This window comes from Scyliorhinus torazame, chromosome 2 (assembly GCF_047496885.1).
Source record: "Scyliorhinus torazame isolate Kashiwa2021f chromosome 2, sScyTor2.1, whole genome shotgun sequence".
Taxonomy (NCBI): Eukaryota; Metazoa; Chordata; class Chondrichthyes; order Carcharhiniformes; family Scyliorhinidae; genus Scyliorhinus; species Scyliorhinus torazame.
In genome coordinates, this window is record NC_092708.1 from 152464712 (window position 1) to 153041427 (window position 576716).

General features: G+C 47.6%; 2 protein-coding genes across 6 annotated transcripts; one reads left to right on the forward strand and one right to left on the reverse strand.

The window, feature by feature from the left end:
- Positions 1-13472: 13472 nt before the first annotated feature.
- On the forward strand, positions 13473-449480 carry myo1b (myosin IB). 5 transcript variants are annotated; one of them, XM_072478525.1, is made up of 31 exons: positions 13473-13647; positions 29880-30021; positions 72777-72892; positions 154525-154619; positions 209779-209883; positions 218456-218502; positions 219472-219535; positions 282673-282771; positions 297291-297394; positions 311570-311717; positions 313353-313471; positions 323018-323104; positions 327015-327080; positions 340842-340946; positions 353746-353808; positions 360453-360653; positions 361356-361582; positions 362472-362672; positions 366884-366977; positions 367666-367815; positions 375690-375758; positions 378401-378487; positions 378775-378861; positions 391696-391782; positions 394507-394581; positions 397490-397624; positions 399111-399217; positions 412037-412169; positions 420561-420713; positions 438667-438794; positions 448070-449480. In XM_072478525.1, the coding sequence occupies exons 2-31, from the start codon at positions 29887-29889 to the stop codon at positions 448191-448193; spliced, it is 3411 nt and encodes a 1136-aa protein (XP_072334626.1). In that variant the 5' UTR covers positions 13473-13647; positions 29880-29886; the 3' UTR covers positions 448194-449480. The 5 variants fall into 5 exon arrangements, with proteins under 5 accessions (XP_072334626.1, XP_072334647.1, XP_072334654.1 ...); XM_072478536.1 differs by lacking the exon at positions 13473-13647 and adding an exon at positions 18215-18234; XM_072478546.1 differs by lacking the exon at positions 378775-378861.
- LOC140392828 (calmodulin-1) lies at positions 245480-246658 on the reverse strand. Its single transcript, XM_072478510.1, has one exon. It carries the CDS (start codon positions 246582-246584, stop codon positions 246135-246137), a length of 450 nt encoding a protein of 149 aa, XP_072334611.1. The 5' UTR covers positions 246585-246658; the 3' UTR covers positions 245480-246134.
- Positions 449481-576716: the final 127236 nt, after the last annotated feature.

A 576716-nucleotide genomic window follows, 5' to 3' on the forward strand; every position in this document is an offset into this window, starting at 1 on the left:
CCCCAATCAATAGCACCTTATCCTGCAAACCAAAGGGTGGCAAACCGGGAAAGGATGGCACCTGCTTCCTCACAAATTCTAGAACCTGTAAGTATCTAAATCCGTTCTCACTGGGCAGCTCATTTTCCTCCTCCAGGTCCTCTAAACTCTCAAAGCTGTCCCCCACAAACAGGTCCTTAAACCGCTCGATCCCTGTCTGCTGCCACCCCCGAAGACTCACATCCATCCCCCCCGGTGTAAACCTGTGATTGTCACAGATCGATGCCCACACTGAGGCACTTTCCAACCTCACATGCTGCCACCATTGCCCCCATACCCTCAGGGTCGCCACCATCACTGAGCTCATGGAGTACCTGGCTGGCGAGAATGGCAGAGGTGCCGTCAACAGTGCTCCTAAACTCATTCCCCTACAAGATGCTGCCTCCATCCACCCCCAAGCTGACCCCTCCCCACTACCCACTTCCTCACCATAGCAATGTCTGCTGCCCAATAATAATTCATTATATTTGGAAAGGCCAGCCCACTTCTCCCCTCCCCTTGCCCCAGCTCCAACAGCACCTTCTTAATCCACGGGGTTTACCCCACCCACATAAACCCCGAGACCAAAGTGTTGACCTTCTTAAAAAAAATTTTGGGATGAAGATCGGGAGGTTCTGAAAGACCAACAAGCGCCTCGGTACAACCGGCATTTTCATTGTCTGTACCCACCCCGCCAGCGACAACGGCAACACATTCCACCTCTTAAAATTCCCTTCATCTGTTCCACCAAGCGAGCCAGGTTCAACTTATGCAGCTGCTCCCATCCCCACGCCACCTGGATACCCAAATATCTGAGACTCGCCCCCACCACCTTGAACGGCATCTCTCCCAACCTCCTCTCCTGCTCCTTGGCCTCAATCAGGAACTCTTCCCCATATTTAGCTTGTATCCGGAGAACAGGCCAAACTCCAGGATACTCATGATTCCCCCAATGCACCTCAATGGGTCTGAGATATACAGCAACTGGTCATCTGCATACAGCGAGACCCTGTGATCAACTACCCCCCCCCCCCCACCGCCCCTCCATCTCCCCCCCCTTCCCCCCCCTCGCACAGTCCCTCTCCAACTCCTCGACGCTCTAAGCGCCATTGCCAGTGGCTCTATTGCCAAGGCAAAGAGCATCGGGGCGGGTGGGCACCCCTGCCTTGTCCCATGGTGTAGCCCGAGGTACCCTGAGATTCATCTGCACCCTCTCTACCGGTTACAATAATCGGACCCAGTCCACAAACCCCTGTCCGAACCCAAACTGGCTGCCGTCCTAACAATTCCCACAGATTCTCCACTCCACCTGATCAAAATTCTTCTCTGCATCCATTACCATTACCACCTCCAAATCCTGTCCCTCCGGGGGCACCATTATCACATTTAGTAATTCCCTAACATTTGCCGACAATTGCCTTCCCTTTACAAACCCCGTTTGATCTTCCCCTATTGCCCCCGGCATACAGCCCTCGATATGTGAGGCTAGGATGTTCGCCAGCAACGTAGCGTTTACATTTAATAGCGATATCAGATGGTAGGACCTACACAGCTCCTGATCTTTATCCTTCGTCAGTATTAGGGATATGCGATCAATGTAGGGGGGAGCTCCCCTTTTTCCCTCGCCTCATTATATGCCCTCACCAGCAGAGGCCCCAGGTCCCCCCCAAATTTCTTATAAATTTTCACAGGCAACCCTTCTGAGCACGGAGCCTGCCCTGCCTGTATTGCCCCAATACTCTCCATCACCTCTACAAGTCCAATGGGGACCCCCAGCCCCACCAGTTCCTCCTCCACCTTGGGGAACTCCAACCTGTCTAGAATTACTGCATTCCCACCCCCCCGACCCGGGCCTCTGATTCATAAAATCTTCTGTAAAACTCCTCAAATACCCCATTCACCCACATCAGATCCAGTACCACTCTTCCCATCCCGTTCTTCACCCTTCCACTCTCCCTTGCTGCCTCCTGCTTCCTAAGTTGGTGGGCCAGCTTTCTACTAGCCTTCTCCCCAAACTCATACACTGCCCCTCTGGCCCTTCTCAGCTGCTCCACTGCCTTCCCCATGGACACCAGCCCAAACTCCATCTGGAACTTCTGCCTCTCCTGCAGCAAGCCTGCCTCCAGTGCCTCTGAGTATCTCCTGTCCACCCACAGAATCTTGCCTTCAGCGCCTCCTACTGCCTTCAGCGCCTCCCATAGCGTAGCGGCCGAGACTTCCCCTGTATCATTCCATTCCACATACCCCTGGATGGCAACCCTCATCCATTCGCACACCTCCTCATCCACTAACAATCCCACATCCAGCCTCACTGCACGCTCTGTGCCCCCCCCCCCACTCCAATCCACTCGCAAATCTACCCAGTGCGGCACGTGATCAGAAACGACAATCGCTGAGTACCCCGGGTCGACAACCCCCGCCAGCAGCATCTTGTCCGCCACGAAAATATCAATCTGGGAATACATCCAGTGCACATGGGAGAAGTACAAGAGCTCCTTTGCCCTCGGCCTCCCTAACCTCCACGGGTCCACCCCCACTATGTGCTCCATGAACCCCGTCAGTCCCTTCGCTACGCTGACACCCTTCCCGACCTCGGGCTCGACTGGTCCAGACCTGGTTCAATGACCGTGATCAACCAGTGCGAGTCCAGGTCCGGAATCTTCGCCAGCACCTGCATCGTAAACTTCACATCATCCCAGATTGGGGCATACATTTAACCAAAACCATGAACACACCCCCCCCCCAACTTCTCACTTAATATTACGAACCTTCCCCCCCCCGTGTCTGCCACAATGTTCCCTATCTCGAACGTCACCCGCTTGTTTACCAGCACCACTAACCCCCCTCGTCTTCATGTCCAACCCAGTGTGAAAGACCTGTCCTACCTACCCTTTCCTTAACCTTGGCTAATCCCCAATCTTCAGGTGTGTTTCTTGTAAAAAGGCCACTTCCGCCTTCAAGCTCCTCAAGTGAGCAAACACACTTGACCGTTTGACTGGTTTATTCAGCCCTCTCATATTCCATGTGACCAGCCTGGTCGGCAGCCTGCCGATCAACAAATCAATTTTTGGGCCAGCCCACAGCCCATGTCATATGACTCCCGCCTCCCCAGGCCCACCCTCAGATGCCCACCATCATCACTCCTTTTCTTGCTGCTCCACAGCAGCCACACCTTTATCAGTAGCCCCCCTCCCCACCCTCCCCTCCCCCAAACAAAACAACAACCCCATCCCCCTCCTCTACGCAAACCACCTGGCCACCCCCCACTGCGCTCCCATGCTTAGCTAGCCTGGTAGTCGCTGCCCAAGGCTCCTAAGCCTCCTACCCTGCCCACTGATTCCCCCCCCCCCCCCCCGCCACATGCAAACTTCCATGGAATAAACAACAAAGAAACAGAAAAAAGGTGCACTCACCCTGACAGTCCCCCCAAGCATCCTGCCATCAAACCAAAAAACATTTCACAGGAGAAAAGTTCTCCAACAACCATCAACTGAAAAGACAGAAAAAGTAAACGTATCCTCACACCTCCTCCAAAGTTCAGTGTCCTTCTCCTGCCAGTGCATTGTCTCTTAAAAATTCCATCGCCTCCTCTGGTGTCCCGCAATAATGTTCTTGGCTGTTAAAAGTCACCCAGAGGTGGGCCGGGTACAGCATCACGAACTTCACCCCCTTTTTAAAGAGGACAGCCTTCAGCTGATTAAACCCGGCTCTCCTCTTCGTCAGGTCCGTGCCCAGGTCCTGGTACACCCGAAGCTCATTCCCGTCCCAGGTGCACCTCCTTGTCTGTCTCGCCCATCTCAATATCTTCTCCTTATCCGGGAATCAGTGCAGACGCACCACCATCGCCCTCGGTGGCTCTCCTCCACCTTCCGAATAGCCTGGCCCTGGGACTCCAGCCTCTGTTCCACACGGTCAATTCCTGCTTTTGGATTAGATTGGATTTATTCATTGTCACATATACCAAGGTACAGTGAAAAGTATTGTGCTGTGTACAGTTCAGACATATCATTCCGTACATGAAAAGAAAAGAAATAGGCCAAACATAAAATACAAAATGTAAATACATAGACACAGGCATCGGGCGAAGCATACAGGAGTGTAGTATTACTCGGTAGAGAAGATGTGTGAAGAGATCAGATTAGTCCATGAAAGTGTAATTTGGGAGTCTGGTAACAGCGGGAAAGAAGCTGCTTTTGAATCTGTTTGTGCGTGTTCTCAGATTTTTGTATCTCCTGCCTGATGGAAGAAGTTGGAAGAGTGAATAAGCTGGATGGGAGCGGTCTTTGATTATGCTGGCTGCTTTCCCCAGGCAGCGGGAGGTGTAGATGGAGTCAATGGATGGGAGGCAGGTTCGTGTGATGGACTGGGCCGTGTTCACGACTCTCTGCAGTTTCTTCTGGTCTTGGGCCAAGCAGTTGCCATACCAGGCTGTGATGCAGCCCGATAGGATGCTTTCTATGGTGCATCTGTAAAAATTGGTAAGAGTCAATGCGGACATGCCGAATTTCCTTAGTTTCCTGAGGAAGTATAGGCGCTGTTGTGCTTTCTTGGTGGTAGCGTAGACGAACCTCCCGCTGCCTGGGGAAAGCGGGCAGCATAATCAAAGACCCCTCCCACCCGGCTTACTCACTTTTCCAACTTCTGCCATCGGGCAGGAGATACAAAAACCTAAGAAAAAACACGGACAGAATCAAAAACAGCTTCTTCCCACTGTTACCAGACTCCTAAACAACCCTCTTATGGACTGACCTGATTAATATTACGCTCCTGTATGCTTCACCTGATGCCGGTGTCTATGTATTTACATTGTGGACCCTGTGTTGCCCTTTTATGTATTTTCTTTTTCTTTTATTTTCTTTTCATGTACTAAAAGTACTGTTTGAGCCACTCACAAAAAAATACTTTTCACTATACCTCGGTACACGTGACAATAAACAAATCCAAGTCCAAGAATATGCACAGATGGTGACCTAGCCAGGAATTGAACCTGGGACCCTGGTGCTGTGAAGCAACAGTGCTAACCACTGTGCTACCGTGCTGCCCCCGGAATGTACTCCGACACGGCATGCTCTTTTAAAATGTAATTTCTGATCCTTATTTAAAGAAACAAATGAAATCTTCTTAACAGTATCCTAGCAGTATGTGAGATGCTCCCACAATAATTTCCAGTAGGTGGCGCTTTTACTCCAGAAAAAGACTTTACCAAAAGTTAAATTATATTGTGTTTACACCATATTTTCATTTTAAGGTATAAATGGTATATTATTCATATTTGGAATGAAATTTTATATCTTGATGAATCTAAAGAGATCCAAACATTCAGATGACAACCTGATGGTATTTCATTTGAACACTGTAGAATTGTTCCATTATCGTTATGGTATTTATGGTTCAGATCAATACTACATATGGGGTGATGGGATTTTCCAGGCCCGTTTGCCGTAGGTGAAAATCCCGTTATGGTTGCTAACTCTTGTGAGAGGGCCATAACGGGATTTGCGCTGGACAAATTTCAGAATGAGATCTTCCACACTCCCCCTCTGGGGACATAATCAGGTTTACAGCCAGCAAGGGGGTGACCTGATTACCATCCATTTGAATGAATTTATATATAATGCCATATCTTCCGGGGATGTCATATTTTCACCCACCGGCAGGATGTCATGCCAGCGCGAATCACTGCTGCTTTCCAGCAGTTGAGATGACCATGCCGGTGTAGCCCTCGTGTGATCTGGAACATGGTAGGGCAATGGCACTGCTCATTGGCACTCTGGCAGTGCTAACATGGAACTGTGGTACTACCAACCTGGTGCCTTGGCACTGGCACCATGGCATTGGCACTGCCAGGATGGTGGGACCAGAGACAGAGACAGGGGGCAGCGTAAGGGGGCAGGGCCTCCAGGAAACCCAATTGGTTGGGGTGGAAGGGGTTCACATTAAGCCCCAATGCCGGCAATGGTGGTGGGGAGGGGCCACGGAAGCCACAATGCCAGCGATGGTGGTGGTGGTAGTGGTGGTGGTGGGGGGGGGGGGGGAGAGAGAAAGACTTTGTTTCCACATTGTGATCGGGGCCTCCTGTCGCACAAGAGTGATGACGTAAAACATGGGCCCCTGCTTTTTTTTGACAAAGCGTCAGAAGTTCTGGAGAGAAAACCTCATTTTTCTGGGAGAAACACGCCGGTTTTCAGACAAAACCTGACACTTTGCCACTTTTGGGGGAAATTCCACCATAACCTAAGCAGATTTTTTATTTTAATTAAGGGAGGATACTATTTTTTTCATGCTGAATATATTATTTTTGCTGGTTTTCCATGCTAAGTTCACTATCCTTTCTTGACAACCCTACTTCTTCTTAAGATATACATAATACAGGTACCACTCATCTTCTAGTTTCTCAGCATAGTGGGTAGAATGTACGAATGTCAAGAAACTAATTTTTAGTCATGGGAGGGCATTCTAACTGAGCCTGACCTTATCTCTCCTATGTCCACGTAACAACACCTTGATTTCTGTTGAAGGGCCTCTTCCAAAACCTTAATTGCCCACTTTCCAGCTGCTGACAGACTTGCCGTACACTCACAGCACTTCCTGCTTTTATTAACATTCTATATCCTCTCTCCTGTATCCCATTAATTATCCAGTTAACAGGGGCAACACAGTGGCGCAGTGCTTAGCACTGCTGCCTCACACCACCGTGGTCCCAAGTGCGATCCGGCTCTGGGTCACTGTGGAGTTTGCACATTCTCCCCGTGTTTGTGTGGGTCTCACCCCCACAACTCAAAGATGTGCAGGGTAGGTGGATTGGCCATGCTAAATTGCCAAAAAAAAAATTATCCAGTTTGTAAATACTTTAATTAAAAAAATCCAGCCACACATATGATCCAAAATCCATCTAAAGGTGGTGAAAATGCTATTTTCAAAAATTAAAGTCAATGTATTGCAGAGTGCATTGGCAACTTTTGGAATTAATACCTGGATGTTTTAAATATGCCACTGAAACAAAAATGAAATTTAGGTGGGAACCTCCAAATGTGCTGCTGCTGTCAGGTTACAACTAGTTTGTATACAAACACCTGGTGCCATTTAACTGTTTTAGAAGTATGTTTTATTTGATTCAATTACAACGCCATCCATTAGGATAGTATTTGGGTGTCTTTACCCAAATACTTTCCTAGTAGATGGGGTTCTAATTGAGAACATCAGAAAACAGAATACAAAAATGAGTGCAAGAATCCCAGCCACAATCACACTCCTGAAAGACCTATATTACATTCCAAGTACCAAGTTTGACTTCCAGCACCTGAGTGGTGCACAAGGCAGATTCCCCCACAACAGGTATTTTTCCTTTAGCTTGAGGGGTGCCACTCCTCATCAAACCTGGTTGACGAGGGGTCTCTCCCGCTTTTACCACTTGCCATTGGCGAGTTGGAAAGCTTTGCCAGGTTGACGCATTCAATCTGTTTGGCTGCATTATGAACGTTCCTTCTTTGCCCATCAGGTCCTGGGGTAGGAATCAAACCCAGAACTTCTGGCTCTTGTTATAAACATTAATTTGGTGACCTCAGGATAACTCAATGACATCTGAACGCTTTCGCCCTAGCACAGTGTTAGTTGACTTTTTTTCTCTCAGTAACATCCAAGAGTGAATACACCTTGTGTGTTCACCTTGAGTGAAAGATATTTGTTTGCGTTGTTCACTTGAGATGAAAGTTGCTGATAAACTCTCCGTGTCCATGTGACACTGCTGAGACATACTGCTAACAAAGGTCAAATCTGGTGAACCTTCAGCATTTTCATCGCAATGGGCCAATTTCAGTTTTAATGAACAGTGCACTGGATAACAAAAGCACAATTCAAGACATGAGCCCACCACAGTTAGTGGGATGGATTCTGCTGACCTGCACAATTACTGAACAAGTGATTTGGTTTGTAAACATGTAGATTTCAAATTCTACTAAACACTGAACATTATCTGCACCATTTTAAGTAGTTAAAAAAAAGTTAGAAAGTGCAGAGTGAAATGCAAAAGGAAATTAGAAATGCAAAGAGAGGGCATGAAAAAATATTGGCAAGTAAAATGAAGGAATACAAAGATGTTTTATAAATACATAAAGATCATGAAGATAACTAGGGAATAAAATAGGGTCAGAGACCCAAAAAAGCAACTTGTGTGTGGTGGCACAAGATGAGGGCATGGTTTTTAACAAATATTATGCAAACATTTTCATAAAAGAGTGGGGTAAAACAGGCATTGTAGTTAAGGGAATGTGAAAATTGAATCAGATAAATATAATAAGGGAGGAAAGTGTTAGATTGCTTAAAAGTGGATAAACCTCCATGACCAGCTGAGATGTATTGAAGATTGTTCAGGGTAGCAAAGGAAGAAATAGCAGAGGCATTGGCAATCATTTTACAATCCTCTCTGCCTACAGCTGTGGTGCCAGAGTACTGCAGGACTTTTAACTTTGTACCATTGTTTAAAAAGAGAGGAAAGGATAGAACAAGTAATTGCAGCCCGACAGCCTGGCTGCCTAGCCTCAGTAGTGGGCAACTTTTTGGAAAACATTTTGAGAGATGATTTGAGAGATGAGAGTGGACAGTCGGCATGAATTTGTTAAAGGAAGGTCATGTCTGATTAATTAGATTTTTTTAATGAGGTATCAAGAAGAATTGATGAAGGTAGCATGTTTGATGGAGACTAAATAGATTTTAGCAAGGCTTTTGACAAGGTCTCACATAACAGACTGGTCTGTAAATTGAAAGTTTATAAGATCCAAGGCAAAGTCTTGGATGACCTCTTATCTCAACACCATCTTCTCGCATTCTGCCTATATCCCCTGATATCATTGGTATTGTTTTGAACATAATCAAGGACTGAGCCTTCACAGCCCTCTGGGGTAGAGGATTCCAAAGATTTGCCACTGTCTGTGAAGAAAGTCCTCCTAATCTTGGCCTAACTAATCTACCACTTGTTCTGAGACTGTGTCCCATGGTCCTAGACCTGCCTCACCCCTGCATCCACCCTTTTGAGCTCTGTAAGAATTAGTATATTTCAATGAGATTACTTCTCATTCTTCTAAACTCCAGAGAATGTAGGCCCAGTCTCTTCAACCTCTCCTCTTAGGACAATCCCACCATCCCAGGAATTAGTCTGGTGAACCCAAATTGCACTCCCTCTATGGCCATTATGTCTTTTCTTAGGTAGGGAGACCAAAACTGCACACAACACACCAGGGGTGCAATTCAACCAAAGAATTTCGAAGTGTCATTTTTGGATGGGTTTGGCTGGGTATTTCCCATCGGGACCGGTATTCACGCACACTTAGTCAGCTTTTTGGTCTTGGGGAGTTTCTCCCGGTCCTCACTTCGAAGTTATTTCAGCAGTGGGAACTTGAACTCACCGGCAAGACCGGCTCCTCAGAGATCGGGCTGCCACTTTGAAAAAGTGCCCCGATCTCGAAGTGAGCTTGACGGTCCCACTCACGGGCATTGTCACCCCCTGCAGACATGGGCATTACCCCTACCCCAAGTGAGAACACCCCGCTATGGGTTTGCTGAGAGCCCTGCCCTTTTCAGGCTCCCCCACCCTCCCATTTTGGGCACCCGCTTTCAGGATCCCTCCCCTAATTCCCCAACATTTATGAGGCCCCTTCATACCCCCCTGAGGTCCTGACCATTAGCACTGTCAACCTGGCACCCAGACACCCTGACAATGCCAGTCTGGAACCCAGAGTGTTTCACTGGCACCCTGGTAGTACGTACTGGGCACCCTGGCCGTGCGCCGCCCAGGTGCCGGGGAGTGTCAGGGTACTGCCCCTCCCTCTCCCTGACCACTGGGGGGCGGGCTCCAATGGCTTTTGAGACCCCCAAGTAGCCATTACAACTGCTCTCTGCTTGTAGAGACTGGTACTAATTAGAGCCAGATTGAGGCCTCGCTGGTGCAGTTGGTGATCCCCAGGCACCGGGTGAATGCGGCATCGGAATATTTAAATGATGTAATGGCTCATTTAAATATTATTACCTGCTGGGCGCGATCTAGATCATGCTGGGCGTAATGAGTTGGGTGACTCACGATCTGCCTGGCGCCCGGCGCGCCCGGCATGAAGCACAATTTGGACCTCTCCTGGGATACACCCATCATGCCTAGCTCCAAGACTGGTGCAATTCAGAGGCTGAATTGTGCCCCAGGTGTGGTCTCACCAAGTGTTATACAACAGTGACAAAACCTCTTTACTCCTGTACTCAAATGCCCTTGCAATAAAGGTTGTCATACTATTTGCCTTTCTAATTGTTTGTTGCACCTGCATGTTAGCTTTCGGTGACTTCTGAACAAGAACTCCTGGGTCCCTTTGGAGATATCATATATTCACATATATATAAAGTACATATATACCACATATATCTGTTAGAAAAATATCAATGATTTAGACTTACCTGTAGAGGGTATGATTAAGAAGATTGCAGACAACACATAAATTGGCAGATGGGATTTAATCCAGAGAATTCAATCATGTATTTGGGAAGAACAACAAAGAAAGAAAGTTCTGAATAAATGATAGGATTCTGAAAAGTGTAGAGGAACAGGGAACCTTTGGAGTGCAACAGATTCTTGACAATAGCAGGACAGGTAGATAAAGTGATCAAGAGACATCCTGGGTACTTTCTTTTATTGCTCAAGCCCTGGGGTATAAGAGCCGGGTGGCTATGCTAAACTCTATAAAACACAAAATAGACAGCTGCTGCAAACTGCACACAATTCTACCTACCACATCACAGGAAAGATGTAATTACTACCTAATGGTTGTAAATTGGGAGAGGCGAGTGTGCAGCGGGACCTGGGTGTCCTTGTGCACCATTCGCTGAAGGTAAGCATGCAGGTGCAGCAGGCGGTAAAGAAGGCTAATGGTATGTTGGCCTTCATTGCAAGAGGTTTCGAGTATAGAAGCAGGGATGTGTTGCTGCAATTGTACAGGGCCTTGGTGAGGCCATACCTGGAGTATTGTGTGCAGTTTTGGTCTCCTTCTCTGAGGAAGGATGTTCTTGCTCTCTCTCTCTCTCGAGTGCAGCGAAGGTTTACCAGACTGATTCCAGGGATGGCGGGACTGTCATATGAGGAGAGATTGACTAGGTTGGGATTGTTCCCGCTTGAGTTCAGAAGAATGAGGGGGGATCTTATAGAGCCGTATAAAATTCTAACAGGACTGAACAGGGTAGATGCAGGGAAGATGTTACCAATGACAGGTGTGTCCAGAACCAGGGCTCATAGCCTGAGGATTCTGGGTAAACCATTTCGGACAGACATAAGGAGACACTTCTTCACACAAAGAGTGGTGAGCCTGTGGAATTCATTACCATAGGAAGTAGTTGATGCTAAAACTTTGAATATATTCAAGAGGCGGCTGGATATAGCACTTGGGGAGAATGGGATCAAAGGCTATGGGGAGAAAGCAGAATTAGGCTATTGAGTTGGATGATCAGCCATGATCGTGATGAATGGCGGAGCAGGCTCGAAGGGCAAAAAGGCCTCCTACTGCTCCTATCTTCTATGTATCTATGTGATTAGAGAGGACACAAGGGAGATGGCTGGTTTGTTGCCAGGAATGGAGAATTTTGGCTAAGAGGAAAGATTGGATAGTGCAGGAATGGCACAGTGGTTAGCACTGCTGCCTCACAGCACCAGGGACCCAGGTTTAATTCCAGCCTTGGATGACTGTCTGTGTGGAGTTTGCATGTTCTCCCCGTTCTGTGCGGGTTTCCTTCGGGTGCTCCGGTTTCCTCCCACAGTCCAAAGATGTGCAGGTTAGGTGGATTGCCATGCTAAATTACCCCTTAGTGTCCAAAGATGTACAGGTTAGGTGGGATTACGGGGATGGGGGAGTAGGCCTGGGTGGGGTGCTCTTTCACAGGGTCGGTGCAGATTGAAGGGGCCAAATGGCCTCCTTCTGCACTGTTGGAATTCTATTCTAATTTGTGCACAGCAAGATCCCACAAATAACACTATTGATAATGAGCAGTTTAATCAACGATGATAATTGACGGATGAAAATTACCCAGGACACCGGGGATTACCCCACTGCTTGTCTTCAATGTAGTGCCATGGGATCAGCACCTCTGGCAGCATAGCACAGGGGTGGCATGGTAGTGCAGTCGTTAACACAATTGCTTCACAGCGCCAGGGTCCCAGGTTCGATTCGCGGCTTAGGTCACTGTGCGGAGTCTGCACATTCTCCCTTTCTGTGTGGGTTTCCTCCAGGTGCTCCGGTTTCCACCCACAGTCCAAAGATGTGCAGGTTAGGTGGGTTAGCCATGCCAAATTGCCCTGTGTGTCCAAAAAGGATAGGTGGGATTATGGGGATAGGGTGGAGGTGTGGAGTTAGGGAGAGTGCTCTTTCCTTGGGCCAGTGCAGACTCGATGGGCCGAATGGCCTCCTTGTGCACTGTAAATTCTATGTCAATTGTGGAATTTGAAAATACAAAGGGAAAATGTACTCAGCAGGTAAAGCATCATTTTGGGTGGCATGGTACCACAGTGGTTAACACAGTTGCTTCACAGCTCCAGGTTCAATTCCCAGTTTGGGTCACTGTCTGTGTGGAGTTTCCACTTTCTCCCCGTGTGTGCGTGGGTTTCCTCCGGGTGCTCCGGTTTCCTCCCACAGTCCAAAGATGTGCTGGTTAGGTGCATTGGCCATGCTAAATTGCCCTTAGTGTCCAAAAAGTTTAGGTGGGGTTATTGGGTTGTGAGGTTAGGGTGGAGGTGTGGCCTTAGGTAGGGTGCTCTTTCCAAGGGCTGGCGGGACTCAATGGGCCGAATGGCCTCCTTCTGCACTGTAAATTCTATGAAATTCACTCCCTATCAGTCCAGATATTTTGTGCTCAGCCTCTGGAGAGGGATTCATAGTATTTTGGGATGAGAGGATGCTACCACAGAGCCATAGAATCCCCCCTCCCTGTAACCCAACCTGGACTGTGGAAGTTAACCGGAGGAAACCCACTCAGACACGGGGAGAATGTGCAAACTCCACACAGACACCCAGGGCCAGAATTGAACCTGGGGTCCCTGGCACTGTGAGGCACCAGTGCTAACCACTGTGCCACCCACGATTTGGCCATGGCTGACAAAATCTCCTCAGGCAATCCATCCACAATGTAACTGCCTTTTGGAAAGAGAAAGGGGAAATCCCAGCTTTGACATTTCTTCCTTTGTCCCCGCTTTCGTTGGCAGTTGGTGTCCCGCTCTGTTTCCTTGACCCTCTGCTCTTTTTATGTCTCCTCTCTGCTCCCTTCCTCCCTGTTCATGCCCACCCACCCCCCAAACCAACAGACTGTGTATGACCGCCCTCACCTGGAGCAGTGCTAAAAACTGCTTCGAGGAGGCGGGGAAAGCAGAGGGTGATTTGCATGGATGGAGCCTGAGAGCTGAGTGAGACACACCCCGCCCGAGGTTGGGATTGACACAGAGTGAGAGAGAGAGAGAGAGGCAGGGTTAGACAGGGAGGGAGGGAGCAGAGCAGCAGCAGGCACTGTGACACTAAAGCCCGCTCCCCAGCCATTGTCCTCTCACTGTGGCAGCGCCGTGTCTACAAAGGGAAGGAAAAGTGCTCGGATTTATAACACACGCTCACAGAGAAGGTAACGCGCGCTTTTCTCTCTCACACTATTCCAAACTTTAAAATGTAGCGGGCTTTTCCTTGGAATCTCTTACGGGTGGAATAGAAAGGCGAGACCACATGTTTAAAACGGAGAAAAGCCGCTAGTTTCAACTCAACTTCAGGGTGTCCAGTGGAATAAATGAGCTGGTTTGTTGGAGGATCCAGTTTGTGAGATGTTGCAATCTATTTAATCAATAAAAAGATCCCTTTGAACCAGACAAAGGGAAATAGCAGCAATCTGATTTATCTCCTGTGTGTGTGTCGTTTGGGGGTTCACTCCAGTGTGTGTGTGTTCCTGTGTTGCTGAAGAGTTTGTTGGTGTTTAGTAAATTGGAAGGATGTTACTGTTTCTGCACCATGCAGTCTAGAGGCGAGTGGATGGATAGTGAGATGTCAGGGTCGCTACCAGCAAGTACAGGAGTGTAAAAACGCTCTCTCAAAGGACAATCCCCCTTTAGCTTTAGAGCCGCTGTTAATATTGTTGTTCATTGACTATTGGGTGAAATCATCAACAGTTCCTCAGCGAGGCGGCTAAATATGTGTGTGTGCCCGCCGCTACAATAATGTGATTCAGATGTGATTGAAACCAGGTGATTATTTTCCCCCTCTCTGGTTTCCCCGCTCACTCCTCCTCCCTTCATCTTGCTGAGGTTTATGGTGTTGGATATTCAGATGAGCGGAAACTGCCATGTTTTTCTTTGCTCACCCACCCCCTGTCCAGCCTTCCACTTATTATTTTTCGCCATCCTGTCCTGGTGGTCTGTGAGGGGGGTCTGTACATTTGTGCCGGATTCGGCGCTGCTTTGGTAACACGGGAAGGCACTGGTTTCATGCTGTGGATGTCCCTGGTGTGCCATTCTGTCCCAGCACTCTGGTTGGTTTATCTTGTGTGAATGGTTCTGCCGGCATTGCGAGCTGTGTGGCCATCTGATCAGGCGACATGGAGGAGTCATCTCACCTTGTTTCCCCAGCTTCTCCTCTCTTGCCTGTGCAGACAGGGTGCTTTGAAAGCTCTCACTGTCGCTCTCTCACCACTCGCCCAAGTGAGCGATGAGGCTTGAAGTGTCATTGTAATTGGTTCCTTGCTAATCTACAACCAGTTTAAAAAGCCACGAATTGAAAAGAAAGTAACCCTCCCCAAAGAAACAAACCGTGTTTTCGGTCCGGGCGACACGGAAGTACAGTGTCTGCATTTTTAGGAGTGTTAAGGCAGCAGGTAAAGGTCAGACAGAAACGCCTGGTTGACTCCTGCACACTGTGTACTGTTAGGCTAGGCCAGGCCAGTGATGAACAATCCTGGGTACGCAAACATGTCTCTTGGCTTTCTCAGAAGTTATGTTACATGTCACAGTGTGGGGTCCAGGTAAATTGCCACTCCCTGTGCATGTGTCCAATCAGCAAAATGTTTTGCCAAATCCATTTAAAGAGACACAGTTGTTAGAATTCAGAAAGCTAAGTGATGAAGGATAGAACCGCAGCTAATCTTTACACACTTTTACAGTATAAGCAATCATAGTTTTACATTACAATCAAGCACCACTTAACCCGACCACAATTTTAGTTTGTATTGCCTATATTTATTTTTTTATTTACAGTGCAGAAGGAGGCCATTCAGTCCATCGGGGAGGGACAGTAGTACAGTGGTTAGCGCAATTGCTTCACAGCTCCAGGGTCCCAGCTTCGATTCCTGGCTTGGGTCACTGTGCGGAGTCTGCACGTTCTCCCCGTGTCTGCGTGGGTTTTCTCCGGGTGCTCCGGTTTCCTCCCACAGGCCAAAGATGTGCAGGTGAGGTGGATTGGCCATGATAAATTGCCCTTCGGTCAGATTGGGTTACGGGGATATGGTGGAGGTATGGACATAAGTGGGGTGCTCTTTCCAAGGGCAGGTGCAGACTCGATGGGCCGAATGGCCACCTTTTGCACTGTAAATTCTATGAGTCTTTTTTTTGATAAACAATTTTATTGAGGCATTTTGGCATAGTAAACAACAACAATACAAAACAGTGTGCAAAGAACAATCAACATAATGCAAAAACCAGCTCCTCTCCTACAAGGACCTGCCTAACTACCCCCCTAATCTACGTTGCCCTAACACCCCCCCCCCCCCCCCCCCTGACGATTAATTTTCCGCGAAGAAGTCGATAAATAGTTGCCACCTCTGGGCGAACCTTGACAGTGAGCCTCTCGGAGCGAACTTAATTTTCTCCAGACCGAGGAAGCTCACCATATCCGATAGCCAGGCCTCCGACTTCGGGGACTTTGAGTCCCTCCATGCCAGCAGAATTCGTCGCAGGGCTACCAGGGAAGCAAAGGCCAAAATGTCAGCCTCACTCTCCTGGACTCGCGGGTCCTCCGAAACCCCCAAAATTGCCACCTCTGGACTCATCACCACCCTTTTTTTTTAGTACCCGAGACATAATGTCCGCGAATCCTTACCAGTACCCCCTGAGTTTTGGACATGCCCAGAACATGTGGACATGGTTCGCTGGTCCTCCCGAACATCTGGCGCACCTGTCCTCTAACCCAAAGAATTTACTCATCCGGGCCACTGTCATGTGGGCCCGGTGGACGACCTTAAATTGAATCAGGCTGAGCCTAGCGCATGTCACGGTCGCGTTAACCCTGATCAATGCCTCCGCCCATAAGCCCTCTTCTTTCTCACCTCCGAGCTCCTCTTCCCACTTAAGCTTCAGCTCCTCGGTCTGCGACTCCTCTGCCCCCATAATAAGTTATTTGTATATATCTGAGACCCTCCCTTCACCCACCCATCCACTGGACACTACCCTGTCCTGGATCCCCCTAAGTGGCAGATGTGGGAAGGACGGAATCTGTCTGCGTAGAAGGTCCCGCACCTGCAAGTACATAAAATCATTCCCTCTCGCCAGCCCAAATTTCTCCATAGTGCCCTCATGCTCGGGAAGCTCCCTTCCAAGAACAGATTCCCCCATCATCTCAATCCCAGCCCTCCGCCACGCTTGGAACCCACCATCCATATTCCCCAGATCAAACCAGTGATTGTCGCAAATTGGGGACCAAACTGATGCTCTCAATTCCCCCACATGCCTTCTCCATTGGCCCCAGATCCGCAAGGTCGCCACCACTATAGGACTGGTGGAGGATCGTGCTGGCGGGAGCGGCAGGGGCGCCGTAACCAGGGCTACCAAACTGTTGCCCCTGCACGAAGCGGCCTCCATCCGCCCCCAAACCGACCACACACCCACCATCCACTTCCTTATCATAGCTATGTTGGCCGCCCAGTAGTAATTACTACAGTTTGGCAGCGCCAGTCCCCCTTCCCCTCGGTTCCTCTCGGGCATCACCCTCTTCACCCGCGGGGACTTTCCCACCCACACAAATCACATAATCATTTTATTGTCCTTCTTAAAAAAGGACCGCGGAATGATAATGGGGAGACACTGGAATACGAACAGGAATCTCGGGAGGATCGTAATTTTAACCGTCTGCACTCTCCCCGCTGGTGTCAGTGGGAGCACATCCCACCTCCGGAACTCGACCCTCATTTGCTCCACCAACCGAGATAAGTTCAACTTGTGCAACCGACCCCAGTCCCGCGCCACCTGTAGCCCTAAGTATCTAAAACTGTCCCCTACTAACCTAAACGGCAGCTCCCTCAGCCGACCCTCCTGGCCTTTTGCCTGGACTGCAAACAACTCACTTTTTGCCATGTTCAGTTTATACCCCGAGAACAGGCCGAATTCCCTCAGGATTCCCATGATTGCATCCATCCCAGCCACTGGATCCATGATGTATAAGAGCAGGTCGTTGGCATACAACAAAACTCTGTGTTCCACCACCCCCCCCCTGTCCGTACCAGCCCCTTCCTACCCCTCAAAGCTCTCAGGGCAATTGCCAGCGGCTCTATTGCTAGGGCAAACAGCAGTGGGGAGAGGGGGCACCCCTGCCTCGTCCCTCGGTACAGTCTAAAATAGTCAGATGCGTCCTATTCGTCCTTACACTGGCCTCCAGAGTCTGGTACAGCAGTCTAACCCAGTCAATAAAGCCCTCCCTGAACCCAAATCATCCCAGCACTTAATTCTATGAGTCTATGAGTATGCACTGACCTGCCGAAAGAGCACCCTACCTAGGCCTACTCCCCCACGCTATCCCTGTAACCTCACCTAACCTGCACATCTTTGGACACTAAAGGGCCATTTTAGCATGGCCAATCAGACTAATCTGCACATCTTTGGACTGTGGGAGGAAACTTGTTCAGACACAGGAATCCCAAGGCTGGAATCAATCCCCGGTGCTAACCACTGTGCCACCAGGCTGCTAGGGGCACAAATGCCTCCCCAGTTAATGCTCACTACCTGCATGCAATTTAAAAACATTTAATATACATTTAACACTTTTGCTAGTGATCACTGTGTTAGATAAACTTTACTTTTGGTTTAAAAACAAAGGTATAAACCACATAACCACCTAAAATGGCATTACTTGCAGATTATTCCATCTTGATAAAAATGACATGGGGACAAGATGAGCACTTGAAACGCAATAGCATACAAGGCTACAGACCAAGTGCTGGAAAATTGGATTAGAATAGGTAGGTGCTTGATGGCTGGTGCAGAGACGATGGGCCGAAGGGCTTCTTTCTATGCTGTAAAACTCCATAACCCTATGTCTATGACAAGGACCTCAACCAATGTCATTAAAACAGGTCATTATAACATTGTTGTTAGTTGGAGCAAATTGGTTGTTGTGTTTAGTAAATTAAAAACAGTGACTACATTTGAAATATACTTAATTGTTTGCAAAGTGTTATGGGACAACCTGTTGTAATGGAAGTCTCTGGTTTTATCTCTCCCTTTTACCTCTCTTGGGTAATCAAATGTTTTTTGCATATTTATTGTGACACATAGGTATTTTGTGTGGCTAACCTTTTGCCTCCCTAACTGTGATTCCTTTTTAAAGTTCTCTTTAAATCTCCATGCACCATTCCCAGTTGCTAATGGGATTCAGAAGTGACTTTCTTGCCTGACCTGCATCAATGTCACTTTGAAGCTGGCCACAAAGTGTGGGTAGGTCAGGCTAACATTTCCCTCCGTCCTCTTTGGGAAAAGCGCCTACTCCTCCCACAAGAGAGTGGCTGAAGTACGAAACTCAGTCTGTGCAGGGTGATGTTTGACGCTGCATTCTACCCCTCAATGGCTCAGTATCTTGGTCCATCAGTTACATGTGTCCATGTCATGATAGAGCCAGAGACATTTCTACTTTACAGGATTACCTTTGATGCTTCAGAATTATAAAATTATTAAATACATCAAATTTATTAATATTTATTCTCTCTATCAACATTTTCTGGATTAATTGATAAATTTCTCTCTTCTTCTCCCCATAAGTTGTTTCCAGGCAACGATTAATGATTCAAGCAACTTATTCCCAGACATCTGCCACAAGTTTACTGTTAGATGTTAGTAGGTATGCAACAGTAGTCTGGGTGACTCACCAATGTGCCTTTTCTTGGCTCTGGAGAAACAGCTGGTGTGCATTTGTTACTTCTCCCCTAAAGTCATTTCTGAGATTCAGAGCTCATTATGTGGGGAAAGTAGAACACAAACCCATGTCCTCCATGTTGTGACACAGCACATTGTGAGATGGTTCAGTGTTTGAGCCCTGGAATGTATTTAATCATCTTCTGCATTTCTGTTCTTTAACTTGGAAGCTTGTTTGATCCAACATGTCTTTGGAAAGTAATTGTTAAGGAAGTGCCTAATCTTTTCCCATTTTAAAAGCCAGTCTTATTCTTCCATGTTTATTTCTTATCAACATGTATTATAAGTATTTTATCAACATTGATTGGTGCCTAATTGTCTCATGCTTTATTGTATAGTCCAAGTATAACAGTGTAGGAGCACCACATTAATGGAAATTCCACTGAGAAAATAGTATAGTCACTGCTGAATTGGGATGGTCACCTGATATGAATGGCAGTCTCGCTAAGTAACCTCTATAGGATTTAAAAGATTTAACATCTAACCTGTAGGGGTAGTAGGGAGAAAGCAGAGTCTCTGTGGTCAAGTAGGCTCAAGGCATGACCTGGCAATGGGAGATGAACGGGAACAGATTTGATCAAAACTGAAGTAGGGCACTAGTCAGGCAGTCTGGTTCATTGATGGCACAGTGAGTGGCAGATCTATTGCTGTTTAGATTCTTCCTGCTGGACTCTATACAAACATCAGAAAATGAAACCACTTGTTATGTGGACATTTTCAGTAGTTTTATTTGGAGACAGTTGAGTATGAGGTTAGATTTCCTCACGGTGAGACCAAAATAAAATTATCATCAAATAACCCATCTACCAGGTCTTTTCAACAATAGTAATCTGGCTTTCTAAGTGAAACTTAAATATACATTCACATACTATGCAGAGGGAGTTGTATGTCACTATGGAGAAGCAAAATACAATGTTTTTTAGTCATAATCAAATTATTAGGCAACCAATGCAATTAGAGGTCAAGTAGTCTTATTGTAACTTGTGTCTATAAACCTTTTTTTGTTGGAAATGCTTTTTAATGGGGTGTTTCTGATGGGTGGAAACACAATTTATTAATGAAATTGACTCACTGTTTCATCATACTAGTAATTGAATGGTGCTTAACATAGTTTTTGCAGTCTAATGGATAAGTATTAATGTCAAGCTCTATGTAATTTAAACGGTCTATTAATGCATATGAAAAATGAAATGAAAATCGCTTATTGTCACAAGTAGGTTTCAATGAAGTTACTGTGAAAAGCCCCTCGTCGCCACATTCCGGCGCCTGTTCGGGGAGAATGGTACAGGAATTGAACTGTGCTGCTGGCCTGCCTTGGTCTGCTTTAAAAGCCAGCGATTTAGCCCAGTGAGCCAAACCAGCCAACTTACCAAGCCAGTGAACATACATTGTAGGTATGGTTGCACGCAGGTCTATATCTAATATATATATATATATATAACTCAATTTTCCATGCAACCAGTGGCTTATAACAAGGTCCTACAGTATTTAGAGTTAACATAAAGGCTCTGCAGATTGTTGAACAATAATTAGTGGAACATAATGACTTTCAGTATCAGAGAAAACCTGTGCAGGTAATCATTTCAAATTGCAGCATCTCTAGAGAAAACCCTTTAGTTCCAAATTGTGTTGGTTCACTTCCTCTACAAATGCAGATTTAAGCACTGGTTAAGGGGCATGATTAGAGATCAGATAAGTATAAGTTGAAATGTTCAGTTGTTAAATGGGGCACAAATGCTCCTGTGATACTTGGTTCAGGGGGTGCAGAATGTTGTCTTTGGAGGGTAGCCAACTAGTGCTGAACAGTGGAGCTGTATGAATGTTTGCAGCTTTGCTTGATTACTTTGGGGAAATGAAGTGTAAGACCTTTCCTGAGAACATTAAATGGGTGGAACTTGTGATTGAGATTGCACATGATCTGGTTTGATATTTTTTTAATGTTGGGCTCTAAGATTTATTATATCTACCTTAACCATTATCTTGTTATGAAATTTTTAAAAAAGCTCCTCTGGGTCAGTTAACTTGTTTCTACTGAGAGATAAATACCAAGCACTGCATTGTGTGAACTCTTCAACATCTGAGCAATTGAATAGTTGAGCTAGGTTTTGTCTTCAGTTTGTCATGTGGTGCAGTTCTAATTTCAGTCCTGACACCATTAGTGGCTAGGTAATCCACCACCACAAGTGCAAATCTGATCTCATGATTACTGGTTGTTATCTTTTATTTTTAAACAGCTGGCTTGTGTGTTGTTGATGAGAGTGAAATAAGGATATTGCGTTCTGTCACCTGAGAAATGATTGTGAATTACTGGAAATTATAGGTTAAGCACAGAAAGCAAATGTTATGTAATATTGCAGGAACGTGAAACCAAAACAGAAAATGGTGGACATGTGTACCAGCTCCATTAGCATCCATAAAGAGAAACAACAAGTTAATGTTTTTTTCCTTCATCAGTATTGGAAACAGAGAAAGTGAGATTGTCAATGGAGGGGTGGTGGAAAGGGAAGGAAGAAAGAAGATGGGTTGAATGTCTCTACAGGTTTTTCTGAAAAGCAGGAAAGTGGTGAAATCTGATGGATGAAGCGTGAGGGTTATCTCAATGGATAATTGAAAGGCATTAAAAGAACAGAACACATTCTCCCCGTGTTTGCGTGGGTTTCGCCCCACAACCCAAAGGTGTGCAAGGTAGGTGGATTGAACATGCTAAATTGCCCCTTAATTGGAAAAGAAAAATTAATTGGGTACTCTAAATTTATAAAAAGAGAAAAAAAGAACAGAAGAGTGTGAAATAAGATGATGAAAACCATGGGAGTGAGAGTTGGTGATATGAAAGAAAAAAATTGCAATGCAAGAAAACAAAAAGACTACAAACAGAAAATTGACTTGCCAGCAGCCAAAAAGAGGAAAGGCAGGCAATGTTCTGAAAGTTGTCCCACCCCTACTGCTAGACTGTTTTATCACAGAGTTTGCACCCTCAATGCCAAACAGTTTCCACTTCATCCTTCCAGTATTGATGGAACCTCATTACCTCAAGGAAGATTAGCTATGATCTGAAGTGCTAAACACAGCTTTCAGACCAGATGATGGTCGGATGGTTCGGAGATTGTTTAGATTCACAGCTTCATTTGATTGACACTTGGGTGGAATTTGGCAGGGAATTCTTTGGGAGCTATCTTTCAGCTCGGCACGCCGCTTCTAGTGTTTCCCGCTAGAAGTCACACTGCCATAAAATGGATTTGTCCAAAAACAGTAAGATAAAAACGGGAATTGGAAGGGAAATGAGTCAGAAATCTGCAGGAAGGTTAAGATCACACTTGTGGATAGAAAAGAAGTATTCAGCAAAGGGGTTGAAGGTGTTCTCCAGCTTTTATTAATATCAGAAGTGCACCAATATATAGTGGAAGCTGATGACTAGAGCTCTCAGAAATAAGTGTGTTAGAAGCAAGGCACATTATTGATGGTTTCATTCCAACTGGGCACATCATTGCTGTGGAATGCCATGAATTTTGCATTGAAATGTCAGAGCTCAGCGCATTCCCCGTTGTTGGGTGTGGAGTGTTTTTGCAACAATGCACAAATGTGTCAGCATTACTTCACATAGCATGAAATTAGTGGTGTCAATACCTGTAAGTTACATTTTTATTTAAAATATTGAAATATGTCACGTTTAATATTTGAATAATTATATATTTACTTGTGGTTAGAAATTAAATGAATAGGTCTGTGATAATAAAATGATTTTGATTGAATTAGTGAGTGCACAATTATGATAGTGTAGCTAGTATAGATTTATTTCTTTCACTCTTTCAGTCTCCTACTGCAGAATACTGTTGTGATATTTAGCCAAATGCTGACATATATTTATGGCATTAATGTATTACCTGATGATTCATATATGTTGTTTGACAATTGCGATTAGAGGCATGTTTTGCACTTACCTGTGTAACATGTGGAGAATACACCCAACTAAAAAATGTAATCACATTTGCGCTAGTCCTTTAATTTTCTCAGTGATCAAGCAATCTGTTCAAATAATTTGGCACAGCCATAGGAAAACATTGGGTGGAGTGTAAGAAGCACTAGACCAGAACCTGGAGTGAGGTATCTACTGTAGCATAAACAATCCTATAATGTCAGTCCCTTAATACAGCAACTTTACTGAAGTAGTATATCTCATGACTAAAATTATAACAATTTTTCTTCATCTCAATTATTTACTTTAACAGAAAATATTTGTGTTCTTGTTGATTTCCACAGTAGATTTGTAATTCCTGTCCTGGGGTAGCATTGCACCAATGCATTTTATTTCCCCCACTCCATTAACCAGCCTTTTAACGGGTGGTTATTTGCCTCTGGTCAAGCATTTGAATTTGGTATCGAAAGAAACTGAAACCCATCCCATCATGAAAATATCAATCTCCTCGGCACCAGAAAAAGGGAGCAGCCCCAAGTCGTGGTCCACATACGTACCAACGACATAGGTAGGAAAGGGGATAGGGATGTAAGGAAGGAATTCAGGGAGCTAGGGTGGAAACCTAGATCTAGGACAAACAGAGTTATTATCTCTGGGTTGTTACCCGTGCCACGTGCTAGCGAGACGAGGAATAGGGAGAGAGAGCAGTTGAACACGTGGCTACAGGGATGGTGCAGGAGGGAGGGTTTCAGATTCCTGGATAATTGGGGCTCATTCTGGGGTAGGTGGGACCTCTACAAACGGGATGGTCTACACCTGGACCAGAGGGGTACCAATATCCTGGAGGGGAAATTTGCTAATTTCGGGAGGGTTTAAACTAGTTCAGCAGGGGATTGGGAACCTGAATTGTATCTCCAGTATACAGGAGGTTGAGTAGTGAGGTCATGAGTAAGGTTTCAGAGTTGCAGGAGTGTACCGGCAGGCAGGAAGGTGGTTTAAAGTGTGTCTACTTCAATGCCAGGAGCATCCGGAATAAGGTGGGTGAACTTGCGGCATGGGTTGGTACCTGGGACTTCGATGCTGTGGCCATTTCGGAGACATGGATAGAGCAGAGACAGGAATGGTTGTTGCAGGTGCCAGGGTTTAGATATTCCAGTAAGCTCATGGAAGGTGGTAAAAGAGGGGGAGGGGTGGCATTATTAGTCAAGGACAGTATTACGGTGGCAGAAAGGATGTTTGATGAGGGCTCGTCTACTGAGGTAGTATGGGCTGAGTTAGAAGCAGGAAAGGAGAGGTCACCCTGTTAGGCCTCCAAAAAGTTCCAGAGATGTAGAGGAAAGGATTGCAAAGATGATTCTGGGTAGGAGCGAAAGTAACAGGGTAGTTGTTATGGGGGACTTTAACTTTCCAAATATTGACTGGAAACGCTATAGTTCGAGTACTTTTAGATGGGTCCGTTTTGTCCAATGTGTGCAGGAGGGTTTCCTGACACAGTATGTAGATAGGCCAACGAGAGGCAAAGCCATATTGGATTTGGTACTGGGTAATGAACCAGGACAGGTGTTAGATTTGGAGGTAGGTGAGCTCTTTTGTAATAGTGACCACAATTCGATTACGTTTACTTTAGTGATGGAAAGGGATAGGTATATACCACAGGGCAAGAATTATAGCTGGGGAAAGGCAATTATGATGCGATGAGGTAAGACTTAGGATGCATCGGATGGAGAGGAAAACTGCAGGGGATGGGCACAATGGAAGTGTGGAGTTTGTTCAAGGAACAGCTACATACTTGATAAGTATGTACCTGTCAGGCAGGGAGGAAGTGGTCGAGCGAGATAACCGTGGTTTACTGAAGCAGTCAAAACACTTGTCAAGAGGAAGAAGGAGGCTTATGTAAAGATGATACATGAAGGTTCAGTTAGGGCGCTCGAGAGTTATAAGTTAGCTAGGAAGGACCTAAAGAGAGAGCTAAGAAGAGCCAGGAGGGGACATGAGAAGTCTTTGGCAGGTAGGATCAAGGATAACCCTAATGCTTTCTATAGATATGTCAGGAATAAAAGAATGACGAAGGTAAGAGTAGGGCCAGTCAAGGACAGTAGCTGTGCGTGGAGTCCAAGGAGATAGGAGAGGTGCTAAATGAATATTTTTCGTCAGTATTCACACAGGAAAAAGACAATGTTGTCGAGGAGAATACGGAGATCCAGGCTACTAGACTAGAAAGGCTTGAGGTTCATAAGGAGGAGGTGTTAGCAATTCTGGAAAGTGTGAAAATAGATAAGTCCCCTGGGCCGGATGGGATTTATCCTAGGATTCTCTGGGAAGCTAGGGAGGAGATTGCTGAGCCTTTGGCTTTGATCTTTAAGTCATCTTTGTCTACAGGAATAGAGCCAGAAGACTGGAGGATAGCAAATGTTGTCCCCTTGTTCAAGAAGGGGAGGAGAGACAACCCCGGTAACTGTAGACCAGTGAGCCTTACTTCTGTTGTGGACAAAGTCTTGGAAAGGTTTATAAGAGATAGGATGTATAATCATCTGGAAAGGAATAATTTGATTAGAGATAGTCAACACGGTTTTGTGAAGGGTAGGTCATGCATCACAACCTTATTGAGTTCTTTGAGAAGGTGACCAAACAGGTGGATGAGGGTAAAGCAGTTGATGTGGTGTATATGGATTTCAGTAAAGCGTTTGATAAGGTTCCCCACGGTAGGCTATTGCAGAAAATTCGGAGGCATGGGATTCAGGGTGATTTAGCAGTTTGGATCAGAAATTGGCTAGTTGGAAGAAGACAAAGGGTGGTGGTTGATGGGAAATGTTCAGCCTGGAGTCCAGTTACTAGTGGTGTACCACAAGGATCTGTTTTGGGGCCACTGCTGTTTGTCATTTTTATAAATGACCTGGAGGAGGGCGTAGAAGGATGGGTGAATAAATTTGCAGATGACACGAAAGTCGGTGGAGTTGTGGACAGTGCGGAAGGATGTTGCAAGTTACAGAGGGACATAGATAAGGTGCAGAGCTGGGCTGACAGATGGCAAATGATGTTTAATGCAGAAAAGTGTGAGGTGATTCATTTTGGAAGGAATAACAGGAAGACAGAATACTGAGCTACTGGTAAGATTCTTGGTAGTGTGGATGAGCAGAGAGATCTCGGTGTCCATGTACATAGATCCCTGAAAGTTTGCACCCAGGTTGAGAGGGTTGTTAAGAAGCCGTATGGTGTGTTAGCTTTTATTGGTAGAGGGATTGAGTTTCGGAGCCATGAGGTCATGTTGCAGCTGTACAAAACTCTGGTGCGGCCGCATTTGGAGTATTGCGTGCAATTCTGGTCGCCGCATTATAGGAAGGATGTGGAAGCATTGGAAAGGGTGCAGAGGAGATTTACCAGAATGTTGCCTGGTATGGAGGGAAGATCTTATGAGGAAAGACTGAGGGACTTGAGGCTGTTTTCGTTAGAGAGAAGAAGGTTAAGAGGTGACTTAATTGAGGCATACAAGATGATCAGAGGAGTAGATAGGGTGGACAGCGAGAGCCTTTTTCCTCGGATGATGATGTCTAGCGCAAGGGTACATAGCTTTAAATTGAGGGGAGATAGATATAAGACAGATGTCAGAGGTAGGTTCTTTACTAAGAGAGTAGTAAGGGCGTGGAATGCCCTGCCTGCAACAGTAGTGGACTCGCCAACACTAAGGGCATTCAAATGGTCATTGGATAGACAGAAGGACGATAAGGGAATAGTGTAGATGGGCTTTAGAGTGGTTTCACAGGTCGGCGCAACATCGAGGGCCGAAGGGCCTGTACTGCGCTGTAGTGTCTATGTTCTATGTTCTATCATTATTTCAAAATATTATATAGTTAAATGATATGAAACATTATAAAGTGAATATTTTAAGTGTTTCCATCGGTTGTTTCATTTATATAGGAACATAGGACTCAGGAGCAGGAGTAGACCATTTGGGACTTCAAACCTACTCTGCTGTTTGATAAGGTCATGGCTGATATGGTTATGGTCTCAGCTCCACCTTTGTCTGGCACCCATAACTGTTGATGCCCTTGTCAATCAAAAATCTATCTAACTCGGACTTGAATAAATTCAATGACCCAGCCTCCACTACTTTCTGGTGATGATAATTCCAGACTAATGGCCTTCTGAGAGGAAACAAAAATCTCCTCATCTGTCTTAAAAGGTAGACCTCTTATTTTTAAACTATTTCCCCTAGTTTTAATCTCCCTACTAAGAGGGAACATTCTCCAGTATCCACCCTATAAAGTCCCTTCAGGATCTTGTATGTCTCAATAAGATCTTCTCTCATTCTTCCAAACTGCACTGGGTATAGGCCTAACCTGTTCAACCTTTCTTCGTAGAAGCACTTCATTCCAAAAATGAGTTGAGTGAACCCTCTCCGAACTGTTTCGAAACTGTAAGATCTTTCTTTTTCAAATAAGGAGACCAAGACTGCACACAGTACTTCAGATGTGGCCTCACCAAGGCCCTGTACAGCTGCAGTAAAATTTTCCTACTTCTATATTCCATTCCTTTTGCATTAATGCCAACATTCCATTTGCCTTCCTACTGACTTGCTGTACCTGCATAATAACTTTGTGATTCATGTGCAGGACACCCAAATCCGACTGTTCCACCAAGTTCTGTAATCATTTTCCATTTAAATAATATACTGCTTTTCTATTCTTCCTGCCAAAATGAAGAAGTTCATATTTACATTCTTGCAGTATTCATTATAAATTTTCTGCTTGGTTGTCATGGACATGGTATTTCCACAGGGGCAGAGTGAAATCAATGTTCCCCTTTGTGTATCACCATCAAACACACAAAATTTCAAGAGGAGTAATCATTTCCCTTTCTGCCTCATTATGTGATGAGTTATGGTGTTCTCTGGGTACGGCAGTTTTCACAGGGGCACTGCACAATCCGCAGGCCCCGTGATCCATCTCTCACACACACACTAAATTTATCTTCAGGAACTGGAACATTGATGATGAAACTGAAGCAGGATTCATGGGCTTGATTGTGAGGACAGACATTTGCAAAAGGAACTTCTTGCAGTCATTTCTAATACTACATAACTGACTTTATGAATATGTTTGGTGCTTATCTTTTTCAGATTGTATAATTTTTTAATCGCTGGGAATTGTCTCTCAGCTGCTCATGCTTCTTCACTGTAACATTGTCCAATGTGTGGTGGAAGCCACAAAAATAGGCAAGTGGGGTTTCTGCTGCCCCTTTGACAAAGTGACAGCAGTAAAATGAGAAAATTCCAACTAATGAACGTTTTTAATATCAGAAATGCCATTTTTAACTGTGATGCCTGATTCACTAAAGAAGGAAACTAGTAACGCAAAGTACAGTGCAAAAAAAAACTATTTCTGCAATACAGATGGCTTGTTATAGGATGATTCTGATGCTGGGTTTTAAAGTGTTGCTAATTAGAAAATGTTCTATTTGTCCAATTACTGAGTGCAATTACTTCATATTCAGTCTATGGGACATAACAACCAATCAGCAGAGTTGATTTAACAGATAGTAGTAGTTGTTTGAGCCAATTGTGATTTTTTTTGTGACATTGGATATCTTTTGAAGTATGCTGTGTGTTATGAGTGTAATGTTTATTGTTCCAGACCTGTGTAGCTCTTAAAATATAAGGTTGAAACAAAATAAAATATTAATCATGTTTAATATGACCTTCAAAAATATGTGACAATGATGGTTGACAATATGCCTCCACAGATTGTTGGAACAAAGTGGGTTATTATTTACAAATAATCTGAAGCTAGTTTGAATATAAACTCTTGATAATATTGGCACTGCTATGGAATATTTAGGATAATTGGTTAGAAATGAGTGATTTCCACATCAATACATAGTATATTGTCTGCTTTATTTACACACACTCACACACACACACAGTACAGCTTCATTCGCCTTATGTTGTAGCTGTGGAAATAACAAAATCTTTCTAGTTGTGCTGCAATAAGAAATTAAACATTATTTCCCCAAAAATTATTTCTCCAAATTGCAATGTAAAATCTCATCCGCATACATTCATTTAAGCAATGAAGGGTGAAATATATCAAGACATCAGTACTTTTGTTTTACCGTGAGTAAGAAAAGTTTGTGACTTAGAATGCAGCAGCCATATTGGGGACAAATCTCCCAAATCTCTCTGACAGGAGCCAGTTTGGCTATAAGAACATAAGAAGTATGGGCATTTGTGCCTCCTCCACCATTCAATATGATCTTAGATGATTTGCTGCCTTAATTCCACTTTCGCACCCGATCCCCATATTGCTTAATTTTTGTTTATTTGAAATCTTTATATCAGTAATGGTGTCGGGCCTGTGAGAGAGGAATGTGGATCAGTTGAAAAAACTGTTTTTGTCGATCTTTATAAGAGTAAATTTTCAAATTCTAACTTATTTTCTATAATGGTGGCCGGTAGCACAGTGGTTAGCACTGCTGCTTCACAGCGCCAGGGTCCAAGGTTAGATTCCCGCTTGGGTCACTGTCTGTGCGGAGTCTGCATGTTCTCCCCGTGTCTGAGTGGGTTTCCTCTGGATGCTCCAGTTTCCTCCCACAAGTCCCGAAAAACGTGCTTGTTAGGTGAATTGGACATTCTGAATTCTCCTTCAGTGTGCCCGAACATGCGCTGGAATGTGGCTACTAGGGGATTTTCACACTAAGTTCATTGCAGTGTTAATGTAAGCCTGCTTGTGACACTAATAAAGATTATTTAAAAAAAAAATCAATAACTTATTTTCTATTTTATTTCAGGGGGAAAATGACTAAATTGGAGGTGAAAACGTCCCTCCTGGACAACATGATAGGGGTGGGAGACAGTGTGCTTTTAGAAACTCTCACAGAAGACACATTTTTAGAAAATCTCAAAAAACGTTTTGATCATGGTGAAATATATGTAAGTACCATTAAGGTATATTCAGTGCAAAACAAAATCTATTTTTTATGGGTTTCGAGATAATGTATGTTTTCTAAACTCTCCTGATGAAAGCCAAAGGCATGGGCTGTACTTAGGAAAATTTCCATTTCACAGAATATTTGTATTTATCTCTTTGGCTTGTGACTCGATATAACCTTGCTTAGCATTAGAAATGGCATATGAGGTACAAGTTGTTCACATTTACAACTTAAGTTGTGAGCAGGCAACTGATTGGGAGTCCTTGATTGCTTATTAGTTTTCCTAGATGTTAAAGACCGCACTTTGTTGCTGTGAATGATTCCAAGTAGCAGAAGAATGACACCAACCCGTCTGTCACTAAGTATGTCAATACAAGTTAAGAGCCACCTGTGTGAATCACATCAAGAAACTGGAGATAGCAGGGTGGATCTGGTTGTTTTCTGTTAACTTGAACAATAAAAGGTAAAGGCTAGTATTGCAATCTTAGCTTCTGAGCACTAACTTGCAGTTCTCCTGCCATCAAGGGCCCTCCACATAGTAACTGACCCAACCTTATTGAATCCAATAAAATATTGTCATTGGATCAATGGTTCATTCTCTTGCTCTTCCATCTTGGCTGACAAGCTTCAGCCAGCCCAAAACACTTCACAGCCAGCAAATTACTTTTGAAATATAGCCACATTTTTGAGTAGGCAGCAATTAGCAGGAATAAAGAGTCCACAAACACCAATGAGGCAAATGGTCATTTGGCGATTTTGATTCAGGAATTGATGTTGGTAAAGCCAGGTCCTTCCATTATACTAACCTTGATTGTTTTTGTAATACATCAAACTCATTCTTCAATTCTGAGGTCGCACTGATAACTAGACTTTATATGCTCTGACAAGCAAAATTTTACAGTTCCACCTATGGATCAAGAAATTTTGAGAAGTACTTCCTGATTATGAATAAACTGTAGTTTAGTGTAAAGGATTGCACTTAAACAACTGTCTCGGTACAAACTTATTCATGTGAGAAAACAGCCTTGTATTGAAGGGGGGAGGAAGAGGGGAGAATGGATGTGTATTCATACAGAAGGCTAAGAATAATTGTAATTTGCTATAATTAAGAACTAAAGATAGATTATAAAGTCATAATAAATTATGTGCTGCCAATGCTTTTTTGCCATCAGTCAGCTTCAGGTCATAACTGAGTTGTAGTAAATCGGTATTCCCAGACAATAGGATCAAGGGTAGTCCACTTAACCCTTCATTCTGCACTTCAATAGATCATGGGGGATCTGTGACCTAATTCCATATGTGGACTTTGTCTCATATCTCTTAATATCTTTGGTTAACAATCTTGGGTTGAATCTGCGGCGGCACGTGGCACAGTGGTCAGCACTGCTGTCTACGGCACTGAGGACCCGGGTTCAAATCCGGCCCTGGGTCACTGTCCATGTGGAGTTTGCACATTCTCCCCGTGTCTACATGGGTTTCACCTCCACAACCTAAGGATGTGCAGGTTAGGTGAATTGGCCATGTTAAATTGCCCCTTAATTAGAAAAAAAAAAAAATTTAGACTATTCTCCCTAGTCCTTGACTCTTCAGCCAGTTGAAATGTTCTCTCTCTATCTACCCAACTGTTCACCTTTTAAACTTGAAAACTGCAATCAAATCATTACTTAACCTTCTAATATAACCCCAGTTTGGATAATCTCTCCTCCTGATTTATCCCTTGGAGTCCCAGGTATCGTTCTGGTAAAACCCACACTGCACTCCGTCCAAGGTCAATATTTACTTTCTATGGGTTGTGCCCAGAACTGCTCTCAATACTCTTGACAAAGAATCATACGGACTCTCCACAGATGCTGCCAGACCTGTTGAATTTGTCCAGCATTTTCTGTTTGTATTTCTGCTCTCAATGCTCTGTGTGGTGTGATCATGGCTTTGCGTGACTGAATCATTTTTTTTTGTTAGTTTTTATAAATTTAGTGCACCCAATTCATTTTTTTTCCAATTAAGGGGCAATTTAGTGTGGCCAATCCACCTATCCTGCACATCTTTTGGGTTGTGGGGGCGAAACCCACGCAAACACGGGGAGAATGTGCAAACTCCACACAGACAGTGACCCAGAGCCAGGATCGAACCTGGGACCTCAGCGCCGTGAGGCAGCAATGCTGACCACTGTGCCACCGTGCTGCCCTGCGTGACTGAATCATTAAAAAAATATATATATATTTATTAAAGTTTTTTAACACAATTTTTCTCCCTTACAAACAATAACCCCCCCCCCCCGTAACAAAAAAAACAAAACAAAAAACGAGAAATCGTGCAGAGCAAGATATATACATGGCAAAATGATATATTTACACAGCTTTGTACATTGGCCCTCACCCGTACGTGCCAGTTTCCCCAACCCTTCACGTTATCTCTTGCTCATCCACCCTCCCAGGCAGTCCCCCCTTTCTCCCCCCCCCACCCCCCCCTCCCAGGACGCCCCCTCCCCCCCCCCTCCAAGGTTGCTGCTGCTGCTGACCGACCTTCCTCTAACGCTCCGCGAGATAGTCTAGGAACGGTTGCCACCGCCTGTAGAACCCCTGCGCAGACCCTCTCAAGGCGAACTTAATCCTCTCCAACTTTATGAACCCAGCCATAGCATTTGTCCAGGCCTCCAGGCTGGGGGGCTTCGCCTCCTTCCACATTAGCAAGATCCTTTGCCGGGCTACTAGGGACGCAAAGGCCAGAATGCCGGCCTCTTTCGCCTCCTGCACTCCCGGTTCGTCCACTACTCCAAATATTGCTAGCTCCCAGCTTGGCTTGACCCGGACTTTCACCACCTGAGATATTGCTCCCGCCACTCCTCTCCAGAACCCCTCCTGCGTGACTGAATCATGACTACTCCTTGTACTCTAGTCCTCTAGACATCCAATCCAGAATTCCATTCACCTTTTTGATTGTTTTCTGTACCTGTTCGTGACATTTTCAATGTTACGAGATCCTGTGGCAAAGTGGTTTGCACAGCTGCCTCACAGCACAAGGGACCAGAGTTCAATTTCCACCATGGGTGACTGTGTGGAGTTTGCACTTTCTCGCTGTGTCTGCGTGGGTTTTCTCCGGGTGCTCCGGTTTCCTCCCACAGTCCAAGGATGTGCAGGTTAGGTGGATTGGCCATTATAAATTGCCCCTTAGTGTCCAGGGTTGTGCAGGTTAGGTCACGAGGATAGGATGGAGAGGATCAGTGCAGACTCGATGGGCTGAATGGCCTCCTTCTGCATTGTAAGGATTCTATGATCCTCAGCCTCTTTGGGCCTCCAGTGAATTCCCACATGTCTCCCTAGCAGTTGGGTTGTTTGCTTTTGCTGTTATGAGTTCTGTGGTCTTTGAAAGCATTCTTTTGAAAACTGCGCAACTGAGATGCCAATAACCCGTCCTTTCTCTATAGATACTAACTAAACTGCCAAATCTTTCTAATGTGTTTTGTTTTCATTTCTGATCTCCACCACTTGCAGTTTTGTTTCTTACTTTGTCGGATTATATAGCCATTGCTGTTAATGGTGGAGTGATAGATTTAACAGAATTTTGCAGTATTCTCAACTTTATGATGTTGGGAAAAGGCTGCAGCAAAATATAAAATGACAAAAAAGCTGTCACACTGCAGAATAGAATGCTATTGAATACCAATGACGAGGATCTGTCTTCAATATAATTGAGTGCAGCAATGGGTCAGTGAATAGTACTTACTAATTTGGAATCTATTGCATATGAATAGTGATGAATAGCTTCAATTGCAGTGGATGAATGCGCTCTGAACAGCAGACTTGGTGAGGTGCAAAATATTCAGTTTAGCATGATTGATGCCCTTCCACTTAATTGTGTGAAGGCTTGAAATAGGAAACTGTTGGATCTTTAAAGCAGTTAAAACCTTTTACATTTGCTTAGATCCCAGAATTTGTACTGTGTTATGCTCAGGAATAAAAATGGAAAATGCTGTAAATGCACAGCAGGTCAGTCAGCAGTTTTTGTTTAAAAAAAAGAAGGACCACATATGATCTATTCTCTTTGCAAATGCTGACTGATCTATTTTGTTTTTCTACCATTTTCAGTCTTTATTTTGAGATTTATTGCAATGCTTTTGTTCTTCTTGTTTTAATGTTCTTTTAAGCTGCACATTTTCAGAATTACCACTGGACAGCTGGTAGGGTCCATTTGTCAGATGAGTAGATTTGTCAGTCTAATAAGCTGAAACCTCCATGCATTGATGTGAGATTTCTCGGAATTAACAAAAAAGGTTTGTTTTTAACAGAAATTGAAATGGACAGAAAGACTGTTTTACAAGATGATTCGAGAGGAGCTTTGACGTTGAACCATAACTGATACCATGTTGATACATGGTTATTTCTTTCCTGCATCACCATAGAATTAGAATTCCTATAGTGCAGAAGGAGCCTATTCGGCCCATCACGTCTGCACCAACCCTCTGAAAGAACACCCTACCTAAGCCCACCCTAGCCTACGCATCTGTGGAAACCATAAGGGGCAATTTAGCATAGCCAATCCACCTAACCAACACATCTTTGGAATGTGGAAGAAATCCGGAGCACCGGAGGAAACCCACGCAGACACTGGGAGAAAGTGCAAACTCCATACAAACAGTCATCCAAGTCCGGAATTGAACCCGGGACCCTGGCACTGTGAGTCAACAGTGCTAACCAGTGTGCCACCATGCCGCCCACAAATTGCTGCTCACAAATTGGAGGGTGTGTGTTATTATTCAGTTAGTGGCTTTGTTGGACAGTTTTGAATTGACAATTCAAGGCTGTGTCTTCCCAGGATTTCTTCTCTCATTATATGAGAAGTCAGTTCAGCCTGTCTGAGGTAGATAAAAACATGAGAAAGGAGCAGGAGAAGATCATATGGCCTGTAGACTGGACTCTACCATTCAATATGATCATGGATGATTTTTGGTTTCAAGGCCTCTTTCCTGCCTGCTCTGCCATATTCTTTGATTCCCTGAGAGGTCAAAAATCTATTTCTGGCTAAAAATATATTAAAATGTTGTCATATCCACAATCTTTAGGGTAGAGAATTCCAAAGATTTACAACCCTTTGAGTGAAGACATTTCTCACCTCAGTGCTTTCACCATTCTCAGAATGGTTCAGAGTCAAGAAGGTTGTTAGACAGGGTGAAATGAAAATGAAAATCGCTTATTGTCACAAGTAGGCTTCAAATGAAAAGCCCCTAGTCGCCAGATTCCGGCGCCTGTTTGGGGAGGCTGGTATGGGAATTGAACAGTACTGCTGGCCTGCCTTGATCTGCTTTCAAAGCCAGCGATATAGCCCTGTGCTAAACCAGCCCCTGTATGTGTGGGTGTGTCCTGTATGTGAGAAGGTGTGTCCTATCATCACATTTATTCTACATTCTAGCAGAAACATAGCCTGGCGAATATTAACCAGGAAACTCACATTTTGATGTGAGCAGGAGCAAAGTGTTTGGAAAATGAGGTATACAGGACAAAACACCTGGGAGACTCAGGGTGGCATTGATGGAATAAGGACTTGGCCGAGCATCTCTATGAGACAGGCAGTCAGGGAAGCAAATTGAATCATAGAATTTACAGTGCAAAAGGAGGCCATTTGGCCCATCGAGTCTGCACTGGCCCTTGGAAAGAGCACCCTACTTAAGTCCACTCCTCCACACTATTCCCATAACCCAGTAACCCCTCCTAACCTTTTGACACAAAGGGGGCAATTTAGCATGGCCAATCCACCTAACCCATATTTTGGACTGTGGGAGAAAACCAGAGCACCCGGAGGAAACCCACGCAGACACGGGGAGAATGTGCAAACTCCACACAGACAGTCACCCAAGACCAGAATTGAACCTCGGTCCCTGGAGCTTTGAGGCAGCAATGCTAACCACTGTGCCAACCAAATAGAAATCAGTGGAGAATGGTTGTTCATAATCTGGCCAGACCTCTGAATGTGGATGAATGAAAGACAGACAGACAGATGGTCCTAATGATTGGCCCCTTAACCTGAAACTCTGCCCTCTTATTCTTGATTTTCTCGCCAGGGGATACAACCTCCCATATCTATCCTGTCAAGCCCCTTTATAACTTTTTCAGGGCGATTGCCTCTCATTCTTCTAAACTCCAGAGAATATAGGCTCAATTTATCCAACCTGTCATCCCAGGGACCAAACAAGTGAGCCTTCACTGAACTGCCTCCAATGCAAATATATCCTTCCTTAAATATGAAGACCTAAACTGCCGTATTCTAGGTGTGGTCTCCCATCACCCTATAAAATTGTAGCAAAACATTTTTATTGTTGTCCCTCATTTCCCTTGCCTATGTGCCATTTGTCTTCCTAATTGCTTGCTGGGTATCTGTATGTATAGTTTTTGTGTTACTTGTGTGAGTATATCAAACTCTGTCTGAACATCGGCATTTTCAAGCTTCATGTTGTAAAAATAAATTCTGCTTTTGTATTCTTCTAACTAAAGTGAATACCCACACACTTCTCCGCATAGTACTCCATCTGTCATCATGTTGCCCACTCATTTGATCTGTCTGTATCTGTTTGCAGTCTTTGCTTGTCCTCCTCACAGATTGTGTTTCCACTGAGGTTTGCATTGTGTAGTTGGAAATAGAGAGAACATCAAAATGATGCTCTTGTAAACTGGAGAAAGTGAATCGATGTTCCATTTTTATATAACTTTTAAAGAAAAATCTCACTACAAACCAAGACCAAAGTGATTTCACTGTAGTGAAGATGTAATTTCTTCCAACATTACTCTGTTCATATGGCATAGTGGTAGAACATAGAACCTTACAGCGCAGTACAGGCCCTTCGGCCCTCGATGTTGCGCCAACCTGTGAAACCACTCTAAAGCCCATCTACACTATTCCCTTATTGTCCATATGTCTATCCAATGACCATTTGAATGTCCTTAGTGTTGGCGAGTCCACTACTGTTGCAGGCAATGCATTCCACGCCCTTACTACTCTCTGAGTAAAGAACCTACCCCTGACATCTGTCTTATATCTATCTCCCCTCAATTTAAAGCTATGTCCCCTTGTGCTAGACATCACCATCCGAGGAAAAAGGCTCTCACTGTCCACCCTATCCAATCCTCTGATCATCTTGTATGCCTCAATTAAGTCACCTCTTAACCTTCTTCTCTCTAACGAAAACAGCCTCAAGTCCCTCAGCCTTTCCTCATAAGATCTTCCCTCCATATCAGGCAACATTCTGGTAAATCTCCTCTGCACCCTTTCCAATGCTTCCACATCCTTCCTATAATGCGGCGACCAGAATTGCACGCAATACTCCAAATGCGGCCGCACCAGTGTTTTGTATAGCTGCAACATGACCTCATGGCTCCTAAACTCAATCCCTCTACCAATAAAAGCTAACACACCATACACCTTCTTAACAACCCTCTCAACCTGGGTGGCAACTTTCAGGGATCTATGTACATGGGCACCGAGATCTCTCTGCTCATCTACACAGCCAAGTATTGTGGTATTTTCACTGAACTAGTAATCCAGAGACAGGGTAATGTTCTGGGGACCTCGGTTCGAATCCCATCATTGCAAATGTTGAAATTTGAATTCAGTTTAAAAAGTCTGGAATTAAAAGTGAATGATGTGCATGAAACTGTTGTTGATTGTCATAAAAACCCACCTGGTTCCCAAATTCATACCCTTTTAGCTAAGGAAATCTACCATCCTTACCTGGTTTGGCCTATGTATGACTCCAGATCCACAGTAAGGTGGTTGATTCAACTGCCCTCTGAAATGACCAAGCAAGCCACTCAGGCCAGGGCAATTAGGGATGGGCAATAAATGCTGGCCTAGAATGCAACGCCCACATCCCAAGAATGAATTTTAAAACATTTGAAGGAAGTGCATGAGGGAGATTTGGGCACATGTTCTATATCCGTTTTCCAAATGTTAGTTTAAAATTATTTGTAGGAATGTGCCTGAACTTCCAAATGCCTTATTGGTTTATGAACAATGTTGGCTGGGCCCTCTCTCTAACACCGCTCTGGCTGTAGTCACACCAGTTGGACTGCAGCATTTTAAGATGGTCACCAGGAAACCATCATCTTCTTGAGGGCAATTAGAGATCGGCAATAAATGCTGCCCTTACCAGCTATGCTCACATTGCAAGAAAGAATAAAATAAAATATTGGACAATAGTTTAGCTTGGTGTAGTATTCAAAATCAATTCCCCAAAGTTCTATTTAGAGCCTCAAAATTTATACATTGACATTTAGGATGTCGTGTAGAATATCTGCAAAGTCAGATTTTTATTGCTTTTGAGTGTTCGTACTCATCAGATACTAATGCTGGAAAATATTAACTTTGGAGATTCAGTGACAGCATCAACCACTCCCTTTACAGTAAGAACCAACATACCTTATTCCTAAACTGAGTAAAGCACTGTCTCATAAGCATGCACCAGTCATTTGATTTGAATGTTGAAATGTGTGTGAGCTTGTGCTGTGGTTCTACACCTACTCTGAACTTTAATCAGGCTCCACATTTCAGCCAGCAGAATGAATAAAACAAAGCCATCAGGCTGGATTAGATTTGAACCCAGGTCCCAGAGTTGAAAGGATAATGCACTTGAGTGCACCAACCTATTGCACATTACATTTTCTGATCGGTGGTGGTTTTGAAGAAATATGTGTACAAAAGTTTTGGCATTCTAATATTTTTGTGATAGATTCCACAATTCTGCTTTCAATGAATAAAAACAAAATTTTGTAGATGCTGGAAATCTAAAAAAGAACCAAGTGTTGGAATTACTAGACTGTTCTGGCAGAATCTGTAGGGAGATGTTCTGAAGAAGAATCATATTCTTTTAAAAATGTTTTTATTAAGGATTTTTCATATTATACAAAACAAAGGTAAGCGTGAACATACACCAAAAACAAACATCTATACATTAGTCGTTTTGCATTATTTACATTGGTTGTCTTTTGTTATTTACAACAGTTCCAGCTTATTGTTTTGCATTTTCCAGTAGGCGCTTAGTTTTCACTGGGTCCTCAGCTTTCCTCTTCCCCTTTTCTTCCTGACCCCTTTCCCCTTCTAGTCATCTAACTTGCCCTCTTCCCTCATCTGTTCTTTAATCCTGTTCCTGTTGGGCTGGCATGACGCTGTGTATTGCCCTCTCCTGACGCCCGGATGGCAAATTTAATTTTCTCCACCTGCAGAAATTCCGACAGGTCGGACAGCCAGTCTGCAGCTTTTGGTGGTGTTGCTGATCGGCAGCCAAGCAGGATTCTCCAGCGGGCGATTAGGGAAGCAAAGGCAGGGGCGTCGGCCCACCTCCCCATAAAGAGATGGGCTGTTTTGATACCACTCTCGGGCATTGCTCCACCCTCATCTCCACCACCTTGGACATCGCCTTGAAGAAAACTGTCCAGTACCTGACTAGTCTGGGGCAAAACACACACACAAATGGCATGATCAGTTTTTGTTATGCGTTGAAGAAGGCCTTGAGGGTGTAGATTGGTATGGATTTGAACAGGAACCTGGGCAATACGTTCATCTTGATCATCTGCACTCTCCCTGCCAGGGAGAGTGGGGGTTTGCCCCACCTCGGCAGGTCCTTTTTTCCTCCTTCACCAGGCTGGTCAGCTTCCATTTGTAGATCTGTGTCCAGTCATGGGCGATTTGGATCTTCAGGTAGAGGAATTTGTGTCAGGACTGTTTAAATGGCAGTCCCTCCAGCTCTGCCCCTCCCCCTTACGGGTTCACCGGGAAGATTTCACTTTTGCTCAGTTTGCGTTTGTAGCCCGAGAAGGCTCCAAACTCTTTCAAGAGTGTCATGATTCCCTCCATGCTGCTTTGTGAATCTGAGATGTAGAGGAGAAGGTCAACGGTATAGATCGAAACTCTATGCTCTCTGTCTCCTCTCTGGATCCCCTTCCAATTATTTGCCGCCTTGAGCGTGATCGCTAGTGGTTCGATCACTAGGGTGATCAGCAGCGGGGACAACGGGCATCCATGTCTTGTGCCTCTATGCAGCTGGAAGTACTTCGAGCTGGTGGTATTTGTCCATAAGCTCGCTGTGGGAGCGCTGTACAGGAGTTTCACCCAGGCGTGAACCCTGCTCCAAGTTCAAAGCACTCCAGTGCCTCAATGAGGTTTCCATTCAACTCTGTCGAAGGCCTTTTCTGCATCCCGGGAGATGATCACCTCAGGTGTTCTCTCCCTGGGTGGCGCATGATCACGTTCAGCAGGCACCTGATATTCGATGTTAGCTGTCTACCTTTGACAAAGTTTGTTTGGTCTTCTGCTACCACCTCTGGTACGCAGTCCTCCAGTCTCCTGGCTAGGATCTTGGCCAGTATTTTCACGCCCACATTTAGGTGAAATGGGTCTGTAGGACCAGCATTCTGTTGGGCCTTTGTCTTTTTTGTGTTTCAGTGAGATTGAGGCTTGTGCTAGTGCCAGGGAGCCCCTTGTCAATGACTCTATGAAACTCTCCCGCAGGAGCGGGTCCAGTGCTGTTTCACCAAGTTTTTGTAGAAGACTGCCACAAATCCGTCTGGTCCTAGCGCCTTCCCCACCTGAATGGAGTTGATTCATTCCATGACTTCTCTCAGTTCTAGTGGTGCTTCCAAGCCCTGTTTTCTATCTTCCCCCACGACTAGCATGTCTAGTGCATTGAGGAACTGTTTCATACCCAAGTCTCCTGCTGGGGACTCGGCGGTGTACAGCCCCAATATAAGGTCTCGAATGCCTCGTTGACCTTTACCAGCTCCGCTACTTGATTGCCTTTGTTGTCTCTAATCTCTGCTCTTTCCCTCATGGCTGCCTGATTTCTCAGCTGGTGAACCAGCAGGCAGCTAGCCTTGTCTCCGTGTTCATACAGGGTCCCCTGTGCCTGGCTAAGTTGGTGCACTGCTTTCCTCGTGGAGAGCAGGTAAAAGTCCATTTGTAGCCTTTTCCTCTCCGCCTCAGCGTATTGCCGGTCTACCTCCAGTATGGAGTCGACTAGTTGTTGCCTAGCCACACTCTCTTCCCTACCTCTACGTGCCTTGCAGGCAATAATTTCACCCCTGATCACAGCCTTCAGCACTTCCCAGAACGTGGAGGGTGAGATCTCCCCATTCTGGTTACTAATAAGATACTTGTCTATGGTCTGTGATATTTTCTCGCAGAATGTCTTAGTGGTCAGGTGGACCATGCCCAACCTCCATGGGGTTCGTTGGGTGTAGCCCGTCTCCAACCTCACATCCGCGTAATGTGTTGCGTGGTTGCAAATTACTATTGCGTTCTTATTAGCCCTTGAAGCACCACTACAAACAAATCCATTTGTTAATATATATTGAAGCAGAACTCCTTCTCCCCTGGGTGGGTGAACCACCATGGGCCCACTGCCCCCATCTGTTCCATGAATATGCCGAGTTCTTTCGCCATGTTGGAGGTCTTCTCCGTTTTGGGGTCTACCTGGCTGTCCGTAGGTCCTGTACACAGTTATAAATTCCACATTGTCCCAGTTGGGCATGTACACATTCACCAGGACTATCGGTGCCCCGTTCAGGACACCCCTGACCATGACATACCGTCCCCTGAGTCCGTAACTATCCTCTTCGTGGTAATCATCGTAGAAGAGTCATATTCAACTTGAAACATAACTCTTTCTCTCTTCACAGATTCTCCCAGACCTGCTGAGTATTTTCAACACTTTGTTTTTATCTCTGCCTGAAGCAATATTGTTGTCTTTGGAGTTAGCGAGATTTGCTTAAAGAAGTTGTTTCATCAGTACTGCTCAAGACAATAATAAGTTAAGATATCTATCTGCAGCACCACAACATCTTCCTTAGCTTCATATAAGTTGGATGCAGAACATTCCTGTAGAAGCAAGAGGTAATGCACTTCCTGAATTGTGGGCATGAGTAAACCTCACCCAAACATCAGAAAATGAAGCATCAAATTGTGATTTTCAAACAATCTTCCTTTCCACATTGGTAATTTTTCCATGTTATCTTAACTGTCTTTCTGAACATTTCTTTTTAATGTGGCTCAGTTTACACCCATTTTTAGACTTTGCTCTCCCTCGCTCTTTTCCTACAGTGTAAGACAGCTTATCAGAGAAATAGAACAGCAGAAGTGGTACTAACTTGGTACTACCATGCCCTTTAGCATCTTAATTTAATTGTTAACTACAACCATTCCAAAAGTCTCAGTCATCATTTTGGTTCAGTTCCTCGCTAAACTTGAAATGTATGCCCAGTTGCAGTTCTGACTAACCTGTGAGTACAATCTTTGACTTTCATTTCTGTAATGTCACGCCCTGAAATACCTTCCTTACTTCATTCCTTTCCTCACTATGGTGTTCAATTGTGAGACAACATTTATTATTTTAATAATAAATCCTACATTCCAACTTCCTCACTTCTATTTGCTTTACATTCCCACTTGGGTTTTAGTACTCTATCTCTTTATGAAATGAAAAATGGTCACTTTATATGGTCTACTTGGTATCCGATGATAAATAAAATACTGAATTGGCTTAGAAACCAATGTATTAGCTTGCCTCACTAAGTATCTGTACACATCCATCTCAATAGCTGCAAATTTGGAGCCCTTCTAGGGTGTTCATTCAATATCGGCTGAAACTCTAAAAGGGTACAGAGGGAGTGCTGCATCATCTAGGATGCCAAGCTTCAGGTGAGATAGCAAAGTGACATCCTGTTTGCCTGATCTCATAGTGGGTGTTAATGATAGCATTACACTATTCAAACAATATTAAAAATACTTGTTAATACCATCCATTAATTAATACTAAAATGTATTAACTGATGACACGCCTCTTGTGTTTGGACTTCCATGCCTTACGAATGAATCCACCAAACACCTCGACTTGTCCAAACCAGAATCTTTTATTGAGTCTTGTATGGTAAGATAGCAATCTGATACAGCACGTTATCATGGAGTCTGCTAACTACTCCTCTGGAATCTGCACCGAGCACCAACCATTCACTTGTATGTCTTATTACCCTCTCAAGATGGTCTCCCCTTATATGGGAGTCACTGGTCACATGACCTTGGCCTTGAGACCACATGGGGTGTCTGCACCGCCACCTGCTGGATGGAGGTCACACACCATCCATCTAGAATATAGCCCATAGGCATATCATCACACCGTTGCAGTTTGTTCACCATCAGTGACTACAAGGCTTGTTTAAGTGAATAGTTACTATAGGCTGGAATTTTCCAGCCGTTCTTGCTGGCAGAATCTTTCGGTCCAGTCAACGGCGCACTCTCGCTGCAAATTTCCGAGTAGTTGGGGGTGCATTCAACGGAAGTCCCGTTGGACAGTAGCGGGGCAAGTCAATGGCGGGCCATCTTCGATGCCGCAAAACACGGCACCGGGAATATCCCGCCCTATAGTTCAAAATTAATTGTGCCAAATGTTTTGATATAACATGTCACAAAATTGCAGGTATTGATTGTTCTTTTAAAATTTAATGTTAAATCTTCATTTTGTTTTCAAGCCCCCTCGCACCCCACCTCCTTTATTTTTCACTCTCTCTGTAGCCGAGAAGTCTTGAGATTTCTGCACTTCTTCAAGTCTGGCCTTCTCTGTTTCCTTGATTTTGAATTGCTCCACCGCTTGAATGTGGTTTTGGCCCTAGCTCTGGAATTCCCTCTCACGCTTTCTGCCCCTCTACCTCTCTCTTCCTTTTTGAGATGTTCCTTAAATGGTCTCTCATTGATCAAGCTCTTTGTCTTCTGGTTTCTTCTGTGCCTTGGTGTCAAAGCATGTTTCTATTGACACAATTCTTGTTGAGGATGGTTTATCACATTAAATGCGCTGTATATAAATCACTTCAGCACCTTTGACCAAGGAGGAGAGAAAATTAGATCTGGGAAGAGAACTATATATTTTTAGTTAATCTGCTCAAAAATAGCTGTACAAGTGATCACCAATCACTTGATAGAGCAATGAGCACTGACAAGTTTAAAAAAATGTCTCTCTTGGTTTGATAACAATTGTTGTGGATAATAATTGAGCAGCTACAATTAAAATGGTGGCCTAAACGGATATCGAGTACTTGTCCTCAGTAACTTCAAAGGAAACTTGTGTGCAATATCAGAGTGGAATTGTGATCATTGGTAGACTATTAGTTATTGATTTTAGTTTTATTTGTGTAGAGAGAACCCTGGGTTACAAAAACAAAGAGAGAGAAAAAGAAAACATGTATTTCAGTCAAGTGGGAGTTGGGCCAAGTGTTCTGATGCTGTTGTGACCCTGAGCATGTTTGTTCAGCAATCTTGGGAATGATTAGTGGTTGGTACTGGGATCCAATCATTGCAGTGTACAAAGGTTACATGGAGAAAAAGGAACAATATGGCAGTAACCGATGTATGTTAAAGTGGATATTTTAATGGCTGCAGTGTGACCTTCAATGTTGGCCTTTCAAATATGACCCTCCCTCACAAATATAATAATAAAAATCCTTATTATTGTCACAAGTAGAATCCCGGTCCTGGGTCATTGTCCGTGTGGAGTTTGCACGGGACTCGTGGCGCAGTGGTTAGCACTGGGACTACGGCGCTGAAGACCCGCTTTCGAATCCCAGCCCTGGGTCACTGTGTGGAGTTTGCATATTCTCCCTGTGTCTGCGTGGGTTTCACCCCGCACAACCCAAAGATGTGCTGGTTAGGTGAATTGGTCATGCTAAATTGTCCCTTAATTGGAAAGAAAAATGAATTGGGTACTCGAAATTTTTTAAAAAAAATAAAGAACACTGCAATGAAGTTACTGTGAAAATCCTCTCATCGCCACACTCCAGCGCCTGTTCGGGTACACTGAAGGAAAATTCAGAATGTCCATTTCACCTAACAAGCACCAGCCAGTGGTGCCGGACAAAACTGTACAACCTCCTCAGGGCAGACCTTACCCCCCCACCCCCCCCAACAAACTGGAGGGCGGCTGGATCCCTACCCTGCACCACATGCTGGTACCCATACCGGTTGCCATGGTCGGGTGCCCTGGCCACTGAGGCTACCAGCTACCCATCCCTGGGTTACATGCGCCAGACTGTCTAACACTGTCATTTTCCATTTGCCCCTCCCCCAGGAGAAGGCCACCCATAACTGCCGGGAGCGGGAGAAGACTAGAGGGGGCCGCCAGACCTGTGGCCCCTGACCATGGCAGAGCAGAGGGCCCTGGACATGGTCGGTGACCTGGAGGAAAGGGAGGTGGAGATTGGTTGCGGGCGAGGAAGTGAGACCCCGCTGAGTTGCGGTTCCCTGTGACACATGTGTCAACTACCCTCACCTCACACGACCCCCACCCCCATTAACTCCAGCCCATGGTCTAATCATGCATCTTGTCTTGTGTGGATTCACTGGTGTGCTTCTTGCAAATAGACAGAGCATATGTGTGCTGAATGAATTAATCTAATTAGTAAGGTCGCTGCAGTTGCCTTGGGGTTCCTTGGCTAAGAGAGGGGAAAAAACAGTAAAGATTGATGCTCCAGTGATGTTAGAATGTGTATGTGTTTGAAAATTGGATGAGGAAAACATTAGCACTGATGTCCCATTCCCCACAGTTCTTGGTTCACAAATGAAACATTTTGTTACCTGAGATACAGTGAGGAGTTTGGCACCCATGGAACAATGGAATCAGTGTATCCTGTTAATCAACACATAGAGATATTAGTTTTTGCTTAGTTTCCAAATAAAAGAAAATTTAACAAATACTTATTAAGAGAGAACAGAAAATGAGAGTGATTTTTGAGAGATTTATTTCTCACACAGATGAAGCATTTCATGACTGGAGGTTACAGTTTGCATTAATCGGGTCCAAATGGACTAAATAATGGAAAGTTATCACCAGGATCTTCAGGAAAAACCTTCAGTGATGTGATTTAATTAGAAACGGGTGTTTCTGTTTAGTTGTAGGGTAAGTGAATTGGGGCATTTCCTGTGTCCAAAATTTGAAGTAGTAATGAAATTATACACAAGATAAATTGATAGAAATAAACTTAATGGTGGGTATCCGGCTGTTTGTTCAATATATGCAAAAATATGTCCAAATGCCGGTCACAACTGCCATTTGAAATGGAATTCCCCAAGAAACTTGCTTAACTGTATTACTGCAATTTGTGAGAGCCACTGGATGGGTGGATTACCTTGCCCTGCCAAATAATATCTGATATTTCACCTTGACATTTGGCCAATTACAAATATGGGAGAGGGGCGGGGTTGGTGATGGGAGATGGAAGGGAATCCAGTGGGTGCAAGGCAGTTTTAAAAGAAGAAAATTAATTTGAAGAAATGCATTGTTCTGATGATTAAGTTAACAGGTTTGTTTGTTCATTGTGATGTCGCAGGACTATATAGCCCTTTTTGCCAGTTCTTCTTTAAGCAATATTACTATAGCAAATATAGGCATTCATATAGCTAATAATGCACTGCTCAGAAAGTGACCATTGCTGCCACACTGGGAGGATGTCTCACAAAGTTAGTCAATCAAGTCGCATCTAAGTTTGTTGTCAGTGGAGATATGAGACATTAACACCATCTATATACAGAGTAGTTCTAATATTTTAGCTCCTATTTGTGTTTCTTTTATAGTCCTTCCATGGCTTCGCCCCTCCCTATCGCTGTAATTTCTTCCAGTCTAACAAGTCTTGGAGATCTACATGAATCTAATTCTGAGCACCCCCCATTATTGGCTGTGTCTTTTGTTGTCTGGGCCCTACATGTCTTTGCCTTGCTTTCCTCCTTTAAGATGTTACTTAAAACTTACCTCTTAGACCAAACATTTGGTTATTTGATCGGATCTCAAACAACGATGACTCAGAGTACAGGAGGAGGACAGAGAACCTAGTGGCGTGCTGTAACGACAACAATTTCTCCGTCAACATCAGCAAAACTAAGGAGCTGGTCATTGACTTCAGGGCCGAGATTCTCCCCTACCCGGCGGGGGGTCCTGGCAGGATGGAGTGGCGGGAACCACTCCAGTGTCGGGCCGCCCCAAAGGTGCGGATTTCTCCACACCTTTAGGGGCCAAGCCCTCACCGTGAGGGGCTAGGCCCGCGTCGGAGTGGTTTCCGCTCCACTGGCTGGCGTGGAAGGCCTTTGGCGCCACGCCAGCCGGGGCCGAAAGGACTTCGGCCGGCGGAAGTCCGCGCATGCGCAGGAGCATCAGCGGCTGCTGACATCCCCGCGCATGCGCAGGGGGGGGTCTCATCCGCGTCGGCCATGGTGAAGGCTCACGTGACAATAAACCCAAATCGAAATGTGGCTCAGTGTCAAATTATTGAAACCCTTTTTGTTTTACTCAGAGTGATTAGGACATGCGACATACTCGTTGTTTGACTGCCTGTCAAGAATCATCCAATTGGATCACAAAGTGTCTATTTGCTTTTCAATTGAAATGGGAAGGTGATGCATGACAGGTGTAGGCATGTTGGGTGAAAGGTGATATGTGTGTGAGGATGGGGTCATTGGAGGGAGGAGGCCATGTGACTACACTTTCAGCAATATGACCACAGTTGACTAACCTAATACCAGCTGCAGTTTAACTTCAGATGATGCAGTTTCTTAAAACATGAAAATGAGACTTTTAATGTTCCAAGGCTGGTGATCAGGTTACCTTTGGGCCTTTAATCACAGCAAACAACTGACCATATAACAAGTCTTTACCAATGTTAAATAATAATTTGGAGGGCAGCACGGTGGCACAGTGGGTTAGCCCTGATGCCTCACGGCGCCGAGGTCCCAGGTTCGATCCCGGCTCTGGGTCACTGTCCTTGTGGAGTTTGCACATTCTCCCCGTGCTTGCGTGGGTTTCGCCCCCATAACCCAAAGATGTGCAGAGTAGGTGGATTGGCCACGCTAAATTGCTCCTTAATTGGAAGAAATGAATTGGGTATTCTAAATTTAGAAATATAAATAATAATTTGGATGCATCTGAGCATCTAAACGCACAAGTTCAGGTTTACATATTGCATAGGCAGAGCAGTATAAGTAGACATGCGTAACTTGATACTATCTGTTTGGGCAATCCTGAAAGCAGTTACTTGTATTAAACCAGTTTAATTAAACATGGTAATGACCCTATTTTAATTAGGTGGTATCTGTACAAACTGGACAGGTTACACCTGGGCAGGACTGGAACTGATGTCCTAAGAGGGCTATTTGCTAGAGCAGTTGGGGAGGGTTGAAACTACTATGCCAGGGGGATGAGAACCTAGGCAAGGAGTCAGAGAAAGAGGGAGCAAGGACAAGAGCAAAAGGTAGAAAAGTGATAGGTGGAGAAACCAAGGGCAAAATTCAAACAGGGCAAAGGAGAAGAACATTGGGAGCAAGACAAACAATGTGAAAAAGACAAACTTAAAGGCTCTGTGCCTTGATGCACGGAGAATTTGCAATAAAGTGGATGAACTAATTGTGCAGATAGATATAAATAGGTCTGATATAATTGGGTTTACGGACACATGGCTGCAGGGTGACCAGTGATGGACCTGAATGTCCCAGGGTTTTCAGTATTCCGGAAGGACAGGCATAAAAGAAAAGGTGGTGGCATGGCACTGCTGGTTAAAGAGGAAATTAACACAGTAGTGAGAAAGGATATTAGCTCTGACAATGTGGAACCTGTATGGGTAGAGTTGAGAAATACCAAGGGGCAGAAAACATTAGTGGGTATCCCAAACTGCAGTGGTGAGGTTGAGAATGGCATTAAACACAAAATTAGAGATGCATGTAATAAGGGAATATCGGTAATCATTGGAGATTTTAATCTCCACATAGATTGGGCAAATCAAGTTAGCCACAATGGCTTAGAGGAGGGATTCCTGGAGTGTATATGGGATGGTTTTCTTGACCAACTATGTGGAGGAACCAACTAGAGAACAGGCCATCTTAGACTGGGTACTGTGCAATGAGAAGGGAACCATTGCCAATCTGGCTGTACGAGACCCCTTGGGGATGAGCAACCATAACATGATAGAATTTTTTTATCAAGATGGAGAGTGAAGTAGTTGATTCGGAGGCTAGGGTGCTGAATATTAATAAAGGGAACTATGAAGATATGAGGCATGAGTTGGCCTTGATAGATTGGGGAGAGTTACTTAAAGGGATGACAGTGGATAGGCAATGGCAAGCATTCAAGGAACGCATGGAGGAATTACAGCAACTGTTCATTCCTGTCTGGCATAAAAGCAAAGGAGGCAAGAGGGCCAATCCATAGTTTATAAAGGAAATTAGAAATATATCTGATCCAAGGATTGGCCAAGAAAAATAGTAGGGATTGATTAAGAAGCGTAAAGTACAGTCCGAAAGGAGCTCGCAGGGAACATAAAGACTGTCACTAAGAGTTTCTATAGATGTGTGATGAGAAAGAGATTGATAAAGAAAAATGTAGGCCCCATACAGACAGAAACAGGGGAATGCATAATAAGGGACAAAGAAATGGCTGAGCAATTGAATACATACTTTGGTTCTGTCTCCACAAAAGAGGACACAAATCAGATACCAGAAATGTTGGAGAAAGAAGGGTTTAGTCAGAGGGAAGAACTGAGGGAGATCAACATTAGTAGAGAAATGGTGCTGGGAAAACTGATGGGATTGAAGGCGGATAAATCCCCAAGGCCTGAGAATCTGCATCCCAGAGTGCTTAAGGAGGTGGCTCTGGAAATAGTGGATGCATTGGTGGTCATCTTCCGGGATTCTATAGACTCTGGAACTTTCGCTGCAGATTGGAGGGTAGCTCACGCCACTCCAATATTCAACAAAAGAGGTAGAGAGAAAGCAGGGAATTATAGACCAGTAAGCCTAACATCGGTTAGGGGAAAATGCTTGAATCCGTTATCAAGGACTTTATAGCGGAACATTTAGAAAACAGTGACAGGATCAGTCTGAGTCAGCATGGATTTATGAACGGGAAATCATGCTTGCCAAATCTGTTGGAATTCTTTGAAGATGTAAGCAGTATAATTGACAAGAGGGAGATAGTCGATGTGGTATATTTGGACTTTCAGAAGACGTTTGACAAAGTTCCGAATCAGAGATTATTGTTCAAAATTAAAGCACATGGGATTGGGGGAAATGTATTGAGGTGGATAGAAAACTGATTGGCAGAGAGAAAACAAAGAGTAGGGATTAATGGGTCCTTTTCAAATTGGCAGGCAATAACTAGTGGAGTACCACATGGATTGGTGCTGGGGCCCCAGTTATTCACAATATATATCAGTGATTTGGATGAGGGAACAAAATGTTACATCTCAAAGTTTGCAGAAGATACCAAGTTGGGTGGGAGGGTGAACTGTGACGAAGATGCAGAGCATGATCTGGACAGATTGGGTGAGTGGGCAAACCAATGGCAGATGCAGTATGATTTGGATAAGTGAGAGATTATTTACTTTAGAAGCAAAAACAGGAAGGCAGATTACTACCTGAACGGTTGTAAATTGGGAGAGAGGAGTGTGCAGCGGGACCTGGGTATTCTTGCGCACCAGTCGCTGAAGGTAAGCATACAGGTGCAGCAGGCAGTAAAGAAGGCTAATGGTATGTTGGCCCTCATTGCGAGAGGTTTCGAGTATAGAAGCAGGGATGTGTTGCTGCAATTGTACAGGGCCTTGGTGAGGCCACACTTGGAGTATTGTGTGCAGTTTTGGTCTCCTCTGAGGAAGGATGTTCTTGCTCTCGAGCGAGTGCAGCGAAAGTTTACCAGACTGATTCCAGGGTTGGCGAGACTGTCATATGAGGAGAGATTGACTAGGTTGGGATTGTTCTCGCTGGAGTTCAGAAGAATGAGAGGGGATCTCATAGAGACTTGTAAAATTTTAACGGGACTAGACAGGGTAGATGCAGGGAAGATGTTACCAATGATGGGAGTGTCCAGAACCAGGGGTCACAGTCTTGAGGATTCAGGCTAAATCATTTCGGACAGATATAAGGCGACATAAGGAGTGGTGAGCCTGTGGAATTCATTACCACAGGAAGTAGTTGATGCTAAAACATAGACTATATTCAAGAGTCGGCTACATACAGCACTTGGAGAGAATGGGATCAAAGGCTATGGGGAGAAAGCAGGATTAGGCTATTGAGTTGGATGATCAGCCATGATCGTGATGAATGGGGGAGCAGACCAAAAGGCCTTCTCCTGCTCCTATCTTCTATGTATCTATGTAAATGCTCTTTCTTATTCATGCAAGCTCTGGCAGCTATTGCAAATAATTCCAAAATGCCAAATTACTTGCGTTATTGTGTTGAGTCCGGAATTCCCTCTGAATCTTCCTTTTCAATCAATATACGCTCTTTCCATTGGCAAAATGCTACCAAAATTAGTATTTGTTTTCAATGTGATGGGTTTGTCAACAGGACATCGTAAGGGTCCAGTGACCTTCCAGATATACCACATATAAAATAAAGAACAACTAGAGTCAGCATTAAGATTGCCCAAAATGGTGAGGCCAATCCCACTGTCTAAATGAAAGAGATGATCTTGCAACTGGTTTTACAGTTCGGAAATAACGTAGTTATAATTCTGAGAGTTTAGCTCAGTTGGCTGGACAGCTGGTTTGTGATGCAGAGCAAAATCAACAGTGCAGATTTAATTCCTGTTCTGGCTGAGGTCATTCATGAAGGCCCTGCCTTCTCAACCTTGCCTTCGCCTGAGGCGTGATGATCCTCCGGTTAAATCACCACCAGCCAGCTCGCCCTGCCAAGGAGGAAAACAGCCTATGGTCATCTGGGACTACGGCAACTACTTTACTTACATTGATGCACAGGGTCTTTGATTTGTTATGCAAATATATCTTCCCATTTAATTTGTAAGTAATAGGAATTTCAGTTGGTCTGTAGAATGCTTCAATTGTTTTTTTATTAAGGGGCAATTTAGCGTAGCCAATCCACCTACCCTGCACACCTTTTGGGTTGTGGGGATGAAACCCATGCAAACACGGGGAGAATGTGCAAACTCCACACGGATAGTGACCCAGAGCCAGGATCGAACGTGAGACCTCGGCCCGTGAGGCAGCAGTGCTAACCACTGTGCCACCGTGCTGCCCCGTGCTTCAATTGTTTTGATCTATGAAGTCATGGTTGTATTGAAACTTACTATTTATGATGTTTTGGGGACAGAACTATGTTGTGCTATCAACAGGAAGGCTTATTTGATCATAACACCAAAAAAAAAGAAAATATTAAGGGTGAAACATCCAGTAGATACTCAAAACATCCCACAAGTACAAATTTGTTCTTCCTTACTGAATTAATCCACAGAATAGCGTTTATAGCGGTGACAACATTGAGACACACCTTGCCTTAAGAAGTCGCCTTTTTTCACATTTCCATTTGTATAAAATTTATGCGATGATATTTCAGTCCTATCATGATGGAAGTAGCAGAGGCTTGTAAGAATAGCCTGGGGGTGAAATGTACTTTGATTTTTCTTTCCCTTTGTGCAAGCCTGCCTCAAAGCCTGTGAACACTTTTGGGGAAATCACATGGCAAAGATTGTGACATTTTAATACTTCCCAGCTGGAGGACCAAAATTTACCTGAAAATCTTATGATAATATCGATTTGTTACTTTTGAGTACTGACAATGGGCAGCAATGAAGTAAGCGGGGGTTGGAGTGTGTAGCCATGAAAGAGATTGAATTTGATACATAGAATATACAGTGCAGAAGGATGCCATTTGGCCCATCAAGTAGTGCCCGACTGATGCAAAAAGAAAACAGGCTATGGCTCCGTGGCGTATTGCTGGCAACTCCGCGCTTTGATGATCAGGGTGCCAATTTTAAAGGCTGTGCCAGAGCACAAAAAGCACACTTATAAACATTCTTCACCCAGGTGCACCCCTGACTCTCTCCAAATAATTCGACATCTCTCCTGTAGTGATGATACCAAAATTGAATAGAGTTCTTCATTCACATACAGCCTCATCAAAATAAAGCTTCAACATAAGCCACACACTTCACTATACAGTCCTATGTTTTTTAATAGCACCCGTCAAAGTCTAAACCTATGCCACTTAGAAGGACAAGCACCGCATGATGTATGAGTATGCACATCACCACCTGCAATTTCCCCTCCAAGTCACACACCATCCTTCATTGTCGCTGGGTCAAAATCCTGCATCGTCCCTCATAACACGTACCAATACCACATCGTCTGCAGCAGTTCAAGGAGGCATCTGGTTTGAGAGATATTTAGCACAAAGGAAGATGGTTGTGGTTGTTGGAGGCCAATCCTATCTCTGGCCTGGGGCATTGGTGCAGGAGTTCCTCTTGGTAGGTCCAACTATCTTCAGCTGCTTCATCAATGATCTTCTCTCCATCATACAATTAGAAGTAGCAATGATCGCTAATTAGTGTATGCTGTTTTGTACCATTCGTAACTTCTATGATGCTCAAATAGTCCATTCATGCATGCAGCAACACCTGGACAACATTGCAGCTTGAGCTGCTAAGTGGCAAGTAATATGCATGCCACAAAAGTTCCAGGCAATGATCATCTCCAACAAGAAAGAATCTAACTATCTGCCTTGACATTCAACGGAATTGCCATCACTGAGTCCTCCACCATCAATATCCCGGAGACATACTATGGACCAGAAACTTAAATGGACCAGCTACTTAAGTAATCTCACTACAAGAGCAGGGCAGAGCTGGAAATGTGTTTGCCTGTAACTCCCTTGCAGATCCGTCAAAACCTGTCCACCATCTGCAAGGCAGAAGTCAGGAATGTGATGGAATACTTTCCACTTGCATGCATGACTGCAGCTCCAACAAAAGAAGCTTAACATCATGCAAAGTTGGGAGTTTTGTTTTAAAGTTGTTTCACAGCAGGCATGATATTGGGTTGCAAGACTCGATTGGTGCCATTTTGGAGTTGTCACTCCTCTCCGACCCTCCCGATTGCTGGCCACCTTCCTGGATGCTGCCCCTCTCGCTAGCCAACTATTCCAGTCACCGACTCTCCCTCTCCCTGCTGACCTTTGCGACCCTGTAACGTAAAACTGCTCTTCCTGACCCTCGCTGCTCATCCCCTGGGTCTTCACTTATAGCATGGGTTCAGCAGAAAGAAGTGGGGAGCGGGAGGGTCAACCGGCAACCAGGAAGGATGGCTAGTTTTTGGGAGGGTCGGGGAGCATGATGGTCTGGGAAGGGGCTAGGCCGATAACAGAAGGTTTAGCGAGCAGGAGAGGCAATGTGAGTGTGACAATTAGAAAGTGTTTGCCTATTTCTTTTATATTTTAAAGATTTTTATTTTATTAGTTATTTCATTTACAAACATAGGAATTCAGTAATTTACGGTATTTCAACTTACATTTGTGTTTTTCTTTGAGAGGAAAGGTCCTAAAGAACCTTCCTACAATTTTGACATTGGTTATAATGGGAAAATCTGATTCACTTAACATTCTTTCACTAAAGTTTAACTGAAGTTGCACTTTCAGAATTGTAGCTATACCGTTAAGCAACCCCCACCCTCCAGCAATCTGAAGCAAATTCTTTGAATGCATCGCCCGTTCCAGGGCAGTTCTCAACTCGCAGTTTGGTTGATTGGAAGAGCTCATCGATCATTGTGTCATTTATTTCAAAGAATCCATTGCTGACAGGATTTTCAGCTGCAGTATTCATGAACACAATTTTCATATTTTCACACATGTCTCTACATTTATCACTAACAAAGTATCTCCCCCTACCCCTGCAATTGTTGGTCCGAAATTTAGCCGGTGCACCAAGTTCAATCCATATCCATTTTTCCATGACTTTATCTACAATTATTCTTTTATCCTTACCATACACTTCTGTAGAAAGACTGAATCTGGTTGTCATAACTATAAAATGTAAAATGAACATGTTTCTGTCTTTGTCCCAAATCTTTAGTAGTCACCATGAATATAAAGTCTTGTGCCAATGGGAAATTTACAATGGGACATGGTGGTGCCCTCTGATTTTTGCATATGCCATAGTTTGCAGTAGTTTCTCTGATTTCTCTTCTGTGCTTATCAATTGTACCCAATTCCTTCAGTAAGATTTGTAATGTGATTTTTAAGATTATTTGTTTTTTCTCGCTCATTCTTACCACCTGATGCCATTAACACTTCAACATTTTGATTACAAATGTCAGGTTTTGTTAAGAGGACACAATTGATTGGGTAAAATGCAGCTCCACTGACTTTCTGAAAAACATCGCATCACCATGTTCTGTGCCCAATTTTCTTTGAGTTCTCCATGGGAAGCTTGCTCAGCAGTAAGGGAATCTCGCTGGAGGCTACATCAATAGCAACTCCAGCTCTTTTACATGAAATCACTGTTCTCATTGGTGACCTCAATTGATTGTCATCCCTGAACCTGAAACAAGTAGAACTTTCATATTCCAACTTTATTTTTAACGAACATATAGGGTGGGATTTTCAATCGGCCTATGCCGAAATCGGAAAAGGTGATAGGGTGGAGAATCGGTTTTGAAGCTGCAATTGTGGTGGGCGGTGGGTTCATCCCAAACAGCAATTCTTTGGTGTCTGAACAGCAACGTCAGTGTGTTCCACTCTGCACATATTGTAAACGCCAGTAGCGGGCCTGACCTGGTATTCTCCGGGGCCTCTGCGATGTTCCGCCTCCACCGGGGGAGAATTCCCGATGATGAGGTTTACTTGTGCTTTTTAAAATTGGGAAAGGGGCGCCGTGGCTGATGAAGGAGAGAGAAGAGGTAGGACACGGAGAGGCACAACCGTGGGCTGCCGGTCCTGACACTGGCTGGCTGGGGTGACGGGGGGATGGGTCACAGCAACTCGCCACAGGACTGGGGCGCTGTCCAGGCACGGACCATCATTGCTGCGGCCTGCAAGGAAGCTGTCATATTCAAACACACACATCATGATGGACACACCAACAGACAAATCAGAACACACAACACCACAACCAATCACACACAAAGACAGGAACCATATAAAAGCACGAACACAACACCTGGTGGACAGTAGGTCTGGGGACAAGGACACGGACACGACCTGTTTTAACATTACAAACAGGGAATCCCCACGTGCAGAGTATCAAGACAAAACTGTACATAGAAAGTTTAAATAAAATAGCGTTGTACCATATACAACTGTGTTGGCTCATCTGTGTGTCAGAACGCCCAACACCACATGGTACAGGAGTGGATCGATACCTGCCAACTAACCTGCCATTCTGGACATGGACCGCACTGACAAACCGCAGCCGTTGCAAGTCGCGGGGAACCTAGGTACCGATTGGAAGCTCTTCAGGCAGCGATTTGACCTGTACATCCGAGCCAACAAGAAACAAAGTGCCTCGGATGAAACGAAGATTGCAATGCTCCTCTTCTACGCAGGTCAGCACGCCCTCGACGTCTTCAACTCACTGGTGTTCGAAGAAGGGGAAAACCAATCCAAGTATGACACGGTCATCCTCAAACTGGACCAGCACTTTAATGTTGAAGTGAATGAAAGTTCTGAAAGATACCTCTTTCAGCAACGCCTGCAAGGTAAGGAGGAGCTTTTTCAACCCTTTTTGACGCACCTCTGAATTCTAGCGCAGTCCTGCGGTTACGGCAGCACCACAGAGTCCATGATCAGGGACCAGATTGTTTTTGGCGTTGCCTCCAGTGGCCTACGCCAGCAGCTTCTTAAAATAAAAGGCCTCACCTTAGCGTCTGCTGTGGAAGCCTGTGTCCTCCACGAGAATGCAACTAGCCGTTTTGCCCGATTTCAGGCGTCCGAATTGGCACGGAGGGGGTCCCCTGCCGTCGAATCGGCAAGCCAGGCCGCCCACGACGCCGAACGCATCCAGGCCATCGATTACTTCCCGACCCGCGGCCCCGACGACAGCGGCCGCTTCCCGCGCTTTTCGCGGTCTCCCGCGCTGGTGCGCGCCAAAAATAACGGCCACATCGAGGGACGCACTGCGCAGGCGCGCCCACCGCAAGATCGCACTGCGCATGCGCAGTGGCGCAACGAACGCCGTGATGTCATGACGTGCGGCAATTGTGGAGCTGTACACTTAAAAGGGCAATGTCCTGCTAAAAACTGACAGTGCCTCAGATGTGGCAAGATGGGCCACTATGCTGCCCACTGTCGTGCGGCTCAACCCATGGATCCTGCACATCCCCGACAATCTCGCAGACAAGTCAGGACCGTCCAGCCCACGCATCAAGACTTCCAGTTAAGTGATGCAGATGACCAGGATGCTTTCCGCGTTTCCGTCAACGATGTCAACAAGGTCAATGGCATCAATCCAGCCGATGAGTGGTGTGCCACCCTGACGGTCAACCGATCGCGCGTCACCTTCCGTCTGGACACCGGCACATCCGCCAACCTGATTGCATATTCTGAATTCCAGGCCATGAAGGTCAAACCACCCATCACACCATCCCGGCTCAAGATGGTTGATTATAACGGGAACGTCATCCCGTCCATAGGATCTTGCCAGCTACAGATAACTCACAAGATGCACACGGCCACACTCCCCTTCGAAGTTGTCGGCTCATCAAAAGACTTGTTACTGGGCGCACAGGCGTGTAAGGTCCTTCACCTGGTACAGCGCATTATGTCTCTCTCTCCAGGTGAGATATCCGACTTCCCGGATGCTGAGTTCCATGCAAATCTCCATTCCCTCCTTGCTCACAACCAGGAGGTTTTTGAAGGCATGGGGACATTGCCATACACGTACAAGATTAGACTCAGACCGGACGCCATCCCTGTCGTTCACGCACCTCGCAGGGTTCCTGCGCCACTCAAAGACCGCCTCAAGTTGCAGCTGCAGGCTCTTCAGGACCAAGGGGTCCTATCCAGGGTCACGGAGCCCACGCCATGGGTCAGCTCCATGGTCTGTGTAAAGAAGCCCTCTGGCGAGCTCCGCATATGTATAGATCCTAAAGATCTGAATAACAACATCATGCGGGAACACTATCCCATCCCGAAACGAGAGGAACTCACCAGCGAGATGGCGCAAGCCAAAATATTTACCAAATTGGATGCGTCCAAAGGATTTTGGCAGATCCAATTGGACCCGGCCAGCCGAAGGCTATGCACGTTCAACACCCCTTTTGGCAGATTCTGCTACAACCGGATGCCATTCGGCATCATTTCAGCATCTGAAGTTTTCCACCGCATTATGGAGCAGATGATGGAAGGCATCGAAGGGGTACGTGTATATGTGGACGATATCATCATTTGGTCCACCACTCCGCAGGAACACATGCATCGTCTACGACGCGTCTTCACCCGCATACGACAAAATGGCCTGCGTCTCAATCGCGCCAAGTGTGCCTTCGGCCAGACTGAGCTGAAACTCCTCGGGGACCACATCTCACGATCAGGGGTCCGTCCCGATGCAGACAAAGTTAGCGCCATCACAGCCATGCCACGGCCGGCTGACAAGAAGGCTGTCCTAAGATTCTTGAGCATGGTCAACTTCCTTGGGAAGTTCATTCCCAACCTGGCTTCTCATACAACGAATATGTGCCATCTCGTAAAAAAATCAACAGAATTCCACTGGCAACAATCACATCAGCTGAAATGGGAGGAGCTCAAGCACAAACTGGTCACGGCACCAGTGTTGGCGTTCTTTGACATGGCTCGCCCTACAAAGATCTCAACGGATGCCAGCCAATCTGGTATTGGAGCGGTACTCCTGCAAAAAGACAGCACGTCGTCATGGGCCCCGGTTGCATATGCCTCACGAGCCATGACCCCTACCGAACAGCGCTACGCGCAAATAGAAAAAGAATGCCTGGGCTTGTTAACTGGACTGGACAAGTTCCACGACTATGTGTATGGTCTTCCACGATTTACGGTTGAAACTGACCACCGCCCCCTGGTCAGCATCATTAACAAAGACCTGAACGACATGACCCCTTGCCTCCAGCGCATCTTACTTAAACTCAGGAGGTATGATTTCGAACTGATCTACACTCCAGGGAAGGATCTCATTGTGGCAGACACGCTCTCCCGAGCAGTGAGCACACCACCAGATGCGGAGGGGTTCGTGCGTCAAATTGAGGCACACGTGACTCTGACAGCAGCAAATCTGCCAGCTGATGACCCAAGTCTGGCCCACATACGTGCAGAGACGGCGACTGACCCCCTTCTACAGCGAGTGATGCGCCACATGGAGGAAGGGTGGCTCAAAGGGCAGTGCCCCCAGTTTTATAATGTGCGAGATGACCTTACCATCATAGACGGGGTCCTTATGAAATTCGACAGGATTGTTATTCCGCACAGCATGCGCCAGATGATTCTTAATCAACTACACGAAGGCCACTTGGGCGTCGAAAAATGCAGACGAAGGGCCCGAGAGGCGGTATATTGGCCGGTTATTAATGAAGACATAGCCAACATGGTGCTCAATTGCACAACCTGTCAGAGGTTTCAGCCGGCGCAACCTTCGGAGACGCTTCTACCACACGAGTTGGTGACGTCCCCCTGGGCGAAGGTGGGTGTTGACCTACTTCACGCGCTCGGTAGAGATTACATCATTATTATAGATTACTTCTCAAACTACCCGGAAGTCATGCCTCTACATGATCTGACGTCGTCCGCAGTCATTGGGGCCTGCAAGGAAACATTTGCTCGCCATGACATTCCAAGGACTGTCATGTCAGACAATGGACCCTGTTTCGCCAGCCGTGAATGGTCGTCCTTTTCCGCAGCATATGGTTTCACTCATGTGACATCCAGCCCTCTACATCCACAGTCGAATGGGAAGGCAGAGAAGGGCGTCCACATTGCCAAGCGGCTCCTGTGCAAGGCGGCTGCTGCCGGATCGGACTTTAACCTCGCCTTGCTGGCCTATCGATCGGCTCCGCTTTCCACGGGTCTCTCGCCAGCGCAGCTCCTAATGGGTCGCTCCCTCAGGACGACGGTACCATCCATCCTGGCACCAACAACGGACCATGAGACGGTTCTTCACAACATGCAAATGCAGCATGATCGCCAGAAAAGTCAGTACGACACACGAGCGACGGACCTGCCCCCCCGTCCTCCGGTGACAAAGTACGCGTCCATCAACCGTATGGTGGCTGGTCAGCACCGGCCGAAGTCCTCCGACGTGTGGCTCCCCGCTCGTTCCTTTTTCGCATGCCGGATGGTTCAGTGCGTCGCCGCAATCGGCGCGCCCTTCGCCGACTTCCATGCTCGCAGCCACACAGTACACACACGCCAGATCCTCAACAGTCTTCCGAGGATGACTTCGTGGAGCTGCCGCAGATCACGCCCTCTCCATCGCCACCCATGGCCACGCTTGCACATCAGCCGGTGGTTCTTGACCCACCCTTGAGGCGGTCAACCCAAACTCGTCGCAAGCCCATTAGACTGGACTTATAACACCGTTCATATGTTCAAAAAGTTACACACTTCTGTATTATAACCTGTTGTTTATCGTTCCAGATATCGTCTGACTGGACCACTGTTCAAGTTTTTTTTTCTCGTTCGCATTCATGTTCTGTTACGGTACAACCTTGTTGATGTGACGCACCCGACATCGCCCCATGTAAATAGTTACGTCATATGCACATGCTGTACACAACACACCCACACTCTTAGATGCACTCACGACACGATTATATTTATTACCACGTAGGCACATATCTTTGTAAAAAGGGGGGATGTCATGATATTCAAACACACACATCATGATAGACACACCAACAGACAAATCAGAACACACAACACCACAACCAATCACACACAAAGACAGGAACCATATAAAAGCACGAACACGACACCTGGTGGACAGTAGGTCTGGGGACAAGGACACGGACACGACAAGTTTTAACATCACAAACAGGGAATCCCCACGTGCAGAGTATCAAGACAAAACTGTACATAGAAAGTTTCAATAAAATAGCGTTGTACCATATACAACTGTGTTGGCTCATCTGTGTGTCAGAACGCCCAACACCACAGAAGCCATCTTGTTGCACACCCCACTGACCACCCACCTTGGCCCTGGATCTACAGAATGCCAACAACTGTATGCATGCCCCCACCGCAACACCCCCAACCCACCCACCAGAATATCACCCCCCCCCCCCCCAAACGAACCGGCTGCCGGCGGGGCATCACGTGGCCCACCCAAGCACACAGTAGCCGCTACAGTGGTGTGCCGGATAGGGGCTGTGGAGCGTACCGCTGGCAAGGGCAGTGGCAGCCAACAGTACTCCTGGCAGCAGAGATGGGCACCAAGGCCAGAGGTCCCCACGGTGCCAGACACTGTGGGGGAAGGGGAAGATATGGGTCAGGGTCCGCAGTGCCATACAGGACCACTGTTTAGCCTGGTAGACTTGGTTGGGCACGGGGGGTACCACCATGATAACATGTCGGCCTTTCATCCCCTGCAGACAGTGTATATTGGAATACAACCAGCAATGGTGGTCTTCTTCCCAGTCGCCGCAGCCCTCGAGATGTACTGCGGCTGTATGAACTGGAGCTGCTTGAGGAGGAGGACCATGTAGCAGCGGAGCCTGCCCCAGAAGAACAGGAGGCAGCCACTGAGGATGGAGAGCTGGCCACCCAACAGGCTGAGAAGGGGGTGGGAGGGAGGTATAGCATGAGGCCTCGCATGTACCGGCACCGCCTGTAATTGGGAGACCTGCTGGACCGGGCATGCCGTCGAAGACTCCAGCTGAGCAGCAGGACAGTGCGACATATCTGCCAGGTGATGGTGCACTTGGCCCTGCGGGGAAATGAGGGAGGACACCCGTTCCCTGTTGCCGTCAAGGTGACGGTCTTTCTGACCTTCGATACCACGGGGTCCTTTCAGACGCTGAGTGAGGACTTGTCCGGGATCTCTCAGAGCTCGGTGCATCCGCGTCGTCACGGAGGCCCTACATGCCCAGTCGGCACAATACATCCAATTCAATGTGGACTGAGCCGACCAGGATGGCGGGCGGCGGAGTTCACCACCATCGCCAAGATGCCCCGGGTCCAGGGGGTGATCGAAGGGATGTATGTTGCCCTACGAGCACCTGTATATGCCAGGCCGATCGTCACAAACCGAAAGGGGTTCTACTCAATGAACGTGCAGCTGGTGTGTGACCATTCGTTGCGCATCATGCACATCTGCACCCGATACTAGGGCAGTGTGGCTGGTGGGGTTGACTCCTGGGTGACAAGGCTTGTCCACTATGGTCGTAGCTGATGACACCTATCCAGAAGCCATAGACAGATGCACCATCTCCTGCTCCTGTACACGGCTGGACCGCTCCAACTGCACCTGCAGGTGCTGGATGCTCGCCGAAAACCCCTCATGTAGTCCCTGGCTCTGCTACTGCATCTCCACAATCGATGGGACCGTCCATTGCAGAAGCCTGAAACCCTTCTGGACTGCAGCTAGTCTCTGGGGTCAGCCCTCAGTGGCTGCTTCCTGTTCCTCTGATCAACTGCCACCTGGGGCATTTCTACTTCCACCTGCTGTACCAAAGCACGTGTGTGCTGCGCACCAGATAGTGCCCCAGGAGCCTCTTCACTAAAGTGCCTAGCCAAAGTGAGTGTCTCTGGAATGGTGGAGTGTGTTGGAGACAGAAAACACAGTATTAAACAGTCCAACAAAGAACAAAGAAATGTACAGCACAGGAACAGGCCCTTCGGCCCTCCAAGCCCGTGCTGACCATGCTGCCCGACTAAACTACAATCTTCTACACTTCCTGGGTCCATATCCCTCTATTCCCATCCTATTCATGTATTTGTCAAGATGCCCCTTAAATGTCACTATCGTCGCTGCTTCCACCACCTCCTCCGGTAGCGAGTTCCAGGCACCCACTACCCTCTGCGTAAAAAACTTGCCTCGTACATCTACTCAAAACCTTGCCCCTCTCACCTTAAACCTATGCCCCCTAGTAATTGATCCCTCTACCCCGGGGAAAAGCCTCTGACTATCCACTCTGTCTATGCCCCTCATAATTTTGTAGACCTCGATCAGGTCGCTCCTCAACCTCCGTCGTTCCAGTGAGAACAAACCGAGTTTATTCAATCGCTCCTCATAGCTAATGCCCTCCATACCAGGCAACATTCTGGTAAATCTCTTCTGCATCCTCTCTAAAGCCTCCACATCCTTCTGGTAGTGTGGCGACCAGAATTGAACACTATACTCCAAGTGTGGCCTAACTAAGGTTCTATACAGCTGCAACATGACTTGCCAATTCTTATAATCAATGCCCCGGCCAATGAAGGCAAGTATGCCTTCTTGACTACCTTCTCCACCTGTGTTGCCCCTTTCAGTGACCTGTGGACCTGTACTCCTGGATCTCTTTGACTTTCAATACTCTTGAGGGTTCTACCATTCACTGTATATTCCCTACCTGCATTAGACCTTCCAAAATCATTACCTCACATTTGTCTGGGTTAAACTCCATCTGCCATCTCTCCGCCCAAGTCTCCAAACAATCTAAATCCTGCTGTATCCTCTGACAGTCCTCATCGCTATCCGCAATTCCACCAACCTTTGTGTCGTCTGCAAACTTACTAATCAGACCAGTTACATTTTCCTCCAAATCATTTATATATACTACAAACAGCAAAGGTCCCAGCACTGATCCCTGTGGAACACCACTGGTCACAGCCCTCCAATTAGAAAAGCATCCTTCCATTGCTACTCTTTGCCTTCTATGACCTAGCCAGTTCTGTATCCACCTTGCCAGCTCACCCCTGATCCCGTGTGACTTCACCTTTTGTACTAGTCTACCATGAGGGACCTTGTCAAAGGCCTTACTGAAGTCCATATAGACAACATCCACTGCCCGACCTGCATCAATCATCTTAGTGACCTCCTCAAAAAACTATCAAGTTAGTGAGACACGACCTCCCCTTCACAAAACCATGCTGCCTCTCACTAATACGTCCATTTGCTTCCAAATGGGAGTAGATCCTGTCTCGAAGAATTCTCTCCAGTAATTTCCCTACTACTGAAGTATTCTCACCGGCCTGCAGTTCCCTGGATTATCCTTGCTACCCTTCTTAAACAGAGGAACAACATTGGCTATTCTCCAGTCCTCCGGGACATCACCTGAAGACAGTGAGGATCCAAAGATTTCTGTCAAGGCCTCAGCAATTTCCTCTCCAGCCTCCTTCAGTATTCTGGGGTAGATCCCATCAGGCCCTGGGGACTTATCTACCTTAATATTTTTTAAGACACCCAACACCTCGTCTTTTTGGATCTCAATGTGACCCAGGCTATCTACACACCCTTCTCCAGACTCAACATCTACCAATTTCTTCTCTTTGTTGAATACAGATGCAAAGTATTCATTTAGTACCGCGCCCATTTCCTCTGGCTCCACACATAGATTCCCTTGCCTATCCTTCAGTGGGCCAACCCTTTCCCTGGCTACCCTCTTGCTTTTTATGTACGTGTAAAAGCCTTGGGATTTTCCTTAACCCTATTTGCCAATGACTTTTCGTGACCCCTTCTAGCCCTCCTGACTCCTTGCTTAAGTTCCTTCCTACTTTCCTTATATTCCACACAGGCTTCGTCTGTTCCCAGCCTTTTAGCCCTGACAAATGCCTCCTTTTTCTTTTTGACGAGGCCTACAATATCTCTTGTTATCCAAGGTTCCCGAAAATTGCCATATTTATCCTTCTTCCTGACAGGAACATGCCGGTCCTGAATTCCTTTCAACTGACACTTGAAAGCCTCCCACATGTCAGATGTTGATTTGCCCTCAAACATCCGCCCCCAATCTAGGTTCTTCAGTTCCCGCCTAATATTGGTATAATTAGCCTTCCCCCAATTTAGCACATTCATCCTAGGACCACTCTTATTCCTTGTCCACCAGCACTTTAAAACTTACTGAATTGTGGTCACTGTTCCCGAAATGCTCCCCTACTGAAACATCTACCACCTGGCCGTGCTCATTCCCCAATACCAGGTCCAGTACCGCCCCTTCCCTAGTTGGACTGTCCACATATTGTTTTAAGAAGCCCTCCTGGATGCTCCTTACAAACTCTGCCCCGTCTAAGCCCCTGGCACTAAGTGAGTCCCAGTCAATATTGGGGAAGTTGAAGTCTCCCATCACCACAACCCTGTTGTTTTTACTCTTTTCCAAAATCTGTCTACCTATCTGCTCCTCCATCTCCCGCTGGCTTTTGGGAGGCCTGTAGTAAATCCCCAACATTGTGACTGCACCCTTCTTATTCCTGATCTCTACCCATATAGCCTCACTGCCCTCTGAGGTGTCCTCCCATAGTACAGCTGTGATATTCTCCCTAACCAGTAGCGCAACTCCGCCACCCTTTTTACATCCCCCTCTATCCCGCCTGAAACATCTAAATCCTGGAACGTTTAGCTGCCAATCCTGCTCTTCCCCCAACCAGGTCTCTGTAATGGCAACAACATCATAGTTCCAAGTACTAATTCAAGCTCTAAGTTCATCTGCCTTACCCGTAATACTTCTTGCATTAAAACATATGCACTTCAGGCCACCAGACCCGCTGTGTTCAGCAACTTCTCCCTGTCTGCTCTGCCTCAGAGCCATACTGGCCCTATTCCCTAGTTCTCCCTCAATGCTTTCACCTTCTGACCTATTGCTCCGGTGCACACCTCCCTGCCATACTAGTTTAAACCCTCCCCTGTGACACTGGCAAACCTCGCGGCCAGGATATTTATGCCTCTCCAGTTTAGATGCAGCCCGTCCTTCTTATATAGGCCACACCTGCCCCGGAAGAGCTCCCAGTGGTCCAGATAACGGAAACCCTCCCTCCTACACCAGCTGTTTAGCCACGTGTTTAGCTGCTCTATCTTCCTATTTCTAGCCTCACTGGCACGTGGCACAGGGAGTAATCCCGAGATTACAACCCTCGAGGTCCTGTCTTTTAACTTTCTGCCTAGCTCCCTGAACTCCTGCTGCAGGACCTCATGCCCCTTCCTGCCTATGTCGTTAGTACCAATATGTACAACGACCTCTGCCTGTAGTCCAGGGGGGGTGGGCAGCAGGTGGCTTCAGTGGCCAACGCGCCCAGCCATGGTGACCGGTATGGGTGCCGGTATGTGACCTGGGGTAGGTGTTCGGCTGCCCTCTGGGTGGGGGAGGGGGGGTCGGGGTTTAGGGTTACAGGTGTATGGGATGGTGCTGACCACCTCTGTCGCCTGCGCCCAAACCCGGTGAACGGCGGCGGATGGAAGCCGCCACCTCCCCATCCCGGGGTACAGGGTCGCTTGCCTCTCCTCCACGGCATCCAGCAGGGTCTCCAGTTCCGCATCGGTGAATCTCGGGACTGTGCGTCTTACTGTCATCTTGTTGGCTGGGATGGTGTGTGGGGAGTGAAGTGTGTATATGTGGCTGCAGCTTGTAGCCTCCTGAGTGCCAATCCCGGACTGGCAAATCTGGCACCGTTTCCCATTGGAATCGATTGTGTTCCACGTGGCGCTGGGACTAGCCCCCTAAAGGTCGTTGAATCAGTCCATCTGCGGCACCATTTTTGTTGTCGTAGAACTTGATGAATCCTGCCCCAGCATCAACACTTAGTCTCAGGAACGGAGAATGCGGCCAATAAAATTTAGCATAGTACATTGCATGACGAAGTTGAGATTGCATAGGTACAAAACCAAATCCACATCTTCCAATGCTGCGTGTTATTCATTCTGTTTTCAAATACAGTTTTTATTTTTTTTGGTATAAATTTAGAGTACCCAATTCATTTTTTCCAATTAAGGGGCAAATTTAGCTTGTTCAATCCACCTTCCTTGCACACCTTTGGGTTGTGGGGGCGAAACCCACGCAAACATGGGGAGAATGTGCAAACTCCACACGGACAGTGACCCAGAGCCGGGATCGAACCTGGGACCTCGGCGCCGTGAGGCAGCAGTGTTACTCACCGCGCCATCGTACTGCCCCCGTTTTCAAATACAATTAATATTTTTTTAAAATCTTTTTATTGGCATTTTCAGAATTTATAAACAGTTATGTACATTGTTGGCTGTGTTTATTTACTGTATTATACAGAAAGGTTTGTCTTGTCCTTCCCTTAATTTCCCCTATTTGCATTCTGCCACCCTTTGGCTCGCCGTGTGGTTCCCCCCCCCTCCCCCTTGTGTCCCTTTTTTGGTGAGGTTGTGTTCCCACCCTTTCTTTTGTTCCCCGTCAACTTCGGCTGTGTTTCCCCTATGATTGGGGGGGGGGGTGTTGTCCCCTCCCTCCCTCCCTCCCATGTTGTCCCTTTTGTGTCCCTCAAGCCTTTTCTCCTCTCTCTTTCCCCCCCCCCCCCCCCCCGGGTTGCACGCTCCTATGGTTCCCCCCATCTTTATTTTTTAAATACAGTTAATATTTGCAATATTCATTACATGTCAACCATAAAACCTTTGGGTTTAATCCAGCTTGTAGTCCCGCACTGTACTGTAGCTGAAAGGCCTCAGACGGTGGCCAATCCCTATTGTGCCTCCACTACAGCTGCCCCAAACTTTATTGTGGACCTCAGCATGTATTCCTGGACCTTAGAATGTGACAACCCACAACACTCAGTTGTGGACAACTCTTTGCAGTGAAGCCCAGCAAGTTTCAGGCTGACTGAAGAGTCTTTTGCTGGCTTGATGGGCCTCCAGCCGCAATTGATGTTTATCTCCATGTTCATCCCTGGGAACAGCTTGTATGCTTCAGACCTCCTCAGAGAATTAATCCCATACACCATGTGCAGCAAAGTCACTTGTATAATTACCACTTCTACAGTTTTCCCCTCAGCCTCTGCTTACCATAGAAACATATGTAGAACTGGCAGTAAGAGCATATGTTTTTGTTAAAAAGGCTATCAGCAGCTGCTGTAACTGCAGTGTATCTGGGAAACTTCAGCAGTTTTGCTGAAGAATGCTTTTGAAATGAGCTTTGAAAAGGATGCATCTTGTCCTGATTAAGACAGTGATATTTTTAAGAATAAACTGAGTGGTGTTGCACTAAGGCTATCAGTAGACATTGTGCATTTTTGAGGTTGCCTCGCTGTGGGAGGTGAGGGGCACAGTAACATGACAGGTTTAAGGAGCTGCTTTTTCACCCGTACCTGGATTTCAATAAACCTCAGATGGGCAAGTTGAGAATTCCTCTACTCCGGTGTGAAATATGTTTGGCCGTTCTCAATGCTTCCCTCAGTAGGTGTGGATCCGCACCACTAAATTGCCCAGAAAAATAATTTGGTAGTTCTATTAAAGAAGCCACAGGATGGCTGGTGCAGAAAATGTTAGGTTATTGCATTAGGAGCAGCTTTTCTGAGGTTGCTGTTGAGGGAAGTTGTGAGTGCAGAACAGAGCGAGTATTCCAATACTCTGGCAGGAAAACAGTAATCTAAAGGGAACAGGGCAGTGACCAAGAGAAATGTTGTGGCAGAAAATGCAACCTTATTAATATGTAAGTTGATATATTAATGTTGACTAAGTCAATATGAGATGCTTAAATATGTGAAAAAATACTACAAACATTTTGTTGTGTATATGATTTTATAAACCAGGTGTTAAAGAAAAAGGACATTGTATTTGGAAAAAAATAATTCAATACTTAAGTGATATATTTTGGCTTTCTCATTGCTTTTTTTAATCTTTTCAAAATGCTGATCAGAGGTGAAAAGACCATGGTAGATCTCAGACACTCTCTTCAGCCTGGATGACATGAAAGATGAGGAAAGTCAGGGATATGCAGTATCGATTTACCTCTCAATACCCGAGTGGTTTACATCCATGGTTCAGAAGAATGCCAATTCATGTGAAAACTGTGTTGAATTTGCTGCAGATGGGGTATCATTTGAACTTTGGCTTTGAGGTGAATTGCAGTTTTGTGAGAAGGCATGCTTAAAAGGTAGTGAAGTGGAGTTTGGTATTTTGAGGAGGACATAACACCACGCACATTTGTCCAAGGGCTGCCATTTTGCAATTGTAATTGGCCATAACACAAAATGGTAGTCCTTGGATACAAGGCTACAATGTTCCAATTGTACATTCCTGAATGCTTAAACACTACATATTTGGTATGGAGAGATAATGAGAAGGAATAATACCACCATTGCCAGTGACTTGCTGCTTGTCTACCTTTTAGATTTTGTTGGTCCGTCATTTGTAGACTTCTTCCTCACTGTAGTGTTTTCTATGTGCTCATCAGGTCGGCACCTAAAAAAATCTGAATATAGGTTGCCAACTTTCTCTTTGTTTTAATGAATAAGCATATCACAAATATGCCCAAACCCTAATTATCATTTAGAATACAAATGCTTATCATTTGGCCTTGGACAAATATATAATTTAGTGAATGTGTGAGATAGGGAGGGGCCACTACTGCTAATGGACTTTAAAACACCATGGGCCAGGATTTTCAGCAGAGGTGATCATTCGGGATAAATTGGAGAAGAAAGTGAAATCTGAAACATTGTATCTGTGCACAGTAACTGTTAACTTTGGCTATTGTGGTGAATGGAGGATTTTAGGAATATTGGCTTTTAAATATTGGGGCAATGTAAGGGTTAAAAGCCTGATATTATAGTGTGTTTTACTGCAGTGGTCATGTTTTTAAAAAGGATTTTGTTTTGAAGGGCCTGGCAGCTTTTAGGAGCCAGAAGGTGATATTGACCAGAGGAATGTGTTTTTCAGTCTGGGCTAATGCACTGTTGTATGGCAGGGGAAAGTCCCTGGGACGTTAATGTGCTTTCAGCCTGGAGAGTTGAGTTGCTTTGCAGCTTGGGGAGATGATGCCGTTGCTGGGTGGAGTTTTTTTTAATTTTAATTTTTTAAATTTTTTAATTCTGCTCTTTTTTCACATTTTCTCCCACATTTACACCCATCAACAATAAACAATAATCAGCAAGCTATGTCAATCCCCATAATAACAACGATCCCATCCGCCCACCAACCCCCAAACCATAACCCGCATGTTTACATAAACAAATGACAAAAAGGAATCAGGGATTACCCGTAGTCACCCTTAATCTACACAACCCACCCCACCCACCCCCCCAACCAACGCCATCCAGCCTCTGAGAGAGTACCGTACATGATACCCCAGGGTTGTGCACCCCCCCCCCCCCCCAAAGTCTCCAGCTCCTCCCGCCCACTGCCTCTTGTAAAACTCCTCCTCCCAACCTCGGTTCCCTCCCCCCAACTTTCCACCCCGGCTAGACCACTCGGACCCTGTTCTGCCAGGCTCCGATGGCCGCCGCCCCCCCCCCCCCCCACCTCACTCCCGTTCATTGGCCGGCTTAAACCGGCCAGCGTGGAGGCCCCCGCCCGGGTCCCTTTCCCCCTTGCCCGGCCCAAAGATCCCCTTTTAGCACACAAACCCCGCATATCCACCTACACCCCAAAGAGCCCTCATTTCGAGTGAAAGTCCCGTCCAAATGTCCAAATATATACAACATTGGCTCCTTTAGCCTCTACACCCGCGCGCAGTGATACAAAAAGGAAGAAAATACAGTCATGAGGTTACATCGGCACATGGCCATTCCTCAATTTGTCAGTTCTGCCACAGTCCCTCTGCCTTCGCAAACTCCTACGCTGCTTCCGCCGTTCCAAAATAAAAGTCCCTGAGCTTATAAGTCACCCTCAGCTTCGCTGGATATACAATGCCGCACTGCACCTTGCTAATGTACAGTGCCCTCTTCACCCGGTTGAAGGCAGCCCGCCTCCTCGCCAGCTCCACGGTAAAGTCCTGGTATACACGTATACCAGCTCCAGCCCACTGCACCACCCGCTTCTGCTTGGCCCACCTCAGGACCTTCTCCTTCACCCTGTACCTACGGAAGCACAGAGTCACTGCCCTTGGCGGCTCACTTGCCTTTGGTACAGGCCTCCACGACCGATGACCCCGATCCAGTTAATATCGGGAGGGATCCTCCCCCTCCCCCAATAGTATTGCCAGCATCGCGGCAAAATACTCAGTCGGCTTCGGTCCTTCAACTCCTTCGGGCAGCCCCACAATTCACAAATTCTGTCACCTGGATCTGTTTTCCAGGTCTTCCATTTTTCCTCGAAGATCCTTGTTAGTGTCAATCACCTTCCACATCTCCTTCCCCATCGAGGCAAGTTCATCACCGTGCTGCAATAACGTCTCCTCCACTTCCTTCAGCGCTTCCCCTTGCTCTCGCTCCTCAGCCACTGCACTCGCCACCGCCGTCATCACCGGGGAAACCGCCTCCTCCACCAGTGCACTCAAAACCTCCCTCATCTCCTTTCTCACCGTCTCCATGCATTTCGCAATCTGCGCCAACTGCCTTTCGAATTCCGCAGCCATCACCGTAGTTATTTCTTCAGCCATAAGCACTGCGGCCTCCCCTGGTGCTCCAGCCTCCATTTTCTTTGCTGACCCCGCGGTGACCTTTCCACTCCCCAACGGACTTTCAGCCGCTTTTTTCACGGCCGTTCTTTTGGTGTTTTTTGACATCCTTCTTCTCTGTGCGCTGTCTCCTGACTTTTACTGCCGTGGCTGGCCCTAGGACCGGGCGTTACTCCCCGACAATGCCGTTCCCGAACGGGAGCCCTCCAACGCGCGGCTGCCTCCCGCCCGCCGTCACCGGAAGTCTTGCTGGGTGGAGTTAAGGGATGCTGAGATATTTTGCAAAAGCTTTGAAGATGAATTGAAGTCTGATCTGTCTGACAGAGTCCACAATTCTCTCACAGTAGGATAGTTGTAAAAAGAGTAATAAATATTTAAAGCAGAGCAGTATTGTCTGAGGACAAGGAAGACACTGAAACAAGCCAGATGGACCCACTTTTTGAAAATATTTAGCCAGAGCCTGAAGGAGTTCTAACAAGAGCCACATCTGTGCTGTAAAGCAAGTATTATTCTATGCCATGCTGATATTAAGATGGATTGAGAGCTGTATGTTTTATGTTGTTTAATAGGGAATTGAATAATAGTGTTTAAGGGATAATTGTAAGCTGTTCAGGTGTGAAGTTAAAGAGTTTAATATTGTATTCCTAATAAAGATCTGTTTTAAAAATGCCAAATCCCTATTTCTTCATGCAGTCATTCATGGAGTGAATCATTCTTTCTGCACAGTCTTACAAAATAAACTAAAATATTGGGGTTTCAGTCCAGTATCCTCGCCACTGTTGGGGTCTGGTCTGGGATCGTAAACACTATTGAGTCTTTTTTATTTCTTCAACATTCTGCAGGTCCAGATTCTAGTACAATATTGAAGGAATAGATCTTGAGAACCAAAGGTACAGAGAATATTTAGTGAATGCTGACTTGCTAGAGGCGAGAGACCTAACAATGTGCAAGCTGCTGCTCCTTCATTCTTACAGGATATATCAAGTTCATCAAAATCTGCTATGTTGGTGCACACCCTGATGGCTCTGGGGATTTATTTGTTGTGTGATAACTTTTAATATGATGAATTATTTTTCTTCAGCTCACTTTTGGTGTCTGCCACTACCTTGAACTTCCCCAAACAATTTAAGAGTGCAAATCTGGGCAGCACTGCTGCCTCACGGCGCCGAGGTCCCAGGTTCGGTCCCGGCTCTGGGTCACTGTCCGTATGGAGTTTGCACATTCTCCCTGTGTTTGCGTGGGTTTCGCCCCCACAACCCAAAGATGTGCAGGGTAGGTGGAGTGACCACGCTAAATTGCTCCTTATTTGGAAAAATGAATTGGGTACTCTAAATTTTTTAAAAAAGAGTGCAAATGAATAGCTAAGTCCTACCAATCATCAGAGCACTTGATTGTCGATGATTCATTTTTTAAAATCCTTGACAGTTTCCTGCTTTCCAGCATGAAACCCATAATTTAGAACTGCTAAGGTACAAATTCAGTGCATTTTAATTGTGTAATTTTTGTTTCTCTCCTCTTCTAGACTTATATTGGAAATGTAGTCATATCTGTAAATCCATACAGACACTTGCCCATCTATACCCCTGAGAAAGTTGAAGAATATCGCAACAGAAATTTCTATGAGCTCAGTCCTCACATGTAAGTAAAGCAAAGCTAAACAAACTTCAGCTGACTCAAATCAAAGGACAACGAATGGATCTCTCTGTTTACCTTGGATGAAAGGAAAAAAAAAGGATGTGAATATTTTATTCTTTTGTATTTTATTAAGCCTGGTCTTCCTAGTTTTGTTGTAATTTGTTTAGTATATTGCAAGCATCTGCCAAACTATTCCAACATTGACAAATTCTTCGATTCTTCATTTGAACCCTGAAAGGCTTCGGTCTAAATATGGCATTTTCTTTTCGCTTTGTACTTGACCCCATCTGTCCCTGCAACATCTGCTAATGCATTTTGTAACATAAACAGAGAAGAAGATTGCTCTTTGAGCATTTATGTTCGTATGTATAGATCTGGGAAAAGTGGGCCTTTTTGTGGTTATATGTCAAATTGCTGTCTGGAACAGATATGATTTCAGTGAAAGTAAAAGTTTAAAATAAAATTGATATCGCTTTTAGATTTGATGAAAATTATTTCAGTTCCTGATAAAATGGTTCACAATTTGTCTTTGGAAAGTGACCCTTGCCTACCAAGGCAGAACAGGATGTTTTATTTAAGAAAATAGATATTTTCTTCCATGATGTATACAAGGGAGTATTTTGAAACTATTCATAATTTTGGTACTTTCAAAATATTTCCATAATACTTGTGTAAGCATCAAAGGGGCATTTAATTACCAGATAAAACCCTGTTTATAAACATTGGCGATGGCTATATTAGATGGACAGACTTTCCTTTTAAAGTTATTTCACAGGAGCTACAAATCACAAACTATTTTCACTGATGTGACGTATAAAAACTCCACCGACATGGTTGTTATGAAGGTTTGATGTCTGCCAAGGTACCTACCAGCCGTAACATCCCCCCCTCAGAATATCTCGCTTCCACATGACCTGACACCCTACTATCATGAACGGTACAGGCTTGGAAGGCAGAAGGGCCTGTTCCTGTGCTGTTTTGTTCTTTGTACTCCTTAATCAAGCAGCCCCTCTTAATTTAAGGAAATTGTCTTTTCACTTAGTGTGTTTGTTTAATTCCATTTATTTCAATTTTAAATACTGAATTCACTGTTCATCAAGATGGTGAACCAAACATTCCAGGGACATCCCAAAGCTCAATAATTGATCTGTTCTGATTCGCTGCTCTCACCTGATCTCATTGGGCCGTTACAACTGGGCTCAGCACCCACCCTCAGCAAAATAATCCTGATTTTGGTCCTATAAGTCTCATTGCAAATCACACATGTCAACAAGTCAGAATCAGAATGAGTCACAGGCTCCGATAGGTGAGTTTACGATCAATTACCGTCTAGATTGGCAAATCATAGAATCCCTACAGTGCAGAAGGAGGTCATTCGGCCCATGGAGTCTGCACTGACACTCCAAAAAAGAACCCTACCGAAGCCCACCTCCCGCAACCCCACCTAACCGTTGGACACTAAGGAGCAATTTTGCAGATCCAATTCACCTGACATGCACATCTTTGGACTGTGGGAGGAAACCGGAGCACCCGGAGGAAACCCATGCAGACAAGGGGAGAACGAGCAAACGCCACACAGATAGTCACCCGAGGTTGGAATTGAACCCAGGTCCCTAGCGCTGTGAGGTAGCAGTGCTAACCACTGTGTCCCTGTGTACTACTTTCGATTTAGTTTTTGCCATTCACCATGCAATCTTCCTGTCTTTCTGGAGTTTGCACATTCTCCCCGTGTCTGTATGGGTTTTGCCCCGCAATCCAAAGATGTGCAGGTTAGGTGGAATGGCCATGCTAATTTGCCCCTTAATTGGCAAAAAACAATTGGTTTTCTAAATTTATATTTTTTTAAAATCACCATGCAATCTCCTCTACATCGATGGGAGAAAAAACAGATAGTGTGACTGCTTTGTTGAACACCCCTGTTCAGTTTGGAAGCATGACCCTGAGCTTCCTGTTGGTTGTCATTTTACCTTTCCACCTTGTTCCCTCTCTGTCCTTGGCCTGCTACAATGTTCCAATGAAGCTCAGCACAAGCTTGGGGAACAGCACTCCTCTTTCATCTCTGTTCTCTACAGCCTTCTGGGTTTAATTTTGAGTTCAACAACTTTAGATCATGATCTCTGCCTCGATTTTGTTTCATTTACTGGTTCAGTTTTTTGCTTCTATATTCCTTCACTTTGCTTTTGGAGGGCTGCTATGCACTCATTGCGCCTCACCTGGATACATCTTTGTTACTATACCCATTCCTACTCCCTTTCGGTTTTCCCTGTGAAAGCTTTTGTTATTTAATCTCGTCTGTCACAGATCCCTTTTGTTCTTCTTTCCCCCACCCCGGCCCCCTTTTCTCAAAACCTGTTATGTTTCTATATTGCTCAGTTCTGATGAAGAATCATCGACCTGAGATGTTGACTGTTTCTCTCCATAGATGCTACTTGATTTGCTAAGTACTTCCCAGCATTTTCCGTTTTTATTCCATATTTATAGCATCTGCGATATTTTGCTTTTGTTGATGTTTCTGCCCTGCTAGTAGTGTGCAGGCCACGTTTGTTAACAGGCTCAATTCTTTAAATTGGTTTCTTTACAATTGTGATGAATGATATCTGTATACACATGTACCTTTAATGCGTAGGCCCCTTTAAGACCGGGTTTGGAACCCGGGGGGACTCCGCCTCTGGCTCCGCCCCCAGGAAGTTGTATATAAGGTTACGTTCAGTAGGCAGTGTGCAGTGAGCACACTTCTCGGCAGCTGTCTGGTTCTCTGGTAATTAAAGCCTTTGTATTATCAAACTCCTCTCCTGAGTCGTAATTGAGGGTATCTCAACAATCCAAAAAACAGGTTTGTCATTCAACATAGTTAAAGCCAATAATCTGCTAACTGTTAGCAATTCTGTCCACAATGAGTATGATTGAGGAGGAGTTCAGAACTAGTCTCATTCATTAGTATTGTAATGTCTGTTTGCATTCTAGTCTTCAATTTATTGCTGCCATTTTAATTTGTTTAACATCCCATTCTTAAAGTTACAAAGCCAGTGGGCATGGTAAGCCCTTACTCCATCTCATTGATTGCTCCAAGTGCTAACTGATGCTCAGCACCTGAAACACTGCAACCATTTTAATCTTTATTGTGGTATGACCGACATCCATTTGAACACCTAAACAAACTAATTGAATAGTTTTTGCAATATGGGCGTTATGTAAATATTTGAAATGATGAAAGCTGCTTTAAAGTTAATCACCTGGTATTTCCATGGGGGTTAGGTTTGCAGAATCGCTGGCAAAAAAGCAGAAAGTCTTAAAAATGAGTGCCTGTACCATTTCTCCAGAGTCTCCACTGAAGTTATGCCAGGAAAATGGGAGAGCCTTCTGGCCATTTGGGACCAATGATTTATTTTTTGGTTTCAGCCACTTTAGTTCTAGATTGTAATAGTACTTCACTTTTAAAACAAATTGTCACCCAATTTCTGCCTCTTCTGAATTTAACTATCTTGCCTGATTATGAATAAACAATCCATTGCTAGTCTGCTTGATATTAAAATGCTAATAAGAGTAGTTTGATGCTTGTGATGAACGGTTACAGCCTTATCATCATGTAAGGTGATGTCCCCTTTAAGACTGGGCTTGGAACGCTGGGGACTCCGCCTCTAGCTCCGCCCATCTGTGAGCCATATATAAAGGGCTGCCTCATGGGCTGTGTAGCAGTCAGCACTTGTCTCAGCTCTAACATAGTTCTTAGTCTAATAAAGCTTTCTTTACAGTTTAATCTCTAAGCTTCGTTATTGAGGGTACCTCAATGCTGTCTGCCGAGAAAAGGCAATTGGGTTGGCTAACTGTCAAGATTATATGAAATGATTTGTCACGAATGGGAAAATTAAAGTGGAGACAATTAAATAGAGCTGAATCGAGGCAAATAGGATACGAAAAGCTGAATGTATGGCAGCGATTGTGGTTATATTTCTAATCAAAGAATTTCTAGCAATGTGTTAAGTAATGGGAGCTATATTGTGCTCAAGATCTTCCTTCCTGCCCAAGATTTTTCTCTTGCTGTAGTGTCAGAATAGGTCGTTAGTTATATAAATGGGCCTCTTCATTCTATGGATAGTTTTTAGTAGCGATGTATTTTCTCTCTTGTTTCATTTCAACTTACAATAACCTTCTGGTTAATGCAGATAGCATGTATGTTTATGCATTATATTATTATGTTTATAGATTACCTGTTTACCAAGGTAGAGCTTAGTTATTGCTGGATCTAATTTGTTTGTAAATCTGTCGGTGAGCTCAGTTGGCTGGATGGCTGGTTCGTGATGTGGAGCGTTGCCAACAGCATGAGTTTAATTGCCATACCTGCTGAGGTTATTCATGAAGGGCCCCACCTTCTCAACCTTGCCCCTCACTTGAGGTATGGTGACCCTCGGGTTAAATCACCACCAGTCAGCTCTCAAAGGGGAGAGCTGCCTATGGGAAGGGATAATGGATGTGACAACCTGTGAAACCGCTCAGTAACATAACCACACATAACTATTGGCAAAGTCTGGAGGGGAAATGGACATGATGTGTAGAGGGCGTGAACTCTGAGATTAAATTGATTGTTAGCAAATCTATGCAACAATAGCAAGTTTATTTTTAAGTACTGCCTGCTTGTTATAAAACAACTTTTTAGATTTTAAGGTGGGATGGCAAAAGTTGATGAATAATTTTCATTGAGGGAAACTTCTTATTTTAGTGATCCTCATAGACTTGTATGACTTTATTATTATAAGTTGCATTGAATGATATCCTAGCTGTGGTGTATCTTGATGGCCCAGAACTCCTCTGTAAAGCTAATGAGCAGTGGGGGAAGTTGGGAGCACCTATCTGGACAGAAAATGCAAAAATGAAATATTAAAAATTCCACTAGTGCACAAGAAATGGATCAGAATTAGTAGAGAGAGAACCTCAGAAAAGGAACTGGAAACAGTTGTAGATTTGACAGTTTTAGTTGCCAGACTAACAATGAAAGAAAAAAAAATGGGATATGTGACCAACAGGGTACATAAGCATTAAGACAGTGGTTCCCAACTTGTGGTCCATGAACCACTGGTGGTCCGCGAGAGTACTGCAGGTGGTCTGTGGAAAGAAAATGACACCATTACATGCACCTCGTATGTATTATGATCAATGTCAAATTATTATTCGCAATGTAATTTGGTTCATAAACATCCTTGTGTAATATAATCTGCAATGTATTTGTGAGTGTGCATCATAAACTATTAGAAATAGCTGTATTTTTAATACGCATTGATATAAATTTGACTCCCTATGGCTTTGTTAAAAGTAATGTTTAAAACGGCCGGCATAATTGTGGTCTGCATAAAAGAAAAAGGTTGGGAACCGATGCATAAGCCTTTAAAATGTATTTATTCTTAGACCATTTTTGATGACACTTCTGATCACTTTACATAATGACGCAAGTACAAGGTACAGATGGAGAGAAGAGCAACAAGAATAAAGGAGGGGAACAAAGATGAGGAAAGTTTTAAAACTTGACCATTTCCCGACAGAATTGTAGGAGGAGTTATTTTTAAATAGAGCATTCACACGAGTTCAATAAATGTGACTCTTGTTTCCCAGGAGGCTGTAAATAATCTGCTTATCAGACTTGTCTTGGTAATTGAACAATAACTCACACCCAGCGGGCAGCATGCTATGGCCCTGTCGCAGTGGGGGAAGGCCAGAAAACCAGCTACATTGGCTTGTGCGAGACCGGACGATCTCGCTGGCAGAAGGGCTGTAAAAGTCCTCAAATTGTGTTGCTATGTCTTTGGACCTCTTTCTGGCTAGTAGATGTAAGTAAGATACAATACTGTTGATAACAGTAAGCAACAGTAAGATTCAGCCCCATGGCTGAAATGGAAAGCCACTTGGAGTATTTAAGATAATGGGAGCAATTTTGGATTCCCTCTTTCCGAATAGAGTTAGAGTTCCATGTTCTGTTCGCAACCCAGCAGTTCATAGTAGGAAGAACTTCCTTGGTGAAATTTACAAGCTGTTAAGGTTTTGATTACGTACATTGAAGAGCTCCGGCCACTGCCAGTTGAGAGGTGCCTGTGCAAGACAATAGGCTGAGGGTGCATGAGTGTTTCCAGTTCAGATGGGCATGTGAAATGCTTTTGGGAGAGGAATGAGTGGAGCTCATGGAGCAAGGCATGTTGACCTCTTGAGTGCTGTGAAGGAGAATGCTGCGCAGGTCAGTATGTGGAACTTGGCACCTGATGCCACTCGCCTGACATGCACTCTTTGTCCAGAATCCTCTTGCCACACTGTCCCCAGGTAGGAGGAAATGCATCCAGGTTGATGACTTCTTTGACCACATTCATCCACATCTGCTTGTTTGGAGAGGTTGACCTCTTCCTCCACTACTCAGGGGAGCTCACCTCACTGCAGCGCCTCATGTGGGATGAGCGAAAGGCCCGCCTTGGTGCTGTAAGAAACAGGATATATAAAAAAAACACACACCCTCACCCCTCCACACACACACCCCATGCCACCTCATGCCCTCCATGCTACCTACTGACCCACTGTCCATCTCATTTCCCCTCTTGCCCTCCATGCCACCTCATGCTCCTCCAATGACCCTATGGCCGTTGTATAGATCCGATGACAACCAATGTCTCTACACACCACTCTTTGCCCTTGCACCTTTCATGCCAACTCACCCAGTATCCACCATGGGCAGAACTCAGGAGCCATGCTGAGATAAAAAGTGTCTACTTAAAAATATACCCTTGTTGATTTTAAAACTCATTCACTATATTTCACTTCATTTAGTCCAGCAGAAGAACAAACATTTGTATTTGTAGTCCCACTTCAAAGTCTTTATATGAATTTACAGGCTCCCCACTGTGATAATGATGGGTTGTGAAATCAGTTATACAGCACCAATCCTGTAAAAATAGCTCTCCGGTTTATGTCAACAGACATAGTGAAATAGCAAGCACTGATTCTTTCCACATTGCAGGTTATTCAATTATTTAAAGGGCAGGAGATTTAAGTACCTTGCAAGTCCTTTTGACAATTCCAATAGCTTGGAGGTTGAAATGAGCTTATCCACTTTTTATGCACATTCATGTTCACTTTTTTTTTTGATAAACAATTTTATTGAGGCATTTTGGCATAGTAAACAACAACAATACAAAACATTGTGCAAAGAACAATCAACTTAGTGCAAAAACCAGCTCTCCTCCCACAAGGACCTGTCTAACTAACCCCCTAATCTATGTTGCCCAAACCCCCCTCTCCCTCTCCCCCCTGCTGATGGTTAATTTTCCGCAAAGAAGTCGATAAATGGTTGCCACCTCCGGACGAACCCTGATAGTGACCTTCTCAGAGCGAACTTAATTTTCTCCAGACCGAGGAAGCTCGCCATATCCAATAGCCAGGCCTCTGACTTTGGGGGCCTTGAGTCCCTCCATGCCAGCAGAATTCATCGCTGGGCTACCAGGGAAACAAAGGCCAAAACATCAGCCTCTCTCTCTTCCTGGACTCCCGGGTCCTCCGAAACCCCAACAATTGCCACCTCTGGATTCATCACCACCCTTGTTTTCAGTACCCGGGACATAACGTTCGCGAATCCCTGCCAGTACCCCCTCAGTTTTGGACATGCCCAGAACATTTGGACATGGTTCGCTGGTCCTCCCACACATCTGGCGCACCTGTCCTCCAGTCCAAAGAACTTACTCATCCAGGCCACTGTCATGTGGGCCCGGTGGACGATCTTGAATTGAATCAGGCTGAGCCTAGCGCATGTTGTGGTCGCGTTAACCCTACTCAACGCCTCCGCCCATAAGCCCTCTTCTCTCTCCCCTCCGAACTCCTCTTCCCACTTAAGCTTCAGCTCCTTGGTCTGCGTCTCCTCTGCCCCCATTAGTTCTTTACATATATCCGAGACCCTCCCCTCCCCCACCCATCCACTGGACACTACCCTGTCCTGGATCCCCCTAAGTGGCAGGCATGGGAAGGATGGAATCTGTCTGCGTAGAAAGTCCCGCACCTGCAAGTACCTGAAATCATTCCCTCTCGCCAGCCCAAATTTCTCCTCCAGCACCCTCATGCTCGGGAAGCTCCCTTCTAAGAACAGATCCCCCATCCTCTCAATCCCAGCCCTCCGCCATGTTCGGAACCCACCGTCCATATTCCCTGGGGCAAACCGGTGATTGTCGCAAATTGGGGACCAAACTGATACTCTCACGTCCCCCACGTGCCTTCTCCATTGGCCCCAGACCTGCAAAGTCGCCACCACTATAGGGCTGGTGGAATACCGTGCCGGCGGGAGCGGCAGGGGTGCCGTAACAAGGGCTGCCAAACTGGTCCCCCTGCACGAAGCGGCCTCCACACGTCCCCAAACCGACCCCGCACCCACCATCCACTTCCTTATCATAGCTATGTTGGCCGCTCAGTAGTAATTACTAAAGTTTGGCAGCGCCAGCCCCCCTTCCTCTCGGTTCCTCTCGGGCATCACCCTCTTCACCCACTGGGACTTTCCCTCCCACACAAATCACATAATCATTTTATTGACCTTCTTAAAAAAGGACCACGGAATGAAAATGGGGAGACACTGGTATACGAATAGGAATCTCGGGAGGATCGTCATTTTAACCGTCTGCACTCTCCCCGCTAATGTCAATGGGAGCCATCCCACCTCCGGAACTCGACCCTCATTTGCTCCACCAACCGAGATAAGTTCAACTTGTGCAACCATCCCCAGTCCCGCGCCACCTGTATCCCTAAGTATCTAAAACTGTCCCCTACTAACCTGAACGGCAGCTCCCTCAGCCGACCCTGTTGGCCCCTTGCCTGGACTGCAAACAACTCACTTTTTGCAATGTTCAATTTATACCCCGAGAACCGGCCGAATTCCCTCAGGATTCCCATGATTTCATCCATCCCAACCACTGGATCCGTGATGTATAAGAGCAGGTCGTTGGCGTATTATGAAATGCTGGCGCAAACAGCAGTGTGGAGATGGGGCACCCCTGTCTTGCCCCTCGGTACAGTCTAAAATAGTCAGATGTCGTCCTATTCGTCCTTACACTAGCCTCCGGAGCGTGGTACAGCAGTCTAACCCAGTCAATAAAGTCCTCCCCGAACTCAAATCGTCGCAGCACCTCCCATAAATAGTCCCACTCAACCCGGTCGAAAGCCTTCTCGGCATCCATTGCCACAACTACCTCTACCTCCTTACTCTCCGGGGGCATCATGATCACATTCAGTAGCCTTCTTAGGTTGTCCACCAACTGCCTGCCCTTGACGAACCCGGTTTGGTCTTCCATAATAACATCCGGCACACAGTCCTCAATCCTAGCAGCCAAGAGCTTGGCCAGTAATTTTGCATCTACATTGAGCATAGAGATCGGCCTATAGGACCCACATGCCTCTAGGTCTTTGTCCCGTTTCAGTATCAGGGCCTGTGACATCGTCGGGGGTAAAACCCCTCTGTCTCTTGCCTCATTTAAAAATTTAAAACCCTAACCAGCACCGGCCCCACTATCTCAGAGAACTTTTTATAGAACTCCACCGGATACCCATCCGGCCCCGGGGCTTTACCCGATTGCATGGCCCTCAAGCCCACCAATATTTCTTCGGTCCTAATCGGGACCCCCAGCCCGTCTACAAACCCCCTACCCACTTTTGGGAAGGACAATCCATCCAGAAAGCGCCTCATCCCCTCCGGCCCCGCGGGGGGTTCCGAGGTATAAAGCTTGCTGTAGAAATCCCTGAACACCTTGTTCAGCCCTGCCGGATCTCCTACCAAGCCCCCCTCACATTTCCTCACCCTCTCTCACACCGCCTCGTCCGCCAACAGACCAACCTCTAGCCTCCATTGAGGGCACTGAAAGCTTTCCTTTCAGACCTGCAGATCAACCCAATGTGGAGCATGGTCCGAAATAGCGATCGCTGAATATTCTACGTCCATCACCCTCGCCAGCAAATCCCTGCTCATAATGAAAAAAATCAATTCGCGAATACACCTTATGAACATGTGAATAGAACGAAAACTCCTTCCCCGTCGGCCGACTAGCCCTCCATGGTTCAACCCCCCCCATTTGCTCCATGAACCCCCTCAGTTCCTTTGCCATTGCCTGCACCCTACCCGTATTTGAACAAAACCCGTCCAGGAGTCAAGGACAGTGTTAAAATCACCTCCCATAATCAGCCTTTGCGAGTCCAGGTCAGGTATCTTCCCCAGCAGACTCTTAATAAAATCCACATCATCCCAATTTGGAGCATATACATTAACCAAAACTACCCTCGAGCTTGCCACTCACCATGACAAATCTGCCTCCCCATCCAAGATTGTGCTATCCACCTCGAATTGCACTCGTTTGTTAACCAAAATCCCGACCCCCCCCTGGTTTTAGTATCCAACCCCGAGTGGAAGACCTGGCTAATCCAGCCCTTCCTCAATCTGACCTGGTCAGCTACTTTCAGATGAGTCTCCTGAAGCATAATTACACCCGCCTTTAGCGCCCTCAGATGCGCGAACACACGTGCCCTCTTTACTGGCCCGTTTAACCCTCTAACGTTCCAGGTGATCAGCCTGGTTGGGGTCACCGTGCACTCCCCCTCGCCGATCAGCCATCTCCTTTCTTGGGCCGCCTCTAGCCCCTGTGTCGCGCTTCCCCTGGCCCGCCTCCTGGCAGCCCCCGCCTCCGACCGCTTCCATGTTACCAAACCCAAGTACCTCCCTCGTCAGCAGATCAACTACCCACCCCCCCCCCCAGCAATAACACCCTGTAACCTAACCCCTGCCATAAACCAGCTGTATACACCCACCCCCCCCAAACCTGGCTTCCGTAGACCAGCTCACCCAGCTAGCCTGGTGACTCTCGACACCGGCGCCAACAAGTCTCCCACTTATTGTTTCCTCTGACCACCCACCTCCCTCACCCCCCCGCCCATTGACACCACTTCCCCAAACCAGCCATCCTCGAGCAATTGCTCTGGAAAAAAACCAAGGAACAAAGAAAACCCCGACGCTAGTGCAAATCAAGTAATACAAAATAAGTAATAGGCACTTCCAACCACCCCGATCAGAATATAAAAAGCCCCCAGCACAGACTACCTTAACTTCCCTCTTCTCCAGCAAAAACTCGAATATAGAAGAAAAAAACAAGAAAAACATGTAAACATCACTTCGTAACTTTTTAACTTGGGTCCAAAAGTCCTCAGTTCGGCACCAGCCCTTCTCTCTTGGCAAAGTCCATCGCGTCCTCGGGCTCCTCAAAATAATGGTGCTGTCCCTCGTGTGACCCAAAGGTGCGCCAGGTACAGCAGCCCAAACTTCACCTACTTCTTAAACAAAATCTCTTTGACTTGCCTGTAGCCTGACCTCCTTCTGGCCACCTCCACGCTCAGGTCCTGGTAGATGCGCAAGACACTATTGTTCCAATTGCAGCCACTCCCTTAGCCCCCTCCGGGAGACCAACGATTCTTAAATTCTGCCTATTTTCCAGGTCCTCCACCTTTTCCAGAAGCCTTTCTTGTTGGTCTTTCAGCCTCCCCATCTCCACCTCCACCACCGTTTGGTGATCCTCCTGCTCCTCCAGAGCCTTCTCCAGCTTCTGGATCGTCCAATCCTGGGCATCCAACCTGTGCTCCAAGCGCTCGATTGATTTCTGGATCGGGTCTAAACTGTCCCGTTTCAGCGCGGTGAAGCCCTCTTGGATGACCTTCAGCAGATGCTCCGTTGTTGGCTGGGCTGCCTGCACCGGGGTCCGGACATCGGCCATATTGTCCTCAGCAGCAGCTTCTACACTGCCCTTGTTTGTTCACTTCTTCAACTGTTTACAATTCTTTTTGCTTCTTAATTCCATACACCTATATCTGGAGTCAGTGCCTGAGTGCCCAAGCCTTCAGATCCAGCGATCAAAAGCACAAAAAAGTCAGGGGAAAAGGTCTAAAAGTCCGACCGGAGCGAGAGCCACCAAATGTGCGACTTACTCCCGCATAGCCGCCACCGGAAGTCCATGTTCACTTTTAACAATATCAAAGGACACTTGACCATCACCTAAAGGTGTCCTGGGACCCCAACCAAAAGGGTGCGTTACCTCTCCAAAACCTTACCTGTCCAAATAAATCCAACCAGTTTAAGCTTTCTCCTATTAGACCTAATGCACAAGTTGCATTTCCCACTTCCTCCTTGCGCAATCAGATCAGACTGAATGCAGCTGCAGTTTAACATGTGCAGCTGCCTCCATGAACGTTGGGGTGACATGGTGGCACAATGGGTTAGCCCTGCTGTCGCACAGCGTCAGGGACCCGGATTCGATTCTGATCTCGAGCGACTGTCTGTGTGTAGTTTGCACGTTCTCTCCGTGTCTGCGTGGGTTTCCTCCGGGTGCTCCGCTTTCCTCCCACAGTCCAAAGATGTGTAGGTTAGGTGGATTGGCCATGCTAAATTGCTCCTCAGTGTCTAAAGGCTTGGTGGAGTTATGGAGATAGGGCAGGTGATTGGACCTAGGTATGATGCTCTTTCAGAGGGTCGGAGTAGACTTGATGGGCCGAATGGCTTCCTTCTGCACTGTAAGGATTCTATGTCTAAAGTTCCACCCACCTCTGTCCTTCCCCTGCCTTCCCGAGAATCCCAGGGGCTTTGGGATTCAGGCCTCCGGGCCATTTTCGCAAAGCCAGAGAGTTGCTCCATCTGTACTGAAATCCGGGCCCAAACTCTGCTCCAGTCATATATGAATGAAGCAAAAATACTCTTGCTGCATCATTTGCAGGAACCTCTTCTATAATGAAATTGGAGATGCTAATTTATTTTAATAATAGCTCATTACTATTAATGCACGTTACACAGGTTTTGGTTCATTTTTGGGTTTATTCCACTCTTTTCTGAATGATGCTTTCCATCTGCTCATGAAAACAAATTGAGCAGGTTAATTGTGACAACCAGTTGCTTCATTCTGTTCATTTTCAGTGCATCTTGCAACCTTTAGATTATCTTATGTTGCATAGCAAGGTATGGGTGATGTGAAATAAGCATCACTGCCCTTGTTTGGGTACTTTATGGAGTGAGTAGCTGAATAGAATAGAAATATATTGCAGCAGTGGTGTGTAAGCCACTAAAGCAATGAGGAAAGATACTTTTCTGGCTGTGGATTGCATTAATTGTTTCAGGTGGGCTCCTTTTTAATCGAACAATAAATTGAAAATTCACACAACACGATTTGCTGTGCAAGGGTTGTTCCGTTACTCTCCCAGATCATGGTGGGATGGCATCCAAGAACAAAACTTGAGAACTGCCAAGAATAAGTTTTGGATTCATTAACTTCTCATAAAAGGATTACATAAACAGAAACCACTTGACAGTGACCATTACCCAAAGGGACTGCAGTCTTTTTCCTGTTAAATGCATTTCACTGCCCGATGCCAGAAATTACAGCACTGTAGTCGGAACATATTTGTGAATGACCGGATCATTTACATTCTTGCTAAATTGCAGTCCTATACATATCAGTTTAATTAACTTCAAATACGATGATTTATTCTCCAGTGGCATTCTGCTGATTTTATGAATAAATTGATTCAAGTTGCATGATCCTCTCTACCTTTTCTACTGGAGAACTGTCTACTGTTCCAAGTTCTTCCTCATTCAGCATTCACGTATGTGTACTTCCATCAGGAGTTGGTGGATATGATCAGGTGAGAGAAACTGTTCGTTTTTTTTTTTTTTTGCTCACCTTAACCCAGCAGTGCTGTTGGCCAATCGTGGTCCCCTGTTACTGCCCAGAACCTAGTTCAGCTGCGTCGGTCGACCTCAGACCTTTATCCGCTTACCCACCACTTGAAGCTGTCAAGTTATCAGGGCAGTCCTTCAATAAGTCCTGAACAGAAAACATGGCTCCACAAGGCATTTTATTCTTTCCAATTCAGGCAATTAATCATATGGTAGGATAGTTTGCCAATTCTAGCAATTGAACCAATACACAAAACAGAAAATGACCAAATTGGCCTCTGATGTTTAGAACTATGATTGTCATGGCCATGGATACGGACACGAGGAGAAGCATTGTATAGATATCAGAGATCATAATTATGCTGATACTGGGCTAATAAAACTACCTGTTTACGCTTCAAAGATTCAACCATAAATTAGTTTTAACCTATATTTATTAAGTGTCTGTCTATATAAAATACCTCTCCTTAATTGCAACATTCCATTATGCAAAGAAGTAGATTTGTTCATTCTGATATAAATGTCTGGCACCAGAGAGTGATGTAGCAATCTATTAATGGGGGCAAACAGTGCTGATGGTAAATGAGATTACAGCCTTGAAATCATTCCAAAGTTGTCATTATTTTAATTCCCTGCCCGTTGCATCTTTCCTTTTGTTTTAGTTTTCAAATATATATTAATTCCTCCTAAACTCTCTTTGTTCTTTTGGTGATACTATTCGGCTTCTATCCTTTAGTTACTATTAGAGGCAGTTTTTCCCAATACACATAACTGTATTCAGAATTTTGGGGTTTGGAGGAAATCTCCTAACTTATCTTCTCTCCTCATAGCTAAAGCCTGCCATTCTTGTGACCATTTGTGTGATTCTCTGCATTCCTTCAACAATGAAGAGTCTTACCACATTCCTTTGATGCTCAGCAGCAATACCATCATTGAATTTCCCAAATTGAATATCAATCTCCTCGGGGAGGAGGAGGGATCATCATTACCAGAAAAATAACCATGTGAATACTGTAGCTACAAGAGCAGGTCAGAGATTGGGTATTCTGTGGCAAATGATTCGCCTGCTGACTCCCAAAGCTTTTCCACATCTACAGGACATGAGTGTGCAGCTCCAATTATACTCGAGACGTTCATTATCATCCAGGATAAAACAGCTTGCTTTCTTGCCCCACCCCCCGCCGGTGCACAGTAGCAGCAGTGTACACCTCTACAAAATGCATTGCAGCAACTCATCAAGGCTTCCTTAATAATACTTTGCAAACCCTTGAAACTATCACTGGGAAGGACAAGGGCAGCAGGTGCATGGAAACGCTACCATCTACAGGTTTGTTCCTCATCAAGTCCTATACCATGCTGACTTGGAAATACATTACCATTCCTTCATTGTCACTGGGCCAAAATCCGGGAATTCCCCACAAATCAGCACTCAAAGTATCTTCATCACACGGACAGCGGTGATTCATGAAGACAGCTCACGCCACATTCTGCAAGGGAGATAGGGATGAGCATTTAAAGCAATATAAACTAATTGGTAAGAATCAACAACAGGTTCGAAAGGGTAGTCCTACCATTGTGTAAACAGGGTCAAAACATCTAAATGTGGTTTGTTTACATTTTAGTAAAACTTTTCATAAGATATCTTTTAGAAAAGTAGGCAAGAAAACCAGCACACAGAGTAATAGTAGATGAGTAAGGATGGATAGGATCATGTCAGGTGACAGCGAACAATGAGATTGTAATGATGGTGAAACAGATTTTTCATCTTTAGCTGTAAAACTGACCGTAACTTCGGGTGCCTGTACATGTGCAGTTAGACATGGACATACAGGTAACTATAGGCCAGTTGGCTTAACATCTGTCGTTTGGAAAATGTTAGAGTGAATTATAAAGCATGTAATAGCAGAGCATTAAGAAATGCATAATATAATCAAACAGAGTCCGCAAGGCTTCATGAAGGAGAAATCATGTCTGACAAATATATTAGAATGCTTTGAGGTGATAATGAGCAGGATAGATAAAAGGGAACCAGTGGATGTAATTGTCCATGGCAAGATGAAAGACTTGCTACAGTACTGTTTGTGGAAACTTGCTGTGATCAATTAACTGTAAAATGTCTTACATTACAAAAGTAACCAAGCTCAAGGCCCTTCATTGGTGGTAAAGCAACATCCTGAGATCATGAAAAGCAAGACATTTATTTCTATAAGCAGAGGGATTATAGGATTCGTAGAAAATACAGTTTGAATGAAGTAATGAGCCTGAGAGTCAGAGATTCCTCAGCTCAGAACATCAAGGAAATGTTTGGCCAGAAGCAAGGGAGGCTAAATTGTAAGAAGTGATTCTGCCCCTGGTCAGTTCTGGAATCTTTACGACAGAAAAAATGTAGCTGAGCTGAGAAATGTCCAAAGAGTTACTGATTTGGAATGAGAGAATGAGACATATGATGATTGACTCAAACAAACTGGAACTCGTCTCCCTGGAAAAGATGAGATTCACTCGGAGATAGGATGGAGGTTTTAAAATGAAATCCGGCAGAGGGGGTGAAGAGCCGTAGTTTGAAGCACCTCTTTTCAAATGGATTAATAATCACGGACCCTCCTATCTGATTTGAGGAAGATGCGCTAGGTGAACTTGTCTCTTGCCACCCTGCTTTGCGTTTTAATATGTAGAACTTAAATTTAAATACACTCCTCTTGAACCTCTAGCTGGTGCCTGACATCACCCTTGGTGACAGTGAATCCATCTGAAGATCTTTGTGCCACACTCTTCCATGTGTGCTTCTCTCCAAGCTGAGACAACCAACTCACTCGGTGCCGTACGTTTGCAGGCCATGATCTGCTCCTACCTCCGGTTCGCACCAAGCCCACCTCTAACCACCAGTATCTGCATTCTCTTGACCAGGGTGCTCCTGACCACCATGCCCCGGATGGCTGCCCACTTTGCCCATCTGGTTATTCTTAGTAAGCACTTCCATGTTTTCTTCGTGGGCACCTGGAATGTTCTCACTGTAGCCAGGGTTCCATGGACCCCAGCCGGAGATCTACTAAAATGGAGCATTAGTCGTGATGATTTGATTTAGAGTGAGGAAGGAAAAAGGAACACGGAAGTAAGATGAAAGAAAGAAAATTCTGGAAGAAAGCATTCCTTCGGTGTCTCTTTGTGTCTCTTCAGCGCTGTGAATTAGCAATCCACTTTCAGGATAGTTTACTCTGCCATTTCACCCCTCACCCCGAGGTTGGCTGACCACTGGGTAGGGTTGCCAACTCTGGTCGAATTGTATTCCTGGAGGTATTGTCACACACCCATCCCAATCAAACAGTCTTTCTGCTCACCTGCAACAGTATAAAGAAAATGGAAAGAACACATTGTTACTTACCCCTGCCCATGATTTTTGTTCCCCTTGGTTTCTTATAGCAGTTCCCAGGAGATTAATCTTTTAATTCCCAGAGATTCCAGGGGAATCCTGGCGGGTTTGGCATTGTGCCCGTGTTAGCTAGAACTTGTGCTGCTTTCGTGGCAGGTTTGGTGCATGCAGCTCACCAGATTTATTCTAAATCGAAGATGAATTTAGAACTGCCCTGTAGCGCTCTCACGATGTGTGCGTTCAGCACACCAACCATTTTGCACCTGAACATAGAACATAGAACATAGAAAATACAGCACAGAACAGGCCCTTCGGCCCACGATGTTGTGCCGAACCTTTGTCCTAGATTAATCATAGATTATCATTGAATTTACAGTGCAGAAGGAGGCCATTCGGCCCCCCGAGTCTGCACCAGCTCTTGGAAAGAGCACCCTACCCAAACTCAACACCTCCACCCAACACCAAGGGCAATTTGGACATTAAGGGCAATTTATCATTGGCCAATTCACCTAACCCGCACATCTTTGGACTGTGGGAGGAAACCGGAGCACCCGGAGGAAACCCACGCAGACACGGGGAGGACGTGCAGACTCCGCACAGACAATGACCCAAGCCGGAATCGAACCTGGGACCATGGATCTGTGAAGCAATTGTGCTATCCACAATGCTACCGTGCTGCCCTTTAGAACAAATAAATCTACACTATATCATTTTCCCGTAATCCATGTACCTATCCAACAGCTGCTTGAAGGTCCCTAATGTTTCCGACTCAACTACTTCCACAGGCAGTGCATTCCATGCCCCCACTACTCTCTGGGTAAAGAACCTACCTCTGATATCCCTCCTATATCTTCCACCTTTCACCTTAAATTTATGTCCCCTTGTAATGGTGTGTTCCACCTGGGGAAAAAGTCTCTGACTGTCTACTCTATCTATTCCCCTGATCATCTTGTAAACCTCTATCAAGTCGCCCCTCATCCTTCTCCGCTCTAATGAGAAAAGGCCTAGCACCCTCAACCTTTCCTCGTAAGACCTACTCTCCATTCCAGGCAACATCCTGGTAAATCTTCTTTGCACCTTTTCCAGAGCTTCCACATCCTTCCTAAAATGAGGCGTCCAGAACCGTACACCGTACTCCAAATGTGGCCTTACCAAAGTTTTGTACAGCTGCATCATCACCTCACGGCTCTTAAATTCAATCCCTCTGTTAATGAATGCGAGCACACCATAGGCCTTCTTCACAGCTCTATCCACTTGAGTGGCAACTTTCAAAGATGTATGAACATAGACCCCAAGGTCTCTCTGCTCCTCCACAATGCCAAGAACTCTACCGTTAACCCTGTATTCCGCATTCATATTTGTCCTTCCAAAATGGACAACCTCACACTTTTCAGGGTTAAACTCCATCTGCCACTTCTCAGCCCAGCTCTGCATCCTATCTATGTCTCTTTGCAGCCGACAACAGCCCTCCTTACTATCCACAACTCCACCAATCTTCGTATCGTCTGCAAATTTACTGACCCACCCTTCAACTCCCTCATCCAAGTCATTAATGAAAATCACAAACAGCAGAGGACCCAGAGCACAAACAGCAGAGGACCCAGAGGACCTGTTTATTATTTAGGCACAAATCATGTCTGCACACACTTTTTAATGGAGCTTGTTTAAAACAGCTAAAAGCATTTGAAAATATAAAAGGTAAATTTAATTTCTGCTTTGGTACTGCTGGTGTCCTCTTGACTCATTGGTGGCTGCGTATCTAGGCTTGGGGGAATGGTTTCTTTGTGCTGGAGGTGTGCAGATGTAGAAGATTTCCCTTTTAAATTGCTGCGTTGCTAACACCAAAATAAAATAGTCCTCCAAGGTGCTCCTAAGAATGCGCAGAAGGCAGGATGTGAAGCAATATTAATACACATTGTTTGAGTAGTAACATTGAATAAGTCGATAAGGGAGCAGGTCGGTGACTTTGATTCACAGATGAGTCATCTGAACATTAATGACTCGTGGTTTGAATCAATTTAACAGTGACAAAGGATGTTTTTGCATTATCAGCTCTGTTGGTTGACCAGCCACCAATAGTGCCACAGAACAAAAGGAAATTTCATCAAAAATACGCAGCTGGCTGCTGCTGCTTTTGATACAGAATTAGCCGACTAAAAGCTGCATTAAACTAGACGAGTTTCTATTTTTGTCACAATGTTAGTGTGGAGTGTTATTTAACTCTGGAATTGTCTATTTAATGTAAGCTGCCAGAAACTGTGACTGACAAAATGAAATAACATAAAATGCTCTACAAATTTCTATTTTTCTAAAAGTATTAATTATGCGCTATTAGCAAAATATTATTGCAACTTAATTTAGCAGCATCAACTGTGAAGTCTGTGATTTCTCAGTAATTGCCAAATTGACCAGATGCGCAGGGATTATACAACATGGAGCAATATCTAGTTTGCCTGAAGTGAACTTTGTTGCAGAATGTAATTAGTGTCTTACACTTACTGATGGAAGCCGTAGGTATTGATTTTCCCCCCCAATGCAGTTAAGTTGGAGAAAGAATTGGGGGGTGGGCCATAGTTTGACATGTAAGATATAAGGCTGGGGCGGGGTGGGGGGGGGGGGGGTGTGTGTGTAGGGGGCCATAGTCTGACATGGAAGATGTGAGTGGCCATGGGAGGTGGATGGGTTATAAGTAGGCATGGGTGCTTGGCATGGGGGGAATTGGGTAAGACATTTAGAACTTGCCTTTCAAAGGTTTTTCTCTTCCAAACTTCTCGACATTTCTGAGGTGCTGTGAATGACTCTTTAAAAACCTGGCCTTAAGTCCATGAAAATTGCGGAGGTGGACTTCCGGTGGCGGCTATGAGGGAATAAGTCGCATACTTGGTGGCTCCCGCTCTGGCCGGACTTTTGGACCTTTCTCCCCGACTTTTTTGTGGTTTTGAGTTTTGGCTTTGAAGGCACTGATAATTTGACTCTGGATCCACGCATTCGTGGATGGAACGGAGAACCCCAAGGGACCGAAAAGGAAGAAATAAAAAGATAAGCAAGGGCTGGGGGGAGGCTGCGGCTGAAGATTACATGGCTGATGTCTGGACCCCTGCTGCGACGGCCCAGCCATTGACTGAGGAGCTGATGCAGGTCATCCAAGAGGGCTTTGCCAGACAGAAATGGGACTGTCTTGACCCGATTAAGGAGTCAATCGATCGGTTGGAGCGCAGGCTGGATGCTCCGGATCGGACAATTCAGAAGCAGGAGAAGGCACTGGTGGACCAGGAGGAGCACCAAACGGTGGTCAAGCTGGAGGTGGGGATGCTGAAGGATCAGCAAAAGAGGCTGCTGGAGAAGGTGGAAGATCCGGAGAACAGAACTCGCCGGCAGAACTTGAGAAATGTTGGTCTCCCTGAAGGGGCTGATGCTATCGCACTTGTGGCTAGTATGTTTCAGAAGCTTCTGGGGGAGGGGGCTTTTCCCCGACCGCTGGAGGTGGACAGGGCGTACAGGGCGATGGCGAGCAAGCCGCGGCCGGTGGACTCCCCAAGGTCGATGGTGGTCCGGTTCCATTGATTTTTGGACAAGGAGTGTGTTCTCCAGTGGGCCAAGCGTACGCGGAGCTGCAAATGGGGCAATAGCATTTTGCGTGTCTATCAGGACCGGAGTGTGGAGGTGGCCAGAAGGAGGGCAGGCTTCAATCAAGTGAAGGCGATCCTGTATAAGAGGAAGCTGAAGTTTGGGCTGCTATACCCGGCGCGTCTTTGGTTACGCACGAGGACCAGCACCAATATTTTGAGTCGCCCGAAGACGCGATGGACTTTGCCAAGAAGAAGGGGCTGGTGCTGAACTGAGTCCTTTTTGGTTTTAAGTTGTAATTTTTCTGAGTGATGTGTATATGTTTTGAATGTTGTTTTACTTCTGCTTTTAAGTTTGAGTGAAGATAGGGGAAGTAAAAGTTATTCGGTTCTATGGGTTTTCGGTGTTTTGGTGGGGGTGGCTGGAGGGGGCTTTTTACTACTTTGTTTTGCACTATTGTGGGGGATCTTTGTGGGTTTTTCGTTTTGGGTTGTCTCCTTTGGTAATTGGGAGATTGTCTGGGGTTGGTTTGATGAGGGAAGTGATTTCAATGGGCGCGGGGGGGGGGCTGGGGGTGGAGGGAACAATAGGTGGGAGACTTCTTGGTGCCGGAGGCGAGGCCCACCAGGCTAGCTGGGTGAGCTAGTCAACGGAAGCACAGAGGGGGATGTGTATATGTTCAATATATGGCAGGGGCTAGGTTATGGAGTGGTGTTGCTGGGTTGGGGGGGGGGGGGGGGGGAGTTATTCTGCTGTCGAGGGAGGGACTTAGGTTTCGGGACAGAGAGGAGGTCAGGGGTGGGGTTTGCCTGGAGGCGGGCCGATAGAGGCGCGGTGCCATGGGCTGGAGGCGGGCCCAGGAAAGGGGATGGCTGATCGGCGGAGGGGGGGGGGGGGCGCTGTGCCCCCCAACTAGGCTGATCTCCTGCAATGTTAGAGAGTTGAATGGGCCAGTCAAGAGGGCACGGGTGTTCACGCATCTGAGCGTTCTGAAGGCGGACGTGGTGATGTTGCAGGAGACACACCTGAAAGTGGTGGATCAAGTTAGGCTTAGGAAGGGCTGGGTCAGTCAGGTCTTTCATCCGGGGCTGGACACCAAGACTAGAGATGTGGCAATTTTAATCAATAAGCGGGTGCAATTTCAGGTGGGCAGTATAGTTTTGGACGGGGCGGGGGGCTGTTATGTCACGGTGAGCAGCAAGCTGGAGGGGAGGAAGGTAGTCTTGGTTAACGTGTACATGCCAAACTGGGACGATGTAGAATTCATAAAGAGGGTACTGGGGAAGATACCTGACCTGGACTCGCACAAGCTGGTGATGGGAGGGGATTTTAATACGGTCATCGACCCCGGCCTGGACCGGTCGTGTTCAAAAAAGGGGAGGCTGTCAGCAATGGCAAAGGAACTGTTAGGGTTCATGGAGCAAATGGAGGGGGTGGACCCATGGAGGTTTAGGCAGTCGACGGGGAGGAAGTTTTCTTTTTATTTGCATGTTCAAACGGTTTATTCCCGGATTGATTTTTTTCATTTTGAGCAGGGATTTGCTGGCGGGGGTGGTGGACACGGGGTATTCGGCCATCACTATTTCGGATCATGCCCCACACTGGGTGGAACTACAGGTTAGTGAGGAGAGCTTCCAGCGCCCGCAATGGAGATTGGATGTGGGCTTGTTGGCAGATGAGGCGGTGTGCGAGAGGCTGAGGATGTGCATGCAGAACTACCTGCAGGTCAACGACACAGGGGGAAGTCTCTGCGGCGGTGGTCTGGGAGGTGCTGAAAGCAGTGATGAGAGGGAAACTGATTTTGATCCGGGCTCGTAGGCACAGGACGGATAGGGCAGAGACGGACCGGCTGGTTAAGGAGATCCTACAGAGAGATAGGAGGTAAGCAGCGACCTCGGGGGTAGAGCTTTTAAGGGAACGTCGGAGGCTGCAGGCTGAGTTTGGGGTGTTGGCTACAGGCAAGGCAGTGGAGCAGCTTAGAAAGGCGAGGGGTGCGTTTTACGAACGTGAGGAGAAGGCCAGCAGAATGTTGGCACAGCAGCTTAGGAAGAGGGAGGCGGCCAGGGAAATAGAGAGGGTGGTTGATGGGGATGGGAATTTGGTAGGGGACTCGGCTGGGCTCAACAGGGCGTTTAGGGACTTTTACAGTAGACTCTATCGCTTGGAACCCCCCGCGGGGCCCGAGGGGATGAAACGCTTTTTGGACGGACTGACCTTCCCCAGGGTGGGCAGGGAGCTGGTGGATGGTCCTGGGGGCCCCGATTAGGGCCGAAGAAATAGGGGAGGGCTTGAAGGCAATGCAGTTGGGTAAAGCCCCGAGGCCGGACGGGTACCCAGTGGAATTCTACAAGAAATTCTTGGGGATATTAGGGCCGTTGTTGGTCAAGGTATTTAATGAGGCGAGGGGTAGAGGGGTGCTGCCCCCGACGATGTCACAGGCCACTATTTCGTTAATATTGAAGCGGGACAAAACCCCGGAGCTATGCGGGTCATATAGCCCGGTCTCCCTGCTTAATGTGGACACCAAGCTGCTGGCCAAGGTTTTGGCCTCCAGGATTGAAGATTGTGTCCCGGAGGTGATTATGGAGGATCAAACCGGGTTTGTCAAGGGCAGGCAGTTGGTGGCCAACATAAGAAGGTTGCTCAATGTGATCACAATGCCCCCGGAGAGTAGGGAGGTTGAGGTAGTTGTGGCAATGGATGCAGGGAAGGCGTTCAACCGGGTGGAATGGGACTATATGGGAGGTGTTGGGGCGATTTGGGTTCCGTAGGGGTTTTATCGACTCGGTTAGGCTGTTGTACCATGTCCCGGACGACCTGCTCTTCTATGTAGCAGATCCAGGGGCAGGGATGGGTGAAATCATGGCGACTCTGGGGGAATTTGGCCGGTTTTCAGGATATAAACTGAATATGACAAAGGGCGAGATTTTTGTCGTCCAGGCAAGGGGACAGGAGTCTCGGCTGGGGGAGTTACCGTTGACGTTAGTGGGGGACAGTTTTAGGTACTTAGGGATACAAGTGGCGCGCGACTGGGGCCGGTTACACAAGTTGAACTTGTCCCAGTTGGTTGAGCAGATGAGGGGTGAGTTTCGGAGATGGGATGCGCTACCGCTGTCGCTGGCTGGGAGGGTGCAGACGGTTAAGATGACGGTCCTACCAAGATTTGTATTTGTATTCCAATGCCTCACAATTTTCATCCCGTGGTCCTTTTTTAAGAGGGTTAACAAAATCATTCTGGGCTTTGTCTGGGCGGGTAAGTCCCCGCGAGTGAAGAAGGTGATGCTCGAGAGGAATCGGGCGGGGGAGGGCGGGCTTGCCCTGCCAAACTTCAGTAATTACTACTGGGCGGCCAACATTGCTATGATTAGGAAATGGGTGGTGGAGGCAGGGTCGGCTTGGGAGCGGATGGAGGCAGTTTCATGTCGGGGCACCAGCTTGGGGGCGCTGATAACGGCACCTCTGCCGTTCCCACCGGTGAGGTACTCCACCAGCCCCGTGGTGGTGGCGGCCTTGAGGATCTGGGGTCAATGGAGGAGATACGTTGGAGCAGTGAGAGCATCGGTCTGGCCCCCAATATGTGACAACCACCGGTTTGTTCCAGGGAGCTCGGATTGGGAGTTCGAGTATGGCGAAGGGTGGGAATTGAGAGGACGGGGGACCTGTTCCTGGAAGGGAGCTTCCCTATTTTGAGGGCGCTGGAGGAGAAGTTCAGGTTGGTAAGAGGGAACAAATTCAGATATTTGCAGGTGTGGGACTTCCTGCGCAGGCAGGTATCATCCTTCCCACTCCTGCCACTAAGGGGAATCCAGGATAGGGTAGTGTCTAGGGGATGGGCGGGAGAGGGGGGTATCTCGGACATTTATAAAGAACTTATGGGGGCGGAGGAGACGCAGACCGAGGAGTTGAGGCGTAAGTGGGAGGAGGAGCTTGGGGGTGAGATGGAGGATGGCTTATGGGCGGACGCGTTGAGCAGAGTCAATGCGACAGCTACATGCGCAAGGCTCAGCTTGATCCAATTCAAGGTGGTCCATCGGGCCCACATGACAGTGGCCCGGATGAGCAGATTCTTTGGAGTAGAGGTCAGGTGTGTAAAATGTGCGGTAGGACCAGCAAACCATGTCCACATGTTCTGGGCATGTCCAAAACTTAGGGGATATTGGCAGGGATTTGAGGACGTCATGTCCAGAGTATTGAAAACAAGGGTGGCAATGAGTCCAGAGGTGGCGATTTTTGGGGTGTCGGAAGATCCGGGAGTCCACGAGGAGAACGAGGCAGATGTTCTGACCTTTGCCTCCCTGGTAGCCCGGAGATGGATATTATTAGCTTGGAGGGACTCAAAGCCCCTGAAGTCGGAGACCTGGTTAACCGACATGGCGAGCTTTCTCGCCTTGAGAGGGTCACTGTTAGGATTCGCCCGGAGGTGGCAACCAGTCATTGACTTCTTCGCGGAGAATTAATAGTCAGCGGGGGGGGGGGGGGGGGGGGGGCGCGGGCTAGGGTAGCGTAGAATAGGGGGTTAAATAGGCGGGTCTTGGAAGATGGGAGTCGGTGTTTGTACTATGTTTATTGATCTTTGTACATTGTTTTTATACTGTTGCTGTTTGTAATGCCAAAAATACCTCATTAAAATTGTTTGTTTAAAAAAAAAAAGAAAATTGCGGAGGTCTCTGACCTGCCGATCCCTGTAATGGAGTCAGCCAGGTCAGGAGTGCAGAGTGCCGGCTCGCAACTTGGAACAGTCTGCAGCCTTAAACTGCACTGCTGAAAACTGGAAAATTTGGGAATGGGGTCAGGAATCCTGGAATTGGGTTCCGGCCACCAGTTTCACCCCTCAGTGTAGTCTCCATGATGCATGAAAATCCGGCCCTATGTCGATAAATGTGGCACACTTGAAGCTTTCATTAAAAGATCAAGGCTCTGGGACCAAGTTTGATTACAATCAATTTAAAAATATCTGAAAAGACTTTAGTGGCGGCATGTAGGTGGAGGTCACATGTTTGGTGGCTCCTGCCAGAGCTGTCTTTTTTTGCCTTTTTGACCAGTTTTTGGTGACGATATCATAGAATTTACAGTGCTGAAGGAGGCCATTTGGCCCATCGAGTCTGCACCGGCCCTTGGAAAGAGAACGCCTACTTAAGCCCACACCTCCACCCTATCCCCATAACCCCACCTAACCTTTTTGGATACGAGGCCAATCCATCTAACCTGCACATCTTTGGACTGTGGGAGGAAACCGGAGCGCCCGGACGAAACCCACACAGACACTGGGAGAACGTACAGACTTCACACAGACAGTGTCCCAAGCCTGGAATCGAACCTGGGACTCTGGAACTGTGAAGCAACAGTGCTAACCACTGTGCTACCATGTCGCCCATATTTGTTCGTGAGGAGCTGTGGGAAGGTTTGCGGCATTTATGGAATGTCAAAAACATGAAAGAAGAATCCAGGGAAGGAAGCAGCGATTGAAAGTCCACCGCCGAGTGTGATGAGTGGTGCAGCAGGAGGAAAGGTGGTGGGAGAGAGCCAGTTGGGTAGGCCCGCATCCATCACGTTGGAAAAGATGATGGAAGTGATGGCTGGGGAGTTTGAATGGCTGTTTTCGAAGCATTTCGAAAAGCATCAGATGGTGATGATGGCCTCGCTGAAGGGTGGGGTGGGGTGGGTGGGGGCGGTGGGCGGGGGGACGGTGAGACCCTTGCCCTGGTGAGAGAGGAGCTGGTGAGAACTTTGACAGTGCGGGAGCAATGGGAAAAATGAAAGGAATGGAGGAGGCCCTGTCACGGCATAGTGACCATTTCACCTCAGTGGATGAGGAGCTGCGGAGGGTGGCAGAGATCAGCAGAGGTCTGAGAGCCAAGGTAGAAGATCCGAAGAACAGATGAAGGAGGTCACAAAGGCTTAACCTGAGCATCGTGGGTGTGCCTGAAGGGGTGGAGGTCCAGAGGTCTACAGAATATTTTGCTGGTGTGACAGCGAAGCTGATGGGGGAAGGGAAGGGGCTCGCCCAGTACGGGTTGGGCAGGGCCCTCCGGTCGCTCCGGCCAAAACCAAGGATGACTGAGCCAATGAGGGCGATGATCATTGTTTCTGTAATATTCAGATGAAGGAGAGAGTGCTGAGATAGGCGCAGCGGAGGCGCGAGGTGGAGTGGGAAGGCAAGGGTATATGCATATACCAGAAATTGACAACGGAAATGGCGAGGAGGCGGGCGGCCTTCGGACAGGCCAAGACGGCGTTGTACAAGCACAACGTGCGGTTGGTGTGGTCTATCCCGTTGAAGCTGAGGGTCACACACAATGGCAGACTATTATTTTGAGGCAGAGGCGTAGACATTTGTGAAGGCAGAAGGCCTGGGGTTGGACTAAATTGCACTTTCAACAGTTTTTGACTTGAGTTTTTCTTTGATGTTGGGTTCTTTTCTTGTCTGGGTGTTATGGTTAACTCTGGGTCTTTTTTATGTATTGGGGATTGGAGGGATGAGGTGGGTTTTGAGGGTGATGTGGTTTTGTTTGTCGATGTGTGGGAGGGAGCTCTGGCAGGGGCTGCCATGCTAGCATACTGATGGTAGTAATGTTGGCTAGTGAAGGGTAGCGAGGTGGGAAGGATGGGCCGCGGCCGTTGCAACCTGGTGGGCAGGTGTTATAACCTGCCTACTGACGATTGGCTGGGGACTAATGATTATCCCACAATCCTATGGGAGTATGAACTTCCCCAATGAGGGGGGCGGAGAAACTCCTACTATAAATAAGCTGGCCAGTCCAGGAACCAGGAGGAAGGAGAAGGTAGCAAGGGAAGTTACTGCTACTGCTATGTATATATTGTTATAGTAAATAAACTTTATTATTTTGTATCCTTAAAACTCGTGCTGGATTCTTCGGGGCCCTTACAAAACTGGCGACGAAGGTAAAAGTGAATAGCTGTCTACACTGCTGAAGCCACCTCCCTGGATTTTTGTTGGATACAGGTTGGAAGTTGTTTTCTATTATACCATGCCTCTGTACGGACGTTTGGATGTTTTTGATGCTGCGCTGGAAAGCTGGAACCAGTACACGCAACGGATGCGTTACTATTTCCGGGCAAACAATATCACTGAAAACGAGCGCCAGGTGGTCATATTGCTCACCGCCTGCGGACCGCATACGTTTGGGGTGATTAGGAGCCTTGCGTACCCAGCTGCGCCGGACACCAAAACGTTTGACGAACTTGTGAATATAGTGGGGCAACACTTTAACCCAACCCCGTCCACGATAGTCCAGCGTTACCGGTTTAATACCGCTGAGAGGACCCCTGGAGAATCCCTTGCCGATTTTTTTATCCAGGCTACGCGGGATTGCGGAATACTGTGACTATGGTGAGACCTTGTCAGAAATGTTACGCGACCGTTTGGTTTGCGGTATTAACAATGCGGCCACCCAGAGAAAGTTGTTAGCAGAGCCAACATTGACTTTTCAACAGGCAATACAAATAGTCTTGTCCCGAGAGAGCGCAGAGCGAGGAGTACAGGAACTACAGGGAATGGAAGTGCATGCCTTGGGGCGAAACCCTTTCCGCCCAAAAACGTCCCCCCGCACTCCTGCGGTACCTTGGGCGAGGCAACGACCAGACCGACGCCAGTGGCCATCGGACATTCCTCCCCGAAGGGAGCCTTCTCCAGAGCCAATGGATGAGGAGCCATGTCCGTGTCAGACTTGTAGGCGCCGACCCCGTCGCGGACGGCGGTCCTGGGGACGCCAGAGGCGCCGTCGTTCCGACCGAAACTGGGACCAGCCCAGGGGCCGTAACTGGGACCAGCCCAGAGGCCGTACCTTCCATGTGGATGAACCTGCGGCGACCACTCCTGAGGACGTGGAGACGGAGGACGACTGCCTGCAGCTGCATTGTGTGGCAGCCCCCCGTGTGGCCCCCATTAAGGTGACGGTACGGGTCAATGGCCACCCGCTGGAGATGGAGTTGGATACTGGCGCAGCGGTCTCCGTGATCGCCCAGAGGACATTCGACCGCATCAAGCAGGGTATACAGACCCTTACACTAACTGACTCACAGGCCAGGTTGGCCACCTACACGGGGGAACCACTGGACATTGCAGGAACTACAATGACCCCTGTTGTCTATGGACGCCAGGAGCGGCGTTTCCCACTTATCGTAGTGCGTGGCCATGGGCCCAGCCTGTTGGGTCGGGACTGGTTGCGCCATTTGCGGTTGCAATGGCAGCACATCCTCCAAACAGTTTCTGGAGGGTTGACTGAGGTGCTAGGACGATACCCAGAGGTATTCCAGCCTGGTCTGGGGAAAATAAAAGGGGCCGTAGCCCGTATCCAAGTTGAACCAGGAGCCACACCGCGCTATTTCCGGGCGCGCCCAGTGCCTTACGCTTTGCCCGAGAAGGTAGAAGGGGAGCTCACTCGTTTGGAGAGTTTGGGTATTATCAGGCCTGTCCGTTTTGCTGACTGGGCAGCACCAATTGTGCCAGTAATGAAGCCAGATGCCACAGTTCGCTTGTGTGGCGACTATAAACTTACAGTGAATACTGTTTCCCGACTCGACCGATACCCAATGCCTCGCATAGAGGATCTCTACGCGAAACTTGCAGGCGGACTCTCATTCACAAAATTAGATATGAGTCACGCCTACCTGCAGTTGGAGCTGGACCCTGCCTCCCGACCATATGCAACAATTAACACACACCGGGGCCTGTATGAATATACACGGTTGCCCTTTGGAGTATCCTCTGCCTGCGCAATTTTTCAACGTGTTATGGAGGGCATTTTGAGAGGTTTACCACGTGTGGCTGTCTACCTAGATGACGTGTTGATTACAGGGACGTCGGAGCAAGAGCATTTGGAAAATCTGGAGGCTGTCCTTAAACGCCTTTCGGAGGCTGGAGTCCGTTTACGTCACACAAAGTGCGTATTTCAGGCAAAAGAAGTAGTCTACCTAGGTTATCGGGTGGACCGCGAGGGTCTGCACCCCGTCGCAGAGAAGGTGCGTGCAATTCAACATGCCCCCACCCCGACTGACACTTCGCATCTTCGTTCTTTTCTCGGTCTCGTAAACTATTACGGGAAGTTCCTCCCCAATCTGGCAACTACGCTGGCCCCCTTACACATGCTGCTAAAGAAAAATCACACCTGGGTTTGGGGTCAGCCGCAAGAAACCGCTTTCCGGCGGGTAAAGCAACAATTGTCGTCGTCTGGGTTACTAACCCACTATGATCCGGGAAAGCCGTTGCTCGTCACATGTGATGCATCCCCGTATGGTATTGGGGCTGTCCTGTCCCACAAGATGGAGAACGGGGCCGAGCGACCGATAGCTTTCGCCTCCCGCACATTGACTGCAGCGGAGAAGAAGTACGCGCAGATCGAGAAGGAGGGCCTGGCAGTGGTTTTCGCGGTGAAACGCTTCCACCAGTATGTGTACGGCCGCCATTTCACTATCGTGACTGATCATAAGCCCCTGCTGGGACTCTTCAGAGAGGATAAGCCGATACCGCCCATTGCTTCTGCACGGATCCAGCGCTGGGCTTTGTTGCTTGCTGCATATGAGTATTCTCTGGAGCACAAACCAGGTACGCAGATAGCAAATGCCGACGCACTGAGCCGATTGCCTTTATCGACCGGCCCCATGTCGACCCCCACGACCGGTGAGGTGGTCGCAACCCTAAATTTTATGGACACCTTGCCTGTCACGGCATCACAGATCCGTGAGTGGACCCAGACGGAGCCAGTCCTGTCAAAGGTTCGGCACATAGTCCTGTATGGTGGGCAGCATAGACAGCTCCCAGGCGAGTTACGGGCATTTTCCTCCAAGCTGTCAGAGTTCAGCGTGGAAGACGGCATCCTCTTGTGGGGGACGCGTGTGGTTGTCCCGGAAAAAGGCCAGGAGCTGATATTATCAGACTTGCACAATGGGCATCCGGGCGTGACCAAGATGAAAATGTTGGCCCGGAGTTATGTCTGGTGGCCAGGCCTCGACACCGACATTGAGAAGGTGGCCCAAAACTGCTCCATTTGCCAGGAGCATCAGAAGCTTCCGCCGGCCGCGCCCCTACATCACTGGGAATGGCCAGGGCGGCCTTGGGCACGCTTACATGCAGATTTCGCAGGCCCTTTTCAGGGATCCATGTTCCTTCTACTAATTGACGCCCAGTCCAAATGGCTGGAGGTGCATAAGATGCAGGGGACAACGTCCTGCGCAACAATTGAAAAAATGCGTTTATCATTTAGCACGCATGGCCTCCCCGAGGTGCTGGTCACGGATAATGGCACTCCATTCACGAGTGAAGAGTTTGCTAGGTTTACAAAGATGAACGGCATCCGCCATATCCGCACTGCCCCTTACCACCCGGCTTCAAATGGGTTGGCAGAGCGTGCAGTGCAAACATTCAAAAGAGGCCTAAAGAAGCAGTCTTCCGGATCAATGGACACGAGACTGGCTCGGTTTTTGTTTACGTACAGGACCACCCCCCATACAGTGTCTGGGGTAGCTCCCGCAGAACTCCTAATGGGCCGGAGACTTCGCACCCGCCTTAGTATGGTCTTCCCGGACATTGGCGCAAAAGTACGCCGCACACAAGAACGGCAGGGACCGGGATTGTCTCAGCATCGTCCGATTCGGCAGTTTGCGCCCGGTGACCCAGTATTCGTGCGGAATTTTGCTGGTGGTGCCCAATGGGTTCCTGGGGTAATCTTTCGCCAAACGGGCCCTATATCGTACCAAGTGCAAGCCCAGGGTCGTAACCAGCGAAAACATATAGACCACGTCCGGTCCAGAAGATCATCCCCGCAAAAGATTCCCCGCCCCCCGAGCTCAGTTCAACAGCGGCAAAGACCAGAAACAAGGGAAGGTAGTCCTCCAAATCTTCCACTGGTGCCTCACTCAAAGCCTGCGCAGGTCATGACGGGACCGAATGGGGACAGAGACGCTGACATGACGGAGGCAGCAGACTCTGACTCCGAGATGGAGACACAGGATGAATCAGAGGGGGAATCCTCGGGTCCACAGGCCGTGGATGTACAACCGCGCCGTTCATCACGGAAGCGCCGGTCTCCGTCTCGTTATACGCCGCCTGATCCAGCGCCGCGTGCAAATGGCGTCCGGCCTGCGGCCAAACGAGTTCGACGCCTCCCTTCGCCAGGGCCTACGGTGGATTCCTTGGACTTTGGGGGGGAGGGATGTTATAACCTGCCTACTGACGATTGGCTGGGGACTAATGATTATCCCACAATCCTATGGGAGTATGAACTTCCCCAATGAGGGGGGCGGAGAAACTCCTACTATAAATACGCTGGCCAGTCCAGGAACCAGGAGGAAGGAGAAGGTAGCAAGGGAAGTTACTGCTACTGCTATGTATATATTGTTATAGTAAATAAACTTTATTATTTTGTATCCTTAAAACTCATGCTGGATTCTTCGGGGCCCTTACAAAAGCAGGTTTTGATGGTCCTGGGAGGTGTGAATGGTGGGGGGATAGGGATGATACTGGGTGAGGTATTTTCGAGAGGAAGTGGTAGAGGGGTTGCTGGGAAGGGGGGGTTGCTGGGAAGGGGGGGTGGATGGGGTGAGGGGGGACAGACCCTGGTCAGAGTGGTGGGGGAGAATGTGCAAGAGTTAGAGGGCCTAGTGAAGAGATTGTGAGTTTTCTCACATCTAAAGGGCCTGAAAGTGGATGTGGTGCTGCCATAGGAGACCCATCTGAGAGTAAAGGACCAGATGAGGCTGAGGAATGGCTGTCTGAGCCAGGTGTTCCAATTATGCTTCGATAGGGCACGGGAGGTGGCTATACTGGTGGCTAAGCAGGATGGGGGCGGGGCAAAGGTGTTAACTGGGTTAATGAAGGAGATGGGGAGTGGATCTACGGATTTTTTTGCATCCGCAGGATAGGGTGTATTCATTCTTCTCCCCGGTACAAAAGGTGTATCCGAGGATCCACATTTTTGTGGTGGGGAAAGCGCTGCTGGCTGGGGTAAAGAAGGTGGAGAATTCAGCGATAGTGATATTGGATCATGAGCCGCATTGGGTGGCTGTGGTCTTGGAGAAGGGGCCGCCCCAGAGGCCAGCGTGGAGCTTGTTGGCGGACCCAAACTTTTGCATTAAGATGGGGGAGGGTGAAGGAGGGGTATGTGGAGTTTAACCGAACTGGGGAGGTCTAGCCATTGGTGGTTTGGGAGACATTGAAAACGGTAGTGAGGGGTGAGGTCATCGCATTTAAGGCAATAGGGAGGCGTGGGAGGAGCGGGAGCAGCTGATAGAGGAGATTTTGGAAGATGAATGGAAGATATGCGGAGGATCTGGACCAGGGGCTATTGGTGAGCAGGAAGGACTTGCAGGCAAAGTGTGACCTTCTGTCCATGGGGAGGGCGGTTCAGCAGTTGAGACGAACATGGGGGTGGTTTATGAGTATGGTGATAAGGCCAGTCAATTGCTGATGAGCCAGCTCCGTCGGCAGGCAGTGGCGAGGGAGATTGTATGGATTAGGAATGAACGTGAGGGGTTGTGGTTGCTCCGGAGCAGGTGACGTTGATGTTTGAAGACCTTTATAGGGGGTTATATAAGTCGGAGCCGCTGGAGGATGAGTTGGAGATGAGGGAGGTTTTGGAGTGACGAGTATCTGGAGGTGGAGGGCTGATTTGTGGAGCGATTTGGGTTTCAGGAAGTGAGGGTATCAATAGGGAAGATGCAGTCAGGTGAGGTGTCGGGGCTGGATGGGTTCCTGGTGTGTTTTATAAAAAGTTTAAGGACAAGTTGGCGCCACTGATGGTAGAAATGTTTGAGGATGCAATGGCAAAGAGGGGGCTGCCGGAGACTGAGGCAGGCATCTATTTCATTGTTACTCAAAAAGGAGAAGGATCCGGTGGAATGTGGGTCGTGTAGGCCCATTTCTCTACTGAATGTGGATGCCAAGATATTGGCAAAGATGCTGGTGGTGAGGCTGGGGAAGTGTCCTCCAAAGGTGGTGGGGGAGGATCAGATGGTGCTCGTCAAAGGCAGACAGCTCTCGTTGAATGTGCGGCGGCTGCTGAATGTGATGTTCTCTCCAGCAGAGGGGAGGGTGTTAGAGGTGGTGGATGCGCTGGATGCGGAGAAAACATTGAACAAAGTGGAGTGGAATTATCTGTTTGCGGTACTGGAGAAGTTTGGGATTGGGCTTAAGTTTGTGGCTTAGGTAGAGTTGTTTTACAAGGATATGACAGCCTGTGTGCGGTCTAATAAGATGCAGTCGGAGTACTCCCCACTATTCCGGGAATGAGGCAGAGGTGCCCCATTTCCCCCCTCTCTTGTTCGCATTGGCAATTGAGCTCTTGGCAGTTGCATGGAGGGGTTTGAGTTAATGGAGGGGGATAGTGAGGGTGGTGGGTGGAGCATAGGATGCCTCTGTACGCAGATTACTTATTGCTGTATATTGCGGACCCTGGCTCATTGGTAAGGGATATAATGGGGTTGCTAGGGAAATTTGGGGTGTTTTCGTGGTATAAATTAGGGAAGAGTGAATATTTTGTTGTGCATCCTTCACATGGAGGAACAGGAGTGGAAGGATTGCCAGTTAGGATAGCAAAAACTTACTTCAGGTAATTGGAGTTGCAGGTACCACTGGACTGGGCGCGACTCCATGAGCTAAACTTCATGAGCCTGGTAGGGAAGGCGAAGGAGGATTTGGGAAGATGGGGTAATCTCCCCTTGTCATTGGCTGGTCGGGCAATAAAAATGAAATTTCGCCACACGTTTTGTTTTTGTTCCAGAGTCTACCAGTCTTTTTACCAAAGGCATGTTTTTGAGGGAAATTAGGCTGGTCTTTTCATTTGTGTGGGCAGGGAAAGTTGCAAGAATAAGGAAGGCGGTGCTCCAAAAAGGGCGGCAGTCTCTTCCGAATCTGTTGTACTATTACTGAGCAGTGAATGCTGGAGGAAGGAGACAGAAGCTTTGTAGGTGCGATTGGAGGCGGGGTCCTGTTAGAGGTCGGAGTTGCAGGCTCTGGCAATGGTACCACTGCTGCTAGCCCCGGGGAAGTATTCAGGGAATCCGGTAGTGGTAGTCACGCTGAGAATCTGGGGCAATTTCGACAGCACTTCAAGTTGAGGACAGGGTCGAGGGTGATGCCCATAAGAAGGAATCATGGGTTTGAGCCAGGGAGGATGGATGCGATGTTCCGGGATTGGGAGAAGAGAGCGGTGAAAGAGATGAAGGATCTGTTTCTGGAGGGGACATTTGCACATTTGGGGGAGTTGGGGGTAAAGTATGGGCCGCAGTATCAGGAGGACGTTAGATATATACGGTGCTGAATTTCACAAGAAAGGCTTTCCTAAGTTTCCGGTGGCACCGTCCTCCTCGTTGCTGGAGCAGGTGCTGTTGGAGAGTGGGTCCATCTCAGCGATATATCGTAGGTTTATGGAGGAGGACAATGAGTCTATGGAAGGGATTAAGGCCAAGTGGAAGGAAGAACATGTTGCTATGATCTGCTTCTGCCCGAAGTTGCAGAGATATTGGAGGTCATTTTTTAGCATCATGGCCGAGGTTCTGCATATGAAATTGGAGCCGGGTCCTCTAGAGGCCATATTCGGGGTGTCAGACCTGCCGGAGTTGCAGACAGGAGACGTTTTAGCCCTCACCTTGTTGATTGATCACCATTGTTAAAACTTAAGGAAATTATACCTTGATCAGTGAGGAAAGTGGGCTTCAGCAAGAACATGGGGCTGGGTTCTCCGCCGTCGGGATAGTCCGTTTTGTCGGCAGCCCGGAGGTTTCCCGACGGCCTGGGGCTGCCCCATAATGGGAAACGCCATTGACCATCCAGTGAAAGGGAGCATCCCGCCGATGTGCTGAACCAAAAATCTGGCGCGGCAGGCTGGAGAATCCAGCACATGATATTCTTTTTTTTTTAATTTTAGAGGCCACAATTATTGTTTTTTCAATTAAGGGGTAATTTAGCGTGGCCAAACCACCTAGCCTGCACATTTTTGACAGTGATCCAGGGCCGGGATTCGAACCCGGGTTCTCAGCGTCGCAGTCCCAATGCTAGCCGCTGCGCCACATGCCGCCCTTAGCCCATTATATTGTGTGGAGTCCAAGAGCGCTCTTAATCTCCGTTGCCATCTTATAAAGAATTGTGCTCAACTCATTATCTCAAGATGATTTGGAAGGGACTTTGTTGAACTCCCCAGTTGAATGTCACTGCTCAATAGTTCAGGTTTTAGTGATATTTCCTGGAACTCGAACATCTGGCTTCTGTTACTTGTCTGTTGGGGTTAGCTGAGAATTGAATATCGGGCTTTGAATTTTCCTAGTGTAAACAGTTATGTTGCGATTTATATGCAAGTATTGTGTGAGATATCCTGCAGCCTTGTCTGTATATTTACTGCTGCGATGCTTGATGGTGAATTGACTAAAGAAGTTCTGTTTATATTTTGAAAACAGTAAAAATTCTTCACTTGCTTATATATTTTCCCTCCTCCACCTGGAGTTCTCCCACAGGGCAACAATCTAGCTGGAGGGCATACAAACTGACCTTGGGCCTCAATAGTCTCATTGCTCAGCGAGCCACTAAGGGAGGGACATGTCGACCAGAGCGATTCATGCACAACTTTTGTTTTTTTAAATTTCCGCCTCCCTTGCTGTAGCAAAATGCCAAGCCCCTTGGAAATTTCCCAAGACCATGTGGCTCAGATCAGGGCCTTGACGTATGGGATGTCTAAAGTTGAGAGTCAGAGTCCTACCACTCCTTGGCACAGTATGTTGCTGCACAAATTCCAAATATCCTAATAAGGCAATTTAGAAAGTCTCAAAACATGCTGAGCATTTAAGTATGGAATATAGTCACATTGTCAACTATTTGAGCAATTAATGACTTCCCTTCCTTTCCCTACCCTGCTCCTCCACCCTGCCATCTCAATGCATAGCACTTATGCTTTTGGATTGGATGACATTGACATGTCGAGTGTTCTATTTGCTACAGCTGAATTAGCAATTGCTTTACAAAGGCAGCTCAATATAAGCCCTATATACATCCGAGAAGGTCCTGCCCCCTCTGTCCATTCCACTATCCATCCACAAAGGTATAACAATGTTTGGAGAATTTCAGAGACTTCCAGAAATTCTTCTGCATAACCCTTCACTAGTCTGAGGTTCCACTGAGGTCTCTCCCATCTGCTTCTGGTGGGTATCCCCCCCCTAGTTGAATCTGACTCTGTCAATCTGAGCATTTTGTGCTCCCATTCTGAGTGTCCACATGTAACATGCTCCAGCTGACTCGCAGGAGCCCACTGCCATTTCATGCTCAATTAACCATTGATTGGCAGTGGGTGGGGCCTCTGTCCGCCTTTGGTAGAAAGTCCAACCTTGGAAAGCTGTTGGCCAATCAGATTGCTTGACAGCTCTCTAACACCTCCAAGCAATGCGCTACAGTGGCAATAAGAGGCACTGCTGTGCTAAGCCCTGAATTAGGACCCAGGACAATTCTCAAAGTAAGTCCCAAGGATCCCGAGGGACGGGATGATTGGGGATGCCCTGGGGTCCGCACAGGGGTAATTGGGGGGGGGGGGGGGGATGTCAGGGTGGGAGAGAGAGCTGGAGCTTCCTGGGCCCAGAAAGGAGGGTGCCCCAAATCTGATGGGGACTTCAGATTGAGGCGCCCAACCCCCAATTCCCAACAAGGATGGAGAATAGTTGGAAAATTGCCCGTTCTGCCTCTGCGACGACCTAAAAATCGCATGGGCCGCATAATATTCTGTGCAGTAGGGCAGATAATCACCTCCACTGGCTCATTAATTGTTGGCAGGCTGCTTCTGATCCGCGCCTGCGCCCGCTGACCTAAATATCACGTGAGTGTGGGATGACATTGGTATGCATGCCCAATGTCATCACATGCTACTTAAGTGTTTCCAGGTCAGGCAAGTGTCCTCCTGGGACACTCAAAATTCTGTCCATTGAACCTTGCAACACAAAGGTGACCATTCGATCCATCATGTCTGTACTGGCTGGTTAAAAGAATTACCCAACTGGTTTCACTCTACTGCTCATTTTCAATGACTCTGCAGTGTTTATCCATTAAAGTATATGCCCAACTCTCTTTTGTAAGTGACTAGTGAAGTTTTTGTACCAGCCTTTCAGTCAGTCTAATCAAAACTATATGAACTAACCAAATAGCAAAAATATGCCCTCTGCTTCCCTTGCTCCATTAGTCCTGAAAAATGTCTCCTTGTCAAATGGTATTTCAATTCCCTTGAGGAAAATGTATTGCTTAGTTATACGAATCTGCCTAAATTTCTGCTCTGAACTGTTCTCATTGCGAAACCTAACTCTCAATCTCCTGCTTACATAAGTAGATGTAACCATCTCCATTTGCATGAAAACTTATCCTTCACCAATGGGACACTTAAATCGGCCAAAAAAAAGCTAGTTGATCATACAAACCCTGTGATCTCTGTTTCAACGTAAAACCTGCGAGAAATCTCGGCTGCACAATTCACCTCCTTGACGCCTGTTTTTTCAGTGCTTTTGTTTTCAAAATGGCGTTTGCAGCACTTACACACACTTCTATTACGAGATGTGCTGGATCCCTGTTTTGGTGAGGGCGTTGGCTTTTTCATTTCATTCATTTTTTATTTCATTTTGTGGCCAATGAGCATCCATGGGAAATGTGCATAGCCACCAGATTGTGCTGCCAAGTAGCATGTGACACCGTGTTTAATACCAGTGCTGCAATATTGGAAAGTAACTACATTTACTCTGGTTGGTTTGTATGGTTTGGCTAACTGAAATGAGAAAGGCACAACGGTAGGGCTGTGGTGAGGGAAGGAGGGAACGTAAGGGGGGTGCATGCTTACACCATCTGCAGCTTTAAATCAGAAGAGAATTTATTGAATGTACACAGTGAATATTACTTGTATCACAATTGTATTGAAGCACCACGGAGTGCAACTTGATCTAGGTAGACAACTTAAATACATTTGTGCCATTTATAATGGCTGTTTTGAATTGTCTGCAATATTTTTTTGACTGTATTGAAGCACCTTGGAGTGCAACATGGGGTAGGTAGAGAACCTGAATATTATTGCACTTTGTGTGATGATCATTTTGAAATTATTCGAATGTTCTTTCAGATATTTTACAAATAAAGCATATTTTTCCAAAAAAAAGAAGAGATTGTGGGCACGGTTTAACCACCGCGTTGCACCCGGCAAGAATCTCGGCGCTGCGGTTAAATAGCAGGAAAAGCCAAAATCGAGATTCGTCCTGGGCACTATTCAGTTTGCCATTTAACCGGCCCGCTTCTGATGGCTAGTTCCTGATCCTGCCCACATATGGCGAGCATATCCTTAACCCCAATTTGCATTCATTTCAATCTCATTAGCGAGATTGACGTAGAATATAACGGCGTCCCAGACTTAACCAGCTCCCCAACGAGAAATCACACGGGGGGGGGGGGGGGGGGGGGGGGAGGAGAAGAGAGTGAGCGGGTGGGGGGAGCAGAGGGCAATCAGCGTGGGGTGCAGGCAGGCCCCCTGTGAAGATTAATGTGACAGAGGCTTCACATATATCAAGTGTAACATATTTAAATTGTGAACATTCGACATTTCCATTCCCCGAGTTACACATGCCCACTCAGTGCTCCTCAACCTTGGTCTTCGTCTAGGTGTCGTGGAGGCAGCCTGCTGCTTTTTGCGCCCTGTGGCCTTTGAGGCGTTAGCGGAAGTACTCTGGAAGGCCTGGAGCCGGAGGGCTCTGGCCGACTTACTGGTGTCACTGGCTTCGCCATGCCACCCTGCTTTGCCAGCTGCCCGGTGTCAGGAGGGGGTATTCAGAAGAACTGCAGACTGATGGTGGTCTCCTCGGTGCTCTCCTCCAAGGGGTCTCTTAGGCGGCAGGGGGTGGGTCAATTCTGGATGGACTGGCACCATCATGGAGATCCTGCGAGAGGATGGAAATGTGGTCAGTGAGAGGAAAGGATCATTTTGTCTGATGTGAACAACTCACTTGAGGTAGGTCATCTGGATGAAGGGGCGGTGGATCGTCAGGTCTGTGGCACAGGCCAATCTCACTGTCAGTGACAGCTCTCTCCTCAGACAACCCCCTGATTTCCAGGGCTCATTCCTCATAGGGGGTGAGCACTCGGATCACTGGTGCCCCCCGCTTTGGCCCTTTCCCGCTTATTATGGGCTACCTGCTCTTGTGGGGACCCAGGGGGCTTTGTGGGTCACAGGCTTGATGGATCATGGGGGCTATAGCAGGTGACATGTGTGGTTACCACAATTTGACATGAAGGGGTTGTGCTGGTGGGTGCTTGGAGGTGCTGAGGAACAGGCACGAAGGTGGTGGGGTGCGGTGAGGTATCAGCCAGTGATTTGTGGGGGGAGGGAGTGAGAAGGGGTGGAAACTTGCGGGGTGGTAGGCAGAACTGATGCCAGGATGGAGGTGGTAACTTACCCTCACAGCTCGGTGGAGGTCATTGGTCTTCTTCCGATATTGGACGCTGGTCCTCTTTGTCATGTTGCCACACTGACAACCGCTGCCGTTGCCTCCCAGGTGGCATTGATGGCCTTGCTACTGCCCTCCACCCCTTCGGGGGAACAGGATGCCCTGTCTCTCATCGACTGCCAAGAAGCCAGGCCAGGTCAGTGAGGAGCAATCTGCGCACTGCCATGTTTGTGTGTTGACTGGGAGTGAGTGGTGAGGGAGCGTTTAAAAGCTGCTCCCCCATGTTAATGCGATGCTGAGGCATGAGTCTAGTGAATTAGATGGTGAGACAGCCAGTAATGACGAGAGGCTCGTGGGGGCTTATTTCCAGCACAAAGTGCCATTAAATACGGGTTGCGATCTTGCCAATGCGGCCGATGAGAAACACCCCACCAATCACACCCAGAATTACAGTTATAAATGTTTCCGTTAAATTGTGCCTTGTAGGATGTGAGAAGATGGTTTAGGTACGAGGATACCATCATCATCTATGGTTTCTGCACAACACTGACCATGACTTCAGCGATGGCTAACTTCTACTACTTTTGGTTATGTGCCACCTTGTCCTGTTGAGAAAGGGAAATGGGTAAGTGGGTGTTGTACAATCTGTTTGGGTGAAGTGGCTGTTGTGGTGGAATAGCTAGCAGTTGGTGCAAGCTCTGAGACTTGCAATAATACGAAGTGTGTGAGGATGAGGTGAAGCCGTGAATGTTACCGATGAGTCATAATTGATGGAAATTGTTGGTAGATGAATGTTGGAGATGTGCACAATGTCTGAGGCACATGGTGCAATTGGTGGAATATTGTATTTGAATATACATCCACTGATCTTGATCATGTTTGTCAGGTCATTAATCTCTTTGTGATGTGGCGACCAAGTCCTTGGCGCTTGATCCATGGTATTGACCTGCACAGCTATCTGCTTCCATTGTCTTTGCAAAGTTTGTCTGGAGAGCCTTCTGGCTCCCTGAAAATGAAAATGAAAATTGTTTATTGTCACAAGTAGGCTTCAAATAAAATTACTGCGTAAAGCACATTTCTCCTCCTCCACCAATGCACCCAATGCAGCATTGGAAAACCTTGGCGCATGCCCTGTTGCACCATACTTCACTCCCTTCCCGGCTCAAACTCTCCCCCACAAATGGTTCCAGCATCTGCTCCAGCCAGAAAATGAACCTCCCCTTTAAGAGGTATAGGCTGGCTTTAAATACTGTGCCCCACACAAACATGGGCACTCTTCAGAGGTGTGCAGCCACTCAACAGTGGGCTTAGTGCTGGCTGCATGCAGTGACAATGTAAATTAGCAGGCCGCATGAAGTTGGTATTCTGCCTGCATTGGAAGCAAGAGGCACAGGTTATTCATGCATAAGACCATAGACGTAGTGGGCTATTCAGCCCATCGAGTCTGGTCTGCCATTCAATGAGACTGATATTTAATAATTGTCAACTCCACGTTTCTGCCTTATTCCCATATCCCATACTGATTAAAAATCTGCCTATCACAGCCTTGAACATGCTTAATGACCCAGCCTCTACATCACGATTCCCACGCCTGTTTTGGGGAGCTATAGAACAAAGTCCACCTTGTGTCTTATTTTTATATCAGTGTTGTGCAAATCCCTTTTTCAAGGCTTTCCGTGAAATATTGTACTTTAAGGATGACATGGCAAATTTGGTTCCAACAGAATTACTGCATGAACATTAATAAATAATTTCCTGCTTTGTATTTAAGGGTGGTTATTATTATCCTGGTGATTTGGGGTACAGAATCCCTAAAGTGCAGAAGGAGGCCATTCGGCCCATCGAGTCTGCATCGGCCCTTGGAAAGAGCACCCTACTTAAGCCCACGCCTCCACCCTATCCCCTTAATCCAGTAACCCCACCTAACCTTTAGGGCGCTACGGGGCAAATCCACCTAACCTGCACATCTTTGGAATGGAAGGAAACCCACGCAGACACACGGACAGTTACCCAAGGCTGAAATTGAACTCAGGACCCTGGTTCTGTGAGACAGCAGTGCTAACCACTGTGCTACCGTGCTGCCCTTAATATGTTCAGACTGAAAGATATGTTGCTTTGTCTCACGTTTAACATGAACATATTTGGTAGAATTTGCTTTCTTATACATGCTATTGCACAAACCTGCCATTTTTATTCTTGTTCAATTTTCGGGTCTACGGTTAACATAGGTCCCAACATTCTCTGCCTCTCCAACCATCCCTTAGCTGGCTCACCTGTTGAATGAACAGCAGTTTATCCGTTCCTAATTTTGGCCGCTGCTCTGAGGCTGTGCTAATGGGATGGGTGTAGAGAAGGCGGATTTGAACATGACGGGTGAATCTACTGGCCATGTTGCGCCCGAACGGTGGTGAGTTGCAGCCGGTAGATGCCAGGAGATCCCTCTTCTGGGATCTACCCAGCTTGCCACGCCTCGCAAGATCCAATGTGATCTCACGAGACGTCACAATCTGAACCCTGCCCATTGTGGGTGGGATCACTATCTGGCAAGGTAGCGTATGGGAGCAAGCCCGCTAGTCTCTCTAATATGCACTCGCCTGATCTACCGAGGCCTTGGGAATCTCAACCCTTCGCCTTAGAGACCTCAGGTGAGCAACAGTCACTGCTAGTGCCCACAAATGGGGACCAGATTGAACAGCACTGTGGGAGGGTTGGAGGCCCCCAGATGGCTGTCCTCTGGGCAGGGTGGCACCCTGGCACTGCTGGTGCCACTTGGACACCTTGTCACTGCCAGCCTGGCACTCTGGTGTCCAGGTGGCACTGCCAGATGGCAGGGGAACTGTCATAGTGGCAATGTGAAGGTGCCAGGTTGGCATTTTGCCCATGCCAGGGATCGGGCCCAGGGATGCCCTGCCCATTTGAGGTGGGGGGGGGGGGGGGATTGGTCTGAGGACCCCCTTATTGGTGAGTTGGGGCTTTGGAGGTGGTGGGGGGCGGGGGGGGGGGAGAGGTGTCGAGGAGTTCTGGCGAGCGGAGCTGTTCAGTGCAGGAAATGGGACAAAGTGCGGCCTCAGCGTGGTGTTTCCCATTAAGACCCCGATTAAAACAAAGTCCCGATAGATAGCGTGGTGTTTCTCAGGGCAGTGAGCACCAGGAAATACCCAGTTAAACACTCTCATCATGGGACTTTGTTGCAATCTGGTTAGATTGCCCCCAACCTGTGAGTTCTTTGCTTGCTTATTGTCTATCAAACTCTACTATATAACAGAAAGTACTTGAAAACTGTGTTTTGATAAAGACGCATGTGTTGGTTGACATGGCCCATAATAGGTTGCCAGTAATCTTGTGGGAGAATAAATAAAATAAATTAAAACACAATAACATTCCTGGTAAACCTGCAGGGCCATTGTGAAAACTTGATTTGTACATTTGTTTAACATTTGACAGGGAACCTCTGTCTGTGGCAGTTCGTGGTACAGTTCTAACAGATGCACTCTTATGTGTTATAAGTGTGAAAGGGCTGGTTTTGAGCGAACAGCACTAGCTGAACTGAGGGTTTGGATCTCTTTTTCAACGATGATGCTTAAAACATTGATTTTGAGTTTGCACATTATACCAGATTACAAGTACTTGAATGTGCATTTTAAGGCAATTTTTCATTCTGATTGTGTTGCTGATGTTTTTCCGCTTTGCTGGGCAGTTGCTGATATTGGAATTGAATTGCAGACTTGCTCTTTGCCAGCTATTAATTGTCCTATGTTTTGAAATCCTGTCAACTATCATATGCAGTGCCTAAGATTGCAATTGTAATAAGTGGCTTAATGGTCTCTATGAAATATTAAATGCTCTTCCATCTGCTAGGCTTATTTTCTTTATATGTTATATTGATGATGCTGAAGTGTTTGTAGTGAAAAGTATGTCAAGTATTTAATCCTATTAAAAGCACCATATAGATTTTTTTCATGCAAACATTCCCATATCGACCATAGGAAGCTTCTACATTCACAATATTAAAACATTCATTTTAAAACTCCGATTATATTTTACAGAGAGATATATACTGCTACAGTTGACAGCAACAGCTATTGTTACAAATGTAAGGCTTTATAAGATGGTTATGTTTTAAACTGTCTTCTTTAATTCAGGGAAAAATTGAGTTATGGAGAGGGGCTTGTAATTTCATACCAATTCTGCCAAGTAACAAGCTCCCATAACCTGGTTGCCCCGGGGACAGGGGCCCAGGTCAAACTTATTCAAAGTCAAGTGCTTGATTTAATACCTGAACGCCAAGGAAAAGGCAGCTGGCCTTACTGCTGCCAGATAAGTACACTCAAAGTTCGTAGAGAGATGCTGCTGTGGGTACAAAACAGGGAAGCTAATACTGTGTGATGAAAACATTGGTGAGAAGTGATCTGCCGTTTGAACTGGACCTTTTGACGAGATGTAAAGACCAAGAAGTCAACTGGTGCTGGAAGCCAATTTGGTTGTGCGTGGGAGGATTGAGGACTTATAAAAGGTCTCAGGAAGACATGCTCCAGTGTAGTAGAGATGACAACCTGTTGAAGTATCGGGAGGAATTTGGGTCTTCAAGATTACATTTCAGCTGAGAATGTGGCATATAAAAGTGGTTTGGCTGTGTTAAGAAGAAATCTACCTTTTCTGTACAAAGAACAAAGAAATGTACAGCACAGGAACAGGCCCTTCGGCCCTCCAAGCCCGTGCCGACCATGCTGCCCGACTAAACTACAATCTTCTACACTTCCTGGGTCCGTATCCCTCTATTCCCATCCTATTCATGTATTTGTCAAGATGCCCCTTAAATGTCACTATCGTCCCTGCTTCCACCACCTCCTCCGGTAGCAAGTTACAGGCACCCACTACCCTCTGCGTAAAAAACTTGCCTCGTACATCTACTCTAAACCTTGCCCCTCTCACCTTAAGCCTATGCCCCCTAGTAATTGACCCCTCTACCCTGGGGAAAAGCCTCTGACTATCCACTCTGTCTATGCCCCTCATAATTTTGTATACCTCTTATCAGGTCTCCCCTCAACCTCCTTCGTTCCAGTGAGAACAAACCGAGTTTATTCAACCGCTCCTCATAGCTAATGCCCTCCATACCAGGCAACATTCTGGTAAATTTCTTCTGCACCCTCTCTAAAGCCTCCACATCCTTCTGGTAGTGTGGCGACCAGAATTGAACACTACACTCCAAGTGTGGCCTAACTAAGGTTCTATACAGCTGCAACATGACTTGCCAATTCTTATACTCAATGCCCCGGCCAATGAAGGCAAGCATGCCGTATGCCTTCTTGACTACCTTCTCCACCTGTGTTGCCCCTTTCAATGACCTGTGGACCTGTACTCCTAGATCTCTTTGACTTTCAATACTCTTGAGGGTTCTACCATTCACTGTATATTCCCTACCCGCATTAGACCTTCCAAAATGCATTACCTCACATTTGTCCGGATTCCCCACTAACTAATGTTCAGATTCTGCTGATTTTAGTCTGTTTACTACAGTCACCGTCTTAAAATGTGAAAACTTGTTATGCGATTCCTTTGTGTTGTCACAGGGAAATTTGTATTTTAGTTATCGGTCTCTATAGGGATTGTAACACCATTGACTGCTGCATTAATAACATTTAATATGTCAGTGGTTTACTTCGGCTGAATCTAGTCATGTTTGCTCCTGTGTTTCTCTTTTTTTCTCTGGCCTAGTTTTAAACATTACTCAAAATATAAAACATCAGCATGGATGAAAGGAGTAAGAAAGAAGATGAGACATATTCAGCCAAGTTGTACTTGGGTGGTGCTGAATTAACATTTTAAGTGTCTGCAGATGGCAGGAGAATGGGGAGAAATGAGGGAGAGAAGGAACTTCACACATTGAGGTTACTGGAAAGGATCAGTTAATGTTTATATTTTAACTTCCTACAGCTGGTGTTCTCTGATCTTCAAGAGTTGATTGTCAATACTTCAGTGAAGTAAAAAATAAAATTCTGGAAATACTCATCAGATCATAAGAATAAAGCAGGATTAGACCATTCTCTCCTCAAGACTGCCCCGCCTTTCAGTAGGATCATGGCTGATCGGATTGTGACCTTAATGGCACTTCCTTGCTAACAGTATTGAATATATTCAATTGCCCAGCCTCCACTGCCTTCGATGGAAGAGTATAACACTTTGAGAGAAGAAATTGCTCCTCATCTCCATTGTAAGCAGGAGATCCATAAGACCACAAGACGTAGGAGCAGAAGTAGGCCATTCAGCCCATTGAATCTGCTCTGCCATTCAATGAGATCATGGTTGATCTGATATACTTTCCAACTCTCCTTTCCTGCCTTATGCCCAAAACCCTAAATTCCCTTTCTGATTAAAGGAGTTCCAAACAGAATGCAGTTATCCAGGTGTGGTCTCACCAATACCCTGCCCAGCTGTAGCAAGACTTCCTTACATTTGTACTCCACCCCCGTTCAATAAAGGCCAACCATCAGTGTTCCTTTCTAATTACTTGCTGTACCAGCATACTAACTTTTTGTGATTCACATACAAGGATACCCAGATCCCACAGCAGTCGGCAGTCTTTCTCTATTTAAATAATATCCTGCTTTTCTATTCTCTATGTCAAAGTGGACAACTTCACATTTTCTCATCATCTTCACCTTCTCATCTTAGTCTTAAATGGAGATCCATTTTCAAACTATTATCCTAGTTCTAGTTTTCCCCCAGAAGGGGAAACATCCTGTCAGCATCTACTCTATCCAGTTCCCTTAGAATCTTTTGTTTCAATAGAAGCATCACTCAGTCTTCCAAACTCCAAGTATAGGCCAATCCTGCTTAAACTGTCTTCATAAGATAACCCCTTCATCCTAGAGAGTAGTTAACCTTCTCTGAACTGCTCTCAATGTAGATATATGTACCTCCTTAAATAAGGAGAGCAAAACTGCACACAATACTCTTAGTGTATGGACTCATCAATGCTCTGTACAATTGTAGCAAGACTTCACCACTTTTATACTCCATCTCGCTTGCAATAAAGGCCAACATGTTGTTTGCCTTCCTAATTACTTGCTGTACCTGCATGCAAACTTTGTGATTCACATTTCAGGACATCCATCTCAGGAGAACGAAACCGAGTTAATGTTTCAGGTTGATTACCTTTTGTCAATACGTTCTGTGGATGATTTATTTCAATAGTATTTTAAGGAAAATATCACTTTGTGCAATCGAAACCAAAAAAGTGCCCTCTGGCTGGATGTATCAGATGGATCTTCTTGTCAAAAAAGTGAACTTTTATCCTTCCTATACAATTCAAACACACTTACATGGAGAAATATACTGGCTACTCTGTTCACACCCAGTTAGTCACAGAGTGCATGGGCAAGATTTAAAGTTGCCATTTGCTCTAACATTGGCCCAGTTGAAGCTTTTTTAACTGAAGCAGCCATTGATGTCCCTGTGTATAGTATTATTGATTGGCAAGCTCCAATTTTCCATTAACTTGAGAATGTTTTTGAAGTAATTTATTGCAGCACAAAACTTAAAATACACAACCTTTGAATCCGTGTCCCTGTGCAAAAATAAGTAATGCTTGGCCTCAAAGGAGAGCAGAAATAAGATATTGGAGTTGCTCTGCTCTGATTAATTGTAACACACGGAAATATTTAATGTGCCAGTTTCTCTTTTCTCTTTTTGAATACTGCATAGCTATCCCTGAGTGTCCCCATCTCTGTCCCAGCAGAAATATGTGCTGATTTCTCTCTAATGCTCTTGTAGAGATTATAGGCTTTAAGTTTAACAGTTAACAGAACTGGTCCTGGCTTTCATTTAACACATGGTCAAGCTCCTTTGAATGACGAAAATATCACAAAGAGTCGAGCTAAAATAGATCCAGTATTCATTTACAATTTACAGAGTGCTCATGATCATAGGCTACAGGATGTAAGGCAACTGTTTTCATACACCGACACCACAGATAGCCCAGTTTAGCATCAAACTGCTATGACTATTTTGTTCATGAGGAAAACTTTTATTTGATTTTGAACATTTCTCTGGAACACAACCAGCACCGACTAAATTAAAGAACCTACTCCAAAACTACAGGCTTACAAAAAGATTTCTCCCTTTGTAACGGAACTTCTGTTTTTAAACCCTAGTTCCTTTTAGGAGCTCCTTTTGTTTGCTATCTGCTTGTAGTGATGTTGATTAAAGTATTGATTCGTACACAATTGAAAATTATGTCAAGTGATTGCCCAACATGTGGCAATATTAATTGAGGAAATTATTAACGACGATGCAAGTTTCTTGAAAGCAATTTGTGAAAATGCACATCCTGTGATTTCAAATGACTTCAAGGGGTGAAATCTTCCACACCTGGGGAGGAGCGCTTGAAGATGAAATTAGGAGGACAATTTGATTTTGTGGCATGGGTCAGTGGCCCAATATGTTCTCACCACTAGCCTCACTTAACAAAGTGGGGGTGAAACCGGCAACAGTTAGTCGCCCAACATCATGGTGGCACAGTGGTTAGCACTGCTGCCTCACAGCACCCAGGTTCAATTCTGACCTTGGGTGCCCATCTGTGTGGAATTTGCATGTTCTCCCCGTGACTGTGTGGGTTTCGTCCAGGTGTTCTGGTTTCCTCCCAAAGATATGCAGGTTAGGTGGATTGGCTGTGCTAAATTGCCCCTTTGTGCCCAAAAGGTTAGGTAGTGGCGGGGATCGGGTGAGGGCTTGGGCCTGGGTAGGGATGCTCTTTCAGAGGGTCGGTGCAGACCCGATGTGCCGATAGGCCTCCTTCTGCACTGTAGGGATTCTATGATCAGAGGTTAGACAATCTACACATTTTTAAGGGCCTCCTCAAGGACAGAGGCCTAAGCTTGGTCAGTGCCTGGGTGACTTTTCGGAAGCAGGCCAAGGATACCCTTTCCAGTTCTCTCCCTCTTCCCTGCGAGATCTGTGGGGATCAGCGCATCTTATGTGTGGCCAAAAGTCACGCTGTTAAAGTTTTCCTCTGCACAGTGGTGCCCTGACAGCAATGGCTAGTTTATTTTATAAAAGTAGTAGGGCGCAATCTAGCCAAATTGCAACAGAGTCCTGCGTCAAGCACGTTTAGCCGGGCACCAGCCACTCTGCCCAGCGGGAACACTCACCGAAGTGGAAGAACCAACTGACTGGGTCAGTTCTATGGTTTGTGTGAAGAAAGCCAATGGCGACCTAAGAATCTGTATCGATCCCAAGGATCTGAATCAGAATATAAAGCGGGAACACTACCCGATTCTGAAAAGGGAGCAAATTACCAGTGAAATGTCAGATGCCAAGATCTTTACCGCATCCATGGGTTTCTGGCAATTAAAATTAGATGATGCAATTTAAAACAATCTGCACATTTAATACACGATACGGGAGATACTGGGCGAGATTCTCCACTCCCGCGCCGGTTGGGAGATTCGCCTGGGCCGCCAAAATTTCCCGGGACGCCGGTCCAACGCCCTCCCGCGATTCTCCCAAGCGGCGGGAACGGCCCGGTCGAGTTCCGCAGGCCGGAGAATCGCCGGAGACACCCAAAATGCGATTCTCCGGCACCCCCGCTATTCTCAGGCCCGGATGGGCCAAGCGGCCAGGCCAAAACGGCGGGTTCCCCCCGGCACCGTCCACACCTGGTCGCTGCCGTCGGGAACAGCGCGCGAACGCTGGGGGGGGGCGAGGGGGGATCCTGCACCGGGGGGTACCTCAAATGTGGGGTGGCCCGCGATCGGTGCCCACCGATCGTCGGGCCGTCCTCTCTGAAGGAGGACCTCCTTCCTTCCGCGGCCCCGCAAGATCCGTCCGCCATCTTCTTGCGGGGCGGACTTAGAGAGGACGGCAACCACGCATGCGCGGATTGGCGCCGGCCAACCCGCGCATGTGCGGACGACGCCAGTCATGCGGCGCCGGCCGTATCATCTATGCAGCGCCGCCTTTACGCGGGCGACAAGGCCTGGCGCGCGTAGATGACGCGGCCCCGATCCTAGCCCATTGTCAGGGCCTGAATCGGTCGGGATTGGGGCCGTTTCCCGCCGTCGTGAACTTCGACGACGTTCACGACGGCGCGGCCACTTCGGCGCGGGAGTGGAGAATCCCGCCCACTGTTTCAACAGAATGCCTTTTGGGATTATTTCTGCTTCCGAAATTCTTCCTCGGGCTATGGAACAGATGGCCGAAGGTATCACAGGTGTACGTGGATAACATCATCATTTCGTCATCAAATGAAGAGGAACATAATGCACGACTTCTGCAAGTCGTGAAGTGTATTGAAAAGTTTGGTCTCAAACTGAACAGAGCCAATGCCAATTTGGCATCACCAGACTACTTTTCTTGGGTGATCAACTATTAGCTCAAGACATCTAGCCAGACACGGAAAAGATTGCAGCCATTACCAGCATGTCATGTCCAAAAGACAAGAAGGCAGTCCAAAGGATGCTAGGTGTTGTCAACTTTTTGGGAAAATTCATGTCAAACTTGGCATCACGGCACTGACAGCTTATCTGAAGAATGTGACGTTCAATTGGTCTGATGAGCACAACGGAAAGTGATCTAATCTGAAAAGAGCACTCACTACAGCACCTGTTCTGTCGTTCTTCAATCCCAAAAGCAGGTCGAAGAACTTGACAGATGACAGCAAAGATGGCATAGGCGATGGCTATTACAACAGACATTGAAGGGCTATGGCAACCAGTTGCATATGCCTCGAGAGCAATGACACCAACTGTGCAGCGCAAGGCGCAAATTGAAAAGGAGTGTTTGGGTCAACTCATGGGTATGGACAAATTCCATAACTACATGTATGGGTTACCCATATTCACAGTTGAAACCGATCATTCATTTCTATGTTCTATCGATAAGGGAATATTGTAGATGGGCTTTAGAGTGGTTTCACAGGTCGGCGCAACATCGAGGGCCGAAGGGCCTGTACTGTGCTGTAATGTTCTATGTTCTATCGTGCTCTCTTCTGAATTATTAAAAAAGAATTTAAACAACATGCCTCCACGACTACAGAGAATGGTCATGAAACTTCAAAGGTACGATTTTGAGCTAGTCTACATGCCAGGAAAGGAGAGAGTGCATCAGCTACAACTATCACATGCAACCGATGATTCACGGATGACCGATATCGTACAGATCATTGAAGCTCAAGGAACCCTTATTGAAGAGAACCTACCTGTGTCTGATGACGAGTGAAAATTGATCAAAGAAGTAACAAGTAAGGACGAAACTATCCAACGAGTGCTAAAATACATGTGGGATGGTTAGCCCAAAGGAACTTGTTCCAACTACCAAAACATAGGAACAGATTTAAGCAATGTCAATGGGTTCCTGTCGTATTGTATTACTGACTTCTTTATGACAAATGATCCTCAGTAAGGTGCATGAAGGCCATCTGGGGATGGAAAAATGTAAAAGAAGAGCTTGTGAGTCTGTGCACTGGGCGGGAATCAACAATGATATTAGCAACCCAGTTGCACAATGTGAAATGTGTCAGAAGAACCAGTCCCATCAACAAGGAAGCACTGACTATGCACTAAATCGTCACTACTCTGTGGCCGAAAGTCGGCATTGATCTGTTTTTCTTTCAAGGCAATGAATACCTTTTGTTCATTGACTAATGTTTGAATTATCCAGAGGTAATCAAGCTACCCAACTCAAGTTCAAAGGCAGCCATCAAGGCTACGAAAAAATATTCGCTAGGCTTGGCATCCCATTCACCGTAATGAGTGACAATAGACCTTGTTTTGATAGCAGCGAATGGACTTAGTTTTCCAAACAGTATGACTTCCAGCATATACCCTCCAGCCCGCTTCATCTACAGTCCAATGGAAAGGCTGAGAAGGGAGTACATATTGCCAAGAAGTTACTGAAGAAAGCTTGGGATTCAAACAGCGACCCAAATTTAGCTTTGTTAAGCTACAGAGCGACACCACTTGCAATAGGATACTCACCAGCACAGTTGCTGATAATGGAAAGATACGTACCAAGTTACCCTGCCTTACTACAACGAATCCTGAAAACGAAGACACAATCCAGAAGATCACTCAGAACAAACGTAAACAACAGAAGTCTATGATAGAACAGCAAAAAATCTATCACCGCCTGAGCAAGGTGATACTGTCAAGAGTACAACTTCCGAATGGCTGGTCAAGCATGGCGCATGTCATACGCCAGGCAGCTCCACATTCCTATGTAGTGGTAATGGCAGAGGGTTCTAATATTAAGGAGAAACTGCAGAGTAAGGTGAAGACGACTCAACCCACATTTCCAAAAATCCCAATAGATACAGAGCTATTCAAAGCAACTCCAGCAGTATGTCAGGAAGATGGCATTCCAGCAGCGAACACAACGACAGCATCATTGAAACAAACACAACTGTAAAAGAAAATTGCTCTGAGAAGATCTTCATGTCTCAGAAAAAAACAGACAGACTTAATTTGTGAAACTAAAAAAATCGTTAACTGATGGACAATAGCATAGTGAAACCATGTATAGCCTCAACAAGCATCATGTATTGTAAATATGTTTAAATGCATATCCAAACAACTACAAAGAAAGGGGGATGTGACAGTGTGCATTGTAAGAATAATGAAGGGTTAACAATGTACTGTAACTACATCCAACCACTAGATGGTGATCAAGCGCACATACATAGACCACGTGATGCTCTTCATTCGGGAAACAGGTTGTTAGGCGAGTTAGAGAATAGTCGTGTTCTCCGGAGCTCTGTAAGTAGAATCATAGTTTTAGGCAATCTGTAATCTTTTATATCTTAGCAAGCAAGTCAAATCTATTTAGTTGTAGTATAAATAAATTAGCATTGTTGAAAACATAACTTGATGTTCTTTGTGAGACACTACACTTCAAAGCCATCCTCATTCAAAAATCAAAGAACATCACGTCCATTTCTCTCTCTCTCTCCATCTCTCTCTCTCTCCATCTCCTTCTATCTCTCTCTCTCTCCGGCGCTCTCTCTCTGGCTCTCACTTTGTGGTTTCAGACATGAAACTTGTCGCTTGATTTTGAACAGGTTTTGTTTTGGGTCACATGGGCCTGTCTCCTGGATGAGTTTGTATGATCTCCATCCCCCATGTCCAGGACATTGTGTTTTACCTTGAGCTAAAAGACACATTTTAAAACTGTCTTGTAAAGTGCTGCATTCATAACACGGCATAAACTTTCAGTTCACATTCTGGAAGAAGTGGAAAATGAGAAGTGCCAATTAGAAAATCCAGCTGGTGAACACCTCTGGCACCTGGGAGTGCTTCAGTATGCAGGCATTGAGATTGCTGCCACGATAGCGAGCGCACACCTGCATGATGTGGTCACATAGGAGATCGGTGTTAATAGAATGGTGTCCTTCCTGTTAACAAATGCTCCTGGCTGTCCGGAAGGCACTTCAATAGTCACACTTGTGCGGTCTATTACGTCTTGGGCCTTTGGAAATCACATGAGGACAGAAGTGGTTCGAGTGTATTGGAAGTAAACAAAAGTAATCAACACTGTAATTACATATTTGTGATTTGTTTTGTGTGAATATGAAATCTGAAGTCTGAGGATTAATTTTACCATCGCCAAGCCAGGACTGCTGCTGGCTGTCCTGCTCGTGTGCAAATATCGGCATGATGACGTTGAGTCGTGAACCCGGTATCAACACACTAGTTTAGCACCACATGGAAGTCAGGCAGGTGGTTACATTGACTGCCTGTCTACCATATTTAAAAAAGAACAGTTAACGGTCGATTGAGCTTGTTAATAATCCAATAAACCTGAATTATAAATTGCCCATCCCACAATGTGATATGTACAAAGAAAACTTGATTGATTGGACTTACATTTTTAATGACGAGTGTTGTAAAGACAGGACTCTAAGGCCTTTAGCAGAGCAGGGCTCGGTGATCTTGCTGATATTGTTACTTTGCTTCTCATTCAGTTTCAAACTGCATTAGGACAGTCCCTGAGGAAAGGAACAAACAGGAAATGCTGCAAAATTGTGCCCTACGACATGTTGCTGTACACCATTGTCCCTATGGTCATTGTACATTAAGTGGAAAGATTCCTCTCCATTAAGGAGGAGAAGCAGGAGAATGGTTGGCAAAGGACAGGAGCGTCATGAGGTACAGCACGATGGGCAACCTTCTGCGGAGAAAGGGGCTGTGGAGGGGAGGCAACTGTCACGGACAAGCAGACGAAGGACAAGGCACAATCCTGCCAATAGAGTCTACTGGAGTAGGCTTGTACACTTGCAAGTAGCCAGTGAGAGTGCCTAAGAAGACCTGGGTTGTCCAGAGAGATGGTCAGGTCAATCTGTGTCGAGTTGGCTGGGGAAATTGCATCCCACAAAGATCACACTGGCCCTAAATTTTCTTTGCAACCAGTTTCTTCCTGGGTCATTAGGAGGCTTGTGTAGGATGTAGCAACCAGTGGTGCATCACTGCAACAAAGTGTTCACAGTTGCCATGTGTAGTGCCCATGAGCTTATTTCCTTTAGCAAGAACAATGCTAGTAAGGCTGAAAGAAGTTTGATAGCACTACCAGATTTCCCAAGGTCCAAGACACAATAGGTTGCAGACATGTGTTTAAGTGCCCTCCACACAGCCATGAGCATCGATTATTAGGAAAGAATTCCGCCCATATGCGACCACAGGGATGGATAATGCAAATCTGTGCTTGTTAACCTGGCAGCAATCATGATATATACATACAAAGGCACTCCCAAGGTGCCAGGGACGTTCACCAGCCCAGCACAATTGGATGGCTGGCTTCTGGGGAATACTCTCAACAGAGATGGCTGATGACACCAGTGATAAATCCACTCATGGAGCCTGATGCAAGGTATAACGAAAGCCATGCATCCATTACAGCCCTTTGAGCAGATCCTCAGTGTGCTCAAAATACACTTAAGATGTTTGGACAGATCAGGTAGCATTCTGCATTATGCACCTCTGAGCGCCTCACTCATGGTTGGTATCTATGTGCATAACTTGCACAATTGGCCTCCAGAGATGGGAGATCCTGGCAGTGGAGGATCTGATTGCGAGAACCCCGTTCTCTGCTGATGAGTCTGATGAGGAGTGCGAACATGCCAACCAGCTTTGGGATGGTCAGGATACCCAGGAAATGCGAGATTCTCCAATACTGAGAAAATTCCAGTAACAATGAATCATATAATCATGCTAGCTGAGCTGCTCATTGGCCTTTGGTTGGGGACCCGATGGATTTTGTGTTTCCAAATTTGGCAGGGAAGTTGGATACATGCCAGGACTCCGAGAAGAGTCAGATGTCAGAGCAGAGAGGTGACAGGTCATCCTGGGTGGGTGACCTGGTTTTGGTCCAAAATTTCAATGCTGATGCACCTTAGAAATACAGGTTGAGGCCCAGTGGGGGCTGGTGTCTTATGTAACGATGTTAACGGGAAGACCTATCAAAAAGCATGTCAACCACCTGTGGAGTCGAGGAGAGGCCACCCTGATGTGGAGTTGACAAGTCTAGCGAGCATCGTGAATACTCCTGCAACTCGGTCTAGCCAAGGGGAGCATATGGAGATCCTGGAGGACCCAGAGGTCTATGGACTGAATGACTTTTTGATGGACTTTCCTTCCTCAATTGTCTCTGTTTACCATTGTAACTTTTGACATAGTTTTGGGGTAGTGTGTGAAGGACTTAAGCGGGGAAAGATGTGGTAGCGTGGCCCCATTAAGGAGGCAGGCTCACGGGGCTGGAAGACCTGGAGGAAGTGTATGAATTGTCCAGGGGGAATGGCATTAGATACCTGAAGGTTCGGGATTTTGTAAGGAAAGAGGTGCCATCCTTTCCTGGGCTGCCACCGCAGGGGTTGCAGGATAAGGTGCCGTCGGAGGACGAAATAAGGGAGGGGAAGGTGTTGGATGTTTATTAGGAGTTGACGGAATGGGAAGGAACTCTGGTAGGGGACATTAAGCATAAGTGGGAGGAGGTGCTGGGAAGGGAGGTGGGGGCCGAGATGTGGGCAGAGGCCCTGCGGAGGGTGAACGTGTCCTCGTCATGTGTGAGGCTAAGCCTCATCCAGTTTAAAGTGGTGCATGGGCTCATATGATGGTAGCAAGGATGTGCATGTTCTTTGTGGAGGTAGAGGACAGGTGCGGGTGGTGTGTGGGGGGCCTGCAAACCATGTCCACATATTCTGGACGTGTCCAAGACTGAGGGGGTTCTGGCAGTGGGTGAGCGACCTGTCCGAATTCCTGAGGCTGGAAAAGGTTAAGTTTGCTTTGAGGGGGGTCGGCAGAGGGGTTCACCCAGAGGTGGAAGCCGTTTAACGTTTAGAGGTTAGAGGTTAGACGGGTCAGCCGGGGAGGGGGGGGGGTGATTAAAATGGGGAAGGCGGGAAGTGATGTGAGATAGGGTTGGCGTCAGGCGGGCAGGTGGGGTGTGGTTGTTTTTTACTGAATTGTGTTCTGATTCTTTTTGTCTGTGAAAATGCATGGAATAAAAATATTTTCAAACGGGAGGTGTGCTCCACGGGCCACGTTACCTGTTCGGGTCAATCGCTATGGAACACGTGGACCCTGGCCAATGGGGAGTTTGCGCGGGGCCCTGGGAGCAGGACCCCGGGCAGTGTGGACCAGGGAGCTGAAGTGTAAAGACTTGTTGTACAGTGTTCTGTGCCTGTTATCTAAGTGCCTTTGCCGTTCATAAATAAACCCCTTTGTTTATTACTGGAAGCCTCCTCCTGGATGTATGTGTGGGAGGCGGTGGCATAGAGATATTGTCGCTGGACTAGTAAACCAGAGGCCAGAGTGATACTCTGGGGACCCAGGTTCAAATCCCGCCACTGCAGATGGTGAAATTTGAATTTGATAAAAATCTGGAATTAAACGTCTAATGATGATCATGAAACCGTTGTCGATTGTCGTAAAAACCCACCTCATTCACTAATTTCCTTTAGGGAAGGAAAGCTGCTGTCCTTACCCAGTATGGCCTACATGTGACGCCAAACTCTCAGCAACGTGATTGGCTCTTAACTGCCCCCTTAAGGGCAATTAGGGATAGGCAATAAGTGCTGGCACAGCCAGCGATGCCCATGTCCCATGAATGAATAATTCAAAATGTCTCTAATATAACTCATATTAGTGATAGTATATGATATTGGCCATAATGCCCGATTGAGTCAGATTGCCACTCCATTTGAAAAGTTCCAAGCTGAAAATCCAGCTGTCTCAGCTGGGCGAGACAATGCAGTGTGCCTACCTAGTGCCGAGAGCTGTAATACTGAAGGTAAGTAAGCCACACCCTCTTTTTGCAACACTAATTGTCATAACCAGGTAGGTTTAAAAGTCCAGCCAAGTTTTAACATCTTTGATAAGGTAAGTGGGTAGGTTTGGGGGTGGAATCATCCTATTTGGGCAGCTGGTGGTGGTGGAGACCTGTGGAGGGGATGCAGGGGAGGAGGGGGTGAGGTGGAGAAGAGAGTCCCCCACACTGGAGGGGGCGGAGGGGAACCCCTTGGGAGGGTCAGTTTGAGTCTGTGCCATAGTTTTTTTTCTTTTTGTAAAGTAAATTTAGAATATCCAATTATTATTTTTCCCAATTTAGTGGGGCCAATCCAAACCTTTGGCTTGTGGGGGTGAAACCCATGCAGGCATGGGGAGAATGTGCAAACTCCACATGGACACTGACCCAGGGCCAGGATCGAATCCGGGTCCTCAGCGCCGTGAGGCAGCAGTGCTAACCAAGAGTCTGTACCATTGTTAATCAAGAAGTTAGAAGTCATTTTAACTCTTCTGTTTCTGGGTAACTATAACTATTGTTGTAACACAATCGGAATCAGTTGAAATTTGTGATTTAAATTTAGGTTTTGGATATTTCCCAGTGCAGGGCAATCGTTCATCGGAATTTTACACTTCCCAGGCAAATGCCATGCAACATATCCCCAAAACGACACCCTGGAGCTAGGACGTTACGACGCAATAAAGATTTTAATTTTCTTCCTTGAACTTAAAAAATAGCATCTTTCCTGACCTCGAGCAGGTACAGCCAACAAGGTCCTTCTAAGTATAGTTACTGTTATAATGGAGGGAATGGGGCAGACTGTTTACACGCATCAAACTCCCAAGAAGAGCAATATGATCGTGACCTGATCTGCTTTTAGGAGTTTGTTCAAATCACTTCAAACGCTCCTGCCTCAATGTTGTTCCCGGCCTCAATATTTCTCCTTTTTGGCAATTTCAGGTCTTTGACCTCCTAAACGGAGGTGGGAAAACATCTAACAAAAACAGAAAATGCTGCAAACATTCAGCAGGTCAAGCAGCATCGGTGGAGTTAACAGTTCAGATTGATGACCTTTTCACCAGAACTGCTGTGAAGTTATCAACCTGAAATGTTAACTCTGTTTCTCTTGCCACAGAAATGGCAGTAGCTTAAATGTTTCCAGCGTGTATTGCTTGCACCTGCCTCAAAATCCAGTCCTATTCTCTTTTTTGCAAACAACAAACTAAAACTAATTGAAGTGACAATGACTATTTGAGTGATCCAATGTCTGAATATTGGAAACTTGGATCATAAGAACAGAAGTAGGCCATTTAACCCATTGAGCCTGCTCCACCATTTAATACGATCATGGCTGTTTGGACGCTTCAATGCCTTTTACGTCCACTATCCCCATAACCCTTTATGTTATGGTTAACCAGAAATTTATCAATCTCTGCTTGAAACTTCCTCAGTGACTGAGCTTCCACAGCCCTCTGAGGCAGAGAATTCCAAAGATTCACAACCTAATGTGTAAAGAGATTTCTTCTCATCTCTGTTCCACGTGGCATCTCCCTTATTTTGAATTTGCGCTCCCAGGTTCTAGACTCCCCAACCAAGGGAAACATCTTACCTGCATCTACCCTGTCTATTCCCTTTACATATTTTCTAGGTTTAAATGAAATAATCTCTCATTCCAGAGAATACAGGCCCAGTTTACTCAATCTCTCTTCATAAGACAATCCCGCCATCCCCGGAACAAGTCTGATGAACCATCAGCCTTCTGTTAACTTACAATATTCGGTAATGTAAAAAAAACCGTAGATATTGCAACTTTAAAGCAATGCAAAAACATCCACTATGCATTCAACCATAACATTTTAGAATGACTTGAGTTTTGCAAGAATTCAATTGAATTGACTGAATTTTGGCAATAAATATGATTTAAAAGTTGGCTGACCCCATCTTATTTTAAATGGATTGACCTTTGGTGTTCAAGTAATGTTAATCATGAAAGTCTGGGCCAATGCATTACTGTTCGTTGTGCTTTGGGCTTAACTTTAACTTATTTCAGGAACTGGCATGCAAGAACCTGCAGTTCCGGAATATTCTGAGGCTCTGTCACATACTTGTCTTGGTCCCTACATGCTTCAATGACTAATGAATGCAAACAGTTGCACAAGCTCGATACAGGTGATACTGGATAAAGTCAAATCTCTGATCTTATTTTGTATTTAGTAATGTCACTGCACCCTGACTCCCACTGGGAATCAACCCCTCTGACCCAGCTCCGCACCTTCTCCACATTCATTTTACACTGATGCTTGTTCAGTTCAGATGATGGGCAGGTGTGTGCCAGCTCGCTCCAGCCATCATTAAAAGAACTTCCCTTATTCTGATGGAGCAGTCATGGGCCAATAGTTCTGAATGCAGAATAGCCCTGTATTTCTGGATATCTTTTGATTCTACTCCAGCAGGAGAAAGCAAGAGACCAGCTTGAAAATCCCAAGGAGACAGTGATGGGAAATATATTTATTCAATATAAAGTAGGAAAAGATGGTCAGAAAATCGGGGGAAGGCATACATCAATGCTACAATGATGTATTTTTGGCATAGTGTAGAGAATCTTGGCAGCCATTTTGTGCACATCCATAATGTGGGCTGGTTTAGCACAGTGGGCTAAATAGCTGGCTTGTAAATCAGACCAAGGCCAGCAGCGCGGGTTCAATTTCAGTACCAGTATTCCCGAACAGGCGCTGGAATGTGGCGACTAGGGGCTTTTCACAGTAACTTCATTTGAAGCCTACTTGTGACAAGAAGCGATTTTCATTTAATTTCATAATGACATTTGTTATTCAATGCCTCTGGACTAAATCTTTAATCGTTGTCTTCAAATCCATCCATGCCCTTGCCTTGCTCCATCTTTAATTTTTGCAAGCCCTACAACCCTCTGGAAAGGCGAGTTGTTCTTGCTGTTGACATTGGTTTCCAGTCTTACACCTTGTGTTAGAGTGCACCTTCATCAAGCCATTGCATTATTACACAGGCTACTTTATGACCATTATTGATACACAATGTGAGTCTCAATTTCAGAAATATCCACTAATAGCGAGCAACAACAGCTACTTCCGTTTATATAGCAACTCTCCTGTTACATGCCCCAAAGTGTTTCACAGGAGCTCCTCAAACAGAATTTGTCATTGAGGCTCATGAGGTGATATTAGGCCAGGTGGTCAGGTAGGGTTTAAGGAGTGTTTTTAAAGGAGGAGAGAGAGGTTGAGAGACTGAGAGGTTTTAGTTGTGTAGTAAAAGAGTCTGGCACACACTGGCTTAATGTGAAACTGGATGCAGTACTGTCCACACAACCCAGGCTTAAGGTCAATGTGATGTTGAGCAGAGATGTGTGAAGATGTAGACATGGAGATAGCTCCTGTACCCTTTTAATGTGGATGGTTACCAGTAGTTTTTTTAAAATTCATTCATGGAATGTGGGCTGGGCCAGCATTTATTGCCCATCCCAAATTGTCCTTGAACTGAGTGGCTTGCCAGGCCATTTCAGAGTACATTAAGAGTCAACTGCATTGCTGTGGGTCTGGAGTCGCATGTAGGTTAGGACGACAGATTGCCTTCCCCAAAGGACATTAGTGAACCAGATGGGTTTTTATGACTATCGACGATGGTTTCATGGTCATCATTAGACTTTTAATTCCAGATTTTTATTGAATTCAAATTTCACCATCTGCCCTGGTGGGATTCGAACCTAGTTCCCCAGGACATTATCCTGGGTGCCTGAATTACCAGTCCAGTACCACTGCGCCACTGCCTCCAATAAGTCAATGAAGACTTGCTGTTAACCTATTGAAGACTACAACAACTTCAAGAGATGCCATTCTGTAACTAACATCCTACCAACAGTAGGGAATCCCAGAACATGGGGCCCAGGCAGCTGAAGGCATAGCTGCTAATTATGGGGCAAATAAAAACACGGAAGCGTGAGATGCCAGAATTAAAGAAGTTCCAAGGCCTTGGAATCAGAAGGTTGGAAGAAGTTGCTGAGATGGGGAGAGCAAGGCCATTTAAGATTTGAAAATCAGAATGAACATTTTTAGATCTAGGTATCGCCAGGTCAGGAACCAATGCAGTTCAGCAAACAATATTTGGCAATGTTTGGCAACGTTGGGCAGCACGGTAGCATTGTGGATAGCACAATTGCTTCACAGCTCCAGGGTCCCAGGTTCGATTCCGGCTTGGGTCACTGTCTGTGCGGAGTCTGCACATCCTCCCCGTGTGTGCGTGGGTTTCCTCTGGGTGCTCCGGTTTCCTCCCACAGTCCAAAGATGTGCAGGTTAGGTGGATTGGACATGATAAATTGCCCTTCATGTCCAAAATTGCCCTTAGTGTTGGGTGGGGTTACTGGGTTATGGGGATAGGGTGGAGGTGTTGACCTTGGGTAGGGTGCTCTTTCCAAGAGCCAGTGCAGACTCGATGGGCCGAATGGCCTCCTTCTGCACTGTAAATTCTATGAATGTGTTGATGGGTAAATGGGATTTTATTATGAATTAAGCTGGCAGCAGTGTTTTGGATGAGCTTGCATTAACGAAGGGTGGCTGATGGAAGGCTGGCAGGAGAATATTGGAACAAATGTGTTTAGAGGTAACAAAGGAATGGATGAGAGTTTCAGTAGCACATGGGCACAGCCAGGAGTGGAAATGGGGGATGTGATGGAGGTGGAAGTAGATGGTTTTGATGAAGGAATGGCTATGTCTTTGGAAGATCTCCTTCATGTCAAATAGGTCACTGTGCTTGTGAACCACTGGTTCAGCCTCAAACAGTGGACTAGATGAGGGATGGAGACGATAGCTAAGAAATTGAATTGTTGGCAGAAACCAAAGACAATGACATTGGCCTTCCTAATATTTAGTTGGAGGAACCTGGTGTTTAACTGGTACAGGATGGCTGACAATCTGCGTGACTCATCAGAGACAGTGGAGAGACCGAAAGGGATGGTGGTGAGGTGGTGCGGAGTTTCGTCAGCATACATATGGAACTTGACATTACGTTTTCAGATAATGGGGTGAATTCTCCGTTGGCGGGATTCTCCATTCCACCAGCAGCGCACCCCAGCCTGCGGCTTTCCCGGCGGCGTGAGGTGGCCAAAATGGGAAATCCCATTGGCCAGCGACAGGAATGGAGAATCCCACTGCCAGCGATGGCCCGCCACTGAGAAATATGCTGCTGTGGAGGCAGAGAATTCACCTCAATGTTTCTGAGAGGCAGAATGTAAACGAGAATTAGTAGTGGGCCAAGGATACATTATCTGGGAAGTCCAGGGGGGAAGGAATGAGAAGAGAAGGCATTGCAGGTGATTCTAAGGCTTTGCTGGATGGATAAAAATGGAACTAGGCAAGGACAATCCCACTCAGCTAGATGATGGGAGGATGATAGTGTTGTCAGCTCAGCTGCAGAAAGATCTTAAAACACGATAAGGAATATTTTGGTGTGATCACATAGCATGCTATTTGTGCCTTTGTCAAGAGCCGTTTCCGTGCTCTGACAGGAAGAAAACTGATTGAAGAGGTTCAAACATCGAGAAATAAGGAAGATAAATTGAGGGAAGTAATGCATATAAGTTTCAGGTTTCTGAGTATCCATTGCTCAGGCCTGAAGATAACATTAAAATACACGCACACCTTATTGATTGGTCCGGCGTAGAAATCATGAAGTAGTGATTTTTCACAATACTATCAGACTCATTAAAACGTGAGAGTTAAAAATGATCGTTTGAAACTTGATCATGTTTACCTTTGTTAGTTGATCAAGACCATAAATTAGATTTAGAAGGTTTGAGGAGGGGAATGGTATCTCACCACAGCAATGGGAGGGAAGCAGTGTGTGTTTACTCCATATATGTCCCACATTGTAACAGTGTGAATAGGGCACTAATTAAATCAGAGAGTGGGTATGTCAATGTGAATAAATTTATTAAGTGAAGGTAAGCACTCCTTTCCTGTAAACTGAGATGTTAATCTACACTGCAGCCCGAATGCATACATGACAATAGCGCATGAATGTGCCACTGTCTTCAGTTTAATTTTAGGAATGAGTGTTTCAGAATGCCTTCCTATAATGTTGCTGCTTACTGCCTTGTATTGTTATACTGCAACCTTAGGAATCCATCCTGTTTATGCCGTGGGGCAGATTCCACAGGATCAATGTAATTATCAAACTTTGAGAGCTGAGTTTTTCACTTTTTGCTGCAGACTTCCCTCTGTTCATCCAGCACTCTGCTGCCCATGTGTTAACTCCCAACAAATCCAATTTGCCTATCACCTTTGTGCGCATTGGCCTTCGATGGCAACTGATCAGGCAGCATCTTGATTTTAAAATTCTCGTCTTATTATCAAATCCCTCAATGGTCTTGCACCTTCCCCTGTGCCCATCCCTGTAATCTTCTCCAGCCCCTTATCTCTCTCAGGTAGTTCTCTCATCACTCTGGCCTCATGAGTTTTCCCATTTCTAATTGCTCCACCACCGGAGGCCATGCCTTCAGTTGCCTAGGCCCCAAACTCTGGAATTCCTTGCCTAAACCGCTCTGCCTCACTACAATGCTTTCCACCCCTCAGGCACTCCTTAAAACACCCTTTGAGCAAGCTTTTAGTCCCCTGATTGTATATCACCTGATGTAGTCTGGTGACTGAATTTGTTTTATTATGTGCAGCATCTTGGGTTGTTTTATTATATTAAAGGTGCAATATAAATATGTTGTCTTATTTGAAGTTTGTGGAAGAAAGCCACAGAGGCCAGCAGATAGGAACCTGAGTGCTGCTTTGTTATCTGCATCTCAATGCCAGGACTCTGCAGATGTGAGTCCACTGAACTTAAAATGTGCCAACTTTCAGTTTCTGGATTCCAGTTTGGAAATATACTGGGCAACCAGCTCAAGAACTGGATGGCCTAGTCCAGACCAGCCAGACGGGAACAGGCCCAACCCCAAGGCCGTATATTAGGTTACCCCCCCTGGTATGTGCACCAAGTACCGACTGCGGAAAATGCTGCAGGATTCAATTAAGGAAATTTACGATAACTTAGGGCTACCACCTGTCCAATTTAGGTCAGATTTTTTATTTTTGAGTGGGCTATCTGGTGATTTTGAAAATGAAATAAATAGCATACATTAAGTTAAAGTCTGTTTTTCTACTCCTTTGTCTAATATGTGTGGCGGCATTATTAAGATTTTTGATCAACCTTCATCGGGAGCAAAGAAAATTTCAGAGTTCTGACCATGATCTCATCCACTGTCCTGCCCCAGGTCTGATTTTTAAGTGACAAAAATGCACTAACTCTCTGCATCAGATCAGAGGTCAGACTCCTGCTTGGAGGCACAGTCCAATCTATTTGGATTGGAGTTTACAGTGGATTTGGAAAAACGTAATTGACATAAAAAATGAAAGTTCTGGAAATACTCAGCAGGTCTGGCAACGTCTTTAGAACAAGAAACAGTTGTCATTTCAAGTCTGTGACCTTTTAGCAGCAATTGGAAACATAGGGTGGAATTCTCCCATTTTGAGATTAGGTGCTTTGGCGGGTGGAATGTTTCCTGTTGCAGCAGCCGGCAGGAAAATATGCAGAGTGTCTGGCCCCAACCTCCTTAATTATGCACCCTAGGTGTTTTGCGCCATATTCCATGGCACGGCAGGTCTGGAGGATGTGTTCTCTGCCGTCCTATCCAGGCAGCATATTGAAGAGGAGGTGCCTAACGTCATTGACCAGCTTTTGCAGAAAAAAGGTGGGCCTCCTGAAATTGAAGACGGATCTTCGGGAAAATTCTGAAGCTGGTAGATGGACCCCCTCCAGGACACTGAATCTCTGACCCACTGCTGTGGTGTTCCAGGGTTGCGGGCTGCCTCCATCCAGAACTCCGGAGGCAGCCACAGGCAGGATCCTGGTGAGTCCTGACATCTGCATGCCATGTTCCAAACATATTTCACGCTGGTGAGTTTTCCTGCCAAAATCGTGGAGAATCTGAAACGAGTGGTCGGGCCTCCACCTGCATCCCATGAAAGTGAGGTTCCCTCTAGCTTCTGGCAGGTTTTCCGACCAGCCCTGACGGGCACCAGTGGACGATTGTGCTGCAAATTCACGCCAGTGTGAAACAAAATTTTGGTCCTCCCGCCATATTCTCCCCCCATGCCCACCATCAGTCCATCGGTGGGGGCTTGGGTTAAATCCGCCCACAAGTCTGTTTCTCCCTCCACACATGCGGTCGGCCGACCTGCCGAGATTTTCCCAACGTTTTCTGTTTTTATTTCAGGTTTCCAGCATCTGCAGTATTACCCTTTTGAACGCAGTAACTGAATATATTGATAGTAAAAATTCAAAGACCAAAAAGTTGAGAATGGGATCTCATTTGTTAAATTCAGTTGCATAAAACGCCCAGGCTGGTGTTTGAGCCAAGAGAAGATTTGGTTCTTTCACCTATTTTAAGTACATTTATGTCAGGGGTGCTTTCAGACAATGGGCATGATTTTTACCCTTTATCGAAACCAATGCTTTCATCTCCATTTAAAGTCCGGCAATAAAATTGCAAAGAGGTTTGACTTTTGAAACCTGAACTACCAGCCAATCCTAAGCCGCCTTCAATAAAGATCCGTTAACTTTCCTCAAGTAGCTAACAAGCCAGTGAATCAGTGTAAATGTCAAAGTTCAATACTCTAGCTGCCATGGAATTCACATGTGGCTAGGAAAAGTGATTTGTTTTTGGAAGAAATTCCCAGCCCAGCTACATGATCTGACATGTGCTTAGGTCTGACGTAGCCGTCCTGTCTTTTCTCCAAAGACTGCCATGAGTGCAATGGTTCAAGTTACCTCCTGTAAAATCCGATGGTTATAGATGTGCTAATTATTTAATGAAAATGTTTAAGGCTTTGGTTCAATTTATTTTTATTACAGCTTTTGAAAGGTGTTGGATAATTATTTGATTAGAAAAGAAATTACAGAGCTTTGGGGAAAAGGTGGAGGGGTGGGACTTTTGCATCATGTAAAAAACAAATGTCAGTAGATATCAATACTGATACTGTTGATTTTTTTAGCGTGCTTTGATAAATATGTTAGTTTGCTTGTTAAGCAATTATTATGTTGTTTTGTGTAAGGTCTGCAATGTGTCTTCAGTAGGCTGGGATCAAAGATTGTGCTGTCTTGTTTCCTCCTTAGCTCATGGGAGTTGCTTGCTGAGGTCAAATGAGTCCCTCACTAGAGCCTGAACATCAACCATTGATCAGCATCGATCTGTGTTGAGAGTGAGCAGAAGAAAATTCTGTGCCATTCTGAGTGATTAGACAGCTAGGAATCTATACTCATGGTGTCTTTCGTATCACCGTGTGTAGTTGGGTGTTTTGACGGTCATTCAGCTGATCAATGGTACTGTACGACCATTTGACTGAGTCTGTTATATGATGCCTCCTACATGAGACGTTTATTGGGAGAATAGTTCATTAAACTGCTTTGGCCAAAGGAAAGAAGGGTGCTGAGCGCTGTTAGAAATAACAAAACGTATTGCAAAAGATTAATCTTCATTGTTTAACGAGGGGCTTCATGGGATTAGAGTTAGGATCTGTCACTTTTAGAGGAGAAATGGCAACACTGAAAGGGAGAGGAATCCTGTGTACTGATATTCTTCATTGTATTTCAAAAAGCAGAATGAATGCTGTTGATGTCATTTTAATCTCTAACAAGTAAAATCAGTGTTGGGACCGCAATTGTTTACAATTTACATCGATGATTTGGAGTTGGGGACCAAGTGTAATGTGTCAGTTCGCAGGTGACACTAAGATGAGTGGCAGAGCAAAGTGTGCAGAGGACACTGAAAGTCTGCAGAGGGATATAGATAGTTTAAGTGAGTGGGCAAGAACCTGGCAGATGGAGTACAATGTTGGTAAATGTGAGGTCATACATTTTGCTAGGAATAACAGCAAAATGGACTATTATTTAAATGGTAAAAAATTGCAGCATGTTGCTGTGCAGAGGGACCTGGGTGTCCTTGTGCATGAATTGCAAAAAGTTGGTTTGCAGGTGCTGCAGATAATTAAGAAGGCAAATGGAATTGTGTCCTTCATTGCGAGAGGGATAGAGTTTAAAACAGGGAAGTTATGTTGAAGCTGTATAGGGTGCTGGTGAGGCCACACCCGAAGTACTGTGTACAGTTTTGGTCTCCTTACGTGAGAAAGGATGTACTGGCACTGGAGGGTGTGCAGAGGAGATTCACTCGGTTGATTCCACAGATGAGAGGATTGGTTTATGAGGAGAGACTGAATAGACTGGAACTATACTCATTGGAATTTAGAAGAATGAGGGGGGATTTTATGGAAACATATAAAATTATGAAGGGAATAGGTAAGATAGAAGCAGGGAGGTTGTTTTCATTGGCGGGTGAACTCGGGGGCATCGCCTCAAATTAAGGGGGAGCAGATTTCGGACTGGGTTGAGGAGGAACTTCTTCACCCAAAGGGATGTGGATCTGTGGAATTCCCTGTCCAGTGAAGCAGTTGAAGCAACCTCATTGAATGTTTTTAAGGCAAAGATAGATTTTTGATCAGTAAAGGAATAAAAGGTTATGGTGAGCGAGCGGGTAAGTGGAGTTGAGTCCACAAAAAGATCAGTCATGATCTTGTTAAATGGCGGAGCAAGCTCGAGGGGCCAGATGGCCTACTCCTGCCCCTAGTTCTTATGTTATTATAAAGTGAGGTAGATTTTAGGATTTGTTCCAAAAGTGGCATGTGTATATACAAGAAACTATTTAATTATACTTTGCATTTGTCAGTAAGGCTATTTACTACTGATACATGGGATTCAGTTTTGTATATGTGAGAAACAGCCAGGGAAGAAGGAAGGGAATCCACAAGTCATGGTGGTATGTGTGGCTTTGGTGTGTATTACAGTCTCCAAGTGAGTGATTGGGGCAGATATTTAGTTGCATACACAAGATCAAACTTGGGGAATGAAATTGCTCATTTGCGTTTTTCACTAGCTGCAAGGGAACAGAGTAGCAGAGTAAAAGTAAATAACTGATATAAACTTGCACTAACTTACTCTGGCAGTATGAGAGACTTGACCATTGAAATAATGTAAGTGCATTGATATATTCTGTGCACTCGCATCACATTGTGGAACAAATGTTATTATCTCTAATCTTGATTTCAATTAATGCCTAGTGCAACAATATAAGAATGGAAACTAAGTGTGCATTGTCGCGACTGTAATGTGATCTTGCCATGGGCTTCCACACAGTAAACCAGTAATACCAGACCGTTTGACTGTTTTAGTAACTATCTATTTGAATATTTCCCTATAAGGTTATAATACCTGTGCTTACGGGTAAATAAATGTTCTCCAACTGAAACTTCGAATGTAACCAGGCATTGACTTTTGTATCCAGGACCCTCCTGTTAACAAAGTTTCAGTTGACAAGGTCATGCTTTGAAGAGATGCCGAACCAACATCTGGCATAACTTTTTGAGATAATGGAGGAGATATCCTCTGATGGTTTCCCTGATCTCCGTGCATACCTTTGGGGGAAACTCTGGAGTAATGATTTAAATGGCAGCTTTAACTGGTTATGCTGCTTTTCCACGGATCAGCTGATCTGAAGTTACAGTGGGGCGGTCTGAAAACGCCACCAAAATTCAACGTGAATGGTTGCATTTTAATGTAAAGGTGTTTGCAGAAGGTCCACTGTTAAGAGGCTAAATTCACGGATTCATTCCCAGCAGGGAGTCCAGATTAAATAATCTGTGTTATGGTTTAGCCACACTTTGGTGGGATTGGTGAATTTACCTTGTATGTACTGGACAGTCAATTGATCCGTAATTAATTTCCCCAAAAAGCTTCTTAATTCTGCTCACAAAATGTATATCCATGAGATTCAGCATTCTAAATTGCATTCCCAAGAAGCTCCACATCAAGCAGAATTACTACATAATGGCTACCAGTCATCAGGTTCTGTAACTTGTGCCAAAATGCTACTTTAGTGCTATTAATAAATATTTTAATGGCTTTGCCATAATAAAGGTTGCAAAAATAATGATATGATAGGTGGCAGAGCAGATGGTCAGGAGACAGATTTAAAAAGGTTTAAGATCTTTAAAGTAACTGGGTAGGTGGCAGAAACAATGTCACGTGGATAAGTGTAAAATAATGGTGGACGGGAACGTGGAGTGTTTCCCGCTGCGGAGTTACACAAGAACACATGCCAAATCTTCCGGCCTCGACCTAGTTAATTATGCACCCGGGGGTTTCGTGCCATATTCCATGGTGGGCAGGCCTGATAGCACTTAGTCTGCCTTCCTCTGGGGCGCCATATTGAAAAGGCACCCAATATCATAGACCCACTATTGAAGAAAGAAGGTGGACCTCCTGAGAAAGAAGATTGATTTCCAGGAACATTCTGGGTGCGATCTTCCAGCTGTTCACGCCGATGGAATATTCCGGCCCCACACCGACGCTAGGGCTTCCCGGCAACGAGGAATGTAGTTACCGGGAAATCCCGTTGACAACAGCGGGGTTGGTAAATCTTGCTGGTGGACCGCCTGCATCCTGCAAAACACGCGGCGGGTTGTTTGGTAAATCCCGCCCTCTGAGGCTGGAAAATGGACGACCTCCAGGTCTCCAAATCTGTGAGGTCTACCTGCCGATGCTGCCCTAACCACTGCTGTGGTGTAACAGGGCCCAGTGTTGCCAGCGGCTTTCATCCTGAACTCCGGAGGCAGCCCCAGACATTTTTCGGGTGCATCCCGACATCTGCACACCACACCGGGGCAGGTGTGACCTGTATAAGAAGGACGGGTTGCATCTAAACCGGAGAGGCATAAATATCCTGGCCGCGAGGTTTGCTAGTGTCACACAGGAGGGTTTAAACTAGTATGGCAGGGGGGTGGGCACGGGAGCAATAGGCCAGAGCATTGAGGGAGAACTAGGGAATAGGGACAGTGTGGCTCTGAGGCAGAGCAGACAGGGAGAAGTTGCTGAACACAGCGGGTCTGGTGGCCTGAAGTGCATATGTTTTAATGCAAGAAGTATTACGGGTAAGGCAGATGAACTTAGAGCTTGGATTAGTACTTGGAACTATGATGTTGTTGCCATTACAGAGACCTGGTTGAGGGAAGGGCAGGATTGGCAGCTAAACGTTCCAGGATTGAGATGTTTCAGGCGGGATAGAGGGGGATGTAAAAGGGGAGGCGGAGTTGCGCTACTGGTTCGGGAGAATATCACAGCTGTCCTGCGAGAGGACACCTCAGAGGGCAGTGAGGCTATATGGGTAGAGATCAGGAATAAGAAGGGTGCAGTCACAATGTTGGGTGTTTACTACAGGCCTCCCAACAGCCAGCGGGAGATAGAGGAGCAGATAGGTAGACAGATTTTGGAAAAGAGTAAAAACAACAGGGTTGTGGTGATGGGAGACTTCAACTTCCCCAATATTGACTGGGACTCACTTAGTGCCAGGGGCTTAGACGGGGCGGAGTTTGTAAGGAGCATCCAGGAGGGCTTCTTAAAACAATATGTAGACAGTCCAACTAGGGAAGGGGCGGTACTGGACCTGGTATTGGGGAATGAGCCCGGCCAGGTGGTAGATGTTTCAGTAGGGGAGCATTTCGGTAACAGTGACCACAATTCAGTAAGTTTTAAAGTACTGGTGGACAAGGACAAGAGTGGTCCTAGGATGAATGTGCTAAATTGGGGGAAGGCTAATTATAACAATATTCGGCGGGAACTGAAGAACATAGATTGGGGGCGGATGTTTGAGGGCAAATCAACATCTGACATGTGGGAGGCTTTCAAGTGGCAATTGAAAGGAATTCAGGACCGGCATGTTCCTGTGAGGAAGAAGGATAAATACAGCAATTTTCGGGAACCTTGGATGACGAGAGATATTGTAGGCCTCGTCAAAAAGAAAAAGGAGGCATTTGTCAGGGCTAAAAGGCTGGGGACAGACGAAGCCTGCGAGGAATATAAGGAAAGTAGGAAGGAACTTAAGCAAGGAGTCAGGAGGGCTAGAAGGGGTCATAGAATTTTTTTTACAGTGCAGAAGGAGGCCATTCGGCCCATCGAGTCTGCACCGGCTCTTGGAAAGAGCACCCTACCCAAGGTCAACACCGCCACCCTATCCCCATAACCCAGTAACTCCATCCAACACTAAGGGCAATTTTGGACACTAAGGGCAATTTATCATGGCCAATCCACCTAACCCGCACATCTTTGGACTGTGGGAGGAAACCGGAGCACCCGGAGGAAACCCACGCACACACGGGGAGGATGTGCAGACTCCACACAGACAGTGATCCAAGCCAGAATCGAACCTGGGACCCTGGAGCTGTGAAGCAATTGTGCTATCCACAAGGCTACCATGCTGCCCCTGGGCAGTGGGTCACGAAAAGTCATTGGCAAATAGGGTTAAGGAAAATCCCAAGGCTTTTTACACGTACATAAAAAGCAAGAGGGTAGCCAGGGAAAGGGTTGGCCCACTGAAGGATAGGCAAGGGAATCTATGTGTGGAGCCAGAGGAAATGGGCGAGGTACTAAATGAATACTTTGCATCAGTATTCACCAAAGAGAAGAAATTGGTAGATGTTGAGTCTGGAGAAGGGTGTGTAGATAGCCTGGGTCACATTGAGATCCAAAAAGACGAGGTGTTGGGTGTCTTAAAAAATATTAAGGTAGATAAGTCCCCAGGGCCTGATGGGATCTACCCCAGAATACTGAAGGAGGCTGGAGAGGAAATTGCTGAGGCCACAGAAATCTTCGGATCCTCGCTGTCTTCAGGGGATGTCCCGGAGGACTGGAGAATAGCCAATGTTGTCCCTCTGTTTAAGAAGGGTAGCAAGGATAATCCCGGGAACTACAGGCCGGTGAGCCTTACTTCAGTGGTAGGGAAATTACTGGAGAGAATTCTTCGAGACAGGATCTACTCCCATTTGGAAGCAAATGGACGTATTAGTGAGAGGCAGCACGGTTTTGTGAAGGGAAGGTCGTGTCTTACTAACTTGATAGAGTTTTTCGAGGAGGTCACTAAGATGATTGATGCAGGTAGGGCAGTGGATGTTGTCTATATGGACTTCAGTAAGGCCTTTGACAAGGTCCCTCATGGTAGACTAGTACAAAAGGTGAAGTCACATGGGATCAGGGGTGAGCTGGCAAGGTGGATACAGAACTGGCTAGGCCATAGAAGGCAGAGAGTAGCAATGGAAGGATGCTTTTCTAATTGGAGGGCTGTGACCAGTGGTGTTCCACAGGGATCAGTGCTGGGACCTTTGCTCTTTGCAGTATATATAAATGATTTGGAGGAAAATGTAACTGGTCTGATTAGTAAGTTTGCAGACGACACAAAGGTTGGTGGAATTGCGGATAGCGATGAGGACTGTCGGAGGATACAGCAGGATTTCGATTGTTTGGAGACTTGGGCGGAGAGATGGCAGATGGAGTTTAATCCGGAGAAATGTGAGGTAATGCATTTTGGAAGGTCTAATGCAGGTAGGGAATATACAGTGAATGGTAGAACCCTCGAGTATTGAAAGTCAAAGAGATCTAGGAGTACAGGTCCACAGGTCATTGAAAGGGGCAACACAGGTGGAGAAGGTAGTCAAGAAGGCATACGGCATGCTTGCCTTCATTGGCCGGGGCATTGAGTATAAGAATTGGCAAGTCATGTTGCAGCTGTATAGAACCTTAGTTAGGCCACACTTGGAGTATAGTGTTCAATTCTGGTCGCCACACTACCAGAAGGATGTGGAGGCTTTAGAGAGGGTGCAGAAGAGATTTACCAGAATGTTGCCTGGTATGGAGGGCATTAGCGATGAGCGGTTGAATAAACTCGGTTTGTTCTCACTGGAACGAAGGAGGTTGAGGGGAGACCTGATAGAGGTATACAAAATTATGAGGGGCATAGACAGAGTGGATAGTCAGAGGCTTTTCCCCAGGGTAGAGGGGTCAATTACTAGGGGGCATAGGTTTAAGGTGAGAGGGGCAAGGTTTAGAGTAGATGTACGAGGCAAGTTTTTTACGCAGAGGGTAGTGGGTGCCTGGAACTCGCTACCGGAGGAGGTGGTGGAAGTAGGGACGATAGTGACATTTAAGGGGCATCTGGACAAATACATGAATAGGATGGGAATAGAGGGATACGGACCCAGGAAGTGTAGAAGATTGTAGTTTAGTCGGGCAGCATGGTCGGCACGGGCTTGGAGGGCCGAAGGGCCTGTTCCTGTGCTGTACATTTCTTTGTTCTTTGTTTTCCTAATGTGTTTCACACTTGTGTGCTTTTCCACTGGTGCGATGAAGAATCGGGCATGAGTGGTCGGGCCTTCATCGGCGGGAGGCGATCTGCCATGATGGGCACCAGTGGAAGATCCCATGGGAAATTCAGGCCAGTGTAAAACCGATTTTTGGGGATTCTGCCAAATTCTTCCTCTGCATCACAAAGTAATGCAGCCTAGATTTACCAAAACGAGACCCATGCACTTAAAATCCACGTGAGGAGAGGTTAAAAAAACTGGGGTTGCATTTCTGTAATTTAGAGGGGTAAGTGATGATCTGATGGGTATACAGGAGAGCAGGTCGGGAAGAGAGAGACAAACTAGTTCTCAGGGGAGTCTAAGGCTAAAAGGCATGGTCTAAAAATTAGAACCAGGATCTTTCGGGAGTGAAATTAGGAAACGTTTCCATGAGCAAAGGGTGGTAGAAGCTTGGAACTCTCTTCCACAAACTGCAACTGTTGCTAGACCAATTGTTAATTTTGAGATTGTGGGCAAAGGTGGGGGTATATGGAGTTAGGTTAGCTATAAGCCATCATCTCGTGGAAAGATAGAAAAGGAGCGAAGAACTAATCGGCCTATCCTATTCTTCTGCTCCTACATTCTGAGATGAACATGATTTTGGCCATTTACCCAGAACCCGTTTTCAGCCCTTTCACCACAGCATCTGGTTGTGTTTTTCCCAACAATTCACTAATCTGACATGGGGGGAGTGGTCACTTTGTGGTTCTACACCTCTCTGGCTGAAAGACACACTTAAATCTCTCTCACCAAAATTAGAGAATTGTGCTGGTTTAGGTCATGGTACCACCCGCATCAATATTGGTTTAGCACAAGGCTAAAGAGCTGGCTTTGAAAGCAGACCAAGGCAGGCCAGCAGCACGGTTCAATTCCCGTACCAGCCTCCCCGAACAGGCGCCGGAATGTGGTGACTAGGGGCTTTTCACAGTAACTTCATTTGAAGCCTACTTGTGACAATAAGCGATTTTCATTTCATTTTCATTTAAATTACCAGTGGAAAAAATGTAATGTTAGAGTCTTTCAATAACCGAATGGAAAGCTTTCCTTTTATTTACAGCTATAAAAGTTGTTTTCAGTCAACATCTGAGCTGTGTGTTAGTCAGATAGGTGTTTCAATTTTCTTCTTTGCCCTGTGGTGCTACTTGTATTTTCCCTGGTCAGACTTTGTTCCCGCACACACACACCCAGCTGCCACCATAATAAATCCCTCTTTATTTACATGCTAATAGCCTGGTAAATTCTTCATATCCCACCTCAAATATATTTGTTTTCTGGTTCCAAATCAGTCTCTGTACCTGCTCCTGTTCTGCATTTTTTAGTCCTTCCCTGCAACAAGAGGAAAACAAAGATGGGACTATTACAGCCAGTGTTGGTGGAGTAAGAAGCTTCTGCTAACTCAATGATAACAATGTTTAAGCAGGACTTTTTTCAATCCTGTCCTGGAGATTGCTGCAGTTCATCTCAAAATAACACCCTTTTACCTTATCTTTTGTAACTGAAAACAATGATGAACATTAACAGCTGTGTAGGTTGGATAAAAGGCTGGGATTTATGTAGCACCTTTCATAACCGTGGGCCATCTGAAATCACTTTACAACCAATAAAGTAAATTAAAAGTGGAGTCGCTGTCATAATGTAGGAAATCCGCAGCCAATTTGCACATAGCCTGTGATAATGGCCAGACAATTTGTTTTGATATGGGTTGACAGATAACTGTCGGCCACGTCACTGTGGGGAGATTTTCCTTGTTTTTCAAATTGGGATCTTTCACATTCACCTGAGTGCAGATTTGGTTTAACACCTCACTTGAAAGACGGCACCTTTGACAGTGTAAGACTTCAGTATTGCACTGAAAAGCACTCTGAGTTAAGACTCTGAAGTGGAGGGCAGCACGGTGGTGCAGTGGTTAGCACTGCTGCCTACGGCGCTGAGGATCCGGGTTCGATGCCGGCCCTGGGTCACTGTCCGTGTGGAGTTTGCACATTCTCCCCGTGTGTGCGTGGGTCTCACCCCCTCAACCCAAAGATGTGCAGGTTAGGTGAATTAACTGTGCTAAATTGCCCCTTAATTGAAAAAAAAAAATTGGGTACTCTAAATTTATATTTTAAAACGTCTCTGGAGTGGAACTCGAACCCACAACCTTCTGACTTGGAGCTGAGATTGCTGTCACTGAGTCATCTGTTAGAGAAAATAAGTGACCCCCAATGGTGCAACAGATTAAATTATCAGCAAAGTATGGTACGTTGTGGATACTGGGATACAAACAGCATCCACAGTTCCAACCATGCCAGCTGGTTCCTGGCCCTTTGAGAGTCGGGGAGGAGTTATAGAGGAGAATTCAGGCCTTCCACACAGCTGGAGACAATCATCATGTGTCACCTGACTGCACTAATTGATTTTCTTATCACCTGACTAATGATCAGTCATTTTGGAGGCCTGTGTCCAAGTTGTCTGCAAGTCCTTTTGGTGAGGAGAAGAGACTTTAAAATAGATTATCTAGGGAGAAGACTATATTTTAAAATGAGGTCCTTGTGCTGTCCTAGCCACCAGTGCTAGTTAACTTGAGAAACACTAGTACTATAGAAATGGGTTACAAAAAAATGCTACATAAATCAACATTGCTAAACCAAGGCTACTTCTGCATTTTCTATTTATTTTGCTGAGACTGACGAGTGTAATTAATGTTCTTGGACCTTCTCATGGGAGCTGGATTATTTGTGGGATATTTGGTTGTTCTGTATAGAAACAGACTCCTTGTTGACAGTGGGGACTTATTATTAAACCCATGTAGTGGTTTGAAAAAACATCAGGGAATGAGGCTGTAAATATACAACGGTATACAGCAATTAAATAGTGGATCTTATTCAGGGGCAGGCTGTTCAAATCTCCCCCACCCCCCTTTGTAGTTGCTGATGTACAACATTTCTGACGGTTAGGAATGTGGGATTCAAATACTTTGTTGACATATGTTAGGGAATGCAGAAAAATAGCAAAATGCTACAGCTGTCTATGGTGCTCAGCATTTCTGTGATACTATTTTGCTTCTTTTTTTCTTTTTGACTTGATGGCTGTGACTTCCCAGCATCTGAACTGGATCAGACTCCGCCATTTTGATGCTCTCCATCTGCTCCCATTTCCTGCAGGTAGAGACCGACAACATGCAATGTGCCTGCCTATTTGAAGCAAAATGGCGATTCGCCGTCTGTTATGTCCCCTGTCACTCGAGCGGTAGTGATACTGGTTACCAGGGAGGCATGTCCATTCCTTGTGCCACTGCTCCTAGAGACGGCAATAGCTCCACCTGACTTTTTAAAATTTGTCTAAAGGCTGTTAGTTAAAACATTCCACTGGAACTAATGCCTGCCATCACCAGTGTGCTGGGGAAGGCCTTTGTGGCATTTTGCAGTCATGGCCTCTTGTGGATTATTCAGGGGGATTAGAGATGTTGATGAATTCCAATATTGGTTTATTCCGTGGCCATTACTTCACATCACGTACTGTGGGCAGCACGGTAGCACAGTGGTTAGCACTGTTGCTTCACAGCTCCAGGGTCCCAGGTTCGATTCTCGGCTTGGATCACTGTCGGTGCGGAGTCTGCACGTTCTCCCCGTGTTTGCGTGGGTTTCCTCTGGGCGCTCCGGTTTCGTCCCACAAGTTCCGAAAGACCTTCGGCGGGATTCTCCACTCCCGCGCCGAAGTGGCCGCGCCGTCGTGAACGCCGTCGAGGTTCACGACGGCGCGAAACGGCCCCGATCCCGACCGATTCAGGCCCTGACAATGGGCCAGGATCAGGGCCGCGTCATCTACACGCACCAGGCTTTGTCGCCGCGTAAAGGCGGCGCCGCATAGATGACGCGGCCGGCGCCAACCCGCGCATGCGTGGTTGCCGTCCTCTCCGAGTCTGCCCCGCAAGAAGATGTCTGACGGATCTTGCGGGGCCGCCGAAGGAAGGAGGTCCTCCTTCAGAGAGGACGGCCCGACGATCGGTGGGCACCGATCGCAGGCCACCCCACATTTGAGGTACCCCCCCGGTGCAGGATCCCCCCTCGCCCCCCTCCCCCCCCCCGGCAGGCCGCCCCCCCCCCCCCAGCGTTCACGTACCGTTCACGATGGCAGCGACCAGGTGTGGACGGCGCCGGGGGGAACCCGCCGTTTTGGCCTGGCCGCTCGGCCCATCCGGGCCTGAGAATAGCGGGGGTTCCGGCGAATCGCCATTTTGGGTGTCTCCGGCGATTCTCCGGCCTGCGGTCCGCGAATCTCAACCGGGCCGTTCCCGCCGCTTGGGAGAATCGTGGGAGGGCGTCGGACCGGCGTCCGGGGAAATTTTGGCGGCCCAGGCGATTCTCCCAACCGGCGCGGGAGTGGAGAATCTCGCCCGTGCTGTTAGGTAATTTGGACACTGAATTCTCCCTCTGTGTAGCCGAACAGGCATCAGAATATGGCAACTAAGGGCTTTTCACAGTAACTTCATTGCAGTGTTAATGTAAGCCTACTTGTGACAATAAAGATTACTTTACTTTACTTTAAAAAGTCAGAAGTTGACCTATCACAACACACTTTTTACACAATTTCATAATGTGCAAATTTTAACCGTCTGAAAAGTGTTAATACCACATGTACAGACATGTAGGAAATTAAGATTTGGAATAGTCCTGAGAGTCATTGAGATAGATATTAGAAGATATTAGAAGTCCTGTAGAGTGCACTCACCCGTTTCTAGCTCAGCCGCACACTCCGGTCTCTCCGGAACAATGTTTCTCTGATTCCTGCTAACCTTTTATTCCAGTTCCTGGCCTCTCCATCTGCTGCTCCCTTCTTTCTATAATGAGTGTTTAGAATGATTACTTTTAGCAGTAGCATACTAAAAACACTCATGACTGTAAGAAAAAAGTTTTCATTTCCATCCTATAGATTATATAGAAGATAAACCTTGGTCTCCCATTCCCTGAATATGTTGTCCACACTGGTCGCAGTGAGTGAAGCAGGGAATGCCAATTGATTAAGTCCCACTATCTGGGAAGGTGCATTGAATTTCTACAGCTGCCCACTGACATGGAAAATTGGGCTTCAATTCTATGAGGTGTCGAGCCTTCCGGTTAAGGCTAACAAATCAGCACGGCTGATGCTGGGGCCAAACGAGGGACGAATGATATTGGTGACTAGCCTTGCTTCCCACCGTCACAAAAAGCGATGAGGGTCCTGGGAGTGAGATGTCCTTTGATCATGCACGTGTGCAATTGGAGGGGAACCGATGGGCTGTTTTTTTGGAAAGTTGGTTTTATTTCAAATTAGGAAGTTAGCTGAATAAAATGAAAATACTGCGGATGCTGGAATCTGAAACCAAAACCAAAAATGCTGGAAAAGCTCAGCAGGTCTGGCAGCATCTATGGAGAGAGAAAATAGAGTTAATGTTTCAAGTGTGTATGACTCGTCTTTAGACTTATTTTTGGAAATTTGTTGCATATTTTCAGGGTGGCAAATATGGTATTCTTTAGGTTAATTTCAGTTAGTACTTGCGGTGATTGTGGATGCTACAAGAGACAGAGCATCTGCTGCCATGTCATTGTGTATCTTGGAAGGATAATGGTAACTTTGTGTGGCAGTCATGGTGACTTTGTGCGGCAGTCTTTTCTAGTTTCTTCCAGTAAGTAAGTCTACCCACAAAATTCTCAGTAAGACAGTGATTTAGCTCTTTTTAAATGCAGGATTCTACATTCCCAGTAATCAATTAGTTGTAACTGCTGACATTTTGCACTGAGTAATAGAAATTGCTGCTTATTTGTAACTTAATGTTTGACTCTTTGGGTTGTATGTTTGGAGCACCCCTGGAGCTAGGTGAGGGGGAAACTGTCTAAAGCAATGGCGCCAGGCAGCGTGCCAATTTCAAGACATGATCACTGGTGTAGGACGAAGGTGGGAGAGAAATCCCGCTGTCCTCCCAGTGAGGCCTATTAAGACTTGCAAAGCTTGGGAAGAGCTTGTCAAGACTGGAACTTCAAACTATTAAAGGGGCTGGTGGGTTACCCGCACCTTCAGAAACCAACAAACTGAAGGCAGGCAAGAGACAAGTCAGTCATAGCTACACCAGGGCATCACCCCAGCCCATACAATGGTCAGTGGGGTAAAGGGAGACTGAGCATAGGCAAAGGTGGTACACATGGTCTGCACAGATGGCAAGGAGAGGGGACACTCTGTGCCCAGGCTTTGAACAGGGTTGGCAGCAGCAGAAGAGCAGGGGGCAATGCTGCCAAGGACAATTAGGCAGCTATCTGCTGAGAAGAAGGCTCAAGCTGACAGATTTTGGGCCCAGTGGAGATAAGGGGCAACATCTCCTGTAGGAAGGGTAGAATCCCAGGCCTCTGGAGGTCACAGGAGAGGTAAGAGGAAGACAATGGAGACCAAACCTTCAACACAGGATTTGGTAGAAGATAGAGCTATCTGGAGATAACCACTGCTTTGTTCACCAATACTAGCCTCTTGGTCATCACTCCATCATTGGTGCTCATACTTTCAAGTTGCCGAGGCCCTGAGCTATGGAATTGCATTCCTACATTTTCCCACAGCTCTACCTCTTTGGCAACTTTTAAGTAATTCCTTAAAAACTCCTGTTTTGACCAAGCTTTTAGTCTGCCCTATACCTCCTTCAGTGCCACATGTCACATTTGTTTTGCCAAAATATTTCTGTGAAGCTCCTTGTGTTGCTCTACTACAGTGTTTTTCAAACTTTTTTTCCGGCGACCCATTTTTACCAACCGTCCAAGCTTCGGGACCAACCCAGCCGACCTTCGCTAACCAGGCTGGCCGATCTTCGCGACCCACGCCGGCCGACCTTCGCGATCCACGCCGGTCGACCTTCGCGATCCACGCCGGCCGACCTTCGCGACCCACGCCGGCCGACCTTCGCGACCCACGCCGGCCGACCTTCGCGACCCACGCCGGCCGACCTTCGCGACCCACGCCGGCCGACCTTCTCGACCCACGCCGGCCGTCCTTCGCGACCCACGCCGGCCGTCCTTTGCGACCCACGCCGGCCGACCTTCTCGACCCACGCCGGCCGTCCTTCGCGACCCACGCCGGCCGTCCTTTGCGACCCACGCCGGCCGTCCTTTGCGACCCACGCCGGCCGTCCTTCGCAACCCACGCCGGCCGTCCTTCGCAACCCACGCCGGCCGTCCTTTGCGACCCACGCCGGCCGTCCTTTGCGACCCACGCCGGCCGTCCTTTGCGACCCACGCCGGCCGTCCTTCGCAACCCACGCCGGCCGTCCTTCGCGGCCCACGCCGGCTACCTTCGCGGCCTATGCCGGCCGACCTGTGCGACCCACCATTTTCTCTGACCTTGTTTGCTGCTGACGAAAATGGAGGAAATGGTTTTGGGTCCCTTTGGCCCTCGTACACACTCCTCCAATGGAACCTGTTGGATGAAGATGAAGCCTTCCGGTGTTGGAAAGTATGGAGTCTCCATCGGTCCAAAGATCTGCATTTTGTTTCCTGTAAAATTTTATCAACTAAAACCCCCCCGAACTTGTAAAAAAAATAAAAATAAAATGAATAAAATAAATTAATAAAATGAATAAACCGCACCCCCAGAATGTGTAAAACAAAAAGCTGCAAACCGTTCTTAAAAAAAAAAAAGCGGCCGCACTGCGCATGTGCGCCGATGATCTGGCATGCATGCGCAGTGCGGCCGCATTATTTTTACATGTTCGCGGCCATTTTGAAGACCGTTTGCAACCGGTGTTATTACAGCCGGCTGCTGCGGCTGTTGCGCACAGATTTGCGCGATCGGGAGTGTCGCGAGGGATGGCTCCGCGACGCTCCCGACACCCACCCGCGGGTCGTGCCCCCGAGTTTGACAATGCCTGCTCTACTATATTAAGGCCGTTATATCTATTGAAGTTTTTGTTGGTTGAGGTTGCTCACTGCGGAACAGGGCTTACCATTTTTCCCTCGCCTCTGCCAAAAAGTTTGAAGCATTTTTAAAGATTTCAATTTTTACAACAAATGTATTATTTCCACAGCTACGCTTTAGCAGATGAAGCCTATAGATCTCTACGTGACCAGGACAAGGATCAATGCATACTTATCACTGGAGAAAGTGGCGCTGGAAAAACAGGTATCAATACGTTTTATCTTGTTAAATACTACAAAGTTTTGGCAGAGTTGGTTTACTAAGACAAATGGCAATGTAGCAGCCCATAAATTGATTCTGATTGGTGGCATTGTTCAGTCCCATCAGCTGTGAATTTGTGTTGACCCAGTGTAGGTGTTTTAGAGACGACAACGGCAGCGAAATCCGTCCGGGAGAAGCAAGTGACAACACCAACACCAGACCCATTTGCGTATTGCCCTCTGTAATTGTTTCTCCGGCACCCAAATGTATATCTACCTCCCAGTCCCCCCCCCCAAACAGATGCCTACTTATGTGTTATAAATAATATTGCCAATTGTACAGAGTTGCTGCTGTTGACCTGGTGCATAATACGTTACCAGTTACTTTATTTTATTTATTTATTTAAAAAAAAATTTTTTTGGGGGGGGATATGTTTGAGTGTGCCCTTTTCTTCTATATTATATATATATATATATATATATCTTATTCTGTGTAAGTAATGGTAAATATCCTTTGTTCAAAAAACAAATAAAAAACATTTATAAAAGAAAAGTGTAGGTGTTTTAAACGATGAATAGGTCTGGTAGGATAAATTTATCACTTTAAAGTTTTTACTAATGGGGGAGACCAAAATTGGGTATCCAAATATAAGAGAGTCATTAATAAAGCCAATCAGTATACAGGAAATATGGGAGGGATCTACCAATTACGTTGTACTTGAAAAGCAGCATGCGCAACGCGGCCGGTAGATGCCAGGAGATCCCACTTATGGGATCTCCTCGGCGCGCCAGGCCTTCTGAGATCTAATGCGATCTTGCGAGACGTCGCAATGTGAATCCCACCCATTGTAGGTGGGACCACTTTCTGGCAAATCTGTATATTAGAGTGAGACAGCGAGTCTCACTCTAAGATGAGTTCCTGAGATGTAACCAAGCCATGGGAACTAACTCTCTTGCCTTGGAGAGCGTTGACCAGTACTGATCTCCACAAATGGGGACCAGACTGAGCAGCACTCGTGGGAGTCTCCCAAGGGTTTGGAGGCCCTCAGGTGCATGCCCTCTAGGCAGGGTGGTAACCCTGGCACTGCTGGTGCCACCTGGGCACCCTGGCAGTGCCACATGAATGCCAGCCTGGCACTGCAAAGGTGTTCAGGTGGCACTGGTGTGGCACTGCCAAACTGGCATTTTTTGCACGGTGGTGATTGGTCTGGGGTGTGACGTGTTCAGGGGGGGTTCAGGGACCTCCTTATAGTGAGTTGGGGCTTGGGGGGGGGGGGGGGGATAGGGTGGAGGGTTCAGGGGTCATGCTGGGGCATGAGAGATTGGGATGCTCAATAAAAATGGCGTCCCAATCTTTCGCTGCTCTGAGTTCTGGCAAGCAGCACTCCGCAGTGCAGAAAACGAGGCTAAGTGCGACCTTGTCGGGGAGTTTCTCGCTGAGGCCCCTGATCTGCTAGGATGGGCGTTCGATAGCGCCAGGAAACGCCCGGCTAATTTCACATGCTGCGGGACTCCGTCCCATTTGGGTATATCACCCCAAAATCTTTTTGTAATATGAAACCTGCTACTACATGAACCAGCTGAGGTGAACACAAAAATCCTTTTGAAGGGAAGATGGCTAGGTACATGAGTGAGAATAGAAGGATATGATGATAAGGTTCGATGAAGTAAGATGGCAAGAGATTTGTGTGGAGAATAATCACCCTGGGCAAAATGCTTTGAGCCATTCACAAATTCCACGCCCCACCCATTCCCCACAACCCCCATCCCTTCCCCACAACCCCCATGTATCATTCAGCCTCACATTGCTTTTGATAGGACATAAAGATTTGGTAGAAAGTTATGGGTGGTGCTCAGTACAAAATCTGAATATAGGCTCTCCATAATTAAGTGCATGCTGTGTAAATATTTATTTTTGGGTGTTTAAACTTTTTACTTGAGCCCCACCCAGCCAGTAAGCAAGGCTGGGCTGGGGAGGGATCAATCAAGGTTGCTTCTCTTTGAGGTTGTGGCAGTGGCATGTGGATGGTTTTGTTTTTAATTTCCTCTCCCCAACCTCTTTCAAAGACTGGTGCCTGTCGTCTACTTAGTGTCTCCCTATAGCAGGGTGGCTGAGATCACTGGCAAGTTTTTTTTGAGGTATTAGCAGGGGATGGGGTGCACCTTGGAATAAAAGTTACTTTTTGAGTGTTTTTCATAAAGGTTCTGTGCACCCATTTAAATGTTAAAAACATGTTGAGGGTTGAAACACGGTAGTTTATTTGAAGTAAAAACAGAAAATGCCAAAAGTATTCAGCAGGTCAGGCAGCAAGTGTGGAGAGGGAAAGAGAAAAAAGGTCAATCAATGGCTTTTCAGGGCAGCACGGTGGCCCAGTGGTTAGCATTGCTGCCTCATGGCGCCGAGGTCCCATGTTCGATCCCAGCTCTGGGTCACTGTCCTTGTCGAGTTTGCACATTCTCCCCTTGTCTGCATGGGTTTCCCCCCCTCAACCCAAAGATGTGCAGGGTAGGTGGATTGGCACGCTAAATTGCTCCTTAGTTGGAAAATATTAACTGGGTACTCTAAATTTGAAAAAAAAAAATCAATGGTCTTTCATCGGAACTGGGAAAAGTTTGAAACTTTAAGCAAGATTGTGTGTGGATGTGGGGGGGGGGGGGGGGGGGTGGTGGTTGTGTGTGTGGTGGATGGGGGGGGAGATTGTGTGTGTGGTGGATGGTGGGGGAGATTGTGTGTGTGGTGGATGGGGGGAGGGGGGAGATTGTGTGTGTGTGTGGTGGATGAGGGGTTTGTGTGTGTGATGGATGAGAGGGTTGTGTGTGTGTGGTGGATGAGGGGGTTGTGTGTGTGCGTGGATGGGGAGGGTGTGTGTGTGTGGTGGATTGGGGTAGTTGTGTGTGTGTAGGGGGGTGTGTGTGTAGGGGGGGTTGTGTGTGTGTGTGTGTAGGGGGTGGTGTGTGTGTGTGTGTAGGGGGGGTTGTGTGTGTGTGTGTGTGTGTGTGTGTAGGGGCGTTGTGTGTGTGTGTAGGGGGGTTGTGTGTGTGTGTGTGTGTGTGGAGGGGAGGTTGTGATTGTGTGTGGAGGGGGTGTTTGTGTGTGTGTAGGGGAGGTTGTGCGTGCGCGCACCTGTGAAGATGGGGGGGTTGTGCGTGAGTGCGCACGTGTGGGTGGATGGGGGGGTTGTGTGTGTGTGGAGGGGGGTTGTGTGTTTTTGTTTGTGTGGGGGGTAGTGTGTTTTTGTGGTGGGTTGTGTGTTTGTGCGGGGGAGGATTGTGTGTTTGTGTGGAGGGTGGTTGTGTGTGTGGGGAGGGTTATGTGTGTGTGGAGGGGGGATTGTGTGTGTATGGAGGGGGGGTTGTGTGTGTGTATGGAGGGGGGGTTGTGTGTGTGTTTGGAGGGGGGGTTGTGTGTGCGTGGAGGGGGTGGTGTGTGTGTGTTTGGAGGGGAGGAGTGTTTGTGTGTGTGTGGAGGGGGGGTTGTGTGTGTGTGGAGGGGGGGTTGTGTGTGTGTGTGGAGGGGGGGTTGTATGTGTGTGGACGGGGGGCTGTGTGTGTGTGGAGAGGGGGGTTGTGTATGTGTGGAGGGGGGGTGGTGTGTGTGTGTGTTTGGAGGGGGGGTGGAGTTGTGTTTGTGTGTGTGGAGGGGTGGTGGTGTGTGTGTAGAGCAGGGGTTGTGCGTGTGTGTGGAGGGGGGTTGTGCGTGTGTGTGGAGGGGGGGTTTTGCTTCCAGGATGATCAGATCTCATGGAGGAAATTAAGGGAGAGCCTGCAAGGAGGGCCCTCCAGAACAGAAGGAGGATCGGGGCTTTAGTGCTGCCATAGCTATTGGAGCAAACAAACAGGGAGGGGAATGATAGGTACTGCACATGCATGACATTTAAAGGCCTGAGTTATGGGACAAACGACATTCCGGGACAATGTACTTGGATACAGGGATGATCCCATAAAATAAGGGCCAGTTGGTCACCCTATTTTCATGCACAGCAGGCTCCAGGCCATTACCACATGCTACAATACAAACGTTCTTTCTCATGTCTCCTAGCCATCTCTTTCCCAAGATATTAAATCTGTAGTCCTTGTGCTATCAGCTAATGAGAAGAGTTTCTTTTCTTGTCTACCTTATCTTTTTAAAAAATAATTTGAAGTACCCAATTCATTTTTTTTCAAATAATGGGGAAATTTAGCATGGCCAATCCGCCGACCATGCACATCTTTGGGTTGTGGGGATGAGACCCAGGCAGACATGGGGAGAATGTGCAAACTCCACTTGGACAGTGACCCGGGTCCTCGGCACCATGAGGCAGCAGTGCTAACCACTGTGTCACCGTGCCGCCCTTTGTCTATCTTATCTAAACCTATCAGAATCTTGTACATCTCTATCAAATATCCCCTCAATCTGCTTTGCTCTCTGCCCCAACTTTTCCAAAATTCCTAGCAACGAAAGTCCCTATCCCCATAGCCATTCTGGTGAATCTCCTCTGCACCCTCATGAGTTCCCTCACATTTTCCTACAGTGTAGTGACCAGAACTGGGCACAATACTCAAGTTATGGCCTAACCCAGAGCTTTATATAGGTTCAGCATAACTTCCCTGCCTTTGTACTCAACACCTCTATATATGAAGTCCAAGATCCCATGTGCTTTGCTCAATATGGTCTGCTACCTTCAATGATCGATGCACATGCATCCCCAGGTCCGTCATGACAATGATGTTGGTGGCACAGGGTCAAAGGGTGGGTTAATGTGGCAAATAAAGAAACAAAAGATGTGTCGAGAGGATGTGTGAATGGCAGAGTGCTGAACAGTTGCCGTTCAAAAGCGAATAGAAGGAAAAAGCAGGAGTAAAACTGAACCCGCAAAGGAAAAGCAAACAGAATAGGAGTAGAGATTGCGGTCTGAACTGTTGAACAGTGAGACAGGAGGGCTGCAAAGTGCCTAATAGTTGAAAGATGAGGCGCTGTTCCTCAAGCTTATGTCGAACTTCATTGGAACACAGCAGTAGGTCGACGATGGTCAGGTCAGTGTGAGAACAAGGTGTAGAATTAAAATGACTGGCAACCTGAAGCTCCCTTCATGGCCTTGGCCATCACTGTAATCCCCTGTAGACCTACAACCTTCTGAGCTATCTGTGCTCTACCAATTCTGGCCTCTTGAGCAGCCCCAATTTTAATAACTCCCTATTATTCAATTGGAGAGTATGGAGTGACGCACTGCATAGAGTAAACGGGGGTAACGGTTTGGTTGGGTGACCTGTACGACTTCCTATGGTTAGAGAAGATGAGCCTGATACATATGACACAGGCGAGAATGAGTGGGTTCGTTCAGGGGATAGCAGATGAGTGTGAGAGGTGTGGGCGGGGGCCAGCGCATCACGCGCACATGTTTTGGGGTTGCAAAAAATTGGGAAGATTCTGGGCAGGAGTGTTCGCGGTCTTAGCCAGGACAGTGGAGGAGGAGGTGGACGATATTTGGGGTTTCAGAGAAGCCGGAGCTTATGGAGAGGAGGAAGGCCGATGTCGTGGCCTTCACATTTCTGATTGCATGACGGCGAATTTTGCTGGAGTGGGGGTCGGCATCGCCCCCGGGGGTAACGGTTTGGTTGGGTGACCTGTACGACTCCCTATGGTTAGAGAAGATGAAGTATGAGTTAATTGGCTCTTCAGGGGGGGGGTTTGAGAAAAGTTGGGGGATGTTTATGATCGTGTTTGAGGGGCTGTTCGTTGCAGGGGGTGAGGGGAGAGGGGGGCACGGTAGCATAGTGGTTATCACTATGGCTTCACAGCGCCAGGGTCCCAGGTTCGATTCCCGGCTTGGGTCACTGTCTGTGCAGAGTCTACACATTCTCCCCGTGTCTGCGTGGGTTTCCTCCGGGTGCTCCAGTTTCCTCCCACAGTGCAAAGATGTGCAGGGTTAGGTGGATGCTAAATTACCCTTGGTGTCCAAAAAAGGTTATGTGGGGTTATGGGGATGGGGTGGAGGTGTGGGCTTAGGTGGGGTGCTCTTTCCAAGGGCTGGTGCAGACTCGATGGGCCGAATGGTCTCCTTCTGCACTGTAAATTCTATGAAAAAAAAGGGGGGAAATCTGTGCAGACTCTACAGTTGATTGTTGGGAAGATTGATTTCCGGGGTGTTTATTTGCTGTAACCTGTTTTGATACATGTTTGCAATAAAATATATATTTTTTAAACTCCCCATTATTGATAGCTGTGCCGTCAATTGCCTTGACTCCAAGCTTTCAAATTCCTCCCTAAAGCGTTCTGCCTCTTTACTACTCTTTTCTCCTTTTTTGATGGTTTCTACAAGCCTATCTGTTCAATCAAGCTGAAGCTCTGATAAAAGCAAATTACTGTGGATGCTGGAATCTGAAACCAAAGAACAAAATGCTGGAAAACCTCAGTAGGGAGAGAAAATAGCTAACATTTTGAGTCCAGATGAGCCTTTGTCAAAGCTGTAATATCGTTTTGAGGCTCAGTGTAAAATTTTGCATGGTAATCTTTTTGTGAAGTCCCTTGGATGTTTTACTAAGTATAAATTGTTAATATAGAACTACAGGATTCTCTTGAATGCTTCAGAAAGCAAGAAAGGGATTCAGCTTAAAGTTATTTCTATGTCAGCATAGCGCACATAATATAGAAATTAGCTGATTAAAAGGTTTTTGTATGCATTTTCATTGAAGTTCCATGCACTAAGTACATAACTTCTCAAATGCTATCCTGTCATTAAGGTAGATTGGTCAAGGTCACTGATTTACAGTGCTTAAGTAAGCCGAATTGCATTTTTATTCCATGAGATTCTGAACTTTTTTAAACCAGAGTTTTGGGGATCATATTCCGAAGTCCATAGATTTTCCCATGAAAATCACAAATTGTGGTCTTGGAAATGATAAACATTGGTTATAGTGGGCGTGTTGACAAGGTTCAGTTCTGTGTTCCAAAGAGGTAGATTTTTCAATTTTCCTCTCACATTCCCTCATTCCGTTTTCCAACATGCCAGTTCCCCCCACCCACACCCCTCCCCCACTCCAACCCATTCTAATTCACCATCCTCCTCTGTCAGACTCCTGTTGCTTCCTCTATCCTAAATGTCATTAGTTAAGGAGATAATTGTTTGGCCTATCATTCACTAAGTTCCCAGGAGTCCTGCTGTCCTTGCACTGTTATTCGTATACACCACCAGTGAATTACATTTGAGTCTGCCACAATACCTGTTACTCCAGCAATAATTGACTCATTGATTCTTAGCCGGCCGATAGTTCCACTGGTTAGCAGCCATGTCTTTAGTTGTTGAGGTCCTGAGCTCTGAAATTCCATCTCTCCTCCCTCTCTCCATTTAAGATGTTCTTTAACGGCTACCTCCTGGTCTATGCTTTGGTCTCCGGTCGTGATGTCTCCCTTTGTGGCATTGTGTCAGTTTCTTTTGGTTGGAGAGAATGCACAAACCTCCCAAGAACCCATCCATCGGGTCCTGCGCGTGAAAGGCTCCGCAGATTGCGTGTTGGACTTATCAGCCGTCTCGGAACTCATCAAACAGGTCATCCTCAATCCCAGGGACTGTCTAAGAAGGATAATGATCCTGCTCCTGTGAAGTGCCTGAAGCCACGTTAAAGGTGTTCTATGAATTAAAGTTGCTGATGGGTGCCCTCTGGTATTATTTTGTCCTAGTGGCCATTATTCACAAGTGGACCTTGATGGGTGGGTGTCAGCAAACTCTTCAGCAATGGGTGCCAGCACAACCAAGCCAGATCTGACCGTGTTCCAAGTGCTTGCACCTCCAGCATGAATAAGGGCAGCAGGTAGCACAGTGGTTAGCACTGTTGCGTCACAGCGCCAGGGACCTGGGTTCGATTCCCGGCTTGGGTCACTATCTGTACGGAGTCTGCACGTTCTCCCCGTGTCTGCGTGGGTTTCCTCCGGTTTTCTCCCACAGTCCAGTGATGTACAGGTTAGGTGGATTGGCCATGCCAAATTGTCCTTAAGTGTTCAAAAAGCTTAGGTGGGGTTACTGGGTTACGGGGATAGAATGGAGGTGTAGGCTTAAGTAGGGTGCTCTTTCCAAGGGCCGGTGCAGACTCGATGGGTTGAATGGCCTCTTTCTGTACTGTAAATTCTATGATTCTATGTATCAGAGTCGAGGATGGAAAGCCTGTTCCATTTCACCCAAGCCAAGGACACTGAGATTTAATACAATCATAGTCTATTGCTGTCCCGCCTGAGATTAGGTAACATAGTAGAGATCATGGTTCACATCTGGACCTATCCTGTTCTTTTGTGGTTTACCACCTCACTGTCTTAACTAGCTGAGTCACCAAGTTAGTTGATTTTTCCTCAAACAAGTTGTGTGATAGATTTTCTTTGCAGCTGAATTCTTACTGCCGATGTAGAAAGGAATGGGTTGATGGGAAGTGTTTTATTTTTAGCTCAGGCGCCCAGCTGGAATTGAAGTGCTTCTCAATTTGCATCAACTTTTAGGATAGAGTTTGTGAGAATTTGAGGGAACTTTATTACCAGATGTTCATTATTTGGAAAGTTTTTTTCCCCTTGTGTAAGAATCCTTTTCTTGTCTAATTGTTAAATGTTCAGCGCTTTCCCAAGTTTATTGAATGAAAAGAAAGGCTACAGCGCTGGAAGGTAGTGTGCTTTTTTTGTTTCAAAAGTCCACAAACATAAGAAATATTCGGGTTCATAGAAAGCCAGCTGGATATCATCTCCAGATGACCAGAGACTGACTGTAAATGAAACATTTTTACAATTCCGGGAGAATAGATGATTCCTAAGAACTGGAGTCCAAAGAGTGGCTCCTAGGATATATAAATTTTTATACCGGAAGCTTTCTAACCTTACAGATTATGGCAATAATCTTCAGATTATTAGTAGCATCTTGTGATACTCTTGTATTCTGGTCAGAGTTTAATAATTTTCAGTAGCAACCCAAAGAGAATCAAAAATGCGAAGTTGTTAGCAGCATTGAATTAGCAGCTTTGGCTAAATTTCAAATTCATGCTCCTCATTGGCCACTTAGAATTGATCCTTATGGGGCAGCTGAAACTCACTCACAAGTGAGTGAAATAAAAAGGCTACTTGTGGTGAATATATTTTAAGTCAATTTCCGGATGCGTAATTGTTCCTGGGAACATTGTGAGTGTGGTAAACCACGTTATTGTGTTCATTGTATTATATTCACTGTGCTGCGTTATACATGCCTGGGCTTGTCCAGGCTGGCTCCGCCTGTGGCTCCTCCCCTCGGGGCTTCTGTATAATAGTGGCAAGTCTCCGCCTCCAGAGCCAGTTCGGGTTCAGGGGCAGGAGGCTTGCTGTTTAGTGTATTTAAGCCTCAGCTATGTTTATCACTCATCGTCTATTATTGACTGATCGCTTGCACCTGGACCCACAAGCAGCTGACGCTGCAGAGACTTTTGAATACTGACTAAGCTGCTTCGAGGCCTACCTCGTATCTTTCAATGAAGAAGCAGGTCCTCCAGAAGAAGCAGGGTCTCCACGCATGGGTGAGCCCAAGAGTCTTTAACCTCATCAGGGACGCCCCCTCCTACGCGGAGGCGATAACGCTGCTAAAAGGACATTATGTAAAATCCGTCAACCAGGTATATGCTAGGCACCTCCTCTCCACGAGACGCCAATGCCCTGGGGAATCACTCGTGGAATTTCTGAAGCGCCTTGCTGTCGAAACTGTGACTGCCGGGCGATATCGGCTACCCAACATGCGGAGCCGCTGATAAGAATGCCTATGTCGCGGGCATGCACTCGAACTATATCCGCCAGCGTTTATTAGAAGGGGGGACACTCAGCCTCCCAGAGACAGTCCAGCTCTCCAACTCACTGGAGGTGGCATCCCAGAACTTGTGGGGCCTACACCTCCGACTGCGCGGCACACTCGTGGGTGCAGCCATCAACCGACCCGGGCCCAACGCCTGCCTGCGCCGCGCAGCGGCCTGCCAATGCCGGAGGTCCGAAGTGCTACTTCTGCTGCCAGGGTACTCACTCCCGACAACGCTGCCCGGCACGGAACGCTACTTGTAACGGCTGTGGGAAGATGGGCCACTTCGCAAAAGCCTGCCAGGCCCGACACCCCCCCCCCCCCCCCCCTAAATCTTCTAGGCCCAACAGCGTGCCTGCTGCTGGTCGGGGCCACCCCCAGCTGCCGCACCATCCGCCATGTGCGACCCGTGGGCGCCACCATCTTTAATCTCAGCCAACACGTGCGATCCACAGGGGACGCCATCTTGGACGCCATCTTGCACCTCGCCCACCACGGGCCGCCATCTTGGATGCCATCTTGCCCCTCGCCCGCCACGTGCGACTCATGGGGGCCGCCATCTTGGGACCCCTCTGCTGCCTCCTGGGAACCCAGCGCGCCCGACTGTATGCTGGCCGCCGCTACCGCTGACTGGTCCGCCGACAGTCTTCCAACGCTCACCTCCGTCACACTGGACATTTCCCGACCTCGCGAAATCTACAATGGCCGTCCGGATCAACGGGCTCGAGACGGCCTGCCTTTTCGATCCGGGAGCACGGACAGCTTCATACACCCAGATATGGTAAGGCGCTGCTCCCTCCCCATCCTACCCGCGACCCAGAACATCTCCCTGGCTTCCTGATCCCATGCAATGGAGATCCCGGGGGTACTGTGTCGCGACCCTCACTGTGCAAGGCGTAGAGTACACCAACTTTAGGCTCTATGTCCTCCCCCATCTCTGCGCTGCCCTATTACTGGGGCTCAACTTCCAGTGCCACCTCCAGAGCCTTACCCTAAAGTTCAACGGACCACTGCCCCCCCTCACCATCTGTAGCCTCGCGACACTTAAGGTCGCCCCACCCTCCCTCTTCGCAAACCTCACCCTGGACTGTAGGCCCGTCGCTACCAGAAGCAGACGCTGCAGTGCCCAGGGCAGGGCCTTCATCAGGTCGGAGGTCCAGCGGCTCCTGCGAGAGGGGATCATTGAGGCTAGTAACAGCCCCTGGAGAGTCCAGGTGGTGGTCGTCAAGACTGGGGAGAAGCACCGGATCGTCATCGATTATAGCCATGCAATCAACCGGTACACACAGCTCGATGCATACCCCTTCCCCCGCATATCTGACATGGTCAATCAGATTGCGCAGTATCAAGTCTTCTCTACAGTCGACTTGAAGTCTGCATACCACCAGCTCCCTATCTGCCCGGAGGACCACCAATACACTGCCTTCGAGGCAGACGGCTGCCTCTATCACTTCCTCAGGGTTCCATTTGGCGTCACCAACGGGGTCTCGGTCTTCCAAAGGGAAAAGGACCGAATGGTTGACAAGTACGGGCTGCGGGCCACGTTCCCGTATCTAGACATCATCATGATCTGCGGCCGTGACCAGCAGGACCATGACCAGAACCTCTGGAGCTTCCTCCACACCGCGAAACTTCTGAACCTCACTTATAATAGAGAGAAATGTGTCTTTCGCACAACCCGCCTGGCCATCCTCGGCTACGTCGTGGAACACGGAGTCCTAGGGCCGACCCCGACCGCATGCATCCCCTCATGGAACTCCCCCTTCCCCACTGCCCCAAGGCCCTAAAGAGATGCCTGGGGTTCTTCTCTTACTATGCCCAGTGGGTCCCCAACTACGCGGACAAGGCCCGCCCACTGATCAAGTCCACCACGTTTCCCCTGGAGACTGAGGCTCGACTGGCCTTCAATCGCATCAAATCAGACATCGCCAAAACCGCGATGCACGCTGTGGACGAGTCCATCCCTTTCCAAGTGGAGAGCGATGCGTCGGACTTTGCTCTGGCAGCTACACTCAACCAGGCAGGCAGGCCCGTGGCTTTCTTTTCCAGTACCCTCCATGCCTCCAAAATTCGACACTCCTCCGTCAAAAAAGAGGCCCAAGCCATAGTAGAAGCTGTGTGACATTGGAGGCATTACCTGGCCGGCAGGCGATTCACTCTCCTCACTGACCAACGGTCGGTTGCCTTCATGTTTAACAATATGCAGCGGGGCAAAATCAAGAACGACAAGATCCTGAGGTGGAGGATTGAGCTCTCCACCTACAGCTATGACATCTTGTATCGGCCCGGGAAGCTCAATGAACCCCCAGATGGCCTCTCCCGCGGTACATGTGCCAGCACACAAGTAGACCGACTCAGGGCCCTCCACAACGACCTCTGTCACCTGGGGGTCACCCGCTTTTTCCACTTTATCAAGGCTCGCGACCTGCCCTACTCCATCAAGGAGGTCAGGTCCATGACCAGGGACTGCCAGGTCTGCGCGGAGTGCAAGCTGCACTTCTATCGACCAGACAGAGCACATCTGGTAAAGGCCTCCCGCCCTTTTGAGCGCCTCAGCATAGACTTCAAAGGGCCCCTACCCTCCACTGACCATAACATGTACATCGTTGATGAGTACTCCAGATTCTCCTTCGCCATCCCCTGCTCTGACATGACCTCTGCCTCTGTTGCCAAAGCCCTGCACAGCCTTTTCGCCCTGTTCGGGTTCCCCGCCTATATCCACAGTCATCGGGGCTCCTCCTTCATGAGCAACGAGTTGCGTCAGTTCCTGCTCAGCAAAGGCATCACCTCCAGCAGGATGACCAGCTATAGCCCCCAGGGAAACGAACAGGTGGAGAGGGAGAACGCGACGGTCTGGAAGACTGTCCTACTGGCCCTATGGTCGAAAAGTCTCCCAGTCTCCCGCTGGCAGGAGGTCCTCCCCGATGTGCTCCACTCCATCTGGTCGCTTCTATGTACGGCCACTAACCAGGCTCCTCATGAGCGTATGTTTGCCTTCCCCAGGAAGTCCACCTCCGGGGTCTCGCTTCCGTCCTGGCTGACTGTCCCGGGACCCGTTCTTCTCCGCAAGCATGCGAGGAGTCATAAAACTGATCCCCTTGTCGAGAAGGTCCTGCTGCTCCATGCGAACCCCCAATATACCTACGTGACACACCAGGATGAGCGGCAGGACACGGTCTCCCTTCAGGATTTGGCCCCCGCAGACTCCCCGGCGACAATCACCACCACACCCCACCCTACACCATCTCCCCCCCACCTCCCTCACGAACTGACTCCCGCAGGCCCACCGAGGACAAGCACCACCACCCCCGCCCATACATCCCCCCCCCCCTTTCGCCGACTCAACATCTGGGTGAAGAAAATGACAACACTCTCCCGGACGCGCAGGTCTTGACGTCGGCGCCAACGCCACAGCCGGGACTGAGGCGGTCATAGCGAAAGGTCAAGGCCCCCGACAGACTTGACCTTTAACACCACTTCACCCCCACCGGACTTTTTTTAAACAGGGGGTGAATGTGGTAAACCACATTATTGTGTTCATTGTATTATATTCACTGTGCTGTGTTGTACATGCCTGGGCTTGTACAGGATGGCCCCGTCTGTGGCTCCTACCCTCGGGGCTTCTGTATAAAAGTGGCAAGTCTCCGCCTCCGGACCTTGTTCGGGTCCAGAGTCAGGAGGCTTGCTGTTTAGTGTCTTAAAGCCTCAGTTACGTTTATCACTCGTCGTCTATTATTGATGGTGTATCAGCGAGGCCAACTATAAATTTGTATTCTTTTACCTTCTGGTGGCATGATGGCACAGTGGTCAGCACTGCTGCCTCTCAGCGCCAGGGATCTGGGTTCAATTCCCGCATTGGGTGACTGTGTGAAGTTTGTTCATTCTCCCTGTGGGCTTCCTCCTGGTGCTCTGGTTTCCTCCCGCAGTCCAAAGATATGCAGGTTAGGTGGATTGGCCATGCTAAATTCCACCTTAGTGTTCAAAGATGTGCAGGTTAGTTGGGGTTATGGGGATAGGGTGGGGGAATGGGCCTAGGTAGGGTGCTCTTTCAGAGGGTCGGTGCAGACCTGATGGCCGAATGGCCTCCTTCTGCACTGTAGGGTTTCTAATTCTAATTCTAATCTTCTTCGGAAGGATTTCCACCTGAAACAAAGAGAACCATTTACATAGAATCACATAGAATTTGGAGCAAATGCAAACATTTACGATTCACAGAAGCCTCCTCCCATCCCTCTTCTTCTGACCCCATCAGTATATCCATCCATTCGCTCCTCCGACTTGTGTTTGTCTATCTTCTCCTCAAATGTATCTACGCCATTCACCTCAACTACATTTTGAAAAATTCATTAATGGGATGTGGGTGTCACTGCCTCAGCCTACATTTACTGCCCATCCCTAATCGCTATCGAGAAGGTGGTGGAGAGCTGCCTTCTTGGACCGCTGCAGCCCATGTGGTGTAGGTACACCCACAGTGCTCTTTAAGGAGGGAGTTCCAGGATTTTGCCCCAGCGCCAGTGAAGGAACTACTTGTCATAGTGAGCGCCACATTCTTACCACTCTTTGGGCCACACAACTTCTTGTGTATTCAGCTTCTTTTATGTTTTCCCTGCTAAGATCCTTTGCTTAGGACTTCCGGTTGCGGCGATGACCAGCTAAGCCACACGTTTCGGCGGCTCCAGCTCCAACGGACCTTCGGGCTCTTTTAAGAGCCCCAACGGGAAATTTTCGCGCGACGAAACCCGGTGTGGGGTGAGTGAATAGGGAGTCCCCCCCAACGAAAGAGGAAAATATCGGCGGTGGCGGCTGCAGCGCGAGGAATCCTCGAAGATAGGAACAGAAAGGAAAAAGAAACAAGATGGCGGCGGAGAAAGCCCAGGCGACATGGGGGCCCGGTCAAGACAAATTTTTAAGACGGTGTGTGGAGCTACTAAAGAAGGAGGTGCTGACCCCAATGCTACAGGCAATTGAGGGGCTTAAGGAAGCACAAAGGACCCAGGAGACTGAGCTCCGCGTGGTGGAGCAGAAGGTGACGGATAACGAGGACGAGATCCTGGGCCTGCCGGTCAAAACACAGACGCACGAGGCGCTCCACAAAAAGTGCATTGAAAGGATTGAGGCCCTAGAAAACAGAGCGCGAAGGAAGAACCTTCGGATACTGGGTCTCCCTGAGGGAGTGGAAGGAGCGGACTGCGGGGCTTACGTGAGCACGATGCTAAGCTCGCTGATGGGAGCTGAGGCCCCTTCGGGCCCCTTAGAAGTGGAGGGGGCTCATCGGGTCCCGGCGAGGAGACCAAAAGCGGGAGAACCACCCAGGGCGACAATCGTGCGATTTCACCGCTTTAATGATTTAATGAGAAGTGGTTCTGAGATGGGCCAAAAAGGTACGAAGTAGTAAGTGGGAGAATGCAGTGGTACGGGTGTACCAGGATTGGAGTGCGGAGGTGGCGAGAAGGAGGGCGAGTTTTAATCGAGCCAAGGAGGTGTTACACAAAAAGAAGGTGAAGTTCGGGATGCTGCAGCCGGCACGACTATGGGTCACGTACCAGGAGAGACATCACTACTTCGAAATGGCGGAAGAAGCATGGACCTTTATTAAAGAGGAGAAATTGGATTGGAACTGAGGGACTGATATTCCAGGGAAATGTTACTGTCGATGTATATAGAGAAGTAAATTGGGAAGGGGGGTGACACTAAGAAATGTGGGCGCCGGTGGGGGGGGAAAGAAGGGACATAGGCGGATGAGGAGGAATGGGAGTGGGGTGGGAAAGGGAGCTGCGCCACAAGGGGCGGGCCAGCTACAGAGGTGTTCCCGCGCCAGAAAGATAATGGCGGGAAGATAGGCGCAAGGTTGATGGGAGTTCCCCACACGGGGGGGTCAAGGAGTGAGCAGGAGAAGCCGGGGTCAGTTGAAGTCAGCTGACTTGCGGAAGTAACATGGGGGGAGCAATCACGCTAGAGGGGGATCTAGCGGGGGGGGGAGAGGATAACTGGGTTGCTGCTGCAGAAATCAAAGAGGAACTGGCTAAAGAAAGGGTGGTCGGGGCTGGAATGCGACACCTGGGGAACAAGTGGGAGCGCGGAATCGGGACGTGGGACTGGCCTAGCGAAGGTGATGGCTAGTCGACACAGGAAGGGGGCAGGTAGTCCCCTAGTTAGGCTGATCACGTGGAACGTGAGAGGCCTAAATGGACCGATTAAAAGGGCCCGAGTGCTCGCGCACTTGGAAGGACTGAGGGCAGACATGGCTATGCTCCAGGAGACGCACCTGAAGGTGGCGGACCGAGTTAGGTTAAGGAAAGGATGGGTGGGACAGGTGTTCCATTCAGGACTAGATGCAAAGAATAGAGGGGTGGCCATACTGGTGGGGAAACGGGTAGCATTCGAAGCAAGGAGCATTGTAGCAGATAGTGGAGGCAGATATGTAATGGTGAGTGGCAGGCTGGAGGGAATGGAGGTTGTGTTGGTTAACGTATATGCCCCAAATTGGGACGATGCGGGATTTATGAGGCGGATGCTGGGACGTATACCGGACCTGGAGGTAGGAAACTTGATATTGGGAGGAGACTTCAACACCGTGCTGGACCCAGGGTTAGATAGATCCAGATCTAAGACTGGAAGAAGGCCGGCAGCGGCCAAGGTGCTTAAGGGGTTTATGGACCAAATGGGGGGAGTGGATCCATGGCGATTTCTTAGACCGAGGGCCAGGGAGTTCTCCTTCTTCTCCCATGTTCATAAAGTGTACTCCCGGATAGATTTTTTTGTTTTGGGTAGGTCGTTGATCTCTAGGGTGGAAGAAGCTGAGTATTCAGCCATAGCTATTTCGGATCATGCCCCTCATTGGGTGGACCTGGAACTAGGAGAAGAGAGGGAGCAGCGAGCACTCTGGCGATTAGATGTGGGATTGTTGGCGGATGAGGGAGTCTGTGGAAGAGTGCGGGGATGTATCGCGAGGTACCTGGAGGCCAATGACGACGGGGAGGTCCGAGTGGGAGTGGTATGGGAAGCACTAAAGGCGGTGGTCAGATGAGAGCTGATCTCCATCAGGGCCCACAAAGGGAAAACAGAGGCCAAGGAAAGGGAAAGACTACTGGGGGAGATCTTAAGGGTGGACAGGGAATTTGCGGAGATCCCGGAGGAGGGACTGTACAGGGAGAGATGACAACTCCTGACGGAGTTCGACCTTCTGACCACCAGGAGGGCGGAGGTGCTGTGGAGGAAGGCACAGGGGGTGAGGTATGAGTATGGGGAAAAGGCTAGTCGCCTGTTGGCCCATCAGCTGCGAAAGAGGACAGCGGCGAGGGAGATAGGTGGAATTAAAGACGAAAAGGGAGCTACGGTGCGGAGAGCAGGGAAGATAAACGGGGTGTTTAAGATCTTTTACGAAAGACTTTATAGGTCCCAACCCCCGGAGGGAAAAGAGGAGTTGCGGCAGTTCCTGGACCAATTAAGGTTCCCGAGGGTGGAGGAGCAGGAGGCGGAAGGCCTGGGGGCACCAATTGGGGTGGACGAGGTTATCAAGGGGCTGGGGAACATGCAGGCAGGGAAGGCTCCGGGACCAGATGGGTTCCCGGTGGAATTTTACAGAAAATATGTGGACCTGCTGGCCCCGCTGTTGGTGAGGACCTTTAATGAGGCCAGGGAAGGAGGGACTCTACCCCCGACAATGTCGGAGGCGACGATATCGTTAATTTTGAAGCGGGATAAAGATCCGCTGCAGTGCGGGTCCTATAGGCCTATTTCACTATTAAATGTGGACGCCAAATTGCTAGCAAAGGTGCTGGCAACGAGGATAGAGGACTGTGTCCCGGGGGTGGTGCACGAAGACCAGACAGGGTTCGTAAAGGGGAGACAACTAAATGTCAACGTGCGACGGCTATTAGGGGTGATAATGATGCCCCCAGTAGAGGGGGAGGCAGAGATAGTGGCGGCAATGGATGCAGAGAAGGCATTTGACAGGGTGGAGTGGGAGTACCTATGGGAGGTGCTAAGGAGGTTCGGGTTCGGGAACGGGTTTATTAGCTGGGTCAAACTCCTTTATGGGGCCCCAATGGCAAGTGTGGTCACGGGTCGGCAAAGATCGGAGTATTTTCGACTATACAGGGGAACAAGACAGGGATGCCCGCTGTCTCCATTGCTGTTCGCGTTGGCAATTGAACCACTGGCCATGGCGCTGAGAGACTCCAGAAAATGGAGAGGGGTGATTAGAGGGGAAGAAGAACACCGAGTGTCGCTCTACGCGGATGACCTACTGTTGTATGTGACGGACCCAGTGAGGGGGGTGACAGAGGTCATGCAGATATTGAGGGAGTTCGGAGATTTCTCGGGATATAGGCTTAACATGGGGAAGAGTGAACTCTTCGTGATACACCCTGGGGACCAGAGTAGAGGGATAGAAGGCCTGCCTCTAAGGAAAGTGGAAAGAAACTTCCGATACCTGGGGATTCAGATCGCCAGGAGCTGGGGAACCTTGCACAGACTTAATCTGACACGATTGGTAGAACAAATGGAAGAGGACTTCAAGAGGTGGGACATGCAGCCACTGTCATTGGCGGGCAGAGTGCAGGCAATTAAGATGATGGTCCTCCCGAGGTTCCTATTTGTATTCCAATGTCTCCCTATACTAATCACTAAGGCCTTCTTTAAAAAAATAGACAGGAGCATCACGAGCTTCGTGTGGGCAGGGAAAGTCCCGAGGGTAAGGAGGGGGTTCTTACAACGTAGCAGAGACAGAGGAGGACTGGCGCTGCCGAATTTGGGCGACTACTATTGGGCCGCCAATGTGGCGATGATCCGTAAGTGGATGATGGGGGTAGAGGGAGCGGCGTGGAAAAGATTGGAGAGAAAGTCCTGTAAAGGGACGAGTCTAGAGGCGCTGGTGACGGCGCCGCTACCTCTCTCACCAAAAAAGTTTACCACGAACCCAGTGGTGGCGGCAACATTAAATATCTGGGGACAATGGAGGCGACAGAGAGGTGTGCTGGGAGCCCTGGTGGGGTCCCCAATCAGGAACAACCATAGGTTTGCCCCAGGGAGGATGGATGGAGGATTCCAGAGCTGGCACCAGTTAGGAATTAGGAGGGTGGGAGATTTATTTATAGATGGGACATTTGCGAGCTTGGGAGCGTTGGAGGAAAAGTATAAGCTGCCCCGGGGAAACTTTTTTAGGTATATGCAGGTGAGGGCGTTCACAAGACAACAGGTGAGGGAATTTTCATTGCTCCCGACACAGGGGATCCAGGATAGAGTGCTTTCGGGGGTGTGGGTCGGGGAGGGCAAGGTGTCAGAGATATACCGTGAGATGAGAGAAGATGGGGAGGAGCTGGTGGGCGAACTAAAAGGAAAGTGGGAAGAAGAGCTCGGGGAGGAGATAGAGGAGGGTATGTGGGCTGATGCCCTAAGCAGGGTAAATTCCTCTTCCTCGTGCGCCAGGCTTAGCCTGATTCAATTTAAGGTGCTACATAGAGCACACATAACGGGAGAAAGGTTGAGCAGGTTCTTCGGAGTGGAGGACAAGTGTGGGAGGTGTGGCGGAAGCCCGGCAAACCACACACATATGCTTTGGTCGTGCCCGGCACTGGAGGGGTATTGGAGGGGAGTGACGGGAGTGATTTCAAAGGTGGTGAAGGTCCGGGTCAAACCAGGCTGGGGGTTAGCTTTATTTGGAGTTGCGGATGAGCCGGGAGAGCAGGAGGCGAAAGAGGCCGATGTTGTGGCCTTTGCGTCCCTAGTAGCCCGGCGTAGGATTTTACTCATGTGGAAGGAAGCGAAACCCCCCGGACTGGAGGCCTGGATAAACGATATGGCGGGGTTCATAAAACTGGAGCAGATGAAGTTTGCGCTGAGAGGATCGGCTCAAGGGTTCACCACGCGGTGGCAGCCATTCCTCGACTACCTAGGGGAACGTTAGAGGGAAGATAGATGACCTGCAGCAGCAACCCAGGGGGGAGGGGGGGGGGAAAGTATTATTTTATGTTAATTGATTAGTTTACCATGTTGGTTAGTTACTTGTTATTAGACTGTGGTTATTATGATACATGTACTGTTTAATTTTTTTTTCTTATGTTTAATGTGTAGGGGGAAAAAATTGTGATCGAAAAATTTTCAATAAAATATATTTTTTAAAAAAAAAGATCATTTGCTTCGGCAAAGTGCATGGTTACCTAAGGTACAGGGTGGTTGAAAGAGATTTGACTATTGAAATAATGGCTCAAAGGCCTATAAGTATGCAGAAGGAAGTCGGCAAAGAAATTCAAATGGAAACATCTGAATTTTGCATTGCTGAGCAGTTGACAAATGGTAATTGGTAACCCGGAATCAGGTCATTTTCCTCACCCTATTGTGCCTGAACTTGGAGATTGACACATGTACTTTTACTACAAACAGGAACCCCTGCACAAAGCTAATATTCCGGGAGTAATAAAATTTGCATGCTTGAATACATACATCTTACTCAAATTTAGAACCAGTTACAAGGGGACTTCCTGCCTTGTGCAGGAAATGGTGGAAACAAACATCATCATCTCAGCTCACTTGCCTCTCAACAAAAGGCTGCAGTGGAATGACCTAATTGTCAACCCCCAGACGGGTTCACACAGTTTCCTGTCTGCTAATATTATTCAGCTCAACAAAAATTGAGCATCATGATTAGTGTGTTGGCACAATCAAAGTAGTAACTTTTTGCTCTGTGCCAAAAAGAAACCGGCATTTATTGAGTTTATTTGTCCTGCTCTACGACAGAAAAAAGTGGTACACTTATGACAAGTTTGAAAGAAATTAATTTGATTTTTGTGTTACGAAATGTAGTAGAAAATGCTGTTTTTCAGTTGTGTATAAAGAAAAAAAAAATCAATGTCACTGTCCTCATCGTCCAAATCACTCCTTCCAGGTGAAGCAGCCATTTATGTATACTTCTTTTGATTGGGTCTGTTGTATTCACCGCTCACAATGTCGTTGTCTCTACAGTGAGGAGACCAAATGCAGACCGGGTGTTTGCTTTGCAGAACAGACCCATTCAGTCAAAAGAGAAAATACTGTAAAATCTCAGCAGGTCTGGCAGCATCTCTAAGGAGAGAAAAGAGCTACGTTTCGGGTTCAGATGATCCTTTATAAAAGCACCTTTTAGCTTTGACAAAGGGTCATCTGGACTTGAAACGTTAGCTCTTTTCTCTCCTTACAGATGCTGCCAGACCTGCTGAGATTTTACAGCATTTTCTCTTTTGGTTTCAGAGTCCAGCATCCACAGTAATTTGGTTTTAGACCCATTCAGTCTGCAAGCATGGAACTGACCTTCCGGTCACTTGCCAATTCAGTTCAGCACATTGCTCTCACGCTCATGTTTCTCACCTTAGATTGCTGCAATGTTCGAGTGAAGCCCAAATGTAAGCTTGACAATCAGCACCTCATTTTTCATTTATACTCAACATTGAGTTCAACAATGTCACACCATGAATTTTGTATAATTTTACCCGCTGTGTCAGTCTGTATCTGCTTTTCATGCTTTGCTTTCAGACAACACTGACCCTTATTCTGCTATTAACACCTTCTCTGGATGAATGCTTTGTTCCTTGACAATCATGATTACCACTCTATTTGCATTTTGTTCCATAATATCTTTGTCATTTAATCTCCCTTGCTCTTGAACCTATCCCTGGCCTTTCCTTTTTGCTCCACCTGACTCTCCCACCCTGAATTTTCAACAGTATCTCCACATCACAAATGCTGCCAGACCTGTTGAGTTTTTCCAGCATTTTATTCCAGCATCCGCAGTATCTTGCTTTTATGTTAACCGACTGTTTCTATCACCATTACACAATCCATCTGCTGGTGCCACCATAGTGACACCAAGTGCTGGTGTGCAAGAAAAACCTTGGGTCCATCTTGACCTGATTCGGGTTGTTTGTGCAATTTGCAGGGTGGTAAATTGTCCCGTATTTTATAGGATTGTATTTGGGCTGTTTGTCTCACGTCCAGTCTTTCTGGGGCGGCTTTTGTCCCATAATTTTGTGGCAGTGATGTAGGAGACTGCTTGGAGCCTCCTCTTGCGACTGTCTTTGTCTCTGTGACTACTTTGTGTAGGTACGCTGGTTTGTTCCATTGGCCATTAGAGAAGGAGTGCGGGGAATGGGACTGCAGACAACAGCAGATAATTGGGATTGCTTCTTAACTGACCAATAGTGGGAGGCCCCACCACCTCTGTTCCCAAACCTGACCAGCCCCCCTGCTCCCACATCTTTTCGCAAAGAGAAAATCGAGGGTGATCTGATAGAAGTCTTTAAAATTTGTAGGAGTTTGATAGGGTCGAGGGGAGAAGGTAAATCCACTTGTGGATGAGTCCAAAAGCAAGGATCATAAGGTAGTCCCTTCTAATCCAATAAGGAATTCACGAGAAACTTGTTTGCCCAGACTGCATAGAGTATGGAACTTTCTGCCAGAAGGAGTAATTGAAGTGAATAGCAGAGATAGTTTTAAGCAGAGTTTAGGAAGTGCATAATGGAGGGAGGTTTAGAAGGATATTCAATTCATTATGCCCGAATACCCTTATGGACATTGCTACATTTTAAAGTGCAACACGTTCTAATGCTGGTACTGTGATTTCTGCCCAGCGACAAAGGACCTGCTGCGAGTGTGTTGAAAGCTTCCCAACTCAGTTCAAATGTCAGTGACGAGCAGTTAATGAGTCGGTCAGTTTTTAATTCGGAGAAAATTGTCCCAGATAGTGGACAGGGAGAGATGCCAAGAAGTGTCCCAGAGAGAGGCACAAGTGAGAGGGTTCAGGGACACCTCAGGTAAGGGACAAAGACCGGAGACGCAAACAGGTGCCAGTTAAGTGATGAAAAAAGGAAGGAGTCAGAGCAAAGCTTCGAAGCAGCAAGTGTGTTGTGAGCTGGTTGAGCAACTAGGACTCAGGAGGTCCAGGAGCTGTGTAGTGGCTCTTGTGTTGCGGAAAAGGTATGGGTAAGAAGAAACTCAGAGCCACAATAAGTTAGTGTGTGCAGACCAGAAAGTGGTGCAGAAGGATGATCTCTCCGAAAAGACATCTTGCAAAAAGCTTGATGAGAATTTAAGTGAAAGGAGCTCATGCATTTGCTCTGAAGTTAAAGCAATAGTGAGCTTAGATTTCAGTTTTAGGTGTCTTCAGGGAGAGATCCCAACTGAAGAAAACATTTATTGAATGCTCAGAAGTCTGCCAGAAGAAAACTGTTTGAAGTTGAGTTAAACCAAGCAAGAAACCTTAGTGTTGTGACAGTGGTAAATCTTCACTGAGCTTTTGTGTCTATAAGGGCTGCTGGGATAAAAGGAAAAGTGTGAGTTTGGATATTTTCTGGTGTCTCTGTTGAAATCTTTCAATCTTTTTGTCTAGTGTAATATAGTTCATTTTTCTTGTTCAATCAATGCTTCATTCTTTTTGTTAAATGTGCATCATTCTCCTGTGAATTTGTTCAGTATCTGTCCTCCACCGTTTAAACAAAGGTAAGAGTTCAGGCGTATCAAGCAAGATTCCGCTCCAGGATCTGACTTAAAATCGTAGAATCCCTTGTCCAGCTGGGATAATGGCAATGTGATGGTATTTTGAGATTAATTTAAGGTGGGGGGAGGTTTGTGTTGAGTGTAAACAATGGCAGAGGACAGTGAGCTGAATGACACATTCCTGTGATGTACATTGTCACAAATATATAAATGGACATCCAAGAAGAATTGAGAGGTGACAGACTGCACAGTGAAAAAGGTGGATTTCGAGGAAGCTTTTGAAGGGGAAGAGAGAGAGAGAGAGAGCGAGATTTGGCAAGTGTATTCTTGAATTTGGAGCTGAGATAGTAATTACAGGTGAAGCATTAGGGGAGGGTGCAAAGCAGGTGAGAATATGAAAGGTAGGTAAACCGTGGTTTTTGCCCCTGTACTGCGATCTGCATCACCCTCTGTAGCCACTCTCTCTGGTTGACAACCTCCATTTTTGATTATATTCTGAACTGAATTTACAATCCCATATGTTGTTCAGCACTAAAGCCACCTACTTTCACTTCTGGCCACTTCTGCTCTTGCCTCAGCCCATATGCTGCTGAAGCTTCATTCATACCTTTGTGTAGTAGAGCAGTATTAACCAAATAATTGCTCTCCTGGTTGAAAGTTATCTAACTGCACCAATCCACACACTCGCTGGGATTTTCCAGCCCCACCTGGCCCGGGACTGGAAGTCCCTTTGGCTTGTCTGTTGAATTCTCCGTCCCACTCGTGACGATGTCTGCAGCAGGCGGGTTTGGAAGATTTAGGCCTCAATCCCCTCCCTAACCATCTGTGCCATTCTTTGCCATGCTCTCCTCTTGCCTTCCCATCTCCCACCCCACCAAAATTCATCTGAAGCCTATTGCGGCACGGTAGCACAGTGGGTAGCACTGTTGCTTCACAGCTCTAGGGTCCCAGGTTTGATTGCCGGCTTGGGTCACTATCTGTGTCGTGTCTGCACTTTCTCCCTGTGTCTGCGTGGGTTTCCTTCGGGCGCTCCAGTTTCCTCCCACAAGTTCCGAAAGACATGCATGTTAGGTGAATTGGACATTCTGAATTCTCCCTCTGTGTACCCGAACAAGCGCCGGAATGTGGCGGCTAGGGGCTTTTCACAGTAACTTCATTGCATGTAATGTAATGTAAGCCTACTTGTGACAATGAAGATTTTTTAAAAAATTCCTCCGAGTTCAAACTGGCCCTCTTCCCCTTTCCTCCTACTTGCTGCTGCAGGGATGAAATGCTGCAAGGGATGATTGTCTTGCAAACAATCTTTAATCTGGAAATTTCCTACCCAGGATTGCATTTCCTTCCGAATACAACAGAAGGTCATGGCGGATGGGGGAGGCAAGCTAATTTTGAGTGTAATAGGGAGTCAAAAGGCATGTGTGAGTGCTACACCCATATGGGTAGTGGAATGTAAAATTATACATTCAGCTAATTTCGGGAATGAGCTGAAATCATTAGGTCTGTATTGCTTTGCACTATGAGAAAGACATTGAGGAAGTTTTGACTTCACTTATGATGTTTTATTGATTGAGTTTCATATTCACAGGAATGCAGCTAGTGGTATTCACTTCGTACGGATTAAAGTTAACTGTTCCTGTAGCTGAAGAACTCTTGTGACCCCCCCATTTACACTGGAATGTCTCTGATAAATCAGAGCAATTCTAACATGAAAACCAATGAGAAATGTGTTCTTCACTTGAACTTGTGCCCAAAATGGAAATATCTCCGAGAGAACCTCATTATTATGTTTGGGAGCAGTTTATGAAAATTACACAAATTGAGATTCTTCACTGATTGGCTTTCATATTAAATTCATAGGTACCCAGGTAGATCTGTTTGCTTCAATTTATCAGTAACAGTATAAACTGAATGAGGAGTAACAAGGAAGAACGAGGGAAATCAAGAACCAATGGTGGACTGAGAAAGGTAAGGAGCTGCAACTCCTCACCGACGAGCACGATACCCGGGGTTTCTTCGGTACCACCAAAGCATTATATACACACAACACGCTAGGCTTCAAACTGGTGCGGAGTAAGGACGGGCCCTTTTCAGAGACCGAGAAAACATCAGCCTTCGATGCAGAGAACTCCTAAACTGTGATGCAATCATAGATGAGAATGTATCCAAGGAAATCCCACCCCCTCCAGCTCCCCATCAAAGTTGATCTTGAACTCCCATTAAGTGTGGATGAAGTCGAAGCCACCATTAAACACATGGAAGAATGGAAAAGCTGCAGGAGTGGTCGAGATTCCAAAGGAGATTTTCAAACTTGGAGGAGAATCACCCATCATCTCCATCAGGTGTTGCTGAAAATCTGGAGCGGAGAAAAAATCCCTGCCAACCTCAGGAATGCCGTCATCACCACCATCTTCAAGAAAGGAGATAAAGCGAACTGTGGGAAATACTTAAGAGTCTCCCTACTCTCCATCGCTGGGAAGATCATGACCCGAATCCTCACTAGCCGCCTTCTCTCCGACTCTGAAGAAATTCTTCTGGAATGCCTGTGTGGCGTCCGACCAAACCGTGAAACAATGGACATGATTTTCACTGCTCGGTAACTTCAAGAGAAATGCCAGGAGCAACATCAAACACTCGACATGCCCTTCATCGATCTGACTAAGGCTTTTGACTCCGTTAATTGGGAAGTGCTATGGAGGATCCTGTGAATGGCTGGCTGTCTTGAGAAATTCATCAACATGACAAGGTGTTGGCGAAAGTCCTAACCGATGGAACTAAGCCAAAAATGTTTGCGGTCAAGACTGGAAGGACCTGTCATCACCCCAACGCTTTCCTCCATCTTCATCGTCACCAACCTTAACCTGTCAAGATCAAGCTTCCCAGTGGAGTGGACATTGTCTACAGGATGGATGGAAAACCTTTCAACCTCAACTGATTGAAATCCACGAAGAAAACAACACTGACATTGCTCGTGGAACTTCAGTATGTGGATGACATCGCCATATCCGCACTCTCAGAAGAGAATCTCCAATCCATGCTTGGCACCTTCACGGAAGCATACCGACGAATTGGCCTCGGCCTCAACCTCAAGAAGACTTGAGTCCTTTACTAACCCACCCCAGGGCAAGATATGGGGCTGGATTCTCCAAAAATCGGGCTATGTTCCCACGCTGGCGTTAAAACGCTGGCGTTTCACTCCCCAGTTTCCTGCAAAAAATAAAAGGCTATTCACACCTGCAGGGGGCTAGCAGGGACCCGGAGAGCTTCATGTAGCTTTGGCTGCAGATACTGACCCCCGCACTTCCGGTTCCGAGTCCGCGCATGCGTACGGTGGTGGCCTCCAGTGGCTGCGCCAAGCGCCATGGTGGACTTGGACCGTGGACCACGACCAACAAACAAGGTCCCCCGATCGGCTGCACACCGCTGCACCAGACCGGCCCGATTGCTGCCTCGGCCACCCATAAGGCCCACCCCCCCCCCCAGTGCTCGATTTCCCCATCTCTCTTCCCCCCCCCCTCCCAACCACCTCACCAGGGTGGCTGCAGACTGAGCCCGCAGCCGCCACGCGATAGTCCCGACCGCCCATACCACATTAATTCCACGCCGTCGGGAACTCCACAGATCGGGAGCGGAGTATCGCTGGGTGGGCCTCTGGCAATGGCCCCCCAGCCGAGCGGACACGCGATTCTCCGGGCACAGAGAATCGTCGGAGCGGCGCCGGACCCGATTCAGTCGGGAACTTTGATTCTCCGCCCACGCGCCAAACGCGATTTCGCTGCGGAGAATCCAGCCCATGGTCTCTCCCTCCATCAAGATCAATGGGGAAACCCTCCCAAATACGGAATATTTCCCCTACCTGGGGAGTCACAAATGCTGACATCGATGCTGAGATCCAATATGGTATCCAATCCACGAGCGCCTCTTGGATGCTTAAAGGTGAGTCTTTAATGATTATGACATTTGTGCTAACACCAAGATCCTCATGTACAAGGCAGTCATTCTCTCAATTCTTCTATATAGCTCTGAAACATGGACTATGTTTAGATACCAACTCAAAGCCCTGGAGAGGTACCATCAATGCTGTCTGAGATGGATTTTCCCCATCTGTTGGGAGGAAAGGAATACTAACATCAGTGTCTTTGCAGGAGCCTAGAGCACGAGCATAGAGGCCATGATCATCTGCAACCAACTCTGGTGGGCTGGCCACATGTTTAGGATGCCAGAATCCCAATTGCCAAAGTAAAATAATCTTTTCCCAGCTCAAGGAAGGTTTATGAACAAGAGGTCAAAGGAAGCACTTCAAAGACACTCTGAAGGCTTACCTCAAGAAATGCGACATAGACGTCAACACTAGGGAGACCTTTGCTCAGAAGAGACTTACTTGGAGGAACCTCCTGATTGAAGGGATACAATTTGTCGAAAACACCCAACGGCAAGAGGAGGTCTGGAAAAGGAGCACGAGAAAGGAATACCAGCGATCTCGAATCCAAGGACCAATCCCACCTCCAAGAAACACCTGTCAAGTGTGTGGTCAGAGATGTGGCTCTAGGATCACGCTTGTCAGCCATGCAAATACCCACAGAACCCATGGGCAGTGACATGGAGTTTCTTTGGTGGACAATGATGCTCGTTAGTGAGTGATCACCGAAGAAACCGAAGGTCACGAGTTCTTCAGCTGCAAAGACAACTGCTAAAATGAAGCAACAGACTGTTACATATACAAATTTTAAAGGGACTAGGGTGCATAATAAGTCATTGAAGGTGGCAGGACAGGTTGCCAGAGCAGTTAATAAAGCAAAAAAAAAAGAAAAATTAAAAAAAAATGGAGTATTCCAGTTTGTATTAATAAGTGGTGTAGAGTATAAGAGCAGGGAAGCAATGTTAAACTTGTATAAAACACTAGTTCAGCCTCAAGTGGAGTATTGTGTGAGCACCACACTTTAGGGAAGATACAAAGGCCTTGGAGAGAGTGAAGAAAAAAAATCACGAGAACCGTTCTAGGGATGAGAATTTTCAGTTATTTAGATTCGAGAAGTTGGGACTGTTTCCTTTGAGAAGAGAGGGTTGAGAGGAAATTTGATCGAGGCATATAAAATCATGGGGGGTTCGGGACAGAGTTGATAGGGAGAAAAGTTCCCTGTGGGAAGGATTGAGAAGGAGAAGGCATAGATTTCTGCAAATAAGGCACAGGAGACATGAGGGGGAACCTTTTCATGCAGCGAGTGGTTAAGATCTCGAATGCAATGCCTGAGAGTGTGGTGGAGGCTGATTCAAACAAGGCAGACAGGAGGGAATTGAATTAATATGTGAAAAGAAAGTATGTGTAGGGTTATGCGGAGAAGACAGGAATGTGGCACGAGGAGAATTGCTAATTCAGAGATCCAGCACAGACCTGAGGGGCCAAACGGCCTCCTGTGCTGTAAGAATCTATAAATTGATGATTGCTGGATTGAAGGATGAGGTATTTACGTTTATGTGGTATTGGAAGGATAACATAAATCCATAATGAAGAGAAATAAAGTAAAAGTTGAGGAGATTGCAATGAAGTCACTTTTTCTCCATAGACATGATCATACTCCATCAGCTTGTGAGGGTTCTGTTGTTTGTAATGTTTAATGTGATCCATTCTTAGACACAGTGCAAACCTAATTTTAATACTGGCTACCTGCCACATATGTGGGGTTGGGGGTGTAGTGGAGTGGTGGGTGAATGAGATTGGTGTTAAGTGAGGAACACATGACTGTACTTGGCACATGAACTTCTCTGTTGTTTGCTACATTCATCCATGTTTATAGAATCATAGAATGTACAGTGCAGAAGGAGGCCATTCGACCCATCGAGTCTGCACCGGCCCTTGGAAAAAGCACCCCACTTAAAGCCCACGCTGAGTAACCCCACCTAACCTTTTTGGACACTAAGAGCAATTTATCATGGCCAATCCACCTAACCTGCACACCTTTGGACTGTGGGCGGAAACCGGAGCAGCCGGAGGAAACCCACACAGACACAGGGAGAACATGTAGACTCCGCACAGACAGTGACCCAAGCCGGGAATCGAACCTGGGACCCTGGAGCTGTGAAGCAACTGTGCTAACCACTGTGCTGCAACGCCACCCCTTTAGGTACTATTTGGTGGTTTAGAATGTCTTTCTTTCGAAACAGTTTTTTTGAGTGCTGAAGACGAATTCTCGCACCAAAGGATTTTATGCATGAAGCACTCTTCCAATATCTATTTCCTGGCACTAATTTACTTTGCACCATTTAATCTGCAGAGTATGCTTTCCACTTGCTGATTACAGTTATTAACTGCTCTGCAAAGTCCATTACCAGCCATGTGTCATTGGCAATCTCGTACAGCTTTCTGCTGCTGTTTGAAGTACATGGGGAATGTAGAATGTTAACATCGGGTTTATTCAATTTGGAGAGTTTATAAAGAGTAGGCTTTTGCCAACAATTAAAGAGGAGGAGCTTTTGTGTTAATGAGTATCTTCGCTGAGAAGCAAATTTATATTAAAATGGTTGGCGCTGCAGCATGGTGGTTAGCACTGCTGCCTCATGGCGCTGAGTACCCGTGTTCAATCCCGGCCCCCGGGTGGCATTTGCACATTCTCCCTGTGTCTGCGTGGGTCTCAGTCCCACAACCCCAAAAGATGTGTAGGGTAGGTGAATTGGCCACGCTAAATTGCTCCTTAATTGGAATAAAGAATTGGGTATTTAAAACATTTTTAAAAAATGATTGACGCTGATGAATGGAACAAATCTCATGGCTCAACATTTTATTAAACCTGCAGTATCATATTCTTTGAATATTTCAAAATGTAAAGCTCAACCACCAGTTATTTTCAGACAGGTGCCAATTTCAGATAAATCCTGAAGTGAATAGAGATGCACACATTTCCAAGTGTGCAAGATTATGCTAGATTGGGGCGCAGAATGCGTGGATGCAGAGGAGAAATCAGGGCAACAGGGAAATCTGAGTGAAATATGGGCGGTGCCATTAAGCACTGAGTTGATGTGACTAGATATTTCAACATTGTTAAAAGGTTTTATCTCTACTGTTATGCCACCCTGGCTTAGTGCACGGTCAATTCCAGCTCCATGTGCCCCAGAGCCACAACACAAGTGAATTAACCAATAATTCTAAGAAAAATGCCGTTGACTGCCCAATAATTAAAGTCACCAGGTTACCTAGTTGAAACACCATTACTGTCTATTTATAACCAGAAGGAATATGAAATATACAGTAAACACAATGGCAGCACGGTGGCTCAGTGGTTAGCACTGCAGTCTCACGGCGCCGAGGTCCCAGGTTCGATTCCGGCTCTGGGTCACTGTCCGTGTGGAGTTTGCACATTCTCCCTGTGTTTGCGTGGGTTTCGCCCACACAACACAAAGATGTGCAAGGTAGGTGGATTGAACACGCTAAATTGCCCCTTAATTGGAAAAAATGAATTGGGTACTCTAAATTTATTTTTAAAAAAATATACAGTAAACACTGCTTAATGTTGAGCTAATACCTGACTCCCCTTTAAGTGCCCCAACCTTTACCCACAAACACAAGACAGACAAACACAAGGGGGGGGGGGGGGGGGAAGAGAGGTGGAAAAGTCATAAGGATGAAGTTTAATATATCAGAGTCCTTCCTTCAGATGATAATCCTTCAGTGCACTCTCTTCACAGATGAATGTGGTTTGATGTCTCTGTAATACAGCATGTAATGATCTTCTTCGCAGTACAGTAGTATATGTTCCTCACAGCTTTTCCAGGAGAGGCCTCTGGCTTCACATCAGCCTGTTCTTGGAGAGAGTTATCAACTTCTGATCTCCTCTTGCACATCAGCCTCTTTCTTGCAGAGAGAGTTATCAGATTCTGGTCTCTGCTTCAAAGTAGCCTTTTTTGGAGAGAGAGTGGTCTCTTGCATGGAATTTCTCGAGAGATTTCATCAGATCTTTGAGAGAGGAGTTTGAACTCCTCCATCCATGCTTCAGAACCAAAGTGAAACTAACTCCAGCCTTTTGACACTGAGAAACATGTAATGGAACCAGAAACAATTAGCACTGGGCAGGGCACAGACATTTGAGCTAATTCATTGGTCACCAGCCAAGTCCATAAAGTTGGTCATCACCAATGACAGTCTAAAACAGCACAGCCTTCTGGAATCTGCTTGTTTGAATTAAAGGCTGCGTACAGGCTGCATTAAGGTCACAGGTCCATTAATTATCCTTGGATCAAAATGTTAATAGCAAAATAAAAGAAAAGAGAAATAAGGGAATAAACAGGTAACAAACAGGATGGACCCTTATACTATATATTTTCTGTTTTAATTTGTATTATGTGCTTGAAATTAATGAAGACAATTGAATGCAACAGCAGGAGTTCAAAATCAGAGGAATGTTGTACTTCAGCTTTGATCAGCAGGAGTTAAATTAAAGAGAAATATTCAAATCTACATGAATCCATTCCCTGCCCCAGTCTAGTTGAATATGAGAAAGATATGAGCGACGTGTGTCACTCATCAGCTCCAATAGCTTTTAATATCAATTGACTTCTCCACGCAGGATGCTCATCGACACAACAATTCTGCTCTTCAATTTTGGATACAATAGAAGTGTCACTTCTGAAGCAAAAACAAATATGAAGGGTAGGAAAGGCTCTTCATTTACAGGCAATCTCACAGGGCTTTGAGTTGGGAGAGGAGAGTGCGGAGTGGGGAGAGGGTTTGGAGTAGACCAACACATCCAATATTTGCCTCCTGGTTTATAACATTCAACTTTTGCTTGTTCTTTTAAGGGAAGGGAGCAAGATTGTCTAACTGCTGCATGCAACAATCTATGGTCACCATCCAATGCCAGTCAAAACAAATCGGTGCAGCTGCTGCATACTGATTTCCTTGCTGCAATTACATCCCCCCGCTCCATCTAACGTAACCGTGTCCATTTGGAAATGTGTGCATCTCTGGTTCACGTGTAGGCTTTCTTTGAATGAGGCACCTGTTGGCTATTAACTCGAGATTGTGCTATACATTTTGAAACATTTAAAGAGGAATACTCCAGGTTTAATAGGCTAAAGAGCATGTGATTTGTATCACTCGTCACAAGACTGAAGAAGAGGAGTGGCAGTATTTGTCTAAAACCTTGTATCCTGTTGCACTATTTATAAATTGCCTTGTCATAAATGCAAGTGGAATCGAGCTGCTTTTCATTGGCACAATGCAACCTTTTCAAGAGTATTTTCAACTACATCTCCAGGCCAAATGTTCAGAATAGCATAAACTTTGTTAAAATGATCTGCTGATTATGGTGTGACCTGCTTGCCTGTCTGGGAGTAGTTTAATTTTTTTCTTAATCACTGTAGTTCTGTTTTCTGCAGACGTTCTTGATTTAACAACTTTCCCCTCTAATTTACTCAGAAATCTAATCTAAACCCAGACTGAAAGTCTGTAAAAAGAGTTTTGAAGTAAATAGCTAGTGCTTGGGCAGAGATGGTCACTCAGCTCCCCTGAAGCTTGTGATACTTTTTCTTGTGCAGACACCAACACAACTGTTGCCTAAATGGAAGTGATTAGTTGTGCAATACTTTAAATGTTTGTTGCAGCTTAAATGAATGACCTCCACGTATTGGAGTGAGGTTTAATGAGTTATTTTGACGTGAAATCAAACATTGCCTAAATTTGAGGGCAGGGCTTAAATTGTTGCCATCGTTTTTAGTTGAAATTGAGAGGATGTTGATTGACAGGGTGGGCAATAAGGAATATTTTCTGTCAAAAAGTGAAGGTTTTGAAGTAGTAGTGAAAGGCTTTCTGTTTTATTAGCAGAATGCATTCTTGGGTCGAGTGCTCGGTTTATAAATTCATATAAATTATGTACCCATTTTCGTTGTGTGCCCATAATCAGAAAAGTATGCACTATGATTTTAACTCTTACCAACTACATTTTTTACTGTGTCCCATTATAAAAGTTTACTTTCCAGCCCAAACAATTTTAACTCTCTCCAAATATATTTTTTACTGTGGCCCGATACAAAAGTTTGTTTTTGAACTCAAACAAGCCCTTCTTCCATTTGAATTGAAACCTGAGCTTACCTGCAAAGTTATCTGTAATTATGGGTAACTCGGCGAATAATGGTATACGCAAAGCAAGCTGTATGAATCAGCAAAGTAATTCTTAACGTCCCCTCTGAAATTGGCTGAAAATAACATTTTACCCAGCCTGTGATTCAGGCTGATAATTGCAAATCACTTTTTTTTTAAATTGAGGAACAGGTACAAGATGGGGAAGCAAAATGGATAAATTGACTGAGTGAATATAGTACTTCAAATCGTTTTAAAACTAAAGTTCTGGTTAGATAGTAATTTTCATAACCTTGGTCCATACATCCAAGAAGAAAAACTCTTTCATATAAAAAAGATGAATTTGATTGTCTACAGCCCATAGAAAAAGAGAGCAAGAAGGTAACTGAAGAATAAATCTACCGACAAAAAGCAAACCACTGTGCATTCTGAAATAGAAAGAGAAAATGCTGAAAGCACTCAGTAGAGAGAGAAGCAATATTTCAATCTGGTAGCTTTAAACCTACCGACCTAAGTAGAAACTTATTTTTACTTTGATCCTGTGATAAAATATGATGCTCAGCGTACAGTTAATCAAAGCTAACCACTATGCAGCACATGTTACAGTGAAAGGCACCAACATCGAGCCAGGCTTTTCACCAATAATGAGTGGTGGCTCTAACATCTGACTGAGACAATGAGATGGATTTTTGGGAGTCATGGAAATTCCGGGGACCTTTAAAACTGGTGGGCGGGTCCCAGATCCTAAACTCCTGCCCTCTCTCCCCATTTCAACAGTTCATGCTTGGGAAGGTCTTGAGGGAAGTGGAGAGCGCTGGGCAGGATGTGATTCCCAACATATTATAGAGCCATAGAGGTTTATAGCACAGAAAAGACCCTTTGCTCCTTTGCTTCTGCGCACACAATATTCTAGCGATTGCCTAACCAATATTTTATACAGTTCCAGCATAACCTCTCTGCTCTTAAACTTATGCCTCGGCTAAAAAAAGCAAGTATACCATGTGTCTGGCTTCCCAATTATTGGGATTATGTCCCCATGCCGGCATCAAAACGGTAGTGTTTTATGCCAGAGAAACTTGGATCAAAGGGACACGAATTCCAAGCCCTGCAGGGGGCTAGCAGGAACCTGGAGAAGATCTTGCAGCTTTTGCTGCAGATATGGGCCCCCGCACTTCCGGGTTGGAGGCCACGCCATGCTCCATGGTGGACTTGGACCGCGGAGCTAGACCCACAAAGGACCCCCCCCCCCCCCTCGATCGGCTGTGCACCCGACCCTCAAACCCCCGCACAAGCACTCCCTGGCCGCCTATAAGGTCCCCCCTGGCCTCCGATCAGCCCGCCCCCGAGCAGGGTGGCCGCGGACTGAGTCCGCAGCCACCACGCGAGTATCCCGACCGTCTGGAACACATTAGTTCCCAACGTCGGGACTTCAAACGGTCAGGGGCAGAGAATGGCTGAGCGGGCCTCTGGCAATGGCCCCAGGTAGGTCGCAGATGGCGCGCCATACTCCCCGGGTATGCTGCTTTTCGGGCATGGATTCTCCGCCCCCATGCCAGCCGCAATTTTGGCGCGAGGATGTGGAGAATCCAGTCCCATATGTCTTAACCACTTTATCCACCAGCCCTGCTACCTCAAAAGGACGGGTGTACATGCAAACTAAGGTTCTTTGGTGATTCCCAGGGTCCTCCTGTTCATCATGTATTTCCTTGCCTTGTATGTTCTGCCCAAGTGCATCATCTCACACCTATCTGGATTGAATTCCATTTTCCACTGATCAGCCCATCTATAACCTCCTGTAATCTAAGGTTGTCCTCCTCACTAGTTACGAGACACCAATTTTCTATTATCCACAAATGTACTGATCAAGGTTCAAGTCTAAATCATTTTAATAAATCTCAAACAGCAAGGGCCCCAACACTGATTCCTGTGGGACCCCACTGGACACAGACTTCCAGTCAGAAAAACTAACCTCAACCATCACCCTCTGCTTCCTGCCACTCAGTAAATTCTGGATTCAATTTGTAAAATTTCCTTGGATCCCATGGGCTCTTACCTTTGCTATCAATCTCTCATGATGGGACCTTATTAAAGGGATTGCTGAAGTTCAAGTAGACTAATAATGCATTGCCCTCTACACATCTGGTCACCTTCAAAAGTACAATCAAGTTGGTCAGACATGACTTCCCCTTATTTAATAAGTCCATTTAAACTTGGTGTTGCGTTCAAACAGACCCTATTTTCGCTGGTGTGAGGACATTGTTGCACAGTGTGGGTGTTATAAGTCATTGGAGAGACCATAAATGCTTATGAAGGAGAGATAAGGTCTGTAGAACTGGTAATCTGTCAAGTTGCTTAAATGGCCAGCCCTTTAAAAGTAAAAAAAAACCTGCCACTATCTGAGAGTTAGAAAAAATCTGTTCTAGCAGTTTCAAAAGTTGTTGACATCACCTCAAGTACTATTATAACATTATTAATACTTGACTGCATTTAACAACTTATCATTATTACTGTGTAGGTTGATAGTTCAAATAAGTTATCAAAGGATTAACTGTGTTTGTGGGCCTGTGAGTATGTTTGTTTTAAAAGGGATAAGTACTTGAGAGGACTTAAATATCGTGAATGGGTTTCATGAATGGGAGTGTTTTTTATATAATACACTCTATAATAGGTATTTAGAACTTTGTTTTATTTGATCTCAGCGTGGCCCCTGAGGTTTGTTTATGGCGGATACTGAGTGAGCTGGCCTAGTGAGTAAAGGCAAAGAGTGCAGGGTGGAGGGCACGGATTGGCATGAGTTGGCACTAAGTTGTCATAGGGGCTATAAGGGGCAGGGAATAAGTGGGAGTCTTGAGTTGACAGTAAAGCCATGATTTTCACTGAGTCAGGGTAACTCGGGAACCCTTTAAAAATAGCAGCTGGGCTTCATGACCTAATTCCCAGAGTTTTCGATTTTTAGGAGTGTCTTTTGAGAGTGCGGCTGGTTTGACTTGTGAGCCTGCAATCTTGCACTCCCAACCTGCCGATTTCGTTGTAGGGATAGGCATCTCCTAGTCCTCTGCAATTTTAGTTCAGTCGGACCAGCTTCTCAAAGAACTATGATTCATGGTATGTTCAGCAAGACATGAACCTGGCAAGTCAATATGATACAGAACTCTGTACATTGGATTCCTCCCGTACATATCAGTTTTCCGGATCATTCATGTATTTTCTTGCTCAAATGCCCCCCCGAAACCCCCCCCCCCCCCCAAAAAGAAAGATATCCCCCCACCCCCCCCCTGGGTTGCTGCTGCTGCTGTCTGACCTTCATCTAACGCTCCGCGAGATAGTCTAGGAATGGTTGCCACCCCCTTAGAACCCCTGCGCAGACCCTCTCAAGGCAAACTTTATCCTCTCCAACTTGATAAACCCTGCCATATCATTTATCCAGGCTTCCACGCTGGGGGGCTTTGCCTCTTTCCACATTAAGAAGATCCTTCGCCGGGCTACTAGGGACGCAAAGGCCAGAATGCCGGCCTCTTTCGCCTCCTGCACTCCCGGCTCGTCCGCTACTCCAAATAGTGCTAGCCCCCAGCTTGGCTTGACCCGGACTTTCACCACCTTAGATACTGTTCTCGCAACTCCCCTCCAGAACCCCTCCAGTGCTGGGCATGACCAAAACATATGGACATGGTTCGCCGGGCTTCCTGAGCACCTCCCACATCTGTCCTCCACCCCAAAGAACCTACTCAGCCTCGCCCCCGTCATGTGCGCTCTGTGAACTACCTTAAACTGTATCAGGCTGAGCCTGGCACACGAGGAAGAGGAATTAACCCTACTTAGGGCATCAGCCCACAGCCCCTCCTCAATCTCCTCCCCCAGCTCCTCTTCCCATTTACCCTTCAGCTCCTCGACCAAAAGCTCCCCCTCTTCTTTCACCTCCTGGTATATCGCCGACACCTTGCCCTCTCTGACCCATACACCCGAAATCACCCTATCTTGAATCCCCTGTGCCAGGAGCAGCGGGAATTCCCTCACCTGCCGCCTCACAAACACCCTTACTTGCATGTACCTGAAAGCGTTTCCCGGGGGTAGCCCAAACTTCTCCTCCAACGCCCCTAAGCTCGCAAACGTCCCATCAATGAACAGGTCCCCCATTCTTTTAATCCCTGCCCTATGTCAGCTCTGAAACTCCCCGTCCATCCTTCCCGGGACAAACCGATGGTTGTCTCTGATCGGGGACCACACCGAGGCTCCCATCGCACCCCTGTGTCGTCTCCACTGCCCCCAGATCTTTAGCGTTGCCGCCACCACCGGGCTCGTGGTGTACCTTGTTGACGAGAGCGGCAGCGATGCCGTCACCAGCGCCCCCAGGCTCGTTCCTTTGCAGGACGCCATCTTCAACCTCTTCCATGCCGCCCCCTCTCCCTCCATCACCCACTTACGGATCATCGCCACGTTGGCTGCCCAGTAGTACCCACCCAGATTCGGCAACGCCAGCCCTCCTCTATCTCTACTACGCTCCAGGAACCCCCTCCTTACCCTCGGGGTCTTACTCGCCCACACAAAACCCATAATGCTCCTGCCTACCCTCTTAAAAAAGGCCTTGGTGATCACAATTGGAAGGCATTGAAATACAAAAAGAAACCTCGGAAGGACCACCATTTTAATCGACTGTACCCTGCCCGCTAGCGAGAGTGGCAACATGTCCCACCGTTTAAAGTCCTCCTCCATCTGCTCCACCAGCCTCGTCAAATTAAGTTTGTGCAGGGCCCCCCAGCTCCTAGCACCACAAAGAGCTCGCTCTTCCCTACATTGAGCTTATAGCCCGCGAATTCCCCAAACTCCCTTAGGATCTGCATGACCCCCACCATCCCCTCCACTGGGTCCGCCACATACAGCAACAGGTCGTCTGCATACAGCGACACTTGATGTTCCTCTCCCCCTCGCACCACCCCACTCCATTTCCCAAACTCCCTTAATGCCATGGCCAAAGGTTCAATTGCTAGTGCAAACAACAAGGGGAACAGGGGGCACCCCTGCCTCGTTCCTCGATACAGCCGAAAATAGTCCGACCTCCGCCGATTCGTAATCACACTTGCCACCGGGGCTCTATATAGGAGTTTAATCCAACTGATAAACCCCTCTCCAAACCCAAACCTCCGCAACACTTCCCAGAGATATTCCCACTCTACTCGGTCAAAGGCCTTCTCCGCGTCCATAGCTGCCACTATCTCCGCCTCTCCCTCCACCGATGGCATCATTATCACATTTAGGAGCCTTCGCACATTGGTATTTAGCTGCCTACCCTTTACGAATCCCGTCTGGTCCTCGTGAATCACCCCCGGGACACAGTCCTCAATCCTCGTAGCCAACATTTTTGCCAGCAACTTAACATCTACGTTGAGGAGCGAGATCGGTCTATACGACCCGCATTGCAGTGGGTCCTTATCCCGCTTCAGGATCAAAGAGATCATCGCCTCCGACATTGTCGGGGCAGGGTTCCCCCCTCCCTTGCTTCATTGAAGGCCCTTACCAGCAACGGGGCTAACAGGTCTACATACTTCCTATAGAACTCCACCGGGAACGCATCTGGCCCCCGGGCCTTCCCTGCCTGCATGCTCCCCAGTCCTTTAACGAGCTCCTCCACCCCAATTGGCGCCCCCAAACCAGCCACCTCCTGCTCCACCCTCGGGAACCTCAGTTGGTCCAAGAATCGTCGCATCTCCTCTTTTCCCCCTGGGGGCTTGGACCTATACAGCTCCTCGTAAAAGGCCTTGAATGCCTCATTCACTTTCACCGCACTCCGCACCGTAGTTCCCCTGCCATCCTTGACTCCACCTATTTCCCTCGCTGCCACCCTCTTACGGAGCTGATGTGCCAGCATCCGACTCGCCTTCTCCCCATATTCATACATCGCCCCCTGTGCCTTCCTCCACTGTGCCTCTGCCTTCCCCGTGGTCAACAGGTTGAACTCCGTCTGGAGACTTTGTCTCTCCCTGAGTAGTCCCTCATCAGGAGCCTCTGCATATCTCCTGTCCACCCTTAAAATCTCCCCCACTAACCTCTCACTTTCCCTGCCCTCTCTCTTCTCCCTATGAACCCTGATGGAAATTAACTCTCCCCTGACCACCGTCTTCAGCGCCTCCCATACTACTCCCACCTGCACCTCCCCGTTGTCGTTGGCCTCCAGATACCTTTCGATGCACCCTCCCACACACTTCCTCGTCTGCCAGCAGTCCCACATCCAACCGCCACAACGGGCGTTGGTCCCTCTCCTCCCCCAGCTCTAGCTCCACCCAATGCGGGGCGTGGTCTGAAATGGCTATGGCCGAATACTCTGTTCCCTCCACTTTCGGGATCAATGCCCTGCCCAGAACAAAAAAATCTATCCGGGAGTAGGCCTTATGTACATGGGAGAAAAAAGAAAATACTCTGGCCAAAGGCCTGGCAAATCTCCACGGATCTACTCCCCCCATCTGATCCATAAACCCCCTGAGCACCTTGGCCGCTGCCGGCCTTTTCCCCGTCCTAGATCTGGAACGATCTAATGCTGGGTCCAACACCGTGTTGAAATCCCCACCAATTATCAAGCTCCCTACCTCCAAGTCCAGAATACGCCCCAACATCCGTTTCATGAATCCAGCATCGTCCCAGTTCGGGGCGTATACATTTACCAATACCACCTCCGTCCCCTGCAACCTACCGCTCACCATCACGTATCGGCCTCCATTGTCCGCTACTATGTTTTTGGCCTCAAACGACACCCGCTTCCCCACCAGTATTGCCACCCCTCTATTCTTCGCATCCAGCCCCGAATGGAACACCTGTCCTACCCATCCCTTCCTTAACCTGACCTGATCTGCCACCTTCAGATGTGTCTCCTGAAGCATGACCACGTCTGCCTTCAGTCCCTTTAAGTGCGCGAACACTCGGGCCCTCTTAACCGGCCCATTTAGGCCTCTCGCAGCATTCCAAGTGATCAGCCGGATTGGGGGGCCACCCCCCCCCCCCCAAGTGATCAGCCGGATTCCCGAGTCTCACCTCCCTCCAGCACCGACGCCCACATTCCCCCCTATCTCATCCAAAGAGAAAATAACTCTTTCCCCCATCCCCATCCATCATCCCACCCGTGAAACATTCTTTACCCATATTTACAACCCTGTATACAATCAACATCTCCCCCACAACCACAGCCCCTCAGTTCGAGTCCAATTTTTCCGTTTGGATAAAGGTCCAAGCCTCTTCTGGCGTTTCAAAATAGTGGTGTCGGTCCTGATAAGTGACCCACAGTCGCGCAGGCTGCAGCATTCCGAATCTCACTCTTTTTTTTATGCAGCACCGCCTTGGCCCGGTTGAAGCCAGCTCTCCTCTTTGCCACCTCCGCACTCCAGTCCTGGTAGACTCGGATCACCGCATTCTCCCATCTACTGCTCCGCACCTTCTTGGCCCATCTCAGGACACTCTCTTTGTCCGCGAAGTGATGGAATCTCGCCACTATCGCCCTTGGCGGCTCGCCAGCCTTGGGTCTCCTCACCAGGACCCGGTGAGCCCCTTCTAGCTCCAGGGGGCTCGGAGAGACCTCCGTACCCATCAGCGAATGGAGCATCGTGCTCACATACGCCCCGGCATCAGCCCCCTCCACTCCTTCGGGGAGACCCAAAATCTGGAGATTCTTCCTCCTCGACCTGTTCTCCAGGACCTCGAGTCTCTCGGCCCACCTCTTGTGCACCGCCTCGTGCGCCTCCATCTTTACCGCCAGGCCCAGGATCTCGTCCTCATTCTCATTAGTTTTATCCCTCACCTCACGGAGCTCCACCGCCTGGGCCTTCTGGGCCCTCGATCGCCAACAGCATTGGCGCCAGCACCTCCTTTTTAAGCTCTTCCACGCAGCGCATGAGGAACTCCTACTTGTCCGGTCCCCATGCTGCTCGATCTCCGTCCTCCGCCATCTTAGTTTTTCCCCTTTGTTTTTGCCGCTGCTCCAAAGCCTCTTTCTCCGTCGCTCCACCGCCAATCCCCGCCATACGACGTAAGGGGGGACCTTACTTCACCTTCCCACACGGTATTCAATCAAAAAATTTCCGTTGGGGCTCCTCCGGAGAGCCCAAAAGTCTGTTATCGCGGGAGCTGCCGAAATGTGCGGCTTAGCTCTGCATCGCCGCAACCGGAAGCCCTATTCGGCCAATTTCATAATGTTTGTTTATACAGGGCAGCATGGTGACGCAGTGGGTTAGCCCTGCTGCCTCACGGCGCTGAGGCACCAGGTTCGATCCCAGCTCTGGGTCACTGTCCGTGTGGAATTTGCACATTCTCCCCGTGTTTGCGTGGGTTTCGCCCCCACAACCCAAAGATGTGCAAGGTAGGTGGATTGAACACGCTAAATTGGCCCTTAATTGGAAAAAGAATAATTGGGTAAACTAAATTAATTTAAAAAAAAAAAAAATGTTTGTTTATACAAGGTTAAGAAGTTTCAATGATGTGGAGTTTCAAGTGCATGCAGTTTCTATTATTTATACTTAAAAGTTTCTGGATGATGACACTTCTATTGGGCTGTAGGAAATAGATGTTTTTTTACCAAAGTGGGAAGTTATCAATTAATTAGTTTTTTTAAAAGTGTTTTTACACAACCTATTATCATTACAGTGGGTAATTACTTCTACACCGTGTAGATTGCATGGATACGCATTAAAGTGCCATAGCCTGGCATGGGTGGGGGGCATAAGGAACTCTAGGGAGTGGGTGAGAGCATACCTCGTCATAGGGGTCATGAGGGAATATAGAGGGATGGGGGGGGGGGGCATGAAGTGGCATGGATGGGGCGTGGGGGAGTGAGGGTTAGAGGCCCTTTCTCTTATTATAACTGGCACGAAGTCCCACAACACCGAGGTGGGTCTTTTATAAACAGTGGCCTCTCCATCCAGTAGCCCCTATGGCTTCCTCCGAATGTTTTCCTGGGTCAGCTGGCATGGCTGGAACCCTCACTTTGTCACCCCCACACAATGACAATCCTTTCCCTTTGGGCACTTTCTTCGGCAGTTGGCATGAGCTGGGGAATTTTCACGATTGCCTCACTTCCCCTCCTCCCCAAGGATGAAATCCAGCCTGAAGTTGGCATCAGGGGTTATAAAGCGCTATGGGGAAAGGTTGGAAGCATGCGTTGGCATGATGTGTATGGGAAGTCCTGGGGGTGTGGTGGGAATTTCTCTGAGCAAACATCAGGCCCAATGCACCCATCTCCAAGACATAGCTGAACTGCTGATCTGGTAGACGGAGCTTGGGAAACTGGAAATAATGTGCACAACATGCATAGGCACTATTCACCCAGGTGAACAATATTAGAAATTTCTGTCACCATGGGGTACTTGGCATCCACTACAAGTTCTTATGCAGTCGGGCTAGCTTGATAGGTCTGCATAAATAATCATATTATTTTTGTCGACATGCACTCAGTAAGGAGATGAGTCATTTCCTTTTGGGAACTACAGCTGGCCTTTGTGAAGTGTTCCCAGAAATATTTTCCCACCAGCCAGACATAGAAGACACTTGTTAGAATACTAACAAGCTATATATTCTCAATTAATTAATCTATGGTGTAAATATACATGATCATCACCAAAATAGCATGTAGCTATGAGTGTTTTAGGAGTCAGAACATTTAAGTAAATCTGTGCAGCCACACACCTGGGTGGCAAGATAAGGATTTGCACTCTTGAATGAGTTTTTCATTGGAGTTTTTCATTGAAATTATCAACAGGAGGAGAGTTACCTAGCCAATGTTCAATCACTATTGCCACTTTTGAGTCAAAGTCAAAACAAATGTGTTAAGTGATCGTTACAATTTTGTACAGAATTATGGAGGAATCTAATTGTTGCATTTTGAACTTCTTCCCAATACTTGTGTTCTTGGGAAAAAAGCATTTTTCCATTAGCAGTCCTGTGCTTCCCAGGAACCAAAATTGAACTATTGTGTGTGACATCAAGGATAGAATGCCAGTCGATTAACAATGACCTTTACTTATGTGCGAAGCACCAGAGTCCACGTGTGCTCCCACAATCTCTCCCATATAGTCCAGAGGGCAGTAAATAACACATTATCCAACTGTTTCTTTCAGGATAATAGTTGAATTTATTTTGAAATGAGATCATTACACAGAACCAGAAACATGCAGCAGCAAACATGTATTATAATATTTGAATTGACATATAAACCAGGAAATATTGGGGACTTGCAAGAAGGGTACAACAATAATAAGAGGTGATTTTAATATGCGCATAGACTGGAGGAATCAAATTGGCAAAGGTAGCCTGGAGGCAGAGTTCATTGAATGTATTAGAGCTTGTTTCCTGGAACAGTACGTTGGGGAACCAAACAGGGAGGAGGCTACTCTAGATTTGGTATTCTGTAATGAGGAGGGATTAATTAATTACCTCATAGTTAAAGATCCATGAAGGAGCAGTGACTATAGTATAGTGAAATCCAAGATTTAGTTTGGGGTTGAGAAAGTGGAGTCCCACACTCGTGTTCTGGAATTAAACAAAGGAAATTACATCGTCTTGAGGACAGATTTGACCCGTATAGACTGGGCAGGGAGGCTAAAAGGTGGGACAGCTGATGAGCAGTGGCAATTGTTTAAGGAGATACTCAATTCCTCACAACTAAAATATATCCCCGTGAGGAAGAAAAATGGGAAGAGTGGTTAAAAAACACCCATGGCTAAACAAGGAGGTCAAGGACATTATAAAGACAAAAACTGGGGGCAGCATGGTGGCACAGTGGTTAGCACTGCAGTCTCATGACTCCTAGGTCCAAGGTTCGAATCTGGCTCTGGGTCACTGTCCGTGTGGAGTTTGCACATTCTCACCGTGTTTGCGTGGGTTTCGCCCCCACAACATAAAGATGTGCAGGCTAGGTGAATTGAACATGCTAAGGGAGGGAGGATGAGGGAGAGTGTGCAGGTGGGAGGGGGGTGAGGGAGAGTGTGCAAGTGGGAGGGGGGATGAGGGAGAGTGTGCAAGTGGGAGGGGGGATGAGGGAGAGTGTGCAGGTGGGAGGGGGGATGAGGGAGAGTGTGCAGGTGGGAGGGGGGATGAGGGAGAGTGTGCAAGTGGGAGGGGGGATGAGGGAGAGTGTGCAGGTGGGAGGGGGGATGAGGGAGAGTGTGCAGGTGGGAGGGGGGATGAGGGAGAGTGTGCAGGTGGGAGGGGGAATAAGGGAGAGTGTGCAGGCGGGAGGGGGGATGAGGGAGAGTGTGCAGGTGGGAGGGGGAATGAGGGAGAGTGTGCAGGTGGGAGGGGGGATGAGGGAGAGTGTGCAGGTGGGAGGGGGGGGTGAGGAAGCGGCGTGCAGGTGGGAGGGGGGATGAGGGAGAGTGTGCAGGTGGGAGGGGGGATGAGGGAGTGTACAGGTGGGAGGAGGGGTGAGGGAGAGTGTGGATGGTATCGTCCATCCGCGGATGCAACATGTCAGCCGCCCTGATATGGCAGGACGGTGACGAGGACACGGCCGCAGGTTGCCGTGTGGCTGATGGGCACAGGCGACTGGCACACTGGCGAGGAGTATGGTGTGAACTGACCGTTGGACGCAGACAGTGACCAGGTATTAGGCTGGCTGCGTATCTGCAGCGCGACCATCCCACCGGGGCACACAGGGATCCCATGCAACCCGGCTGACAAGGTGTGGAAGAACCTCCGTGTAACATGTCGTTTCTCTGCCCCCCACCACCCTCCTGCAGGTCACCATGTATGCCAACCAGACAGCGATGTTCACTGCCGTGGTTGGAGCCGCAGCTCTGGAGTTTGCCATGCGGCAGCGTAGAGTCAGACTGCCCACAGTGGCTGCAGATGCAGCAGTTGCCGGTGCAGCAGAGGGGATGGCCGCGGAGTGGCCTGTCATCGACACGCAGGCCGCAGACGCTCAGGACCCGAATGTACAAGGGGATGCCGAGGGGAACATTGACCCCTTGACGGCGAGGAATGCAGAGGAACTGCTTGGGGGGGAGCAGGAGGAGGAGGAACAGGAGGATCCACTGATGGTGGTGCCAGGGCGCCACAGGCGGCCAGCAAGGCCGAGGGTGTACCGTGACAGATGTCGTTCGAGGCCCTACCGGACATCACATGCAGGAGGAGACTACGGTTCAGCAGGGAGACAGTCGCACATATAAGCCAGCTCGTGGCGCACCTCGCACCACGTGGAATGGAAGGAGGAAACGCGATACCAGTCTCTGTCAAGGTGACGGTGGCCCTAAACTTCTATGCAACGGGTTCCTTCCAGGCACCGAGTGGGGACCTCTCTGGGATATCACAGGCATCGGTCCACAGGTGCATCAGGGCCATCACCGATGCCTTGTACGCCATCGCGGACAGGTACATAAAATTCCCCGAGGACCGAGCACAGCAGGAAGCACGGGCACGTGGATTCGCCAAGGTGGCCGGGATACCGATGGTCCAGGGTGTCATCGATGGTGTGCACGTCCCCATGCGCCCGCCTGCAGACAACAGGGAAGTGTTCATGAACAGAAAGGGCGCATACTCCATGAACAGTCAGGGGGTGTGCGACCCCCACATGAAGATCATGCACGTGTGTGCAAGGTTCCCCGGGAGTGTGCATGCCACCTACATTCTGGCACAGTCATTCATCCCCGCAATGTTCGAAGGATGCCCCCCCCCGGCTGAACGGCTGGTTGCTGGGCGACAGGGGCTATCCGTTGAGGTCATGGCTGATGACGCCAATACGGAGGCCTCAGACCAACGCAGAGAGCCTATACAACGAGGCCCATGCAGCAACCAGGATTGTGGTGGAGCGGTGCTTCGGCCTGCTGTAGATGCGATTCAGATGCCTGGACCGCTCCGGAGGGGCCCTGCAGTACCGGCCCGACAGGGTCGGTCGCATGGTTGTGGTCTGCTGTGCGATGCACAACATGGCCATGCAGAGGGGAGATGACCTGGTGGAGGAGTCGGAGGGAGGACCCGACGGCACCGGAGCTAACGCAAACGAGGGGGATGGGGAAGAGGAGGATGCGGAAGATGATGGCGCGCATCAGGGTGGAGGGAGGGGCGCAGGACACAGACACTGCCCTGGTGCTGGTTACATCCAGGAGGCTGCACGACGGCACCGTCGCAGACAGCGCGCACGCGACGCGTTGGTGGCCGCACGGCTCACGCACTGTGGGGGTGGGATTCGCTGAACACTGCCACTTGCACCGTCACTCCTGCACACGGGCACCACACAGCAACCCACCCCGCACACGCGCACTGCGTTCACGGCACCAATTCCACATCACCTTACCATTGCGGCACTACGGGATTGCACAACAGTGATGATTGGGTAAGCGGGTGTGATCAGTGCCATGTTGAATGATGACGGCCCGCTCTGCGATGAGCTGTGTGCTCGGATTCGCCAGCCGAGGTCTGACTCGTGGCTATAGCTGAACCATGCACTCCGGTGGTCACAGCCTTCATGACGGATATTTCACCTCATGCCCGTGTGGGGTGGCTGGCGTCGGTGTGCCGAGGACAACGGTGTCCGATCATGGGAGGCAGGGGGGAAAGGGTCAGCACACCCGGAACAGACCTTGAACTGCTCGTATACCACTACGCCACTCGGGCACCCTCATGAGCCCCCTGGCACCGGACATAGCACAGAGTCTTACAAGTCAAATTCAACAGTGAGTTTATTTGTGTGATTAACATAGGTGCCCTACCCCCTACAACTAAACTGTGCCCTGCACCCGTGCCAACTTCTTACGTGCCTAACTTCTTTGCCTTACGGGCCCTACCACTACGCCTAGGTGTGTTCCCAGATGGTACAGCAGGAGTGGAGGCGGACTGCTGAGAATCACGCCCTTCGACATGGCTCCCCGTCGGCACGTGTTCCCTGGGGCGGCCCGGCTTCGATGGGCCAGGCTGCTCGCTGGGCGTGCTGGATGCCGTTGTGCCACCCTGACCTGCCCACTGCCCACCAGATGCGCCAGGGACGGAACGGGGGGAGGCCGGGTGTTCCGAGACGTCCCTTGATGGAGCTAATGGGACGGGCCCCCAGGTCGCACCACCGACACCTGGCGCTGCCAGTCCTGGAGGCCTGCAGCGGGATCGACCACGGTCAGAATATTCGCCGAGACGGAGCCCAGGGTGTGCGACATTCCTGCCAAGGACTGTGCGATCTCAACCTGTGAGTGTGCCACGCCATCCATCACGTGCGCCAGGCGGTCAATGCTCTCCGCGACTGACTGCTGGGACTGTGCCATCGCTTGCTGGGACCGGGCCACGGCTTGGTGAGATTCGGCCCGGTCCTGCGTCCCATACTGAGAGGTTTGCCCTCCTGTCCGACCGACTGCCAACCTCTGGCGTGCGTCCCTGGGTGCGCTTGACGTTGGCGATGTTCCGCTGTCTCTTGGCCGAGACGTCCTTGGACGTTCGGCGGCTGGCCCTGGGGAACATAAAGATTCTGGGTTCGTTAGACACGGTGGCCTGGGTGTATGTTGGTGGTGGGTGTACAGTGTGAGGGGGGGGAGGGGAGCAAGGGTGCAGTGGCACGAGTGTGAGGGGGGAGGGGATTGAGTCTGCAGTGGGCAATGTGTGAGGGAGACGATGACGGGTTGGGGGGGGTGGGGGGGTGAGGACATGCAGGGCTGTCTCACTTGCTTCTGCGCCTCCGACCTGGCATGTCGCGACCTCCCGGGTGGCGGATCCCCCAGCGATCTCCAGGGCCCTCTGCTCGTGAATGTTTAGGGGGTGCAGCACAAGAGAACCCCCTCCGGTTCTCGTACGCTCACGCTTGTTGTGAACTGTCTTGTCCTGGGGGGGGGGGGGATGTTGGATAAAGCATCACAATTAGGCGGATATCATCAGGGCGTGCAGATATAAACTACATTTTTTGCTGGTTCAGGAGACAGCACGCCATGGCATCGCTCCGGGGGGGGGGGGTCCCGGGGCTCATGTGGGTCGAGTATATCGTTGGGCACCCTGACCCCATCAAACCACCCCTGATGCCCCAGCCCCCCCCAAACCCCCTGGCCCCCCACCACCGCCCCTGATGCCCCAACCCCCCCTGACCCCCCCCCAACCCCCCACCACCCCACTTCACCCCGCCTCGTGCCAGGGGGGGCGGGCCTGGGGACACCCTCATGGCACGTACCCTCGCAGCCCGAGTGAGGTCGTGCAGTTTCTTCCGACACTGCTCCCCGTCCAGGGGGTCTGCCCCACAGCACTCACAGCGGTGCCAACCGCGCCTCACCGTGCTGGATGGCTGGCAATGCCCACGTCTTGGGCAGAGGGTGTCCCTTCTGTGCTCGACCTCATCCAGCAAGGTGTCCAGGTCCGTGTCACAGAACCTCGGTGCGGCTCATCGGGGCTCAGCCATTTCTTCCTCTCTCTTCTCCTCCGGGTCCTCTGTGCGCGGATCGTGCCATTTATGACGCAGCGCCGCGTCATTCGGGCGTCGCGCGGTGACGATGCGGCTTTCGCGACACGTCCCCCCGAGTTTCTCGCGGCCCCGATCCTAGCCCATTTTCGGGCCCTGAATCAGTCGGGATCGGGGCCGTTTCGCGCCGCCGTGAACCTTGACGGCGTTCATGACGACGTGGGCACTTAGTCGCGGGAGTGGAGAATCGCGCCCAGTATATCTGGACTTTCAGAAGGCGTTTGATAAGGTGCCGCACAGAAAGTTAATTCACAAGATGAGATCACATGGGATTAGAGGTAATTTATTAGCTTGGATAGAAGACTGGCTGACGGACAGGAGACAGAGAGTCGGGATAAATGGGTATTTTTCTGGATGGCAAGATGTAATTAGTGGAGTGCCATAGGGTTTGGTCCTTGGGGCCTCAGCTATTTACAATCTATATTAATGACTTGGATACAGAGATAGAAGATTCTACAGCCAAATTCACAAATGACACAAAAATAGATGGAATAGCAAGTTGTAATGAGGAAATAAGAACCTTACAAATGGATATAGATAGGTTAGGAGGGTGGCAGATGGAGATTAATGGGGATAAGTGTGAGGTCATGCATTTTGGTGAAAAAAATGGGAAGGCAACTTATTATCTAAATGGGGAGAAACTTTGGGGTGATTCGATGCAGAGGGATCTGGATGTCCTCGTGCATGAGTCACAGAAAACGAGCATGCAGGTGCAGCAGATAATAAGGAGAGCAAATGGAATGTTGGCATTTATAGCAAAAGGAATTGAGTATAAAGGAAGGAAGTGTTGTTGCAACTGTACACGACATTGGTGAGACCACACCTGGAGCATTGTGGACAGTTTTGGTCCCCTTATTTGTGGAAAGATGTAGTGGCATTGGAGGTTCACTAGATTGATTCCAGAGATGAGGGGTTTGTCGTAAGAGAGATTGAACAGTTTAGGCCGATACTTGTCATAATATACACCAGTATATCATGGTGCAGACACACACTGATGGACACACAGTGGGACCAATCAACATACACAACACCGCAGCCAATCACCAGTGAGAGCACACGCACTATAAGGACAGGAGGCATCAGAGTTCCCGCTCATTCAAGTAGCAGCTAGCTAGGAGCACAGAGCTCACAGCCTGCAACACAGACATTCACCATGTGCTGAGTGCATCAACTGGTTAGGACAAGGCAAAGGTCTTTAGTTAAAGCTAGTATCGTATTTACCCACAGTTCAAGTATGTTTAAATAGTTATGTATGTGATCAAGGACACCCAACACATCAATACTCTCTAGAGTTTAGAAGAATGAAGGGAGATCTCATTGAGGTATACAAGATGCTAAAAGGTATGGATAAAGTAGATGTGGAGCTGATGCTTCCTCTTGTGAGGCATTCTAAAATGAGAGGTCACATTAGAATAAGAGGTATCAAATTTAAAACACATTTGAGAAAAAACTACTTCTCCCAAAGGGTTGTGAATCTGTGGAATTTGCTACCCCCAGAGTGTGGTGTTTGCAGGGACAGTGAGTAAATTTATGGAGGAATTAGACAGATTTTTAATTGGTCATGGGTTGAAGGGTTATGGAGAATGGGCAGGACGGTGATTTCGAGGCCACGATGGGATCAGCCATGATCATTGAGGGTGTTAGGCTGGGGAAGCTAACTTGCCTACACCTGCTCCTAGGTCATGTGTTCTAGGGAGGAGATGCTCTGGCTGATTTCACAATCCAGCTCTTGGTCTGTAACATTGTAGATAGCAGATGAGGAACATATCAGCCAAGATAGAATGGCGGAGCAGACTAGTTGGGCGGATTGGTCTAATTCTGCTCCCATATCTTACAAACTTATGTATGTTTTTTCACAAAAAATAGTCCTGTACCGTGACTTCTTTCAGTAACTTTTGAACAGAATCACTGATGAATCTTGGCATAGCAAAAGACTTCTCCCAGTCCGTATTCTATATGCCACATGTAAAAACAGGCACTCAGAATGGAGGCCTAAAAATTTTAGGAATACTCTCTAAGCGTCTTCCTTTCTCTTATTTGAAATGAAACCCCTTTGAAGAGCAGATTCTATGTGAGTTGTTAGATAGTTGGGGTGGTTACAGGTGAGAGGACTGTCATCATTTTGATGTATTGCTCAGTGGAAGCTCTCATTTGAATATACACGTCGATTAACTGATGATTGCTTGCAATAATGCTACTAAAGGGAGTTGGTGGACGCTAAATGACACCTTTGAAAGTGAGATCTCACTGGTCATTTTTTTGTAATATTGCTTAAATACTGCCACTTTACGAACTTTACCCCAGTCAACACAGCAAACTGGATTCAATTTTAAAATGCATTATTCTGGACTATTGCGTATCGTACTAAACATATATATGTGACTGGCTTGTTTGAGGATGACTGAGCTCTGCTTCTGATGCAACTAATTTAATATCGTTTTTTGAGTTTGAAATATATATAGCACATGGGGTAAGAGGTGCATGAAACAGATAGGAAATGAAAGTTGACGTGCTGTGCATATCCTATCAGAGAAAGATAAATTAGTGTAAATGTGTGACCGTTCCTCTGAATGATTACAGGTGGTCACACCCAAATGCTAACCTTGCTATCTTTTTCAAATGCTGAATGTACATTTCCTTTTTGGGGCAATTTAGCATGACCATTCCACCTTCCCTGCACATCTTTGGGTTGTGGGGGCGAAACCCATGCAAACACAGGGAGAATGTGCAAACTCCACACAGACAATTACCCAGGGCCGGAATCGAACCTGGGACCTCGGCGCCGTGAGGCAGCAGTGCGAACCACTGCGCCACCGTGCTGTCCTCTGAATGTACAATTCTTTTTTTTAAAATTTAGAGTGCCCAATGCATTTTTTTTACCAATGAAGGGGCAATTTAGCGTGGCCAATCCACCTACCCTGCACATCTTTTGGGTTGTGGGGGTGAAACCCACACAGACACGGGGAGAATGTGCAAACTCCACATGGACAGTGACCCAGAGCCGGGATCGAACCTGGGACCTCGGTGCCGTGAGGCAGCAGTGCTAACCCACTGTGCCACCGTGCTGCCCTGAATGTACAATTCAAATGCATTTTGCTTCAATTCAGATTTGGAGCATTTCCATTTAGTGACTGAAATTAAAAAGGCACTGAAAATCGATAGAGCTCATAATCTTGCATTTTAACAGTTATCTTATAGTTATCATTGAAACCAATCCTGAAGTTTTGCTTTGTCAGTTGATTTCGAATTGTTTCTCATGTGCACAGATCAGGGTGGACCTTTGAAATATAAACATTCATTGGAATATTGGACTTCAATCAATGTTAACTGTCACAGAAATGTTACACATTGCTGAAGCCTTTTCTCATTTTAGCACATAGCTTTTCCTTAAAAATATCTTTTGCGGGGCGGCACGGTGGTGCAGTGGGTTAGCACTGCCGGCTCATGGCGCCGAGGTCCCAGGTTCAATCCCGGCCCTGGGTCAATGTCCGTGTGGAATGTCAGACCTGCCGGAGTTGCAGTCAGGAGACGTTTGGGGCTGGTTTAGCACATTGGGCTAAATCGCTGGCTTTGAAAGCAGACCAAGGCAGGCCAGCAGCACGGTTCAATTCCCGTACCAGCCTCCCTGAACAGGCGCCGGAATGTGGCGACTAGGGGCTTTTCACAGTAACTTCATTTGAAGCCCACTTGTGACAATAAGCGATTTTCACTTTCACATTCTCCCCGTGTTTGCGTGGGTTTCGCCCCCACAACCCAAAGATGTGCAGGCTAGGTGGATTGGCCGTGCTAAATTGCCACTTAATTGGTAAAATAAAGTTTTGCTTTCCTTTTTCATGCTCATTACAGCATCTTGTATGTCTCGTCTAGTTGCTGAGAAAATTAATGTTTTGGAACTTCTAAACAAGCTGAAGCAAGTGTCTGCTGTGGCTGGTAACAATTGTTCTCATTCAAACTGAAAAGAAAAATGGCTGAATTTTCCTATACCAGCATTGCCACCAGCAATGTCAGACAAAGGACTTTTGAGCAATGTCAGAGTTCCGCCCTCATTCCCACTGCAGGAGGCTGATGTACATCAGGGCAGAGTCACAGCTCTGCTAATCACCTTCTATCCTTGACTACAAATGTAACGAGGAGAGATGACACCAGGTCACATTGCAATGGAGCTAAAAGCAATTTACAAATTTCAGGAAAATAGTTCAAATAAATTAGGAACTGTTGTGTAAAGAGAAAATGATCACACTTGCCGCTACCACCAATTTTATTATGTATTCTTTGAAGACATTTGCTCACTCTGGCGCACTTATTCTGGCCACATTAAAGTATCTTGTCCAAACGATTGTTCCATCTGTTTGCGCCTACAGAATGTGGCTGATAACTTTGAGCCTACAATGAGTTTGAAATTGGACCTCATTTTATGACCAGCCCAATTTCAGGGACCAATGTCCTGTGTCCAAAGGAAGCCTGAAAAAATATCTAGCCTGCAAAGGGTCAGGCCATTTTTCAGGAATCCATGCAGGTTGCCTCAGACAGATATTTAAGCCCATTATTAATATAAGGCGTGATTCTCCGATCGCGGGACAGTGTGTCCAGGGGGCCAGCACGGCGCTGGAGCGTTTCACGCCGCTCCAGCCTCACTTCCTGGCACGCACTGGGGGCGGTGCCAACCCGCGCACGCGCAGTGGTGACACGCCAACCCGCGCATGCGCGGTGGCCTTACTGAACGCTCCGGCCCCGATGCAACATGGCGCGGTGGTTCTGGGGCCGGACGCACAACAAAGTAGGCCCGGGGGGGGGGAAGAGGCCGTCCCGCCAATCAGTGGGCCCCAATCGCGGGCCAGACCCCATCGGAGGCTCCCTCCAACCCTTCACGCAGAGTTCCCGCCGGCAGCGACCAGGTGTGGCCGGCGCCGGCGGGACTCTGCTTTTTCCGCTCGGCCACTCGACTCAGCCGGGCTGGATAATCGGCAGCCCGGCCGCATACAGCGGCCCGCGACCGGCGCCGCGCCAAACGGTCCAGCGCAAATGGCGCCGCTTCTCCGCACCTCGGAGAATCGCACGCCGGCGCCGGGGCGGCGTGGCGCGGTTGCGGCGATTCTCCGGCCTGTCGAGAATCACGCCCACAAATCTTTGTTTGAAGGAAGGTGGTGGTGTAGTGGTATTATCACTGGGCTCTTAATCCAGAGTCCCAGGACAATGCTCTGGGGACGTTGGTTCGAACCTCACCATGACAGATAGTAAAACTGGAATTCAATAAAAATCTGGAATTGAAAATCTAATGATGACCATGAAACCATTACCAATTGTCGTAAAAGCCCTTAGGGTTCCTCCATTGGGAGGAAATCATCATCCTTATCAGGTCTGGCCTACATGTGACTCCAGATCAATGTGGTTGACTCTTAAATCCCCTCTGAACTGGGCAATTAGGATGAGCAATAAATTCTGACCCTGCCAGTGACACCCACATCCCCAAAAACAATGGCCCACTTAAAAGAATAGGGGGCCGGATTCTCTGATCCTGAGGCTAAGTGTTGACGCCGTCGTAAACAGCATTGCGTTTTCCAACGGCATCAACAGGCCCCCAGGAGCAGCTATTCCGAGCCCTACAGGAGGCCTGCACGGCACTGGAGCAACCTACGCCACTCCAGCTGCCGATACTGGCCTCAAATGGGCACCGCAGGTCTGCGCATGCGTGCTATGACCGGCGCAAATGCGCACCGCAAGTGGCGTGATTGCGCGCATGCGCGGTGGCGTCCTTCTCCGCGCCGGCCTGAAGCAACATGGCGTAGACCTCCAGTGGCCGCCGCGGAGCAAAGAGGCCCCCAGCCCGCCGATCGGTAGGCCCCGACCGCGGGCCAGGCCACAGCGGAGGCCCCCCCTGGGGTCGGGACCCCCTCCCCACCAGACCGCACCTGAAAGGATGCACGCCGAGGTCCCGCTGGTAAGACCACACGTGGACGGCGCCGGTGGGACTTGGATTTTGTTTTGCGGCCGCTCGGCCCATCCAAGACTGAGAATCGCTGGGGCGGGAGGGGGGGGGGGGGGTGTTGCATAGTGCGGCCCCCGACCGGCGCCGAGCCGTCCGCAGCAGCGGCAGTGGCGCCGATTCTCCGCTCACCGGAGAATCGGCGGACCGGAGTCGTGCGATTCGCCTCCGGCCCGGCGTGGGCTCAGAGAATCCTGCCCAGGATATCTCAGAGCAGGTGCGGGATCTGCTGCATTCCATGTGTTAGGTTACACTGGATACCATGTCTAATATTCTGCACTAAAATGGCTGTGCAAACTTTCCAGTTGGTCAGATGGCTGATTATTAGCAATTATATTCCTGGTGTTTCAGGTATGAAGGATTTTTCTTTGTATTTTCCTATTATTTTGAATATAAGTTAGATGTATTGGATTGACTGAATTTAGGGGGGAAAACAATTGTAACTTTACTAACAATACCTTTCCATGTATTCTATCCTTCCAGAGGCCAGTAAATTAGTTATGTCCTATGTTGCTGCTGTTTGTGGCAAGGGAGCGGAGGTCAATCAAGTTAAGGAGCAGCTGCTGCAGTCAAACCCTGTGCTTGAGGGTAAGTTTTAGTACGTCACCTTGCTAATTAAAAGGTAGTGCTGTTTGTGTGTTAACTAAAGCAATTCAATTGTTAAAGCCCAAATTTGTTTTAACATTCAGTTCCTTTCTTTTAAGGTAGTGCATGTATGATTGATCTTGTTGAGGTTAATACACTGGAAAGGCTCTGGATTGTTATTGGACTAAAGCTGAAGTCCATTCATGAGAACCCAGTCACCATTATGTGGTGCTGGAGACATCTTCCCTGAGATTACTCTGGCTCATCCATGGTCTGTAATGATTATGAAAGAGTCCTGCATACTAATTAGGGTCGTTTGTGGTCTGGAGGTGGTTCACCACATTGAATCACATGCAAGGGAAGTGATCAATTGGGAAGCAAGGTTCACTGGATAATAATCTGGAGGATCATAACTATAACTTCAAAAAAAAGTTCTTCCCCTACGAACCACCCACAGCCCTAGAAAACTGAGACAAATTGTAGACACCAACTGTTGCCCTTGCTATGATCAGTTGAATTTGCATAAACATTAGATTAAATTATAGGGCTATATGGCTCAATACATTGGATGATGCATTTACTCATTGAAGTATCAAAAAAGCTTAAAATATATGCAAGTGCATCTATTTGTGTGTACATGCACACACATTCACATGAATGTATTTAGTATTTTCTGCATTCTGTTTGGTTATGCTTACCTCCCCAAACCGCATTAGCAACCTGCCTTCACTGCAGTGAACATGCAATCTGATATTCTGCAGTACACTGGTATAGAACATAGAACATAGAACATAGAAAATACAGCACAGAACAGGCCCTTCGGCCCACGATGTTGTGCCGAACCTTTGTCCTAGATTAATCATAGATTATCATTGAATTTACAGTGCAGAAGGAGGCCACTCGGCCCTTTGAGTCTGCACCGGCTCTTGGAAAGAGCACCCTACCCAAACTCAACACCTCCACCCAACACCAAGGGCAATTTGGACATTAAGGGCAATTTATCATTGGCCAATTCACCTAACCCGCACATCTTTGGACTGTGGGAGGAAACCGGAGCACCCGGAGGGAACCCACGCAGACACGGGGAGGACGTGCAGACTCCGCACAGACAGTGACCCAAGCCGGAATCGAACCTGGGACCCTGGAGCTGTGAAGCAATTGTGCTATCCACAATGCTACCGTGCTGCCCTTGAGAACAAATAAATCTACACTATATCATTTTACCTTAATCCATGTACCTATCCAATAGCTGCTTGAAGGTCCCTAATGTTCCCGACTCAACTACTTCCACAGGCAGTGCATTCCATGCCCCCACTACTCTCTGGGTAAAGAACCTACCTCTGATATCCCTCCTATATCTTCCACCTTTCACCTTAAATTTATGTCCCCTTGTTATTGACTCTCAGTCCAGTACATCCATATTTATTCCCTGTTAGTGCCTGATACCTGCAGGTCACCTCTTGTCCAGGCAGATAGGAATACTAACCGGGATTCTCCAATCCAGCGGCCAAGTTCTGATGCCGGCGTGGAAAGCGGCGAGAACCACTCTGGTATCAATGGTCCTCGATTGTCAGGTATTCACACCTTCCTAGGGGGCTAGGTCGGAGCCGGAGTGATCGCCGCTGCTCCAGCCGGCGCGAGTCCACGCATGCGTGCTACGGCCGGTACGAGTCCGCGCATGTGCGTGGATTCCCGTCTCCGTGCCGGCCCCCGGGCAACATGGCGGAGCCCTACAGGGGCCCGGCGGGGAGGAACATAGGCCCCCACGGAACTAGTCTGCCCGCCGATCGGTGGGCCCTGATCGCGGACCAAGCCATCGTGGAGGCCCTCCCCGGGGTCGGATCCCCCCGCCCCCCTCACCAGGACAGCCCCCGCAGCCAGAACTCCGAGGTCCCGCCGAGTGGGACCAGAGTAACCCACGCCAGCGGGACTCAGCCAAACTCGGCGGGTACTCAGCCCGTAGAGGCCCGGAGAATCGCCGGGGGGGGGGGGGGGGTGCTTTCAACGGCCCCTGACCGGCGTGGCGGCAATCCCGCAGGCCCGCGAGAATCAGCGGCAGAGAATCGGCGCGCTGGCCTTGGGGTGACGTCGCACGATTATTATAATGTGGCAACATTATTTCACACACCCTACAAGATATGCTTTACAATATATGTCAAAGGCTGAGCATTATATAGGATGCCAGTTTTAACAATTTTGAACTGTAGAGGACCCATCTCTAGAATGCCCGGAGTGGGAATGCTGATTTAGAGCACCACCGCATTGTGAAGTGTAATAAACATTAATGTTTAAGCATTTCTCCCATGTCACCTGGTTATTACTGAACAAAACACTTTGGGTCAAGGAGTAGCAATGCACGGACTTCCGGTGGCGGCTATGAGGGAGTAAAGTCGCACACTTGGTGGCTCCCGCTCCGGTCGGACCTTTGGACTTTTTCCCCCAACTTTTTTGCGCTTTTAAGCGCTGGATTGGAAAGCAATAGCACCCAGGCACTGAATCCATACAGAGGTGTAATGGAACTAAGAAATAGGATCGCAAACAGCTGAAGAAGTGGACAAGCAAGGGCAACGGGGAGGCTGTGAGGGAAACCAATATGGCCGATGTCCAGACCCGGGCACCGCCAGCTCAGCCGCCAATGGAGCACCTGTTGCAGGTTATACAGGAGAACTTCCTAGCACTGAAAAGTGATCATTTGGAACCGCTCCAGAAATTGTTTGACCGAATGGAGAAAAGGCTGGATGCCCAGGCTGAGAAGATCCAGGAGCTGGAGAAGACTGTGGAGGAGCAGGCGGACTTTCAAATGGTGGAGGACATGGAGATTCGAAGATTGAGAGACCAACAAAAAATGCTCCTGGAAAAGCTGGAGGACCTGGAGAACAGGTCTCGCCGGCAGAATTTAAGAATCGTTTGCCTTCCGGAGGGGGCCAAGGGGCCGGATGCTACCGCGTATGTGGCAGATATGTTCCAGAAGCTGCTGGGGAACGAGGTGTTCCCTCGCCCGCCGGAGGTGGACATGGCACATAGAGCGCAGGTGAGGCAGCCGCGGCGAGGGGGTCCCTCACGAGTGATGGTGGTCCGGTTCCACAGGTTCCTGGATAAGAAGCGGGTTCTTCAATGGGCCAAGAGCACACGGAGCTGCAACTGGGACAATAGCACCCTGCGCGTTTACCAAGACCTGAGCGCAGAGGTGGCCAGAAGGAGGGCAGGCTACAGGCAAGTTAAAGAGATATTATATAAGAAGCAGGTGAAATTTGGCCTGCTCTATCCGGCGTGACTGTGGGTTACGCACAAGGGCCAGCACCATTATTTCGAGGAACCCGAGGAAGCAATGGACTTTGCAAAGAGGCAAGGGCTGGTCCCAAGCTGAGGACTCTTGGACTCGTGTTGGAACTTTTAATTCTTTCTCTCTTGTTTCTGAGAGATGCCTGCATGTTTTGTTTCATGATTTTGTATCTTGGTTTTTATGTGTTTTTTGTCTTTTTTCTCTTCGTGTCTCTTTTTCGCTTTTGTATTTGAGTTTTGTTGGAAAAAGAGAATAGTTAGAATGGTTCGGATATGGGGGGTGTATTTCGGGGAATTTTTGGGATCTCTTTCTGCGTTCAGATAGGAATGGTTGACAGTGCTTGCTATTTAGTTTTGTATGACTTAAATTGCATTATTGTTGGGGCTGTCTCTGTCCTGTTTAGAGTATTTGTTCAAGCAGGGCTGATTTGGGGATGTGGTGTGGATGGGCTGGGGGGAGGGGTGCCAGGGAACAATAGGTGAGAGACTCGCTGGCGTCGGAGTTGGGAGCCACCAGGCTAGCTGGGTGGGCTAGTCAACGGAAGCCAGGTTAGGGGTGTTCATTTAGCTAGTTTATGTCAGGGGTTAGGTTATAGGGTGGTATTGCTGGGGGAGGGGAGGGGGGAGTAGGTCTGCTGACGATGTTGGAAATTGGGCATGGTAACAGTGAGGAGGTCAGGGGTGGAGGCGGCCAGGAGACGGGCCAGAGGAAGCGCGACACATGGCTGGGGGCTGGCCAAAGAAAGGAAATGGCTGATCGGCAAAGGGGGGGGGGGGAGCGAGGTACCCCCCGACCAGGCTGAACACTGGAATGTTAGAGGGCTAAACGGCCAGTCAAGAGAGCGCGTGTGTTCGCACCTTTACAGGTTTTGAAGGCGGGCGTAGTCATGTTACAGGAGACTCATCTGAAAGTGGCTGATTAAGGAAGAGCTGGATTAGTCAGGTCTTCCATTTGGGGCTCGACACTAAGACCAGGGGGGTTGCGATCTTGATCAACAAGCAGGTCCAATTTGAGGTGGAGGGCACAGTTGTGGATAGGGGTGGCAGATTTGTTATGGTTAGGGGTAAGCTCGAGGGGGTGAGAGTAGTCCTGGTCAACGCATTAGCCCCTAATTGTAGATTTAGATTTACAATTAAATCTAAATCTACAATTTTAGATTGTAGATTTTGTTAAGAGGGTGCTGAAGGGCAGCACGGTGGCGCAGTAGGTTAGCACTGCAGCCTCACGGCTCTGAGATCCCAGGTTCGATCCCGGCTCTGGGTCACAGTCCGTGTGGAGTTTGCACATTCTCCCCGTGTTTGCGTGGGTTTCGTCCCCACAACCCAAAAATGTGCAGGCTAGGTGGATTGGCCACGCTAAATTGCTGTTTAATTGGAAAAAATGAATTGGGTACTCTAAAAAATTTTTAAAAAGAGGATGCTGGGGAAGATCCCTGACTTGGACTGACACAAACTGATCATGGGTGGGGACTTTAACGCAGTTCTTGATCCTGGCCTGGACCGGTTGTGTTCAAAAACGGGTAGGGTGCCTGTGATGGTAAAGGAACTGAGAGGGTTCATGAAGCAAATGGGGGGAGCCGACCCATGGAGATTTAGCCTGCCGTCGGCAAAGGAGTTTTCGTTCTATTCTCGCGTCCACAAGGTGTATTCCCGAATCGATTTCTTTATCATGAGCAGGGACTTGCTGACCGGGATGATGGGTGCAAAATATTCGGCAATTACCATCTCGGACCATGCTCCGCACTGGGTTGATCTGCAGATTTGCAAAGATAGCTTTCAGTGCCCACAATGGAGGCTGGAAGTTGGGCTGCTGGCGGACGAGGCAGTGTGTGAGAGGCTGAGGAAATGCATGCATAATTACCTACAGATAAATGATACTGGAGAAGTCTCAGCAGCGGTGCTCTGGGAGGTGCTGAAAGCAGTGGTGAGAGGGAGCTGATTTCAATCCGAGCCCATAGGGACAGGACAGACAGGGCAGAAACGGACCGACTGGTTAAGGAAATTTTGCGGACGGACAGGAGCTATGCGGAGTCCCCGAGGCCAGAGTTACTTCGGAAACGACAGAGGTTGCAGACCGAGTTTGGGGTGTTGTCTACAGGGAAGGCCGTAGAGCAGCTTAGAAGTGCAAAGGGCGCAATATACGAGCATGGGGAGAAGGCCAGCAGAATGCTTGCACAACAGCTGAGAAAGAGAGAAGCGGCTAGGGAAATAGGAAAGGTAGTTGACGGGGAGGGACACCTGGTGCGGGACCGGTAGGACTGAACAAGGTGTTTAGGGACTTCTGTAGCAAGCTGTACACCTCGGAACCCCCCATGGGACCGGAGGGAATGAGGTGCTTTTTGGACGGACTGACCTTCCCAAGAGTAGGTGGGGGGTTGGTAGACGGGCTGGGGGCCCCGATCAGGACCGAAGAAGTACTGGGGGGCCTGAAGGTCATGAAGTGGGGTAAAGCCCTGGGGCCAGACAGATACCCAGTGGAGTTTTATAAAAAGTTCTCCGAGATAGTGGGGCCGGTGCTGGTCAGGGTGTTCAACGAGGCAAGAGACAGAGGGGCCTTACCCCCGGCGATGTCGCAGGCCACTATCTTGCTTATACTGAAACGGGATAAAGACCCGGAGGCATGTGGGTCCTATAGGCCGATCTCTTTGATTAACGCAGACGCTAAGTTACTGGCCAAGATCTTGGTGTCTCGAATTGAGGACTGTGTACCGGACGTGATTGTGGAGGACCAAACCGGGTTCGTAAAGGGCAGGCAACTGGCGGCCAATCTAAGGAGGCTGCTCAATGTGATTATGAGGCCCCCGGAGAGCGGGGAGGCAGAAGTAGTGGTAGCAATGGATGCCGAAAAGGCTTTCGACCGGGTTGAGTGGGACTATTTTTGGGAGGTGCTGGGACATTTCGGGTTCGGGGTGGGTTTCATTGACAGGGTTAGGCTGCTATATCAGGCCCCTAGGCTAGTGTGAGGACGAACAGGACGACATCTGACTACTTCAGACTGCACCGCGGGACTAGACAGGGATGCCCCCTCTCCCCACTGCTTTTTGCGCTGGCTATAGAGCCGCTGGCAATTGCTCTGAGAGCTTCAAGGGACTGGAAAGGGCCGGTCCGGGGGGGAATGGAACATAAAGTCTTGTTATACGCGGATGACCTGCTGTTATACATGCCAGACCCAATGGCGGGGATGGACGGAATCATGGAAACCCTGAGGGAATTTGGTCGGTTCTCAGGATATAAATTGAACATGGCAAAGAGCGAGATGTGGGTAGTGCAGGCGAGAGGTCAGGGTAGTAGGCTGAGGGGGCTGCCGTTCAGGCTGGTAGGAGAAAGCTTCAGATATTTATGGATACAAGGAGCACGAGACTGGGGTAAGTTGCATAAGCTAATCTTGTCCTGGTTGGTGGAGCAAGTGAGGGATGAGTTCCGGAGATGTGATGTGCTCCCGCTGTCATTGGCGGGGAGAGTGCAGACGGTGAAGATGTCGATTCTCCTGAGATTCTTGTTCACATTCCAGTGTCTCCCCATTTTCATTCCGCGGTCCTTCTTTAAGAGGCTAGATAAAATTATCCTGGGATTTGTTTGGCGGGAAAGTTCCCACGGGTGAGGAAGGCGATGCACGAGAGGAACCGAGGGGATGGGGGGCTGGGGTTGCCGAACTTTAGCAACTACTACTGGGCAGCTAACATAGCCATGGTAAGGAAATGGATGGTGGATACGGGGTCGGTTTGGGAGCGGATGGAGGCTGCTTTGTGCAGGGGCACCAGTTTGGCAACCTTGGTTAAGGCACCTCTGCTGCTCCCGCTGGCACGATACTCCACCAGCCCTATAGTGGTGGCGGCTCTACGGATCTGGGGCCAGTGGAGGATGAATATGGGGGAAGTGAAAGCATCGGTTTGGTCCCCAACCTGCGGTAACCACTGATTTGTCCCGGGGAATATGGATGGTGGGTTCCAATTATGGCGGAGGGTGGGGATTGCGAGGATGGGCGATCTGTTCCTGGAAGGGAGCTTCCTGAGCATGAGGGTGTTGGAGGAGATGTTTGGGTTGACGAGAGGGAATGATTTCAAGTATTTGCAGGTACGGGATTTCGTACGCAGATTGGTACCATCCTTCCCACGCCTCCCACCAAGGTGAATCCAGGACCGGATAGTTTCCAGAGGAGAGGTGGGAGAGGGGAGAGTCTCGACATTTATAAAGAACTAATTGGAGCAGAGGAGGCACAGACCGAAGAACTGAAGCTTAAGTGGGAGGAGGAGCTCGGGGGGAGATGGAGGACGGCATATGGGCAGATGCTTTGAGTAGAGTAAACACAACCGCAACATGCGCCAGGTTCAGTCTGATCCAGTGCAAGGTCGTACATCGGGCCCACATGATGGTGGCCCGGATGAGCAAATTCTTTGGGCTGGAGGACAGATGTGCTGGAGGACCAGCGAACCATGAACACATGTTCTGGGCGTGTCCTAAACTAAGGGGGTACTGGCAGGGAATCGCGGGCGTCATGTCCCGGGTATTGAAAACTAGGGTAGCAGTGAGTCCTGAGATGACAATTTTTGGGGTGTTGGAGGACCCGGGAGTCCAGGAGGAGAAAGAGGCTGACGGCTTGGCCTTTGCTTCCCTGGTAACCTGGCGATGAATACTGTTGGCATGGAGGGACTCAAAGTCCCCAATGTCTGAAGTACGGCTTTCGGACATGGCGAGCTTTCTCGGGCTGGAGAAAATTGAGTTTGCCTTGAGAGGATCGCTGTCAGGGTTCGCCCGGAGGTGGCAGCCATTCGTTGACTTCTTCGTGGAGAATTAATCGTCAGCAGGGAAGGGGGTGTGGGGGGTGGGGGGGGGGGGTGGGTGGGTGTGGTTAGGGTAGCGTAGGATAGGGGGTTGCTTAAGCAGGTTCGTGCAAGAGGGGAGCCGATGCTTACATTATGTCTTATTTGCTTTTTGTACACCACGGTATAATGTTGCTGTTTTATATGCCAAAAATACCTCAATAAAATTGTTTATTGAAAAAAAAAGTAGCAATGCACCGTGCAGTGTCCTGTGTGACTGTGTAACTGAAAGAGTGTCTGCTTCTCATTGGTTTGTTCACGGGTAAAATGCTCATCCTGACCCTTGAAGTGGAAATGATTATTTTTGAGGTTCATCCAGTTTTTATTTGCCTTTTGTGGCTCTGAATTGTTTAAGAACGTGGAGTGCAATTCCTGCTGATAAAATAGGAAAGGATTGAATTTATTATTTTTAAATTGACACATACAATTCCAGTTAATGCATTCTTCTTCCTTATTAATTTTCCCCCCACCAGCCTTTGGAAATGCCAAAACTATGAGGAATGACAATTCTTCCAGATTCGTAAGTATTTGGTTTGGCATTTCAGATTTGCTTCTAAGTTGGCTTTTATATGAGAAAACTACAATTCAGGCGTATTTAAATTAAAAATAAAATAAAATCTTGGGTGAATTCTCCACCTTCCCAGCGCATGATCCTCTGCGGCGCGCCCTCGCTGGCAGTGGGATTCGCTGTTCCACCACCGTCCAATGGGTTTTCCCATTGTGGCCACCCTATGCCGCGGGCAAACCTGCGGGTGTAGGTGCGCTGTCGGTGGAACAGAGAATTTCGCCGGCGGAGAATTCACCCTCTTGTTTCTGTTTCTCAACAAAAGATTGAGCAGAAGGTGAACCTCCAAATAAAATGTAGCTCTGCAGTGTGTTCCTGTGAGATCTGCTGCATGCGAGGTGGTGTTCATAAAAGTGCAAGGCTGTGTCACATCATGTCACATTGTCCCCTTCACCTTTTGGTTGCTGTCGCATGTGGGACATGAAAATTCCTTGCAAACTTTGATGGCATTGTTCGATACAGCGCTGATGTATTTCAATAGGCCTGGGTTCAAACCACCAGCTTTTGTTATCTGTTGCCTCCTGGGGATTTCTCAAACACTCTTGTTACCAATCCATGGCTTTGTCATAAGCTTTTCTGACTGATACAGGGCTGAGTCAAAGGTTAAGAGGCAAAAGTCACCAAGTTACTGCACTGTCACAGATTCTGAGACCCTGCAGTGAAATGTGAACCTCTTTCAAATTACATGGACACCTGCAAGTAGAGGTTAAAAACCTGTCCACTGTTTTTCTTTTGTTCAAGAGAAAATGTCCCAATAATGGAATGGAAAAGTTCAGTTTAAGATATTATTTGCCATATTTGGAAGAAAACTGTAAATTGTAGTAGTTTCTTCGTCTTCCGATGAGGAACTGGTTATTGCTTATTTGATTGTCTCTCTTGCATCCATTTCATAACCTATTTCAATGCAGTGTTTCAATTTCACAGGGAAAGTATATGGATATTGAGTTTGACTTCAAAGGTGACCCCCTTGGTGGTGTTATTAGCAACTGTAAGTATGGCACAGCAGTAAATAGGATGATTTGCAAAGCCAAGGCAGAAGAAATGTATTTATTACGCAGACTATGTTGATTCCCCAGGGCGGGTAGCACCGTAGACCACTGCCTGCACACCCACACGATTTACTCAATGATATCAATGTGGAGTACAGGTAGTGGGCTGGAGCCCTGGCTGGCCCTGGGAATCAAGGTATGTCTGTTCAACTAGAGTCTGCACTACGGGTACTAATACTTGATTAAAAATTTGAGGTGCTTTTAAACAGATGGAATTCAGGTGCTATGTTGTGCAGAGTTTTGATTTGCAATTAAAAACTGACGTTGCTCATTACTTTTCATTGTCTGTCTCAAGTGTTCAGCTGTGGGCATCACTTGATGAACAATCTGTAATGAAGCATGGGATCACAGTTATGAGTTTTAGGAATGTAGTTCACACTCCGGTATTACTATCACTGAGAGAAGAATTTATTTTATTTGTCCAATTCTGTTCCCTCCTCTATGTGGGATCCGTAACCACGCTGAAACTTGAAGAGATTTGGATCAATTTAATTTGTGTAATGGTGATTGCTGATTTGATTGTGCAAATGTTGTTGGTGCACTTTGCTCTGTGATGTCTCCTGCAACTGTGGCACTGAAATTATGTTGAAAAACCCACTGTCGCATACCAATCATAATTCTAGCCCAAGGTCATCTATCTGGCACTGCCTTCCGTCTATCCTTAGCTTCCAGAGGTGGTGCTTTCTTGAGGCGGAGGTTCAGCGCAAAGAAATTTAATGGTTTGCCCTTTGTTTCATGAAGTCTTTTCCAACCTCTTGTATAATTACAGATTTGTCAGTAGCTGTCAAAGTGATCGCAACCCTTAATTTTGATGCTTCCAGGGCAGCACGGTGGCACAGTGGTTAGCACAGCTGCCTCACTGCCCCGAGGTCCTAGGTTTGATTCCGGCTCTGAGTCACTGTCCGTGTGGAATTTGCACATTCCCCCCTGTGTTTGCGTGGGTTTCGTCCCCACAACCCAAAGGTGTGCAGGGTAGGTGGATTGGCCATGCTAAATTGCCACTTAATTGGAAAAAATTAATTGGGTCCTCTAAATTTTTTTTTTTTTAAACAGCTTCTTCCCCGCTGTTACCAGACTCCTAAACGACCCTCTTCTGGACTGACCTCATAAACACTACACCCCTGTATGCTTCACCCGATGCCGGTGTTATATAGTTACATTGTGTACCTTTTGTTGCCCTATTATGTATTTTCTTTTATTTCTTTTTGTTTTCATGTACTTAATGATCTGCTGAGCTACTTGCCGAAAAATACTTTTCACTGTACCTTGGTACACGTGACAATAAACAAAATCCAATCCAATTTAGTTTTGTGCCTGTTGTCTGTGGGAGGGCAAATGTGGAGATACAAATGTATGAAAATTGCAGGCAGGAACAGACCAGCTGGTCTATCAAGCCTGCCGCATAATCATTACTTAAGGAGGATTGTGTCTGGACACTTGTTCTACTCCTCTTTCCTGCCCCTAAACAGCCATGTGATCTCCTGGAAGAGGCACAAATCCAGGGAAAAAGACCCCAGAGCCAAAAACATAAGTACATAGGAATTAGGAGCAGATTCAACCCCTGTGGCTCTGCCATTCAATCAGATCATGGCTGATCTCTTTTGGTCTCAAATCCACCTCCCCACCTGTTTCCCATATCCCTTTAACCTGTTTTTTTTGATCAGAAATAAGGGAGAAAAACTCTGGGAAATTCCTTTCTGACTTCCTCAGGCAATCAAAACCAATCCAGATGATGGTGTTCATCATACCTTGAAAACAGAAGTGGAATTTAGTCTGCTCCTTTAGTTAAAAGGTTTATTCTTGACAGCTACTGAAAATTTTGTCATTAAACCAGAGGCAGCACTTCATGAAACAAAGGGACAACCATTCAATTTCTTCTTGTTGAACTTCCGCCTCAAGAAAGCACCATCTGTGGAAGCTGTGTGTCTGTTCATCCACTTTTATGTAATGTGATTTCTGCTCCAGCCAAAATCCAGTCCAGTTCCCTCTTGAAGGAGTGCAGAGAGTCAGTGCACGCGGTACAAGTCTGAAACACATTTCAGAGGCTCACTGCTCTCCGAGAAAAGAAAAATCGCCGAGCGTTTAGCTGATTTCATTGAGCACCTTTCTGGAGGTGCAGCAAAAGTGGCAATTTTCTCCTTGGTATAGTGGCCATGCATGATTAGAGATCTGGCTCACAGTCTCGGTACTCCTCACCAAGCCTTGCATTTTCCCTGAGTGCAACTGAATTCTGTGAGTGATCTTACTCTGAATATAGATTTCTTTTCAAACCAGGTGGTGAGGGGTCAGAATTACTTTTTTAAAAAAAATTTAGAGTTCCAATTATTTTTTCCCAATTAAAAGGCAAATTAGTGTGGCCAATTCACCTACCCTGCACACCTTTTTGGGGTGTGTGGGTGAGACCCATGCAGACAGGGAGAGAATGTGCAAACTCCATACGGACAGTAATCCGGGGCCAGGATCGAACCCGGGTGCTCAGCACCTTCAGGCAGCAGTGCTACTCACTGTGCCACTGTGCCACCCTACGTGTCAGAATTTCTACCATTGAAACAGGAGCATGAACCATGCAGGCCCTCATGTGTCAGGCGCCTATTCTGCCTCTGACATCGCATGTGACTGACCCCCACCTCTGCACTGATAATGTACCTTGTGCTACTTCCCACCTAAACTGTCACAGCATATATTAATGCTTGGCAGTGGCTCTCAGAGCTGTGTAAGTTGTTGTGAAGTGCTCGCTTCCTGGGGATTATTGGGTGTGACCTTGTGGTGTTCATCCAGATCGAGAGAAACAGTAGAGGAGTTTAGTTTGTCCTTTTAGTTGAAAGGTTTATTTTTGGAGGAGGGTATGGTGTGAGACAGGAATGTGAATTCTCCAGAAATTCACCTGAAACAAGCACAGGAAGAGTTTTATTCTCAAAGAAGATGGAATATTATTTGGAATCAAAAATATGACTGTATTCCACAAACCTGCCATAAATAAGGATCTCCAGACAGTTGTTACACTGCATTTCACAATAACTTGCATTAATCTAGCATATTTAACATTGTAAAAAACCCAAAACACCTTGTTGAAGTTTGATGTTTGCCAGTGAGGTGAATTTTACAGGGGTTGAGGGATGTGGTGTGTATTTCTTATTTTGCCTCCACCCCCGTAGAAAAGTCAGTAAGCAACTTGTCGATTTTAAAATCCGTCTCCCCCACAGTGATAATATGTTAGAAGTTGCCTTAATAAACTAAGAGTGGAACTTCCACCCCTCGCGGAATTAAATCCTGCTCTCAAGATATGCTGACCAATTGATTGGGCGGTAGCTGGGTAGTCCCAGCAGCGTCCGAGAACAGTAGTGGCTGCTGTTGGGAGTCCTGAGAAGAAGATCATGGATGCCAGACTTGAAGGTAAACCTGAGGGATTTGGTCAGGACAGGATCGGGGATCCTAGTGCGGGGGTGTGGATTAAGGTGTTGGGTTCTAAAGGCCTGAGGGGTGGGAAATCAGAAAGATGGGGTACCACCCTGTTGGTGTAGTCTCAATGGGCACAAGAGCACCCCCAAAGGAGGTACCCCCACTTCTTTCCTGCCTTTTAGCCCAAGTGGTGTTCCGCCTTCCTGAACCACACATTATTGTGTTGGAGGTGGAATGAAGTCCTTAATGGCCATTAATTACCTAGTTAAGGGACTTATTAAAATGAAGGGTGGGCGGTCTACTTGATGCCTCACCCACCCACTGTAATATGGGGATCGCTGGAGGGTGGACAGGAATGTGGTGGACTAGGCACCAATTTTATTCTACATACCAGCTGTAAAATTCCCCCCAATGCTAGGGGCAGCACGGTAGCATAGTGGTTAGCACACTTACTTCACAGCTCCAGGGTCCCAGGTTCGATTCCCGGCTGGGTCACTGTCTGTGTGGAGTCTGCACGTTCTCCCTGTGTCTGTGTGGGTTTCCTCCGGGTGCTCCGGTTTCCTCCCAATGTTACTTTAGATATCCCACATGTAGGTTCTTTTAATACTGGTAAAATATATGTTACGTTTTGATGAATAGGACAGGTTATTTACTGTTTACAAATATTTACCTATTTGGATAGGACCCAAATGTTTTCATGTTATTGGAGTTCTCTGGTTCCCAGTGTCCTGTGTCAATGAGCTATAAACCCACATGCAGAACACATCGTGCTGACTGGACATTCTTAGTTCAATTAAGTGAAAAGATGTTTTCAACAGATATAACCAGCATAATTGGGAGACATTTATAAATCAGATCAGCTGGAAAGTAAAATTTGTACATGTGTGATTATCATAGATAATAATATTACAGTGATGCGACTTGTCGCATAAAAAACTATTTTTAGTTTTACCATTGTACCTACTAGCATGTTCACACAATGCATGTACCGTGTTGGATTTTTACGATAGAAACTCATGAAGCTATTCAATCAACTCCTGAAATACTCTAATTGTAGCAAGTGTTTAAAAACACACATTTGATTGTAACCTGCTGAGAACAGTCTAGACTAGTATAAACTGTAATCATTCCATTCATATCAGGTAACTATCCCCTAATTAGCGTGTCTGTGTTACACTGAAGTCCTGTTTGAATTGTATTTTTTTTTTGGCCCAGTGTTTTATATTATCTTAGAGATTCTTTGGTGAACTTGTGACAGTGTCAGAAGAAACCCAATGTATAATCGGTCTGTTTTAAAAGGAAGATTGATATTGTACCATGTAACACTGGCAATCATAGAATGGTGCAACACAGAAGTAGGCCATTTGACCTATTGTGCAGGCTGTTTGAACAAGCTACCTGATTAATCCCACTCTCGCAATGATCCCTTTAAAATGTTTTGTTTAGCACAGCCAGTTTCTCCCCCCACCCCAGTGTGTGGTCCCTTTAAGCTTATTTCCACTCGTGAACATTAGCTAGCATGGAATGAGACCTGCACGGAAGTACCTTGCAGTTTTGCAGCAACTCCTGAACCTTCCCCATTGCCCTGTAACTTTTTTCTCTGCTTCACATATTTATCCAATTCTCTTTTTCAAAGTTATTATTGAATCTGCCTCCACCAAACTTGGAGTGCGCTCCAGGTCATCGGAACTCCCAACCCAATATCTTTGTTCCCGTGTCACCTCTGGTTCTTTTACCAACTACCTTAAATTGGTGCCTTTCATGATTTTGAACATCTCTAACAAATCTCCCCACCTTCTCTAATTTTACAGAGAACAACTCCAGCTTCTCCACAGAACTGAAGTAGTTCCTCATCGCTGGTAGTGTTTCAGGAAATCTCCTCTGCAGCCTCTCTAAATCCATGACGTCCTTCCTAAAGTGCGCTGCCCTGAATTGTAAAGCAGTACTCCAGTTGTGGCCTGACTAGTATTTTGTATAGGTTTAGAATAAAATCAAGCAATAATTCATACAGGTGGGGCAGACAGAATGAAGGAGACCAGCCTACTAATATCACCCTGCCCCCCCAAGATGGGTACCCCCACTTTGTACCTCCACCAGCCTCCAAAACATGAACCCATCCCCCCTCCCCTTGTTAGGGTCCAGAATCCTGGATCGGTCCAGCATCCATGATCTTCTCGGGACTTCTATGTAGAAAAAAAAGAGTCCTCTGTCTCCATTCACCCAAGGAATGGGTTGGTTGGTGGTGTGGGCGGGGGGGGGAGGGGGGGAAGAAAGAGTGCAAAATTGGGCGGGATAGCTGGGAGTGCCAAGCCCGTTGTGTTCCACCCCCGCTGTTTTACAGTTAATGCTGTGTGTTTGCACAGAGCAGATAAGCCTTGCAAGCCACTTTCTACTTTGGGTGCTCAAATGCCATTGGGTTATACAAATGGAGACGGCTGTGTGTTTGTGAGATCCAGATGAATGGCTGCACAGATAACCTAGATATGATTATATTAATGTTAAACATTTTCAAAACCCCACTCTGAAATATGGAGTTTTACACAGTTTAGCTATTTGGAGAGGCTTCTGTGGCAGACAGTCAAAGTTTAAAAAAGAAAAATTTAGAGTACCCAATTATTTTTTTCCAATTCATGGGTAATTTAGCGTGGCCAATCCACCTAACTTGCATATCTTTGGGTTGTCGGGGTGAGACCCACCTGACACGGGGTCAATGTGCAAACTCCACACGGACAGTGACCCGAGGCTAGGGTTGAACCCGGGTCCTCAGCGCCGTAGGCAGCAGTGCTTTACCACTGCTCCGCCGTGCCGCCCAGGTAGACAGTCAATGTTAACCATGCAGAAATGTTCATGTTGAATGGCAGAGAGGTTAATGTGACTCCCAGTTAGTGGGTGCGATTCTCCGATCGCGGGACAGAGTGTCCGCGCCATCGTGAACGCCGTCGCGTTTCACGACGGCGCGAAACGGGCACAGGCAGTAACGATTATGTCCCCCACAGGGGGCCAGCATGTCGCTGGAGCGGTTCACGCCGCTCCAACCTTTCTTCCTGGCGCGCACTGAGGGCGGCGCCAACCCGTGCAAGCGCGGTGGCCTTACTGAACGCTCCAGCCCCGACGCAACATGGCGCGGGGGTTCTGGGGCCGAGCGCGCAACAAAGTAAGCCCGGGGGGGTGGTGTGGGGGGAGAGGCCAGACTCCATCAGAGGCCCCCCCCCGGGGATGAAGCCCCCCTCCACAGGCTGCCCCCGACCCTTCGCGCAGAGTTCCCGCCGGCAGCGACCAGGTGTGGACGGCGCCGGCGGGACACTTCTTTTTCCACGCGGCCGCTCGGACCATCCGGGCCGGAGAATCGGCGGCCCCGCTGTGTACAGTGGCCCGTGACCGGCGCCGCGCCTAACGCGCCAGTGCAAATGGCACCGTTTCTCGGAGAATCGCGCGCCAGCGTCGGAGCGACGTGGCGCGGTTGTGGCGATTCACCGGCCCAGCGCAGGGCTTGGAGAATCGCCCCAGTGTACTTTAACATGATGTTGGCTTTGTGGGCTGGAGATAATACTGGATTCTCCCCAGGTTATTGCCTGGTTTTTACGTAGTGTGACATTTGGGTGGTTGGATAGAAGATCACCTTTCAAACTTTGGAGAATTTGAGAAATGTATTTTAATTTCTTCTGGAATTTTTTGTGTCAGAGTGAGTTTTGTTTCATTTTGATTGTGCTGTGTGTTTGTGTTTCATGCTGATAGGCTACTACTGTTGTTCGGCAAATGCTGACATGGGGGAGAGCTAACTTTGACTGTTTGGTGAGTGGGAGTGGGTTGCGAGGTAGCATATTTAAGTTTCTCTCCGAAAATATTTTTACAGTTTGCTAGTTTTGAAGTGTTCCACTCAGACATTGAGTTTTCAAAACAAAAGGGTTTGCTGACTCCAAAGCCTTGGTAACAACAATAATGCCTGTTTTGACATTTGCACCATCATCGGTTCAAAACCTCATCCATGTTTTCGTTATCTGCAGGTTTCTGGTGCCTCCCTGGTCATGCTCCATAAATATGTGCTTGTTGAAAACCTTTCTATATATGTCCTATAAACCCAAAGCAAGTCTCACCCAGTGCTCTTGTGTTTGTTGGGCCTAAGTTAATTCCTGGTGCAGTAATGCCTCAATTGTAAAATTCTAACCTTAACTTTCAAATTCCTCCATGCCTCAGCCCTCCTCATCTCTCTAAGTGACTTTAGCCATACAACCCTCCAAGAACAATGCCCTCTTCCAACTCTGCCCTCTTGTGCATCCTACACGCTTGTGCTTTCAGCTGTCCAGTTCTTAAGCTATGAACATAGTGTGGCCTTCAATTGTTGAATTGCAAAGTCTTTCAAATGAAGATTAGGAAAACTTTGGGCACAGAATTCAGAAGCCACGATTAATAACAGCTGGGCTGGCCGGCGCATCATTCAAAGCTGAGCTCATTGTTTGACCATTTAAGTTGAGCTGAGGTAACTGTTTACTCTGGATATCCTTTTTAATTAGCTTTTTTATACAATTAAATGTGCTGCAAATAATGCAAGCGAGCCAGCAAAAGCACAATTCTATTGGCTACCATGTAATGATATTAGCCCAGCAATTTTAGTCAGCTGAGGCAGCTCCTCCAAGATAAACTATTTTAGCCAATCATGTGTGACTAAGTTGAATAGCAGGAAACAGTGTGTACTCCTCCACCCCCCTCACTTGTTGCCACATTTGATCTCTGAGAATAAGGCAGAATATTGCTTCAGCTGTATTGCTGTACCGGAAATTCTAATAGCTGCAGTAGCTTGACATCCAGTGAGCAGCTGAGCCATGAAGACCAGGAAGAACCCAGGCTGGACTCTGAAGTGTTATTACTGATCCCAGCTGGGGTGGTGGTTGGGGACTTTGGTGTTTAGGAAGGGTAAGATTGGCTGTTCTTGCCAGGCTCGACTGCATGAAGAGCAGGAAGGAATATGGGCAGCACGGTAGCACAGTGGTTAGCACTGTTGCTTCACAGCGCCAGGGACCTGGTTCTATTCCCGGTTTGGGTCACTGTGAGGATTATGCACATTCTCCCTGTATCTGTCTGGGTTTTCTTCGGGTGCTCCCGAAGGACTTGCTGTTAGGTGAATTGGACATTCTGAATTCTCCCTCAGTGTACGTGAACAGGCGCCGGAGTGCGGCGACTCGGGGATTTTCACAGTAACTTCATTGCAGTGTTAATGTAAGCCTAATTGTGACAATAATAAAGACTATTATTATCAGGTGGGGTTATGGGTGGGCTCACCTTTGATGCCACTCCTGTCATTTGAAAAGAGAGAATTTATACAATAGCTGCCATGCGCTCATGAATTCATCTGGTGTTTAGCACAGTGGGCTAAACAGCTGGCTTGTAATGCAGAACAAGGCCAGCAGCGCGGGTTCAATTCCCACACCGGCCTCCCCGAACAGGCGCCGGAATGTGGCGACTAGGGGCTTTTCACAGTAGCTTCATTGACGCCTACTTGTGACAATAAATGATTAATATTATTTAGGTTCAGTAGATGACTCAGCAAGTGTAGCCACTGTTTGGCCAACTGCAGCAACCACACAGCTCCCTCTCACTAGCAATAAAAAGATAATACAGCAGTTAATGTGCATGGGCTGTTTTGACTGGATTTGACGGATAAATAGCTGTAATTCTTTTGGTAGTACTCCTGCCGCTCAGTCGGAAGGTTGTGGTCTCACATCAGGTACTTGAGCGCAAAATCTAGGCTGACCCTTCAGTTGTGAGCTGCTGTTTTTTGGATTAGACATTGATCCAAGGCCTGATTGTTCTTGCAAATGGCCACAAAATATTGAATGGAATTATTTTGAAGAACAGCCAAAAAGTGATCTGATCAATATTTATCCCTTAACCAGCATCAGCAAAAGAGCTGATAGGCTCATGATCACATTGTAGTTTGTGAATAAATTGACTGCTTGTGTTTCTTAGATTACAAAGAGTGTCTACACTTCAAAAAAGGTACTTTGAACTGTAAAGTGCTGAGGGGGGGGGGGTTGTCCTGTCTTCCACAATGTTGAACAGGAAAATGAGGGGAGGATATTTTGAGGGGAGTTATAAAAGGTAGAATTGGTTTGATAACATACTACTTATCGCTGCTTTTGTGAAATTCATTGTGAAGATAGAATCAAGGGACACGGAAATCTGAATGCAATCAGCAGCCCAGAGCTGGATTTTCAGGATCTCTGATTCCTAATTGTGCCCATTCTGAAAGGGGGGAGGTCAAACTTGAGCTGGGTTTATGGTAACTTCCTATAACACCGTCGTGAATAAATTCTAAGCAGCAAAAGCAGGCATGAATTGAGGGAGTTTGAGCGAGTGATTTGCAATCTGCCTGAGTTTATCAAGGGATTGTTTGCAAGCAAGTTCTCATGTGCAGTTTTGCGCCCAGCTTACTCATGCAGCTGTGAAACTGAAAGCAACGTTGCACTGCTGGGAGAAATCGAGGCCTGAGAGCACCAACTCCCCAGCAAAGAAACTGCCTTGCTCATCATTTGGCATCAACCTGAGCAGGAAGATATTGCTGCCCCGCAGTATAACGCTGCATCCAGAGGCAACACTTCCAACAATACAATGCTTTCCCTATGCTGTATTGAAGTACCAGCCTAGATTATATGCTGGAAGTCTTAGAGTGAGACTTGACCTGACTTAGTGGTGAGAGTGCGAGCACTGAACAGTGTTGACATTTACTGATAGTCAATGGCATGGCTCATGAATGAATTGGGTGAGGCACCTGAGTTTGTATGGAGTCACACCCAGCATGTATTGAATCTCCTTGGGGAATGAGGAAGGAGGAAATTGGCAAAATAATTGAAAGAAACGCATTCATTCATTGTCATCTTACAGTTCAGGCACTTGGAAGGGTGTGCAACTGTCGGATTTGAGTTATGCTGCTTACTCTGCTTGGGCATTAAAGTGATATTGTATCCACATAGTTGCTTCAGAGAACTTCAAATGTTAGCAGAGCTCCCTTCAACTGTCTCATTTTTTAGTTCAGCTGGCTGGTTGGTTAGTGTGTGATCCTGAATGACCCCAATAGTGTGGGTTTGATCCCTGTACCAGCTATTGTAATTCACGGAGGCCCTATCTCCATGCCCTGTCCCCTGCTTGCAGAGTGGTGTCTGAGTTTATCAAGGGATTGTTTGCAAGCAAGTTCTCATGTGCAGTTTTGCGCCCAGCTTACTCATGCAGCTGTGAAACTGAAAGCAGCGTTGCACTGCTGGGAGAAATCGAGGCCTGAGAGCACCAGCTCTCCAGCAAAGAAACTGCCTTACCATTTAAGGAATTGCTAAGTACTCCACAGCTTCATCCAGATGGAATGATGGGGACCAGAGGGTGCATACAAAAAAATAAGACTTGCACATATGGTAAGGAAGCAATTCATGTCAAAGGCCCTGAGGGTAGGTAGTAATCAGAATGGAATGGCAGAAGGCCGAGGCCTGGTGGGGGGAAAAGTCCTACCAGAAAATCCATCTTGTGTTTCTTTTAAAATTGACCTAATTAAAACCATTATACAGGGCAGTGTCAATGAAATGCTTAGAAATAAGCTTTTGAGTTTCGAACATTACAGGACATTTGAATGATTTTTCTATTATCTCACAGGAAAGTAATTGCTCTCATGCATGCATTATAACGTACTTTTTAAAAAATAAATATATTTTATTAAAGTTTTTCGATCAAACAAAAATTTCCCATTTTACAACTTTGTAATAATATATACATTGATCGTTTAAAAAAAATAAATAATATGCTAACTAACGGCAACTGCCAACAACAAAATAAGAAACAACAGAAATAGTAACTAAAATAGTAACTTCGTAACATCTAATATAAATACCTAATATATAAACACACACATAAAACCCCTGAGGACCCAAATGAGCCCCCCTCCCTCCCCGCCCCCCCCCCCTCCCCCCTGGGTTGCTGCTGCTACCTTTCCTATTTTCCCTTATCGCTCTGCGAGATAGTCGAGGAACGGTTGCCACCACCTGGTGAACCCTTGAGCCGAACCTCTTAGTGCGTACTTTATCCGCTCCAATTTTATGAACCCTGCCATGTCATTGATCCAGTCCTCCACACCCGGGGGCTTAGCTTCTTTCCACATAAGTAGAATCCTTCGCCGGGCTACTAGGGACGCAAAGGCCAAAACATCGGCCTCTCTCGCCTCCTGCACTCCCGGCTCATCTGCAACCCCAAATATAGCCAACCCCCAGCCTGGTTCGACCCGGACCCCCACCACCTTTGAAATCACTTTTGCTACACCCACCCAGAACCCATGCAATACCGGACAGGACCAAAACATGTGGGTGTGGTCGCCGGGCTTCCCGCGCATCTCCCGCACCTCTCCTCCACTCCAAAAAATCTACTCAGCCTTGCTCCAGTCATATGCTGTAGAACCTTGAATTGTATCAGGCTGAGCCTGGCACACGAGGACGAAGAGTTTACCCTACTTAGGGCATCTGCCCACAGCCCCTCCTCAATCTCTTCCCCCAGCTCCTCCTCCCATTTTTCCTTCAGCTCCTCTACCATCGTCTCCCCCTCGTCTCTCATTTCCCTATATATATCTGACACCCTACCATCACCCACCCATGCCCCCGAAATCACTCTGTCCTGGATCTCTTGCGCCGGGAGCTGCGGAAATTCCCTCACCTGTTGCCTCACAAATGCCCTCACTTGCATGTAGCGAAATGCATTCCCAGGTGGCAACCCATATTTTTCTGTCAGTGCTCCCAGACTCACGAACGTCCCGTCTAAGAACAAGTCCTTCAATTTCGCAATTCCTGCTCGCTGCCAAGATTTAAATCCCCCATCTATCCTTCCCGGGACGAACCTATGGTTGTTCCTTATCGGGGACCACACTGAGGCACCCGTCACTCCCTTATGTCGTCTCCACTGCCCCCAAATTTTCAGAGTTGCCACCACCACTGGGTTTGTGGTGTATTTTTTCGGGGAGAACGGTAATGGCGCCGTCGCCAGTGCTTTTAGACTAGTTCCCCTACAGGACGCCATCTTCAGTCTTTTCCATGCCGTTCCTTCCCCTTCCCTCATCCACTTACATATCATTGACACATTGGCGGCCCAATAATAATCACTTAGACTCGGCAGTGCCAGTCCCCTCTGTCCCTACTGCGCTGCAGGAACCCCCTCTTTACTCTTGGGGTCTTTCCAGCCCACACAAAGCTCATAATACTCTTATCCACCTTCTTAAAAAAGGCCTTTGTAATCAGTACAGGGAGGCACTGGAACACAAAAAGAAACCTCGGAAGGACCACCATTTTAACCGCCTGCACCCTGCCCGCCAATGACAGGGGCACCATGTCCCACCTCCTAAAGTCCTCTTCCATCTGCTCTACCAGTCGTGCCAAGTTAAGCTTATGCAAGGTTCCCCAGTTCCTGGCCACCTGGATCCCTAAATACCGGAAATCCCTTGTTATCCTCCTCAACGGTAAATTGTCTATTCCCCTGCCCTGTTCCCCGAGGTGCATCACAAACAGTTCACTCTTCCCCATATTCAATTTATATCCTGAAAATTCTCCAAACTCCCTGAGTGTCTGCATTATCTCAGGCATCCCCTCCACTGGGTCCGCGACATACAACAACAAATCATCCGTGTATAATGACACCCAATGCTCTTCTCCTCCTCTAAGTACCCCCCTCCACTTCCTAGAGCCCCTCAGCGCTATGGCCAGTGGCTCAGTTGCCAATGCAAACAGTAACGGGGACAGGGGACATCCCTGTCTTGTACCCCTATATAGTCGGAAGTGGTCAGATCGTTGCCTATTTGTAATCACACTTGCCACCGGGGCCCTGTACAGGAGCTGAACCCATCTAATGAACCCCTCATCCAAATCCAAATCTCCTCAGTACTTCCCACAGGTAGTCCCACTCCACTCTATCAAATGCTTTCTCTGCATCCATCGCCACCACTATCTCCGCCTCCCCCTCCGGTGGGGGCATCATCATCACCCCCAACAGCCTCCGTATATTAGCATTCAATTGCCTCCCTTTAACAAACCCCGTTTGATCATCATGCACCACCCCAGGGACACAGTCCTCTATCCTCGTCGCCATCACCTTGGCCAAAAGCTTGGCATCTACGTTCAAGAGGGAAATAGGCCTGTATGACCCGCACTGCAGCGGGTCTTTGTCTCTTTTCAGGATCAGCGATATCGTCGCCTCCAACATCGTCGGGGGTAGTGTCCCCCTTTCCCTGGCCTCATTAAAGGTTCTCGTCAGAAGTGGGGCAAGCAGGTCCACGTATTTCCTATAGAACTCCACCGGGAACCCATCCGGTCCCGGGGCCTTCCCTGCCTGCATGTTCCCAATTCCTTTTACCACCTCCTCCACCTCAATCTGCGCTCCCAGTCCTGTCATCTCCTGTTCCTCAACCTTCGGGAACTCCAGCTGGTCTAGGAAACGCATCATTCCCTCTTTCCCTTCCGGGGGTTAAGCCTTATATAGCTTCTCGTAAAATACCTTAAACACCCCGTTCACCCTCTCCGCTCCCCATTCCATCTTTCCCTCCTCGTCTCTAACCCCTCCGATCTCTCTCGCCGCCCCCCTCTTCCTAAGTTGTTGGGCCAGCAGCCGGCTCGCCTTCTCTCCATATTCATACTGCACTCCCTGTGCCTTCCTCCATTGTGTCTCCGCCTTACCCGTGGTCAACAAGTCAAAGTCCGTGTGCAATCTCCGTCTTTCCCTGTATAGCCCTTCATCTGGAGCCTCCGCATATTGCCTATATACCCTCAAAATCTCCCTCAACAATCTCTCCCTTTCTTTACCCTCTTGTTTCCCCTTATGGGCCCTTATGGAGATCAGCTCCCCTCTAACCACCGCCTTCAGCGCCTCCCAGACCACTCCCACCTAGACCTCTCCGTCATCATTAATCTCTAGGTACCTTTCAATACATCCCCTCACCCTTACACATACCCCCTCGTCCGCCAACAGTCCCATATCTAATCTCCAGAGTGGGCGCTGTTCCTTTTCCTCTCCTACTTCCAGATCTACCCAATGTGGGGCATGATCTGAAATGGCTATAGCCGAATACTCCGTTCGTGCCACCTTCTGGATCAGCGCCCTTCCCAGGACAAAGAAGTCTATCCGGGAGTACACTTTGTGGACATGGGAGAAGAAGGAAAACTCTTTACTCCTTGGCCTAGTAAATCTCCAGGGATCCACTCCTCCCATCTGCTCCATAAAGCCCTTAAGCACCTTGGCCGCTGCCGGCCTCCTCCCGGTCCTAGATCTGGACCGGTCCAGCCCTGGGTCCAGCACCGTGTTGAAGCCCCCCCCCCCCCATTAACAACTTTCCCATCTCCAGGTCTGGGATGCGCCCCAACATACGCTTCATAAAGTTCATGTCATCCCAGTTCGGGGCATATACATTCACCAGCACCACCGCCTCACCTTGCAGTCTGCCACTCACCATCACGTATCTACCCCCACTGTCCGCCACTATAGTCTTCGCCTCAAACAATACCCGTTTCCCCACCAGTATTGCCACCCCTCTATTTTTTGCATCCAAGCCCGAGTGGAATACCTGTCCCACCCATCCTTTTCTTAATCTGACCTGATCCACCAGTTTCAGGTGCGTCTCCTGAAGCATGACCACGTCTGCCTTTAGCTTCTTTAGGTGCGCAAGTACCCTTGCCCTCTTAATCGGCCCATTCAACCCTCTCACGTTCCACGTGATCAACCGGGTTGGGGGGCTCTTTACCCCCCCCCCCCCCCCCCCTCGTCGACTAGCCATCCCCTTTTTTAGACCAGCTCCTCACCCGGTTCCCACGCACCCGCTTATCCCCCCGACAGTGCCCTCCCATCCCGTAACAGCTCCCACTTCCCCTTAGCAGCAGCAACCCAGTTACCCCCCCCCCCCCCCCCACCCCCCGCTATATCCCTCTCTAGCTTAGTTGCTCCCCCCATATTGCTTCCGGAAGTCAGCAAACTCTGGCTGACCTTGGCTTCCCCCGTTTATCCTTAGCCTCCCATTATGTGAGGCCCCCTCCTTCCTGCGCCCCCTTTTCCCGCCACAATTTCCATAGCGCGGGAACAAAGCCCGCGCTTCCCTCTCGGCCCCGCCCCTGATGGCGCAGCTCCCTCTCTCCTTCCCCCTCCCCTTCCCCACCGGCGCCCACATTTCTTCGTGTCCCCCGCCCCTTCGAGGGGAAAGAAAATTTTCCCCCATCTGATTCACAGTCCCCTACCACCACCTCACTACTTCATTTCAAACACTCTTTCTCCAATCTAGTCCAACTTCGCCTCTTCAATAAATGTCCACGCCTCTTCTGCCGTCTCGAAGTAGTGGTGTTTACCCTGGTATGTAACCCACAGTCTTGCCTGCTGCAACATTCCGAACTTCACTTTCCTCTTGTGGAGCACCGCCTTGGCCCGATTGAAACTCGTTCTCCTTCTCGCCACCTCCGCACTCCAATCCTGATACACGCGGATCACCGCGTTCTCCCACCTGCTGCTCCGTGTCTTTTTCGCCCATCTCAGGACCATCTCCCTGTCCTTGTCACGGTGGAACCTCACCACTATTGCTCGAGGTATTTCTCCTGCCTTTGGTCTTCTCACGAGGACTCGATACGCTCCCTCCACTTCCAGGGGGCCCGTCGGGGCCTCAGCTCCCATTAAGGTATGAAGCATCGTGCTCACATACGCCCCAACGTCGGCTCCCTCTGCCCCTTCGGGAAGACCCAAGATTCTTAAGTTCTTCCTCCTCGAGCTATTTTCCAGGGCTTCCAGTCTCTCCATACACCTCTTATGCAGTGCCTCGTGCGTCTCCGTCTTCACCACCAAGCCCTGTATCTCGTCCTCATTTTCGGCAGCTTTTGCCTTCACTCCACGGAGCTCCATCTCTTGGGTCTTCTGCGCCTCCTTTAACCCCTCAATCGCCTGCAGCATCGACTCCAGCACCTCCTTCTTGAGCTCCTCCACACATCGCCGGAGGAACTCCTGCTGTTCCAGGCCCCATACCAACTGGCCTCCCTCCACCGACATCTTGCTTCTCACTTCCCTTCTTTGCTGCTGCTCCAGAGGATCCTCCGCAATCTGGCCACTATTATCTCTTCTGTCCATTCACATCCGGGGGGACTCCCTTCTATGTCGCCTCACAGTGGGTTTAGCCTTCGAAAATTGTCGTTGGGACTCCCGATAAGAGCCCAAAAGTCTGTTAAAACGCCCTTTGAGGTGCCGAAACGTGCGACTTAGCTGGTCATCGCCGCACCCGGAAGTCATTATAACGTACTTTGTCAGCATTTTCTTTGCTGTGGACTATTCTATCTGTAGTTTTTGTGATATTTGAAATATTGTATGTCCCTATTGTTGAATTACCACTTCATTTTGTATGCATATCCTTCAAGAGCAGCATATTTTGTACTTTATATTGGTAAGGCACCAGATATACATTTCTTTTATAAGTATAAAATCTGGCATTAACTTGGTACTGTAGAACCAGCTTTCTCAGACACTGGTGCTGTTGTCTTATTGCTTTCTGTCAGACCTTGGGAAATTCAGGACTGTTTTCCCGTTCCGATGTAGTAGCTACGTTTGACAAGAGTCAATTCTGCTTCTAGCTCCCTTTCTCCAAGCCAGGACAGAGGCAGGAACTCGAATGCTTGGAGGATATTGGTTCCAAACACTGGGAACCACAGTTTCATTCATACCCAGTGCAAAAGTTCAAAAATCCTGAACAGTTCAGTGTCTTACTTTTAACCTACCAGTGCAACTAAAATCCATTTTTTAAAGCATATTTGGAATGAAGAAAAGCAGGGGAGTTATTCCTCAATCAACATCAGAAAACAGATTATCTGATCAATATCACATTGTTGTTTATGGGATCTTGCTGTGCACAAATTGACTCCTGTGTATCCTACAGCAGTGATTACATTTCAGAAGAACGTTACTGGCTGTAAAGCACTTTGAGACATCTGGTGGTTGTGAAGGACACCATATAAATGCGAGTCTTCCTCTTCGTGCAATCTCAGGTCTGTTCATTATATCAATGGTTCACCAACTGGGGTCCACGATCCCTTGGTATCTGCAAATACTTTCCGGGGGGTTTGCATAATACTGTAAATAGGAACCTTTGCTACGCTGGGGTGGTTAGACGCACACAGCTGGCTGCCCAGTTACTGGCAATGTCCCAATGGCAGTGATGCTGTACATCAGGCATCATGTCAATGCATACAGGCTGGTAAATAGCAGAGGTGGTGGATAAAAATCTTGTACCGTTCCAGCAGCTATGTGATGAGTAGGAGGACAATGAAGAATTATGCTTGACATGGGTGACTGTGTTTCCGACAGGAACCACCAAGCCTAATCCTAATCCTAGATTAGGACGGTGGTGCTACCTCACAACGCTAGGGACTTGGGTTCACTCTGGCCTTGGGTGACTGTCTGTGTGGAGTTTACACGCTCTCCCCGTGACTGCCTGAGTTTCCTCCAGGTGCTCCGGTTTCCACCCACCGTCTACAGTGCAGGTTAGGTGGATTTGCCATGCTAAATTGCCCCTTAGTGTCCAAAAGATTAGGTGGGGTTACTGGGATAGGGTAGTGGCATGGGATAAGAAGGGTGCACTTTCGAAGGGTCAGTGCAGACTCGATGGGCTGAATGGCCTTATGGGCTCGATTCAACCAAATGGGAACAAAGTCCCTTGTGAGCACGTTTAGCTGCATGTTCCCTGGCACTCGCACTGCCGAGAAACACGTGGCTATTCAATCCGCCTCTCATTGTATAAGCGACCGAGACTACACACAGCATATTTTGCACAGTGGGGAGCCCCACTCGCTGGAACTCCCCAGTGTAGCGAGAGATCAAAATGACGTCCCGATCTCCAAGGACCTTGAAGGTTGTCACTAATGTGGCACTGCCAGGGTGCCAGTCTGGCAGTACCAGGGTACCCAGATGGCACCAGCAGTGCCATGGCACCACCCTGCCCAAAGGGCAAGCAACTAGGAGCCTCCGATCTCCTGGGAGACCCCCATGAGTGCCGTTCCGTCTTGTCCCTGTTTGTGGGACCAGTGCTGAACGACGATCGCCCGAGGTCGCAAAGGGGAAGGGGATGAATCCCAAAGCCTCAGGTACCTTGAGAGTCTACACATTAGAGTGAGGCTAATATGCAAATGTAGTAAAAATTGATTTACATCGCAACGTTACGAGGCATTGCGAGTTGGGCAGATCCCGGGAGCGAGGTGTCCTGGCTTTTATCGCTCATACTGCACCATGGCGAGTTGCTTTTCCAGCGGACGCCCTTTGATTCTAAAAGAGCTGGAAGGTGTCATGCATGGATGGATTCAGCAAGCATGTTGATGAACCTGTAAAGTTGCCTTTCAGCTGAAGGAAAGATAAAAGTCAGTGAAGTGTTGGGTGTTCTGGATCACATACAGGTCACCAACACTTGAAATAGTGCAACACTATTTTATTGAATCATTAACTGTTTAAACATACTTAGACTGTGGGATAATATGATACTAGTTTAACTAAAGACCTCTGCCTTGTCCTAACCAGTCGATGCACTCAGCACATGGTGAATGTCTGTGTTGCAGGCTGTGAGCTCTGTCCTCCTAGCTAGATGCAACTCGAATGAGCGGGAACTCTGATGCTCCCTGTCTTTATAGTGCGTGTGCTTTCACTGTGATTGGCTGCGGTGTTTGTGTATGTTGATTGGTCCCACTGTGTGTCCATCAGTGTGTGTCTGCACCATGATATACTGGTGCACATTATGACATCCCCCCTTTTATATAAAAATGTACCTGCGTGGCAATAAATAGTGTATAGTGAATGTTCCTGACTACGTGTGTGCGAAATATTTACAGGACTATGTACATAAAAACTAAGCTATTTACATGGGAAGGTGCCTATAGCAGAAAAAAACAGTGTGTCACAAGAATAACGAGATGAACACTATACAAACCACTTGAACGATTAAACGGAAGAACAGAACAAATCAGAAAGTCCATAAGTCCACAAAGTTCACGAATTAAGTCTCTGAGGTGGGCGACGAATTCTGGTTGACCGCCTCAAGGGTGAGTCGGGAGCCGCCGGCTGAGGAGCGGGCTGGACTGCGTCAGAGTCAGGGGGACGTAAAGTGACTGGAATCTCTGCATAGTCCAGGTCAGGGTCAACAGGAGGGCATGGCAATGGTGGAGGATCACGTAGTGAGCGCGGAACGAGACGAAGGGCATGTCGATTGCGGCGCAGAATGGAGCCATCCGGAAGATGAACCAGGAACGAGCGGGGAGCCACCTGCCAAAGAACCACAGCAGTTGCAGACCAGCCACCATCCGGAAGATGGATGCGGATATTGTCATCTGGAGCCAGAGCAGGGAGATCAGCTGCACGGAAGTCATGAGCCGCCTTGTGCTGTGCACGAGACAGTTGCATTCGTTGAAGGACTGGGGTGTGGTCGAGGTCTGGGACATGAATGGCCGGCACCGTCGTCCTCAGGGTGTGCCCCATGAGCAGCTGGGCTGGCGACTGGACAGTGGGGCCGAGCGATAGGCCAGCAGGGCGAGGTAGAAGTCGGATCCCGCATCAGCAGCCTTGCAAAGGAGTCGTTTGACTATGTGGACGCCCTTCTCCGCTTTGCCGTTGGATTGGGGGTACAGGGGACTGGATGTCACATACACAAAGTTGTACCTCCTGGCAAAGTTGGACCATTCCTGGCTGGCGAAGCAGGGCCAATGTCCGACATCACAGTGAATGGGATGCCGTGTCGAGCAAAGGTGTCCTTACAGGCACGGATGACTGCAGACGATGTGATGTGTAAACGTACCACCTCCGGGTAGTTTGAAAAGTAGTCTACAATCAGGATATAGTCCCTGCCCAGCGCGTGGAATAGGTCAATGCCGACCTTGGACCAAGGGGACGTGACCAACTCATGGGGCTGCAGGATCTCACGTGGTTGGGCTGGCTGGGAGCGCTGACAAGTGGGGCAGTTGAGCACTGTGTTGGCGATGTCGTCATTAATGCCGGGCCAGTACACTGCCTCTCGGGCCCGTCGGCGGCACTTCTCCACGCTAAGATGGCCCTCGTGTAGCTGTTCCAAGACGAGCTGGTGCATGCTGTGCGAGATGACAATGCGGTCCAGTTTCAGGAGAACACCATCGATTACCGCCAGATCATCTCTGATGTTGTAGAACTGTGGGCATTGGCCCTTGAGCCACCCGTCTGTTAGGTGGTGCATGACACGCTGTAGCAAAGGGTCAGCCGCTGTCTCGCGGCGAATTTGGACGAGGCGTTCATCCGTGGCAGGTAGATTGGAGGCTACGAAGACCACATGGGCGTCAAGCTGGCAGACGAATCCCGCTGGGTCACATGGAGTGTTGACTGCCCTGGAGAGAGCGTCGGCAATGATTAGGTCTTTGCCCGGGGTGTATACCAGCTGGAAGTCGTATCGCCGGAGCTTGAGCAGAATACGCTGGAGGCGAGGCGTCATGTCGTTCAAGTCTTTCTGTATTATATTGACCAGCGGGCGATGGTCGGTCTCGACGGTGAATTGGGGAAGGCATTACACATAATCATGAAACTTGACGACACCGGTCAACAGGCCCAGGCACTCCTTTTCTATCTGCGCGTAGCGTTGTTCCGTGGGGGTCATGCGCGTGACGCCTATGCAACGGGGGCCCATGATGAGGCCTCATCGTGTTGCAGGAGCACTGCCCCAATGCCAGATTGACTGGCATCGGTCGAAATTTTTGTCTCTTTCACTGGATCAAAAAAGGCTAAGACCGGGGCCGTGGTGAGTTTTGTTTTGAGTTCTCTCCATTCGCGCCCGCGGGCAGGAAGCCATTGGAAGTCTGTCGTCTTCCTGACCAGGTTCCTGAGAGCCGTGGTGAGAGGCGAGGTTAGGGATGAACTTCCCTAGGAGGTTGACCATGCCCTGAAATCGGACGACCACCTTCTTGTCCTCTAGAGTTTTCATGGCTGTGATAGCAGCCACCTTATCCGCATCCGGCCGCTCACCCAACTGGGAGGTGTGGTCCCCTAGGAACTTGAGTTCTGCCTGACCAAAGGAGCATTTGGCTATGTTGAGGCATAGGCCCTGCTCCCGTATGCTTTTGAACACGCGCTGGAGGCGACTGACATGCTCCTGCGGGGTGGTGGACCAAATGATTATGTCGTCGACATAGACGCGAACACCTTCAATGCCTTCCATCATTTGTTCCATGATCCTGTGAAACACTTCTGAAGCAGATATGATCCCAAACGGCATCCTGTTGTAACAATATCTGCCAAAGTGGGTGTTAAAGGTACACAGTTTCCTGCTGGATTTGTCGAGCTGGATTTGCCAGAATCCTTTTGAGGCGAAAAGTTTGGTGAAGAGCTTGGCGCGAGCCATCTCGCATGTGATCTCTTCACGCTTGAATTGGATAATGCTCCTTCATGATATTGCGATTCAGATCCTTGGGATCAATGCAAATTCTCAGCTCGCCGGAAGGCTTTTTTACGCACACCATGGAACTGACCCAGTCGGTTGGTTCCGTAACACTTGAGATCACTCCTTGGTCTTGGAGGTCCTGCAGCTGCTGCTTGAGACGGTCCTTGAGGGGTGCTGGGACTCTCCGAGGAGCATGCACCACAGGCGTGGCGTTCTGTTTGAGTAGGATTTTGTAAGTATATGGGAGCATGCCCATGCCTTCGAAGACGTCGCGGTGCTGGTCGATGATGGCGTCGAGTTGCGCCCTGAAGTCAGCGTCCTGGAAGGCAAGCGTGTCATCAGGAAAGAGAGAGTGAACTCTTTGAACGAGGTTCAACAGCTTGCACGCCTGTGCGCCAAGCAGCTAGTCCTTCGCGGAGCCCACAATCTCGAAAGGAAGGATGGCTTTCCGTGACTTGTGCGTCACTTCAAGTTGGCACTAGCCGGTAGCAGGAATGATGTTGCCATTGTAGTCCAATAGCTGGCAGGCCGATGGAAGGATGGCTGGTTTGACACGAAGGCTTTGGAAAGCAGACCACGCCATGAGATAAGCGGAGGCACCAGTGTCCAGGCGGAATCGTATTTGGGACCGGTTGACCGTCAGGGTGACACACCACTCGTCGTCTGGATCGATGCTGTATGCCGACAGCGGCTGGTGTCTTTGCTTCGGGGACAGCCTGTTTTTCGTTACGACACCGACTCGAAAAGGTGCCTTCGGGTCCTCGGTGTCACTGCTGTGTGGGAGGTCCGCATCGGACTCGGTGACCGTGGGTTGAATTGCCCGAACATTCCTGCGAGGCTGGCGGAAGCGATGGGAGTTGGCAGGCTGAGCTGCTCGACAGCAGGCAGCATAGTGGCCAAGTCTGCCACATCGTAGGCATTGTCGAGATTTTGCAGGGCATTGCCGCTTTAAATGGGTGGAGCCACAGTTGCCGCACGTCGTGACGTTAGCACGTTCACAGCGCCACATCGCATGCGCGGTGTGGTCGTGCGTGGTGCGCGCCTGCGCATTACTTTCCTCAACGTCGCCGTCCCCTCGTTTGGTGCATACAAGCGCGGGAGGCCGCGAAAAGCGCACAAAATGGCCGCCCTCATCCAGGCTGAGGCCCTGGAGGTGCTCAGTCACTTGGACCTGTTCCGCCTCGTGAGGACCTTGCCGCGCCGTTTCAGCTTCTTGTATATGGGAATACCGACTCGTGGCGTTTTCATGTAAGACACAGGTCTCAATGGCGGTCGCTTTACTTTGAAGAGCTGCTGACGTAGGGGGTCCGACTGAACCTCGAAAACGATCTGGTCGCGTATCATGGAGTCGGAGGTGGGCCCGTAGCTGCAAGATTGCGCAAGGATGTGGAGGTACGTGAGAAAGGATTGGAAAGGTTCATCCTTACCCTGCAAACGCTGCTGGAACAGGTAGCATTCGAAACTTTCATTCACCTCTACGCTGCAGTGAGTGTCAAACTTGAGGAGGACTGTCTTGAACTTCGTCTTATCTTCATCATCTGCGAAGGTGAGAGAGTTGAAACTGTGGATGGCATGGTCTACGGCCGTGGAGAGGAGAAGAGCAATCTTTCTGGTGTCCGAGGCGCCCTCCCTGTCCGTGGCTTCGAGGACGAGCTGGAAGCGCTGTTTGAAAGTCTTGCAGTTGGCCCCGAGGTTGCCGGCGATGCGGAGCGGCGGCGGTGGACTGATGTTGTCCATGCTGCAGGATGACGGAATGCTGGCGAAAGGCAGCAGGTAGGTCTAAGAAGTGCTAGTATCCCATCACTCCAGGTATCATGTTGTGTTGGGTGTTCTGGATCACATACAGGTGACCAACACTTGAAATAGTGCAACACTATTTTATTGAATCATTAGCTGTTTAAACATACTTAGACTGTGGGTTAATACGATACTAGCTTTAACTATGGCCATGATAAATTGCCTAGTTTTCAAAAAAGGTTAACTGGGATTACTGAGTTACGGGGATAGGGTCGAGGTTTAGGGTGCTCTTTCCAAGAGCCGGTGCAGACTCGATGGGCCGAATGGCCTCCTTGTGCACTGTAAATTCTATGATTTATTTCTGTATATCTCAACACTAGGTGGCATCATTGAGTAGTCTTATAAAAGGCTGCGTCCCTAAGCATTCTGGGAGAAGCTCAGAGAGAAGGATAGTGCGAGGTTGGGATAGAGTGTTGGTTGTATTCGAGAGACACACGGATTAATGTAACATAGATTTAATACTGTTTTTTAAAATAAATTTAGAGTACCCAATTCATTTTTTTCCAATTAACGGGCAATTTAGCGTGGCCAATCCACCTACCCTGCACATCTTTGGGGTGCCAAACCCACATAGACATGGGAAGAATGTGCAAACTCCACACGGACAGTGACCCAGAGCCGGGATCGAACCTGGGACCTCGGTGCCGTGAGGCAGCAGGGCTAACCCACTGCGCCACCGTGCTGCCTGATTTAATACTGTTATTTTGTTAGCTATTACTTACTGGAGTGTGTGAACCATTTAAAGTAGTGTAAAGTCAACTAGCTTTGTTTTAAATACATAGCTTGATGTTCTTTGTAAACACTACGACTTTTAGCTATCTTGGAGAACTATACAAGGAACATCACACTGAGGAATAGAATCATAGAGGTTTACAGCATGAAAACAGGCCCTTCGGCCTAACTTGTCCATGCTGCCCAGTTTTTACCACTAAGCTAGTCCCAGTTGCCTGCATTTGGCCCATAACCCTCCATACCCAGCTTTCCCATATAACTGTTTAAATACTTTTTAAAAGACAAAATTGTACCCCCTCTATTACTGCCTCTGGCAGCTCTTTCCAGACACTCACCACCCTCTGTGTAAAAAAAATTGCTCCTCTGGACCCTTTTGTATCTCTCCCTTCTCACCTTGAACCTATGTCCTCTAGTTTTAAACTCCCCGACCTTTGAGAAAAGATGTTGACTAGTTACCTTTTCTATGCCACTCATTATTTTATAGACTTCTATAAGATCGCTCCTAAGCCTCCTATGCTCACCCGCAATGCACTACCTGCCCAGCCCTCAGCGTGTGATTGCAATGCACTTACCTCTCTTTGATGTGGTTGATATTTGTAATCATTGGGGTTTCAGAACTTACACTCATTCATCCACAAAGTGAAATGAATGAATCAAGGCTGCAGCTGGTTTTTGGAAGCTGTCAATCACAGCCCACTACTAGAAAGGAATGAGTGGCTTGTAGCTTATGGAGCAGATGGGTTGAAACACAGGTCACAGCACTGGAAGCTTTGTACGGTCACAGATGCAGCAAAGGCTACCATGGTCCTTCGATTGGGTATGTTCTGGAGTCAAGTCACCTTTCACTTTTCCGGATGTGTTGTTAGCTTGACCAAGTTGGCAATTGTGGTCATCGATGAGTGTAAGTATCTGGCTGCTGCAGAGCCACCAGGTGGCTAATGTGTGAGAGTGCAGCCCAACTCACAATCATTGATTTTCAGTATTGATTACTGCTTTGGTATGCTATTGTGATCATGACAGATTCAATGTGGAAGCCAATCATTTACTGTGCCATCTACAGGCTATCTAATGCTGCAGGCACTTTTACAATTGTTATCTTTCCAATGACCTTGCCTGACTGACAGGAATTTTCAATCCCTTTTGTAATGGAGTGCTGGGGCCAACACTTCCTTAACTGTCACTGGGTCAAAATCCTTGTACTCCCTCCTTAATAGCTATTGGGGGTGTACCTATATCACATGGACTGCAGTCATTCAACAGGGCGGCTCCACACCATCTTCTCAAGAGCAGTTCGGAAAGGGCAATAAATACTAGCCTGGCCTGCAACGCCCACAGCCCGTGAAAGAATAAAACATGCAATAGATGTTGCATATATTTCTAAAGACATTTTGAAAACTCTTTATATATTTGAGCAGTGAAATAGATTTTGTTTTTGAAGTGCCATCTCCCTTTCCTTTTGGTTTTATTATTAAAGATACCATGGGTAATGTTCCAGAATGCTCGCATTTGCTGATATCTCATTCAAGTGAAAATAATGCATGAATTATTTTTGGGGGGTAAATTGTAGTTTTATTGGAAAAAAATATACAACTTGGAATGGATTTCAGGCATGTCAGTGCCAAAGCAGATTTCAGAAAGAACTAAGTGGCTAAACAAAATTTTGAAAGAGCACAGTAAGAAAACAAGAATGCTTCCTTGTATGGAACAGCAAATACAAAAGGGTTTAGTGTACGAGTACCTGGATGATACACCCGTTTTGCTATAGTGCAATGCTGAGAAATTTTAGGCTTTCTGTCCTTACTCTATGCAGAGTGATAACTCTGCATTTAAACAGCAATGCAACACATGCTGATACCAGCCATTTCCTCACAGCACCATACCCAGATGATCCCTCATTAAACCACAAGTCCTTATGTAGCTTTGAATGTGTAGAAGAGCTTGGATGCACTTCAAGATAAAGCCACATGCAACTTTTGTTACACCAAAGTCTTGTCTCAAATGTGAAAGAAAACAATGACCAGAAGATATTGTTGAAGGGAAGGAAAATAACATGGACTTACTCTACCCACTATACATGCACATGTTATAGACAGTTGGGGCAGGAGAGAAACATTACAGAAATTACAAACAAAGAAAAGGCAAATAAACAATGCTTATTTTTTTTACAAGAAAATTAAAAGGTTTTCTGTACAAGATCTTCACTTTGCAGTCATCATTTGCACAAACTCTTCATAGTTCACTTGACCATCACCATCAATATCTGCTTCTCTGATCATTTCATCAACTTCTTCATCTGTCAATTTTTCTCCAAGGTTTGTCATTACATGACGAAGTTCTGCAGCACTAATGTAACCATTACCATCCTTATCAAACACTCTGAATGCTTCTCTGATTTCTTCCTCACTATCTGTATCTTTCATTTTTCTTGCCATCATTGTCAGGAATTCTGGAAAGTCAATTGTTCCATTTCCATCAGCATCAACCTCATTGATCATATCCTGTAGTTCTGCCTCAGTTGGGTTCTGTCCTAGTGATCTCATAACTGTCCCAAGTTCTTTTGTTGTTATGGTACCATCCCCATCTTTGTCAAAGAGTGAAAAGGCCTCTTTGAATTCAGCAATTTGCTCCTCTGTTAGTTGATCAGCCATTTCTGCACCGTTGTGGACTGGTTGCCGATTGCCCCACTCGCGGCTGAACTCCTCTCCGCCCTCACCGCCACTCAAAATAATGCAGGTATGAGTCTAGATAGTGACCGCTTTTGGAAAGGGGCCACGGAGAGATATTCAGTGAAAACAGGCTTAGGCTTGGCAACAAAGTTCATTCCGCCACCTCCCCCACATCACCCGCACTGCCCCTTCCCAACATGGTAGAATAGCTTGCAAACACTGTCTTACTTTACACGTCATTGAATGTTCACCAGTGTGAGGTAATGCTGGGCTGTTGGCACCTGCTTCATTTTGTCTGAAAAATGAATTGACTTCATTGACCATGTTGGTGACAACTGGCACTCAAAGTAAAATCCCTTGATCTCAGTTCATAACGTTATCAGTTGAAGTATTCTGCCAAACATGCCACAGTTTGCTTAGATGGTATTTTTCTAACATGTATTTCTTCCTTGTCTTACGGCTGGAGAAGAACAGTTGAATATTTCTTATGTAATTGAAACTGAGGAGTCCATTTTTTTGTTAGTTGGCACAAGTACACGAAGGTAATAGATGGTTCTTTATCATTATAAGATAAAAATGCCTTGCTCATTTGGGTCACTTGTCTACTTGAGTTTTTTGGGCATTTCATCAAGATGTTTGTATGCACGTCGAACCCTGTGAACATGCATCGGTCTACAAACCAGAAAAAGCCACATACTTTGAGCTTTTAATCTGATCCGAAGTGCACCTTGTCTTCCCTTATCACACAAAGCCCATAACATTGATGCATGATGGCCAGGATCAAAGCTGATTGATACCTCAAAACTTAATCTTCTAAACTACATGGAGCATTTTCAAACATCTTCGTGCTTCTTTAACTAGAATCATCCTGCCTTGTAATTGACTTGCAGAGTAATCTGTCAAATGAAAAATGTAAGGATTTGAATACTCACTTGACAGATCGAAAATCCTAAGAGCTATCCATGAGCAGCACATCTCATCATTAAATGTGCAAGTGCATTCTTCTACCATGGGATGAATACTTATACCTCATCGTGTCCTGCAACTCTAGTTGGCACTGCAGATTTGGCAGCAACTTCATCCCTTTTTGCAATTCAACCAGGATTGACTGTGAACCCCAAATTTATTGGTATTTCTGAGCTTATCTATTAGTAAAATATTAAAAACTGTGGGGAAAACTCTCATTCTGGAGTTGAGGACCTGAAGCCCAAATGATTTTGGATCCTGACCCCATGGGTGACAGTGATGCAATGACATTTTCAAGTGGCAGCCACTAATTGGTACAGACCAAGTGTATAAGAGATGAGAGCTAGACACGGTGGGATCATTTAAAAGGCAAATAGCAGCAAGACCAGGTTTGCTGTTACCTTTGGAACTGGATGAGCAGGGAGAGTAGAGAGGGAGAGCAGTGGTGGATTGGGCAGCTGTCTGCAGGATGTCCCATGTTTCCCAGGTGCCTCCTTTGAGGGCTTTATTAAGCCCAAGGAGAGCAGAGCTGTACTGTTTCCTCTATTCAAACGAAGAACTCCAATGAGCCAAAGACCACACAGGCATGGCTAGAAGGGGCCAAGGATGCCAGCAGACTCATGTTCCTTGCAAGAGTCCAAACATTTTTGCCCCTCAGTTTGAGTGATGGCAACTCTGAGCCACATGTATGACCAACTGAGTTTCACTTCTTTTATGCCATTTTTCAGCACTGCAGTCATGAGCAACGGTAGCTCCTTGTTGTGTTCCTGACAGTTATGCTCAGACGTGTCGGAGACCCCATGCTGGCCATATGAAAATTGCTGTATATTACAAAAGGATGCAGTGTGTAAATGTCATACTATATATTAAACTGCCTCCCACACCTAAATTTGTCTCCTGGGTGACTGGAAATTCAGCCTTGTGTGTCCATTGTGCACTTCCTGTTTGTTATGCTTACTTCCTTTTGTCACGCTTTTTTGCATCACACTTTCCAGTATCACACTTTCCACTGTAACATTGAATTGATTGGGTAAAGCAGCGGTAACTCTGAACTGAAGAAATATGGAGCATCAAAGTAAGGAACCTGGTGAAGAATTGCCAATGAGAAGTTGCTAATCATCCTAGAAACAGCAATCCTAACAATCAATTGGAAGAGCCTAGCACTAACTAAAATGTTTAAAAAGATGATAGTAAAGTCGCAAAAATTATTCAAACCATTTTTGGAAACATTTTATTTCCTTTAATCGTTCTTTGAATATCTTAAAAATCAGCACTGGAATTTTTCACAGTAACCTGATTATACGAACATTCGAATTAGGAGCAGGAGTAGGCCACTTGGCCCTTTGTACCTGCCCTGCCATTCAATACGATCATGACTGAAATGATTGTAACATCTGCCACATATTCCTGCTTGCCCCCATTAGCGTTTCACGCCTTTGTTAATCAAGAGTCTACCTAGCTTTGCCTTAAAAACATTAGAAGACTCTGCTTCCACCACCTTTTGAGGAAGAGAGATCAAAAGACTGACATCCCCCAAGAGAAAACAATTCACCTCATCTCTCTTTTAAATGAGCAATCCCTTTTAGTTAGTGACCCCTAGATTTTCCCACAAGAACAAACATCCTCTCCACACCCACCCTGTCGAGATTCCTCAGGATCTTGTATGTTTCAATCAAGTCACCTCTGACTCTTCTAATCTCCAGCGGATTCAAGGCTAATCTGTCCAACCTTTCCTCATTAGACAACTGGCTCATTCCAGGAATTAGTCCAGTAAAACCTTCTCTGAACAGCTTCTAATGCATTTCCATCTTTCCTTGCATAAGGAGACCAATGCTCCAGATGTGGCCTCACCAGTGCTCTGCACAACTGAAGCATAACTTCCTTAATTTTGTAATCAATTCCCCCCCACAATAAACAATAATATTCCTAATTAATTGCTATATCTGCATACCAGCCTTTTGTGATTCATGCACTAGGACACCCAGATCCTGGGTGATCATGCAAATTAGTCAAATAAAGTTATTCTGCTGTCTAGAATGTTTGCAGATGATGTGGCTAAATCAATAAGCTGTGCCAATGCATTTAAACATCTTTGGTGTTCATGCATGTGAAAGCTGTCAGGGTGCTCAGGTGGCTTCAGCAGTGTCAGGGTACCACCCTGTCCCGAGGCTAACCTCCCGGGGGCTTCCGATCACCTGGGAGACATCACCACCCCACCCCCTCCCTTCAAAGTACCTGGTCCACGTTTGTGGAGACCAGTGCTAAATGGTGCCCGGCCGGGTTTTCCAAGCAAGGGAATTTGATCCCCTGCCCCGAGTAGATCCGGCATAGACATACTCAAGTGAGGCTAACTACTTACTTGAATATGCAAATCTGGATCTCGCCCATTGTGGGTAGGATCCAGATCGCGATGCCGCACAAAATGCCATTTGACCTCCCAAGACGCCATGAGCTCGGTAAATCTTACGAGAGGCGTCTTGTGAGGTTTACCGGCTGTGTCGTGTGTCGAGTAAGGGCATGGCCGTTAGATCGCAGGCTATTAGTAAGGGCGTGGCCGTTAGATCGCAGGCTATTAGTAAGGGCGTGGCCGTTAAATCGTGGGCTATGCTTCAAAAACAACATATTTTGTTTGCAACATTTGAAACATGAATGGTAAAGATAAGTTGCACTGGTGGCACTATGTTTCTACACACATGTTGCTTCTTGTCCTCCTCTGATGAATATTCTTTGGATATTTCTGCAGATTGGCATTGTTGCCTGAGGGTTCTGAGCCTGATAACCCATCGCAGGTGCGATGAAACAAGATTGCTTTCTCTTTGAGCATTTTACTTGTCTAAAGGTATATGATTACAGACAGATTGCCTGTTGTAAACAGGTCATAATGTATTAATTTAAAGCTCCCAGTTATAATAATTGATACTTTCTTGCAGCCGCGCCTACTTACAGGTTACTTAGGCTTTATGTAGGGCTCTCATCCAAGCAGACACTTTATAACCTCACATCATAAACAAATTCGAACAAGGTTAACACAGACCATATGGCCAAATATATGTGCTTCTTATTCAAAAAATGAATAAAAATGAAATATCTGTGACAATGATTTGTTTAGGTTTCTCATTAGATGTTTTTCCACTTGGTGACTGAGGTTATAAGCTTAACGCAGTGTGATTTAAAAAAAAAACCCAACCATTTATCATCAAATTGCTCTTCTACCGCAACCACTGGCATGAAAATTACTTGCAGCAATGTTAACCTAAACAAAGTGGCTGTGGCATATCAGCATTTGTGATTAGTGGAAATTGTTGCTTTGTGTTCAAAGAACACAAACAGCCAAAATATTTTTTCTCTGGTGGTATTGTGTCTCCTTTAAATACTGCCCATTATACTATTATTTGGGTTTGGACTGACTAAGAAGCCAGTGTGTGGATTACTTTACGAAACAGGGAGATGGTGAATGAATGGGGAACTGTGCCACAAAAGTCATCGGGAATCTTTCCCAGAAGTAAAAGTACAATGTGTATTTAAATAAAAATTTTACTGGATCAAATTTGAATTATTTGCTAACGTTTGCAAAACATCAAAGAGCATATGGACTTCATACTTTTATTATTATGAGCATTGTCGACTGGAGGAAAAGGCTCCATGGGCTTTATTTAAATATATTGGCAGTGTGATGGCCTTCACAGAGAAGGTCAAAGCAGTTTTATTGGAACTATCCGCAATGCCTGCTTGATGTGCAAATTGACAGTGCGAACGTTATGCTAATTTAGCGGTGTAATACAAGAACGCAAAAGCAGAGCACAAGGAACAGGATCACGATTAGCCACACAGCCTCCTGAGCCTGCTCCACCATTCATAAAATCATAGAATTAACAGTGCAGAAGGAGGCCATTCAGCCCAAGATGCCTTTGTTTGCTTTTCTAAAGAGTTATACATCGAGTCTGCACCGGCCCTTGGAAAGAGCACCCCATTCAAGCCCACACCTCCACCCTATCCCCCTAACCCCACCTAACCTTTTTTTTTTTGGACACCAAGGGCAATTTGTCATGGCCAATCCACCTAACCTGCACATCTTTGGACTGTGGGAGGAAACCGGAGCACCCGGAGGAAATCCACGCAGACACAAGGAGAACGTACAGACTCCGCACAGACAGTGACCCAAGCCGGGAATCAAACCTGGAGCTGTGAAGTAACAGTGCTAACCACTGCGCTGCCATGCCACCCTGGTTGTAGCTGATCTTCTATCTCAGCTCCATTGTTTTTGCTTTATCTCCATACTCTCTTGATCCCCTTCTGAAGTATTTATTGACTCGGTGATGAAATATTGTTTGAATGAGATGCCTTTACTTTAGGAAGCAGCCTCTCCTTTCTAGAAGCTCCTGATTTATGCTTGTGTCGAGTTCCGAGGCGGTCGTATGCCCTCCTGTCTTTGCCTAACTGTTCAGCCTTCATGATTGAGCTAAGATGCAGAGCATCAGTACTCTAGGCAGGATCCTGCACTTTACCAGCATCTACGCAGATACGCTTCAAGTTGGTGATCAAAAAAAAACCTAGTTGATTTCCTTAACCTAGGCTGAGATGATTTGCAGCCATCCTGTAGCCATTGTCTTTAGTAAAATCAGTTAACTCAGCACATAGTGGGAATCTAAATTCAAAAGAAGAGTGACTGGTTGGATAACTCTTTAGAAAAGCAAACAAAGGCATCTTGGGCTGAATGGCCCCTCCTGTGCTACAAGATTCTCTTATTCTAAGTTGCTGGTCTGTGTGGCTCAAAACCACACTAGACATTGAGTTACAAAGAAACTTTGGAAAACTTCAGAAAGATGCCCACATGTCTGGTCATGGCCTGCTACAGTGTTCTTTTTTTAAAAATATATATTTTATTCAAAATTTTTTGGCCAAACAAAACAATACAAAGGTTTTCCTTTTTTTTGACAATAAAACAGTATAAATAACAGTGGCCATTTTAATAAATAAATAATATATAAACTAAATGGCAACTGCCATATCAAAAATAATAACTCTCCAAAAATAAAATCGAGCAATCCAATATACATAACCTGGTACAAATATCTATACACAAACATCCCTGAGGACCCGCCCGGCCCCCCCCCCCCCCGGGTTGCTGCTGCTACCTTCCCATTTCCTTTATCGTTCTGCGAGGTAGTCAATGAACGGTTGCCACCGCCTGGTGAACCCTTGAGCCGAACCCCTTAGTGCGAACTTTATCCGTTCTAGTTTTATAAACCCTGCCATGTCATTTATCCAGGTCTCCACGCCTGGGGGTTTGGCTTCCTTCCACGTAAGCAATATCCTTCGCCGGGCTACTAGGGACGCAAAGGCCAAGACATCAGCCTCTTTCGCCTCCTGCACTCCCGGCTCTTCTGCAACCCCAAATATAGCCAACTCCCAGCCTGGCTCGACCCGGACCCCCACCACCTTCGAAAGCACCTTTGCCACCCCCACCCAGAACCCCTGCAGTGTCGGACATGACCAAAACATGTGGGTGTGGTTTGCTGGGCTTCTCGAGCATCTCCCACACCTATCCTCTACCCCGAAGAATTTACTGAGCCTTGCTCCGGTCATATGCGCCCTGTGCAAAGCCTTGAATTGTATCAGGCTTAGCCTGGCGCACGAGGACGAAGAGTTTACCCTACGTAGGGCATCTGCCCACAGCCCCTCTTCAATCTCTTCCCCCAGCTCTTCTTCCCATTTTCCCTTCAGCTCATCCACCATGATCTCCCCCTCGTCCCTCATTTCCCTGTATATATCCGACACCCTACCATCCCCCACCCATGTCCCTGAGATCACTCTATCCTGAAACTCCTGCATCGGGAGCTGCGGGAATTCCCTCACCTGTTGCCTCGCAAAAGCCCTCAGTTGCATGTACCGAAATGCATTCCCTTGGGGCAACCCATATTTTTCCGTCAGCGCTCCCAGACTCGCAAACGTCCCGTCTACGAACAGATCTCTCAGTTGCACAACCCCAGCTCTCTGCCATGCTCCAAATCCCCCATCCATTCTCCCCGGGACAAACCTATGGTTATTTCTTATCAGGGACCGCACCGAGGCTCCCGTCCTTCCCCTATGTCGTCTCCACTGCCCCCAAATTTTGAGTGTTGCCACCACCACTGGACTTGTGGTGTATTTCTTCGGGGAGAACAGCAACGGCGCCGTCACCATTGCTTGTAGGCTGGTTCCCTTGCAGGACGCCGTCTCCAATCTCTTCCACACCGCTCCCTCCCCTTCTCCCATCCACTTACACACCATTGAGATATTGGCGGCCCAGTAGTATTCACTTAGGCTCGGTAGTACCAGCCCCCCCCTATCCCTGCTACGCTGCAAGAACCCCCTCCTCACTCTCGGGGTCTTCCCGGCCCACACAAAACTCATGACACTTTTCTCAATTCTCTTGAAAAAAGCCTTCGTGACCATCACTGGAAGGCACTGAAACACAAAGAGGAATCTCGGGAGGACTACAATTTTGACCGCCTGCACCCTACCCACCAGTGACAGGGGCACCATGTCCCATCTCTTAAAATCCTCCTCCATCTGTTCCACCAATTTGTTAAATTAAGCCGGCGTAAGGTTCCCCAACTCCTGGCTATCTGAATCCCTAAGTACCGGAAATCTCTTGTTACCTTCCTCAGCGGTAAGTCATCTATTCCCCTGCTCTGCTCCCTCGGATGCACCACAAACAACTCACTCTTACCCATATTCAATTTGTACCCCGAAAATTCCCCAAACTCCCTGAGTGTCTGCATTATCTCAGGCATCCCTTCCACTGGGTCCGCAACATACAGCAGTAAATCATCTGCATACAATGATACCCGGTGTTCTTCTCCTCCCCTGAGCACTCCCCTCCACTTCCTGGAGCCCCTCAGTACTATGGCCAAGGGCTCAATCGCCAGTGCAAACAGTAACGGAGACAGGGGACACCCCTGCCTCGTCCCTCTATGAAGACGGAAGTAATCAGACCTCTGTCTGTTCGTGGCCACGCTCGCCACCGGGGCCCTATACAGCAGCTGTACCCATCCAATATACCCTTCTCCAAAACCAAATCTCCTCAGCACCTCCCACAGATAATCCCACTCCACTCTATCGAATGCTTTCTCGGCGTCCATCGCCACCACTATCTCCGCCTCGCCCTCTGGTGGGGGCATCATCATTACCCCTAGCAGCCTCCGTATGTTCGTGTTCAGCTGTCTCCCCTTAACAAACCCAGTTTGATCCTCGTGGACCACCCCCGGGACACAGTCCTCTATCCTCCTCGCCATCACCTTGGCCAGGAGCTTAGCATCTACATTTAAAAGGGAAATGGGCCCGTAGGACCCACACTGCAGCGGGTCTTTTTCCTTCTTCAAAAGGAGCGATATCGTTGCCTCCGACATAGTCAGGGGCAGCTGCCCCCTTTTCCTAGCCTCATTAAAGGTTCTCGTCAAAAGCGGGGCCAGTAAGTCCATATACTTCCTATAAAATTCCACCGGGAATCCGTCCGGTCCCGTCGCCTTCCCCGCCTGCATGCTCCCAATCCCTTTTACCACCTCCTCCATCTCAATCTGTGCTCCCAGTCCCGCCCTCTCCTGCTCCTCCACCTTAGGGAAGTCCAGCTGATCCAAGAAACACATCATTCCCTCCTTCCCTTCCGGGGGCTGAGCCTTATATAACCTCTCATAAAATGCCTTGAACACCCCGTTCACTCTCTCCGCTCCCCGTTCCATCTCTCCCTCCTCATCTCTCACCCCACCTATCTCCCTCGCTGCTCCCCTCTTTCTCAATTGGTGGGCCAGTAGCCGACTCGCCTTCTCTCCATACTCATACTGTACACCCTGTGCCCTCCTCCACTGTGCCTCTGCCTTACCCGTGGTCAGCAGGTCAAATTCCACATGCAGCCTTTGTCTTTCCCTGTACAGTCCCTCCTCCGGTGCCTCCGCATATTGCCTGTCCACCCTCAAAAGTTCTTTCAGCAATCGCTCCCTTTCTTTACCCTCTTGCTTCCCTTTATGTGCCCTTATGGATATCAGTTCCCCTCTAACCACCGCCTTCAACGCCTCCCAGACCACTCCCACCTGAACCTCTCCATTGTCATTAAGCTCCAAGTACCTTTCGATGCACCCCCTCACCCTTAAACATACCCCCTCATCCGCCAATAAGCCCATATCCATTCTCCAGAGTGGGTGCTGTTCTTTTTCCTCTCCTACCTCCAGGTCTACCCAATGTGGAGCGTGGTCCGAAATAGCTATGGCCGTATATTCCGTCCCTGTCACCTTCGGAATCAGTGCCCTTCCCAAGACAAAAAAGTCTATCCGTGAGTATACTTTGTGGACATGGGAGCAAAATGAGAACTCCTTACTCCTAGGCCTACTAAATCTCCAGGGGTCTACCCCTCCCATCTGCTCCATGAAGTCCTTGAGCACCCTGGCCGCTGCCGGCCTCCTCCCGGTCCTGGACCTCGATCGGTCCAGCCCTGGATCAAGCACCGTATTGAAGTCTCCCCCCATTACCAACTTTCCCGCCTCCAGGTCCGGGATACGTCCCAACATACGCCTCATATAATTTGCATCATCCCAGTTCGGAGCATATACGTTCACCAGAACCACCGCCTCCCCTTGCAATCTGCCACTCACCATCACATATCTACCCCCCACTATCTGCCGCTATGGTCTTTGCTTCAAACAGTACCCGTTTCCCCACTAAGATAGCCACGCCCCTGTTCTTCGCATCCAAACCCGAATGAAACACCTGCCCCACCCATCCTTTACGTAGCCTGACCTGGTCTATCAGTTTCAGATGCGTCTCCTGCAACATAACCACATCTGCCTTTAATTTCTTTAGGTGTGCGAGTACCCGTGCCCTTTTAATCGGCCCGTTCAGCCCTCTCACGTTCCACGTGATCAGCCGGGTTGGGGGGCTCTTTACCACCCCCCTTGTCGACTAGCCATCCCCTTTTTTAACCCAGCTCCTCACCCGGTTCCCACGTACCCGTGTATCCCCCCGATGGCGCCCTCCCGCCTCGACCACCCCATCCCATAACAGCTCCCCCTTCTCCTTAGCAGCAGCAACCCAGTTAACCCCCCCCCCCTCCGCTAGATCCCTTTCTAGCGTAGTTGCACCCCCCATGTTGCTCCCAGAAGTCAGCGAACTCTGGCTGACCTCGGCTTCCCCCCTTGTCCTCTGCCCCCACTGTGCGAGGCCCCCTCCTTCCTGCGTCCCTGTTCCCGCCATAATTACCGTAGTGCGGGAACAAAGCCCGTGTTTCCCACTCGGCCCCGCCCCTAATGGCCGGCGCCCACAGTTCCTCATACTCCCCCCGCCCCCCCCCCCCCCCCCCCCCAACATGGGGAAGAGAGAAAAGTTACAGGATCGCAAGATTAACAAATTGAAAAATCATCTCTCCCCCCCCTTCCACCCCCTTTTTCCTCGCCCCACATAATCACCCCACCACTTTGTCCCAAAAGTTCTTTCCCTCGCCAAACTATTCCAGCTTCTCGTCCACAATGAATGTCCACGCCTCTTCTGCCGTTTCAAAGTAGTGGTGCTTCCCTTGGTGTGTGACCCACAATCTCGCCGGTTGTAACATTCCAAACTGGATCTTTTTGTGAAGCACCGCCTTAGCCCGATTAAAACTTGCCCTCCTTCTCGCCACCTCCGCACTCCAATCCTGGTATACGCGGATCACCGCGTTCTCCCACCTACAGCTCCGAGTTTTCTTCGCTCATCTGAGGACCGTCTCTCTGTCATTATAGCGGAGAAACCTCACCACTATAGCTCGAGGTATTTCTTCAGCCCTCGGTCTTCGCGCCAAGACTCGATAAGCTCCCTCCACCTCCAAAGGGCCCGTCGGGGCCTCCGATCCCATTAGCGAGTGAAGCATCGTGCTCACATATGTCCCGACATCCGCCCCTTCTGCGCCTTCGGGAAGACCCAGAACCCTTAAATTCTTCCTCCTCGAATTATTCTCCAGTACTTCCAGCCTTTCCACCACCAGGCCCTAATTGGTCTTCTGCGACTCCTTTCGCCCTTCAATCGCCTGTAATATCGGGGCCAACAGCTCCTTCTTCAACTCCTTTTTCAGCTCTTCCACACAGCGCCGCAGGAACTCTTGTTGGTCCGGGCCCCATAACAAACGGCCACCTTCCGACGCCATCTTGCTTTGAGCTTGCCTTCCTTGCCGCTGCTCCAGAGGATCCTCCGCAATCCGGCCGCTATCCTCTCCCTTATCCATGCGTGTCCGGGGGGATTCCCTTCTGGTTTACCGCACAGTGTTTTTGGCCGTTTAAATTGCCGTTGGGGCTCCTATTAAGAGCCCAAAAGTCCGTTCCACCGGGAGCTGCCGAAACGTGCGACTTAGCTGGTCATCGCCGCACCCGGAAGTCTGCTACAGTGTTCTAATGAAGCCCAACACAAACTGGAGGAACAGCACCTCATCTTCCAGTTAGGCACTTTACAGCTTTCTGGGCTCAACATTGAATTCAAGAACTTCAGACCATGAACTCTGTCCTCCATTTTGTTTTTTTCCCCACACTTGCCCTCGTGGCCAGTCTGCATCTTGTTCTTATGTTTTGCTTTCCGTGAGCACTGACCTTCTGCTAGTAATATATTCTGCTATTTGACCTTTATGCCACTATTCGCACCTGCCTTAGACTTTGACACTATCATTACCACTCCCTTTGTCTCATGTCCATGACATCTTGGTCAAACCTTGTTTTGCTCCTACCCTTCCCCGACTTTCTACTTTGCACCACCCCACTCTCTTCAACACCCACCACATTTCTACCTCTCTTCAGCTCTGACGAAGAGTCATACAGACTCAAAACATTGGGCGTGATCGAACGGCCTTGTCACGCCCGACTCGGTGATGCAACAAGGCCATTAAATCTCTCAAGAGGCCACTCTCGCGATTTGCGGCGTTCAAAGTCACGTGACATCTAACGAGATCTCGCGAGACATCGTGATCTGCACCTCACCCTCACTGGATGAGATTCAGATTAACATATTTAATGAGATATTAAGATCACTTAAATATGACCACACCCGATTCTCCCGAGGCCAGGGAATGAACTCCCATGCCTGGGAGTCCTCGCCATGCCACCGTTTAGCATTGGTCTACACAAACATGGACCACGCATAACAGCACCTGGGGAGTCTCCCAGGAAATTGGAAGCCCCTGGGTGGTCGGGCTCTGAGCAGGGTGGTACCCTGGTACTCCAACTGGCATCTTGGCACTGCCAACCTGGAACCCTGGCAGTGCCACCCAATCACCCTGGCAGGTGCCACCTGTTATGGTGCCCAAGCCAGGAATCAGGCCTTGGGGGTGCCCTTAAGAGGTGGGGGGCTCAATGACCCCCTAAGAAGTAAGTTGGTGCAGTGCAGGGGTCCGGAGGCCGCGGTGAGTCTTTTGAGAGGGTCGATAAATCGGGGCGGCATTTAAAAATAGCACCCCGATCTCTTGCTGCACAAGTGCAGGAAATGAGGCAAGTACAGCCTCGGCAACAGAGTCCCATTTCATAGCGGGTTCATTTTCTGTGCTGCAGGCACCAAGAAAGACCCCTTTATATGTGCCCAAAACGGGACTGTGTTTTTGCACATTAAATTGCGTCCATTTTCCACAAATGCTGAAAGATCTGCTGAGTTTTCCCACCATTTTCTGTTGTTATTTAAGAAAGATGTTATTTTCTAAGATAAGACACCACTTGCAGCTTCATGCCAACTTTAGACTCCAAAGTTGCTTTAACTAATTGCTACCTGAAATATTTTAAAATCCTACTCTTCTTCAATATGACATGGCTATTTTGTAACCTACTAGCAGAAAAGTTTAGGGCTTTTAAATTTAGATGCAATCTCCTGATTATTCCAAGTCACGTGTTTCTAATTACAAATCAGGTTTGAATTATTGATTGTATTCTTTTCTCACATCTGGAGAGTCAAACATTGTGAACTCTTAAGATTATTATACAGAATAGAGTTGTGTAAAGTGTAAGAATTTAATCAGAAATAAATTCTAAAAGGTTTGTACTGATTAGACCAGGAGTGTGGCAACATTTTGTCCGGTTGGACTTCAGGAGATATGGAGAATTTGAATAAGTTCCATGTTCACATCAGAAAATCATGCCTAGAAGAAACATGGATTGGAGACACACAGCTACGTTGTTAGATCCTTCTCTCAAACTTGCATTATCTTCATGTGATTTCCTCATCGTAAATGTTGGATAAGAACGTGACCCTATAGATTGACCATCCCAAAATTAAAGGAAACTCTGATGGCTTATTTTACCTTTTATAACCACAAAACTATTTGTCTTCGCATTTAATGCACTGTTGTATGTAAACATAAGTAACATTATCTAAGCACTTGATTCATCAATGTTGTGGGCGGATGTGAGAATCAAATTTATGCTGCAGTTTATTATTAGTATCGATGAAAGGAATGTCTAATTAAAAATGGATGGGGTTTACGTTAAGAAAGGCTTTCTTCATTACCACTTTGGAGTTTGGCATTCTTCAAAAGTAACAGGGCACCAAGAAAACAAAAAGCTCTGTAAGCCAGCACTATTGAAGTGGGTGATTGCATTTCTGCCACCACTGTAATAGTGCTAGTATTTCCCCGACACAAATGTTTATTGTAAATGCTAACAACTTGATGTAAATGTATTATTAAAGACGATAACAATACAGAATGGGCAAGCAGACTGAGGCAGATATATGGTGTACGCCTGTTCAGAACAGTTTGACTTGGTATTTTATTACTCTGTGAAGGACATTAGCAATGTTTTATTTGCAGTGTTCCTTAAGAGTACAGTTGGCAATATTCAGGGAGTTGCGTGTTTTGCTTAAATAGTAATTTACCAACTAGTTTTTAGCCAAGATTGTTTTTTGAATGGGTGAGATTGCGTTTTGACAATACATGGTTCTGCAAAGAAATCAACTTTAATTTGCTTGGTTGGGATAGTTTATACGGAGCAGAGTACGAATGAAGGCATTATCGGCAACCATCTGTAGCTGGTAATGTCTGACTGCTGTGTATTTCTGCTACACTCTATCATGTTGATGCAATGCCCCAATTTCTTTACAATAGTATCAGCCCTGATTTTTGTAGCAGTGCAGTCATAATTATTTGTATTTATACAGCAACATTCAAGAAGGAAAAACATCCCAAGCTACTTCACTGAGGCATAAACAGGCAAAAACGGACACTGGGCGAAGGAGACATTGTGAAGCGTGACCAATTGCTTTTTTAATGAGATGCATCTTAAAGGATGAGACTGACGTGAAGAGGCAGAGGGATTTAGGGAGGGAACTATAGAGCATGCAACCTAGATAGCTGAGAAGAGAATTGTTAGGCTGAAGGGAAGGGGAGGTGCAAAATCGGCCAGAGTCCTGCTGCCTGTAAGTTCTTGGAAGGTTTCCCCCTCTGCATTGTCGTTTGCCACAGGCAAATTTCCAAGCTGTGCACTCACTTCAGTCCTGATAGGGAATATAGGGATAAATCCATCTATTGTCCATCCCTAATTACCCTGAGAGAGTTTGATTCAACTGACTGGTCACAGAAGGCAGTTAAGAGCCAATCATGCTGGTGTGGGACAGGAACCTGATCTCGGTCAAACTGGTTAGGGTAGCTCATGGTCCCTCATTAAGATTAATGAATAAATTGAGTTTTATGATTGTTGAATGGTTTCTCGGTCAATTTTATTGATATCAGCTTCTTAATCTCCAATTTCTTTAATTTTTTGAAGCTGTCGTGGTGACAGAACTCTCATTCTCTGGATTATTAGTCCAGGCCAGATTTAGGTTTGCGTAGAGCATTAAAACCAGAATAAACCTGTAAACCAAATGGTTTATTTCTATGCTGTATAATTCTTCGTAGGTCTGTAGATTACTAGTCCACTATGCTATACTCCCAACAGTGCAGTTAGAGAGGGAGTTCCAGGATTTTGACCCAATGACATCAAAGGAGTGATGATATACTTCCAAGTCAGGATGGTTTGTGGCTTGAAGGGGAATTTGCAGGTAGTGAATTTCTCATGCACCTGCTGCCCTTGTTGTTCCATGTGGTAGATGTTTCAAGTTTGGAAAGTACTGTTGAAAGAGACTTGGTGAGTTGCTGAGGTGCATCTTCTTGATGGTACACAATGTTGCCACGGTGTGTTGTTGGTGGAAGGAATAAATGTTTACGTTGGTGGACATGGTGCCAATCAAGCGGGCTGATTTGTCCTGGATCGTGTCGAGCTTCTTGAGTTTTATTGGAGCTGTACTCATCCAGGGAAATGGAGGGTACTCCATTACACTCCTGACTTGTGCCTTGTCGATGTTGGGTAGACTTACGTGGATCAAGAGGTGAGTTACTCACTGAATAGTTCTGAACATCTGCCCTGCTCTTGTAACCGCAGTTTCTTTAGTAGCTAGTCCCCCAGCTTGTTAATAGTGAAGGATTTAGTGATGTTATTACCATTGAATGTCAAGGAGAGATGGTTAGAGACTCTCTTGTTGGAAATTGTAATTTCCTGGCACTTGTGTGGAACAAATGGTACTTGCCACTTATCAGTCCAAACTTGAATGTTGTCCAGTTCTTGCTGAACCTGAGCACGGTCTGCTTCGGTATCTGAAGAATTGTGAATGGCGCTGAATACTGTGTAATCATCAGCGAACATCCTTGCTTCTGACAGCTAAAGATGGTTGGGTTGGACAGTACCCCGAGGAACTCTTAACAGTGAGATCCCGGTGACTTCAACATACAGCTTCTCTTAAATTTGATTAGTATTTAAAAAGTATTTTAATTTAAACCTGGCAAACAATGAATGTCTTCATCAGTAGATGAGTATTATGGACCTGGGCCAGGAAGAACATAGGAAATAGAAGTAGGTGTAGGCCATTCAGCTCTTCAAGTCTATTTTGCCATTCAAAGAGATCATGCCTGATCTACTTCAACACCATTTTCCTGCAATATTCCTATATCCCTTGTTGTTCAACAGCATTTTCCTGCACTATTCCTGTATCCCTTGTTGTTTTTAATCTGTAGAAATCTATCCATCTCAGTCTTTAATATACACAACAATTAAGCCTCCACAGCCCGAGGAGACATAGAATTACAAAGATTCACCACCCTCTTGAGTCCTAAATGACTTTATTCTAAGACTGTTATCCCTTGAAGTCAACACAAACCCCCCTCCCCCGGCCCAAAAAGGGAAACATCCTTCCTGCATCTACCCTGTCGAGACCTAAACAATTTTGTATGTTTGAATGTGATCATCTCTCGTTCTTCTAAACTCCAGACACCATCAGAGAACAATTTCCAATCTCAGTTCACTCGATGCCGGGTCCAGCTGTACTGGGATGGTGAATTAGCACTTTGTAAGCTGTTTGCTATTCTTTCTATCCATCTATAGAATCCCTGCAATTAAGAAGGAGGCCATTCGGTCCATCGAGTCTGCACTGACGCTCCGAAAGAGCAGCCCACTCACCCGCCCCATCCCTGCAACCCCAGTTAACCTGCACATCTTTGGGCACTAAGGGGCAATTTAACATGGCCAATCCACCTAACCTGCACATTTTTGGACCGTGGGTGGAAACCCATGCAGACACGGGAAGAACGTGAAGACTTCACACAGTCACCCAATGTCGGAATCTAACCCATGTCTCTGGCGCTGTAAGGCAGCAGTGCTAACCACTGTGCTACCGTGCTGCCCTTTATATAAGAAAAGACGGATATCTAACACACTGTCCTAGTATTTTTGAGGTGATATTGTGGTGGCGGAACAATGTCAGAGGTGCCACAAAGCAGCGGAGCATTTTCCATTTTGACTTGCATAAACAATGCTTTTGAATCTTGTGGCCATTGCCAATCCAAATTGAAGAAACTACCCTGTCCTAGAGAGAGAGAGATAGCAACTTAAACCAATAAAAAACACAATGTTTCCGATCACTGCAAATGTTCATTGTTGGTGACATGGAGAGGAATTGTCTAACAAACTGGAATCTGCAAGGTGGGAAAACTCTTTGTTCAGCCACCTTGAATGACCCAATCTGAGTATTAGGGGAACCTGAAGCTGAGGCATCACTCTTCTCTTAGGGAATGAAGAGATAAAGAAAGCTAGGAAAGTGGACAATCGTAATCAATGGCAGAGCAGGCTTGAGAAGCCGTATGGTCTACTCCTGCTCCTATTTCTTATGTCTTTTCCAAGTGCAAAACACTGTCACATAATCTCAAGAATGTTGCACTGCTCACCTCTAAGATTACAGTCCCATGCCTGAAACTGTCTTTGAATATTTGTTTGCCTAATGAGATCCACAAAGACTAAAATATTAAGTTGCTTGGGTTTTTGAAAAACAAGTTATTGTGACTACCCTGCTTCTGAGGAATTATACACAGTGTCTCATGAGAACATAGCCAGGTGGTGGTTTACCTGATTCAAAACAATGCAACTATGAACATGCCACAGATAATGAAACATTAACATTCTTCAGCTGCATGCTGAGGGCAGCCAGGGAAGTGGGCTGTTGACAATGTATTTCTCCTACCAAGGTCGTATTCTTGGCAAATGAAAAATGGCAATGCAAAGCTCAGTGTGTAGGCAACCCATTGCTATGGAAGTGGATTACTTTGTTTTTTACTTCACACGGCTACAATTGCATTTCTTCATTTGTAGTCTGACTTTTTTCTCTCTCTCTCGCTCAGGAGACGTTGCCTAATGCTTGGCTGTGGTTCCAGACCTATGCATTACTCAAGTGGCATTTAAGCTGAGAGCGTGATTTCTGAGATCAGACCAATACTGATCAAAGGGACATTGCAATCAAGTCCAAACCCCTCAATTGTTCACCATCCACGTTTTCCAGCAAGTGGGTACAGTGAGCTCAGCCACTAATCTATGGTTTTCATGGAAATATGGATGAAATTACAAAATGTGATTCTAAATACACCAATTTAAAATCCCTGTATACAGGTGTAATAAGAAGAAATCTGCCAAATTCAGTCCCCTCCACCTTCTTTCTTAAATTCCTAGCTCTAGACATGGAGCAGGATCCAAGTCAATATTTAAACGGGCGTCCCTTCCATCAAACATCACTATAAAGTGGCAATGTTGGCTAGTTTACTGTCAAAAGTATACTGATGTACTGGAGATGGTTCAGATCCACGTAATGAACATGATTTGGTGTTGGATAGTTGATTAGCAATGAAATTGATGAGAATAAGTAGTACAGTTGAAGGCAATGGAGTGGAACTCCTGATGTGTTGGGATCTTGGAAATGTCATGGCATGGAAGAATGATGTATAAAACTTTGGTTAGACCACAACTGGAGCATTGTGCGCAGTTCCGGTCGCCTCAGCATAGGAAGGATGTGATTGCACTGGAGAGGGTGCAGAGGCAATTCGCCAGGATGTTGCCCGTGTTGGAACATTTGAGCTATAAAGAGAGGCTGGATAGGCTCAGGTTGTTTTCTTTAGACCAGAGAAGGCTGGAGGGAGCTGATTGAGGTGCATAAGATTATGAAGGGCATGGACAGGGTGGAATGGAAGCAGTCGTTTCCCTTGGTTGAAGGGTGAATAGAGAGCAAACATAATTTTAAGGTGAGGGGCAGAAGATTTTGAGGGGATTTGAAGAAAGCTTTTTCAGCCAGAGTGTGTTGGGAGTCTGGAATGCGCTGCCTGGGAGGCAATAGAGGTGGGAAACTTATATTGTCATAATATTCAAGGCTATGGGCCAAGTGCTGGAAAGTGGGATTAGTGTAATTTAAAAAAAAAAAATGTTTTATTCAGACATTTTCGTGATTAGTGTAGACTTAGTTTAGTTTTGTCAGTTCAGACTGGATGGGCTGAAGGCCCTCTTCTGTGCTGCTGTATGTCTCTAATGAAAGGTTTGTTACGTAATCTAGATATTTTCTTTATTTACTGTTTTTACTTTGCCAAAACTCCCCTCAGAAGATTAAATGAGTTAAGTGGTTCACTCTGACTTATGGGAAAAAAAATAGATTGATTGGCCTTTTTCTTACTCTATGCTTTCTTGTAATCCTATCACAGCATTTTGTGTTTATTTTGGCATACCCTGCATTTTGTGTTCAGTGGCAAAGTAAGAAAAGCCTAGTATTTATATATTGCCTTTCTTGCCCGCAAGATGTTTCAAAGTGCTTTGCAGCCAATGAAGTGTTGTTGAGGTACATTAATTGCCCTAATGTAGGAAACCCAACAGCCAATTTATGTACCGCAAGGTCTATCGGATAACAATTTGATAATGAGCAAGATGATCTGTTCTGTGATGTTGATTGATCAAGGGATAAATATTGTCCAGAACACCGGTTCTTTAAAATAGTGCCACAAGGTTTTGTGCATCCTGAACAGCATACCCTCTGGGAAAAGTGTTGACTGACTGATGACTTCTGAATTTCCTCATATATGCATGTGAGGATTCCAAAGTTGTTGACAGTTTTAGTGGAATATTGATGGCGAAAGCTGAAAATTTTGTTACATCACTATGAAATCTGAGACTCATTGGTAAACTTCAATGACTCCATGTAGTTCATTCTTGTCGTCTGCAAAATCTTCAAAACTCTGTGGACCTCATGGCAGGCTTCACTCGATAGTGTGATAGCTTTTTCACAGTGTTTTATACCATCCAGTCCTGGTATCATGTAATGTTCTTGTCGGATGGCCTGATTTATATTACAAAGAACACTTGTAGCTAAAGCTATAACGATTTATTAACATTAACTGTAGGTCAAATATATACAGACAACCAGATGAATCATAGTATGAACATGCATAAGCAACCTCTCTCTTGCTCCAGTCAGTCTGAGGTCAGCTGACTCTAACATTCACTTGTATACTAATGAGACTTCTAGTGGTCAGTCGGTGAATTGCAACACAACCATGATATCACTACAAGTGAGGGAGGAGGTCATGGCCAGGTTGTGGGTGGGGGGGTGGGGGGGGGGGGCGGTGGGGGGATTGCGACATGGCAGAGTTGGAGGCTGAAGGTGGTCATGGGAGGAGAGGGGGGCCATCTTAGATGGGCCTGGTTCAGGACGGTATTAAGTGAGGCAAAACTGTGGGGGAGTATAGCGAACGGTAGAGGGGATTGGAGGCACAAGCCTCTAGTAAGAGTTGTGACATGGAATGTCAGGGGTCTAAATGGGCCGGTTAAGAGGTCCTGGGTTTTTGTGCACCTGAGGGATTTGAAAGCAGAGGTGATTTTTCTGCAGGAGACGCATCTGCAGGTGAAGGATCAGGTTAGGTTGAGGAAGGGATGGGTGGGACAAGTATTTCACTCGGGGTTCGATTCCAAGTTGGCCGTTGTGTTGAACAAGAGGATGGGGTTTGTGGGGGCCAGGGAAGTGCGGTATGCAGGAGAAGGTATGATAGTGAGTGGGGTGCTGGAGGGGGGCGTCAGTGGTGCTAGTCAATGTATATGTGCCTAATTGGGTTGATGCTGGATTTGTAAAGGGGTTATTGGGAGTGATCCAGAACTTGGATAAGCACCAACTGATTTTAATTGCGTGATGGAGCCGAAGGTGAACAGGGCGAGCCCCCAAGTCAATGGGAAGGTTGAGGATGGCGAAGGAGCTGGGAGGGTTTATGGAACGGATGGGAATGGGGCTTTTTACAGTAACTTCATTGAAGCCTACTTGTGACAAGTGATTATTATTGGAATGGCCGATCCGTGGAGATTCAGGAACCCGGTGGGGGAGGGTGTACTCCTTCTCACACGTGTATAAGGTGTACTCTAGAATCTATTTCTTTGTGGTGAGTCAGGCAGTGGTGGTGGGGTGATGTATGCGGGTATTGTGATCTCGGATCATGCACCGCATTGACTGGAGGTGAGGCTTGGCTCGGGGCAGGTGCAGAGGCCGGGGTGAAGGCTAGACCCGGGTCTCTTGGCAGATAAGGGTTTTTGCAAAAAGGTGAGGCTGGTGATTGGGGATACTGTGTAGCTTAATCAGAAAAGGGAGGTGTCAGCAGCCACCTTCTGGGAGGCATTGAAGGCAATGGTTTGAGGAAGATTATTGTGCTCAAGGCACACAGGGATAGGAGGAGGGAAGAGCATGCATGGATGGCTTCTGGACAAGATAATTGAGGTGGACAGGAGATACCCGTGGTGGTGGTGGGTGGGGTACTAAGGAGCTGTTGGCGGAGAGGAAGTTGTTGCTGGGGGCAGTTTGATAGGTTGACGACGAGTAAGGTGGTGGGGCAGCTGCGGAGGACGAGGGGGGTGCAGTATGAGTACAGAGAGAAGGAGAGCCGCATGTTGGTCCACCAGCTGCGGAGGCAGGCGGTGTCCTGGGAAGTTCTATGGGTACGGGCAGGGAAGGGGGAGGTGGTGTTGGAGCTGGGACAATAAACAAGGTGTTTGGGGGTTTAATGAGATGTTGTATAGCGCTGAGCCACTGGAGAGGAAGGGAATATGGGACGGTTTTTGGAAGGGTTGGAGGAAGAGAAGAGGGAGGTGTTGGAGGAGCCACTGGGGCTGAGGAAGGTGATTGATAGTATCAGAGAAATGCAGCCGGGGAAGGCCCCGGGGCCAGATGGCTTCCTGGCGGAGTTTTATATGGCATTTGTGGCAGAGATGGCACCTCACTTGTTGGAGATATTTAGGTAGGCATTGGAGAGTGGAGGCTTGCCAGAGACACTGACATAGGCGTCGATTACACTGATTCTGAAGAAGGAGAAGGATCCGCTGGAGTGTGGGTCTACAGGCCCATTTTGTTGTTGAATACAGACGTGAAAGTACTGGCGAAGGTGTGTGTGGGGAGGATGGAGGGGTGTGTGCCAGGCATGGTTTCTGAGCATCAAACGCGTTTTGTAAAGGTTTTTAAAAAATAAATTTAAAGTGGCCAATTCATGTTTTCCAATTAAGGGACAATTTAGTGTGTCCAATCCACCTACCTTTCACATCTTTCTGTTGTGGGGGTGAAAACCATGCAAACACAGGGAGAAAGTGCAAACTCCACAAGGACAGTGACCCAGATCCGGGATCGAACCTGGGACCTGGTGCCATGAGACTGCAGTGCTAAACACTGCGCCACCGTGCTGCCCCGTTTTGTAAAGGGTTGGTAGCTCTCTAGCAACATCAGGAGTTTGTTAAATGTGGTTATGACTCCGTCAGGGGAAAGGGCGCCAGAGTTTATTGTTTCTATCGATGCCTTTGATCGGGTGGAGTTGGAGGTACTTATTTGAAATTCTGGGAAGATTTGGGTTTTGGCCGAGGTTTGTGGCATGGGCGTGTGGCATGGGTGTGTCTGCTGTTATGTTTCCCCGGTGGCAAGTGTGCGCATGAACGAGATGAGTTCACCAGGTTTTGGATCGCACAGGGGAACGAGACAAGGGTGCCCGCTGTCACCATTGCTTTTTGCGCTGGCGATTGAACCCTTGGTGATTGCCCTTTGGAGGTCTGCGGAGTGTCAAGGGATTGTAAGGGGGAGTAGGGAGAACCGGGTGTCAGGTTGGATGACCGGTTGTTTATGTAATTTAAAAAAAAAAAAATTTAGATTACCCAATTTTTTTCTAATTAAGGGACAATCTAGCATGGCTAATCCACCTACCCTGCACATCTTTGGGTAGTGGGGGTAAAACCCACGCAGACACGGGGAGAATGTGCAAACTCCACACAGAAAGTGACCCGAGGCCGGGTTCATATCTGGTCCTCGGTGCCGTGATGCAGCAGTGCTAACCACTGCGCCACCATGCCACCCAGTTGCTAATGTCAGACACACTGGAGAGCATGGGGAGAATCATAGGCCTGCTGGAGAGGTTTGGCGCCTTCTTCGGGGTATAAGTTGAATGTTGGCAAGAGCGAGCTGTTCCCGGTGAATGCTGCAGTGCGGGAGGCCAATTTGGTAGCTCGAGAGAGAGGTTGGGTATTTGGGGATTAAGGTGATGCGAGCGTGAGCTACAATGCACAGGTAGAATCTGACAGCATCAGTGGAGGCGGTTAAGGGGGATTTTAAGAGGTGGGATACGTTGCATTTGACACTGGCCGGGAGGGTGCAGGTGGTTAAGATGAATGTGCTTAATGGTAGTTGGGAGTGGGCGCAGTGGGTCAGGATGAAAGAGGTGTACTGTACTGTAAAGGATCCAGTCTGAGGGCCATGTCCGCTGCCATCAGTTTCGGGGAAGTACACGGGGGAGCCCAGTGGTGTAATTGACAGTCGGGGTGTGGAACCAGCTGAGGAGGCATTTTAAGATGGAGAGGATATCGGCACTGACGCCACTTTTTTGGAAACACAGGTTTAAGCTGGGGAAGGTGGACAGGATATATGGGAAATGGAGGGAGGCGGAGCTGGAGAGGATTAGAGACTTGTTCTCGGAAGGGGAGTTTTTGGGTCTGGATGAGCAGCGGGAGAGATTTGAGTTACCGAGGGGCAGTGAGTTTAGATATATGTAGGTGTGGGAATTTGCACTTAAAGAATGGAGGGTGTTTCCCAAGCAGTCAGAGTACACACTGTTGGAGCAACCGCTGCCCCAGATTATTTAGGGGAGGACAGGATTGGAGATTTACACGGGTGATTGGGGGAGCAGGGCGGGGCACAATGAAATGAAATGAAAGTGGGGAGGATCAAGAATAAATGTGAAGAGTTAGGGTGGGGAAATAGGCCGAGGCTATGCAGTGGGTGAACTCAACCTCCTCCTGCGTGAGGATGAGCTTGATTCAGTTCAAGGTGGTGCACGGGGTACACATGACTCGGGCGAGGATGAGTGGGTTCTTCCAGGGGATGGCCGATGGGTGTGAGAAGTTGGGGGCCGGCGAACAATGTTCACATGTAAGGGGAATAATTGTACAAACTTTGGTCTGTGATTATATGGAGTGTGTATTTTATATTTTGCTGTTGTTACACGTGTTTGGAATAAAGTACATTTTTTTTAAAAAAAGACTACAACAAACGAATTGTGAAAAATAAGGGGCGGGATTCTCCGACCCCCCGACGGCGTGAATTCCGCACGACGCCGGCTGCCAAATTCGCCGGTGCCGGTTTTCGGGCAGGGGCGGGGATCACGTTGCGCCGGTCGGGTGCCGATGGCAGGGGCCACCCCCGGCAATTCATCGGGCCCCGATGGGCCTAGCGACTACCCGTTTTCGGCCAGTCGCGCCGGCGGCTAGCGGAGTCCTCGGGGCGGCGCGGGGGGATCCGGCCCCGGGGGGGGCCCCATGATGGCCTGGCCCGCGATCGGGGCCCACTAATCTGCAGGCGGGTCTGTGCCGTGGGGCACTCTTTCCCTCCGCTCCGGCCTCTGTAAGGCTCCATCATGGCCGGCGCGGAGAAGAAACCCCCTGCCCATGCGTAGGAAACAAGCCGGCGGTTCTGCGCATGCACCAGAACATGCTGCTGGTTCTGCGCATGCGCCAACTCACGGCGGCCCTTCGGTGCCAGTTGGCACGGCGCCAACCCCGCATCCGCTGGCCTATCCCCCGGAAGTGCGGAGGATTCCACAACTTCCGGGCGGCCTGACGCCGGAATCATTGGCACCGGCGTTGGGCAGTCCCGCCAATTGTGGGCGAATCCCAGCCAAGATGTCAGGTGCTTTAAGGTTGATTTTAACTTGCGGCAATGGTTGAAAATGGGGAGTATTCTTTTGCCAATTGGCAAAAGAAGCAATGGCAATATGAGGAAAAGCTTTTTCAAGCAATGAGTAGTTAGGATCTGGAATGCACTTCCAAGAGTGTGGTGATGGCAGATTCAATCGGAGCTTTTGAAAGAAAATCATCTTGCAATATCCCGGGACTTGTGCGGTGGGAATGATTATCTTCCCTGTGGTTCTCATAGAGTATGCGCTCCCTTGTTGAGGGGCGGGGTAACTCCATTCAACTGTTTGTAAAAGGGCCAGCATGGTGGCGCAGTGCCGAGGTCCCAGGTTCGACCCCGGCTCTGGGTCACTGTCCATGTGGAGGTTGCACATTCTCACTGTGTTTGTGTGGGTTTCACCTCCAAACCCCAAAGATGTACAGGGTAGGTGGATTGGCCACGCTAAATTGCCCCTTAATTGGAAAAAATGAATTGGGTACTCTAAATTTATTAATAAAAAACTGTGTATAAAAGATCGGCGAGTAAGGCACCGACCTAGGAGAGACTCAGTAAGGCTCTACCAGGAGTTGTATATAATATAATTGTAAATAAATCAAAGTTTGTTATTCTTACTCGGTGTGGATGCCCCATGTCTTTAGTAAACTGGCAACGAGGATGGGATTGGTCCATTATTATAGCAGATCCATTCCAAATTTGGTGACCGTCCTGGCCCCTTCATTTGCTCCTTAAGAAGCACCAGCCTTGGGTGTGGATCAAGGCTCATGATGAGATGCTTAAAAAAGTGAAACGGGGTTGTCCTCTTCGGGGGTGTTGACATATTTTGATCCTTCAAAGCCATTATTCATCATGTGATGCAGATTCAATGGTTCAGCCACCTCCTGCCGATCGTCCACCTTAGCGTTCCTGCCACCCACTACCTTCCCTTTGAGGTAAACGCCACGTGATCAGGCACTTCGGGGGTCAATCTTTCACTGGAGCCAAAAACAGTCCGACGTTCTCCGCCTACTCCTTCTCCTCAACCTCATTGGTCGTTGAGAGGGTCTTCGGACTTTCAGGAGGAGGAATGTAATATCCACATGGGATGCACAGGGTGAGAATGTCTATTTTCCCCGTGGTTCTCGCGGAGTGCGAGCTCCTAAGGGGGGAGCTCTATTCAACTGTGTGTAAAAAGTCAGCCAGTAAGGCACCGACCGAGGAGAGACTCAGTAGGGATCTACCTGAAGTTGTATATAACGTAATTGTAAATAAGACAAAGTTTATTATTCATATTCGGTGTGGACTCTCCGTGTCCTTAGTAAACATTTGAAGAAGAAACATTTGTAGTGCTATGTGGAAAAGGTGGGGGAGTGGCAACACATGAATTACTATTGCCGCGAGCTATTGCAGATATGATGGGCTGAATGGCCTCCTTCTGTGCTCCTACTATCTTTTGCTCCTATGATTCTGCAATTTTAAGATTCTATGTATCGGAGCAAGCGGGTGTTCGTTACACATACCTTTAGAGGAAAAACAGGCAGTATGACTGGCCATTACTCTTCCTGGTGATGGAAGTTGAATTTGCTCCTTTATCACATCTAGTTTATGCCATTCCTGACTTAATACTAGCATGAGTGCGCCAATGCTCATGTTCAGTTCCCCAGCATTTTGAGGGAAAAATATGTTTTTTTACATTCTCTGGATGAGTACAATGAACTTCTCTAATTAGGTCCTTTATGCTTCAGTACCTTTGTCACCCCTACTCTACAGGCTGGGTAAAGCACATAACTTTGCCTTTGGACATCCCAACCTGCCGCTGCCCTCCACCCCCAACACAAGGTTATAAATGAGATCATGACTAGGTATGCAGGAAATTCACTGGCACAAAACCCTGTGCTACTCTTCCAGAGCCTGTCAAAGTGGAGAATTTGTGGTTGGTGCTTGTAAATAGTTTGTTAGATTTGAGTGTCTAGCTGTAAACCAGGACTTGCATAAGTGTCTTAAGTGTAGAAATACTCAGGTTTTAAAGTAAAAACACTGACCCCAATATTGGCGGCGGGGTGGAGTGGGGGAGGAGGTGCGGGGGGGGGGTTGCTGGTCGGGGTATGTGGGGTTAGTGGGAGGGGACTGGGGGGAAGATTACATAAGGGCGTACTTGGAGTCATTGGGGGAAGATTATGGTTGGTACAAAGATTGCAGAGGGAGAGATTATTGAGGGGTGAGTGGGTGGAGGGGGAGTAAGGTGGAGATGACAGGAAGTCAGCAATTGTGGAGGTAGAAGCAGGATAGCTTGTTGGGTCAGGGGAAGCACTCTTGCCCTTCCCGGCCTCCAAAGCAGTGCTGTTAAGGCACTTGCATTATGGATCCAGCCTTCTTGAAAGCTATTACCAACCAACCAGCCCCACATCCTCCCTCTGTCAAAACCCAAAGTAAGAGGGCTTGAAATTGGTGAAACTTTAACTTCTCACCTGACTGAAAACCAACAGTTCTTGTGGTTTAAAATCACTCCCATTTCTCTTTTTCCAAAAATAAGGGCAAAAAACATGTTTATTCATTTCTAAGTCAGAATATTATCTTATTAAATGGGCTCAGAACAGTGCAAGATGCGATAGACCACTTAATTCACAGTACGCTTCCAAAGGACGTTTTAATGCCAATAATTCAACTGTTAACTCTCTCGAAGTTAATAAGCTAACAGCAATTTGCATTTTGATCAGCTTTATTTTGATATTAAACAGAATTGTTGAAAACATGCAATGTGTGCAGTTGCACTAGCCAGTTTTATATAATAGAAAAAAGAAACTAGCCACATTCACATGTCACCCTTTCAATCCAACAAATTACAAGAAAAGGTGCTGACAACACTTGTTGTGCATGGTTAATATTTCATGAAGTCTATTGTGTAACATCTTGTTTCACCTTCAGTGTTCAATAGGCAGTTTAATGGCCTTAAATAATGGAGCATTAAATAATGTGAGATATGTGTCATTTTTGCCCTGCGCGAAGGTTAGTACCAGGTTAAAAATAAATCTTCGCCTGGGTTACTTCAGGTTTAATCCCTTTATTTGTAAATCATGTAATTTAGGATCTAAATGTCATACATTAAATTAGAAGCTAAACTGAAAATAGGAAACTTAAATCTACTGTTTCAGAATGAATTGGCATTTCTTGACAAGTACTTGTGGTTTTAATAATTTGAATGTAGTTTATAAACAACTTAACGTTGCATGGTTTCATCTGCCACATATACTAATGCCATATTATGACTTCTTGAGTCACAGAAGTATTTTTGCTATCACTAGCAAATATATCTTGCAGACTAAATGAAAGGCTGCTCATATATATGTCTCATGTTTTGGTTTGTTTATTGCACACACCATCCATTTTAGTACTTTATGTACTCGTTAATGACCATGTTTTTAATTTGAAGAAAGCACAGATGATAGTTCATTCCTACCTCATTTGCATTATTTGATCAATAGCACTAGTAGGGTGTGAGGAATGTTTTGCCTATGACTAGGGTGTACAAATTGAGAGCCTTCAGCTGTATGTACCAAACACACCAAAGACATGATTATGTAATGGGTGAGATTCTCCATTTGGGAGACTATGGGCACGATTCTCTGGAAAGATTTCTAAGCGTGGTAGTGAGCGGGAACTGCCGCGAGCTTCCCAACGCTCAGCCCAACGAGGCCGGCATCATAATGCAACGTAAATTGGTCCACCTAATGATTCACCAGGGGTTACAGGCTGCAAATGAAGGCTCGCCAGCCGATTTGTCGGGTCCGCGTTGGCCAGTCCCCCCCACTAAAAATGTCGAGCATCACTTAAACAGCTCTTGCATTGCCAACCCCACCTAGCTCACAGCCATAACGCTGAGACGACCAGCCCTAAGGTTTGGAGACGAGGACCTGGGGAGGCTTCTAGATGCGGTGGAGGCCAGAAGGGCCTGTTCCACCAAGGGTCCTGGAGGGTGTGCCACAGGGCAGCCAGTGTGCTTATGATGAGGTGGCAGTGGCTGTCAGTTCGGGCAGCGTGATCAGGAGGACAGGCCACCAGTGCCATAAGGTCAACGACCTACACTTGGCCGCACCGTGAATTGACCCCCCTCCCCCCGCCCAACCCCCACCACGGTGAACCAAACGTGCGGCTAACAATGCCCGATGTGTCTCCGCAGGAGAAGTTGCCCCACAGTCGTCGGGAGAGGGCCCAGATTGACGGTGGGGTGCCGGACTTAAGAATCCTCACCACCTTTGAGGATCGGACCCTGGAGGTGATGGGATTGGCCGGGGACGTGAAGGTTGGCGCACGCAGCCCCCAAGAAAATAGGCTTCTATCAGGCAACCCCCCAGATAACAGACCCCTGTCAGGCAACCCCCCCAGATAACAGAACCCTGTCAGGCAACCTCCCCAGATAACAGACCCCTGTCAGGCAACCCCCCCAGATAACAGACCCCTGTCAGGCAACCCCCCCAGATAACAGACCCCTGTCAGGCAACCCCCCAGATAACAGACCCCTGTCAGGCAACCCCCCCAGATAACAGTACCCTGTCAGGCAACCTCCCCAGATAACAGACCCCTGTCAGGCAACCCCCCCAGATAACAGACCCCTGTCAGGCAACCCCCCCAGATAACAGACCCCTGTCAGGCAACCCCCCAGATAACAGACCCCTGTCAGGCAACCCCCCCCAGATAACAGACCCCTGTCAGGCAACCCCCCAGATAACAGACCCCTGTCAGGCAACCCCCCCCAGATAACAGACCCCTGTCAGGCAACCCCCCAGATAACAGACCCCTGTCATGCAACCCCCCAGATAACAGACCCCTGTCAGGCAACCCCCCCAGATAACAGACCCCTGTCAGGCAACCCCCCAGATAACAGACCCCTGTCAGGCAACCCCCCCAGATAACAGACCCCTGTCAGGCAACCCCCCAGATAACAGACCCTTGACAGGCAGCCCTCTGAACACAAGACCCCTGTCAGGCAGCCCCCCAGAAAACAGATACCTGTCAGGCAGCCCCCCACCAGAAAACAGACCCTTGTCAGGCAGCCCCCTGAACACAAGATACCTGTCAGCCAGCCCCCCCAGAAAACAGACACCTGTCAGGCAGCCCCCCAGAAAACAGACACCTGTCAGGCAGCCCCCCAGAAAACAGACACCTGTCAGGCAGCCCTCCCAGAAAACAGCCCCCTGTCAGGCAGCCCTCCCAGAAAACAGACACCTGTCAGGCAGCCCTCCAGAAAACAGCCCCCTGTCAGACTGCCCCCCAGAAAACAGACACCTGTCAGACAGCCCACAAAAAACAGACACCTGTCAGGCATCCCTCCCAGAAAACAGACACCTGTCAGGCAGCCCTCCAGAAAACAGACACCTGTCAGGCAGCCCTCCCAGAAAACAGACACCTGTCAGGCAGCCCTCCCAGAAAACAGCCACCTGTCAGACAGCCCCATAGAAAACAGACACCTGTCAGACAGCCCCCCCAGATAACAGACACCTGACAGGCAGCCCTCCCAGAAAACAGCCACCTGTCAGACAGCCCCCTAGAAAACAGACACCCGTCAGGCAGCCCCCCAGAAAACAGACACCTGTCAGACTGCCCCCAGAAAAAGGACACCTGTCAGGCAGCCCTCCCGGAAAACAGCCCCCTGTCAGGCAGCCCCCCCAGAAAACAGACTCCCGTCAGGCAGCCCTCCCAGAAAACAGCCCCCTGTCAGGCAGCCCTCCCAGAAAACAGCCACCTGTCAGACAGCCCCCTAGAAAACAGACACCTGTCAGACAGCCCTCCCAGAAAACAGACACCTGTCAGGCAGCCCCCAGAAAACAGACACCTGTCAGGCAGCCATCCCAGAAAACAGCCCCCTGTCAGGCAGCCCTCCCAGAAAACAGCCACCTGTCAGACAGCCCCCTAGAAAACAGACACCTGTCAGACAGCCCCCCAGAAAACAGACACCGGTCAGACAGCCCCCCAGTAAACAGACACCTGTCAGGCAGCCGTCCCAGAAAACAGACAGCCCCCCAGAAAACCGACACCTGTCAGACAGCCTCCCAGAAAGCAGACACCTGTCAGGCAGCCCCCTAGAAAACAGACACCTGTCAGACAGCCCCCTGGAAAACAGACACCTGTCAGCCAGCCCCCCCAGAAAACAGACACCTGTCAGGCAGCCCTCCCAGAAAACAGACACCTGTCAGGCAGCCCTCCAGAAAACAGCCCCCTGTCAGACTGCCCCCCAGAAAACAGACACCTGTCAGACAGCCCACAAAAAACAGACACCTGTCAGGCATCCCTCCCAGAAAACAGACACCTGTCAGGCAGCCCTCCAGAAAACAGACACCTGTCAGGCAGCCCTCCCAGAAAACAGACACCTGTCAGGCAGCCCTCCCAGAAAACAGCCACCTGTCAGACAGCCCCATAGAAAACAGACACCTGTCAGACAGCCCCCCAGATAACAGACACCTGTCAGGCAGCCCTCCCAGAAAACAGCCACCTGTCAGACAGCCCCCTAGAAAACAGACACCCGTCAGGCAGCCCCCCAGAAAACAGACACCTGTCAGACTGCCCCCAGAAAAAGGACACCTGTCAGGCAGCCCTCCCGGAAAACAGCCCCCTGTCAGGCAGCCCCCCCAGAAAACAGACTCCCGTCAGGCAGCCCTCCCAGAAAACAGCCCCCTGTCAGGCAGCCCTCCCAGAAAACAGACACCTGTCAGGCAGCCCCCAGAAAACAGACACCTGTCAGGCAGCCATCCCAGAAAACAGCCCCCTGTCAGGCAGCCCTCCCAGAAAACAGCCACCTGTCAGACAGCCCCCTAGAAAACAGACACCTGTCAGACAGCCCCCCAGAAAACAGACACCGGTCAGACAGCCCCCCAGTAAACAGACACCTGTCAGGCAGCCGTCCCAGAAAACAGACAGCCCCCCAGAAAACCGACACCTGTCAGACAGCCTCCCAGAAAGCAGACACCTGTCAGGCAGCCCCCTAGAAAACAGACACCTGTCAGACAGCCCCCCAGAAAACAGACACCTGTCAGACAGCCCCCCAGAAAACAGACACCTGTCAGACAGCCTCCCAGAAAGCAGACACCTGTCAGGCAGCCCCCTAGAAAACAGACACCTGTCAGACAGCCCCCCAGAAAACAGACACCTGTCAGACAGCCCCCCAGAAAACAGACACCTGTCAGACAGCCTCCCAGAAAGCAGACACCTGTCAGGCAGCCCCCTAGAAAACAGACACCTGTCAGACAGCCCCCCAGAAAACAGACACCTGTCAGACAGCCCCCAGAAAACAGACACCTGTCAGACAGCCCCCCAGAAAACAGACACCTGTCAGACAGCCCCCAGAAAACAGACACCTGTCAGGCAGCCCCCCAGAAAACAGACACCTGTCAGACAGCCCTCAGAAAACAGACACCTGTCAGACAGCCCCCCAGAAAACCGACACCTGTCAGACAGCCTCCCAGAAAGCAGACACCTGTCAGGCAGCCCCCCAGAAAACAGACACCTGTCAGACAGCCCCCCAGAAAACAGACACCTGTCAGACAGCTCCCAGAAAACAGACACCTGTCAGGCAGCCCTCGCAGAAAACAGCCCCCTGTCAGACAGCCCCCCCAGAAAACAGACACCTGTCAGGCAGCCCACCCAGAAACAGACACGTGTCAGGCAGCCCTCCCAGAAAACAGCCCCCTGTCAGGCAGCCCTCCCAGAAAACAGCCCCCTGTCAGGCAGCCCTCCCAGAAAACAGCCCCCTGTCAGACAGCCCCCCAGAAACATACACCTGTCAGGCAGTCCCCAGAAAACAGACCCCTGCCAGGCACCCCCCTGAAAACAGACCCCTGTCAGGCTGTCCCCAGAACACAGACCCCTGTCAGGAGAGCAGTCCAGACAGTGGCAGTGAATAAAATTATTGTTGTTACTTGGGCAATACACCTGGTGGCCTCAGACACTGGAAGTACCATTGGCGCGATTCTCCGACCCCCCACCGGGTTGGAGAATCGCCGGGGGCTGGCATGAATCCCGCCCCCGCCGTGTCCCGAATTCTCCACCACCAGAGATTCGGCGGGGGCGGGAATCGCGCCGCGCCAGTCGGCGGGGCCCGCAATGGGCCGAAGTCCCCCAGCTGTCAACCCTCTCCTCCAGCGTGGATTGAACCACCTTTTGAACGGCGGGACAAGGCGATCGCGGGCAGGCTCCAGGGTCCTAGGGGGGGCGCAGGGCGATCTGGCCCCGGGGGGGTGCCCCCCGGTGGCCTGGTCCGCGATCGGGGCCCACCGATCCACGGGCGGGCTTGTGCCGTGGGGGCACTCTTTTTCGTCTGCCTTCGCCATGGTCTTCACCTGCGCATGGGCGGGGATGACGTCAGCAGCCGCTGATGCCCCCGCGCATGCGTCGCCCATCAAAGACCTTTCGCCGCCGGCTGGCGTGGCGCCAAAGGTCTTTCCCGCCAGCCGGCGGAGCGGAAACCACTCCGACGCAGGCTTAGCCCCTCAAGATGAGGGCTTGGCCCCTAACTTCCGCACCTTTGGGGCGGCCCGACGCCGGAATGCATCCCGCCACTCCATTACGCCGGAACCCCCAGCCCCGCCGGGTAGGGGAGAATCCCGCCCCATGTGTCAATTCTGGAAAGAGAAACCAGTTAGCTGTGTTTAAACCCCACAAATTCTTAACCTGCAAGCCATTCATTTATTTCCCTTACTAGACTGTGATTGACAGCTTCCACAGAGCTGTCAGCTTTGCTTCATTCCTTCTGGATTGAGTTACTCTGATGTGCTCTAAGTGCAATGTTTTTAAACATCAACACTTCAGAGTTAAATGCAGTCAATTTCCAGCTGACCACTTCAAAATCATCCAAGCGTGAGGGGGGAATGATTGGAACACAAGCGTGAAGGGGGATTCTCTTTATTTAGGGAGTCTCGGCGGGGGGGCATGGTGGGTGTTTTCTGATGGGTGTCGGTGGGCAGGTCTTGCATTGAAGGGGGGAAGGTGGCCCTTGGATGGAGTTTGGGGAAACTCCATGTCGTAATCCTTGCTCCTGTGATTCCTGACCCAGACGACTGGAGAATCGTGCTGACCTGGAAAACATTGTACCTGGCCTGCTAAATGGATGCAAATGGGCAAACCTTGATCCCAATGGCAGCAGGGAGCCGGAGCTTTGGAAAGTGCGCCGATCTGTTTTCTCCCTGACCGTCGATTCTCCGCCACATCAGCAACTCTCTACTGGCGGTGGATGGCAGAGAATCACCAGCACAGTACCTCCTTCTAATAACAGCTTTCCAATTAAAGGAACTGCGTACCACAGTCTGAACTTATGCACAGTGGAACAATAATGTTTTGCAGTTATACAAGTCCAATCTATGTGCACTGTCAAAAGAGAATTCAGGGCAGCAATCTGCTTCTCAGTTTGAACTGCTGCGTATTATTTTTGAATTTTGAGTAAGATGAACTGTATATTCCTGTCCCTGAAATAGCTTTTTTATTTTCTAGACGGAGATATACAGGAACATATTCAATAATCTCGTTCTTGGGACTGCCATTGTAGCCGACCCCACAAGATCTTAGACCAGATGGACTTGGGTCATAATTTCCTGTCCATAAGTTTTTGCTCTGCTTTCCAACCGTGTACAAACTGGCCAGATGGCTGACTGGTTCTCCACTGGCATTTTGAAGTGGTTGGGAGGGCGGGAGAGATTCAAGTTAGAGTGGCAAGAGTCAGTACCTCTCTCACACTTTTCTTTCTATGGGAACAGGTTTGGTTAACTCGACCGTCTCCTGCAGCAAATCTGACTGAAGTGGTATGAAGGATTGGGCCGCTCGTCGTTACAGTGCTCAGACTGTGGCTGTTAATTCTTCTCGCTTCTTTAAGAATGTTGTTTTTGCATGTATAGAAGCAGAAAATGCTGGAAATACTCAGCTGTTCAGGCAGAATCTTTGGAAAGAGAAACAGAGTTAGTGTTTCAGGTCTGACCCTCCTACAGTACCGCAAACAATCCTTAAGCAAGTACAGAGACAGAGAAAATAGGGAGTGGTGGGAAAGAATAAAAGGGAAGAACTGTGATAGGGTGGAAGGCAGGAGAGATTAAAGTACCAAAGAGATGTTGGTGAAAAACAAAAGGAGATAGTAATAGGACAAATAAAGAGTCAAAAGATGGGTCCCGAGGATCGGTAAATGGCAATAGCAGAATGACAGCAACAACTGATGTCTGAAAACGTGGAGTGGTGGATCTGAAGTTTTTAAATTCAAATATTGACTCTGGTCAGCTGTAAAGTGCTTAATCATTTGTGCTTAATTTACTTCATATGCGACCAAAACTTTTCATGTTTTTATACTCTTCGTGTTTTCCGATCACAACTTTTCATGCAAAATTTCATCCGAGTGATTATAATTAGGTTCCTGGACTGGAGTCATTTTATTTGCACGCGTGTGATTTCCATTTTTGGTTAGCATGCATCACAGTCTCTGAATTATTTCCAGATGTATAAGGGGCTGTACTTAAAAGGCCCACATAATGGCGAGAAGTTTTGATAAAGCATGTGAGAGTGGGTGAAGGGGTTGTGGGGTTTATGGTAAAGTGGATGCAAACTTTCCTCTTTGCTTCAACCAAAAAGCCTGTGGAGGAAAAGCGAAGGTAGGAGAGACTCAGAACAATGAGGTGGAGAGACAAGAAGAGAGAAGCCAAAGTTAGGTTTCTGGCAGAAAGGTTTGGCAGAACAAATCAAGTGAATGGGTTCACGAGACCACACTGGGGTAATGAAGGGCTTTGTTCATCTCCCTGCACCCACCAGTCTGTCCCGGCCAGTTGCCCAATCATTTTCACTCCTGCTAACCAGACCAAATTTAATTCTTGCTCTTTGATTGCACTACTGCTGTGCGTCAGACCCAGCATTAGCTCTCCATTCCATTCTCACCTCGTTCCATCTCCACTGGGTTTGAGAATGCTACGTCAGGTAATCCTAAACTGTAGCCCTCAATGTTCGTTCTATTTGAACATCGGCCTTCACATCATGGACTTGGGGTTCAGGGAGTGGTGTCAGCAGATAGCAGTGCTACACGCCTTCCTCGCTGCCTTCACTCTCACAGAATTGACCCACAAAAGTTGCCTCTATGTGAATTTGAAAGAGACAGGCAAATGGACCGAAATAGGTGGACTGCAAAAGAGTTGATCAAGATCCAGGGTGAGAAGCCTTACAATGTTATGTTCTTTCCTTAATCTGAATTTAACTGTTTTTTGTGGTGGGTCAATTGGCAATGGATGGAGTGGGGTCATAAAATACATTTTTAGCACTCATTCTTTATGGATCCTAATGTTTCCATTTAAGAAAGATTGTGTTAGGAAATGTTTTCCTTCACTCACTTCATCCTAATGGTCAGCTGGAACACATCATGCACTTTATGTTCACAGTAGGTCATGAATAGCTAACATCCTACCAAAATAATATTTGTTTTAATTCTCGGTCTCTATTGGCAACTCTACATAGTTGGTTTACACGGATGGAGATCTGTTATTGCATTTCATAGATGTGTTTTTAATGGAATTTCAGAGAAATGACCTAAATGTATTTTAAACATGTTGCACTATTTGAACTATTTTTTTTAAAGAAAATCTCCTTTTTGCCCCCCCTCTATAAGATCTCCTGGAGAAATCACGTGTTGTCAAGCAGCCCAGAGGTGAACGGAATTTCCACGTCTTCTATCAGCTGTTATCGGGGGGCTCTGAAGCTTTGTTGAGTAAGTGCACTTTTGAAAATAGATGTTCTTGAGTTATATCTGTACACTATAGATCGGTACAGTGTGTATACTTCAAGGTAATACGCAGAAGATTTGTTTCATTGATCATAACAGCTTATATATATAGTGCATTTAACAATAAGGTAACAATGATCCAAGGGTTTATTGTGGGGTGACTGAGAGGTATATTGAGGTAGTTCTAGAGCTTAAGGTCTAGCCAGCTGAAGACACAGCTGTCAATGACTTCTGCTGTGAAGTGGAGATGCCGGCGTTGGACTGGGGTGAGCACAGTACGAAGTCTTACAACACCAGGTTAAAGTCCAACAGGTTTGTTTCGATGTCACTAGCTTTCAGAACGCTGCTCCTTCCTCAGGTGAATGAAGAGGTATGTTCCAGAAACACATATATAGACAAATTCAAAGATGCCAAACAATGCTAGGAATGCGACCATTAGCAGGTGATTAAATTTTTACAGATCCAGAGATGGGGTAACCCCAGGTTAAAGAGGTGTGAATTATATTAAGCCAGGACAGTTGGTAGGATTTTGCAGGCCAGATGGTGGGGGATGAATGTAATGCGACATGAATCCCAGGTCCTGGTTGAGGCCGCACTCATGTGTGCGGAACTTGGCTATAAGTTTCTGCTCGGCGATTCTGCGTTGTCGCGCGTCCTGAAGGCCGCCTTGGAGAATGCTTACCCGGAGATCAGAGGCTGAATGCCCTTGACTGCTGAAGTGTTCCCCGACTGGAAGGGAACATTCCTGCCTGGTGATTGTTGCGCGATGTCTGTTCATTCTGAATATACAAGTCATGGGAACAGTGATTAAACAATAAGTCCAAATCATTTGTGTGAGTCCATAAACCATCAATCATCATGGTCAAATGTCTCTCTTGGTTATGAATGCCATCAACGTCCCTGTGCCACAGGAACCAAGAAGTGGTCAAATCACTTCGCTGTCTGATTTGGAGTCCCTTTCTTTTTCGATGTTTGTGATGGTGCTGTTGGATGGCATCTTGTAGCTGATAAGGTGTTGACGTTGAAGAGGCACCATCAACAGTATCATTCGAGGTCATGGATGTGCCATATGTTGAAGCTGGATAAGACTGTACATACTGATTCTGGCCACGTGCTGTGCTGGAAGGGTGATCCTGCTGAGAACCGTTGAAGTTTATCGAATTGGAAACAGAATTGCTGCTCGCATAAATACCTGGTGATGGTGTGAAACTAGAATCTTGCATCTGATAGGAATATGCCGTCTGGCCAGGCTGGGATGCAGCAAATCCTGGGCTGGAACTAAGGCATCCAGTCTGTAGTGCAGATTGCGCTTGCGGTAGTCCTCCTTCGGTCTTGATTCCATTAGTGGGCAATCCGTAGAGCTGGCCTATTTGAGAATATGCTGCACAGACTGCTTGCTGCTGCATGCCTGAATACTGGGTTTGTCCAACATGAGCTGTCATTGGCTGCACTGCTGGTGTGGAAAAAATGTGTGGATATAGCTGTGGTGAATATTGGTGTATTCCTCTTGGACTGTAGCCGCTGCTTGTTATTACTGACGCAGTGTAATTGTTAAGTGATCCATCTCCTCTCGTTGTGGCATCTGCTGTCACCCTGAGCGTGCCATCACTGAGGTTGCGGCATACCTGTCTGGAGTAAAATCCGGCTTACGTGAATCAGAGTTGCCGTTTGGTTGCTCCCCATCTGGAGTCTGGTCTGTTTTAACTGAGTCAGTGTTGGTTTGTTGATGCTCCCCATCCGGAGTCTTAGCAGGTTCACTGGAGTCAGCTGAGATTTCTTGATGCTGCACGTCTGGAGTCGGAACATGTAGGAATGCATTAACTTGTGGAGCGGTTCGAGCGAATGAGGGTGGAAGTATCGTGGTGTCACCGGAGTCACAAGTGGTCTCACAGTGATCATCGAGTGAGTGCCTCTGTACAGACTCGCTGAGGTCTGTCACTTTGCACATCTTGCATGGGAAGTGGGATGCTGTCGTCACTCATCTCACATACCGTGGGTAGATCCTCAGTAGCTGCTTGTTGTTCACTTGGATTGGGTAAATTGTCAGAGTCTTCATCTGGTGGCGCAAGCAATGTGGGTGGACTGTCATTGTCTTGCTGTTGTCCTTCATTTGGGCTTGGACTGTCATTGTCGCTTTGTTCTTTACTGTAGCATGATAGACCCGTCATGGTCGTCCTGCTGTGCACTGGAGTGTGGTAGACTGTCATAGTCTTCTTGCTGTTTACTTGAGCATGGCAGACTTGCATCGTCTGCTGCTAGTTGGTCAGAGGAGGTTGCTAGACCCTCATGGTCTTGTTCCTGCAAGGACTGCGTGTTGGAGTCTTGCATTGCTGCAATTGTGGAGTCTGTCCACGAGCTCGCTGTGGAGGCTTGTGACACTGGAGTCACTTCTTGTTCATGCGAGGACTGCGGTGTGGAGTCTTGCGTGTCTTCTTTCGTAGAGTCTGCAACCCTGAGCGGTGCGTGGACCACGTTCTGTGTGGCAGCAGGCCGCTCTCTGTGGGCTTGTACCACTCTCTGTCTCTTGGTTTCAGGCTGCAGCATCATCCTGCACTCACGAGTTGGGATGTCATATCTGCTGGGCTGAAGATCCTCAAATCCGAAGAACGAATCCGCGTCTGATTCAATACGGGGGTCTTCAATGTGCAACACGTCTAGTTGCGGTTCGGATTTGGTACTGGGGTAGCCTCCCAAGGTGAAAGGTTTGTCTGTGTCGTAGTCTTCTAGGACCATATCATCACGGTTTGTGCGGAGCTGGCATTGGGCTCGCGAGGTCCAGAGAAAATGTAAAGGTCGGTATCGAAGTATTCAAGGTCGGAATCATTGGTTTGGGCGTAGGTAACTGCTTGTTGCAGGGTTCTTCGGAGGTTAATTTCATTCCCTGGTTCAATTTGAGGCATTGTGCTGTCATTCCAGGTGAAGGAAGATTGTTTTACGGCTTTAAAAGATTTTTTCTTTCATTTGGGACGTTTCCTCTTTAAATGGGCGTGGTCCGGGGCCTCTGACATCATGACGCACGTGATGTAGCATGTAGGAAGCGATTGTGCATGCACAGATCGCTGTTCCTTTACCGATGGCCGTTTTCATGATTGCGCGTGCGCGGCGTCTCGCGCATGCGCAAACGGACCTTCCTGTTCTGTGCACTTCTCGCGCAACTGTTCAAGTGCAGTCCCTTTAGAAAGATGGCCGCCAATCAAAACCGTTCTCTGCTCCGGGATCTCGGCATCGTGGTGAGTACTGGCGCTTCTCTTACCTTTTCTTGCTGGTTGGAATGTGTTTTCCTCACAGTATTTGCCGAATTTGTCCAGGACTGCTTGGAAGTCGCTCCTGTTTTGCCACTTAGAGAACTTGAATTTTTAAAAGATTTCTTCTGCTCTGGCACCGGTGATGGTGAGGAGAAGCTCTGTCTTTTCAGCATCGGCCATGTCTTCTAGTTCAGCTGCCACCAGGAAGATTTCAAACTTTTGCCGGAATGCCCGCCAGTTTTCGCGGAGACCGCCGTGGCACTGGAGCTGCTGCGGAATCCGGATTTCGAACATCTTGCCTGGGTATTGTTGCTGGTTGTCACTGTACGCTGAGGTATGGCTATCTGGATTGAAACAGTTCACTCCTGGAATCATGATTTGTTATGTTGTAGGTGTAACATAAGCGGCTTCCTTGTGGTGCACTTGACAAAGGAAGGTTCAGACGTGGAGATAACTTCAACACGTTTATTAAACTATTTACACTTCTATTACTCGGGTTCAACATTACTGCTAATCCTACTATAGCTACCCAGACTGACTAACCAGTTGCTGCAATCCACGTGGTGGGTGTAATATTGAATCAACCCTGTGTCTCTACTCACTGACTGTCTCCATTGGAAAGAGGCAGATCATGTGTGTGGCGTCCTTTATATATGGGTTGGTTTAATGTGGTCGTGTCACCTCCGTGTGTATCGTGAATGTCCATTGGTCGTATCCTATCTAACTCATCTTTTGGTTGAGTGTGTGTGATTTCTTTGGTGCTCCCTCTAGTGTCTAGCTAGCCTACATGCATCTACATTGATGTACATCACCACAAAACCATGCTCCTCTTTGATCTTCAGATGGTGCTCTAAGTTGGCTGGACGTTGGAGGATTGGCTGTTCCATTTGTCTGCCTGTACCAGTTTGATGTCTGACTCACTTCGAAGTAAATTTGATGATTTTGGGAGAAAAGTTGCTGCTCTAGAAAAATTGAAAAGGCCTCAATGTTATTTGTCCCTGTGTGTAGATAGGCACAATGGAGAAGATTTGTGACACCAGGGGCTGGATTCTCCACCGGTGGGACGCTCCGTTTTGCCGGCAGCCTAGGAGTTTCCCGACAGCGTGGGGCTGACCCACAATGGGAAACCCCATTGACCAGCTGGCGTAACAGAGCATCCTACCGGCGTGCTGAACCAGAAATGTGACGCGGCGAAGAATCCAGCCCCTTGTCTCTGAGGAAATCAGTGACAGTGTTGGGGATATCAATAGATTGGAAACTGACTAACATTGTACTCGTATTTGGATAGAATGCCAAAATAGGCAAGAGGGCCACATACCCATAGCTACATATTAGTCTCAGTTACATTCTATAGGCATAGACTAGTTGGGCTGAATGACTTGTTTCAGTGCTGCAAGCATTATGTAATGCAGTATAAGAGAATGGAACCAATCACCAGAGTACACTTGAGGACTATCGGTACAACAACAACCCTAGTTAACAGCAGTTAGCATGGACTCAGAAGGGGGATATTTCACCTCACCAACCTTCTTGATTTCTCTGATGCCCATGTGGACAGTTGTAAACATATGATGCAGTGTGATTAGACTTCCAAAACAAAAGTTTCTTGCAAAAAGCTGCTCGTTGAGCTCGGAGCTGCAGAAATTCAGGGTAAAGCTTCAGAAAGGTCAAGACATTGCCAGAAGGTTGAAAACAGATACTAAAATAGAAACAAATTACCGCGGATGCTGGAAACTGAAACAAAACAGAAAATGCTGGACAATCTCAGCAGGTCTGACAGCATCTGTGGAGAGAGAACGGAGCTAACATTTCGAGTCTGGAGTCATCCAAACGTTACCTCCATTCTCTCTTCACAGATGCTGTCAGACCTACTGAGATTGTTCAGCAGTTTCTGTTTTTTTAAACAACAGATACTGTTGGATGAATAATTCTTGAGCTGGAGGGAAGTTTTGGATGGGCTTCCCATGTCTCACCACTGTAATTGCTACAGTTTCTAATTTACATCAATGCCTTTGATTCCGCGCCTGAATGCAAATTGGTCGAATTTGCACATGAGGCAGTCAAATTGAAATGACAAAAACAATTGTCGCCATGGACAGAACAATGTCAAGTGAAATTTAATGCTGAAAAATGCAAAATACTCTACATAGCAGCTATAAATCGGTTATGTGTATTCCGGTTTATTTGAAGATCATGGAGACATTGACCCTAATTTTCTATTGAAATGTGTGGAGAATGCTGTTCGGCACCCCAATGAATTTCTGAGAAACAGTCTGTTGAGTGCAAGGCTCCAAACCATATGCGGAGTTTCAAAAACCACCAATAAACAGAAAATCCAGGATTTATATCTCCTTTTCTTTGCCCCAAATTGCCTGCCCTGCCATCTTTCATGCACAACGAATCTACCAAAGTCTTTCTGCTGCTCTATTCCATATAGAAAACACAATTTAAGGCCTATTTCCTTCCCTTTTTAAAACTTTAGCCATGGGAGTAGTCATCTCTAACAAAGCCAACATTTATTGCCCATCCCTAATTATCTTTGAGAAGGTAGTGGTGACCTGCCTCCCTGGACTGCCACATCCCAAGTGGTGTAGGTAGATCCACAGTGCTGTTTGGTAGTTAGTTGCAGCATGTTAACCCAACGACAGTGAAGGAAAGGCCATATAATTCCAAGTCAGGGTGGTGTCCCACTTTCACCCTGATTTGTTTTTGTGCATATTTTCATGTGACAATGAAGGGCTGATCTTTGTATTGGTAAACTGGCTGCTCCAGACTGACTGGGTGTCATTCCACCAGCATGCCAATATCTAATGTCATTTTCAAGGTTTTTAATTTCAGAAGTGGCATTTGTTCTATTCTTTGAAGCCAGGAAGTGTAGGGTAGAACTGGAGCCTAATTATATCCCACATTTATTTACAGTGTTACACAAACCAACCGTTGATGACTTTAATTTTGAAGCTATTTATACCCATGCTTTGCTCCTTAACTACTACCATTACCACTCCCGTTGCCTTTTGTCCCATGATGTCTTGGTTATTTGATCCTCCCTGCCCTTGAACCAATCCCTGCCCTTTCCTTTTTGCTCCACCTAACCCTCCCCCTTTTTCAGCAGCAGAAAACGCATCACATTTCTGCCTTTCAGTTCCGAAGCAGCCATACTGGAGTCGAAATGTTAACTCTGTTTCTCCCTATACGATGCTGCTAGATCTGCTGAGTTTTCCAGCACTTGTGTCCTTATTTCAGATCTCCAGCATCTGCAATATTTAAGGTCAATCCAAATCCAGCTTTCAATGGAGTGTATATTATTCTGTAATAAACAATCATCTACATAATATTCAACAAGCATACAATTTTCAGTATGGCCCTTGTAGGGGCCGGTTTAGCACAATGGGCTACACAGCTGGCTTGTAATGCTGAATAATGCAAGCAGGACTAGAGGCTTTTCACAGTAACTTCATTGAAGCCTACTTGTGACAATAAGCGATTATTATTATAAAAAAGAATATCACTTTAAATGTTTGACAATTAGGCTCCCATTTCCATAACTTATACATGAGCCAGTGTTTCAGCAGCCATAGTACTTTTAATAACCATTTTTATTTTCTCAGCTTCTCAAGCCAAATTCAACATTTCCTATTGTTATCCAAAATATTATGTAACCAGCTACACAAGAAACAGCTCTTAACTTTGTGGTTAATCTCCTATTCATTATGCCCTTAAGGTATGGTAACATATGCACACATTCCTCCAGATTGTTTTGCTGATCTGTTGTCCTTAAAACATTCTCAACCGTAGGCTAGCATTTGTCCTAGTCTGATTGTGCCAACATTCCAACCAACCAATTAAGCTCATAATTGCTCTGTCTCTTCTTGAGATATAACAACTTTCTGTGGTGAACTAACATGATGAACCAGGATGGGAGCAACACCCTGCAAGTACAATTGTTGGATGCTATTTAACGTGAAAAAGAATAGTATCCAGATTTTGGGTGGTGTTTCTTGGCACCTGCAGAGCCGAGAACAACCTTGCTATTGCTATCTAACGGGACTCTGCTATTTCTTTTGGCCTCGGCGAGGAACACCTGCCGAGGCCACACTTGCCTCTTTTCTGGAATTGATGGGCTCAGCTTACCAGTGCAAGAAAGGTATTTGTGGGTCAGGACACCACTTTTAACTGCTGCCCCGATCTTTCGACTGCCTCTGCTCCCCACGGTGACCTACGGACTCTTTCCTCCTCCCTCCCCCACATCCCACCTCTTTAGGATAGGGCACCCCCGGGCCCGATCTCAGGTTTGGGCAACCTGACACACTGGCAGTGTCACCTGGGCACGGGTGCTTGGGTAGCACTGCCTGGGTGGCGGTGCCTGGATGCCAGCAGGAGTGCCAGCATACCCACCCTGCTCACAGCCTGACCACCTAGGGACTTCCAATGGCCTGGGAGATGGCTCCCTAGGTGCCATTATGCCTGGTCCACATTTGTGTGGACCAGTGCTAAACGGTGCCATGGCAAGGTCTCCCAGGCGAAGCCATTAATTCCTGGGCCTTGGGAGAATACATTGCGGACATATTTAAATGAGCCTAAATATGTTAATCTGGACCACGCCCAGTGAGGGAGAGATCCAGATTGCGATGTCTTGTGAGATTTCACATCACCAAGTCGTGCACGACGAGGCCAAATAATCGTGCCCGTTGATTTCAAGTTATTCCAGACTTCCTTTGCGTAATGTACAAACCAATACATTTAAAAGTCCCACAAGTCTGATTCCAAAATTAAAATTCTAATCTTAATAAATCATCAGCATTCCTCATGAGGGTGCCTGAGAGAGCACGTGTAGCAAGCAATTGGGAATTAGGAATTAGCAATTGGAAGGCAAATGGTATGTTGACCTAAATTGCAAGAAGATTTGAGTTCATAAGCAGAGATTTCTTCCTGCTTTGGTGAGACCACACCTTGGTGTTGTGGGCAGTTTTGGTCTCCCTACCTAAGAAAGGATATATTTGCCTTCGAGGAAGTGTAGCGGAAATTCACTAGGCTGATACTTGAGTTGGTGGGACTGCCTATAAGGAGAGATTGGTCCGAATGGGGCTGTATTCATCAGAATTTAGAAGGATGAGAGGAGATCTGATCGAAACATAAAATTTTAACAGGGCTGAACAGGCTAGATGCAGGGAGGATGTTTTCCCTGGTTGGAGAATCTAGAACCGGGACACAGTATCAGGATATGGGGTAGGCCATTCAGGACTGAGATGAGAAAAAATGTCTTCACTCAAATAGTAGTGAACGTGTAGCATTCTCTACTGTAGAAACTATGGAGGCCAAGTCATTGAATGTATTCAAAAAGCAATAGGTAATGCTTTGGATTTTAATGGCATCAAGGGGTATGGGGAGAAAGTGGGAATATGGCATTGAGGTTGAGGATCAGTCAGGTTCAGATTGAATGGCAGAGCAGGCTTGAAGGTCCAAATGGCCCATCTATTTTCAGCGAAACAGGTGTCACCAGGTCTTGCCATACCCTGGAATATTGTTTAGGCCATAAGCACATTTGCTTATTTTCCATAGTTTTCCTTCTGTATCTGCCACATCATTGGGTGGTTTCAGGAATACTTCTCTCTGGGAAGTTTTGTCCTGCGGAAATGTGGCATTTATTTCAAATGACCCATATTGCCTTGAATATGTAGCCTGAAATTAGATTACTCTTCCAGTTATGGGACAGCCACTCTAACACCTGTAGCACCCAGTTGCTCCGCAAAACTTCTAACTAACAGTCTCGCTCTAGCCTTATAGGTTTCATCAGCTAGCAATGACTTTGCTGGTTGCCCCTTATCTGGCACCTCAGAATAAACTCAAAACTCTCCCCAGCTATCCAACTGCCTTATTTTGGCTTGTCTCTCATGCCTTCATGATCAGCAACTAATACATCCTGATGATCAGGATTTCTGCTTCAAGCTCAATTACCCAAGTATGCACTCTGGTCAATTTGTCTGTGTTAACTATATTGTATGCTCAAGATCGCTTACATAGCTACTACGAGCCCTTGATCTTAGCACATTTTGTTTGTCACGGCCTTCTTAGAATCATAGAATCATTACAGTGCAAAGGGAGGCCATTCGGTCATAGAGTCTGCACCTGAAAGAGCACCCTAACTAGGCCCAACCCTCACCCTACCCCCGTACCCCAGTAACCCCACCTAACCTTTTGGACACTATGGGGCAATTTGTCATGGCCAATCCACCTAACCTGCACGTCTTTGGACTGTGGGAGGAAACCAGAGCACCCAGAGAAAGTCCACGCAGACACTGGGAGAACGTGCAAACTCCACACAAGACAGTCACCCAAGGCTGCAATTGAACCCGGGTCCTTGGTGCTGTGAGGCAGCAGTGCTGACCACTGTGCCACCATGCCGCCCCAAAACACCATGGTGTTCTTCAAAAAACACACAAGCATTTGAGGTACAAAATGCCTCAGCTGTTCAGTCGAGATTCTGTAATTAATTTGATTAATCATGGAGTTGCAGATTAACAGTTTGATTGGCAAATTTTAGAAATATTTTCACAATATTTTATCTGATCATTCTCTATGGCCCTCTTTTTTTTATAGTATACTAAATCTCTTGAATCGAATTTTATCTCAGATGATCTAATATGATGCCACAATCCTCCACAGATTTTCTCAGAGACCTCAGCCATGATGGCAACATATCTCCCTCCATGCAGCACTTCAAATCTGCAAGGGAAACTAATTGTTGTACCTTCTAGAGGACTAGCACAAAGGGCAGAAGGCATTTTGAGATTTCATCCATAATTTATCAGGACTATATTCTCCAACCATCCGGTGTGAATTTTTTGCTTTGAGCAGTCCGGGTGGTTGACAACTTGCATTCTTGTTGCTCAGCTAAAATCTTAAGCATCGATCAGAACACAATTCCTCACAAATACTGTTGCTAAAGGGACTGTCATCTGAGGTGTTCATGATACTCAGATTTTTATACATTTGTTTAAATTCATTGGCAAATTATCAGTCAGAAATCTTTATGGTGCCCCTATCCAGATTATACTGTCTACTGTAACTCCTTTTTACCTTACTGTAGAGATATTAACTCTTCAGCCATGTTGTCAAAATATAGAATTAAAATATTTCTCTTTACCCCATACCTTTGGACCAATGATAGCTTTCTTGTTTCAGCCTCATGCCAGTGGAAAGGATGCGGCAGTGTCCATTGATATCTTTTATAGATTTCACAATTATTCCCAATCACCTCCATTAGCCTCATAGTTTTTTTCTCAACCATATCTGCATTTATCAGCAAGATTTTTAACCTTTGACAGCTAGGAAGAGAAAATTGTCTATAAATTTAAGACAGTTTGTTATTTTTTTCTCTCTTGTCTTTATCACCTGATGCTATTAATTCTTGTGTGACACTTTGATGAGAAACATTAGGCTTTGTTTAAGGTTTACAATACTGTCCTGCCTGCATTAACAGATCAACTGATTTTCCAAAATAACTGCCTGATCACGCTCTGTCAAGTATTGTTTGCACCTTTTTCATAGATTAACTCAAACGGTATAGGTCTCTCACTAGAGTACATCAGGGATTATAGAATATCTATTTAACATGAAATGAGTAACATCGTTAGTAACCTCAAGGTGTTGTCATCATCAAAACCTGAAGCAAGTTGTACTTTTATATTCCTTAATCTTGTGTGATCCTCATTACTAGGTGATTGCAGATAATATTTATCTTCATCCTGTTCCTCAGAATTCTATGTCATATCAAGGACCCTGCCTCTCTGCTTTGGCTACTTCGAAACACACCTGAAAGACTGACTAACGGTTCCTTGGCCATTACTGGGATTCATTTATGCATTATTGTTGCAATTTTGCAATGGCCAGATTTGCTAAAAGTGATTGCATCCTCATTCTACATTTCTTCAATCCTTCTGTTGTATTGACTGTGACAATTATCTGGACCCTTTCTAAATTATACAATCATTAAATCCACTATTCTTTGTGTCACTGAGAAATGTCTCATTTGTTCCAGGAAGCTTGAAGGAAATTTTTTTTTTTCCAAGAAGCAGACATCTGACCAATTGGGCCTCGCTCTTCTTACAATCCAGACACCACAGTTTCAGTCTGTTGCTATTTATAGCACAGTCAATGGTCACCAACTTCTTACTATTAAACACACAATGAATATATAGTTGACAGTATTGGCTATATAAGACTATCAAGCGGCACTTTCTCAGCTAGAACTGAGAACCTGTCCACATGAGGCATTTTAGCATAATCCAGTAACTCAAAAGCTGATACAAGTCCAGGGATTTCCAAATAGACCTTTTCCAACCTTTTCTGACATCTGTCTAAGCTTACGTTATATTCTTCCTCTGAATGACCATTTGTTTTCCGAAATCAATCAAAATCTGGCCACGATCATTCTTCTTATAGTTTTCATCTAGGAACCCTATTAGAAGGTCCAAACTTTCATCATTTATCTAATGATAGGCACCCCACTCACAAAATACATTACCTCTGATTTTACTTCTTCTCGGAAGCAACAGTGTGATGGGCATATCTTGTTTTCTCTTTGGTGAGTCATAATCCATGTACGCATTTCCACTCTATTCTTCCATTGGTCTTCTGGTTAGAACTCAGAATGTCAGAGGGTAATCGAATCGCAAAATTTACACTTGCACTTGGCCATTTTCCACAATGGCCATGAGAATTTTAGCTTTCGAAAAGTATTTCTTCATTGCCAACCTTCACCTTCACCAACCAATCTCCGCTACCATGTTCTATTCCTTGAAACCAGTTGGTGAAGTATTGAAGTGGAACCTAAGCTTTATGCACATTTATTAGTATAGATTCACAGTGATATATATTACAAGCATACATCGTACAAACCAGATACCACAGTTTCAGTCTGTTGCTATTTATAGAAGCACAGTCAATGTCCACCAACTTCTTACTAATAAACACACAATGAATATATAACTGACAGCATTGATAATATAATACATCCCAACTCTATCAAGTGGTACTTTCTCAGTAATAGCCTGCTCACGGACACTCAGTTTGGGTTCCGCCAGGGTCACTCAGCTCCTGACCTTGTTACAGCCTTGGTTCAAAGAAGAGCTGAATGCCAGAGGTGAGAGTGGCAGCCCTTGACATCAAGGCAGCATTTGACTGAGTATGGCATCAAGGAACCCTAGCTAAACTGGAGTCAGTGGGAATCGGGGGTGAAAACTCTCCGCTGGTTGAGTCATACCTGGCACAAAGGAAGATGGTTGGAGGTCAATCATCTTAACTCCAGGACATCACTGCAGGAATTCCTCAGGGTATTTGTTCTCCATTCTTAGTGTCCTAGGCCCAACCATCTTCAGCTGCTTAATCAATGATCTTCCTTCCATCATAAGGTCAAAAGTTGGGGTGTTCGCAGATGACTGCACAATGATCACCATTCGCAACTCCTCAGATAATGAAGCAGTCCATGTCCAAATGCAGCCTGGACAATATCCAGGCTTAGGCTGACAAGTGGCAAGTTACATTCGTGCCACACAAGTGCCAGGCAATGACCATCACCTAAAAGGGAGAATCTAACCATCACCCCTTGACATTCAATGACAGTACCATCACTGAATCCCCCACAATCAACATCCTGGGGGTTACCATTGATCAGAAACTGAACTGGACTAGCCATATTAATACTGTGGCTACCAGGGCAGGTCAAAAGGCTAGATCGAAATCCTACGGCGAAGAACTCACCTTCTGACCCCGCAAAGCCTGTTTACAAGGCACAAGTCAGGAGTGTAATGGAATATTCTCCATTTGCCTGGATGAGTACAGCTCCAACAGAACTCATGAAGCTCAAAACCATCCAGGACAAAGCAGTCTGCTTGATTGCTCCCCCTTCCACAAACATTCAAACCCTCCACCGAACAGTGGCAGCAGTGTGTACCATCTACAAGATGCACTGCAGTAACCCACCAATGTTCCTTAGGCAGCACCTTCTAAACCTACGACCACTACCACCTAGAAGGAAAACAGCAGCAGGCCGGGACCCCCACTACCTGCAGGTTCCCCTCCAAGTCACTCACCACCACAACTGGACATACAAAGAACAAAGAATAATACAGTACAGGAACAGGCCCTTCGGCCCTCCAAGCCTGTATCGGTCATGATACCCACCCTTGGCCTAAACCCTCAGCACTTCCTTGTGTCTTATCCCTCTATACCCATCCTATCCATGTGTTTGTCGAGATGCCTTTTGAACGCAAGGCATCTGCTTCCACAACCTCCACTGACAACGTGTTCCAGGCATTCACCACCCTCTGCCTAAAAAACCTGCCTCACACATCTCTAAACTTTGCCCCATGGATTTTAAACCTATGCCCCCTGGTGACTGACCCCTCCACCCTGGGAAAGTGTGCCTGCCCACCCACTCTATCCATGCCCCTAATAATCTTGTAGACCTCTATCAGATCATTCCTCAACCTCCGCCTTTCTAATGAAAACAGTCCGTGTCTATTCAGCCTCTCCACAGAGCTAACACCCCCCAGACCATGCAACCTCCTGGTACACCTCCTCTGCACCCTCTCCAAAGCCTCCACATCCTTCTGGTGGTGTGGCGACCAGAATTGTGCGCAATATTCCAAGTGCAGCCTTACCAAGGTTCTAAACAACTGTAGCATGACTTATCAGTTTGTATGCTCGATGCCCTGTCCAATGAAGGCAAGAATTCCATATTCTTTCATGACTACCTTGGCCACTTGTGTTACCACCTTCAAAATTCTGTGGACCTGCACACCCAGATCTCTCTGACTGGGAAATTGAATATTAAAGTGAGTGACTCGCTTTAATATGCAGATTTGCCTAAAAGTGATCTCACCTACAATGGGTGGGATTTGCATCACAGTGGGGTATCCCGGCTCCTATCGGCCATGCTGTGGTGTGGGTGGCGCGCTGCTTTTCAGGCGTAATATGGCTGTTCGATCGTGCCCTACATTTTAAAAAATCATTACAGCTGCCAGGTTGCTCTGCTATATTAGTGTAAAATGTAAAAGTCACCTCCTTAATCATAGGGAACAACAGATCTTCTTCAAAAAGAGATCAGTGACCCTGAACCCAAATGAATATCTAAAGCAACCCAAAATTGGTGTCGACATGCAATATCCAAATGACAGAAAAGAGGCACTGTGATAAAGTAAATGCTTTGAAAGATTGGTATTTTATTGATCCTGTATTATATTAACGTTTCTCTTCCAGAACAATTGAAGCTTGAACGGGAATTCAATCAATACAACTACTTGGGTCTGGATTCAGCCAAAGTGAATGGGGTCGATGATGCTGCTAATTTCAGAACAGTCAAAGTAAGATGTTTGGGAGTGTGGGTAAATTCCAAAGTTTAATGGATTAATGAAATGAATGAAAATGAAATGACTGAAAATCGCTTATTGTCACAAGTAGGCTTCAAATGAAGTTACTGTGAAAAGCCCCGAGTCACCACATTCCGGCGCCTTTTCGGGGAGGCTGTTCGGGGAGGATTGAAACATTATAACCATTGTAACATGCTTTCAGTGGAATAATAATAGTAATAATAATAACCTTTTATTGTCACAAGTATGAAGTAATCGTGAAAAGCCCCTAGTCGCCACATTCCGGCGCCTGTTCGAGTCAGCTCGTACGGGAATTGAACCCGGGCTGCTGGCCTTGTTCTGCATCACAAACCATCCTACTAGGCAATAGTCCCACTGAGGGATTCAGATAAGCTGTGAGAACAAAGTCTTGCAATTCTTCCTTTAATTCTCTTAGCTATCTCTATTTAAATGACATGGTCTTTTGTAACATTGAACACAATGAGGGAGATTTTTTGCGCAACACACCACGTGCTTTGCGGCAGCGAAGGCAGCCTACTATTCGCCAATGGCGGGATCTTCTGGTCCTGCTGTTGTTAGCAGGGTTTCCTGTTGAATGCATGCCTCGCTGACAAGAAACCAACGGCGGGGGTACGCCGTGGTGGGGGTACATCGTTGGTGGGACCGGAAGATACCGCGCGATGTGAACAGCTGGAAAATTCTGTTGGTGAATATGGTCACTCATTTACCTGACTCTGCTGCCATTATCTTACTGTTACTCTTTCTCCCTCGCTCCTCTCTTGCTTCTTTCCCCATAAATCTTTCTTCCCTCTTGCGTCTTTGTCATTTTAATTTTCTCTCCTTTGAGGTGAGAGTTGGAACACGTCTGGCGTATTGTAGCCAGGAAAGGAACCATCAACAACTCCCAGCAATGTAGGAGAAGGAGGCCTGTGGGGACTCCCTTCCCATCACAGCCTCTAGCCACTCACCTGCCCCTCCTGTTGCACCCCTATACCTTCATCTTTCCACTACCATTTCCCTATCTTGGTCCCTCCCACACTCCTAATGTTACCCCAACTTCTTTTTTTTAATTTTAAAATGTATTTATTCATGGAATGTGGGCGTCGCTGGCTGGGCCAACACTAATTGCCATTCCTGAGGGTATTTAAGAGTCAATCACATTGCTGTCTGAGGTCACATGTAGGCCAGACCAGGTCAGATTTCCTACCCTAAAGGACATTAGTGGACCAGATGGGTTTTTACAACAATCAACAATAGTGTCACCTTTAGACTTTTTAATTTCAGATTTTTAATGAATTCAAATTTAGCATCTGTCATGGCGGGATTCGAACCTGGGTCCCCAAAGACTCTGGGACACTAGTCCAGTGACAATACCACGACAACCACTGCCTCCCCCAGTAGTCTGATGGACTAGTTGGCCTACTTTCTCTCCCTCCTCTTGCGCCACTGTTACACACGTCACTATTAATCGTCATTCACTAACTGCTCCCCTCACTCCTCCTTGTTTACTCCAAGGATGCATAGGAAACACGGAGGCTCCCCTCACCCAAAACAGTCTCCTTTTCTTTCCCATTGTCACTTTCTATCTGACTCCCTCAGAGACTTTATTTGTTTTTAAAATACAACTTTTCATTTCATGAAAGCACAATTACTTGGGAATTGTTGCAATGCTAGTAGTGGCCCAGTCTTTTTGGGCTCAAATCGCCAAACCAACTTCATAGTCAGGTTTGAGGCCCAATATCTGGACAGCTGTAGGCCTCACTATTCAGGCACTGGGCTGAGGGAATGAACCCAGCACCCTCTGTGCACTGCATCTAAATTTCTGCACTCTCTCATGATTAGCGAATCACAGGTGGGATAGTTAGTGAGCTTCAAAGTGAAACATCTTTTTGAAAATTGAAGTAATTAAATGGAAAATACAGTTCTCCCTTTTTTCCTTCCTTTCCCCCTGATCCCTCTGACATTTAAAAAAAAAAAAATTGAAATAAATTTAGAGTACTCAATTCATTTTTTCCAATTAAGGGGCAATTTAGCATGGCCAATCCACCTAGCCTGCACATTTTTGGGTTGTGGGGGCAAAACCCACGCAAACGCAGGGAGAATGTGCAAACTCCACACAGACATTGACCCAGAGCCAGGATCAAACTTGGGACCTCGGCGCCGTGGGGCTGCAGGACTAACCCACTGCAACACCGTGCTGCCCCGTCTCTCTCTGACTTGAATGCATGTGTGTGCCTCTGTTCTTTTCAGCTGAATGCATTTTCTGGTGTTGTTAGGGCATGAAACCAAACCTACGTGAGGTGTATGGTCAGTGCACTGTTACTAACTGAGCAATGTATCAGATGTCTATTCCTCATGTCTTACGGTATTGGTTGGGAAGGGGGTTGAAGTAGACAGAGGCTGAATCCATTTTGATGATCAAACCTCTTTTTAACATGTACAGCAAGCTGCTAGTGCGGCTGGACAGTTTGGCGAATCAGCGGAAGGAGAAATCTGGATACTCAATCTTTCTAATTAAAGGGGACGCATTGACCCAGGTGAGGTAGCTCACTGAGGTTCTTGCAGTGGATAGTGTCATGATATACACCAGTCTATCATGGTGCAGATACACATACACTGATGGACACACAGCAAGACCAATCAACACACACAACACCGCACCCAATCACCAGTTAGAGCACACTCACTATAAAGACAGGGGGCATCAGAGTTCCCGCTCATTCGGGATGCAGCCTCCTACAAGGACAGAGCTTACAGCTTGCAGCACAGATCTTCACCATGTTCTGAGTGCATAGGCTGGTTCGGACAGATACAGGTCTTTCGTTTAATCTAACATTGTGTTAACCCACAGTGAAAGTATGTTCAACAGTTTCTAACTTAATAAAATAGTGCTGCACATTTTAAGTGTTGGTGGCCTGTATGTGTTCCACGGATCCAGAGCACCCAACACATCATGATACCAGGAGTTGAGGGATGTTAGAACTTCTTAGACCTACCTGCAAGTATCTGCCTTCCACCAGCATACCGTCACCCTGCAAAATGGACAGCGTCCGCCCGCCGCTGCCGCTCCGCATCACCGGTAACCTGGGGGCCAACTAGAAGATATTCAAACAACACTTCCAGCTCTACCTGGAAGCCACAGACCGGGAAGATGCCTCGGACACCAAGAAGATTGATCCCTTCCAATCCACGGCCGGGGAACATGACATTCACATTTTCAATTCTCTCACCTTTGCTGATGATGAAGATAAATCAAAATTCAAGATGGCCCTCCTCAAGTTTGACACTCACTGCAACATAGAGGTGAATGAAAGTTTCGAGCGCTATGTATTCCAACAGCGTTTGCAGGGTAAGGATGAACCTTTCCAGTCCTTTCTCACCCACCTCCGCATCCTTGTGCAGTCCTGTAATTAAGGGCCCACCTCCGACTCCATGATATGCGACCAGATCGTTTTTGGTGTTCAGTCGGACCTCCCTACGCCAGCAGCTCCTCAAGGTAAAGCAGCTCACCCTAGCGACCGCCATCGAGACCTGCGTGCCACACGAACATGCCACTAGTCGGTATTCCCACATCCAAGCAGCTGAAACGGTGCGGCCAGGTCCCCAGGAGGCAGAATGGATCCAAGCAATCGAGCAACTCCAGGGCCTCAGCCTGGATGAGGGCGGCCATTTTGCGCGTTTTCCGCGGACTCCCACGCTTGTGCGCGCCGACCGAGGGGACGGCGACGTCGATGAACGTACTGCGCAGGCGCGCACCACGTATGGCCGCACCGCGCATGCGCGGTGGCGCAGCGAACGTACTGACATTATAACGTGCGGCAACTGTGGCTCCGCCCACTTAAAGCCGCAATGCCCTGCCAAATCCCGACAATGCCTGAGATGTGGCAAACTTGGACACTATGCTGCTTTATGCAGAGCAGCTCAGCCTGCCAATTCGTATCGCTCCGGCTAGACTCGCAGGAATGTCCGGGCCATTCAACCCACGGTCACCGAGTCCGATGCGGACCTACTACCCGATATTGACACCGAGGGCCCGAAGACGCCTTTTCGAATCGGTATTGTTAAAAAAAAACAGGGTGTCCCCGAAGCAAAGAATCCAGCCTCTATCGGTATACAGCATCCATCTAGACGATGAGTGGTGTGCCACCCTTAAAGTCAACCGGTCCTAGCTTTCTTTGATCCAGCAAAAGAGACCAAAATTTCGACCGATTCCAGTCAATCTGGCATTGGGGCAGTGCTCCTTCAACATGATGAGGTCTCATCGTGGGCCCTCGTGGCATAGACGTCACGTGCGATGATCCCCACGGAGCAGCGCTACGCGCAGATAGAAAAGGAGTGCCTGGGCCTTCTGACCAGTGTGGTTAAGTTTCACGATTATGTCTATGGACTTCCTCAATTCACTGTCGAGACCGACCATCGCCCGCTGGCCAATATAAAGATTTGAACGACATGACACCTCGCCTCCAGCGTATTCTTCTCAAGCTCTGGCGATATGACTTCCAACTGGTATACATCCCAGGGAAAGACCTCATCATTGCTGATGCTCTCTCCAGGGCAGTCAACGCTCCATGTGACCCAGCGGGATTTGTCTGCCAGGTTGACGCCCATGTGGCATTCGCGGCCTCCAATCTACCTGCCACGGATGAACGCCTCGTCCAAATTCGCCGCGAGACGGCGGCTGACCCCTTGCTACAGTGTGTCATGCGCCACCTAACAGACGGGTGGCTCAAGGGCCTATGCCCTCAGTTCTATGATATCAGAGATGAAATGGCGGTAGTAGACAGGGTTCTTCTAAAACTGGATCGCATTGTCATCCCGCATAGCATGCGCCAACCTGTCCTGGAACAACTACACGAGGGCCACCTTGGCGTGGAAAAGTGCCGCCCACGGGCCCGAGAGGCAGTGTACTGGCCCGGCATTAATGAGGACATAGCCAACACAGTGCTCAACTGCCCCACTTGTCAGCGCTTCCAGCCGGCCCAACCACGTGAGATCCTGCAGCCCCATGAGTTGGTCACGTCACCATGGACCAAGGTGGGCATCGACCTGTTCCACGCGCTGGGTAGAGATTATGTCCTGATCGTGGACTACTTTTCGAATTACCCTACAACATCATCTTGTCTGCCGTCATTCGTGCATGTAAAGAAACATTTGCTCGACATGGCATCCCGCTCACGGACTGGTTCGGACAGGCATAGGTCTTTAGTTTAATGTAACATCGTGTTAACCCACAGTGAAAGCATGTTCAACAGTTTCTAACTTAATAAAATAGTGTTGCACTATTTTAAGTGTTGGTGGCCCATTGTGTTCCATGGATCCAGAGCACCCAACACATCAGATAGGACGAACTTGTTGGGGTTGGCAGGGCCTCAATAGTTCTGGCCTCAAGCCATCATTACAGGTGGACCTACTTAGTCTGGTCCTGTGCACCTCAAGTTTAAATGCATGCTCTGTTGTCACTTGCTGGAATATATTTCCATAGCTGCCGTATCGCCATGCGTTCAAATCATCTACTGAATACAGCAGTGAAAACAAAATTAATTAACCCAGTTAGTTCTTTAGGCTGCGGGTTTACAGTGAACTCGCTTTTACTTTGAATGCAATCATTTAAAAAATGCTGAATTGCTTGATCAGCCAGCAGCAGGCCCTGTAGGCAAACTGGTTTCGACTCGCTCGACTTATAGTAATGAAGGCGCTTGGAAATTTTAACACGTCCAACTTGATCGTTCAAGGAAAACCTGTTGTGATGCCAAAAATGCAGGTCTCAGGTAGTCACACACATGGGAGCATTTTTACTTGCCTTGAGTTTGATAACTTTAGCTTCTGAATCACTGAACCTGAGAAGATTTTGTTTTAGAAAATGAGTGCATAGTTTATCCCCCACCATTTGTACTAGTTACAGCTGACAGTGCAGTGTGAAATGTTGATGAAAATAGACTGCTCAAACCGCTTGAACAATAGTTGTGGGTATTCACAGATCTAAACTAAAGTAAGTTGAGTAAGGTCATGTCTGACAGATCCAGTACAGCAAAACTAATGATCGTTTGCCATTTTAACTAAGATTGTTGTGTATTGAGTTCTGTTCAGTTGACAGTATTGACCATCTGTGGGCAGGCTATAAGATTTCAAAGGAATATCCATTCCAAAAATAAATTGAGAGAAGGCCCACTTGTCCTTGTAAAATAAACACTTTTGTTGAAGTGCTCAGGAAGCCACTGTGGGAAAATAATTGAAATCCTATCCATCATCCTTAAATGGCACAGCCTTTATGGGTACTCATGATGTGGAGATGCTGGCGTTGGACTGGGGTGAGCACAGTAAGAAGTCATATAACACCAGGTTAAAGTCCAACAAGTTTGTTTCAAATCACTAGCTTTCGGAGCGCAGCTCCTTCCTCAGGTGAATGGATACTGATCACCACCATATCCTCTCAAAATGCATTGTTTGAGCTCAAAGGAACTAATTTAAAAAAGAAATAGATAGCAACAGCAATCATGTTCTCTTATTTTATTTCAGTAATTTTAGGGGCAGCATGGTAGCACAGTGGTTAGCACCATGGCTTCACAGCACTAGCGTCCCAGCTTTGATTCCCAACTGGGTCACTGTCTGTGTGGAGTCTTCACATTCTCCCCATGTCTGCTTGGGTTTTCTCCGCGTGCTCCAGTTTCCTCCCACAATTCCCGAAAGATGTGGGCTGGGATTCTCCGAAATCCCGGCAAAGTGTTGCGCCGGCGTCAAAACCAGCGCGAGTGACGCCAGGGTCAACGGGCCTTCAGGCCCAGGCATTCTCGTCATCTTCAGGGGCTAGAACGGCGGTGGAGTGCTATGCACTGCTCCGGCGCCGAAGGGCCGGCGCGGATCCATGCATGTGCACCACGGCTACATGGCGGAGCCCTACAGGGGCCCGGCGCGGAGAAACATAGGCCCTCCCCCCCGGAACGAGCGCGCCCGCCGATCGGTGGTCCCTGATCGCAGGCCTGGCCACCGTGGAGGCCCTCCCGCAATCGGTTCCCCCTGCCCCCCCACCAGGATGGGCCCTGCAGCCAGAACGACGAGGTCCCACCGGGTGGGACCAAATGCAAACCCCGCCGGCGGGAGTCGGCGGGCACTCGGCCCGTCGAGCGTGGAGAATCACCGCGGTGGCCGCTTTCAATGGCCCCCAACCGGCGCCGCAGCAACCGCACCAGCACGATTGCCGCCGATTCTCCGGTCGCCGGATATTTCCGGCCGTGCTGTTAGGTGAATTGGATATTCTGAATTCCCCCTCTGTGTACCTGAACAGGCGCCGGAATGTGGCGACTCAGGAATTTTCACAGTTATTTCATTGCGGAGTTAATGTAAGCCAAATTGTGACAATAAAGATTATTATTATTATTCTCCACAAAATCTTCTCCACATTTTCCTTGCCTGAAGGCATCAACTCATTGTTGATTTCCACACAAAGACACTTCAATTAGTTAATAGTGATCAGAGCAGCAATAACAGCTAGTTGAAGATGGGAGCTTTGTCCGACATTTTGGTCAGGCCAAATTGCTGCCGTATTTGGTTCCAGGACTGGAGGGTAGCTATCACCACTGGGCTGCTGGAGTGTTTTTGGGTGGGGATGGGAGTGCCGCCGTGGCAAGGGCCCGGAGGGAGGTCGCCTTGAGGCCTCCTCCGCGCGCACCCACTCGCCTTCTGGCTCCTTGATCCATCCCCTTATTTGCTCGGCCGTTGCCACCCAGTGGTAGAATTGTAGGTTTGGGAGGGCTAGCCCCCCCCTGGATTTTGTTTTTTGTACAACCTTCTTTGGGATCCTAGCATTCTTCCCCCTCCATACGAACTCCATGATTAATTTGTTCAGTGCTTTGAAAAAGGCCTTGGGGATGTAGATTGGGATAGACCCAAGTAGGAAGAGGTAACTTGGCAGTACGTTCATTTTGATCGTTGGAGAGTGGGAGTGTGTTCCATCTTTGCAGGTCTTTTTTTACTTCCTCTGTCAGACTGGTGAGGTTCCATTTGTGGATCCCTTTCCAGTCATGGGCTATTTGGGCTATTTGGATCCCCAGGTAGCGGAATGTGCGTTGGGTTTGTTTAAACGGCAGTCCCATTAGTGCTGCCCCCCCCTACTTGTGGGTGTACCGGGACGATCTCGCTTTTGCTCATGTTGAGTTTGTAGCCCGAGAAGACGCCAAACTCTTTCAGGAGCGCGATGATTCCACCCATGCTGCTTTGTGGGTCCGAAATGTAGAGGAGCAGGTCATCTGCATAGAGTGAGACTCTGTGCTTTCTGCCGCCCCTTCGGATCCCCTCCAGCTTTTTGCTACTCTGAGAGCAATTGCTAATGGCTCGCTAGAGCAAACAGCAGCGGGGACAGTGCGCATCCTTGTCTGGTGCCCCTGTGCAGCTGGAAGTATCGGGATTTGGTGTTGTTTGTCTGTACGCTCGCCAAGGGGACGTTGTATAGGAGCTTTACCCAGGAGGTGAACCCTGTTCCAAGCCCGAACCGCTCCAGTACCTCTATGAGGTACTTCCATTCGACCCTGTTGAAGGCCTTTTCTGCATCCAGAGAGACGATTACCTCTGGTGTTTTCTCCCCGGAGGGGGTCATTATCACGTTCAGCAGGCGCCTGATGTTCGATGTTAGCTGTCTACCTTTAACAAAGCCCGTCTGGTCCTCTGCAACCACCTCTGGTACGCAGTCTTTTAGCCTTTTGGCCAGTATTTTGGCATCTGTGTTTAGCAGTGAGAGGGTCTGTATGACCCACATTCCGTTGGGTCTTTATCTTTCTTAGGTATCAGTGAGATTGAGGCCTGCGCTAGCGTGGGTGGCAGTGTGCCCCTAGCTAGCAAGTCTGTGAACATCTCCCGCAGGTGTGGGGCCAGTGCTGTCGGAAATATTTTGTAGAAGTCCGCCGGGAACCCGTCTGGTCCCGGCACCTTCCCCGTCTGCATGGAGCTAATGTTGTCCATGATCTTTAGCGCTTCCCAGAACGGGGAGGGTGAGACCTCCCCATTCTGGTTGTTCTCCGTGTACTCTGCTATGGCCCGTGATATCTTTTCATTGAAGGCCTTGTCAGCTAGTAGGGCAGTGTCCAACATCCATGTAATATGGAGCGTGGTCGGATATCACAATTGTGGAGTATTCCACTTTGTCTATCCGTGGAAGCACCGTTTTCCCCACCACGAAGAAGCCAATTCTGGTGTATACATAGTGTACTGGGGAGAAGAGGGAGAACTCCTCCTCCCCTGGGTGGGTGAACCTCCAGGGGTCCACCGCTCCCATCTGTTCCATAAAGCGACCAAATCCCTTTGCCATGTTTGAAGTTTTCCCCATTTTGGGGCTTGATCTGTCAGTCATTGGATCCTGTACACAGTTAAAGTCCCCCCACCATGATTAGTCGGTGCATCGCTATGTCGGGGATTTCTGCCATGGTCTTTTTGATGAAGCTCGCATCGTCCCAGTTGGGTACGTACACGTTAACTAGTACTACTGGTGCCCCATCCAGGGCCCTGCTGACTATGACGTACCGTCCCCCTGGGTCTGTAACCGTCTTTGTTGCCCTGAACATCGTCGGCTTGCTGATCAGAATTTCCACCCCCCCGGCTCTCGTCCCGTCGCAGGAATGATAGGCCTGCCCCACCCAGCCCTTAGTGGAGACAGGACAGAGGGACACTGACAGTTAGGGACCTATATATGGATGGCAGGATCACAGCACTGGACGAACTGACGAGCTAGCCAGGGGGAGCAAGCTAAGGTACCTGCAACTCAAAAACTTCCTATGAAAGGAGACAAGGACGTACCCACAACCGCCACGACAGACATTACTGGAAGAGTTACTGGGCGCAAGCATCCTGGATAGAGGAAACTGTAGTGACATGTGTGAACGACTGGTAGAAAGGGCCGCCACCGTACTGGATGTAACGAGAAAGAAATGGGAGGAAGACCTGGGGATTGAAATAGGGTGGGGACTCTGGAGCGAAGCACTGCATAGGGTCAACTCCACCTCCATGTGCGCAAGGCTCAACCTGAAGCAACTAAAAGTGGTACATGGAGCCCACTTAACAAGAACTCGAATGAGTAGGTTCTTCCTGGAGGTGGAGGATAGATGTGAACGGTGCCAAGGAGACCCAGCCAACCACGCCCACATGTTCTGGTCTTGCCCAAAATTTGCTGGATACTGGACAGCCTTCTTTGAGGCAATGTCCAAAGTGGTGGGCGTGAGGGTAGAGCCATGCCCAAAAGTGGCGGTCTTCGGGGTATCAGACCAGCCAGATCTATTCCTGGGGAGGAGGGCGGACGCCCTTGCCTTTGCCTCCCTGATCGCACGCCGTAGAATCCTGTTCGGCTGGCGGTCAGCCGCACCACCCAAAGCTGCAGATTGGCTGTCCGACCTCTCGGAATCTCTCCAAATGGAGAAAATCAAATTTGCCATCCGAGGGTCAGACGATGGTTTCCACAGAACGTGGGAGCCATTCACCCAATTGTTCCGGGACCTGTTTGTGGCCAACGAACAAGCAGAAGAATAGCCAAGTAGCCAAGAATCAGGGGAACGTAGCCAAGGTGCGAGAGGGAGGAATAGACCCAGGGGGCGGGGAACAGCTAAACCTAAGAAAAAAGAAAGTCGAACCACAGGAGAAGGGAAGGGTGCAGAAAGTGGGGTGGGCAGGGAAGAGGGAGGAGACGGGGGACAATAGAGGGGAACCAGAGAGGTGGGGGGGGGGGGACAAGGGAATGATAGCTGGAAGGAGAGCATGGGAAACGACAACAAACTCGGCAAATACAGTGACAGAGCAAGGAAAATACGGGCGAAAGACGGGACGAACGTCCCAAGCGGAGGTGAACATGCGACGCCAATGGCAGCAAAAACTGTCTGGGAGAAGCAAGTAACAACACCAACACCAGATCGATGCTCGTATTGCCCTCTCTGTATTGGACATAACTACTGTAGTTGTTTCTCCGGCACCCAAATGTATATGTTCCTCCTGAGTCAGGTGCCTACTTACTTGTTAAACATAATATTGTTAACTGTACAGAGTTGCTGTTGTTGAGCTAGTGCACAATATCGTACCAGTTTATATATATAATATATGTGTGTGTATATATATATATATATATATATTTCAATCTGTGTACATAACTGTAAAATAATGCGTTCAAAAACCCAATAAAAATCATTTATAAAAAAAAACAGCCAGTTTTCCACTCACGAACCGGACTGCAGCTGTACAAGATAGCGACCCAGACCACCTTCTCAAGTGCAAGTAGATGATGGGCAATAAATACCAGCTTTACCAGTGATGCCAATGTCCTATGAATGAATGCGGCAATTTAGCATGGTCCATCCATCGAACATGCACATTTGGATTGTGGGAGGAGACCGGAGCACCCAAAAGGAACCCACTCAGACACTGGGTGAGAGCGAAAATTCTACACAGAGAGTCTCCCGATGTCCCAATCCTGCCCACCATGATGGATTGGGAATCCCACTGGAGGCTGGCGTGAAACCGATTTGCATCCTGGAAGGCCAGACTGAAGGTCCGCCTCCTTTCTTCAAGAGATCCAACTCCTTTCTTCAGGAGGTCCACCTCAGTTCTTCAGGAGGTCCACCTCCGTTCTTCAACTGTGGGTCAGTGATGTTGGGCGCCTGTTAAATATGGCACACAGGTACGATGGTAGGACACGTGCCACCAAACCCACCGTGTCACAGATATTGGCATAAAACCCCTGGATACATAATTAATAAAGCTGGGGATGGATTCTCCATTTCTGAGACTAAGTGTGGACACCAGCGGAGCACGTGTCGACTTTCAGAACAGGAAAACCAGCACTAAATCCTCACCGATTCCGGTACAGGTGAGGTGCTAGGACCGCAGAATGGGCGGGTTCCGGGCCGCGCATGCGCACGGCAGACAACCTGCACTGGTCGCGCCGTAAAACATGGTGCTGGCCGTGTGCGAACCCAACCCGCCAACCGTCAGCCATGTGAGTTAATTTCAATAAATAAGGGACCTAACCGTTGCCTAACCAGAAATAAGCCCCAAAAATATGAACTCCATGCAATGTTCTACTGCTTTATAAAATATACTCTAGAGATTTGTTTGATTTAATCTTGGTTTGTTTACAGCACCTTTCGGATTCAGGGGCGAAATTTTCCGGTATCGGCGGGATGTCCGCCGACCGGCACCAAAAATGGCGTAAATCAGTCGGACATCGCGCCGCCCCAAAGGTGCGGAATCCTCCGCATCTTGACCGGCCGAGTTCCAACCTTGAGGGGCTAGGCCCGCGCCGGACTGATTTCCGCCCCGCCAGCTGGCGCGGAAATGACATTGCCGGGCGGCGCATGTGCAGGAGCGTTAGCGGATCGGTGGGCCCCGATCGCGGGCCAGGCCACTGTGGGGGCACCCCCCGGCGCCAGATCGCCCCGCGCCCCCCCCAGGACCCAGGAGCCCGCCCACGCCGCCTTGTCCCGCCGGTAAGGTAGGTGGTTTAATCCACGCCGGCGGGACAGGCATTCTAGCAGCAGGACTTCGGCCCATCCGAGCCGGAGAATCGCGGGGGGCGGCCCGCCAACTGGCGCGGTGTGATTCCCGCCCCCGCCGAATCTCCGATGCCGGAGAATTCAGCAACCGGCGTGGGCGGGATTCACGCCAGCCCCCGGCGATTCTCCGACCCGGCGGGGGGGGTCGGAGAATCTCGCCCAGAGCTGTATGGTCTGAACTTTCACAGTGCTAAGCCTTGCTCTTCAATCTCTACCTTCAGTTGGTCTCATTAATGGCACTTCCATATTCTCCTTATTCCTGGCTTCTTATTTGATCTCCCCTTAAAATCATTCCAAATTTTAAAAATTATTTTCAGGAGTGATGGATTATTTTCTGTGGCACACTCTGATGTTGTTCCCAGCAGTAATAGGGATTTCTGTTTTATGCTGCATTGACTAGAAAATGGGTAAATTTAGAATGGGGTGTTGCAGGGCTCTGTGCCCCAAGCTGACTGTTGAGGTTGCAGGGGAGGACAGCAAGAACAAGTTTGTGTCTGTCCATAGATGTGATTCCTCGATTGGACACAACTCGTGAAACAATCAAGGTTGTGCTCAGAATTACACTGAAAACCAATTTAAAATTATCAGTCGGGATCACAGTGTGTCTCACGCAGATTAGAAGCCACATACATTCACACACAGGACCCTATCCTTTGCAGACAGAAGGAGCACACCCATGTATTGTGCCTTGCTCAACTAAACAATCTTGGGGAGAGCCATTGCTTGGTTCATTCCCCATGGCAATGCGTTGACCAAACATAGTCGACCTGCCTGTTTGAATTTGAACAAAAGCTTGGCAGTTAACTGCTTCCAGCTGCAGTCTCCATGGCAATGCCTCTACCAATCAGAGTCCACTTGCCAACCAATCAGTAATCTCTTCTCGTGCAGTATTAATTGTTGTTCGCTTTACTGTTGGTTATCTTGCAAATTTGTCCTTGTGAGTAAGACAAAAAGCTTAGACAGCGTATCTCTTTTTCGAGCAATACTCAAGTTCTGTCAGTCCAAATGATTATTTGTATACCTGAGACAGAAGTGTTTATAATCGGGTAATGGAATGATATGTAGTTAAATGATGGAATGGAATCTGTCAATGGGAATCACAGCAGTTCTACATAATGGTACTTTTTTTTAAGTCACAAAATGCTGGAAGATAGCATAAATAATGCTTCCTTCATACTGCAATAGGATGCGGGTTAGGAAGTGATGCCTGAGATCTGCATCCTTTCATTCTTTCTCTGTTGCTTGCTCATGACCTTCTGATGTCCAAAGATGTATTGACCAGCAGCAGGGAACATTGTTACCAGGTGCACAGCAAATTTGTTCTCACCAGGCATTTAGGACAATTTTAAATGCGTTGGGAATTTAACATCTGGAAGCTAAATACAAAGATTGCATTCGTCCCAAGAGACCATCTAAATTTTACATCTGTTTTGGCACAGTAAATTGCAGGGAATCACAAACATCAGGACAAACTCCAAGATGTCCCGGCACAATGAATCATTTTATATCTTCATTTACAGGTGTGAGAAAATGCATTCCAGTTTTCACTGAGGCTGAAGCAAGCTATTTATAACCCTCCTTCTGACACGTCTTTGAGTTTACACTTCTAAGAACTCTCCTGCTCTCTGCACTTTCTCCCCTCCTGCAGAATGCCATGCAGATTGTTGGTTTCATGGACGATGAAGTAGAGTTAGTTCTGGAGGTGGTGGCTGCAGTGCTCAAGCTGGGAAACATTGAATTCAAGCCAGAGTCTCGAATGAATGGCTTAGACGAGAGCCGAATCCAAGACAAAAACGGTAGGAAAAATGGTGCCACCTTCCCACCAGAATGTGCAATGTTCTTGTCAATTTTTATCTTCCCTCAGTATCATACCATTGGAAAAGTCAAAGCTCCTTCTTAACACTGAGAGCATTCAATGAACGGCATGACACTAGGATTTTTCGGAGGAACAAAGGGACCTTGGACTGACGGGAGGACAGGTTAATAGGGTGATGAAAAAGATACATGGGACACTTGCATTTATCAATCGAGGCATAGATTACAAAAGCAAGAAGGTCATGTTGGAGTTTTATATAACTTTGGCGAGGCCATATTATAGGAAGGATGTGATTGCACTGGAGGGGGTGCAGAGGATATTCACCAGGATGTTGCCTGGGATGGAACATTTAAGTTATTAAGAGAGGTTGGACAGGCTTGGGTTGTTTTCGTAGGAGAGAAGACTGAGGGGTGACTTGATCGAGGTGTACAGGATTATGAGGGGCTTGGACAGGGTGGTTAGGGAGCAGCTGTTCCACTTAGTTGAAAGATCAGTCATGAGGGGACACAAGTTCAAGGTGAGAGGCAAGAGGTTGAGGGGGGATGTCCCCCCCCTTCCTGATGCTGGAACTCTTGTTCAGGTTTTGAACAAGGGACACCCCAGCCTCAAACCCTGCAAGCTAGTGCCAGGGTTTGCTTGTTGTGCTCCCCACATGGCAAACCCCCTGCCCGCCACTGAGTTAATACCGGCAGTTGAGGCAATTAAGTGGCCAATTAATGGGCCACTTAATTGCCTCAACTGCCGGTGAGGGCTTCCTGTTCATCCATGGGTCTTCCTGCCACCCATTTAATTGAGGTTGAGGCTGGGAGGCGATAGATCCACCGTCACCCTCTTCCTGATTAAATGTCCCCCACCCCCACCCCCAAAACTCGGCAAGCAAGGGTACAGGATCTTGCCTGTAGTATTGGATTAATAGGATTCTAGTCCTAGTTGCCCTTCAAATCCTAGTTGTCCTTCAGGGGCTGGTTTAGCACACTGGGCTAAATCGCTGGCTTTTAAAGCAGACCAAGGCAGGCCAGCAGTAGGGTTCAATTCCCGTACCAGCCTCCCCGAACAGGCGCCGGAATGTGGCGACTAGGGGCTTTTCACAGTAACTTCATTGGAAGCATACTTGTGACAATAAGCGATTTTCATTTTCATTTTTCATTTTCAAATTTGCCTGTTTGTATTGATTAGGTTTTGACAGTCTGGGATTGAGCCACAAGATTCAGGACCACATTTCAATGGATGGAAAATGATATCTGGCACAGTCCTTTCCGCAGAGGCACAAAATCACAGAGAACCATACATTCCAGAACATTCCCCCTCCAGCTGAGAGTGGAAGTTGAGTGGGAAGATTCAGTCTGGGTTGATGTGTCATGGGATCATTGTCACAAAAGCAAATTAGGCAAAATTGCCAAGAATTGTTCCAACATCTGGACGTGGGACAGAGAGGTTGGGGATCTGTTTGGGCACAGGGACCTTAAAGAGGAAAATATTAAGAAAAATACTTTTAATAAGGAATGTTTGAGCCGGTGTGGCTCAATAAAGACTTGTTAATAAATTTGTAAATTAACCCTCAGCTTGTTGAATTTCTCCAGTCAGTGATTCTCATGCTTGGTACTTGTCTTTACAGAGCTGAAGGAAATTTGTGAGTTACTTGGCCAGGATCAGGCTGTGCTGGAAAGAGCCTTTAGCTTCCGAACTGTGGAGGCAAAACAAGAGAAGGTTTCAACGACATTAAATGTGGCCCAGGTAAATGTGCCAGAGTCTCTCAATGTGCACGGTAATGACAGCTAAGCTACATTTTTGTTTGTTACGGCTGCCTGCATTTATGTGGCATATTTTTAATGTGGAAGACATCTTGGAAGCATTATCAGAAACATATGGACACAAGGCAAAGCAGGCGATGAGGAGAGGATAGCAAAACCTTAGTCAAAAAGCAGGGTGTAGAGAGAACAAAGAACAATACAGCACAGAAACAAGCCCTTTGGCCCTCCAAGCCTGTTCCGGTCATGATACCAACCTTTGCCAAAACCCTCAGCACTTCCTTGTGCCATATCCCTTTATACCCAGAGGTAAAGGAAATTTCCAGACCATGGGACCTAGGTAGATAGAGGCACTGCAGGCAGTTGTGTTGTGAAGGGAGGCAGATGCACATGATGGTAGAGTCAAACAACAGAGAATGCTAGCTGGGTTGTTGGGTCAGAGGGAATTTCAGCAATAGGCAGGAGCAAGGCCATGAAGATATCGAAGATGGGAATTTTCAGTTCGGGATGTTTGGGGACAGGAGCCAATGTAGGTTGGCAAGGAGACGCGTGAAGGGTGACGCAAAACTTGCTGTGGGATGGCAAACTAGCAACAGAGTTTTGGATGATCTATGGGTTACAGAATAGAGAGGATTGGAGGTCATCAAGGAAGAATACTGGAATAGTCAAAGAAGGATAGTGCACCACATTCATAGTAATAGGTGATGCCTCTTATGGCCTCTTATAGGTATGTCAGGAATAAGCGAATGACTAGGGAAAGAGTAGGACCAGTCAAGGACAGGGATGGGAAATTGTGTGTGGAGTCTGAAGAGATAGGCGAGATACTAAATGAATATTTTTCGTCAGTATTCACTCAGGAAAAAGATAATGTTGTGGAGGAGAATGCTGAGCCCCAGGCTAATAGAATAGATGGCATTGAGGTACGTAGGGAAGAGGTGTTGGCAATTCTGGACAGGCTGAAAATAGATAAGTCCCCGGGACCTGATGGGATTTATCCTAGGATTCTCTGGGAGGCCAGGGAAGAGATTGCTGGACCTTTGGCTTTGATTTTTATGTCATCATTGGCTACAGGAATAGTGCCAGAGGACTGGAGGACAGCAAATGTGGTCCCTTTGTTCAAAAAGGGGAGCAGAGACAACCCCGGCAACTATAGACCGGTGAGCCTCACGTCTGTAGTGGGTAAAGTCTTGGAGGGGATTATAAGAGACAAGATTTATAATCATCTAGATAGGAATAATATGATCAGGGATAGTCAGCATGGCTTTGTGAAGAGTAGGTCATGTCTCACAAACCTTATTGAGTTCTTTGAGAAGGTGACTGAACAGGTAGACGAGGGTAGAGCAGTTGATGTGGTGTATATGGATTTCAGCAAAGCGTTTGATAAGGTTCCCCACGGTAAGCTATTGCAAAAAATACGGAGGCTGGGGATTGAGGGTGATTTAGAGATGTGGATCAGAAATTGGCTAGCTGAAAGAAGACAGAGGGTGGTGGTTGATGGGAAATGTTCAGAATGGAGTACAGTCACAAGTGGAGTACCACAAGGATCTGTTCTGGGGCCGTTGCTGTTTGTCATTTTTATCAATGACCTAGAGGAAGGCGCAGAAGGGTGGGTGAGTAAATTTGCAGACGATACTAAAGTCGGTGGTGTTGTCGATAGTGTGGAAGGATGTAGCAGGTTACAGAGGGATATAGATAAGCTGCAGAGCTGGGCTGAGAGGTGGCAAATGGAGTTTAATGTAGAGAAGTGTGAGGTGATTCACTTTGGAAGGAATAACAGGAATGTGGAATATTTGGCTAATGGTAAAGTTTTTGAAAGCGTGGATGAGCAGAGGGATCTAGGTGTCCATGTACAGAGATCTCTGAAAGTAGCCACCCAGGTTGATAGGGTTGTGAAGAACGCCTATGGAGTGTTGGCCTTTATTGGTAGAGGGATTGAGTTCTGGAGTCGGGAGGTCATGTTGCAGCTGTACAGAACTCTGGTACGGCCGCATTTGGAGTATTGCGTACAGTTCTGGTCACCGCATTATAGGAAGGACGTGGAGGCTTTGGAGCGGGTGCAGAGGAGATTTACCAGGATGTTGCCTGGTATGGAGGGAAAATCTTATGAGGAAAGGCTGATGGACTTGAGGTTGTTTTCGTTAGAGAGAAGAAGGTTAAGAGGAGACTTAATAGATGCATACAAAATGATCAGGGGGCTGGATAGGGTGGACAGTGAGAGCCTTCTCCCGCGGATGGATATGGCTGGCACGAGGGGACATAACTTTAAACTGAGGGGTAATAGATATAGGACAGAGGTCAGAGGTAGGTTCTTTACGCAAAGAGTAGTGAGGCCGTGGAATGCCCTACCTGCTACAGTAGTGAACTCGCCAACATTGAGGGCATTTAAAAGTTTATTGGATAAACATATGGATGATAATGGCATAGTGTAGGTTAGATGGCTTTTGTTTCGGTGCAACATCGTGGGCCGAAGGGCCTGTACTGCGCTGTATTGTTCTATGTTCTATGTTCTATGGCTGAATAGCTCTGTTTCAGCCCTGCGAGGGTGCAAAAAGCTGATCAGAAAAACTTAAACATGAAGTTGAACAAATGCAGGATAGAAGCATAGAATTTACAGTGCAGAAGGAGACCATTCAGCCCATCGAGTCTGCACTGGCCCTTGGAAAAAGCACCCGGCTTAAGCCGACATCTTCACCCTATCCCGTAACCCAACAACCCCACCTAACCTAAGGGCAATTGATCATGGCCAATCCACCTAACCTGCACATCTTTGGACTGTGGGAGGAAACCGGAGCACCTGGAGGAAACCCACGTACACACGGAGAGAACGTGCAGACTCCGCACAGACAGTGACCCAAGCCAGAATCGAACCTGGGACCCTGGAACTGTGAAGCAACTGTGCTAACCACTGTGCTGCCGTGGCACCCCCATGTGGATATGGATTTAGGAGGCAAAATTGTGACACCAGGATTTTGGAGTGGGAAGGGAGACTGAATATAGACCAAAAGGTCAGGTTTGGGATTTTTGAGGCGCACTGTTTTGTAAGAGAGACAGACGTGGCTGAGGAGAGGGAACCATTAACAATGTTAATGAGCATAAGGGCAAGGAAATTAAGCTGACCGACCAGCAGTTTTGAGGGAATGAAGAAGCAATAGACTGGTGGCATGGGCAAGGTGAGCTCGGAGAAGGTTAAAGGTGAGATAGGAGAGTAACTAGGTTTTCTCCAATGGATTCAGAACGAGGGTTTGGTGAAAGCCTGGGCCAAGTTTAGTTTGGTGGGTAAGGCAAAATCAGTTGAATAAATATTCTTAGTCTTAGTGATAAAGAAGTCCATGAATTCTTCACACTTCTCTGTGAGGATGGAGGAAGCAAAAGGAATTTACAGAGATGATCAGTAGTGGAATAAAGAATCTGGGAGTTATTTCTGTCCTGCAGGCTGTTGTTACAGTATTAGGAAGAGGTGAGTGAGGCCAAATTCAATCAACCCTGCCCGGTGATAGATACCGAAGCCAGTTGTGCACCAGATACTTTCAACTTTGGACCCCTTGGATGTGAGCGAATAAAGATGTGACAGTACGAGAGGGAACTAGCAGAATGGGAGAGATTAAAAGCTTTTCCAAGGCTTCAAGTGTGGAAGTAAGGGAGAATTTGGAAAAAATCCACAGCTGCAGAAGTATTGTGACAATTCGAGGAGCAAACTTTAGGCATCTGACAGCTTGGTGGAGAGATTTTCCAAGGGTAGATATTAAAGGAAGTTAGGTATTGGTACTGGGATGTCACCGGTGAAGGATATAATGCAATGCTCAGAGATGGTCTTGTCTGTGCTAAAGACAATTGGATCATAGTTAATACAGGAAATGAGAAGGTTGAGGAAGTGGCAGTGAATTTGGGTTGGAGAGCCCATAGGAACGGAGAGGTAATGGGGGGACAGGAAGGGTTCGAAGAGGAGAAAGAGCAGGATGGTTGAGTTGGAAATTGAAATCACTAAGGAATGCAGAGAAGTGCAGATTAAGATGATTGAGTATTGTGTAGAATATGAACGTTGTTTGCTGAGTGGCAGAGAAGGCTGCTGATTAAGGACAAATAATTTGGATGTTAGATTGGACCGGCAACCTAAAGTTTGATTTGATTGACAAGGAAAAACATTGTAGAACTTTTCATTTGGGATTGGATTGAATGCACAATGGAGACAGATTGAACATTATAGGTTGGAACTGCTAGACCTGATGTGTAAGTGGCCTTTTCTCACCTTACATTTTCAATTCATGATTGAGTGGCTTTGAAGTACCCAGCTGTGAAGCTAACCACAATGTTTATAAACATTTAGTTATGAATGACAGCTTCTGGACCACATCAAAGACAGTTGAGTGTTTTCTGTTAGTTTACAGTTGATTACTTCATCAAGCCTGAATGAAACAATACAGACTGCTGGGTGTGTATGGAAGCTGTCATCACAGCCTTTTGAAAGCAATTTCACAAAGAATTGAATGAAGGACTTGCAGATCAAAGATCTGAGGGGGTTTAAACCAAGCTGAATGGTGTTCTTTTTTCAGGCATTGACAGGTGCTGCTTCCTCTGCCTGAGCCAGCAGGTGTATTGCACAGGTGGGTTTTAAAGCAGTGATTTTTTTTTTCACTGCCTCTGGCTGGGCTGCTCTCTAGCTTCCAGGTAGGAGTCCCTCTTCTGTGGGGTGGAGGCCGGGGGGCTTCCAGGCAGGGGTCTCTCTTATGGGGGGGTCTCGTGTGGGATTCTCAAATTGAATGGTCCTTGGTGGTGGTCTCTCACATTGGAGGGGGGGTCTCTGCTGGGGATACCTCAAATTGGTGGGGATGGGGTGAGCAGGTCTTGCATTGTGAGAGGAAGAGTGACCCCCGATGCACTTTGGGCAACTCCCTTGGCCCACCGCAAGGTCGACTGCATCAGTGCCATGTTTGTTGAGACCTCCAACCATCCTCGCCCCTGTGAGTCCCCACCCAGAGGACAGGAGACTCACGCAGGCCCGGAGAATATGGTGTCTGGCCCCCACTGGTGAACCTCAATCCCGACAACAGCGAGAGACCAGAGCATTGGAATGGAAGAGCCCATTTCCTTCCCGATGCTGGATTCCCTGCTGCATCGCGAGCTCCAATACCGATAGCAGGTGGCGGAGAATCCAGCCCTCTGTTTTCTCTCCACAGATGCTGACAGACCTGCTGGGTTTATTGAGCATTTTCTATTTTTATTTCTGATCGCCAGCGTCCGCATTATTTTGTGTTTATCCTTGTGTTCATGCTACATCCAGTCAAGCCTTTACCCTTTTGTCTATTTCCTACCTAAATGTGTGCAGTGTGCCATCAACATATCGGGTTTCAATTCTTTCTATAACAACTGATTTCATAGAACATAGAACAGTACAGCACAGTACAGGCCCTTCAGCCTACAATGTTGTGCCGCCCGTTTATCTTAACTAAGATCAACCTAACCTACACCCCTTCAATTTACTGCTGTCCATGTGTCTGTGCAAGAGTCGCTTAAATGTACCTAATGACTCTGACTCCACCACCTCTGCTGGCAGTGCATTCCACACACACACCATTCTCTGTGTAAAGAACCTACCCCTGACATCTCCCCTATACCTTCCTCCAATCACCTTAAATTAATGTCCCCTCGTGACAGCCATTTCCACCCTGGGGAAAAGTCTCTGGCTATCCACTCTGTCCATGCCTCTCATCACCTTGTACACCTCTATCAAGTCACCTCTCTTCCGTCTTCGCTCCAGTGAGAAAAACCATAGCTCCCTCAACCTTTCTTCATAAGACATGCCCTCCAGTCCAGGCAGTATCCTGATAAATCTCCTCTGCACCCTCTCCAGAGCATCCACATCCTTCCTATAATGAGGCGACCAGTACTGGACACACTATTACAAGTGTTTTATAAAGCTGCAGCAAAACCTTGCGGCTCTTAAACTCAATCCCCCTGTTAATGAAAGCCAACACACCATACACCTTCTTACCAACCCTATCAACCTGGGTGGCAACTTTGAGGAATCTATGTTCGTGGATCCCAAGATCCCTCTGTTCCTCCACACTTCCAAGAATCCTGCCTTTAATCCTGTATTCAGCATACAAATTTGACCTTCCAAAATGAATCACTTCACATTTATCTCGGTTGAACTCCATCTGCTACTTCTCAGCCCAGTTCTGCATCCTGTTAATGTCCTGTTGAAACCTGCAATAGCCCTCAACACTATCTACAACTCCACCAACCTTTGTGTCATCGGCAAACCTACTAACTCACCCTTCCACTTCCTCATACAAGTCATTTATAAGAACCACAAAGAGCAGAGGTCCTAGAACAGATCCTTGTGGGACACCACTGGTCACCGACCGCCAGGCGGAATACTTTCCATTCACTACCACTAGCCGTTTTCTTTCGGCCAGCCAATTCTGTATCCAGACAGCCAAATTTCCCTGTATCCCATGCCCCCTAACTTTCTGAATGAGCCTACCATAGGGAACCTTATCACATGCCTTACTGAAATCCATATACATCACACCCACTGCCCGACCTTCATCCATGTGTCTTGTCACATCCGCAAAGAATTCAATGAGGCTTGTGAGGCATGACCTGCCCCTCACAAAGCCATGCTGACCATCTTTAATCAAACTATGTTTTTCTAATTAATCATAAATCCTATCTCTCAGAATCCTTTCCAATATTTTGCTCACCACAGACGTAAGACTGACTGGCCTGTAATTCCCGGGGGTTTCCCTATTCCCTTTCTTGAACAGGGGAACAACATTCTCCTCCCTCCAATCATCCGGTACTACTCCAGTGGAGAGTGAGGATGCAAAGATCATCGGCAACGATGCAGCAATCTCCTTCCTCGCTTCCCATAGTAACTTTGGGTATACCCCGTCAGGCCCAGGGGACTTATCTATCCTGATGCTTTTCAAATTTTCCAGCACACCTTCTTTCTTACTATCAACCTGTTTGAGTCCATTAACCTGGTTCACACTGTTCTCACTAGCAACAAGGTCCCTCTCTCTAGTGAATACTGAAGCAAAATATTCATTTAGGGCCTCCCCTACCTCCTCAGACTCTAGGCACAAGTTCCCTCCACCATCCCTGATTGGCCCTACTCTCACTCTGATCATCCTCTTATTTCTCACATAAGTGGAGAACACCTTGGGGTTTTCCCTAATCCTTCCTGCCTGGGCTTTTTCATGCCCCCTTCTAGCTCTCCTAAGTCAATTTTTGAGTTCCTTCCTGGCTACCTTGTAACCTTCTGGAGCCATGCCAGATCCTTGCTTCCTCAACCTGACCTAAGCTTCGTTCTTCCTCTTGACTAGAAGCTCCACTCCTCTTGTCATCCAAGGCTCCTTCACCTTCCCATTCCTTCCTTGTCTTAGTGGGACAAAAATATCTAGCACTCACAGCAAATGCTTGTTAAACAACCCCCACATTACTGTTGTGCATTTCCCCGAGAACAACTGTTCCCAATTTATGGTCCGCAGCTCCTGGAGGGAGGAGAATGTTGTTCCCCTGTTCAATAGCAGTATAATTTCCCTTCCCCCAATTAAATACGTTCCCATACTGTCTGTTCCTGTCCCCCTCCATGACTATGGTAAAGGTCAAGGAGTTGTGGTCACTGTCACTGAAATGCTCTCCCACCGAGACATCTGACACCTGGCCTGGCTCGTTGCAAAGCATGAAATTATTTCAAATAGTTAATTTATTGAGGGCAAAGAATTAAATATTAGAATGTCCTGGTTTGTAATGTGAGAAGTCAAGCAGTGATTTGAATATTATTTCTGTAAGAGGAGAACTTACATTTTGAATGCTATCTTGATTGTAGTTTTCTTTTATTTTCTTTTGGTTCTCTATCTTTTTAATTTCCAAAAATATTACAAATGAAGGATGCTTTAAAGGATTGAGTCATATTTTGACAGACGTCCACAATCTTCTTTTCTCGACTTGTCTCATTCTGCTTGGCATTCCCACAATACTGGTTGATCACCCTTCCCATCGCCTCCTTTCAGTCACCCAATTCTCTCCCAAACATATCAGCCATGATTAAATGGAGGAGCAGACTCGATGGGCCGAATGGCTTCATTAGGCTCCTATGCCTTGTGGTCTTATGGTCTAATCCTGCTGCTTTTAAATCGCTCACCACCACATCTTTCCATCTAGTCTTAGGATTTAATTTTTTGCCCCCCCCCCCCAATCCCCCGGCAGTCTCACCGCCATCACTCACCTCACCACATTTCCTCTCTCTCTCTGCAACAGATAGCCATACTATTTCAATCTCTTAACTACTTTCTTCGATGCTCTCTCAATCTTCACTGACCCCCCTACTGTGCTGGTTCCTGATTTTGTCCATTTTTTTTACTCTCCATGTCCATTTCTACATCTGTATCTGATTGGTATCCTGTTGCTGTGGCACTCTTCAAACAAGGCTGGTCTTTCAACTGTTGTAGATTTTTCCTTTCAGTTTCAGTTACACTATTCTATCACATAGTGCTCCACTGTACTGCTTCCAATTGCTCCAACCAGAGCTAATCTGGTGCTTAATTTCCATTCCCGTCCTTCCATCTTCTGCCATCACTGGCCCCAGGTGCTTGAAACTATTCACTTTCTCCAAGTCTTCAATCAAATCTTTACACCTTCACTCTGATCCTCTTCCCTCATCTCAAAGTGGCAACCTATAAATTGGATCTTTGGTCTATCTTTATACTCTTGTCTTCCAATGCTTTTCTCCAGCCACTTCGTCATGTTTTACTCATCCGCACCATATTGCTCAGTGTCACCTGCAAACATAGTTGACCATGACATTTGCTGTTGCACTTGCTCATTTAGAATTATCGTGACAATCAGGAAGAGGTAGGGGCTCAGTGCCAACCCTTGGTAGAATCCAACTTTGGCTTTGAAATCCTCAGGGTGAGATTTTCCAGTCCCTCCCACTGGCAGGATCTTCCGATTCTACCAAAGATGACTGGGCAAGCCATGCAAAACAGCAGACTTTGGTGAGACCCGGAAGATCCCACTGGCAGACAATGGCAAGCCACCTTCGCCGTGGGGAAACCCATCCGGGGGGGCTGGAAAATTCCATCCTCAACCTCTCCCATGGTGTTTCCCACTCTTGTCAGACACTGCTTGTACATGTCTGGTAGGCGTCATACATACTGCTTAGGCAATGAATAGAAATGATGATTGATATGAATGGCGATGAGGACAGCGGTTAGAATTATCCAGAGCCCCCCCCCCCACCCTCCCAACTCCCCAGTGGTGGGTTTTCCTGCGGAGCAGGATATTCCAGTTCCGCTGAAGTCTATTGTGTTTTGCATGGGGATCCCGCAGTGGAGGGTCGGCTTTGACGGGACCAGAAGCTCTCCTCGGCGGAAATGGCTGGAAAAACCGACGCAATGCCTTCTGGTTCTACTGAAACTTGAAATGAAGCACATCTTTCAAGTCAAAGATCAAAGTTAGTAAACGTGCTGATCTTTATTCTAAAATATGACTTCACTAATGGTGGTTTTTCTTCCTTTGTTTTCAGGCTTATTATGCACGTGATGCCTTGGCAAAAAACCTTTACAATCGGTTGTTCACTTGGCTTGTGAACAGAATCAATGAGAGCATTAAGGTACTGTATAGTGCACACTGCTGCGCAAGAATGTAGACAACCAAATGGTCCATCATTTCAAATTAATACCTGTGTGAGATTTTATGTTGTTTAAATATTAAAAGCTTTGATACTGTGGGTCCACTGAGTGATCTGGCTGCTGCTTTCAGTATCTCTGCAGTGGGCAGGACAGTGTGCGTCCTCTGCACTGCACAAATGGTGGCCAGTATCCACTCTAAGCCCATCTCCAGCTACTGTTCAGTTACACGCTGTTTGTCCCAAGGTCGGCTTCACAGGAGAGATATTCCAGCCCAGTGGACCCGACCTTTAATAATGTCCCCCCGCAGGTTGATTTTCACTCGGTGGCTGTGTTGAAACAGGAGGGGGGTGGGTGATCCCGGAACGAATGCACATTTATGCCAACTTAGTCCCCCCTCTTTAAACTCTTTAAACTCAACTAGGATTCTTTGGAAGATCCTTGACAGCTTTGACCAATCGTGGAGAGCTTTGACACTTCCTGCGTAGCTTTGACGCGTCCTGCGTAGCTTTCACACTTCCTGGGTAGATTTGATGTTTCCTGGGTAGCTCTGAGACTTCCTCAGCAGCCTTGGCACTTCCTCAGCAGCCTTGGCACTTCCTCAGCAGCTTTGACACTTCCTCAGCACCTTAACACTTCCTCAGCAGCCTTGACATTTCCTCAGCAGCCTTGACACTTCCTCAGCAGCCTTGGCACTTCCTCAGCAGCCTTGGCACTTCCTCAGCAGCCTTGGCACTTCCTCAGCAGCCTTGGCACTTCCTCAGCAGCCTTGGCACTTCCTCAGCAGCTTTGACACTTCCTCAGCAGCCTTGGCACTTCCTCGGCACCTTAACACTTCCTCAGCAGCCTTGGCACTTCCTCAGCAGCCTTGACACTTCCTCAGCAGCCTTGGCACTTCCTCAGCAGCCTTGACACTTCCTCTGCAGCCTTGACACTTCCTCGGCAGCCTTGGCACTTCCTCGGCACCTTAACACTTCCTCAGCAGTCTTGACACTTCCTCAGCACCTTAACACTTCCTCAGCAGCTTTGACACTTCCTCAGCAGTCTTGACACTTCCTCTGCAGCCTTGACACTTCCTCTGCAGCCTTGACACTTCCTCGGCAGCCTTGGCACTTCCTGGATAGCGCTGACTACATGGATAGCTCTGACACTTCCTGGATAGCTTTGACAATTCCTGGGTAGCTCTGATGTTTCCTGGGTAGCTCTGACACTTCCTCGGAAACCTTGACACTTCCTCAGCAGCCTTGACACTTCCTCAGCAGCCTTGACACCTCCTGGATAGCTCTAACACTTCCTGGATAGCTCTGACACTTCCTGGGTAGCTCTGGCACTTCCTGGGTAGCTCTGGCACTTCCTGGGTAGCTCTGGCACTTCCTGGGTAGCTCCTTCACTTCCTGGGTAGCTCTGACATTTCCTGGGTGGACCTGACACTTCGTGGGTAGCTCCTTCACTTCCTGGGAAGCTCCTTCAATTCCTGGGTGGCTCTGACACTTCCTGGGCAGCTCTGACACTTCCTTGATGGCTTTTGTCATGATATGCAGACATGCAGATAATGATATACAGACAGGCAGCTAATGAGCACAGAGAACAGGACCAATGAGCAGGCAGGACACTCAGGGGTGGTATCTCACTATAAAAGACACAAGGCATTCACACTCTGCCTCTTTCCACTGATGAACATCTACAGAGTGAGTCAGGGTGTATGTACAGTATCACACCTCCAGCACATGGCTAAGAGCTAGTCTGGTTCAGTCAGAAAGAGTAACCACACTTAGGTTGGCAGAGAGTCAAACTCATAGAGAACTGTGCTAACTGTGCCACTGGTTCAATAAATCAGATTGAACTAACTTCAAGGTCTGGAGTATCTTTTGGTTAAAGCTGCATCCAGTTGCAGCCTGCGTTATCCCAGAGTACATAACACATCAGCTTTAACACTTCCCGGATAGCTTTGACACTTCCTGGGTAGCTCTGACACTTCCTGGGTAGCTCTGATGTTTCCTGGGTAGCTCTGATGTTTCCTGGGTAGCTCTGGTGTTTCCTGGGTAGCTCTGGTGTTTCCTGGGTAGCTCCGACACTTCCTTGGAAACCTTGACACTTCCTCAGCAGCCTTGACACTTCCTCAGCAGCCGTGACACTTCCTGGATAGCTCTGACACTTCCTGGATAGCTCTAACACTTTCTGGGTAGCTGTGACACTTCCTGGATAGCACTGACACTTCCTGGGTAGCTCTGATACTTCCTGGGTAGCTCCTTCACTTCCTGGGTAGCTCCTTCACTTCCTGGGTAGCTCTAACACTTCCTGGGTGGATCTGACACTTCCTGGGTGGATCTGACACTTCCTGGGTAGCTCTGACACTTCCTGGGTAGCTCTGACACTTCCTGGGTAGCTCTGATGTTTCCTGGGTAGCTCTGATGTTTCCTGGGTAGCTCTGGTGTTTCCTGGGTAGCTCTGGTGTTTCCTGGGTAGCTCCGACACTTCCTTGGAAACCTTGACACTTCCTCAGCAGCCTTGACACTTCCTCAGCAGCCGTGACACTTCCTGGATAGCTCTGACACTTCCTGGATAGCTCTAACACTTCCTGGGTAGCTGTGACACTTCCTGGATAGCACTGACACTTCCTGGGTAGCTCTGATACTTCCTGGGTAGCTCCTTCACTTCCTGGGTAGCTCCTTCACTTCCTGGGTAGCTCTAACACTTCCTGGGTGGATCTGACACTTCCTGGGTGGATCTGACACTTCCTGGGTAGCTCTGACACTTCCTGGATAGCTCTGACACTTCCTGGATAGCTCTGACACTTCATGGGTAGCTCTGACACTTCCTGGGTAGCATTGACACTTCCTGGGTAGCTTTGACACTTCCCGAGTAGCTCTGACACTTCCCGAGTAGCTCTGACCCCTGTGTAGCTTTGGCACCTCCTGAGTAGCTTTCACACCTCCGGGATGGATTTGATGATTTTGATACCTCCCGGATAGCTTTGACAGGTGGACAGTTCCTTGACAGCTCTTTGACTCCTATTCTTCCAAAATCACATTTAGCGGAGGCAGCTGATGATTCAATTGGCCAGTTGCCTCTGTGCATGGAATGGAATTTGTGAACTTTGGTCGAACATTCACGCAAAGATGGAGAATTCTTGGTTCAGGGATGGGACTTCGAATTTGTGGCCATTTTCCCAGGATTTTCCTCACAATGAAGGGGCTCTCTGTCGTGGTAAAAATTCGGATCTTTGAGTGCTTTGGGGACCCTAAGCAGAGCCCAGGTTGAGAAACACTACTCTACAGATCTGACATGCCAGGTGTTCGGCTTAAAGGAGAGACTTATAAACATTAAAAAGATAGCACCACCTCTATCTGCAGAGGCTGTGGGTGGGAAAAGGCAGACAATTAACACTCCGATAAAAGGAAAATACTGCAGATACTGGAAATCTGAAATAAAAGCAGAAGATGCTGGAAAAACTCATATGGTCTGTCTGGCAGGATCTGTGAAGCGAGAACATTTTAAGTCCAATATGACTTGTCTGCAGAACAAATAAAACTAGTTTAACTTCAAAGTTTAAAGAATGAATTATCCTTCTCGAGTTTGTAAATAATTCTGCCTCCTTTCCCTCACCCAAAATGTTGTTATCTTAGTGTCAGTATAGATTGTTGCTGTTTCTAGAACTAATCTTTGAACAATGTAAGGAGCGATCAGGAGAATTATTACAGCCAATGTTTGACATGAGATTTGCAGTCAAAATTGATTTGCCATGATTTGGGTGGGAGGAAAATAGCAGTGCAGTTTCAGATCTGATTTGCATGTGCGTGGCAAGCATTTACTAGCTTGCTTAGCAGGTTATTTTGGGATGGTATATTTAAAAATGGGTAATTTCTTTTTCTAACTTGATGTTTTTTTCAACAGGCACAAATCAAAGTGAGGAAGAAGGTGATGGGAGTTTTAGACATTTATGGTTTTGAAATTTTTGAAGTAAGTTGTTAAATTTATGGCTTTTGTTATTTGATTTTGAAACAGTTCCTTAGTTTCATGGGCAATGTTTTACTTGATCTTGATGAGAGAGAATTGATCATTGAAAATCTCAGCTCAATGTAATACCGTATCATGGTCCTAGACTTCATCACCTGAGGATGGCCAGACCATTTACACCTAACTTACACAATTATTTTTTAATTTTAATTTTTTTTTTCCAATTAAGGGGCAATTCAGCATGATCAATCCACACACCCGCTCATCTTTTGGGTTGTGGGGGTGAGACCCACGCAGACACGGGGAGAATGTGCAAACTCCACACAGACGTGACCCTGGGCTGGGATTGAACCCGGGTCGTCGGTGTCGTGAGGCAGCAGTGCTAACCATTACCCCACCATGCCGCCAACTTACACATTTATGGGCTAAGTCCTACTGAATGTGCTTTGGAATTAGTTTGACCTGCTAATAGTCACCTCCAAGTGACTCATCAATTATAGCGTAGAGGCTTGAAACTCAGCTGTTCATTCATCTGAGTTGGTGAACAGGGTGTTTATAAAGTCGGTGTGAAACTTTAATTTCAGTAACTTTGGATGTACACATGATAGAAGCAAACTGTAGGATATGAAAGCATAATTCATAACATTTTAACACAATACAGGTCAAACCTTTCAGTTTCAACTTAACCACGGTAATTTGTGATACGTCATTCAATCTGATTTTCCAATTCTTCAATTGTTGCCTTTTTCAACCAGTTTCAGCATCATTAACATAGCACTAGCAATAACAATCATATTTTTAAAAAACGTTAACAAATTACTTTTTCACATGCTATTTGCTGTTTGCTTCTTTCGGGTGCACATTGGAGGGCACTAAAACTAATAAGTTGTGCAAGGACATTAGATGTTAGAAGACCCGCTTTGAGAGAAAGGGAAAAGAATTATGCTAAAGTCCTGATTGATGTGATTTCACTGAATGGCATTCCTTTTTTTACTGCTTATATTAAGCTGATTTCATCAGAATGCGTGCCAGTACATTGTGATCATACTGATGGCAACATTGGGGATAATTATGTGATCCAGTGTGTCCAGCAATGAATAACGTTTGTTTTGTGCCTACCTGAGCACTAGGCCCCACAGGGATCACCCCTCATAACTTATTAAATAACAAACACTAATTCATTTATAGCTACAGAGCCAAGCAGTAGCCTTGTCAGTGGCTAGGTAGAGTTCTCTAAGTCTGCCTTCAGGTTTAGCCAGTGGACACTCCTCAACAATGTGAGTCATTGTTTGGACTGCACCACAGTAGCTTGAATGGCCTTGGCAACCACACTGATGTTGGGTGGCTGGCCAGAGGCCTTGGCTTGCCTGGAAACGGTTTACTCCTCAGTGTGGTGGTCCCTCATATGGGTGTTATGAGGAAGGGATATGGTATATTAAAAAATACTTTATTACAAACGCAGTATTAAAATCTTTAACATCACACTCGAAAATAGCTTATAATTACCCCATAAACAATACTACTCAACACAGTGAATGCAATACCCTTACTTGCTATCTTTATTCCCCCTTAAACAACAAGAAAATAGACCATCTCAACTCTAAATCCACATTAAATACCAATGGCACAGAAGAATAATTCCTTTACTGCGTTATTCTTGAGAAAGAGATCTCCTGACACTGTGTTACAGAACAGATCTGGCTCTGGTCCAAATCCGCAGAATCCGAACTGTAATTGAAAAATGCTTTCTCAAAAAGCTCTGTGCCTTAGCTCCATTGACATCACCTCACCAAGCTGAAAACAAATTAACTCACAGGGAACCCTTAATCAAAACAAAATTGCATTAGCCCAAGCTTTTACCATCCCCCCCCCCCCACCTAAAAGCAGGGGCATCCTCCCTCTCGCCCCCCCCCCCCCACCCGACACACCCCTATGGGAATTGCTGGGTCACCCCCAACCGCAACCCCCCACAGCATACACACATTAGGGTGAGTCTCCCCCACATCAGAACCCCCCCCCCCCCCTTATCAGAGTCCCCCCATATCTTCTGCCTCAGAAACAGGTGTAGAAAGCAGCAGCTGTTACTTCATAGAAACCCAAAACTACACCACAAGGTTTTAAACCCCCTCAGATCCTTTGATCTGCAGGGCCTCTATTCACTTTTAAAGAGAAATAGATTTTAGTAGGCTGTAATTACTAGGATAATAGCTTCAAGTCAGCCAGATGTCTTGAATGTTTATGTTTGTTTCCCTTCACGCTTCAATGCATTTCACATATCCTGCTGCGAAGCTAAACACAATGTTTATAAACATCTAGCTATGATTAATAGGTCATCACCACTTCAAAAGCAGTTAATGGGGGCCGGTTTAGCTCAATTGGCTAGACAGCTGGCTAGTGGTGCAAAGCAAGGCTAGCAGCGTGGGTTTAATTCCCATATTGGCCTTCTCAATCATTGCCTGAGGAGTGGTGATCCTCAGGTAAAATCACCACCAGTCAGCCCTCCCCCTCGATGCGGAAAGCAGCCTATGGTCATCTGGGACTATGACGATTTATCTTAGGGCGACATAGTGGCACAATGGTTAGCACTGTTGCCTCACAGCACCAGGGATCCAGGTTTAATTCTGGCCTTGGGCAACTGTCTGTGTGGAGTTTGCACGTTCTCCCCGTGTCTGCATGGGTTTCCTTCGGGTGCTCTGGTTTCTTCCCACAGTCACAAAGATGGGAGGATTGGTGGATTGGCCATGCTAGATTGCCCCTGAGTGTTCAAACATTAGGTGGGTTAAAGGGTTATGGACAGGGCTGTGGGTCTAGGTAGGGTGTTCTTTCAGAGGGTCAGTGCAGACTCGATGGACTTTCTAAGTCCTTTATGCTGAGAAAAAGAGGAAGTGCAAGCACGTATCTCCTAGATGTTTACATGGCGGGGGGTCACTAATGTGGGGATGTTTGATGGGGGTCTCTGTGTTGTGGGTGTCTCTGTGTTATGGGGTGTCTGATGGACCTTCTGATTCGGGGGGGTGGGGGGGCCCACCGATGGTGTTTGAGGGCACCTACGTTAAATACTTTTCTCCTGGGTTTACCGCGAGGGCCACCATGTCAGGGCCACACTGGAATATATTTGCACCAATCCACGCCCTCATGAATCCACCGTCACAGGGCGTGTCGTTTGCTGGCGGGGAACCAGAGCATCAGAAGGCACCGATCCTGTTTTTTGCTCAACGTGGGATTCTCCGCCACATCAGGAACTCTACTGCGAGCGGCGGAGAATATGTATGTGTTCTTTAATCTTTTTGTGTGTTGGACACAATGGGCGAAATTCTCCGGTATCGGCGCGATGTCCGCTGACCGGCGCCAAAAACGGCACAAATCGGGCATCGCGCCGCCTCAAAGGTGCGGAATCCTCCGCATCTTGGGGAGCCCAGCCCCAACCTTGAGGTGCTAGGCCTGCGCCGGACTAATTTCCGCATCGGCAGCTGGCGGAAAAGGCTTTTGGTGCCCCGCCAGCTGGCGCGGAAATGACATCTCCGGGCGGCGTATGCGCGGAGCGTTAGCGGCCGCTCACGGCATTCCGGCGCATGCGCTGTGGAGGGAGTCTCTTCCGCCTCCGCCATGGTGGAGACCGTGGCGAAGGCGGAAGGAACAGAGTGCCCCCACGGCACAGGCCCGGTGGGCCCCGATCGTGGGCCAGGCCACCATGGGGGCACCCCCCGGGGCCAGATCACCCCGCACCCCCCCCCCCCCACCAGGACCCCGGAGCCCGCCCGCGCTGCCTTGTCCCGCCGGTAAGAGAGGTGGTTTAATCCACGCCGGCGGGACAGGCATCCTAGCAGCGGGACTTCGGCCTATCTGGGCCGGAGAATCGCGGGGGGGGGGCCAACCGGTGCGGCGCGATTCCCGCCCCCGCCGAATCTCCGGTGCCGGAGAATTCGGCAACAGGCGGGGGCGGGGTTCACGCCAGCCCCCGGCGATTCTCCGACCCGGAGGGGGGCCGGAGAATCTCGCCCAATATTCCAAGTATGGTCTAACCAGGGTTTATGTGTCCTCACTCTCCACTGGAGTAGTACCGGATGATTGAAGGGAGGTGAATGGTGTTCCCCTGTTCAAGAAAGGGAATAGGGAAATTCCCGGGAATTACAGACCAGTCAGTCTTACGTCTGTGGTGAGCAAAATATTGGAAAGGATTCTGAGAGATAGGATTTATGATTATTTAGAAAAACATAGTTTGATTAAAGATAGTCAGCATTGCATTGTGAGGGGCATGTCATGCCTCACAAACCTCATTGAATTCTTTGAGGATGTGACAAGACACATGGATGAAGGTGTGGTGTATATCATAGAAATTCATAGAATTTACAGTGCAGAAGGAGGCCATTCGGCCCATTGAGTCTGCACCGGCTCTTGGAAAGAGCACCCTACCCAAGGTCAACACCTCCACCCTGTCCCCATAACCCTGTAACCCCACCCAACACTAAGGGCAATTTTGGACACTAAGGGCAATTTATCATGGCCAATCCACCTAACCTGCACATCTTTGGACTGTGGGAGGAAACCGGAGCACCCGGAGGAAACCCACGCGCACACGGGGAGAATGTGCAGACTCCGCACAGACAGCGACCCAAGCCGGAATCGAACCTAGGACCCTGGAGCTGTGTAGCAATTGTGCTATCCACAATGCTACCGTGCTGCCCCATGCTGGATTTCAGTAAGACATTTAATAAGGTTCCCCATGGTAGGCTCATTCAGAAAGTTAGGGGGCATGGGACATAGGGAAATTTGACTGTCTGGCTAGAGAATTGGCTGGCCAAAAGAAGACAGCAAGTGGTAGTGGATGGAAAGTATTCAGCCTGGAGGTCGGTGACCAGTGGTGTCCCACAGGGATCTGTTCTGGGACCTCTGCTCTTTGTGGTTTTTATAAATGACTTGGATGAGGAAGTGAAAGGATGGGTTAGTAAGTTTGCCAATGACACAAAGGTTAGTGGAGTTGTAGATTGTCTCAGGGGTGTTGCAGGTTACAACAGGATATTGGCAGGAATGAGAGCTGGGCTGAGAAGTGGCAGATGGAGTTCAACTGAGATGAATGTGAAGTGATTCATTTTGGAAGGTTGAATTTGAATGCCGAATACAGGATTAAAGGCAGGATTCTTGGAAGTGTGGAGGAACAGAGGGATCTTGGGATCCATGTGCATAGATCCCTCAAAGTTGCCACCCAGATGTATAGAGTTGTTAAGAAGGCATATGGTTTGTTGACTTTCATTAACAGGGGGATTGAGTGTAAGAGCTGCGAGGTTTTGCTGCAGCTTTATAAAACCCTGGTTAGATCACACTTGAAATATTGTGTCCAGTTATGGTCGCCTCATTATAAGAAGGATGTGGATGTTTTGGAGAGGGTGCAGAGGAGATTTACCAGGATGCTGCCAGGACTGGAGGGCAAGTCTTATGAAGAAAGGTTGAGGGAGCTAGGGCTTTTCTCACTGGAGTGAAGAAGGAAGAGAGGTGACTTGATAAAGGTGTACAAGGTGATGAGAGGCATGGACAGAGTGGATAGCCAGAGACTTTTCCCCAAGGCGGAAATGGCTGTCACAAGGGTACATAATTTTAAGGTGATTGGAGGAAGGTATAGGGGAGATGTCAGAGGTTAGTTCTTTACACAGAGAATGGTGGGTGTGTGGAATGCACTGCCAGCAGAGGTGTGGAGTCAGAGTCATTAGGTACATTTAAGCGACTCTTGGACAGGCACATGGACAGCAGTAAATTCAAGGGATATAGATTAGATTGATCTTAGATTAGGATAAATGGTCGCACAACATCGTGGGTCGAAGGGCCTGTACTGTGCTGTACTGTTCTATGTTCTAAAATGGGAAGGCAAAGGGCAGAGTACAAGATTGTTTTGTGACTGTTGTGGGTGCTTTACTTTCTTGGTTACTGAATGTTGGCAGATGTGAAGTAAATCCATGCATGTGAAGTACATTTACCACTATTTCCCACTAAAATAGCTGCGTGTGGTGCCAGACCTGTGCCTGTGGTTTGTCAGCAAGTATTATTGGGCAGCAACTGAAACTCTTTGGCAACTTAGTGAGTTATCCTTCCTCTTTCCCCTTCAAATGAGCTGGATCAATTGCCGTTTTGATATAGAAATGTTCCTGCAGGCTTGGAATGGTTTGGATTTATTGTCAAATGTACCGAGGTACAGTGAAAAGTTGTTCTGCGTACAGTCCAGACAGATCGTACCTTACATGAAAAAACATGGGACATACGATAAATACACAATGTAATTTCATAGATACAGACATCGGGTGAAGCATGCAGAGTGTATGTAGTACTACTCGATAGAGAGGATGTGTGAAGAGATCAGTTCAGTCCATAATGTTATATTACCTTTGGTGCTAATATGTCATTGTTCTTTGCCTTTTGATCCAGAATGGCCCATTGAGTTGATGGCAAAGAAACCACCAATCTTTAGAGTGAATCAAAACTAATTTATTGGATAACGATTAATTAAATGAAGTTCGCACATGCTACTCACCAAAACCAGTAATAAAGTTATAATAACAAAGTAATACTGAATCTGTCTAGGAATAATCAATAATCTAAAGGTCACTAATGATATCCTTGTGTTAACTCTCTCTAACCTAAATTACTCCTCGTGCTGTTATCAGTCTTTCTCCTTTGCTAACTACCCAGCATTCGCTGAGCTCTGATATTTATAGTGGGAACTGGTGGTGCCCTGTAGTGTTTGAATTACACGGAGATGCAATAATTAACCCTTCACTGGCATGCCTATATACATTACACATAAGAGGGTCATTCAGGAGTCGGGAGCTCGCAGAGAGACACCACACCCAAGTTGTTCACCTTATAATGTCAATGTTATTTGAATACTAATATATGGCAACGTTGTGATTTACATTTTAATATATGGTGCTAGTTTTTTCTAAAACTCTATTGGCTTTGTTTAAAATATAATTAGTCCTTTAGGCTCATGATTCGTATTTCTAGTGTGCAGAGGCATTTTTTTTAAAGAATGAATTCAGATGCTATTTGCCTACTTTAATGAAATCCCATAATACGTTAGAGTAGACTCGAGATATAATTGAATCTTTGTTAAGGTGAACAACAAAGATATTGGCCACATTTTGCCAATTGAAAAAAATCCTCTCCGAATTAATAATTTTCCGAAATTATGTGGGAAAATAGCAATATCTTTGGCTGAATGTGTGTGGCCCGACTGTTATGTATTAAGTGAATGGAATATGTATAGGGCGAAGTGGAGGCTGAGGATCTGCGTCAGCACAAATGAGCAGTAGTACTGCTGACTGTGGAGAATGTCAGTCGTAAACCCTGCTCACAGATTGCTTCTATTAACCACAGTGGGATTTTTTTTTTAGTCAACCTTTCCTTGAGCATTTCAAAAACTTTAAAGGAGTGCGGTAGAACATCTGATTGATGAGCATCATCAAAAATTCAATTGCCTGTGCCATTGGCACCAGCTCCTGATGGGCTGATCTTAGTTCATTTGGTTGCGGCTGTAAGTTAAGTTGCAGCGATAAACTGAGTTTGTAGCTGTGAAGCCTCATTTTTACTAACGTCCTTAATGAGTCTTGGCAAGTTTACTTCCATCTGCAGCTGGCTGCATGAGAGCTGAGACTCAGAAGCCGATAGCACTGATGAGACTGTTACTCAATGATGTTCTGTTCTTGGAGGAAAGGGACTAGATAAATCTCCAAATGTTTTAAACCTATTGGGCGGGATTCTCCGAGCCCTCACTGGATCGGAGAATCGCCGGGGACGCTGGAAATTCCCACGACGCCAGGACGCAATTCTCCGGCGACTGCAGAATCGGTGCCAATCGCGGTCGCCGCGGCACCAGCCTGCGGCGATTCTCCGCGGTCGATTGGTGGAACTCCTGCTGTGTTCCACCGAGTCCCGCCAGCATGGTTCCAACCTGGTACCACCCGGCGGGAGCTCGGACCCGCGGCTGCTGTGGACGTCCTGGTGGGGGGGGGCGGGGGGTTCTGACTCCGGGGGGGGCCTCCATGGAGTCTAGGCCCGCGATCGGGGGCGTCCGATCGGCGGGCGCCCGTGATCTGCAAGGGGGACTACCTCCTTACGTGCGGGCCCGCTGTAGGTCTCTGCCATGTTGCGCGGCGCCGGCGTGGAGACAGCCGTCGTGCGCATGTGCCAGTGCGGATATGGCCATTGCGCGCATGCGCGGACCCGCGCCGGCCGTGCAGGGCCACCTTCCGGCGCCGGAGCAGCGCGCAGCATTCTGCCGCCGGAAGCTGGCCCCCTGAAGACCGGTGAAATGCTGGGCCAGGAGGCCCGTTGACGCCGGCGTACACCTGTCCGGTGTTTATGCCGGCATCAACACTTGGCCGGGATTTTGGAGAATCCCGGCCATTATCTCTTGATACTCAATTTTCTCCTGTTAAATGCACAGGTTTAGTTGCTCACTTTGCGTTGATGGAAACTCCTGAATTGCACTGTTAACAACTTATTTTATGATGTGGAGATGCCGGCGTTGGACTGGGGTGAGCACAGTACGAAGTCTTACAACACCAGGTTAAAGTCCAACAGGTTTGTTTCGATGTCACTAGCTTTCGGAGCGCTGCTCCTTCCTCAGGTGAATGAAGAGGTCTGTTCCAGAAACAGATATATAGACAAATTCAAAGATGCCAAACAATGCTTGGAATGCGAGCATTAGCAGGTGATTAAATCCTTACAGATCCAGAGATTGGGTAACCCCAGGTTAAAGAGGTGTGAATTGTACCAAGCCAGGACAGTTGGTAGGATTTCGCAGGCCAGATGGTGGGGGATGAATGTAATGCGACATGAATCCCAGGTCCCGGTTGAGGCCGCACTCATGTGTGCGGAACTTGGCTATAAGTTTCTGCTCGGCGATTCTGCGTTGTCGCGGGTCCTGAAGGCCGCCTTGGAGAACGCTTACCCGGAGATCAGAGGCTGAATGCCCTTGACTGCTGAAGTGTTCCCCGACTGTTCCCTGCCAGTCGGGGAACACTTCAGCAGTCAAGGGCATTCAGCCTCTGATCTCCGGGTAAGCGTTCTCCAAGGCGGCCTTCAGGACCCGCGACAATGCAGAATCGCCGAGCAGAAACTTATAGCCAAGTTCCGCACACATGAGTGCGGCCTCAACCGGGACCTGGGATTCATGTCGCATTACATTCATCCCCCACCATCTGGCCTGCAAAATCCTACCAACTGTCCTGGCTTGGTACAATTCACACCTCTTTAACCTGGGGTTACCCAATCTCTGGATCCGTAAGGATTTAATCACCTGCTAATGCTCGCATTCCAAGCATTGTTTGGCATCTTTGAATTTGTCTATATATGTGTTTCTGGAACAGACCTCTTCATTCACCTGAGGAAGGAGCAGCGCTCCGAAAGCTAGTGACATCGAAACAAACCTGTTGGACTTTAACCTGGTGTTGTAAGACTTCGTACTGAACTTATTTTATGTATCACCTGAACAAGGCAATTTCAGAAATAGTCACAGCAGAATTGCACAACAGACTGTGTATCCAGATCTTCAATTTGTTATTGAATTGTTAATCATTGTAGCTAGTATTGAGTTACATAAACTTGTACAATGAGTTGCACTGTAAAGTACATATTCCGTTTCCCTAAAAGAAAAATCATTTTACAACACTCTCCATGGCTGCTGCAGTAAATTTCTTAAAACAGCTGCCATGTGAAATTGTATCCCCAGCTTTCAAGACTTGAGTCCTGCTTGTTCTTTTAGCTGTGGACAATTATAGTTGAAGTATCTCTTATGAGAAAATCTCATACAATTAAAAAGCATACTTGCCCTGAAGATATATTTCAGAATCTTGGAAGCCTTCGCTGTGCACAGAGGGCAGTATCCAGTAAGAACCTTAGTGGTAGGTTAGTCTGCAATTTAGAATCTAATATCGTATTCAGCAATTGAACACATTCTGGGTTTCTAAGCGATGACTGGGTTTGCTTTTTGCATGCAACTTACAATCCTTTTAATGCCACTTGTTATTTACTCTGAAATTTTAAAACTTGGTGAAACTCTGGAAGAAAAATAGAGAATTGTTGAAAGCCTTAATAAGCCAAAGAATATGTGAACAGAAAGGAGAGATTAAAGTTCAGATTTTGATGAAGTTTACAACATGAAATGATAAGCTTTCTTTTTCAGATATTGCTTTTTCGTCCACATATTCAGTTTCATTATGAATACAAAAATTACTACCTTCGCATTTACAACTCTTACTTGTGGGGGTTCCTTATAACTTTCACAATGCGTATGTACTGTTGTGTTAATTTCCATTACGTTTTGGTTTCAAAGTTTCAAAGAGATTGTTACATGACTCATTGTAACCAAATTTGAGCTCAAATCCGCACATAGTGCCAGGGAACCTTTCTACAGAAACATGTCAAACATGTGTAATTAAGAACTCTGAATGATTTACAAGGCAGAGGGATGAATGGCCAGAATGAAATGTGATAGAGGAGGAAGAAAGGTGTTATGGATGCTTTTGCCAGGAGGTGGATGTGGAAATCTGAATCTCTTCCCCTGCCCCCAGCAATCCACTTTCCTGCCCTCCAGTAAAAGATGCTGAAGGTAGATCATTGTAAATTTGAAAACTTAAATTGACAAGAGTTTTGTAAGGCAATGGCATTAGAGGTTATGGAACTCACACAGGTATACCGAGTTTAAAGGCAGGCCGGCCGTGATTTAACTGAATGCCAGATCAGACTTGAGGGCTAAATGGCCTATTGCAATATTTTTTGAAAATGAAATGATTCCGGAACAGAGTTGCAAAGGTTGAAAGAAAGCAGGAGCAAAGGGCTGAGCAGTAATCCAAAGAATGCCAAGTGCAGATTCTGGATGTTAAACTGAAGAGGATTCCCCAAATTGGGTGTGGTAAAGGGCTGTGTCAATCGAAGGGGGAGGTTCTTTATTCTAATTGATCAATTCAGCATTGAGCTCTTCCATTGACTCACTTTCTTCAGCTGAACAGAGACTTGGATACAATGGACGTGAGAAATGTGGCAGAGAGGCCAATGAGAAGAGAGTGTGAATAAAAGATAAATGAGGCACGGGGATTAGTGGAAAGTGGATTCACTAATTACAACTTTCAACTGGCATGGGTGGAATGGCCTTGTTTTGGGAGATACCGTTTGAGGCTTCCCTTGTTTTCAATCTGCAGGGGAGCATTCAAACAAAAGGAATGAATGCTGAGAGAGTGTGGTGAATGACAAATGACGTTATTGCCAAATGAAGCCATTACACTATGGTTAAAACTTTCAGTGCTGAAACACTACATTTTCAGTTTCATGCTGGCATTTCTTTTCAAGTTCATGATGGAACACTCCTTTCTTTCTCCCCCACCCATGAATTTTGCTGTTGGCTTGTTGCTGTTAATGTAACCAATTCATACCATGGGTAAAGGTTGCTGATATTGTGAGAACTCCTGCTTACGGGCTGCATGGTTACTCAATCATCTGCAGCGGTTATAATAGGAGGCAGGAGCAGAATTGCAGAGGGGAGGAGCCTGAATTTTGTCTGCAGACAATGTACTTGAAATGCTGACTATCGCTGTCGAAAATGGAGAGTTGGCTTGTAAGGAAGTGGATCCCAAGTTGTTTAAGAAAGGTAGCAGGGATAATCCTGGAACCTATAGGCCTGTGAGCCTCATGTCGGTAGTAGGTAAAGTATCGGTGAGAATTCTCAGGGAGAGGATTTATACCCATTTGGAAAAAAAATGGACTCATTAGCGATAGACAGCATGGCTTTGTGAAGGGGATGTCGTGCCTCGCTAATTTGATTGAGTTTTTTGAGGAGGTGACAAAGATGATTGATGAGGGAAGAGCGGTGGATGTTGTTTACATGGACTTCAGTAAAGCCTTTGACAAGGTGCCTTATGGCAGACTGGTACAAAAGGTGAAGTCACATGGGATCAGAGGTGAGGTGGTAAGATGGATACAGAACTGGGTCGATCACAGAATGCAAAGGATAGCAGTAGAAGGGTGTTTTTCTGAATGGAAGGTTGTGACTAGTGGTGTTCCACAGACATCTGTGCTGGGGCCTCTGTTGTTTGTAGTGTGCATAAACAAATTGGAGGAAAATGTAGCTGGTCTGATTAGTAAGTTCGTGGATGACACCAAGGTTAGTGGAGTGGCAAATAGTGTTCAGGATTGTCAGAGGATACAGCAGGACATAGATGGGTTGGAGACTTGGGCAGAGAAATGGCAAATGGAGTTTAATCCAGACAAATGTGAGATAATGCATTTTGGTAGGTCTAACATAAAGGGGAAATATACCGTAAATGGCAAAACTCTTAGGAATATAGAAAGTCAGAAAGATCTGGGCGTGCAGGTCCACAGATCTTTGAAGATGGCAACACAAGTGGACAAGATAGTCAAGAAAGCGTACGGAATGCTTGCCTTCATTGGATGGGGCATTGAGTAAAAAACTGGCAAGTCATGCTACAATTGTATAGAACTTGGTAAGGCCCACTTGGAATACTGCGCACAGTTCTGGTCATCACACTACCAGAAATATGTGACGGCTTTGGAGAGGGTGCAGAGGAGGTTTACCAGGATGTTGCCTGGTTTGGAGGGTGTTAAGTATGTGGAAAGGCTGAATAGACTCGGACTGTTTTCATTAGAAAGACAGAGGTTGAAGGGTGACCTGATAGAGGTCTACAAGATTATGAGGGGCATGGATAGAGTGGATGGGCAGGCACTCTTTCCCAGGGTGGAGGGGTCAGTCACCAGGGACATAGGTTTAAGTTCTTTGGGAACAAAGTTTAAAGGAGATGTGTGAGGCAAGTTTTTTGCGCAGAGGGTGGTGAGTGCCTGGAACGCATTGCCAGAGGAGCTTATGGAAGCAGATACATTAACGGTGTTCAAAAGGCATCTTGCCAAACACATGGATAGGATGGGTATAGAGGGATATGGCACAAAGAAGTGCTGAGGGTTTAGGCCAAGGGTGGGTATCATGACCAGTACAGGCTTGGAGGGCTGAAGGGCCTATTCCTGTGCTATATTGTTCTTTGTTCTCTGTAAACTATCTCGAATAATTAATATTTGTTTGGGTGGAATGGATAATCAACATATTACCAATGACGGCTGATCATTATTGATCAGCATTGTGCTAGTCAGCCATTTCCATGTGCCAGTACTAATTATAATACACCATTACTGTTATGATGGTGACAATGAAGATTGTATTAAGCAATAAAAGAATGTCCTCAACTGACTATATCCACAAGAGGTGTATTCCTTATGTAACAATTGGGAAAATGTGTACTCTGTTCTTAGCTGCTATGAGGAGAAATATATTTGATTTGGTTTCCACAGGTACATTATTTCATGTCTATTAACCTGAATGTTGTGAACAATTTCTGATGGTTCTTTAATTTTCCTTTTTTCACAACAGAACTCTGTAAGTATGACCTGTTTGCAGTGGCAGCTTTACTGCATGTGGCATTCATTTACTTAATTAATAATAATTTAAATGCTGTAAACTGCTACAATGAAGCTTGGAGATCAAAAGCTCTTCTGAGCTACCTTTGGTGTATAATTCTGCTTCATGGCATTTGCAGTTTGCTTTATTTGTTAGGCTCTACTGCTTTAATGAAATGTCACGGTAAGTACTTTCCAGGATGCGTGCTGCTTGTGTGCGTGTTCAATCTACACAAGATTGTCGAATTGCAATGAGTGTTGATGGGTAGCACATGCAAAGTTCAATGGGCGAAACATTTATTTCCTCTCTTTCAGAACAACAGTTTTGAGCAGTTCATCATTAACTACTGCAATGAGAAATTGCAGCAGATCTTCATCGAGTTAACTCTCAAGGAAGAACAGGAGGAGTACGTCAAAGAGGTAATGAGCCACTTTCAACTCATCATTGACATTTATTTCAATAGTATCTGAAGAAGGTGACCTCGGGGCAATCTTTAGCTAATCCAGGCTGAGGCAGTACTTGGGGTGCTAGCATGGATCATAGTAGCTTGAGGCTAGGAAAATCGGCCAGGCTTTCGGTTCCTGATTTGCTACCCAGTGATCAGCACTAAAGAATGCATGTATGTGGGTGTCCATGAAGGGAGGATAGAGTTTGGTTGTGCTGTCACCAATAAGTGTATAGCCTATAGATACTCAATCTCTCTGACTGTTAGCTAAATGCTGTTTAACAATGTGGATCCTGTTATTTACACAATGGATTGGTTGACTTTCTCCTCCTCCATTCATTGTGTATGTAACTGATGGGGGTCAGTTAGCTCAGTTGGCTAGACAGCTGGTTCGTGACGTGGAGCGACACCAACAGCGCGGGTTTAATCTGAGGTTATCCGTGAAGACCGCTCAACCTTGCCCCGCGCATGGGATATGGTGACCCTCCGGTTAAATCACTACCAGTCAGCTCTCTCTCAAAAGGGTAGAGCAGCCGATGGTAATTGGGCCTGTGGCGGCTTTCATTTCATGTAATATTCAGTGTCTTGTGTCCTAAACCTTTCAAATGAATATATTCCATGTTTGAAATTAAGTTGATCAGAAGAGAATGCATTAGGGCGGCATGGTGGTGCAGTGGTTAACATTGCTGCCTCATGGCGCTGACGGCCCGGGTTCGATCGCGGCCCTGGGTCACTGTCCGTGTGGAGTTTGCACATTCTCCCCTTGTCTGCGTGGGTCTCACACCCACAACCCAAAGATGTGCAGGGTAGGTGGATTGGCCGTGCTAAATTGCCCTTTAATTGGAAAGAAAAAGAAGAGAGCGAGTCAATGCCTATTACAATCCCAGGCCAGACCCCAACAGTGGCTAGGATACTGGACCCAAACCCCAATATTTTAGTTTATTTTGTAAAACTGTGTGGAAAGAATGATTCGCTTCAGGAGGGATTGCATGACAAAATAGGGATTTGGCATTTTTTTCTTTTTATAAACATTTTATTGAGGTATTTTTGGTATTGTAACAACAAAACAAACAATGTACATGAAACTATAAACATAGTGCAAAAGCCATCTCCCCTCCTCACAGGTCCCACCTACTCTATTAACCCCCTACTCTAAGCTAAACTAACCCCTCCCCCCACCACCCCCTTCTGCTGACGATTAATTTTCCGCGAAGATGTCAACGAATGGTTGCCACCTCCGGGTGAACCCTAACAGTGACCCTCTCACGGCGAACTTGATTTTCTCCAAACAGAGAAAGCTAGCCATGTCTGATAGCCAGGTCTCCGACTTTGGGGGCTTTGAGTCCCTTCAAGCTAATAGTATCCATCTCCGGGCTACCAGGGAAGCAAAGGCCAGAATGTCTGCCTCTTTCTCCTCCTGGATTCCCGGATCTTCCGACACCCCGAAAATCACCACCACTGGACTCAGTGCCACCCTTGTTTTTAACACGGTGGACATGACATCTGCAAACCCCTGCCAAAATCCCCTAAGCTTCGGACATGCCCAGAACATGTGGACATGGTTCGCTGGTCCTCCCGCACATTTTGCACACCTATCTTCCACCCCAAAGAATCTGCTCATCCGGGCCACTGTCATGTGAGCCCGATGAACGACCTTGAATTGTATCAGGCTGAGCCTGGCACATGTTGCAGACGCGTTGCCTCTACTCAACGCGTCCACCCATAGACCATCCGCTATCTCTCCTCCCAGCTCCTCCTCCCACTTGCGCTTCAGCACCTCCGTCTGCGTCTCCCCTGACCCCATAAGTTCCTTGTAAATGTCAAAGACGTTCCCTTCTCCTACCCACCCTCTGGAAAATACCCTGTCCTGAATCCCCCTTAGCGGTAGGAATGGGAAGGTTGACACCTGTTTACGTAGGTCAACCTGCAGGTACCTGAATTTGTTTCCCCTCACCAACCCAAACTTCTTCTCCAGCGCCCTCATACTCGGAAAGCTCACCTCTATAAACATGTCCCCCAACCCCTCAATCCCTGCTCTTCCCCATATCCGGAACCCCCCGTCCATACTTCCTGGGGCAAACCGGTGATTATTACAGATTGGGGACCAGACCGATGCTCCCTCTGCTCTCAAATGTCTCCTCCATTGCCCCCAGACTGTCAGGGCCGCCACCTCCATGGGGCTGGTGGAGTACCGTGCCGGCGGGAACGGTAGAGGTGCAGTTACCAACGCCCCCAGACTGGTGCCCTTGCATGAAGCCACCTCCATACGCTCCCATGCCGACCCCTCCTGCAGCACCCACTTCCTGATCATGGCTATATTCGCCGCCCAGTAATAGTTACTAAAATTTTGCAGCGCCAGCCCGCCCTCTCCCCGACTCCGCTCAAGCATTACCTTCCTTACTCGCGGGGTTTTGCCTGCCCAAACGAAGCCAGTGATCACTTTGTTGCCCCGTTTAAAAAAGGGCCGCGGAATAAAGATGGGGAGACGCTGAAATACAAACAGGAATCTCGGGAGGACCATCATCTTCACCGTCAGCACCCTCCCAACCAGTGACAACGGAAGCGTGTCCCATCTCCGAAAACCATCCTTCATTTGGTCTACTAGTCGGGCCAGATTTAATTTATGCAGCCGGTCCCATTTCCGCGCCACTTGAATGCCGAGGTACCTAAAGCTTCCCCCTACTAATCTAAACGGCAGCTCGCCTCACCTGTCCCCTCGCCTGGACCGCAAACATCTCACTTTTCCCCATATTTAGCTTATACCCCAAAAACCGGCCAAATTCCCCTGGAATCCTCATGATTTCTTCCATCCCCTCAATTGGGTCCGATACATACAGAAACAGGTTGTCTGCATAGAGCGAGACTCTGTGCTCCAACCCCCGGGACCAGCCCCTTCCAGACCCTTGAGGCTCTCAGAGCAATTGCCAACGGCTCTATAGCTCGCGCGAACAATAGTGGGGAGAGGGGACATCCCTGTCTCGTCCCCCAGTGCAGTCTAAAATAGCACGATGTTGTCCTATTCATCCGTACGCTCACCACAGGAGCTTGATACAGTAACCTGACCCAGTCAATAAAGCCCCGCCCAAATCCGAACCGTCCCAGTACCTCCCACAGATAATCCCATTCTACCCGATCAAAAGCCTTTTCTGCATCCATTGTGATCACGACCTCCACCTCCCTACCTTCCGGGGGCATCATGATCACGTTTAACAACCTTCTTGCATTGGCCACCAACTGCCTACCCTTAACAAACCCCGCCAGATCCTCCCCAATAACGTCTGGAACACAATCCTCAATCCTGGAGACCAGCAATTTGCGATTTGGCATTTTAAAACAAAACTTTATTAGGAATACAATGTTCTTTAACTTCACACCCGAAAAGAACAGCTGACATTTATACCTTAAATACTACTACCCCATTAAACAACAAGAAATGAAACATGCAGTTCTGAATCCAGCTTAAAATCAGCATGGCATAGAGTGATACTTGCTTCACAGAACAGATTTGGGCTCCGGTTGCAACCCTTGCAGACTCTGGCTAGATGTCTTCAAAAAGCTGTTTCAACTTGCTTGTTTCGGCTTCTTCCTTGTCCTCAGACAAGACTGCTCTGCTTTAAATATTATTACTTTTTTTTAAATTTAGAGTACCCAATTCATTTTTCCAATTAAGGGGCAATTTAGCATGGCCAATCCACCTACCCTGCACATCGTTGGGTTGTGGGGGCGAAACCCACGCAAACACGGGGGGAATGTGCAAACTCCGCACAGACAGTGACCCGGAGCCAGGATCAAACCTGGGACCTCAGTGCCGTGAGGCTGCAGGGCTACCCACTGCTGCCCATTATGTTTTTTTTAACTATCCTACTGGGATAGAAAATTGCTTTTGCTTGTGGTCAAAACAAGGGTGGCCAGGTGACACTTAGCTCTCCCCTCCAAAAGCTTTTGCAAAAATGTCTCTCTCTCTCCCTTAGTTCCACTCAGCACTGACATCTCCCCAAGATGAAAAGCGAAAAACCTTCCAGGTTAAAAATGCATTACCTCCTCAGCGACAAACCACAATGCATTATTCCAGACTGTAAAACACATTCCTCTGAATAATTTTACCTTCTGGCTCCTAAAATCTCCCAGGCCCTGCAAAACAATCCTTTTGAAAAACATGGGGCGAAATTCTCCGTAATCGGCGCGATGTCCGCCGACCGGCGGCAAAAACGGCGCAAATCAGTCCGGCATCGCGCCGCCCCAAAGGTGTGGAATTCTCCATCCCTGGAGCGGCCGAGCCCAAACCTTGAGGGGCTAGGCCCGCGCCGGACTGATTTCCTCCCCGCCAGCTGGTGGGAAAGGCCTTTGGTGCCCCGCCAGCTGGCGCGGAAATGACATTGCCGGCTGGTGCATGCACGGGAGCGTTAACGGCCGCTCACGGCATCCCTGCGCATGCACAATGGAGGAAGTCTCTTCCGCCTCCCCCATGGTGGAGACCGTGGCGAAGGCGGAAGGAAAAGAGTGCCCCCACGGCACAGGCACGCCCGCGGATCGGTGGGCCCCGATCGCGGGCCAGGCCACTGTGGGGGCACCCCCCGGGGCCAGATCGCCCCGCGCCCCCCCGCCCCCAGGACCCCGGAGCCCGCCTTGTCCCGCCGGTAAGAGAGGTGGTTTAATTCACGCCGGCGGGACAGGCATGCTAGCAGTGCGACAGCGGCCCATCCGGGCCGGAGAATCGCGGGGGGGGGCCCGCCAACCGGCGGGCCGCGATTCCCGTCCCCGCCGAATCTCCGGTGCGGGGGGTTGGAGAATCTCGCCCCATGACCTCTGCAGTCAAGCACATTCTAACCCCAGGTGATTAATCCATTTGTTGTCCAATATTGATGATCCTAAAATCCTAATGACAAGGGCGCAATCTATTGGCATGTTCATGCCGGTGGGATATTCTGGTCCCATGCCGTCGCACAGGTTTCCCGGCGATGAAGGTTGCAGTCATCGGGAAATCCCATTGATATCAGTGGAATTGGTAAATCCTGCTGGTGGGCCGCCTCCACTGCCAACTATTACGCAGCGGATTGGTCGGTATATCCCGCTCATCCTCTCTGAAGCAACTTTAATTTTTCTCCCGAGTATGTACCTGTACCTGTATCAGCAAGCCAATGGTTGGATTTGCTATGACTTGGTTCCCAGGATTGTCTATCAGATTGGTGGGAAGGATTTAGAAATCTCTATTTCAATAAAGGGATATTCAATGGTGAGCAGCTACTGCTTTGCCATGTTTGTTGGAAGTATATGAACAATGTTGCATGGCCTGTGTTCAGTTTATTAAGTGCCATCTTTGGCTTGGAGCATCCGTTTACATATTCCCACCAGTGCCCCAGCCTTTGTTCAGTTGATTACCCTGTCAAATCACTGCCACTCCCACTTTTACACAGCAGTTGTGATTTCTTTTCTGAATAGTGTCATTGTAAATGTGTGTCTCCTTTTCTTAGACTGCCTTGATTATATTACAGGATTCAATCCTTCTTTGTCACTGTGGGTTTTGGGTTACTCCCTCTCCACTCTGTGCGCGGCCCAAGGATTAGATTCTTGCTTTGTCACCTAACACCCGTGATTGGTGAAAATCACACTTCCTTTAAATATTAATGTTCAAACTGCTCATCGGGGTTTTAGAGCTTTGTGTTGCGGGAGCAAAGCAATCTCAATAATGAAGAAAGAGGTCTCCAGACAGATTTTGTTGCCGCTATGTAAATGCATATAGAAATCCACGTGACTGAAGGAACAAACACAGCCAACATAACGATTGGCAATGTGAAATGAAATGAAATGAAAATCACTTATTGTCACGAGTACGCTTCAATGAAGTTACTGTGAAAAGCCCCTAGTCGCCACATTCCGGCGCCTGTTCGGGGAGGCTGGTACGGGAATTGAACCATGCTGCTGGCCTGCCTTGGTCTGCTTTAAAAGCCAGCGATTTAGCCCAGTGTGCTAAACCAGCCCCAATGTCTTCTGTTTTGAAGAGAAAATAAGAAAGAGGAATCCAAAGGGGAGAGGGAAACAGAAGGAAAAGAAAGGAAAGGGATGATATATAAACAAGGTGGGGAGGAGTGAGAGATAGAAAAGGAAGAGAACAGAACTGGAACAGCGAGGAGCAAGGGAAAATGGCAAGGGAGAAAAAAGTTTGGAGGTAATCGGAAGGGAAGCAAGTGAAAAGGAATAAGAAGAGATGAAAATGGAAGTGAGACACAAACGGAAGCTAATCCGCACAGTTTACTGTTTGCTGCTTGTTGGGTCCATCTATTCTGATGTCACTTCCCGCCTTTTTCCTTGTACCCTTTGAACATTTTATTTTTAAACTGTTTAATTCACTCTTAAATATTAAATATTGTCTTCAAATTAAATTCTTCCAATCTGACATTATGACCCTTGTTACTAACTCAAAGATCACTGGAAATAATCTCTATTCATCCTCCTCAATCTTTCCAGAATTGTCATCATTTCTTTGGAATTCTTACCAACATTTCTGCTCTCATGGTCACAGTGCTGGGTTTTCAAGACTCTCATTATAATTTCACTGTAAATCTATTTTACGTCTTATCATGAATCTCATTCTTTCCACCATAATTAATATCCACTATAGAAAGATGACCATTTCCTTTTTTCTGTATTCAGTGCTGTAGATATATAAATCTCAGAATCCTCAACTTGCCATTTTTTATGGCTTTCTTGCATCTGCAATCTTGTTTTTATTGATTTGTGCATTTGCATCTTAATCAGGGAATCATTAAGTGGTTGAAACCATAGACCATAGAACAGTACATTGAAGGAGGCCTTTTGGCCCTTTGTAGCCATGTTAACTCTCTGCACAAAGAACTCAGCTGGACCCACTCCCCCATCCTTTTTCCATAGCAATTTTTGTTCACTCTGCTCCTCGACCTGATTGCGCATGTCCATTTCCATTCTCTGTTTATAAAATACTCCACTACAACTTGTATCTATATTGTACTACATGACTCACTGCTTCCCTAACTTGTCTCCCACAAACTTTGGGTTTTTAATCTTTCTTGATTTAGCATTGTTGGGCAGCTTTTGACATTATTGCCTCTGCATCCTTCATGAGATCACTAGATAATCATGGTTGAGGAAAACCCATGTTATGTCATCGACTGTTGCATCCAATGGGTTCTTAAATGATTCCAGATGTTTTCCCTCCATTACTTATTCAGACAACCATTCCATGTACTGATCAGTCTCTCTGAAGAACTTCCTGAGGTCAGGACGAGATTTCCCGGCTCTTCCCGCCAGCAGGATTTTGCGGTTCCATTGAAGGCCGTCCCCCATGGTGGGTTCCCCAGTGACAGGATGGGCAAGCCACACCAAACACCATAGACATCAGAGGGACCGGAAGATCCCAACAGCAGCTAATTGCGAGCTGTTTCCGCTGCTGGAAAACACACTATGTTGGACCTGTAAAATCCCACCCACTGTCTCACCTGGCTTTTCTTGGTTTGAACAAGTTTCCTCTTGGGGTAATCTGAAGATATTTAAAATAATTGGCTGGATTTATTTTTTCCATACTGTTTACTATCTTCCACAAGATTACCTGTCAAAACACCTCCATTCAGTTTGACCTATCTTTCCTCAGAACATAGACATTCTGGCTCTTCACAGAATCACACAGTGCAGAAGGGGCCCTTTAGCCCATCGGGTCTGCACCGACACGTGAAAAACACCTGACCTACCCACCTACCTAATCCCATTTACCACCATTTGGCCCATAGCCTTGAATGTTATGATGGGCCAAGTGCTCATCATGGCACTCACTCTCTGCCCCTAATGCTTAAATGTTTCCTTTGTGTGCCAGTGACCAGCATTGGACACAGGAATAAAGACTTAATCTGATCACAACACTATGAAGTTTCATCATGTTTTCTTATGGCGTGTATCTCACTGTTTGGTTTATATAGTTCCATTTTCCATTTGATTTTGTTGTTTGCTCTGCATTGGTTGGACACATTGAACTGAGTCTACTACTGATTGCAGAGTATTTATTGGTAATGTTTTCCTCTCCCTCTACTGAAGTTGAGGAATCATGCTGGGATACTTGAAGTGCTAATCACCCTCTAGTACATCTTCTTTGAGTTTAACTAGACAATGATTGTCTATTGGTGAGTGGGGCATCATACCCAAATGTAGTCCTGTACTTCTTCAGCGTCTACTCATGCACTTCTCTCTAGGAGCCTTTGAATAGCAATCAAAATTCCTTCATATCCCTCCCCAACCCCGAATTCTGAGATCACTTTTAGCACCCTCATGCAGCAATAGAGCTGAGCCAACTCTGCATAGATTGGGGTTTGAACCTGCAACCTTTCTGGTCTATAGATCAGCATTGGCAGCTTTTCTTTTTATTACAGCCCAGTGACTGCAACTGTTCTTGGCATGAGATGTTACATGTTGTGGAATTTATTTACAGTAATTGGGTACTGCTAAATGTGGTGGGAATTCTATGGTACATGCAATTATGAAGTATAAAATAAATTTGGTTCCATTGCTGAATTTCTTTTTGAAAACCTAATTTCTAAATTTCAGTCTGTAAGATCATATCTATCTCGTAAATAGAACACATATTTTTGACCTTGTTTTGGCCTACATCAGTGTAGAGATTTGGGCAGAAATGTTTTGGGCAAAATGGGCCTATATTTAGGCTTGCATTGTGTTCTTGATTGAAACATGCATTAAATTTTTTCCAAACACCTTTTCACTTTTCCTGGTGTTGATTGAGAGCTCAGCCTCTGATCTAATACTGGGCCTTACTTTGGCCATGCCTGAACTGACTTCTTGGCAATTTAAGAGAATGGCAAAGGTTAAATTTGTGTAGCCCTTCCTCAATTACTATTACCTCCCTTTTTGCCCATGTAGAGAGGCAGCATCTTTCCACCCAACATCTTGGGCAGCACGGTAGCACAGTGATTAGCACTGTTACTTAACAGCACCAGGGACCCTGGTTAAATTCCCGGCTTGGGTGACTGTCTGTGTGGAGTTTGCACGTTCTCCCCTTGTCTGTGTGGGTTTTTTCCGGGGGCTCCGGTTTCCTCCCATAGTCCAAAGATGTGCGGATTAGGTGGATGGGCCATGCTAAATTGCCCCGTAGTGTCCAAAGGTTAGGTGGGTTACAGGGATAGGGTGGAGATGTGGGCTTAAGTAGCGTGCCCTTTCAAGGGCCGGTGTAGACTAGATGGCCGAATGGCCTCCTTCTGCACTGTAAATTTTATGATTCTATGATCTTCTTCAGAGCAATTTTTTTTGTTTTTACCTGAGGAATCTCACACAGAACAAGTTTCACAGCAAAGTTTATCCACTGAGTTTAAAATTGGATTTGAGATGAATCAAGAAGAGAATTAGATAAAAACTTGAAAGAACAAAACATACAAGGATATCGGGGAGGGGCAGTAGAGTGAGATTGGTTCAAGATTAATTGAAAGGCTACTGAAGACCTGGCAGAGACATGGGCTGAAATGCCTCTTTCTGTCTTTATCATTCTTTGATTCTATTTTTAGGTTCAGGGATCCCGCCATTGTCAATGGATTTTTCCGTTGTTCACACCCTTTGCCGCCAGGCAGGTGGTCGCTGTCAGCGGGACTGGAAGATTCCGCCAGTGGGAGCAGTCTGAAAATTTCAATCATTTGGTCTTCTTTTCTAAAAGAAAGTACTTATTTTAATAGATGGTGCAAATTCCAGTTCATTTAATATCCTCTCCACATGAGGAGAAACACATTTTGGGGGGAATTATTTTTTCTTTGCTGGCGGGTGTGGTATCCCTAAGCTGATCAAATCCTGGACAGTCTTACGTTAGGAAACTCAACCACACAGGCAGGACTGGGAATGTTTTGGATGAAAACCTAGATCACGCATAAATCCGCCTTTCAACTTTTATCCTTTTTTAAAGGGGAAAAGTAATTGAAAAATTTGAAGTGAACCTTTGACAGAACGCTAAACCTATGACAATTATAGTTTTTAATTGTAGAAAGAAATGCTTGAAGAAATATTACAATGTTTTCATGCTCAGCGATTGTTTCAGCAAAGGCTCGGTAAATATAAACCACCGCTTCCTAAGAAACCCATTAAATTATTCACGCACAGAGAAATCTGTTAAACATCCCTAATGGATTTTCCTGTCTTAAACTATTTTAATTTTTATTTAAAAGGAAAATATGGTGGTCGAATAAGAGTGAGTATTGGTAGAAGGTGGGGGTGAAGGTCCGAAAGGTCCCATTTCTCAAAAAAACACCCAACAGCTTCCACTTATATAGCACCTTTGATGTAAGGGTTTCCCACAGCGATTTCATAGAAGGCAAATGGAAAGTGGACATTGAATGAGGAAAGGAAATATGACCAAGGGCACAAATGGATGAATGAATAGGCTTTGAGGAGCTTTTAAAGGAGGGAAGAACAATGTAGAGGTAGAGAGATGTTCCTGTGGGGGAATTCCTGAGAATAGGGCCTTGCAGTTGAAGAGATGGCAAATATACAAGAGACAGTGATCAGAAGAATAGAGAGTTCAGGGATGCAATTTAGGACTGGAGGAGGGTTCTCAGGTAGAATGTGGTGAGGCTATGGGGGGAGGGGGGGGAAGAATCTAAAGAAAAGGTTGAGGATTTTAAATTTGAGACATTGGGGGCAGTGTTAATTGATGAATAGGACTTAATGCAGGAGATGAGAACTGCAGCAGAGTTTACACAAGTTGGAGTTTATTGAGGATGGCATGCCAGTAAGGAAACGTATTGGTCTGGAGGTGATGACGAACAATCATTGAAGCTGAGGAAAACCTGTAACACGAGAGGAAAGTGTGCCAGAGAAAGTGTTTAGGCAGCTTAAGAAAACATGGCGGTGATGCAACTGGATAATTTGATTTTTTTTTTTTTTACAAGACTGCCAATGGTGTGATATCTCTTAACATACAACCTCTTGTGTAGCTCCACTCTCGTCCTGAGTTTGTTGACTAGTTCCGAGGAGACTGTTAAACGTTAGTGTAATTGCCAAAGGTGTCCAGCCTACATTTATCATTTTGTTCAACAACTGTTTCAGCTGTTGAGAAAAATAAGTGGGTGTAACAAAGGAATTGGAAGAAAGTCAATGGGGAGTAAAGGAGAAAAGATTTTTCTTTGGCCACATGGATCTACATCGAGTGCAACTGCCCAGACAATAATCTCTATTGTCAGGCTATTACTCACCATGATCTCAAGAATATGAATTAGTTCAGAGAATAGTTTTATTTTAAATAGTAGAAACTATTAGAAATTGAAATTAAAAGTGGCAAAACAAAATCCCTTATTTTTGTGTATCTGATTAATTCTCAGTCTTCCTGACTGTGCCTGGCCACATAATTCATTGGCTAGCTATTCCCGGAGACTTGGTGAGACAGTGAGCACTGAGGTCAGAGGCTGCAACTTCCTGATCGCTCAAAGTCGAGAAAATTCCATCTCTTTCTTTGTGCGGGAAGGAGCAGAGAGTCGGAAATTAAACCAGAGAGAAGGGACGAGTGGAGGAAATGCTACGCAATTTGGAAATCTGAGAGGTGACAAGAATGACACACTATACTGGAGTGAAGTGCATACGTCAAATGACAAAAAAAAATGATCAGTTTATCTGGAATCACATATAATCTGCAATACAAACTATTAGGTAGCTGAATTTTTAAAAAAATGATACTTTTAATTAAAAGTTAGATGAAAAGAAAACTTAAGTGCACCTTTTCATAAACAACCTTTGTCACAATCACAGTAAAGCCTCCGAGCTTTTAACTGCACATCGCTTTGGCCAGTTGGAGGTTATGCTGCCTTTCTGGGATGTACAAAAGTGCCTTGTGTATTTGAATTCATAGGTTCTGTCTTTTTAGATATAGAATTGTTTTATTAAGTCTGTAAATGGAATCTTCCTGCGAAGAGTATTAAAGAACACTTGATGTTTCCCACATAACTGTTGACTGCATGTCTTTATGTCTTTTAAAACTGTGTTCTTTTTCTGTGCTGTAGCCCCTTTGAATCCCTTTCTTGCTTGCTGCTATTGATGCCTTGCTATTGGCTGCGCAAAGACTCCTTCCAGGTACTTGTACTCTGTTCTTGTTCGTAAATCAGGACTTTGTCTTTCCTGCTGGCCTTTCGAGAATCTTTCCAATGTCCTTTATTCTTCCCATGTCCAAAAGCCACTTCCTTCACTAAGTATTTCTTTTTTTTAAATCTGCAATTAGGAAGCACTGGAACCAGCTTTAAGGATGAAAATTGCAGTGTTGTTTCTTGCGAATCTGAAGCTAGATGTTGATATTCACATAGAAATTATTTTAAAATGTACTAGGCCATCTTTCACCTGAAACAGCATCTATCTGTGTTGCTAGTTATTTAGGAAATTTGCAGATCTGTTTAGGAACACATGGATCAAGAAATGACTTTACTTGGAAAAAGAACTGCATGCATCAAAGTGACAGAAGTGACCTTGTGCCATGACGTATGTTCCTGGACAATTTCCCATGAAGTGCATGGGAAATTGACTTGGATTGGGGAATGGAATGGGAGAAGAATTGGAAACTTTTCAAGTCCAGTGTTTCAAAGTGTATAGAATTCTGGCTGAGAGGGATATTGCAATGTTTCCAATTTAGAGTGTCATTGTGCATTGGAAAAATTTCTCAACCGGAACAAAGATATAAACAGACACTGTATTTAGCCAAATGTTAAAAGATTATAAGAAGGAGCCATATTTTGCTGCAGTAATCACATTCTGAACATTCATATATTTCACAGGGAATTGAATGGACTCACATTGAGTACTTCAACAATGCCATCATTTGTGAGCTGATTGAAAATGTAAGTTGGACTTTTTCAGTTTGATTAGAGGACGTGCAACGAAATTATGTCATTTTCTATCGTTATTTAATAAAATTTACAATTTATAGCTTTCAGTTTAATACTTACCAATAAAAATGTTGAAGCAGTTGTAAGAATGTGAAGCTTGCCATTACTTGGCTTGGTTGAAGCAGATTTCACTGATGAATTTTCAGAGAAGGTCAGATACACACGAGGGAGAATATAATGGATGGACAGGGTGAGGTGCAGCAATTAACAGGGATAATGCCATAAGACACAGGAGCAGAATTAGGCCATTTGGCCCATCGAGTCTGGTCCACCATTCAATCATGGCTGATATTTTTCTCATCCCCATTCTCCTGCCTTCTCCCCATAACCCCTGATCCCCTTATTAATCACAAACCTTTCTTTTTAAATTTAGTGTATCCAATTCATTTTTTCCAATTAAGGGGCAATTTAGCATGGCCAATCCACCTAGCTTGCACATTTTTGGGTTGTGTGGGCGAAACCCATGCAAACACGGGGAGAATGTGCAAACTCCACACAGACAGTGACCCAGAGCTGGGATCGAACCTGGGACCTTGGCGCCTTGAGGCTGCTGTGCTAACCCACTGCGCCACCGTGCTGCCCCTTTAATCACAAACCTATCTATCTCTGCCTTAAAGACACTCAAGTGACTTGGCCTCCACAGCCTTCTGTGGCAAAGAGTTCCACAGATTCACCATCCTCTGGCTGAAGAAATTACTCCTCATCTCTATTTTAAAGGATCGTCCTTTCAGTCTGAAGCAGCGCACTCGGGTTCTAGTTTCTGTTACTAGTGGAAACATCCTTTCCACGTTCACTCTAAGCCTCTTTGTATTCTGTAAGTTTCAATGAGATACCCGCTCGTCCTTCTAAACATCATCGAATACAACCCAGAGTCCTCAACCGCTCCTCATCTGGCAAGCTCTTCATTCCGGGATCACTCATGTGAACCTTCTCTGATCCTCTCCAAGGCCAGCACATTCTTCCTTGGATACAGGGCCCAAAAATGCTCACAATATTCCAAATGGGGTCTGACCAGAGCCTTGCACAGTACATCCCTGCTCTTGTATTCACAGTAACTTCATTGCAGTGTTACTGTAAGCTTACTTGTGACAATAAAGATTATTATTATTCTAGTCCTCTTGACATGAATGTTAACATTGCATTTGCCTTCCTAACTGCCAACTGAACCTGCATGTTAACCTTAAGAGAATCCTGAACAAGGGTTCCTATGTCCCTTTGTGCTTCTGATTTCCAGAGCCTTTTTGCATTTAGAAAATAGTCTATGCCTCTATTCTTCCTATCAAAGTGCATAACCTCATGCTTTTCCACATTGTATTCCATTTGCCACTTCTTTCCCCACTCTCCTAGCCTGTTCAGGTCCTTCTGCAGCCCGCCTGCTTCCTCAATACTACCTTTGTATCATCTGCAAACTTAACAACAATCCTTCAGTTTCTTCTTCCAGATCATTAGTGTGCATTGTGAATAACTGTGGTCCCAACACTGACCCCTGCGGAACACTACTAGTCATCGGCTGCCATCCTGAAAAGGACCCCTTTATCTTTACTCTCTGCCTTCTGCCAATCTATCCATGCCAGTATCTTGCCCTTAACACATGGGCTCTTATCTTATTTAGCAACCTCCTGTATGGCACCTTGTCAAAGGCCTTCTGGAAATCCAAGTAGATCACGTCCACTGGTTCTACTTTGTCTAACTTCCTTGTTACCTCCTCAATGAATTGTAACAGATTTGTTGGGCATGACCTCCCCTTGACGAAACCGTGCTGACTCAGTCCTATTTTACCATGCACTTCTAAGTACTCCACAATCTCAACTTTAATAATAGACTCTAAAATCTTACCAACAACCGAAGTCAGGCTAACCGGCCTTTAATTTACTGTCTTCTGCCTCTTTTCCTTTTTTAAAAAAATGTTTTTATTCTCCATTTTCACATTTTCCTTCAAAATTTACACCCCACCAACAGGCAACAAATGGTAACAAATACAAAGTCAATACCCTTAACATCAACAACGATCCCATCCTCCCACCACCCCACCCAACTGTCAATATATGCCTCAAATAAAACAAACCCTCCCACGGTGGGAGAAAAAAAAAGCGAAAAAGAAAAAGGAGTCCGGAATCGCCCATGGCCACCATTAACCGATAGAGTCGCCCCCCCCCCCCCCCCCCCCCCCCCCCCCACGACAACACTCAATACCATCCAACATCCAAAAGAGTACCGTAAATGACACCCAAGAGTTGTAAACCCCCAACTCCTCCCCCTCCACTTCCTCTTGCAAAACTCCTCCCCCCAACCTCTGTTCCACTTCCAACTTCCACCCGGCTAGACCACTCGGACCCTGTTCTGCCAGGGTCCGATGGCCGCAGCCCCTCCCCCCCTTTCCCCCCCCCCCCCCTCACTCCCGTTCACTGGCCGGCTTAAACCGGCCAGCGTAGAGGCCCCCGCCCGGGTCCCTTTTCCCCCTTGCCCGGCCCCAGGAAAAACCCAGAAGTCCCCTTTTAGCACACAAACCCCGCATATCCACCGATACCCCAAAGAGCCCTCATTCCGACTGAAAGTCCCATTTCTTCCCTTGTCCAAATATACACAACGTTGGCTCCTATAACCCATACACCAGCACACAGTGAAACAAAAAAGAAAAAAATACAGTCATGAGGCTACATTGGTACATGACCATTTCTCAATTCTGCCACAGTCCTTCTGCCTTCGCAAACTCCTCCGCTGCTTCTGCCGTCCCGAAATAAAAGTCCTTGAACTTCGCTGGATATACAATGCCACACTGTACCCTGCTAATGTACAGTGCTCTCTTCACCCGGTTGAAGGCAGCCCGCCTCCTCGCCAGCTCCACCGTAAAGTCCTGGTATACGCGTATACCAGCTCCAGCCCACTGCACCACCCGCTTCTGCTTAGCCCAGCACAGGACCTTCTCCTTTACACTGTACCTACGGAAGCACAGAGTCACTACTCTTGGCGGCTCACTCGCCTTTGGTACAGGTCTCCACGACCGATGTCCCCGATCCAGCTCATATCGGGAGGGATCCTCCCCCTCCCCCAATAGTTTCGCCAACATCGCGGCATAATACTCAGTCGGCCTCGGTCCTTCAACTCCTTCAGGCAGCCCCACAATCCTCAAATTCTGGCACCTGGATCTGTTTTTCAGGTCTTCCATTTTGCCTCGCAGATCCTTGTTGATCTGCATCACCTTCCGCATCTCCTTCCCCATCGAGGTAAGTTGACCACTGTGCTGCAGTACTGTCTCTTCCACTTCCTTCAGCACCTCCCCTTGCTCCCGCACCTCCGCCACTGCGCTCGCCACCGCCGCCCTCACCGGGGTAATCGCCTCCTCCACCAGCACTTTGAAAATCGCCCCCATCTCCTTCCTCATTGCCTCCATATGTTTCGTAAACTGCCTTTTGAGTTCCACGGTCATCACCTTAGTTATTTCTTCAGCCGTAAGCAATGCGGCCTCCCCTAGCGCTCCAGCCTCCATTTTCTTTACTGACCCCGCAGTGACCTTTTCACTCCCCGACGGACTTTCAGCTGCTTTTTTCACAGCCGTTTTTTTGCTGGTCTTCAACATTTCCCTTCTTTTTGCTGTTTCCCGACTTTCACTGCCTTCGCTGGCCCTAAGACCGGGCGTTAACCCCCGACAATGTCGTTCCCGAACGGGAGCCCTCCAACGCACAGCTGCCTCCCGCCCGCCGTCACTGGAAGTCCCACAAAGAGGGAACCCTTTTGGCAGTGTTCGCTTCACCAATCTGCCCCAAAATGTCTGTGGAAACTCCTGAAAAAGGTCTGAGAGTCCGTTCCAGACGGGAGCTGCCGAATGCGCGACCTACTCCTCCATGGCCGCCACCGGAAGCCTCGACCCCGCTTCTTCAATGGCCTTGGTGAGATCTTTTCACAGTTGTTCCCTCTGCTGCTAGAATTCACCTTTAATAAAGGCCCTCAAGTCAGCTTGAAGCATTTAAGCTTGCCCTTCCCCCGCCTGCATGCTGGAAGAGACTTTTGTTTTTACTGCAGCTCCAGCCAAATCTTTTACTGTTTCTGCCGGGTCTGCTAACCAAGAGACATACCATTCCTGGGGGAAAGTACTCCTCCAACATTCACCTACGTCTTTTCATCAAAATTCCACCCCGTATTGATTAAAAAAAGAGCTCTTTTCTGTAACCTTAGGCGGGAGCTGCCTTGTGCGTGACCATTTACTCCATGGTCCACACCGGAAGTACCTCTTTTCCTTCTTAAGCGGGGGTGTTACATAAACCATTTTTCAATCCTCTTGAACTCTCCCTGCCTCCAGTGATTCCTGAAAGATGAATTTACAGGGTGGGGTGACGCAATGGGCGGTTTGCAGGGTCTTTGCCCCGGTGGTAAAGTTGGGAACAAAGTTCCCTGCACGTGACTGTCTCACTCTATAGCCCTTTAATGGTCACCAGGGTTTAATTGCCACAGGGCGGGTCATCTGCCCTCATTCAAGAGGAAGTTGTTCCTCCTGAAGCTGCTGCCAACTGAATGTTTGGCAGCGCTCTTATCTCGGAGGTGCCCTTGGGAGAATTGTCACTGTTGGTATTACAGTGAGTTTTCTGAAGAAGAGCAGTCACGGAGCTCAGATGAAGATAAATCTGGGGTCTTACTCACAAGCCCTGGCGGAGGTTGGGGAGGGCACTCTGAACGGTGCTGGGGGAGGTGAACTGTCAGAGGGCGCCTTGGATAGGCACTGGCTTCCCAAAAAGGAGGCATCTTTCCCAGCCCCATTTTCCACTTGGGGATAAGCCACAAGGCTTGCCAGCTTTCACTAGACAATATGGACATTGCTGTGGATTTGCCTGGCCGCAGGGAACATTCCAGCAGTGGCAGAAGGGACTCCATAAGCATCTAGTAATTGGCCACTTGAGGGCCTCAATTGACCCAAGAGCAAGCAGGCCGCTCGGAACCGCCCACACTTTGGGTAAAGTACCAGCGGTGGCAAATAGGCATCAGGTACGGTTCCGCTGTATGATGACCAATTTTATACCCCTCTGCCATCCCACCCCGGGAGGGGGAGTGGGCCATAAATTTGGGAACTTGACTTGGATTGGGGAATGGAATATGAGAAGAATTGGAAACTTTTCAAGTGCAGTGCTTTTGAGTGCAAAGAATTGCCATATTTCCATGGCGAGAGAAAGGCTCGTGGAGTTGAAATACTGACATTGTTCAGTTTGACCAAATGGCTTGTTATTGTGCTATAGAGTCTGTAATGTTCGGCTAAGAGCACAAGCTTATCTAAAGTAGTAGCTGGAGAAGTTTACCAACAGGATTAAATGTAGTAGTCTTGTCATATCAGCAAATGTGACCTATTAACTGCTAGGTTTGATATCCTTGATGGACTTAAGTGAAATAATTAGAGCCACAAAAAAACCATGTCGATGTGGCCATTCACTGCAAAGCCCAGGTACAGGCTGACATTATCTACACCTCTGTCTAAAACCTATTACAATATGATATCCTGCATTCAGCAACGGTGTAATTTTAAAAAAATCATTCCTCTTCTCCATTTCTTTCTGTCTCTTTTTGGCTTCCCCAGGTCAGTAGTTTTCAACAATTATCCAGGTGACCTAATGAATAATGTCAATACAACTTTAGACTCATCAGATGGGAGGATCACCTGGCTGAAGATCAGTCGGCCTTCATTCTGTCCTGCTATTCAAGCATCTAATGGTAGCACAGTGGGTAACACTGTTGCTTCACAGCTCCAGGGTCCTAAGTTCGATTCCCGGCTTGGTTCACTGTCTGTGTGGAGTCTGCACGTTCGCCCTGTGTCTGCGTGGATTTCCTCCGGGCGCTCCGGTTTCCTCCCACAAGTCCCGAAAGACGCGCTGTTAGGTCATTTGGACATTCTGAATTCTCCCTCTGTGTACCCGAACAGGCGCTGGAATGTGGCGACTAGGGGCTTTTCACGGTAACTTCATTGCAGTGTTAATGAGTGAGTTCACAACTCCTCTGATGAAATTGTGGGTACAACTCCTGTTGAATCACTTTTAACAATTTGTTTCTAGAAATAAACAATTTCACACTGAAGTATCTTCATTTAAAATATACATAAAATGTGGCTAACTTTCCGTTATTTGTGCGACAAGATTATTGTGCTAAGCTACTTGATACATTTTGAAATGTGGTACCTCATCAAGCTGTGTGACTTTACAAAAGTACATCCCTTGCACGTATTGAAAAAAATGACACAATGGCTCTTCTGCAGCAACTAAATCCACTGCTCAGAAATCTCCACAAATAATCTTTAAAAATGTTGTTCAAAGGATTTTGTCCTTTATCGATATGTTATCCTATGGCAATTGCATTTTATGGTGTTCTTTTTTATTGAAAATTATTTTTTGTTCTATCAATGTACAAGCTTAAATTTTGAGCGAAGTTGTTACCTTGCAGCAAAGTCTTGATTTTTTTTTAGTGTTGCCTCAACCTGCATTCACATGTGCGACGCAATGGTATGTGCATGTGCACAGACACCCACACATACACATTTATGTGTTTGTATAGATGCATATATTGCAGTGTCATTCCACTAAGTGCTGCTCATGGGTTGAAATATGTGTGTTCATTTTTAGAATACAAATGGAATTCTGGCGATGCTTGATGAAGAATGCTTACGGCCTGGCACTGTGACTGACGAGACCTTCCTCGAGAAGCTCAATCAAGTCTGTGCCGTACATGAGCGCTTTGAAAGTCGAATGAGCAAAAGTTCTCGCTTCCTTAATGATACCACTTTGCCTCACACCTGCTTCAGGATACAGCACTATGCTGGCAAGGTACAGACATTTGTGCTAAAATATTGGTTTCTCCTGTATCCGAAGCTTATCATCTGGCCTCCAACTGAAGCTTATTCATTGTTCGAAAAGACACTCGAGACAGTAAGGATGTTTGCCCTGCCTTCAATTACATAGGCCGCTGATAATGGAACCCCGTCCAGCTTTTTTTGTAGAATTATAAAGATACAAATCTAATTCCTGGTCATCTCTATTCATTGTGCTACCTGCAAATTTCATTGAGTTCAGTTGATATTGTTCTGATTTAAAAAGTGTTTTCTTTATAAAAATAAACCACTTGCATGTTGTGATGAAAATTATGATATCGCCTTCGTGTTTTTACACAATTACTAAATAGGTTCTGTTAAGAGATTAGTGATCGCCATGACTGGGTGGAATATTGTTTTATTTAACCTACAAATCAGTCATAATTACCAGGATGTAAATGATCATATGCTGTTAATGTGTGAACAATTCAGATCTTCTAAATTTACTGGGCATGGGAAAGGCAGTCATGTTTGCTAATCCTTGCCCAAATCCCTGTGTGCAAATCTCTGTCCAAACTTGTGAAGCCTATCCTTATATTTTCAAGTACTTTACTGAGTTACCAACATAATTTATCCCTAAGGAGCTACTGTTGCCTTGTTTTGATGTTTTTTCTGCCAGAGGAGATCATAGCATCGATGCTTCTGTTTCCTCTTCAAGGTGATGTACCACGTGGAAGGATTTGTGGATAAAAACAATGACTTGCTGTATCGCGACCTGTCCCAGGCCATGTGGAAGACCAACCACATGCTGGTCAAAACCCTCTTCCCAGAAGGAAACCCAGCTAAGATGTCGTTGAAGAGGCCACCTACAGCTGGATCACAGTTCAAAACTTCTGTTGCAACTTTGATGAAAAACCTACAGACCAAAAATCCCAACTATATCAGGTGGGATTTCTTTTTTGAAACTGAGTGAACAACCCAAGTATTCTGAGAAGAGAGATTACACACTGGACAGTGTGAATGTTCAGAAATAGTAAACCTAATTTGACCCTCGGGAAGCAAACATTTCCAACTTGATAATGAGTGTGGGGGACTGCACCTTAAGCTCAATATAGAAAGCAACATTGATGTGTCAGGGACCTCAGGTCAGGTAATGGGATCTGCATTACAGCAATTCATTTGTCACTCGGCAATCCTAAAAGAATGCAGTTGCAAAATGTGATAAGATGTCATTTTGCCTCAAATGTTGGAAGAGGTTGACCAGCTTCGGTAAAAGAACACTAGGTAAATGATTTGCATGTTCTGCAAATGGTTACAATTGAAAGGTTAGTGTACTTTTTCTTTCCAACCATTGACTGATCTGACCATCTTCAATTTTTATTTCTGGCATTCTGCTTATTTTGCAAGTCCATGGCATTTTGCCTCATTGATTCCTTCTAAATGTTTGAGTTCCCAGGGATAAGTTTGTCTGCTTTTAGCCTTGGCTAACCTCATTTCAACCATGTTTGAGCATCCTTAGCTAGATAGTTCAGAAACCAGCATTGAATATGTACATATTTTAAATTTGGGTGGCTAATGCCTACATTGGAAAGCTAGAAGTATGTTGAGCACACTTTGGAGACTCCGCCTCCTTTCCCAGAAAATGAGAACTGCCGTGAATCAGAGGTGCTCACCTTCACACCCAATACATTAATCCTTGCTGTTGTCAAGTAAGGAGATGGAACCACAAAAATCTAACTATCCCGCTTCCTAAAATAGAATGTATTTGTTTGAGGGGTTGCTCAATATTATTTGTATGGTATTGCCAATCATTTGTATACTGGCTACATTACAGATGCATCAAGCCAAATGATCAGAAAGCTCCACATGTTTTTACGGAGGCTTTAGTGTGCCACCAGGTCAGGTACCTGGGGCTGATGGAGAATGTCCGTGTGCGACGAGCAGGATATGCTTTCAAGCAGCCTTACGAGCCCTGCCTGGAGAGGTACAAGATGCTATGTTCGCAGACGTGGCCCCACTGGAGGCAAGGAGCAAGGTATGGAGATTCAATTTGGTTTTGGTTCCTTTTATATTGAGGACAGTCTAGAAACAGTAGAGAAATCATTTTTACACTTTATTTTTTCTTACACTGCTGAAAATTTAATAATTAAAGATGGCCCATACTCTTGGTAACTCAATGAAGTTAACCAGTAAGTAGTTGAGTCATAGGGATTGATTTCCTGTTAGCCGAATGAAGCCAGGATGGGAGTAGGAACATTACTGTTGGTCTGAAGTCTGCTGGAAAGAGAGAGAGAACATTGGTTAGAATTTATGCTCCTGATAGCATTCTGGTGGACTTTCCAGGAGCATTTGACCACACAGATCAAGAGTGTCCACATTCAATGGCCACATGTTATAGGATAAAAGTTGCAATTACAATTGAAAGGAGAGAAGACTTTTTGTCGCAGTTTTCGTGACCTCAAAATCCTAATGCACTTTACAGATGATGAAGTCCTTTTCAAGTGTAGTCACTGTTGCAGTTTGTAAATTGCAGTGGCCAGTTGTATACAGCATGGTCTCACAGACAGCAATGTATTAATCGGATGTCTTTTTGATGTTGCTTAAGGGATTAATATTGGCAAGGACACTGGACCCTACTTGGTGCTTTTGGTCACTTTTGTGTTAGTTTACAGTAACAAGCCTTGACAAGCAATGAGATGTGTAATGAGTATTTGTATTTGGTAGTTTTTCTTTTGTTGCAGTGGTTTAGTGGCTTCATAACTGAGATGGAACATAAAACGCCTCCCAGCAGCTGTTAGGCACGGTACCCAACTTCACAGCATTTTCTTTTAGGATCAAATGACTCCAGACTGGTGCACAGTGCCAGCCATTATTGAAATGAATGAAGATATTTCAGGAAGCAATTTGTCAGCAGAATCCCTGAGGAGAGCCACCCATTAATGTTGGATGTCTTTGATGCAACAAGTGAAGCAGTGCAGATCATATCTGGGTTTTGATTTCTCTAAACTGTTTATGCAGGAGCAAGTCAACATGTCTTACCTTAATGACTAAAACATATAAATATGTTATAGAACATACAGTGCAGAAGGAGGCCATTTGGCCCATCGTGTCTGCACCGACCTACTTAAGCCCTCACCTCCACCCTATCCCCGTAACTCAATAACCCCTCCTAACCTCTTTGGTCACTAAGGGCAATTTATCATGGCCAATCCACCTAACCTGTACGTCTTTGGACTGTGGGAGGAAACCGGAGCACCCGGAGGAAACCCACGCAGACACTGGGAGAACGTGCAGACTCTGCACAGACAGTGACTCCAGCAGGGAATCGAACCTGGGACCCTGGCACTGTGAAGCCACGGTGCTATCCATTTGTGCTACCGTGCTGCCCATACATATTAAACTCCCTCACATTCTTCTGAACAAAGCATACAGGAATATATTGTCTAGGAGAGAGTTTAATCTTTCTTTCTTGTCAGTTTTGTCTGCTAGCTATTTTCCTGCTGCTCCTCCCCTCTCATGAAACCATGACTTGTTGCGAACGTGTTCCATGGCAGCTGGGCAAACTCCTGGATTTCACCCCCCAAGTTGTCAGTATATGGGTATGAGCCCTTAGACTGACCAGAAACTGAGTTGGACTAGCCATAAAAATACTGTGGCTACAAGAGCAAGTCAGAGGCTGGTAATTCTGTGCAGAGTAACCCACCGCCTGACTCCTCAAAGACTATCTGCAAGGCATAAGTCTGGAATGTGTGGTGTCGCAAGGGATTGGGGATCGTGATCGGCAAGGTGGACTTCAAACAATTTAATAGCTCAAAGACAAAAAACTGAATGTTTAGTGAAAGGTCTTCAGATACTTAGCAAAGCACAAAAGAAAAGAAAGGAAATAAACACCGAGCTCTTCTTTGTGCCTAACATTACATACAGTATATTCCTATTTAAACCTGGATGACTAATCCGTTTCCCAGGGAAAACACAACGTAATATATAACAGTGACAATCAGTTTACCAGTACGGGTTCTCAAACAGGCCAGAGTTCAATCCAAATCAGAGTTTTTATAGAGTCAGAGGTCAACAACATACTGTAAAGTAAGTAAAGTCGCCATAGTCCCAGAGGACCATTGGCTGCTTTCCCCTTTGAGGGGGAAAGTTGATTGGTGGTGATTTACCCTGAGGATCACCACAGCTCAGGCAAGGGACAAGGTTGAAAAGACAGAATAACCTCAACCGGTCCGAGTCTGTCAAGGCAGCAACCACACAGCAAATTCTTCATTCACCAAGTGGGTTTCCCCCCCTAGCAGAACTCCGTGCTCTGCTTATATAGTCTAGCAAGGCAACACAGTTGATCCTCGTTGCACTGATTCCTAATAGGGGTTTTCCATCAGTCTGCCATGTAACTTCCAGGTTGATTTTCGGTAGCCATCTTAGTAAAGGAAACTCTGTCAAGAAAACTGGAGAATTTTATAAGGAAAGTACCATCCATCCAGCACACAGACTCTGGTGACACCACAAGTGTGATGGAATACCTTCCACTTGCCTGAATGAGTACAGATCCAACAACCGTCAAGAAGCTCAACACATTTCAGGACAAGGCAGCCTGCTTGATTGCTACCTCATGCACCACAATAAACATTCAATCTCTCCTCCACCTATGCACAGTGCCAGCTGAGTGTTCCATCTACAAAATGCACGACTGCAATTCATCAATGCTACTTCAACAGCACCTTCCAAACCTGCGACCTCTATCACCTTGAAGGACAAGGGCAGCAGATGCATCAGAACATAGATTAGAACATAGAACATCGAATTTACTGTGAAGAAGGAGACCATTCGGCCCATCGAGTCTGCACCGGCTCTTGGAAAGTGCACCCTACTTAAGCCCACCCCTCCACCCTATCCCCGTAACCCAGTAACCCCACCTAACCTTTTGGACACTAAGGGCAATTTATCACGGCCAATCCACCTAACCTGCACATCTTTGGACTGTGGGAGTAAACCAGAGTACCCGGAGGAAACCCACGCAGACACGGAGAGAACGTGCAGACTCCGCACAGTCAGTGACCCAAGCCGGGAATCGAACCTGGGACCCTGGAGCTGTGAAGCAACTGTGCTAACCACTGTGCTACCGTGCTGCCCCAACACCACCTGCAAGTTCCCCTCCAAACCACTCACCAACCTGTCTTGAAAATATATATATTATTCCTTCACTGTCGCTGAGTCAAAATCTTGGAACTCCCTCCCTAACAGCACTGTGGGTGTACCTCCATCATTTCAAGAATGTGGCTCTCCACCGCCTTTTCATGGGTAATTAGGGATGGACAATAAATGCTTGCCTAGCCAGTGATTCCCACATCCTGCAAAAGAATATTAAAATATAAATGATTACTGAAAGGTTAGTTAATCCTACAGGCCGAGCCCAGCGCACACTCAACTGACATCATATGAACAAGGCATGCTTCCTACTGAGGGAGCTTGATAGTGATTACAGACTCAATGTCATACCCCTTACCACCATACAGGCTAAGATAAACTAGCACGAAACAGAGTAGGAGGCAGATCTGGCATCTCCTTATTCTGTTTGGCTCAGGAACACCGTGGATAAGCCCAGTGAGCCATGGTGGAATGAAGGTTTCTTTGAATATTAACATGGACAAAATGTTTACTTCACTGAGATAAATGAAGGTTCCAGAAGGGAAATTTGTAGTGCTGGTGATTAAATGGAAGATTGTAATGCGTTCAGGAATCATGGAGATTTTACAGCCCCTCCTGTCTGGTGCTACTGGGACTAGTTACCTGGCAACCTTTGAGGGTGGGAGGTACTTCCGCTGAGGGGTGGATGTCCTGACCCTCAGTATGTTGAGATTGCCCACAGCGTGTTATTGCCGTGCGGCAACTTTTTAAAATGTCAGTTGGTTTGTGACCGATTCCTGGTGGCCAGCCGGGGGTGTGGGGGGGGGGGGGGGTGAAGAGTGGGCTGTTAGGGCGAGCAGTATGCCCCGCCCTTCAAAGAATCCAGTCCCATATTTCAACAGAATATTACAGAACATATAGTCATACAAAGCTTTGAACATAAATTCTATCACATTCTCAAATTCTCCATCTCATTTCTTTTCAGTGTGATTTTATTTCACAGTTGGTCAGTAAAATTACTTGATATACTTATTGGCAAAGAATTTCAAAACAAAGGGAGAAGCTTCATTTTAAAGTTGGCATCAAATTAAACTTATTGTTATATTAATTTAATTTAAGGAATGGCGTCCAAGTGCTGTTGACAGAACTTCAGATCCCTCCTGAAGAGTTTTCATATGGTAGATCAAAGATATTTATTCGAAATCCCAGAACGGTAGGTAATCCCCTGTTGTAACCTTCACCGTTATCTCAAGTTTCAGTGGATTTACTTGTAAGCAGCAGTTAAGAACATTAATCCAACAGTTTAAATGAAATACAGACAAGTCACAATCCTATCAAGTAATTAATTTGATAACATGCTCTTGGCTTGTGTTTATTTTGTGGTTTAAAGAAGAATTCCTGCAATTAACAGCAGCGTGCTACTTGTGGCTGTGTGATTTGAAATTAACCATAAGTACCCCAGTGCCAATAAGTGATCTAAATCAGGATTGTGTATCAAATTGATAAAGCAGCATGTAAACATGACCACAGAAGCAGCACGTTTCCATGGAGTTGTGAAAGTTTAACAGCACAGAAGAAGGCCTCCATGCCCATTGCATGTTACCTTTCTAAAAGAGCTAGCTACTTTGTTCTTCTGCTTGTACTCTTTAATGTTTTTCTTTTTCAAAATATTTATCCATTTCTCCTTTAAAAACACCTCTGTCAGTGCATGCATCTGGTAGGGCATTTCATTTCTTTTTAAAAAGAAAAATTTCCATTCAGTGCATCCTAATTCTAGCTGAATGCAATTGTCGATGCAGTTTTCGGACTTCTTTGATGTGGTATTATAGGTTCAGACAGTTCAATTTGCCCTGACCTTTACTGTTGCCCTAACTATTGCATTACTGCATTTGTTTCTGCAGCTGTTTGAGCTGGAGGATCTGAGGAAGCGTCGCCTGGAAGATCTGGCCACACTTATTCAGAAGATCTATCGTGGCTGGAAATGCCGCACGCACTTCCAGTTGATGAAGAAGAGCCAGATCACCATTTCAGCTTGGACTAAGAGACATTTTGTAAGTGGTTTTCATAAAGTCTCTGGTACAACATCACTTTTTCTGGCCAGGGGCTTCCTTGCTATAGTTCCTGACCCTCTACCATAAGGTAGCCAGGTCCATCTGCGTCCTTAAGCAAGCCTTTCCAACATACTTCAAGTAACGTTATGACAGTGGAATAGGAGCAGCAGCAACAACAACTTGCATTTAGAAAGTGCCGTTCACAGAGCAAAGCATCCCAAGCACTTGAAAAGAGCACTATCAAGTAAAATTTGACAGTGAACCATGTTAGAATGTGTAGTGATGGAATACCAGAGCTTAAAAGTTTAGGCAGCTGAAATCATGGTCACCAATGGTGGAGCGATTTACATCAGGATATACAAGAAGGCAGAATTGAAGGAGCACCAATATCTCTGTGGAGTTGTAAAGCCTGGAGGAGGTTACAAGATAGGGAGCAGCGCCCTCCAGATTGTTTTGATCGCCTGAGAGAGGGAACAGCATCTAAGACTTTGATCTTGATTTCATGACAAAGCGAGGTTCGCACATGTGCCCATGTGCTTTTGTGCGATTTGCATCATTAAACCATTGGTTAGATTGACTCCTTTGCCCTTCAGTTCAGATGATTATTTTTGTCCTGTAATATGCTGGAACTGTGAGCTGCTAACAGTATTGTCAGTTCAATGGTGCATCCAAGATAAAAACAAACGATGGTGGAAACACTCAGATCAGGGGATGGATTCTCCGCCGCGCACTGCCAATTGTGGAGTTCCCAATGCGATGGAGAATCCAGTGTTGGGGGAAAAACAGGTGCTGATCCGTTTCTAATGCTACAGTCCCCCACTGGCATCAGGATCGAAGTTTGTGCACCATGCAAATGGGTCATGAAGACTCAAAAAATCACTGCTCCTGTACCACATAAAACAAAGTTAAGTGCTTTCTGTCAGCTTCACTATTGACTACTTCAAAGTCACTCAAGCATGAAGAGGTGAATGAAAAGCACATAACTCTGTTTGATGTGGTCCACGCGCAGTGATTTTTTTGTTCACTGCCTCTGCCTGGACTGTTCTCTATCTTCCAGACAAGGAGGGTCTCTCTTCTGATGCGGGGGTGGGGGGGGGGGGTTCCAGACAGGGGTCTCTCTTCTGGAGGAGTTCCAGACAGGGGTCTCTCTTTTGGAGGACTTCTAGACAGGGGGGTCTCTCTTCTGGGGAAGTCTCTGTGGGGGTATCTTTATGTAGGGGTCTCCGGGGAGATCTCTTTATTTAGGGGATCTCTGGGGAAGTCTCTTTTTTAGGGTTTCTCTGGGGGGCCTCATTATTTATGGGGTCTCGAGTGGGGGGGGGGGTCAGGTCACTCTCTTACTACAGGGAAGGGGGAGCAGGATGGGTGACCCAGAAAATCCCAGTGGGAAGGGGAAGGAGGAGGGCTGAATTGCGCCCTGTGGGGGGGGGGGGGGGGGGGGGGGGAGGGCAGCTCAAAATGGCGGCCCAATAGCAGGATTCTCTCTGGACTCCTTCGGAATCCTCACAATGCAAAATTTTGCATGGCTAACGATTGGGAATTGCTTCCTGATTCGCACTCACAGCATGAGCGCAAATAAGATGCAATTCAGCTGCGGTGGAAGAACATAGGGCGCGATTCAGTTAAATAGGAACAAAGTCCAGGGTGAGTTTAGCCGCGTGTTTTCCATCGCTCGTGGTGCCAAGATATACAAGACTGTAATACGTGACTCGCGTTTGATAAGGGGTCTAAACGGGGAACGTGCGGCCAAGACTGCACATAGCCCCGTTTTATACACTGAGGAGCTCTGCTCGCCGGAACTCAGTGTAGTGAGAGATCGGGATGCCATTTTTAAATGCTACCCCCCCATGCCCCAACACACTATAGGAGGGTCCCCACAACCCCCTCCAACACCCAGCCAGGGCACCCACAGCCCGATCGCACCTGTGCAAAAAATACCAGCTTGGCACCTTGGCAATGTCAACCTGTCACCCTAGCGGTGCCCCAGCCAGCTGGCAGTGTCACCTGGACAGCTTGGCAGTGCCAGGCTAGCACCCAGATAGCCATGACATGGTGCCACCAGCAGTGCCAGGATGTCACCTTGCCCAAGGGTATGCACTGGCGAGCCTCCGATCCACTGTGAGACCCCCACGAGAGCCTTTCTGTCTGGTCCCCATTTGTGGAGACCAGTACTGAATGGCGTTCGCCTGAGGTCTCCGAGGCAAAGGAGATTGATCTTATGCCTCGGGTAACTCCGGAATCTGCATATTAAAGTGAGACTAGCTGTCTCGCTCGAATATGCAGGTTTATTCAACCGTGATCCTGCCCACAATGGACATGATTCACATAGCAACGTCTTGCGAGATCGTGTTAGATCTCACGAGGCATTGCGAGCTGAGTAGATCCCGGGAGCGTGTCTCTCGCTTTTATCGTCCACGATGTGCCGTGGTGAGCTGATTTTCGGGTGCCACGTGCCCATAAAATCACGCCCACAGCCTCCCCACCGGAGAAACTGTGAAGAGGAAAACTTTTCAGACCTGAAACCTTGGGTGGGAGTTTCCGCACAACCCATCGCGTTTTTCGCCCATCATTGGCCAATGGCAGGTTCCTTTTGTCCCGCTATTGCCAATGGGTTTTCCCCATTGATTGCACTCCTTGCCACTGGGAAACCCATGGCAGGGGTTCGCCAAGGGTGAGACAGGAAGATCCAACTGGTGCGAATGGCTGGAAAATTCTGGCCCTTAGCTCTGATTCTCTCTACACAGGTATTGCTAAATCAACTGAGTATTTTCAGCATTTTCTGTTTTTGTTTCAGATTTCCTAAATTGGTATATATTGTTTTTGCATTGCGGACATATAAATCTGGGTCAGTGATGAAAGGAATGGTTTATCCCTTTAATTGATAAGATTTAAGGATTCGGAACGAAACAGAAGAACCATAAAGAAGCCAATGTGGATGAATTAGATTGAAATTAGGCAGAGAAAGAGGGATGAAGAGAGCAAAGGAAAGATTAGATTAAGAGAGGGGGAGAATTAAAAGAAGCAGAAAAGAAAAGGAAGAAAATAGTTTTAAATTTAAACGTGTGTCTGGGAACAATTCAATACCTGCAGGCATAGGAAACCACAGTTTCAGCTGTTCTGTTTCTGGGCCGGAGAGATTTACCTCGTGCTGCAAGAACATGAAACTTGTTTTAAAAGAACCCTTGTGTTGTTAAGAGCCAACCCTAAATTTCTGCAGCTAGGATAGTTAGTTTTAACTGCATAAGTCCAACAATTTATTCACATTCACAGGGAGATTTGATGACAAGCTCCTATTTCAGTGAGGCTAATGGTGGACTAACACAAATCGTTCAACAATTCACAACTTGCAGTGTATCACCTTCTCTCCAGTTTGCTGGTTTATTTACACACTAATAACAGTACCTGCATTAATTTCCCAACAGATTCTGAGACAGTGTTTCATAGTATATTGTTAACATGAAGAAAAGGCTTCCTAAATGCTTTTTCAGTTTAAAAAAAAAGAATCGCTTGTTACAAGTTAATTTATAATTCGGGATTATTTGAAGATAATGTTCCCTATTTTGATTACGTGATTTTAATTTATTTTGAATATGACAAAGAATATAACCCAAACTTCAACAAATTAATGAGCAGTTGAGTAGACAAACCTTTTTTGCAGTTCCTTCCAGCAGTTGATACTATTGGCATCCCTCATGGGAAGGGTGAGAGAATTGCCCTGTGATCTGTTATTAATACAATCATAAACCAATGTGCAAGACGTAAGTTACACCACCTACCACAAAGATAAAACGTTCCCCGTGGCTTCGAGCAAGACTGAGCCTGTCTCTACACACTCAGATCTACCATGCCCATGGCAAAATTACACATGGGAGGTTATTAGAATGTTGTAAACTGAAGGTCACAACAGAAGCGTGTGTGTTTGTGTCTTGGGAGTCTCTCGGTGCAGGGTGGTTTACAGTCCAGCAAATACCTTGCTTCGTATATCACTTGTACATCAAAGGTTAAGAAGTGCTGTTGTTTCCCTGTAGAATTGTGGATCTGTAAGAGGCCAGATACTGTTTGGGTTCGACTTTGAAGGCATTGAGATTAGATCACTAGTTTTAAGTTGTACCAGGAGAGCAATCCTTTCAGCAGTTTCCTGCCTGCTGGGTTTCACATTAGGATTCTGTGAGAACCCAAGGCTGGCCATTGTTAACCTGCATTTCTCCTTAGGATAGTGACTGACGTTTTCTGTTATTGCAGTAATGATTTGCATTTATCACTTCGTGTTGTGAGTCTGCATGTCTTGTTAAGATATGTAGAGTGAGATTTTATTTTAAGTGCAGTCTCGCATGCTACTAAATAGAATATATTGCCCTTGGTTACAAAATTAATGATTGGATCTTTAAATCTGCCTTATTGGAATACCTCTGTGGTACAAGACATTTCAAGGGATGTTCCTCTTCCTGCCCCATTTCAATCTCACCACCCTTACTTGCAGAACATGGGCGAAATTATCCCCCAACGGCGGGATGCCCGCCGACTGGCACCAAAGCCGGCGCAAATCAGACGGGCATCGCGCTGGCAAAAAGGTGCGGAAGTCTCCGCATCTTTGGCGGCCTAGCCCCAACATTGAGGGGCTAGGCCGACGCCGGAGGGATTTCCGCCCCGCCAGCTGGCGAAAATGGCGTTTGTTGCCCCGCCAGCTGGCGCGGAAATGCGGCGCATGCACGGGAGCGTCAGCAGCCGCTGTCAGTTTCCCAGCACATGCGCGGGAGCGTCAGCGACCTCTGTCAGTTTCCCGCACATGCGCAGTGGGGAGAGTCACTTCCGCCTCCGCCATGGTGGAAACCGTGGCGGAGGCGGAAGGGAAAGAGTGCCCCCACGGCACAGGCCCGCCTGCGGATCGGTGGGCCCCGATCGCGGGCCAGGCCACCGTGGGGGCACCCCCCGGGGCCAGACCGCCCCGCGCCCCCCCCCCGGACCCCGGAGCCCGCCCACGCCGCCTGGTCCCGCCGGTAAATACCAGGTTTGATTTACGCCGGCGGGACAGGCAATTTCTGGGCGGGACTTCGGCCCATCCGGGCCGGAGAATCCAGCGGGGGGTCCCGCCAACCGGCGCGGCCGGATTCCCGCCCCCGCCCAATCTCCGGGAGCGGAGACTTCGGCGGGGGCGGGGGCGGGATTCACGGCGGCCAACGGCCATTCTCCGACCCGGCGGGGGGTCGGAGAATGACGCCCCATGTTCCTACAAAAAAAACCCTCTATTTTTCAGAGGGCGGGAATGGTGAAGAGGGCGGAAAATCCAGCCGAGTGCCAAAATGGCTTTTACGCCGTTGGGATTTCCGGTTGAAATTGTCCCCCCACCCCGCCAATTATGTAAATGGATTTCTGCCATGAAATGTTGGGAACTGCATTAGCATACATTACCATATGCTTAACGGGCCTCCCTTTGGTTTCACCCCTTCACTTAGGAATATCCCCCACCCCTCCAGCATGATGTCATGTTGGTGGCATCTACAGCAGGTTTTGTAAAACGGGGAAATGGCGAACAGAACCTGCCAGGCGTGCACGGTTAAGTACAGCCCCCCCCCCCCCCCTCAGGGGGAAGAGGATCAAGCCTGCGCTATACCGTGGAAGTGCCCAGGCACTGCCTTCTGGCAGGGTGATGCGCTAGCTGTCAGTGAGGGGAGGGGCTGGGGGAAATGGGAGTTCCATGTCCTTGGGAATGTAGATTCCCTGGATGGGTAAGAGGGGTGAGGGGGAGGGGGAGGGGGGTTCTGGTGTCTGTGGTGGGGAAGGGTTTCCTGTGTCCATGGGGGGAGCGATGGGGGGGGGGGGGGGAAAGAGTATTCCTGTGTCTGTGATGGGGGATCCCTCTTCCATTGAGGGGAGTCCCCCCTCCTGTGGGAGGGGAAAGGGGGTTCCATTGGGTAGTTGTTTTTTTATATTTTCAGATTGGAACCCAATGTGTCAGGAGCCGAGATTGCCAGTGGGCTTGCTCATACAGAGGCTGCCCTGTCAGCATGATATCGTGGGACCTGCTCCTTCCATTTTCTTTCCCTTCGTGTTTAAAAATATGGCAGGAAAACCTGACAAGGTTACTATCAGGCTGCCCTGCACTTTTCCTGCCGGAAGCAGTACAAGAAACAAAAATTTAAAAATTCACCCATTGTGTCCAGGGCACTATGACGTTTCAGTGACACATCCATAATATCCAAATTTCCATGCTGCTATTGGATATTAGACATATCCTACTTCCGACTGTTTTGATTGTATGTTGCAAATACAGATAGTTGTTCTGGGACTAATGGAGAGGTTTTAAAGTACACAGTGTATAATTCCTGTACTGCTGAATGCTACTAACACACTATGGGTCAAGTCACTAATGGTACTCGGTAATAGTCAAATGAGAATATTATTAAAGCTTCCGACTTGGCAACTGACTGACAAAGCAATTGGAGAAAACCATGAAACCAGAATACAGCCACTGATGTTTCATTGCTTTGTACTCTTGAATTTTAAGTCCCCTGGGGAGGTGTGAAGTATCTGTACATTATCACGGCGTAATAAAATAACTTTCTTCATAAGAACTAGGAGCAGGAGGAGGCCATCTCACCCTTCGAGCCTGCTCCGCCATTCAATGAGATCATGGCTGATCTTTTGTGGACTCAGCTCCACTTTCCCGCCCGACCTCCCTAACCCTTTATTTCTTTATTCTTCAAAAAACTATCCACCTTTATCTTGGAAACATTTAATGAAGGAGCCTCAACTGCTTCACTGGGCAGGGAATTCCATAAATTCACAACCCTTTGGGTGAAGAAGCTCAGTCCTAAATCTTATTTGGAGGCTATGCCCCCTAGTTCTGCTTTCACCTGCCAATGCAAACAACCTGCCCACATCTGTCCTATCTATTCCCTTCATAATTTTATATGTTTTTATAAGATCCTCCCGCATCCTTCTAAAGAACAACGAGTACAGTCCCAGCCTACTCAACCTCTCCTCGTAATCCAACCCCCTCAACTCTGGGATTAACCTAGTGAATCTCCTGTGCACACCCTCCAGCGCCAGTACGTCCTTTCTCAGGTAAGGAGACCAAAACTGAACACAATACTCCAGGTGTGGCCTCACTAACACCTTATACAGTTGCAGCATAACCTTCCTAGTCTTAAACTCCATCCCTCTAGCAATGATCCCTTATCACCTGTTCATACAAATTACTTTTACTGTATTGACTTGACCAAATAGATTTGAACTCTTGGGAGTATTCTCCTTCCATATGAACTCATTACATTTCCAGAATTGGTTTTATTTCTCCTCGTTACCCATAAAGATGCTGAGTCGCTGCTTCACAGAGGCTACCTGCCCTCCTCTCCCAACTCTTCATTTCATGAACCTAAATGTTGAGCATTATGGGGTTACTGCAGCTGAGCCAGATCCAGTCCTCCATCCAAAGTTCACTTGGAGGCTGTTTCTAGCAGTGTTCACTGCCTTTGCATTGGGTTTTGACTGTTCCTCTCTCCCCCATTCCCTCTATCTCTATCCCGGGCACTGACTCAGATTGTAGTTTCTGGGCTGGATTCTTCACTGCATTTGGAAATCCACTACCGGCGGTGGAGAATCCAGCGTTGGGTGGAAAATGGAAAATTGCCTGGCACCAATCCTGTTCCGATGCTCTGGTCCCCCGCTGGTGTCGGGATCAAGGTTCACACTCCACACCAGAGGGAGGATGCAAGTGGGTCATAAAGAACCCCCGTACAGTGGGACTGTGACCCAAAAAATTCTGGGCGGTGGGGGGTGTTGAATTGGGGGGAGGGGTGGGGGCAGCCACCAGACCTTGCTATCTGCTTCAAGAAACTAAACAGCCCTTCTCTTCCCTTGATTCTTCAACATAGCAACGAAAGAAATATCTACACCTCAAGAGTGTGACCTTACTTATCCAGTCATACATCAGAGGATGGAAGGTGAGTTATCTTGTAGAGAAGAAAAAGTCATTTTTTGTCATATTTGCATTTTTGATTTCATATATTTCCATTAAAGTTAGTTATGATATTTGACATTTCATAAAATGAAAGTGCATTTATGGGAAGGAAGCTGAGTGATTTTGCATCTTTGATTTGATCCCATTTATATCTTGGTAATAAGGTATCAACAAAAGTAGAGGCAGTTGAAAAGAATAAGCTTCCCAAAGTTATTAGGTTAAATAAGTTGATACCTATCTGATCTCATTTATATTTGCATTTACCTCCTGATGATGGAACAAAGTTTTTTTTTTAAATTTTAGAGTACCCAATTCATTTTTTCCAATTAAGGGGCAATTTAGCGTGGCCAATCCACCTACCCTGCACATCTTTGGGTTGTGGGGGTGAAACCCACACAGACACAGGGAGAATGTGCAGACTCCGCACGGACAGTGACCCAGAGCTGGGATCGAACCTGGGACCTCGGCGTCGTGAGGCAGCAATGCTAAACACTGCGCCACCATGCTGCCCTTTGCTTTTTTTTTGAAGAGCGAATTGTTTTTGACTTCTGCCATTTCAGTGTCACCATAAAAATTATTTTGCTTGGCATTGGCCTCCGCAAGTTGATGGTATTCAAATTCTGCAGGGCTTTGAGCGAGCAGATGGGTGAAACTGATTATATTAAATGGTAATGACCATAGGACACTGATTACGTTAACTGACACAAGAAATTAACTGGGCAGACCCTGCAGCCCATTCCCGTAGGCAGTAAAACTGACCCCCACAGGGAATCTGCCGGCTGACTAATTAGGCTCATTATTGAAACCCTTAAAGTCCATTATCTCTGACCCCTCTGGGATTTTGTGGTGATTCATGGATTCTTCCAAATTTGCAAGGTCCCACCTGCCTCCTGAAGGCCACGCAGCAAACCCTTTTGGGTTTGCCAGCCGTCTTCCAGGGGACTCTCTTTCAATTGCAGTTCGTGCCCGATCAAAGTACATGGCATCAGGTAGAAGTGTGCCCACTGAGAGCCACCCCATGCCCTTGCATCCAGCCCGCCAGTACTGAACCCCACCTGTTCACACTCACCTGTCTCCAAAGGCCCAGTGACGATTCCTTATGTCGGCCTCACTGAATGACAGTCAGCAGACACCAGTGGCGCTGCCTGCAATGCAGTGCAACCAGCCTCTGAATCGGATGGCAGCCCTCGCCCAACTGGGGACTTAATTCTGTGGGAGGATAGTGCTTCAGTGCCTGATTCCACTATAAGAGCGTCAGCTGCCCCTTGGAGAAATGGCACGAGCTTTCTAACAGTTCTCCCACCAGTCGGTCGAACCTCGTAACTCACACTAAATTCAGCCCTATCGTACTTTCAATCCGCTGGCAGAGCCGTAATGGGCCAAATGGCCTTTTCTGCTATATAGTTCTGAGTGATAAATGATTTGGTGATGTGAGGGATCACTGGTTCATGCAATGAATATGACATTTGATTTAAAGCAGCCAATCTGATGGGCAGATTTGTTAGGTGAATCATTCAGGACTGATTTTGCACACCTAGTTGGCTCTACAGCAGCAAGGAATTCAGCACTGGTAAAGCTGCCTGCCTTTTGCTGAGGGCTTGTTCACTGGCAATTAACATCACATCAGTTTACCCACTTTGTTAATATTCTGGGGGATCCTCCTTTTACTTCGATGTGCTGAGAGTATTATAAATGCTTCGTATGTTGTGATGTAAACTTCTCAGTGTTGCTGTTACAAAATATGATGCTGTACTTTTCATATATTCTGTTTCATCCATGTCACTGCAAATCACATATAGAGGTAAATGTATAAAAACCTACTGGTCACTGCATTATTTATAATTGTGACAGTTGATTTGTATATGTGATATCAAAGCAATATCGGAGTGAATGTTCATCTTTGTTGTTAGTGGCACAGAGCTTTGTGGGGAGTGGGAGGTAAAGCTGCCTGCATTGCTAAACATGCAGTGCTGATGCAGAAACATCTCCACCAGGGATAGTGAAGATGAAAACATATCCCATTTAAGAACATCTCAGTGAAAATTGCATTTGATCGCTATTTCCATTATAGACATTTGTTTGGTACAAGCTAAAGGGGAAATGAGAAAATAGCCTTTGTTTTGGGATGGGACGAGCAGTAGATTTTCATTCAAAAGGTAAATTCTCTGCTGGCGGGATTCTCCGTTCCGCCGGCAGCACACTCCCACCCGTGGCTGCCCCGGCAGTGTGGGGTGCCTACAATGGGAAATCCCATTGGCCGGCGGTGGGAATGGAGAAGGCACGCCTCCAAGAAACACGTGGCTGGGGAGGCAGAAAATTCACCCTGTTGAGATTTGAGTCTGCCTTTACACTGCGTTCCCTTCAGTCTGTGCACTGAGGACAGAGCTTGCTACAAAAGTGGAGCACTGAAGCTGGTCAACTGCTCTTAGCCAAGCCCATAACAATATAGGCACCACTGTGGAAAAGACCTGACAGCTGATAACCCTGCTACCAAGGCTTAAAGAGGAGCCAGAATGGCACAGGCAGCAACGATAAGCATCCGAAGGAAGAGGAACAAGTTCTTTTTTTAGAAAACAAGAGTTTATTTTAATTTTCTCTCTTTTTCTCTCACCCACACCCTTGCAGGCGCGGAAGCTTTTGCGAGAACTGAAACATCAGAAACGGTGTGAGGCGTCAGCTACAACAATTGCGGCCTATTGGCGAGGTTTTCAGGTATGAAGAGTTACTAAAGGGAGTTTGTATTCACTGCTACTTTATATTTGTATTAAAACCCATTTTGTTTCCTGATCACTTATAATTGAAGCAACCTTTACTGCTTCCATCTCTGAAGAAAATTCTATCCTTACCATTCAATTGTTCAATTCCCTTATTTAAAAAAACAACAATGTTTTCTCTTGGCTTTTGCTAATTTCTCTTAAACTGCTTCCATTTTTTCCCTCTACTGCCCACCTCTCCCGTAATAACTATTCTGCGGGGGGAAAACGGAAACACAAATACAGGCCCGAAAGGATCTGAAGCGACTGAAGGAGGCGGCTATGCGTAAACGTGCTATTGCTGTTATTTGGGCTTACTGGCTTGGATACGAGGTATTTCATGAACCCAACCCTCATCTCCGCAACTCTCATAGTTCCCACCTCCCTCTCCCAAACTCTTTTAACAACTAGCACATTCAATGTCCACCATAGAGGCATGATGAAACTGGCAGTATATCTTTTCAAAATAGTTAGATTGCAGATGTCTTAATCTGCTGCATGCAATTGAATAGCATAGCATGCGGCATGTCAACATGAAAACTGCATCTTTCTTTGACTGAAGTGTAACTGCTACTTACTAACAACCATTGTTATAGCAAGACATGACGCCTTGCTGATTGGGAGATATTGTTACAAAGTCTAATTGCAACGTTTGATGTACTTTGTGCTTCAAGTAGTTACTTGTGTTGTGCAGCAAGGTAATGCCTGGCCCAGATTGCTGGGCTGGTTCTGAAAGACACAGATAATAATGTTTTTGTTCGCTGCAATTCTACAAACTTTAGCACTATGTTGATTTGTTCCGAAGGTCAATCTTAGTGCTGAAGCAAATTGGTATGCCAGTGCGCTCTGTCACAGAGACTAGCCCAGTTGGATCAGGAGGAGATGAAAGAGTGGACAATGAGTTAACCTTGGCCTCACTCATGGAAGTCAATAGCACCTATGCACAGTGGGTGAGTGAGTGGGATGGGCAGTGCAACCTGCCAGGACAATTGAACCAATTCCATGTTGCACCTCCCTTTCACCCCCTTACCTAAAAGTTGGAATAATTTAACAATATTGCCATACATGTGTACCAATGGACATGATTGTCACAAAGGGGCTCTCAAACCTGAAGAAAAACTCTGCTGCTGAATCAAAACTCTTTTCTCATTGAAGGAAAATGTCAATACTGGGACCTTCCCGTGCTTTGATATTCTCCCTGGGTCACATTTTGTGGAGTTAAGCAAAGCTGAGGCACTTCCTAGGGCGGAAAAGTGAAATTAATAAGCTATCAATATTTCAAATGTACGTATTGTTCAATTTTACACCTCCTCCCCCTCACACCCCTTTTTTCAAAAGTCTATCGTGATTGGTATTCGGGTCCCAGAGACAGAACCATTAGTGAGATTTAGCAGCTGCATTAGCTGTGGGATGGGAGATGGAGGAGGGGGGGGGGTCTTGGTTTTTTTGGGAAGGGGCTGTGGCTGGTGTTGGTAATCCTGAAGCCTGCTGCCTGTGTTGTTTAAAAGTTTTTAAAGGACTGTTTAATCTGCTGCCTGTGGCTTGGGCATATGGGTGGCTATGGGCCACATGTGGTGGGGGGTGTTGGGTGTGATTGGAGTCAAGAATGCGGGCCTATTCGGCTGAGTGGATGAGACCCCAAAACAGAAGGCAACACGGTGCCCCACCTGGGCGAAAGGAGGAGTAGGGGGAGGTGGCAAAATCTCTGGAGTGGCTGTCTAGGAGTCTTAAGTGTAGAGGCTTGACAGCAATGAGATCTCTGAATGATGCAGCCTGAGTAAGAAGGGTACCAATTAGCTTTGCCTGCCCCGAAGCAGAAAGCAATTGTGCCCTCTCACATTCCTGAGACTCATAGTCGTCAAAATAATGGATATCAAGTGTTAACACTTAGGAATGTCAGCTGCACACAGGTTCAAAGTTAAGGAATGGGATAAGTCGTCAGGGCTCAAGGCTAAACTTTGGGTACACAGGATCGAGAGAAACTGGGCTTGCTTATATACTGGACCCAAATGCCTGCCAATTAGCTCCCAAGACAGACGCCACCTTTCAGTTGACTCTGCCCATCAGGGATGTGCGAGCATAGAAAGCTGTCAGGACCCCCATTGGGTTAAAATCCAACAGGTTTGTTTCAAATCACTAGCTTTCGGAGCTCTTTTCTCAGATTCACCTGAGGAAGGAGCTGCGCTCCAAAAGCTAGTGATTCGAAACAAACCTGTTGGAATTTAGCCTGGTTTTGTAGGACTTCTTACTGTGCCCACCCCAATCTAATGCCGGCATCTCCACATCATAACTCCTCCTATTGAGGTAGAGAATCAGGGACGGGAGAACCAGAAGGGTGGCCAAAGGCAATTCTGACTGGATGAGGGAGTAGGCCTGGGAAAGTCATGTTATGGAGATGGGAGGGCACCTGAGCTGTGTGAGCATAGCCAGAAAAGGTGTGGGACTAGTTGTGGGTGCAGAGAGACAAAGGGTGTAACAGATACCAAGCTTTACCTAAACACCGTAACTCTTTCTAAATCGGGTGGGTGGAAAGAGAGCGGGAGGGTGGCGAGAGAGAGGGAGAAGCTATAATACAGTGCTGGCATGCCTCCACCCCCTCTCTCTGCCTCTACCCCTCTCTCTCTCTCTCCACCCCCTCTCTCTCTCTTTCCACCCTCTTATGGTGATATGCATCGCTGTAGGTACACAAGCATTAATGTAGATACCCTAGGATTAAATAAACACTTGAGGGAGCACCAGAGACATCATGACACACAGACATTCAACCAATAGATCAGTAAAATAGGACACGACCAATGGGCAGTCAAGACACACCCAGAGGTGACACTACCACAAGGGGGCTACCCATATAAAAGGACAGGGCACACATGCTCTTTCTCTTTCCATAGGCGACACTCAGAGAGACGGGCAGATCACACCCAGCACATGGATTAGAGCAGACTGGTTAGCTCGATTGAGTTACTATAGTAAGATTAGCAGGAGAGTCGAACTCAAGTAGGAGAATTGTTAACTGTTCAATAAATGTGTTAAACCTATCTCCAAGTCTGAACCTTGCTTTGTCAGAGTATACATCAAGGAAGCAGCTTAAGCTACATGAAGAAGCATAACACAACATGGTTCCAGGAGTGCCTGTTAAATCTACATAGTTCAACTCAACATATCCGTGACTACCAGCAACAGCACCCAGGCAAGATGTTCGAGATTCCGGTTCCACAGCAGCTCAGGTACCACGCTAATCTCAGTGCAAACTGGCGTTGGTTCAGGCAGAGATTCGAGATCTACCTGGTAACATCCGACCTAGATGGCGTGGCGGATGCAGAGAAAATAAAGCTTCTGCTCACAATTGACGGTGCAAGTGCAGCAGAAATCTTCAAGACCTTCAAGTACTCCAAAGGGCAAGACAAGAGAGACTTCCAGACAGTCCTGGAAAAGTTTCAAACATACTGCGAGGAAAACAAAAGAGAGAACGGTGAAAGAGGCGCCAATACTCACCACGAGGCGAAGGTAGGCCTGCAAATGCAGAAACCGACAGTTTTGATTGGCAGCCATCTTGGGAAAGGAGCCGCACATGCGCAGTTCCCCAAAAGAAGAGTACCGGCAAAACAGTGTTTTGCGCATGCACGAGAAGCCGCGCATGCGCAGTTGCAAAAAGAGCGCAAAGTAAAGGTAAAGCGACCTGCGCATGCGCAATCCATTCCTACGCTCTACGTCACAAGCATCATGATGTCAGAGGCCCCGGACCACGCCCACTTAAAGGGGAAATGTCCCAAAACAGTTTTTAAAAATTTAAAGCTGGAAAACTCAATTCTTTCACCTGGAACGACAGCACAATGCCGGAACTTCGACCAGTAGCTGAAAGTAACCTCCGCAGAACCCTGCAACAAGCAGTTGGCACCACCCTAAGAGATGATTTAGTCCTTGACGACTACGACTCAGATGTTGATTACTTCTTTGGACATCGCAAGCACAATGACAGCTCCAACACAAAAAGTGATGACATGGTCCTTGAATACTACGACTCAGAAGATGATTTCATCATTGGACGTGGCGACCTCAGTACCAAATCCGAACCGCAACGAGATGTGTTGTACAGTGAAGAATCCGACACAGACATGGACGCGTTCTTCGGATTTGAGGGTCCTCAGCCCAGCACAGACGACATCCTAACCCAGAAGTACAGGATTCTGCTGCAGCCTGACGCCAAGAGACAGAGAGAGGTCCAAGCCCACAGAGATCGGCCTGACGCCACACCAGTGGTCCCACCACGAACAGTGCTCCACGCACCACAAAGAGTCCCCGACTCCACACAGAGAGTGGTCCACGCACCACAAAGAGACCCCGACTCCGCACAGAAAGTGATGAAAGACTCCACAGCGAGACCACTGCACGACTCTGTTGAGAGCGCACAGATCGACTCCACAGCGAGACCACTGCATGACTCCACCCTGTGAACGATGCCAGACTCCACAGGGAGCGCGGTACAAGCCTCCACAACGAGCTCATTGACAGACTCCATGATGGAAGCAACGCAAGACTCCAGAGCGCAGTCCTTCCATGAACAAGACCATGAAGGTCTAGCAACCTTAACTGAGTGACCAGCAGCAGACGATGCAAGTCTACCACGCTCACGTGAACAACAAAGCGACTATGACAGTCCATCCAGATTATTTGAGCCACCAGAAGAAGACTCTGACAGTCTACCCAGCTCAATTAACTGACAAGAAGACACAGAAGGTCTTCTCACTGTATGTGCGACAAGTGACGAATGCATCGCAATTCCCATACATGATGTGCCACATGACAGCAAGACTGACTGTTCTCCGCTAGTATGTACAGAGGCACTCGACAATCAAAGTAAGGTTACTAGTGATTCAAGTGACACGTCAGATGATTCAAGTGAACCTGAAATGACTCCGGACGGGGAGTGTCAAGAAACCAAAGCTGATTCAGGTGAACCAGAAAGGACTCCAGACGGGGAGCATCGACAAGCCAAAGATGATTCCAGTGAACCGGACATGACTCCAGACGGGGAGCGCCGAGGAATCAGAGACGGCACGCTCAATGAAACAGCAGATGCCACAAAGGATACTGACACAAGTAACTTTGTGAAGGACTCAAATTCTCCACTCGGTGTGGTCATTGAGCGCAACAAACACAACAATAAAACCTACGAAAACAACAACACCGACAGTAACAAGAAGCATACCAAAGGCAGCAAAGCCAACAACAAGCATGACAAAAACAACAACACTGGAACAATGACTGGTACGACATGATACACCTCTGCAAATGCAGGACAATGTAACGGCACAGTTCCTAACAGTGGCATGAGTACAGACATACCATGACATGATAACGCATCTCACCGATTCAAGTTTGCTCCACTACAAACAAGCGAACCAGCTTTCAAGGCAGATGAGTTTGCTCCACTATGAACAAGCAAACCAGTTTTCAAGGCAGCTGACATACTGCACCAATATCACAATCACAAGAAACAGTCCAGGCCGGATGATACAGGTTACATACTGCATCGCTACCACAAACATAAAAAAAAGAGTCCAAATCAGACAACAAAGTGATTTGACTACTTCTTGGTTCCTTAAGCACAGGGACACTCACGGCGTTCACAAGGGAATGCCACCATCAACATCACTATGTCACCAACAAAACAAGAAAGCCACTCGACTGTACCAATTCATAAACTTTGGACTCATACATATTATTTAGCATTGTATAATCATCACTGTCATATGATTTGTACATGTCATCTCTTATCTACCTATTTTGTTCAATTTTCTTTAACACTGTACCGAAAATGTGTAACACGATAAAAGGGGGGATGTGGTGATGTGCATCACTGTCGATACACAAGGGGTTAATGTAGATACACTAGGACTAAATAAACACTAGAGGGAGCACCAGAGACATCATGACACACAGACATTCAACCAATAGGTCAGTAAGATAGGACACGACCAATGGGTAGTCAAGACACACCCAGAGGTGACACTACCACAAGGGGGCTACCCATATAAAAGGATAGGGCACACATGCTCTTTCTCTTTCCATAGGCGACACTCAGAGAGACAGGGGCAGATCAGGAAGCATCACACCCAGCACTTGGATTAGAGCAGACTGGTTAGTTAGATTGAGTTACTATAGTAAGACTAGCAGGAGAGTCAAACTCAAGTAGGAGAATTGTTAACTGTTCAATAAATGTGTTAAACCTATCTCCAAGTCTGAACCTTCCTTTGTCAGAGTATACATCAAGGAAGCAGGTTATGCTACATGAAGAAGCATAACACCACACCTCTCTCTCCACCCTCTCTCTCTCTCTCTCTCTCTCTCACTCTCACTCACTCACTCTCTCCACCCTCTGTCTCTCTCCCTCCAGCCACCTGAATTTAGAAAGAATTACAGTGTATAGGTAAAGCTTGTATCTGTTACCCTGGGAAAAGGAAATGAGCAATTTCTCTTTCAGGAGCTTGAGACCTTTGAAATCTGTTCTTCTGAAATAGCACTGCAGCCCGACCACACATACAGCTTGAGCGCTCTAAACAGAACACCTTCAGCGTTCAAATAATGCATTCTTTTTAAAAAAACCTTGTAATAGTAGATTGTAAATCTGCAGAAGTTGTTCTTGGACTTTGTATTGAAATTATTACATGATTGGATCAGTTTTGGTTCTTGTGCTTGAACAAATATCGAAGTGCTCAGAGCAATGCCAGTGAAACTTAATTTTCTTTTAAAAGCTAGTCTGTAGGTCATAGTGCCAGTTGTGGTATCAGCTTGGTCTGCAGTTGTGGTGGTTTCACTGTGATGCCCTAGTCTGTTGGTACCCTTGACAGCACAGTTGCTTCCCATCCCCCTAACTTGTCAGAGACAGAAGGGCACCTCATCATGTGTCCGGAGTAATGTAACTCCCCATTAACTAGTATCTTTGATTAATCGGCACCATCCAATTTCTGAACATGCTGGTTAACAAAGATCTTGATGTCATTAGCCACAATATAATTTATAATTTATTGGTGGAAGAGGATCAAATGACTGAATGGTTTGCTCTTGTTCCTCTGTGCTTCTCTTCTGAGAAAGCATGAGCTTTCACAGCGGCAAAACTAAGTGAGAAACATCTCGTAATAAATAAGCTGGAGAAGATAAAACAGTGATATGAAGATTTAAATCACACTGGGAAAATCTTGCTGTTATTAAATGGAGAGGGCACGGGGGGGGGGGGGGGGGGGGGGGCGGGAGGGGGCACTTTTGGGAGGTAGGGACAGTTAGGGTCACAATTGTACAACAGTAAAACATGTTAAACCTGATACATGTGAAGCCTCCGTCATGTTATTCCACACTGCGGGCTGGCCTGCACCCCGTTCCTAGCAGCCCTTTGCCCTCTCCTGGCCCCTGCCCTCCACTCCCTCCCTCCCACATGCAGGTGAACGCGCGGTCAGCAGATAGACAGGAGTAAGACTATGGCATAGATTGAGGAGCATCAGAGCTCAGCTCACAACAGGTTATCGTCACTCACCTGCCTTGTATATTGACCTACTGACAGTGCCGACGCAGGCCCATCGCCCTGGAGTGATGTAACACAGACCCTGGGAGGGTGGAACAGGATGGTTGGATGGGAGGGCGGAAGGGGGCGGGTAATGAGTGGGTGGGGGAATAGGCAGGGTGGGGGGAAGGGAGGGTGTACCGTGAGGCAGACTGGGTTGGGCATGGATGTGGGGGGATGGTGGGTGGGAAGCGGAGAGGGAAAGAGATGAAACCATATCCGATGAGAAACGGGCGAGGATGAGGGCTTCCCTAGTCCTCTGGGCATGCCGGACCCTCGCTGCTGCCACCTGTCGAACCTCCCTCCGGCTGGCCCCATGTGCCCTCCCTGGGCTTGTCCTCCAGCCCTCCTGGTCTGGCTCGTCCTCGCAGGTGGCAACACATTGTTCCTCCTCCACCTCTAGCACATCACTCCGCTGCTGTGCGAGGTTGTGGAGGACAAAGTCTGCTTTTAGTCTCTGTCCGTAAGGTACTGCGTGTGACCGTCTCCACCCCCAAAAACTTCTGAGCCTCTGAAACAGCCATTGTCCACAACACACTCCCCACCTAAACTGGAATACAACACCTGAAAAGCAACCATAATATGCTCACCCCTCACTGTCTTTAAGTTCACTAAGCCAATCCAATAGATAGACTTTTATTCCCCTTGAGCACCCAATTTGTTATGGGCCAGGGTTTAGAGAACCCCAAAGTGTATCATGGAGTTCACCTGACCCACAACTTTTAATAGATTGTGGTATGGGGAGCACACGGCCCACTCTACAGGTGTGGTACAGCAGAAATGGAAAAGTATTTTTTAAAAGCAAAACAATGTTTATTTAATGAATTCAAGTTAACCTTTTTAAAGCATACAGTGAACATCTTAGCAACCATTAATTCAAATACAATCCCCAAAGACTACAACGCTGAGTAATCCTTTAAGCTGTCCTTTTAACATCCATATGACTTAAGAAATTTTAACAGAAGCACATCAGGTTAAAGTCACTACTGAGAACATTTATACTTCTGAATTCACCAAATGATCAAGAGATAGTATTTTCATGGCAGAGAGAACAGCAGTACACCTGCTTTGTCTGGCTTCAGCTCCAACACTGAAAAATGAAACCAAAAAAAAACAACACCGACACACCCAAGCTTTTCTCAAAGTGAAACTAAAAAGCAGAGCCAGAGCTCAGCTCCACCCACACTCTGACATCACTGCAGTAACATGAGCAGCCAAACATTTCTTAAAGTGACATTCTCATGACACACCGGGAGTGGGTATCCTCTTCCTCCACGTGGAGCCAAGATTACAAGGACATGGTACAGTTGCCACACCATCTCCTTATTGAGGCAGAGCCTCCTGTGGCACATGCTGTCCGTTATCTGTTCGAAGAACCAGAAGTAGCCTGTGCACCGTGGGCCGTTGCTAGCCTCCCCCTTTGGGTCCCTCCTTGGCCTGATGGCTAGTTTAGCTCAGTGGGTTAGACAGCTGGTTTGTGATGCAGAACAAGGCCAGCAGCGTGGGTTCAATTCCCCCGTACCAGCTGAAAATTCTGAATTCTCCCTCTGTGTACCTGAACAGGCGCAGGAATGTGGTGACTAGGGGCTTTTCACAGTAACTTCATTGCAGTATTAATGTAAGCCTACTTGTGACAATAAAGGTTATTTATTTATTTATGACTGGCAGGTACGTCCTCAGGGTGTGGGGTGGGGCCCTCCACATGGACCACCGCCTCAAGCCTCTGTCAAAGTTGCTGCCATTGCCTTCTCCAGCATCTGGCCACGTGACCTGCCAATGCCACCATGACGGCAGCTTCTGCAGAGCCCAAAATATCATATATAATGTCATATCTGTTAGGAATTGGAGAGTCTGTGAGAATGACAATCCGTTTAACACATTTATTGAACAGTGAACAATCCGTTCTGGCTGCCAGCCCGGTACCCTTGGATCCCCCAAGTGTCCCCACTATCACATCCCCTGCCATTCCTCAGGGTGCAATACAACATGCACTATGCCCTGCATACGTGCCCCCGGCCGCAGCGGTTGTCCCTGGGCACTGGATCACAGACCCTGTACCCAGGCACCCGCTGGAAACGTGACCAGGACTGGGGTCTGGTTCCCTCCCGGTCCACACACCCACCCTCTGGTCGCGGGGTTGCCCCCAGTGCTGAGGCTCAGCTCTTGGGTGTTCTAATGTTGGCTGCTGCCGCTGTGGTGTTGCTGCATCTGGAGTTCAGGACTAGCGTTTAGGCCTCACAGCCTGATTGAGATTCTAGACAGTGACAACTGCCTGTTTCATACCCTGGGGATCCACCTGGGAGCTATGAAGTGCTCACATTACTAGAATTGCCGATTCCCCATTCGCAATAATCTTCAGCTGTGTGGCTAACGGCAGTGCCCTTCACCATATTTCCATGGATGGGGCTCTGTCATGGGGGTGTTTGGTGGGACAGACAGGCATCAACTGGAGCTGCCTCCATTATGGGTATACACGATCCGGGTGGTGACATGGGGAAACTCTAAGGCGGGAGCTCACTAGCAGTGCTGTTAGGAAGAAAGTTACAGGAGCTTAATCCAACGACCATGAAGGAACGGCAATTTATTTTCAAGTTAAGATTGTGGATGGCTTGCAGGGGATCTCGCAGTTGATGGTGTTCCCATGCATTAACTACCCTTTTCCTTCAAGGTGGTAGAGGTTGATGTGTTGGGTGCTCTGCTACACAGACGAACCAACACGGTTGCGGATGGTACAACTCAGTTTTATTACTAACATATATTTACAGTGATAAACTGGTTACTGTGGTTCGATCATAACCCTTGAATCTGTGGACCTATTCCTAAAACTATCTTGGAGTGGCACTCAGCACATGGTGGATGTCTGAGTGGCTTGCTGTGAGCTCTGTGCCCTGAGCTGTCTCCTGCTGGAATGAGTGGGAAGTGTCGTGTTCCCCGTTTTATAGTGTGTATGCTCTTGCCTGTGATTGGCTGTGGTGTTGTGTGTATATTGATTGGTCCGTTGATCTGTCCATCAGTATGTATGTATGTTTGCACCATGATGTTTACCTGAATATCATGACAGAGGTCATGGGTTTGGGGGTGCTGTCGAAGGAGACCTGGTGAGTTGCTGAAGAGCATCTTCTGGATGGTATGCGGTGTGTTGAAGGTGGTGGATGGAGTGCCAATTAAACTGGCTGCTTTGTCCAGGATACTGTCAAGCTTCTTCAGTGTTGCTGGAGCTGCACTCATCAAGGCTAGTGGAGCGTATTCCATCACACTCTCAACTTGTGTTTTGTAGATGGTGGACAAGCGTTGGGGAGTCAAGAATCAAGTTATTCACCACAGGATTCCTAGTATTTTTATGGCTCGTCCAGTTCAGTTTCTGGTCAATGGTAGTAACCCCCAGAATGTTTATAGTGGAAGATTCATCAATGGTAATGCCACTAAATGTTTCTTGTTGGTGATGGTCATTGCCTGGTTCTTGTGTGCCGCGAATGTAACTTGCCACTCATCAGTCCAGGCCTGAATGTTGTACAGGTCTTGCTGCATATGAACGTAGAATTCGTCAGTATCTGAGGAGTCACAAATGGTGCTGAACATTGTGCAACCATCAGTGATAACTCCCATTTCTGACTTAATGATGGAGGGAAAGTCATTGATGAAGCAAGTGAAGATGGTTAGGCCTAGGACACTAGCCTGAGGAACTCTGCAATGATGCCCTAGAACTGAGATGATTGACTTTCAATAAGCATGGAGAACTGTTAGAAGCACATGTGATGAAGCTCCAGCATTTTCAGCTGATTTAATCGAGACATTCAAATGGTAACTAGACTGTCATTTGAAAAGGAACAATATGTAAGGTTATGGGGAAAAGGTGGAGAAATGCCACTTAAGTGGGTTGCTCATTCAGAGAGCTAGTGCAGATAGGATGGACCAAATGTCCCCCTTTTGGACTGTAAGAATTCTGTGGTTCTGAGTACTTAGTGTAACTATTTCTAACTTTGGGAACCATGGTGGGAGCAAATGTGTGCAGTATGAGTTCTGTATGTTGAGCAAAGGATTCCTGAAACGATAAGTGACAATAGAACCAGTTCACCTCCAATGATTTCAAGGAATTTGCTGAACAATAAATATTCAACACCATCGCCACATCACCAAATTAACAAGGGGACACTGGTTTATAGAAATACCCTTTCAGAGAGGCCTCATGGAATGTGAAGACAGAGGAAGATTCCTTGTGTTATTGTCACTCCAATCTACAGCTGAAATGAAATCACCTGCAGAACTGTTGAATGGAACAGAGTATAAGACAACTCTGCCAAGCAAGATACTCCCTCCAAATGATGTGGAGGAAGTAAGACTGAAACTCAATGGTGCTCAGGTAGAAGGAAAACACATCAATGAGCCTTTAAAGTCCCTGCCTGAGCTGTTGAAAGGACAAACTGTACATGTTCAGGATCCAATCATGAAAATCTGAAACCCTGTGAAGAAAACGTTATTGCTGAAGCTGAAACTCCTAGGTCACACATCATTGAAACCAAAGCTGGTAGGCAAATGAGAAGAAATAAAGTCTATATTTGACCCATGCACAAGCTGGAAAAACAGGAAAACTCATCAATAACATCACCAACCAGCGAGACAACATCACCAGCAAGTGACACAACATGAACTACAACAAGCATGACTCCTACAAAACCAGGAACGGAACGCACAACATCACACGTGCAGTGTGTCAATCCACCACTGACAGCCATGAATGCCAAATCTACAATAACCTATTACCTAAGTCATACTGTAAATATTTTTTCAGGAAGAAACAAGCTATACAAGGCTCTTAAGGGATTCACTTTATTTATAAAAATTAATTGTTAATCTTCTTTAGTTTAGAATAGATAATGATTGGAACAGTTATATTGATATAGAGGCATTATATATATCTTTAAAGAAAGGAATGTTATATTGTTTCTGTATATTATTCATAAAGAGCTAGGAATGAATTGTTATGCGGATGTATATCCAGGGTGCTGCGTATTACTAGTAAGTAAAGTCACCAAAGACCCAGCTGGCCACAGGCTGCTTTCCCGTATGAGGGGGAGAGCTGACTGGTGGTGATTTAACCTGAGGATCACCACACCTCAGGTGAGGGGCAAGGTTGAATGACCTCAGCCAGTACGGGGAATGAACACGTGCTGTTGGCCTCCACATCACAGATCAGCCACCCAGTCAACTGAACTAAACCGCCCCTATTTTACTGCTGTACTGCAGTCATGTGCTGAGTAATAATGTATCAATCCACCAGCCATCAGTAGAATTGAAAGAAATACATTTGAAACTCAAAAGTGCTAGAGCTTAAATTAAATAAGACATGATGTTGATTATTATTCTATAGAAAGACACGATTGGAGCACCAGTGACTTAATCTAGGTTTTCCGGACTACGTTCATAGTTTGAATGCTGTTTGATTCATGTGATATGACTTATGCATTTACATTTACATCTGATCGTGTGGCAAAAGCGTTTATAATTTTGACCCACATTCTTTCAATGCTTTTTGGGAACTTCCTTCTCTGTTTACCTGCCTCTCTTTTATATCTACCAATCTGTCTCTTCACTGTTTATGTGCAACCTTCTAGGCACGGAGGGAATTGAGACGCCTGAAGGAAGAGGCCAGGCGTAAACATGCGGTTGCTGTCATTTGGGCTTACTGGCTTGGATTAAAGGTACTTGCTCACACAACCTCCCTCGAAAGTCCATCTGAATGGAAGTTACATTAACCACTATCTCTGATCATTCCATAACTGTACTAATTTCAAGACCACTTCTCCTTAGTCTGGAACTCAATGTCAGTTGATGAAAATTAAAAGTGAAAATGTTGGCATTGATGTTTTGTCCACTCTTTTAGCTGAAATGAGTTTATTTGAAGTACACTTGCTACATTTATGGAGTGTTACCCAGTGATTTATACGTGTCTTCTCACATTGGAGTCTATCGAAGTTCGAAACTAAAACCCACGTGAATGGTGACTGTTAACCCATTAATATACACTCTCTGATTGCTGTTTCTCTTCGCTCTTGCTAAATGATTGATTACATCATCAGGTGTACACAAGCAGGGTTTTTGTGGCCAACTTACAAACATAGCTACATGCATAAATAAAAGGTTTTGGAAAAAGCTAATTTCCTAAAATTGCTGCTATCAGCCAGTTCACTGTTTCGCTGTTCAACAATGGCCTAAACTGCAAATTTACTTGTGGCAAACAATGAGAGATTACGTATAGTTTGGGAACAGTATTTTAAAAATTTCAGTACAACATCTCACTAGATACCTAGCTTCCATGACTGCTTTATTTATTCCAGCAAGTACATTTAGTGGGGTCACTCTGCTTAGTTGATGGCTAGGTTGTGCACAGGTTCTGCTCTCACTGCTCATAGTGACGTCATTAAAATGGGGAGCGGCAATGTGGGAGTCACTGGCTCAGTTCCAAGTCCCATCACTACGTGACTCAGTGTGGTGCAGCATTCTTGAGAGATTCTTATACTGACACTTCGATGGCATTGCGAGGCACAATTAGACTCATCATTGGGAAAAGATACAAGTTCACAGGAAGGATGGACATTTGATAGTTTTTTTGTCATATTTTTTACTCTTTTTGGAATTTTAGCTTGATTTGTTTAAGTTGTCCACAGAAATAATGATAGTAAGGAATCGTGCACGCAATTTAAATCTAGGTGCTGTTTAATAAATATTTGTGAAATCAACAGGGGGTCCAATAGCAAGTTGTGAGTAATATAATGCTTAGGACGACTGATGAAGCTTAATTGAAAATCTCAAATCCATTGGAATACTGTTTATCCTCCCAATGGGTCAAAACTCTTAAAGGGAATTGCATTGTTCCAAAGTGAAGCAACATAGCCTTACCAATGTTCATGAATATAACTGAGGCTCAGAATATTTACCTGTGAATCAAAAATGAAGGAAAAAGTTTGATTTATATTTTATTGTAGTCTTCTTAGAAGGGTTGCTTGGCTGGGCACGAGTTTAAGATTTTCCAGCTAACTCCATAAGATAACTCATAGACCTCAAGAAAAAGATGATGCGGAAGGAGGAACGTCCAGTAATGGCCTTGACAGATGTTTGCATCTCCATGAAAATCCTTCAAAGCCCATTAGACCTTAGTGTGATTATAATAGAAAATCTTTCTCAAGTAAGAACCTGACATGACAAAGACATCACCACAGTAGGTAATCTCCTTGACAGGTGATGCTCTTTCAACAACTGAGAGACCAATTCTCCTTCATCCAACATGACCTATGCTGTGGCCTCCACATTTGATATTGTCTTAGGAACTCTGTCATGTTTGAATAACTTCAGTAGGAGCTGACCCCCTCCTCCCTCCCCCAAGACTCGCACTCCCTGAAACCCGCTTCTCCACTTTTTGTAACATGACTCCATGACCGGCATTCAATATAAAAGACAACATAACGTGAGACTCTGGACCACAAATAAGAGGAAGAATTGGAAAAAATATGGAATGTGCTTCCTGTGGATCCAAGCTTGCATGCAATTGGCATTCCGAGCTACAAGGTGATAGATACATCCTTGCAATACGGCACAAAACCTCTCACTGCAGATATTTGAATGGAACATCTGTGGGTCATACCCTAATCAGACTTCTAGAAATCAAGATAAACTATGATGTTTGGAATTTATTCCTGGAATCCCACATTATCCAGAAACATCTCACTAAACGCAGAATATCTATCAAGGAAGTAAAGGGGACAACAGTCTAGAGCGCCACAAAAGGCTGGATACAAACATACAAACTGTCATCAAAACTGCAAGGCCCTTGGTACAACTTCTGACTTTATGGATTCTTCTCCAGTCATCCAGAGCCTAAAGATAATGCTGTTTTTAATTCTCTTGAATTCATGTTGTAAAGAGCAGAATAACTATCCCTTCAACAGCTATCATTAAAGTAATTAACCTAGGAGCCCACTGTTTTGAAAAGGTTCTGAAAACTAGTGCTACTAACCTGCTGTTGGTTCCTAATGCATTGCTAACATTTCCATTTGCAGATTATGTGCATGTTTTTGTTCATCAAAGAGTTTGCTGACTGGTTTTACTGATTGATTGACTTATTGTTTTCTTGCGTATTCTCTGTGTCAAATTAATTTGAACTTAAGATTCCTAAATGACGTTTAGTGTGATTTCTGAATTCCAGTTCTTACCGGTTTCTGACAGTAGAAACTGTTCCCTGTGCTACAACTGTAACGGTAATTTTCAACAAAGCAATTGAAGAATTGAAACAGAAAATGCTGGAAAAACACAGCAGACCTGGCAACATCTGTGGAGAGAGAAACAGTTGATGTTTTGAGTCCATATGACTCTTCTTCAGAGAAGAATTACCTGTGTTAAACATCTGCTTATTTCCTGTTTCTTTTCAGGTCCGGAGGGAATACAGAAAATTCTTCCGTGCAAACGCAGGAAGGAAGATCTATGAATTTACCATTCAAAGAATTGTAAGTTGATAGAAATTTGCTCCTTTGCTAGTTGTGCAATTTAGAATAAGTTTGAAATCATATTGATGGATTCCAGTATTTGGTAAATATGTGTCCTAATTAAACGCAATGATCTATGTCATTTATGAAGTTCGAACAACTGTTGAGTTAAATGTTATTTTAAGTTTATCATCTGGAGGTTAAAGTTAATTGAATCAATTTGATTGAGCAACTGTTAACCATACTGTCTTAACAGATAATCGCACATTTACTCGGGGTACCTGCAGACTCAAACCTGCCACCAAAATCTCCTTACTGTGTTTAAAACACAATTCCACATCCCAAAACTACAATTTCCGATGCCAGATCAGTCACCGATGATCCCACCTGTTATGTTCATCTGGCTAGATTGGTAACACTCTCCCCTCAAGGTCAAAAAGTTGTATGATTAAATGCCAAAGCAGATTTCTCTTTAAAATGTAAACTAAGACTTTGCATTGTCATATGGAGATGTTAAACTGAGGTCCTATGTGCCCATGCTGGTGGATAATAAGGATTCCATTATACTTCATAAGACAAAATAAGCTTTATTTCAGCCAAGTACCTGCCACCAAAAAATTAGTCCCCTCTTAATGGAGCAAAGAACAATATTAAACTTAAAAAAAACAATTTTGAACTATACTAAAGTTACAATAACAGCCCTTTTTCAAACTCTGAGGCTTTCACTGATGAAGAATGGCTTTAAAATGTAGCGATTGTTACTTAGGCCAGGGCTATGCAAGGGGAGATCCATAGGTCAAAAAAGGCAGTACATTAATCACGGGTGACTTTAATCTTCATGTGGATTGGGAAAATGAAATTGGTAGCCTACGGAAGGATGCATAGAGTGTATTCAGAACAGTTTCCCAGAACAATATGTTGTAGATCCAACCAGCGATCAGGTTATTTTGGTGGATATGTGTAATTTACGGGATATGGGCGTCGCTGTTTGGGCCAACATTTATTGCATATCCTTAGTTGCCCTTCAGAATGTGCTAGTGAGCTGCCTTCTTGAACCGCTGCAGTCCATGAGGTGTAGTTGCACACACTGTGCTGTTAGGGAAGAAGTTCCAGGATTTTGATCCAGCGACGGTGAAGGAACGATGATATATTTCCAAGTCAGAATGGTGAGTGACTTGGTGGGAACCTCTAGGTGGTGGAATTCCCAGGTATCTGCTGCTCTTGTCCATCTAGATAGTGGTGGTCGTGGGTTTGGAAGGTGCTGCCTGAGGAATTTTGGCAAGTTACTGCAGTGGATCTTATAGATGGGACACACAGCTGCCGCTGTTCGTCAGTGGTGAGGAATTGAATGTTTGTGGAAGAAGTAGCAGGTTTGGTAAACATTCTCGGAATACAAAATCTCCGAGGAAACAGTGACCATAACATGGTAGAATTTAGCATTCAGTGTGGGAGGGAGAAACATGGTCAGAAACAATTGTGCAAAACTCAATAAGGGTAATTATAAAGGAATTAAGATAAAATTAGATGGAGTGGACTAGGAAAGGAGTTTAGCAGAAAAGACAGTTGTTCAGCACTGGCTGACATTTATGAAAATAGTTATGATTCCAAAGATATATTCAGCGAGGAAGAAGGATTCCAGGAAAGGATAAATCAACCATGGTTAACCTAGATTGTGACCCCTTGCGAAACCTCATTAGATCTCGGGAGACGTAACGAGCATCGTATATATTGTGAGAGGCCTGGCACTCGGGTGGCACTGCCAGGGTGCCAGGCTGGCAGTGCCAAGGTGTCCAAGTGGCACTAGTAGTGCCAGGGTACCACCCTGTCCAAAGGGCATGCACCGGGGGGGGGGGGGCTCCGATTCCTTGGGAGACTCCAGCGAGTGCCGTTCCGTCTGGTCGCCATTTGTGACAGAGATGAGGAGGAATTCCTTCTCTGAGAGGGTAGTGAGTCTGTGGAATTCTTTACTGCAGAGCGCTGAAGAGGCTGGGTCATTAAGTGTGTTCAAGGTTGAGATAGACAGATTTGTATTTATTTTTATTCATTCAATGGGATGTGGGTGTCGCTGACCAGACCAGCATTTATTGCCCATCCCAAATTTCTCTTGAACTGAGTGGTTGACTGGATCATTTCAGAAGGCTCTTCAGAGTCAACCACATTGCTGTGGATCTGGAGTTACATGTAGGCCAAACTATGTAAGGCAAGCTGGTATCCTTCCCTAAAGGACATAAGCGAACAAGGTGGGTTTTTATAACAATTGACAATGGTTTCATGGTCATCTTTAGACTTTGTCCATCTCCATGGCAACATGAATTACATGAGCTTTGTATCTGGATAGAAATGCTAATTAGCTATCCTCTAAACCCCAACTTCATTCTACCTTGGAATTAAATAGATAACTTAAAGTATAACCATTTACAAAATCTGCAATTCCTAATACCTCCCAGGGAATTGGAGACTAAACTGCTTTGGGCATTGTTTTGATGTGAATGTCGTGTACCACCATCCCAGTAAGACTTTATGGGCTCTCCTTTACTTTTAACAGCCAAGTAAGAAATCTTACAACACCACGTTAAAGTCCAACAGGTTGGTTTCGAATCACTAGCTTTCGGAGCACTGCTCCTGCCTCAGGTCTGAGGAAGGAGCAGTGCTCCGAAAGCTGGTGATTCGCAATAAACCTGTTGGACTTTAACCTGGTGTTGTAAGACTTCTTACTGTACTCACTCCAGTCCAACACCGGCATCTCCACATCATGTTTAACAGCCAAGCCACTCAAACTTGTTTTGGACAGAATTCACAACAGATCACATGGCCTCTTTCTTTTTCCATTTCCCTCTCAATTAAAGGTACAGTCCTGAAACACAACAATCTCAATATAACCTCATTTTTAACAGCACTGACTGTAATGCATTGCTTTACTTTAAACCAGATACAAAAGTATTTCTTAGAACTGAAGAAGAAGCTGCCTTCGATGTCCCCCACAGAGACGACCTGGCCTGCGCGACCATACCTCTTCCTGGACAATACACACATTGAGCTGAAGAGGATCTTCCACCTATGGAGGGTACAAAACAAAATAACATTTTGTCAGATATTGATAATTAAATAGTTATGGTAAAGTCGCCATTGTCTCAGGTGATCATAGACTGCTTTCCCCTTTGAGGGAGGAGAGCTGACGGATGGTTATTTAACCTGAGGATTACCACACCTCAGGCGAGGGTGAGAAGGTGGGCCTTCGTGAATATCCTCAGCCGATACGGGAATTGATCCTGCACTGTTGGCCTTGCTCTGCATCACGAACCAGCTGCCAGTCAGCAGCACCCAGGGCCCCTGTAGTGTCATACCCTGACAGTTTAGAGGTCAGAACTGTGTAAAGTTTAGAGGCTTTTTAGTGTTTACCACAAGAAGTGGCAAGGCTGATGCATTCTCGTGTCAAAGGCTTGCCATTGTTTGATTATCTGAAGACTGATATCTCCGATAGTGCTGTAATTGATATCATAGAATTTACAGTGCAGAAGGAGGCCATTCGGCCCATCGAGTCTGCACCGGCTCTTGGAAAGAGCACCCTACCCAAGGTCAACACCTCTACCCTATCCCCATGACCCAGTAACCCCACCCAACGCTAAGGACAATTTTTGGATACTAAGGGCAATTTATCATGGCCAATCCACCTAACCTGCACATCTTTGGACTGTGGGAGGAAACCGGAGCACCCGGAGGAAACCCACGCACACACGGGGAGGATGTGCAGACTCCGCACAGACAGTGACCCAAGCCGGAATCGAACCTGGGACCCTGGAGCTGTGAAGCAATTGTGCTATCCACAAGTGTCAGTTGATCCCTTAACAGGACCTCCATTGTGTCATTGATATTCCAGCTGCTTCCTTCACAACAGTGCTCTCTGGTGACACTGTGGAGGCTGCCAGCCATATCCTATCTCCCTCCCACCTATGGAACTTGCCCACCTTGCCTAATTGGACGATATTCCAAGCAGTGGATCTTTAGTTGGTTGGCTCACATATGGCTGTGCGAGAAGTCCCATTGCTGCTGTGGTCCGAAATGGTCCTGAAACATGAACGTTCTCAAACTCTGGAAGCTTCAGTCCACTGTTTCCAATAGTCAACCTGAGTGTCCCATTCTGGGACGACGAGAATTTATCTAATTCAATAGAAAACTATTGTAATGGCTTCCTTGTAAGATGTTTTAAAGAAAGCTATCAGAAACTCCGGAAAGGGTAACAAAAACGGTCAGGCATTTCAAATGGACGGCCTTGACTCTGTCAGGCTTTTGAATGACTGAAAGAACAAATCAATCGGCTGATGGTGTTTTGGGAGTCAGCAATTCACCTTCGTTCATTTATAACAAACATTACAGTACCATACAGATTTAAAGAACCATTAGGCGAGGTAGAAGTAATAACAGCTCACACGCTTTGTTAGACAACATACAAACTAAACCTGGAGAGTGTTGTGTCCTCTTGGCTTTACATTACTAAAAGGAAAAGGAGATTTAAAAAAAAATTATAACAAACTGTTGTGCTCTGTTTGCAGTGCAAGACGTACAGGGATCAGTTCACAGCACAAAAGAGAGCTATTTTCGAAGAGAAGCTCGAGGCTAGTGAACTGTTCAAGGATAAAAAGGCATTGTACACCAACAGGTAATTACCAATGTTAGGCACAGTGCTGGATACATTGTGAAGCGTTCTTCATAAGCACAATGCTTAAATTTTTTATCCTGGACCAATTAATGCTAAAACATTTCAATGCAGGGTACTATTTATATTCTTATTACTGTTGTGTGACTGATGAAATTGTTTAAATCTCCTTTGGCATTTGCTAATATACACGTCTAATTTTTAGAAAACAAAGATAATAATTAACTCAGTAATGATCATGCATCGAGAATTCACTGAACTTTATAGCCTTTCTCCTTCATGTATAACTCGGGTACTGCATTGAAAAACAATTGCGATGATTACACAGAAGCATAAAGCATATATGAAATGCAAAATAAGGATGACAGTGTGTTTTTTTTTTAAAGTGATCATCAGTTTTGGCTCTGATTTTGGTGAATGATTATCCAAGTACATTAACAATGAAAGCAGGGGAATGATTTACAAAAGTATTTGCACTTTGCAAGGTCAAATTTGACCTCTAGGCTGTAAAATGTCTCGAACACTGCTCCACCTAACCAGATGTTCCTTTAATTCACATAAAGAGGTTATTTACAGCACCTCCTGGGCATCTGGAGCTAGATAGGATTATTGGAGAAGGACCTCCTTCCCAACAGAGGGCCTTGGCTGAGGAATTGCTATTTCTTTCGAGAAGAAAAAACAGAATTTGTTTTAAGCCTTTGTGTCAAGACGGCTGACAGGAAATGGCTCATTATAATCCAGGTTAACCCGTTTTTATAGATTAGCTAAATTGGCTGTGTAATGTTCTTGTCGGATGGCCTGATTTATAATTTAAGAACACTTGTAGCTAAAGCTATAAATGATTTATTCACATTAACTGTGGGTCAACTATATACAAAACAACAGATGAATAACAGTATGATCATGCACAGGCAACCTCTTTCTTCAGCTCTCAGTCAGTCTGTGGTCACCTGACTCTAACATTCACTTGTATACTAATGAGACTCCTAGTGGTCAGTTGGTTAATTACAACACAACCATAATATCATCACCATTCTCTTTCCTTTGAAGGAATAAATTAATACATTATCATCATGTGATACCATTAGCCTGTGGGTCTAACAGTATTAATTTTTTCTTTAACATTTTTAAAACTGGTTTAACAAATACATATATTATACTCCCAAGAACAGCAAGCATAGTATATACAAATAGCCCAAATCTACAGATTGAGCTAATCAGGTTTTTTTATGACTCTTTTCTTTATTATTATTGTCACAAGTAGGCTTACATTAACACTGCAATGAAGTTTCTGTGAAAAGCCCCTAGTCGTCACACTCCGGCGCCTGTTCGGGTACACAGAGGGAGATTTCAGAATGTCTAATTCACCCAACAAGCACGTCTTTTGGGACTTGTGGGAGGGAACCAGAGCATCCAGAGGAAACCCACGCAGATCGGAGGAGAACGTACAGATTCCGCACAGACAGTGACCCAAGCGGGATTCGAACCCGGGACCCTGGCGCTGTGAAGCAACAGTGCTAACCACTATGCTACCCTGCCACCTACTTGACCTCTGGTTGACCTTCTCAAAGTTTGACCTTGCTGCTCAGAACTTGTTGATTCAGTGTTCTCCATTACATTCTCATGCTCAGGAGCTGCTGAACTCTCTGACTCTGCAGCTGACGTTAAACTGACGTAGATACGTCATCCATCACATTGTTGTGAAAGTCTTCTCTGGTTTCAAAAGTGCGCGATGATTTCTTCTTAAAACCAACCCTTCCTCTGTCTGTACATTGTAGGAATGAGGTGCTGCTTCTTCAAGTACAATGGCTTTTCTCGACCAATTGTCTGAATCTTCTATCCTTGCAATATCATCACTACTCAGAGGTGGTAAAATTCTGGGCACTCTATCGTAGAACTGCTTTTGTTTTGCTTTAATGTTTTGCATTTCCTGCAGTACCACTGCATTCTCCTCCTTTTCCAAGTATGCAAGTCTGGTACGCAACCTCTATTCATGAGTGATTCTGCTGGCGATCTACCATGTGTCAATGGTGACGCTCTGTAACTCATTAGTGCGAGATATGGGTCAGATTGGATGTCCATTGCTTTCTTCAACAATTGCTTAACAATATGTACATCTTTTTGGGTTTTCCATCGGCTTGTGAGTACAACGGACTGGACGTGACGTGATTGAAATCATACACGATTGCGAAGTGTTGCCACACTTTACATTTGAAACAGGGACTGTTGTCATTCACGGCAACTTGAGGAATTTCGTATCTAGCAAAAATTGATTTGGTATGCAGTATTACACTGCTTGCTGTTATGCTTGACAGTAGAGCCATTTCAGGATAGTTTGAAAACTAGACTATGATCATTAAATAATCTTTCCTTCGTAGGTGAAAGAGATCCATCGCTACTTTCTGCCATGGTGCCATAGGTAAATCGGATATTTGCATAGGTTCTCTTGTTTGCTTGCAACAACTGACCATCCTGTCAATATCCTGGTTTATACCTGGCCAGTAAACAGAGTCACGAGCTCTCCTTTTCCACTTCTCAATCCCAAGATGTTCTTCATGTGTCCTCTTTAGTACATCCTTGCGAAGAGATTAAGGTATGACTATAATGCTCAAACGAAGTACCACTCCGTTAATGATACTGAGCTCAGATCTTATATTGTAGAACTCCAGACATCGACTTCTGGTCCGGTGTGAGTTCATGTTCCTCATCACCTCTTGAAGAATTTGATCCTTCCTGGTCTCTTCTTGGATCTCACGTACTTTCATATCTGATACTGGTAGTAATGTGGAAATAAGATTAATAATCAGATCTACATCTGCAGCAATTTCACGACTAATATTTTGCATCGGCGCTCTCGATATAGGACAATACAGCGCAGTACAGGCCCTTCGGCCCACGATGTTGCACCGAAACAAAAGCCATCTAACCTACACTATGCCATTATCATCCATATGTTTATCCAATAAACTTTTAAATGCCCTCAATGTTGGCGAGTTCACTACTGTAGCAGGTAGGGCATTCCACGGCCTCACTACTCTTTGCGTAAAGAACCTACCTCTGACCTCTGTCCTATATCTATTACCCCTCAGTTTAAAGCTATGTCCCCTCGTGTCAGCCATTTCCATCCGCGGGAGAAGGCTCTCACTGTCCACCCTATCCAACCCCCTGATCATTTTATATGCCTCTATTAAGTCTCCTCTTAACCTTCTTCTCTCCAACGAAAACAACCTCAAGTCCATCAGCCTTTCCTCATAAGATTTTCCCTCCATACCAGGCAACATCCTGGTAAATCTCCTCTGCACCCGCTCCAAAGCCTCCACGTCCTTCCTATAATGCGGTGACCAGAACTGTACGCAATACTCCAAATGCGGCCGTACCAGAGTTCTGTACAGCTGCAACATGACCTCCTGACTCCGGAACTCAATCCCTCTACCAATAAAGGCCAACACTCCATAGGCCTTCTTCACAACCCTATCAACCTGGGTGGCAACTTTCAGGGATCTATGTACATGGACACCTAGATCCCTCTGCTCATCCACACTTTCAAGAACTTTACCATTAGCCAAATATTCCGCATTCCTGTTATTCCTTCCAAAGTGAATCACCTCACACTTCTCTACATTAAACTCCATTTGCCACATCTCAGCCCAGCTCTGCAGCTTATCTATATCCCTCTGTAACCTGCTACATCCTTCCACACTATCGACAACACCACCGACTTTAGTATCGTCTGCAAATTTACTCACCCACCCTTCTGCGCCTTCCTCTAGGTCATTGATAAAAATGACAAACAGCAACGGCCCCAGAACAGATCCTTGTGGTACTCCACTTGTGACTGAACTCCATTCTGAACATTTCCCATCAACCACCACCCTCTGTCTTCTTTCAGCTAGCCAATTTCTGATCCACATCTCTAAATCACCCTCAATCCCCAGCCTCCGTATTTTCTGCAATAGCCTACCGTGGGAACCTTATCAAACGCTTTGCTGAAATCCATATACACCACATCAATTGCTCTACCCTCATCTACCTGTTTAGTCACCTTCTCAAAGAACTCGATAAGGTTTGTGAGGCATGACCTACCCTTCACAAAGCCATGCTGACTATCCCTGATCATATTATTCCGATCTAGATGATTATAAATCTTGTCTCTTATAATCCCCTCCAAGACTTTACCCACTACAGACGTGAGGCTCACCGGTCTATAGTTGCCGGGGTTGTCTCTGCTCCCCTTTTTGAACAAAGGGACCATATTTGCTATCCTCCAGTCCTCTGGCACTATTCCTGTAGCCAATGATGACATAAAAATCAAAGCCAAAGGTCCAGCAATCTCTTCCCTGGCCTCCCAGAGAATCCTAGGATAAATCCCATCAGGTCCCGGGGACTTATCTATTTTCAGCCTGTCCAGAATTGCCAACACCTCTTCCCTACGTACCTCATTGCCATCTAATCTATTAGCCAGGGGCTCAGCATTCTTCTCCACAACATTATCTTTTTCCTGAGTGAATACTGACAAAAAATATTCATTTGGTATCTCGCCTATCTCTTCAGACTCCACACACAACTTCCCATCCCTGTCTTTGACTGGTCCTACTCTTTCCCTAGTCATTCGCTTATTCCTGACATACCTATAGAAAGCTTTTGGGTTTTCTTTGATCCTTCCTGCCAAATACTTCTCATGTCCCCTCCTTGCTCGTCTTAGCTGTCTCTTTAGATCCTTCCTCGCTACCTTGTAACTATCCATCGCCCCAACCGAAACTTCACACTTCATCTTCACATAGGCCTCCTTCTTCCTCTTAACAAGAGATTCCACTTCCTTGGTAAACCACGGTTCCCTCGCTCGACGCCTTCCTCCCTGTCTGACCGGTACATACTTATCAAGAACACGCAGTAGCTGATCCTTGAACAAGCTCCACTTATCCAGTGTGCCCAACACTTGCAGCCTACTTCTCCACCTTATCCCCCCCAAGTCACGTCTAATGGCATCATAATTGCCCTTCCCCCAGCTATAACTCTTGCCCTGCGGTGTATACCTATCCCTTTCCATCATTAACGTAAACGTCACCGAATTGTGGTCACTGTCCCCAAAGTGCTCTCCTACCTCCAAATCCAACACCTGGCCTGGTTCATTACCCAAAACCAAATCCAACGTGGCCTCGCCTCTTGTTGGCCTGTCAACAAACTGTGTCAGGAAACCCTCCTGCACACACTGTACAAAAAACGACCCATCTAATGTACTCGAACTATATCTTTTCCAGTCAATATTTGGAAAGTTAAAGTCTCCCATAATAACTACCCTGTTACTTTCGCTCTTATCCAGGATCATCCTCGCCATCCTTTCCTCTACATCCCTAGAACTATTTGGAGGCCTATAGAAGACTCCCAACAGTGTGACCTCTCCTTTCATGTTTCTAACCTCAGCCCATACTACCTCGGAAGATGAGTCCCCATTTAGCATCCTCTCAGCCACCGTAATACTGCTCTTGACTAGCAGCGCCACACCTCCCCCTCTTTTGCCTCCTTCTCTGAGCTTACTAAAACACCTAAACCCCGGAACCTGCAACATCCATTCCTGTCCCTGCTCTATCCATGTCTCCGAAATGGCCACACCATCGAAGTCCCAGGTACCAACCCATGCTGCCAGTTCCCCTACCTTATTTCGTATACTCCTGGCATTGAAGTAGACACACTTCAAACCACCTACCTGAACACTGGCCCCCTCCTGCGACGTCAAATCTGAGCTCCTGACCTCTATACTCTCATTCTCCCTTACCCTAAAACTACAATCCAGGTTCCCATGCCCCTGCTGCATTAGTTTAAACCCCCCCAAAAAGCACTAACAAATCTCCCCCCCAGGATATTTGTGCCCCTCAGGTTCAGATGTAGACCATCCTGTCTGTAGAGGTCCCACCTTCCCCAAAAAGAGCCCCAGTTATCCAGAAATCTGAATCCCTCCCGCCGGCACCATCCCTATAGCCACGTGTTTAATTGCTCTCTCTCCCTATTCCTCATCTCACTATCACGTGGCACGGGCAACAACCCAGAGATAACAACTCTGTTTGTTCTAGTTCTGAACTTCCATCCTAGCTCCCTGAAAGCCTGCCTGACATCCTTATCCCCTTTCCTACCTATGTCGTTAGTGCCAATGTGGACCACGACTTGGGGCTGCTCCCCCTCCCCCTTAAGGACCCGGAAAACACGATCCGAGACATCACGTACCCTTGCACCTGGGAGGCAACATACCAAACGTGAGTCTCTCACGCTCCCACAAAATCTCCTATCTGTGCCCCTGACTATCGAGTCCCCAATTACTAATGCTCTGCTCCTCTCCCCCCTTCCCTTCTGAGCAACAGGGACAGACTCCGTGCCAGAGGCCCGTACCCCATGGCTTACCCCTGGTAAGTCCCCCCCCACAAGTATCCAAAGTGGTATATTTGTTTCTCAGGGGAACGACCGCAGGGGATCCCTGCACTGACTGTTTTTTCCCAGTCCCTCTTACAGTTACCCATCTATCTCCAATCTTTGGTGTAACTAATTCCCTGAAGCTGCTATCTATGACCCCCTCTGCCTCCCGAATGATCCGAAGTTCTTCCAACTCCAGCTCCAGTTCCCTAACTCGGTCTTGGAGGAGCTGGAGATGGCAGCACTTCCTGCAGGTAAAATCAGCAGGAACACTAACGGCATCCCTCACCTCAAATATGCACCTGCTAAGAACAAATATTTGCCTGACGTGTAGATGAGATTGAAGTCAGAGCGTTGTAACTTGATCGTCAACCTCTGAATGCGTGGAGACATCTGGGTGAGATTTTCTTTGATGATGTTAACCAAAGAATGATGACCTGTCTCAACTGTGAAAGTTGGAAACCCATACACGTAGCCGTGGAATTTCTCCAAGCATACAACTAAACTCAGGCATTCTTTTTCGATTTGAGCGAACTCTGCTCTGTTGTCATCATGGATTGTGATGCATATGTGACTGGTTTCCAATCACATGCTTGAGTTGCAAAAGAACTGCTCCTGGACCATCTTTGGACACGTCTGTTGGCACTTTAATCTGCTTAGATGGGTCAAAAAATGTGAGAACTGGCGTGGTGGTGAGAGAAGTCTTGAGCTTCTTCCACTCTTGCTCATGTTGCTCAGTTCAAGTGAAATCCGTTGTCTCATGTAATGGATCACGTAGATCTGTTTTTGATGACAGGTTTGGAATGAATTTCCCTATAAAATTGATCATACCGATCACTCTTAAGATGGCTTTCTTGTGTGGTTTTGGCATGTTGAGAATTGCTTGGATTTTGTCCTTGTCAATTTCAGTGCCATGCAATGAGAGCTTGTCACCTGTGCCCTCAGTTACTCCAAATTGGCACTTTTGCTTGTTGAACGTCAGCCCATTTCTCCTGATGCTTGTTACAACTTTAAGCAACCTCGTATTGTTCTCTTCGATGGTTGAGCCCCAAACGATGATATCACGCATGTGCGCACCTTCTATGCCTTTGGTTATGTGCTCCATGGCACGGTTATAAATTTCTGATGCCGAAATTATGCCAAACGGCCATCTCAGAAAGCAGTACCGTCCAAATTGCGTATTAAAGTGCGGTATTTTGTACTTTGTTCCTCTAGCTTTATTGCCAGAAACCTTGAGCTGCGTCAAGTTTCATAAAAAATTGTGCATCAGCCATCCCAGATGTGATTTCCTCACGCTTTGGTATTTGGTAATGTTCTCTTTCATATTCTCGTTAAGATCTTTAGGATCCATGCATATGTAAATATCGCCATTCTTTTCCTTTCCACAAACCATGGAGTTTACCCAATCTGTAGGTTCGTCTATCTTTCTGATTACTTCTAATTTTGTCATTCTGTCTTGCTCCTTTTGAGGCGATCCCGAAGAGGTGCAGGTACTCTTCTTGGTGCCTGTATCACAGGTTTTGCATCCTCTTTGAGTTGTATCTTGTAGGTGAATAGTAGTGTACCAAAACCTGTGAATACATCGCTGAATTTGCTCATAATGTTCTCAGAATCATCGGAGTGTTGATCCAAATCTTTGTGGATGCTATATACCAACTGCACTCGACCTAATTCTTCACAGGACTGATCACCTAACAGTGAATCCAAGCTCGTGGGGAAACAATACAGAACGGGACGGAATAAACTTTGTTCTTCACCACCACACCCAGGTCACAAGCACCATAACATGTAATGCTTGAACCATTATAATCTCTCGGAGATATTTTGTGATTTCTTCTAATCAGCTGAATTTTTAGATTGGTTAAACCAGTCATGCTGATTAAATTGGCTTTGGCACCAGTGTCTAACTTCAATTGGACCACTGTACCGTTCACCTCAAGTGGTAGCAGCCATTTGTCCTCATCAACTGCATTTATTTTAAATGGAGTACCAGTTTGCATTTTTTTTAAGTGCTGGAGAATTTTTTGATGTCTACAAAAAATTCTTCTTCTGTGTTATTACTCCAAGAAACAATGATGTTTCATCACTGGAGACTGTGTCTTTCACTGTGCTGACTGGTCTGGGGTTGAGCTTAGAGTAACAATTCTGAGCAAAGAGATTTTTTTTCTTTGCGTCGAGAACAAAACTTGCGAAATGCTGGACACTGCCTTAATTTGTGTCTTTGACCACATCTTTCACACAGAAATACTTTGTCCTGATTTTGAACCTGTTTGTTGATATACGAGGAGCTGCAGGAACTTTCCTGCTTTTTTGGATGTTTCCCGCCTTTTTGGAAAAGGGCAGCGGCCGGAATGCTTTCCTCCAAGAAGACGCCACCATTACTGAGAAACATTTAAGAATGCTGTGCTGCTAGCTCATGAGCCTGACAAATCTTAACTCTTTGTTCCAAAGATAGCTCCGATTCCCTCAGCAACCATTCCCTCAGCTTATTTTCATTCACACCAAACACAATCGGGTCCCAAATCATGGAAGATTCCACCGCAGAAAAATTACAGGTTTTAGCTTTTAACTTTAAATCAGTGATGAAATGATCTATGGACTCTTCTGTCTTCTGTAAGCATGATCGAAGCACATAATGTTCATAAATTTAACTCTTTCTGGGGGTGCAATGTTCATCAAATCTTCAAATTACTTCATTAAAATTGTTACTATCTTCATCGTTTGCAAATTTGAAACTATTCAACACAACAATTACTTTGGGCCCTGCCACTGTTCGGAGAATTGCTACCTTACGCAAATCTAATTGATCTCCTAAATTTACTGCAGTAAGAAACAGATTAAATTGTTGTTTAAACATGCGACAGCTGCTGTCCATATTACTATGAAATCCAAGACTCATTGGTGGCTTCAACACTGATGTTGTTAATTCTGGTAGTCTGCAAAATATTCAAATCTCTGAGGACCTCTTGGCAGGCTGATAGTTTTTTTGTTAGTGATTGATACCATCCAATCCAGGGCAGCACGGTAGCATTGTGGATAGCACAATTGCTTCACAGCTCCAGGGTCCCAGGTACGATTCCGGCTTGGGTCACTGTCTGTGCGGAATCTGCAGGGCAGCACGGTAGCATTGTGGATAGCACAATTGCTTCACAGCTCCAGGGTCCCAGGTTCGATCCGGGCTTGGGTCACTGTCTGTGCGGAGTCTGCACGTCCTCCCAGTGTGTGCGTCGGTTTCCTCCGGGTTCTCCGGTTTCCTCCCACAGTCCAAAGCTGTGCAGGTTAGGTGGATTGGCCATGATAAATTGCCCTTAGTGTCCAAAGCTGTGCAGGTTAGGTGGATTGGCCATGATAAATTGCCCTTAGTGTCCAAAATTGCCCTTCGTGTTGGTTGGGGTTGCTGGGTTGTGGGGATAGGGTGGAGGTGTTGACCTTGGGTCGGGTGCTCTTTCCGAGAGCCGGTGCAGACTCGATGGGCCGAATGGCCTCCTTCTGCACTGTAAATTCTAATTCTATGAACCTGGTACCATGTAATGTTCTTGTCGGATGGCCTGATTTATATTACAAGAACGATTGTAGCCAAAGCTATAAATGATTTATTAATGTTAACTGGGTCAACTATATACAAAACAACAGATGGACAACAGTATGATCATGCACAAGCATGATCTTCCAGCTCTTCAGTCAGTCTGAGGTCATCTGATTCTTTAATTACCACTTTTATACTAACGAGACTCCTAATGGTCAGTCGGTGAATTACAACACAACCATGATATCACCACAGGCTGGATGGTGGGTTTGTGATGCGGAGCAACACCAAAGTGTTGTTTCAGCTCCGTACCAACTGAGGTTATCCATGAAAGCCACCACCTTCTCAACCTTGTCCCTCGTCTGACGTGTGGTGACCATCAGGTTAAATCACCACTAGTCAGCTCTCTCTCAAAACGTGGGGCAGCATCCTATAGTCCTCTGGGACTCTGGCGACATTTACATTTTAATCTTCTCCCTCAGGCGAACAGCCCCAGTTTATCTAATCTATCCATTTAACTAAAGTTCCTCATCCATGGAATAATTTTTGTAAATCTTTTTGCACCCTCTTTAAAATCTTCACAATCTTCCTAAAATGTGGTGCCCAATAATTGACACAATGGGTGGGACGCTCCGCGAACCAGCACCTTCAGGAGCTAGGCCGGCGCCGGAGTGTTTGGCGCCGCCGAAGTGCCTCCGCCGGCCGGCGCGAGTTGGCGCATGTGCGGGAGCGCCAGTGTGTGCTGGCGTCATCCCAGCGCATGCGCAGGGGGGTTCTTCTCCGCACTGGCCATGGCGGAGGTTGACAGCGGCCGGTGCGGAGGGAAAGAGTGCCCCCACGGCACAGGCCCACCCGCGGATCGATCGACCCCGATCGAGGGCCAGACCACCGTGGGGGCACCCCCCGGGGCCAGATCCCCCTGCGCTCCCCCAAGGACTCTGCAGGCCGCCCAAGGAGCCAGGTCCCGCCAGTAAGGACCTGTTGTGATTTACGCCGGCGGTCCCGCCGAAAACGGGCGGCCACTCGGCCCATCATGGGCCGGAGAATCACCGGGGGGGGCCGCTGCCAGTGGCCGCTGACCGACGCGGTGCGATTCCCGCCCCCGCCAGAACCCCGCCGCCGGAGAATTCGGCAGCCTGTGGGGGTGGGATTCACTCCGCCCCCCCCCCCCCCCGGCGATTCTCCGACCCGGCGGGGGATATACCATATCACCCATATTCCAGTTGAGACTTAACCAGTGTTTTATGAACATTCACCATAACGTCCCTGCTTTTGTACTCTGTGCCTCAATTTATTAAGCCCGGGATCCCGTACGCTTTATTAACCACTTTCTCAACTTGCCATGCCACCTTCATCAATTCGTGTACGTATAGCCCTGGGTCTCTTTGCTCCTGCATCACCTTTAGAATTGTATTCTTTAGCTATATTACCTCTCCTCATTCTTCCTACCAAAATATATTACTTCACAACTAATAGCACTCGATGTGAAGAATGACTTCTTCTAACTTCAACCTTTATTCTTTTGGTGATAACATTGAGCCCTTGGCCCCTTGCTGCTGTTTCACAAACCCTTGGAAACAATATTTCCCACTTACTGTCAAGATCAAGCATTCTTTACATCGCCCCTCACTATTCGTTGGTTCAGTTAAAGTCACCTACTTTTTGATCTTTCTTCCAAATGATAGCCCTTCAATCCTGATATCATTCCATTGATCTTGACTGTATAATTTCTATGCATTCAATGGCATTTCTATAACAGAGTGCCACAGCTCTACATAGTATTCCAGCTTTGACCTTAGTAATACCTGTACAACTTCACCATCACTTCTGTACTTTTGTGTCAATGTCCTTATGGATAAAACGAAGAATTCCCTTTTGGTAGTTTATGGCATTTTCAACTTGGACTCTCATTTTCAAAAAGGTAAATATCTGTACCCCAGAATTAATGGCCGCTATTTCCCACATTAAATAAAGTCGCCATAGTCCCAGATGACCATAGACTGCTTTCCCCTTTGAGGGGGAGAACTGACTGGTGGTGATTTAACCTGAGGATCATCACAGACGAGGGACAAGGTTGAGAAGGGGCCTTCATGAATAACCTCAACCGGTAAGGCAGTTGGACCCACGCTGTTAACAATGCTCCATATCACAAACCAGCTGTCCAGCCAACTGAGCTAAACCGGCCCCTTTCCACAGTACTTTAATCGGTGACTGCACAGTCAAGTCGTTCAGACTGTAACAGTTGCAGTTTCAATCAGCAGCCTGTTCTGAAATGCTTGATTTCAGCTGTGGTGGCCAGAGTTCCTGCCTCTGATTTTTATTCAGTGACCCTGGTTGAAAAGTGCATTAGGGTGACCGTGGGGCAGGTTGTTATGACCATATATCAAAGGAGCAGATGGACATTCAGCCCATCAAGGCTGCTCTGCCATTCAATGAAATCATATTATGGGACAAATGGGTGATTAAATGAACTATTACAGTCACTGTTTTTGCTCCTGCATGGGGAATAGCCATTTAGGTGAGGTTCCCCACCCTGCCTGGCACCTATAGAGCTAAACAAACCTTTTCAGACAATGGCAGCCAAATATTTGCAAAACAATTTTAGTTTGTCCAGTTTGTTCATAGTGGAGTTGTGTGATCGTATCAGCTCCCTTAATGTTATTTGTTTTTGAAAGTAGAATGGTATTAACATGAAAATGTTGCTGTTCATGATTACATTTTTATCACCGTTGATCTTGGGCAGCGCCAACTGTATTTGGATTCAGCTACCAGACTTTGAAATGCTAATCGGGTATTTGGAGTTCTGTTAAATGAAAACATTGTGATAACATAGGCACATAAAATGACAGTGTAACTGTTCATTGTAACTTCAGTTCTGGAATTTTCCTCTCCAGTGTTTGTCAACCTTTCCAAGGTGATTATCTGGAAATCAGTAAGAATCCCAGATACCAGAAGCTGACTGCTGCTGTGGAAGAGAAGATTTTGCTGGCAGATGTTGTGAACAAAATTAATCGAGCTAATGGCAAGGTCAGAGGAGTTTGGTTTGAAGTGTTTGTTTGGGACTGGTATTTTCCCAGAGATGTTTTCATTCCACCACCATAACCTTACCTAAAGTGCGGTGGGAACCCCACTTCAGTAAATGCAAGCCCTGCAGCTCTGTGGAAATTCAGGGCCAATGTCTTTGCACTTTGATCCAACCTAAACTAGAAAAACAGGCTGCCTGGTGACATAATGGGTAAAATACAGCATGTGATTCCATAATGAGTAATATGGAGCAGTAAAGTTCCAGGTTCAACCTTGTAATGAATGAATTAGCTAATCTCATCCAGGCTGCTGCTGAACAATTGTTCTCCGTAACCCCAGTTCATAGGACAGTAAAATATCAGAGTCCGGATTCTCCAAAATCCCGGCCAAGTGTTGACATTGGCGTAAACATCGGAGTGGTGCACGCCGGCGTCAACGGGTCTCCCGGTCCAGCGATTCAGCGGCCCTCAGGGGCCAGCACGCCGCCGGAGTGCTGCGCGCTGCTCCGGCGCCGAAAGGTGGCCCTGTATGGGCGGGACGGGTCTCCCTCTCCTCCCATCCCCGGATCTCATCCATCCTCCCCGGTTCAAACCCGTAATCTGCCCTGATTGGCATACCCCCCCAACCCCGCTCCCAACCTAAAATGCTGCCGAAACTGTCTCCAAATCTTCAGCGTGGCCACCACCATCGGATTAACCAAATACTTCCCTTGGGCCATCAGGAGTAATGCTGTTGCCAGTGCCCACAACCCTCACCCCCTACATGAGCCTGCCTCCATCCTTACCCACAATGCCCCCACCTCCCTATTCCATCCCCGAACCTTCTCTGCATTCGCCGCTGTGGTGAATCACTGTATTATATTGTACATACTGTTCATACTTATGGTACTTACTGTTCTTACTGTTTGTTACATGTCTGGGTTTGTCCCTGCTGGCTCCGCCCCATGGGCTCAAGTTTAAAGGTAGCTAACCTCCAGCCCTGCCCTCATTCTGGGACCGGCTGCCAGCAGCTGTCTTTTAGCTGATTAAAGCCACAGTTTACTCTTCCGACTCTCGTCTGTCATCATTGATGGTACATCAATTTATTCAGCTAAAATTTTAAGATGGATCCATCACTCAAGCCTGATCGCTTGGAGCTGGACTCCCAAGCAGCCGATGCCACTGCCACGTTTGAACACTGGCTAAGCTGCTTCGAATCTTACATTGATTCCTCCGCCCCCGCCGTCGCTGAGACCCACAAGCTGCGAGTCCTCAACTCCCGGGTGAGCCCGCAAGTTTTCCTTCTTATCCGAGACGCTACCTCGTTCGAGGATGCGATAACGCTGTTGAAGGGGCAATATGTTAAGGAAGTCAACGAGGTGTACGCTAGGCACCTCCTTGCCACGAGGCGACAGTGCCCCGGAGAATGGCAAGCTGAATTTCTGCGCGCCTTGTGGGTACTCGGCCGGAACTGCAGTTGTAAGGTGGTATCGGCTGTCAAGCACACCGAATTGCTGATCCAGGACGCCTATGTCGCAGAGGCATAAAATCTAATTACATCCGCCAGCGCCTACTAGAAGGGGGTACACTCGACCTCCAAGACACAGTACAACTCTCGGACTCGTTGGAAGTGGCCTTCCATAACATGGATGCCTACACCTCCGACCACGCGACTACCTCGTGGACGTCGTGGGCGCCACCATCAACCGACCCGGGGCACCGCAATCCTGTGCCGCGCAGCGACCCGCCAACTCAGGAGGCCCTAAATGTTACTTCTGTGGCCAGGGTAAGCACCCCAGACAACGCTGCCCAGCGAGGAGTGCAATCTGCATTGGGTGAAGAAAGAAGGGCCACTTCTCTAAAGCCTGCCAGGCCCGACCTGTTTCTAAACCCAGCAACGCTGCGTGTAGCCCACGGGGACCGCCCCCATCTTCCACGTCATCCGCTATGTGCGACCCATGGGAGCCGCCATCTTCAACACCACCCGCCACGTGTGACCCGTGGGGGCCGCCACCTTGGAATCACCCCACCGCCTCCCGGAACCCCTGCTCACCAGATCGTACGCTGGCCTCCGCTACCCTTGATCAGCCCACCCACCTTCCTAAGCTCCCCTCCATCACCCTCGACCAATTTCAACCTCATCACCTCACTAAATCCATGATGGCTGTCCGCTCAACGGCCACGAGACGGCCTGCCTCTTCGACTCCGGGAGTGCGGAGGGTTTCATTCACCCAGATACGGTACGGCGCTGCTCCCTCCCAATTTTACCCGCGACCCAGAAATTCTCCCTGCCTTCTGAATCACATTCCGTGGAAGTCTGTGGGTACCGTATCGCAACCCTTACAGTACGGGACGTCGAGTACAAAAATTTCAAGCTCTACGTCCTCCCCCAATTCTGCGCTGCCCTACTACTAGGTCTAGATTTCCAATGCCACCTCAAAAGTCTTACCTTGGAGTTCGATGGACCCCTGCCCCCTCTCACCGTCTGTAGCCTCTCGACCCTAAAGGTCGCCCCACCCCCGCTCTTTGCTAACCTCACCCTGGACTGTAAGCCCGTTGCCACTAGGAGCAGATGATATAGTGCTCGGGACAAGGCCTTTATCAGGTCGGAGGTCCAGCGACTCCTGCGGGAAGTGATCATAGAGGCCAGTACTATCCCCTGGAGAAACCAAGTGGTGGTCGTCAAAACTGGGGAGAAGCACCGGATGGTCATCGATTACAGTCAGGCCATCAACCGGTACACGCAACTCGATGCGTACCCTCTCCCCGCATATCTGACATGGTCAATCAGATTGCGCAGTACCGAGTCTTTACCACTATTGACTTGAAGTCCGCGTACCACCAGCTCCTTATCCGCCCGGAGGACTGCCAATACACTGCCTTCGAGGCAGATGGCCGCCTCTACCACTTCCTCAGGGTTCCCTTCGGCGTCACCAATGGAGTCTCGGTCTTCCAACGGGAGATGGACCGAATGGTTGACCAGTACGGGCTGCGGGCCAAGTTCCTGTATCTGGATAATGTCACCATCTGCGGCCATGACCAGCAGGACCATGACGCTAACCTCCAACATTTCCTCCACACCGCCAAGCTCCTTAACCTAACATACAATAAGGAGAAATGCGTTTTCCGCACAACCTGACTAGCCATCCTTGGCTACCTTGTGGAAAACGGAGTCCTAGGGCCCGATCCCGACCGCATGCGTCCCTCCTGGAACTTCCACTCCCCAATGCCCCAAGACCCTGAAGAGATGCCTAGGGTTGTTTTCCTATTATGCCCAGTGGGTCCCCAATTATGCGGACAAGGCCCGCCCACTCATTAAATCCACCATTTTTTCCCTGACGGCTGAGGCCCGCCTGGCCTTCAACCGCATCAAAACAGATATTGCCAAAGTCACGATGTATGCAGTAGACGAGTCCATCCCGTTCCAAGTGGAGAGCAATGCGCCTGACTTTGCCCTGGCCGTTACCCTCAACCAGGCGGTCAGGCCCGTGGCTTTCTTCTCCCGTATCTTCCAGGGCTCTGAAATTCGACCTTCCTCCGTTGAAAAGGAAGCCCAGGCCATTGTGGAAGCTGTGCGACATTGGAGGCATTACCTGGCCGGCAGGCGATTCACTCTCCTCACTGACCAACGGTCAGTTGCCTTCATGTTTAACAATATGCAGTGGGGCAAAATCAAGAATGATAAGATCCTAAAGTGGAGGATCGAACTCTCCACCTATAATTATGATATCTTGTATCGACCTGGGAAGCTCAATGAGCCCCCAGATGCCCTATCCCGCAGTACATGTGCCAGCGCACAAGTAGACCGACTTCGGGCCCTCCACAATGATCTCTGTCACCCGGGGTTACCCGTTTTTTCCATTTTATCAAGGCCTGCAACCTGCCTTACTCCATCGAGGAGGTCAGGACCATGACCAGGGACTTACAGGTCTGCGCGGAGTGCAAACCGCACTTCTATCAGCCGGATAGAGCACACCTGGTAAAGGCCTCCTGCCCCTTTGAGCGCCTCAGCATCGATTTCAAAGGGCCCCTCCCCTCGACTGACCGTAATGTGTACTTTCTCAACATCATTGATGAGTACTCACATTTCCCTTTCACCATCCCGTGCCCTGACATGACCTCTGCCACAGTCAACAAGGCCCTGCACGGCCTCTTCACCTTGTTCGGTTTCCCCACTTACATCTATAGCGATCGGGGTTCCTCCATCATGAGTAATGAGCTGCGTCAGTTCCTGCTTAGCAAGGGCATCGCCTCAAGCAGGAGTACCAGCTACAACCCCTGGGGAAATGGACAGGTGGAGAGGGAGAACGCGACGGTCCGGAAGGCCGTCCTTCTTGCCCTACGGTCTAGAGGTCTCCCTGTCTCCAGCTGGCAGGAGGTCCTTCCCGATGCACTCCACTCCATCCGGTCGCTCCTGTGTACCGCCACCAATGTGACCCCTCATGAGAGGATGTTTGTCTTCCCCAGGAACTCCAGCTCAGGGGTCTCGCTCCCGTCCTGGCCGACAGTTCCAGGGCCCGTCCTCCTCCTGAAGCATGCGAGTAGTCACAAGTCGGATCCCCTGGTCGAACGGGTCCTTCTCCTCCATGCTAACCCCCAATATGCCTACGTGGCACACCATGACGGGCGGGAGGACACAGTCTCCCTTCAGGACTTGGCACCCGCAGGCTCCCCAGCGACCATCACCACTACCCCCAACTCTACACTCTCCCTCCCCCCCCCATTGCTACTCACAACTCTACACCGTCTCCCTCCGTTGCTACTTATCCGGAAGACAACACACTCCTGGATACGCAGGCCTCAACACTTCATCCGACACCAGTGTCCTCACCACAGCCGGGACTGAGGCGATCGCAGCGGAAGGTCAAAGCCCCCAACAGACTCGATCTCTAATTCAACCCGTCCACTTCACCCCTGCCGGACTCTTTTTTTTAACAGGGGGTGAATGTGGTGAACCACTGTATTATATTGTACATACTGTTTTTACTTATGGTACTTACTGTTCTTACTGTTTGTTACATGTCTGGGCTTTGTTATGGGCAAGGCGTTTTCAGAAGCCCAAAATGTATCATGGAGTTCAACCAACCTCCCCTTTTAATGTATTTGTTGCTTTTCCTAGCACATGGCTTGTTCCCTAGGTGTGGGATTACAATTATGGACACGTGGGTTTTTAAACACAAAACACTGTTTATTCCATGAACTCAACTTAACATCTTTAATATACATTGGATGTCTTAACACCCCTTACTTCAAAGATAACTCAGAAAATATTACAACAGTAAATAATTCCTCAAAATGTTGCTTCAAACTCCCAAGAGACTTAACACTTTTAAACAGAATCACATCAGGTTAAAGGCTTTACTAATTATGAGTTTATATCACCCAAATGATACAGAGATAGTCTTTCATGGCAGAGATCCAGCTCACTGCAAACACAGACACTCCCAAGCTCTTTTCAAACTCCAAACTGCAGCTCTTTGGAAACACACAGACACACACAAGCTGCTTTTCAAACTGCAAAACTAAACTGCAAACTGGCTGATCTAAAGCCCAGCTCCACCACTCTCTGACATCACTGTTTTCTTAAAGGTACATTGCTTAAACATCCAGGTCTTAAAGGTACTCTCACATGATAGGTTGTCCCTGCTGGCTCCGCCCCTCGGGCTCAAGTATAAAGGTAGCTAACCTCCAGCCCTGCCCTCATTCTGGTGTCTTTTATCTGATTAAAGCCACAGTTTGCTTTTCCGACTCTCGTCTGTCGTACATCAGCCGGAGCCTGACAAAGCTTTGACAAAGAGTCATCGGACTCGAAACGTTAGCTCTTTCTCTCCTTACTGATGTTGCCAGACTTGCTGAGATTTTCCACCATTTTCTCTTTCGTTTCAGATTCCAGCATCCGCAGTAATTTGCTTTTAACCACAATCAGATAACTCCATTGCACCTGATCAAACGCCTTTTCCGCATCTAATTCCACCACCACCTCCAACCCCCTTCTCTCTGTCGGAGAAAGCACCACATTCAGCATCCGCCCCACATTCAGTGACAACTGTCTGGCCTTAACGACTCCTGTCTGATCCTCCCCAATCACCCTCGGAAGGCACACCTCCAACCTTAACACCAGGACCTTTGCCAATATCTTGGCATCCACATTCAGCAGTGTTATGGGCCTGTGCGACCCACACTCTACTGGGTCCTTATCCTTCTTAAGCAGCAACGAGATGTATGGCATATCCCATTGGCAAGAACCCCCTCATCATCGCGTCCTCAAACATTTCCACCAGCAACTTCACCAGTTTGAGCTTAAATTCTTGTAAAATTCGACTGGGAACCTATCTGCTCACGATGCCTTCCCCACCTGCATCTTCCCATTTTCTGCCTTCACTTCCTCTACCCCTACTGACTCTTCCAGACCCTCCTTTTCCATTTCACCCAACCTCTGGCACTCTATCCCCAAAACCTCGCTCATCCTCTGGTGGCTCCGACTTATACATGTCCCTATAGAACTCTTCAAACACCTTGTTAATCTGCTCCTGGGCCACCACCGACTCCCCCGTCCTATCCGGAAACCAACTTGCTCCCTTGCCGCAGCCTGCCTACGAAGCTAACCTACCAACATACGATCCACCTTCTCCCTGTACTTATAGGCAGTCCCCCTTGTCCTTCGCAGCTGACGCACCCATTTCCCCATGGACAGCAGGTCAAGCCTTCCTCTTTGCCAAGAGGCCTGGATCTGGATCCCTGCATACCTCCCATCCACCTCCAAAATCTCTTCCATCAATCGTTGGTGCTCCTCCCTCTACTCCCTATCTACATTAATGTTAAACAAGATCACCCCTTCCCTCACTACTGCCTTCAGGGCCTCCCAAACCACCGACGGCAACACCTCCCCCGTACAATAGAAACCTACTTCCCCCTCCCCATCAACTTGGCGAACACGTTCGCAAAATATTCGGTCGGCTTCGGGCCCTCCACCCCCTCGGGCAGACACACAATCCTCAAATTTTTTCTCCTTGTCCTGTTGGCCAGGTACTCCACCTTGGATCTTAGACCTTCATGGACCTCCACCACCCTCCGCAGCTCCTCATCCATCACAGTGAACTGGTCGCTATGTTGCGACAATGCTTCCTCCGCCCCCTTCAACTTCTCTTCTTGCTCCCACACCTCGACCAACATCTTAGTTAATGCAACCTTTATTGGGACACCTACTCTTTAAGCGAAACCATCATCTCCCTCCGTAGCCCCTCTAAATGTTTGGCAAATAGCCTTTCAAACTCCCCCAACACCACCTCGGCCAGAGTCTCAACCGTGATGGGAGCGGCTCCACCCGACAAACCGCCCCCGCTATCTTTCTTTCTGTTGGATTCACAGCAACACTCGACGGTGGACATTCGCTTGCCGCCTTCTTCCCCTGACCTTTCATCTGGAACTTTGACATTCCACCGACTCCTTAGGACTTCCCACACCAACTCATCTAAAAAGTACCCTGGAGACTGGGCATAAAGACTCATAAAACAAAGATTCTAGCAGGAGTCACCTAATGTGCAACTTCCACCTATGTGCCACCACCAGGAGTGCCCGTTTGAATGACTTTGCTATTTTATTAGCTGTTTGGCTGGGTTCGAGGTTCTATTCAGGTTCAGGTCAGGTTGGGCAGACTGGGCCGAGCTGAATAGAATAGAGCCAAGAATCAATTAGAAAACTCTGAATGCAATAACTAGTCCAGCATTTCATTGTGCCAATGCAATACTTGGCACTGTGTCCCAAGTCATTTTACTCACGCAATTAAAATTGATACATGGCATCATACAGAAATGCCCAGTTTTTGGAAAACTCTGGTTTCTGACTATCTGGATTTGAGGCACACTACCTCCATTTTAAAATGGGCTGTCAATGCAGATGGAAAAAGAGGCGAAAGCTGAAGAAAAAAATGTTTTATTGCACTTTGATCATTTTATATTTTGAATGATTGGTTTTGTCACTTGATACTCTCAACTGCAAACAAGAGGTAATTAGTTGGAAGGAAAAGATATACCTACAAATTGTTCCCCAAGCAGAAATGTTTAGCTGTTATCCTACCCCAATTTGTAACCTTGAAACTGACCACTAAGCATGCACTGATTGAAAGAGCATTAAGGCGACTGATACACTGCTGGGTGGATGGGATTGTTTGTAATGTACAAATCAGAGCACTTGGAAATTATCCAACTCCCTTTTAAAGCACAAGAGTCAAATATAGCTTGAGGAAACTTTGGTTTCAGCAAGAACATCTAATATAGTTGTGTGTAGGTTACTGTCAAATTTGCAGCAACATTATTTTGAAAATCACGATAAGCTTGAGAAGGTTGAAATGATGACTCATTCCTTTGAGCAGAGCTCTGACCTTATTTCTAATGACAGTTGTTCTTGTTTGATGTAGGGAGCTCCAAGAATCTTCCTATTAACCCAAAGCAAATTCATCATAGCCGATCAAAAATCAGGTCAGATCAAATCCACCGTTCCCGTGATGGACATCACCAGTGTGTCTGTTAGCAAACAGACAGATGGACTCTTTGCTGTGCATCTGAAAGAGGTAAGAATTCTGTAGACCAGACATTAAATGTTCTCTTGTAGAAAATAGAAGTGGGTAAAACAACAGCAGCAATGTATCAGTAATCTGAATACACAGTCCAAAGTCTTGTTCTTTGCAAATTTGTGAACTGAAATTAACAGGAGAAAGAATAATTGCTCACAACCTTCATTTTCTCCTTTGGCATATGGTTGGTTCCCCTATATGGTTGGTTGAAAATTAGAGTGATGCTATTCATTTAAGCTAATTTATAAATCTTAGCAATCCAATTAGAATAATAAACCTAAAATTCAGTTATATCTTTAGAAAAAGCACAACAATAAAATCCCACAAAATTAAAATATTTTGGAATAAATTGTCATCCTGGGTAACTTACTATTTAAATGGTACATTAAAATTTTACTATATCCTTCTTTGGAAGTGGGTGTAATTCCTTTATTCCACACTCTTTTCAATCAACTCTGAAACTCCCTATTAAGTGTGCACTGTTTTAGTTCAGCTACTGAAGCATTTTTGAAGCGTATTCATTGTTGTAACATGTGATAGGGTGGCAGTTAGCTCTGTTGGTTCGCATGTGGTTGAGAATAACGCAAGCAGCACGGGTTCAATTCCTGTTCTGGCTGAGATGGAACTTAACTGTCCATACTTAATATGGAGTGGTGCCCCTCAAATTATATAATCAATTGTCTCTGTTCAGTAGAGAGAGAGCCTATATACAGTCCCTCATGGATTATAGCTAATTACCTACCTACCTAATGTATGGTAGCCAGCTTGCGCACACCAATTTTCCATGCACACCAATTAAGTAAGTGGCTAGATTCTCTGTTTTAGTGGTGTTGATTGAAGATACATATTTGCCAAGAAACCGAGTTTGAATGCTAGAATCTATGATTACGGGCTTGGTAACAGGCACGTGGAAATTCATAAGATGACTGAACAGACTCAACATAGATTTATGAAAGGAAAATCCTGTTTGCCAAATCTGTTAAGAGTTGTTTAAGATTGTAAGTAGTAAGATGGATAAGGGAGACACGATGTGGAGATGCCGGCGTTGGACAGGGGTGAGCACAGTAAGAAATCTTACAACACCAGGTTAAAGCCCAACAGATTTGCTTTGAATCACTAGCTTTCGGGGCACAGATCCTTCCTCAGGTGAATGAAGAGGTGGGTTCCAGAAACATATATATAGATAAAGTCAATGATGCAAGACGATACTTTGAATGCGTGTCTTTGCAGGTAATTAAGTCTTTACAGGTCCAGATGGAGCAACTGGAGAGAGGGATAATCACAGGTTAAAGAGGTGTGAATTGTCTCAAGCCAGGACAGTTGGTAGGATTTTGCCAGCCCAGGCCAGATGGTGGAGGGTGAATGTAATGCGACATGAATCCAAGGTCCCGGTTGAGGCCGTACTCATGTGTGCGGAACGTGGCTATACATTTCTGCTTGGCAATTCTGCGTTGTCGCGTGTCCTGGAGGCCGCCTTAGAGAACGCTTACCCGAAGATCAGAGGCTGAATGCCCTTGACTGCTGAAGTGTTCCCCGACTAGAAGGGAACATTCCTGCCTGGCGATTGTCGCACGATGTCCGTTCATCCGTTATTGCAGCGTCTGCATGGTCTCGCCAATGTACCATGCTTCGGGACAACCTTTCCTGCAGCGTAGGAGGTAGACAACGTTGGCTGAGTCGCACGAGTATGTACCATGTACCTGGTGGGTGGTGTTCTCATGAGTAATGGTGAACCCCATGTTAATGATCTGGCACGCCTTGCAGCGATTGCCATAGCAGGGTTGTGTGGTGTCGTGATCGCTGTTCTGAAGGCTGGGTAGTTTGCTGCAAGCAATGGTCTGTTTGAGGTTGCGCGGTTGTTTGAAGGCAAGTAGTGGGGATCGTAGTGGGGTGTGGGGATCGACGCGCAAACTGCCGGCTCAAAGTGGAGAGGATCTCCATGGAGATCGTGCATATAGACACTGATATTAAGTTTCTACAAAGATGCAAGGAAGCAGACAAGATCCTGAAAGGGCTACAGATCACAAAACCACTCATGTCGACCTACAACACAGACTGCACTGAGAGACTCTTCCGTCGCACCTCTCTCACACTCCTCAACCACCTTGTACACCAGCTCTACAGCAGACGCCGCAACCTGGAAACCAAGATGGAGTCCATATTCTCAACTTTGCGCTCAGGACGCAGCAGACCAGCTGCAGAACACCGCCAAACAGATGAGACAATGATACTACGCCATCTATATCCACACCAAGAACAGGAAGCTCGACATCACCATCAGCAGCAACCAAGCCTCCCCTGGTACCACAGTAGAAAACAATACAGGGAAATCTATTGTCAACTTGTCGGACTACACCCTTCAACCAGACGAAATTGAAGTCCTAAGCAGAGGGCTCAATTTCTGCACCACCACCAAAATGGACCCTATCATCGCGTGGCAGACACTGAGGAATTCATCAGGCAAATGAGGCTTCCGAGAGTTCTTCCACAGACCCCAAGAGGCCGACAGAGAACCCAAAGAGACAACCAATGAACTGGAACAGCAGACCGAGAGATCTGCGGTGCAGCAACCGACGAGGAAAGAGCCGAATTGGACCCCTCCGGAAGGCCGCTGCCTTAGACTCGATATGTATGCTCAAGCCGTCAGGAGTCGCGTCAATGCCAGATTCATCAGTCGCATTCACAAGACAACCCCGAACGTCACCCAAGCACAACGCAATGCCATCCGCGCTCTCAAGACCAACCACAGCATCGTCATCAAACCAGCAGACAAAGGAGGGGCCACCGTCATACTGAACAGAACGGATTACTGCAAAGAAGTGTACCGACAACTCAACAACCAGGAACACTACAGACAGTTACCCGCAGATCCAACCAAGGAACACACCCGAATACTCAACAGACTGATCAAGACCTTGGATCCAGACCTTCAGAACACCCTACGTGCTCTCATCCCACGTACTCCCCGCGTTGGAGATCTCTACTGTCTCCCGAAAATACACAAGGCCAACACACCAGGCCGCCCTATCGTTTCAGGCAATGGGACCCTGTGTGAAAACCTATCTGGCTACATCGACAGCATCTTGAAACCCATCGTACAACGAACGCCCAGCTTCTGTCGCGATACGACGGGCTTCTTACAGAAACTCAGCACCCATGGACCAGTTGAACCAGGAACATTTCTCGTCACAATGGACGTTTCGGCACTCTATACCAGCATCCCCCATGACGACGGCATTGCTGCAACAGCCTCAGTACTCAATACCGACAACTGACAATCTCCAGACACAATTCTGCAACTCATCCGCTTCATTCTGGATCACAACGTCTTCGCCTTTGACAACAAGTTCTTCATCCAGACGCACGGAACAGCCATGGGGACCAAATTCACACCTCAATATGCCAACATCTTCATGCACAAGTTTGAACAAGACCTACTCACCGCACAGGACCTTCAACTGACATTATACACCAGATACATCGATGACATTTCTTCCGTTGGACCCAAGGCAAAGAATCACTGAAACGACTACACGATGACATCAATAAGTTCCATCCCACCATCAGACTCACCATGGATTACTCTCCAGAATCGGTTGCATTCTTAGACACACTCATCTCCAGTAAGGACGGTCACCTCAGCACTTCGCTTTACCGCAAGCCCACGGCTAACCTCACGATACTCCACCTCTCCAGCTTCCACCCTAAACACATTAAAGAAGCCATCCCCTATCCCCTTGGGGCAGCATGGTAGCATTGTGGATAGCACAATTGCTTCACAGCTCCAGGGTCCCAGGTTTGATTCCGGCTTGGGTCACTGTCTGTGCGGAGTCTGCATATCCTCCCCGTGTGTGCGTGGGTTTCCTCCGGGTGCTCCGGTTTCCTCCCACAGTCCAAAGATGTGCAGGTTAGGTGGATTGGCCATGATAAATTGCCCTTAGTGTCCAAAATTGCCCTTAGTGTTGGGTGGGGTTATTGGGTTATGGGGATAGGGTGGAGGTGTGGACCTTGGGTAGGGTGCTCTTTCCAAGAGCCGCTGCAGACTCGATGGGCCGAATGGCCTCCTTCTTCTGCACTGTAAATTCTATGATCAATGACAAGTCCTCCGTATGCACAGGATCTGCTCAGACGAGGAGGAGCGTAACAGACATCTACGGAAGCTGAAAGATGCCCTCGTACGAACGTTATATGGCGCTCGACTCATCGACCGACAGTTCCAATGCGCCACAGCAAAAAAACGCACCGACCTCTTCAGAAGACAAACACAGGACACAACCGACAGAGTACCCTTCGTCGTCCAGTACTTCTCCAGAGCAGAGAAACTGCGACATCTTCTTTGCAGCCTCCAACACTCCATCGATGAAGATGAACATCTTGCCAAAGTCATCCCCACACCCCCACTACTTGCCTTCAAACAACCGCGCAATGTCAAACAGACCATTGTTTGCAGCAAACTACCCAGCCTTCAGAACAGTAACCACGTCACCACACAACCCTGCCATGGCAATCTCTGCAAGACGCGCCAGATCATCGACATGGGTACCACCATTACACGTGAGAGCACCACCCACCAGGTACGTGGTACATACTCGTGCGACTCGGCCAACATTGTCTACCTCATACGCTGCAGGAAAGGATGTCCCGAAGCGTGGTACATTGGCGAGACCATGCAGACACTGCAACAACAGATGAAAGGACATTGTGCGACAATCGCCAGACAGGAATATTCCCTTCCAGTCTAGGAACACTTCAGGAGTCAAGGGCATTCAGCCTCTGATCTTCGGGTAAGCGTTCTCTAAGACGGCCTCCAGGACCCGCGACAACGCAGAATTGCCAAGCAGAAATGTATAGCCACGTTCCGCACACATGAGTACGGCCTCAACCGGAACCTTGGATTCATGTCGCATTACATTCACCCCCCACCATCTGGCCTGGGCTTGCAAAATCCTACCAACTGTCCTGGCTTGAGACAATTCACACCTCTTTGACATGTGATTATCCCGCTCTCCAGTTGCTCCGTCTGGACCTGTAAAGACTTAATTACCTGCAAAGACTTACATTAAAAGTATCATCTTGCATCATTGACTTTGTCTGTATATGTGTTTCTGGAACCCACCTTTTCATTCACCTGGGGAAGGAGCTGTGCTCCGAAAGCTAGTGATTCGAAACAAACCTGTTGGGCTTTAACCTGATGTTGTAAGACTTCTTACTGGAATAAGGGAGAATCAGTGGATGCAGTGTATTTGGATTTTGAAAAAAGCATTCGATGAAGTGCCACTAAAAATTAGGGTTGATAGGATCAAGGATAATATATTTGAATGGATTGAGGATTAGTTAATGGACAGAAAACAGAGATTAGGAATACTCTGAACGTTTTGTGGGTTGGCAGACTGTAACTTGCAGGGTACCGCAAGGGTTAATACTTGAACCTCAGCTGTTTGCAATCTTTATTAATGAATGGGGGATTGAATGTTACACCTCCAAGTTTGCTGCTAAGTAAGCAATAAGGGAACCCAAAGACTCAATAGGGGTTTATAGACCCATTGGATGCCTGGGAAAGAAGATGGAATACAATGAGGCAATGTGTGAAGTTATCCACTTTGGTAAGAAAAAATAAAAAAACAGATTAAAAAAAATATGTTCAGAGACTGGGAACGGTTTGCACATAAAGGGGCTTGTGTGTCTTTGTACATGGATCACTGAAAGTTAACTTGCAGGTACAGCAAGCAATTTGGAAAGCATGTGGTGTGCTGATGTTTATTACAAAGGAATGGAGTACAAGAGTAAAGAAGTCTCAGTGCATTTATACAAGGCATTGGTGAAGGCACACCTGGAGTCCTGCGTGCAATTTTGGTATCCTTACCTAAGGAAGGACATACTTGCCCTAGAGAAGTGGAATAAATACAGGTTCATGTGATGATGGAGTGGGGTGCCCTAGAAGAAGAGATTGAGAAAATTAGACCAAATTCTTTGGAGTTTAGAACAATGACTGATGATTGAAAGGTATGAAGCTCTTAAGGGGCTTGACAAGATAGAGGCTGAGAAAATATTTCCCTTGGTCTGGGAATCTAGAGCATAGAGTCACAGTGTGGGCCATATCTTGGCCCTGGGTTTTGACTGAGGAGTGGAGCTTAAGTTGTGAAATTCCAGGAAAAATAACCACAAATCACAGGAATTTTGTTCCGGGGCTTGGGGGGGGGGGGGGGGGGCGGATTGTGTGGCGTGGGGGTATTGTCAGGTCTGTGGACCCCAGAAACGGATGCTCGGAGGACAGATAGAGGGAAATATGAGGTGGGCTGGTTAGAAGATCCACCTTGGTTGTCTGAGACTTTGTCTCCATGTTTTTGTCTCCATGTTAAAAGATTCTAGAGCCCCTGATCCACAACCTAACAGTGGAGGAGCAGAAATAGGTGGTGGAGAGACAGAGCTGGGTTCCATTAGCATATGTATGGGCAGCACGGTAGCACAAGTGGATAGCACTGTGGCTTCACAGCGCCAGGGTCCCAGGTTCGATTCCCCGCTGGGTCACTATCTCATGTTCTCCCCGTGTCAGCGTGGATTTCCTCCGGGTGCTTCGGTTTCCTCCCACAGTCCAAAGATGTGCAGGTTAGGTGGATTGGCCACGCTAAATTGCCCTTAGTGTCCAAAAACGTTATGAGGGGCTATTGGGTTACAGGGATAGGGTGGAAGTGAGGACTTAAGTGGGTCGGTGCAAACTCAATGGGCCAAATGGCCTCCTTCTGCACTGTATGTTCTATGTATGTGTTTTCGGATGATGTCACTGGGAGCACCACTGGATCAGAAATAGGGAGGGGCCCAGGAATGGTCCTTGGGGGTACTAGAGGTAATGGTCCCAGAGCAGGAAGAAAAGCCATTGCAAATGGTTCCCTGGCTATGATGAGATAGATAAGAATAGAACTGGGTGAGAGTAGTCCCATGTAGCTGGATGACAGTGGAGTGGTGTTGGGTGGGGATGGTGTGGTCAACCATGTCAAAGGCTGCAGCCACATTGAAGGGGATTAGGAGGGAGAGTTCACCTTTGTCACAGTCACATAAGATGCCATGTGACTTTGATAAGAGCTGTTTCGGTCCTGTGGCAGGGGCACTTCCAATAATAGTATTGAGCTGAAATGTCAGCATATGTTTTTAGGAACAGGTCCTTGGAATAGGATTTGAACCTGGAAACATAGGCAAGGGTACTATTGCTGAGACAGGGTCGAGGTGTATGGAAGACACAGGTCCGGATCAGGCTCTGCTTAAATGATCTCATGGTTTGATAATGTCACACCCACACAGTTATACTCCGAGATATATGGCAAACAGATATTATACTATAAAAACGAACTGGAGAATGAACACTCTGCTTTATAGAATTTACAGTGCAGAAGGAGGCCATTCGGCCCATCGCGTCTGCACCGGCTCTTTAAAGAGCACCCTACCTAACCGCACACCTCCACCCTATCCCCATAACCCAGTAACCCCACCCAACACTAAGGGCAATTTTGGACACTAAGGGCAATTTAGCATGGCCAACCCACCTAACCTGCACATCTTTGGACTGTGGGAGGAAACCGGAACACCCGGAGGAAACCCACGCACACACGGGGAGAACGTGCAGACTCCGCACAGACAGTGACCCAAGCAGGAATCGAACTTGGGACCCTGGAGCTGTGAAGCAATTGTGCTAACCACCATGCTACCGTGCTGCCCATAAACAGTGTCCTTTCTTTCCTGCCAATATACATGAAACACCAGTCTGGAAGCTGGACTACTAGTCTCGATAGGATGCTGAAATGCAAATAGTCTTTCAGAGCATTTCATTGAGAAGATATTAAAATGCAACAAACCTTTCCTGAAGATTAATGGATGCCAATTTCACAGTGGACTTGCAGATTTCTTGGCCTTGGAATGAAATACCACCGAATGGTTGTGAGAAGAAGCCCATTCTATCACAAGGAGATACAAATGGGTAAAACTCAAACATTATTGTGTGTCAGTGCCCAAGTCATCTGAGATCATTTGTGTGGACAATGGAAAACAGATCTGTAGTCACCTAACAGAATCTAGGTTCTGATCTGGAACATTTATTAAGACATAGTTTTAGGGCAACCACAGGCAGAGAGGGAGAACAGATTAAGACCAGCAAAGGAAAGACCTTGTCTAAAAACCATCAGTAAGCAGTGAATTGGGGCGAGCCTTTACTTACGGATTTGAAGAACAAAACCAAGTTGTCGCTATAGGGGTTCAATTGCACCTCAACTGGAATAAGCCAGAAAACTATTGCTGCAAGCTGTATACCACTGCAGAAACATCTAACCTTTATTTGTTCAGTGAACCAAAAGAAAATCACAACACTGCAAGATTTCATCATTGCATCTCAAGGGAATCTTGGGTGACAGTGAAATCTTGGACGCTTAAGAGCCAAGTGCATGCTACCTCTTTTGTAATCACTTTTTCTTGCACGTATGTGTACAAGATCCAGCCTTGGATAAACAAATCCAATCCAATCCAATCCAATGGGTGCTGTTGCAAGTGCATTCAGGTGTGGAGAAATAAAAAAATAAAATTAAACTTGGGAGAGAACACACCTTTTGCCTGTTCTTGAGAGTTCTGGCACTCGAGAAGTTAAAACACTTTCTTTCTATGCAAAATGCATCTGTCTGCAGCCAGACAAGCTGTAGAAAAAGGGGGAATCATCCTACCATCTCTCTTCTGTCTGTAACAATAAGGTGCCATCCCTGGTTATCCAAGCTGTGCATGAAGATTAGCCATATGGCTGAGATGCCACATCCCACCATGTATCAGCACCTTTCACAAAAAAAAGGAGAGCGGAAAGTGAGAGAAAACACTGGCAAAACCAAGCTATAAAAAGTGTTCCTTCCAGTTTGTCTTGTATCCCTTGTTCAGTTTAAACAGTTACAGTATATAAGTTGAACCTCAAATTGTCTTTAAAGGGTAGCACGGTGGCGCAGTGGTTAGTATTGCTGCTTCACTTCCGGTTGCGGCTATGCAGAGCTAAGTTGCATGTTCGGCAGCTCCCGCTTGGAACGGACTTTTGGGCTCTTTACAGGGCCCCCAACGGACTGTTTTCAACATTTCCCGGTGTGGGAAGAAGACTGCAACATTCCCCCGATAGTGTCCCCCAGGAATGGTATGTCTCTTGGTTACCAGACCCGGCAGAAACAGTAAAAGATTTGGCTGGAGCTGCAGGAAAGACAAAAGCCTCTTCCAGCATGCAGGCGGGGGAAGGGCAAGCTTAAATGCTTCAAGCTGACTTGAGGGCCTTTATTAAAGGTGAATTCTAGCAGCAGAGGGAACAACTGTGAAAAGATCTCACCAAGGCCATTGAAGAAGCGGGGACGAGGCTTCCGGTGGCGGCCATGGAGGAGTAGGTCGCGCATTTGGCAGCTCCCGTCTGGAACGGACTCTCAGACTTTTTTCAGGAGTTTCCACAGACTTTTGGGGGCAGATTGGTGAAGCGAACACTGCCCAAAGGATTCCCTCTCGAGACTTTCGGTTGCGGCTATGCGGAGCTAAGTCGCACATTCGGAAGCTCCCGCAAAAACGGACTTTTGGGCTCTTCAGGGCCCCCAAGGGCACTTTTTAGACGTTTCCCGGTGTGGGAAGGAGTTAATAACAGCTCCCCGTCAGTATATAGCTTCTATAAGGAGCGGGGCGACTAAAAAGGTGGTGGTGGACCCGAAGAAGGGAGGGAAGAAGGACAAAATGGCGGCGGGCGGAGACCAGGCAGCGTGGAGGCAGTGGGCGGAGGAGCAACAGGAGGGTATCCAGCGCTGCCTCAGAGAGGTTATAAAGGACCTGCTAGTGCCGATGAAGGCTTCTATTGATAAGCTGTTGGAGACACAGACGGCCCAGTGGGTGGCGATCCGAGAGGCTCAACAAAAGATCTCTGACAATGAGGACAAGATCTTAGGTCTGGCGGTAAAGGTGGAGGCGCACCACGAGAAATGGCAGGAGCGGTTCGAGGAGATGGAGAATCGGTCAAGGCGGAAGAATCTACGGATTCTGGGCCTCCCGGAGGGGCTGGAGGGGCCGGACGTAGGGGCCTATGTGGTCACCATGTTGAACTCGCTGATGGGAGCGGTGTCCTTCCAGGGGCCCCTGGAGCTGGAAGGGGCCCATAGAGTGTTGGCGAGGAGGCCCAAGGCTAACGAGCCTCCACGGGCGGTGCTGGTACGGTGCCAGCGGTTCATCGATCGGGAGTGTGTGCTCAGGTGGGCCAAGAAGGAGAGGAGCAGCAGGTGGGAGAATGCAGAGGTTCGAATATACCAGGACTGGAGGGCGGAGGTGGCGAAGAGGAGGGCCGGGTACAATCGAGTGAAGGCGGTGCTGCACAGGAAGGGGGTGAAGTTTGGCATGTTGCAGCCGGCGGGGCTGTGGGTTACCGACAAGGACCGGCACCATTATGTTGAGTCTTCGGAGGAGGCGTGGGCCTTTGTTCAGGCCGAGAAGCTGGACACAGACTGAGGGTCGGGATGGGCGACTGGGGACTGCGGTGGATATGTTATGCCTATTTTTCATTCGGGGGGGGGGGAGCCTTTGCATTGTTTTGGATTTCTTTTTCTCTGTGTTTTTCTCTTTCGGGTTGGGGAGGGTGGATGGGGTGGGTTGGGCACTGTTTTGGTTGGTGGCGGGCCCTGGTAGGTGGAGAGTGCGGGCTTTTTTCCCACGCCGAAGACTGGGGCGGGGAAGCGAGGATTGTTTCCCGCGCTTAGAACGGAGCGGGGAGGGGGAGAGCCTGTGGATGGGGAGCGGGAGAGGAGGGTGTGCCACACAATGGGAGGAGTCGAAGGGGAGGCGAGAGTGGCTCGGATCAGCAGGGGTCAGCTGACTTGCGGAAGTGCAATGGGGGGAGTAAACCAGCTAGGATGGGTCCTAGCCCGGGGGGGGGGTTGGGTTGTGTGTGTGTGGGGGGGGGGGGGGGGGATCGAGTTGCTGCTGCTAAGGTCAAGGAGGAGCTGGAGCGAGTGCGGGGGGTCGAGACGGGGGTAGGAACGGGCCGGGTGTGGGGTGCAGGCGCGTGGCTGGCCGAGGAGGGGGTCATGGCTAGTCGGTGGGGAAGGAGGGCGGGTAGCCCCCTGATCCGGCTGATAACCTGGAATGTAAGGGGACTGAATGAGCCGGTTAAGCGGGCCCGCGTGTTCACGCACCTGAAGGGGCTCAAGGCGGATGTGGTTATGCTCCAGGAGACTCACCTGAAGGTGGCAGACCAGGTTAGACTGAGGAAAGGGTGGGTAGGTCAGGTGTTTCACTCTGGGCTAGATGCCAAAAATTGAGGGGTGGCGATCTTAGTGGGAAAGAAGGTGTTATTCGAGGTGTCGAGCATTGTGGCAGGTAATGGAGGTAGGTACATAATGGTAAGTGGTAAGTTGCAGGGAGAGAGGGTGGTACTGGTCAATGTGTATGCTCCGAACTGGGACGATGCGGGTTTTATGCGGCGTATGTTGGGTCGGATCCAGACTTGGAAGTGGGGGGCCTGATAATGGGGGGAGACTTTAACACGGTGTTGGATCCGGCACTGGATCGCTCCAGGTCTAGGACGGGTAGGAAGCCGGGGGCGGCTAGAGTGCTGAGGGGATTTATGGACCAAATGGGAGGGGTGGACCCTTGGAGATTTGCAAGGCCGGGGGCTAGGGAATTTTCATTCTTCTCACATGCCCATAAGGCTTATTCTCGAATCGACTTTTTCATTTTGAGCAGGGCGCTGATAGCGAGAGTAGAGGATACCGAGTATTCGGCAATAGCCATTTCGGACCACGCCCCGCATTGGGTGGACTTGGAGATGGGGGCGGAGAGGGACCAGCGCCCGCTGTGGCGCTTGGAGGTGGGGCTGTTGGCGGACGAGGAGGTGAGCGAGCGGGTCCGAGGAAGTATAGAGAGGTAGTTGGAGACCAACGACAACGGGGAGGTCCGAGTGGGGATGGTATGGGAGGCACTGAAGGCGGTGGTGAGGAGAGAGCTGATCTCCATTAGTGCCCACAAGGAGCGGGGGGAGAGAGAGAGACTGGTGGGGGAGATGGTGAGGGTAGACAGGAGGTATGTGGAAGAGCCTGAGGAAGGATTGTTGAGGAAGAGGCGCAGCCTCCAGGCCGAATTCGACCTGGTGACCAGGAAGGCGGAGGTGCAGTGGAGGAAGGTCCAGGGGGCGGTCTACGAGTATGGGGAAAAGGCGAGCCGGATGCTGGCGCATCAGCTTCAGAAGCGGGACGCAGCTATGGAAATCGGGGGAGTTAAGGACAGGGGAGGGAGCGTGGTACGGAGTGGGGTTGGCATCAATGGAGTCTTCGGGGACTTCTACGAGGAATTGTACCGATCCGAGCCCCCACGGGAGGAGGGAGGGATGGGCCGTTTCCTGGACCAATTGAGGTTTCCAAAGGTGGAAGAGGGACTGGTGGCAGGACTGGGGGCCCCGATTAGACTGGAGGGGCTGATCAAAGGGATAGGAAGCATGCAGGCGGGGAAGGCACCGGGGCCGGATGGTTTCCCAGTTGAGTTCTATAAAAAATATATGGACCTGTTGGGCCCGCTGTTAGTTAGGACCTTTAATGAGGCAAGGGGGAGGGGGGCTTTACCCCCGATGATGTCCCGGGCACTGATCTCCTTGATCCTGAAGCGGGACAAGGATCCCCTGCAATGTGGGTCTTACAGACCGATTTCCTTGCTAAATGTAGATGCCAAGGTGCTGGCGAAGGTCTTAGCCACGAGCATTGAGGATTGTGTGCCGCAGATCATCCACGAAGACCAGACGGGGTTTGTGAAGGGGAGACAGTTGAACGTGAATGTGCGGAGGCTTTTGAACGTTATCATGATGCCGGCGAGGGAGGTGGAGGCGGAGATAGTGGTGCCGTTGGATGCTGAGAAAGCCTTCGATAGGGTAGAACATAGAACATAGAACAATACAGCGCAGTACAGGTCCTTCGGCCCACGATGTTGCACCGAAACAAAAGCCATCTAACCTACACTATGCCATTATCATCCATATGTTTATCCAATAAACTTTTAAATGCCCTCAATATAGAACATAGGGTAGAGTGGGGGTACCTGTGGGAGGTGCTGAAGAGGTTCGGGTTTGGGGAGGGGTTTGTCAGGTGGGTTAGGCTGTTGTATGAGGTCCTGATGGCAAGTGTGCCCACAAATAGGAGGAGGTCCGAGTACTTTCGGTTGCACCGATGGACGAGACAGGGGTCCCCCCTGTCCACCCTGCTCTTCGCACTGGCGATTGAACCCCTGGCTATGGCACTGAGAGAGTCGAGGAACTGGAGGGGGTTGGTGCGGGGTGGGGAGGAGCATAGGGTGTCGCTTTATGCGGACGACCTGCTGCTGTATGTGGCGGACCCGGTGGGAGGAATGCCAGAGGTAATGAGAATCCATCGGGAATTCGGGGACTTTTCGGGGTACAAGCTCAATATGGGGAAGAGCGAGCTGTTCGTAGTTCAGCTAGGGGACCAGGAGAGGGAGATTGGTGAGCTCCCACTAAAAAGGGCGGAGAGGAGCTTCAGATATTTGGGGGTCCAGGTGGCCAGGAGCTGGGGGGCCCTGCATAGGCTTAACTTTACAAGGCTGGTGGAGCAAATGGAGGAGTTCAAGAGGTGGGACGCGTTGCCGCTGTCCTTGGCGGGTAGGGTGCAGTCAATCAAAATGACGGTGCCCCCAAGGTTTTTGTTCTTGTTCCAGTGCCTCCCCGTGTTTATCCCGAAGGCTTTTTTCAGGCGAGTTAACAGAAGTATAATGGGGTTTGTGTGGGCGCGAGGGACTCCGAGGGTGAGAAGGGTGTTCCTGGAGCGGAGTAGAGATAGGGGGGGCTGGCGCTGCCCAACCTCTGTGGGTACTACTGGGCCGCCAATGCGACGATGGTGCGCAAGTGGGTGATGGAGGGGGAGGGGGTTGCATGGAAGAGGCTGGAGACGAAGTCCTGTGTGGGTACGAGTCTGGGGGCGCTGGCAACGGCGCTGCTGCCGCTCCCTCCAAGGAGGTATACCACGAGCCCGGTGGTGGTGGCAGCCCTCAAAATTTGGGGGCAGTGGAGGCGGCATAGGGGGGGAGTTGGGGCATCGGCGTGGACCCCATTACGGGGGAACCACCGGTCTGCCTCAGGAAGAACAGGTGGAGGGTTTTCGGGGCGGCACAGGGCAGGGATACGAAAGTTGGGGGACCTGTTTGTGGACGGGAAGTTCACGAGCTTGGGTGAGCTGGAGGAGAAGTATGGGCTCCCCCCTGGGGAACACCTTCAGGTACTTACAGGTAAGGGCGTTTGCCAGACGGCAGGTGGTGCAATTCCCGCGGCTACTGCCACAGACCGTACAGGACAGGGTGCTCTCGGGGGTGGGGAGGGGGGGATCTCGGAAACTTACCAGGTGATGCGGGAGGAGGAGGAGGCCTTGGTGGTGGAGTTGAAAGGTAAGTGGGAGGAGGAGTTGGGAGAGGAGATCGAAGAGGGCACGTGGGCAGATGCCCTAGGGAGGGTGAACTCTTCCTCTTCGTGCGCGAGGCTCAGCCTCATACAGTTTAAGGTGCTGCACAGGGCACACATGACCGGGACAAGGATGAGCCGGTTCTTTGGGGGTGAGGACAGGTGTGTTAGGTGCTCAGGGAGCCCAGCAAATCACACCCATATGTTCTGGGCATGCCTAGCGCTGGAGGAATTTTGGAAGGGCGTAGCGAGGACGGTGTCGGGGGTGGTAGGATCCAGGGTCAAACCGGGCTGGCGGATCGCAATATTTGGGGTGGCAGAAGAGCCGGGAGTGCAGGGGGCGAAAGAGGCCGGAATTCTGGCCTTTGCGTCCCTGGTAGCCCGGCGAAGGATTCTCCTTCAGTGGAAAGATGCAAGGCCCCCAAGCGTGGAATCCTGGATCAGCGATATGGCAGGGTTCATTAAATTGGAGAGGGTGAAATTCGCCTTGAGAGGGTCGGTACAAGGTTTCTTTAGGCGGTGGCAACCGTTCTTAGACTTTCTGGCAGAACGTTAGACATATGGCAGCAACAGCTCCGGGGGGGGAGGTTTACTTTATTTTTGTTTATGTTATTTACACTGGAGGGTCTGAGGGGGTGTATATACCTGTTGTGTTAAGTCGGGGTGTTAATGTTAATTTATTATTTATCTACAGGGGGGGAGGGGTTTGGGGGGTTGCTATTTTAGATTGTGTTTTGTACTTAACCCTGTTGAGTTCTTTTTTCTTTCTCATTTTGTTATTGATATTTTATGAAAACTTTCAGTAATAAATGTTTTTTTAAAAAAGTATTGCTGCTTCACGGCGCCGAGGTCCCAGGTTCGATCCCGGCTCTGGGTTAGTGGCTGTGTTGAGTTTGCACATTCTCCCCGTGTTTGCATGGGTTTCGCCCCTACAACCCAAAGATGTGCAGTGTAGGTGGATTGGCCACACTAAATTGCCCCTTAATTGGAAAGAAATTAATTGGGTACTCTAAAGTTTTTTAAAAATTGTCTTTAAGACGATATTGTTTCTTCTATCCACTTTGGAAATGTCGTTAAACTATCTGAGACTTGGCTAACAGTGATAATTCAAAACCTCAATGATGCTGTAATTCAGGAGCCAACTGTCCAGAAGCCTCTTGGCAAAAGAAGCTGTTGCTGAATGTGAACATTAATATACCATTAGCCTTTCACTGTAGGGGTCTGGTGGGTGTGAGGCTGTTATTGAATACAGCTTTTGTCTTGCCTTTTAACTTAGTCATAATTCTCGCTGGAGTACGTTCATTTTATTTGCAAAATGCTGCATAATTAGGAAAGGTCACTTAAACAAAAATAAGTGTGCCAATAGACAGTACTAACCAGCGTGAAGTTTGTTCAATCTAGGTTTGTGTCAGTTAAAGTTTAAAGTAAGAATATGAGCTGCTAGTTTAAAAGTGCAGCAAGTACAGCTTTCTTGAAATAAATTGGTAGTAATCATTTAGGTTTGTCAATTTGCGCTTTATGGAAATCTAACAGATCTGATAAATCCAGTTTAGCTTACTGTGGCCTCGTTCCAACTAATATGTACACGTCTTTACTTAACAGCGCCCTGTTACAGCACATGACTTAGAGCATTGTTTCAAATTTGCCTGCTTCATAGAGCCAATTTGAATCTAGTTTAATGTTTAAAATTATATTTATCCAGAACTTGTTATCAAAGCATCCATGTCCTTGGACTTACAATTTTCCACTTTACGTAAGGCTGACATGTTGTACTTTGATCTTCTCGCGCCTGCATCATTTGAATCATGAGGGGAGGGAAATCACTGCTACAGTCCTTGGGCTGTTGAACATTATACCTCGTTTTAACCTCCTCCAGTTGTCACAGCCAGTCCTGCACTGGAACTAATGATAGAAAACAAATAACATGATTTTCTTCTTGTGTACTTGTCCTTTAAAAACATTGGCCATATTAGGGCAGGCATAGCCACCACCCATCCCTCTGGCTGGATGTCTCAGAAGGGGAGGCAGATTATGTGGTAACGGTGGAACATTCCCTCACTTCAAACTTCATGTCTAATTTCAACAATGTGTCTCCCCTGTCAGATGAGATGTAAGTTCTTATTTTAACGTTTGGGCCAAACTCTATTTTAACCCCCGGGCGCTTGCGTTACTGCTCGCACTCCGGAAGGCTACTGCAAATTGTTTTTGAGGTGAGAAGGGGCCCCAATAAATGATCTTGCAAAGAATGTTTAAAGTTTCGTTCTTGGCCAGGAAGAAGAGGGTAACTTGTCCAGGCCCCACATATAACTATTTGGCTTATTTTTTGTCCCTCTGACAGCCTGATCCCGCATCGTTTTTTTGCTTCCATGCACCAGCCATTGTGCCAATCCTTTCTGAGGAAGGAAAATAAGGCTCATGTGTTAAATGGCCTGAACCCCTCACTATGCCGGTCACTAAGCATCTCGTTTCAAGCCAGACAACCTTTTTTCCTCAATCCCCCGCACCATGTCACATTCATGTTAAAATGGGGGCTTGTAATGTTGGGGGTCCCATATTGGTTTCTTTTTTTTAAATTTAGAGTACCCAAATAATTTTTTCCAATTAAGGGGCAAAATTAAGGGGCAAATTAGCGTGGCCAATCCACCTACCCTGCACATCTTTGGGTTGTGGGGGCAAAACCCACACAAACACGAGGAGAATGTGCAAACTCCACACGGACAGTGACCCAGACCAGGATTGAACCTGGGACCTCGGCGCCGTGAGGCAGCAATGCTAACCACTGTGCCACTGTGCTGTCCCCATATTGGTTTCTTATGGTTTGCATTGAGATCTGGTTATATGTGAGCTCCTTCTAGTGACAAAAAAACATATTGCACTACTAAAATTGCTACTTTTCCACAGGAAGGACCTACTTCATATTAATGTTTTATTATAACGAGGGTTTTTGAGTAAGGTGAAGGTGATAAACGGGGCACTTTTCCATTTTTGGTATTTAATGTATTCCCAGGTCACTTGACTGTTTCACCTACATATTTTAATTCTAGCGTGAGAAGATCACCCACCTCACTGCAACACTTTGACTTCTCCAGCCCCTAAATACCAGTCTGTGCCAAATTATAAATGATTTCTGCTAAGAATCTGAAGCCACTGCTCGTTTCATCTAAGGAGGGCCCTTGCAAGCAGGAGAGCAACAAGGCTTTCATGCTAAATTTGGGTGGATTTGAGCTGAAATCTCAGGGTTGAAATTTACTAGTAGTTTAATTTAGTAGGCCCGTGTCTGGAATTCAGGCCCAGTTAATGTTGAATTACTTACATCAAGTCCCGAAAGACGTGCTTCTTGGGTGAATTGGATATTCTGAATTCTCCCTCAGTGTAACTAAACAGGCGCCGGAGTGTGGCGACTCGGGGCTTTTTACAGTAACTTCATTGCAGTCTTAATGTAAGCCGATTTGTGACAATAAAGATTATTATTATGAGCCACAGGCAACAACACTAATACCACCATTCTTTTTATCGCAGGGTTCCGCAGCTGCTGCTAAGGGCGATTTCCTGTTCACCAGTGATCGCTTAATTGAGATTATTACCAAGCTTTATCGCACAATATTCTTCAAAACCAACCAGAAGATAAATGTTGTGATAGACAATGAGTAAGTTCTGACATTTTTGTTTAAGAAGAAGGGAAAAATGAAAATAGTGAATCTGTTTAAAATGCTCAACATGTGCAAAGATGGCTGAGGATATGCGGGTGGAAGGGTAACCCTTAAGGTGTGGTTCTTTGCCAGAATGTGCATTCAGGTCTTGACACCACTCCTCAGGAAGCAGAGTCTCGATCTCTCTGTTCAGCAGCATCCATTCCCTCCATTTCATAGCTTTCCTGGCCTGCATTTCCATTTCAACCTTTAGCTTATCTGGTGTTTTGACAAAATACCTTTTCCCTGCCCTTCAGAAAACAAAGGTCATAAGCTTCAACCTGTTTTGATACAAGTTTCCCTCCACATTCTTCTCCCATTCAGTTTTGTTGTAACCTGCGCAGATCCTACTGAGTTGGGACACTTGGTTACCTCATGAATCAGGGGGAACATGAGCTCCCCCGATAAGAAGCGGGGCAATCGTTAACCTTTTATGTTGTATAAATAGAGCTGGCCAGTTAGGTACCAGCTAGAGAGAAGACCAGCAGCGAAGTACTGGTGCTGTGTTCAGAAAGTTACGTTTTGTTTGACTCACAAAGTTGTGTTGGACTCTTTGTGGCCCTCACAAAAAGTTTACTCTGACCCCGTCCTGTCTTCCAACCTCACCCTTTTCTGTGTTTTCACCATTGCCTCTGACCTTACCCTCTCTGCCCTTGAACAATCCTCAGCAAAGAACTCAATTCCATTGCCTTATCCATAGACCCCCCCCCCAACCACCACCACCATGTATTTCAGGCCCGGTACGACACCTTCTGTTGATTCGGGTGGGGAGGGGGGGTCTTCTCCCAATACAGTGGACTCTTTCTCCACTATACAGAATGTTTTCCACCTGGACTCATCTTACAACCTTTAAATGTTTTCATTGAGAACTGCTGATACACATCAGCCATCTCAATTTTTCCGCTCCCCTATCTCATTCTATCTAATCCGTCCATCTCTGAACATGCAGCACTCTGTTGTCTCTGGTCCAACCCTAATATTATCATTGAACCTTCTGACAAAGGTGGCACTACTGTTGTTTGGTAAAACAATCTCGACCTAGTAAAGGCTGAAATATCTCTCTCTGATACTTCCCTCTGCCTCCGCTTGGATCAAACTCTTACCACTGAACATCAAGTCAGCCTGTCACTGACTTTGTCTGCTGTAGACATTTTCTTTCAAGACCTTCAACCTCATAGTCACTGAACCCAGAACAGCCTGCTTCTGCCTCCTTCCCAAGATCCACTAATAGGACTGCCCTGATGGACCCATCTGAACCCCTTTGTTGATTTCTACTGACATCCTTGAGTCTTCTGGTGCCCTCCATCACTTTAGCAGTTTCCTGGTTCTAACCATCTCCTTTCCATCATGGGTGTCCAATCTCTCTCAGTTCGCATCTTCCACCCGGACAGTCTGAGTTCTGTGTTTCTTCCTTGAATGGAGAGCCAGCCAGTCCCCATCTACCACTATCTGGCTGAACTTGTTTATTGGGCAACTGCTTCTTTAACTCCACTCACTTCCTCCAAAGAAAAGGTGGTGTTATGGGTCTGCACTGACTCCCACAGCTACCTTGAGTACACATTGTCACATCCTGCTTCTTGTAAGGACTCCATTCCATTCTCTTAGATGGTCCATCTCTGTTCTGGTTGTTTTGGTGAATCCAACCTTCCATACCAGTGCTTGCAACATGTCTTTCTTTTTCTTCAACTGAGAGTTATCCCCCACCATGTTTGACGGTGCCCCTTGACCATGCCTATTCTGCTCATTGCGGCTCTCGTACCTTCCCCTCCCTTGCAGAACCCTTATTCTCACCTTCCACCCCACCAGACTCTGCGGTTGACAGATCATTTCCGCCACAACTAGTATCATGCCACCAGCAAACACTTCGTGCCATGCCCTCCTCTTTCAGCAATCCAAAGGAAACATTCCAGCAGTCTGCTCCACTCATCATCCCCTCACATTCCTAAGGCACCTGCCCGTGCAAGCGCAGATGCAATACTTGCCCTTTCACCTCCTCTCTCCACACCTTCCAAGGCCCCAGATAATTTTTCCAGGTGAAACAACAATTTGCTTGCATTTCATTCAGTTTGATGTACCGTATTTGCTGCTCGCAAAACAGTCGCCGTCATTGGAGAAAGCAAACGCAGATTGGGTTATTGTTTTGCAGAACACCGATGTTCAACCTGTAAGTGTAACCCCGAGTTTCTAGTCCACCAGCTGTTTTTTATTTTTCATTTCACTACCACTGTGACCCATTTGTCCTTGGCCTCTAACGCTGTCCCAATGAAGCTGGACACATGCTCGAGTGCCAGCACCTCATCTTTCGATTAGTCACTTTACAGTCTTCTGGATTCACAATTTCAGATAACAACCTGTCAACGAGTTTTTTTTGTGTCTCTCTTTGTGGTTTTGAATTTGGAGTATAGGAGCAGGTGTGGGCTATTCAGCCCCTTGAGGCTGCTTTGCCATTTAACTTAGAACATGGTTGATCTTCTACCTCAACGCCATCGCCTTGCGCTCCCCCCGTTTCTCTGAATGTCATTGATATCTGGAAACCTATTGACTTCTGCTTCGAACATACACAATGACTGAGCTTATACAGCTCTCCCAGATAGAGAATTCCAAAGATTCTTAAACTGAAGACATTCCCATCATCTTTCCCCTCCTCTTTAAGACAGTCGATGTTGGTGAATGTACCTTACCCACTTACATGTCCTCTGGACACTTTTTATTTTGTTTCCTTACTTGATCCATTGCCATCTCCTCTTGCCTCACACCATCATCCCTTTTGTCGTTTAATCTCTCTGCTTGCTACTTTATGACAGACATTCCCTTTTGTTCTTGCACACCACCGAGCCTGGCTCGAACCTGATGACCCTCCATCCCGAGTTGAACCCCGGGGCCCAAGGGCACTGAGCAGGAGGAGGGGGCACGGGGTGCCAACCTGGACCTGTCCCACAGAGTGGGGATGGTGGCCACCAGCTCCCCCGGGTTCTACCTCTCTGATGAGGCCGCATCTCAAGGTCAGCACACGAGATAGGGCGGCACGTCTGGGCATGTGTCATCGACAAGTGTGCTGGGGCCCCCCGGCCCCAGACGATACCTGCCAGGATCATCGAAGGTAAGGTAAGCAGCTGGCTGCCTCCATCTCGGATGTGCATCCTGGGGAGACACCGAGCAGTAGAGCCAGGAAGGATAAGCACGTTGAGGATCATTGAGGGCACCAGGGGAGGAGGGAGAGGTTGGCGGGGCTAGGTAGGGGGTGGTGGGCAGTGTGGGGCAGCACAAACAGGAGTGGGGAATTGTATGATACCTGTGACACATTAAAAACCATTGATCACAACCAGTATGCAGTCCCTGTCACTTTCTACCACTATGCAAGCCGACCTCCGAACCCTTGGCCCATCTCTCCAGCCATCTCCCCCCCCCCCCCCGTAGCACTCACCCAGTCTTCGGCCGTGGACATATGACCGGAGCTGTGTCCCATCCCCTGGGTGTTCCGAGGTTTGCTGCAGAGTGGTGTTGCCTCCCACAGTGTTCAAGCTCAGTGTCCATGTATAAAGGTGTGATTGGGATGCTAGGCAATGATTCCCGCCCACAGGAATCTACTTGGGTTGTGTGACATGCCAATTCCCTATTATCAATAGCTTTCAGCCGCACGGCCAGAGGCCTCACCAGTCGGTGGGGTTATGGGTGGTCGGTGGGGCAGACAGGCAGAGGCTAGGGTTGTCCCCTTAATGGGTAAATATGATCCAGGGGTTGGCATGCTGGTGCCGCACACGGTTCCCCCCCTTCCCCTTTCCCCTTCCCATGGTGGTCCACCCCTGCAGAGGGTACCCCACCCACTGCCAAGCACTGGGGCAGCAAGCCCAGCACCCCCGGGCTCTTTGCCTGTGAGCAAAGATGGCTAATCCCCTCCTCGGCTCACTGCTGAAGCCCTTCCGCTAGGTTCACGTTTTTCAAAAGGAGTGCGAATCGGTGCCACTTGCTGGGGAGGCCACTGAATGACAGGAGGCCGTTGAATATGGGGTGGCTCTCGTTAATTGTATGGAAATGGGGCTTAAGTGGTGATAGTTGGTTTCTCGCCACACTACGGTGAGATTTGATTTTGCCATGGGAGCGAGCCGGTTGCTTCGCCAACTGTTTGGCACCCGGCGCAGTTCTCATTTTCAGCCTCTCTTGTTAATCACCGGCCTTGTTTCGCTCAAGCGAGAGCGCAATGAGACATGAGACGTGCGCCCTTGGTGTTTTTCCAGTTCTGACAATTCACAGACTTCAAACGTTAACTCTGTTTCTTTGTCCATGGACGCTGCCTGGCCCGCTGAGTATTTCAAGCATTTTCTGTTTTTGAATATATTGGCCTTCGAGAGGGCTCAGGCCAAATTCACCAGAATGACACCAGCGCTAGAATGGTTATATTATCAGGGCATAAAAGAGGCTTGTATTACTTTGATTGTAGAAGGTTAAGGGATAATCTAATTAAGATTTTAATGATGATTGAAGGATTTGATAGTATAAGTCGAGAAACAGTTTCCTCTGATAGTTTTTTCATAGATCATAGAATGGTGAGTCCAGAACAGCGACGATATATTGGATGTTAAGGGCACTTTTTTTGCAACAGGGGCATCTGGAATTCTCTTCAGTCAAGGAGTTGTTGAAGCTGGGTTAATTGAAGATGTCAAAACTGAGATTGGTTTATATTTATTAAGATTATGGGCATTACGAGTTACAGAATCAGTGCGGATAAATGGAGTTAAGAGACAAATTAGCCATTATCTAACTGAATGATGGTATAGATTTGTGGGACTGAATGGTTTACACTTGTTCATGTGTTCCTAACTGAAGGATCATATCCTGCATGTTAGTCCATCATTCCCCTTTAAGTAAGTGAGCTCTGAATGCTTAAAAGTAAAAATGCCCATGGTCAGTGGTTTAAATTGAGGCTACTGGTAGTAGTTCTTTGACTTTCCATCTGCTGGTAAAATAAAAGTTCCTACTGCAATGTCTATCTTTTCCCCCTCTATTTTTGAAGCTGTTTGTATTTAAAACAAACAAACAAACAATTATTACATTACTAGGAATTAACAACTTGGGCAAAGAATTAAAATCTAACTCATGACAAAGTGTCTGGGCTGCTGTGAGTAGCGTGGGGGATGTAAAACTGTGAATACATAACCCAGAGGGGCATTTATGTTCTGGCAATGGTGTGCAGGACACAATTGCCACAGGATATCAAGCCCTCTTGATGAATATAATAGTTTAATGTTTCCAATGTCACCCACAAGTTTGGTTGGTTGTGAGAAAGGTGTTTTCATAGAATTTTTCATAGAATTTACAGTGCAGAAGGAGGCCATTCGGCCATCGAGTCTGCACCAGCTCTTGGAAAAAGCACCCTACCCAAGCCCACACCTCCACCCTATGCCTGTGACCCAGTAACCCCACCCAACACTCAGGGCAATCTTTGGACACGAAGGGCAATTTGGCTTTACCAATCCACCTAACCTGCACATCTTTGGACTGTGGGAGGAAACCGGAGCACCCGGAGGAAACCCACGCACACATGGGGAGAACATGCAGACTCCCCACAGACAGTGAACCAAGCCAAGAATCGAACCTGGGATCCTGGAGCTGTGAAGCCATTGTGCTAACCACCATGCTACCATGCTGCTGGTCCCCGTGCTGGACCATGTTTTGTGTCCATTGACAAAATTAACAGTAAATCCAGCACCATTCACTGTTACTTAGCTGTTGGTAAGTTGGGGTTTCTGACCAGGGCACAATTAAGAGGTGGGGGGGGGGGGTGGGGAGAGTTTAGTTACCCTTTTTATTTAAAGATTTAAAGAGAAAAATGTATAATTAAATTAATTTGAATGCAAGCTGGAATGAGATGAGTGGGAAAGTCATTAGGAATGGTTTAGTGGCTATCCGGGGAATAGGATGAATGCACTTACATTTTTTCACAACCAGGTTTATAGCCTCATATGAACATTTACAGCTATTTATTTCCAATTCGCACAAGAATGCCACTTGGGTGGCTGATGGGTATCTGATGCGGCGCGGGGTGTCTGATGAGGCGTGGGGTGTCTGATGAGGCGTGGGGTGTCTGATGGGTTGCGGGGTGTGGGGTGTCTGATGGGGCGCGGGGTGTCTGATGGGGCCCGGGGTGTGGGGTGTCTGATGGGGCGTGGGGTGTCTGATGGGGCGTGGGGTATCTGATGAGACATGGGGTGTCTGATGGGGTGTGGGGTGTCTGATGGGGTGCGGGGTGTCTGATGGGGCGTGGGGTGTGGGGTGTCTGGTGGGATGTGGGGTGTCTGATGAGGTGTGGGGTGTCTGATGGGGTGCGGGATGTCTGATGTGGCGCGGGGTGTCTGATGGGGCACGGGGTGTGGGGTGTCTGATGGGGTGTGGGGTGTCTGATGGGGCGTGGGGTGTCTGATGGGGCGTGGGGTGTCTGATGGGGCGCGGGGTGTCTGATGGGGCGCGGGGTGTCAGATGGGGCGTGGGGTGTCTGATGGGGTGTGGGGTGTCTGCTGAGGTGTGGGGTGTCTGCTGAGGTGTGGGGTGTCTGATGGGGTGTGGGGTGTCTGATGGGGCGTGGGGTGTCTGATGGGGCGCGGGGTGTCAGATGGGGCGTGGGGTGTCTGATGGGGTGTGGGGTGTCTGCTGAGGTGTGGGGTGTCTGATGGCGCACGGGGTGTCTGATGAGACGTGGGATGTCTGATGGGGCGCGGGGTGTCTGATGGGGCACGGGGTGCGGGGTGTCTGATGGGGTGTGGGCTGTCTGATGGGCTGTTGGCTGTCTGATGGGGTGTGGGCTGTCTGATGGGGCGTGGGGCGTCTGATGGGGCGTGGGGTGTCTGATGGGGCGCGGGGTGTCTGATGGGGTGCGGGGTGTCTGATGGGGTGTGGGGTGTCTGATGGGGCGTGGGGTGTCTGATGGGGCGTGGGGTGTCTGATGGGGCGTGGGGTGTGGGGTGTCTGATGGGGTGTGGGGTGTCTGATGAGACATGGGGTGTCTGATGGGGCGTGGGGTGTCTGATGGGGTGCGGGGTGTCTGATGGGGCGTGGGGTGTGGGGTGTCTGATGGGGTGTGGGGTGTCTGATGAGGTGTGGGGTGTCTGATGAGGTGTGGGGTGTCTGATGGGGTGCGGGATGTCTGATGGGGCACGGGGTGTGGGGTGTCTGATGGGGTGTGGGGTGTCTGATGGGGTGTGGGGTGTCTGATGAGGTGTGGGGTGTCTGATGGGGTGCGGGATGTCTGATGGGGCACGGGGTGTGGGGTGTCTGATGGGGTGTGGGGTGTCTGATGGGGCGTGGGGTGTCTGATGGGGCGTGGGGTGTCTGATGGGGCGTGGGGTGTCTGATGGGGCGTGGGGTGTCTGATGGGGCGCGGGGTGTCTGATGGGGCACGGGGTGGGGGGTGTCTGATGGGGTGTGGGCTGTCTGATGGGGCGTGGGGTGTCTGATGGGGCTCGGGGTGTCTGATGGGGCGCGGGGTGTCTGATGGGGCGCGGGGTGTCTGATGGGGCTTGGGGTGTCTAATGGGGCTTGGGGTGTCTAATGGGGCTTGGGGTGTCTGATGGGGCTTGGGGTGTCTGATGGGGCGTGGGGTGTCTGATGGGGCGTGGGGTGTCTGATAGGGCGCGGGTGTCTGATAGGGCGCGGGTGTCTGATGGGGCGCGGGATGTCTGATAGGGCGTGGTGTGTCTGATGGGGCATGTGGTGTCTGATGGGAGGCGGGGTGTCTGATGGGGCGAGGGTTGTCTGATGGGGCGAGGGTTGTCTGATGGGGCGCGGGGTGTCTGATGGGACGCGGGGTGTCTGATGGGACGCGGGGTGTCTGATGGGAGGCGGGGTGTCTGATGGGAGGCGGGGTGTCTGATGGGAGGCGGGGTGTCTGATGGGAGGCGGGGTGTCTGATGGGGCGAGGGGTGTCTGATGGGGCGAGGGGTGTCTGATGGGGCGCGGGGTGTCTGATGGGGCGCGGGGTGTCTGGTGGGTAGCGGGGTGTCTGGTGGGTAGCGGGGTGTCTGGTGGGTAGCGGGGTGCCTGGTGGGTAGCGGGGTGTCTGGTGGGGCGAGGGGTGTCTGGTGGGGCGCGGTGTGTCTTGATGGGGCGCGCGGTGTCTGGTGGGGCGCGGGGTGTCTGATGCGCCGCAGGGCGCGGGGTGTCTGATGGGGTGTGGGGTGTCTGATGTGGCACGGGGTGTCTGATGGGGCACGGGGTGTCTGATGGGGCGCGCGATGTCTGATGGGTAGCGGGGTGTCTGATGGGGCGTGGGGTGCCTGGTGGGGTGCGGGGTGTCTGAAGGGGCGCAGGGTGTCTGATGGGGCGTGGGGTGTCTGATGGGGCGCGGGGTGTCTGAAGGGGCGTGGGGGTGTCTGGTGGGGTGAGGAGTGTCTGATGGGGCGCGGGGTGTCTGATGGGGCGCGGGGGTGTCTGGTGGGGCGCGGGGGTGTCTGGTGGGGCGCGGGGTGTCTGGTGGGGCGCGGGGTGTCTGGTGGGGCGCGGGGTGTCTGATGGGGCGCGGGGTGTCTGATGGGGCACGGGGTGTCTGATGGGGCGCGGGGTGTCTGATGGGGCGCGGGGGGTCTGATGGGGCGCGGGGTGTCTGATGGGGCGCGGGGTGTCTGGTGGGGCGCGGGGTGTCTGGTGGGGCGCGGGGGTGTCTGGTGGGGCGCGGGGTGTCTGGTGGGGCGCGGGGTGTCTGATGGGGCGCTGGGTGTCTGATGGGGCGCGGGGTGTCTGGTGGGGCGCGGGGTGTCTGATGGGCGCGGGGTACACCGTGCCGCCCCTCAGAATTAAATCTTTATAAGGTTGGTGGATATATGATCTAGATAAAGTTCAAATGTCACCGACAGCAGTACACAGACCAGCATAGTGAATGTGGACCGATGATTTCATTGTAATATTGGCTTTGTTAATGCAAGATGAGGCATTGGGGTTTTCACTGTCAGTTTCCAAACAAATGGGGATGTGCTGGAATTGCTTAATTGCAGCCACGCTCTTGGGAATTTATAATTATTATATCCAGGATGATTGGAATGCAATCACATTTTAAAAGAGAACCATGAGAGGGAGGCTATGCTCTCTGTGCAAAGAGCATACAATACATGTGATAAAATGTGTGTATTGGATCCTAACTACTCGTCCTGTGTTAGGATTTTGAATTAATGGACCTGGTATTCCGTACGAACCTGTCAGCTCAAGTTTTCATTGGGCAGTAATAAATGTTTGCTTTTTTTTTTTAGGTTTCTGGTTCAATTCAATCAGGATAAAGTTTGTGTGAAGTTTATCCAAGGAGCGCAGAAAAATGGCAATCTCCCTACATGCAAGAGGAAAAATAATCGTCTGCTGGAAGTCACAGTTCCTTAATCGCTGCAAAATTGTCATCAATTGTGGGACAATTTCTAACTGCACATATGGTTATATATTCTTTCTGTTAAGTTTCTTCTCCTGAAGCTGTGACTGGCCATTGGCAGTTGTGTAATGTAATGGTGATGTCAATTTGTTTTCTAATTCTAAGATTGGTTCACAAATGGTTGGGGAAAAAAGACCACAATGAGTTCCTTTCACAAATTTCAGGGTGGTAGATCCCACCATTTAGCGTATCTGCTGTCCGATATGGCAGGCCAGGAAGATCCCAGATTCAATCATTCAGCTGGCTCGTCTCAGCTTGGGCCAGCAGTAGGACACTACAGTTGGACACATGGGATGGCTGATGAACTCTTGCCGCCAAAGGTCACTAAGCAAATAGCCACTTAGATGAGGCGCCACAGGTTTGAGTTCTAAACATGTGGGACTACCTAGCCATGAGTCAGCACCTTCAGGAGGAAGTTTGGGGGAGGGGTGGTTATTGGAGAAATCTCGGGGCGGGCAAGGATTATAGGACTTTTAAATGTGAAACTAATCTGGGGGGGGGGGGGGGGATTTTTAAGCAAATTCATGAACTTAGACCTAAGATGGATGCCTCAGTGTGTGGAGCACTGTAGTCCTAGCTTTCTGCAAGACAGACGCTAAATCTAAATGGGATAAGGAAACTGATTTTAAAACCAAATTGAGCGATGTGAGATGCTGCGGGTGATTATATTAATACGTTGTAACTTTACATACTAAAAGCTGTCCCTTGGTTATGGGGATCAACCTTTCGGAGATTGGACTATTGCTGAACTGTGTACAGGAATACTGCTTGTTTTGAAACAAAATTAATGCTTTGTATGTAATATACAACAAAAAAACAGGTTTTAAAGCATTTTGTAAAGGCTATTTATGTTGAATTTCTAGGAGCGTTCCTACGTGCAGACAGCCTTTGTTGAAAGCTGTAATGCAGCTGACAGGCCAATGTAACTCTTGCTAAATCACTTAGTTTATAGAATTTACACTACACACCTCTTTACAAAAAACAGTAACAGAATGAATTGCAGTTCAATGGGTTTTCACTAAGAAATGTTTGAGGTAATGAGATGTAAATAGATTGAAGTTTGTTTTGTGATCATAGTCTGATGTTTCATTGTGTTGTAATTCTGTAATGTTATAATCGTATTTTTGTATTTAATACCTCTTTCAAGCTCATCATGTCTAGAGAATTTGTGTATCAGACAGCAGTCAAAACCAGAGTTAATAGAACTGATTTCTTAATCTTTTATAAATCTGTCAGATTCATTTGTCTGTGGTGTTTTCTGTTACATGTAGTTAAGTGTGAGTACCAAAAACCACTGAATGTGCATAGGTTCAGTGAGTGGCCTGATCACAATGTCCTCGAGTAGTTAAATGAAGAGTGACTTGTGATTTAGTATTTATTGAATTTGCTTGGTGAATAATCCCACATATACTTTTAAAATTCATTTATGGGATGTTGGCATCGCTGGTTAGGCCAGCATTTATTGCCCTTGAGAAGGTGGTGGTGATTTGCCTTCTTGAACCGCTGCAGTCCCTGAGATGCAGGTACATCCATTATGCTGTTAGGGAGGGAGTTCCAGGATTTGGCTCCAGCCACAGGTGATATATTTTCAAATCAGGGTGGTGAGTGACTTGGAGGGGAACCTCCAGGTGATGGGGTTCCCAGGTATCTGCTACTCTTGTCCTTCTAGATGGTAGTGGTCGTGGGTTTGGAAGGTGCTGCCTATGGAATCGTGGTGAGTTCCTGCCGTGCATCTTGTGGATGGTACACACGGCTGCCACTGTTCGTTGGTGGTGGAGGGACCCAATGTTTTTTATAAGGTACTATCATTTAACAAAGGGGCTGTTTAGCACAGGGCTAAATCGCTGGCTTTGAAAGCAGACCAAGGCAGGCCAGCAGCACGGTTCAATTCCCGTACCAGCCTCCCCGAACAGGCGCCGGAATGTGGTGACTAGGGGCTTTTTACAGTAACTTCATTTGAAGCCTACTTGTGACAATAAGCGATTTTCATTTCATTTCATTTCAAAGGGGTTGAGAGCTCTATCTCTGATTGTCTTGCGCTAAGTTGCAATCACTGCAAATAATCTTTCAATCATTGCTAATGTATTACTGTCCTTAGATGAAATTTTTTAGTGTGGAATGTGCATGTCCCACAAAACCCAAGGCCATGAGTGTTCTAGTTTCCATTATGCCTTCCAAAGTTCAGCTACTAATTGCTATTTCTGTAACTAAATTCTTCTCTTGGTTGACTATTGTAAAAATACTTCAGCCAATCCTTTGGGATTTGCGTAGAAATATTGTGGTATCCTTACATGGAGTGACTATGTAGCACTACCTAATGTGTCTTTTTGAGGAGCAGTTTTAATCCAGGAATCAGGAAAACACACTTGCACTCTCATCACATGTTATTATAAAGGACATAGTCAACCTCATAGTGGACATCCCTTTCTGGCAGAGTCCCACATATGAAGTTGTTGATGAATAAGTTTGATACATTGTACAGGATTTTGACTTACAGGACATTAAGATGGTTGACATAACAAAGCTTTCCGATGTGGATCCTGTCGCCTGTCATTGAAGTGAGATTTCAGATGTGCCTGTGAGCTAGCACCAGAAAAAATGACCATGAAAACCACTGCATCATTGTAAAAACCCAACTAATTCATTCATGAAATTAAATGAAATGAAAATCGCTTATTGTCACAAGTAGGCTTCAAATGAAGTTACTGTGAAAAGCCCCTAGTCGCCACATTCCAGCGTCTGTTCGGGGAGGCTGGTTCGGGAATTGAACCCACGCTGCTGGCCTGCTTTGATCTGCTTTAAAAGCCAACTATTTAGCCCTGTGCTAAACCAGCCCCTTCTGAATGTTCTTCAGCGTAAAGATCTGGCCACCAGTCTCCAGTCTGGTCGATATATAACTTCAGTTTACAGTACACATTTGACTTTTATCCTCTAAAGTGGCTTTGTAAGTCATTCAATTGTACAACCAATGGGTTGAAGAATCTAGTCCATGACTATCTTCTTCAGACAACTGGAGGTGGCCTATTAATACAACTTGCCCATATTGCCACATCCCAGAACAAACAAGTGTGGAAACATTGAGTCTTGAGACAACATTTGCTGTAAGATAAAATTGAAAGGCTGGGTATAGGAATATGTGCTCCGAAACCAAGGACATTAATCTACTCTTGGTTGGGCTCAAGAGAGAGCTAAGCAGATACTGGTGAAACACCATACCTCCAACTGATAGAACCACTCTTCAGTACAATGTGTTCTGTGTTGTGGACAGGAAGATGGTGGCAAAACATACTTTTTAACTGTGCATTTTGCTGTTTGTCATGTTACTCCCAATGAACCTTTACTACCTATCCGATATGTGATGAGAAACACTTGAGATATCGAACAACTTTGGAGATGGTTCCAATATATGAGAAGTTTGAAGTTAAATAAACCTGCTGACTTGATACATGACCCAACCAAGTAAATCATCGTCAAAGACATTGATGATCAACCAGCCACCGTAGTTGACTAATACAACCTGGATGGATAGGCCTTTTAATGGAGTCTGAGATTCTTCTCATTTGGCTCCATACAATGTTGTAGGCCTCATCTTTAGAGAGTAGAGTGGTCCTAGCTAGACCAGCATCAGGAAACTTGCCCTTGATTTTCTGCAGTAAGCTGAATAATCTTAGCTGCAACATATTTTCCTTTATACACTTGGGAATATATGAATCTTGGTTCCACCATCCCGCACTTAAACTCTTTGGGATGTGTCTCTGTAATCCTACAGCTGGGTATAAATTTAATTGGAGACTCTTAAACCTTGGCCTTGGTTTCCATGTGTCAGACAGTTAACTGACTAAATCCTTTATTTTAAATTCTTCAGAATAATACAGATTTACTTCCTTTCTTACAAAGGACAAAGAAAAGTACAGCACAGGAACAGGCCCTTCGGCTCTCCAAGACTGCGCTGACCATGCTGCCTGTCTAAACTAAAATCTTCTATACTTCTGGGTTCTGTATCCCTCTATTCCCATCCTTTTCATGTATTTGTCAAGATGCCCTTTAAACGTCATTATCGTCCCTGCTTCCACCACCTCCTCCGGTAGCAAGTTCCAAGCACCCACTGTAAAACATTTGCCTCGTACGTCTCCTCTAAACCTTGCCTCTTGTACCTTAAACCTATGCCCCCTAGTAATTGACACCTCTACCCTGGGAAAAAGACTCTGACTATCCACCCTTCATAATTTTGTAGATACAGAGTGTGTCTATTATTGCCACTTTTCAATGCTTCTCTTATTGGAACATCACAGAAACCATTGCAAGTGAACTGCTTTAAATATTTGATGCAATAGAGTTCTGTTATGTGCTGGAGAGCAATTGTATGGCATCGACATGATTTTCACAATACTTTTCATTGCTATGCAAAGCAAATTTAAAAAAAATGTTTATAGCCCATAGATAATAAATGTAACAGAGAATATCAATTAAATTTAAGCCATCACACTCCTACTGAAAGGGAACAGCACATTTTCCAGAGGGACTCACAAAGCTATGCTGTAATTCATTTTTTGGATGCTTTTCTTTAAGATGAATGTGCACCTGCCCATATATCTTGGGTACATAGTCAAAATACAGATATAATTACACCAATTCCAGTCTTCACACACAGCTAGAATGGGTTAGTCTTCAGAATACCACTTAAGAAATCTTTGGACTGTTGAAGAACTTCCAGATTTCCAATATTTCAATCCATTTAAAATATTTTAATGGCGGTATTGCAATAAAAACACTATTGTGTATTACCAACTGTTTTCATTAAAGCTATCTTAAGTTAGAGAACTGCTCTGGGTGAAATTTGACCTTTCTAATTTTATCTTTACTATTGAGTCTTAAATCCTGGGCGGGATTCTCCGTGGACTGACACTGAAATCGGAAAGGCGATGGGGAGGAGAATCGGTTGTGAAGCTAAAACCATGTTCGAGGCGCCCATTTTCAATGCCCCAGCGCCTCGACAGCAACATCAATGAGTTCTACTCCGCATGTATGGTAAATACTGTTTGCATATAATTCGTGTGCCTGACCCAGAATTCTCCAGGGCCCCCGCAATGCTCCAGAACCGCCGGCAGGAATTCCCAACAGTTTTGCTTGTTCTTTTAAAAATCGGGAAACAGGTGCCGTGGCTGGCAAGGGAGAGAGAGGAGGTAGGACACGCAGAGGCACCTGGTCTTGCCGCTGGCAGGGTTGGGGGAGGGGGAGTGGTCAGGGTGACTCTCCACGGGACCAGAGCGGTTGCCGCTGCCTGCAAGGCAGCCATCTTGCTGCGCACCCCACTGGCAGGCTACCATGGCCCCTGCACGTGCAGTGTGACAACAGCCGTATGGGTGCTTCCACCCCTCCACCAACGGCCCCTCCCCCAAAACCAGCCACCACCCACCGGTGGGGCATTACGCGGCCCAACCAAGGGCAAGTCAACAGTAGCACTGGAGGAAGGTGCCAGACGGGGGTTGTGGAGCATACAGCAGGCAAGGGTAGAGCCAGCAACTGGTGCCTTTGGCAGCATGGACAGGCGCCAGGGCCAGAGGCCCCTACGATGCTGGCCACCGATGGGGCCAGGGGTGCGGTATGCAGAGTGCCAGGGGGAATGACCGGGGGTGGGTGTGGGGATGGGGAGGGAGATAGGTGGGGACAGGGGCTGCAGTACAGGCCAGGGTCACAGTGTAGCCCGCTGGACCTTGCTGGGCACGGAGGTATGCATACATGGTAACATGTCTACCTTTCACCCGCTGCAGTCAATTGACTTCGGAATTCAACTAGGAATGGTGGCCTTCATCCTAATCGGCGCAGTCCTGGGGGATGCATTGAGGCTGTACGAGCTGGAGCTGATCGAAGAGGAGGGAGCTGCAGAAGCTGAGCCTGCCCCAGAGGAACAGGAGGCAACCGCTGAGGATGGAGAGCCGGCTGCCTAACAGGCCGAGGAGGAGGGGATGATCAACAGGATTCATGTCACCCTATGAGCACTGGCGCATGACAGGCTGATCTTCACAAACAAAGGGGTTCCCCTCGATGAACGTGCAGCTGGTGTGTGACCAGCAGATAGGCGTCATGCACGTCTGGACCCGGTACCAGGGCAGTATGCACGATGCCTTCATCCTGGCACACTCGACGGTTCCTGACCTCTTCGATGCGCCCCCTCTTCCATCTGAGGGGTTGGCTACTGGGAAACAGGGGTTATCCACTGTTGTCGTGGCTGATGATGCCTATCCGGAGGCCACAGGCTGACGCGGAGACCTGCGACAAAGATTCCATACAGCGTTCAGGGGCGTGATCGGCACCCTGAAGATGCAGTTCAGGTGCCTGGACCACTCTGGAGGATCCCTCCAGTATAGCGCTGGAAGGGTGGCACACGTTGTGGTCGCCTGCTGCGTCTTCCATAACATCGTGCAACAGGGGGGCGACATGCTGGTGGAGGGAGATGAATGCTAGTCCTCGTCCGATAAGGAGTATGCAGGGGAGGGCAAGATATGGGGCCCAGGCAGGCATGGGAGGCTGCACAATGTATGAGCCAGGGCCAACGCACACGGGACACACCAATCGCCTCCAGGTTCACCTACAAAGGGGACTGGACAATAGACATCCCATCCCACCCCACAGAACCCCATCCACCCTGGCTGGCCACACCCTCCCATGAACACCCTCCCTGCGCAATACCCCCTCCCCCCCACCCACAGCCTCCGTGATTCCTACCTGCCTCACTATGGGGTGCGGGCCCTGCGTTGGCAGTAACAGCGGGTATGGCCCATGGGATGGACGATGGTGACAACCCGCTCTGCGGTGAGCTCTGGTGCTCTGTATCGTTCGACAATGTCTGACTCCCATGGTTACATTTTCCACTGCCTACCTGGGTGATCCTTGCATGCAAGCTGGCCATTCCATCGCACAATGGCATCGAATCCCTGGGGTGGGGGAGGTGGGGTCAGAGGGGGGGTGGTACTGGAGCAGTGAGCGCTGGCTGAATTGCAGTCCCTGGGCCAAACTCCCTGCAATGTCCACGCAACCCCCTCCACTTTTCCGTCCCCTGCACCCCCTCTGCAGCCAGCCCAGACCAGACCATCCCATACACCCTTCTGAAAGAGCATCGAGGCAGGTTGCAATGATAGAATTACCAGAGTCCATTATTAAAGATGAGATCGCGGAATACTTGGAAGTGCATGATAAAATAGGACTGAGTCAGCACGGCTTCGTCAAGGGGAGGTCATGTCTGACAAATTTGTTAGAGTTCTTTGAGGAAGTTAGACGAAGGAGAACCAATGGACATGATTTATTTAGATTTCCAGAAGGCTTTTGTCAAGGTGCCGCATAGGAGACTGTTAAATATTTAAAAGCCCATGGTGTTAAGGGTAAGATCCTGACATGGATAGAAGATTGGCTGACTAGCAGAAGGCAGAGAGTGGGGATAAAGGGACCTTTTTTAGCAAGACAGCCGGTGACTAGTGTATCTCAGGGGTCGGTGCTGGGATCACAACTTTTCACAGTATACATTAATTATCTGGAAGAAGGAACTGAAGGCACTGTTGCTAAGTTTGCAGATGATACAAAGATCTGTGGAGGGGCAGGTAGTATTGAGGAAGTAGGCGGGCTTCAGAAGGACTTGGATAGGCTGGGAGAGTGGGCAAAAAGGTGGCAGATGAAATACAATGTGGAAAAGTGTGAGGTTATGCACTTTGGAAGGAGAAATGGAGGCATAGACTATTTTCTAAATGGAAAGATGCTTAGGAAATCAAAAGTACATAGGGACTTGGGAGTCCTTGTTCACGATTCTCTTAAGGTTAACGTGCAGGTTCAGTCGGCAGTTAGGTAGGCAAATGAAATGTTAGCATTCATGTCGAGAGGGCTAGAATACAAGACCAGGGATGTACTTCTGAGGCTATATAAGGGTCTGGTCAGACCCCATTTGGAGTATTGTGAGCAGTTTTGGGCCCTGTATCTAAGGAAGGATGTGCTGACCTTGGAAAGCAGGAGATTCATAACAATGATGCCTGGAATGAAGAGCTTGTCGTATGAGGAACGAGGAACGGTTGAGGACTCTGGGTCTGTACTCGTTGGAGTTTAGAAGGATGAGAGGGGATCCTATTAAAACGTACAAGATACTGTGAGGCCTGGATAGAGTGGACGTAGAGAGGATGTTTCCACTTGTAGGAAAAACTAGAACCAGAGGACACAATCTCAGACTAAAGGGACGATCCTTTAAAACAGAGGAATTTCTTCAGCCAGAGGGTGATGAATCTGTGGAACTCTTTGCTGCAGAAGGCTGTGGAGGCCAAATCACTGAGTGTCTTTAAGACAGAGATAGATAGATTTTTGATTAATAAGGGGATCAGGGGTTATGGGGAGAAGGCAGGAGAATGGGGAAGAGAAAAATATCAGCCATGATTGAATGGCGGAGCAGACTCGATGGGCCGAATGGCCTAATTCTGCTCCTATGTCTTATGGCCTTATGGTAATGTTTAATGTGAACAAATATGCAGAGGTTTGTGCCCTAGCCCCTAAAGCACCCATGCCAAATTAACTGGTGTCTAGTTTTCTGGCTTTACAGACCCTAATGCTACGACTAGGTGGATCCCCAGGCGGTACATCAGGAGTGTAGGTAGCCTGCTGCAATTCCCGCCCTGTGACCTGGGCCCCCTTTGGCGCCATTTATCTGGGGTGACCAAGTGTGGATGGGCCCGGCTGCTGCATGGGTGTTCCGGTGGCGTGGTGTTGCCCTGTTCTGCCCACTGCCCACCAGATGCGCCAGGGACAGGGAGGGGGAGTCCGAGGTGCTGCTCCGGCACCATTCCTGCGGGGTCACCGGCACAAGACTCATCACCTTGGGTGCCCGATGCCCCCCAGGCTACTTCATGGGATGGGGATGCGAGCGGAGCTAAACCCCGAGGCTCTCCCACCACTTGGCGTTGCCAGTCCTTGAGGCCCATTAAGGGTCTCGCTGTTCACCACCTTCTGGACCTGCTACGTCGTCCAGCTCCTTGGCAACGCAGCCGACACTCTCTTCCATTGCCTGCTGTGACTGGGCCATGCTCAGGAGCGCTGCTCCAATGTCCAGGTGGCCCTGGCACATGGCTGCCTGTGAGAGGGCAGCTTTATATTGGGCCTCAGCCACCGTCCACACAGAGTGCCCCAAGCCTTGGACGTCTTGATCCATATCCAAAACTTTTGCCCCAATGCCTCCACCGCGGACATCACCTGTGTGATGTTGGCCAGGGTGGCATGCATGGTCGGCACCATCTCCTGCTCCTGCAGGTGGTTTGACTCCTCCTACTGCACCTGCAGCCACTGGACAGCTGCCGACGCCCCCTCATGTAGTCCCTGGCTCTGAGACTGCATCTCCACAATAGATAAGACCTCCCGTTCCAGAAGCCCGAAACCTGTCCGGATGGCTAGTCCCTATGGTTGGGCTGCCCTCCAACCATCCGCCCCCTCGGGGATTCCTACCTCCTCCTGCTGTACCGAACCAGCTGTGTGGTGCGCACGAGAGAGTGTCCAAGAAGCCTCTTCACTAAAGTGGCCAACCGAGGTGTGTGTCTCTGGAATGGTGAAGGGTGTTGGAGACAGCTGTGACGGAAGGTCAGTGTCGTCCCCGGACTGGTGGTTCAGGGGTGTCTCCGGCTGTGGGTCGAGGGCTCCCATCCTTGTCCATATCCTCCTCCTTGCTACTGTCCTCCTCGGGTTGTGATTGGTATCAGGGGCGGGGGACACCAGAAGGACTCGTGTCATTGCCAGGTGATCCTGCAAGACACAAGACAAGATGTATGATTGGACCACGATTTGGGGGGGTGGGTGGTGCTGGTCGGGGCAGTGTGGAGGGAGGATAGTGGGATGGAGGGGGCAGTGTGGGGGAGGTGTGGCAGTGGTAGGGGTGCTGGTGGTAGAGGGAGCAATTGGGGATGGGGTTTTGGGGTGGGGGGTGCCGGTGATGGACAGGGCAGTGTGCGGGTGTGTGGGGTGGTGGGTTGGAGGGGGCGGTGTGAGGTAGTGGGGGTGGAGCGTGTTATATTACTTGTTAGTATTATGTCGTTACTCTTTGGTTTATATTTCCAGAATGGTCTGAAGGTGTGATTCTCAAGAAACCACCAATCTTTAACTCAAAGCAAAATAGGTTTAATGAATAACAAATTGAATAATGTTGAGTTTGTTCACTCTTACAGAACTATAACTAGTGAATAAGTAATTCAGAATAAAGTATTAACTATATTTAACTACACGTACTAATTATGGTATTATCTATCTCTCTAACACACTACTGTCTAGTCACTCCTGGTTCGAAGAGACGCAAGATCCTTTGAGTTCACATATTTGTACATGAATCTAGTGCTGCCATCTTGTGGTTGTCCCACACTATGATGTCGTCATTAACCCTTTATATATCTCTATATATACAGAGGGGGCAGTGTGAGGGATGTGGTGATGGTGGGGGTGCTGCTGGAGGAGGTGGCAGTGTGAGGTGTGTGGGAATGGTGAGGGTGGAGGGGACAGTGTGGGGGTGAGGGTGGTGACACACGTGCCATGGGAAACTGCAACTCAGTGGGGTCTCACTTGCTCGCCCGATGCTGGCAACCTCTGTCTCGGCGACTGCCCGCTCCCTGGGCCCACCGAACAGGTCCAGGGCCCAATGCTTCTCTGCAGTGAGGGACCCCAACTCCACTGGTCCCCCTCTGGTTTTCTCCCGCTCCCGGTGATTATACGCCGCCTTCTCCACTGGGGGGGGGCGGGGGGGGGGGGAAGAGACAGAAAACGTGTTAGACCGTCGGAAGCATGCAGCACAGGGGGTGGGTGGCGGGTGGCCTTCGTGGCCAGGTCACCCGGCCATGGTGGCCGGTAGGTGTGCTGGCAGCTGGTGCAGGGTAGAAGTTTTGTCGCTGTCCGAGGGGGTGGGGGGTTGGGTTTATGGGTGTGTGAGGCAGGGGTTAGTGCTAGGGGCGCAGTGCTGCCTACTTAGTCGGGCCGCCCTGAGGAAGTCGCGCAGTTTCTTGTGGCACTGCTGGCTGCTCCTCGCGGGGTTGCCCACGGCACTCATGACCTCTCCCACCTGCGGTCAGGCCCGGTGCACAGCTGCGGGGTGCAAATGCATCCCCACCCCGGGGCACAGGGTGGCCCACCTCTCCTCCACTGCATCTAGGAGGTTTCCAGTTCAGCATTAGTGAACCGGGATGCCGCTCGTCTTGCTGCCATTTTATTGGCTGGGATGAATGTGCGTGGGGAGTGGAGTGCGTATATGTGGCTACAGCTTGTCATCCTCTCGAGTGCCAATCCTGAATCCGGTGAATCAAGCTCCATTTACCATTGGAATCTGCCATGTTCCACGTGGCACCGGTGCTAGTCCCTTAATGGTCAGCGGACTGATCTGGGAATGGCGCCAATATTGCTGTTGTAGAACACCATCAATTCCGTTCCGGTGTCAACAGGGAGAATTCTGCCGATTAGTGGGGTGCTTCTCGCCTTTTTCTGCCCTAGGCGAGGAACTCCCCGGTCAAGCCGACTCTTTAAGTCATTTCCTGCATGGGGATCTCAGCTTGCCAGTGCAGGAAGATACTCGTAGATTTGGGCCCCATTTTTAAAGGCAGCCCCTATCTTTCATCCCCCCTCAGCTCCCCCTCTGCTGCCTCAGGACACCCTACTTCGTCCAACGTACCTCCTCCGGGGTCCTCATGCCCCACCCACCCCATCTCTTATGGGCAATGCCCCCACAGGCCCAGTGCCTGCGATGGGCAAATTGGCATCCTGGCACTTCCAGCCTGGCACCCTGGCAGTGCCACCTAGGCTGGCAGTACAAAGGTGCCCAGGCACCAGAGAAAGTGCTAAATTGCCACCCTACCCTGTTCCTGACCACCTGAGGTTGTCCAATGGCTTGTGAGACCTCCCCCTAGATGCTGCTAAGTCTGATCTACGTTTGTGTGGATCAATGCTAAACAGCGCCCTGGCGAGGTCTTCCAGCCAGAGATGGTGAATCCCAGCCCCGGGTGAATCCGGTGAATACATATTTAAATTAGCCTAATGGATCATTTAAATATGCAGATCTGGATCTCGCCCAGCGACAGCGAGATTCAAATCTCATTCCTCGACATTTCGAGCATCGCGAATCTCGCAAGAGGCCTCTCTCAAGATTTAACGGCATCATCCTAACACCAAGTAGGGCACAACAAGGCTGCTGAATCGCGCCCATTAAGTGTAGTTCCAGGGCAGCACGGTGGCGCAGTCGTTAGCAGTGCTGCCTCATGCCGCCGAGGTCCCAAATTCGAATCCCGGCCCTAGGTCACTGTCCGTGTGGAGTTTGCACATTCTCCCCGTGTCTGCGTGGGTTTCACCCCCACAACCCAAAGATGTGCAGGTTAAGTGGATTGGCCACACTAAATTGCCCCTTAATTGGAAAACAAAAATAATTGGGTACTCTAAATTTTTTTTTTAAAGTGTAGTTCCATATATTACAAATGTTGGAACTGTCCTTTTACAACAGTCCCATATTGTTGGTTGCACATTACAGTTGTGGCTCTGTGTCAATATTACAGCCCATGGAATGACTTGCCTTTTGATCTTTCTCTCCATACACTTCCCCATTTTCCAAGGAACATACTGGCTTTTGCTCATACATAGAACATAGAACATAGAAAATACAGCACAGAACAGGCCCTTCGGCCCACGATGTTGTGCCGAACCTTTGTCCTAGATTAATCATAGATTATCATTGAATTTACAGTGCAGAAGGAGGCCATTCGGCCCTTTGAGTCTGCACCAGCTCTTGGAAAGAGCACCCTACCCAAACTCAACACCTCCACCCAACACCAAGGGCAATTTGGACATTAAGGGCAATTTATCATTAGCCAATTCACCTAACCCGCACATCTTTGGACTGTGGGAGGAAACCGGAGCACCCGGAGGAAACCCACGCAGACACGGGGAGGACGTGCAGACTCCGCACAGACAATGACCCAAGCCGGAATCGAACCTGGGACCATGGATCTGTGAAGCAATTGTGCTATCCACAATGCTACCGTGCTGCCCTTAAGAACAAATAAATCTACACTATATCATTTTCCCGTAATCCATGCACCTATCCAACAGCTGCTTGAAGGTCCCTAATGTTTCCGACTCAACTACTTCCACAGGCAGTGCATTCCATGCCCCCACTACTCTCTGGGTAAAGAACCTACCTCTGATATCCCTCCTATATCTTCCACCTTTCACCTTAAATTTATGTCCCCTTGTAATGGTGTGTTCCACCTGGGGAAAAAGTCTCTGACTGTCTACTCTATCTATTCCCCTGATCATCTTATAAACCTCTATCAAGTCGCCCCTCATCCTTCTCCGCTCTAATGAGAAAAGGCCGAGCACCCTCAACCTTTCCTCGTAAGACCTACTCTCCATTCCAGGCAACATCCTGGTAAATCTTCTTTGCACCTTTTCCAGAGCTTCCACATCCTTCCTAAAATGAGGCGACCAGAACTGTACACAGTACTCCAAATGTGGCCTTACCAAAGTTTTGTACAGCTGCATCATCACCTCACGGCTCTTAAATTCAATCCCTCTGTTAATGAACGCGAGCACACCATAGGCCTTCTTCACAGCTCTATCCACTTGAGTGGCAACTTTCAAAGATGTATGAACATAGACCCCAAGATCTCTCTGCTCCTCCACATTGCCAAGAACTCTACCGTTAACCCTGTATTCCGCATTCATATTTGTCCTTCCAAAATGGATAACCTCACACTTTTCAGGGTTAAACTCCATCTGCCACTTCTCAGCCCAGCTCTGCATCCTATCTATGTCTCTTTGCAGCCGACAACAGCCCTCCTTACTATCCACAACTCCACCAATCTTTGTATCGTCTGCAAATTTACTGACCCACCCTTCAACTCCCTCATCCAAGTCATTAATGAAAATCACAAACAGCAGAGGACCGAGAACTGATCCCTGCGGTACGCCACTGGTAACTGGGATCCAGGCTGAATATTTGCCATCCACCACCACTCTCTGACTTCTATCGGTTAGCCAGTTTGTTATCCAACTGGCCAAATTTCCCACTATCCCATGCCTCCTTACTTTCTGCATTAGCCTACCATGGGGAACTTTATCAAATGCCTTACTAAAATCCATGTACACTACATCCACTGCTTTACCTTCATCCACATGCTTGGTCACCTCCTCAAAGAATTCAATAAGATTTGTAAGGCAAGACCTACCCCTCACAAATCCGTGCTGACTATCCCTAATCAAGCAGTGTCTTTCCAGATGCTCAGAAATCCTATCCTTCAGTACCCTTTCCATTACTTTGCCTACCACCGAAGTAAGACTAACTGGCCTGTAATTCCCAGGGTTATCCCTAGTTCCTTTTTTGAACAGGGGCACGACATTCGCCACTCTCCAATCCCCTGGTACCACCCCTGTTGACAGTGAGGATGAAAAGATAATTGCCAACGGCTCTGCAATTTCATCTCTTGCTTCCCATAGAATCCTTGGATATATCCCGTCAGGCCCGGGGGACTTGTCTATCCTCAAGTTTTTCAAAATGCCCAACACATCTTCCTTCCTAACAAGTATTTCCTCGAGCTTACCAATCTGTTTCACACTGTCCTCTCCAACAATATTGCCCCTCTCATTTGTAAATACCTCCCACAACTGACCAACTGGGAAAGGGGATTTGGAAGACAATAGAATTGAAATTATGACCTGTCAGCCTGCAGCCCTGTGTTCTGCTGTACTGCATAGCTGAAGCCAGGCAATGCTCTAATTGCCAGTCTGGACAACAGTTTTGTGAAACAGCACCGAATCTAATGATTTTCTGGTTACTAGCTTGTTAATTATGTCAAGGCACCTCTTTGACTGATCTGAAACTGTATGGTGTCATTTCCTTGTTTTGTTAAATAGCAACAGACAGACATGTCTAACTCAAGGCCCAATAACTTTCCCTTGACATTTGTTTCATTTTTTAAAAATCCACAATTGATAACTTCCTGGGTTCAGTGGCATCAATCACCACTATGAATAAATTTGCTTATCCCATTAGTACAGCTGAGCTCTGTGTAATGATACAAAATAAAGAACATGCTATACTTCTCTGTTTCTCAAAAGCCCCTTAATCTTTCAGAACTTTGCTCAAAAACCTTATTGACATTTCAACCTTCTTCTTTCCCCAAATTCCCTCTCTCTTTCTTTATCGCATTTGCTCTTAGATTTCCCAGAAGTGCATGAGAACTGTTTTTGCTGACCTCGTCAAGTTAACAAATTGCATCATAACACACAAATAATAGAAGCTTGAATAGGCTATTTGGTCCACTGAGCCTGCTCCGCTGTTCAATATGGTTGATCCAATTGTGGCCTTCACGCCACGTTCCTGCCCATGTCTGCCTGCCTGCCCGCCCAACACCCTTGTGGATAAAATTCAATGATCCAGCCTTCACTGCTCTCTGTGAAATAATTCCAAAGACTAAGACCCTCTCGGAGAAGAAATTCCTTCTTGTTTCAGTCTTAAAACAGCGACCTCTAATTTTTAAACTAAAATATTTCAATGGAAAGTTATTATTGCAATAAAAACACTTGTGTAATGCAAACTCTTTTCATTAAAGTGATCCTAAGTTAAAAGAATCGCTCAGGGTGAAATTTTACCTTTCTAGTTTTTACATTGTAATCTCACAAAACACCCACAAGTAAGGATTTAAGACTCAATAGTAAAGACAAAATTAGAATAGTAAAACTGAACCCAGAACAATTCTTCAACTTAGGTTCACTTTAATGAAATTGGTTTGTATTACACAGTAGCGTTTTTATAGCACGGTAGCGCAGTCGTTAGCAGTGCTGCCTCACGGCGCTGAGGTCCCAGGCTTCATCCTGGCCCTGGGCCACTGTCCGTGTGGGGTTTGCACATTCTCCCTGTGTTTGCGTCGGTCTCACCCCACACCCAAAGATGTGCAGGGTTGGTGAATTGGCTACACTAAATTGCCCCTGAATTGGGAAAAAAGAATTGGGTACAAAAAATTTATTTTCAAAAACAATCGTGTTTTTATTGCAATTATAACATTCCATTAAAATATTTTTGTTTTAAAAATAAGGGGTAGCTGATTTAAGACAGAAATTAGGAGGAAATGCTTCTCCAAGAGGATCGTTCGGATGTTTCCCTTTTGGGAATTCCAATTACCTACTCTGTCGAGGCCTCTCAGAATCTCTCATGTTTCAATAAGTCATCTCTGGTTCTTCTAAACTCCTATTCGTATAGGCTCAACCTGCTCAACTTTTCTTCATAAGTAAACCCCGTCATCCCAGAAATCAGCCTATTGAGTTGTCTCTAAACTGTTTCCAATGCGCGTATATCCATCCAAAAATAAGGAGAACAGAACTATACACTGTACTCGAGGTGTGACCTCATCAATGCTCCATTCCCCTGCAGTAAAGGTCAACATTCCCTTTGCCTTCCTAATTACTTGCTATACATGCATGCTAACATTTTGTGATACATGTAGAAGGAGACCCAGATCCCTCTACACTGCAGCGTTCTCTTAGAGTCATAGAATTTACAGTGTAGAAGGAGGCCGTTCGGCCCATCGAGTCTGCACCAGACCTGGAAAAGAGCACCCTACCCAAGCCCACACCTCCACTCTCTCCCCTTGACCCCACCCGACCTTTTTGGACCCGAAGGGCAATTTAGAATGGCCATCCACCTAACCTGCACATCTTTGGACTGTAGGAGGAAACCGGAGCACCCGTAGGAAACCCACACAGACATGGGGAGAACGTGCAGACTCCACATAGACAGTGACCCAAGTCGGGAATCGAACCTGGGACCCTGGAGCTGTGGAGAAACTGTGCTAACCACTGTGCTACCGTGCTACCCATTCTACAGTCTCTCTTCATTTAAATAATATTCTGTTTTTGTATTCCTGCCAAAGTGGACAACCTCACATTTTACCAAATTTATACTCCTGCCTAATTTTTCCCTTAACCTTAACCTATTTATCCATCTTTGCAAACCCTTTGTATCTTCCTAACAACTTATTTTCCTCCCTATACTTGTACCGTCAACAGATTTTGCAACAATACTGTTGGTCCATTGACCAAAATCATTTAGTAAAATCCTGATGAGTCGAACTGTAAGGGATCTGCCCACAAATATGGGTCCGGTGGAGCTTCATGCTAATCGAAATGGCCCCATTGCCACATTATTGCAACTTATAAACACCATGTATGGAATGAACAACAGATTCAAAAACCTAATGACAACACGGTAAAGCAGAAAAAGTCTATATTCAATTTGTTCACGCTTTACAACAGCCTGATCTTGTGAATGCTACAGTTTTGCTTTGAAAAATGTCAGGATTTAGCTCCAGATAAACTCAGCAATCTTTTCTGCTTAGTGTGCTGCCTTCAGATGTACATGACACAGTCCACTATATCATCAATGCAGTCAGGCAGGTTTTCAGTGTTTTTGTGTTGCAATGTGAAATCCCAGAACGTCCCTACAGCCTAGGGGAAGCAGGAGGCAGGCATTCATTGGACTCTTTAGGATCATCAGACTCCTTGGTTGAAGAAAGCACTGCATTTATGGTGGCATCATCTGTCAGTTCTATTGTGCAGCGCATGATCATCCATCTGCGCACATGTTACCATAGTTGTCTCTGCTGGAATTTCCATGCCAGCATCCCACAGGTGAGTGTAAAATGCCCCGTCATTGTGGCGATAGATCTCACCCTGCTCCTCCTTGTTCTCAACATCTTGTGCAGTCGTAACCTGTTTGAACCAGTGCGGTGGAAACAGTTGGTAATTATGGCTTCTGTCACCATTTTCCACGCCACCTTCTTCATGAACATGGCCCTTAGAACAGTTGGGTTGTACTCCTCCTTATCGATGGCCTCGATAACTTGGGATGGCGTCAGTAGTGGGTTTTCAGGTTACTAATCACCCCTGATCCATTGGCTGGAGTTTGGCCATGGTGTTGGAAGGCAGGAACATCAGTTTAACACTTGAGGCTGGTGATGTCGCGTTGTGTGGAGCAGCTGTCTGTAATGATGAAAAATCTTCCTTTTTCTTTGTATCCACTTTCCAGACCTATGCCTCAAAAATGCTGGAGGTCAACCAGCCGCTTTTATTCGTCTTGCACTGGGAGGGTAGCATCTTGACATTCACAAATCAATGTGACTTCTTGTACTTTCCTATAACAAGAGGGGCAGCTTTTTGGTGTCATCCAAGTTGGTGAGGAGCATAGCAGTGACATCTTCTTTGCTCCGCTTTCCACCATCACATGTTTCACCTTTAAACATCAGAGAGCACCGTGGAAAAAGTTGGTAAAACAGTCCGATTTTATTCCCATTAAAAGTGTCTCGAGGTGAAACTCATTCAAGGCATGGATGCCAATCATCTGTCATGTTACTACTGCTTACCGTATAGAAGAAGATACGGTGTCTTGTCTGGTCCAGCCATCTATTGCTGAGGGTGAACACCATGTGGCCCACCTTTTTTGCCAGGACGACTTCACTTTGCTGGGAGTGTGTAATTCTGCCCTTTGTCTCAGTCTTTACAGTACAAGACACAAAAAGTATCCCAAAAATATTAGAAAAGGAGGGGCAAAAGGGAGGGAGGAACTTGAAACAATTGCAATCATGAGAGAAAATGTGCTAGCTAAACCAATGGGACTAAAGGCTGACAAGTCCTCTGGACTTGATGGTCTGCATTCTGGGGTCATAAAGGAAGTGACTGCAAATATGGTTGATGCATTAGTTGTAATCTTCCAAAATTCTCTAGACTATGGAAAGGTCCCAGCAGATTGTAAAGGAGCAAATGTAATGGTTCTATTTAAAAAATGGGGCCGACAGAAAAGAGGAAATGATAGATCAGTGAGTCTAACTGTCATTCGAAAATGTTACAATCAATTATTAAGAAGGTAGTAACAGGACATTTACAAAATTATACTACAATGAGGCAGAGTCAAAGGGAAATTGTAAATGTCGCATTTATTTACATCGAAACATACATAGAAAATAGAAGCAGAAGAAGGCCATTTGGCTCTTCGAGCCTGCTCCTCCATTCATTATGATCATGGCTGATCATCACGTTCAATACCCTGATCCCGCCTTCTCCCCACATCTCTTGATCCCTTTAGCCCCGAGAGCTATATCTAATTCCTTCTTAAAATTACGCAATGTTTTGGCCTCAATTACTTGCTGTGGTAGTGAATTCTGCAGATTCACCACTCTCTGGGTGAAGAAATTTCTCCTCACCTCAGTCCTAAAAGGTTTACCCCTTATCCTTGTAGTGGTAAATAACTTATTCACACCAAAGGGTTGAGTCAAGTCAGTTTATTGGCAAAAGCTTTTGGGAGAAAGCCAGGCACTCTACAGTGCTCGTGGTCACCTTCTCAATTGTACCAGGGCAGTTAGCTTCTTTTATACATGTACACACTTAGTTAGTTCCTCATTAGCTTGAGGGGTTACATACATGACCAATTAGCCCCCCCCCTAGCAACAATTAGCTTCCAATCATATTCCTCTGAGACCATCCGTTATCTAATGCTCGCAACTCCTTGTCCCCAATTACAAGGATAACAGGTGTCTCAATAGTTAACGGTCAGTTTGTCAGTTACAGAATGACTCAGCAATTAATCGGAATGTGGCAGATGTCATTAGGTCAATTAGAGAATGACTCGGCAGTAACTGTATACTTACCAGGTCATTGCAGAATTAGATTGCCGTGGTGAGTAAGCTAGTGTAGAATGACTCAGCAGTCCACACTACTGCAGGCATAAACTAATAATTAAACATAATAAAATAGTGAGATTCTTAATGAATCAATGAATAACCTCTAATGTAAATTTCCCTTAACAATCCCTCCTCTTGGTCAAGAATTGTGTTAACAATTTCTCAGACCAACAATATTCCGGTCTTGTTTGAATTTCTTAAATAAACACATCATCATATTTGTCACCCCCTTTTTCCGTGTCATCTTCTTCTCCATCTTGGCCGGTGGTGTACATTAACGGGATATCTTCTTGGTGATAGGCCGGGTCTACTGGCATCATCTGAGCCATAGCCACTTTACAACATGTATTAAGGCATCCAATGATTATACAGCATACAATTATAATAACGACAAGTATTATCAATCTATGCATCAGGTAGGACCCCCATGACCAAGCTATGAGAGCTGACTCGGAGCTGACCCCGTTTTCTTAGGGTTTATATCCCCCTACTAATTGTACTGACTAACATATATCCGTGATCTTTGTCATTTGTGTGTACGTCGTGATTTTAAATTGTGCTCCGAAACCAATTGTAAATTTATCCATATCTCAGACCAGTGTTGATAGACTCTTTTTCGTTCTTCCCTCAAGTCCAATCACTGTGAACCATAGCTGTAGCTGCGCAGGAAGCTAACCCAATGGCTATATCCATGTGTTCCACCACCTCCAAAGCATTTTACTTCCTTGGGGTAGCAGCACCGTAGAAGCTGCCTCATGTCCCCTAGAAACAGCGCACAACTCAGTCCATCCGTAACCAAAAGGGTCTTTTGTCCATCACTGGCTGTCTAGTGTCCCATTTTCCGTCATCCAAATTGCTTTCCGTTTCTCATTGGAATGGTAAATTATGATATCATGTACTATCCACTGATTCCCTTGCATGCACATAGGACATATAAAGGTACGTATTCACATGCAATTCTCGTTTGCTTTTATGGAGACAGTTGTCTGTTCCCAGCAGTCCCAAACACAGTATCAATTTTATCAGATCCATCCTTATTACTTTAAATTAACCATGTCCCAAAGCCTATACCGGCTGTGCGCTACTGCCCGCGCTACTGCCCGCGTTCCCGTTCAGCTTGCTTGGAGGTCAGAGAGAAGAGGGTCTATAAGCCAAGCAAATCACATATATTCAAATATTAGTTTCAATTGTCGCCTGGGTGCATCTCGAGTTGAGTCCAATGTTTCCAGGCCCCTTTCCCTCTAATGTCTATACATGCACAAGTATCGCCACTAATTATAACCTGGTATGGCCCGTTCCATTCAGGGGCGAAACCGGGTTTTGCAGGTAATGTTTTCACCATTACTCGACTCCCTGCAACAGGGATGTCAAGAAGTGTCTCAAGTTCTCTCTGTGTGTCTTGTTGTTCCTGACTGTCCTTTACTGATTTACGCATCTCTTTAAGTTGGGCGCTCAGCACCAGTACATAACATCTGATTCTATCTTCCAACGGACCTACAGCGGCCCCACCAGTGATAATGTTCCCTGGTAGTTGCATCGCCCTCCCAGTCATTAATTTATACGGGGTCAAATCAGTTGTACGGTTTGTTGCAGCCCTAAGTTTCATCAGGATTACGGGTAACACCTCAGTTCATGTTAATCCTGACACCCGAATAGCTTTTGCCAAAGCATTTTTAAGAGTTCGGTTCATTCGTTCTACCATTCCAGAACTTTGTGGATGGTAAGGGATGTGGAATTTTTGTTTTATACCCATGAGTTGGCACACTGTTTTTACTACTTTCCCAGTAAAGTGCGTTCCCTGGTCAGAATCAATTTGTAGCGATTCTCCCCATCTTGGGATGACCTCTTCTGCCAATATTCTGGCCACCGCGGTGGCAGTGCAATTCCGAGTAGGGAACGCTCCCACCCACCAGGTAAATTGATCAATAATCACCAAACAATACGTCGTCCCATGGGATGGTGGTAGGGGTCCTGTGACGTCTGTCTGCAGATGTTCCCATGGCCCTTTGGGCCGGGGTTGGTGTCCCATTTTTATTTTCATGGGTCGATCGGGATTATATTGCACACAGGTCACACATGGGTGGCAATACAGGGCTATGTCTCTCCCCATTCCTTTCCACCACCATTCCTTTCTCGTACTAGCTGTCATGGCTTTCCTTCCTACATGCGAGAGTCCATGATGTAATTTCAGGATGGTATTTTGTATACATTCTGGCGCTACCACTTTATCATTATATCTCCACACACCATCATTCCCTCTATGGACTCCATATGCTGTCCATCTCTCTCTCTCTCTCTGAGATGTCCGCGTGCAGCTTTTGGATATCTATTTTGTTTTCTATCGGGTCTGCTGCAGCTACTGGGAGTTCATCAACTTCCTCTTGTTCTAATGCTAATTGTGCTGCTTGATTGCCTTTAAATTTTGTCCACTCAGGGTCCTCCTTTCCTGATTCCCGTTGGTGGGCCTTGATCTCGATTGCTGCAACTTCTCTAGGGAGCTCATTAGCCTTTAATAGGGCTTTTATCCTCTGTCTGTGTTTGATTGGTGTTCTGTCTGTAGTTATGAATCCTCGTCGTCCCCATGCTGTCATATAGTCATGTACTACCCCAAATGCATACCGGCTGTCAGTATAAATGTTCACATCCTTTCCTTCAGATAATTTTAGGGCTTGTGTGAGTGCCACTTGTTCTGCTACCTGTGCTGACAATCCTCCATCGATCCTTCCTGACTTTATCGTTCTTAACCTGTCATTGACCACTACCCAGCCTGTCCGGGGTAACCCCTCCATGTATTTGCGTGACCCGTCAACAAAAAGGGTTTCCCCCCAATACTGTCTAAAATATTTTTCTCTGGTGTGTAGTTCTCTTTTCTTCGACCGAACAAGTATGTCTGTATTATTTTTTCCATCTGAAAAAATCAAATGAACAGGTGTGCTTTCTATTTGTGTTTGGATACTCCAGAAGTGACCTCTCCAAGACTTCCGGATTTCCTTTGCCATCATTTCTTTCCTTCTTTTTTTTTGAATGGTTTGTTGTCCTTATCATTGATGTACACCATACAATTAAGGCCTGTTAAGCGTCCTCCTTCTGTCATGCACCCCTGAGTGAGATTCGAAGAATCTCAAACTCCTCCTCTTTTTGCTCGCTCAGTGATCCAATCGGGTCAAAACCTTACCCTGATACATTTCGGGTATTGCGACTGCATTTACTTCAAATTCTTTATTTTTGATTATGACCGGATCGTTATGAAGGTAAGTGGTAAGTTCCGAACATAACATTTTAACTTTATCATCTGTCCTATCAATGCTGCTAACGGGTTTTAATTCACAGTCTTCCCACCAATTGGGTCATGTGTTTTAATTGTGATACAATTTCTTTTGCTCCAGACACCATGCTTCTCTAATTCAACTGGATGTTTACCCAAATTCTGAGCAATTGTGCCTTTATCTTTTACAGCATCACTGATTACTTTGCCTGTGGTTTTAGTTGGTAGCTTCAGCCAAACTTCCTCTGTGTTATCGATTGGTTTTAATATCTTAATTTTTCCTGCATCTATTTTCATAAAATCTTTCCTGCCATCAGATTCTCATTTCCTGATACTGCAAGTAATTCTCCTAATCTAATTTCTGGTCCACTATCTTTATTCCCTACAGCTCCTTCTACCATGTATTTAACATTCCAAACATCAATTTTTTTCGCTTCTGAATTTGTTTGATCATTGGGCACTAGAACCCTGGTGGAGCTATGCCGTGTCAATTTCAACACATTAGTTTCAAAGTAACTTCCTGCTGCCGAGTTAACTTCTAATTGATATGAAACTCGGTTTTCTAAAATACATTTTTAAAACTACAAACACCAAAGGAAATTCACAAATCCTTATTGAACACACACATTTACCCACTTTAGTTTTGCAAATTTGGGGATAAAGCTTTCTAACTCCTCTTACAGTTGCCAGGCGTGGCATCTGTTGTCCCACTTTTTTTTCTTGGTCTATCGGCGTTTCTTTGAGTCCTTGTGAGATTAGATGTCCTAAATATAGCACTCGTTCTTTTCCAATTTTGCACCTTTTTGGGACTCATTTAAATCCCGCAGTGTTCAATTCGCTTAACACCACATATAATGCCGCCTGGTATCTGGACCTGGATTCCGAGGCTATCGGTATATCAACGACATACTGTAATATTGTACATATTCTTTCATTAAGTCATTCCCCATTATTATTCCCTCATTATTTTTGTTCCCTCATTATTTTTACATACATAAAATCGCATTGGTATATACTAGTTATTTATTTCCACCTGTGTGGTTTCGCTTAAATAGGCGAAACTTCCTCCTACCCCGGTTATATAAATCATTTTATTTGAGGTAGGCAGGGGAAGGTCAGTAATTGATATAGATGCGCCTGTGTCCACCAACGTTTCACATTGTCGGCCCCCCACCAGTGCAGACCCATAAATCCTCCCCTCTTTTTTGCTCTTAATTATGGGGGCCGCAGACTGTCAATCTATCTTTTCCTTGGTCCCCTGTTTGTGTTGCAGTGCCTGCAACGGGGTCCTCCATTCCCAGATCTGTTTCCTTTCTTTGGTTGTCGACAGTTCTTTGCGAAATGTCCCTGTCTGCCACAGTTGTAACATTTTAAATTTGGCTGTGTCGCACCTCCGCTACCATAAGCGCTAATGTTTTCTTGTTTTATTTTTATTTTCCGTTTCTCTTCTCCGCCAGTTATTCCACACGCCCACTCTACTGGTGCATCATACCCTTGGGGTGCGACTACTCCCATTTTTAAGATGGTCTGGTGGTTACTTGGGAGCCCGTCTTTAAAGGCTTGGATAAAGGCACGATCAGCGCGTGCTGGGTTTACTATTCCTCAACATTCTTTGCAGACCCGGAACAATCGTTCCCCATGTTCAGAGGCTCCCTCTCCCTTTTGTTGCATAGTTGTGGTAATCTTACTCCAATTGGTTGGGGCGTTACGCAGGGCGGTTTGTACTGCTGTTTTAAATGGGGTGTATTTCACCTGTTGGGCGTCTACTTCGGTAAGGAGGGGTAATGCCTGCGCCCAGACTCCAGTTTGGAACCCATTTGTGTTGCCTGGACCGTTAACCAGTCTCCATTTATCCTGATGGCATGTGTTTCTGACTAATTCGTGAATGTCCCGCAAGTGTAATTGATGTCCTACCCATACGGTGTCTAATTCCGCCCAAAATTTGGCATTTGCACTTCGTGGTTGTAATTTGCCCAAGGAGTCCAATATTTGCTGTCTTCCCCCGGGGGTGAAGGGTTTATGAGTTGGCCTCGGGTGTGCGGCAGTTCCTGTCCCGGTTACCGGGGCCATATTATATTCTTCCATATCCCCCTGAGGTAGGGAAGGGGCTATTACCTCATGTGTTGTCTCATATGGTGGAAGGAGACCCCAGTGACTCTCCTCTAACAGTTGATTCCTTTTTTCTAATTCCCTTACCCTAGATTCTAATTTCTTTATCTTATCTTTGTCCTCAGACCATTTTTTGGTAGAGGCTGTTACTTGTTCAATTAGTCCGGCCAATTGGTGTACTTACAATACTCCTGCTTTCTTTGTTTTATCTTTCTTTTCCCCATCTATCCATTTTGTTGTTCCAATGTCTGAGACATCCCAACTATCTTTCTGCATCTTCTTAATTAGTGAGTGTCTGTTGGTCAGATACTTATTTATCAGTGACCCCGTCGGTCCCTGTTTCACTTCCTCTCCTGCCATTTCGGTAACAATTTTTATACTCACGATTATCCCTGAGTCTCCAGATCCACCGGAGAATGCTCTTCAACCACCGGTATTTAGAGCACCTTTCATCCCCCCCCCCCACCCCCCCCCCCCCCCCCCCCCACCCCCACGGCCACGTCTTTCTCTCAGGGGTCGTTGTCACCCGAGTCCGACAAACTCTGGAATGATCAGTTCTCTCTTGCCGTATACGCACGTTGAGATGAAAGTATACTTACAATCCATATCTTGTTCCGACCTTTGACCGCTCACACACACTTTCTCACAGCTGCCTGAGTCTCCCTCACAAGTGCTCTTTTTCCAGTCCCGACACCCACTTCAGGGTCCTGACCTTTGTGTGAGAGGATTTCCTCTCTAAACAACCGGTCTAAAGCTGTGTGTTAGGGACGAGCACTTCCTTGTCCTTAGGTTAACTCAGGCAGTTATCATTCTCGCAGTCACTGAACCTTTTATGAATTGATTCAAGTCTTTACAAATGTTCGGTTATTCTGTCCCGGCTCTCTCAAAGGGGTGGCCAGCCACTTTAGTCCGGAGACAAATCCCATCCTCGTCGCCAATTGAAGTGGTAAATAACTTTTTCACACCAAAGAGTTGAGTCAAGTCAATTTATTGGCAAAAGCTTTTGGGAGAAAGCCAGGCACTCTGCAGTGCTCGTGGTCACCTTCTCGATTGTACCAGGGCAGTTAGCCTCTTTTATACATGTACACACTTAGTTAGTTCCTCATTAGCTTGGGGGGGTTACATACACAACCAATTAGGCCCCCCTAGCAACAATTAGCTTCTAATAACATTCCTCTGAGACCATCCGTTATCTAATGCTCGCAACTCCTTGTCCACAATTACAAGGATAACAGGTGTCTCAATAGTTAACTGTCAGTTTGTCAGTTATAGAATGACTCAGCAATTAATCGGAATGTAGCAGATGTCATTAGGTCAGTTAGAAAATGACTCGGCAGTAACTGTATACTTATCAGGTCATTGCAGAATTAGATTGCCGTGGTGAGTAAACTAGTATAGAATCAGCAGTCCACACTACTGCAGGCATAAGCTAATAATTAAACATAATAAAATAGAGAGATTCTTAATGAATAAATGAATAACCTCTCATGTAAATTTCCCTTAACATCCTCAAACTATTATCCCTAGTTCTGGACTCCCCCATTTGAGTTCTTTAAGGGTGTAACAAGTAGGGCGGATAAAGAGGTACCAGTAGCTGTACAGCGGCATTCGCTGTCCTTCCACACCCGTTCTGTGGTGCGGCGCGACCCCGCCGGCAACGGGACTCTCTGTCTCGCCAGCCGGCCAATTGGGTTTCCCAATGATAAAGTGCCACGTAAAAGGTTACTATACAAGATAAGAGAACATGGTAATGGGGTTGCTATATTAGAGTAATTAGAGTGTTGTTTAACGAAGAGGAAACAGAGAGTTAGGATAAATTGATAATTTTTAGGTTGGCAAACTATAACCAATGGAGTGCCACAGGGATTGGTGCTGAGGCTTCATTAATTTATGATCTTTTGTAGACATATTTGCTGTTGATACAAAGATAGGTAGGAAACCCCAGCCAGCCAGGCCAGTGTCCATCCCGGCAGCCCACATTCACGCCTCTCTCTCCCTCATCGCCGGTTTCACAATTTTTAAAAGCGCAAGTGAACTGCGCCTTCGGGAATTCGGCCCATCGAGGCGGCGAATTACGGAGCCCCGGAGAATACCGGGTCAGGCCTGCTAATGATATGCAAATAGCGTTTACTGTACATGCTTTCCGGTCTGCATTGACGCTGCTATCGAGGTGACGGAGAATGGAAAACAACATAAGCAGCAAATGACAGAACTAAGCAATCCCACAACCAACGGATCAGATTTAAGCTCTGCAGTCCTGCCACATCCAGTCGTGAATGGTGGTGGACAATTAAACAACTCACTGGAGGAGGAGGTTCCACAAATATCCCCATGCTCAGCACATCTATGCAAAAGACAAGGCTGAAGCATTCACAATAATCTTCAGCCAGAGGTGCCGAGTGGATGACCCATCTCTGTCTCCTCTAGAGGTCCTCAGCATGACAGATGTCAGTCTTCAGCCAATTCGATTCACCCCACAATGATATCAAGAAATTGCTGAAGGCATTGGATACTGCAAAGTCTATGGCCCCTGACAGTACTCCTGCAATAGTATTGCAGACGTGTGCACATGAACTTGCCGGGCCCCTAAACAAGCTGTTCCAATACAGCTCCAACATTTGCGTACACCCGGCCATGTAGAAAAATGCTCAGTATTATGAATGCCTGGTCAGCTCTCAGCAGTGGCTAAGATTCTGGACCAGAGCTGCAACTTTTTAAAGTTTTTGTGTGGTGTAGAAAGATCGATTTGTTCCAGGAGTGATAATACCTGTACAAGAAATAGGGCTTGGTTATTTTATAAAACAAGCTTTAGTAAAACAAAAGAATAAACAATATTTACATTTTTAAACTTCAATTCTAACCTGGGGTTTCCAGACTTGAATCCATCATCATTATCTTGGCTATTTGATGGCCCACTCCCATTTATGCAAAAGAAGAGCCATGCTATTGATATACAACTAACCTCCCATTGTCAGACAAAGAGGCCATCTTACTCTTTAATGGGCTAATAGCTGGTCAGACAGGAGTGTCCCAAAGGACATTGGATCTGGGGCATCCTGTATATTCCCACAAAAGAGTTTTAAAGTCTGACTGGGACAATATAACTCGGCCAGGTGTGAGCGTATCCCTCTGGCTCCGTGCTAGCAATTTTTTTCCCTTCAGTCTGTTTAACCCGTAAATTGCCTGTCACATCTTTGATATCATTTCTGGTCCCAAGTTTCTAATATCTCCCTCGCGTAACACTGGTATGTCATGTACACAAAAAGCAGCTCAAATACAATCCGGTCAATTAACGCCCTATATCAATCTACTCTCAATCATCAGTAAAGTGATGGAAGGAATCACCAACCGTGCTATCAAGTGGCACTTACTCAGTAATAACCTGCTCACTGGTGCTCAGTTTGGGTTCCGCCAGGGTCATTGGCACCCCTTCCACAAACATTCACTCCCTCCACCACTGACACACAGTAGCAGCAGTGAGTACCATTGACAAGAGCACTACAGGAACTCACCAAGGTTCCTTAGACAGCACCTTCCATACCCACGACCACTGCCATCTAGAGGACAAGGACAGAAGATACATGGGAACACCACTACATGCTGAGAGGATGTTTCATTGTGTTGGGGCTTCTAGAACAAGGTTTAAAAATAAGGGGTCTCCCATTTAGGATGGAGATGAGGGGCAATTTATTCTCTCACCAGATCATCAGTCTTTGGAATTCCCTCCTTCAGAGATCAGTGGAGGCTGGATCATTGATATACTTAAGGCTGAGTTAGACCAATGTTTGGTTATCGAGGGTTACGGTTGCAGCCAGAAAAGTGGAGTTAAGGCCACAATGAGATTGGCCATAATCTTATTGGATGGTGGGTGGAGCAGGCTCAGTGGCTCGATGGCCCTGCTCCTACATTTTGTGATATTATGAGATTAGAACAAAACCCATTGCATTAGGACATTAGGACCAGGGCATGAGAGCGGATTAGGTTGATTTATCCTCTCTGTCTCAGATGGAGTGCTTCTACAGATATAGTTAAGTTAGGGAGCTTGCCCACACGGAACTGTAAGGTAAAACCCACCTTCTGTTCTCAGAGAGCGTTAACAGCAACTCTTTTCAGTTAGAACTGAGTACATGAAGAATAGGGATTGAGTCAAAACTTGGACCATTAGGGAAAAGACACTGTAAACATGTTACTTGTTTTAAAATGATGGAAATGTGCAGTGTACCAGTACAAATATAATGTTTGTGAACAAAGGTCAAATGTCTGAAATATTGTTGGCAGATTATTAAAGTTTCCTTTCACTCCAGATGTTTGAAATCATAGTTGGCCAACTGCTGGTGGTAAAATCCTGCCTGACTGTGGATCTGGTTGTTAAATATCCCCTGAGACAGCTTAAGATAAATTGCTGGTTTAAAAAAATTAAAAATAACTGCAGCTTTTGTTAGGCCCAATTGCTCTGTTCCCACAATCCAATTTGCTGGGAAAATCATTCCCTTTCAAAGGTCTCTGTACAGTGTTAGTTGACTGTTGGAATCCAGCCATGACTGCCCCAGTGTCATTAGTTTAGTGTTTAAAAAATGTTTGCTGCGCTTGAAGGAAACATGCGTTCATAAATGGGGTCCAGACACTCGAATGGCTTAATACCAACTTGTATGCAAATGTATCCGATTGAATGTAGAATACCTTTGGCAAAACAAACACAAATCATCTTCCATTGCTATGTTCTGGTTTATCAGCTTATATGTTGTCATCATACAGTGTTTAATACAAACACAATGTTCAATCAGAATATTATTGTTTTGCCTGTTGCAAGAGGTTGTCATGCAGAAGTTAATTTTTTTCCTATGCCCCTTTAAGTGCAATTTTGCTAATTACTTATAGACTGATTTAGAAAGACTCAACAAATGATCTGACGCTTCACTGGTGCGAATTCAATGGGCAAGATCTTATTACGTTTAAAACAAATAGGAGTAATGTTATTGTTGGATGGCCTGATTTATTACAAGAACACATGTAGCTAAAGCTATAAACGATTTATTAATATTAACTGTGGGTAAACTATGTACAAAACAACAGATGAATAACAGTAAAATCATGCACAAGCAACCTCTCTCTTCAGCTTCCTCCAGCCAGTCTGAGGTCAGCTGATTCTAACATTCATTTATATACTAGTGAGACTCCTAGTGGTCAGTCGGTGAATTACAACACAACCATGATATCATCACCATTCTCTTTCCTTTGAAGGAATAAATTAATACATTATCATCAGTATATTTATATGTGATATCATGAGCCTATATATACACACAGAACAGCAAACATAGTGTGTACAAATAGTCCAAATCTACAATTGAGCCGACCAGGTTTTGTCTGACCCTGGTTGATCATCTCAAAGTTTGACCTTGCTGCTCAGAACTTGTAGATTCAGTGTTCTCCATGACATTCTCATGCTCAGGAACTGCTGAACGATCTAACAATGCAGCTTCCATTGATTCTGATGTAGATTCGTCATTCATCACATTGTTGTGAAAGTCTTCTCTGGTTTTCAAGAGTGCGCGCTGATTTCTTCTGAAAACCAACCCTTCCACTGTCTGTACTTTGTAGGAACGAGGTGCTACTTCTTCAAATACAGTGGCTTTTCTCGACCAATTGCCTCGATCCTCTACTCTCACAATGTCATCACTACTCAGAGGTGGTAAAGTTCTCGACACTCTGTCATAGAACTGCTTTTGTTTCACTTTAATATTTTGCATTTCTTGCAGTACCACTGCATTCTCCTCCTTCTTTTCCAAGTATGGAAGTGTGGTACGCAACCTTCTATTCATGAGTAACTCTGCTGGTGATCTACCATGTGTCAATGGTGACGCTCTCTAACTCAATAGTGGATCAGATTGGCTGTCCATTGCTTTGTTCAACAATTGCTTAACAATATGTACACCTTTCTTGGCTTTTCCATTGGCTTGTGAGTACAACGGACTCAACGTGACGTGATTGAAATCATGCATGACTGCGAAGTGTTGCTTCTCTTTACAGCTGAAACAAGGATCGTTGTCACTCACGATGACTTGCGGAATTCCGTGCCTAGCAAAAATTGACTTGGTATCCAGTATTACACTGCTTGCCGTTATGCTTGACAGTAGAGCCATTCCAGTATAGTTCGAAAATTAGTCTAAGATCATTAAATAATCTTTCCCTCGTAGGTGAAAGAGATCAAGTGCTACTTTCTGCCATGGTGTCGTAGGTAAATCAGATATTTGCAAAGGTCCTCTTGTTTACTTGCAACAATGCATCTGGCATGTTTCACAACAACTGACCATCCTGTCAATATCCTGATTTATACCTGGCCAGTAAACAGAGTCACGAGCTCTCCTTTTACACTTCTCAATCCCGAGATGTTCTTTGTGTATCCTCTTTGGTACATTCTTTCAAAGAGACTGAGGTATTCAAACAAATTACCACTCCATTAATGATACTGAGTTCAGATCTTATATTGTAGAACTCCATACAGTGACCTCTGGGCCAGTGTGAGTTGATGTTCCTCATCACCTCTTGAAGAGTTTGATCCTTCCTGGTCTCTGCTTGGATCTCACGTAATTTTGTATATGATACTGGTAGTAGTGTGGAAATAAGATTGACATACAGATTTACATCATCAGCAATTTCACTACTAATACTTTGTATTGGTGCACTAAATAACGCAACTGCGAAGAACAAATATTTGCCAGGTGTGGAGAGAAGATTGAAGTCAGAGCGTTGTACCTTCATCATCAATTTCTGAATGCACGGAGACGCTTGGTTGAGATTTTTCTTGATGATAACCAAAGGACGATGATCTGTCTCAATTGTGAAAGTCGGAAGCCCATACATGTAGCTGGGGAATTTCTCCAAGCCTACAACTAAGCCCAGGTATTTTTGGGGGGATTTGAGCATATTCCTGCTCTGTTCTCATCATGGATGATGGTGTATACGTGGCTGGTTTCCAATCGTCATGCTCGAGCTGCAGAAGAATGGCGCCCAGACTCTCTTTGGATCGTCTGTTTACTTTAATCTGCTTAGATAGGTCCAAAATTGTGAGAATTGGCGTGGTGGTGGTTAGTGAAGTCTTGAGCTTTCTCCACTCTTGCTCATGTTGCTCAGTCCAAGTGAAATCCGTTGTCTTGTGCAGGAGATCATGTAGATGTGTTATTTTTGCTGATTTGGAATGAATTTCCCTGTAAAATTAATCATACCCATCATTCTTAAGATGGCTTTCTTGTCGTGTGGTTTCGGCGTCTTGAGAATTGCTTGGATTTTTTTCCTTGTCAGTTTCAATGCCATGCAATGAGAGCTTGTCACCTAGGAATGTGACCTCAGTTACTCCATATCGGCTTGTTGAGCTTCAGCCCATTTCCCCTGACGCTTGTTAGAACTATAAGCAATCTTTTATTGTGCTCTTCTATGGTTGAGCCCCAAGTGATGATATCATCCACGTACACACATACACTTTTGATGCCTTCGATTATGTGCTCCATGGCACGGTGAAAAGTTTCTGACGCCGAAATTATACCAAAGGGTGTTCTCAGAAAGCAGTACCGTCCAAATGGCGTATTAAAAGTGCAGTACTTTGTAATTTGTTCCTCTAGCTTTAGTTGCCATCCTGAGATTCGTCAGGTTTCGTAAAGTATTGTGCACCAGACATCTCACGCTTTGGTATTTGGTAATGTTTTCTTTTGATATTCACGTTAAGAAAATATTTCATAGAATCCGTACCGTGAAAAGGAGGCCATTCAGCACATTGCGTCTGCACTGACCCTCCGAAAGAGTACCCCACTTCGACCCACTCCCTTGTCCTACCCCATAGTCCCACCCTCCAAAAGAGCATCCCACTTCAACCTATACCGCTGGTCTATCCCTGTAATCCCACCAAACTAATTGCATATCATTGGACACTAAGGGACAATTTAGCATGGTCAATCAATCTTATCTTCACATCTTTGGAGTGTGGGAGGAAACCAAAGTACCTGGAGGAAACCATCGCAGACATGGGGGGGAAAGTTCAAACTCCACACAGACAGTCACCCAAAGCCGGAATTGAACCCGGGTCCCTGGCTCTGCGTGGCAGCTGAGCCCACCGTGCCACCTAAAAGTATAACTTACCAGTGATCAGGGTGCCTGAACCTTTATGTAATGCTACAGCAGGGCACCTCATTCTTCTATTTCAGAATTGGGCAACGCAGGTATCACCGGGATATGCACGGTCCAGACCAAAGTGTTGCAGATGCTGGAAATCTGATAGAAAAACAGAAAATGCTGGAAATACTCATGTCAGACAGCAGTAACAGAGAGAGAAACAGAGTTAATGTTTCAGATTGATGACCCTTAAAGAGAAGTGAGAAAAGACAGAAATGTAATTGTTTTTGAGTACATGAAATGGAGCATTTCAAGTTGGCAGGCTATGACTAGTGGAGTGCCACAAGGATCAGTGCAACACAGAGAGGCTGCAAAGAGATATAGACAGGTTTAGCGAGTGGGCGATGGGATGGCCGATAATGTATAATGCAAGGAAGTGTGAAGTTGTTCACTTTGGTCGTTAAGAACAATAGAAAAGCAGAATAGCTTTTGAAAAGTGCGAAAGGTAGGGTGGCACAGTGATTAGAACTGCTGCCTCACAGTGCCAGGGACCCGGGTTCAATTCTGGCCTTGGCTAACTGTGTGGATTTTGCACATTCTCCGCGTGTCTGCGTGGGTTTCCTCCGGGTGCTCCAGTTTCCTCCCACAGCCCAAAGATGTGCAGGTTAGGTGGATTGGCCAAGCTAAATTGCACCTTGCTGTCTAAAGCATTATGTGGGGTTATGGGGATAGGGCGGGGGGGCATGGGCCTGGGTGGGGTGCTCCTTTGGATGGTCGGAGCAGACTCAATGGGCCGAATGTCCTCCTTCTGCACTGTAGGGATCCTATGATTCTATGATTGATCTTCAGAGAGGCTTGGCTACAATGAATACAGAAAGTTAGGATACAGCAAGCAATTTAGATCTGGACCTGCAATGTCAAATAGACATTAGGAGAAGTGGTCCAGTTAAGCTAGTCCCAGATGACTGAGCAGATTTGTTCCCAATTGGGACTAGTTAACTGTCCTGCAGTTGTCCCTACCCCAGCTGGGACCAGTCAGACTGGCTAAAGCTGCTGGCCCAGCTGGTTCCATTTAAGTCTAACTAAAAATGCAAATGTTGTGAAAGGGAAAATCTAAAAGAAATTCACCCACTACATTCACATAGATTTCTTCATCACTTACAATTTTATTGTAATGCAGAAAAACACAAAACATGTGAAGCAAAAACCAAATACATGGTGCAGAAGTGAAAGGAAATCGCAAAAAAACAAAGAAATAGTAAAATGTTAAATTCCAGCTATCATAGCCCCAAACCCGAACAACGTTTACATCACTGAAACTGGATGCATCCCCTGATTTCAACCTCCTGTTTTTGTCCAAGATATTAACACTGTAGACTTCCCTGTAATGAAAGAAATAAACAGTTAAACACATAAATTGCAGAAACCAAAAACAGTGTATCAGTTATAACGCAGCAATGTTAAATTGCAGCTGTTTATCAAAATACAGAACTTAAGCATCGGACACAAGATGGTGTGCTGAGTTTTTCTCTCTTTTTGTGGACCTGGATTTTGAGACCCTGGGGGTGCAGAGAAGATTCACCAGAATGTTGCCTAGGATGGAACATTTAAGTTATGAAGAGAGGTTAGATCGGCTTCGGTTGTTTTCGCTGGAGCAGAGAAGACTGAGGAGTGACCTGATCGAGGTGTACAAGATTATGAGGGGCATGGACAGAGTGGATAGGGAACAGCTGTTCCCCTTAGTTGAAGGGTCAGTTACGAGAGGACACAAGTTCAAAGTGCGGAATGGGAGTCTTAGGGGGGATTTGAGGAAAAATAATTTTACCCAGAGAGTGGTGACGGTCTGGAATGCACTGCCTGGGAGGGTGGTAGAGGCTGTTTCCCTCACATCCTTTAAAAAGTACCTAGATAAGGACTTGGCACGCTATAACATTCAAGGTTATGGACCAAGTGCTGACAAGTAAGATAAGGTGCGTGCGTCAGGACCTTTCATACGTCGGTGCAGACGCGATGGGCTGAAGGGCCTCTTCTGCACTGTAGTATTCTGTGATTCTGTGATTTTCTCGAGCTCTGTCTCAAAGTCGTGCTTACTCAAAATCTGGGGCGGGATTCTCCACTCCCGCGCCGAAGTGGCCACGCCGGCGTGAACGCCGTCGAGGTTCACGACGGCGCAAAACGGCCCCTTTCCCGACCGATTCAGGCCCTGACAATGGGCCAGGATCGGGGCCGTGTCATCTACATGCGCCCGGACTTGTCGCCCGCGTAAAGGCGGCGCCGCATAGATGACGTGGCTGGCGCCGCATAACTGGCGTCATCCGTGCATGCGTGGTTGCCGTCATCTCTAAGTCCGCCCTGCAAGAATATGGCGGACGGACCTTGCGGGGCCGCGGAAGGAAGGAGGTCCTCCTTCAGAGAGGACGGCCCGACGATCGGTGGGCACCGATCGCGGGCCACCCCACATTTGAGGTACCCCCCGGTGCAGGATCCCCCCCCCCCCCCAGCGTTCACGCATCGTTCACGACGGCAGCGACCAGGTGTGGACGGTGCCTGGGGGAACCCGCCGTTTTGGCTTGGCCGCTCGGCCCATCCGGGCCTGAGAATAGCGGGGGTGCCAGAGAATCGCCATTTTGGGTGTCTCCAGCGATTCTCTGGCCTGCAGCCCGCGGAACACGACAGGGCCATTCCCGCCGCTTGGGAGAATCGCGGGAGGGCGTCGGGCCGGCGTCCCGGGAAATTTTGGCGGCCCAGGCGATTCTCCCAACCGGCGTGGGAGTGGAGAATCTCCCCCTGGTTTCAGAGGTGGTGGGTGAAACATGCTGTAAATAAGAGAAAAAGTTTTAACCTTGAAATTAAAAGTCTGGAATGTCCAAACAAGGTGACAAGAGGACTCCAAGCCAAACACCTGCTGAGAGAAATTGTATTTTCAATGCTGTCTGCAATAAAATAGCCATTGAAAGCCCGACTATTCACCTTTCTTGAAAGAGATTACTGCCTGTGATGAAAAAGCTTTGACACGCCCATTTGTTAACCCTTTTTAGCAGTTCATTCCCATGGCAACTGTTGTGTTATGTAATTTGGAATAACACAAGCTGCCACTTGATGCAGTTTTGAGTAAAAGATGCTCCAGATTTTGAAGTGAGTTCAATGTGTTTTATTGAACTTTTAGCACAGTTCTCAATGAGTTCGACTCTCTGCTAATCTCAATGTAGTAACTCAGTCTGACTGAACCAGCCTTGCTCTAAGCCACGCGCTGGAGTGTGATGCTGAGGATACACCCTGTCTCACTCTAGATGTTGGTCTGTGGAAAGAGGCGGGGTGTGAGTGCCTCATCCCTTTTATAGTGAGATACCACCCCTGAGTGTCCTGACTGCTCATTGGTCGTGTCCTATTCTATGTGTTCATTAGCTGCATGTGTGCATATCATGACATCTCCCCTTTTTAAAAATGTTTTGTTGGCGTATGTGAATGTATTTACATGTGAATGAGTCTAACGTGACTGACGGAGGACAACAGAACAGAGCAAACAAAACAGACGTTCTCAAGTCCAGTCTCTGAGGCTTGCGTCTGATCCTGGACGACCGCCGGAGAGGTTGCGGAGGGGACGACGGCGTCTTGACAGGCGGGATGGAAGCCTGACTGGTGGCCTCTGGTGCGAGGTATCAGGAGGTGGCAATTCAACATATGGAACATAGAACATAGAACATAGAAAATACAGCACAGAACAGGCCCTTCGGCCCACGATGTTGTGCCGAACCTTTGTCCTACATTAATCATAGATTATCATTGAATTTACAGTGCAGAAGGAGGCCATTCGGCCCTTTGAGTCTGCACCGGCTCTTGGAAAGAGCACCCTACCCAAGCTCAACACCTCCACCCAACACCAAGGGCAATTTGGACATTAAGGGCAATTTATCATTGGCCAATTCACCTAACCCGCACATCTTTGGACTGTGGGAGGAAACCGGAGCACCCGGAGGAAACCCACGCAGACACGGGGAGGACGTGCAGACTCCGCACAGCCAATGACCCAAGCCGGAATTGAACCTGGGACCATGGAGCTGTGAAGCAATTGTGCTATCCACAATGCTACCGTGCTGCCCTTAAGAACAAATAAATCTACACTATATCATTTTACCGTAATCCATGTACCTATCCAATAGCTGCTTGAAGGTCCCTAATGTTTCCGACTCAACTACTTCCACAGGCAGTGCATTCCATGCCCCCACTACTCTCTGGGTAAAGAACCTACCTCTGATATCCCTCCTATATCTTCCACCTTTCACCTTAAATTTATGTCCCCTTGTAATGGTGTGTTCCACCCGGGGAAAAAGTCTCTGACTGTCTACTCTATCTATTCCCCTGATCATCTTATAAACCTCTATCAAGTCGCCCCTCATCCTTCTCCGCTCTAATGAGAAAAGGCCTAGCACCCTCAACCTTTCCTCGTAAGACCTACTCTCCATTCCAGGCAACATCCTGGTAAATCTTCTTTGCACCTTTTCCAGAGCTTCCACATCCTTCCTAAAATGAGGCGACCAGAACTGTACACAGTACTCCAAATGTGGCCTTACCAAAGTTTTGTACAGCTGCATCATCACCTCACGGCTCTTAGATTCAATCCCTCTGTTAATGAACGCGAGCACACCATAGGCCTTCTTCACAGCTCTATCCACTTGAGTGGCAACTTTCAAAGATGTATGAACATAGACCCCAAGATCTCTCTGCTCCTCCACATTGCCAAGAACTCTACCGTTAACCCTGTATTCCGCATTCATATTTGTCCTTCCAAAATGGACAACCTCACACTTTTCAGGGTTAAACTCCATCTGCCACTTCTCAGCCCAGCTCTGCATCCTATCTATGTCTCTTTGCAGCCGACAACAGCCCTCCTTACTATCCACAACTCCACCAATCTTTGTATCGTCTGCAAATTTACTGACCCACCCTTCAACTCCCTCATCCAAGTCATTAATGAAAATCACAAACAGCAGAGGACCCAGAACTGATCCCTGCGGTACGCCACTGGTAACTGGGATCCAGGCTGAATATTTGCCATCCACCACCACTCTCTGACTTCTATCGGTTAGCCAGTTTGTTATCCAACTGGCCAAATTTCCCACTATCCCATGCCTCCTTACTTTCTGCATAAGCCTACCATGGGGAACTTTATCAAATGCCTTACTAAAATCCATGTACACTACATCCACTGCTTTACCTTCATCCACATGCTTGGTCACCTCCTCAAAGAATTCAATAAGATTTGTAAGGCAAGACCTACCCCTCACAAATCCGTGCTGACTATCCCTAATCAAGCAGTGTCTTTCCAGATGCTCAGAAATCCTATCCTTCAGTACCCTTTCCATTACTTTGCCTACCACCGAAGTAAGACTAACTGGCCTGTAATTCCCAGGGTTATCCCTAGTTCCTTTTTTGAACAGGGGCACGACATTCGCCACTCTCCAATCCCCTGGTACCACCCCTGTTGACAGTGAGGATGAAAAGATAATTGCCAACGGCTCTGCAATTTCATCTCTTGCTTCCCATAGAATCCTTGGATATATCCCGTCAGGCCCGGGGGACTTGTCTATCCTCAAGTTTTTCAAAATGCCCAACACATCTTCCTTCCTAACAAGTATTTCCTCGAGCTTACCAATCTGTTTCACACTGTCCTCTCCAACAATATCACCCCTCTCATTTGTAAATACTAATGGAGGAGAAAGTGGTTGCGGGCAGGCAACTTTGCGCAGTGCCCGTCGATTCCTTCGCACGATGGAGCCATCAGCCATACGTACAACATAAGAGCGGGGCGCGGCCTGTCGAACAACAACAGCCGGGGCAGACCACCCACCATCCGATATCTTGATCCTGACAGTGTCTGCCGGGGATAGCATGGCCAGATCGGTGGCATGGGCATCATAGCCCTGAGTCCGTGGCCTTGCAGATGAGCTGTTTCACAATGTGCACCCCTTTCTCGACTTTTCCATTGGACTGTGGATAGTGCGGACTGGAGGTGACATACTGGAAATTGTATGACCTGGCAAATGTAGACCATTCTCAACAGCTAAAGCACGGGCCATTGTCGCTCATGACGGTGATTGGGATACCATGCCTTGAGAACGTCTCCTTACAGGCTCTGATGACGGTCCGAGAGGTGAGGTCCGGGAGCTTCAGCACCCCAGGGTAATTCGAGAAATAGTTGATGATCAATACGTATTCGCGACCATTCACATGAAAGAGGTCAATGCCAACCTTGGACCACGGAGAGGTCACTACGTCATGCTGTTGGAGCATCTCCTTGCTCTGCGCTGGCTGGAACCGCTGACAGGTAGCACAGTTCAGGACCATGTTCGTGATATCCTGGCTGATGCCGGGCCAGTAGACAGCTTGCCGGGCTCTGCATCTGCACTTCTCGTCGCCCAGGTGTCCCTCATGAATCTGGCGTAGCACCAAGCTCTGGAGACAGAGCAGAATGACAATCCTGTCCAGCTTGAGGAGGATACCATCAATCCCTGTCAGGTCATCTTTCACATTGTAAAATTGCAGGCACTGCCCTTTCTGCCAGCCATTGATAAGGTTGTGGATGACGCACTGCAAGAGGGGGTCTTTGGCTGTCTCATCACGGATGAGAACTACCTTCTCATCTGTCGCCGGGAGAGTGCTAGCACACAGCTGCACCTGCGAATTGATGTGCTGGATGATCTCCAGCGGCTCACTGGGCGAGGTGATGGAGCGGGACAATGTATCAGCGATGATGAGCTCCTTGCCAGGTGTGTACACCAAATTGAAGTCATACCTCCTAAGTTTAAGCAGGATTCTCTGCAACCGAGGCGTCATGTCGTTCAGGTCCTTGTGGATGATGTGGACCAGAGGCCTATGATCCGTCTCGACAGTGAATGTCGGCAGGCCATAGACATAATCATGAAATTTGAGGATGCCGGTGTGAAGTACTCCTTCTCAATCTGAGCATATCTGGTTTCAGTGGGCGTCATCGCCCTTGATGCATTGGCTACTGGTGCCCAGGATGATGTGTCATCTCGTTGAAGCAACACCGCACCGATGCCACACTGACTCGCATCTGTGGATATCTTTGTCTCCCGGTCCGGGTCGAAGAATGCCAGGACTGGTGCAGTAGTGAGCTTGGCTTTTAGCTCCAGCCACTCTGTCTGGTGTGCCGCCTTCCACTCAAAGGCAGTTGACTTTTTCACCAGGTTGCGTAGGGCTGTGGTGTGTGTGGCCATGTTTGGAATGAACTTGCCCAGAAAATTGACCATACCCAAGAAGTGCAGCACTGCCTTTTTGTCCTCAGGGACCTTCATCGCCTCGATGGCCTTGATTTTGGTTGTGTCCGGGCGCACACAATGCTGTGAGATCTGGTCGCCTAAGAACTTGAACGTCGATGTGCCAAAACAACATTTGGACCTGTTTAACTTTAGGCCGTTGGCATGTACACGGCGGAATACCTTCTGGAGACGGGACACATGTTCTTCAGGGGTCGTGGACCATATGATGATGTCGTCCACGTACACACGAACACCTTTAATGCCTTCCATCATCTGCTGCATGATGCGGTGGAATATCTCCGATGCCAAGATAATGCCAAATAGGCAGCACGGTGGTGCAGTGGTTAGCACTGCTGTCACACAGTGCCGAGGTCCCAGGTTCGATCCCGGCTCCGGGTCACTGTCCGTGTGGAGTTTGCACATTCTCCCTGTGTTTGCGTGGGTTTCGCCCCCACAACCCAAAGATGTACAGGTTAGGTGGATTGGCCATGCTAAATTGCCCCTTAATTGGCAAAAATGAATTGGGTACTCTAAATTTAAAAAAAAAGATATAATGCCAAATAGCATGCGATTGTAGCAGTATCTGCCAAAAGACATGTTGCAGGTGCAGAGCCCTCTGCTGGACTCTTCCAGCTGGATTTGCCAAAATCCCTGTGATGCATCCAATTTGGTGAAGAAGCACGCATGTGCCATCTCAATCGTGAGTTCCTCCCGCTTCGGGATGGGGTAGTGTTCCCGCATGATATTCTTATTGAGATCCTTGGGATCAATACAGATGCGCTGGTCCCCCAAAGGCTTCTTTATGCACACCATCGAACTGACCCAGTCAGTCGGTTCGGTGAACTTGGATATGATGCCTTGTTGCTGAACATCCCTGAGCTGTGCCTTCAGGCGCTCTCTCAGTGGAGCAGGGACTCGTCGTGGTGCGTGGACCACTGGCTTGGCATCAGGTCGTAGCAGAATCTTGTATTGATACGGCAGCATGCCCATCCCGTTGAACACATCTGGATACTGGGCGAGGATGTTGTCGATGCCGGCCTGAAGATCCACATGGAAGGATGTTGTGGTGTAAACCCTTTGAATGAGGTTCAGCTGCTTGCAGGCACCTCGTAGGGATGCCCTGTCCGGCTTAACAATTTCAAAGCGTAACCGTGCTTGTGTGTATCGGTTGGATACGTGCAGATGGCAGGATCCCAGTGCCATGATGGCATTCCCGTTGTAATCCAGGAGCTTGCAGGCAGCTGGAAGGACCGTGGGGGGCTTCTTAATGCATCTGTAGTCTGCCTGTGAGAGGAGGTTGGCAGAGGCACCTGTGTCCAGCTTGAACTGGATGGGGCATTGGTTGACCTTCATCATTGCTCGCCATTCGTCCTCGGAATCCACAGCTAGGATTGATTGGACTTGCGATGTGTCTGGTGTGGCATATTCACACGTTGTACTAATGCCCACACTGTAGGCGTTGTCCAGGCATTCATCATGTTGCACTGCCGGGATCAGAATCCTGTAGGCGTTGTTGCACACTCCGGATGCGCCGTGGGCAGAATTAGGAGCACTGCCTCCAGACTGGTGGTGCAGATCTGCACAGGGCTGCATAGTGGCCTGGCTTCCTGCAGTTTAAACAGTGTCTGCCTCTTGCAGGGCAGTGTTTCTTTAAATGGGCAGTGCCACAGTTCGAACATGCCATGACGTTGGTGTCCTGACGCTCCCTGCGTCGTTGCACATGCGCAGTGCGGTTCTCAGACGTCTGCACCTGCGCAGTGCGGGTTTTGGCCGCTTCATTATCCCGTTCGCATTGCACATGCATCGGGCCCCGGGAAGAGCGCGTGAAATGGCCGCTTTCATCAATATTGAGGCGCTGCATCCAGGAGACGGCCTGCACACCCTCCGCCTCGTGGGAGGCTAGTCTATCATTTTCTGCCGTTTTGTACTGGGCATAGCGATTTTCGGCATGCTCATGCACTGTGCATGTTTCAATCGTGACTGGCAGGGTCATATGCTTGATCTTCAGTAACTGCTCTCTCAGAGGATCAGAGTGAACTCCAAAAACGATTTGGTCTCTGATCATGGAGTCAGTGATATCACTGAAGTTGCAGGATTGCGCTAGCAGTCTAAGGTTAGTTAAATATGAGGAGAAGAATTTGTCTTTACCTTGCAATCGCTGCTTGAATATGTAGCGCTCGAAGATTTCATTGGTGTCCACCTCACAGTGGCTGTCAAACTTGTCCAGACTGGTCTGAAACTTTGTCTTGTCCTGGTCTTCGGCGAAGTGAAAGGAGTTGAATATTTCCAAGGCATGATCACCCGCTGTGGTGAGGAAAAGAGCTATCTTCTGTGCATCAGACGCACCATTGAGGTCTGATGCTTCGACGTGAAGCTGACATTTCTGCTTGAATGTCTGCCAGTTGGCACTGAGATTGCCGGAGGTCCTGAGCTGGTGAGGGGCCTGAATCTTTTCCATTGTGCCGGTATACATTCGCTGGTCGTCACAGATCTTGCTGAGTTGAACTAACTAGATTGAACAGACTCCTGGTTTCATGTTGTGTTATGTAATTTGGAATAACACAAGCTGCCACTTGATGCAGTTTTGAGTAAAAGATGCCTCAGACTTTGAAGTGAGTTCAATGTGTTTTTTAAAAAAAAATAATTTTTATTAAAGGTTTTCATAAAATATCAATAACAAAATGAGAAAGAAAAAAGAACCCAACGGGATTAAGTGCAAAACACAATCTACAAAAGCAACCCCCCAAACCTCTCCCCCCCCCCGTACCTAAATAATAAATTAACATTAACACCCCGACTTAAGACAACAGGTGTATACACCCCCTCAGACCCTTCCAGTGTAAATAACATAAACAAAAATAAAGTAACCCCCCCCCCCCGAGCTGCTGCTGCCATTGACCAATGTCTAGCGTTCTGCCAGAAAGTCTAAGAACGGTTGCCACCGCCTAAAGAACCCTTGTACCGACCCTCTCAAGGCGAATTTCACCCTCTCCAATTTAATGAACCCTGCCATATCGCTGATTCAGGATTCCACACTTGGGGGCCTCGTATCTTTCCACTGAAGGAGAATCCGCCGCCGGGCTACCAGGGACGCAAAGGCCAGAATTCCAGCCTCTTTCGCCTCCTGCACTCCCGGCTCCTCTGCCACCCCAAATATTGCGAGCCCCCAGCCCGGTTTGACCCTGGATCTTACCACCCTCGACACCGTCCTCGCTACGCCCTTCCAAAATTCCTCCAGCGCTGGGCATGCCCAGAACATATGGGTGTAATTTGCTGGGCTCCCTGAGCACCTAACACACCTGTCCTCACCCCCAAAGAACCTGCTCATCCTTGTCCCGGTCATGTGTGCCCTGTGCAGCACCTTAAACTGTATGAGGCTGAGCCTCGCGCATGAAGAGGAAGAGTTCACCCTCCCTAGGGCATCTGCCCACGTCCCCTCTTCGATCTCCTCTCCCAACTCCTCCTCCCACTTACCTTTCAACTCTACCACCAAGGCCTCCTCCTCCTCCTGCATCACCTGGTAAGTTTCCGAGATCTTCCCCAATCCCACCCACCCCCCCGAGAGCACCCTGTCCTGTACTGTGTGTGGCAGTAGCCGTGGGAATTCCACCACCTGCCGTCTGGCAAACGCCCTTACCTGTAAGTACCTGAAGGTGTTCCCTGGGGGGAGCCCGTACTTCTCCTCCAACTCACCCAAGGTCGCGAACTTCCCGTCCACAAACAGGTCCCCTAACGTTCGTATGCCTGCCCTTGCCACCCCGAAAACCCTCCACCTGTTCTTCCTGGGGCGAACCGGTGGTTCCCCCGTAATGGGGTCCACGCCGAGGCCCTAACTTCCCCCCTATGCCACCTCCACTGCCCCCAAATTTTGAGGGCCGCCACCATCACCGGGCTTGTGGTATACCTCCTTGGAGGGAGCGGCAGCGGCGCCGTTGCCAGCTCCCCCAGACTCGTACCCACACAGGACGCCGTCTCTAGCCTCTTCCATGCAGCCCCCTCCCCCTCCATCACCCACTTGCGCACCATTGTCGCATTGGCGGCCCAGTAGTACCCACAGAGGTTGGGCAGCGCCAGCCCCCCCCTATCTCTACTCCGCTCCAGGAACACCCTTCTCACCCTCGGAGTCCCTCGCGCCCACACAAACCCCATTATACTCCTGTTAACCCACCTGAAAAAAGCCTTTGGGATAAACACGGGGAGGCACTGGAACAGGAACAAAAACCTTGGGAGCACCGTCATTTTGATTGACTGCACCCTACCCGCCAGGGACAGCGGCAACGCGTCCCACCTCTTGAACTCCTCCTCCATTTGCTCCACCAGCTTTGTAAAGTTAAGCCTATGCAGGGCCCCTCAGCTCCTGGCCACCTGGACCCCCAAATATCTGAAACTCCTCTCCGCCCTTTTTAGTGGGAGCTCGCCAATCCCCCTCTCCTGGTCCCCTAGCTGAACTACGAACAGCTCGCTCTTCCCCATATTGAGCTTGTACCCCAAATTCCCTAAGCATCCTCATTACCTCTGGCATTCCTCCCACCGGGTTCGCCACATACAGCAGCAGGTCGTCCGCATAAAGCAACACCCTGTGCTCCTCCCCACCCCGCACCAACCCCCTCCAGTTCCTCGACTCTCTCAGTGCCATAGCCAGGGGTTCAATCGCCAGTGCGAAGAGCAGGGGGGACAGGGGACACCCCTGTCTCGTCCCTCGGTGCAACCGAAAGTACTCGGACCTCCTCCTATTTGTGGCCACACTCACCATCGGGACCTCGTACAACAGCCTAACCCACCTGACAAACCCCTCCCCAAACCCGAACCTCTTCAGCACCTCCCACAGGTACCCCCACTCTACCCTATCGAAGGCTTTCTCAGCGTCCATCGCCACCACTATCTCCGCCTCCCCCTCCCTCGCCGGCATCATGATAATGTTCAAAAGCCTCCGCACATTCGCGTTCAACTGTCTCCCCTTCACAAACCCCGTCTGGTCTTCATGGATGATCTGCGGCACACAATCCTCAATCCTCGTGGCTAAGACCTTCGCCAGCACCTTGGCATCTACATTTAGCAAGGAAATCGGTCTGTAAGACCCACATTGCAGGGGATCCTTGTCCCGCTTCAGGATCAAGGAGATAAGTGCCCGGGACATCGTCGGGGGTAAAGCCCCCCCTCCCTTGCCTCATTAAAGGTCCTAACTAACAGCAGGCCCAACAGGTCCAGATATTTTTTATAGAACTCGACCGGGAAACTGTCCGGCCCCGGTGCCTTCCCCACCTGCATGCTTCCTATCCCTTTGATCAGCTCCTCCAGCCCAATCGGGGCCCCCAGTCCCGCCAGTTCAATGTGTTTTATTGAACTATTAGCACAGTTCTCAATGAGTTCGACTCTCTGCTAATCTAAATGTTGTAACTCAGTCTAACTGGACCAGCCTTGCTCTCAGCCACGTGCTGGGGTGTGATGCTGAGGATACACCCTGTCTCACTCTGTAGATGTTGGTCTGTGGAAAGAGGCAGGGTGTGAGTGCCTCATCCCTTTTATAGTGAGATACCACCCCTGAGTGTCCTGACTGCTCATTGGTCGTGTCCTATTCTATGTGTTCATTAGCTGCATTTTTGTATATCATGACAGCAACCCCAGGTCATTTGAGAATTTCTTGGGACCTAAGGATGTCATAATCAGAAAACCAATTAACCCCTTCTCAGTACTCCTACGAAGGAGACGTTGCATTGCAAAAAATATATACAGGTTTTATATGGTATTACCGTTGATAGCATTTAACTTCTCTGGTGAGAGTGAATGCTTTGCCGTACCTCTAGTTTTGACAAGGCTTGTTTGCTGTAAACTTGGCCTTCAGGCTTGGCGGCTGGAAACATAGAACATATAGAACATACAGTGCAGGAGGCCATTCGGCCCATCGAGTCTGCACTGACCCACTTAAGCCCTCGCTTCCACCCTTTCCCCGTAACCCAATAATCCTTCCTAATCTTTTTTGGTCACTAAGGGCAATTTATCATGGCCAATCCACCTAACCTGCATGTCTTTGGACTGTGGGAGGAAACCGGAACACCCGGAGAAAACCCATGCAGACACGGGGAGAACGTGCAGACTCCGCAGACAGTGACCCAGCGGGGAATCGAACCTGGGACCCTGGCGCTGTGAAACCACAATGCTATCCATTTGTGCTACCCTGCTGCCCAAACTGGCCTGTCTGCTTTCTGAGGCAAGATGGTAACTGCCCCTCCCGACTGACCTACACCTCAGTTTGTTCGGTCCCTAGATGGCAATAGCAAAGGACTTGATGGATGCCCTGTTTGTCTTCAGGCTGAGCACCTTCTTCCACTCCCTCTCTGTTATCTCAATACCACCTGACAGTTCTACCGATAAGTAAAATCAGGGTCATACTTAGTATCCTACATCTAAAATTGGAATATGTTGCAGAGTCGGGTTAACTACAGACATTATGCAAGTTTATTCAACAGTTCAATCTCACTCGATGAATAGCAATGGAGGCAAGTTTAACACTGCACCTACTATCATAATGATCCATCAATCTTTGCTGAAACCAATAATGAGCATTAAATATTTTAAAAATTAATCATAAGTATCATGACCTTGCCATCAATTGTAGTTGTCACGAAGCACACTGATGTTATTTGCGAGGTTATCTCAACTTGGAACACTGGTCATAGGGGTGTATAGTTTTGATTTGTTTTGGTGTGAGGAGGCAAGTGAAACCCCAGTGAGAATAAATAGCCCAGTCATTGTATAACAATTATTAAAGATTAATAGTAAAAGGGCAGCATGGTGGCACAGTGGTTAGCACTGCAGCCTCACGCCGCTGAGGTCCCAGGTTTGATTCTGACTCCAGGTCACTGTCCGTGTGGTGTTTGCACATTCTTCCCATGTTTGCGTGGGTTTTGCCCCCACAACCCAAAGATGTGCAGGGTAGGTGGATTGGCCACGTTAAATTGCCACTTAATTTGAAAAATGAATCGGGTACTCTAAATTTAACAAAAAAAAAAGATTAATAGTAAAGTAAAGAAAAACTAATCCACACAAACAAGATGACTTTGCTCTTACGCAATTAAGAAGTGTGAATTACTAAACACACACAAATGATATAGAACGTATCCTTTGTTCCACAATGTAACTACAAAACCTGAAGTCTGTCAGACTTCCCCTATTCCCCAAACAACATGCAAATGGAATAACCAGCAATAGTTACCACAATACAGGGATAATACTCAAATCAGGGAACCCTCTTTTTCCTGGTCCATCAAATATATTTTTTAACTGCTTTTATGAAAGTTTTCTGCAATGCCTTGGCGCTAAGACTTAGAAACTTGTTTGCTGTAAATTTGGCCTTCAAGCTTGGTGGCTGGAAACTGGCCTGTCCACGTTCTGAGACTGCTAGAGAGTAACTCCCACTTTTCCAACTCAAGGTCTGGTCAATTATACCTTTGTTGTTCTTCGATTATGCCTTCTGTGTATTTGGCTGTCTGCCCCATTAACCTCCTTGACTATACATTAACATATACATATGTCAGGGACCTTTCTAATTTATATTATCTGTTTCTCCTCCATAAGCTATTCATATTTGATTGTTATCTAAACTACATTCTAAACTGATTACGGGGAGAGATGCGTATCAATTGAGGCCCTTTGAATACTGTCTATGCTGTCTCCAGGCAGATTAATGATACAGTGTACAACTGCTCACTGGCCTTATCGTCCTCCATATAGGTAGCTTGCTGACTACGACGGTGTTGTGCTGGGTTTGCAGGCTTGTTTGACACAATTTGCTTGCATGGTGATGAAGGTGTATCACATCACTTGGGATTGTCCGGCCTTCTTGCTGCAACATGATAAAAAATAATTGGCATCATTCATATATCAGAACAGCGAGGCCATTTGTGCAACTCCAAATTAATCTGTCATCTTTTTTCCGATTGAACAGAGCTGCATTAATCACAGAAATGGGTGTACTGTGTAACATTAAGATAACAGTTGTATCTCACCTATTTTTGACAGTTCAACAGTTTCCTGCTGTAGCTTGAAATTCATAGCCTCCAGATTCTCCAACATCTTCTCCAGATTCTCTACCTTCTGCCGGAGGGCTGCCCTCTTTTCTTTGAGCTTCATGATTATTTTCTCCTCTCGGCAATGGGAAGGCGTACACTCCGAATAGGCCATGCTCAGCCTCCCCTTCACAAGTTTTCACCTTCAGCTGCTTCTTCTTGGACTTATTGCCCTCATCCAAATCTCCCATTGAAGGGATTCACTCTTCCATTATGAGATTGAGCTGTTTCCTTTGTGCCTCCATTATTTAGGAAAAGTCCTCTTTCTGCCACAGAGAAGATATTAGAAAAATTGGAATGACAACCATCTAACATTGATTTGAGATCTTAACCTATTCGCGACAGAAGGAACCGAGGGTAGGGGGGGGGAGTTTTACAAGAGGCAGTGGACGGGAGGAGCTGGAGACCTGGGGCGGGGGGGGTGGGAGCTGTGTAAGATTAAGGGTGACTACGGGTAATCCCTGATTTATTTTTGTCATTTGTTTATGTAAACATGCGGGTTGAGGTTTGGGGGTTGATGGGTAGATGGGATCATTGTTGTTATTATGGAGACTGACATATCTTGCTGATTATTGTTTATTGTTGATGGATGTAAATGTGGGAGAAAATGTGAAAATGGAGGAGAATTAAAAAAAAAAATTTTTAAAACTATTCGCGACAGAAATCAACGAGAATACCCTCACTGCACTTGCATTCTCAAATGCCCTCTTTCTGCATATTAGAGATAGGGTTGCATTCTCGCTGCTGTAGCTCTCCTCGACAGTGGTGTCCGTATTCTTAGGCACTGTGAATCTCAAGCTACTTTGCATCTTCGCCTGATCCCTTCATGTGAGTATATGAAGCAATGATGCTACATGTCAGAACGTTAAGCATTAATGCATTTTAGATGTCTTGCCGTTCAGGGAAAATTTCACATCTTCAGGCAAATAAAAAATTGGATTCAAAAGTGCAATTGATCACTATCTTGGCTCTTAATAAAAATTTAATTCTATCTGATTGCATGAGGATTTGAGCCTTGTTGAGCTCCTCATCAGGATCTCTGTCCCTGAGTTATGATCCAGCAGACCAGTCACCCCTTTGACTGGTGATACATCTTGTTGTCAAAGCAGAGTGTAAAAGCATTAAGTGAAAAAGCTGAGCAAAGGTGTTAGTTTGTCGAATAGAATTGTCCATAGAATCCCTACAGTGCAGAAGGAGGCCATTCGGCCTATCAAATCTACACCGACCCGCCAAAAGGACACTCTACCTATGCCCACTCCCCTGCCCTATCTCCATAACCCCGCGCAGTGATTATGGTAAATCCACCTAACTTGCACATCTTTTGGACTGTGGGAGGAAACAGGAACACCCGGAGGAAATCCACTCACGCATAGGAAGAATGTGCAAACTCCACACAATCACCCAAGGCTGGAATCGAACCTGGGTCGCTGGCGCTGAGGCAGCAGTGCGAAATTAAGTAATGATAAAACAACATTGTAGCATCAGACCTGGATCCAGTAAATCTCAAATTCTTATAAAATTCCTAATTCTTTTCCTCTGGACACTTGCCCCGATTCCTCTCAATAACAAAGAAAATTCAAACAAATAACTTTTCCCGCCTCCAACTGATCTCCAGGCGGTTGGAGGGCAGGGTGACAAACATCCTGGCCAATCAGCAATCAATCCTTATTAAAGCAGATCAATCATGGATAGTGGCCTGGACTTCGCGGAGGCCTTCTTCCTGGTCTCTCCCCAGGTTAACACCGCTGCTCCCCGACCCCGGATCACCCTCGCTGCACCCCCAAACCTAACCTCGGACCCCAATCTCCCCACTGCACCCCCGACCCTAACCCTGGACCCCAACCTCCTGCTGTGCCCCCGATCTTAATCTCAGACCCCAACCCCCTACTTCACCCCTGGCCCTAATGGTTGGGTGTGTACATGAGGGCAGTGCAGTTGATGTAGTTTCTATGGATTTCAGCAAAGCCTTGACAAGCTCACACATGGGTGACTGGTAAAGAAGCTAGAAGTCCATGGGATCCAGAGTAATTGGCAAATTGGATCCAAAACTAGCTTGCTTAGTGGAAGGAGATCAGAGGGTGGTGATCGAAGGCTACTTTTGTGACTGGAGGCCGAGGTCCTATGGCGTACCACAGGGGTCAGTGCTAGGTCCCTTATTGTTCGTGATATATATAAACAATATAGATGATAATGTGTGTAGATGATAAGTAAGGATGACATGAAGATTGGCAGAGTTGTGAATAGTGAGGAAGAAGGTCTTACCTTACAGGAGGATATAGATGGGTTGGTCAGATGGTCAGATCAGTGGCAGGTCGCATTTAACTCTGAAAAGTGTGAAGTGATACACTTTGGAAGGAGCAACACAACAAGGGAGCACTCAATGAATGGCAGGACACTAGGAAGCTCAAAGCAACAGAGGAATCTTGGGGTGCTTGTCCACAGATCCCTGAAGGCGGCAGGGCAGGTTAATGGAGTAGTTAAGAAGGCATACAGGACACTTGACTTTATCAGTTGTGGCATAGTTTATAAGAGCAGGGACATTATGTTGGAGCTGTACAACCTTTGGTTAGGCCACAGCTCGAGGACTTTGTTCTCGTCACCTCGCTATAGGAAAGATAGGGTTGCATTGGATAGGATGCAGAGGAGATTCACCAGGATGTTGCCTGGGATGGAACATTTGCGATACGAGGAGAGGCTGGATAGGCTTGGGTTGTTTTCTTTGGAGCAGAGAAGTTTGAGGGGGAACTGTTTGAGGTGTATAAGATTATGAGGGGTATGGACAGGGTGGATAGGAAGCAGCTGTTCCCCTCAGTTGATGGGTCACTAATGAGGTGGCACAACTTAAGGGGCAGGAGGTTTCGAGGGGATTTGAAGAAAAACGTTTTCACCCAGAGTGTGGTGGGAGTCTGGAATGCACTGCCTAGGAGGGCAGTAGAGGTGGGAAATTTCACAACCTTTAAAATGTACATGGATGAGCACTTGAAATGTAATAATATTCAAGGCTATGAGCCAAGTGCTGGAAAGTGGGATTAGTGAAGTTTTATCGGTGCAGACTCGATGGGCCAAAGGCCCTCTTCTGTACTGTATGACATTTGTATTCAGAGGCCCACATCAAAGGCAGATTAACACTTAATAACTTCTTGGAGTTGTCAATCAAATTGTGAACTTACAGATCCCTACTGTGATGATGATAGGTTGCGGGAGCAGTCAATTCATAATAATACTATAATGACAGCTCTCAGGCTTATGTCAACAAATAGGGGTATCGGAAGTACAAGTACGGATATTTTTTCCAGACTGGTTTATCAAAATCTAAAGGCCAGAGGATTCAAATAACTTGGCATTTCCATAGACCTTATCCACCTTTTTGAAAAATTCAAATCTATGCCTGAAAATTATCAGTCACAGACTGTGGGAAAACAGTCTTCACTTCAGCAAAAAACTGGTTCATTTTAACCCAGCACTGCACATGGAGACTCCAAGACTCCCTGGGGCCGGTCAAGAGGTCTCCAAAAGGCGCACAGGGCGCTGATGAGGAAGCCGCAGGGTAACAAGCCGCCGAGGGCGATGGTGGTGCAGTTGTACCGGTTCCTTGATAAGGAACGGATCCTGAGGTGGGCCAGGGAGACGAGACGATTTACCTGGGAGTGCAACGAGCTTCGAGTATACCAGGACCTGGGTGCAGAACTGGTCAAGAGGAGGGCGGGCTTCAACAGAGTGAAGGCTGACCTCTTTAAGAAGGAGGTGAAGTTCAGGATGCTGTACCAGGTTCACCTCTGGGAGACCTATAATGGTCAGGAATGTTATTTTGTGACACTGGAGGAAGCGTTGGAGGTTGTGAGAGACAATGGACTGCCAGGAGAAGGAGGACATTGAACTTTGATGAGGTTTTGGGGAGGTTGGTTCTCCCTGTCCCCCTGTCTGGGTAAGTTGGGTTTTGCGGGGGTGGGTGCGGCAAACCCCCTCCTTTCTTTCTTCTTGTTTTTTTCCCCCAGGGGGGTTGTTGGTTTTTTTGGGGTGGAGGGTGGGGAGGGTCATAGGTGAGTGCATTGGGCTCTGTTTTTTTAATCTGGGGGCTATTGTCCTTTGTTCTTCTGTGGGGGTTGTGTTTTTTTTCTCTCTGCCTTTGATTGTTTATATTGTTGTTTGCACCAAGATAGTGTTTGAGTGCGGGGAAGGGGAATCAGTCGGGGGTAGGATGCTAGGTGCCATGGGTGGGGGCTGCCAGGCTAGTTGGGCAGGCTAGTTCATGGAGGTGCAGTGGGGGGTGAGCAGGTGGATAGAGTGTTGACGGGGGTTGGGATTGTTGTTCTGTGGGGCGGGGGAAGGGGGGGGACCGCTGACAATGGAGGGGATTTTGAAATATGGAATGAGGGTGTTATAACCTGCCTGCTTACCACTGGCTGGGGACTAATGGCAATCCCACAATCCTGTGGGAGTATGAGCTTCCCCAATGAGGGGGGGCGGAGAAATCATTAGCAGACTCCCTGTATAAATAAAGCTGGCCAGTTTGGAACCAGCCAGGAAGGAGTGAGCAGCATGTGAAGTTGCTGCTGCTGTTGTATATATATGTTATTGTAAATAAATGTTATTTCTTTGTATCCTTAAAACTCATGCTGGATTCTTTGTGGCCCTCACAAAACTGGCGATGAGGGTTAAAGTGAATAGCTGTCTACACTGCTGAAGCCACCTCCCTGGACTTTTGTTGGATACAGGTTGGAAGTTGTTTTCTATTACACCATGCCTCTGTACGGATGTTTGGATGTTTTTGATGCTGCGCTGGAAAGCTGGAACCAGTACACACAACGGATATGTTACTAATTCCGGGCAAACAACATCACCGAAAATGAGTGCCAGGTGGTCATATTGCTCACCGCCTGTGGCCTGCATACATTTGGGGTGATTAGGAGCCTTATGTACCCAGCTGCGCCGGACACCAAAACGTTTGATGAACTTGTGAACTTAGTGGGGTAACATTTTAACCCAACCCCGTCCACGATAGTCCAACATTACCGGTTTAATACCGCTGAGAGGACCCCATGAGAATCCCTTGCCGATTTTCTATCCAGGCTACGCAGGATTGCGGAGTACTGTGACTATGGTGAGAACTTGTCAGAAATGTTACGCGACCGTTTGGTTTGCGGTATTAACAATGCGGCCACCCAGAGAAAATTGTTAGTTGAGCCAACATTGACTTTTCAACAGGACATTCAAATAGTATTGTCCCGAGAGAGCGCAGAACGAGGAGTGCAGGAGCTACAGGGAATGGAGGTGCATGCCTTGGGGCGCAACCCCTTCCATCCGAAAACATCCCCCCGCACTCCTGCGGTACCTTGGGCGAGGCGACGTCCGAATCGACAACAGTGGCCATCGGACATTCCTCCCCGAAGGGAACCTTCTCCAGAACCAATGGATGAGGAGCCATGTCCGTGTCAGACTTGTAGGCGCCGACCCCGTCGCGAACGCCGGTCCTGGTGGTGCCAGAGGCGCCGTCGTTCCGACCGGAATTGGGGCCAGCCCAGGGGATGTACCTTCCATGTGGATGAACCTGCGTCGACTACTCCTGAGGACGTGGAGACGGAGGACGACTGCCTGCAGCTGCATTGTGTGGCAGCTCCCCGTGTGGCCCCCATTAAGTGACAGTATGGGTCAATGGTCACCCGCTTGAGATGGAGTTGGACACTGGTGCAGCGGTCTCCGTGATCGCCCAGAGGACATTCGACCGCATCAAGCAGGGTATACAGACCCTTACATTAACCGACACACAGGCCAGGTTGGCCACCTACATGGGGGAACCATTGGACATTGCAGGAACTACAATGACCCCTGTTGTTTATGGGCGGCAGGAGGGGCATTTCCCACTTATCGTGGTGCGCAGCCTGTTGGGCCGGGACCAGTTGCGCCATTTGCGGTTGCAGTGGCAGCACATCCTCCAAACAGTTTCTGGAGGGTTGACTGAGGTGCTAGGATGATACCCAGATGTATTCCAGCCCGGTTTGGGGAAAATAAAAGGGGGCATAGCCCGTATCCAAGTCGAACCAGGAGCCACGGCGCGCTATTTCCGGGCACGCTTTATGCCTTGCTCGAGAAGGTAGAAGGGGAGTTTACTCATTTGGAGACTTTGGGTACTATCAGTCCTCTCCGTTTCGCTGACTGGGAAGCACCAATTGTACCTGTAATGAAGCCAGATGCCACAGTTCGCCTGTGCGGCGACTATAAACTTACAGTGAATACGGCTTCCCGACTCAACCGATATCTAATGCCTCGCATAGAGGATCTCTACGCGAAGCTTGCAGGCGGACTCTCGTTCACAAAATTAGATATGAGTCGGGAGCTGGACCCTGCCTCCCGACCAAATGTAACAATTAATACACACCGAGGCCTGTATGAATATACACGTTTGCCCTTTGGAGTGTCCTCTGCCTGCGCCTTTTTTCAACGCGTTATGGAGGGCATTTTGAGGGGTTTACCGCGTGTCGCTGTCTACTTAGATGACGTTTTGATCACAGGGACGTCAGAGCAGGAACATTTGGAAAAACCGGAGGCTGTCCTCAGACACTTTTCGGAGGCTGGATTCCGTTTACGTCGCACAAAGTGCGTCTTTCAGGCGAAGGAAGTAGTCTACCTGGGTTATCGGGTGGACCGTGAAGGTTTGCACCCTGTCGCAGAGAAGGTGCGTGCGACTGACACTTCGCATCTTTGGTCTTTTCTTGGCCTCGTAAACTATTCCAGGAAGGTCCTCCCAAATCTGGCAACTATGCTGGCCCCGTTGCACCTTCTGCTAAAGAAAAATCACACCTGGGTTTGGGGTCAGCTGAAGAAACCGCTTTCTGGCGGGTAAAACAACAATTGTCGTCGTCTGGGTTACGAATCCACTATGATCCTGGAAAGCCTTTGCTCGTCACATGTGATGCATCCCCATATGGTATTGGGGCCGTCCTGTCCCACAAGATGGAGAACGGGGCCGAGCGACCGATATCTTTCGCCTACCGCACATTGACTGCAGCGGAAAAAAAGTACGCGCAGATCGAGAAGGAGGGCCTGGCGGTGGTCTTTGCGGTGAAACGTTTCCAACAGTACGTGCATGGCTGCCACTTCACTATCGTGACTGATCATAAGCCTCTGCTGGGACTTTTCAGAGAGGATAAGCCAATACCGCCCATTGCTTCCGCACGGATCCAGCGCTGGGCTTTGTTGCTCGCTGCATACGAGTATTCTCTGGAGCACAAACCAGGAACGCAGATAGCGAATGCCGATGCACTGAGCCGATTGCCTTTATCGACCGGCCCCATGTCGACCCCCACGACCAGTGAGGTGGTTGCAACACTAAATTTTATGGACACCTTGCCTGTCACGGAATCACAGATCCATGAGTGGACCCACACGGAGACAGTCCTGTCAAAGGTTCGGCACATAGTCCTGTATGGTGAGCAGCATAGACAGCTCCCAGGCGAGTTGCGGGCATTTTCCTCCAAGCTGTCAGAATTCAGCGTGGAAAACGACATCCTCTTGTGGGGGACGCGTGTGATTGTCCCGGAAAAAGGACAGGAGCTGATACTAAGAGACTTGCACAATGGGCATCCAGGTGTGACCAAAATGAAAATATTGGCCCGGAGTTATGTCTGGTGGCCTGGCCTCCACATGGACATTGAGAAGGTGGCCCAAAACTGCTCCATTTGCCAGGAGCATCAGAAGCTTCCGCCGGCCGCGCCCCTACATCACTCGGAATGGCCAGGGTGGCCTTGGGCGCGCTTGCATGCGGATTTTGCCGTCCCTTTTCGAGGATCCATGTTCCTTCTATTCATCGATGCCCAGTCTAAATGGCTAGAGGTGCATAAGATGCTAGGCACAACGTCCTGCGCAACAATTGAGAAGATGCATTTGTCTTTCAGTACACAAGGCCTCCCCGAGGTGCTGGTCACGGATAACGGCACTCCATTGACAAGTGAGGAGTTTGCAAGGTTCATGAAGCTGAACGGCATACGCCATATCCGCACTGCCCCTTACCACCCGGCTTCAAATGGGTTGGCGGAGCGCGCAGTGCAGACATTCAAACGAGGCCAAAAGAAGCAGTCTTCTGGGTCAATGGACACGAGACTGGCTCGCTCTTTGTTTTCGTATAGGACCACCCCCCCATGCGGTGACTGGGGTAGCTCCCGCAGAACTCCTAATGGGCCGGAGATGTCGCACCCGCCTTAGCATGGTTTTCCCGGACATTGGCGCAAAAGTACGCCGCACACAAGAATGCAGGGACATGGTTTTTCTCGGCATCGGCCGATTCGGCAGTTTGCGCCTGGTGACCCAGTGTTCGTTCGGAATTTTGCTGGTGGTGCCCAGTGGGTCCCTGGCGTAATCTTTCGCCAAACGGGCCCTATCTCTTATCAGGTGCAAGCCCAGGGTCGTCTCCAGTGCAAACATGTAGACCACGTTCCAGAAGACTATCCCTTCCAAAGATTCCCCGCCCCCGGAGCTCATTTCTACAGCCACAAAGACCAGACACAATGGAAAGTAGTCCTCACAATCTTCCTCTGGTGCCTCACTCAAAGCCTGCGCAGGTCATTACAGAACCGCGTGGAGACAGAGACGCCGAGATGACGGAGGCAGCAGACTCTGACTCCGAGATGGAGACACAGGACGCATCAGAAGGGGAATCCTCGGGCCCACGGGCCGTGGATGTACAACTGTTACGCCGTTCATCACGGAAGCGCCGGTCTCCGTCTCGTTACACGCCACCCGATCCAGCGCCTCGTGCAAATGGTGTCCGGCCTGCGGCAAAATGAGTCCGACGCCCTCCTTCGCCAGGTCTTTGGTGGATTCCTTGGACTTTGGGTGGGAGGGATGTTATAACCTGCCTGCTTACCACTGCCTGGGGACTAATGGCAATCCCACAATCATGTTGGGGTATGAGCTTCCCCAATCAAGGGGGCGGAGAAATCATTAGCAGACTCCCTGTATAAATGAAGCTGGCCAGTTTGGAACCAGCCAGGAAGGAGTCAGCAGCAAGCGAAATTGCTGCTGCTGTTATATATATATATATATATATATATATATATATATGTTATTGTAAATAAATGTTATTGCTTTGTATCCTTAAAACCCGTGTTGGATTCTTCGTGGCCCTCACAAAAGAGGGGTTTGATGATGGTGGACATCCGAGGGAGGTCCTGATGGGGTGTGGGGTATGGGCCAGAGGCTGGCCCAGGAGGGGCTATGGTTGATCAGTGGGTGGTGGAGGGAGGGGGGGAAGGGGTGGGGGTGGGGGGGGGGGGGGGCCTGGCTGATCACATAGAATGTGAGAGGGTTGAATGGGCTGGTCAAGAGGTCCTGCGTGTTCACGCATTTGAGGAGCTTTAAGGCGGATGTGGCATTCTTGCAGAAAACACATCTGAAGATCAGGATCAAGCTAGGCTCAGGAAAGGGTGGCTAGGGCATGTATTTGACTCAGGATTGGATCTGAAGACGAGGGGGGTGGCCGCAGGGTAACAAGCCGCCGAGGGCAATGGTGGTGCAGTTGTACCGGTTCCTTGATAAGGAACGGATCCTGAGGTGGGCCAGGGAGACGAGACGATTTACCTGGGAGTGCAACGAGCTTCGAGTAGCGTTTTAAATGGAGAACATAGTGGCAGACACCAGGGGGTGGTTTGTTCTGGTGAGCGGGAAATTGGAGGGGATGCTGGAGTTAGAGTTTATGAGTCAGATGCTGGGGAAGATCCCGGACCTGGACTCGAACCGGTTAATAATGGGGGTGGGGGGGTGGGCGTTTTTAACGGTTCTTGAGCCGCAATTGGATCGGTCGGGTCCGAGGTCGGGGAGGGTATCGGTGTGGCGAGGGAATTGAAAGGGTTTATGGAATGTATGGGAGGAGGGGACCCGTGGAGGTTTGGTAAGCGAAGGGCGAAGGAATTTTTGTTTTTCTCCTACGTACATAGGGTGTACTCCCGGATCGACTATTTTGTGATGGACAGGGGGTGGTAGGTTTGGAGTACTCTACGATTGTGGTTTCGGACCACGCGCCGCATTGGGTGGACTTGCAGGTGAATCGTTGGAAGGGGGGGGGGGGAAGGGGGGGGTGGCCCATCTTCCTTCCACCCCTCTGCAGCCCAGCCTAGCCCAGATCAGACCAGACCAGTCCTCCCCAGCCCATCCTTCACATCCTTCAGGAAGAGCACTGAGGCAGGTTGGAGCTTTTGTGCAGATGTTTATTTTGCAAATAACATGTGCACATCACTGTACCAGTTTGTACCCTCTCCCCTAACGCTAACCTATGTGCTGCACCCGTGCCAACTTTAAAAAAAAAAAAAAAAAATTTTATTACAGATTTTCGATCAAACAAAGATTTCCCATTTTATAACTTTGTGATAATATATACATTGATCGTTTTTTAAAATAAATAATATACTAACTAAGGGCAACTGCCAACAACAAAATAAGAAACAACAGAAATAATAACTAAAATAGTAACTTTGTGAAATCAAATATAAATAACTAATATATAAACACACACATAAAACCCCTGAAGACCCAAAGGAGCCCTCCCCCGCCCGGGTTGCTGCTGCTGACTGTCCTATTTTCCCATATCGCTCTGCGAGATAGTCGAGGAACGGTTGCCACCGCCCGGTGAACCCCTGAGCCGAACCTCTGAATGCATATTTTATCCGCTCCAGTTTTATAAACCCTGCCATGTCATTGATCCAGGCCTCCACACCCGGCGGCTTAGCTTCTTTCCACATAAGTAGAATCCTTAGCCGGGCTACTAGGGACCCAAAACCAACACGTCGGCCTCTCTCGCCTCCTGCACTCCCGGCTCATCTGCAAACCCAAATATAGCCAACCCCCAGCTTGGTTTGACCCGGACCCCCACCACCTTCGAGATCACTTTTGCCACACCCACCCAGAACCCATGCAATACCGGACATGACCAAAACATGTGGGTGTGGTTCGCCGGGCTTCCCGCGCATCTCCCGCACCTATCCTCCACTCCAAAAAATCTACTCAGCCTTGCTCCCGTCATATGCGCGCTGTGTAGAACCTTGAATTGTATCAGGCTGAACCTGGCACACGAGGACAAGGAGTTTACCCTACTTATGGCATCTGCCCACAGCCCCTCCTCAATCTCTTCCCCCAGCTCCTCCTCCCATTTTCCCTTCAGCTCCTCTACCATCGTCTCCCCCTCGTCTCTCATTTCCCTATATATATCTGACACCCTACCATCACCCACCCATGCCCCCGAAATCACTCTGTCCTGGATCTCTTGGCCGGGAGCTGCGGAAATTCCCTCACCTGTTGCCTCACAAATGCCCTCATTTGCATATAGCGAAATGCATTCCCAGGTGGCAACCCATATTTTTCTCTCAGTGCTCCCAGACTCACGAAAGTCCCGTCTAAGAACAAGTCCTTCATTTTCGCAATTCCTGCTCGCTGCCAAGATTTAAATCCCCCATCTATCCTTCCCGGGACGAACCTATGGTTATTCCTTATCGGGGACCACACTGAGGCACCCGTCACTCCCTTATGTCGTCTCCACTGCCCCCAAACTTTCAGAGTTGCCACCACCACTGGGTTTGTGGTGTATTTTTTCGGGGAGAACGGTAACGGCGCCGTCGCCCGTGCTTTTAAGCTGTTCCCCTACAGGACGCCATCTTCAGTCTTTTCCACGCCACTCCTTCCCCTTCCCTCATCCACTTACATATCATTGACACGTTGGCGGCCCAATAATAGTCACTCAGACTCTGCAGAGCCAGTCCCCCTCTGTCCCTACTGCGCTGCAGGAACCCCCTCTTTACTCTTGGGGTCTTTCCAGCCCACACAAAGCTCATAATACTCTTGTCCACCTTCTTAAAAAAGGCTTTTGTAATCAGTACAGGGAGGCACTGGAACACAAAAAGAAACCTCAGAAGGACCACCATTTTAACCGCCTGCACCCTGCCCGCCAATGACAGGGGTGCCATGTCCCACCTCCTAAAGTCCTCTTCCATCTGCTCTACCAGTCGTGTCAAGTTAAGCTTATGCAAGGTTCCCCAGTTCCTGGCCACCTGGATCCCTAAATACCGGAAATCTCTTATTACCCTCCTCAACGGTAAATCGTCTATTCCCCTGCCCTGTTCCCCAGGGTGCATCACAAACAGCTCACTCTTCCCCATATTCAATTTATATCCTGAAAATTCTCCAAACTCCCTGAGTGTCTGCATTATCTCAGGCATCCCCTCCACTGGGTCCGCGACATACAACAACAAATCATCCGCGTATAATGACACCCGATGCTCTTCTCCTCCTCTAAGTACCCCCCTCCATTTCCTAGAGCCCCTCAGCGCTATGGCCAATGGTTCAATTGCCAATGCAAACAGTAACGGGGACAGGGGACATCCCTGTCTTGTACCCCTATATAGTCGGAAGTGGTCAGATCGTTGCCTGTTTGTAATCACACTTGCCACCGGGGCCCTGTACAGGAGCTGAACCCATCTAATGAACCCCTCTCCAAATCCAAATCTCCTCAGTACTTCCCACAGGTAGTCCCACTCCACTCTATCAAATGCTTTCTCTGCATCCATCGCCACCACTATCTCCGCCTCCCCCTCCGGTGGGGGCATCATCATCACCCCCAACAGCCTCCGTATATTAGCATTCAATTGCCTCCCTTTAACAAACCCCGTTTGATCATCATGCACCACCCCAGGGACACAGTCCTCTATCCTCGTCGCCATCACCTTGGCCAAAAGCTTGGCATCTACGTTCAAGAGGGAAATAGGCCTGTATGACCCGCACTGCAGCGGGTCTTTGTCTCTTTTCAGGATCAGCGATATCGTCACCTCCGACATCATCGGGGGTAATGTCCCCCTTTTCCTGGCCTCATTAAAGGTTCTCGTCAGAAGTGGGGCCAGCAGGTCCACGTATTTCCTATAGAACTCCACCGGGAACCCATCCGGTCCCGGGGCCTTCCCTGCCTGCATATTCCCAATTCCTTTTACCACCTCCTCCACCTCAATCTGCGCTCCCAGTCCTGTCATCTCCTGTTCCTCAACCTTCGGGAACTCCAGCTGGTCTAGGAAACGCATCATTCCCTCTTTCCCTTCCAGGGGTTGAGCCTTATATAGCCTCTCATAAAATACCTTAAACACCCCGTTCACCCTCTCCGCTCCCCGTTCCATCTTTCCCTCCTCGTCTCTAACCCCTCCGATCTCTCACGCCGCCCCCCTCTTCCTAAGTTGTTGGGCCAGCAGACGGCTCGCCTTCTCTCCATATTCATACTGCACTCCCTGTGCCTTCCTCCATTGTGCCTCCGCCTTACCCGTGGTCAACAAGTCAAAGTCCGTGTGCAATCTCCGTCTTTCCCTGTATAGCCCTTCCTCTGAAGCCTCCGCATATTGCCTATCCACCCTCAAAATCTCCCCCAACAATCTCTCCCTTTATTTACCCTCTTGTTTCCCCTTATGGGCCCTTATGGAGATCAGCTCCCCTCTAACCACCGCCTTCTGCGCCTCCCAGACCACTCCCACCTGGACCTCTCCGTCATCATTGATCTCTAGTTACCTTTCAATACATCCCCTCACCCTTACACATACCCCCTCATCCGCCAACAGTCCCATATCTAATCTCCAGAGTGGGCGCTGCTCCTTTTCCTCTCCTACTTCCAGATCTACCCAATGTGGGGCATGATCTGAAATGGCTATAGCCGAATACTCCGTTCCTTCTACCTTCGGGATCAGCGCCCTTCCCAGGACAAAGAAGTCTATCCGGGAGTACACTTTGTGGACATGGGAGAAGAAGGAAAACTCTTTACTCCTCGGTCTAGTATATCTCCAGGGATCCACTCCTCCCATCTGCTCCATAAAGCCTTTAAGCACCTTGGCCGCTGCCGGCCTCCTCCCGGTCCTAGATCTGGACCGGTCCAGCCCTGGGTCCAGCACCGTGTTGAAGCCCCCCCCCCCCCCATTACCAACTTTCCCATCTCCAGGTCCGGGATGCGCCCCAACATACGCTTCATAAGGTTCACGTCAACCCAGTTCGGGGCATATACATTCACCAGCACCACCGCCTCACCTTGCAGTCTGCCACACACCATCACGTATCTACCCCCACTGTCCACCGCTGTGGTCTTCGCCTCAAACAATACCCGTTTCCCCACCAGTATTGCCACCCCTCTATTTTTCGCATCCAAGCCCGAGTGGAATACCTGTCCCACCCATCCTTTTCTTAATCTGACCTGATCCGCCAGTTTCAGGTGCGTCTCCTGAAGCATGACCACGTCTGCCTTTAGCTTCTTTAGGTGCACAAATACCCTTGCCCTCTTAATCGGCCCATTCAACCCTCTCACGTTCCACGTGATCAACCGGGTTGGGGGGCTCTTTACCCCCCCCCCCTCGTCGACTAGCCATCCCCTTTTTTAGACCAGCTCCTCACCCGGTTCCCACGCACCTGCTTATCCCCCGGACGGTGCCCTCCCGTCCCGACCATCCCATCCCGTAACAGCTCCCCCTGCCCCTTAGCAGCAGCAACCCAGTTAACCAACCCCCCCCCCCCCCACCCCACCCCACCCCCGCTAGATCCCCATCTAGCTTAGTTGCTCCCCCCATATTGCTTCCGGAAGTCAGCAAACTCCGGCTGACCTCGGCTTCCCCCGTTTATCCTTAGCCTCCCATTATGGAGGCCCCCTCCTTCCTGCGCCCCCTTTTCCCGTCACAATTTCCATAGCGCGGGAACATAGCCCGCGCTTCCCTCTCGGCCCCACCCCTGATGGCGCAGCTCCCTCTCTCCTTCCCCCTCCCCTTCCCCACTGGCGCCCACATTTCTTCGTGTCCCCCCCCTTCGAGGGGAAAGAAAATTTTTCCCCCATCTGATTCACAGTCCCTTGCCACCACCTCGCTACTTCATTTCAAACACTTTTTCTCAAATCTAGTCCAACTTCTCCTCTTCAATAAATGTCCACGCCTCCTCTGCCGCCTCAAAGTAGTGGTGTTTACCCTGGTGTGTAACCCACTGTCTTGCCAGCTGCAACATTCCGAATTTCACTTTCCTCTTGTGGAGCACCGCCTTGGCCCGATTGAAACTCACCCTCCTTCTCGCCACCTCCGCACTCCAATCCTGATACACGTGGATCACTGCGTTCTCCCACCTGCTGCTCCGTGTCTTTTTCGCCATCTCCCTGTCCTTGTAGCGGTGGAACCTCACCACTATTGCTCCTGCCTTTGGTCTTCTCACGAGGACTCGGTACGCTCCCTCCACTTCCAGGGGGCCCGTCGGGGCCTCAGCTCCCATTAAGGTGTGGAGCATCGTGCTCACATACGCCCCAACGTCTGCTCCCTCTGTCCCTTCGGGAAGACCCAAGATTCTTAAGTTCTTCCTCCTCGAGCTATTTTCCAGGGCTTCCAGTCTCTCCATACACCTCTTATGCAGTGCCTCGTGCGTCTCCGTCTTCACCACCAAGCCCTGTATCTCGTCCCCATTTTCGGCAGCTTTTGCCTTCACTCCACGGAGCTCCATCTCTTGGGTCTTCTGCACCTCCTTTAACCCCTCAATCGCCTGCAGCATCGGCGCCAGCACCTCCTTCTTGAGCTCCTCCACACATCACCGGAGGAACTCCTGCTGTTCCAGGCCCCATACCAACTGGCCTCCCTCCGCCGCCATCTTGCTTCTCACTTCCCTTCTTTGCTGCTGCTCCAGAGGATCCTCCGCAATCTGGCCACTATTATCTCTTCTATCCATTCACATCCGGGGGGACACCCATCTTTGTCGCCTCACACTGGGTTTAGCCTTCGAAAATTGCCGTTGGGGCTCCCGATAAGAGCCCAAAAGTCCGTTAAAACGGGAGGTGCCGAAACGTGCGACTTAGCTGGTCATCGCCGCACCCGGAAGTCCCACCCGTGCCAACTTAACTCATGTCTACCTTTCTGACCTTACGGGCCCGAACGTTTTGTCCAGGTGGATCTCCAGGCGGTACATAAGGAGTGGAGGCGGCCTGCTGTGAATCCTACCCTGTGACCTGGGTTCGGCCCAACTCTGAATGTCTGACCCCTTGGGGGTTCCTGATGTACTGCAGCACGTGTGTGGTGCGCACCAGATAGAGTCCCAGGAGCCCCTTCACTAAAGTGCCCAACCGAGGTGAGTGTCTCTGGGATGGTGGAGGGTGTTGGTGATAGCTGTGACGGGATGTCTGTGTCGTCCCCGGACTGGTGCATGGTGGTGTCTCGGGTTGGCGTTTGAGGGGCTCACATCACTGCCCTTTGCCACCTCATCGTTGGAATCTGCTTGGGGTTGGGGTCGGGTCGAGGGATACCAGAAGGGCCTGCCTCATTGCCAGAGGATCCTGCAAGACACGAGACATGACACATGATTTGAATGCGGGTTGGGTTGGTGAAGGGGTAGTGTAGTGGTGGTGAGGGTGTGGCAAGAGGAAGATGAAGGGGTGGTGTGGGGGTGCCATGGGGAGGCAGGGTGGGAGTTGTGCCACGCACGCCATGAGAAACTGCAACACAGCGGGGTCTCACTTGGGTTCCCTATGCCCACCTCCGCCTCAGTGACTGCCCTCTCTCCCGACCTATGGCCGAGATCCCATGCCCACCGCTCCATTGCGGTGAGGGGCTGCATGTCCAGCGGTCCATCTCTGGTCTTCTCTCTCTCTCTCCGGTTATGCACCGCCTTCTGCTAGAGGGGTGGGGGTACAAAAAGAGCACAGTGTTAGGCAGTCGGATATGGGCAGCACAAGCGTTGGGCAGCAGATGGTCTTCATGGCCAGGACACTCAGCCATGGCGGGCGATATGGGTTCTGGCATGTGCTGCAGGGTAGGTTGCAGGCACACTGCCAGCGCGTGGGGTTCAGTCACCCTCGGGGTGTGGGTGGGTTTACAGGTGTTTTGGACGGGGCTTGGTGCCAGGGGCTGACCCTAGCCACCCTGAGGAGGTTGTGCAGCCCCTTTTTGCAGTGCTGTCCAATCCTTGTAGTGGGGCCCACGGCGCTCACGGCCTCTGCCACCTGCGCTCAGGCCCCATGTCTGGCGATGGGTGGCAGCTTCCTTCCCACCCCAGGGAACAGGGTGACCCACCTCTCCTCCACGGCATCCAGTAAGGTCTCGAGCTCCACATCTTTGAACCGGGGTGCCGCTCTTCTTGCTGCCATCTTGTTGGTTAAGGTGAGTGTGTGTGGGGAGTGGAGTTCTGATATGTGGTTGCAGCTTGTCAGCCTTTCAAGTGGAAATCTCAACCCTGGCAAATTGTTTCTTATTGGAATCACTAGAGTTCCACGTGGTGACGGTGCTAGCCCATTAAATGATCATGAGCTGCTCTGACCGGTGTCAATTTAGTTGTTGTAGAAGTTGACTGAGTTCAGTCCAGGCGTCAGTTTCTGTAATGAAGAATCACGCCTCTTAAATCTGTAGTCCCTGGTAATTGACCACTCAGCCCGGGGAAACACATCTTTCCTGTCTAACCTATCTCATCCCCTCATAATTTTGTAACCTTAATTAAGGGCATCCCTTATCCTCTTCTATTCTAAGGAACACAACCCTAACCAATCTTTGCAATTTTCAAGCCCTGGCAACATTCTTGTAAATCTCCTCTCCACATGCTCAAGAGCAAGTATGTCCTTCCTGTGGTGATCAGAACTGTAAACAAAACTCCAGCAGTTGCCTAACTAGCATTTTATGCAGTTCCCACAGTACATCCATGCTTTTGAATTCATTGCCTCGCTCAATAAAGGAAAATATTTTATATCCTTTCTTGATCACCTTGTCTGCCTGTCTTGCCACCTTCAAGGATATGTGGACATGTGCTCCAAGATCTCTCACTTCCTCAACTCCTCTCAATATCTTCCCGTTTATTGAGTATTCTCTTGCTTTGTTTGCCCTCCCCAAATGCATTACCTCACACTTCACTGGATTGAATTCCATTTGTTACTTCTCTACCCACCATTTATATCATTTTGGCGATGAGACCTATCCTCTTCACTGTCAACTACACGGCCAACGTATGTGTCATCTGCATATTTGCCGATCATGCCACCCCCACATTTAAGTCTGCATCACTAATATATACAACAAACAGCAAAGGCTACAATACTGAACCTTGTGGAACACCACTGGAAACAGTTTTGCGTTAGCAAATACCATTATCCTTTGTTTCCTGTCACTGAGTCAATTTTGGATCCACCCTACCACCTTCCCCTGTGTCCCATGGGATCTCACTTTTCTGTCCAGTCTGCCATGTGGGACTTTGTCACGTGCCTTACTGAAATCCATGTAGACAGCCTCCATTGCACTACTCTCATCAAACTTACTCGTTACTTCCTCAAAGAAATTGCATTAATTTAGTAAGGCATGTTCTTCCCCTAATAAAACCACGCTGACTATACCTGATCAATCTGTGCCTTTCTAAGTGACAGTTCATAATGTCTCTCAGAATTTTTTCCAATAATTTGCCCACCACTGAAGCCCAGCCCTCAAATCCTTTTTTAATGCCAGAGAGGAATCTGGAGTGGGAGGGGAAGATTCAGTTCACCCAGTCCATGTGGCTACCAACAACCTAAAAAGGACTAGTCAAGACATTCTACTTAGGGGGTACAAGCAGCTTGTGGCAAAATTATAAAGTAGAGCCTCAAAGGTAATCATCTCTGGATTATTAACTGAGCCACAAGCAAAATGGCATTGGGCAAACAAGATTAGAGAGGTGAATGTGTGGCTCAAAGAGTGGTGTGGGAGAAATGGGTTTTGATGCACGGGGGAACGGCACCAGTACTGGGAAAAGTGTGATTTGGACTTCACCTGAACAGTGCCGGGACCGCTATTCTCTCAAGTCGTATAACTGGGGTGTTACACAATGTATTAACTAAATAGTGGGGTAGGGGCCATGTGAGAGGAGTTGTGGTAAATCAAAGTCATGATGTGGAGATGCTGGCGTGGACATCAAGTTAAAGTCCAGCAGGTTTGTGTTGAATCACTAGCTTTTGGAGCGCAGCTCCTTCCTCAGGTAAATCAAAGGGAAACAATTAAGTAATAAGGTAGGGTAGTGATTTGGATAATGATAACCTGATGTGTCAGAAGACAGGGAAACATGATGAGGTAACTCTGTTAATTAAGGATGTAATTTGTACAGTAGTGAGAGATGAATCTCGCTCAAAAAATTAGGGAGTGGAATTAGTTTGTGTCGAAATAAGAAATAGGAAAGATAAGGGGTCACATTGTGGGAGAAGTTTATAGACCTCCGAATAGTAATTCCACTGGAGGACAGAGTATACAAGAAGAAATAAATGGAGTACGTAAGAAAGTTAGCTCAATAATCATGCATGGATTAATAATATTGGCAAAGGTAGCCCGGAAAATCAGTTCTTAGAGTGTATTCAGGACAATTTCTCAGAGCAGGACATTTTAGAGCCAATCAGGGAGCAGGCTATTTTGGACCCAGTAATGAGCTATTAGACAGGGAAGCTCGAGATGACGACGATAATATCATGATAAATTTTCATGTTCAATTTGAAGGGGAGAAATGTGGATCTAAGTATAGTGTTTTAAATCTGACTTAAGGTATGAAGGCCGAGCTAGGTAAAGTGAACTGGGAGGCTAGGTTAAAAGGTAGAATAGTAGAGATGCAGTGGCAGACTTTTAAGGAGATACTTATTAATCCCAGTGAGAAAAACAGGCTCTTTGAGAATGGATGAATAACAAAGTTAAGGAAACTGTACAAATCTGCAAAAATTAGTGGCAGGTCAGAAAATTGATCAGATTTTAAGAACCAGCAAAGAATGACTAAGAAAATAGAAAATGAGCAGAAGCAAATTCATGATGTAAAAAGCAGACGGTAAGAGTTTCTACAAGTATTTAAAGAGGAAACGAATAACTAAAGCTAGTGTTGGTACTCTAGACATTGGGCTTGGGGTGTTGGTAATGGAAACATGGAAGTGAAGGAGACGTTGAACAGGGATTTTATATCTCTTCTCTATCGAAAACTGAAAAAACTTCCCAAAGATATTTGAAAATCAAGAGGTGAATGTGAGGGAGGAACTTAAAATAATTACCCATCACCAGGGGAATGGTGCTGGGAAGACAATTAAACCAAAGACCCACAACCAGATGGTTATCATCCTGGAGTCTTAAAAAAAGTGTCTGCAGAGATAGAAGACATGTTGATTATAATCTTACAACATTTCTTATATTCTGGAAGGCTCCCAGTAGATTGGAAAATAGCTTATGTAACATTTTTACTCAAGAAAGGAAGGAGGCAGAAAGCGGAAATTATAGGCCAGTTAACCTGACGTCTGTCAAAGGGAAATTGCTGAATGGCCTTGATAATTAATTATTAAGGCGGTTATAGCAGATACATAGAAAATCATAATGTGATCAGCCAGAGTCAACATGGCTTTGTGAATGGGAAATTGTGTTGAATTAATATATTAGTGTTTTTTGAGGAAGTAAAATGCAAGCTGGATAAAGGGGAACTTGTACTTTGATTACCAAAATGCACTTGTGAAGGTACCACTGCAGATGTTACTAAGTTAAGAGCACATGGTATAGGGCAGTCTTGTCCAACACGCAGGCTGGCGATCCCTCGCAGCTCGGCACGCCAAACATTCTTGAACATATTATATAGACTTTGGGCTGGATTCTTCCGCCTGTCACAAGATCGTCATGGGTGGGACACCAACCATGCAAAGTTCCATTGACCTCGGGCAGGAATTTCCAGTCGCTGGGCAGGCGCGCCCGGAGAATCCCGCCCTTAGATTTGAAAAATGCTGTAATGCTGCTCATCCAATCACAGGCTGGTTTCTCCGTGCATTACGGCAACCAGTGGGAAGGCAAGTTGTCAAGGTAAATTCCAGGGCCCGAGATTGGGACTGGAGGCCAGAACAAGAGCAGATCGGAGGGGCCCAGAGTGACACAGGGGCTGGTGAACCCAGAGCAAGAGCCAGAATGAGAGTGGGGCACAGAGCAGGGTTGGAGGGTTTGGAACAGGGTTGGTGCCTAGAACGAGACCAGGTCTGGGGCCCAGAGTGGGAGCAGGGCCCACCAGATTTAGAGAGTGAATGTGTGAGAGTGTGTGTGAGAGGAGAGTGTGTGCCTGTGTGAGAGAAAGTGTGTGTGAGAGAGAGAAAGAGGAGAGCGTGCCTGTGTGAGAGAGGTGTGAGAGCGAATGTGAACTGGGACACTTTCTCACACAAATAGTTTCCTTTCGCACACTCTCTCTTTCATTCTTTGCTGGTTCTTATGATTTGACCAATTCTCTGACCCTACCTCTAACGTAATGCAGCAGAGTCATAAATTTAATGTGTATTTTGAGAGAGAGGAGTGTGTGTGTGTGACAGGAGGGGTAGTATGTATGTGTGGAGGATATGGAGAGTGTGTGAGAGAGAGAGAGAGAGGAATGTGTGTGTGTGAGAGAGAGAAGAGAATGTGTGTGTGTGAGAGAGAGAGAGGAATGTGTGTGAGTGAGGGGGGTGTGTGTGTGTGAGAGAGAGAGGAATGTGTGAGAGAGAGAGAGAGAGAGGGGAGTGTGTGTGTGAGAGAGGAGAATGTGTGTGTGTGAGAGAGAGAGGAGAATGTGTGTGTGTGTGAAAGAGAGAGGCATGTGTGTGTGTGAGAGAGAGACAAATGTGGTGCATATGAGAGAGAGGGGAGTGTGTGTGTGTGTGTGAGAGAGGAGAATGTGTTTGTGTGTGAAAGAGAGGGGAGTGTGTGTGTGTGAGAGAGGAGAATGTGTCTGTGTGAGAGAGAGAGGAGAATGTGTGTGTGTGAAAGAGAGAGGAATGTTTGTGTGTGAGAGAGAGACAAATGTGTGCATGAGAGAGCGAGAGGGGAGTGTGTGTGTGCGTGTGAGAGAGGAGAATGTGTTTGTGTGTGAAAGAGAGAGGAATGTGTGTGTGTGAGAGAGGAGAATGTGTGTGTATGAGAGGAATGTGTGTGTGACAGAAAGAGGGAGGAATGTGAGTGTGAGAGAGAGGGGAGTGTGCGTGTGTGTGAGAGAGAGAGAAGACTGTGTGTGTGAGAGAGAGGGAAGTGTGTGCGTGTGTGAGAGGGGAGTGTGTGTGTGAGAGAGGAGAATGTGTGTGAGAGAGAAGAGAATGTGTGTGTGTGTGTGTGTGTATGAGAGAGAGAGGAATGTGTGTGTGTGAGAGAGAAATGTGTATGTGAGAGAGAAAGCGGAATGTGCGAGAGAGAATGTGATGTTCTCTGTTTTCTTTGTCAGGATGACTTGTGTTCAACTAAGAACATCATGCTATATTAATTAGCAAAGCTGATTTATTAACACTAGATTTGAATGTCTTCCTCAGTACAAAAGTTGCAAAATAAACTGCTATAACTCTATCTACAGAATTCAACAATACACAACTACTCTCTCTCACGCCTAAACACCGTCTTCCCAAATCAAGGGTTGCCACGTGATCTGCCTGACTGCACTTGAGCACCATCTGGTGGTTAGATGTATTTCCATAAAATTATTAACCCTTCATTTCCCATACAATATCCATATTGTTACAGAAAGGAGAGAGTATATGTACGTATATATGTGTGTGTGTGTTTGTGAGAGAGAGAGAGGGGGCAGTGTGTGTGAGAGAGAAAGAGGAGAGTGTGTGCATGTATGTGTGAGAGGTGAATTGTGTGTGAGAGAGAAGAGAGCATGTATGTGTGTGTGAGAGAGGGAGAGGGAGGGGGAGTGTGTGTGAGAAAGGGGAGTGTATGGTGGGGCCTGAAGAGGGGGGACCCCCAGGGACCCCACAGCTGGGTGTTCCAACTTGGTGGGTGTGGGCTAGTGTTCATGTGTGTGGGGGGTGACATTGCCCCTGGGTGGGGGGACCCACAAGGTCACTTAGAGATCGGGGCACCCTTTCAAAATGGCGGCCCGATCTCTGAGTTCAGCTCCCCAGTGCTAAAAGAAATTCTAAGTGTGGGCTAAACCGGTGAGAAATCTCCCAGGTCCCAGATAAGTGATGAAGTGTCAATGAATAGCGGTGGGGAACTCGCCGGCAGAGCCGTGAGAAACTCCCTGAAAAACCCGCCACAAATGGACTTCAAACTTTTTGGGGGAGAAATGCGCCCGTGGTTTATTTTCATACCTCAGCTTTTTTTTCACATGTTTAATGTGCCAAACATTATCTTGCCAAAATGTTCTCATTGGTCCCTTGAATGAGAAAAAAATGAAATGTGGTCCCCTACATAAAAAGCCTGGTGTAAGGTGAGATATATTAGCATGGATAAAGGATTGGTTACCAAGCCCCCCCTCCCCCAGCCCAGTCCTCCAGGACGGGATGGCTGGGGTTGGAGGGAGATTGTAAAAGTGGATGCCACAGCAGTGATGCAGTTCCATCTCCACCTGTCAGCGCTGCGATTATTGCAAGGGCAATGTAATGCAGCCAGCTCCCCCATAGGTCAATTGAGGCCTTTTATGGCCATTTGAGGGCCTCCTCTGGCAGCTGGGACTTTATCTGCAACAAGGGAGGTTGGTACCAAGTGTTGAACTGAAATCTGGGAGACTAGTGGCTGGGCAAAGTGAGTTCCTCCTTTTCAGATGTCCTATACCAATTGGAGGCCCCATCCAAGGTACTGATCCACTCTCAATGTTTCCTCTCCTTGCCCATCCTTGCCCCCACCCCACTCCCTTCATTGTGGCCAAGCTGGCAGGCCCTGACGAAGCCAAGGGGCGGGATTCTCCACTCCCGCGCCGAAGTGTCCACGCCGTCGTGAACGGCGTCGAGGTTCACGACGGCGCAAAACGGCCACTATCCCGATGGATTCAAGCCCCGACAATGGGCTAGGATCGGGGCCACGTCACCTACACGCGCCAGGCCTTGTCGCCGTGTAAAGGCGGCGCCGCATAGATGACGCGGCCGGCGCCGCATAACTGGCGCCAACCCGCGCATGCGTGGTTGCCATCCTCTCTGAGTCCGCCCCGCAAGAAGATGGCGGACGGATCTTGCGGGGCTGCGGAAGGAAGGAGGTCCTCCTTCAGAGAGGACGGCCTGACGATCGGTGGGCACCGATTGCAGGCCATGCCACATTTGAGGTACCCCCCGGTGCAGGATCCCCCCTCCCGACCCCGCAGCCCCCCCCCCCCCCCCAGCATTCCCGCGCTGTTCCAGATGGCAGCGACCAGGTATGGACGGCACCGGGGGGGAACCCGCCGTTTTGGCCTGGCCGCTCGGCCCATCCAGGCCTGAGAATAGCGGGGTTGCCGGAGAATCGCCATTTTGGGTGTCTACAGCGATTCTCCGGCCTGCGGCCCACGGAACTCGACGGGGCCGTTCCCGCCGCTTGGGAGAATTGCAGGAGGGCGTCAGACCGGCATCCCGGGAAATTTTGGCGGCCCAGGCGATTCTCCCAACCGGCGCGGGAGTGGAGAATCTCACCCATGGACTTACCTTCATCTGGGTTCCATTTCTTCTCGGAATGTTGCAATCCCAGCAGTGGCCACCAGTCCTGGTAGCACTGTTGAGACAAGAGAGGAACAAAGAACAAAGAAATGTACAGCACAGGAACAGGCCCTTCGGCCCTCCAAGCCCGTGCCTACCATGCTGCCCGACTAAACTACAATCTTCTACACTTCCTGGGTCCGTATCCCTCTATTCCCATCCTATTCATGTATTTGTCAAGATGCCCCTTAAATGTCACTATCGTCCCTGCTTCCACCACCTCCTCCTGTAGCGAGTTCCAGGCACCCACTACCCTCTGCGTAAAAAACTTGCCTCGTACATCTACTCTAAACCTTGCCCCTCTCACGTTAAACCTATGCCCCCTAGTAATTGACCCCTCTACCCTGGGGAAAAGCCTCTGACTATCCACTCTGTCTATGCCAATCATAATTTTGTATACCTCTATCAGGTCTCCCCTCAACCTCCTTCGTTCCAGTGAGAACAAACCGAGTTTATTCAATCGCTCCTCATAGCTTATGCCCTCCATACCAGGCAACATTCTGGTAAATCTCTTCTGCACCCTCTCTAAAGCCTCCACATCCTTCTGGTAGTGTGGCGACCAGAATTGAACACTATACTCCAAGTGTGGCCTAACTAAGGTTCTATACAGCTGCAACATGACTTGCCAATTCTTATACTCAATGCCCCGGCCAATGAAGGCAAGCATGCCGTATGCCTTCTTGACTACCTTCTCCACCTGTGTTGCCCCTTTCAATGACCTGTGGACCTGTACTCCTAGATCTCTTTGACTTTCAATACTCTTGAGGGTTCTACCATTCACTGTATATTCCCTACCTGCATTAGACCATCCAAAATGCATTACCTCACATTTGTCCGGATTAAACTCCATCTGCCATCTCTCCGCCCAAGTCTCCAAACAATCTAAATCCTGCTGTATCCTCCGAATGTCCTCATCGCAATCCGCAATTCCACCAACCTTTGTGTCGTCTGCAAACTTACTAATCAGACCAGTTACATTTTCCTCCAAATCATTTATATATACTACAAAGAGCAAAGGTCCCAGCACTGATCCCTGTGGAACACCACTGGTCACAGCCCTCCAATTAGAAAAGCATTCTTCCATTGCTACTCTCTGCCTTCTATGGCCTAGCCAGTTCTGTATCCACCTTGCCAGCTCACCCCTGATCCCGTGTGACTTCACCTTTTGTACTAGTCTACCATGAGGGACCTTGTCAAAGGCCTTACTGAAGTCCATATAGACAACATCCACTGCCCTACCTGCATCAATCATCTTAGTGACCTCCTCGAAAAACTCTATCAAGTTAGTGAGACACGACCTTCCCTTCACAAAACCGTGCTGCCTCTCACTAATACGTCAATTTGCTTCCAAATGGGAGTAGATCCTGTCTCGAAGAATTCTCTCCAGTAATTTCCCTACCAATGAAGTAAGGCTTACCGGCCTGTAGTTCCCGGGATTATCCTTGCTACCCTTCTTAAACAGAGGAACAACATTGGCTATTCTCCAGTCCTCCGGGACATCCCCTGAAGACAGCGAGGATGCAAAGATTTCTGTCAAGGCCTCAGCAATTTCCTCTCCAGCCTCCTTCAGTATTCTGGGGTAGATCCCATCAGGCCCTGGGGACTTATCTACCTTAATATTTTTTAAGACACCCAACACCTCATCTTTTTGGATCTCAATGTGACTCAGGCTATCTACACACCCTTCTCCAGACTCAGCATCTACCAATTTCTTCTCTTTGGTGAATACTGATGCAAAGTATTCATTTAGTACCTCGCCCATTTCCTCTGGCTCCACACATAGATTCCCTTGCCTATCCTTCAGTGGGCCAACCCTTTCCCTGGCTATCCTCTTGCTTTTTATGTACGTGTAAAAAGCCTTGGGATTTTCCTTAACCCTATTTGCTATTGACTTTTCGTGACCCCTTCTAGCCCTCCTGACTCCTTGCTTAAGTTCCTTCCTACTTCCCTTATATTCCACGCAGGCTTCGTCTGTTCCCAGTCTTTTAGCCCTGAATTCCTTTCAACTGCCACTTGAAAGCCTCCCACATGTCAGATGTTGATTTGCCCTCAAACATCCGCCCCCAATCTATGTTCTTCAGTTCCCGCCTAATATTGTTATAATTAGCCTTCCCCCAATTTAGCACATTCATCCTAGGACCACTCTTATCCTTGTCCACCAGTACTTTAAAACTTACTGAATTGTGGTCACTGTTACCGAAATGCTCCCCTACTGAAACATCTACTACCTGGCCGGGCTCATTCCCCAATACCAGGTCCAGTACCGCCCCTTCCCTAGTTGGACTGTCTACATATTGTTTTAAGAAGTCCTCCTGGATGCTCCTTACAAACTCCGCCCCGTCTAAGCCCCTGGCACTAAGTGAGTCCCAGTCAATATTGGGGAAGTTGAAGTCTCCCATCACCACAATCCTGTTGTTTTTACTCTTTTCCAAAATCTGTCTACCTATCTGCTCCTCTATCTCCCGCTGGCTGTTGGGAGGCCTGTAGTAAACACCCAACATTGTGACTGCACCCTTCTTATTCCTGATCTCTACCCATATAGCCTCACTGCCCTCTGAGGTGTCCTCCCGCAGTATAGCTGTGATATTCTCCCGAACCAGTAGCGCAACTCCACCTCCCCTTTTACATCCCCCTCTATCCCGCCTGAAACATCTAAATCCTGGAACGTTTAGCTGCCAATCCTGCCCTTCCCTCAACCAGGTCTCTGTAATGGCAACAACATCATAGTTCCAAGTACTAATCCAAGCTCTAAGTTCATCTGCCTTACCCGTAATACTTCTTGCATTAAAACATATGTACTTCAGGCCACCAGACCCACTGTGTTCAGCAACTTCTCCCTGTCTGCTCTGCCTCAGAGCCACACTGACCCTATTCCCTAGTTCTCCCTCAATGCTCTCACCTTCTGACCCATTGCTCCCGTGCCCACCCCCCTGCCATACTAGTTTAAACCCTCCCGTGTGACACTAGCAAACCTCGCGGCCAGGATATTTATGCCTCTCCGGTTTAGATGCAACCCGTCCTTCTTATACAGGTCACACCTGCCCTGGAAGAGCTCCCAGTGGTCCAGATAACGGAAACCCTCCCTCCTACACCAGCTGTTTAGCCACGTGTTTAGCTGCTCTATCTTCCTATTTATAGCCTCACTGGCACGTGGCACAGGGAGTAATCCCGAGATTACAACCCTCGAGGTCCTGTCTTTTAACTTTCTGCCTAGTTCCCCGAACTCCTGCTGCAGGACCTCATGCCCCTTCCTGCCTATGTCGTTAGTACCAATATGTGCAACGACCTCTGCCTGTTTGCCCTCCCCCTTCAGGATGCCCTCTACCCGTTCGGAGACATCCTGGACCCTGGCACCAGGGAGGCAACATACCATCCTGGAGTCTCTTTCACGTCCACAGAAGCGCCTATCTGTGCCCCTGACAATAGAGTCCCCTATTACTATTACTCTTCTGCGCTTTGACCCTCCCTTCTGAACATCAGAGCCAGCCGTGGTGCCACTGCTCTGGCTGCTGCTGTTTTCCCCTGAAAGGCTACCCCCCCCGACAGTATCCAAAGGGGTATACCTGTTCGAGAGGGGGACAACCACAGGGGATTCCTGCACTGACTGCCTGCCCTTTCTGGTGGTCACCCATTTCTCTGCCTGCACCTTGGGTGTGACCACATTTACATAACTGCGATTTATGACGCTTTCCGCCACCTGCATGCTCCTAAGTGCATCCAATTGCTGCTCCAACCGAACCATGCAGTCTGTGAGGAGCTCCAGTTGGGTGCACTTTCTGCAGATGAAGCCATCCGGGACGCTGGAAGCCTCCCGGACCTGCCACATCTCACAGTCAGAGCACTGCACCCCTCTAACTGACATTGCGTCAATTAATTAAAATTTAAAAAAAAAAATTAAAATATTTAAAAAAAAATTTCAAAGTTACTGCTAACTATCTGTTTCCTAGCACTAGATTTCTAATAGAAATGCGAAAGCTAAATATAGTACTCTCCGATCTCTGGCTTAGATACCCCTCTAAATTATAATTAAGTAATTATGTTTAATTAGTTACCAATGCTTAATTTTTTAAATTTAGTGTAGATTCCCAACCAGCCACTCAGGCCGCAGCTTTTCTGTGATGTCACTTCAGTTTCCCCCTGACACACACAATTTGAAAAAGGTATAAAAGTAAAAATGAGTAAAAATCACTTACTTACCTTCTTACCCTCTGAGTGTCTTAGATGTTCTCAGGTTCTGTCCCTGACAGAGACTGCTCCTCCTCCTCCGAATCGGCCATTTGGTTGCGGGCAGACCTAGAAGATGGCCATTCCTATGTGATAGGAGTGAAGGCCTGCCTTAAGTCAGTTTACAGCCCAGCAACCATTAAATGACTGTGTGGTGAAACTGCCAGCCAGGCGTGGGCTCACCCCTGATATTTATGCCTCCAGTTAAAATTCAGCCTGACAGGTTTTCCCCTTAGGGTGGAGTTACGGGGCGGGGGATTGGACCTCGGTAAGGTAGTCTTTCGAAGTATTGGAGCAGACTTGATGGGCTGAATGGCCTCTTTCTGCACTGTAGGGATTCTGCGATTCTATTTTTTTCCAATTGTTACCCTCTCTTTCTGGTATGTAATTTGTGTCATTTACTGTGACGATAGGCACAAAATATTTATTCAAGGTCTCTTCATTTTCACATTCCCCATGATCATTTCTCCTGCGCCTAAGGGCCAACATTTAGCTACCTTCCTTTTTATACACTTGTAAAAGCTCTACTATCTGTTTATATATTTCTGGTTTGTTTACTCTCGTATTCTATTTTTTCCTTTTCTATCAACCTTACAGTTGCCACTGGCTGATTTTTTAAACTCTCCCAATCCTCAGTTTACTGTAATTCCATGCAACATTATAAGATCCTCCTTTTAATCTAATTCTAGCCTTAAATTCTCTAGTAAGCCATGTACAGACCTTTCTTGGCGAGTTTCTGGGTTTTTTTTTTAATGGATTTTTTATTTGAACATTTTGCACTTTTTAAACTCTTTCCAGCCAATTTATTTACTGCCATACGTTTTACTCTATTTATCTAAACAATCTTAGCCACCTCTCCCTTCATTCCTAAATAAGTGGTTTTATTTACGTTTAAGATTTTTGTTTGGGATGGGACATCAGTCTCAAAATTTTAAATTTAAAAAAAAACTATTCCCAATTAAGGACAATTTAGCGTGGCCAATTCACCTACCCTGCACATTTTTGGGTTGTGGGGGTGAGACCCACACAGACAAGGGGAGAATGTGCAAACTCCACATGGACAGTGACCCGGGGCAAGGATCAAACCTGGGTCCTTGTTGTCGTGGGGCAGCAGTGCTAACCACTGCACCACCATGCCACCCATTCAAACATTTTTTTAAAGTATTTTTATAAAGATTTTTAACATTTTAACATTAAAAAAGAATTACATCATAAAAATACACCCAAGACAAAAGCCCAACCCCCCAATCCACCTTTCACCCTTACCCTAACAGTTGACGGTAGCTAGTTCGCCCCTCTTAGGGCAAATTTCACCTTCTCTACATGCAGGAACTCCATTAGATCCCCCAGCCACACTGAGGCACAGGGTGAAGAATCTGACCTCCACCCAAACAAAACCCGCCTGCGAGCGATCAGTGAGGCGAAGGCTAAAACATCTGCCCCCACTCCTGTCTGCAACTTCGGCAGGTCTGACACCCGAATATGGTCCCCAGGGGACTAGGCTCCAAGTCCACATTTAAGATCGCCGACATGGTGCTGAAAAACAACCTCCAAAATGTCTCCAACTTGGGGCAGGACCAGAACACATGTGCATGATTAGCTGGACCCCTCCTACACCATTCACAAATATCCTCTACGCCCTCATCCTCAACTTCATTAGGTGCATCCTGTGTACCACCTTTAGCTGTATCAACCCTAGCCTCGCACACAAGGTTGAGGCATTCACCCTCCGCAGCAGCTCACATCGCAACCCCTCCTCTCGCACCATCCTCAACTACCCCTCCCACTTGACATTAACCCCCTCCAGAGACACCTTATCTTCCTCCAAAACCGTCTCATAAATCGGCGAGATGACGCCACCCTCGAACCCATCACCAACAACAGCTCCTCCAGCAAGGAGGAGGAAGGCGCCACCGGAAAGGTCGGAAAGACCTTTCTCGCAAAGGTACCTGCATGTACCTAAAACCCTCTCCACACGGGAACCCAAACTTCACCCCAACTCCACCAAATTTGCAAACCACCTTTCCAAAAACATGTCCTTCATCTCCATCACCCCTCTTTCCTCCCATCCCCAAAACCTCGATCCATCCTCCCAGGCTCAAATCCATGGTTCCTTTCGGATCAGCATCAACCTCGACCCTACCCTAACCTAAAGTGTTGCCAAAATTGCCTCCATATTTTCATTTAAAAAAATATATTTTTATTCTCCTTTTTCACATTTTCTCCCAAATGTACACCCACCAACAATAAACAATAATCAATAACAAATACAATGTCAATCCCCATATCAACAACAACAATCCCATCCTCCCACCAAACCCCCAAGCAGCAACCTGCATATTAACATAAACAAATAACAAAAAGGAAACAGGAATCATCCATAGCAACCATTAACACATACAGTCCCCCTCCCCCCAACCACCCCCCTAATGTTCGATGTAATCCAATTCTTGAAAGTGCATAATGAATAATGCCCATGAATTGTAGAAGCCCTCCATCCTTCCCCTCAGTTCAAACTTAACCTTCTCAAGAGTTAAGAATTCCAGCAGGTCCCTCCGCCTTGCCAGGGCACCGGGTGGAGAGGTTGATCTCCACCCCATCAGGATCCGCCTTCGGGCGATCAACGAGGTGAAGGCTACAACATCTGCCTCTGCACCCGTTTCCAACTCTGGCTGGTCCGACACCCCGAATATGGCCTCCCGAGGGCCCAGGTCCAGTTTCACTGCACCACTTTAGAGATTACCCTAAAAACCTCCTTCCAGTAATCCTCCACCTTTGGACAGGGCCAAAACATTTGAATGTGGTCCCCCCCACAATGTCCACGCACATCTTCTACCCCTTCAAAGAATCGGCTCATCCTCGCCCTCGTGAAGTATGCTCTGTATACCACCTTCAGCTGTATCAGCCCCAACCTCACGCACAAGATGGAGGCATTCACTCTCTGGAGCACCTCACACCAGAACCCCTCCTCCATACCCTCTCCCAACTCTTCCTCCCACTTTGCCTTGATCCCTTCCAGCGGTGCCTTCTCCTCTTCCAAAATAACCCCATAAGCTGCCGACACTACCTCCTTCTCCAGTCCCCCTGTCGTCAGCACCTCCTCCAGCAATGTGGAGGTCGGCTCTACCGGGAAGCTCTGGCAAAGTCTCGAACCTGCATGTATCTAAATATTTCCTTCTGCTCCAGCCCATACTTCGCTTCCAGCTCCTTCAATCCTGCAAACCGACCCCCAAGAAACAAATCTTTTAGTGTCCTAATTCCTTTCTCCTACCATCTCCGAAAATTTCCATCCCACTTCCCTGGCTCAAATCTATGGTTCCCTCGAATCGGCATTTCCCTTGACCCTGCCCCCCAACCTGAAGTGTTGGCGAAACTGCCTCCAAATTCTCAATGAAGCTATTACTACCTGACTCCCTGAGTATTTCCCCAGGGCTGTCGGGAGTGAAGCTGTTGCTCGCGTCTTCAATCCCGATCCCCTGTGACGAATGAGATATAAAATAGTTACTTTAGAGATATTAGTTAATGTAATGTAGAAGATAGGCCAGTTTAATTCTGGTTAGTTCACAGACAAAGGATTTCAGACCGCATGGAAAAGCAGGAAGAGGTGTGTCCACCAAAGTGATGCTGAGTAATAGGGGCCAGAGGAAGGGATTGGAAGTGAGCCAATCAGAATAGATCAAACAGGTCAGGAGGGACATAGGATGACCTATGGGCGTCGAGTATGTGAAACTTGATGCCATTTGAATGTATCAGTACAGAGCTCTTTGTCTTATAGACTCACTTGATTCCGGAGGTACAGAGAGCAGAGGTGATCTGTACTACTGTGAACTGAGAAAGACTTGCAAGTCTAATAAAATAACTAATGCTGTACCTGCAAATCCATCTCGACTTTTATTGAGGCCAGACTGACGGGAAAAGAAACTGAGGATTTAACACCTGCACAAACCCGCCTCCATTCTGACCCACTGGGATCAACCCCTCTGACCCAGCTTCACACCGTCTCCACATTCGCCGCCCAGTAATAATACATCAGGTTCGGAAGACTCAAACCCCCTGCCTGCCTTCCCCTCTGTAGCAGCACCTTTCTAACTCTGGCCATCATCCCTCCCCATATGAACAAGGTAATCATCCTTCAATCTCTTTAAAAAATGCCTTTGGCAGGAAAATCAGCAGGCATTGGAAAATAAACAGAAATCGCGGCAACACGTTCATTTTAACCACCTGTATCTGAACCGCCAGTGACAGAGGGAGACCATCCCACCTTGCCAGTTCAGCTTTCACTCTCCCCACCAAGCTAGAAATGTTGTACCTACGGAGCCCCCTCCAATCCCGAGCAACATGCACCCCCAGGGATCTAAAGTGAGTCCCTGCCCTACGGAATGGCAACCGCCCCACCCCTGCCCCCACCAACGGCCAACGACTCAATCGCGAGTGCAAACAGCAGGGGGGACATAGGACATGCCTGCCTAGTCCCACGGTGGAGAGTAAAGTATTCCGAGCTGATGTTATTTGTGCCCTCGGCTCCTTATACAGTAGCTTTACCCAGTCCACAAATCCATAAGACCATCAGACATAGGAGCAGAATTAGGCCAATCGGCACATCGAGTCTGCTCAATGAGGAGCCCGGCGCAGAGGAACATAGGCCCTCCCTCCCGGAATGAGCGCGCGGGCCGATCGGTAGCCCCGATCACGGACGTGGCCACTGTGGAGGCCCTCCCGGAATCGAATACCTCCGCCCCCCTACCAGGACATCCCCTGCAGCCAGAACGCCGAGGTCCCACCGGGTGGGACCACATGTGAACCATGCTGGCGGAACTCGGCGGCACTTGGCCAGTCGAGCGCGGAGAATCGCTGCGGGGCCGCTTTCAACGCCCCAACCGGCACCGTGTCGACCGCGCAACTGGCAGGTCCGCAGAGAATCGCGGAAGCGGCGTCTCGCCGGATTTCCGCCGTGAACGGCTATTCTCCGCCCCTGCGCCGGGCGTGATTCCGGCACGGAAGGTCGGAGAATCCCGCCCTCTATCTATCTGTGTCTTAAAGACACTCAGTGATTTGGCCTCCACAGCCTTCTGCAGCAAAGAGTTCCACAGATTCACCATCCTCTGGCTGAAGAAATTCCTCCTCATCTCTGTTTTAAAGGATCGTCCCTTTAGTCTGAGATTGTGTCCTCTGGTTCTAGTTTTTCCTACAAGTGGAAACATCCTCTCCACGTCCACTCTATCCAGGCCTCACAGTATCCTGTAAGTCTCAATAAGATCCCCCCCTCATCCTTCTAAACTCCGAGTACAGACCCAGAGTCCTCAATCGTGGCCAAATCCCAAACCGCTCCAGAACTGCCATCAAGTACCCCCATTCTACCCAGTCAAACACTTTCTCGGCATCTAATGCCACAACCACCTCTGTTTCCTTCCCCACCGCCGGTGTCATAACTATGTTCAATACTCTCTTAATGTTCGAAAAGTGTTGCCTACCTCTCACAAACCCCGTCTGATCTTCACCTATCACCTTCGGGAGGCACTCCTCCAGCCTACCTGCCAGTACCTTCAGGCTCGATGCCTCTGCTCCGGCTGCCGGACATTCTTGCGGGTATCCTTGCCGACTCCAAACCGGTCCGACCTGGCGCCCGTCCCTCAGGCCCCAAAGGCAGAAAAAAGCCAGGGAGAAAACAACGGGGAAACCCCCGAAAATGCCAAAAATAGCACGTTCCAGCAGGAGTCTCTTCTTGATGCGGCCGCTCCGCTCGCGAGCGCCACCGGAAGTGCCTCCATATTTTCAGGGTGGCAACCACCACAGGACTCTCCGAATACTTGCCTGGGATAAACGTTGCCAGCGCCCGCAACCCCAACCCCCTACAAGAACCTACCTTCATCCTCACCCACAAAGCCTCCATCTCCCTGCTTCAACCCCGCACCTTCCCAGTGTTTGCCGCCCATTAATCGTACAACAAATTCGAAGGCCCAATCCCCCCACCCCCGACTGCCGCCCTCTCTGAAGTACCGCTTTCCTAATCCTAGCCACCTTATCTGCCAAGACAAATCCACCCCATTAAAGAACGTCTTTGGCAAAACGACTGATAGGCACTGAAATAAAAATAAAAACCACGGCAAAACATTAATCTTCACCGCCTACACCTGACCGGTCAATAACAGGAAAAGATTATCCGACCTCAGTACATCCACCTTAACCCTACCTACCAGACTTGTAAAGGTCAATTTACGAAGCCTGGCCCAGATCCAGGCCACCTGCACTCCGAAATACCTGAAGTGGGTCATTGCCAGGTAAAATGGCAACCACCCCACTCCGACCCACCGCCCCTGGAGAAGACACCACAAAACACTCACTTTTATCCAAGTTCAGTTTGCAGCCTGAAAATGCCCCAAGTCATCAAAGCAGCCCCATTATATCCCCCACAGAAGAGCTCAGATCCGAAATATACACCTGCCCGTCAGTGTACAGGGACATCCTATGCTCCACCTCCAACCCCCCTCACTATTGCCCTCCATTTATCCAAGCACCTCAATGCTATGACCAAGTGCTCTATTGCCAGTGCAAACAGAAGGGGGGACATGGGGCAGCCCTGCCTCATTCCCCTATGCAACAGAAAGCAACCTCCACCTACATGTCACCACCGGAAGTCTCCATTCTCAAACTTAATATGGAATTCAATTGCATAATGACCACTTTTTCCAAAGGATCTTTTATTAAGATATTACTAATAAAACACACCTCTTGCAGGATATTAGACCTGAAATTGCTTTATCCTAATTGGTTCTATGATATATAATTGCAGGAAACTGTTATGAAAGTACTCTTCAAACTTATCTTCAAGGCTGCCTTTGCCAATTTGATCTGTCCAGTCCGTATTAAGATTAAAGTTCACATTATTTCTGTTACTAGCTCCAATTATTTCTTCCTAATGCTCTATCCAACAATGTAACTACAAATTGTTCCCATCAGCGTTTTCTGACCTTTGTTATTCTTAATCTTATCCACATTGATTCTACTCCCTGAAGTTCTGAGCTAAGCTCCTTTGTACTACTGTCCTTTTGCCGTCCTTTATTGTGCGGGCTACTCCTTCTCCATTCCGTCTTTTCGAAATGCACTGTAGAATATTTATTTCCCAGCCTTGGTCACCTTGTAACCATGTCTCTTTCATTGCGATTAGACCTAAACCATTCATCACTATTTGTGTCGCTAGTTCATTTATCTTACAATGAATACTTGATGCATTCAATTAAAGAGCCTTTAGTTTTATTTTTTGTTGCAGTTCTTTGTAAACTTTATTCGCAGGTACGCTTTTATTTTTAAATTCTCTGTCCCTTCCTCTCTGCTTGTTTTTACACAAACCATCTATTGCCTTAACATTTCATTTTAGATTTCAAATCTCCCTCCACCTGTCCACCCCCCCCCCTGCTCCCTCCATCTTTTAATTTAAAGCACTATCCTCAGCCCGTTATATAATTTACCAGGACACCGACCCAACTTGGTTTAAGTGGAGTCCATCCCAACTAAACAGCTCAGCCTTTCCCCAGTACTAGTGACAGTTCCATGAATCAAAACTCTTTCTCCCCCCACCACTCTTTGAGCCACCCTCAAATTCTCACATTTGTGCTGGCATAAACATTTAGTGCTATAGTGATCTTGGTGGCCACTTGGAACATCATCCTCACTCTGCTGTGCGGCTGTAGGTTGGGTTAGATGTGGCACTGTTAACCAGCAGCTCCTTGGTGAAACACATGTGTCTCAGATACAGCTTCTGACTGAGGTGGAGATAATAATAATAATAATCAACTTTTATTGTCACAAGTATGGAGTTACTGTGAAAAGCCCCTAGTCGCCACATTCCGGAGCCTGTTCGGGAAGCTGTAGGAGAAGTGATCTTTGAAGACTCCTGGATGGTAGGGGTTTCTATTGAGAGCCCGTCTCCTTCTCCCTCTGTGCACAGCTTCCCCTCACTGCTGCATCTGCTCCATGTCCCCATTGTTCTGTAGCCTAAAGGGACTGCAAATATAAAGCTCATTACTGAAGGAGATTCCTGACAGACCAACCACCTCTCTGATCTTGACAAAATCCAGCATCACTCCCTCATAAATCTAAAAGGTTTGCAAAACTCCTCCAGTAACACTGAACACAATACTTCCACTAAATCTGCACCAGCAAAAGAAAATCAAAATCACCTCACCTGAAAGTTAACTCTTTAAATAGTGCTGGTTGGGAGTGGGATGGGGAGGGGGCAGGTGTCTCTTGTGCAGATAAATGTTTGTTCATCTGGGAATGATTAAGAGAAGATATTAACTGATCCAAATGGCAGATTGTGCTCCAAATCAGTGTTAAATGGCCATTATGTAATCAACATTTTGCTGAACCTGGTCCTTGCCTGCAAAATTCATTAGCAAGTTTAGCACCTCATTAGAACGGTGCTAATGTCTTCTGGCATTATACCCAGCACATGAGAGTTCTCTTCCTAAACCTTGCGCGTTCCTGCACGTTCAAATGTCAACTCAAACCATTTTCAGTCAGACCTTCAGTCACTCCCTCAACCATGTTCTCAAACCTATGCACTCTGTTCATTGTTTCCCTTCCCTCCCTTGGAATACATTTTCTCTTTGAGAGTTCTCACGGTCTGTATACAAACACACTTCCAGTCGGAGTCACTAGGTGGCAATTGAAGAACAGGAAATGTGGCTCCTTTTCCCTTTCCTAACCCAGTGGTACTTACTGCTAACTCCACACAGACTGGGACTGAACCTGCTAACCTCCTGCACAGCATCAGCGACTAAGTGAATAGACTTCACCAGCACTAAGCAGAGTTCTTAACATTCACATTTAACCACACATTATATACTAAACAGTAAAACAACATTTAGATGAATCTAGACAATTAACAAGCAAAGCACCCTATTGAATGCTGCTCAATGTGAGATTTCAACAATGTTTTTGCAGGCAATATTACACTCAAAAAAGTGGTTCATTGGTTGCAAAGGGACATTTTGAGGTTGTAAATGGTGCTTAACAAATCTAAGTTATTTGGGTGAGGTTCTCCGGTCTGTCAGCCGCGTGTTTCTCAGCTGCGCGCTGTTCACAGGCAGTGGGATTCTATCTCCCCGTTGATTGTCAGTGGGATTCCCCATTTTAACCACCCCACGCTGTGGCAAAATTTGTTGATGGGGCTGTGCTGCCGGCGAGAACATTGAATTGCAATGACCGGAGAATTCTGTCTATTTTCTTTCTACTGCCAAGTGTTGAAATTATAACTTTTTTCCAATTAAGGGGCAATTTAGCGTGGCCAATCCACCTACTCTGCACATCTTTGGGTTGTGGGTGTGAGACCCACTCCGACATGGGGAGAATGTGCTAACTCCACACGGACAGTGATCCGTGGCCGGGATCGAACCCGGGTCCTCGGTGCTATGAGGCAGCAATGCTAACCACTGCGCCACCTAGCCGCCTTAAGTGTTAAAATTATTGTGCATTTCTTGATGTGCCTTTGACATTATACTGCACTTTCCTTAGCAAGTGAAACACCAGTGTTACTAATTTGAAGAAATGCACATATTTTCCAGCAGGTATTTCTGGCTGCAATTAGAGAGCCCCCACTGGGTGGGAATATCACAAAACCTTTAATCTGCTTGGTACATAATGTACTAGTTATAAATAAATAGCTAAACGAGCTGTGTTTTTAATAAAGATCACTGTTCTGATGTGCTTTTGATTGTAGTGGTATCCAGGCCTATCGGCATCAGCCATTGTGCCTAGAAAACGGGGATGTGGTAAAATTGAGCAAGAGATGGAGACTCTGACATTGTGAACTGTAACCTCATTATTTACAATAGTAATAAGAAGTTTAATCTATAGAATAGAATCCCTCCAGTGAAGAAGGAGACCATTCGGCCCATCAAGTCTGCACTGATCCTCTGAGAGAGCACCCTACCTAGACCCACTACCCTGCTCTATCCCTGAAACCCCACCTAACCGGCACATCTAATTGCACATTTGTGGCCTCTAAGTGGCAACATATCATGGCCAATCCACCTAACATGCACATCTTTGGACTGTGGGAGGAAACCGGGGCACCTGGAGGAATCCCACGCAGACACAGGGAGAATGTGCAAACTCCACACAGACAGTCACCCAAGACTGGAATTGAACCCAGGTCCCTGGTGCTGTGAGACAGCAGTGCTAACCACTGTGTCACCGTGGAGCCCAGTGCTCACCACTGTGCCACCATGACAATACTGTACCTTCATTATCCATTCTTCTAAATGGACAAAGGAGATCGGTATTGCTTATTAATATATTTCAGGTGTGTCCCTGCTAAGACAGCAAGCAAGTTGATCACATTTATGGAAATGTAATTAGTATGTCAGATGAGAAGTTATTTATTTCAGGAACCAAACAATGGACACTTTTGTAGCCAAGCCTGGTCATTCAAGAAAACTCCTAGCACCCTGGTGTTGACAACCTCCCTTGATCACTGTGGATGAAGGAAAGGTGCAATTAAAAGTCAGATCAGCCACAAAAATTGTGGTTAGCAGCAAATTGTGAGCTGAGAATCTCTTTTGATTCTGGTTCCATAGAGAGTCTAGATGTCTCTTTATTAATGGTAAAGAACAGACAGTATAGGGCACAATTCTCTCAGTCCGGGGCCGGGCCGGAGAATCCCCCCGACCGGTACGAATCGCGCCACGCCGCCCCGATGCTGGTACGCGATTCTCCGCTCCATTGGCGCTGGCGTGGTTGGTGCGTCGCCGGTCGGGGGCCATTCTACGTGGCTGGCGCGCCGATTCTCGGCCCGGGATGGACCGAGCGTCTGTCGTAAAAAAGCCGAGTCCAGCCTGTGTCATCCACACCTGCTCTCAGCCGGCGGGAAATCGGTGTGGAAGGGTTGGGGGGCGGCCTGTGGGGGAGAGGGGGGTCCGACCCCGGGGGGCGCCTCCGATGTGGCCTGGCCAGTGATCGGGGCCCACCGATCGGCAGACCAGCCTCTCTAGCTGGCAGCCTCCTTTCGTCCGCGCCGGCCCCAGTAACCCTGCGCCATGTTGCGTCAGGGCAGGCACGTTGAAGGAAGCCACTGTCATGTGCGCGTTGGCGCAGGTGCCACTGCGCATGCGTGGATCCCGCGGCGCCCAGTTGACGCCAGGATCAGAACCGCTCCAGTGCCGTGCTGGTCCCCTGTAGGGGCCAGAATTGCTGATCCTGAGGCTGTGTTGATGCCGTCGAAAAACGCGACGGCGTCAAAACTTAGCCTCAGGATCACAGAATCCCTCCCTATACTCTTTGTTCCCATTGTTTTTCACCATGTTCTGTTTATTTTGACTACTTTGGAGCAAAGCAACTTATGAATTGAACCAAATGGCATCTTGCCTACTGTTAACTTGGTCCCCCCTCAAGGTATATTGATATATAAATATAAGATTATATGCATTAGAAGTATAAGAGTATATGTATGTAAAGTGCAGAAATCACAAGGGTGTTTTATTGAGTAGATTATAGGTAACAGTAATCAACTTCCACATGGAGCAGGAGAGCAAACCATTTAAAGAGGGTGAGTGATACCAGTGAATGGGTGTGAATATCAGTGGCAGAGCAGAGCACTCTCAGAAATATTCTATAGACTGGTCTTTGCGGCACTCTGCAAAATGTCTGATCACATACTATTACTAAAAGAAGGAGGACATATGGAATCTTTCTTTTTAATAAACATTTTATTGAGGTATTTTTGGTATTACAACAACAACAAAATAAACAATGTACATGAATCCATAAACATAGTGCAAAAGCCGTCTCCCTCCCTTACAGGTTCCACCTTTATTAACCCCTAATCTAAGTTAAACTACCCCCCCCCCCCACCCCCTTCTGCTGACGATTAATTTTCCACAAAGAAGTCGACGAACGGTTGCCACCTCCGGGTGAACCCTAACATTGACCCTTTCATGGCGAACTTGATTTTCTCCAAACAGAGAAAGCTAGCCATGTCCGATAGCCAGGTCTCCGACTTTGGGGGTTTTGAATCCCTCCAAGCTAATAGTATCCGTCTCCGGGCTACCAGGGAAGCAAAGGCCAGAACGTCTGCCTCTTTCTCCTCCTGGATTCCCGGGTCTTCCGACACCCTGAAAATCGCCACCTCTGGACTCGGTGCCAACCTTGTTTTTAACACCGTGGACATGACATCTGCAAACCCCTGCCAAAATCCCCTAAGCTTCGGACATGCCCAGAACATGTGGACAGGGTTCGCTGGTCTTCCCGCACACTTTGCACACCTGTCTTCCACTCCAAAGAATCTGCTTATCTGGGCCACTGTCACGTGAGCCCGATGAACGACCTTGAATTATATCAGGCTGAGCCTGGCACAGGTTGCAGACGCGTTGACTCTACTCAACGCGTCTGCCCATAGACCATCCTCTATCTCTCCTCTCAGCTCCTACTCCCACTTGCGCTTCAGCTCCTTGGTCTGCGTCTCCTCTGACCCCATAAGTTCCTTGTAAATTACGTAGGAAGTCCCACACCTGCAGGTACCTGAATTTGTTCCCCCTCACCAACCCAAACTTCTCCTCCAGCTCCCTCTTACTCGGAAAGCTCCCTTCTATAAACATATCCCCCATCCTCTCAATCCCTGCTCTCCGCCATATCCGGAACCCCCTATCCATACTCCCCGGGGCAAACCGGTGATTATTACAGATTGGGGACCACACCGATGCTCCGTCTGCTGCCACATGTCTCCTCCATTGCCCCCAGACTCTCAAGGCCGCCACCACCACGGGGCTGGTGGAGTACCGTGCCGGCGGAATTGCAGAGGCGCAGTTACCAATGCCCCCAGACTGGTGCCCTTGCATGAAGCTGCCTCCATACGCTCCCATGCTGACCCTACCCCCACCACCCACTTCCTGATCATGGCTATATTCGCCACCCAGCAATAGTTACTAAACTTTGGCAGTGCCAGCCAGCCCGCCCTCTCCCCGACTCCGCTCAAGCATTACCTTCCTTACCCGCGGGGTCTTGTCCGCCCAAACAAAGCCAGTGATCGCTTTGTTGACCCGTTTAAAAAAGGACCGCGGAATAAAAATGGGGAGACACTGAAATATAAGCATGAATCTCTGGAGGACCGTCATCTTCGCCGTCTGCACCCTCCCAGCTAGTGACAACGGAAGCGTGTCCCATCTCCGAAAGTCGTCCTTCATTTGGTCTACTCGTCGGGCCAGATTTAATTTACGCAGCCGGTCCCATTCCCGCGCCACTTGGATGCCTAGGTACCTAAAGCTTCCCCCTACTAATCTAAATGGCAGCTCCCCCAATCGCCTGGCCTGTCCCCTCACCTGGACCGCAAACATCTCACTTTTCCCCCTATTTAGCTTATACCCCGAAAAACGGCCAAATTCCCCTAGAATCCTCATGATTTCTTCCATCCCCTCGATTGGGTCCGATACATTCAGAAGCAGGTTGTCTGCATAGAGCAAGACTCTGTGCTCCACCCCCCCGGGACCAACCCCTTCCAGCCCCTTGACGCTCTCAGAGCAATTGCCAGCGGCTCTATTGCGAGCTCGAACAACATTGGGGAGAGGGGGCATCCCTGTCTCGTCCCCCGGTGCAGTCTAAAGTAGTCCAATATTGTCCTATTTGTCCGCACGCTTGCCACAGGAGCCTGATACAGTAACCTGACCCAGTCAATAAAGCCCCGCCCGAATCCGAACCATCCCAGTACCTCCCACAGATATTCCCATTCTACTCGATCAAAAGCCTTCTCTGCATCCATTGCGACTACTACCTCCACCTCCCTACCTTCCGGGGGCATCATGATCACGTTTAATAGCCTTCTTATATTGGCCACCAACTGCCTACCCTTACCCTGTCTGGTCCTCCCCAATAACGTCCGGAACACAATCCTCAACCCTGGAGGACAAAATTTTGGCCAGCAGTTTGACGTCCACATTCAACAAGGATATCGGCCTGTAGGACCCCCACAGCTCCGAGTTCTTGCCCCGCTTCAGGATCAGCAAAATCGTGGCCTGAGACATCGGCGGGGGCAGCACCCCTCTTTCCCTTGCCTCATTGAACATCCTCATCAACAACGGTCCCAATATCCCAGAGAACATTTTATAAAACTCCACTGGGTACCCGTCCGGCCCTGGAGCTTTACCCGATTGCATGGCCTTCAGCCCCTCCGCTATCTCTTCGATCCCGATCGGAGCCCCCAGCCCTTCTACCAGCTCCCCGTCCACCTTTGGGAAATTCAGTCCCCCTAAGAAGTGCCTCATCCCCTCCGGCCCAGGTGGGGGTTCCGACCCATACAGACTACTGTAAAACCCCTTAAACACCTTATTCATCCTTGCTAAATCTCCAACCAGGTTCCTGTCTCCATCCTTTACTTTCCCTACCTCCCTGGCTGCCTCCCTCTTTCCAAGCTGCTGTGCAAGCATTCTGCTGGCCTTCTCTCCATACTCATAGATCCCCCCCCCTCGCCTTTCTCAGCTGCTCCACCGCCCTCCCTGTGGTTAACAAGCCGAACTCCACCTGTAGCCTCCGCCGTTCCTTTAAAAGCCCTGCCTCTGGGGTCTCCGCATATCTCCTGTCTACCTGTAGTATCTCCTTTACCAGTTGGTCCATCTCTGCCCTGTCTACCTTCTCCCTGTGGGCCCGTATCGAGATCAGCTCCCCCCTGACCACCGCCTTCAGTGCTTCCGAGACCACCGCTGCTGAAATTTCTCCTGTGTCGTTGACCTGCAGGTAGCTCTGAATACATTTCCTCAGCCGCTCGCACACCCCTTCGTCAGCTAAAAGACCCACATCCAACCGCCAGTGCGGGCGCTGGTTACTGTCTTTACTAACCTGCAGGTCAACCCAGTGCGGAGCATGATCTGAGATTGTAATCGCTGAGTACCCGGTGTCCACCACCCCAGCCAGCAAGGCCCTTCTCAAAATAAAGAAATCAATCCGGGAATACACTTTATGCACGTGTGAGTAGAAGGAGAACTCCTTCACCCTCGGCTGCCCAAATCTCCATGGTCCCCCCCCCCCATCTGCTCCATGAACCCTTTTAGTTCCTGAACCATTGCTGGTACCCTGCCCGTTTTTGAGCTTGACCGGTCCAAGCCAGGGTCAATAACTGTGTTAAAGTGCCCTCCCATGACCAGCTTGTGCGAGTCCAGGTCCGGTATCTTCCCCAGCATCCTTTTTATGAACTCCACATCGTCTCAATTTGGCGCATACACATTTACTAATACCACCTGCACCCACTCCAGTTCCCCACTGACCATAATGTACCGACCTCCTGTTATGTTATGTACTCTGGGATAACACAGGCTGCAACTGGATGCAGCTTTAACCAAAAGATACTCCAGACCTTGAAGTTAGTTCAATCTGATTTATTGAACCAGTAGCATAGTTAGCACAGTTCTCTATGAGTTCGACTCTCTGCTAACCTAAGTGTGGTTACTCTGCCTGACTGAACCAGACTAGCTCTTAGCCACATGCTGGAGGTGTGATACTGTAAATACACCCTGACTCACTCTGTAGATGTTCATCAGTGGAAAGAGGTGGAGTGTGAATGCCTCGTGCCTTTTATAGTGAGATACCACCCCTGAGTGTCCTGCCTGCTCATTTGTCATGTCCTGTTCTCTGTGTTCATTAGCTGCCTGTCTGTATATCATTATCTGCATGACTGCATATCATGACATCTCTCCTTTTTAAAAATGTTTTGTTGTCACATGGGAACGTACTTACATGTGGTGGCATATATTAACATATTTACAAGCAGTGGCATATATGAACGTATTTACATGTGAAGACAGCTGTCTAATGTGAGAACACAGAACATATCAACCAAAACAAATGTTCACAAGTCCAGTCTTAGGGGCTTGCGTCTGATCCTTGTCGACCGCCGGAGAGGTGGTGGTGGAGACGGCGGCTCCTTGGCAGGCGGGATGGAAGCCTGACTGGTGGCCTCGTAGTTCGAGGTATCAGGAGGTGGCAAAACAACGGACGGAAACGGAGAAGAAAGCGGTTGCGGGCAGGCAACATTGCGCAGTGCCCGTCTGTTTCGTCGCACAACAGAACCATCAGCCATACGTACAACATACGAGCAGGATGCAGCCTGTCGAACCACAACAGCTGGAGCAGACTAGCCACGATCCGGTATCTTGATCCTGACAGTGTCTGCCGGGGATAACATGGGCAAATCAGTGGCATGAGCGTCATAGCCCTGCTTTTGCTGGTGTCGGAGCTGCTGCACCTTCTGCAGCACCGGGAGGTGATCCAGGTTGGGCAAGTGTATGGCTGGAAGTGTCGTCCGCAGGTCCCTGTTCATCAGGAGTTGAGGCGGCGACATGCCAGTGGACAGTGGGTCGCCCTGTACGCAAGCAGCGTGAGGTAGATGTCAGAAGCAGAATCCGCGGCCTTGCAGATGAGCTGTTTCACAATGTGCACCCCTTTTTCAACCTTCCCATTGGACTGCGGATAGTGTGGGCTGGAAGTGACATGTTTGAAATGGTATGACTTGGCAAACATAGACCACTCGTGGCTGTTGAAGCATGGGCCATTGTCACTCATGACAGTGAGTGGGATACCATGCCTGGAGAACGTCTCCTTACAGGCCTTGATGACGGTCCGAGATGTGAGGTCTGAGAGCTTCACGACTTCAGGGTAATTGGAGAAATAGTCAATAATCAACACGTAGTCACGACCATTCGCACAAAAGAGGTTGATGCCAACCTTGGACCACGGGGAGGTCTCGATTTCATGCTGCTGGAGTGTCTCTTTGCTCTGCGCTGGCTGGACAAAGGTCGCACAGTTGAGGACCATGTTCGAGATGTCCTGGCTAATACCGGGCCAGTAGACAGCCTGCCTGGCTCTGCGTCTGCACTTCTCAACACCCAGTTGTCCCTCATGGATTTGACGGAGCACCAAGCTCTGGAGACTGAGTGGAATGACAATCTGGTCCAGCTTGAGGAGGATACCATCAACCACCATCAGGTCGTCCTTTACATTGTAAATTGAGGGCACTGCCCTTTCTGCCAGCCATTGGTGAGGTGGTGCATGACACGCTGCAAGAGGGGGTCTTTGGCTGTCTCCTCGCAGATACAAACCACCTTCTCATCAGACGCCGGGAGGGTGCTAGCACACAGCTGCACCTGTGATTCAATCTGCCGGATGATTTCCAGCGGTTCACTAGGCAATGTGATGGAGTAGGACAATGCACCAGCGATGATGAGCTCCTTGCTAGGTGTGTACACTCAGTCAAAGTTGCACCTTCTGAGTTTGAGGAGGTTGCGCTGCAACTGAGGCATCATGTCGTTCAGATCCTTGTGGATAATGTGGACCAGAGGCCTATGATCCGTCTTGACAGTGAATGTCGGCAGGCCGTAGACATAATCATGAAACTTGAGAATGCCAGTGAGAAGACCCAGGCATTCCTTCTCTATTTGCGCATACCTTGTTTTGGTGGGCGTCATGTCCCTCGATGCGTAGGCTACCGGTGCCCAGGATGAAATGTCATCGCGTTGAAGCAACACCGCACCGATGCCATCCTGGCTCGCATCTGTCGAGATTTTCGTTTCCCTGTCTGGGTTGAAAAATGCCAAGACGGGTGCAGTGGTGAGCTTGGCGTTCAGCTCCAACCACTCTGCCTGATGTGCTGCCTTCCACTCAAAGGCAGTGGACTTTTTCACCAGGTTACGTAGGGCCGTGGTGTGTGAGGCCAGGTTTGGGATGAACTTGCCCAGAAAATTGACCATGCCCAGGAAGCGCAACACTGCCTTCTTGTCTTCAGGGACCTTCATGGCTTTGATGGCCTTGACCTTGTCTGTGTCCGGGCGCACGCCCTGCTGAGCGATCTGGTCACCTCGGAACTTGAGTGTCGACATGCCAAAGCAAAATTTGGATCTGTTCAGCTTCAGGTCATTGGCATGGACACGGCGGAATACCTGCTGGAGACGGGAAACATGCTCTTCAGGAGTCGTGGACTATATGATGATGTCGTCCACGTACACATGAACCCCTTCAATGCCCTCCATCATCTGCTCCATGATGCGATGGAAGATCTCCGATGCCGAGACAATGCCAAACGGCATGCGATTATAGCGGTATCTGCCAAACGGTGTGTTGAAGGTGCAGAGCCTTCTGCTGGACTCATCCAGCTGGATTTGCCAAAATCCATATGACGCATCTAACTTGGTGAAAAAACGTGCATGTGCCATCTCACTGGTGCGTTCCTCCCACTTCGGGATGGGGTAGTGTTCACGCATTATATTCTTATTGAGATCCTTGGGATCAATGCAGATGCGCAGGTCTCCCGAAGGCTTTCTAACACATACCATCGAGCTGACCCAGTCAGTCGGTTCGGTTCCCTTGGAAATGATGCCCTGTTGCTGAAGATCCGTGAGCTGTGCCTTCAGGCGCTCCCTCAGCGGAGCCTGGGACCCGGCGTGGTGTGTGGACCACTGGCTTGGCATAGGTCATAGCAGAATCTTGTATCGATATGGCAGCGTGCCCATCCCGTCGAACACATCTGGATACTGAGCGAGGATGTAGTCAATGCCAGCCTGAAGATCCACATTAGAGGATGTGGTTGAGTAAACCCGCTGTACGAGGTTCAGCTGCTAGTAGGCATTTGCGCCAAGTAGGGATGCCCTGTCTGGCTTGACAATTTCAAAACTTAACCGTGCATGGGTGCTCCGGTTGGAGACGAGTAGATGGCAGGATCCCAGTGCCATGATGGCATTTCTGTTGTAGTCCAGGAGCCTGCAGGCTGCTGGAAGGACCTTGGGGGGCTTCTTGATGCGTTTGAAGTCTGCCTGTGAGAGGAGGTTGGCAGAAGCACCTGTGTCCAGCTTAAACTGGATGGAGCAGTGGTTGACCTGTATCACCGCACGCCATTCGTCCGCAGAATCCACAGCGAGGATGGATTGAGTTTATGATGAGTTGGATGTGGCATATTCACATTTGGTAATGATGCCCACACAGTAGGCGGAGTCCAGGCATTCTTCCTCTGGATCCGTTGTGCTGCCAGGATCAGAATCCTGTAATCGTTGTTGCACACTCTGAACTCGCCGTCGTCGGAATTGGGAGCACTGGCCCCTGACTGGTGGTGCAGACCTGCACAAGGCTGCATAGTGTCCAGGCTTCTCGCAGTATAAACATCGCCTGCATCTTGCAGGGCAGTGTTTCTTTAAGTGGGCATTGCCGCAGTTCGAGCATGTCATGGTGGCGGCATCCTGACGCTCTGCACATCGTCGCACATGCACAGTGCGGGTGTCGGCCGCTTCATTTCCCCGTTTGCATCGCGCATGCGTGGGGCCCTGGGAAAAGCGCGCAAAATGGCCGCTTTCATCAATGCTGAGGCACTGCATCTGGGAGATTGCCTGCATACTCTCTGCCTCGTGGGAGGCAGGTTTCTCATTTTCAGCCGATTTGTACTGGGCATAGCGATTTTTGGCGTGCTCATGCACTGTGCATGTTTCAATCGCGACTGGCAGGGTCATGTGCTTGATTTTCAGTAGCTGCTCTCTCAGAGGATCAGAGTGAACTCCAAAAACGATTTGGTCTCTGATCATGGAGTCAGCAATATCACCAAAGTTGCAGGACAGCGCTAGCAGGCGGCGGCTAGTTAAGAAGGAGTTGAAAGATTCATCTTTACCTTGTAGACGCTGTTTGAATATGTAGCGCTCGAAGATTTAATTGGTTTCCACTTCACAGTGACTGTCAAACTTGTCCAGGATGGTCTGAAACTTTGTCTTGTCCTGGCCTTCGGTGAAGTGAAAAGAGTTGAAGAGTTCGATGGCTTGACCACCCGCTGTTGGGAGGAGAAGTGCGATCTTCCTTGCATCAGACGCACCCACGAGGTCTGAAGTTTCGATGTACAGCAGAAACTTTTGCTTGAATGTCCGCCAGTTGGCACTGAGATTGCTGGAGGTCCTGAGCTGGTGAGGAGCCTGAATCTTCTCCATGGTGCCGGGATACATTCGCTGGTCGTCACGGAACGGACTGAGGTAAACCACCTAGATTAAGCAGTCGCCTGGTAGCATGTTGTGTTATGAACTCTGGGATAACACAGGCTGCAACTGTATGCAGCTTTAACCAAAAGATACTCCAGACCTTGAAGTTAGTTCAATCTGATTTATTGAACCAGTAGCACCGTTAGCACAGTTCTCTATGAGCTCGACTCTCTGCTAACCTAAGTGTGGTTACTCTGTCTGACTGAACCGGACTAGCTCTTAGCCACGTGCTGGAGGTGTGATACTGTACATACACCCTGACTCACTCTGTAGATGTTCATCAGTGGAAAAGAGGTGGAGTGTGAGTGCCTCGTGCCTTTTATCGTGAGAGACCATCCCTGACTGTCCTGCCTGTTCATTGGTCATGTCCTGTTCTCTGTGTTCATTAGCTGCCTGTCTGTGCCTGGCTGTATATCATTATCTGCATGTCTGCATATCATGACATCTCCCACATCTGAGACTATTCTACCTGCCTCAAACACCACCTGCTTTTTGATCAGGATCGCGACACCTCTAGTCTTTGAATCTAGTCCCGAGTGAAAGACCTGACTGACCCAGCCTTTTCTCAATCTAATCTGGTCAGCTACTCTATGGTGCGTCTCCTGCAACATTACCACGTCCGCCTTCAGATGCGCGAACATGCGTGCCCTCTTGACTGGCCCATTTAGACCTCATACATTCCAGGTGATCAGCCTAGTTGAGCCCCCCCCCCCCCCTTCGCTGATCAGCCATTCCCATTTTTTTGGCCAGCCTCCAGCCCGTGCTCCGTGTCTCCACCGACCCGCCCCCAGGCTGCCTCCGACCCCAACCTCCTCTGTGTCCCTTAGCACAAGTCCCTCCCTCGTCAGCAGAACATTTCCCCCCCCTTGTAACAACACAATATAACTCAACCCCTTTAATAAACCGAACATATGCACCCCCCCCCACTATGCTTCCGTGAGCTAGCCCACCCAGCTAGTTTGGTGCCCCCCACCCCTGGTGCCGAAAAGTCTCCCACCTATTGTTCCCTCCCCACCGCTCATACATACATATTCCAATGACGAACAATCCCAACCGACAGAAAAAAGGAAAAAAACATGAACAAAGATCAAGTAAGAGATCCAAAATCTAAACAAGCACACCTCCATCCCCCAACAGTGCAAATGTAAACCTTAACTCACTCAGCTCTGCCACTGGTCCCAAATCAATACAGAAGGCATTACAGACAGCTTCCACGAAACAAAAAATGAGAAATGTTTCATTTTAAAAAAACATGAACATTGCAGCAAAGTTCAAAAGTTCTCAGTCCACCACCAGTCCTTTCCTTTTCGCGAAGTCCAGCGCGTCCTCAGGTGACTCGAAATAAAAGTGCTGTTCCTCGTACGTGACCCAGAGACGGGCCGGGTACAACAGTCCGAACTTCACCTTTTTCTTAAAACGGGTCAACCTGATTTGGTTGAAGCCCGCTCTTCTCCTGGCCACCTCCGCACTAAGGTCTTGGTAGATCCTCACGATACTTTTGTCCCATTTACAGCTCCGTGTCTGCTTGGCCCACTGTAGAATGCGTTCCTTATCCAAGTACGTGTGGAATCTCACCACCATTGCCCTCGGGTGGGGTCTCCCATTCGCGGCTTCCTCGCAAGTACTCTGTGAGCTCTGTCCACCTCCAAGGGTCGGGAGAATGCCCCATCCCCCAGCAGCTTCTCAAACATGTCCACGATGTATGCCCCAGCGTCCGCACCTTCGGACCTCTCCGGGAGCCCAATAATTCTCAAGTTCTGCCGGCGGGACCTATTCTCTAGGTCCTCCACCTTCTCCAGGAGCTTCTTCTGCTGGTCTCTCAGCATTCCCACCTCCAACTCCACCGCAGTTTGATGTTCCTCCTGCTCAGCCAGCGCTTTCTCTACCTTTTGGATCGCCGGATCTTGGGCGTCCAATCTAAGCTCCAACCGCTCAATTGACTCTTTTATTGGGTCCAAGCAGTCCCGTTTCTGCTTCGCGAAGCCTTCCTGAATAACCTGCATCATCTGCTCCGTTGACCGCTGGGCCAGAGATCCGGTCCTCCGTCATGCTGTCTCCCGCTGCAGCTTCAGCCCAAGCCTTCTCTGTCTTTCTGTTTCTGCCTTTACGTGCACTTCTAGTCCTCCTCTCCATTCACTGATGTGGGAATTCAGTACACAATTGCCTCTGTCATCAATTTTTCAATTCAAGTCTGGTAGAAAATCGGGGGAAAAGGTCCAAAAGTCCGACCCGAACGGGAGCCACCAAATGTGCGACTTACTCCTTCATAGCCGCCACCGGAACTCCATATGGAGTCTATTTAATGAGCAGTCAACAGTAAAGAAAAAGGGATGAGGTCCTGAAAGCAGAAATAGGGAGTTAGGAAGAAAGTTGAGAAATCGGACCTCAAAGGTTGTGATCTCAGGATTACTACCAGTGCCACGTGCTAGTCAGAGTAGAAACAGTAGGATGTATCGGATGGTTACATGGCTAGAGAGATGGTGAAAGGGGGAGGATTACAGATTCCTGGGACATTCGGGCTGATTATGGGGAGGTGGGACTCGTACAAACTGGACGGATTACACCTGGGCAGGACCGGGTCTGATGTCCTCGGGGGATACTTGCTAGAGCGGTTGGGGAGCACTGGTATGGCAGGGTTGGGAACCTATGTAAGGATTCAGAGCAGGGGGAATCAAGAACAAGAGGAACAAACAGAAAAGAGAATAAAATAAGTGATAGGCAGAGAAATCAAGGGACTGTATCAGATAATAACACTGTAACAAATAGTAGGGAAGGGACAGAGCCCATTACAAGGACTAGCCTGAAGGTTTTGTACCTGAACGTGTGGAGCTTTCAAAATAAAATGGATGAATTAGTAGTGCAGATAGATGTAAAGGGATATGATATAGTTGGAATTAGGGAGGCATGGCTGCAAGGTGACCAAGGATGGGAACTAAACATTGAGGGCTCTTCAGTTCTGAGGAAGGACAGACCAAAAAGAAAAGGTGGTGGAGATTAAAGAAGATATTGAGGGGCAGCACGGTGGTGCAGTGGGTTAGCCCTGTTGCCTCACGGCACTGAGGTCCCAGGTTCGATCCCGGCTCTGGGTCACTGTCCGTGTGGAGTTTGCACATTCTCCCCGTGTTTGTGTGGATTTCGCCCCCACAACCCAAAGATGTGCAGGCTAGGTGGATTGGCCACGCTAAATTGCCCCTTAATTGGAAAAATGAATTGGGTACTCTAAATTTATTTTTTTTAAAAGAAGGTATTGATACAATATTGAGGAAAGATATCAATATAAATGATGTGGAATTTGTCTGGGTGGAGATAAGAAACATCAAGGAGCAAAAAACATTCATAAGGATGGCATACAGACCACCAAACTGAAGTGGTAATGTTGGGAATAGCACTAGAAAGGAAATCAGACATGCATGTGATAAAGGAACATCTGTGATTATGGGTGACTTTATTCTGCAGATATGTGATTCAAATTAGACACAACACAATAGAGGAGGAATTTCTGGAATGTACATGGGCTGGTTTTCTAGACCAGTATGTTGAGGAACCAAGAAGGGACCAGGTATCTCGGACTGGGTGTTGTGCAATGAGGAAGCATTAGTTGACAATCTAGTTGTGAGAGAGCCCTTGGGGATGAGTGACCATAGTATGATGGAATTCTTTATCAAGTTGAATAGTGAGGTAGTTGATTCTGAGACCAGGGTTCTAAACCTCAATAAAGGTAACTATGATGGTATGAGACTGTTGCCTTTCTTTTCCTGTGTGGCTCTACGGCAATCAGTGGGTTTGCCCTTCTTTCTTTGGGTATCTATATTCTAATGCTCAGAGTCGCCAGGTATCAAATGATACCACCACAAGGTTCAACCGGCTATCGATTAAAGAGCCAAACACCAGTTAGTTAGTTCAAGGTCAAGGGTACTTTATTTACACACAATTAGTCATGCAACATAAACACTACTAGTTAACTACACCTATCGACTAAGACAACCTGTACTTAACTTCAGGCACCTGGCTTAGGTCAGAGGAACAGTGGCCGCTGTCCGATTCTGGATCTATCGAGTCTGGAGAAGTAACCGCTGCTCAGCTGGGCTCATCCGTCTGGTAGCGAGTGTTGAACTTGGACTTGCTTCTGGTGGTGCTGCAATTGGAGATGGAAGTTGCCGGGGCGCCAGGTCCAAAAGAGGACGAACGCATGGTGGACTCTCTTCTTATGCTTGGGGGTTTTCGCGCTCTTTTGGACGGTCCTTCAGTTTGGACGCCACTAATTGGGTGATCCCTGATCACTAAGTTCGATTCCTAACCAATAAATGGGTGGGTGCCTGGATGGCTGGGCGTGTCCCAAGCGGTCACTGACCCCGTTGTTTGCGCTTCCCTTGAACAGGGAGTGGCGCCAAAATGTCTGGGACTGTACCGGTCGCTCGAGTGCCAGTCCTTTGTTTTGGTGAAGATGGGCCATCAAATGCTAATCGGCCCATCAAAATGCTAATTGTTCGGAGTTTCGATACCATCTGGACCTTGCTTGCAAATATGCGTTTCAGGCTCTGAGCCTGCCTGAGTCTTGGCTTGTCCATTTTACCGCTAGGCTTTGCAAGTTTCTCTGTTCCTGGTTGTAAGTGGCCATCCCAGATGGCTACAAGGCATGAGCTGGCAATGACCGACTGGGAAACATTACTGAAAGGAAGGACAGTGGACTGGCAATGCAGGCATTCAAGGAACGAATAGGTGAACTCTAAAAGTTGTTTATTCCTATTTAGTGCAAGAGTAGAATGGGAACTGTGGCCAAACCATGGCTTACAAGCGAAATTAGAGATAGATTCAAAGAAGAGGCATACAAATTAGCTAGAAAAAGCAATTGACTCGAGGATTAGGAACAGTTTAAAATTCAGCAAAGGGAGACCAAGGGATTGATTAAGAAATGGAAAATACAATTTGTAGATAAACTAGCAAGGAACATAAAAACTAATTGTAAAAGTTTCAATAGGTGTGTAAAGAGAGAAAAAATTAATAAAACTAATGTAGGCCCCTTACAGTCAGAAACAGGGGAATTCATAACAGGGAACAAAGAAATAGCTGAGGAACTAAATTCATATTTTGCTTCTGTCTTCACAAAGGAAGACGTGAGTCTTGCTCCGGCAGTTCTGAGAAGCACTAGTTTCAGTGAGGAGCTGAAGGAAATTAGTATTAGTAAAGAAATGGTTTTGGGGGAAATTAATGGGACTGAAGGCAGACAAATCGTGGGCAGCACGTTGGCATAGTGTTTAGTACTGTGGCTTCACAGCGCCAGGGTCCCAGGTTCCACTGCTGGATCACTGTCTGTGCGGAGTCTGCACGTTCTCCCCGTGTCTGAGTGGGTTTCCTCCGGGTGCTCCGGTTTCCAGCAGGTGGCAGAATTGCCTGTTCATTTTTGCATTGTTTATTTTTCTATTATGTAGTAGCTGAGATAAATGGAGAGGGAAAATGACAAAAGAAAATACAAAATAAGATCAAAATATATTGTCGGAAGAGTCAACAAGGATTAAACAAAGGAGAATCATGAAAAAAACTGTTCAGGACCAGCGGGTAAATCATTTGAACTGGTCGATACCAGAGCAACTGGTGATATGTTTCCCAGCTCTACATGTTCCAGTTGAAACCTGATTAACAAGTATATGGGGGGCGATTTTCCCAGCCCCGCGCCAGGCCGGAGAATCGCCGCAACCGCACCACGCCGCCCCGACGCCGGCGCGCGATTGTCCGAGGTGCGGAGAATCGCCGCCATTTGCACCGGCGCGTTTGGCGCCGGTCGCGGGCCGCTTTACGAGGCCGGGCCGCCAATTCTCCGAGCGGCCGCACAGAAAAAGCAGAGTCCCGCCGGCGCTGTCCACACCTGGTCGCTGCCGGCGGGAACTCAGCTCGAAGGGTCGGGCGGCGGCCTGTGGGGCGGGGAGGGGGGCTCCGGCCCCAGGAGGGCCTCCGCTGGGGTCTGGCCTGCGATCGGGGCTCACCGATCGGCAGGCCGGCCTCTCCCCCCCCGGGCCTATTTTGTGCGGAGGATTCCACACCTTTGGGGCGGCCCGACGCCGGAGTGGTTCCCGCCATTCCACTGCGCTGTTTCTGCCCGCCCCACCGATTCCCGGAGAATCCCGTCCATGGTGTCAGGTTAAAACGGCTCCTATTGAGTCAGGTTCAGATGTAAAACCTTGTCACCAAACTAACAACTGGATTGTCAATCCACTGTCAGTTTGATTTGAAATTCATTTGAGAAGAGGAAATTTAATTTACCCTCTTGGCAATGTTGAGTGGATTGCCGCTGCACCCAAAGATTCTCCTGAGTTAACACTGCCGTGCATTTCTTCTGGGATCTTGCCCTCCCAGGTGCCAAGGAAACGAACAGCGCAGCATCTCTCTCTCGAGCTTCGTTGGTGCTGAATAGAGTCGGGAGGAAGGCATGACACACCCCAGTTTTACAGAACTGCCTGCCTTATGTTTAAGTTTAAAGGTACAGTCTTTGCATGTTAGTGAATGGATAGGTGAATGGATGAGTGGGTAAATCAATAGGTGGGTGAGTGGGGAAATAGGTAGTTGGTTGGTAGGTGAGTGTATATTCGGGTCGGGAGGTAGTTGGACTGGGATGGGGTGTGGTTGGACGGTCGTTAGGTAGTTGGGTCAGGTCAGGGCTAGTTGGGCGCTGGGGGATAGTCGGGTTGGAGTAGTCGGATGGTCGGTGGTTGGTCGGGTATGTGAGAGATAGTTGTGTAGTCAGCTGGTCGAGTGTTGTTAGGTCAGGTGGTAGTCATGTGGTGAAGGGTAGTGGGGTTGGTGGATAGTTGGGCCAGGTTGAGGGGTGTTCAGGGTAGACATGTAGGGTTAGGGATGGTCAGATAAGTTGGGGGCGTGGCTGGGTTATTGGGGGTAGTTGGGTTGGGGATTTAATCAAGTGATTAGGTACTCAGGTTGGGTTGTGAATGGAGTTGGGTGGTCAATGGTGTAGTCAGGGGGCTGACTGGGGGGTCAGTTGTGGAATTACCTAGGTGTTTGGCCAGGGGCAAAATTCTCCAGCCCTTCCCATGGGTGGGATCTCTTGGTTCCGCAGAAGCTGACGCACACTGTGGGTTTCCCGACAACGGCACGGACGAGGAAATCGCCAATGACATCGGCGGATCTCCACCACAGAGAGCCTGGAGAATTCCACTCCAGGTTTTTCTGTCTGACATTTCCTGTGTAACTATCCGGGTATTAACCGGAAAACTGTTTGAAGTCTCCAACCCTAACTCAGAGTTGGAGACATTGGTGTAGCGTCCCAGGAATCAGGAGAAGTTGAAAAAAAATTAATTTACGGGATGTGGGTGTCACTGGTTAGGCCAGCATTATTGCCCATCCCTAGTTGCCCTTCAGAAGGTGGTGGTGAGTTGTCTTCTTGAACCGCTGCAGTCCCTGAGCTGTAAGTACACATCATGTGCTGTTAGCGAGGGTGTTCCAGAATTTTGACTCAGTGACAGTGAAGGAATGGCGATATATTTCCAAGTCAAGGTGGTGAGTGACTTGGAGGGGAACCTCCAGGTGGCGGGGAGCATAGATATCTGCTGCTCTTGTCCTTTTAGAGGGTACTGGTCATGGGTTTGGAAGGTGTTGTCTAAGGAGCATTGGTGAGTTACTGCAGTGCATCTTGCAGATGGTACACACGGCTGCCACTGTTCGTCAGTGGTGGAGGGTTTGAATGTTTGTGAAAGGAGGAGCAATCAAGCAGACTGCTTTGTCCTGGATGGTGTTAAGCTTCTTGAATGTTGTGGAGCCCAGTGGAAGTTGACACTTTCTGTCAATTCCCATGTACCTCCACACGTCAGGTCTTCCATGGGGTTCTGTAGAACGTCCAGTCTCCGATGGTCTGGACAGTAACTTCATTGTAGTGTTAATGTAAGCCTACTTATAGAATTTTTTTTTTTTTTACAGTGCAGAAGGAGGCCATTCGGCCCATCGAGTCTGCACCGGCCCTTGGAAAGAGCACCCCACCCAAGCACACACCTACTCCACCCCATCCCCTTAACCCAGTAACCCCAATTAACCTTTTTGGACACTAAGGGCAATTTATCATGGCCAATCCACCTAACCTGCACATCTTTGGACTGTGGGAGGAAACCGGAGCACCCGGAGGAAACCCACTCAGACATGGGGAGAACGTGCAGACTCCGCACTGACAGTGACCCAAGCTGGGAATCGAACCTGGGACCCTGGAGCTGTGAAGCCACAGTGCTAACCACCATGCTACTGTGCTGCCCACTCACTTGTTACACTAATAAAGATTATTATTATGACACCAAAATTGTGGTGGGCACGGTTTCACGGCAAATCGCAACTCTCCCATGCCTCGACAGCAGCATCAATGCATTCCACTCGACATGTGCAGTAAACACCGTTGACATATGTTAGCGGGCCTGACCTGGTTATCTCCGGGACCTCTGCGATTCTCCACCTCCACCAGGGCGAATTCCCAAAGGCGAGATTCACTTGTGCTTTTAAAAACTGTGAAACTGCCGGCGTTGCGGATTAGGGCGAGAGAGGAGGTAGGACACGGAGAGGCGCGTCCGTGGGCTGTCAGTCCTGACACTGGCCAGGCTGGCTGGGGTGAGGTTGGGGGGGGGTTGATAGGGGAAAGGGCATAAGGATGGGATGACCCCCCCACCCCTCACCGGACAGGGGCACATGTCCAGGCACAAAACTCCAGGGTCCTATGGGCACAGGGTGGGAGAAGGGGTGCTAGGAGCCAACCTGAACCCGTCCCATGGAGTGGTGATGGCGGCCATCAGCTCTCCTGAGTTGGTCCCTCTGATGAGGTCGTTTCTCACAGCCAGTACACGGGGCAGGGTGGCACGGCTGTGCATGTGCCACCGACAAGTGAGTCGGGCTTCAGGACCCCCAGAGAATGCCCGCCAGCAGCATAGAAGGCCAGGGGACATGATAAGCAGCTGGCTGCCTCCACCTCACATGTGCATCCTGGGGACACACCTAGACGTAACAATAGAGCTAGGAGGGCCAAGCACATCGAGGATCATTGAGGGTACCGGGGAATGGGGGGGCGTTTTAGCTATGGGGCGAGGGGTGGGGGGTGCAGAAGGGGGCAGCACCATTGGGAGGGTGGGAATTGTAACACACAGTAAACACCCTTGTGCACACCCAGAATGACGCCTTTGTCACTTTCATCCACAATGCAGGCCGAGCTCCAAACCTTTGGCCCAACTCTCCAGGCCTCTCCACCCCTCCCCGTGGCGCTCACCCACCCTCCAGCCATGGACATGTCCCCAGCTGTGTCCCAACCCCTGGGTTTCAGACTTTAGCTGCTGCGTATGTGGTGCTGCCTCCTGCAATGTTCAAACACAGTGTCCAGGCATCAAGGTATGATTGGGATGCTAGGCAATGACTCGCATATGCCACATGGCCCGCCCACCCATGAGAATCCACTTGGGTTGTGTGAAGTGCTCACTTAACCACGATTGCTAATTCTTTATTAGCAATAGCCTTCAGCCACATGGCCAGAGACCTCGGCAGTCTGTGAGGGGTATGGGTGGCTGGTGGGGTAGATGGGCAAGGGCAAGAGTTCCCCTTTGTAGCGCACAAAGACTCCGAGAGACGAATAGAGTGAAGTCGATGAGGCTTTATTAAGCGTGACTGTTCCCCCGCAGTTCAGTAGTAGACTGCCTGCGGGGGAGGACTCCTGGTTCTTATACTCCGCCTTCAGGGCGGAGCTAGAGGTCAACGGCCAACCAGGACCCGGGATCTGTCAGCCAATGACATCACGGCTTCACAGTCCCACATGACCCCTAATGCATACTACCACATTCACCCCTTGTTAAAAATGAACCCGGCGGGGTGATGCTTCGCATGGTGGTAAGGGTTTACAAGGCTGGTCCTGGGAGGAAAACTTTCGCATGTTATTACAGTATGTACAAGGTTTTTTTTTTGTTTCGAACTATTTACAGTAATCGTCAGGAGAAAAAGACAAAATGTTCTCGTTAAAAGTCCACATATTGTAGTGTTAGATCGACGCCACGAGTCAGTCGGGCGGTCTGGTCGTCCGTGTCGATCGCCTCGGCCCCGGTGGTGGTGGTGCTTGTTCCGGTGTTGTCTTCTCCGGGAGCCTTACGGTTTCAGCTTGGGCTTTATTCCTGGTCGGGCCTGGGAGGAGGACTGATCCTCCTGGGAAGGGGGCGGTCGCGGGGTGCGGCGGTGGCAGGAAGGGGGGGGGTTGGGTGATTGGTGTCGGGGGGGTGTGTGTGTTGCCGGCGGGCGCCAGATCTCGCAGGGAGACCGTGTCCTGTCGGCCGTCGGGGTACTCCACGTAAGCGTACTGCGGGTTCGCGTGAAGGAGGTGAACCCTTTCGACCAACGGGTCCGACTTGTGCGCCCGCACATGTTTTCGGAGCAAGATGGGTCCTGGGGCCGCCAGCCAGGTCGGCAGCGACGTTCCAGAGGAGGACTTCCTGGGGAAGACAAGGAGGCGCTCATGAGGCGTTTGGTTAGTGCTAGTACACAGTAGTGACCGGATGGAGTGGAGGGCGTCCGGGAGGACCTCCTGCCACCGTGAAACTGGGAGGTCCCTGGACCTTAGGGCCAGTAGGACGGTCTTCCAGACGGTGCCGTTCTCCCTCTCTACTTGCCCGTTCCCCCGGGGGTTGTAGCTGGTCATCCTGCTCGAGGCTATACCGTTGCTGAGCAGGAACTGGCGCAGCTCGTCACACATGAAGGTGGACCCCCTGTCGCTGTGGACGGATGCGGGGCAACCGAACAGTGTGAATATGGTGTTCAGGGCTTTAATGACTGTGGCCGCGGTCATGTCAGGGCAGGGGATGGCGAATGGGAAGCGGGAGTACTCGTCCACCACATTAAGGAAGTATGTGTTGCGGTCGGTGGAGGGGAGGGGTCCTTTGAAATCCAGACTAAGGCGTTCAAAGGGGCGGGAAGCCTTAATCAGGTGCGCACCATCCGGCCTGAAAAAATGCGGTTTGCACTCTGCGCAGATGTGGCAGTTCCTTGTGACTGTACGGACCTCCTCCAAAGAGTATGGGAGGTTGCGGGACTTAATAAAGTGTAGAACCGAGTGACCCCCGGGTGGCAGAGGTCCTCGTGGAGGGTTTGGAGGCGGTTAATTTGTGCGTTGGCACATGTGCCGCGGGATAGGGCATCGGACGGCTCGTTCAGCTTTCCGGGACGATACAAGATCTCGTAGTTGAAGGTGGAGAGCTCGATCCTCCACCTTAAGATCTTGTCGTTTTTGATTTTGCCCCGCTGTGCATTATCGAACATGAAGGCTACCAACCGTTGGTCCGTGAGGAGAGTGAATCTCCTGCCAACCAGGTAATGCCTCCAATGTCGCACCGCTTCCACTATGGCTTGGGCTTCCTTTTCCACTGAGGAGTGGCGGATTTCTGAAGCGTGGAGGGTTCGGGAGAAAAAGGCCACGGGTCTGCCCGCTTGGTTAAGGGTGGCCGCTAGAGCTACGTCGGAGGCGTCGCTCTCGACCTGGAAGGGGAGGGACTCGTCGATGGCGCGCATCGTGGCCTTTGCGATATCCGCTTTGATGCGGCTGAAGGCCTGGCAAGCCTCTGTCGACAGAGGGAAGGTCGTGGTCTGTATTAGGGGGCGGGCCTTGTCTGCATACTGGGGGACCCACTGGGCGTAGTATGAAAAGAACCCCAGGCAGCGTTTTAGGGCTTTTGAGCAGTGCGGGAGGGGAAATTCCATGAGGGCGCGCATACGTTCGGGGTCGGGGCCTATTATCCCATTGCGCACTACGTAGCCCAGGATGGCTAGCCGGTTTGTGCTAAAAACGCACTTGTCCTCGTTGTACGTGAGGTTCAAGGCTTTAGCGGTCTGGAGGAATTTTTGGAGGTTGGCGTCGTGGTCCTGCTGATCGTGGCCGCAGATGGTTACATTGTCGAGATACGGGAACGTGGCCCGTAACCCATGTTGATCAACCATTCAGTCCATCTCTCGTTGGAAGACCGAGACCCCATTTGTGATGCCAAATGGGACCCTTAGGAAATGGTATAATCGCCCGTCTGCCTCGAAGGCTGTGTACTTACAGTCACTTGGGCGGATGGGGAGCTGATGGTAGGCGGACTTGAGGTCCACGGTGGAGAAGACCTTATATTGGGCAATCCGATTGACCATGTCGGATATGCGGGGGAGAGGGTATGCGTCTAGTTGTGTGTACCTGTTGATGGTCTGGCTATAGTCTATGACCATCCTTTGCTTCTCCCCTGTCTTTACTACTACCACCTGTGCTCTCCAGGGACTATTGCTGGCCTGGATTATGCCTTCCTTCAGTAGCCGCTGGACTTCGGACCGAATGAAGGTCCGGTCCTGGGCGCTGTACCGTCTGCTCCTAGTGGCGACGGGTTTGCAATCCGGGGTGAGGTTTGCAAACAAGGATGGGGGTTGGACCTTGAGGGTTGCGAGGCCGCAGATAGTGAGTGGGGGTATTGGGCCGCCGAATTTGAAGGTTAAGCTCTGTAGATTGCACTGGAAGTCTAATCCCAGTAATGTGGGGGCGCAGAGTTGGGGAAGGACGTAGAGCCTGTAGTTTTTGAACTCCCTCCCTTGCACCGTTAGGGTAACTATGCAGAAGCCTTTGATCTGTACGGAGTGGGATCCTGCAGCTAGGGAAATCTTTTGTGCGCTGGGACGGATGGTCAAAGAACAGCGTCTTACCGTGTCGGGGTGGATAAAGCTCTCCGTGCTCCCGGAGTCGACCAGGCATGGTGTCTCGTGCCCGTTTATCAGCACCGTTGTCGTCGTCGTCTGGAGCGTCCGGGGCCGTGCTTGGTCCAGCGTCATTGAAGCCAGACGTGGTTGTAATGGTTGAGCGTCTTCTTCGAACCCCGTGGAGCCGTTGACACTGGGGTCCGTTGTTGCCATCCAAGATGGCGTCGGGGGTGAACAAGATGGCTGCCCCCATGCATCGTACATGGCTGGGGGGTCACAAGATGGCGGTGGGGGTGGACAAAATGGCCACCCCCATGCGTCGCACAGGTCTGGGGTGGTCCAAGGTGGCGGCGCCCCTCCTCCCCTCGTGGTGGCCGGGACCCAAAATGGCGGCGCCTGCGGTCGCACATGGGGCGCTGGGGGGTTGGGGAGCGTTAGGAACACGCAGGACTCCCTCTTCTCTGGGGACAGCGGTGGCCGGGACCCAAAGTGGTAGCGCCGGCGGGTCATACATGGGGCGCGGGGGGGGGGGGGGGGGGGGGTGTGTGTGTGGGGGGTTGGGGAGCGTAAAAGGCGTGCAGGGCTCCCTGTTCTCCGGGGAGAGCGGTGGTCGGGACCCAAAGTGGTTGCGCCTGCGGGTCGTACATGGGGCGCTGGGGGGGTTGGGGAGCGTAAACGGCGTGCAGGGCTCCCTGTTCTCCTGGGACAGCGGCGACCTCCCGGGACCGGCACACAGCCGCGAAATGGCCCTTTTTCCCGCAGCTCACAGATCGCTGCGTGGGCCGGGTAGCGCTGCCGGGGGTGTTTCGCCTGGCCGCAGAAATAGCAGCGGGCTCCCCCGGTGCGACTTGGCGTTTGAACCGCGCAAGCCTGTGGGGTGTCCGGGGGGGGGTGGGTTTGTCGCGACGGGTGCGTACGGAGCCCAATGGGCTGCCACGCGGTCGGGGCCGTAGGCGCGGGTGTTTCACGCGGCCACGTCTAGGGAGGCTGCTAGGGCCCGTGCCTCTGAGAGTCCTAGCGACTCTTTTTCTAAAAGTCTTTGCCGGATTTGGGAGGAGTTCATACCTGCCACAAAAGCATCGCGCATTAACATGTCCGTGTGTTCATTTGCGTTCACCGGCGGGCAGCTGCAGGCCTGTCCCAAAATTAGTAGCGCGGCGTAGAATTCATCTATCGATTCTCCGGGACTTTGCCGTCTCGTTGCGAGTTGATAGCGAGCGTAGATCTGGTTTACTGGGCGAACATAGAGACTTTTTAGTGCTGCGAACGCCGTCTGGAAATCCTCTGCATCTTCGATGAGGGAGAAAATCTCCGTGCTTAACCTCGAGTGCAGGACCTGTAGTTTTTGGTCTTCTGTGACCCGGCCGGGGGCCGTTCTGGGGTAGGCCTCGAAACAAGTCTGCCAGTGCTTGAAAGCTGCTGCTGCGTTCACTGCGTGGGGGCTGATCCTCAGGCATTCCGGGATGATCCTGAGCTCCATAGTCCTTTAGTCACGCTTAATAAATTGTAGCGCACAAAGACTCCGAGAGACGAATAGAGTGAAGTCGATGAGGCTTTATTAAGCGTGACTGTTCCCCCGCAGTTCAGTAGTAGACTGCCTGCGGGGGAGGACTCCTGGTTCTTATACTCCGCCTTCAGGGCGGAGCTAGAGGTCAATGGCCAACCAGGACCCGGGATCTGTCAGCCAATGACATCACGGCTTCACAGTCCCACATGACCCCTAATGCATACTACCACACCCTTGAATGGATATATACGATCCAGGGGTTGGCAAAGTGGAGCCACGCGTGGTTGCCCCCCGGTTGCTCCTCCAGCGTCTCCCCCCACACTCCCATGGGGACCCACCTCTGCGAAGGGTCCCCCAACCCTTGCTGAGGGCCCCACCCCCCACTGAGCATTGGGTGGCAAGCCCAGGCTCTTTGCCTGTGAGCAAAGATGGCTACTCCCCTCCTTGGCTTCCCACAGAAGCTCTTCTGCCAGGTTCACGTTTTTCAAAAGCTGTACTAATCGGTGCCAGCGTGACCACTTGCTGGGGAGGCCACTGAACGACGGGAGGCCGTTGGATATGGGGTGGCTCTCGTTAATTGTATGGAAATAGGGCTTAAGTGGCGAGAGTGTAACAAGGCTGGAGAATTACGCCCATTATTTCAGGAACGGAGAATTCCACCGCATGATTTTGACCATGAATCTTTAACACAGGTGATACAGTAAAAAGGGCAGCACGGTAGCACAAGTGGATAGCACTGTGGCTTCACAGCACCAGGGTCTCAGGTTCAATCCCCTGCTGTGTCACTGTCTGTGCGGAGTCTGCATATTCTCCCGGTGTGCAGGTTGGGTGGACTGGCCATTGCTAAATTGCCCTTAGTGTGGTATTATAGGTATTACGGTACCTGATAGGCTAAAGCACCATTGGTGGAAACTGTATGCTTTCTATTGGCTAGAGTGTATAATAGCTCCGCCCTGATAGGTGGGGTATAAGAACCCGTGCCGCCCCAGCAGCCCTCATTCTGTACCTGAGCTGCTAGGGGAAACATCTAGCTTATTAAAGCCTTCAGTTGGACTACAACCTCGCTTTAGTGGTCATTGATCGAGCATCAATTTAATAAGCTAGAATTTTAAGAAGAAAAGATGGATCTCCGAATCAAGCCGGAGTGGGTGCAATTTAGCCTCCACGCGGCGAACTCAGCGGCAATCTTTCAGCACTGGCTGGCGTGCTTTAAAGGGTATCTCGAGACAGCCAAAAACGCACCCACGGGAGAGCAGAAACTGCACGTCCTGCACTCAAGGGTGAGCCCGGAGTTTTACACCCTCATCGAGGAAGCGGAAGACTTCGATGCAGCAATAGAGCTGCTAAAAGGACACTATATTCGCCCGGTAAACCAGGTCTACGCCCGGCACCTGCTTGCAACAAGGCGACAAACCCCTGGGGAATCGTTGGAGGAATTCTACCGTGCACTCCTGGTGCTGGGAAGAAGCTGCGGCTGCCCGCACGTTTCGGCGAGCGAACACACGGAACTCTTAGTCCGGGACGCTTTCGTGGCAGGTAAGCTTTCGTCACAAATCCGTCAGCGCCTGTTAGAGAAGGACACCCTGGGTCTCTGGGAGGCACAGGCCCTTGCAGGCTCCCTGGACGTGGCCTCCAGGAACGCCCGCGCCTACGTTCCCGACCGCGCGGCAGTCCCCTGGGCAGCGTGGAACCCCGCCGTGGCCGACCCCAAGACCTTCCCTGTTTCCCCACAGGCCTGCGCTGCAAGGCGGCCTGCCATCCCCGAGGGGCCCCGCTGCTACTTTTGCGGGCAGGCCAAGCACCCCCGCCAGCGCTGCTCGGCCCACGCATCCACCGGCAAGGGATGCGGCAAAAAGGGCCATTTCATGGGGGTATGTCAGGCCCGAGCGGTGGCCGCGGTCTCCAGCGGCGAATGCGGACCGCAATCACAAACTTCCCCACGGGCCCCGTGCGGCCAGCGGTTGCCGCCACCTCCATATCCCAGGGCCACGGGTGGACCCCGGGCGCCGCCATTTTGTGCACCCCCGGCCATGTGCGGCCAATGGGAGATGCCATCTTGGATGAACTCCCAGGACCCCAGCTCGGCCGACCACACACTGCCCAAACAGAACTCTCATCTACTGTGATTGGCCTCGGTGACTCTGGATCAGTCACGGCCTCGAACACTCTCAACCGCTACGACAACCGTTTTCATCAACGGGCCGAGACGTCCTGCCTAATCGACTCTGGGAGCACGGAGAGCTTCATACACCCCGACACGGTAAGGCGCTGTTCCCTCCTCATCCACCCTGTTAATCAAAAAATCTCACTGGCCTCCGGTTCCCCCTCAGTGGAGATAAAGGAGTTTTGTGTAGCAAACCTCACAGTCCAGGGAAGGGAGTTCAAAAATTTCTGTCTCTACGTCTTTCCCCACCTGCTGTTCCAAAATAGTCGGAGTAAGGGAGAACGTAATGAAGTCTCCATCAGGTCGCTGTGCATGTATGTGAATGCATGGAGTAGAGTAAATACGATTGGAGAGTTAAAAACACAGATTGTGTTGTGGAAGTAACAGAGACCTGGCTTAGGAAAGGGCAAGACTGGGTGTTAAATATCCTGGGTACAAGGTGTTCAGAACAAATAGGAAAGGAGGAGGGATGATGGTGTTTGTTAAGGAGAGCATTGTAGTCCTCGAGAAACAGCATGTCCCAGAGGGGTCAAGAACAGAATCAATTTAACTGGAGCTAAGGAAGAAAAATGGTGCAATTACATTGCTTGGTGTGGTCTATAGACCACCAACTAGTGGGAAGGATGCACAGGAACATATCTGCAGGGAAATCACAGAGAAATGCAAACATTAGCTGGGACTCAGTGGACTGAAAGCCCGCTGAACGGCACGTTTAAAGGGGTATTGCTCGTGGGCTGCAGTGTTGAGAAATATTGCGCTATTCAACGGCACTTTGTTGTTTCTTTTGGCCTTAAAGGCGGTACGGTGGCACAGTAGTTAGCACCGCTGCCTCACAGCACCCGGTTTCAATTCCGGCCTCGGGTGATTGGCTGTGTGGAGTTTGTACTTTCTCCCGGTGTCTGTGTGGGTTTCCTTCAGGTACTCACGTTTTCTCCCATAATCCAAAGATGTGCAGGTCAGGTGGATTGGCCATGCTAAATTGCCCCTTAGTGTCCAAGACATTAAGTGGGGTCACTGGGTCATGAGGATGGGATGGAGATTTGGGCCCAGATAGAGTGCTCTTTCCAAGGGTCAATGCAGACTTGATGGGGTGAATGGCTTCCTTCAGTACTGTAGGGATTCTACAATTCTATGATTCAGGGAGATTGTGTCCACCAAAGCCGCACGGGGTGATTTCATGCTGACAAGCCTCCTCGCAGATCGGGGTGCCGTTTTGGCTGGCAGCTCCAATCTCTCCCTGTTTCAGACCTCCCCCACTTTTGTGACCCCTCCCTTACTCCCCCAACCTTGGGGAGATGCTCGGGAACCCCCCCTCCCTCTACTTGGCAGTGCCCCCAGGCCTGACCCCAGCAGTGACAACCTGGAACCTGGGCACCCTGGCATTGCCAGCCTGGCAGTGCCCCTAGTACCCTGGCAGTGCCAGTGCGACACTGCTCTGGCAACACTACCAGGGTACCAGGCTGGTAGTTCCAAGGTGCCCAGGTGCCGGGGGAGTGCCAGGGTGCACCTCACCCTGTCCCCAACCACTCAGGGATCTCCAATGGCTTGGGAGACCCCCCACTAAACATCACCTTAGCGAGGTCTCGCAAAGCCAGGTATATACATTCCAGTCACTCAAGGGTGTGATTGGAATGCACTTACCTCTCTCTTATAAGAACATAAGAACTAGGAGCAGGAGTAGGCCATCTGGCCCCTCGAGCCTGCTCCAACATTCAATGAGATCATGGCTGATCTTTTGTGGACTCAGCTCTACTTTCCGGCCCGAACACCATAACCCTTAATCCCTTTATTCTTCAAAAAACTATCTATCTTTATCTTAAAAACATTTAATGAAGGAGCCTCTACTGCTTCACTGGGCAAGGAATTCCATAGATTCACAACCCTTTGAGTGAAGAAGTTCCTCCTAAACGCAGTCCTAAATCTACTTCCCCTTATTTTGAGGCTATGCCCCCTAGTTCTGCTTTCACCCGCCAGTGGAAACAACCTGCCCGCATCTATCCTATCTATTCCCTTCATAATCTTATATGTTTCTATAAGATCCCCCCTCATCCTTCTAAATTCCAACGAGTACAGTCCCAGTCTACTCAACCTCTCCTCGTAATCCAACCCCTTCAGCTCTGGGATTAACCTAGTGAATCTCCTCTGCACACCCTCCAGTGCCAGTACGTCCTTTCTCAAGTAAGGAGACCAAAACTGAACACAATACTCCAGGTGTGGCCTCACTAACACCTTATACAATTGCAGCATAACCTCCCTAGTCTTAAACTCCATCCCTCTATCAATGAAGGAGAACATTCCATTTGCCTTCTTAATCACCTGTTGCACCTGAAAACCAACTTTCTGCGACTCATGCACTAGCACACCCAGATCTCTCTGCACAGCAGCATGTTTTAATTTTTTATCATTTAAATAATAATCCCTTTTGCCGTTATTCTTACCAAAATGGATAACCTCACATTTGTCAACATTGTATTCCATCTGCCAGACCCTAGCCCATTTACTTAGCCTGTCCAAATCCCTCTGCAGACTTCCAGTATCCTCTGCACTTTTTGCTTTACCACTTATCTTAGTGTCGTCTGCAAACTTGGACACATTGCCCTTGGTCCCCAACTCCAAATCATCTATGTAAATTGTGAACAGTTGTGGGCCCAACACTGATCCCTGAGGGACACCACTAGCTACTGATTGCCAACCAGAGAAATACCCATTAATCCCCACTCTTTGCTTTCTATTAATTAACCAATCCTCTATCCATGCTCCTACTTTCCCCTTAATGCCATGCATCTTTATCTTATGCAACAACCTTTTGTGCGGCACCTTGTCAAAGGCTTTCTGGAAATCCAGATATACCACATCCATTGGCTCCCCGTTATCTACCGCACTGTTAATGTCCTCAAAAAATTCCACTAAATTAGTTAGGCACGACTTGCCCTTTATGAACCCATGCTGCGTCTGTCCAATGGGACAATTTCCATCCAGATGCCTCGCTATTTCTTCCTTGATGATAGATTCCAGCATCTTCCCTACTACCGAAGTTAAGCTCACTGGCCTATAATTACCCACTTTCTGCCTACCTCCTTTTTTAAACAGTGGTGTCACGTTTGCTAATTTCCAATCCGCCGGGACCACCCCAGAGTCTAGTGAATTTTGGTAAATTATCACTAGTGCATTTGCAATTTCCCTAGCCATCTCTTTTAGCACTCTGGGATGCATTCCATCAGGGCCAGGAGACTTGTCTACCTTTAGCCCCATTAGCTTGCCCATCACTACCTCCTTGGTGATATCAATCCTCTCAAGGTCCTCACCTGTCATAGCCTCATTTCCATCAGTCACTGGCATGTTATTTGTGTCTTCCACTGTGAAGACCGACCCAAAAAACCTATTCAGTACCTCAGCCATTTCCTCATCTCCCATTATTAAATCTCCCTTCTCATCCTCTAAAGGACCAATATTTACCTTAGCCACTCTTTTTTGTTTTATGTATTTGTAGAAACTTTTACTATCTGTTTTTATATTCTGAGCAAGTTTACTCTCATAATCTATCTTACTCTTCTTTATAGCTTTTTTAGTAGCTTTCTGTTGCCCCCTAAAGATTTCCCAGTCCTCTAGTCTCCCACTGATCTTTGCTACTTTGTATGTTTTTTCCTTCAATTTGATCCTCTCCCTTATTTCCTTAGATATCCACGGTCGATTTTCTCTCTTTTTACCGTCCTTCCTTTTTGTTGGTATAAACCTTTGCTGGGCACTGTGAAAAATCACTTGGAAGGTTCTCCACTGTTCCTCAACTGTTTCACCATAAAGTCTTTGCCCCCAGTCTACCTTAGCTAGTTCTTCTCTCATCCCATTGTAATCTCCTTTGTTTAAGCACAAAACACTAGTGCTTGATTTTACCTTCTCACCCTCCATCTGTATTTTAAATTCCACCATATTGTGATCGCTCCTTCCGAGAGGATCCCTAACTATGAGATCCTGAATCACTCCTGTCTCATTACACAGGACCAGATCTAGGACCGCTTGTTCCCTCGTAGGTTCCATTACATACTGTTCGAGGAAACTATCGCGGATACATTCTATAAACTCCTCCTCAAGGCTGCCTTGACCGACCTGGTTAAACCAATCAACATGTAGATTAAAATCCCCCATGATAGCTGCTGTACCATTTCTACATGCATCTGTTATTTCTTTGTTTATTGCCTGCCCCACCATAATGTTACTATTTGGTGGCCTATAGATTACTCCTATCAGTGACTTTTTTGCCTTACTATTCCTGATTTCCACCCAAATGGATTCAACCTTATCCTCCATAGCACCGATGTCATCCCTTACTGTTGCCCGGATGTCATCCTTAAATAACAGAGCTACACCACCTCTCTTACCATCCACTCTGTCCTTCCGAAAAGTTTGATACCCTCGGATATTTAACTCCCAGTCGTTTAACCATGTTTCAGTAATGGCCACTAAATCATAGTCATTCACGCTGATTTGCGCCATCAACTCATTTACCTTATTCCGAATACTACGAGCATTCAGATAAAGTACACTTATGTTGGCCTTTTTACTTCTGTTCTGAATCTTAACACCTCGATCAGTAACCTCTCCTAAGTTATATTTCCTCTTAACCTTTCTCCTAATTTTCCTTGTCGCCGAACCCACATCTTCCTGTAACAACCTGCCGCATCGCTTACCATTAATGTTTTCACTTCCCGTTTTATTTCTTTTAGTATTCCTGGTCCTATTCACTGAGCTCCCCTCAGTCACTGTACCTTGTACTGTCGCCCTTTTTGATTTTTGACTATGGCTTCTCTGTCTTACACTTTCCCCCTTACTGCCTTTTATTTCTGTCCCTGTTTTACTACCTTCCAACTTCCTGCATCGGTTCCCATCCCCCTGCCACATTAGTTTAAACTCTCCCCAACAGCTCTAGCAAACACCCCCCCTGGGACATCGGTTCCAGTCCTGCCCAGGTGCAGACCGTCCGGTTTGTACTGGTCCCACCTCCCCCAGAATCGGTTCCAATGTCCCAGGAATTTGAATCCCTCCCTCTTGCACCATCTCTCGAGCCACGTATTCATCCTCTCTATCCTGACATTCCTACTCTGACTAGCTCGTGACACTGGTAGCAATCCTGAGATTACTACCTTTGAGGTCCTACTTTTTAGTTTAACTCCTAGCTCCCTAAATTCAGCTTGTAGGACCTCGTCCCGTTTTTTACCTATATCGTTGGTGCCTATGTGCACCATGACAGCTGGCTGTTCACCCTCCCCCCCCCAGAATGTCCTGCAGCCGCTCCGAGACATCCTTGACCCTTGCACCAGGGAGGCAACATACCATCCTGGAGTCTCGATTTCGTCCGCAGAACCGCCTGTCTATTCCCCTTACAATTGAGTCCCCTATCACTATAGCCCTGCCATTCTTCTTCCTGCCCAGCTGCGCAGCAGAGCCAGCCACGGTGCCATGAACCTGGCTGCTGCCGCCTTCCCCTGGTGAGCCATCTCCCTCAACAGTATCCAAAGCGGTATATCTGTTTTGCAGGGAGATGACCGCAGAGGACACCTGCACTGCCTTCCTACTCTTGCTCTGTCTTTTGGTCACCCATTTACTATCTCCCTCAGTACCTTTCACCTGCGGTGTGACCAACTCGCTAAATGTGCTATCCATGATGTCCTCAGCATCGCGGACGCTCCAAAGTGAGTCCATCCGCAGCTCCAGAGCCGTCAAGCGGTCTAACAAGAGCTGCAACTGGACACACTTCATGCACATGAAGGAGCCAGGGACAGTGGACGTGTCCCTGAGCTCCCACATCGCACACGAGGAGCATGACACGGGTCTGAGATCTCCTGCCATGTCTTAAACCTTCGGTTAACTTCAACAATTTCAATTTCCCCCCAAAAAATTTAAATAAACAAATAAACAATGAAGAAAAAAATAAATAAATATACCAATGAAAAGAAACAGAAAAACAGAAACACTACTTACCAGTCACAAAAAGCACTTCCTCTCCACCCAGCTTTGAATTCCCACCTCGATTCAAATTCCCAAACTCACTCTTAGCTGTGTCTCACTCCTGGCTGTCTTCTCTCTGGCTCACTGGGAGTGAGTTTACAAGTGGCTCTTTTTAAACTGTCCTGAATTGACTCCCCTCCCCCACCTGCTTTCAGATCAAAGTAGATTAAAGTGACTGACACTTAACTGCCAACCAGTTATGTGAGTGGGTGGGACGGCCCTTGTTAACCTACACTGCCCAATACTAGCTTAATATAAATTAATTTAAACTCCTGAAATTTAAAAGGAGCTGCCTTACTGATTCAATTTAATTCAATTCAATTCCCACCTCGATTCAAATTCCCAAACTCACTCTTTGCTGTGTCTCACTCCTGGCTCTGTCTTCTCTCTGGCTCACTGGGAGAACTCACTCCCAGTGAGTTATGTGTTTGATGTTTGTAAATATTGGGGTTTTGGCACTTAAAGTCACTAATCCATGAAGGGAGATGAATGAATCAAGGCTGCAGCTGGTTTGTGGAAACTGTCAATCACAGCCCACTGCTAGAAAGGAATGAATAGCTTTCAGCTAAATGATCTGAAAGGTGGAAACACAGATCACAGCTGTTCTCCTTCCAGGAATGGACATGTGGACCTTCCAGGTAAGCATTACAGCTGTAATGTTTTTCACTGCCCCTGTCTGGACTGCTCTCTAGCTTTCAGATAGGGGATCTCTTATTTGGGGGGAGAGGGGGTCTGTGAGGAGAGGTATCCCTCTAGTCAGGCCTATGGGGTCCCTTTAGTTAGAGGGTCTCTGTGGGGGGTTTCTTGAATTAGTAGGTTGGGGGGGGGGGGAAAGCCTTCCTATTAAGGGGGTCCCCAGGGGTCTCCCTATTAAGGGGGCCCTTGGGAGAGGTTCTCTCTATTAAGGGGGACTATTGAGTGTTCCCCTATTTTGGGGGTCTCTGGGGAGGGGTCTAGTAGAGGAGACATGGGCAAGTTTTGCATTGTGGTGGGGAGTGTGGCCCTCGGATGGACTTTGGAGGCACCTCCTTTAAGGAGTTACTCCCTTGGCCCACCGCAAGGCCCACCACATCAGGCTCACATATGGCGGGACCTGTAGTAATCTTACGTGATTCCCGGTCCAAGGAACTAGAGAATCAGGGAGGGCCAGAGAATAGAGTGCCAGGCACACTAAATGGATGCAAATGGCTCAGTAAAACCTAGTTGCATTCATTTTGATTGATTGATTGATTGATATTTATTGTCACATGTACCGAAGTACAGTGAAAAGTATTTTTCTGCGACCAATACGTACATAATAGACAAAAGAATAATTGACAGAGTACATTGACAATGGTACATCAACAAATAGAGATTGGTTATAGTGCAGAACAAGGGCCAAACAAGAACAGCATAGGGCGTTATGAATAGTGTTCTTACAGGGAACAGATCAGTCCAAGGGAGAGTCGTTGAGGAGTCTGGCAGCTGTGGGGAAGAAGCTGTTCCTATGTCTGGATGTGCGGGTTTTCAGACTTCTGTATCTTCTGCCTGATGGAAGGGTTTGGAAGAGGGCAAACCTTGGGTGTGAAGGGTCTCTGACATTAATGTCTGCCTTCCTGAGGCAGCGGGAGGTGTAGACAGAATCAATGGGAGGATGGCAAGATTGTGTGATGCATTGGGCTGAGTTTGCCACACTGCAGTTTCTTGCGATCTTGCCATACCAAGCTGTAATGCAGCCGGATAGGATGCTCTCTATGGCACATCTGTAGACGTTTGTGAGAGTCGATGCAGACATGCCAAATTTCTTTAGCTTCCATCGGAAGCAGAGACGTTGTTGGGCTTTCTTGACTGTTGCATCAACGTGAGTGGACCAGGACAGACTGTTGGTGATGGTGACCCCCAGGAATTTGAAGCTATCGACCATCTCCACTTCGGAGGCATTGATGTGGGGGACGGGACGGATGGGGGGACGGGGGGGACACGGGGGACGGGGGACGGGGGGGGTGCACTAAGCTTCCATTTACATCCTTCCACTGGCACGCAGGTGCAAACCCCGATCCTGCCGCCAGCAGGGGGTTGGATCATTGTGATAAGATCAGCGCCTATCCTGATTTTTTGATTCTCTGTCTCATCAGGAATCATGTTTCAGGTGTTCCATGAGACCATAAGAGCAGAATTAGGCCACTAGGCCCATCGAGTCTGCTCCGCCATTCACTCATGGCTGATATGTTTCTCATCCTCATTCTCCTGCCTTCTCCCCAGAACCCCTGATCCCCATACTAATCAAGAACCTATCTATCTCTGTCTTAAAGACACTCAGTGATTTGGCCTCCACAGCCTTCTGCGGTAAAGAATTCCACAGACTCACCACCCTCTGGCTGAAGAAATTCCTATTCATCTCTGTTTTAAAGGATCGCCCCTTGAGTCTGAGGCTGTACCCGTGGGTGCTAGTTTTTCCTACAAGTGGAAACATCCTCTCCACATCCACTCTCTCCAGGCCTCGCAGTATCCTGAAAGTTTCAATAAGATCCCCCCTCATCCTTCTAAACTCCAACGAGTACAGACCCAAAGTCCTCAACCGTTCCTCATACGATGGAGAATTCTCTCCAATGTGTTTGATTGTAAGTCTGCCTCTGGTACTAGGGTTAAAGACATTTTCTCGTATCTGGAAAAAGTTGGAGTGGGAGGAGGAGGATCCAGTTGGTCAGGTACATGCGAGAATCAATGACATAGGTATCGCCAGGAATGATGTTCTGCCCTGAGAGTTTGAAAATTTAGACAAGATGAAATTACGGGTAATATATCAGCATGGATGGAGGTTAGGTAAATAGGCAGGTGTCAAGAGTGCGGATAAATGGGGCACTTTCAAGTTGTCTGACTGTGATTGGTGGAATGTAGCAAGCATCGGTGCCTAGGCCTCAGCTGTTTACAATAGATAAAGAGACAGAGAGTAATGTATTTAAGCTTGCTGACAATACAAAGCTCGGTAGGAAGGAAAGCTATGGAGGAAGGACACAAGAGAGGCTGGAAAGAGATATTGTTGGGTTAAGTGAAGTGGCCAACGGACTTCCGGTGGCAGCTATGAAGGAGTAGGTCGCACATTTGGTGGCTCCCGCTCGGGTCGGACCTTTGGACCTTTTCCCCGATTCAGTAAATTGATGGTGGAGGCAATTGTGGAGTGGATTCCTACATCGGTGCATGGAGAGGAGGACTAGAAGTGCTCGCAAAGGAAGAAATAGATGAACAGAGAAGGCTTGGGCTGAAGCTGCAGCGGTAGCAAGCATGGCGGACGACAGGAGTCCTGGCTTGTCGACTCAGCGGTCAACAGAGCAGCTGATGCAGTTTATTCAGGAAGGCTTCGCCAAGCAGAAACAGGAATGATTGGACCCGATTAAAGGATCAATTGCACGGCTGGAACTTAGATTGGATGCCCAAGACCGGGCGATCCTGAAAGTAGAGAAGGCGCTGGCTGAGCAGGAGGACCATCAAACTGCGGTGGAGTTGGAGGTAGGGATGCTGAGAGACCAGCAGGAAAGGCTCCTGGAGAAGGTGGAGGACCTAGAGAATAGGTCCCACCAGCAGAACTTGAGAATCGTCGGTCTCCCGGAGGGGTCCGAAGGAGTGGACGCTGGGGCATACACAACGGGCATGTTCGAGAAGTTACTGGGGGGTGGGACATTCTCCCTACTGTAGCCATCTGGGATGGCCACTTCCAGAATACAAAATGGACATTTGCAAAAATTGCAGGGAAAAATGGACAATGTTGAGCAAGCAAGCAGGCACAGAGCCTGTCTGCATATTGGAGCTGCAGCTCCCAGACAAGACTGAAACTGTAGGCTCATTAGCATATGGATGGCCCATATCCGGGAACAAAGGAAGATACTTAAGTAACCAATCTGACCCCAGGCCTCACGGCGCCAGTTCCCCAAACCGAAAGCGTAAACAAAGCAGGCCAACGGCCACCTAGGACACGCCCAGCCATCAGAGCACCCACCACATTATTGGTTAAGATCAATACCAGTGATCAAGAAACGGCCCAATTGATTGGGGTCAAGTTCAAGGCCCGCCCAAAAGCGCGCGAAGCCCCTTCGGGTATAAGAAGAAACCCCCAAGAGAGAATCGCTCTCTTGGACTTGGCTCTCACGGTAGAGACCCGTCCACCAGCTGCACCAGAAGCAAGTAAGTCCAAGGTCAACGCTCGCTACCAGATGGACGACCTTAGCTGTTCTCCTGTACCACTTCGACCCCAGCAGCCTCAGATCCGAACAACTCTGACTGAGTGGGCACCTGAAGCTAAGTATAGGCTTTAGCAGTAGTGATAGTTTAGTCTGTAGTATTTTGTGCATGAGTAGATATTGGTGTGTGTGTAAATAAATAGTATTGTTTGAACTAACTAACTGGTGTACCGGCTCTTTGATCAGTATTCGGGTTTGAACCTTGTGGCGGTATCGAAAGATACCTGGCGACTCTAGAGCAAACATAATTAGGATTAAGGAAAGCGACCATATTGACCCCCATATTCAGAGCCAACCAAAGAGAGCAACACTACCCTTGGAGGTGGACAGGGCTCACAGAGCACTCGCGAGGAAGCTGAGGGCAATGGTGGTGAGATTCCACAGGTACTTGGACAAGGAGTGTATTTTACGGTGGGCCAGGCAGACACGGTGTTGTAAATGGGAGAACAGAATTATGCGGATCTATCAGGACCTGAGTGCGGCGGTGGCCAGGAGAAGAGCGGGTTTCAATCAGATAAAGTCGACCCTTTTTAACAAAAAGGTGAAGTTTGGACTGCTGTATCCGGCCAGTCTTTGGGTCACGTATGAGGAGCACCATTTTAATTTTGAGTCGCCCGAGGAAGCGATGGACTTCGCTAGAAGGAAAGGACTGGTGGCGGACTGAGGACTTTGAACTTTGCTGCAGCGCTCATGTTAAAAAAGTTTCTTGTTATTTTGGACGTTATCTGTAATGCCTTCTTGTATTGATTTGGGGCCTGTTGCAGAGCTGTGTGAGTTAAAGTTTACATTTGCACTGATGGGGGATGTAGGTGTTTTTATTAGATGTTGGATCTTTTCTTTGGTTTTTTTGGGGGGCAATTGTGTTGGGATTGCTTTTCTTTTGAATATGTGTGCCCGAGCAGGGAGGAGGGGGGGAGGGAACAATAGGTGGGAAAATGTCTGACGCCATGGGCGGGGGTCACCGAGCTAGTTGGGCGGGCTAGCTCACGGAAGCGCAGTAGAGGTTGAGCAGATGTTATGCTTGTTGAAGGGGTTGGTTTACATAGTGCTGTTACTAGAGGGGGGAGAAGGGAAAATGTTCTGCTGACGGTGGAGGGACGTTTGCTGTGGGACAGAAAGGAGGTCAGGGCGGAGGCTGCCTGGGGGTGGGCCGGTGGATGCGTGGGGCGCGGGCTGGAGACTGGCCCAAGAAAGGTGATGGCTGATCGGCGAAGGGGGGGCGATGAACCCTCCAACTAGGCTGATCACATGGAATGTGAGAGGGCTAAATGGGGCGGTTAAGAGGGCACGCGTGTTTGCGCATTTGAGGGGACTGAAGGCGGACATGGTAATGTTACAGGAGACGCACCTTAGTGTAACTGATCAGATTAGATTAAGGAACGGATGGGTCGGACAGGTTTTTCACTCGGGGCTGGACTCGTAGACTAAAGGGGTCGTGATCCTGATTAATAAGCGAGTGGTATTTGAGCTGGGAAGAATAGTTGCGGATGTGGGAGGCCAGTACATTATGGTCAGTGGGAAGCTGGAGGAGTTGCCGGTGGTTCTAGCAAATGTGTACGCGCCAAATTGGGATGATGTGGAGTTCATAAAGAGGATGCTGGGGAAGATCCCGGATCTGGATTCGCATAAGTTGGTCATGGGAGGGGACTTTAACACAGTTATCGACCCTGGGTTAGACCGGTCGAGCTCAAGGACGGGCAGGGTGCCAGCAATGGCAAAGGAGCTAAAGGGGTTTATGGAGCTGATGGGGTAGGGGGGACCCATGGAGATTTGGGCAGCCGAGAGTGAAGGAGTTCTCCTTTTACTCACATGTGCACAAAGTGTACTCTCGGATAGATTTTTTGTTTTGAACAGGGCTCTACTGACGGGGGTAGTGGACACCAGGTATTCGGCGATCACAATCTCAGATCATGCCCCGCGCTGGGTTGACCTACAGGTTAGCAAGGAGAGTAGCCAGCGCCCGCACTGGAGGCTGGACGTGGGACTTTTAGCTGATGAAAGGTATGCGGGCGGCTGAGGAAATGTATTCAGAACTACCTGGAAGTCAACGACACGGGTGAAGTTTCGGCGGTGGTGGTCTGGGAGGCATTGAAGGCGGTGTCATAATATCCACTCATGTATATAATGAGATGCAGACAGGCAGTGATTGACACACAGGATGACCAGTAAGCACACAACACAGTGCAGCCAATCACCAGACAGGACATTACCACTATAAAGCCAGAGGGCACTAGGTTTCCCGCTCTCCCGGCCACTGAGACAGTCAGAGTCCACGAGCTAGCAAGTGCAAACACCATGCGGTAGCTAATAACTCTAGTCAGGCTACTACAAGGTCTCCAGTCAGTTCAGTATAGTGTTGACCCACAGCTGAATATGCATATCAGTTCTATCGTTGAATAAAACAGTGTTGGATCTTCTCCAGTGTTAGACGTCTGTTTCTAGCTTCCCTGCATCGAGTGCAGTCCACATCGAACCTACCTGACTAACACATCATGGTACCAGAATTATACTGATCTTGATGGAGCTATCTCGAGTGAATCCGCATTGACCAGCAAGCAGCCATCCGGTGAAATGGAAAACATCCAGCCTCCTCCGCAGCTCCGCATCTCCGGCAACCTCGGCGCCAATTGGAAAATCTTCAAGCAAAAGTTCCTCTTGCACATCGAGGCCTCCGACCTCGAAGCAGCATCGGATGCCAGGAAGATCGCACTAATTCTCACCACCGCGGGGGACCACGCCATCCACATCTACAACTCCCTTACGTTCGCTGACGGTGAAGACAAAACAAAATTTAAAACAGTCCTGCTGAAGTTTGACAGCCACTGCGACATTGAGGTGAATGAGAGCTTTGAACGGTACGTTTTCCAGCAGAGGCTTCAGGGTAAGGATGAACCTTTTCAGTCCTTCGTGACCCATCTCCGCATCCTTGCGCAGTCATGTAACTATGACTCGATGGCTGATTCCATGATCCGGGATCAGATCATTTTCAGGGCCCACTCCGACTCCCTTCGGCAGCAGCTCCTGAATGTCAAACAGTTGACTCTCTCTGTCGCTATCGAGACGTGCGTTGTCCATGAGCATGCTAAGAATCCCACATCAGGGCGGCAGAAACTGCAAAGCTGGCCTCCCACGAGGTGGAACGGGTGCAGGCCATTGCACAAATGCAGGGCCTGAGCATCGAGGAGAGTGGCCGTTTTGCGCGCTTTTCCCGCGTCCCTGCGCATGTGCGCCACGACCGAGTGGACGACGAGACCGACAACCCGACTGTGCAGGTGCATACGTCGACCGACCGCACTGTGCATGCGCGATGGCGTACGGAACGCGCTGACGTCGGCGTCATGACGTGTCCGAATTGTTGCTCCGCCCATTTAAAGCGGCAATGTCCGGTAATATGATGCCGGTGTCTACAGTGTGCCAATCTTGGTCACTACGCAGCCCTTTGCAGATCTGCTCCACCGCTCAGCAGCCAGCGATCCCAGCTGCAGCGCAGATGTGTCCGCTCAATACAACAAGGCATGCCAGATTCCAATCCCGACAGCCCAACAGACCCTGATGCTGAGTGCCTCAAGTCCCCAGACCGGGTGGGCATCATAACTACACATGCGCTGCCTTCCACCACAACGGCAAAACGCCTCTTGATCCTCAGTGTGGATCGCGATGACGAGTGGTGTGCTGTCCTCACGGTTAACAAGGCTCGCATCCGATTTAAACTGGACACCGGCACATCAGCGAACCTCATCTCAAAATCCGACCTCGACGCCATCCGCGCCAGACCAAGCATTCTTCCACCGGCCTGCCAGCTCCTTGACTACAATGGCAATGCCATAGCTGCCAGTGGCTTCTGTCAACTAGGGGTATCCAACAAGGCGATCAAGGCAACACTGCGGTTTGAAATCATCGGGCCTGACAGAGTGTCCCTGCTCGGTGCTCGAGCCTGCAAGCTCCTGAACCTGGTTCAGCGAGTCCACACCATGTCATCATCACCGGTGACGGCCTCGCCTGATGTAAACTTGCAAGTCGACATAGATGGCATTATCACGCAGTACAACAGCGTATTCTATGGAATGGGCACGCTCCCATACCGATATAAAATCCTGCTCAAGCCAAACGCCACCCCTGTAATTCATGCACCACGCCGGGTGCCGGCACCCCTTAAGGATCGTCTGAAGAAGCAATTACAGGGCCTCCAAGACTAGGGCATCATATCGAAGGTCACAGAGCCCACAGACTGGGTCAGCTCCATGGTCTGTGTTAAGAAGCCGTCAGGGGAGCTTCGCATTTGCATTGACCCAAAGGATCTAAACCGCAACATCATGCGGGAGCATTACCCAATACCAAAAGGTGAAGAGTTGACCAGTGAGATGGCTCATGCCAAATTCTTTACTAAGCTGGACGCCTCCAAGGGTTTTTGGCCCATACAGCTGGATGCGTCCAGTCGCAAGTTGTACACGTTCAACACCCTGTTCGGTCGCTACTGCTACAGCCGAATGCCTTCCATACCGTCGCGTTCTCCCTCTCCACCTGTCCGTTTCCCCGGGGGTTGTAACTGGTAGTCCTGCTCGAGGCGATGCCCTTACCGAGCAGGTACTGATGCAGTTCGTCGCTCATAAACGAGGAGCCCCGGTCACTGTGGATGTAAGTGGGGAAGCCAAACAAGGTGAAGACACTATGTAGGGCCTTAATGACGGTGGCCGGGGTCATGTCGGGGCAAGGGATTGCAAAGGGGAACCGGGAGAACTCGTCAACGACGTTGAGGAAATATGTGTTGCGGTTGGCAGA

Excerpts from the sequence above, each read along its gene's own strand:
- myo1b (XM_072478525.1), top strand. The coding sequence starts at position 29,887 with ATGACTAAATTGGAGGTGAAAACGTCCCTCCTGGACAACATGATAGGG. Across the intron at positions 327,081-340,841 it reads ATGGTTTTGAAATTTTTGAA|AACAACAGTTTTGAGCAGTT; the intron begins GTAAGTTGTTAA and ends CCTCTCTTTCAG. Across the intron at positions 366,978-367,665 it reads TTATTCGAAATCCCAGAACG|CTGTTTGAGCTGGAGGATCT; the intron begins GTAGGTAATCCC and ends TTGTTTCTGCAG.
- LOC140392828 (XM_072478510.1), bottom strand. The coding sequence starts at position 246,584 with ATGGCTGATCAACTAACAGAGGAGCAAATTGCTGAATTCAAAGAGGCC.